The 576716-nt window shown below is 34.7% G+C and overlaps 3 protein-coding genes across 7 annotated transcripts in view; 1 reads left to right on the top strand and 2 right to left on the bottom strand.

Moving 5' to 3' along the window:
* Positions 1-26401, bottom strand: part of Maf1 (repressor of RNA polymerase III transcription Maf1) — an 83454-nt gene extending 57053 nt beyond the window's left edge. The window contains exon 1 of the mRNA XM_081759732.1: positions 25506-26401. Coding sequence (XP_081615858.1) covers positions 25506-25588 — 83 coding nt within the window. The 5' untranslated portion in view covers positions 25589-26401. The remainder of the gene's footprint in view (positions 1-25505) is intronic.
* Positions 26402-26491: 90 nt separating this feature from the next.
* Positions 26492-145539, top strand: LOC145686423 (uncharacterized). Its single transcript, XM_081759720.1, has 16 exons — positions 26492-26687; positions 35905-36079; positions 38958-39099; positions 96495-96637; positions 102483-108894; positions 112554-112752; positions 115574-115809; positions 118856-119048; positions 120533-120735; positions 122161-122330; positions 130739-130920; positions 134109-134220; positions 135491-135670; positions 136704-136802; positions 140085-140228; positions 145173-145539. The coding sequence occupies exons 2-16, from the start codon at positions 35930-35932 to the stop codon at positions 145251-145253; spliced, it is 8646 nt and encodes a 2881-aa protein (XP_081615846.1). The 5' UTR covers positions 26492-26687; positions 35905-35929; the 3' UTR covers positions 145254-145539.
* A 25575-nt stretch (positions 145540-171114) lies between these two features.
* Positions 171115-469411, bottom strand: LOC145686440 (sal-like protein 3). 5 transcript variants are annotated; one of them, XM_081759754.1, is made up of 10 exons: positions 468493-469408; positions 385799-385869; positions 356166-356228; positions 211018-214383; positions 195824-195957; positions 191218-191466; positions 188092-188284; positions 184009-184154; positions 180457-180630; positions 171115-177783 (listed from the first exon to the last, which is right to left on the bottom strand). In XM_081759754.1, the coding sequence occupies exons 3-10, from the start codon at positions 356218-356220 to the stop codon at positions 177313-177315; spliced, it is 4788 nt and encodes a 1595-aa protein (XP_081615880.1). In that variant the 5' UTR covers positions 356221-356228; positions 385799-385869; positions 468493-469408; the 3' UTR covers positions 171115-177312. The 5 variants fall into 5 exon arrangements, with proteins under 5 accessions (XP_081615880.1, XP_081615871.1, XP_081615906.1 ...); XM_081759745.1 differs by lacking the exons at positions 356166-356228; positions 385799-385869 and having other exon boundaries at positions 468493-469407; XM_081759780.1 differs by lacking the exons at positions 356166-356228; positions 385799-385869 and having other exon boundaries at positions 211978-214383; positions 468493-469406.
* Positions 469412-576716: the final 107305 nt, after the last annotated feature.

Raw genomic sequence — 576716 nt, forward strand, 5'->3', positions numbered from 1 at the left:
ACTGCAGCCTTTTAAAGTTAGCGAAGTTTCGTTAACTTTGATGTCACAGTTAGCAACACTGGGAACAATGAAAGTGCAATGATTTGATGATGTTTGTGGTTCACATTCATTAAATGAAGAATAAAAGGTTTTCTTGACTGTTTTGTTCATTATTTTGATCAAGAAGACTCTGAAATAGTAAAATGAGCCTCCCCCTACTCCTCCGTTTTCTTAAACCGAAATAATCTGAGGTCGAAATTACGATTACGAAACGCAAAAATTTCACTTTTTTTATTATTATTATTATTATTTACGTGGACCAATCATTTGCTTGGTTGGTGTCTTCTTCGCTAATAACATGTAACCGTGAAGGTGCTCCAATAGGTGTTGGTCACTCACAACTCGTCCAGGAGTGGATCTAGGGGGAAGAAACTTTTTTATTTTATATATAAATAAAACCGATCTCAGAGTTTGGAGCTCTTAAAAGTAGCTCTAAGTAGCAGTATTACCTCCCCCCCCCCTTCCAGAAGTCCGTCCTGGATCCGCCGCTGCGTAGCACATTGTTGATAGTCACAAATGCTGAAGGTCCATGTGGAAGCATAACAGCACTTCGACTTCACGTAATTCATGATTTATTCATAATATTTCTGCTACGCACCACTAATTATCATACATATATGTATGTAACAAAAGTTCCTTTTTGCAGATTTCTTAAATCTACACTTTGAATTGCAGAAGTTCGATTTTGGGGGAATCATGAAGTTAGTTCATGGTGACCCGTTACTGCCATAAAAACTTCGCCATTTTCCGAAAGCCAAAGATGACTTCGTTGAATACCAGTTACCGGTCGCATACTTTCCCTTTTTTCTTCCGGAAGTCGTCGAATTCAGTTCCAGGCAACAGAACGAGAGTAATACCCGGAGTTTGTGCTTGCACTATACTCACGAATTCTTCTGCGGTTTTAGTGGGGGCGCGGTGGCTTAGTGGTAGAGCGTTCACCTCCGGTGCTTGGGGTCCCTGGTTCGATCCCAGATCGCGCCGTGTGGGATTTCTGGTGGACAAACACCGTGCTCGTGGGTTTTCTCGGGGTTATCCCGTTTCCTCCCACTTTCTGCATTCCACCATTTCATTCATTTCTCATAATCACCGTCTCCTTTAGCCTAACCGGGATAAGCGTCGGACGTAAAACTTAAAGATTTCATTTTATTTTTTTTCTTCTGCGGTTTTAGCACTGTGTATCTGTATTTGCCTAAGGTTATGCCGCGTTGCCACATTCTTTACACCTCCCCCTCCCCCTCAATAACGTCGCAGAGACCCTTGCATGGCCGGTTTCACTGCAAAACCACTGCTTTATCGGACCTGTCTTCATCTCGAACATTTGAAAGCGATTTTTAAAGTGGGATGCAGCACCATCAGAAATCACTGACACGGTTTGGGAAATTGTAGACACTTATTTTCTCGTATTCAAACCTTTTTCTATAAAATATATTTTCGCTTTTCTTCGAGTATTTTTAGAATTTTGTCTATGACTATGAGTACATAAGCCGAATCGTGTGTTTTATCGTCGTTTATTACAACAAAACTGTCAGTTGATTCATATTCCGGTGATAACTCTGAATTTCACTTTGCAGAATAACAGTCCAGTTTTCAGCGAAGTCCACATAAAGTAAAATATAATTTGTATCTTGAAATTTTATACGGTGCTTTTCGGTAGCAATTAATTCTCTTTGGATTTTCTTGATGTAGTCATGAATTACAGTTAAACCAGCAATGTACGATAAAAAAACAGAAAGTGGCACAGTTTTTTTAACGAGATTATTGTTTTCCCATATGACATACCTAACACTTTCATTTTCATCAGGATCAATAATTAAAGACTCCACACTTATTCCTTCCACTCCAGGACATTCACCATATTCTTGAAGAAGACAGTTGTGATTTTCTACGGATGATACTACTAAAGGAAATAGGTCACTCATGACAGCTTCAATACAGGCTGCACCTTTGATTTGTAGCAACGCAGTAGCAGCTAACTTAAAATTTGCACAATACTCACACACACATACACATTTCCCTTGCAGGTTGCGGACTGACCCATTTTAGTCGAACTGTAAAATTCCGAGTGACCCATTCTTATGTTGGGATTGTTCTGTTTAAAAAGTCAGTAAATTTCTTTGGAACGCGTAAGAAAACGTTTCGATTTTTTAAACTTTTTGTCCTTTTTCGATCACTAATGACACCGTACTTAACTAAGACTTTGTTCATTCCAAATCATCACTGAGGTAATAGTTCAGGCTTTGTGTAGATCATCAGAATTTATTGGATGGCTATTTCAAGTAAACTTAAAATTTATGTGTTTCGTATCGTAATTTCCACCTCAGATTATTTCGGTTTAAGAAAACGGAGGAGTAGGGGGAGGCTCATTTTACTATTTCAGAGTCTTCTTGATCAAAATAATGAACAAAACAGTCAAGAAAACCTTTTATTCTTCATTTAATGAATGTGAACCACAAACATCATCAAATCATTGCACTTTCATTGTTCCCAGTGTTGCTAACTGTGACATCAAAGTTAACGAAACTTCGCTAACTTTAAAAGGCTGCAGTTAATTCATGAAGCATTGGTCGAAAATGGTATTTGGTGTGTTTATTATTCATGTAAAGTTGAACCATCTGACAAATTTTCAGAATTTTAAAAAATGGTGTTTTCGAGAAAATGGCGCCCCAAAATGGCGATTTTTGAAAATTTTACAATTTCTCGAATTTTTTGCGACAAAACGGTTGCACACAGAAGCGATACAAAATTTTTTTCGGAAAGCGGGTAGTTAGGTCTTACCAACCGCGAAAACAGAATTTTAAAATTCGAACCGGAAGTGCTCGAAAAAAATTCGCAAACTTCGACTTTTCAGATAAATTGACGTTCATTTGTTAATTTATGTACAAAAAGATACGCATGCGCAAACCAAACTATAATAAAATATAGTTTATTTATATCCCTATGTACATACCACAACAAGAATTATAACTCTACTTGTCTCCATAGGCGAATGGTGAGGCTCCGAAGTTGACCATTTTCCATGTCTTCTACAATTCATAAATTGTACTCCCCGTCTTTGATGGCCCATTACTTTGCGGGAAAAATTTTTTCGACAAAACAAAAAAATATGGGTCTCTTAAAAACATGTCTAGTTGCTATAAAAAACGTTTCAACAATATCTGAGATGGTGATGGTACATGCTCTGCCTGAATTGGAATGGAAGGCACCATATATATATAATGTAATGTAATGAAAGTTATTTCTATATAATTTTGTCTTATATTAGCCATCTTTTCCCTTACATTTACCCCCGAAAAAATGCACTTTCAAAAAAATTAAGAACATATGCTTGTTCTCCTTGCAAAAAGAGACCGACCAACTAGTTTTTCTGACCGACTTCTTTGAAATAAATTTAAATTAATATTAATATAATATAATATTAATATAAACCTATTGGGCCTTATGCAGAGTCGTTTTGACGTATGATTAGCGTCATACTAAGGCCTGGGTAATGCAGAAATCATGTTAGTCGAACTCTTTAGTATGGTTCTAATCACGAGTCAGAACGACTCTGCATAAGGCCCAATATTATTATTATTATTACTTGAAAAAAGTTTAAACTTTTGATAATTTGCAAAATGCATAATGGCTTTCGTCCAACAATAAGAAAAAAAATCTAACAGATCATGAAATCTCAAATACCCCCTAAATAGTCTATCACTCCTTTTGGAAATGTGAACGTCCTATAGGGACGTTACCGCCTATGTAAAGAACCACTGGATTCAGAGTTCAAACCTGTCATTTTAACTTTATCTATTAGTAGAAATACATAATATTCTTCTTTCAAAAATTAAATCAATTTTGTAGTCGTCCACGTCTATGCCCCGTAGGCTAAAGGAAAAGATGAAAGTGAAAGTGATAAAAACAGATGAACTTCGAAAATACTCACAGATACGTCTTACTTGGCCTGGAATCGAACCACGGAATCGATCATACTAAGAATAAGCGCTCTACCAGTGCAAAAATGAAAGCTCTATTTATTTACTTTTTTTTTTAATTTGAAAAGTTCTTAATTGATCTACAAGAAGACAAAAGGATGAGAGTAACAAGATATGGTTGGTTGATTTGAAGTCGAACGCCCCTTTCCGACAGCTATATGAGACTGAATCTGCAGCGTGATGCACAGATCTAGTTTCCAGGAAGTGAAGAAACCTACTACCGGAAAGCTATTTACAAGTAGTTTCTCAAGTCATAGTGAATAACTTCTACAATTCCTCAAGCAAGAAGAAATATACAACAAACATGAGTACGTTGTCCGACCTTGTTCCAGATATCTCTATCTTTTTTAAACGCATAATTATTGAAGTTAATTCCAGCTAATTACATTTACAGACCTTCCAGGTAGTGATGATTCCAGAGTATGGCACGGAGTGAAATTATTCCTCTCCCTATGGAGCCATATCTCTGATCGTGCTCAATGTTAATTACCAGTATTTTGAAGTACTTTTCATCCCCTACATTGAAATTTCCCACCGAAGATCTGAAATAGTATATCGTACAATGCTATCTTTCATACTAAAAATCTATGCAATGTTCTTCCTCCTTTACTTCTGTATGAATATTTTACCACAGTTAAATAATGTTTTTCTTGGTAGCATTTAATTACTTTTGCTTACTCTCGTACCACCACACGTTAAAAAATGATCCTGTCTTTTATACACAAAGAGGCACCTCTGAACGCTAGCCAAACCACAACGGAAAACTACAGCACAAAGTTATATCTGGTTTGTATTTAAGTCACGCTTCATTACACAAACTCTAAGTGTATACTAAACAGCAAGGGATACGAAAATAGACCTACAGAAGTTAGTGTCTTTATCCATTAGTTCCAACGAAAGAACAGTTTTTACATATAAATTCACCTTTAGATACTCTGTTGATTGTTTCTACAACACTAATCTCAATAAATGGTAGACAAAAAGCCGGTTTACCCGTCTTTAAAAACCGAAACCGGGTTTCCAAACTTTCAAAAACGGGTTTTCCAAAAAGGGTTTGGGTTCCCATCAAAAACCACGGGGTTATTTATAACTGATTCGGTTTTCTATCAAAACTGGTTCAGTTTCCTATCAGAAACTTTTTGCTTCTTCGTTAACTTGTTTAGAGGTTAAGTTTTACAAGAATTAACACCGGGTTCGGCAAAAAATCCCATTTGGTTTTAGTCCCTTCTCTCCTCAGCCGTAGACTGGGGGCAATATGAATGATATTTAGAACTTTTTTCTCCTCTTGACAGAACAGTTTGAGAGATTGATACATCCTTTTCTTCCTAATCGCATCAAAGTATTCTTTCCTTGGTCTTCCTCTTCCCAGTCTTCCTTCTGTTTTCCCTCCAATAATACCTTGATCCAGTCTCAGTGTCGAATAAGGTGACCAATCATGTTTGTTTATTCTTTCCTTTATTACTTGCATGATTTGTTTTTTCGTTAGTTTCCTTTAGCATGTCTTCGTTTTTCTTCTTTGCTCTTCATGGTATAACCAGCATTCTGCGACAGCACATTTCGAAACCAAAACTCTTTGACAAAACTGTTTCGGTGAAAAAATGAACCGGTTTCTGAAAAAAACAGTAACCAGTTTCAGTAAAAACTAAACCGGTTCTGACCAATCTTAATTCTAACACGTAACTCACTTCACTCTCTATTATGTCATATGAACAAATTTCCTGAATTAGGTGATACGTTTTGTATTATGTTTTGCATATCATTTTCACATTTTTATGAATTTTCTATTAGTACTCTTCTTTTTCTTCTTCTTTTTTTAAAAGGGGTAGGCTTATTCCACTATATATCCCGAGTACCATGTAAAAGAATACGAGACAAGGGATCAACTTGCCCTTTTGAGCTTGAGTTCTTACGTTTTGTCCCCTTATGCAAAAACGAGATAGCAAAGGCCGGGCTCCAAAGCACAACCAACTGTTTCCTTTAGCCTAGTCGGCATAACCGTGGGACGTATAAAACTCAAAAATTACATTTCATTTTCCGAAGCACGACCGTGCAGTTGGTGGATGAATAGATTATCACACTATAGGCTCTTCCTCATCAGACTATTTCGCCTTCGAAGGAACTAGATAGCAGGACCATGCCACCTCTGTAGTGTATGTAAAAATTAGATATAAGCTTTCACTGCTGTCTTTTTTTTAATCTTTTATACGAATACTTGGAATCATTATATATATTGTAGGAAACAAAAAAAATGCATCAAATGATTGCGATCTTGGCCAATAATTAGTTTTTGGATCAGGGGTCACAAAATTTTTGAACGGTACTTAATCGAGTTTTCATATTTTCTACAGAATAACACATTATACTGAATTAACTGATAGTTTGGGTTTGGCTACACTACATGGTTCTCCAGATATAAGGCGTACCAAGAAAATTTTTGATTGGAATGTATTGGATCTTTTGATCCGGGAATGTATTGGATCTTTTGATCCAAAAATCATATTGAAATAACGTTCTTGGTAAGAACCTGCATCATTATTATCCACACAAAAGCTATATAACTGGATTATCTGTGATTCTACCACGTTTCACATCTTGAGCCACATTTCCTATGTATCCGTATATTAAGATACGGAAATGTGAACCTTATTACATAGTCAGAAAACAACTTTCGATTTCTCAATTGGTGTGGTGTGCTGTATGTCTGGACACGAAGAGTAGTCTTGAGACGTAGTGCTTAAGTGATATAGCCATTATCTCTGGTGCATGTGGTTCCTGGTTCAATATCAGCTCGTGCCAAGTTCCTTTGATGTAGACAAACACTGTGTGCGTCGGTTTTCTCGAAGTTCCCCAGTTTCCTCCCACTATATAAATTCTATCATTTCATTCATTATAATTATCAGCCCCTCCCTTAGCCTCGGTGCATAATATAGAAAGTTGAACTCAAAATAAATAACGGAAGAACAGTTGTTTACCTAGATTGCAGGTGAAAAATGAGTTTTATTTCAAACAAGTGAATGTAAAATAATCAAGTATTTGAGCACAAATATACCTACAGCTTAACGGCATTTTTCTCGTTAAATCGGAGCACCGGTAATCCAGATAGTAGGTCTATATCCTTTAAAAGTTCCTCCTAAATAATTTACACTAGCATTCATACAAGATATTTAGGACAAAGTGATGTGGAATCGTCAAGTTTGTTGTGATATATAACTCGTCTGCATATTTTAACTTACAGTACAGATTATAACAGTGGGGATTTAGCACGTAGGCCGGATAGGCACGGACCTACCCAAAAATTTTGAAAAATATATAAACGCTAAAAGATACAATAAAGAATAAATATATTTTCCACTATTTACGTTAATGGTAGATAATTATTTAACAAATAGCATCAACTACTACTGTAAAAGGAATTTCCTACTGTCATTAATTAATCAAATGTGTATATGTATCTATAAGCGAGGGAGCGGGCCTACCCAAAATTAAAATCCTAAAGCCGGCCCTGGGTTATAAAATCAGGAAACTTAAAAGCAATATTTTAATAATCACCAATAATTGTTTCTACAAAGCAGATGCTTATTATCTTCAAGTCTGGAGAAACCTGAACTTCTCAAGAACCATTTACATCTCAAGAACCATTAACCAAGAACCGGTAACATCTCAAGAACCATTTACATTTTTCTGTTGTGAAGGAAACTGGTTAAAAAAATGTATTCGTCAAGCCAAGTATTTTTTTTATTATATATAAAACACACGTACTGAAGATGGCGAAATATTGTCGCTGAAACGCCTCCAATTGGATTATTATTTCTATATTTAGGAGAATACTTTTATTTTTAGGGGGAGTGGTAAGATACTAACCCAATAATTACAAAATATTTATGAAAAGTACGGAAAGGCTTCGAAGTAGTCATTTGCTTATTTCCTTGCATTTTGTTTTAAATATTGCAACTTATTTCAGATATTTTCTATTTTCACATGCAAGAAAATCAGAGGAAAACAATCCATAAAGAAACTAATATGGCCATGCAAACAGGAATTCTTATATTTCACATGTCCTTCAAGTCTGCATTTTCCCTTTCTTTATAGGTTTTATGAGTAATGCTAATGACATGAATCTAGTGCAAACAATAAGAATGCTATTTACAAGTATCACAAAAAGGTGGCGATAAACTTTATATCAATGTCATTCCTGTCATGCACAGATGTTGCATCAGGTCACTGTCCTCGAACATACATTCCGAGATAAACATATAGCAACCAATCTATTCAAGTCTCTTCATCTTAACATGAAACGGCATTTACAATAGCAATGGATGCCTTTCATCTACACAAAGAACACATTATCAACAGATTTAATGGTAAAAAAAAAAAAAAAAAAAAAAAAAAAAAAAAAAAAAACGCAAATGCTTTCAAATTCTTTGTTAATGATACAGAAAGATGTAATAATAAAGTTCTTTGTATTTAAATAAAGTTAGAACCATTTATAGATTTTTTGAATTTCTATATATTAGAATCTTTATACTGAAATCAAGTCTCTGTACTCACTCCTTAAATATATTCAATTTTCCCAACATGAGTGCAGCCTGCTTGTCTGTTCAACAACAACTAATTGGAATTGATTTACTGTTTGAACCATTCTCTTTCAGTACCGTGGCAATATGGTATGTTCATTTATTTCACAGAAATTGAGGTAATACGTTAGCAAATGCAATTAAATTAAAATACATAACGTTAAAACAAAAAAAAAAAAAAGTCTTTACAGAATTTTTCTTATAATGTTAAAATGTAACAAATTCTTACTCACTCTATAATGTACTTGACAGTTTACTGGAGCTTACATATTCTCATTCTATCTTACATGAACATGTTCTAAATACTATAGCTCTTTCCTTTTGAGGAGGGGAAGGGGAGGTCAAGACCAGGGCGCAAAATTTCCGGTCATCACAACTTATAGGTAGAACACATCTTTTCGCAAATACAGAAGTATATGTCTTAACTTTTAAGTCTTACAAATTATATTCTTGACTGGCACACAATTACAAATCGTATGATTATTAGTTTGCATAAATGTAACATGTTCTACAAAGTCTTCAGTCTTGAAAAAAAAAAAAAAAAACGAAGTAAAAAGGTTTATTGGTACTTTTTAAATCGAATAATGAAGATTCGATTTTTAATAGAATAAAAATAGGTAATATAATTTAAAAGGTTAAGCATTAAGGAAAAAGTATAGCAACGTTTATCAAAATGACACTTTTTTTCACAAAAGTTACTGATATTTTGTAGAGGCATATTTTTAAAACATTGGAACTAGCTTGTGGCACGAAATACATAAATTTCGCCTAAAGTTATAGATCTTTTAAAAAAATCGGCGAGGAGATAGGACCCTTCTAAATACGTCTTATTATCTGGGAACAAACAAGCAGACGCGCACACGAAATAATTTCCGTTTTAAATGTCGATGGTGATTTCCCCGTTGGAATAGTTAACGATTTAAAAACCCAAACCCATTGTTACGAATAGAAGAAAGCAGTATTGCTCCGTTACCCGTTCAAAACGGGATTTTCCCTAATCATCCTGTGCATGACACTTGTTTTCATACTATGCTGTACATACTGTACATTTGGGTCTCATTGTATTATGATTATTAACTTCCGTAACCGAAATAACAGAACAGAAACGGGATTTTACTTATTTTCACTTTAAATTATTTTATTTCGGAATTTGATTTAAATCAACGATTTTTATTTAAAAAATCAAGTGATTTAAATCTTGATTTAAATCACACTGATTTAAATCAATCCACCCTGCTTACAGTATTTGCGGAAGAATCTCACGTTTAAATATCACCAACAGAGACGGAAGTAGTGGGTTATGCATTATGTGCACAAAATAATCGCATTGCTGCCAGTATACTAACGGGATATTTTACAAACAATTGAGAATCACAGTTTGACTTCCTGTTGATACAATGACGGTTTGTTCTTCTACAGTACTATTTGTATAAATGTAGAAAATTGACGTCCGCACCATGTTCAAATAATGTACAAAAGAAGATGGAGAGTAAAGGAGTGCATAATCATTCTTAATCTTGTAAAATTTTCCCTGGAAGTTAAGGTAGCATATGTACAGAAAGTTTACGTTCTCTTAGTAGAGGAGACTTTACAGTAAGAGCCTATAACAGTTAACTTCGAACCGGTGTGTTGCGCATCTCATAAGGTATGACAATAATTTTAGAATTTAAAAATCACGAAGCATTTCATAATTAATTCCGATGAATTTTGAGGCTTTACCAGCCAACTCCTTCAGCAGCAGAAAAAATGCTCAGTACTACATTGAGTCATCACCGCTTTATACAAACTTTCGTCTCACACTATTATAATTTATATTATTATTATTAACAAAAATCAAACAAAATAAAAATCAAGTGTATCGCGATGTTGTGGGTTTTTGAGTAAAGTGTACCGTCAACCAAAAAAGGTTGACTACCACTGGATTATGGTACGAAGGCAATCGCGCTTTATCCCCCCCCCCCGCTTCATAATTGGCGTCACTGACTTACAGTAATTTAAATACAAATTTACAATTTGCAGAACCTAATTTTTAAATGATGTTCTGTAGCTTGCTACACTGATATCCATAGTTAAAATAATAAACTATTGCTCTTGCCAAGAATACTTTCATTCGTAACACAATGCTGTACGAATGAAAGCATAAAAAATGTAAGCTTATACTAGGTATATCAACACTTCTTTAATGAATATGGTCTATTTACTAACAACAAAAATATTGTTAAAAAAATCAAACAACCAAAGAAAAGTCAGCTTTAAAAAATATTAAAAACCTGGCTGTCCTTTTTCTTTGCTTGTTAGTAACACCACAGTATCGCTCAGAAACTTTTCATCATAACTGTTACGTAACAGACTCCCAACAAAGTAAAGTCTCAAAATAACACATGCAAATTGGCATCTGGTAAAGCTTCGGAGATATTCAGAACCTTTCAAACACAACTCGACACTACAGTTTCTCGTGGGATACAAATGTTTCATAAGCTTAATGCAATTGATATCTCTTTTAACTACGTACAAATGTCTAAAAATCGTACTGAAGCGAACTCCTTCGTATCATGGAAAGGGGTCTTTGTTTTATAATCACGAGTTCTCTTCTAGAATTAGTTGTTTCTATCCATCTTAGCTTTTCGCTTATTAAAAATTTATATTAAGGCGAACAATTTATTTTCTCCCAACATTCTCCAAGGTCTGAATTATAGACATTCCCAGGATTAAGACTTTCGTCTTCTTCTAATTTTAGTCTCCAACTATTCGATTTTTGAAACCACGATTATGGTATCCATTTTAAAGAGCTATTTTCAATAGGGAAGATTAGTCCTTGAAATTCTGCATTCTTCTTTTCATTTATAATGTGCTATTTATCTAAGCAATTCACTAATTCGTAATTCAAATCAAATTCCCCCCATGTTGATGCTCATGAACAGCATAAACGATACCGGTACACGGCTTGAAGCGTGAGCTGTCTTCTATTTCTCCAAGTTAACGAGACGTTTTAAAGATATGCCTGAGAGTCAAAAGTGAATAAAAATTACATTATCATCATCAGCCCACTAATCTAATGACACTCCGGGATTTACGATTCCGATATTCAGAAGTAAAGACATTCCACAAATGTTCATTTTTGCAATACTATCGCACAAACTTTGCGGATTGTTTATTCCAACGGACTTGAAAAGATATCGCTTGTAGATGAGTGCTTAAACGTTCTCGTTTCGCAATCGGGGGAATCCACGATTAGAGTCCCGCGGCCTTATCCAGAATAAGCTTTTGTTCAGTGTTTTCCCTCAATCTTGTCAATCAGAAGGGTTATGCATTGCCACTGACAATTTCTTAATAGCAATGTGAATTAAAAAGATACAAATATTAAATGTTTGTTGATACATGAACATTATTATGTTCAAAAGATGAAAAAATTCATCATGATAGTGACTGGATTGTATATTGATATTATAAATTGGAATATACAGGGTGTTGCAAAAATGTACCACAATATTTTGGGAACAGATTCCTCACATCAAAATAAGAAAAACGTTCATATGGACCTGTGCTCAAAAGTGGATACTTTCGGAGTTATAGGGTGCCAAAAACGTAAAACCAATTAACTTTATCGTTTTAAACAAAAATTAAAAAAAAAAAGAGATTGAGAGAAAAGGAAAGAAAGAAAAAACTTCCCTTATCTTTCACAAAATCAGAATAAAAGTTCACAGCTCCACTACTATGGGACCTATCGTAGTCGGATAAAGACATCATTGAGGAACATATGTGAACTATCCAAATATCCGTGTTTAAGAATGCTCCTGTACTTGCACGCCAATTTTTAGAGAGATAGGTGGAGAGTGTTCAAGGGTGTCTTCCCACTTGCGACAGTCCTATTAGTGACAGGAACTGTTAACTGTCCTATGAGCGACCGATTCGATCTGTTAACTGCCCTATGAGTCACCGATTCGTTCATACTAAAATAATGGAAGAAGATAAGGTTCTCTCTTCTTTAACTTGTTTCATGTTAATGTGATTTAGAACCTAACAAAATGTACTATGAAAAATTTCGCTCTACCTGAGTTTAATATGTGAGAATGCTCTCATTACATTAACAATCTTTTATACGTTTTTCCTAATATTATATTTTTGAATTAATTTCTATGAATACATTGGCTCTATCAAGGAGATAACTAACTAAATACATTTAGAGTAACTCCGCCTTTGTCTATGATTCTAATATAATTAAAAATTTCATGTTAAAATGATACGGAGCATAAGTTTAGATTGAATATGTTTATGGCATAAGAAAGAAATCAGGAAGGGGTAGGGGCACCCGAAGAAAATTTTCTAGGGAGGGGCATCTCCATGGTTGCTGTATCACGTCTGGTATATCTGGTATTTAATATACGTGGTTTGCTATATTACGTATACATTTTTGTGAGCCAGAGGAGACCTCTGCCATCCCATCGGCGCCCATGGAAAAAAGGTGTTTACCATTTGAGGATGTCAAAGAAATCTAAAACACGGTGTTTTCGAAGAAATTATTGCAAAAGTTACAAATCTCTCGTAGGACTTAACAGTTCGTCTAGTTATAAGGGATTATTTCAGATTGCTACACGACAAGCTTTTATGTATGTCGAAACAAGGGAGGAAGGCAAATTAAGCAATTAGTTTACGTTTTAGTAGCTTACAACTGAGGGAAGGTAGTTTAAAGAGTTTGTTTACCTTTTGGATTGTTTAGAGTGAACTGCATTGTAATTGGTAGAATTGGTTGAGAATAGCCAATCAGATGTAAGGGATCTCAAAAGCTGTCTTTTATCATTGACATTTTTTTTTTTCATTTTATTCATAGAGTCTTAGGAAGTCTAAAATGTAGACAGTTGGCGAAACTGTTACACGTTTAAGTTTTTCAAAATAAAATATATTACTGTTCTTAGTGAGTAATTAAATTTGAATCAAATTAAGTACAGAAACAGAGCTTTTGAAGAAAGGGCATATTACAACTGGATTTTCAATAATTACATAGGATTTTACTTTTATGGAAATATCCTTGTTGTCTCGTTAAGTTATTTGATATGTTTTATGTCAAATTTAACTCAAAATTAAAATAAGTTTTATTTGCACTCACAGTAGAGAAAAAATATATTTGACGAACAGTATCACTGACACGTACACATTTCATACCAAGGTTGTTCGGGCGCTAATAACGCCAGAGGCAAACATATTTTACGAGATGGAATCATATCATCTTCCATCATCTCAATGTAAATGAATCGGTCGCTCATAGGACAGATAACAGTTCCTGTCGCTAATAGGACTGTCGCTTCTGGGACTAATTCGTGCTCAAGTACTTCCAAATAGTTTCTCTAAAAATGATTGTGCAAGTACCGGAGGTTCTGAAAGATGGAAATTTGGATAGTTCACATACTAGTTTCTCAATGATGTCTTTACTCGATTACGATCGGTCCTATAACAGTGAAACTATACACTTCCGACCACAGGTCTACATGAACTTATTTTTTTTTTCTTATTTTGATGAGGAATCTATTCTCAAAATATTGTGACAAATTTTGTAATACCCTGTATAGAAGAGGGTTCTTCATAATAATCATTGATTATCACTGAATAGTTTCATATGAATGAAACGCAATATTAAGATAGAATAATAAATCATATGGCAGTTTTTCCTCGGTTGCTTAAATCGAGTACATAGCATTAATGTACGAGCTCTGATGCTGGTTTTAGCCCATCTTTGGTCAGTGTGATTGCTAAATAAGTCACTATCCCCCTCAGGGGCGGATCCAGGGGGGGCAAATGCCCCCTCCCAAGAAAAAAAATCTTATTTTATATATATAAATAAAACTCATTCTAGAGTTTGGAGCTCTTAAAAGTAGCTCTAAGAAGCAGAATTACAACCCCCCCCCCAGAAGTCCGTCCTGGATCCGCCCCTGATTCCCCTGCGCACCGATGGTCTCGTGACTCGTGCGCGTGCCTTCGATACACGCGGTCTCGAGTTCAATTCTTAATGGAAGAGCCTTGAAGTTTGAACGCATTAAGATGGTTTCGATTCCGCGTCTCAGTACAGAAAAAGGATGCTAACTCAAAACAACTGATCAACCCAATAAGTCATATTTAGGCAACCACACAAAACCGATTCTGCTTCTTATTTCAGTTCTAATAAATTCAACCAGTTGAACGTTGTAATGTACCTTTAAACATACAACCTCTCCAACTTTCTGCAAACATTCCTCTCTAAGTTTTATCCTCCCCGACTTTCTGCCAACATTCCTTTCTAAGTTTTATTGTTATTTAATCACAGTTCCTTGTAGTCTTTAAAGAATTTTCAACTAATCTTATTTTCTCCGGACAAAAAAACAAAGAATTCCGCTTATCTATATACATCAGTCATAATACATGGTTTGTCTTTAAGTGTTATCGTGTAAAACGGGATTTTCCCATTCCTATATAAAAAAAATACATGGATGATACTACGGTTGATATAAGATTACATTCTTGGTCCAAAACAAAACTACTTCCTTTCTTTACTTGGCTATAAAGTGCAGTAATAGAACACTTTACATGTCGCACAAGAACTCGGAAGTCTACGCTCAATTATACTTCACGCGATCAACCAACCTATTTGTCGACAGCGCTCAACAACAACAATCTTAATAGTTATCCTCAATTTCCTTAACATTTTAATATAAATACTAATGAAACAAACACTTTAGAAAAAATGAGCAGATGCTCCTTTTAATTTAAAGTTCTACGGTTATGTTCTTTAGGTTACAGGGGACGGATGATTAATGATTAAGAAAGAATTTGTGGAATGAGAATGTGAGAAGAAACAGGAGAGTTTCAATAAATGGCCTAGAATCAACCCAGACCTCTCGCATCACAGGCGTCTGAGCACTGAGCCATTGTATTCCCTAAATATTTTAGAGGCAGCGACGCTAATTTACAGGATGGCCCAAAGTAGGTATACACCACTACATTGATCAAGTATACGATTCTAGTTTATGGGTTTATTTGCTTCGGCTCTTCCGAGCTTAAGATATAAGTAAAAACGTAATAAGAACAAATAATAAAGAAACTAAATCTACCTTATGGATAACAATAAGAAATTATATAAAATGCAATAAGCTGAACAGTACTGTAAGGTACAGGTTCACCTACGTTTGGGCCACCCTGTATTGTTCGGTTCCTGTGAGATTACCGAAGCCAAACAGTGTGGGGTTTGGCCGGTACTTAGACTGGGACTGGGAAACCACCAGAGGTAAGCAATACATTGGTTGTGTTAAATACACGCAGCACATCGTGAAGAGAATTGAGGAGCTACTTGGATGAAAAAAGACGCTCAAAAATTATGGAATAACTTAAGAAATTTGTGATTGCTGGCTATATTTCCCCCATATAAGAATTGCTTGCTGATCGGCTTCTAGTTTCGAAGCTGGGAATTCCGTTCTTTTTTAAAACAAGTAGAAGGGTTACAAAAACATTATGTAAAGGAGTTTGGGTTGTACGGTGTGATATTTCCAAAATACTGAAACCGGAAGTAGTAACAGACTTGTATCACTTCTTGTTTTGGTAGATAGATTAGAATGGAAACATATTCTTGAGATGCTTAATGGACTGCAGAAAACAGATTTTCGCTATCTACTCGCTCCACAGTTATCAACGTTAAAACTGATTTCTACTACTTCCGGTTTGAACAGAAGGTAAGAGAGAAGATGGTATCTATTCTTAGAACGTCAAATAGATGCCAAAACACGCTTCTCGGTATCTCTTATTGTTTTTCCTCTCTGAGATCAGTGCTGAAACCAGGAGTTATAGTGGATTTCTATCACTTCCACTTTACTGGAGGATTAAGGATGGAGATAAAATGTATTCTTAAAATGCAGGAAACTGCTTCACGCTATAGTGATCAACCGTTTCTGCTCTATAGTGATCAACTTTAAAAGTGGAGTTCTACCACTTCCCTTTGACTTTTTTTTTTTTTAATTTAACATCCCACGGTGATGCCATTTAGGCAAAAGGATAATTAAGAAAGTTAATAACTGAAATTAACTTTTTGTGTGTTCTCAGCGGGAATCGAACCCGGGATCATGTGCACCAAAGGCACACGCGCTAGACCTTTTTTTTTTTTTTTTACTTCACTGATTTACTTAACGTTCCTCAGTAATTTAAGTTTTCCGATTTATTACTCGTTTTACTTAATTTTAGTTTTTCCAGGAACTCGCTTAAGATAGGGACAGTTAAAATTACAAAGGTTCTCCCACTGGGAATCTAACCCGCGACCTCGTACACCAAAGGCGCACGTGGTAGCCATTAGACCAGCGGGGAGGGCTAACCACTAGAGCAACGGAGATGGCTCACATCCGGTTCGAAAACCACCTCCATCAAAGAACTCGATTTTTAAGTTTTGACTCTACATTCTCATGCAAAAGAGGGAACCCCGAAAAAAACCACGGACCGATTTTGTTTAAAACAAACTCATATGGCCTGGGGTCGAACTAGGCAAATCTCGTAAGCAGAGGTGTGTGCTCTACAATTGAGCCACTGTGCTCCTGATGAAAAAAAAAAAAAAAATAGTATTTGGTCAATTTCACCCAAGGTGATAAAACTGTAAGTTCTGTACATACAATACATTATGTAACAAAATATCATCGGCATATTGACACTGAAAAAAATTAAATGAAATATTTAAGTTTTATGTCCCACGATTATGCCGGCAAGGATAGAAGAAACGGTGATGATGAGAAATCAATGAATATAGTGGAATGAATGAAGTGGGAGGAAACGGGAGAACTCCGAGAAAACCCACGCACACGGTGTTTGTCCACAAAGCTCACTTGGCGCGAGCTGGGATCGAAGCAAGGATCGCATGCACCGGAGGCGAAAGCTCTTCCACTGAGACACCGAGGCCCATCAACACTGGATGTACGGTATGGAGTGTCATCTATTGGAAACTACCATGCACCATACCATACACCTGCATGTTAGAGAAATGGAAACAGGCAGATAAACTAAGAATAAAAAAGAATTTAGACAGCCGAAACAAATCCCTAAGGGTTCCTTCTGTGCACTTGGGCATTCGGCAAAGCAGACTAAACGAGTACAAATCAGCTCAAGAAGAAACCAACAATACAGATAACAAAAGGAAAGAAGCAATCCTCGGAGCATGATGGTTGTCAGGTTAAATGGAGACAGTTCCCGCAAATTGGCCGTATTATAAACAAGTTGACCCTAGTGATGGATATATTATAAATAGGGACCTGATTTGCTTTGCTTGACTTGCTGAATAGACTTGCTTTCCAGTATGAAACCAGAGGACGTATTCAAGATAAAAGGATCAGCAGTTTTCCTTAGAGATCATGCTTCATATTTGGTAGACTGCATTGAATTTCTAGAGAGATCCAAGTATGCTATTGCTCACCCTGTTTTCAGCAAACTTAGAAAACTCGAACATGGATTCCAAATAATGACAAACGATGACTCTCAGATTGAATAAGTGAAGCTTTAAATGTTGAGTGTTCATAACAAAGAGAAACTCACTGACACCTTCAAACATATAGCTACATTGCTACTGGAGAAATTGGATATTCTTATGGAAACAGATCCTTGTAAAATTGTGTTTCAATTATTGCATGTGAACAGAATTCAACTCTTTCTTTAAATTGTACAGAAAGAGTTTGGTACTTACATTGTTCAAGCCTGTCTCGAATGTAGACTCCAAAAGCTTTTTCTCGGAATGGGTAATGACAGTGGCAAGGCAAAAATACTGTATCTCAAAACAAAATATGGAAGCAATAACAAAATGAAATGAAATCTTTCAGTATAACGTCCCACAATTACGCCCGTTCGGGTAAGGGAGAAGGAAACACTAATAACTTTGACCTTCGAGAAGTGAGGAGAGGAAAAATACTGCATATTTAGTACGAACTGAAGCATATAAAAATGTGTTCATCTCAGGAAAATAATAGCTTTTTTTAATTATGTGTGTGTGTTCTAGTAAAAAAAAAAAAAAAAAAAAAGTGCAATTTGTGTTTGTAAATGTTTCTTTATGGACAGAATATAATATTTTTCTATTTGTAAGTGAACTGCATAAAATATTAAATTATACTCTGTGTAACTGAAAAGTTTACAGTGATTTCGTCCGAAACATTTATCCATATTTTCCTCAAAATTCATGTGAGAATCGTGATAAAGTTCAACGATTGGCAGGGTACCTGTGTTGATTCTTAGTTACGGCAGTATAAAATACACTTGTGAAAATGAAACCAAATTTAAGGGGAAAATAAAACTAAAAGTTCAGGTCACTAATTATAAAGAGAGACAAAACACAACAGTTACTGCAAAAGAAATCTCTCGCACAGTCGGACAAGAGACGCAAATTCCCTGACAGGAAATCTACATTATTGATGTTGTGAAGAAACATCCAGGAACTAATGACGGAAGTTGACTACATCATTCCACGAAGATATTCAAATAGTGTCGAATACGCTCAGAAGTTCACGGTTTACGGGGCGCAGAAAAGAAAAATAAACGTTACATACACACACACAAGAAATGACTAATATTAGCCAAGCAATAACATACTGAATTAATATTTTGATTTAGATGACCAAAAAAAGTAATCAATTAAATAAAATTAACAGAAATTTCTACTTTTACGTTCCATACGTATGCCCTGTAGGGTGAAGAAGGCGGATGAATACTGAAAAGTGAACGATTGTGAAAAGAACTGATGGAATGGTGGGAGGAAACGGAAGAACCTCGAGACAACCCATGGACACGACGTTCCTTTGATGATGTGATGGGTACCAATCAACATGTGTGCAGAAAGACAGAAGCGTTCAAAAGGCAGGATACATCCCGAAAGTTAAGCATGGCAGTAGTTCAGTTCTTTACTCATGGCGCCATATTTTACATGGCGAAGTTAAGGCTAATCATGCCTTGTCCTGCACTTGACCATGCAATGATCAGGATTAATATTACGATAACAAGTATTTATAGACTAATAATTGAAATGACACAATCTACAGATACAGATACGAAAATTATTGTACATAATACAATCTGGATTACATATGAATTTTTACGCAGTGTAGTAAATAATACGAGCCTCGTACAACAAACAAAAATCACACACCTACACATCACATACACACAGGGATTACTACAAATAAATATTTATATAATGTATTCAGATACACTTAGAAAATAAAAGAACAAACGAAAGGTAATAAGAATAAAATCAGCATTTTTGTCAGATATCAGTAAGCATAGAGTGACTCATGGAGGATCTGCTTAGCCGACTTCTTAAATAGACTGATTGAGTTAGATTGTCGTGTGCTGAACGGAAGGTCATTCATTCCATGCACGGATAATGGATGCAAAGAACGTAATAGGGTAATATTTTGACGCGTACGGAAAGAGAAACGAATTTATTTACATCTGATCTTGTATTGTGATCGTGGTGAGCATTTAATGATTATGCTATCTTTATATAGCTATCTTCAGACGTCATGTGAGATGATAACATAATCATAACTAAATAGCGAATAAAATAACTAGGTTGATGAAATTAAGACTTCTGGTAGACATTTTCGACGATGTTGTGTCAAAGGACAGGGTGTCTATTCATCACTAGGTTTACATGACCTTTGTAATCTGATTTCTTCCTGTTTGGTCATCTGATGGCCCATCTGCGAGGAAAAATATTCGACGGTCCCAAGGTACTCATTTCTTGTGTGAAACAGTGGTGTAAAAGTTAGCCACCTGAATTTTACCACAGTGCATTGAAGGTATGGAAAGAACATTGAACGAGATGCGTCACAGCAGATACAGGTTACATTGAGGGATATGGTCTTGTAGCTAAAGGATCAAATTATGTTCATCTAAAACTTGATCATTATATTGCAACTAATAACAATATTATAACCACCTGTGCAAAACTTATTGAACGGCCCTTGTATATGAATTAATTAATATCAGAGGATGATTTTAAAAATCTTCTTGTTCACCTCAACCATAGGTTGGTGGCCAACATGGAAATTTTAAAAATTTTCTCTCTTTTTAAATTTTAAAAATAAGAGTACCGAAATATATGTCATATTCCGAATTTCAAAACGACAAGTATTATCACAATTAGCGAATTTGTAAATACATACTGACTATAACTTACGATAGAAGATTATTGTACTTTCGTATGAAACCGAACTCATTCATCACTAGAACAAAGTTTACTTATTTTATTTTATTTGGATGGAATTTAGATCTCCTTCAAATACATCGACGGCTCTGGAGCCGGTACTGTGACTCATAGTGAGCCGTTGTGAACGACTTAGTTTACGCGTATACCCACCGTCACTGACGCGTCTCCTCCCTACGGACGCACCTGCTTGTAAGTGTTCGCGCCCACCTGCTGCCCTCCTGCCCTGGCTCGCTTAGGCAGCACTCGTGCTTTCTAGTAACCACCTAGCACAAGTTGGTTGTGTTTTGTACACTATGGGTTTTATGTTACACGTTCACACTATACTTATACTCATGACTACATCGCTGTTACAAGTAACGAACCGTAATAGCTGCCAAGTAAGCTAGGATCACTACCAAGTGATTTGGGGAGAAACTAAATACCATTTTATATTTTATTTTCTAGCTACCAACAAATATTTCAGATCACCAATGGTATTCCTGTTCAGTGCCTTTGTAACATTCATCAAATTTAGGTAGACATTAACTTCAACTTGAACAGTGTCTACATGCTACGAATGACATTCTATTAACCTAATTTGATACAACGACTAATTAATTGCTTGGGTTGCTTTGATTTCTTGCACGGAAGAATCGCTGTTTCAACGGAATGACCCTGGTTTCATTACAAACTATGTCCAGCACACAATACATCTTAGAACATTTGTAGCACTGACGTGTATCAATTCGTACACTATGCTGTGCATAACAATGACACCAAGAAATAACTCACAAAGAATGTATTCCGTAAATGTAGTACTGATCAACCAAATGAAATTTTACTGCATAATGTAGTATGCATTAAGACAAGAAGCATCTATTGTTGATTTTACGATAAACGTTCATTGGGATCACAGTAATATGTTCTAAGTGAAGAAATGAATGCTTTCAATAATGTTATGTTAAGGCTATGGTATGAATGAAAAACTTACTGTTATGATGATGGTTCTAAGGACAATGTCAAAACAGTGTTAGGGTTTTTCCAGCCCCTTTGCCAACGTATCTTCTTCTGCTACGCTGCTATCTAAACAGTGATGATAAGTTCTCTCCATCCACTTATAAGGAGCGATCAACTGAAACCTGTTCGTTCCATGTATTATTGGTATAGTGTATAGGAGGACATTGTTTGTTTAATAGTGTGTAATGGCTCATGTCCCTGTGTGTTGGGTGTAGATATGTTGTTGATACGTGTTTCCGTTTTGCAGGTATACGAGTGAAAGATGGCGTTCACGATCCCCAATCCGTCCAAACAGGACCTGCGTGCCGTCATCCAGTTTCTGAGTGCCGAAGGTTGTCAACCAGCTGAGGTGTTCCGGCGAATGAAAGACATGTATCGCGATGCATGCGTCTCCAAAGCAGCAGTGATGGACTGGGCCAGAATGTTTCGGAAGGGGCGTGGACAAACCACTGATTATCCCCGTCCTGGTCAAGCCCATGTTGTTGCCACAGAAGACACGCGTGAAAAGGTGAATGGGGCTATAGCTACGGATAGATGCATTAGTATTCAATCCATAGCTTGTGACTTTCACATCTTTGGGCCTCTAAAAAAGGCATTGAAAGGTCAGAGGTTTCAGTCTGACGCTGAGGTTCAGGACGCTGTGCGTGATTGGTTTGATAGTCAGCCGTCCAAATTTTACATGGACAGTATTTGTAAGTTAGTGAGAGTGAGACAAATGTCTCAACACTCATGGTGACTTCTGAACAATATTTTTAATGCACGGTAACCATAGATGCCTCTAGATAGTGTACAAGTTTCCGCTCCAAATAAAATTTATTTCATGAATTATGACCACTGAACGGGTTTCAGTTGATCGCCCCTTATAAAATTGGGTTTTTACAGATGGACAGTAGCAGAAAAAGGCAGATTGACCAGAGGGTTAAAGAATACCCGAAACTTTTGGTTTTGACATTTAATCCACAATGCCAGCTAAGAATGTTTTTCTTCTCTAATTAGTTCCTTTAAAAGTTTGACAATGTTTGTCGTCTTCAATCCAGATTTCGCCACAATTTTTAGAAGAATTCTTCGTTACAGAGGAAGTTAGTGGCACGATTTGATTATTCTAATCACGTTTTCACTGTTACGTTGTTTGTGGTCTAGTAAAATTTACCTCTTTTAAAATTCACGAAATGACAAGTCTCGGTTAAAGAAGAATGTAATGGCTAATATATATTATAATTTTCGACCTTAGATATTAGAAAGATATAGAAAGTAGCTAGATGCTGGAAATGTCTTTTTCATTGATAAATAAACTCAAACATGATAAATCAACGACATGCTTTTAAAATTATATTGATCACTAAGCAAATCAATTTAAATTTACTAAAATATCCGCATTGTTATTGGATAGAGCAGCAATAGTATTAATACATGCAATGTTCAACTAGTTTCCATCTCATATACTTTTCTTGTATGTTTGTTTCGTATCTGCCTGTATGTGAAATGAAAATGTGCAGTGGACAGATTCCCCCATCCACATGGTATACAAAGCTCGTTATTACCAGGGAAGTTAGCGAGCATTTTAATTTTTCTTGTGTGCTATCCCGGCCTTGATTTCTAAACGTTATATTCGTTGGAATTCAGTTTTAAACAAACAAAAAGAACATAAACGAGCTCTTTATTTAGCTATAGCTTTTATTCAGAAAGTAAATGCGTTAAAAATTTCGTTACTATGCAAGACTCACGGGGACACTAACAATACACATTTTTCTTTAGTGTTTAACGAACGTATATTCTAGAAAGGAAATAAAATATCTGGTTTTACCTCCCACACTTATGCCCTCTACACTAAAGGAGACGGATGATTGCAGAAAGTGAGTTAATTGATTGGAAGGAAACGGGAGTACTTGGAGAAAACCCAAGAACACGATATTGTCCATCACAAATCAACATGACCCATGATCGAACTCCGATCCACTTAATTCCCAATTTTTCTTACCTTTTAGCATCACAATATAAGAAAGCAGAGACTAAACCTACTTTCGAGCAGAACATTCATGCAAGGCAGACTCATGAAGTTGATTTAGATATTCAGTATTGTGAAGTAATGCCAAAACTATTTAACGAGCGACCCAACGGCATTCTGTAAATTCTTATATTCTAACGTAACTTCAATATATTTTTTTATCGATATATGTATAATCACAGACAGAAAGTTTCTCAAGGGAGGTTACTCACTCAGAACATCTAATGTAAGACCTCACAAAGTTTTGAACAAATTCAAACAATTGAAAGCAAAGGAAACGAATGGATCAATTTTCATTAAGGCATTACTGCTGTATCGCCGGACCAATTTGAAAATTGAAAAAAGTACCAAAATGTACTGCATTCGGTTATATTTGGTTGGATTACATTACGTTACGTTAGATTACGTTATTAGGCGTGTAGTTTTACTATACGGATCCATAATATAAGTAGTAGTAGTAGGAACGGGTTAGAAGACCCGCAGGGGTTAGTTGGGTTCTGTTCTCGATATGAAATGGGCAAATTAAAGACTTGCCCAAATTTTTCTTGCCCTTTTTACAAGCTATGGATCCGTATAGTAAAACAACAAGTGTACCTCTCCGCGAAATAGTCCATCCGGCTCCACATACAGTGCCGCTTATAATATCAAAAACAACCAAAAAAATACAACCATTTTCTTAACTTTTACTATTCCCCTTACCTGACTTTCACTCATTCTTCCTCGCAAACAAATAAATTCTCCAATTGACCCGGTAAATTTCTAAAATTGGTCCGGGGATACAGCAGTTAACCCTTCATTAATATAGAGAAGTTACGTTTCTCTGTATGTTAGAAACTGAATTCAAATCGGATTTCATGTTTCAGTTGTGAACAATAAAATACACATAATTAGGATAGAATAAAATACAAGCTGTATAAGTTTACGGAATATTGTTGGGCTACACAAGAAAATGGACATATGTGCTGGCGACTTGGTAGTATATGGAGTATGTTTAGTACAAGGGGTCCAGAAGCACGCAAAAAACAAAATTTACAGGAGAAATGAATAATGCAAGTAGTTAGACGTAACATAATGTAACCAAATCTAACATAACCTAACATAAACTAACCTGAAGTAACCTAAATTAACCTATTAGTAGAAAAAAGCGAAATTGTATCATTTTTTGGAAAATTATGCGAGGCCCCTATACGAATATAACATAAACTAAATTAACCTAACGTAACGTAAACTAAACTAACCTAACGTAACCTAAAATAAACTAACCTAACCTACTATAAACTAACCGAATGTGAGCAGAAATTTCCAAAATTGTAACTTTTTTAGAAAAAAGAACTGGACCCCTTCTGCTAAACATAGGCCTAGTATATCATAAATCAACACCCTAACCATTTTAAATAGATTACTGCTTCGCACTGCATTGCTTATATACCGGTATGAAGTTTTTTAAAAAGAACAAAAATCACTATTGTACTAAAAAACCCGAAATTGATGTGTCAACGGACATTTAGAACAATACATTGGTCAACAATCTATCACTACTGTACATTCTTGTTTAAAAATTCTAGGCTCCCACATCCTTTTAGAAGTGCATACAAAACCAACAAAACCATACCACATATCTTTAGCTGTCTGAAATATCTATTGCCCTGCATACTATTAAGAAAATATGCCTTTCAAAACTTTTTCTTTTTTTGACAAGACTAAAGATTAAAAATGTTACTTACCTTCCAAATATTTTGCTGTCTCCAGTTTCAATAGACAAAGCTGTGTTGATTGCCTCAAAGCGAGTACTTTCCAGCAATTTCATCTTGACTGTTTTCAACTGACTACTGGGTTATTAATTAATTAAATTTGATTTTGGCAATTAAGAATTATTAATTCTCAACGTCGGACCAGACTGCAGAAGACTGCCTACTGGTCAAAATTCTAATATGAATTATTGAGAATTCTGTTTTTAGATTCCTTTTAATTGAAACACGGTCGACACCCCATAAAAAAAAAATAATTCTGCCCTGCACAGAGAGCTCAGGCAAATTGCACTTTGCAATTTCTTCACGTCTGGAAACACAGTCAATACAATAGAGGAAATCCGTTAATGCTCGATAGGCTGCTTCTCACTGAAAATATTTTCGACATTCTTCTCGGGTGTCTGAAAACTCCTTTTCGTTTTGAATGGATCAAACTGTGTGATGCTGAAAACATAGGCTCGGCTTCTTGGCAATTTGTATCCTTGGCTGTTTCGAAAGGGGACATCCCAATAACGAAAATCCTTGCAGGTTGTTGTATGGATGTCAAAAGTCCCGAGTTCCAACGTATGAAGTATATGCACTTCACTTAAATTGGGAACTTCAAATTATTGTCAATCAAGGAAGTTGTTTACAAACACAAAACAGGGATTAGGATCAACACACCTACAATGACGCTTCCTTTAGTCACTTTTAACCCTGCTTTTAGACTCAAACGAATTAAGTTCTTCGTTGAAATCTTCAATAACAACACAGTAGCTGAAGTTGAAGTGTAAATCACAACATAACTACAGATAACTCACTTTACGTTCGTTTCTATCTCTTCTTATTGTCTCTATGACAGAAAATTCAGCTGTAACTCCCGTCAATCTTCCAAGGTTATGCTACCCACAATGCAATGCGAACGTTAGCCTCTCACACGGGCTCTCGAATTCTCTCTCATCCTCCGGGTGTTGTGTTTACATCTGCTGAGGTCGTCAGCTCCGGTTTTCTCTTGTGACGAGAAAAACGTGCACAATAAGCAAGGGTGGAACAACGTGTTTTGGCTGTGGATGTGCGTGAATTGGTGTGGTTTACCGTGATGTTCGTCATGTATCAAAAATCGGACCCAGCATTAAGTAGAATTGAAAGAAGTTGGATACATCTGATATGAAGCAATCGGTGAGAATTCATAGAATCTTTAATCTGTGTCAAAAATATTTGCTGCCAAAATCTGTAACTGAATCCGAGTAACAAAAATAGCTAACCTTATTTTTTCCAAAACAAATTCAAAAATTGCAGGTTAATGTTTGTAGATTATTAAATTTATCACAAGGAAAGTCAAATGAAAGAAAATATATTTTTTATTGTATATCTATATACAAATGGTATATAGATGTGAGTTTTATATATATCAGAAAGTCTTTTTTTAAATCAAAAACTTAACTTGTACCGAGATTTGTTATTTTTTTCTTTTTCTTTTCAAATTATTCGGTTTTAGTCATTCTCTGTAGTTTAAGCAAACATAAAAGAGAAGAAACGAATTAATATAGTAGATAAACCAACAGCGTAATGTATAACTATGTATTCGAACCTGGGTTAAAATCCCGGTGTCGCATCTCGTCACTTATCAAAGATGGAAATAATTTTAAAAAGATAATTAACTAGCTTGGCTTGGCAGCAGTATTTACAAATCATAGAAGCATAATTAGTTTTTAAAAAATATAGGCCTATACAAACGAATGTGTCCATTTTGTACTATGCAAATATTCTGTGCCATCAGCGTGTTCGCTCCCAGGGAGGGATTTCCCACTTGCGGCTCATATGCTAATTTTGAACACCCACACTCTTGATCTACTTTATGAAATATTGATATTTGATTTAGTTTCTGAAGCCCAGAAAATAAGTCCTGATTAAAAAATATCATTACTACAAATTTCGTGTTGATGTATAGCCAGGGACGTCATTTGGGGATAGCAGGAGGGAATTGCTTCTTCGTAAGTTTGAATAATAGATATATTTTAATCAATTGTGCACTAATATGCTAACACAAAATCTGAAACTTATGTTAGTAGAGAATCTTGCTCCTTCCCCCCCCCCTCTCAAAGCAAAATTTGAAATGATGCTTCACGTTATCCGGTAGACCTTCCTGCTGATCTATGGCTAGCGCGTGTGCCTTTGGTGCGTCTGGTCCCGGGTTCGACTACTAATGGGAGACCGCAAAAAATAATTTCACAATCATTTATTCTCATTAATCATCCGTGTCTATTAGCCTAAAGGCATAACGGTAGAACATTAAACTTAAAAAATAAAAGAAAAATTATTTTCATTTTCCGTATTAAGATTATGTATAAACACCTTTAATGATATGAACTTGAGAGCCTGAATGACGAATCTCTCCGAATGCCACTAGGTGGTACCACAGTACCACGAAATCAAACCTGATAAGGTTGAATCCTTCTTCCATGGTCCCATTCTTCATCATCTTGTAGTTGCAAAAGGATTAGATGTAAAATCCAATCAATCGATCGAATTCCAAGAGAATTTGTTTCTAATTCCCAGAATATGTTTTTCAATTAATTATAGCATTTAGGACCAAGGGCGCCGATCCTGGGATGCCGAGGGGGCCAGGGCCCCCAAAGTTGATGTGGGCCCCCTTATTGTATTTAAGAATATACGATATTTGGCATAATTTGAATGCAATTTGTCGTAAAATCCTCATATATGGCTTCTGCATCTGAATGCCCCCCCCCCCTGAAGACAATTAGTAGCAGCGGAAATACACTTTAACATTTGTTCATAGTGCCCTTCTCATTGATTTTATCAATGGAAAGTGCGGACGCCTTTAGTGTACGTGGTCGCGAGATCAATTCTCGGTGAGAGAACATTGAAATTTTAATGCATTATGGTGGCTCGGATTTCACCTCAAATTGTAGATCTACATCTCGTATAGCCTCGGTACTGAAAAGGGCGCTAGATTTCTACAAACAAACTTGTTCATAGTGTAAACAATATATAATTATAAGAATTCGGCTAAAACGTAGTTATAACTGCAAATAAGGTAGACTTAATACAATCAGAGTGAAAACAGCTCAGAGTTGACGTTTGGACAATTCATCAATTAACATTCTCATGTTTTTTTTTTTTTTTTTTTTTTTTTTAACAGCGTATCTGTCTTTTAGGGGGTTATTAAATGTGACTTACGTAACATATACCAGATTTTTACTAAACTTAGCAAGTGCTTCGTTTAAGGGTCTGCAGATAGACAAATTGCTTAAAATCGAAATCAGTCAAGGATAAGTGGTCAAAGTCTTGTCATTCACGTTTTAAGATAGACGTCTTACCGACTACGCTACCGTGATTTCCCTTATTTGTGTTGACTTCATACTTGCTTGCAGTGTTCAAGCACATTAATTTTCCCTACATTTAATTAGTGAAGTATTATCTCTTATCCTAAAAAAGAGAATTAAACCTTTGACGGACTTTACCGTTAAAACATTTCACCTAATCTGAAAGACGTTTATTTATTGGTACAAGCGATATTCAACTTACTGTACCACCACGCCCAATCCTATGAAGCTTCTGCATTAATGTCGAATAATGAAGTCTTCTTGAGAAAATATTGTCGTATATAAAACCTACAAATACTGGCTTCGCACAAAATATTTGGTGGAAATAGTTCTTTGTTGTTTATAAGACTGTATGTTTTGTGTAATTCTGTATTTTAAACCTATCATCGATCTCCTCTCAATTTTAAGATCTAGGTGTTATTCACAGCCCTGGTTAGTACTGACGATAGCTTGAGATTGTTGCTCTGTGACACATGCTCCCAAGGATAGCTTGATCATGATATTGTCTTCCGATGAAATCTGTTTGATCATAAAGTAAACACAACAGAAATCTTTAAAAAGTAAGAAAAAGAGCAAAGGTATTCAAATTTTATTTGCTGTTGTTCTAAATATAATTGACTTCTGGAGATTATACAACCCGAAACCCTTTACTATTGAGCGTGTTGCATATATCGTTGGGGAAATTTGGAGCTCAGCTTACGTAGTAAAGCACTGATATAAGACACTACCATTTCCCCCCTACTAGTATGACATCTAGGAGTGTCCACATAGGGGAATATGACGCAAAATACGTCATAAATACTTTAGGAGTGAAAAATGAGACAATTGACCAGTTAGCAACTAAAAAATTATATAAAAGTAGATAATATACACAAGAACAGTATTTTAAATCAAAGCTATACCATGAATCGGTAGGGTGGTTATAGAGATGTTCCGGGATTCCATCGCTGTGTAAACTTTGTAAGAAGCTGACAGGCTTCCTTGTTATTGTTAGGCGAAACTGTCAGTATGAAAGATATTTTTCGCTCGGTATAAGAATATTCATGTGTAGTATCGTTTAATTCATGAAACCATTTTTCTAAGCAGTATCAAAGGCATTGCATACGTGACATTTCAGGCATTTATCGTGTATATCAGATTGTCTAAAAATTATTGAGCTTTTCGAGGACAAAATTGAGAATACATTTATAGTAATTTGAAAATAACATTGTGAAGATGTACCATTTTGTTCGATGGTCTTGCCATTTTTCCCCCAACACCATAATCTCGTCGTGGTCATTATAAAACTTCTGTGATTTCTGTTGAAAAAAATGTGACTATAGTTTTCACAGGCCTCTTTTGAAACTAATTTAATACTATTCAAGGAATTCAGCAAAGACCGAAACAAATCATAGTCTAAAAGTGCAAGATCCAGGTTATACATTGGATGCATTAAAACCTCTCGACCAAATTCTCTCAATTTCTCATGGGTCAGTAAAGATGTATGTGATCTGGCGTTGTCAACATGAAACGTCACTCACTACACTTTTTCTGTTGACCAGAGCGGGCTGCTCCTTGTGACTTGCTAGTGCATTCGTGTTAATTGTAACAAAATATGTCCGAGTCTATCGTTCTGCACGACGTCAGCAGCTCGTGATACATGATGTTCTTTCAATCCCACAAAAACTCACAGCATAGCCTTTCTGGGCTCTGCACACTGTGGAACTTCTCGCTTCAATCACGATGTTTTTTTTGTTTGTTTGTTTGTTTTTTTTTCGCACAATGTTGTCATAGGTTATCCATTTTTCATCACTCGTGATCAACCGCTTCAGAAATGGCTCGAGTTCGTTACGTTTTAGTACAGTTTCGCAGATAGAAATATGATCGAATAAAAATGTTTTTGAGTCATATCATGTTGCATCCAAATATCGAGCTTCTTTTTGTACCCATCTGTCTCCAAATGATTTAACACTGTTTGATGGTAGATGTTTAGGTCATGGGTGATGTCTTGACTGTTTACATGCCTGTCTTCCTCGAATTTTGTTAGAATTTCATCCATTTTTTTCAGTGATTAGTCGCCCATTGCGAGGAGCATCTTGGACTTGGACATCGAAATTTCCAGAACGAAAGTGACTGAACCATCTTTTTGTTGCTTTCGATAATGTAGCTTGCCCATAAATACCACGAATTTCTTCATGGGTCTGTGCAGCATTTGCGCTTTTATCGAAGTAAAAGCGTAAAATGTAGGGTAATTTTGTGGAAAGTTCACTCATCTTCACGGCATAATACTCATATATGACTATAAGGGTTCCAACACTGTTTGCACATCTACTATAGTGCTGTCAAAATGTCTTGAGCAGTGGCAAATTGCTAACTAAAGCTCACACTCTCGACATTCTCACGCGTTCAGCCAATTAGGGTTCGGCTGTTGCTTGGCGACAGAGCCTTAGCGAAAGGGAGTGGCATTCGTTCAGCCTATAGCAGCGCTTGGAGCGGAAGACTAGGTGTCAAATCAGTGTGGTATATCTACAGCTTCAACTGTCAAATGTCAAATGAGCGACTCATGTATCCTGAGATTTGGAATACTAATGCTATCCCGTGCTCAAAAGGTTTAATACTTTCTAGACTATTAAATACGTAGCATCATTGGCGCAGCCAGAAACAATGATGGGAGAGGATAAGCCTTAAATATACTACTACTACTACTACTATTACTATTACTTTTACTACTACTACTATTGCTATTACCACTAAGAACAATATCTATTTCCTATTGTGTTTTTAGGAATACTTGTTCACTTCTTTCTCAGATATTGTTCCTCTTAACGTCTAATCGCCGCCACTGCCTACCCACTTCCTACATTTTCAGGCAGTGGCGGCGATTGGACGTTAAAAGTGGGGGGGGCAAGACATGATCTGGATATTTGTATATCAATCGTAGTTTCCATGGTTGTATACCTAATAGGATATATTTTTCGGTTAAAATACTGTATATCGTATTTCATATTTTATTAAGTAAATTGACAATAGCAACGCAAGTAGGTACTAATCCTTTGTACTTTTAAACAACGAAAGTGTAAGAAGATATTTGATTCCTTGCACATCTTAAACACCTTAACATCCTTGAACATCTTAAAATTTTGTCTGGAAAATTGTGTGATCAGATTATTTAGTAACAAATTTGCAAACAAATAAATAGAAAGGATAATATTAATCATACTAATGAATAATGAGGCTTGTTTTGCAAAAGTTATATTGAAACTGGGAATTAATGAACAACTTAATTTTTAATTCTACACATGTTATTAAATGTATGTTATTACTCTTAGAAAATGAAAGACAGCAAATGCTACAAGCATATCCTACGACATTTAAAGAAATACGGTATTTGCTTTTGCAGCTTCCCGAAATACGTTCGTTGCCATTAGGTGCACTTTTCATTTTCTTGGAATACACCAAAACACAATACTAAGGGTAGGGACATGCCGAAGATGCACGCTACATCGCGCCCTAAAGGTCGACCGCGAGGGTGAATTAGTCGCGATGATGAACAACTGAGTTTGTTTTTACATTGATGTTTAGCGGAAGCGTCGCTGTGGCTCGTGTTCTCATTGGCTCTCCCTGACGCGATGCACGGAATAAAGTCTTCAATTGTTTAGAATTTCGTCTGCAGTGGATTGTGTGTGTCTACGCTCGAGAGGTTTTGCTGCACTATTATATTTGATTATGAAAGACATATTAATAGAACTAATAAGGAATGTTTCAGCAATATGGAGTAAGAAACACAAACAACATCATAATAGGCACTTTTAAATAGAGATGGAAGAAAATAGCAACTGAAATGGGAATGTCAGATGTTATTTATTTGAAAAAATGAAATGAAATGAAATCTTTAAGTTTTACGTCCCACGCTTATGCCGGTTAGGCTAAAGGAGACGGTGATTATGAGAGATGAGTGAAATGGTGGAATGAAGAAAGTGGGAGGAAACGGCAGAACCGCGAGAAAACCCACGAGCACGGTGTTTGTCCACCACAAAGTTCACTTGGCGGAGGCTGGGATCGAACCCGGGACCCCAAGCACCAGAGGTGAACGCTCTACCACTGAGCCACCGCGCCCCCCGTTATTTATTTGAGAATTATACTGTAGCTTATTATTATATAAGGCAGTGGCGGTCACAGGGAGGGGGCTTCCGGGCTGAAGTCCGTAAATTGAAGAATTTTTAAAGAAAAAAAGAACCTACTGTTAATCATATCTATGCTTAAAAACTACACCACCACCCCCAATTCCGAGATTAATAAAAAGAGTTTCTTCTAAATTCGTTATTGATATAAGGTAAAGAAATACCTGTAAAGGCTGGTACGTATCCATAGGGAGGAAACGTGGAATAATGGAATTTCAGTGCTGAAAGTTCATTTGCAGCAGTTAATACCCCCTCCTCTCGAAACCTGAAGATATACCTGATTTATTTATTTATTAAATTTTACTGGGAAACGATTTCTCGCCTGAGTGCTGAAAGGGGGCATTTCTTTACAGAAAATTGAATAAAAGGTAAAAATCTTTGATTTAGAATATTGATAGAGATGAACAAGAGATGAAACTCAAATATTTACTTAATGTTTCTCTCCTGAGTCGTAGGCTTTCCTAAAATCAATAAATAGTTGATGTACCGAGGTATTGTATTCCCATTTCTTTTCGAGTATTTGTCGAATGGTAAATATTTGGTCGATAGTTGATCGATTTCGTCTAAATCCGCACTGATAATCTCCATTTCTCCAATAAATTCGTTATTACAATAACGAGTAATTAATTGAATATTGAAAACGAATATTCGAAAAATTTTAACGTCTCTAGTTTACACCGAAATTACTTAATAATTAAATCTGTTATATAACAGGTGCCAACTAAAATTAAAAAGTTGTATAGCTATCTAATTTCAGAGCTGTTTTATACTGTGTGTAAAACAGACTTGAATGTGTGTAAGAAAACTGATTTCTTGTAAAGATGCTTCCTCGTATATGGTGTATTAAAACTGTCTAAGATGGCCATCCGTGCTTCCACTGAAGATGTACAAGTTGTACAACTGGCCAACTAATGGAGCAATTAAAAAAACGCATGCAAGATCATATCCAAAAAAACAAATCTTGCGCGAAAAGGACTAACTGCCTAAAACAAATAAATATCTTTATTAGTATAACTTAAATAACTTAAAATGAAATTTTATCTAGTGTAAACATGATTTTGAGGCATTCTGACTTCCCAATAATCCTCATCACCTTTCAGTATGACTTTGAGTGCATATTTATTTTAACTTACTCGGGACAGTTGAACTACAGCGTATACAGAAAACCAACTCTTAGTGATCTTTACTTAAGTACTGATTCATATCATCCATCCCCGGAAAATCCAATATTACAAACATTGTTACACAGAGCAAAAACAATATCTGATAAAGATCATCTTGAAGAAGAAATAAGTGATTTAATGTTTCTTTTTTTCTTTTCTTTTCTTTCTTTCTTTCTTTCTTTCTTTCTTTCTTTCTTTCTTTCTTTTTCTTTTTTTTTTTAGAAAATGGTTACAGTAAAAAGTTATCAATAAAGCAATAACGAAAAGCCTAAAATATAATAAAAAGCAGAATTCAGGCAGGACTTCGGAAGAAAAGCAAAAATTAGCACTCATGCCTTTCATTCACAATACTTCTAATAAAATAAACCGTTTATTAAACAAATATGAAATAACAACAATTCATCTGCTGTCTTTAAAGATCAAACAAACATTATGTTCCATAAAAGATCAGGAAAGATTAGATACAAATTGTTTATTCAATTCCATGTGAATATGGCTTAACATGCATTGAACAAAACAGGACATACAATAAAAACAGATGTAGAGAGCATACAAGATGTATACGATTAAATCAACCAGAAAAGTCAGCATTAGTTCACCATGCACTGAAAAAACAGCACAAAATTATGTTTGAAAATTCATCGGTTATATGTCAAGTCTACTCATGGATATAAAACGTTATTAAGAGAAGGAATGGAAATAAAATTACGTGGTAGCACATTAAACAGAGAGGAAGATTTGAAATTAAGTAATATTTGGGATGTTTGATTACAGTACTAATAACAAAGAAGAGAATGAAAATAATAATGATTAAAAGAATGGTTATGTTATAATTTTGAATGAAACCTTAAATTATAACTTTCATTGTTTGGTTTTGAGATGTAAAATTATATTTTAAAAATGTAGCAATTAAAACTATGCTACAATAATTGTACAACAATTCACCAAATTGATGATGAATAAAGTCAAAATGTTTCAAACGTAAGTTAAAATAAAAGAAATAAAACACGATGAAATACCAAAAAATGTATTCATTCAATTATAGATATCTCCGTGGAAGTTTCGTGGAATATATATATTTATATAGTTTGATAGAGACAGTCCAAATTCGGAAAGTGACCAAATAAACAGGTTTTATTATAGGCCTATTTTAATGTTTCTTAGTTCTACATATTATTGCTGTTGTACTATATTTCAATTTAGAGTTGTTTGGCATTAATAATAATAATAATAATAATAATAATAATAATAATAATAATAATAATAATAATAATAAAACTTAACGAAACTGGACTCCTGGTAAGTATCCGGTGTTTATTCTGCTAAGCCCCGCCAGCTTTGGAACATGGCAATAATGACTTATTACGAATAGGTTAAGTTAGGTTTTGTTCACGTACCTTAGTACATTGGTTTGGCGCGGTGGGGCTTATCGAAACTTAAGCCAATAATTTCAAGCCTTTTCCCTTGGAGTTACGGTTAGGTCAATGGCTTTTAATTGGTTTAAATTTTAAGGGCTGTATTTTGTATACTGTATTTCAGTTTATCCAAACTAAAGCTTAATAATAATATATTCTATACTATCCTATAATAAATTCCTGGTAGTGCCAATGGTACAGTTGCATGAGAATTTTCTAATGTAAAATGTTAAATGATTTATCATAGATTAATATGTGATATTCGAAAGTGTTGCTTAATATTAACCATTGTTTAACGTTGTTTATTTCAGGTGGGAGACTTAGCTTCAGTACAACATGGAGGAGTGGTTCTATCGGCCACCAGTGTTAGTGGGCGAACGAGTTGTTTGGTTGGGCAGTGGGACTGGACTGCCACAGTGTGGTGTAGTCAGATGGATAGGGAAATTACCTGGAATGGGACCTGATTTCTCCGTTGGTCTAGAATTAGTACGTACTGTCATTCTAACGAAGCAAATTTTCAATTATTGTAATTTCTTAATTACACAATTTAAATTTATAATGTTTAAATTTATCTAAGTTGTTAATTGTTTACGATTTTTATAGCTGATAATTTCAGTGACTTCGTTACTGTCCCGTCTTCATCAAAATATTTAGAAAGGATGATTTAGGAAGTTTCAGAACTCATTGAAGGTAAATGTAAATAAATATCTGTTACTTAAAGAATACGAAAATGCATCTTATTTGTGTAGTATTAAAGTGAAACATGGAGTGATATAGGGTGTTGACTCTACTGAAGAAATAGCGGTACCTTCGTCTTCGTAATAAGAGCTATACATTCATTACTTTTTATCTTCCATGACATCTCAAATTCTCTAATTTATTGTCTCTAGATACTCTGATAAAGGCACTGGAGTAAATAAGCCACCAAAATTATCAGCTGCAAAAATTGAAAACAATTAATAACTTAGGTGAGTTCATTTAATAATGCGTTGCTTGTATACGATAACTTATTATGTAACTTAGTGTTTTCTGAGGGCACTTTATTGATGAATCGATTCGTATTACAAAAAGAAAATGATTGCAGTAGTACATACGTAGGTGGCCCCTTTCTTGGTGGTCCAGTGCCTTCATTGTTACAAAAAAGTTTCAATATATAGTATATTTCACGAAAGATAGATGATAAACCTATTGTGTTACAGCATACACCATTAATTTAGAAAGTTACATACGAATGCTGCTGGTATATATACACAAAACTCCTTTGACCTTTGAAACCACAAATTTTTCAAGATCCTCAACATGAAATAACTTACATATTCTACATAATTTTCACAGAGATATCTGTAATAAAACAAATTAATTTTTAGGTATTCCATCCACGTTTTATTTATTTTGTCTTAACGTTTCAAACGCAGTGAATACGTTCATCATCTGCATATTTTGATGATGAACACTGTCAGTGCGTGTGAAACAACTTAAAATTAAATAATAAAATAGAGGTGAAATACAAAAAATGAATTTATTTAATGAAATAGACTTACTTACAGATTTCTGTACCAATACTATTATTTTAATTATTTTGTATTCATGAGTTATTTCAGGAAAAAAAAAAAAATATATCAAGTGTTATAAGCGAAACAAACTCTTGCAATTATGTTGCTCGAGTTCTTGTCCGATTTGCAATAGTTGGTAGCAGTTACTGCTTGGACAACTAGAACATTATTTTTATCTTCAAGTCACAATAAATATTTAGTTTTAAACTACAATCGAAAATGTGTTACAAACCTGATCTTTATAATGTGGTTACCAACTTATTGAGTATTGTACGTACTTCTTCATACACCTTCTGTTGTTATGTTGAGTGCATGTATTAACTTTTTAACGTTCATTGAAACATCACCTTACCATTGGTTCTTCCGTATCGGCTCCCCTGAGTGTATACATCTCTGTTCAGAGAGAATATCTTCCACATGAGACCTAATGCTGCAAATATCGAGCATGGCTAAAGAGTTGATTGCAAAAAAGTTAAAAAAAAAAAAATCATGAATTTTCAATACCTCTAAAATATAGTAAAGTGATTGATGTAGTTCTTGTAGGATTAATTGATAGATAAACTTTAACTCCTCTTATCAATACCGAGGCTATATCAGACACTTGTAAAACGTTCATATACTACATAAGATATTTGGTATTGAAATAGCTGGTACTTCAAGGTGTGTTCGGAGACTCTACACAGTACTGACTTGTATATGTTTCTGTGTTGATGACTCTTTAACTTTTCTTCAATATTTTTGGCATAATACCCGAATACCCGTCCGTAGGATGTTTTCTAAACTAAATTGTGAAGATGTTAGGCTGTTCACATTCTAAAGTGCAGCATTTCAGTAGCAATGACTTATATGTGAGGGAAAATACCTTTCAGTGTTTCACCAAATAACAAAAGCACTAAATAAAAGCTTTTAATATTAATTTCCAATTTTTATATATGTGACTTAAAAGTGTACCCTTTTAACTTATATACTAGTAATTTCTTTGCCAGGTTATTTTACCCCCTCATCTGACCACTATCGAAGAATCAGATAGTTCACTTTTAAATCATATTTATAAAACTAGAAAGTAGATTTAAAGACTTTGAAGTATAATTAAGTCTTCTTCAAAGAGGTTAATATTACCTTCTCAAATATTTTCCATCTACATTTATACATTTGCTTTGCCTTTTAAGTACTTTATTTACTATTCTAAACCGTAAAAAATAAACTGAGAATAAATACTGTAATCATATTATTTAAAAATATGAAAGATTATATTACTTTATTTATTGGCGATATATCAGTATTTCCTGGTATATTTGTTTATTTTTTGAATTTAATAGAATAGATACAAACTGAAACTTAACAAAATGCATTCTTTTCCAGTACTGTATTGTCGTAAATTATGTATTTGATTAAGAAAATAGTCAAAATATTGAAATTTCGACAGATAAAGATATATTTTTTTTAAAACTAAAGCCAATTTTAGCAAATAAATTGGCATAGATGACTTTTGAATTTCCCGACCTTCTTTTCAATTTTGATCCAATTTCCCTGCTTAAAACGTACTTTTCAAAATTTTCCTTAGCTCTCTGAGTCATGTCTTCAATTCCCAGTTCTATAAAAACCTTGTAACAGAAGAGTTAGGTTTCTAGGAAACCAATAAGCAAACGTAGGAAGACGCAAAATTTCTATACGACGCGACGTGTAGCATGAAATAAGTTATTGTAAAACGTCTTTTAAAGCTCTATTAGAATCTTTAGTTTGTAGAACGGAAATAAGGAAATTGTTCATTTTTGTACCAGTTTTCTTAAATATTTCTCTTTGAATTTCAGGACAATCCATTACCTTATGGTGGAATAGATGGAAATTGGGGCGGTAGACAATTATTCTCTTGTCAACCGAAACATGGCCTTTTCGTCCCAATCTCAAGGATCATTCTAGAAAAGGAACTTTTCTTGATGCAAGAAAAGTTTGGTAAGTACCAATATTAAATGTAATATGATCATTCTTCTTCAAAGAGATTATTATACTTTTAACAACATAATAAAAAAAACGTACTTGAGACAGTGAAATATTCTTTGTGCTTTATATAACTCAGTGTTCATTGCGTTATACTATTATTGAATAGAAACTCAATCCCGTACTGTTGATATACATTTTTAAAGTATCTATGTAGACTGCAGGAAAAATTACTACGTTACTAAAAGCTTACCTATCACGCGAGACAGCTATGCTCTAACCTGTCTACTTGCACATGCGTATTAAATCATATCTTACGTAATTGGAGTTTACAAAACCTGCGGTTCGTTGTTCTTATCAATATGTTTCACATTGAAGAACGGTATAAAATTCCAGTTGTACCTGCGTGAACACGTTTCAATTAATCTGACAAGTACACTCCAGTTCCATCACTCTACAGGCGTTATAAGTGGTTCGCATGTCACGAAACCTACTATATCGTGAAGAAAAGATCATTCGCATACCATAAAGAAAAGTTCATGTTATGTAAGTGACAATACCAAGGCCCGTATTTAGGTAAGTGCTATTCTGTGCGCGAGCACAGGGCAGCAGAATTTAGGAGGCGGCAAATTTTGGATTTTTTAAAGATTCACAATAAAGTAATACACTGCTCCACAAAACTTAAGAACCCGAGAGAACGTGGGATAAGTGGCATGTGGGGCCCATTAAACACTGGTAGAAGGCATGTACACACAAAGTGACGCACAGGCAAGGCGAGGGCCCGCTGTAGCTCGTGCATAGCACCGTCGCAACCGCGGTGGACATATTTTGCCACGTAGCGTACACGACAGCCCAGTTGTGTCCGAGGTTGCAAGCAGTGAGTTGGTGGTTCCTATGTAGGATGTCAAGGGTAAACACCTTGCAGTAGCTAGCAGATGACATTTGAGTGACGTTGACCGCGGGCGAATTATTAGGCGATGGGAACTAGGCCGATCCAAAGTGGGCGTGGAGCATAAAATTCAATGTGAACAAAAGTGTTGTGTCAAGGCTGGTGAGTCGCTTCCAAAATGGATATACAGTCAGTAGACGCCATGGAGGAGGTCGTCCAAGGAATACGTCGGCCGCCGATCACAGCTTTCTCACAATTCTGCCAGACGTGACTCTAAAGCGTCGTGCTGTCAATTGTCAAATGATTTGTTTCAGGCAACGGGACATAATGTTAGTCATGAAATTGTTCGTCGGCGGCTCAATACAGCAGGCCTGTGCTGTGTCTGTCATTGAAACGGGAGCACAAACGTGTTCGTTACACATGGTGTCAGGAATATGTTGCATGAAGCGAATACTAGTGGGGGCGCGTTATGTTCTCCGATGAGTCTCGATACAGCCTGTCGTCTGATTCTGCTCGGACATTAGTACGGAGAGAGTCAGGAACACGCTATCGCCCAAACTTCATTGTTTAACGGCCATCCTTTAGCGGTGGTTTCATCATGATGTGGGATGGGATCATGCTGGATGGGAAAACGCACCTCTATATTATGGAACATGGCACTTTGACGACACAACGGTATCAGGATGAAATTCTTCATACATATGTGTGAAATTTCCATGGAGCATTTGGTCCGAACTTCCCGTTTATGAATGGCAATACCTACCCGCCCATACCGTGCACATCTGGTGTCCGTGTATCTGGAGAACTACGTGGGATGCTCGTGGGCGGCGAATAGCGCAGGGTAATCCACCGCCACGCATTCTTCGTGAACTGCAAACAGCTCTTTTCGAGGAGTGGCGCTATCAGCCGCAAGACTTGATTAACACTCTAATTTTCAGCATGGAGGCTAGATGTCGTGCCTGTATATCTCTTCGTGGTTGTCACGCACCATATTGACTGCCTATGCCTTCGCGCAGTCCTGTTTTGCATGTTAAGGTATCGTTCTGAACTTTCTGGCCACCCTCGACATCTTAACTGAATTGTTGTCCTTTATTTGTGTTGCATTGTATATCTATACTGTCTTTCTGTCGATTATACTTGATGCAGTGATCTTGTTGTTTTACTATCTGCTACCTACTTCGAGTTACTTAAGTTTTGTGGAGCAGTGTATTTAAAGGTAGCAACCCGCGGAATCCCGCACAAACGCGAGAAAATATGTTAATGTGTTTAATTCGCTCTAATTACAGTAGTTACTAATTAGCTAGCTTTCTGATTATTTTGAAAAACTTATCCTTTCCTACCCTCACTCCAAGAAATGAGGATGAACTTGAACTTCATTAAAACTAATATCGTTAAACTCAGCGACATCGAAAACTATGAATATTTGACGTTTTCGATTACTTCTAAAATCTCGCACCCCTCTCTGGTAGTTGACCTTGGCCTTGAAGTTGAATTGGAACAAAACTGTCACTATTCATCTCAGCCACCCCAAAAACTATGAACTCAACTCTAATATTGCTCGTTTTCGATTATTTTTAAATGCCCCCATATTGTTCTTATGGGAACTTTTCACCCTCATATCTCAGATCCGGTGTGACCTAGGGACTGAGAACAGATCATTTGGATCATTTCTATGAGAGCCTTAAAACATGTTTCTATCTATTATGGTTCGCGAGTTGAAAAGCGCTACAGACAGCTTAAGAATTAATAGTATGCATTTTCTCCGGATAGTAAATTAAAACCTATATGAATAAATTATATGTCAGTATTGAGAGAATGTGTCCACAATGGATGAATTATTAAGCTCGTTGCCTTGTAATCAAGGGGTCCTAGGTTCGATTACGAGTGGTGACACAAGTGGTTTGGATCATAAGTTAAGCTGTAGGTTCTGTCCTTAGTACGTCATTATCATTCCATAGAAGGCAATGGCAAACTATCATGGGTTCACCTTGCCCAGGGACCTTTGGGTCAAACACCTACCTTCAGGCAGAACACCATATCGTAATCATCATTGAGAGAATTAGGCCATTTAAAAATACATTGTAACTTTTGTAACTTGTCATACTTAAACTGCTACTCAACAAGAGCTAGTATGTTTGCAAAATCACGGCTTGTTTCCTTGTTTGAAACATAATTTTGTGCGGGGGAGTGCGGACGGCAAATTATGTAGAGCACAGGGGCACATAATATATAGATATGGGCCTGACAATAATTAAAAGAATTTTTCCACCATAACAGATAGAGAATTTTTCCTCAGGCCGGCCTACTGTGTACGTTCGGATAAAACCGTTCTAATGGCGGAGCAACGCTGATATTTCCTTTCGTTTAAGACACCATCGCTAACCCATCCTAAAACTTTGATCTTATTATCTTCAATAGTTTTCTAAATGTTAACAATTTTCTAGCATGTTTTTGCCAAAAATAAACTGTTAGCGCAATTTAAATACCTCCCTGAGTGTTTAAATACTACCTTAAGAGGTTAGTGTGTTAGAAAGTTCAGCAGAATTGTATTTATTTATTTATTTATTTATTTCATAAGGACAACACAACAGGCTTAATGCCCAGTTATAGTGTCATATACAGAATTATTAACATACACTATTATACATACTTTATATACATACACAAATATACGTTATCTAATTATACATAAGTTATTGCATGATAATTCTTTTGCACTTGTTCTCTGACATACTAAACACATCTATTACATGCAATCTAATCATTTCATTATATGAAGCACACATTCTCCACAGAGGAGACTTATGTAATATTTTTGTTCTTGCTTTTCTACAATAGAATGTCCCAGCGTTTGCTGTTCTAGTCTTACCTGTTGGGACAGGTAATAATACTTCTAAAGCTAAATCTGAACAATCAATTTTACCATTTAATGATTTACGAGGGCCATCCGGAAAGTGGTACCCGTTTGCGCCGCATGAAGCGCTGACGACTAAGGGACCCGCTGGGCAAGGTCAGACCGCGTCAGTGGCTTATCTGCCTGCTCTGTGCGAGGTTGTGTGACACTAGCAGTGCCTGTGTTGTGTCTGTGCTCGTTTATAATGATTAAACGAATTGAGAACCCCGTCAGTTGTGAAGTGAGGGCCGTGATTAAATTTCTTGATGCATGAAACGTTCGACCTTCTGAAGTTCATCGCCAATTAAAGGAGGTGTATGGAGACAATGTGATGGACGAGTCGTCTGTTCGGCGCTGGTGTCACAAGTTCAACCTGGGGAGGGGGAGTACACACGACGAGGAGCGTTCAGGGAGATCATCTGTCATTACAGACGAACTGCTGAGGTCAGTAGACGAATGCGTGAGGAACGATCGGCCCGTCACAATTGAGGAACTCTGTAAACATTTTCCTAATGTGTCTCGAACAATTGTTCATCAAATTGTCAAAGACCATCTGCATTATTCAAAAATCTGTGCAAGGTGGGTCCCTCGCGTGCTCACAGATGAGCACAAAACCAAGCGTATGGCTGCAGCACTGACGTTTCTGGAACGTTATTCCGATGAAGGAGACTCTTTCCTGAATCGCATCATTACAGGGGACGAAACATGGGTTTGTTATGCATCACCTGAGAGTAAACGACAGTCCATGGAGTGGCATCACGCTCATTCACCAACCAAACCAAAAAAATTCAAGACACTTCCGTCCACCAGGAAACTCATGGCAACCATATTCTGGGATCGACGGAGTGTACTGCTCATTAAGTTTATGGCCCGTGGAGACACAATTAATGCTAATGCGTATCGTGAAACATTAAAGAAATTGCGGCGGGCAATACAAAATCGACGGCGAGGTCTGTTGTCTACAGGCGTCATTCTCCTTCATGACAATGCCAAGCCCCCATGCAGCTGCGAAAACACAACTTCTGCACCAATTCAAGTGGGAAACCTTCGACCATCGTATAGCCCGGACTTGGCCCCTTCGGATTTTCATCTCTTTACGAAGCTTAAATACTTTCTGGCGGGAAAAAGATTTGACAGCGATGAAGAACTTAAACGAGGCGTGACTACGTATCTCAATACGCTGGCGGCGGTGGACTATGACGCTGGAATACAAAAACTCGTCACACGGTATGACAAATGCCTCAATTTGCTTGGTGATTATGTAGAGAAGTAGTGTAAAGTATGCTCTTTCCAATAAAAATGTATATATTTGTTAATATGTACTACTGTGTCTTTATTGCACAAACGGGTACCACTTTCCGGATGTCCCTCGTATGTAAGAACAACAAATCAAAAACACATCTCCTTTATTCTAATGTTTGAAAATTAAAATTCCTTACCAAGTCTTCATAAGGGACATACTTTGGGTAGAAACCGGTTTTCTTGTATGCAAGCATTTTTAAGAATTTAAATTGTATATTTTCTATTGCATCAGTGTATTTAGTGACATTTGGTGTCCAAACAGTACAACAGTATTCTAATTTTGACCTCACATATGAAAAATATAACCTTATAAATGTTGATTGTTTGTAGAAATCCTGTCCTATCCTATAAATTAAACCTAGGTTTCTATATGCACTACTCGTTATCGCGTCAATGTGTTGGGTAAAGGTTAATTTGCTATCAAATATAACTCCTAGATATTTGATAGTATTTGGGGTAGACAAGGAAGTGCCACTTATTGTATACGTAAAGTTAATTTGATTTTCTTTCCTCGTGAAAGATACAGATTTACATTTGGAAACATTCAGGACTAATTTATTCTTATCACACCACATTTGAATATTCTCTAGATCTTGTTGAAGTTTCACGCAATCATCAATTGAACTTACTTTGGAGTATAATTTGAGATCGTCGGCAAAAAGAAGAACTTGAGAAGTTTTAATACATAGAGGAATATCATTAATAACAAGAAGAAACAATAGAGGATCTAGATTAGATCCTTGAAGGACTCCTGATAGAGTATTAAATTTTTCAGTAACAAATCCTTTGTAAAAAACATATTGTTTTCGGTTATGCAAGTATGATACAAGATACTCCATTGCTTGTTTCGAAAAATTCAGAGATGCTACTTTCAGTAGCAAGACATCATGATCAACGACGTCAAATGCCTTGCTAAAATCAGTATAAGGACATCTACTTGACTGCCTCTATCTAATTCTGTTACTATAAAATTTGTTAAAATTGATAAGTTTGTCGAAGTAGACCTAGTACGTAAGAAGCCGTGTTGATAAGTTGAAAGAACAGGTTCTACATGATTTAAAATTCGCGCATATAATATACTTTCAAGAATTTTTGCAAAGGGCGATAGAAAGCAATTGGCCTGAAATTTTCTATTTCTCTCTTGTTTTCAGATTTTGGTAATGGACAGACTAAACTTTCTTTCCATTTATCTGGGAAAGTGTTTGTTCTAATAGAAATATTAAATATAGTGCGAAGTGGATATTTAAATATATCCCTGCAACCTTTCACAACATAAGGGGGAATGTTATCAGGACCTCAAGATGCTTTTGGTTTCAACGCTCGTATAGCATTTTCTATTTCTTCGAGTTTTATTTCATCTAATTGAAAGTTGTCTAATATATTACATTCGGTAAGATTAGCGAGAAAAGAGTCAACGTTGTATGTGGCGGGTACACTGTTGTACACTGAATGGAAATAATGTGCAAATGCCTGTGCTATTTCACTGACATGTTGGATATCATGACCATTGTATGTAAGGGAGTTTGATGACAAATGCTGTGTTTTGCGTTTAATAAAGCTCCAGATCTGGCTTGGGTCTTTCTCGATAGAGCATTCTGAGTTCAAAATAGAAGTTTGTAGGCTAATTTTATGTCAGATTTTATTTCTTTACGCAGTCTCTCAAATTGATCGCGATTATAAAGTATATTTGTTGATCCCTTTTTCCCCTTGTTATGGTGGTATGTCTTGGATTTTGTTTTCTTAATTATATTATAAGTAAATCAACATGGATAACTTCTGCTGATATGTCTTTTAAGTGGAACACATATAGAAATTATGTTGTTAATCATTTGATAAAAGTTTGTTAATGCTATATTTACATCATCCGATTGCGAAAGGCAATCCCAGTTTACTTTAGAGAATTCTGTATTATATCTTCACCTCGAATATTATTGTTCAGTGTACTTAGTTCTTGTTATTATTGCCTAACTTAACCAATTTTTCGGAGTAGTATAAAATATATAGTAAAGTAAAAGTAAAAGGCGGCCCCAATTTTAGACAGTTCCCCCCCCCCCCCATATATAAGAAGTAATGTAGTCAGCACCACGCTCAAGTTGCATTTACTCCCAAAGTAACCATTGTATAGAGGATGGGAGAATCTTTAAGCTGCATTGGAACAAGGGTAGAACTAGAAAACGAACTCTGAGAAAATTACATAAAAATACAAGTGTATATACAGGGTGTTTCAAAACAACACCAACAACGTTTGGCAGCTGATTCCTGACACCAAGATAAGACAAAAAGTATAGACCAACATGGGTGCACAAATGCTTCCTTTCGGAGTTATAGGCTGCCGAAAACATGAAAAAATGAACTTTAAAGGTCTAGAGCTCCAAAAGTGTGAGACCTACCGTCGGGTGAAGATTTCACTTAGGAACTATTTATAATATGTACCCTATCCAAAAAATCCATGATTCAGAATCCTAAGATACTCACGCTACAATTTTTATAGAAGGGGTTTGGCTACGGGCATATAATTTGAACTGTTGCGGGAGTATCTTAGGATAAGAACTCGCCCTTTCAAGTATCCTGATTTCATCAGTTTAATTTTCGGTTGCTGGGCTACTACCTTCTATCGAGATGAGCTTAGAAGCTGTACTAACTAATACATTAGACGACAAGGAGAAACACGTTTAATTTTTTTTTTAAAAAAACGTAAATTTTAAAAATAAATTGTACATGACTGTGGTGAAATGCTAGCTTTCAAACGTATCTCCACGAAACCAACTGTGAATAGTTTTTTTTTTTTTTTTTTTCATTTTCAATATCTGTAGGTAAATAGAGAAAAGCACTATTAGCACAGATTATTTGTAGGAGCTCTTCACTTACACTTAAAAGCCATACTTAGAATATAAATAATGGGTTGTGGATTTACCGTGTTCTTTCGCTCAATTCTAAAACTTTATATATATATATATATATATATATATATATATATATATATATATATATATATATATATATAGTTTAATGTCCCACGATTATGCTTCGAGCTTAAGGAACACAGTGATGATGGTAATGAGAGAAATTGTGGAACAAAGAAAATGGGAAGAAACAGGAGATCCCCGAGAAAACTCACATACACGTGTTCAGGGCCGGATCTACGAAATATTGCGCCTGGGGCAAAGAAGTTTTTCTGGCGCCCTCCTTCCTCCCAAGTCTAAATACTTTGTTAGAACTTGGAACAAATCCTAGGTTGAAGTATATATTTTAAAAACTTTAAACTACTTGTTATCTTTCTCCCTTTTATAACTTTTACCGAAATTTGTGTACACATACGAGCTTGAAACCAATTACGAAGCGTATCCAAAAGTTAGAAAGTGAGAAGTATTAAGTCATTTTATCGTTTAATCGAAACACAAACCGATACATTATGCAATGTTTACGTTTTATTTATATTAAATATTTATGATATCTTTAAAACTTAAATTCTGAAACCGGCTCTTTTGTTGAAACTCATTTATTTTGAAAATAAAATACTCTGTTACATTGGAAACAAAATTCTCAATATTTTCCTCGTAAGAAAATACATAGTTGCAGAAGATACAACTTTGTTATATGCATGTATTGGGACCTATTGTGATATGTCCTTCAGATTTTAACGTAAAAAGTAATATCAGTGTTGCAATAGAAACAAACAAAACAAATACATAACAATTCAAACAAGCTATAAAAGTAACCAAGAAAGTACTGTCGCTTTTTGTGAAGGTCTGTGTTCCATTGGCTCTCACACCGTGAGTTGAATGAGAATGGAGATACGGCGAAGCTTTAGTTGTTGGTGTGGGTATATTCAACATACTACCTGGTTGTGGAAGTTCAGTTACACCGTGAACTTGCGTAAGGACAGAGTGAACATGGGACCTCCACAGAGCGACATAAGTGCGTGTATGCTGTACCAGTTCAAACTAGGGGCAAAGGCCGCTGCAGCGGGGCGGAAGATGTGCCAGGCCTTCGGTGAGGGTATAGTGGCTACACGGATAGTGCAGCGGTGGTTTAACAAGTTTAAGGACGGTGACGAAACACTCGAAGACGCACCACGTTGCGGAAAACCAACACATCTACAAAATGAAAATCTTCAGGCAACAATTGAGGCGAACAGTGGCCAAACATGTGAGGAACTGGGACTATAAGTCAGTGTAAGTGGAGAAACCATTCGGCAGTACCTCCATCAACTTGGGAAGCATTATAAGTTGGGTCGATGGGTCTCACATGATTTGACTCCGGGCCAGAAGGTAACGCGAGCAGACACCTGTGTTTGTTTGCTGTTTCGTCTAAGGAAGAAGCCATTTCTGAACAGGGTGTTGACGTGTGATGAGAAATGGGTCCTGTACGAAGCTTCACGGTGCCATCATCATTGGTTAGCATCCAATGAACCGCTTCTAAAACAGCCGAAACCAGCACTACACCAGAAGAAGGTCGTCCTGTGTGTTTCGTGGACTGTTCGCAGCATCGTGCATCGGGAACTGCTAAGAGCTGGTCAGAGCATCAATACAGCCGTGTACTGTCAGCAGTTGAGCTGTGTTCAAGAAAAACTCAAAACTCTGGAGCCAGCACTTCTGAATCGCGAAGGGGTCCTCCTGTTACAGGACAACACTAAACTCCACGTGGCTAGGATGACCTGGGACACCATTCTACGCCTTGGATGGGAAACGCTATTGCATCCGCCATACTCCCCGGACATTGCGCCATCCGATTATCACCTGTTCCATTCCTTGGACAATCACCTTAGAGGATGCCAGTTCAACTCCCTAGTATAGGTGCAAAATGCACTTGATACCTTGTTCGCTTCACGCCTCACTAAGTTCTACCGCAATGAAATCCATGGCCTTCCAGAACGTTGGCAGAAGGTCGTCAATGCTAATGGGGACTATTTTTGATCTTCCAGGTAGGTCTTAGGTGACATATCGATGTTCGAATATGCTAGGTAAAAAAAGCGACAGAACTTCCTTGGTTACCTTTATATTTAGAAACATTTTTCTATAAATACGGACACTTATTTTGATCCTGCAGCTTCCTCTTCTTCTGTTGACTCAAAAAATTCTTCTTCATTGACCTATTTTATGATTCCTCCTGTGTGTGTATATTGGCTTTTCAGTTGTATGCTTGGCTTCACTTTATATGCGGGCCTTCCACCTGCATATAGATAATTATGTATATTGACTTTTCTCATGCGATATTGGAGTTTCTCGTGTATATATTGACTTTTCTCCTGTATGTATTGGCTTTTCTCATGTGTATATTGGCTTTTCGAGTGTCTATAAGCCTTTTCCTCACATGTGTATATTGGCTTCACTTTATGTGTGGGCCTTCCACCTGAGTGTAAATAATTCTTATAGTAATATGCTTAAGTTTAACGTAGATAGTTACACACGTTTCAGATCCATTTATATGTAACAATAAATATAGAGAACAGCATATTATAGTGTCTATTAATAACAGTATTCTATATAATTCCCTTCTCGTTTTGTAACATGCTCTCACAAAAATAGGTTTTTGGCTTTCCTTTATGCAAAGTTCTCAATAATTTTTTCATAAGGTACTGATTGAACAATCTTGTTCTCTATTATTAATGTTGCCAAATCTGAGCCTTTCCTGTCCCACGGATAAACGTAAGTATGTTTTAATGAGCTTTAATTTGCTGAAACTTCTTTCACAAGTTGCCACACAGCATGGAAGGATAAGAAAAATTCTAAGAGCCACTGAGACGTTTGGACAGAGACACTTTGAAGCCCATTTTTGGTAATCATGTGGAGTATGTTCCTTGGGGTAGACTTCTTGAGGTCCGGTAAGAATAGAACAGCCTTGTCGTTAAGACTCTCAATTTCTACACATAATTCTACAGCATTCAAATTGTCTTGGTATTTCAAAGCGAGATCCACGCTCGATTTTTTCAGGTCCTCTGAAGACATTTCAAAAATGAACTTCGTCTGAGGAAGCTAAAGTCCTTGCTTACTTCTTTGAGCCTCTTCATTCTACTAAAGAGTTCTTCCTGTAAGAGGTCAAGAATTCTGAAGAAAGATTGTCTAAGGCGATCCTCTTCAGTAAAAGTCTTGCTTCATCCTCTCTTGACATTCTCTTCTTCTTCAAGATACACTTTTCTCTGAACTGATCTACCACATCTATCAAATTAACAATAATCTTCGCTTCCGACAGCCATCTATCAAATCCATAATTCTGAACCTGGAGATTGTGTTCAAAAGATCAGATAACAAATGAAGAGACCTTTGCAAAGTCAAATCCTTATTCTTAGTGTTTCTTCCAGACATGTTTCTAGAAGATATTGTCCTTCGGAGGAGACCAAAATAATACGTCTAACTATACCTAACATATAGGTATAGGTATAGTACCTAACATAATAATAAATAGAATAGTATAGTGTGAAAATAATATGTGCCCTCAGAATACTAAGTGTGCCCCCAAAGAACATTTTTTATTGAAAGAAATACTGCTTATTCTGTATTTCTTTGTTAACTCCATTTATTTCATGCAAAACAGCTCCAAAATACTAAATTAATTACAAATTTTAGATCTTTGGTTGATTTCATTAAGTTTTAGGCAACTGATTTGACTTCTGAATTAGAGGAAGTGATTATAATTTCATCAAATGCTACAAGAACATTTTTCAGCTCAGATTTCCTCCCACTTTCTTCATTCCACCAACCATCCCATCATCGTCCACACGGCCTTCCAAATTTAGCGGCCTTCCATACAAAATACCCTGATTTATTGAACGTATTATTTAGAACTGCCGTGAAAATGTAGGACATATAGGTACCGCTTTCTATGCGCAAAAATCTTGAAGCGACAGTAGATCTTAAAGTAAAATCCAGCCTGTTTAGTGATATGAGCATCCCATGGTTCTTATTATTTTTGTATATAATTTTTCACCGTTCTCAATGAAAGTAGGAGAAAAGAAAGCCTGTCTCGTTAGAAAAGGAAAAAGGCCAGTTGTGCATTTTTGGTTAGATAAAGAGGTTTCATTCTACAACATCGTGTTAGATAGTTCTACTTATCAATCACTCATGTATTTGTATTTATAAAATTATGACATTTATCACCTTTTAAAAAAATGAGAATCTGGCAGAAAAACTTGACTGTTTTCATATTGAAATTTTAGCTAGACTAATTACTTTTTCACAAATAATATTTTATTTCCGAGTTGAACTATAACTCAAAGCATTTTGCTTACAGTAATTAGGTGTGAAACATCTATTCCTATTTTTTGAAAATTACATTTTTCAAATGATATTCTCCATCGTGAACACATGCTTCCCTATTATCGAACAGTGTGCTATTTTCCTGAAAATCTCTTACGATACAAAGTTATCTCCCAAAACAAGAATGTATTGCATTTTAGAATACTGTCATTCCGATGAATGTTGAATTACCAACAAAATGCGCACCGAATAACAATGACTGACTCATCGTTTTTAAGAAAACATCTCCCAGATAAATGCTCGATGTTCTGCTGACCAACGCTCCTGGTGAATGAAGTGATTTCAGCTGGCTACAATAATGTCACGGTTAACCTCAACAATCACATCTACGCAGAATTGGTCTTAAAAAAAGAAAAGAAATAAAAAGAGAAACTAAGCTTTCAATTACGCCAGTACGTCTCTCAGGCATAGGAAAATCTGAAAAAAAAAAAATAATAATAATAATGTAAAAGTGTTATTTACAGAAGGTAGGTGCGATATGTTTCATAACTAATTGTTGTCAACAAAACGCTTTATACTGTAGTTCAACTCGGAAATAAAAGACTGTAAGTGAAATTATCAATCTGGTCATAATTTCAGTTTGAGAACCGTATGTTTAAGTGCTAGAACTATATAAGGCGCAATCTATACGGCTTCACAGTTTTTTTTTTTTTTTCCTGTCTAATTTTTATTGAATTTTGTCAATTCATATCGCTCTAATAAAGTATTTAGCGAAAGCTCTTATAATGTGTGTGTGTTAAGTGTTTGTAAATATGTTTTTACTACTTTTTGATAGTTTATTCATTAGACATATAATGAAGTTTCTCATTTCCACCACCCCTCCTAATGAAATGACTATTTTCTCCAGGAGCTGGTATGAAATCTTGCAAGATTAATGTATTTTGAACCCCTATTTAACGATCACTCCGACTCCTGGTGGAGAAGTAATGCACAGCACTTCTCTTAAATTATCACTACCACTTGATTGTTCTTTTTATGAATGAAACATATGTGGACAAAAACAGGTATTTTTATAGTCAAAAAATCATGTGATCAGACTTAATTTCCATTTGCTTGTCATCTGAGAGTGCTTTTGTTTCAAAGGTAATCAAATTTCCCTATTTATTTATTTATTTATTCATTAACCGACTTTGATGCACCAAGCAGGAGATGCACCGATTTTGATGATTCTTGTTTTGTTTGAAAGAGTAATCCTTCCTGGTGGTCGCATATAAATTTCATTAGGATCTGATTATAATCTTTGGAGTTAGAAACAGTTCAACGGATGCTGGGTTAATTGTGGCAAAGTAATATGCTTATAGGCAACCATACATTCTTTAGCGTGTTTATGGTTGCATATCAGCTCAGGAATTGTACTGCAAAAATTTCAGAACACTTTCGTAGTACATTATACTGTCTGCGTGGCTCGTAATATTTTATACAAGTGGGTTACGTGATGAAGTCGATTAAGATTTTTTTAAAGAGTTTTATATTTATTCATTTATTTTTTACTTATATTTCCCACTGATTGTACCCTGTAGGCTAAAGGAGACGATGATAGTGATTAATGGTAATGAAATTAATGGTGAAAGCATAATATATAACACCCATACTCTGAGCGGGATTCGAACCTGCAATAAACATACCCTGTAATCGCCAGTCTAATGTTGCAGACCACTCGATAATGTCACTGGCGTGTAAGAACAGTTAGAGCTAAATATAGCTGTGTGATAGATGTCTATCGGAAGTTGTGTCGCCCACCCTATTTATCTGAAATGTCTGATAGCAAGATGAAAAATACTACATATCGAAATTGAATCCTCAAGAAATTCATTGATTAGAATTTGCAGCAGTTAGCCACTTTAGCCTGTATATACAGGTATATAATATTGAGTATATTGTATATATTTTTATACTTATATAAAAAAACATAATTATTACTTAGGTGTGTTTTGTATAATTCAGATATACAATCCCTAAGTAATTTGCCATTCATTAGATGTGGTATATGTTATTGAAAATATTATATACAAGGTGTTAATAAACTATATCGACAGGCTTTAAGATATGACTCCTCACATCAAAATAAGGAAAAAAATGTTCATATGGACCAGTGATCAAAGCACATAATTTCAGAGTTAGGGCCGTTCAAAGAGTGAGAAATCTACATTTCAACACATGTTATTTCGGACATGAGAAACCTTGGAGTAGTGGTACGCAAGAGATTTCCAACAGTGCATAATTCCCAAATATGTTCCCAACAGAAGTCCCAGATATGCCCTAACTTCAAGATGGATTCAAAATAGACAAATGGCAAGCCTTGGCAACAGTGAATACGTAATGCGTTAGCTGAATGTCAAAAGTGTTAGTGATCTCCAATTTCACAGTTTCTTGTGTTCGCAATAACGCATACTGTGATGTATTGCTGCACGGCATATTTCACGTTTTTATTGTATAAACGTGAAATAATATATCGAAATACGCATTATTCCGAACAGATGGAACCATAGAATTGGCAATCCTTAACATTTCCGATTTCCATCGACGTATTACACAATCGCTGTTATCAAGGCTTATTTTTTGTCTATTTTGAACCCACCCTTAAGTCAGAGCATATCTGAGATTTCTGTTAGGAGCATGTCTGGGAATTATGCACTATTGGGAATCCCTTGCATACGCTTACGCATTGATAAAATATGCATTTTTGAATAGAATTTGTGTGACTTTGTTTACTCTTGTTTGAACTGTAACTCCATGGTTTTTCGTGTCCGAAATGTAGATTTGTCACGCTTTTGAACGATCCTATCTCTCAAACTATGTACTTTTGACCACAGGTCCATATGATTTATTATTATTATTATTTTGATGTGAACAATCATCTATTACAGTTTGACCGTATAATTCATTAACAGCACAACTCAAATATACAGTCCCAAAGGTATTTATCATTTATTAATACCTCTCGTAATAACTGTTTTTTCACCATTGCAAACCATATTTCTCTGGATCTATTGAAAGTGCACATCATGTTTGTAAGCACTTCTATATTCGGAATAATCGAAACATTACAACATTCCTCCTGAAGCACGAACAAACGCTGCAGAACAAGGACACTCATTTCTCGAGATCCTAGAAGGAGCTCAAGTGTTAGTTCACTATCAGTAGCAGAAAAATTAAACCATAAATCGACCTGGACTATTGTATAATCTCTAGCTAGAGAAATACTTGAATCTCACTCTGTTCGGTTCGAGTCCTATTTATTTATTTACTTATTTATTTATTTATTTTATCAACACAACAGGCATATGCCAATTAGAGTGTTGAAATATTATAATTCATTTTACAACAGTTTTTTTCAGGACATTGTACATATATTAATTTCATCATCTTCATGACATATTTTGTTATATAAAGAACATATTCTCCAGATTGATGACTTCAGATTATGTTGGCCCTAGTCTTTTTGCAATAAAAGAGACCTGTATTATTAGTTCTACAGGGTGTCCGAGAAGTCCCCTGATTACAGAAATTGATAACTCAGGCTAGAAATAAGATAGAAATATGAAACTGGTGTTGAATTGTTTACAAACTATAAAAGTTTTGGTCACATCAGTACACTTCCACATGAGCACCCTTGGTAGCACGTAGCACATCTAGGCGATATTCAATTTCCATCCACACATTAGCCAACATCACTGGAGGGATCGATGCAACGACTGTGGTTATTCGTTGCTGCAGGGTTTCAAGATCTGGTACACGTGTTCGGTAGACCTCATCCTTGACATAACCCCATAAAAAGAAGTCTAATGGGGTTGTCAGGAGAACGTGGAGGCCAAGCTGTTAGTCCATCACGACCAATCCATCGCCCAGGAAATGTCCTATCGAGATAGGCACGGACGTCCAAACCCCAATGAGGTGGTGCACCGTCTTGCTGAAAAACGACATCGGGGCGATACTGAAGCAGCTGAGGAACAGCATACAGCTGCAACATATCCAGGTACACTGCAGATGTGATGGTATCCTCAGCGAAGAAGAATGGCCCGATAATTCGATCGTGCAATAACGCGCACCAAACATTCACCTTTGGACTGCCTCTGATGAACTCCCTGACCTCCCTGGGGGGTTCTGAACCCCAAATGCGTACATTATGGCGATTCACTACTCCACTGACAAAGAATGTCGCTTCGTCGGAAAAGGCAATTCGTCTGAGATAACCATTATCGTCCTCAATACGTGATAGCATTTCGACCGCAAAGTCATATCGACGTGTACCGTCGTCGGGCAACAAGGCCTGAACGAGTTGCACTCTGTAAGCACGAAACAATGAACGTTTGTGTAAAATGTCATGGATAGAGCTTTTTGGCGTCTGTAATTCACGTGAGGCCCTGCGCACCGATTTCTTAGGACTTCTCAGAAAAGACTGCCGCACAGCCTCCACCGTGTCTGCTGAGGTTCTTGGTAGACCAGACCTCGGAAGGTCAGCAACCGACCCTGTGTTCTTGAACTTCTCATACCAGGCTTTAATGCTCTTGACATCAGGTGGAGTCCTCCCAAATGTTGTCTGGAACTGTCTCTGCACCGTGGTTGGTGATCGTGTCTCGTGGTACCACAGGACACACTGTGCCTTCTCCTGGTTGGTTGGTATGGCTTCTTGGGCTTCTTACTTACGTACTACAAACCTAAAACAAAAAAAAAAATTGAGACTTGGTAAAACAGAACAGACCTAACACAGACAAAAACTTTTATAGTTTGTAAACAATTCAACACCAGTTTCATATTTCTATCTTATTTCTAGCCTGAGTTATCAATTTCTGTAATCAGGGAAGGACTTCTCGGACACCCTGTACTTCTAACTGAAGGAACATGGAAGTATAATGAAGATATAAAGTTTGAACAATCGAATTCATTTTGAACTATTTTTTGGAGGTATACCAGATCGACAATTGTTCTAATGAATGACTTTCAAGTGAGGGATAAATTCCAGTTATTTTGTATACCACATCCCTTTGAAATTTAGATTGAACTCTTTTGATTTGTTTGCTGACGTCCCCATTAATCCCCCTACTCATACTCATACTCTTTTGATTTGTTGGCGATATATTTGTTGTGAGGGGTTCCAAATCACGACAGAATATTCTAACTTGGTGCGTACATATGAGTAATACATTTTAAAGAGTGTTTCAATATTTCTGAAGTCCTTACCACTTCTAATTATGAATCCTAATAATTTAAACGCATCATGTCTAACGTTTTTGATGTGTTTAATGAACGTTAATTTAGGATCAAATGTAATACCTAGATCTTTGACTGTATTAGGTCTACTTATAGAAGTATTACTAAACTTATTGAAGGGTACTTTTGTTTCTGCTGAATGATAATACATTACATTTGCGTATATTTACTCCAAGTTTATTAACTTAGCACCAGTTCGCAATACTCTCTAAGTCGTGTTATAAATCAAGACGGTTCTGTCGGTTCTATCTCGTATCTCGAAATGAAATTGTAGTTCATTCAGAAGATTTGAAGATGTATAAACAAGGAATATCAAGTAATTTTAGTTTAGTTTATTATTAACATTGTTGTATATAACTGTTACAGAAAACCAACTACATAGGAATTTTCGAGATTTAGTACTATATAACTAATTACTATATCGCATAAGCATCAAATTGCAATTTTGATACAGATACACAATTTATTTTCTAGAAATTTAGAAACATATATATATATATATATATATATATATATATATATATATATATATACAGGGTCGGATTTAGGAGGGTGCACCGGAGCACATGCACCCCCCTTCACTGTAAATATACACTATCTAAAATGAGAATCTAGCAGTGAAAAAGCAACATTTTCTGAAACTTTCTGCTGTCATGTGTCCGTTTGAGGCTTAAAAGAAAGTTTAGTTTTGCAAAAGTAATAGTTTAAGTCGATTTTCTGAAGGAAAGGATTCACTGAACAATGTAATATTCCTCATTTACACCACAGATACCTAAAGGCATTTAAAAACTTAAATCAAATGTAGTGGCAATTATTGGTGAACCCCCTTCAAAAAATCGTGGATCCGGCCCTACACACACACACACACACACACATATATATATATATATATATATATATATATATATATATATATATATATATATATATATATATCTATTGAGTAAAGAAATATTTGTTAAGGTAGTCAGGCTTCAGATTAGCTTCTCTAGGAAGTGTTTGCCGATTCCCGTCAAATGTCTTGATCAGACGAAAGAAAAATCTAATGCCATTTAATAGCCGAGGTCTATTTGGCAGATGTGCAAAGTGATGTCAAAGGACTTGGCTTGACCGTGGCGTGAATCCAAGGTGCTCCGTGACATTCTTTTTCCAATCCTCGAAATGTATGAAAGAGTGGGCAAGGTGAAATCAGATAGAATTAGCGTCTGTTTAATGTGTCCGTCAAGTATTTTGGCTTCGTCATGTTTATTGCTCAGATTACACTTAATTTGTTGTCTGAATCATGTGTACTCATTTACAGCTCTGTACTTTTGTAGCATAGCGGAAAGTATTTTGCGTATGTAATTATTTATGTATTTGTTATTCTCCTGCTGGTATATCTAATTACAGTTCAAAATATATTATGATGTATAATACAGAGAAACACTGAAAGCGCTATTCAATTAAGTATTCTGAGAAAAGTACTTTTTATTGATCCATTTAAGAGGTGAAATTAAGGTAACTCATCTGTACTGTTATTACCGTATTATTCATTTCCTTGAGTTTACTTGTTTTGTTATTCTTTATTTGAATCTTTACTTATTTTCCTTTTTTAAACAACATTTTCGCTATTTTCCTCACCCGCATTTCATCTACTTTCTTTACTACTCTTCCACTAGTAGTTTCCTTTCATCTAGTATCCTTTATATCACTACTTCCACTTTCTTTACTTTTCATGCTAGAAATGTTGGATTTACAGGCTTTTCTGCAATGGTTTCCTGCAGACCTTGTCACTTCTCTTTAGAGTTTCCTTCGTCCTTTTGACATTACACAGAAACATAATGTTTAGTATGACCAATAATAATAAATATTGCACTTCTAAGTATAATATTTTCTTTTCTTGATTGGTCTGTACACTCTGATGACGAGACATTCAGTCTTGAAAGCTAAGTCCTTACGTATGCTTTTGATATCTCATATAAAATGAATATATGAATATATAAATACATCGAAACTCCCTTAATGGACACTTCTATTATACGGACAGATTTTTTTGACTCGGCAAAAATATATGTGTTACTATGAAAGAGAGCTCTCTCTTGTACCGACACCGATAGTCTGTCTTTTACCCCCAACATTTTACTAACCTCTTCATAGCGAACAAGAATTATTCTCATCTCATAAGATGTTAGAAGAATTTGCAGCAGTTGGACACAACAGAGAGAAGCAGCAGCAAAAATATTGTGTGACCGCAAGGTACCAATATGTCTTAAAGGGAAAATTTTCAAAACAGTAGTGATACTTGCCTTATTATACGGAGCAACATGTGGGACAAGGAAGAAGAGAGGAACAGAAGTTGCATGTGTGGAGATGAAGATGCTGCGGTGGATGTGCGGAAGGACAGAATTAAGAATGAAGTGATCCGAGGAACAGTAAGAGTGAGATCAGTGATAAAAAAAAAAAACTGCAAGAAAGTAAACTTCGATGGTTTGAACATGTAAGAAGAACTTCGGAATATGTAGCTCGCAAACTGGATTCTATAGAACTGAATGGAAAACGACCACGAGGCTGACCAAAAAGGAAGTGGGGAGATCTGTGAAGAATGCTATGGTGCAGTGTGGTTTCACTGTGGATATTACGTAAGATAATAATATAGAGAACAGTGATCCGGAAAGCCGACTCCAGCTAACTGGGTAAAATGTTTAGAAAAAGAAGTAGTAGCCTAGTCCTTGTTTGAGGATATGTTAAATTGTTACATATTTTACTAGCTAAAAATACATTTTATATGCAAGCATAGGACAAATAAGATAGGAGTGGGATCGAAACGAGATTGCATACAGTTTCGTGTCGAGTCGAAAACCGTCATCTCTATCTCGTTTCGTTCCTTGATCTATGTAGGAATGTGATTAGAAATGTATATTATTAAATGCGTAACTATGTTAAACCACAATTTCACGTGATTGTAAAGGCTATGCAGCACATGTACTCACGATCTCAGTTTGTGATAGTTAATTTAAGCCTAACACTATATATTAATATAAGTACGCTCAGTCGTAATTATATTCTCTTTATTTTAGCTCTCTATGAGGCAGGTATCATACACTCAGAACTTAATCACTCTTGCATTAATATAACCTAAGTTACAGCGCCTTTTATATCGTAATTGAACCATTGAACTCCAGTGCTAAATATTACTGACAAAACATTTCGACGGTCTATTCCGTGTTTGACCCATTTCAAATAACAGCCTGTGCTAACATTATAAATATTTCCTGCCCGTCAATCTGCAGATGTTTATGTCCGATCAATCAAGCAACTCCAATGCTATAGTTTATCCCCATCCTGTTGAATCAATGTTGTTCAATTCCACATCCCAATTGACGCGGAGGATAACAGCAAGACAATATTGAATCGAAGCGTAATGTAAATATTACGTGTGAATTGTTTGGTTTTCATCTATTACTTGCATTTTAGATTGCTGTGTTCACCACTGAATACCAGGCTCATTATCTTCCTATATATCGGTAAATTACTGTTGTAATATGTTCTCTATTTCAAACTGAGAAATGCTTTATTACTGTTTCAATTTTCCTCAGTTTACACAATAAGTTACTTTTAAACACAGACGATAAAAACATATACAAATACACTGTTACAAGGAAAGCAAGACACTATCTCTTTTCTGAACATGTTCAGTCTTAGTTCTGGCATCTGAGGCTTCAGTTTTTCAGTTAATTTCCTTGCTTTACACTAAGATAAAAACTCCGGTACTGTTTAAAAATTTTACGATGGAGTTTGAAAGTAATATTTCGCTCTCCTTTAAATGTTGATTGTACGTGCATCTTTATAAGGTTATATGTGCATTGCAGACCTTATTGAAGTTTAAGGAACACTTTACAATACAGACTTTCTTCAGCTTCATGGTCAGCTTTCCGTTGTCTGTTAGCTACAGTACGTAGTGTATCTTTATTGCGTGTGTCCCAAATTAGGTTATATTCAAACTCCAATCGAGTAATTGAGATGTCACTTTAAGTAGATCCGTTACTTATACTAGTGTGCAAGCTAAGAGATATCGGAAAGAGGTTTTTCTGATTCGGCGTCAAAACCATAGGTTCCATCTCCACCGTTAACCCTCTGTTTAGACCAGTGGTCGAAGTTAGACGGTATGCAGTGGGGATAGGTGCTGATTGCCACGGGTGCTGACTGCCACAGCCAATTATTGGTGCTGACTGCCACGACTGTCGCTGATTGCAAATATGAAGGTGCTGACTGCCACGACGGCGTGCTGACTGCCACGAGCCTGGGAGAAACTGTATTTGGAAAGAGAGGAATTAATTCCTCATACTAAATTTATGATTATTAATTAATTTAGTAGGGATTAATTTAGTAATAATCACAGCAAATCTATATGGCATCCTATAAGTTACGAAGTTGCTCACTAAGTGAAACGACATACACTTGGATGTTTATAAAGGGATTGTCTTTTCTGTTATATGTACAATTTGCACATTTCATTGTTTATATAAATTGTTTTATTGTATTATTTAATGGATATGATGGTCTGAAGCCAGCTGACAAGGGAAGTTTGGGAGAAGCACTCGCCTGCAGAGAAATAAGCATGTCATTTGAAGGACCAATTCATGCTGAGTACAACAGGTAATAAAACTCATGTACGTTGAGAACTGTTCGAGATATTCAGCTTGGAAGTTTATATGAGAAAATGAGTGGATGCACGTTTCAATGCGTTAAGTATTCTCACCCATGGCGAAGCCTGATGGTTTGAACTTGCTATTGCTTGATCACTGGGGTCCATTCACAGACAAATTGTCCATTACAAGTTGCATGACGGATGGCAAAGACATAATGGTTGAGAAGATACCAAAGAATTGCACACGATTTGTACAACCATTTGATGTGTTTTGATTCCGATCAATCAAAGATTATGGCAGGAGATTTGTATGAATCTTCTTCATCTGGACGTTATAATGTACTAACGAAACAATCAAATAAAGTTCGTGTCCATACGAATCACGATCACCGCGATACATTGGATTGTTTCAGTTTGCGTTCTGCAAGGCAGGTTACGAACAACTTATAGGCCTATAACTTTTGAATCACTTGTCGAATTTGCTTTTTGCTTTGGTTCTGCGAACTGTTCTCTTGACGGATGCAACACAATTGCACATATAAAATGTTCATGGTGCAAGGGAGTATTTTGCCTGCGTCTTTTCTTCATAAAACAGAAAAACAACAGTGATCAATTTTCATCTCTAACCTATGATTATTGTGAACAATGTAATGACTAATTGTATCTAACAAACCCGTTAGTTATTGCGAAACACTTTTTTGCTGTTACTTCCGATAGCTTTCAATTCGTATGTCAATATTCGTTACTAATTATGTTGTACTTAACGCGTATAAATGCGTATATCCTTATTTTCTCATATAAACTTCCAAGTTGAATATCTCGAACCGTTCTCAATCGTACAGGAATTTTATTAGCTTGTTATAATCAGCATGAATTGGGACTTCAAATGGCATGCTTAGTTTTTCTGCAGGTGAGTGCTTTCTCCTGAATTTCCCTTGTGAGGTACAGCCAGCAGTACTTTTTTGATGGAACTTTCAAGAGCTGCTCGAAACAATTTGCACAGCTGTACACAGTTCATGCTGACATAGGGAGTTCAAGTGAGAATACATAAATCGTACCAATTTTGTACGCACCGCTCCCTGACAAAACTGAAAGTACACTCATGTCCAAAATTGTTGTCGCATATCTATAACTGTCTTCTTGTAAGAATATAATTTGATAATTTTGCAGAGTACTTTTAATATTGATATTATGTGTATAATCAGGAAATTTATATTTGTGATAAATTTCATAGGGAAAGAATTATAAATACGAAAATCATAATAAGTAAAATAAAATGTAACTAAATGGATAAGAAAATTTTATTTTCGTTTTATTGTTCTTATTTACTGCTCTTTTGACATGAAATTTACCACATACTTGTCTTTTCCGATTATACACATACTAACATTATAAAAAATACCGGGCGAATTAATTATATTATATTACTAGAATAGCATATTTATAATCATATGACAATCATTTTGGACATGAGTGTACATACAGAGACCTGTTTACCTTTGTTAGGTGTTGGTCTGAACATCACAATCCTAAGGATAATCTAGTTTCTTTCATGCTTCTTGGCGTTCGGTAATGTTACGTCTAGCAACTTTCTCTCAGGCTCGTGGCAGTCAGCACCTTGATATTGGCAATCAGCGCCAGTTGTGGCAGTCAGCACCAATAATTGGCTGTGGCAGTCAGCACCCCACCCTTCAGTGGTATGCCATACGGTCTCCGGTATTTCAGTGAAAAAGGCATACCGTCTCTGGTTTTCCAATGATTAAATCATACCGTCACTGGAAAGTAGATGCTAAATACCTTTAATAAATCCATTTTTATACACAGTAATTGACGAATAGCTTTGCACGTAAAAGGTTTTATTTCTTATGTAGAAATAATTTTTAAGTTCACAACACCGACATTTTTCGTACCTTTTTCCTATCTTTTGTTTTTAAAATGAGTTCTGCAAAGAAGTTCACCTAGTTTATATTTTGATGTGCCATATTGAATTGTTTCTTTGTTATGTATGTTTGTATGTGTGTGTCTTCTTGCTTTAATGTATATAAATGTCGTGTTTTGAGCATGGGCGAGTTTAGGAGTTGTCTGCTGTAGGAGCGGACCTTCCGGGTGTTTGGAATACCCGACAGTCGAATGGGGGACCGGGAATTTTCCCGCAGGAAATTATTAATATTCTCATTCGGTTTTTGAGCATTTCCGTGTATAACTCTCTATAATACAACATAATGGGATATTTTTATTTCAGAAGGTTGAGGGGATCAAAGTCTCTCCATGCCTCCCCCCGCTCCCGCGTTACTACAGAGAAGCTCTCCATGGTTTTCGGTCATTATGTACATAGAAATGCAATCTTTTAGGCAACATACCCTCACTGCATTTCAACATTTAGGTAGCCGTATGTCAAGTCAAAATCGTAATGAAACATACCCCCTTTGTTTTTTTTTCCCACTTCGAACACTGGTTCAGACTTCAAGCGGTTCAAATTAACAATTCCAGTTTTAACTTTTATTGCCATGGAACAAAATGGTAATAGACTGAAATAGTGATGTCGTCATTACCTCCTCGTTACCATGGTGATCACCATGTTCTTTGCTAAACAAATACATGAATCGAAAGGAATACTGTTAAGTCTGCTGTTAATAACCACAGACTGTTAATTAGACAATTGTAAAATATTTTGAAGACACAGTAAAGTTAGAAAGAAAAGGTACAGATTAAGAATATGGGGCCACTATTTAGAAAATTTTCGAGTGAAATTCAGTAATTCATGAAGTAACATCTAAGGAATCATCTACAGGGACCACATTTCTACGTAAAATGATAAGATAGAAATTGCATAAGAAATGCTAGCGTCATTACCACGTAATCCATAATGAACAAAAGCAATTATACACAATCTAGAAGCTTTAAGATAAAGATTGACGAGCTGTCGGCACAATGAAACGAACAAATATACGATTTGTCTACAAGGAAAAATCACTGTCTACTTTGAAAAAAAAAATTAATTATATTGGTGCTTTAAAATATGAGTGCATAGTTACAGTGGCTACAAAATAAAGAAACAAACAATCAAAACAAAAAAGGGACACTAGGCTTGTAGCCATATGCGTGCTGAGAATTTTCAGTCTGGACCGATTTCTGATCGGTTAAGTTTTAAACACTAATTCTGTAGCCCTACACATATGCAATGTAATGTGTGATACTGATGGTACTAAATAAAGATTTCCCAGAATTATTTAAGTTTAATATCTGATAATAAACAAGAATTTTGACACTTAGTGTAACCTTCAAACGTATATATAAATACTCAAAATATACGGTATAGATAAATACACCAACTAGCTCTTTGGCAAAACTGATCAAGCCAAAGAGTTAATTGGTGAAACTGTAACACATAATTAATTTTTAATGAAAATATATAGTTTTGCTCAGCAAAGAACTAGTGTGTATTTTATTATATACGAAACAAAGCTTCTACTTGTGGAAAAAATCTACGGTAACAAAGGAAACATTTCACTTTCAACGCTTGTCATAGGCTATTTTAACATTATTTACCAAACTACTTGCTTTTCCTATCTTTTCGTAGTTTCATTCATTGGAAATCTTTTTTACATATACAAGTATTCCTTTTGATCATATGTTTGCAATCCAGAAGTTAATACGTCACTGTTTTCGCTTTGTAGTTAGGTTCATAGGCCATGTTGTTTAGAAAATAAAACTGCCATCACTATGGCAACGAGAAGGATGTGACGTCACACTATTTCAGTCTATAGATAACAACAAGCTTTTCCTCAACTCGATTCAACGTCCCAAGAAAGCCCATAACCAGCAATCCTCCACCGAAACTAGAAATGGTTGAAATTTACTACTACTTACGGCTTCAATACTGATTCCCACGTTGGAAAAAGTATAAAAGATATCGAATTTTTTTTTTATAACAGTCGATTAATCGACCGTTAACCTTCTATTCAAACTGACATTGGTGGAAGTCAACCGTTTCCAGTTCCAACATTTATTGCCATGGAACATAATTTGTAACAGATAGCAACGAGCTGTTTTCAGAATTCAGTTGAGCGTCTCAAGAGAACAAACCATCAACCATCACCACCCGCAACACTCTACTAAAACCAGAAGTGATTTAAATTAGTAGTACTTCCCGTTTCAACACTTATTTCTATAGAGCAAAAACGGTAAGAGATATCAAAGAACTGTTTTTTGGCATAGGTTGAGCGTCCCAAGAATGAGTTTTATTTCAAATTTTATCCGTTCAAAGCGAATGTATTGAAAATTTACAATTTTTCGCTTACAACACCGAGCACATAATGGATAAAACGGAAATATATAGTGATAAACATTTATTTATTTTATTTAGTTAACAATCGCCTAATACAGCTCTGAGACCATTTTACACAGGATATCTAACAACAACAATAACAATGGAAAGGATTTGGGAAGGTATCGGCCAGGGCCTGTTTAGTAGGTACCATCCCGGCATTTGCCTGGTAGGGCTGAGGAAAACCCTGGAAAGTCCGTCAGGATGGTCGGCAGCGGGAATCCCACAACCTCACGAACGCGAAGCCAACGCTCTACCACTTGAAAAGTTTTTTTTTTTTTTTAATATATGGTTTCAGCGTCTGGAGAACATGTTCTATCATAGAGTAAAAATACAGGGTTATTCAAAAAGAAAGAACAGATTTTAAACATTTATTTCTTCCAAACCACAAAAGATAGAAACATGATTCGAACGTTACTTCATTAAGAAAAGTTTACAATTTAAACAGCCCGAATAGAAGTTCCAGTTTCTTTTCATGGAGAAAACTGTGACAGGATTAACCTATCTAGACATGCTTCAAAACTGGTTATTTCCCCAACTTGAAGATGATTCAGATAACTTCATCTGCATGCAAGATGGTGCCCCGCCTCATTTCTCTAACCACGTTAGACGTTACTTGAATGACACCATTCCAGGACGTTGAAGGTCTACGACATCGAATTGTTCAAGCTGTGAATTCGATAACTAGAGACCAGCTGATTCGTGTATGGCAAGAAATGAGCCACCGTTTTGACATTTGTCGTGTAACACACGGTGCTCATATTGAATGCACACCATAATTACTAACAATAAATTGTAAACTTTTCTTAATCAAGTAGCGTTCGAATCATGTTTCTATCTTTTGTAGTTAGGAAGAAATAAATGTTTGAAATCTGTTCTTTCTTTTTGAATAACCCTGTATTTTTTACGCCATGGTTCTATCTTTGATGTTATTCCTCTATTGCAATAAGAAATTATAGATGTACTACTTCAAGTTTGCGTATCGAATTCACATACTTTGGAAGTCTTCCGTAGTTTCATGCTATGAAACGAAACTCGCTTGTTATTTATATAGATGACATTTTTTAATCTATTATAAATGGTTGTATATTGATATTTTACAAAATACTGTATTTTTTGTCTAAGATCTAGAGTTGTTCGCAGTGCTTAAAACAAAATAATAATAATAATAATAATAATAATAATAATAATAATAATAATAATGATAATAATAATAATAATAATAATAATAATAATAATAATAATAATAATAATAATAATAATAATAAATTTATGATTTTAAAAATGCAGATCTTCTAGGTGTATATAATTGAATTAAGGAAATTGATCGGATAGACACAGGGAGTAGTGATATTAATGCAACGACCAATATACTGTATAGCAGTATATACAATAGTGTACCTAAGAAAACAATTAGCAATAGGCCTAAGTGCAAAGCCCCATGGATGAACAAGGAACTGAAAACATTAATTAATAAGGAAAACCAAATATTTTGTAAAAGCAAGACAAACAAACAAATAATAATAATAATAATAATACATGGTATCAAAGATACTTCGGTAAACGGAAAATTGTCAAAAAGGAATACTTAGAGGCTAGAAAATAATATTATTTGAGTGTGGAAAATACGTAGTATTGTCAATAAAATATTTTTTTTTCTGGAAAATATTTAAAAATTCTGATGGCAACCAAATACCAACTGAAATGAAACATAAAGACAAATCAGTTACAGAATTAAATGATGTAGTGAAATTATTTAAAGATGATTTTAGCAAAAATTTAAATTTAGAATTAAAGAATTATGTAAATAGTCAGGATATGAATTCTCCGCCTCTCATTAGTAACCATGATGTAATAGATATACCCAATATCACTGAATCTGATGGGGCCGCAGTGGAGCGTTCACCTCTGGTGCATGAGGGTCCCTAGTTCGATCCCAGCTCGCGCCAAGTGAACTTTGTGGTGGACAAACACCGTGTGCGAGGGTTTTCTCCGGTTCTCGTTTCCTCCCACTGTCTTCATTCCACCATTTCCTTCATTTCTCATCATCACCGTCTCCTTTAGCTTAGCCTGCTTAAGCGTGGGACGTAAAACTTAAAGATTTCATTTCACTTTCGTGTAATTCAAGCAATTAAAATGATTAAGGGAAGCACTACTCCTGGTCCTGACAATACCCCTTATTATATAATTGAAGCATGTAGCACCGAATTGTCAACTGTTCTAACAAATATATTTAATGGTGAGTTTCCTTCAATGTGGAAACAAGTATACATTGTATCAGTTCACAAAACAGGTGATCATAGAATTATAAAAAAATATATAGGCCAATAACATTAGTCAATGCATTTTGAAAGATATTTAAAATTATAATACACACATTTATATTTTAATATAAAAAAATAAATAAGTGAATTTCAGCACGGGTTTTATGAAGGGAATCAATTGTAACAATCTTGTACATTTTACCGATTTTATATATTTAGGACTTAAAAACAGATTACATGTAGACACTATAAACATAAATACGGTATGTCAAAAGCTTTTGATTCCATAGAGCACGAACTTCTTATTGATCAATTAACAAACAAAGGCCTATCTCCTTTGTACATTTGCTGGTTTGTGAGTATTCTAGCAAACAGAAAATTCAGAATAAAAATTGGTCAAATAATCTCTAGTTATGGTTGTATAAGGAATGGGATACCTCAAGGATCTTCTTTGGGACCCTAAATATTCAAATGACGATGATTTAAAATTATATACTGAGTATGATAACTATTTTCTACAGAAAGATTTAGATATTGTTAGTACACTGTGTAAAAATAACTTATTGAAAATAAATTGTGAGAAAACTAAATATATATCATATACTTACAAAACTCAATACTACGTGAGCAAATATGTAGTTAATGGAGTAACATTGCTTAACGCCGAACAGATTAAAGATTTAGATGCCCCCCTGCGTTTGAAATTTATATAGATTTTATCAACAGAGTAGTAGAAAGTCAGTGAAAACGCGAAATTTTACTTATATCAGGGATCTTGCCCCCCCCCTGAAATGACGCTCCTGGTTCAAAGTAGTATAATTTTGCACCTGTTGTTGATTAGATGTATTTTTTGTTAAAAAAAGTAAAAAATAGTAGCAGAAAGCAAATGAACAAAACAAATGCAGTTGGCACTTCCTTTAATATAGCTAAATTAATCTCATTACATAACTTCTACCATAGGAATCGGACAATCAATAAATAAGTAAAATTTGATAAGAAAAGGGAAAATTTTGAGTCAGGTGACGGCAATTTTCATAAACAAACTTAGAAACACTGTTTCAGCTAGTTACATGTAAAACACTTAGGTATACGTTAACTAAAAATTTATTAGGCCTATTGTAATTAAAATTTGCAAACTTCTGACAATAATGCCTCCAGTAAAATTTTCTTCCAAAAAAATCTTAAGTGGGGGATAGAATTTCACACCCTAACTAAAAGTAGATATTTCAGCTCGAATAGTACAGTCAGTGACAAAAGTTCTTCCCGTTTGGTAAAATTTATTTTGGGTATAACGGTGGAACGTTCACTGTTTCACCGAGTTTCAAGGTTGGAACGTACAGAAAATTATATTCTTTTTAATTTACTGAAAACTGTACTCCTATTGTCCTTCCATTCTGAAGTTAATATGGAACCAATTTCATCTAACAGAAAGAACTTTTGTCGCTGACTGTACAAGCTTGCCGCATCTGCTCGACTCCAAATTTTCTACTGAAACCAATACGTTTGTTCACATGACATTGTTAAAATTAATGAATATTCGTATTTTACTTGAAACACTAGAAAAAAATAATGTTTGCGGTCATTCTTCTATCCATATTAGAATAACATACTATTGGCTATAATTTTCATACAACCAGAAAATATGTTAGTGGGAAAGTTTTGTGATAAATTGTAAGAATAGTTATATTCCTATAACCAGTGATGATTTCAGGGAGTGATCGGGGGATGTACCCCGGAGCTAAGAAATGTCCTCTTGCGTGGGCGTTACCTCCGATCGTGCTAATTGTGGCTAACCAGTATTTTTCCCAGTACTGCTTTCAACCCTCATATATTTAAAAAGTCCATTTTGGGGGAAATATTCTGAAATAATCATTACTGTCTATAACCTACGGAGAGTATCAAATAACGTAAAGAAAAAGAGTGTTTTCGGTATTTAAAACAAATATTAGAAAGAAAATAAGGATATACGTATTTTGTTAAAAAAAATCTTGCTGTTGCCAAGCGTTAGGACAGGTTCAAGAGGAGTAAGATTTTTATAACATGCGTGCAGAATCCATGTAGATAATATTTTAGTCTCTCTTTCCTTCAGTTTTTTAGAGTACTTGGATTGGAATTCCAATTGCTGCATTCAGTACAGCACATAGATGATCCTTATAACTGGATAACATTTTTATTTTCCTTTCCAGTGATACAAGTTATCATCTAGGTACTAAATATAATTTTCTTTGTTTCCTCTCTCCTATAATTCACATACACTGTATGCATGGACATTAAATTTGAATTTACGAAAAGTAGCAATTATTTAATACCAATAACAGACTCCTTTGAAGACAATCTCTCTCTTAAATCTAAGGATTTAATAGTCGACTTAGTGTTTGTTATTGTCTTTCAGTTTGTTGGTGACAGATCCAAGATCTTGTTTATTATACTTGCCAAGCTTTAGACTACGGTGCGTTTAGTTATTGTAGGATTTAGCTGAGGGCTTTTACTTTATGCTATGTTCTTACTTAGTTGTTGCTTTAAATAAATTCAATTTCTTTTTTGTTCCTTTTTTTTCTCTCTGTGTGTAAATGTGCAAACAGTGAATGACTCATTCCGTCTGTTCCAAAGTTCATTCCGTGTTCAGCGCAGGGGTGTCTTCAAATGTTTTGTGAGTCAGAAACACCTTTGAGAGCCAGTGTTTTTCCTTTCGTCTTTCGCAGATGGGGGAGATCTAATTTGGCCAGCATCCCAGATATTTCTGTAGAGGAGAGAGAAACAGCCGTTTATATATTTTTCTTATATTCAAATTCGTCTTCTTAAGTTCTTACTTGTCGTTTGCTGGTTCAAAGGAGACAATCTAGAGTGTGACGCCATCTGCTAAAGTCAATTCTAAGAGAACTTGTGATCAAAGAGGCTATCAAAATATGAATTTGTAATTACGAAATACAAATTACAAAAAACACGAATTAAATATTCAGAGTAGCCCTAGTTTATATAATAGTGCTTATATCAGGGGTAAAAGTGGATCTGAAAAGGTAGGGGTACGGATGACGTCACGCCATCCTCCGTGTCTATCTTCGCCTATCATAGTGGGGAACGCCATAGATATTTTTGAAGTGGGGGTAACGGTGTCCTCCCACGTTCCCTCTCACTTTTACCTCTGGCTTATATACCTAAGTAAAAATATAATTGCCTAATAAAATTATATTCCAACTTTATAAAAATTCCGAACAAGCTGCATTTTTCTGGAGAGTTTTATTTTTGTAGTGAACATATTTTGAAAAGTATCCTTAGTTTGAGACGTTTTGGAAGTGAGGCGAAAGAACACTAGGAGAGTTTTTTTTTTTTTTTTTTTTTTTTTTTTTTTTTTTTTTTTTTTTACAATTCGAAAATTATCATTTTTTTTCGAGGAAAATTGTAGTTTATAAAATTCTACGCGAAAATGGTCCTTAGACTTTTTCCCCGTAGAATCAGTCGTTTCAGAGATGTAGATTGAATTATGTGTGAACTGAAATAGTGCACACCAAGTTAATCTTTTATATAAAAATGAATATTTTTGTTTGTTTGTCCAGTATAAAAATTCAAGCTGTTTGTTTAGCATTCTTCTAAGTAACTTTAACGAAGAGACTGCAGGAGTAGTAGTCCCCGACGTATATTGAGCCGAGTCAGCAAAAATTTTTGTGACGTCATAGGTCAAAGGTCAATGACCTTGGCCCGGGGTCAATGACCTAGGGGTACCTAGGACCACCCCCTCTAAATTTTGGCAGGGGTACCTTGGCCCACCCCCTAAATTTTGGCAGGGGTACATAGGACCACCCCCCTTAAATTTTGGAAATTGCCAAATTTAAAAATTTGGTATGGTAGCCTAGGACCATAGTATGTACCTCTATCAGTATTGGGGGTCTATGTCGTTCCCTTTTATGGGTAAAAAATTGCCAAAAATTTAAATTTCGGGGGTTTTTGACCTAATTTATCCCCTTGGATGAGGTGTTATTACCCTATATAGTTATATGGGCGTATACAGGGGTCCATTACCTTTCATAAGACATGGGTATATTAATGCACCCCTTGAAAAATTTGGGAGGGGTACCATGGCCCACCCCTTCAATTTTGGAAATTGCCCAATTTCAACATTGGGTATTATAGTACCGGACCCTAATATGTATCATGATAAATTTGGGTGGTCCACCTCGTTCCCTTCTAGGGGTACAAAATTGCCAAAACTATAAACGTAAGCAATACGTTGTACCACGTGTTTGGTTTTCGACCTAATTTATCTCCTTGGATGAGGTCCTATTACCTTATATGGTCATGTATAGGGGTCCATTACCTATCATAAGACATAGGTACATTTGTGCACCCCTTTAAAATTTTGGGAGGGGTACCTTGGCCCACCCCTTTAATTTTGGAAATTGCCCAATTTAAACATTTGGTATTATAGTATAGAACACTAATATAGATCACTATAAATTTGGGTGGTCCACCTCGTTCCCTTTTAGGGGTACAAAATTGCCAAAATTTTAGTACAACCACGTGTTTGGTATTTGGTACATTTTATCCCCCTTTGATGAGGTTCTATTACCTTATATGATTATATGGTCATGTATAGGGGTTCATTATCTATCATAAGACATAGGTACATTGGTGCACCCCGGGAGGGGTACCTTGCCCCACCCCTTAAATTTTGGAAATTGCCCAATTTAAACATTTGGTATTATAGTACAGGTCCTCAATATGTATCATGATAAATTTGGATGGTCTACATCGTTCCCTTTTAGGGGTACAAAAATTGCCAAAATATAAACGTTGTACCACGTGTTTGTTTTTTTTGGTCCATTTTATCCCCTTTGATGAGATCCTATGATTACAGGGGTTCATTTCTTATTATAAGACATGGGTATATTGTTGCACCCTTCTTAAATTTTGGCAATGGGGGTCCACTGAAATTGTCCAATTGAAGCATAGTACAGGACCTCAATATGTTTCGGTGGTACCACGTGTTTGGTTTTTGATCGATTTTATCCCCTTTGATGAGGTGTTATTATCCTATATAGTTATATGGTCATGTATAGGGGTCCATTACCTTTCATAAGATATGGGTATATTTGTGCACTCCTTTAAAAATTTGGGAGGGGTACTTTGGCCCACCCCTTAAATTTTGGAAATTGACCAATTTAAACATTTGGTATTATAGCACAGGACCCTAATATGTATCGTGATAAATTTGGGCGGTCCACCTCGTTTCCTTCTAGGGGTACAAAATTGCCAAAATATAAACGTAAGCAATACGTTGTACCACGTGTTTGGTCTTTTGGCCCAATTTAACCTCTTGGATGAGGTTCTATTACCTTATATGGTTATATGGTTATGTATAGGGGTCTATTCCCTATCATAAGACATAGGTACATTTGTGCACTCCTTTAAAAATTTGGGAGGGGTACTTTGGCCCACCCCTTAAATTTTAGAAATTGCTCATTTTATATATTTGGTATTATAGTACTGGACCCTAACATGTATTATGATAAATTTGGATGGTCCACCTCGTTCCCTTTTAGGGGTACAAATTGTCAAAATATAAACGTAAGCAATACGTTGTACCACGTGTTTGGTCTTTTGGCCCAATTTAACCTCTTGGATGAGGTTCTATTACCTTATATGGTTATATGGTTATGTATAGGGGTCTATTCCCTATCATAAGACATAGGTACATTTGTGCACTCCTTTAAAAATTTGGGAGGGGTACTTTGGCCCACCCCTTAAATTTTAGAAATTGCTCATTTTATATATTTGGTATTATAGTACTGGACCCTAACATGTATTATGATAAATTTGGATGGTCCACCTCGTTCCCTTTTAGGGGTACAAATTGTCAAAATATAAACGTAAGCAATACGTTGTACCACGTGTTTGGTTTGACCTAAGTTATCCCCTTGGATGAGGTTCTATTACCTTATATGGTTATATGGTTATGTATAGGGGTCTATTCCCTATCATAAGACATAGGTACATTTGTGCACTCCTTTAAAAATTTGGGAGGGGTACTTTGGCCCACCCCTTAAATTTTAGAAATTGCTCATTTTATATATTTGGTATTATAGTACTGGACCCTAACATGTATTATGATAAATTTGGGTGGTCCACCTCGTTCCCTTTTAGGGGTACAAATTGCCAAAATATAAACGTAAGCAATACGTTGTACCACGTGTTTGGTTTGACCTAAGTTATCCCCTTGGATGAGGTTCTATTACCTTATATGGTTATATGGTTATGTATAGGGGTCTATTCCCTATCATAAGACATAGGTACATTTGTGCACTCCTTTAAAAATTTGGGAGGGGTACTTTGGCCCACCCCTTTCAAAATTCGGTAAACGTTTTCTAGGACCCATTGGTGTTCCTCTTATGGCCAAATATTCAAAATTTAAATGTTATTGACCGGTTTTATTATTGAATAAGTACAGGATTTATTACTTTTTTTCATAAGACACAGGTGTATTTGTGTACCAATCTTAAATTTTGGGAGGGGTACATTTCTTATTGTCGTATCAATAATTGGTAATTGTTCTTTGGGTAAATCATTGTCAAATATGAGTATGATCACGTGATCAGTTATTAACCTATGATGGGATTAGGAGTCCAGGACATTGGTACATTAAAACTTTGTAGTATAATTTGAGAATGCGTCATTGGTTTTGATTATTCACGCCAAATATAAACGTAAGCAAGACGTTGTACCACGTGATTGTCCTTGATGAGGTAGTGTACATGGATTCATTTCCTTTGTTGTGGTACTTCTTAAGTTTGAGTACACACACTTCTAGAAAACAGTTGGTTCTACTCAGGTAAACAATTGACGGACATTATTGACCTTATTGAACATATAATAATATGATTAACTCTAAGACTTAGGTATATCAGGAGAAGTATTCTTTAAATTTGGGAATGGTGATAAACAGAATTTTAACATAAGGCGCGAAATTAGAAACAATACATTGAACTTTAGTCACAGCTCATAGTCTAAGATCATTGGTGGTGATTGATTTGAAATCTGATAGCTATCCTTATTGAATCTTATGACTCATAGACGAAAGGCAATACATGCTACAACACTGGCAAAGTTATTGTTAATGCAATTTGATTGGTTGATCACTATCTTTCCTGCAATCTGATTGGTTGATCACTATCTTTCGTGCAATCTGATTGGCTGATGATTTTCAAATCTTTGCTGTATTCAGTTTTAAGTTTTGTTTAACATTTAAAAATCTTGGTTTCGTTCAACATTTTGCACTCACTGATAAATATGATCAAAACCGTTTATTTGTTAATCGAATAGTTAAAAACCGGATAAAGTTTGACGGTTAACCGTGAAACGTAAAATTTTTTTAGTTTGAAATTTTTTTGTTTGAAAATTTTTTCGTTTCCAAATTTTTTTGTTTCAAAAATTTGTTTGAGATTTTTTCGTTTGAAATTTTTTGTTTGAAAATTTTTTCGTTTGAAATTTTTTGTTTGAAAATTTTTTTGTTCGAAAATTTTGTTTAAAATTTTTTGTTTAAAATTTTTCGTTTCCAAATTTTTTGTTTGAAATTTTTTGTTTCAAAATTTTGTTTGAAATTTTTTTCGCTTCAAAATTTTGTTTGAATTTTTTTTGGTTTGAAATTTTTTGTTTGAATTTTTTTTCGTTTCAAAATTTTGTTTCAAAGATTTTTGTTTGAAATTTTTGTTTCAAAGTTTGAGTTGACATTTTTAAAAGTTTGTGCACCTATTAGTAAAGAACCGGAACTGTTTAGAGCAAAAACCTTTGACAACATTGTGGTGCAATAGTACACGTCAGAACATGGGGTTGTACTTGAAATGAAAAAACACAATTCATTGAAATGGGTCATTTTATTACACTCCACATACATCCATACCAGATAGCGGTTCTGGATATTGTCGATACAATGTATTTTGAACTTCTTGCACTAGTTTGTCTTTAGCATATAATTTTAATTCCAGTTGAAGTCTTTTAAGGTCTAATGCAATATCAATTGGTGGAAACTCAATGTCCATTTGATCACAAATAAACTGTTTATCAATACATGTATGCACCCACGAACGATGTTGACAACCATCACAATATCTAGATACATGTTGTACAATATGCATAAATAGTACTTTTTCAGGAATATACTTGTTTTGTTGCACGCTTCCACTGCATGTTTCACACACTGAAATACACTGATGAATTTGTTCCATTCTGTTTCCGTTAGATACACCATATTGCGAGGGGCATGGAATGTACTCTTTTTACGTAACAGCACCATCTTCTCTTCGAGGACTGTACGCAGCACCACTTCATGATTTGAGCCTAATGATTTGACTATGGTCACATTTAGCTCATCGTTCATTTGGTCGATTCGTGCCATTCTTCACAGGTCAGTTGTACACCAAATTGTTCTGCTTTGCCCAATCGAATCACAGGGTCAAATGTTCTAGCACTGATACCAATCATCACATGTTTTGTTTGAAATATATTTATTGGATAATAGCTTGCGAAGATGAATTCTTTATCGTTAGAAGTACACATCTTTCCTCCTGAAAAGCACTTGCTCAAATGATTTCACGGTATTGGTTGATTTATAGAACTACGGCTGACGTCATTGGAAAGGAATGTGCTGACGTTTGAATTCATGATTTCATCACAGTTCCTGACGTCATGCCGACCAATCAAATTCATACAACTATGTCTGACGTGTTGATGTTTGAATTCATGATTTTGCTGACGAATCCGGCTGTGTACTAAATTCAAATTGATGACTTCGACCCAAGAATCCTTTGTAACATAAAGATACAGATCCAGTATTTAAGAAACGCAGCAGTTCTTCTTGTTTTGATGCTTCCATGGGTAAATATCTTGCTGGTAAAATTATATTCTTATCATTTTCAAGCTTCACTACGATTCTTAATCCAAACTTTGTAGGGATCATTTGGCTAGCTAAGATTCTATAAGGTACATTCTGTTGTAAATCAGTAATCTTGGTAAATGATTTCATCATATCACGTGTGTTTAGAAACTGCAGACAAGTAGCCATGATGACGTTATCATGAATACTAACGCGAACGATGATGAAAAACTGATGACGTTGCGTTATCATGTTCTGACGTGTACTATTGCACCACAATGTTGCCAGAGGTTTTTGCTCTAAACAGTTCCGGTTCTTTACTAATGGGTGCACAAACTTTTAAAAATGTCAAACCAAACTTTGAAACAAAAATTTAGAACAAAAAATCTTTGAAACAAAATTTTGAAACGAAAAAAATTCAAACAAAAAATTTCAAACCAAAAAAATTCAAACAAAATTTTGAAGCGAAAAAATTTCAAAAAAAATTTTGAAACAAAAAATTTCAAACAAAAAATTTGGAAACGAAAAATTTTAAACAAAAAAATTTTAAACAAAATTTTCGAACAAAAAAATTTTCAAACAAAAAATTTCAAACGAAAAAATTTTCAAACAAAAAATTTCAAACGAAAAAATCTCAAACAAATTTTTGAAACAAAAAAATTTGGAAACGAAAAAATTTTCAAACAAAAAAATTTCAAACTAAAAAAATTTTACGTTTCACGGTTAACCGTCAAACTTTATCCGGTTTTTAACTATTCGATTAACAAATAAACGGTTTTGATCATATTTATCAGTGAGTGCAAAATGTTGAACGAAACCAAGATTTTTAAATGTTAAACAAAACTTAAAACTGAATACAGCAAAGATTTGAAAATCATCAGCCAATCAGATTGCACGAAAGATAGTGATCAACCAATCAGATTGCAGGAAAGATAGTGATCAACCAATCAAATTGCATTAACAATAACTTTGCCAGTGTTGTAGCATGTATTGCCTTTCGTCTATGAGTCATAAGATTCAATAAGGATAGCTATCAGATTTCAAATCAATCACCACCAATGATCTTAGACTATGAGCTGTGACTAAAGTTCAATGTATTGTTTCTAATTTCGAGCCTTATGTTAAAATTCTGTTTATCACCATTCCCAAATTTAAAGAATACTTCTCCTGATATACCTAAGTCTTAGAGTTAATCATATTATTATATGTTCAATAAGGTCAATAATGTCCGTCAATTGTTTACCTGAGTAGAACCAACTGTTTTCTAGAAGTGTGTGTACTCAAACTTAAGAAGTACCACAACAAAGGAAATGAATCCATGTACACTACCTCATCAAGGACAATCACGTGGTACAACGTCTTGCTTACGTTTATATTTGGCGTGAATAATCAAAACCAATGACGCATTCTCAAATTATACTACAAAGTTTTAATGTACCAATGTCCTGGACTCCTAATCCCATCATAGGTTAATAACTGATCACGTGATCATACTCATATTTGACAATGATTTACCCAAAGAACAATTACCAATTATTGATACGACAATAAGAAATGTACCCCTCCCAAAATTTAAGATTGGTACACAAATACACCTGTGTCTTATGAAAAAAAGTAATAAATCCTGTACTTATTCAATAATAAAACCGGTCAATAACATTTAAATTTTGAATATTTGGCCATAAGAGGAACACCAATGGGTCCTAGAAAACGTTTACCGAATTTTGAAAGGGGTGGGCCAAAGTACCCCTCCCAAATTTTTAAAGGAGTGCACAAATGTACCTATGTCTTATGATAGGGAATAGACCCCTATACATAACCATATAACCATATAAGGTAATAGAACCTCATCCAAGGGGATAACTTAGGTCAAACCAAACACGTGGTACAACGTATTGCTTACGTTTATATTTTGGCAATTTGTACCCCTAAAAGGGAACGAGGTGGACCACCCAAATTTATCATAATACATGTTAGGGTCCAGTACTATAATACCAAATATATAAAATGAGCAATTTCTAAAATTTAAGGGGTGGGCCAAAGTACCCCTCCCAAATTTTTAAAGGAGTGCACAAATGTACCTATGTCTTATGATAGGGAATAGACCCCTATACATAACCATATAACCATATAAGGTAATAGAACCTCATCCAAGGGGATAACTTAGGTCAAACCAAACACGTGGTACAACGTATTGCTTACGTTTATATTTTGACAATTTGTACCCCTAAAAGGGAACGAGGTGGACCATCCAAATTTATCATAATACATGTTAGGGTCCAGTACTATAATACCAAATATATAAAATGAGCAATTTCTAAAATTTAAGGGGTGGGCCAAAGTACCCCTCCCAAATTTTTAAAGGAGTGCACAAATGTACCTATGTCTTATGATAGGGAATAGACCCCTATACATAACCATATAACCATATAAGGTAATAGAACCTCATCCAAGAGGTTAAATTGGGCCAAAAGACCAAACACGTGGTACAACGTATTGCTTACGTTTATATTTTGACAATTTGTACCCCTAAAAGGGAACGAGGTGGACCATCCAAATTTATCATAATACATGTTAGGGTCCAGTACTATAATACCAAATATATAAAATGAGCAATTTCTAAAATTTAAGGGGTGGGCCAAAGTACCCCTCCCAAATTTTTAAAGGAGTGCACAAATGTACCTATGTCTTATGATAGGGAATAGACCCCTATACATAACCATATAACCATATAAGGTAATAGAACCTCATCCAAGAGGTTAAATTGGGCCAAAAGACCAAACACGTGGTACAACGTATTGCTTACGTTTATATTTTGGCAATTTTGTACCCCTAGAAGGAAACGAGGTGGACCGCCCAAATTTATCACGATACATATTAGGGTCCTGTGCTATAATACCAAATGTTTAAATTGGTCAATTTCCAAAATTTAAGGGGTGGGCCAAAGTACCCCTCCCAAATTTTTAAAGGAGTGCACAAATATACCCATATCTTATGAAAGGTAATGGACCCCTATACATGACCATATAACTATATAGGATAATAACACCTCATCAAAGGGGATAAAATCGATCAAAAACCAAACACGTGGTACCACCGAAACATATTGAGGTCCTGTACTATGCTTCAATTGGACAATTTCAGTGGACCCCCATTGCCAAAATTTAAGAAGGGTGCAACAATATACCCATGTCTTATAATAAGAAATGAACCCCTGTAATCATAGGATCTCATCAAAGGGGATAAAATGGACCAAAAAAAACAAACACGTGGTACAACGTTTATATTTTGGCAATTTTTGTACCCCTAAAAGGGAACGATGTAGACCATCCAAATTTATCATGATACATATTGAGGACCTGTACTATAATACCAAATGTTTAAATTGGGCAATTTCCAAAATTTAAGGGGTGGGGCAAGGTACCCCTCCCGGGGTGCACCAATGTACCTATGTCTTATGATAGATAATGAACCCCTATACATGACCATATAATCATATAAGGTAATAGAACCTCATCAAAGGGGGATAAAATGTACCAAATACCAAACACGTGGTTGTACTAAAATTTTGGCAATTTTGTACCCCTAAAAGGGAACGAGGTGGACCACCCAAATTTATAGTGATCTATATTAGTGTTCTATACTATAATACCAAATGTTTAAATTGGGCAATTTCCAAAATTAAAGGGGTGGGCCAAGGTACCCCTCCCAAAATTTTAAAGGGGTGCACAAATGTACCTATGTCTTATGATAGGTAATGGACCCCTATACATGACCATATAATCATATAAGGTAATAGGACCTCATCCAAGGAGATAAATTAGGTCGAAAACCAAACACGTGGTACAACGTATTGCTTACGTTTATAGTTTTGGCAATTTTGTACCCCTAGAAGGGAACGAGGTGGACCACCCAAATTTATCATGATACATATTAGGGTCCGGTACTATAATACCCAATGTTGAAATTGGGCAATTTCCAAAATTGAAGGGGTGGGCCAAGGTACCCCTCCCAAATTTTTCAAGGGGTGCACCAATATACCCATGTCTTATAAAAGGTAATGGACCCCTGTATACGCCTATATAACTATATAGGGTAATAACACCTCATCCAAGGGGATAAATTAGGTCAAAAACCCCCGAAATTTGAATTTTTGGCAATTTTTTACCCATAAAAGGGAACGACATAGACCCCCAATACTGATAGAGGTACATACTATGGTCCTACCCTACCATACCAAATTTTTAGATTTGGCAATTTCCAAAATTTAAGGGGGGTGGTCCTATGTACCCCTGCCAAAATTTAGGGGGTGGGCCAAGGTACCCCTGCCAAAATTTAGAGGGGGTGGTCCTAGGTACCCCTAAGTCATTGACCCCGGGCCAAGGTCATTGACCTTTGACCTATGACGTCACAAAAATTTTTGCTGACTCGGCTCAATATACGTCGGGGACTACTACTGCAGGCTATTTAATTATTTTTTTAAAATGCATATTCTAAAAGGGGAGGAGAGGAACTCAGCACGGAAGAGGTGATTTATTTTACGTATATAAATGAATGTTCGTTTGTTTGTTTCTCTGATATACTAATTCACATCGTTGCTTGACATACTTCTAGGTAACTGTCTAAGAGGCGAAAGTTTGGAAGAGATCGTAGGCTATGTAGGATTTTTTTAATGCAAGGGAGAATGAGGGGGTTCGAAAAGAAAGAGGGGATTTAAGATTTATGCGAAACATAGTGTCTCACGAGCGGCGTAAATACAATAGTTCTATTTAATAGTGTACCGTAGACTATAGTTTTACATCTACATGTGTTGTTTATTGTAATCTACACGTTTACAACTTCTTTCTTTGCAGAACATTAATATAATTTTCTTGTGACAAACAAAGAAATGAAGTGAAAAACATATTCTTGTAAACATGCGTAAATTATATTGTAGCTGAATTAGGTCAGTTTACATTAGTTTTATGGTGTTCTTTGAACTTCTATTTTGCGAAGCACCAACTGTAGAGGAATCCGATAGTATCACTTATTAACGAAATCCAGTACCTGCACCATCTTTGATTTTTGATCATTCATTTATATGGGGAATTATTTTTTATATTTTCTTTGAAATGAATTGGAATTTGAATGGTTTGATTTTACAGATTTCTTTGCTAAATCTACTTAAAACGTTCCTAGCAACGTAAATACACTAGTTGTCGCCTGGGCGCGATCCCCCTTACCAACCAAACCAAAACGCTCCCCCAAATATTTGCCCAATTTTGCGCCCTCCCAATCCGGTGCCCGGAGCACAAGTCCCTTTTCCCCCTAGTTACGTCACTGAACGTTCCTTACTTCGAGAAAATTAAACTTCATTGTATATAATTTTAATATATAATATTCGCACTTAGTTTAAGTAGTATGCTATTTATATGAAATGCAAATTCATTAAAAAAAAAAAAAACAGAAAAATGATTCTTCGTGCATATCAATGGGCTGATAAAGATTGATATTCAAGCAGTGTTGCTAATTTAGTTTTTTTCCTTACAAATTCAGTGGTTTTTAATGCTTGTTTAGTGGGAAAATTTTTGATCTGGTAGCTAGTAGGAAAATCTAGTGTGTTGTGAATACTTACGTCGATGGATATCAAATGCAAATTCATTAAAAAAAAAAAAAAAAACAGAAAAATGATTCTTCGTGCATATCAATGGGCTGATAAAGATTGATATTCAAGCAGTGTTGCTAATTTAGTTTTTTTCCTTACAAATTCAGTGGTTTTTAATGCTTGTTTAGTGGGAAAATTTTTGATCTGGTAGCTAGTAGGAAAATCTAGTGTGTTGTGAATACTTACGTCGATGGATTTTTAATAGCGAACTAAGAGTCTGAATACGAAGTCTTGCTCATCGAATTCGTTTCTCGCTCTTTTCGGTGAAGCACTCGAACTTTCAAACACTATCCAGATATATCACTTAAGCAAAGTAAGCAGCTCCTCTTGAAAATTCCGCTGCATGCAAAGAAATGAAAATTTGAACTTAACGACCTCTACTATGGTTCTGATACCGTGCAATATGGAGGCGAGCCATGCTTTTCTTTATTATTATTATTATTATTATTATTATTATTATTATTATTATTATTATTATTATTATTATTATTATTATTATTATTATTATTATTATTATTATTATTATTATGAATATATTTCGTGTTGTGATTCCTACGAATTCTAGCAGCTGTAAAATAAACACTTGAGGATTTCCATATGGTCCTGTACAGACAATGGGAGTGTAATGATGGGTATCAATGTGCTGTGTATCCAATATTAAAAGAGACACCCTACTTGTGATTTTTCAATTTCATCCTAACAAAACAAAGAGTCTATTTCAAGAATTTGTCGTTTCTTCTCATTTGCATATCTAATGGAATTTCTAGTGGTTTTTAAACTTTTTTAGTGATATTCTGGTGGGTTTACTTCATTGATCTGGTGGGAAAACGTGCTAAACCGTTGGCAACGCTGTACTTAACACCGTAAACAGTAAGAATCATATTACACCAATATGTTTGTATTGAACATCAGTGTTGATACGTATTACAAAATGCTAATAATCATGTAATATATTGGTAATATATTATCATGTAGACTGTCTTTCCACTTTGCCCTAAATCCTCAATTTCCTAATTAAAATTGGGTTTAACTGTCGACCATTGGAGTATTAAAACTTCGAAACGATCATATTACCGTATTACGTAATTAAATTTTCTCTACGTAGATTAGATTGTATGCGGTTCGTTTAAGCATAAATGTAGACTATCGATTTTTCATGCGCATATACACATCATAGGTTTTGTTTATATTTATTTCATATCTGAATGAAAAATAATAACTACGAGTAATTTAATAATTGAAAAACAAAGTCGATAAATGTGCTAAACTCTCTACTATGAATACCGTATGTTCAAATGAGGTTCAATTTTGGACTGATAATGATATAGGGTTGTTTATTAGATAATATAACTGCAACTTATGAGCAATATGTGGCGATAGATACGATGGATGGCAAAAGAACAATACGTAACATCCTTTTTTCTGAGCTGGTGCTGAACCCGCGACAGGTAAGTCTTGTAATCGTCATCTTAATGCCTTAGACTAGTGTTTCTCAACTTTTTCGAGGCGGAGACCTACCTCGAACAGTATTAAACTTCAGGACCCAGAACTATAAAGAAAATTCTTCTAAACAAATGTTTTTGTATTTATAGAACGACTGTGGCTAATTGATTTTCTTATTTTATCGTAAGTCGGGAAATGCATCAAACTTTTTTCTTTATGCTGCTAGGTCTTTACTTGAATCTAGGAACATTAGGGGTGCCCAAAAGGTAAAAGTTGAGACTGTCTCGTCTAGAAAATGATATTTCATCTGGAAAATTTACCTATTTTTGTTGGGAAGAGCTCTGTCTTGTCTCGAATTTCGTTACGAAAATTTATCTCGTCCTGTCTCGTACATAACTCTAAAGAACACCATCTTTCTTCACTCAATCATATAGTGAAGATTCTAAAGAGACATGAGCTAGTGAACTGATTCTTCATCCAGAATTTCAGAATATTCAGTCCTTAATTACACCTCCTTGTCCCCTCCCAAAAAAAGACATATTTGACAATTCAGTCCGATACAAAAATTTCGCCATTCACCAAACAATTTTTGAGAGACCCACCAATTGGTCGCGATCCATACATATATTGGCAATCGCTTCCTTAGACAGTTAAGACGTGCTTATGTCCACTGTAACAATCATGATTTCTTTACCATGCGAAGGTTATGCCCTTAAGGCTAAAGGGGTTACAGTGATAAATACGAGTATGATTGATCATGGAGAAAATGGTGGAATGAGAAAGTCAGAGAACATCGAGAAAAGCTTCGGATGCAGAAAAGTCATATAACTTTAAGTTTTGCACCGAGGCTAAGGAACGATGATCCGAGGTGGATAAAAATGGTGGAATGATGAAAGTTTAAGGGGGTAGACTACTAAATATTTTTGAAAAGCTAACAATTTCTCTTTTTTCGTTTCTCGCAAGTGAACAGAGATACTGAACCGTAACTTACCACAGTAATAGAAAATGTTATTCTACACCCGAAAATACGAATCGGAAGAATTATCAGTGTTGTCATCTATTTATTTTGTAGTAACTTACATAAGTTATTGCAAAATAAATAAGTTATCACAAAATAAATACAAATATTATTTTAAAAGTAGTTAACAAGGATCCAAGATAACATAATAAGTAATCAACTACCATTGAGTTCATTTTTCTAGTCGCTGCCTTAACCTAGATTTTTGGGTAATTCAAATTCAGGACAAACTGTAATTTCTATGGATGGCAACACTGATAATTCTTCCGATTCGTATTTTCGGGTGTAGAATAACATTATCTATTACTGTGGTAAGTTACAGTTCATTATCTCTTTTCACTTACGAGAAACGGGTAAAAGAAAATTTGTTAGCTTTTCAAAAATATTTAGTAGTCTGCCCCCTTAAGGAAACGAGAGAACGGTGAAAAAAAACATACAAACGTTTTTTTTTTGTCTGCTCCAATTAGCGTTAGCTGGCGAACCAGGGACCCCACGCACCAAAAGTGTGCGCTCTACCACTAAGCCACCATGGCCTCTCAACAGCTATTTTTTAAATAAGCTTCGGAAAATAATATCTGGGAGAAAGTGTTTTATCTCACAATTCCGCTTCATGCTGAAAGAAAAAAAGTTACTTAATGTTCTAATTCTATTGAAAGAATTTCCAGTGTCAATTTAACCTTGAATTATTAAGAATCGACAACAATGTAAAAGGAAGTGGAAGAAAATCAGTCAAAATTTATACTTAAAGATACCGTTCCAGCATTCCCTTATGGAACGGCAAAAAAATGGTAAAACTTCAGTCTGAATGACCGACAACCGAATTCAAAACGATTGCGAAGAAAGAATGCTAGCCACTAGCCTATGCTCATTCGGTATACAAGTTTGAAGCGATACCGGTGTGACTTCCCTCAAGAACCGCTACTGTTATCTCCGTTTAAAAGATACAGTACGTACTTCGAAAAATATGAGTATGACGTAGACATCGTTGCGAAGAATTTTCATTTCAACTTCCTTTGCAAGTAGTAAGAAAGAGGATAAAAGCTTTAAGTAATCTATCCGTTGTTTACTGGGTATAACTCTTTCTCTGTGTTTACCTATTACGTTTTCCTGTGTTACGCCTAATTTTAGCAAGTCTTCAATTCATTGAGAGCGTCATACGACCGTGAGCCTTGTGAAATTCAAGATTGCGAGAAGCTAAGGACCTTGTGCTTCAGCGGTGCATCTGTCGTGGGATAAAAGGATGAGCAACGTGTTTTTACCAGTGTTGTTAACTGACATTAAAATTTATATCACCGTATGTCTGTATCGATTGTTTTGAACATGTATTTGAAAAGAGAAGTCTAATAATAGATGTTTGTAATCAGTAGCTTGTCAGAAAAAACAAAATGTGCAGTTAAAGTCAGTGGCGGCGATAAGGGCATCAAGACCCCGCAGTGCTGGCAGAGGAACAAAGTGGTTCCCCTAAGAACGTGTGCTACATACAAACATGAAATTCCGCACTAGCACGGAAATTCTCCTATCGTGTTATTTAAGTAATGAAATTTTGATGCGGGTTGCCGCAAATAGTATTTCGTGCATGTGAAGGGCTTATGTATACTTTCTCAAGCAAACGAGTCTAATAATAATAATAATAATAATAATAATAATAATAATAATAATAATAATAATAATAATAATAATAATAATAATAATAATAATAATAATAATTAATAATAATAATAATTAATAATCGTGCATTTATTTTCAAGTACTCAAAAGAAACATATGTGATATTAGTATTAATACATTTCTGTCTTTCCTTTTAGAGTTTAATTTTCAGGCCTTACACATTATTATTATTATTATTATTATTATTATTATTATTATTATTATTATTATTATTATTATTATATCCACTTTATTTTATGGGAAACTAAAACTCCTATTATTATTTCTAACAATTGTTCTCAATGCATGAACGTATATAAAATATTAAAAATGTTGTTATTAAAATAAACTATACATCCAAAGATTAAAATAAAAGTTTCTTATTTAACGAAGACCCATTTATTTAACTCGGATTTATAGACACATATATTTTAAAATATTTCCTGATAGTATGAAACAACAGCAAGCAATTATATATAGAAAATCTCCATAAAAACAATGTAAACGGAAGTTCACACTTCAAACTGATGAAATGGAAATAATATTTCCTGATATGACTATAAACACGTAACAATGTTCTTCTTGAGTTTTTTAAAACTATACTTAAAAATATAAATATATCTCAATAGAATCAGCCTATACAAACTCATTATCAGTGAAACAGCAATGAATAAGCAATCGAGTACTGTCTATTGTCAAACGAGCAGAAACATAAATCCACCAAAATGTCTGCTTTGATTTCCTTTTTAAAGAAGATTATAGCAGAAGAAAGAGAGTGAATTGAAGATGAACTATGCTTCATTTCTGTTTTGTTCTATTTCCGTGAGGAGCTGCATCTTTTATTTATTTATTACTTTAACAGTCCAAATCAGAAATGGAACATTCAGATATAATGTAAATTTTGAGGATAAACAAAAACACTCTTAAAACTCTTTAGAGAGAAATGTTTATTGAATACTCAAAACTAGGGCTACGGAATAGAACCAGTAAAGGGGCGTGTTTGGGGCCGTTTGTATTGAGTGCATTCTGTTTATAAATATAATGGATTTCATTGTTATAACATAGTCGTCTGCTAACCCTCAATTTATGAGTCGATTTTGTATAAATCTTCATGATTATTATATAAGATAAATCAGAGAGAGCAATACCGTGGCAAATAACACCAAAATCGAGTCGTGGCAAACAACACGTTTTTTTTTGTTTTTTTTTTTTTTCAATTTTCTCAAAAATGTCTAAGGCTATTTTGTTCATACTTCGTAAATACAAGTCTATAATGCTGCATAAATCACTTCAATGAAAATATCCACAACTGATAGTTTACTCTTGGAGGTATTTTTTTTAATAACCCTAACATATATCATGTCATTTCTTATGGAAAAATCAACAAAAGGTCATTTAAGAAAATTGTAATGAATCGTATCGTGTGCCAACTGAATCAGGATTATTGTTACAAATATCCTTAAAAATCAATCCTATTTTCTTCTTGGCCCAGTGAAAACTTTTTCTTTTTAAGTAGTTTACCAACATCTTTATATATTTACAATATCTGTCTGTCGGTCCGGGGAACAAAACTATCAAGGACTAGTTGATGGATCGCCATCAATTTTGACCAGGGTGTACAGGATCAAAAATTAGGAATCGGATTCGTTAATGGAAATTATATTTAAACCAAAAATTGTAGAAATCAACCATCTCCAGCTTTTGCGTTGATCACCATAGAGCAAAAACGGTAATAGATAGCGAGAATCTGTTTTCTGCAATCAATTAAGCGTCCTAAGAATGATATTCATATCCATCCGTAATTCTTTACTAAAACCGGAAGAGATTGAAGTAAACCACTTCTGATTTCAACATTACTTAAATGAGAAAATATCGCGTAGTATAAACCAAACTCATTCACATGGTGTCACTTGGAGAGTGCTACTTGTTTTCATTAGTACTATGCATTTCGGTTCAACTTCCCATGGAGAGATATATTCCTTTTGTTAAAAGTTTCGCATGAAAATTAGGCCTAACTTTCTCATATATTAAGTTTAGTTTAAATTGCGTATGTCCACTATTATTCTGTTGATTGGAATTTAACTTTATGAAATTAAATAAATGTTTTATATATGTTATAATTCCTATATTCGCTTGAAATTGAGCTTAGTATACTTCCTATTATAATTTTATTAGTCAATTGTTCATTTTCTATCTTCATTAAATAAATTCACGTATCCAATTTCGAAACTTTAAAATATTGTCACCGCATTAAGATTCCAAAAGCGCTATATTTCCTCATTGTACCTGTCATATTGAACACATGAGGGAAAAACTGAGAAAATGTGTGCGATTTTAAATTACCTGTGTCCACCAATGTAAATACAACCACCAGCAAAGCGCATCTATATCTCTATCAGCGCAGACAGAAGACTCAGTAGTGGGAAACGATAGGCTAGCCAACTATCAACATTGGCCCTGTGTTGTAATTAGCAGCTTTGCCAACCATTTGCCAACTAACTTAAGTGCTATCGTAGGACTTAGCCGACCATTTGCTAACCAACTTAAGTGCTAACGTAGGGCTTTGCAGAGAATTTCCAAATCAACGTAAGTGCTAACGTAGGGCTTTGCCGATCATTTGCCAACCAACTTAAGTGCTATCGTAAGGCTTTGCAGAGCATTTCCCAACGAACTTAGTGCTAACGTAGGGCTTGGCCGAGCATTTCCCAACCAACTTAAGTGCTAACGTAGGGCTACGAAAGAAGTTAACTTGTGATCGGGAAAACACACTCGAAACTGTTTGATAAAATATGACATTGTTGGTTGGTCAGCGATACAAAATACATGGGGCTAACGCACTTTTAAGAAGTTTAATATACCAAAATTCTTTTATATATTTACCCCGGCTGTCCGTTCATCCAGGAAACAATTTTGTCCGTGTATCCGTTCCGTCCGGAACACAAAATGTCTCAAGAAATATACTAGATGGATCACCATCAGTTTTGGCCAGGATGTAGAAAGCCAAATCTTAGGAATCGAGTTCGTTGATAGAGGAGGTATTCAAACCGGAAGCGGTAGAAATCAACCACTTCCGGTTTTAACCGCTAACTTACTGACCACTATAGAGCGTAAATGGTAATAAATAGGGAAAAGCGATTTCCTGTAATCGATTAAGCGTCACAAAAATACGTGTCATCTCTCATCCTTAACTCTCTACAGAAACTAGAAGTGATAGAAATACACAACTAGGAATAGTACTAAATTTGAAACTAGTCTCAAATCTCGTCTCCCGAGATCGAGACGAACCTTCATAAACTGAGACGAGACCGACATTTGTAACTCGAGACGAGACCAAGCCCAGTCTTATCTAAAAAAATCGATTTAAAAATAACTGAAATTACTTTTACTCAAAATTTGTTACATTGTTCACCTATATAAGATGATGGAACAATTACCCTTGGATAACCGAAGTTATAGTCATGTACATGAGAGAAAGGAGGCAATTACCACTTCTGTTGACTTGATAAAAGTTTCTTTTTACTAACCAGTTAGTGTTTTAAAAATTCTCTCTCTCTCGTTCTACGTGGACTGTACTGTAAAATGTAGTTTCCTCTCGAGACAATATTGAGTCGGGGAGTGCTATTTGTAAACCGAAACGAAATCCATGCAATTCCATGTCATCTCGTCTCGATTTCATCCCTATGTACAACTTCCGGTTTTAATATTGATCCACACAGAGCAAAAACGATAAATGATAGTGAGAAACGATTTTTGTGTAATCGATTTAGCATTCCAAGAATACGTACCATCTTCTCTTTTAACCATCATTTCAAACCTGAAACGGTAGAAATCAACCACTTCCGATTTTAACCTTAATTGTTATAGAATAAATGCAATAATAGATAGCGAGAAGTGGTTTTCTGCAATCAATTAAGCGTCCCAAGAATATATTTTATCCATACTCTAATGTCTCTAATAAAACCAGAAGTGGTAGAAATCTATCACTTCCGATTACGATATTAATTGAGAAAATAGCACGTCATACAAACCAAACTTCTTCACGTTGTGTACACGTAACATTGCCACTTGTTTAACTTTATACAATTACTAATTCCTGATCTTTAACCTAAGTAGGATCTATTAAGTGTACTACTGGGGATATGTTCTTTTGTCAATACTTCATATAAACCAAGTGTACGGATTATTTGAACACACGGAAATAAAATTATTTGAAAATTAAGAAAATCGTACCGATACTCAAATTACTCAATTATGGATCCGAGTATATTCATAATGCGCACGTTTACTGACGACTGCGCACGTTTATTGTATTATTACAAATATAAAATGTGGATTATAAATAAAAAGAAAAAGACTTTTCGTGGCTCGTGGCTATCGATACTTTTCGTGGCTTCAGTTGCACTCAGGTTCCTATAAGCACCTCCTGCTCTATAATGGAATTTGAACCCAATACCCAGATCCTTCAGATGCCGAGATGCAGGTACCAGAGCATCGTGCAATGACTCTTAAGAAGTTTCTTTGTATATAGCAACTCTGTTGTAAACTTTTGGCAGGAGAGCAGGAAGAAGAGAGAAAAACGTCACGTTGTCTAAAATTAGCTCATTGCGGGGCGGCGAACTCCTAGTCTTGTCTACAGGAAGCTCAGTAACGCACCACTCCCAACAATATGCACATTTCTTTCCCGTATTATTTAGATAAGCACCATCGAAGAGACCCTCTGGTTTGTGTCTTGTGGATCAGCTCTTTCCTCAATTGAACAGGTAACTTTTTCTCTATTTTTTTCACCCTATTTTTCGCTATCTTGTTAAAAACGTAACTTCTTTGAAAGAAATGTTAAACCACGTGAACATTTGTAAGTCATAAGTGTCTTATACCTCTCTCTCCGTGTGGTATACACCTAAATGTCAAAATGGCAACACCGCGCACAACATTGCCAAATTGTGTTTGCATTTTAGACGCCCGCCTTTTGTTTTTTAATTCCAGATAGCAGGTTCAACAATATCATTTATATTCCTTTAGGTGCGATGGTAAATTTAAGCTTAAGGTTCCTTAGGATAATATTTAGAAGCAACTGCCATAGCCTTTCTTATTTATATAACATCCATTTACAGCAGGAGGTAGTAATTGTTTCTGACGAATATTCTGTAATAACACAGAGCTGTTGTACAATTTGCAGTTGAAAATACTTTTAATGGTTAATAATAATAATAATAATAATAATAATAATAATAATAATAATAATAATAATAATTATTATTATTATTATTATTATTATTATTATTATTATTATTATTATTATTATTATTATTATTATTATTATTATTATTATTATTATTATTATTATATATCCTGAAATAAAGAATTGAAGTAGAGAAATAAAGACTTCCCTAACATGTACTAAAGACATTTAACGTAAATTATTCAAGTAAAGGAATAACAGTAAGCCATACATGTTTTACCAGATACAAATATCTTAGTTTTTCTACTAACATAGGTAAGTCAGGGATTTTGTATATATAGCTGTTTTCACATGGTGCTTTCTGCTCGTCCTTTGTTAGAACTTATTTAGTAAATCCTTTGTCTTCCTAATGGCATCTTCTTCCGCTTCCTTTATCATATAATTATTTGGAAAATACCAATATATAGTAAAATCATCTTATATTCTAAAGAATATAAATAACGGGTGTATGTTTGCTGAAGATTTATGTCTGTAGAAATCTTACTTTTAGATACGATGTTGCTTTAAGAAGTGCCATAGTTTAGTGTCTATCTCAGTGACGTAACTAGGAAGGGGACAAACGGGGCTTATGTCTTGGACGACGGATTGGGGAGGGGACGCAAAACTGAATAAATATTTATTTTCACTAGAAGGCAAGGAAAGGAGTTTTAGCAAACTAAAGATAAAAAAAAAAAAAAAAAGAACAACAACGAGTTACCAACATTAGGATCATATCCATAGAGCATAAGTTAGCTTCAAAGCTATCTTTTGAGGACATCGTAAAAACCTTTGCAGCCAAAAGAACCTGCAAAGTTAAATTTTAGTTCCAGCTTTTTGTGTTTTCATTTAACTTACGTCGATTTAAGAGATTTGTAAAATGTCCGAGTATAATACTCGAGACAACAGCTTGACTGTTTGTTATTATTCTAAAACAACAGATTGTTGATTCATTCTACACATATGCACATTCCGATATAATTCTAAAAACATTGTGATTTTAACTATTATGATGAGACTATAAGAATATGTCAAACATGGTATTCTCAGATTATTTAGCAATCAAATACTAATTAGTATGGTGTCCTATGTTGTACTAAAAATTAAATTATGTATTGCAATTTTGAAATCAAGCTTTATCACTTGAAAAAAAAATGAAAATGGAGAATCGCTGTGTGATGCTAATATCAGTGTAGTTGGGAAGTGTTTGGGTTTGGTTGATCAGGGGGGGGGGGAAGTGTAAGGCGATTCTTGTCTCGGGCGACAACTAGCCTAATTGCGTCGCTGGTCTATCTTCATAATATATTGTTACTGATAACTGTTATTTAATATATATTAATAATTAATTACTTTATTTAATCGCTAATTAATCATGAACTTTCGAAATTTCAAACAATATCATGAAAGCTGTTTTGTTCTAATAGAAAGTAAATAAATCTCACATACCTGTGCGTATTTTTACTTTTAGAATCCTTATACAATAATTGCTAGACCCTATATCTCATATCGTGTTGGTATCTTCATCAAGTCACCTTTTTCATTAGGCCTAGTAAATCAAGTGGATATTCACATACTCTGAATTATAACTTGGTGAGTTGAGTTAATACATACGTTTGTAGGATTTTTTTTTTTTTTTACTAGTCTATCAGTGTAATTTTCTAGTGAATGAGAGAGTTCTTTGGAATTTTTGCAGTAAATTTAAGAAGTTGTTAAGTCAGACATTTATGATGAAGATATTAAAGAAATTAACGTGCGACTGTCCACTCGGTTTACTACCCAAAAAGAGATGTCCACGCTGATGAAGATACCAAAACCGTATGAGACTTTGCAATTATAAGGATTCTAAAAATAAGAATACACGAAGGTACATGTTTTCTTTTTATTACATAATTGCATATTACACTTCAACTAGTTTTGGTCTGTAGACTATAGTGTACAATCTTCGACATGTAGCCTAATCAACCCAGTGTTTTCTTACTATCTGTACTATTTATTTGTAAGGAATATTCAGGATTTTATTAACAATTTGCTCGTTGATGAGCATGGTAATTTATTCAAGATATACAGGGTGTTTCAAAACAACACCGACAACGTTTGAGAGGTGATTCCTGGCACCAAGATAAGACAAAAAGTACAAATCAAATTGGGTGCACAAATACTTCGTTTCGGAGTTACAGCCTGCCGAAAATATGAAACAATGAACGAACAACTACCTTTAAAGGTCCATAGCTCCAATACTATGGGAACTGCCGTAGTCGGGTCAAGACCACATAGGAACTATAATATGTGCTCTATCCAAATATCCATGCGCCAGAGTTCTGCGGTACTTCCGCAGCAATTTTTATAGATGTAGTTGGTGAGTACTTCAAATTAAATCCCCGTAGCCAAACTCTCTCCGCAAAAATTGCTGCGTGAGTACCTTAGGATTCTGAAACATGTCTTTTTGGATAGTGCACATATTAGTTCCTAAGTGAAGTCTTGAGCCGACTACGATACGTCCCATAGTTTTGAAGCTATGGATCATTAAATTTCAATTTTTTATGTTTTCGGAAGCCTATAACTTCGAAAGGAAGTATTTGTGTACTCAGGTTCTTATATACTTTTTGTCTTGTCTTGATGTCAGGAATCACCTTCCAAACATTGTTGGTGTTGTTTTGAAACACCATATATATATATATATATATATATATATATATATATATATATATATATATATATATATATATATATATCAAAATGAACAAATTCGCCATTATTGAAATCGAAACCGTGTATAGAAAGTGAATAATTTAAATATTGATTTTTTTTTCTTTCAGGAAAATTTTCCGTTTTTGGAAAGGCTTTTTCCTTTCTGTCATTTTCTTTTTCGCTGAGACCATTGATTAGCAGAAACTGACTCCACAAATTTTGTATAATTGTATAATGTTTTGCTTCAATGAATAGTATTTTGCTTCTGAGAAATGATACTTTTAAAATAAGAACATACTATATTGATCTAAGATATTGTAATATGTAACATCTTTGTTTTCTACATCTGTAGTGTAATGTAATATGCAATATTGTCTGATAGCTGTTACATTCATGTAGTTTTGTCATTTAATATACAAGGATCAAAGTCGTAGGATTATTATGGAAAATCTTTATTATTGATTTTCTTCAAAATTTTATGTTGGAAAAGAAAACTCCCGAAAGTTTTCAGAAAACGTTAATCTCCCGCATTTCATACATCGATATACATAGCTAGTACAATATTGTGTGTTATTTCGTAAAAGATTTTGCACTGAATTCCCTCATTTTTGCTGCTTAAAAAAAAATCCGTCTTGTTTAAAATGGAGAATTCATCATATTTCTCCAAATAAATGAAAAGCATTATTTCCACTTTATTTTATATATAAAAGTGCATAATGCATTATATAATCAAATTTTTGAAACTTGCTAGTATAGAGTTCAATGAGTTAAATGATTGCGTAGCGTTTTTAATAAATATCAATTTCTTAATCAGATACCTTTCATTGCGGACACAGTTTTTTTTCTTTCAGAAAAATGTAATGGATTTTTTCGTTTTACATCACTAGTAAGAAGTCAGAGTGCCTTATATCGGAAGAATATTAAATGATATGTACAGTTTTCAACAAAAGTGACTAGTAATAATAACTTTACGTAGTTTGTTTGGAAATTATATTATTTTCTCTTCAGTTGACTGTACAAATTAACATTTAGAAAATGATGCCGTGATTACTTAGTTCTCATATCTAATCCTGATTCTTAGTCTTCTTCACTTCAGCTTGCAAATTTATGTTTCTTCATATATCCTTTTGAACCTCAGGGGAAGGGAACAGGCTACCCTGCCTCTTTGTACTGGCTTAGAAGCCCCTACGGAGTAGTTAGATAAATGGTTTTATAACCTGTCTTCGTACAGACCATTCGTATACGACAAAACAGAGATGATTTAGATTGTGTTTCCCCAATAGGATCTTAATTTAGGACTATGCGTACCAGCTATTCAACTACTATATCATCCTAAATTTTACGTATGAAATAGTTCTGGTTGTTTCGTTTCTTTGTCGTTTTGGTTGTTGATTTCTATTTTAAATATATAAACAGTGCTCAGTTTGAAAGACTTAGCACTTAGATTGAGGTGGCTTGACGTAATTCAAACGAATATAAATGAATTTTACGAGCAATGGAGACTGCTTGATGAAGAAAGTAACTAGTGAATATCTCTAAATAAATGATATCACGATAATTGAACAAAAAATAACCTATATATTTGAAATATTTCTCTATATTATTTATCACTTTCAGAATATCTATAACGAAAGTACTACAGCTTCACATTAGCTTAAATAGTTTCCATTAAAAAACTTTATGTCTTTCAAAATAATAAGTACAAAGTAAAAATAACATAAAGTGGTTCTGTTATGTGTTAGTGTATTTCTCTTCTTTCATAATTTTAAACACTCCCAATGCGAAAAGTTTCTTTAAGCCATGGGCAGTGGCGGTTCACGAGGGAAATCTCATCGGTAAACATTCCAATGTTATTTCTACAGTCATCAGAATTTTATTACAGATGTGACTTCAAGAATCAACACATTCTTCCCGTAGCTTATAACAATAGAACTCAAAAACCACCATTGGCCATGGACATTCTTTCGTTTTGAACCCAAGACACAAGTAAACTTTAGCATTTGAGCTTAAATACAAATGAACATTTTAGCAAATATTGGCTGTCTTTCGCATTCTATGGGAGGTCACTCCCGTAGGCTTCTAGCGAAGATTATTCCCTGATTATGTTTGATTTTTGCTTCTAGGTTTTATATCATCAACTACTAACCATGAACCACATGATGGTGGAAGCCAACGTAGCACGCCTGTGGTTCATGCAGGAACGTACCCTTCACGGAAATATGCGGTATCTCCACCAGACTCGACCAGGGGTCTCCCTGAAGGCAAGGTAAATGACAATAATAACTATATTGTACATGCTTTATTAACATCTAATGTATTAATTACATAATATTACGGTTTGAAATAACTAAAAAAAAAAAAAAAAAAAAAGTATGCTTGAAAATATTATAAAATTACAAAGAGCAATTTCTTTATCCTTTCCTGTCCTTTCAGACTTACTTAATACAATAAAGTACTTCAAAAAATATCAGAGATTTAATATTCTCATATAATGTCTCCCGATACATTAAAAAACTAAACATATTAGAGGAGTATGTAACAATGATGGGTCCAACCCTAGTGTAAACATTGGCAATATTTTCGTTAACAGCAAATGGATTACAAGTTGAACCGTTAGTTCAAGAAAATAATTGACACACTTTTAAATATATTTTAAAAGTAATAAGTAGCAGTTACTTCGTTTAAGGGCGTAATAAGAGTTTTGCTGAACTGGTTTAGCCACTTATTCTGAGGTCTTCGGTAGAACGAAACTATATGTGAGTTTTATTTGAGCACTACTTGTTTTTAGAATGAAAAAGAAGTCCCTATGTAAAAGTCACACAGTATGAGCCTACAGAAGAGTTACTAAAACTCCAGTACTTACATCAATAACTCTCTGCCGGAATTTTGATTCCAAAACAAACAAATTATGAAGACACTTAAAAAAAAAAAAAAAAAAAAAAAAAACTTTTGATCCTTGTGCCAAAAATGCAAGATGTTTTCATTAAGTGATTCGATTATCTTCAGGTAAGTGATTTATCGTGTGAAAAAAGCCACAGAATAAATGTCTGAAACAGTTCACGAATGCTCTTATAGACGTAGTTAAACCAAGTAACTGTTACCTGGTACACTTTTGATTTTTAAAGTATAAAAGTTGAATATATGTGTTCTTATGCTGTATATATCGTCTGAATTTCTACAAAGTATATATTTGAAATCTATCAAACAGCACATTTTCAACTAAAAAATATTGACCAAATGTTTCAATAGTACAGGCATGTAGCCAGGAAGGGGCCGGAAGCCCCCCCCCCCTTCGAGACCAGAAATGAAAAAAAAAATAAGGAAGGATGAAACAAAATGAAATGAAAAAAGAAGGATCAGCGTTAAAAATTTAAAAAAAAAAAAAAAAAAAAAAAAAAAACACTACAGAAAGCTTTTGGTTATTCTTTCTTATGAGGAGATTTGTATTACTTGCAATACACGGTGGCGAGGTGAGCGAGATATCATGGAAGAGTGAGGGAATTTGAAATTTCTAGAAAAGTTACAGAATTTCTGCTACTAGTCAGGGAGATTTCAAGCTTCCGAAAGCATAGTGCCGTTGAGTAACAGCGTGGACATTTTTTATCATAATTTTTCGTCATCGTATCCTTGCAGAATCAAACATGTTATTTCAAAGACAATTTTCTACTGCTCCTTTAACCTGTCATTTGGAACCGACAGTAATTGACGGAATAATAAAAACAAAAATTTATATGGAAAAGGAGTTTTATTAGCATTTGATTCAACAGAAAAAGGAACGCAGATATTGTAAAATATTTTACAAGGCTTTATTGAGTATGTATTTTTATAATAGTGAATATGTACTTTTCATAATAGTTGAGATCATAATGAAAGGAAAATTGTTATATTTGAATGAACAACGAAAGAAACATAAATATTGTAAAATCTTTTTCAATACTTTTTTTATTCTTTTATTACTCGAGATTTCTTCATAGTTTGTTATTAAAATACTTACCAACATATCCTCATTTTATTGTCCTAACAAATCAATATATGTTGATGGTAAAGTAGTTTACATTGACCAAGCTCCTGAGCCTCCAGAATTTCATATCACGCCCCTCCTCCCCCCGTTACGAAATCCTGGCTAAACGAACCAATATATGTTCCAGTAAAATAGTTTAGAATGATCGAGCCCCTGGTGTGATGATCACAGTATTTCATGTCACGGACCCCCCCCCCCCCCTTCCTTCACGAAATACTGGCTACGTGCCTGAATAGTATCTTCCAGTTTATTCTGCTTTTCAGTTTGTAGTCTACGATTACGGTATACAGTGCTTCCTGTTTAAGTTCGTATTTATTTCGGACTCTTTTATTTATTTTTTATTTTAATTGATTCATGAGAACGATCTTTTATTTTATTTTGTAGATTTGCCATATTGATTCCTCGTCATTACATCTTTTTTGGTATTTTCTTGACTTAATACATCATTCTTCTGCCATAAAGATCTAAATAGTATGATTTGTGTTTTTCACTCACAGTGAAACCGAAATCCAAAATTAAAATAAGATTTCTAAATAATGTCTCTACTTTCTTTTCCTTTGTCTGTTCACAGTGAAACCGAAATCCAAAATTAAAATGAGATTTCTAAATAATGTCTCTACTTTCTTTTCCTTTGTCTGTTCACAGTAAAACCGAAATCCAAAATTAAAATGAGATGTCTAAATATGTCTTTACTTTTGTTTTCCTTATATGTTCACAGTGAAATCGTAATCCAAAGTATTAAGTTAACATAGGACAAAATAAGACTTTTAAATAATGTCTCCACTTTCCTTTCAGCTTAAACTACCTACACTTTAATACAAATTAAATCACCTGATAACTTGTTTTCCGCTTAATATTTTAAAGCGTTAACGGCGATTCACTAATTATTTGCTGCGATAAGTAGCAAACTTAAGAATACTGCGATTTCATATTAAAATTTCTTAATGATATAACCTATAATTGTCCTCTGACAATAGATAAGTTGCGACTGTGTCGTTATATGGGCACTTTCTGACATAATGCAAGATGAGCAAACAATACAATTTTGCTATTTCTTCTTGTAAATACGTCACTGTGTATTTAGACTGATGTCCTTGTTCACTGATAGTGTGTGTTATTCCTTGGTAGAAATGTTTAATAATATTGTTGTCTTTTGTGTTTGTCACAACGTTCTTCTGTTTCGATGTACATCGATCATTTTCTTTAGTTGTGTTAATAAGCGAAACAACGTAACTAAAGTCATGTTATACGTGCTTATTGCTTTGCGTAATTCTTGTTAATTTGATGCATTATATCTAAAAATAATAAAATGGCAAAACCAACTGCACACTTCGTGTGATTTACAGTGAGAATTTCGTACAACCACTTTTAACTTGAAACGTGTCAACGTTAAGAAAATGGTATTACTATAAATTTCTTTGTAAGAAAAGACTAGAAATACATTGTGATTGCTTTTAGAGATGTGTAAAGTAGTTTTTCTTGTCATTATATCATGGAAATTTTTAAAATATGTTATGCATTATTAAATTAATTACGTTTGATTCTTATGGCATGTCCAATGCATGATTGTGTAATGTTTTCTTCTTTAAGGGTTTAAGAGAATCATTAGAACGTTTCCGAGTCAAAAAACATCAAAGAATGCATTCGCACTCACAATAAGCTATAATCGCGTTAAATTGTTATTCTACTGTTATTAGAAAAAGCATCTAATTTTTCAAAATTTAAACATTTTCGCTAACCAAACTATCATCATCGGTACTAAAGTAGATACTAAGAAAAATGTAAAGAGAGTTAAAAGTAACTATAATACTTCAGTATCCATTCTTATGACACTAACAGTTTAGTTAGCATAAGTATTTGTGTTTAAAAAAAAAAAAAAAAAAGTTTACTCTTTCTATGTCAGTAGGAGCATCATTTGAAATTGATTGATTCGCAGTTTTTATAGCACAACAGATATTCTTACTAACATTACTCAGACACATTTAATAACAATTAGAGTTCTTTAGGTATATTGGAAGCTATATTCTTAGTGTATAAACCAAGATCATCCAGAATATTTTAGTCTCTTTTTACTGTATGTTGAGTTATGAAATATATGTTTATATCACAACGCAGAATGACTTCTCATACTTAGATGCTGTTAAATTTTGCAGCTTTGGTTACTTTCTTGCTTTTCTAATTCACCATTTTAAAGGCTTTTTATTTTATTTTATTTTTTTATTTATTTACTTTTTTATTATTATTATTTTTTTTTTACTTATGCAGCTCACCATTTATCCGTTAATAGTGTGGATAATCAATTAATAGTATAAATTAACAAAATTTAGAACTAATGAATACAAATTTGGTTATATCGAATTTGTGTAAAACTCACAATTCTGATCACAGAAATCGATTTAACTCTTCATTGTTAACATGGACATTTTAATTAATTAATATATATAAATCGTTCTTAGTTATTTGTGAAAACTGTGAAAACATATATATGTCGCCAGTTGATAAAACAGTACTGCACCGGAAAAAATGTAAATAATATTTTATGCAGCATCTGTTGTTTATATACTAGTTTTCACTCAGTAAAGACTGAGACATACCGTAATAGTTTATGTAGCATCTGTTGTTTATATACTAGTTTTCACTCAGTAAAGACTAAGACATACCGCAATACTTTATGCAGTATCTGTTGTTTACATACTAGTTTTCACTCAGTAAAGGCTGAGACATACCGCAATACTTTATGCGGCATATGTTGTTTATATACTAGTTTTCACTCAGTAAAGACTAAGACATACCGTTACCTTTTCGGATGACTGAAGTATATATCACGTGGAAATGTATAAGAGAATATTTATTTAATTTTCATTTTCACCTAATATTCATATTTCAGTGTGACGTGTTTGTGTCAGAAATAAGCAAACACTATGCAAGAAAATATATTAAACATTTGAACCATGTGATTAGAAAGTATTAAAGCATGATCTTGTATAAACATTGTCTTATCAAAAATAGTTGAAAAAGCTTCATTAGTTTCAATTGTTGAATCATGGCAAAGTTTCTGACAAAATTAAACTTGTTTGGAGCCTCAGTTTGTACTGAATATTGAATTACAGAAATAATCGAAATATTGTACAGAAATAATCGAAAATTGGTTTAGTTTCAAATACTATAAACAAACATACATTGATTAATGTAATGTGATTTTGCATGAGTGTTTTCATGTTGTTTGAGAGCTAATTATGTAACTGCTTATTTAACTTTTGTATTAAGTCCTAACATATTGGGAAAATGTACATTTAAAAAAAAAAAAAAAAAAACTTTTGTAAATCAGTTTTCATTTCATATCATAGTTAAAATAATTTTTCATTTCAGTATTTAATATTTTGAAAGTCGTATATACATAGTGTTAAAGAGTACATTTTTCAATATTCTAAAATGAAGGGCAAGTAGTATTTTTACTTCACTGTACGTATTTTTAGAAATATATATTTTTAAGAATATTCTAAAATAAATAAAGATTATTTATTACTTTTTTGTTTGTTTGTTTCTATTGGATAATCGCTGTGTTTTATTAATATCATATTACTTTTACTTGATCATAGTTTATACATACAAAAATATTGTACCCCCATATTCCATTCCTTGTGGGAATATTTGTGTGCATACACTGACAATGCCTTAGCTTCATCAGGCAAAAGAACACTATTTGTTCAACGTATATGTGTGATCCATGCTTGAAACTGAATGACAGTTGCGTACGCATGGTTTTTCTGTCTTTGTACTGTAGACGCTTCATGCCCCTTTGACTGTGTGGAATGATGTGGCCATGAAAGAGATACACATTACTGTGGAACACACGAGGACTGTTGTTTGTAATTTTCACCTTTTGAGGGCCACAATGATTACTCAGTGTGTCTTCCCCCAGTTTAGTTGTGTGCAGTGTAAGATTATACATTTTGTTGTTTTAAAAAAACGAGAGAGAATTTTTTTGTCTCGCATGTGTGAGGCTGGTTGTACTAACATATTTGCTTCAAGAACGGATGGACAAATATTTAAAAAAAAATGTTGATACATACCCTTCGTATGCTTTCAGCCTGTGACAAGCCAATCAAGCCGACGACGAGAGATTAAAGGAAAGGCGGAGGATCCACCACAACCTCCAGTGGAAAGACCATTACGGAAAAAAGAGTTACAAAGACTTCTATCCCAAGCTGTACCAGAGAATTGTGTACAAAAACCTCCACCAAAAGGCATTCTTAAAAGTGAATCAATTTACGACAGAAAAAATAGTGGGAGTGATACTAGGACTATACCACCGCTTTCCAGAAACAGTGACAAGGATTACGGTAGCATTTACAGCTGGTTTGATGCAAATGGAGATGATGATCTGTACGAGTTTTCAGACTGTAGAAGTGTGTCTTGTTTTAATGATTCATCAGCTTTAACAAGTGAACTATTAGCTGACGATATTAATAACCAGGATATTAATAGTGTTGAAGTGGCGAGTTGTTACGAATCAATTGGAGCGACGACATGTTATGAATCAGTCCGAGCAAGTAGTGTTTGTGAATCATTTGATGTGTCAAGCTGTTATGAATCTGCTGATGTACTGAGTTGTTATGAATCTGTGATTACCAGTTCAACCACCAAGGAATTTCACTTGGAGCACCATGAAAGTAACGATTCGTTTGAAGTAGAAGCAGGAAGCAGTTATAGAAGTGATGTGGAAACTCCGATAATAGAAGAGGAAGAAGAAGAGACGGAAGAAGAAGTCAAGGAATACAAAGAAAGAGTAGAAGATGGTGGGGAAGAACAAAATAAAATGAAAAAATTTACAAAGAAGGATGAAGCTAAAGCCCCTGACCCAAGAAATATAGTAGATTCCTCGTTAGAAGGTGAGGTTGACGATGTTGTGGATGCTATTTATTCCGAGAAGAATAAAGAATCTGCATCAACATCAAAGCCAGTTACTTCAGATGATGTTGTAAGTGTCGCTTCAGCGTCATCATCATACACAACCAACTCTGTGTCGCGAAGAGAAAAGAGCGGTATTTTTTCGTTCTTTAAGTGGTTTCGTAAAGGAAAAGATGATTCATATGTTAAAAATGGTACACATAAGTTAGGTGCACCAGAACTTCAAAGTCAAAGTTCAAGCTGCGTTAGTATAAACACGCTAGTGAGTACTGCAAGTAGTTTTGCGTTTGTTCCAGGACATTTCTATAGAGGACCGTTTCGTCCAGAGAAAAGAATTAGTGTCGGCCCCGACACAGATACATACAGAAAGAGACTTCGACAAAGAGATAGGATACGTGAGTTAGATAAAAATCTCACGTTAAAGAGAAAATATAGATTATTTGGAAGCAGTATATCCCTTAATAAAGATAAAAATGTTCCCGAAGTTAATAAAGAAGAAGGAAGTTCGAATCTCAAAGTTGAAGAAGAGGTTAAAATATCAAATTTGAGTGTGCTGACTAAAGAAGTGAAACAACAAGGCAGAGATTCTCCAGGCAGTAAGAATTCTACTTTCGGTAGAAAAAAGCGCAAAGCACCGCCACCTCCTGTGATCTCTACAAGTCACTACAATGATCTAAGTCTTCCAAGTTCTTTAGAACACAAGTCAAGGGAGAAAGATAATCAAGAAGGTGACTCTGATAGCTTTCGGTTTAGCAACATGTCTCATCGAAGAACAAATAGTGAATCATCAAAGGACAAAAAGGCAGGAGCGTACTGTCATGTCAAGGGAAAACGCCGCGCACCACCCCCACCTATTCAGACGGAAGCGGCAGCCAATCCTGAGACTGAAGAACATTCCAAAAATAATTCCCTTGGAAGGTTTAGAAATCCTTTTGGAAGTTTTGGGAAGAAAAGACCAGCACCACAGCCACCCATGCATGATGATGATGATGAGGATGATGTTGACATTGAAGAGACTGAAAACAAAGTTAAAAATGCTCGAAGGAAAGAAGATAAAGAAATTCAAGCAAGTAATCAACAAAATACAGGATCGCGGTTAACACCGGAAGAGAGACAAAAACTTATTGACAATATTGCGTTTTTGAAAGCTCAAGCGAAACGACGAAGCATAAACTCACCTCCGGGAAGTCCAAATCTAGGGTGGAGAAATATACCAGAATCAAATGCAATTAATATTCCAGAGAAAAAGGACGTAGTTTGTAATGACTCACTAAAACTTGAACGCGGTGTTTTGAAGCAAAACAAACTTCTTTCAGGCAAAGTAGAAACAGGGAAAGAAAATACACCGAATACAGAAAATAAAGCTTCCATGTCTCCAAGGCCGTGGTACAAGCGCAGCATTACTAAAGACAGCGGAAAGAAAAGCTTAGAGAAGAAAAAGGAGAAGGAAGAATTGTGGATGCCAGAGGTTGGATATTCAAGAGCTAGCGGTGCAATTTCGAACGAAAGCTCTTTCAACATATTTACCAATTTTCTTAAAAGCGAAGAGAGCAAGAAAGCAGAAGACAAGAAAAAGAAGGAGAAAGAAGACAAAAGAAAATCGCAAGTCTCCATGTTGGCTAATATTAGCGAACTAGATCGCGAAGCTGCCGAGATTGTTCAAAGAGAGCAGCAAAGGGAACAGGCCCTTCTTGCGGCGGAAGATGCTAAATATTATTCTTCTCCTGAAGTTCCTTCACTACAACGAAATCGAGCATTAGCCCAGGAAGATTCTTCGAAATCAAAAGCAGACATACCACCAAAACGTAACACCACTAGAGAACTTATCTCCCTCTTTAATGCTATTAGTAATGTTTCTAAGATAACTGTTAACTCCAGTTTCTTTCCAAAGGACTTGGAAAAGAAGTTGTCCTTTGGTAGTAACAATGGTGAAAGCTCAAAATCTGGAGGCCAGCAACGTGACACAAAACAAAATGTAGCAATTGAGAAAGCCAAAGCAACAGAGCAACCAGGAAGTTCACCTGGTGTAAAAAAGAAGCATTCCAACCCTGTAGGAATTCAAGACAATGATCTCCCAATTAAAACAGCTAATATTGTAGAAACTAAATCTATATCTGGTCCATCAATGGTTAAATCAAACGAAGCAGAAGAAAAACCTAAGTCTCAGGTAATCTATGAAGCTAACCGCTACAGACGCCACCATTCACCAAGTCCCAGTATTCCAACCATTGCAGAACAATCAGAGTCTGCTAGTTCAGTTTTTAGTACTCCAGCTTCCACTTTGAATGAGAGAAAAGTTGATGCAGAGCCAACAAGCGCCTCTTTAAATGACGCATCCCCAGTAACGCCTGAACCACTACAGGAAGCTAAGAAAATCATTCTGTGGATATGTCCTCGCTGTACTTTGGAAAATCCACGCTGGCGGCTAACATGCGATGCTTGCGATATGTGGAGACCTGCTGTGAGGGAAGAGAAAGTAGTATTTGAGGATGAAGAGGAAGAAATCAATCAGAAAAGAGAAAGTAAAGCATCGTTACCAGAAACAAAGAAAGAACAAAAATCGGTTTCCGAAATGAATAAAGACAAAAATTCAAATAATACAGGAAAGAATGAAATGGTTAATCAAACGCAAACAAAACTTGAACAAACTTCTGATGTCAAAAGCTCTCCCACCGAAAAAGCCAGAAACGCTTATAAAACAGAAGTTGCAGAATCTAGTCGCAGCTCGCAGCAAAATAGTGAACCAAAAAGTACAGCGAGTATAATAAGTGATATTTTACAGCAAGATAAACATGACGGCAACAGAAATCCTGTAAGAAATGAAAAAACACAAGTCTCGAAAGTAGCAGTAACAAATGGAACATCTGTTGCAATCCGCTCGGATAGTAATACACCACTAGCAAAAAAATTAGCAGAGGTCGGGTCGACAAATATTCTATTCGACAAACAAAATACTGATATATCCAATAAGACTGCAAGTGCTCAAAATGTTCCTGTTATGCCAGCAAATTTCATTGGAGGTATAACAAAACAAGATGAAGCTAGAAGAAAAGATAGCGCGAATAAAATAAATGCGGTTGAAAAAATAGCTCAAAGGAATGAAGAAGAACCGGTTGGTAAAGAGCCTGACATTGAAGCAGTGAGGAAGGCTCGTCTTGCTTTTTTCAATCGCAGCTCGAAATTAGAAGACGACGAATTGGAAATTGATGGCAATAAAAAACATGTCTTGCCAGGAAGTCCTGAACTGAACTACAGGAAAGATGAAAGAACAAAAGATCCAGTGAAATCCAAAATGAATGAAAATTTACAAGAGAAGCAAATAGAGGAAGCTCGTGAAAAGATACAGAAAATGCCTGTAGCCGTCAATTCCAATGTATCGTTGGCAATTGAGAAACCACACAACAAAGTTACAACCCCTGAAAAAGCACCTCATGCAAGTGGTGCCATCCCTAAGAAGTTTGATGGCGCTGCAAAGAGAGGAGAGAATATACGTACCTCTCAAGATAGAACACAGCTTCCATCCGCTGTTGCAAAGAAGGAAAAGGAAAATAACAGTGAATCAAGAATGGTACCTGGAACTGTAGTTGTCTCAGTAACAACTGCTATTAATAGTGCAAAAGAGCCAAGCAAAATTCTTGAGAAACAAGATAAAATATTGCCAGAGAAATCAATTCAGTCATCTGGGCAAGGAGGAAAAACTGTAGAGAGTCTTAGGGAGGAAAACAAGATTAACATACGTAATGACAAAGCGCCAGTGTCCTCAGCGAACGGTAATGTAAAAAGATCATCTATACTAGTAGAGAAAGAAATTAATACAAATTTGGCATCGCCTATAAATAAACCTTATGATTTAAAGGATGAAAATAAGGCAAAAACGAGAGAAGATGAATTAATTATATCTGATGCGAATGTTAATGTTAAAATGGCATCTGTACCTGTAGAAAAGCAGCGTAATAGTTCAGTGTTTTCAGACAATTCGTCGCATCTTAATGGTGCCACACCAGAAAAGATCCCCCACAAAAAGAGTGACTCAACAGCGCCTGAACAGAAAGTTTCTAAACCTATTGTAGATGTCAAATCAAAAGATCAGGAGAGCACGTACAGCAAAAGAGAAACTGCGATGCAAGTTAATGTATCAGACGAAGTTAGAAATGCCTGCAAGTACGATGAATTAATAAGAAAACAATCGGTTGAAGAGAAACAGAAATTAAAGGAAATTCTGAAAGAAATGAAGAATTCTCTTCCTCATAAGCCTGATTCTGTAGTTTCTGTTACGGAACAGAATGGCATAGTGCCCAAGACTATTCAAGAATCAAATAAGAAAATTTCTGGTGTAAATACCGATAGTGCTGATGTAAATTCTAAGAAGATCATTGATAAGAATGAAATCATCCCTTCTAGTGTAAACAAATTACCAGAACAGAATTCTTCTGGAAACGCTGATGTCATCAAACAGAATGATATGCAGAAGCATGGAGCAATCAAGAAGGTCCCTCAAAAGCCCGCTAGACAAGATATTAAGTCTAAAATAAACGCAAATCAAGTTGGTAAGAAAGTGATAAGTGAAACGACCCAATGTAATGGTTATGCTGAAAGTGTTTCGAATAGTGTTAGTCAAAACGAAAAACCAGCAAATCTACCTGACAGTTCTCAGATAGCTGAAGCTATTCTTATTACAACCGAAACTGTATATGAAAATATAAAAGTAAGAAAAGTGCCTAATAAAGAAAATGTAGATAACAAACCGGCGAAAGTTTCAACTTCGGTCCAAACAAGTGGTATTGTACGAAAGTTACAGCCAATGCCCAGAACGAAGAAGACAACTACTAAAAATGAAATAGTGAAAATGTCATCAACTAATAATAGTAGTAGTAGTTCTGCTAGTGTTTCAGCTGCACAAGTTCCCATAACTATAGAAGAACTTGCAGCTGGAATTTCAAATTCTCCGACAGAAACAACAGTTGCCATTAAAGACGGTAAATTATTTACCTCATTGTCCAAAGATACACGTTTAGGAACGGGGACTTTCGAATTAATCGGTGCCAAAGACTTTGCTAGTATCGAAGCAACGAAAGTGGGAAATGAAGCGAAAGCAATTGTTCATGTGTATGCTAATGTTCCTGTACCTATAGCTGTTCCGGTATGTACGGTACCTCAAACAGAGAAACAAGTTGTCACTCAAGCTTTGAAATCAGTGCTGAAGGACACTAGTAATACAAAAAGTGGTGGCGGAAAAGAAATAAGACTAGTTCACTCTTCTCAACAGACTTCCCAAGATTCCAGAGAGGGTAGTGCAATCAGTAATGAAGCAGCTCGCAGTACTCCGCACCATAATGTTACGTGGAAAGATCCAGAACCAGTCAAGCAGCCCGAAGAAGTACAAGATTCCTCCGAGAAGAAGCCACCGCCACATCCTTCTCCAGCGCCTTCCTCCAAACGTAATCCAGAACAGCCCAAGAGTGAAGAAAGACCTGTGTCAGCGGCAAGTGGAGCACCTTCAGATGCTGGGTCCGTTGCAGGCAGCGATTACAGCGAAGTGGAACGGTTGACAGCTCAGCTTACGAAACCTAAAGGGTTGGCGGACTTTAAAGGTATAGTGCGTGCGGCATGGTTTTCTGCAGGCATGTTGTGGATTCTGTAATGTGAAGAGAGAAGCATGGATTTGACACGTGTGTTAACTAACAAAAGGCGTATATAGAAGCAGAGTAAGTATGTATGTGAAGTTAATGAAATGAAAATAACTAATACGAATCATATATAATGTGTGTATGTTATGAAAACAAAGTAAGTGTAATGTGTTTAATTTAGTAAGTGATCTACTATAGAATTGAATAAGCACTTCCTATGGCGCTATCGAGTACGCACATAGTTCTTACCTTACCGCAATGAAACCACAAAAAGTAGTACAGTCCCACCTCGCCACATTTATATAATAACTACTTGTAAAGTAACACAAGGTCAGTCAGACTGCATGGTGTCGCTAATATCAATTAATACCAAGCGAAAGACTGCTTATCAGATTTTGTGATTGTTACCATTGTTATAATTCTGTTTATCACATTTAAATGACGAGGTGAATTGAAAGAAAAGGATGAAAAACACAAAGTTGCTTTGAAATTTCCTATTATAGTTAAGCGCATAATTGAACTGTAGGATTTGTAATTACATTCGTTAAAGGCTTGGATTCAATAATTACTACTGTGAGCTGCCTAGGAGGACGATAGGCGCCAACAGGCTTATCCCTGTGCATATGCAGTTAATGATGCGAGCCGTCAAAGGCGGCTGTAACTTCAGAGTCAGATTCCAAGATCTTGCACCTGATTGATAAGTACATATTTCTAAAATGATTAACCAGAATTATAGAATTTTATGAAAACACCCTATAGTCATTTATAAATCTAATGTAGACTTGTTAATAATTTCATAGTCCAAAACCAACCAAGTGAGAATGATGAGTAAGAGGTCATTCTAAACCATGTAGATCATTGAAAAGAAACCTTTCATTATCGATTAGGAATATTTTGAAGAAGTATTCCAGTCAACAGTGAGGGGAATTGATGTGCTGACCACACTTCAACTCAAAAACATGAGTCCCGCAAGCCGGCTGGTAGACCCTAACCCTTACGGTTTCTAGCGCCAGGAATTTAAATTTTTTAACAGTCCATTGTGCAATTTTTGAAAATGCGATTTATTGCGACAATTTATTTTTGAAAATGCGACAGTTATCTGGAAAATGCGATTTAAAAAAGAATACCACTATTTGTCCAAGAATTGAATACAGTATGTAATTTATTTTTCTTTTAATCTATTGGTATTAACAAGCAGGTGTAGGTTAAAGATTAACGTTCTTACTTTACTGTTTGAATCTGATGACTGGCCATTCTGAATGAGGTTTTCCCACAAATCTTTCTTAGTTCTTCGGATGAATGCCTGGATGATACCTTTATAAATTCTGATCGACTTTTTCCCCACTGTTTTTTGGCGGGGGAGACCCGGGTTCGATTCCCGGCGGGAGGTCATGTGGTTCGGATTCCACGTTAATCAGTAGGTCCCGTCTCACACAGCCTCGCTGCTAAAAGGGACGTTAAACTCCAAATCAATTCAACTCATTTTTTTTCACTGTTATTAATATTGTTTTTGATTGTTAATGATTCGGTGTAAGTATGCGTTGCAGATTATATTTGAACTTTGTTAAATAAGTTAATTAAATGAAGGTAGATAAGACATGATGTAATTGAATGACCAGCTTTCTTTTGGAAACTCTCTACTCGAACACGTGTGTAGCATATTTTGATATATAGTCTTTCGACAAAGGCTCCAACTAGAAGATTATATGATTTCGTTTACTGCAAATATATTTATAATAAAGATTCTGTAATGAATCTTAACCCTTTAAGAGTAGTGTGTGTGCTGCTCAGACATAGGAAGATTTAACTCGAACCTGTGAAAGGGTGTTACTATGTTAAATTTATGTGTTAAAGAAAATTTGCTCGAATGTCGTTTTGCATGTTAGTATCTCCAAATGTCATTTTGCATTTAGAAAATTGTGTTACTTTTTTCGTTTGTAATTTTATTATAATTACAGTTCAACAGAAAGGAAGAAAAATACATTTGAGTTATTTGTAAATATAATTTAAATTACTGAAAAACCTGCATGTTACTTAATTGTGAAGAATTACAGAATATGCTTGAATTTATTAATATGTTAAGAATAATAGAATATCATTTTTTTAAAAGTACAATTATATTCTCGTTGTGTGAAAAGAATGTAGTGTTTTGATATTCTTAATTACACGGATGATACGAATTAAATTTTAAAATTGCTTGGAGCTTAAATGAAGTTTAAATTTTTATTTCTAGACTAACAGACTAACATTAGATCTAAACCTTCACGTTTTCACAACTTCGAAGAATGCGAAATTACACCTTATTATTATTATTATTATTATTATTATTATTATTATTATTATTATTATTATTATTATTATTATTATTATTATTATTATTATTATTGATAGCGAAAGATCAGATGCTTTGCTAAAAATATAATTCCTGTAGTATTAGCTGCTAAGGTTGCGAGCTGTTCTTTTGCTCCATTGCATTTAGTTAAAACGATCTGGATTACTGTTTCATTCTAAAAATTATCCAATTTAACATTTTAAATTGATTAAATGTATTAACATTACACAACTTCAAACAGTTATATCTGTTTATACAGGGTGAGGCAAAAAGATGTTAACATAAAATGGGGGTTTACTCACGTGAAATTACAAGGCAAAGATTTAGTTACAGGGTTTCAATTTGCCACCCATCCCGCTCAATGCATTTATGGAATCTGTCTATTGTTGATTGTATGAACCTCTGGGCCATTTGAGCAGAGATAGCAGCGATGACCTGAATGATGCGGTGCTTCAAGTCCTCCAAGTTGGTAGGTTTACTGACATACATACGTTGCTGGAATGTTGCTTCATCAGAAAACATGAGCAGAATATCCGTCTCCATGCACATCATTTCCAAGATAATTTGTGCAGTATTCACGTCTGCTTGTCCGCGTTTGTGAGATCTGCATAATCTGCAAGTGGTATGGCTTCATTCCTAAATCACTTGTGTAAAATTCTAACCATTGACCCTTAGAAATATTAATCTCTAGAGAAAGTCTGCGCGAAGACTTGGTTGAGCTGGCTACCATGCCCCCTGGACTAGGATAATATTCTCTTCAGTTTGGACAGATCTCTTTCTACCACTATTTCCCTTGCAATCGTCTTGAACGGACCTCATCCTTACGAACTTCTCGTAGATCCTAAAAATTGTCAGGAGCGAAGATGCATCCCGTCCGGTCCAGGCCGTGAATTTTCCTTGTACGATGCTTGGGGACTGAGAAACCTCCATCCAGGCAGCTATTTTCCTCCGTTGCTCAATGTAATATCGGCATGCCATGATTTAATCTGCAAAACAAAAAGAAAAAGAACACCCATTTAATGTTAATATCTTTTTGCCTCACCCTGTTTACTAATATCATGGTTTATATTTTAACTTAACTATGATAAGTACAAATTTGCTCTGAACCGTCCTATATTATTAATGACTTAACATGTAAATAGGCTTTAGATTCGAGAAGTTAATCTATCTGAACATAGGTTTGTTCTTAGTAGATTCGTGATTTGTCCGTTTTAAAACTCCCCTCGTAGTTATTTGCAGAGCACTGGATATTTCAAATCTTTATTATTATGCTGTTCATTACTTTTTGTAGCTGACCTAGAAGCTTCTCCACCTGAGCTAAATATGAACACTTTAGCTATTAATCGACTTCTGAGGAGGTTAGAGGCAGCCATCGCAGGAGGGCAACATCATCAGGCCGCTAAATTGGCTCGTGAACTAGCTCGATTGAAGATAAGTTGTTCGGTTACTCGTCATCGACGGAGCTTTGATACTAGTCCAGCTGCAATTACGTAAGTAAATAAATCTTGTTTTTAAATCTACTTTATCGATAAAACTATGATTAAGGCTATGAACAGAGGTTTATCAATTGTATGTTTCTAGACGCCAATTTATATATACTTTTTGTGTGTTATTTTTATTCATTTACTTAGTTTCAGATGCAGTTGTGAAGTCATTTTATACTAGAGAAAATAAGATGAACCACCAGCTCTATATATTAAAAGTATTATCCCGTACGGACTGGCGAAAATACTGTATTATATATATATAAACAAGTCGTGAGATTCGAAGCCTGAACCTTCCGATTGCGATTTGAAGATACTAACCAATACGGTCTTCCTATGACGCAGTTGCCTTGCCGAGTCATCATATATAATATATTCTTTTAAAAAGAATATAAAGTTTCTAAAATCTGAAATGTTATGAATTTTATATCTAAAATCTCTTGAATGTTATCATTACTCGCTATATAAAGTCAACTACTTCCGTGTTAAAATCGTAACGAGCGGCAACTCAGATTATCCATTAACGTACTTGGCTTCCCAATGTTGTTTACTTATTCGATTTCTTGGGCAGCGGTTTCCCAATACAGGACAACACAGAGCTTTAAACGTTGAGCGGAGTTGGAAAGGAATCATAGAAATTATGCAAGTGTGATTCGTAGCTCAAAATCGTAACTTTCGCAATTTCTTTATAACAAGCTTCTAGCTAATAAACCACAGTTTCTAGTAAAATTGTCAATAGCTATTAGGTATACATGTAGCTAATTTAGCCATGTTTTGTTTTGTTAATCACTACAAGTATATTGTAATTCATGGAATCCCTTAAAATAGGTCTTGTTGAGTTTCATCTGCTTTACACAAATATCGTTCAACTCTAAGTGTTCAAAGAACTGGCTTAATTTGTTACACAGTTACATATTAGTAACGAAATGAGTAGAACACATTGTCTTTAAAGTTAATTTTCAATTTGATTTAGGAATTAGACATATCTTCTGTGACTTTTGAAGACGAGTTTTAAACTCGTCCCCCCTCTCCCACTCCCTCCTGATTTCTTTTATAATTCCACTATAAATTTTCTCAAATTCGTTCGATTTTCATCTTATAAAATGTACATTTTCTTTGACTTTTTTCTGTAATCCCCTGTGCTTGTGGTTAAAATAAGTCAAGAATGAGCGGTGAATTCAACACCCTCGTGTGGTGTTGATTACTCTCCCTCCAGTTAAAAGAAATATATAGGAGTACATGTGTTCCATGATAATTTCCGTTCGATTTTGGTGTAATATGTCGTATATTTTCTTAAGGCATCACAATCATCCACTCTGCATGGAACTAAAATCAGTAAAGAATAAAGTAGTGGTAGTTTCGTATTATCCTGGCCCTTCCACGTCTTTTTTTTTTTTTTCCTCATGATAAATCACATACAACTCATTCTGATTTGATATAATATTATGTATGTTTTTTCTTTGACTCTTTGTCGTAATCCCCTGTGTCTAGCAATAAAATGAGCCAAGAATGAGTGGTGAATTTAGCCCCTAATGTGGTATGAATTACTCCCCCCTCTCAGATTAAAAGAATATGATTCAAGATATCTTTCGTAAAAATATTAGATATTCATGGTATGTGAAGTATACTTTTGAGGCTTCACAATCATTTCCACCACTACTTGGATTTAAAATCAATTGACAGTGAAAAATTTTACCTCTCCCTCTCCCCTCAGGTTTAAAACAGATTTCTTTTATAGTAACTTTACTAAGTATAATTCAATTTTAACACAATATGATGTAGATGTTTATTGAAGTTTGCACTTAATTCCCATTCTTGCAATTGAAGTCAGTCAAATATAAGGACTCACTTAACCCGCTTCCCTTCCCCCCCCCCCTCCTTCCACGAACATGTACTAAGTTTCGTAATATATATATATATATATATATATATATAAAATTTTGTTAAATATGGTCTAATTTGTACTGAGAATTTCCAATCGTCTGTATTGCTTGGATTTGAAATGAATCAATAATGAGGGAGCGCGTTCTCCCCAATTTTATATAACATATATCCCTGAATATTTATTAAACACGCAGATTTTTATAGAGCATTCCTTGTTTTGTCAGAGATTAGAGACTTACTTCAACAGGGTGTTACAAAAATGTATCACAATATTTTGGGAACAGATTCCTCTCATCAAAATACAAAAAAAGAAAGGAAAAAAAGAAAAAAAGAAAAAAAAGAAAGAAAGTTAATATGGATCTGTGCTCAAAAGTGGATAGTTTCGGAGTTGTAGGGTGTCGAAAACTTGAAACAAGTGAAATTTAAAAGTTCATAGCTCCACTACTACGGGACCCATCGTAGTCAGGTCAAGACATCACTGATGAACTGGTATTCGAACTATCCAAATAGCCATGTTTAAGAATGCTCCAGTATTTGCACACCAATTTTTAGAGAAGTAGGTGGAGAGTGATCAAGTACTCCCAAACAGCCTCTCTAAAAATGATTGTGCAAGTACCGGAGGTTCTGAAAGATGCATATTTGGATAGTTCACATACTAGCTCCTCAGTGATGTCTTGATCCGACTACGATCGGTCCTATAATAGTGGAACTGTGGACCTTTAAAGTTCATTTTTTCACGTTTTCAGCACCCTATAACTACCAAGCCATGTACTTCCGACCACAAGTCCATATGAACTTTTTTTTCTTATTTTGATGTACGTCGTAAAATATTGTGACGTACCCGAAATCTTGAATTTGGTTTTCATTAGAATTAGAAGAAACACTATAGTTAAGTTTTTATAATATAATATAACTTAAATTTTACGAAATATTTTCTTTGTAGGGTAGACATGTATGTGGAAGATAAAGTATCCCACCAAGGCCCAATTCCAATGCAGATAATCCCAACGATGACAGTGGGAGAACTGAAGGAAAAAGTAGAGCAGGAGTTCGAAATACCTGTTGGAGTTCAGAGGTGGATCCTGGGGAAACAACTAGCGTCCGATAATACAAAAACTCTCGAATCACTTAATGTCACTAGCAGTGGATGTCCGATATTTTTGTACCTAGTTGCTCCTGGTAAGTGAATATACTTTACTTCCTTTCTCATGTTCTGAAAATGTAAAATGTATTAAATAATAAAAAAAAAAAAAGTCTTTAATTAAAGAATGTAAATGTACAGTCCTGTTCCAAAGGAAAGGTTCATTTTTCGTTTTGAAACTATTTTACATTCAACATAAAGTATCGTACGTATTAAACAAAGACTATCTTTCGCTCCACTTTTATGTTTTCATTGCAACTTTCAATATTAAAATTACGCTTTCTACGTAAAAGTATTTTAAAGCAGAAGTGTTTTTATTTCAACGTTTCGTAGTTCTGTGTTTCTTTTGTTTCTTGGTTGTTGTTTCAATAAACAAAGGTAGTCCAGTATGCTTTACTATGTCAGACACGTTCTATTATATTCTTTAAATTAAGAACGCGTGTTAAGACGAGAAGGTGAGCGCAAATATGAAAACTCCATTTATAAACGGCAAACATCTTAATTCTTAATAATAAAGTTACGCTAATAGCTGACCTGTCTGACGGTGGTAATAGATGTCGCTAGCATGCAGGCAATTTGCCGATTTAAAACTATTGTGACAATTTAATTATAACTTAAACCCTACTGTTTCAGTTTATTTCAAAATGGAAAGTGATAACACTGAGCATGAACATGTTTTACTGTTTATTGTAATCATATTTAGATTTGTGCACTAATATTTTATGTAATAGCTTGTTGGTGGGCGGGCATATAAACAATTAGAACTTTTAATTAAGCACAACTTTTAACTTACATAGTATACAGCAGGTCAAAGGCTCGGTGCAACAATTGGTTTAAACAATTGTAATACAGAATGTATTTTTTATTATAATTATCTAAATTATTAAATTTACACTCAGTGTTAATAGGAATGGAACAATGATGGAATAACGCAAACATCTGATCACTGCACCAGAGAGAACTTAAAACCCCAATTTCCTGCTTCCCAACTTGACACTTTATTTCTCAAGTTCCAACTAATCATCTTCTGCTAACAATTTCTAGAACCTATCCATCGATTGTGGATATTTCGGTTTAGGATATCTTAACATACAGTGTGTATACAATTATATGAATGACTTTATTTATACTCAGTACCTTGGTATGGAAGAAATACAGTGAAACCTGTCAACTTGGCCACCTGCTTATCTTGGCCTAGTTGAACCTGCATTTTCCCATAAGACATTCGTTACTTACTACACTGTAAGTTGGCCACACTGAAGCAGTGTTTATCCTATGATGATAATGATAAATTTACGTGCGTATCTTGGCCACACAAAATACCATTTCGTTATTTTTCTTAACACTTTCGTATTCCCATATGAGAGGCAGATGTTCTGTATTTGTGACTGGAGAAAAAAAGCAAGGATTCGCGCGATTTGCTCTTGGAGGTCAATGGCCAGAAGACTACCCTGATAAAGGGGTGGTGAAGGAATATGTGAATAAGAAAAAGCACGTACAAGAATTCAGCAAATAGTTGTACGTATTTGTTTACCCTGTCTGTTTTGGTAAAACCATTAGCTATATCAGCTCCTCTCATCAGTGGGGAGCTTTAGTAATGCCGGAAAATTCTCAAGATTAAAACTAACCATTTCAATTGTCAACTATTGGCACCTGTCGGCTCAAAAGATAGCGGAGTTTTTGAGATATGAATTCCCGCAAGATTTTCTTAAAACATCTTCTGCTCCGAGGGAAACACTTCTAGCTCATTAACAAGAGGTAGTTAAGTACAATATTAGAATGTGCATATCTGCCAAAAAGAATAAAACGTCTAGAATGAACCACCATTCAGTAACAACTGAAAAGAAGTCATATAAATTACATATGAATTTCTCAATTTATAACTTAGCTTTTCTTGTTTTCAATCTAAATAACTCAGTGTGCTATAATATCAATTTTAATAAACTGCGTACATACGCTTCTATTTCATGGTTGTTTGTGTTATTGTGTTTTCAATCCGAATAATCCAATGTACCAGACTAGTTTTCAGGAAGAGAAAGGTATGCACATATATTAAACATACTATAATATTTTCTAGTACTATATATTTTTATGATTACTCTATATGCATTATTTATAAGTAGCTGTCGTGCCACTGCTAATTAAAATTTTATAATCAAGTAATACTAGAAATCTTATTCTAAAAATACACCAATCACACTTGTAAGTTGGCCACTTTTCGATGGAACCGACGGTGGCCAACATAGACAGGTTTCACTGTACTTGTATACGAGTAATTACACTGAAAAATTATTAATAAAGCTTACGGAATATATTGCAATATTAATTATAATCTGGATAATGTTCCTTCCATTATACTATTTTGTCTTCCAATATTTCGAATGCACCATTCTTTCTCAAGGCCACAAGAATTAAGTAGTAATTTGTGTAGAGTCTTCACAATATTCTTGTATCTTAACAGCGGCTTAACAAGAAATATATCACACAGTATATTTATCTATACTTTTAGTTTTGTCTTCTTGACCCAGAAGGCATGTTAACTTAAACACATAGTTAGATTTAGTGTTTTCAAATTTTTAAAAAACTAGTTCATTAGGTATTACTAAAACCTGTATTCTTGTTTTAGGAATCGTTGTTTCTTAAAGGTAATAACATCCATCCACTCAACCGACGACTGCTTCAATTTTAGTCAATTTTGAAAATTGAAGTAGTCGCCGGTTAAATGGATGGATGATATCAGAAGAAATTACAGATAAAATAATATAATTGGAAGGAATATTATTCAGATTAATAGATAATTAATATACAAAAAAGTTTGGCCATTGGATTGGAGGAAACTTTATGAAGCTTGAGCATTTTTAACAAACTGATGTTTAGTTGCAGAATAAAAATAAAGCGGAGAAACAACAACAACAACAGAAAAGAAGGTTGTGTCAATTGGTAATTGATTTTTACTGCAGTGACAGATCGGAGTTCGAATCCATGTCAGTCCAGTTTTCAGATTTTTTTGTTACTCCAAGTACGTATGTTTAATAGTTTAAATTATATCATTTGTAAAACTCAATTTTACGATGTTAATTTTAGACCCAGACCATGATGCAGAAGGAGCAATTGAAGGAGAAGGAGCAGTTGGTGGCGTTATACCAGAAGAACCAGAGAAAATGGAAGAACCTCCGCCTCCGGCTAACAAAAGTGGAGGGTGGTACTATAATTACGAGGAAGATCATTATAGCTTCTGTGAGGATACGGAATCTGAATTGTCTCAAGACATTTCAAGGTAAGTGAAGAAAAATCCAACAACATTTATTTTACACTAGCATCATTTACCCGCTTCGCTGGGTTAAATTAAGAAGAAATAGTAGTATGTTCCGTTAGTCAGTCAGTTTTTACTATTACTAATGCGCTCTTTGATATGGGTCGTTTTCTCTGATCTTTTCTATGATATATCTTTTCTATGATATATATCCCTCTCCTCCTTAATTTGCGGGGCAGAATTTGGATTTAAACGGCATCAGAAGTTGAATTGAATTGATTTTAGTTTAGCGTCCCTTTCAGCAGCGAGGCTATATGAGACGTGGACCTACTGATTAACGCGGAATCCGAACCACATGAGCTCCCGCCAGGAATCGAACCCGGGTTCCCCACGTCAAAGGCGCGTACGCTAACCGCTTAGCCACGAGGGAGCTCGGCATCAGAAGTGTCAGTGTTCATATCATCAACCTGGAACTCTATAGATTCGGCACTAATATTCGTCATATTAGATCATTTTTAAATGTCTCTCCCCTCCCCCTCTCTTAAGTTACACCGTCAAAGTGATATGGCAAAAACCATATCAGGTTTGAACCTCGGGATCGGTCAGGTGGTTCTAGAGTTATCAAATTCTATTTATTTTTATATATTTTCCCTCCCACTCCTTCCTCTAAATTCTATCGTCAAAGTGAAATTATTAAAAAAAATAAAATAAAATAATATCAGGCCCGAACCATATCTATGTTAAAAATTTAATCGAGATTGATCGTGTGGTTCAAGAGTTATTAAGTTTTATTTGTTTCTTAACTTCTTCCTCCTCCTCCCCGAAGTTCTATTGTCAAAGTGAATAAATAAATACCATCCCAGGCGCAAACATTATCTATTTTGAAAATTTGATTGAGATTGGTCAGGTGGTTCAAAAGTGATGATGTCACAAAGACAGTCACTTTCCTTTTTATTTTACCAAAAACTTAATTATCAATTTACTAGAATTATTGGAAAACACGTGCACCATTGATTAGGAGTTCTCGCTTTCTTCTATGTCGTCGAAACCAAAAATGAGTCGCTGATATTAATAATTACAATCCCGATAGCAAGGAAAAGTAAACCGAAGGGAATGAAATTGCTGAAAATTTTGAAAAAAAAATACATTGATTTATTTAAAAATTTTATTTAGAATGTTAGAATTGAATGACAAATCGGGAGTCTACAAGATGAAATAAATTATTTTGTTTCTAAGTTGTTTATGATGGAATTGAAGATTACATTTTCCAGGATTGGAAGGAAATAAAGATCGTAATTTTTTTAAACCTCTAGTTCTCGATTGATTTTCAAGAAAGTAGCAACTTTTCCTTGTCTTTCTCTTTTCTTCTTCTTGTCGGTCATTCCGAGAAAAAAGAGGAAAAATGGAGAATAGTTGGCACGACTTTAGCAAGGTAAAATTTTAGAAAAAGAAATTTACAAACAACTACGGTTATATAAACTTGTTTCTTTTTCATTTTATTTTAATAGGGAGACAAGCCCACCCGTTTCAGATAAAGAGGAAGATATTCCTGTCAACAATGCTAGAGTTACGGAAACGACTGCAGGACGAACTGTACCTTCTAATGTATCAGAAGCAGGACCCTCAAATGTACAAAATATCGATGCTGCTGCTGCTACTGTTATTGCGGAAAACCCACCTGCACAAAACAAAACTGGCACGTTGTTACTGGGTAAGTAAAGGTTTCAGTAATTCAGTTCAGGAACTCAGTAAGCGCAGTTTGGATACAATCGCTCTATTTATCACGTGAGTGTGTGCTTTTCTCTGGACGCTCATGAATTATAGACATTCCCAGATTCACATGCGATTTCTACATTTAGTTAAGCATTGGTAGCTCTATATATATTCTTTTGCTAAAATTTCGCTTTATTTTTATAAATTATTTCCAAATAAATAAATCTTTATAACTTGCAGTGAAAATATGCTTTCCTCAAAATTAAATACGGATAGTGAGGTTCGTCTTATACGTCGGCAAATGCTTTAACTGATCTAGAATAATACATTATTATTAACAATTATTTGTTGGATGATCCGTTTTTTAATTCATAATAAATATAATGTATTTTAATTACCTATGATCTGTGTAAGTCATATTCAAATACCTTTGAATGCCTATGTTTCCACAAAAACTATCGTCATAGTTTGTATGATATAGTAACTAGTTTTTAAAAGTGTTTATTAAAGTAGAAGAGGTAAATAAATTTAAAATCTTAACTTTAAAAGAATTAATGATGAAAAATCATGTTACGACTCACAGAGTTTTTTTTTATTGTCACGACTATAGAGAATTACAGACTACACCAAGATTTCTTATCAGCAGTAGATGCATGGAAGAGGCATTAAGGCCATCCACGGACTGCTAATGAGTCAAGTGTTCCTATCATTACAATGGGTTAACTCCTTCCCGTTGTCACTAAGAAGCACAAGAAGATTGGCCATCTTCCTTCTTATAATGTCACCCGAAGGAAAAAGTTGGTTTGGTTTGTGCTCAAACTACAATACCATAAATATTAATAAAACTAATAGCATAATTGTGCTTGTTGTATTGTATGGACCTAAAATTTGGTCACACTGACACACAGTCAAGAAGAGAGACTGAGAGTTTTCGAAAGCAATATTGTGAGAAAAAATATTTGGCATTAAAAGGTGAGTAAGTGAATGAATTTGGGACCCTAATAATGTTTAACTTCACAATAATTATAGGTCAATGAATACCATGCATATAATAAAGCAGAAACATTTAAGATAGGCAAGACATAGCGAAGATACATGGATAATATGCGCAGGGTGCATAAAGTTGTAGTCGAGGAGCGTAGAGGAAAGTGATGTTTGAATAAACAAAAAATAAAATGGGAGAATAGCATAAGCAAGATCTTGGAGAAGTGGTTGTAAACAATCTAAAGTGGATTCTCTTGGTACCTGATGCAATTCAATGAAGAAGTTTTGTGCTTGGGATGAGGAATCTTTTAGTCCTTTAAGCCGCTGAATATGGTAGTTAGGTCTTCGTTTGATTAAATTGTTAGACATCTAAAACATTAGTTTTAAGCTAACAAGTTCTATTTGTAATTTTTATAATGTTTTATTTGATTGTTCTTAGGTTGGACGTGCGTAGTGTGTACGTTGGTAAACGCTCCCACAAGGCCTGGATGTGCAGCATGTACAGCCGAACGCCCTGCCGAATACATAGTACCTCAGGAATATGAAGCAAATCAGCAGGAAGCAGAGAGGATAAGACGAGAGCAAGAATTGGACGAAGAACTTCAGCAGGTGATTGTTTCTCTTATTTATTTCTGAAGAAAGGAAGCGCGGTAGCTCAATAATAGAATGCTCACCTCTGATGCGAGAGGTCCTTTGATTCAATGCTAGACCATGTAAATTTTGTGACGGACAACATCTTTTTGTGGGTTTCTCGGAGTTCTCCCTTTCCTTTCACATTTTTATTACATCTATTCTTTCCTAACATTAATTCTTATTAAGAGTCTTCCTTAGCCTATTAAATTAAAGATCTCATTTAATCTTTATTTATGAAGAAAATCATCTCCATCCATTGCAATGTATATATGCACTATGCTTTGTATAAGAGCAATTTCTGTATTTATGTCCTGTGTGTTGCTGAAATTATACAAAAGGTTGTTCGGTTTATAATCGACAGATTCTCTCGTACCAATGGCATACCATGGGCTATCGCCTAACATCGCAATTTCTACTGCAATAAACTACGGTAGGGCCCAACCTTATGAATTGTATCCTTTTCCTCCGTGCAAGTTTTCTATAGACATGTGAGGGTGATGTTATAGACATCGTTTCAACAGTCTAAAGTTGCAGAAATTAATTGGACTGGCATCAGGCTTTTTTTGACAGGAATGTCGTGAAAAAGAATAACACAGATTGCCGTTTCCAGCTTTATGTCATGATAAAATCCAAGGGGATGGAGGATTTTTTTTTTTTTCATGTGAATCCGTACCTGGTTCTTGTTCACTCCATACAAAGGAGGAATGTCTTTTCGATTAATTGGGGATGATGGATTTCGATGGATTACAGAAAGTAGGCAGTATTCACCTTCACGTTTTAGTCTACTCTACGTACTTGGAACGTCCTCTCGTAAGCGTGTCCGTTAATAATCAAGATTCCATACGAGAAACTTTCCCTACACTGGCGGTAAAACTTAGTACGTTCCTTGCCAGAGGTATCACGATGTATAATTGCTCGAATGTTAGCATTAAGAGTGAGATAAGTGTAGGTTAGGGTATACCTTATTTAGGGTAATTTCGTGTTGCGATACGCACACTTGCTAAATATATTCTATGTGACCATATACACGCATTAGTGAAATAGCAGCTCTCTACGACAACGTAAATCCGTACCGACTTGACGACAAAGTCATGAAATAACGTTTCTACATTATAATATAATTTAGAATGTCGAACCGTAATAACGGAAAAACTCAAAGAGACAGAGAAACGAAACTTTGCACGAAGCAACTAGAGGAAGGATGACATCTGCCCGTGCATTGAGGGACATCACCGGATGCACAGTGTTGCCAACCCAAGAGAAAGTTGTACTTTTGTAAATCAAATGACCTAGATTGGATATCATCATTGGAAGCAACAATAAAAATAAAGACAAAAGAGATGGTAAACACAGCTCAGTGTTGCAAACTTACTTGTGCCCTACAGTTCAACATATTTCAAATTAAGCTCTTACTTTATTTGGTCACAACATATGCTAATATTGGCAAGCAAAGAGTTAAGTTCCGGTCTCATTAAATTACCTGTACGTAAGATATTCTAGTTTTAAGAATGATCTGCAATAGTTTATAGCACTGTCACTTTTAGGCCCAATTCGGCACTGGTTCCTATTACTGGATCAAATATGGAGGGCAAATTCGTTACGAAATTCTCCAAATGGTCATTTACACCCATTATACCCACCGTATTGGTTCCGGCATATTAAATTTTACGATTGTGACACACAAAATGTTATTAAAGACCTCACAAAGGAACTCAATTTTCGGACAATTTGAAGCTTCCGAACATATTTTGTTCGCCGAATTCTATCAGCCATTCTGAACATTTTACTTCTGACGTCATCATCATTATCAGCGACCTCGAAAACCCACGAGAACATAAATTCATGCAAATTGCACGATATTTTTATATTTTGACCAGGTTGTTAGGATTCCAGCCCACTGTGCAGAATTGCCATTTTTTACAAATATTAATACCGAATATATCGGTCAGTACGTGACTTATCGATCTCACATAACCACGGTACTGTTCCTCATGCTCTATCGCCTTGCATTAAAGGTTTTAAACCATACTGCACTATTCGAGTTATTGCACCTTTTCCAAAAACAACATTTCTATTCTGTTAATGGCAATACTGTTCAACGGATCCTTCTAGACCTGGAGTCAGCATATAAGTTCTTGTCAAAATTTAATTTTAGGTGCAGAGAACGTTAGTACCTCACTCCCTGTGTGTGCCACGGCGTTTGCATTTAACACATGCTTCACGTTATTTCTCTAAAAGTTTGCAACACTGATCTGCGCCTATCATCTCTTTTGTCTTTATTTTCAATATTGCTTCCAATAATGATATCCAATTTAGGTTATTCGATTCACAAAAACAAAACATTCTCTTGGGTTGGCAACACTGTTCATCCGATGATGTTCTTCAATACATGGGCAGATGTTCTTCCTCTAGTTGCTTCGTGCAAAGTTTTGTTTCTCTGCCTCTTTTAGTTTCTCCGTTATTACGGTTGGACATTCTAAATTATATTATAATGTAGAAACGTTATTTCAAGACTTTGTCGTCAAGTCGGCACGGGTTACCGTTGTCGTAGGGAGCTGCTATTTCACTAATGCGTGTTTATGGTTACATAGGATACATTTAGCGGGTGTGCGTATCGCAACACAGAATTATCCTAAATAAGGGACACCCTAGTGTAGGTATTATCTAATGTGACAGCTATCTTCCGTTTAACTCCCCTCCACCTCTGCATTTCATGCAGCTTGTTTTATGTTTAACAATGTGGCACTCAGTGATGATTTCAGTAGGAGAGAAATCCCCGGAACTACTTAGAAATTCGAGGCCGCGGTGACTCAGTGGTAGAGCGTTCACCTCTGGTGCCTGGGGCCCATGGTTCAATCCCAGCTCTCGCCAAGTGAGCTTTGTGGTGGACAAACATTGTGTACGTGGATTTCCTCTGGGTTGTCCAGTTTCCTCCCACTTTCTTTATTTCACTATTTCATTCATTTCTCATCATCACCGTCTTCTTTAGCCTAGCCGGTATAACTGTGGGACGTAATACTTAAAGATTTCATTTTCATTTTTACTACGAAATTGCTCCAGAGGCATTTCTCCGGTCACCTTCAACCTGGGTTACCAAAATCTTCGTAGTACTGCTTTCACTCTGTTTTTAATCAAAGGTGGGGGAAGGATCTTCTGAAAGCATCACCGGTAGTACATGAGGAGGTTGTGAACTCGCGAAGACTATGAGTGACAGTGGACTGTGCTAAATTTAATTTCTGGACGGTGTCACGTTGTGGTAGTGGATTATTCCGGCGTGCTAGGTGATGAATTCCATGAAGCAACTGAGACGACACTTTCTCTAGTAACCTCGAATATTTCACCTTTTGTTGTTAAATATTTCTTCATAGGTCCCATTTGTGTTCGTCTGACTATGCAATAATTACCTGTGGGCTCTCCAATGATTAAACGGTTTCCCGTCACTGTTCCTTTATTAGCTGTACAAAAGAATATGTATGGAAAAGAACCATGAGGTACCCTTCCCAATAACGGCTTATTTTCAACGCCATTTCAATAGTACCAATACAAGACTCTGACACCTGCAAACCGACACATTGCACTGATAACGACACAGGATTATAATGTTCCTGAAGCAATTACACAGGTGGCAGCAGCGTTGTTAAATCAGTCGAATATAAGCCGAACAGCCTTTTGTATAAGCAACTAAACTAAAAAAGAGACTTCTTAAATATTTCTGATCTTCGTAAGTATGTAGTCGTATGTTTGCTACGAAACAATGTTAAACATGTTTGGGAAAAGTTTAGAATATGTAACAACTTACAAAAGTAAAATAAGTAAATGAATAAAAGATTCGTAGCTTTTACAAATTAAGTTTTGTTTTTCGTTCCAATCAATCTCGCTTTGTTGCTCATGAACAAAGCAGTTTCATTAAAATGTAGGTCCTTTACTTGCACAGAATATCTCATGTAGCTACAATTCGTAAAGAGTAGAGTACATTGCTCAATACTAATTGGTCATCGTAGCAAGCTAAGCTAGTTGTATGTTATATACGATAATATGTTTAGCTATTCATAAGTTGATTATGAATAAGATGGAAATACACACCATTTTGAGTAAATAATAGAAAGAAACGTACTAGGTATAACATATTCCTATTTTTACATTCTCCTATCATTGTATCCTTACGTTTATTTAGCTGAGTTGTCACTTTACAAGAATCGTGTACCTGTCATTAAAAAATCTTGTAACCCAATCTTTCTATTTACTATAATGTGCCATTACAGTCAAGGTAATGATACTTTTGTTTGGAGGGTCCCAATACTTTTCGAACGTACCGCGTACTGTAAATTTTTCAATACATAATTTTCGGTCTATATATTAAATTCATTTGTTCTTTCTCAAACCAAAATTAATGTGGGAGCTTCGGAATAATCTAGGAAGAATTATATTTTGGGAAATAATTTCTTTATTTATATATTATTTCATTATAAACTCTGTATATGGGCATTTCAAATGGATGACTATTGAAATTATACATCTTAATGCGATAAAAAAACATAGGTCGGAAATTGGACAGAAATTTCTGAAATTATCCACCAATCTGATATTTGGCAGAATAATTCAGACCCCCATCGTCCCTCTGAGATGCCAATATCCTCCCAAAATCCGGTTTCATCCAGTTTTTACTATTTTCTATTCGTTTTATATTTTCCGCCGCCAAAATTCTTTGCTCTGATTTGAGAACTATATTCCACCTCAGTATTCAGGCGCGAATGACGTCGTCTTTTACCAGCAGCAGTCATCGGTAAAAGCTGTCGTAATGAGGAAGTAAAATTTAATAAAAGGACTGAAATTTCATTAAATATTCAGGTAAAATTAGTTTCAGTTAGTAAATAAACTTGTTGGAAGCAGAAGGGAGCTTTGAACTGTAAAATTAAGCGGTGAGAACAGTCAGAAAATCCGTGAGATATGGAATCTCAATTCAAGGACGCCATGTTTACGTCAAGAAGTTGCTGTGGGCAGGAGTGAAACAATAGTGTATTGGTTTGTTTTTGGTGATTAAGATTCAGTGATTTAAAATATTTAGGATATCCTCTCCACCTTCTAAATTTTCCGTTAGGGTTCGATAGGCCTGTCCTTATGTAGCTTTGTGTTTTACGTAGTATATGTGATTTTTTTATTAACATGGGGGTAGGTGTAGGTTTCTTGGTAGTAGAATTAATTATCATTATGTCAGTGTAAACGTTAACAGGGACTCTCGTTTATTCTTGAATTGACAACAGCTCCCAACGGAAATGGGTTGAACGATTTTTGGTGAGGGTTCTTTCCCCATCAGGAAAGGGACCTATCTTTCTTTTTCATTAATAGTAATTGGAAAACATGATTTAGTTAATAGAAGGGTCATTATGCTCTGATTGTTTCGTTCCTTTTTCCAGTTCATAGAGCCAGTTTAGTATGGTGAAATTTAGTGATTTTTTTGATTTACGTATAGTTGAGTTGTGTGATAATATGATTCAACATTGTAGTGATATGTATTGATATTTGTTTTCTTAGTTTATGTAGGATGTAGCATGTATATGTGTGTAATTGAGTACGTAGTTAGTAAGAGTAATGTGTGAGTGAAAGTATGATTTATTTATTTACGGACAGTGTATTGTCGTGTAATTATTTAACTTTTTGGTCAGTTTAAATGGGTAAATTAATTCGCAATGCAAATTCATACTAATTCCGTACCGTAACTACGTAGTATGTTGCTTATAGTTAACGATAACAGAATACAAAGCGTGATTAGTAGTGGAAATGTTGTTTTCGTACTACCAACGCCATCTCTCGCTCGATTAGGAACTATTTGCTGCTAGTGTTTTGTTCCTCCGCAACTTAAGGATCTAGTCAACTCGAAAATTACCCTTCTTTTGTAATTTTTGATGAATAAATATTAGTTTTGGTCCATATGAATAAATATATAGACAAATTACATTTTAATTCGGTATCTTTGAAAAGCTCAATACTTTATATAGTCTGGCAATCGAATTATTAATAAAATTAAACCTTGCTTTTGTCCCTAAACTGAAGTTTGTCTATATGGCTTTCTTTTGCTGTCAGGCTGCGGCTTCAAACTCTCTCTCTCTCTCTCTGTTGCTTTCTGTGAACGATCGCATTGTTGACACTTTAAAATTATAATTGCATTTATGTAAGAGAATAGCTAATGATATTGATATTGCATATAAAAGAATAATATGAAGCCGTGAAGTGAAATATATACTGTAGTTTGCACTGAAAGAATTTAGTATCAGTTCATGCAAATTCACACGTATTGATCAGTGCACTATAGTGATATATATTGAGACTGCTTCAAATAGTCTAGGGCAAAAAGATGGAATAGGGTGTCTATAAATAAGTTTATGTTATAAATGAGAATAAATGTAAATTAATAAAGTTAGTGATAATATATATATATTATAGTGAGTGTGAGTAAATAATAGGACGCCCGTGCATATATGTGCCCACTTGTAATTTTTGCCACAAGCTATTGATTGTATTTATATATATATAATACATTAGTACATTAATCATTACATCAGAATATTGTATGAGGATAGTGTATCGTGTGAAAATGGTGTATTTTCACTTCGTGGCTCAACATTTAATAGTAATCGGACCTACTAATTGATCATCCAGTCTGACGATGTGAATAGTAGTCATATAGAAAATAATTCCGGATAGTTTCCAATTAATCACAGAACATAATAGCTGTTTGCAGAATTGGTACAGTTTAAATATATGCGTTCAGCTTACATTTGCGATATTACTCTGCAACTTTGGATTTTTTTCCACGTCACCTGATTAAGCCAAGTTCACTACTGTTCGCGGGGGCGACGAAGTGGATAGGATCGAATCACCTAGTAAATTTATTACAGTAGAATCTCGTATTACCGTACCAGAGCGTCCAAAATCCCAAATGTCCATGAATTTTCATTTCTTCTACTTCTAGTAGATATAATGTTTTGAAATTAGTTGACGCCTCAAGATGTAGCTAATCTTGCGGACTGGGAGCGATTAGTAAGAATTTGGCAAAAAGCTTACTAGTACAAAATTTATTTTATTTATTTATTTATTTATTTTTTAGATTTTGCAAATCCCTGTTAGGATTTCTTCTATTTTATTGACTTTATTCTAGTTTCCATACTTTATTCGTAACTCTTCTCAGTTTCTGAGGGGCCGGATGATTTTTTATTCTGAGGGGTCGTGACTGGGAGTTGTCGCTATAGACACGGTCAATAAATTTCTTTGATGTTTCTCTTCAGAAGTCCGATAATGATTAACCAATAACGAAACATACGTACAAAGCAAAAATTCCAAAATTCATTCATTTTTATATCATATTTACTAAATTATCAAATTGAAGATTAACATATAGCGACTGCCCTTTCCCACTCACGATCTACGCTTTGCTTCATTACTGTTTACACATTACAACTTTCTGAAAGCAAGAAGGATATTTCCACCCATGCAACACTGCACTCTAGTGGACAAATAGTGAACCTCTTTAAAAAGTGTATTTTGGCGTGCTTTCCCTCCCCATCCAAAAGAATTCGTTGTTTCGGAAGCCACGAAACTGTTTTTTTTTATTAGTATTTCAGCGGGAGGGCGATAGCAGTTAGTAAGCAAGACGACCCAGAAAGTTGCATATGGTTTGACTCCTTGCAAGTTGAAAAAAAATCTTGTATGTCCCTTTCAAGACTGTTTACATGGAGAAATATTGTGGGGTTACAAGATTTTTTTTTTTTTTTTTTTTTTTTTTTTATGACAGCCTTTGATTCTTGTAAAGTGACAATCCAGCTTTTGGCCAAGGTATTACCTAATACTTAAAAGTTTCACACGGAAGTACAAAGTGACAAATTAAATTGAGGTTAAATTTTGTAAAGCGATATGCAGGGAGACTACTCAACCTATAAGTTGCAAAGTCTATAAGATCAGTGAAATGAATTTATTGAAAAAAATATGGAAGTTGTAATGTATTTTTTTTAAAAAAAAAACTACGCGTTTATTCTCGAAATATATGATTTGTCAGTACCTTAATTAAAAGTCAACTCAAAAATCTTTTTTGTAATTTGTAGTTTTGTATTCGAACCTCATCTATTCTCTATTCTCAAAGCACGCAAGAGACTGCCTAACGAATCGACAACTAACTACTTTAGGATTAGCCCCAGTTTTGCTTTAGTTTGTAACTTTATCATAATTTATAAATTACATATTGACATTTTATACATAATTACTTGGAATATGTTATTAATTTATTACCCCTTTACAAGATTTTCATATTTCGCATATTATTGGAGTACACTCTTCATTTGTTACAAGTCTTTTATTTAATATATATATTAAAATCGTTTGTACTGTTGCAGGCAGAAGCACGTGCTCAGCGGGAAGCCGAAGCAAATCAACATCAGCATTATCTCCAGTTAGTAAATCTAGATAACACTGATGTAGTACAAAATGCGGAACAGTTCGAGTGTTCTGTATGCTTTACGAATGTGGCTGTTGGTGAAGGCGTCGTATTACGAGAATGTCTGCATACATTCTGTAGGTCAGTGACTAACATTTTTTTTTCTGTATATCGTTCTGTCCAAATTTCTGTCCTGCGTAGTAGTGTGGCCTGGACAATGATAAATGAGTTACTTCTATTCTTTTATACAAGAGTTGGATTATATTAAAAGAATGCGGATCAATACTGCGTGCCAAACATTCTGGAAAGGGGTTTTATTAGGGCCCCTCACAAGTCATAAATTAATTAGTTCATGTAAAAAGGGATTCAGTTACCAAAGTGGCGAAATTGAGTAAACATTGGATTTTTGTTCCTATTGGGTACATCTATGTTTCTATTGCATAAAGAGCTTCAGTTTCATTGGTCTAACATTTTATAAACAGACGTCAACTTCGGTTATGCTAGGCAGCATGAGCTTGAGTCAGTGACTGAAGTCCTTACTGCATGGAAAATTATATTTGTTTTATATGTTAGTAACAATAGCTATTATTTCGTTCCATTCGGCTAGTAGACCCTCAATGTCTGGGACAAAATACGTTTAACACAGTTTTGTGTTGTAAACAGAGCAAAAAATAATAACTAAATAAAATTACATGCATACAGGGCTTCGCGTATAATTTACATGTAAGAAGGGTTTTAGTCCACAGCGGAAAGCTTTTTTCTTTTTTTTTTTTTAACCTTGGCAGTGAGCATAAATATGATTTTCCTATACATCATTCGATTAGTGTCATTTTTATCTACACGAAAAAAAAAAAAAATGGTTCATTGTGAGTTTATAGTTTCAAAACTGCAATGTTTTTCTTACTTTTCTCAAAACTAAGTTTGTTTGACTGAAGCCCTTTTTGCATTAATTGATTCAAATTAGTGGAAGATCTTTGATAAAGTTGATATTACAAATATGATAATCACTTACAAAATAAACTCTTAAAGAAACGCAGTAATAGATATACTGTTAATTAAATAAAGAAGGAAGATGTGCCTCTGGGGCACAGCTGTGCAAGTAGTTACTGTACAAGACCAACTTGAAATTCTGGGAAAGCATAATTCTGGGAAAACTAAGGGAATTCTTGCGTTGTCTGTTAATCCCCTGCCTAATTAATAAAAAAAGAGAAAAAATATTGCAGTACAAACGGAGAAGAGTTGCCCATAAATATTTAGAAAATATATTTTCAAAGCAGTTGAAGAGGTTACCTTATATATTATTTGTGATAATGTTTCAACGAATATTTTTACAATAACATCCACGTACATCTGTAATAGAAAAATGAAAGGAATTACGGTACTCTGAAGAGAGCCTGGACGATTTACTGAGTATTTTCATATTCAGAGATTAATATCTTTATAACCGCTTTCCGGATCTGCCCCCCCCCCCCTCCTGCTGTCCCATTAACGAGTACTTTCAGGAGATCTAAACTCACTTGGTAAGACATCAAGGAACATTTCCAAAAAGGGATTAAAGAACTATTTTCAGATCGCCATCAGGTCTCAACAATGAGATGAGCTTCAAGCACCGAGGGGTTCGGATTTCTCGTCTCGAAATCCTGACGGACATCCAGATGATCGCTCACACAAAAGTATCTTTCATACATGCAACAAATACACATTAAATAGAATAATACTATGCTTATTTATTAAGTGCACTATGTGTAAAAAAAATGTGGAAGAAAAACAATCACAACACTAAATACGATAAGGGGACAGACACTTGATTATTTCCACAAACAAAATTACACTTCACATTTCGCGAGATAATAGCCTTTTGTATCACGTATATAGATGAATGAAAAATTATATTTGGAAGTTCACCACAAACACTTTTCTCTCACCACTCACTAATGGACGTGGGGTTAACACTGTGGGGTAACACTAAAGTAATCCCACGACGTAAGTTCCTAGCTGCTGCGAGAAGAGTCCATATCCAGCAGGACACATATAGGTAGTCACAATGTAGAATTAGGACATTGGAGGACCTGTTTCTACTTATAAACACAGGGTCAGCGGACCTGGGACTTCACTAAGTGGGGGCTAGCTGTGATACCAGTCCTTGATCGGCTATGAGACGTGTGCCTCTTTGCTTACTTGTATGGCGAATTTCACGAACGTATTCGCTAAATCGACAAGTGGAGAAAACTCCCAGAGTTCGTGTGTTCTGGTTGTGAGCTGTTTGACCAACTGGTCAATGTTGGCAGTTCATTTTAAAATGTGGTTAAGTTAAGCCACCTGTATGGATATGCAAATTAAATGTCGAAAGAATTTGCGTTAATTCACAGTTCACTGGCAACGATGCAGAATAACACGATAACTAACCGTGAGAATTTCTAGATAATTCTGGCTGAACGATATGGTTGACACCGGTGAGTCATTCAGACACCTGGCAGTCTGCTCTGGCCTGCCTCAGTATTTCCATAAAGAATTGAAGAAATCACTTAATTCAGTCCCAAATAACTATAGAACGTAGTCTTTGCATATTAATGAGTAAGAAAGAAACACTGAGGATCTAAGTAATAAAAATACAATTATCATATATGTAGTTCTGATAATGAACGTGACCTTTGTTACTCACTAAAATTCTCTCACGGTGAAAAAGCGTTTCAGATATATGTATGAGTGAACGATGAAAGATTTTTTGTTCTTAATTCGTGGGAAAGAAATTGAATTACTTGCAGGTCCCACCGAAGAAAAGAAATTATTTGTGTCACAAAATAAAGTATAAATTGAAGAATGATTCCTGTCTTTCCAAAATATACAGAGCGTTCACAAAAATTACTTATATAACCTGCTGAAGGGTTATACCGTTTGTTGGTTACATATTTTGTTAACTTGCTTGATGTTGGTCAAGGAAAATATTCTGAAGTACCAGGAAAGAAAAACGTGAAAATGATTTGATAAGTTAAACATACGAATGTTCACGTATACATATATTTCAAAAGATTCTTTTCTGAACTTGATGGGAGTTAATTTTAAAAAATAAATAGTTTTAATATCCCACGATTATACTCTTGAAGATAAAGCAGATGGATGATTAATGAAAGTGAATGATTCTGAAATTAAACATTTTGTGCTGTCCCTCCGGGAACCGATCACGAGACTACGTGTACCAAAGACATACGTGCTAGCCACTAGACTAACAGGTAGGATTGGGAAAATAATTTGGCATTTTAATGTTATTTGCTTTAAAGTTTGTGTAACTTTTTATGTTTAATATTTTTTTATGTTTATTGTGTTCACAGACCATGTTTAGTGAATACCATTCAGTTTACTGAAGAAGCAGAAGTGAAGTGCCCTTATCGGGATGCGAACTATGCTTGTGATAGCGTCTTACAAGAAAGAGAAATCAAAGCAGTAAGTATATTTTAGATTTCGTTATAAAAATTATGTTATACTTATTTATCTGCATCAAAGAAAACGTTAATCATACGGAGCATCTGACAAGGAAAACAAATAAAAACAATTTCGTCACAGAAATTACGTTTAAGTTTGTTTATTTGTATATTAGAAAGCATTGATTGAATGTGCAGTGTGATATAAATGTAACGAACGGTCATATTACGATGTTCTGTTACAGTAACTCTGTCACCATTTTTTGTTGTGGAGATTTTTGTAGAAGACACTGAATAAAATTGTATATTATATACCTTATTAATCGAATTTTACTTATAAAAGTAAAGCATGGTCTAAAAGAAATATTGTAGAAGATATTTGGAACTTTGTGATTGTGTTAAGTCTGATGGAAATTATATTTTCGCAAAACGTCAAATCTCTGTATGTTTTGAATTTATATGTATGTTCTATTTCCTACCACTGGCTTTTCTCACTGTTTCAGTTTGTTAGAAACCCTGTTCGGAAGTTTGATTTCCTTTCCTTACGAAAATTTATCATTATTTGCTTGTTTTTGGATCTACTGTCTGTTTCAAATCTCCTGACGTTTAAGGCGTGCCCTCTTTTTTACAATACCCAATGAAAGTCACGTAAGGTTCTCTAATACTCAATGCTTGAGAGAAATATTATTTTCACTCAAAAATATCTTTGTTAATAGAATGTTTGTTATGTTTAGGAAAAAAGAAAATCGTTTCTAAATAATTAGGGAGAAAGGCATGATTCTACATACAGTGGTTCATTATTTTATTGTAAGATCGTTTTATCATATATAAGTGAATCTAAACCAGTGTTTATTCTTTCCCCTTCTCGATTTGAAGCGTTTACTTCGTTCTTCCATCTGTGTTTCACGAAAAAAAAAAAAATGTTTCACGTTATACTTGTACACGAAAGGAAATGAAATCCGACAATGTAGCTCTTACGCGCCATTGGCTTTCGCCTAACGTCAAGAGGTTTGAGCCGGACAGTAGTTTTGTGTTTGTAAAACTTTATGTTATTCTGAAATAATTATTTTGGACGTCTGAATCTAGCTATTTGAATTTTAAAAATCACACAAACTGTTGAAAGAGAGCTTTCCAGTGTTTCTAGTTCTAAAACATGTGATAACCTGATAATCAGCTTTATTATACATGGCAAAATTATATACCATGGTAGGTATTATTATATTATGGTAGAATTTCTAGTAAAAGGTTTGAACACATTGTTTTATTTGTTTCTTCCTTTTCACTACTCATAGCTCGTTCCACCAGCTGTTTACGAGCAGCATCTCGAGAAGTCTGTCGCACAAGCAGAGAACAAAATCCTGAATGCTTTCCATTGTAAAACCCCGGACTGTAAAGGATGGTGCATCTATGAAGATAATGTCAATGAATTTCGTTGTCCCGTGTGTAGGAAGACCAATTGTCTTACGTGTCAGGTATATTTTATTTTAATTATTAAAAAGTTTCCTTATAGTGGTGTTAGTGGTCTGATTATAACTTGATATATTTTTAGTCAAAATATATATACAAAGCCGTTATACTAGCTTAAAGATGCTATTCTAAGGAAAATAATTATTGTATGTTCTATAGATGACTAATTTTTGTAAGAAAAGTTGGTTTTTATTTTATTATTATTACGAAATGGCAAGTGCAATCCAAAATTGAGCTGAGCGATCTTATTAGATTTGTGTGTTAATAAATTTTTACTTCATGAAATGTATCACTGAACCTATTTCTCAAGATCATGGTTGATCCTTGATATCGTACCGTGTATAAAAAGTTTCTTGCGAGTTGAATCCATTTATTTTTGGAGTTTTTTTTATTATTATTATTAGTACACTTAGCTGTTTTTACATTAACCTTATCTCTTATACATCTAATTGCATAACATAATTTACTTAACTTACTTCTTACGTGTTCTATATGTGGTTCCTAGTTGAAATTATTAGATTTTGACTCCAAGAAAGGTAGCAGTTTCTACATATTTAACTGTTTTATAATTTATTTTTATTATTGCATTGGCTTGATTACTTTTACCATTCTGAAAATTTAAGGCACATGTTTTATTTGCATTAATAATTAGGTCATTTTTATTCATCCAACTTGAAAGTTGGTTCATTACCGTTTGGCAGTTTGAAGCTAATTCGCTTTCATCTTTCCCACTAACTATTATATTTGTATCATCTGCATATAAAGTCACACATGAACTGTTAATACTTTCAGAAAGATCATTTATGTAAAAGAGAAAGAGAAGTGGTCCTAGATTTGATCCCTAAGAGCGTAAGGTAGAAATGAGTTTGAAAGAAGCGTGGTGTGTCTGCTACGTTACTGTCTCCAGAACCAAAATATACATTGAAGATTTTATCAATGTTGCCAGAATATACGTATGTATTAGGACAGAGTAATATTTCTCTTAAAAAAAAAATACAGTATACTTAACAGTTTTCTTTCTGTTGTTGTTTGTTGCAGGCTGTCCACGACGGAATGAATTGTAAAGAGTATCAGGAGCATGTAAACCAGGAATCTGCCACAAATGCTGATGCTCGAAGAACGAAAGAAATGCTGGAGGTAATTGTTGTGAAGTTCACTAAAGAAGTTGCATACTATTTCAAATCGCAATACGAGCAAAGATGGAAATCTAGAAAAAGGGGAAAGGAAAGGATCACATAACCTGAGTACAAAAATGATATCTGCACTATGCAAAAGAGTACCTTGTAGTTTAATTTTGTAATTTCCTTCTTTTCTATAATGCTTGAAACTAAGCAAAGAAAACATTTTAGATTTGTCAGTACTACATTATCAAGAAAAAGCGCTCACTGTAAGCTCCTTTTCGTATTGAATTTCAACACAACTTTCGGTAGATGACCTCCAATGAGGTTAGTTTTATAGGAAGGCTGAGAAAATAGTTCTCTGGTTATTTTTTTTTTTTTTTAATGATAGGGAACTGACTTTCTTCAGAAAAAATATACAAAAAACTTACGTTGTCTCTGCTGAATTCATACTTTTACCGCTTAACCATGTTAAGGTATAAAAAAAAATGATGCAGAAGATTGTTATACTGTTGCTGTTTCTGTAAAATTTTATGATATGCCATGTAGTGATCTTGTAAAATTTTATGATATGCCATTTAAATTATGCAGTAGATGACATCAACTAAGGTGGGGCAGGAAATTTAGTGTTCTTGTAAAATTAGTGTTCTTGTAAAATATTATGATATGCCATTTAGTGTTCTTGTAAAATTTTATGATATGCCATGTAGTGATCTTGTAAAATTTTATGATATGCTATTTAAATTATGCAGTAGATGACATCAACTAAGGTGGGGCAGGAAATTAATGAATTTAGCAGAGGTGACAGAAGTTTGTAATATTTGCTAAAAATATTAGTTTTTAACGCTCCTTATATATATAACCAGACAGAAAAGGTTAAAACGTATAACGTCGGAACCTGGAAGAAGACAGAAAAGATGCCAGTGAAGTTGTGTTCGCTAAGAAATAAAAGATAATCAAAAGGATGTATTTGATTTGATAAAATAATTTAAAAAAAAAAAAGTGAAATGGTTTCGCTGTTTTCAAATGATAAAAACAAGGATACTGATTTTCTTGAATTCTATCATATTTACTCCTTAGTGGATGAATGATGACACATAGGAAGATTCTAAATATCTAAATTGAAACAAGTGAATCAAAAAGAGAAAGGCATGGTGGTTCAGTGGTAGAGTGCTCATCTCTGGTACTGAGAGTCTCTGGTTCGATCCCAGGCCAAGTGAATATGTGGTGGACACTATTGTGTCCATGTTGAGGTTCTCTCGTTATCTCCCATATTCTTCTATCAGTTCTTTCATAATCATTCATTTCAGTAATTATCCGCCTACTTTAGTTAAAAGGGCATAATATGGAACGTTAATTTAAATATTTCATTTCATTTCATGAATCAAAAAAAAAAAAAATTGCTGCTCGTGTGGCGATTGCTAGAATCGTAGTTGAGGGGTTCGAGATTAAATGGCGTTCGATGTAGGAACAGCCATCTCGAACTCCTGTTTAATTCAATTTTATTCTTATACAAATGTTCGTTTTTAGTTCTTTTGCAGTGTGTTACGAATTTTTTCTTAGTGTGGACATTTTTAATGACAATAATATTAATTGTACAACGTTCATAGCTGAAGAACAATTAGTTTAACACGGGCGATTTCGGGCATTATGTCTGCGCCATTTTCTCCAAACTATAGTGCATATCAATGTGTTTAAAACAATTTGAAACTTTTTAACAATTTATAGTGTAATAGCTGACATGGCTTATGGCTGCAGCAACTACTATTTACAACCACAATAGTGGTTCTAGAAACTAGAAACTAGAATCGTAGTTACATTGAACAGAGATTATTATTATTATTATTATTATTATTATTATTATTATTATTATTATTATTATTATTATTATTATTATTATTATTATTTTACAAGAAAGAGAAAGAAGAGAGAAGAATATTGTGGGCTAGAATAAGTTGTGCCAGAAAGCGTTTTGCGTAAAGACTTAACAGAATATTAGGAATGATCCAAAAAAAAAAATGGATCAAAAGATTGCGATCTTGGCCAAGAATTAAAAAATAAAATTAAATCTTTAAGTTTTACGTCCCATGGTTGTGTGGCGGCTAGGCTAAAGGAGACGGTGATGATAGGAAATGAAAGAAATGGTGAAATGGAGAAAGGGGAGGAAACGGGAGAACCCCGAGAAAACCCACGGTGTATGTCCACCACAAAATTCACTTGGCGCGAGCTGGGATCGAACCAAGGACCCCATGCACCAGAGGTAAACGCTCTACCACTGAGCCACCGCTGTCTTGGTCAATAATTAGTTTGTGGATCAAGGCCACAAAATTTTTGAATGGTCCCTACATCTAGTTTTTGTATTTTTTTTTAACGGAATAAGCACATCATACTGAGTTAAGTGATAGTTTGGATTTGACTACACTATATGTAGTTCTTCAGATATAATGCCTACAAGAAAAATTTTGGCTGAAATATATTGGATCTTTTGATCCGAAAATAAGGGGGGGAAAAGGATAAAACCGTTATATTTCTGATTTTTATATTAATAGATGAAATTATGTAATGTAAAGCGTAATGTATTGTTTAACACAGAAATGAATGCCAATATGGAGAATACAATGATTAGGTAATGTGAGTATGTCAGTATTAAATATGGAAATTTTGTAGATGTGGTTAAAAAGTCTCACCAAGGGACTACAGTCACTGATAGACTAAAGTTAATAGTAAATAGGTGTATGAAAAATAAAGAATTAACTTATTAGAGAAGGATTTTAACACCACCACCTTTCAGCACCAAAACTGTATGAGACATGGAACTAGAACTTAACGTAGGATCCGATCTACATGATGTTCCACTGGATTCAGATCTCCGGCGCCAAAGGCACGAACGCTACCCTCTAATATATTATGTTTATATGTTGGTAGGCAATTATCTTAATACTTAATCACAGCCCGAATCCTTATACGACAGTGATACTCATAAACATTCATAATCACATTTTCTTAATTTATAAAGATCCTGTAAATACTTTGTATTATACATTGAACATTGCATCTGAACACTACACTCAATTTTTATTGTTATATGTTCAGAATTTAATTATGTACCAATATGTTATTGGTTTAACGTGTTTCCACTTTATTGTGATTTGTACAGTATATACCAAACTTGGTATTGGTTATTTTTATATCTAAAAATTGATATCGTACATTTTGGAGTTCTTCACAAACTTTTGACTTAAATTTATTTAAAATCGTACTGTTTACAAACTAACCAATATTCTGTTCTCTTTATTTATAGGAAATGGTTGAACGAGGAGAAGCAATGAATTGTCCAACATGCCAGGTAGTATTAATGAAAAAATGGGGATGTGATTGGTTACGGTGTTCCATGTGCAAAACAGAGATTTGTTGGGTCACAAGAGGACCAAGATGGGGACCAGGGGTAGGTATTTTATTTTTCGTTTACAACGTCATTTCTTTATTTGAATTAGAGCAATCATCGGTGACAGATTTTAAACTGCATTAATATGCTGCCTGATAGCTGACAAGGCAAATAGTGAATAGTGTGTCAAACATGAATTTATGTTGTCACTTGTTATTAACTGATTGAAGTTCAGTCAAAGTTGGGCTAATATTTATTTAATTTAATGTAGCAAATGTTCAATGTACGGTATATATGAACAGTAATGTTGTTCAATAGAATAGGTGAAGCAAAGTTATTTACAAGTGCTTGAAAATTCGTTAGATTTTGATACAATCGTTTATATAGTGAGAATAAATATTCTACCCCAAAATTATGAATTCTACAATAATATTGGTCATTTTCGATCATTTATATATATATATAGATAGATAGATAGATATACAGGGTGGTCGTGCATCAATGACGGAAAATTCGGAAGATGAATCTACAGGTAAAAACAAACAAAAAATGTTATATGAACATTGGGCGAATGCGTCTTCGTTTGGACGCTAGAGGCGTCTGAAATGTCACTTTCCGAGACGGCAATTTTCAATATCGCAAGAACGAAGAGAAATACGAATGTCGGGTCAAAAGATATCAAAGGAAACCCCATCCGAAGAATCCAATTATGCATAAATGATGGCGAAACAGTGGCGGCGCTAGTGGGGGGCACAAAGAAAGTGAATGAAACATGGAGAAAAGTGAACAATTTACACTGAAAAATTGTAGGAGGGGATGTTACTTGGAACATGCAGCAACAAATGTTAATGAACAAAGCCAACAATGTCTACGCTGTAGGGACACTATGGGAGGCGGAATGTAGGAATACAGTATCTTTGTAACAGAGAGAAATAGGAATGTCGGGTCAAAAGATATCAAAGGAAACCCCGTCCAAAGAATTCAATCATGCATAAGTGATGACGAAACAGTGGCGGCGCCAGGGGGCACAAATGAAGTGAATGAACGCGCAGAAAAAGTGAACAATTTATACTGACAAACTGTAGGAGGGGATGTTACATGGAACATGCAGCAACAAATGTTAATGAACAAAGGCAACAATCGCTACGCTGTAGAGACACTATGGGAGGCAAATGTAGGAATACAGTATCTGTATAACGGAGAGAAATAGGAATGTCGGGTAAGAAGATTTCAAAGGAACACCCATCCGTAGAATCCAATTATGCATAAATGATGGCGAAGCAGTGGCGGCCCAAGGGGCACAAAGAAAGTGAATGAAACGCGATGAAGAGTTCTAGCACAGATGTTGATCTCGGATGAGGCACTCATACGGGATGGCATCACAAATGTCCACAATGACCATCGATGGACACCCAACAACCCACATGCAATTGTAGAGACGAAGCATCAACAGCGTTTCCAATTGCATGTGTTGGCTGGTATTATTGATGACGACGTTGTGAAACAACACTTCTTACCACAGCGATTGAATGCAAGCAATATTGTATCTCCAGTTTCTGACCTAGGGCCTACTTATTCTACTTAAAGACGTGCCACTGAGGACACGACAGTGTATGTGGTTTATGCATGATGATGTCACTTCCCATTCACGTGACACTACTCGTGCATATCTGAACAAAACATTTCCACGCAGGTAGATAGATCGTGGAAGTAAAGGAACTGGCCACCACGTTCACCCGATCTGAATACCCTAGACTTTTTCCTGTGGGGTTACGTGAAGAGTCTCGTGTATACACGGCCCGTGCATGGCATTGAAGATCTTCACTAGCGTGTATAAGCTGCATTTGCCACACTACGGCAAACGCCAGCGTTATTGCCAAAAGTCAGACAATTCTTATGCTATCGCGTAACTATCTGTCTCGAACAACAAGGAGGACATATTGAACACCTTCTTTAAGACAGCATTATGTTGACCACGGTAAGTACAATACCTCTTGTTTTTACAGTACACTGGGCCTCATCTTCCGTACGTGTTTTGTACGATCTGCACGTATCATCACTAAGAGTGTTTAACAGTTTGTTTGTAGCTCCCACGCGCCGCCAATGATCCGAAGTACGTGAGCATAATTGAATTCTTCTGATGGGGTTTCCCTTGATATCTTTTGACCCGACATTCCTATTTCTCTCTGTTACAAAGATACTGTATTCCTACATTCCGTCTCCTATAGTGTCCCTACAGCGTAGACATTGTTGCCTTTGTTCATTAACATTTGTTGCTGCATGTTCCAAGTAACATCCCCTCCTACAATTTTTCAGTGTAAGTTGTTCACTTTTCTCTATGTTTCATTCACTTTCTTTGTGCCCCCCACTAGCGCCGCCACTGTTTCGCCACCACTTATGCATAATTGGATTCTTCGGATGGGGTTTCCTTTGATATCTTTTGACCCGTATTCGTATTTCTCTCCGTTCTTGCGATATTGGAAATTGCCGCCTCGGAAGGTGACATTTCAGACGCCTCTAGCGTCCTAACGAAGCCGCATTCACCCAATGTTCATATGATAAGTTTTGTTTGTTTTTACCTTGTAGATTCATCTCCCGAATTTTCCGTCATTGATGCACGACCACCCTATATATATATATATATATATATATATATATATATACCCTCCTCCTGTCCAAAATTGCACCGTCAAAATGAAATAATAAAACCATTCCAGACCCGAATTTGTATAACCAATTGTTAATATATACTGCTTTTGAAGTAAAAGTGGAAATTACATTTTATTTATTTATTTATTTATTTAACAATCACCAGATACAGCTCAGAGGTCATTTTATACTGGATATCTAACAACAATAACAGTGGAGGAAAGGATTTGGAAAGGTATCGGCCAGGGCCTATTTCGTAGGTATCATTCCGGCATTTACCTGGTAGGACTGAGGAAAACTCTGAAAAACCTCACTCAGTATGGTCGGTAGCAGGAATTGAATCCATGACCTCCCGAATGCGAAGCCAAAGCTCTACCACTTGAGAACACGAGAGTCTAAGCTGTAAACATTGTTTTACTAAAAACTGTTTATTATACTTTAATAATGAAAAATACAACTTACAGATATTGAGAAAAGGGTCTTCTTATATCTAGACAAGGTAGTCTATAAAGTGTTGAGACTTTAGAGGACAACATTGAGAATATAGTATTTTGTGATTTGAAAATAACATCATGAAACCGCATATGTACTATTTTCCTCGATGACCTTCTGCCACTTTTCTGGCAATACCATAATTTCGTCGCTATAGAACTGTGGTTTCTGGTCAAAACATTTTGGTACATGGTTTCCACATGCCTGTTTTGATATTTACTTAACACTATTCAGCGAGTTCTGCAGATACCGAAACAAATGAGTCTGTGCCGAGTCCGGGCTATATGGTGAATGCAAAATGTGGTCGAAGCCAAGCTTCCTCAGTTTCTGATAGGTCATTAAAGATGTGTACAATCTGGCATTCTGAGTGTGATATACGACATACTTTCTGTTGAGCAGTTCCGGCCATTTTTTTTGAATTGCTGGGTATACTCGCGCTAATTGTCGACAGTATAGGTCTGAGTCTATTGTTCTACCTTTCAGTAGCAGCTTGTAATACATGACACCCTTCCAATACCACCAAACGCACAACGTAACTTCCTAAGCGTATGTGGGCTTTGCCACAGACTGAAATTTCTCCTCGCTTCTACCACGATCTTTTTTGCATCGGGGCACGGTGGCTCAGTGGTAGAGCGTTCACCTCCGGTGCTTGGGGTCCCTGGTTCGATCCCAGCTCGCGCCGTGTGAACTGTGGTGGACAAACACCGTGCTCGTGGGTTTTCTCGGGGTTCTCCCGTTTCCTCTCACTTTCTTCATTACACCATTTCACTCATTTCTCATAATCACCGTCTCCTTTAGCCTAACCGGCATAACCGTGGCACATAAAACTCAAAGATTTCATTTCATTTCTTTTCTTTTTTGCATATTGTTGTCGTAGGTTATCCATTTTTTATCACTCGCGATAACCGCATCAGAAATGGCACGAGTTCGTTACGTTTCAGTAGAGATTTACAAATAGAAATGAGATCGAATAAGTGTTTTTGAATCGAATCGTGTGGCACACAAACATTGATCTTCTGTTTGTAGCCAGCTTTCTCCTATAGTTTAGCACTGTAGTAGATTATATATTCTTGACACCATTAGTCAGCAGTTCCCATGACCTTTGACCTCTCTTGCAGCATAAAGCTGGTATTTCTTAGGTGAAAGACAAGGGGAGGGGGAAAGCAGAAAGTACGCTACTTTGTTAGTTGTTTTGTGGTCACATGACTTTTTTTTTGGCCCAGGTGTGTTACTGTTGGCCCTGTGAAAGGGTTCTTATTGATTTAAGGGGGGGGGTCTGTGGCCTAGGAGTGAAAAATATGGTCTTTTAAGAGGATTTTTTGGGTAGGATCATTAACTTTATTCATTAAATTAGCAGAGGGGTAGTTTACTATAAAAGCCATATCATCGGCAAAGCAAATACATTTAACTCTTCAGTTTCTGCCGAAATACGATCTTCATTATGCGAACTCTTCCTAACTATTTCTTCTAAATATATCTTAAAAATAAATAATATTTGTGAAAGACAACAGAACTGTCTAACTCACCATGCAATTGTGCCTTCCCTCTGTGAAGGAGGTGCCATTGCATGGTATTTTGAAGAAAAACTGCCGAAGAAGAATGCTGTGAATAGATTGAAATTACGTATGCAGGAATTTGTGACTACAGTAAAAGCAGTGGTGATTCACTATTGAAATGATCATTGTAGATGTGGTGACAAAGATTAGAAGCGTATAATGTATGTAGAATTTAATACTTCAGAATAACATAGTCTTCAACTATTATTTTATTTATTTGTCAATGTATAGTCATTGATTAAAGAAAGAAAAATAAATGAATTTAATGGCTTTGATATTATAATAATAGTAATATTTTTCTTTTAAGGGTAAAGGAGATACCACAGGAGGCTGCCAGTGCGGTGTAAATGGAATAAAATGTCACCCACGGTGTAATTACTGTCATTAAACGAAAAATGTGCTCGCCTTGTGCGTTGGGCTTCAGATTTGTTAGCTGCCTCTTAAGAAGAAATGAGGATAACGCTCGTTATGTGCAATCGATGGTGCATTCTATTACGAGTAAAATGTTGACCGTGTAATGTAAGGGAGAGGCAGCGTTAACAATTGTAAATATTCATATAATGTCAATATGAATCTGTGATTATAAAAGCGTAAGATGTATACATCACTTTTTAAATGTAAAATGTCTTCGCTTTTGCGAAAAATACTATGATTTTTCTATATATATATATATATATATAAAACATAACCTGTACAGATGCAATTATGCTTTATATTTTTATCTGTGATATATGTTAGACGACCTGCCAAATTTGTTATGTGAGTGGTTATGCGATCGCGTTTTGTACTGTACAGGTTAAAATGTATGTAGAGTGCATTTGTTAAACTATTGAAGTGCACATTTTCTTTCCTTTGAAAATGATATAAGCTTTCGAGAGTTAATGAGTTTTCTCAGCTCCTTAAGTGATATTGGATTTTGAAGTGTGTATTAAAGTCATGCTTGTGAGGCATTATTATTATGTACATAAATTTGAGATCGTGCCATTATTTTCAGGTTTTAAAGTTTATATATTTGCTAAGTTCCGGAATATCATTCTGAATAGCCACAATATTCTAGATACATTAAGAGCTACTTGCAGTACCGTTTGTTGTGTAAAGTGGGTTTTATTTTTCGTAAATTGGTCTTCAAGGAAGTTAGGAATGCTGTCTATGCAGTCGAGATTGCATTTAAAAGGGAGAAATGTCATTATCGTATTATATACAAATAAACTAAAAGAATGAAGTGACATTTTGTCAATTGTGTTCAGTTACATTCTATTGACTTGACTGAACTAGGATAGAAAAGTACAGTCGCGTGGAAAATTAATATACGCCAGACAAACGACAATTATACATCTTTTGAATTAATTAATCATCATAAAATAATGTTTTGTCGTAAGAAAAATCATGTTGTTTTTAATTACAGGAAGTAGTTGTAAATATAATGGAATATGTAGTTTGGTGGGGCAACTTTACTGTGGCTGTACAGTAAAATGTAAGAGAATCATTCATATGCACTATTTGAACATTTTTTTTTCTAAACTTCATTTTAATATTTTTTTCTCTGAAATAGTTTTCATAGAAATTTTAATTTAATATGGTGATTGTTTTGTTATCCTTGTTCTCATATGTTTGTGATGAGAACATCGGATAATAGATTCAACAACACACATTACGTTGCACGTTTGCCCTGTGTGTTGCATGTTTAAGGTAAGGAGAACATGGTGAGTTTTGTTAATAAGGTTAACATAACATTCACTCATGCTACTGTCAGTATTCTCTGTAGCAATGTTATCCCTAATTAAGTAGTGCTTAGAAAGTATGTAGCATATCCAAAAAGTTTTACTTTTGTCTGTAAAGTAAGACCATACCCAGAAGAGGATATGTGGGAGTCGTATAGCGCCATCAGTTCCTGAAATATTGTCATTTAACGTTTTTTTGAATTATTTTGACCCTTTTAGTATGTGGATGAATGATTGCGTTTCACAGTAACAGTGAAATATTGAAATGTGTATTTGAGCGTACTTATATTTTCTCATATGTCAAATATAGATTGATTATATTGCTGTAACACTTTTAAGAAAATCGAAAACAAATATTTTAGCAAATTACGGAAGTCTTTTGCATTTTGCAAGAAAAGGTAAAATAGTTTGTAATTCAAGTGCATAATATTATACAATATAATGTTAACATCTTGCACTATTTTCTGATTATAGAAATCTGCTCCTTGGTTATGATGTCACTGTAGAATCACTGTTTTCTTCTATTAATCGTTGACAAATCACTGTCCGTCCAAATGATCTTTCAATTTGCTGAAAAGATACAAAGTCACTTCATCAACTAAAATCAGAATTTCTTTTGTTACCAACATTACTGAGCAGTTAGCAATTGAAAGGCAAGATAGAACATTCTTGGAGTAAAATCAGAAATGATAGCAGATTTAGTATGCAGAAATTGTTTAACCAACTGGGAGGAACAAAGCAAAAATTCTTGGGGAAAATTTGTTCCAATTTTCTTCTGAAAGCAGTCTTTGTGACAACATTCTAGTGCCTGATATATCACCTCCCAGTGGCAAGACGTCATATTGTATTTGACTTATACACTGATGTTATTGTACAATGAACTTCGAAACAAATGAGAAGTTTTGCTGTCAGAATTAAAGATCCTTGTATGGTATCTTTAATCTTGATGAAACTTTTCTTACATAAGCCATTTTCCACACTTGTTATACCTTGAAGGAATTTATACTCTAGGGAGATAACAGATAAGAGCTCAATTAAGTGTGGTATCCTTACTAACAGTGACAGTTGTATTGTATCTTTTTAATTACCCTTTCTCTTTAAGGTAATGAATAATATGATAAACAATAAATATTTTCATTTACCCCTACTCGCAGGGGAAAACGTCTGGGTATGATACTGCTGAATATGGTAAATATATTTCAAGAAAGGTAACAATTTTTGTTTGTAGTTCCTTTCAAAATTCATGAATAGCTTTTTCTTGTAAATAGCAAGAATTTAAGCTACTAGATTAAATTTTAAAGCGTGTGCTCATAATTTTAAATAAAGAGAAAATATTGTACAAAAGCAAATAAATGTTAACGAGGGTATAAGTATATTATATTTTTAATGAAATATATAAAAATGTTATTTGAACAACCTTAGTTAATTCCAGAAAGTATCAAATAGAAAATATATGATGACAAGAACTGAAAAGGTATGGAGTGTAGTGCTGAAAAGTAGTCATCACTTGATTCGCGAATGTTCTTTCTCTATATTGCTTTGTGATCTCCTTTGCGAAACTTCGTGCTGTATGTATATGTACTTACTATGAGCGCAGCACCCACTGCCACAAATATTACTGCAGGTCATCGTCGTCAAGTTTGTTTTTATGTCCTTACATATAAATTTCTTTTATAAATTATTCAACCACACTTGTAATAATGTGTAAATTGAAATAAACCACTTTTTTTTTCAACGTGACATTTCGTTTTTTTCTTATTTTTCGTAACATTAGTTATCATTGGGTAAGTGTGAAGCATGTTTGGTCTCAAGATCATACCTTTTAAAAGAAAGAAAAAAAATACTGGAGTCAGGAACGTATCCAACAAAAACAAAATCTTCATGAAAAAAGACTTGAAAATGGCCTACCTATCCAATGTAACCTTTAAATTTTCAGGGTGCAGGGGTCTGATTCTCCATAATCTCCCTCTGTACATGGTTGTTTTTGTCTATAATAGTAGTTAAGATCAAAACTGCACAACTTGATGATACATCTTGTCCTTGCATTATATTCATCCAACGTCCTTCTAAAGCTAATGCATTGAACACATCTGAATATGATTTTTCCCTTGTGTTGTAGTTAGTTTGATTACAAGATCGTGTCGGTTTGATCGTTAAGTACGTTCAAATTATTTCAAACAGTAATTTTTATCTGAAACTAGAACAAATAATGATACAAAATGTTGGAAAGTGCAAACCAGATATCACAAAATCCGGCACGCCCTCGCTTTTTTCCATGGGGGCAAAGTACCGATTCCAGGAATGGGGGACTGACACAAGCGCGATTCCGTGCAATTTTGCACGGTGCTCCTTATCGAGCAATTTCGCACTGTCTTTCTTATCGGATTAATCATTCTGTAGGTGTGGTACATTTTCACACGGTCCAGCTGTGAGTCATGTGATTAATTCTGGAACCGCTTTCACTATAGGGGGTGGGAGGACAGAACAAATGTCAACTAAGTAACAACAGAAACAGAGTAAACACAAGTTAAAATAAATACGAACAACTGAATTAATACTAGCTTTAAATATTTTTCCCAATTGTACAGCATACATGCAGATATAGGAACCACACATGATAAGACATTGGTTATACCAATCGTGTATGCATTGATGCCAGATAAAATAGAACGAACATACAAGGAACTGTTTACATTTCTTAAAATATGGTTTGGCCAGAGCGAATCTCGAGTGCTGAAAGTGGATTTTGAGCTTGCTGCAATCAATGCATTGCGTGCGGTGTTTCCTAATTCACAGGTTTCTGGCTGCCATTACCATTTTAACCACAGCATCTGGTGGAAGCTTTTTAAGTCTCGTCGAAGGATACCTCCACAGTGAAGATGTACGTCATCATGTTCGTATATGCATTGCCTTAGCATTAATATCATCTAGCAGGATCGATGAAGGTTGGTTCATTGTCATGGAGGACTGTCCGTCTGGCCAGAAAATCGAAGAGTTAAACGATCATGTTATTGAACAATGGATGGACATTCCAAACATTCAGAGAAATATAGACTGCAATGGTCAAAGACACAGAACAAACAATCCAATGGGGGGTTGGCGCAATAAGTTAAACCGCAGCATATCTAAAAGTACACCACGTATCTTGAAGCTTGCGAGTGTACTGAAAACAGATGCGACGTCTAGTTTTCATGCTTTTGCGAGACAGGGCTTAAAAATTGCAATTCGGAGAAGCGTAGAAAATCAACTTACATCCATCTTGACCACAGATTCCTGGAGAAACTAGGAAACTAAGCATGGACTCTAAACAAATGCTTGAGAAGCTTGAGTGTAAGGAATTCAAGTCGCGTTTTGAGTCAAGTCAAAAGTAATTTTCTCGAGTCGAGTTTCATAAATAGCTCGCTTCCTCAGCTCGTTTTAACTCGATTTGCAATCATGACCTGATTAGACTGGAAAGTGAAACCATGAGATTTGAAGCAGTAATATCGAATACTTTCAGTGTTACTCACGAGAGGGGACACTGCTCGCATCTTGTCTCGTCACGATAACGAGAAGACAATAGATTTTTATAACGAAACAGCCTCAAATGTCATGAGCACTAATATAAGTATATTCTGTAGTTCTTACCATCAAAGCTGAGATATGCACGGTCAAATTGTTGAGCCCAAGCAGAAGCCCAACCCAGGTAGTGATGTCAACCGGCTCTGCTCAGTCCAACTGAGCGAACAACACGAATCGACTCGGTTGGGATGAAAGATCGGCTCGACTCAATTGAGCCGATGGCTTGACTAGGCTGGGTTGAAACGAGTCCATCGGCACGGTTTGACTCGGGTCAACTGAGCCCATGGTTCGAGCCGGCTCGGTTGGGGTGAGCCATCAGTTCGGTTCAGTTCGGCTCAGGTAAGCCATCGGCTGGGTTAGGGTCAATTGAGCCAAGAGCTCGAGCCAGCTCGGATGGATGAGTTGTAAGCTCGGCTAACTTCTTGGTTCGACTTGAAAGTGAATGAGCTGTGATCCGAGCCGCTAGAGTCATTGACAACCCTAAAACCCGGGCCGAGCAGTTTTAAACATGTTTGCCCGGCGCCCTATAACTTTTAACAATATTTGGCTCGAGCCCGAATACTTGCTCCTCTGGAACTCAAACCGAGAACCTCGTGAACGATGTTCTTGTCTCCTAGACTTTACGACTACCAAAGTATGCAATCAACTAGTTTTTGGTATTCAGATATAAACCGCCTGTTCTTGTTTATACGCTGTTTTGTTATAATAATAATAATAATAATAATAATAATAATAATAATAATAATAATAATAATAATAATAATAATAATAATAGTAATGTAGCAGTACTAATATCATTGATAATAGTTATATTGTTTATGTAGAATACTAGAAGAGAGTACTTGAAACTATACAGGATTTGGCTCAACTCGACGCAAAACGACCCGAATTCGGGTCGAGTTGAAGGAAATGTTTCGAGTCGAGCTTAAAGATGTTTGTTTCGAGTCGTTAAAAAAAAAAAAAAAAAGAAAAAAAAAAACCTCTCGAACTTGCTCCTGCACATCTCCAAAAGCTGGAATAATGAACTATGAATTGTACAAAATGGATTGACGATGTACACAAATATGAAAGTTCTTCAAACCGTCTTAGAGTATGGAGCTAATGTTTTGTGTTTCACAAATCACGTTTTTCTATGCTCTAGGGCGGGCATTTTTTTTCTTCGATTTTTGAACTTCTTGACAGAATTCTCTTATGTGCTGCTTATTTTATTATTTATTTATTTTAATTTGTGATTGTTCTATCTTCTTTTCCTAATGATTACAATTTTTGATTGTCCTTTTTCTGTTCTTATTCACCTAGGTATTTTCATTTGTTATTCTTTTTATTTTAATCTAGTTCTGTCTGTCTTATAGTTATTATTTATCTTATTTATTTCAATTTCATATTGTTTATGTTCTTATTTTCTTTCCTTTAGGATAACTTTTTGTTTGCTTATTTTTTGTTCTGTCTTGTTCTTAGTTATTTTAATTTCCGGTTATTTGATTATTCTTTTTGTGAAAGTGAAACATGTCCTAAGCTCTCCTCCTCTAGTATTAATTGCAATTGTTCGTATTTATTTTAACTTGTATTTGATATTCTTTTGTTCTTACTTAGTTGACACTTGTTCTGTTTCCTCCCTCCCCCTATAGTGAAAGCGTTTTCAGGGTGAATCAAATGATTGACAGGTGGACCGTATGAAAGTGCACACCTGCAGAATGATTAATTCGATAAACAGGACCATGTGAAATTACTCGATAATGAGCACCATGTGAAATTGCACCGTGAGAAACTGCACGTCACTATAAGTGCAATCGTGAATACATACACTTTAAAAATGAAATCTTTAAGTTTTACACCCCACGATTATGCCGGCTAGGCTAAAGGAGACGGTGATGATGAGAAATGAATGAAATAGTGGAATGAAGAAAGTGGAAGGAAACGGGAGAACTCCGAGAAAACCCATGAACACGGTGTTTGTCCACCACAAAGTTCAATTGGTATGAGCTGGGATTGAACCGGGGACCTCATGCACCGTTCTACTACTGAGCCACCGTGGCCCATACACGTTTCAGTGGACCGGTGTACGTAATACATCATATAGAACAAGTGTTATTTGTACATTGTTCATTATAACTTTGGTAATATTCAACATGTGTTAATAAAACAAAACTGAGCAAAACACAAGTTTATGTATTTATAACACTTATGTAACAGTTTCGGCAACGTAACACAAATGTTATTAATAGATTTAAAACAAGTATTTAGGCGCATGTCCTTATTAATTGCAATAAATAAACTATAATACTATAGTATTTAAAATAAATATTTTAAGTAATATATGAGTAAGCAAATTAGTATGCCTTGACATGTACTTCCAAGAACTGAGCACCCTTAGAAAATCCAAGGGGAGCTGGCTGTTGCCCTCCGCTGTGGGTGGCCATGCGTAAAGCAGACATTCATTTCATTTTCATTTTATGCTGGATTTTTTCACTATATGTACTGCTGGATATTTTACTTGCATACTTTTATATTTTAAACTACTACATTTCTATAATAAGCTAAAGTTTTATATATTGTGTAGTAAGTAGAAGCACGAGTTTTTCGCAATGCGCGATAAAACGAAATGAGTCAGAATTAAGTAATTTTCAGTTTCTTGACGTTTTATGATATTCTATGTGTATTTTTATTGGTTTCCGTTGTGCGATAAAAGGCGAAATTGGCAGTAGTGCGCGAAATTTCTAACAATAGGCGAAATAACGCGAAATTTTAACAATACGTTTTCATTAATTTAAAAACGCCAGTTGCGTTAAGAAAGTATTTTTAAAGCTTTACCTTCATTTTTTTAAAAAAAGTTAAAACATTGAATATGAAGCACCATATTTGGAGTTTTATAAAGTGGCCTATGAATTCTTGACAAGTGATTTGTCTGGAAAATGCTGTGTAGTGAATGTTTTGAATGGACGAAAGTTCCGAAGTGATGATTGTTTGAAGTTTGTTGTAAATGCACTAAAATACATGTGACTTCCAATAAGCAATGCCAATTGTAAGAGTTTTTTTTTTTTTTTTTTTTTTTTTTTCAAGTATGGACGGGTGGTAAGTGACAAACGTACAGTGAAGGAGGAAATTGTGGAACTATATAACATGCTTATGTTTAATGCTTAAATGTAACTTGTACCTATGTGTTTTCAGAAGACAGCAAAACTTTCCTACTCGTAGTAAATTTAGCTGCTAATTTTCCTTCAGTATGATTTTTTTTTTTTTTAATATAATTTTCTATAAGTAAAATTTACAATGTCAAGTGAAATATTCAGTGTATTTTGTTTTTAGATAATTAATGGTTTATTTCTGTAGTGATCTATGAATAAAGGGAACAGTTCTAAAAATGTCAGAGAATATCTTTTCCACAAGAGCTACAAAATGCGAAACTTTATTTGAAAAACACGACAAAACGCGAGATATGAAAAACGAAATTTTCAAATTCGTAGTGCAAAAAACTCGTGCACCTAGTAATAAGCAATTATCGTAGCAAAATTATTTTATCATTCCTGATTAGTCTATTAATGTAACTTTTCAGTGAGTGTTTTGAGTTCTTGAGAATTTTTGCAGTGTCTTTAAGAAGTCGTTAAGTCAAATATTTGTGATGAAGATATTCATGAAGTAACACGTGAATGTTCACTCGATTTAATACTCAAAAGGTGGCATCCACTTTGATGAATGAGGCTGCTTCTTTATACTTAAACTAAAGAATACAGGCACAAACAACCAGTAGAAAATAAACCAACCTCGTTTTGTTAAGTATGTGCCTCTTTGTATCGATACGCACACAGACAAATACTAGATAGATAACTATATAAAATTTCTGCTTAAGTTATTTATTACTGCACAGCAGACAAAGAAAGGAAAAACAGCGAAAATGGAATTCTGTACTTTCTGTTCTAAAAAGCTTCAACGTTTAATCTTAAAAAGCTTTCATATTGAGATGAAACAAAATTGCAATAAACTGACTTTAACTTAAAAATTTTTAAAATTTCATTCGCGAAACGCAAAGTAATATAAGCTTTTAATGTATTTAGCTGCTGAATGTTCCTCCTTTGAAACAAAACACTGTACTGAATCACAATGATCATGTTAATATCACTAGTTTCAAATATTAATAACTAGAAGTAATAATATTACTTTTTTCTTACTGTTATGGTTAGTAAAAATCCACTATTAACATTCACAGTATAGTACACAATAAATAAAAGAAACGAAAAAGAATAATATATATATATATATATATATATATATATATATATATATATATATATATATATATATATATATATATATATATATATATTAAAAGTAATATATATATTTCCATCTTGATTACTAGGAAATAAAAAAATACTATATTGAAGGTGATCGTAATGTTTTGTACAGTATAAATTCGTAAGTTGAGCAGCAAGATTCTGTTGAACTACCTCGAATCTTCTACTAAAATGTTAGCTACGTCATGCCAAGATTAACATGAATATACATATACAAGTTTAATATATGTTTTTAATGCACTAGCAGATACGTTTAGAAATTAAGTAGTTCGCTAAACCAAGATATTAAAACAGTTCACTACGAAGATATAAATCTTACTAAAACCATGTCATCTCCTTTCACCATATATTTAGACGGTTAACTAGAAAAGAACTTAGACCTTGCAAAATCCACAAGTGCTTACAATTGAAACTGGGCTTTGGTATAAATATAACGAACAAACAACTATTCCACAGAATCCTTCCTTAGTATTGGCGTTGTGTTAAGTGCCGAAAAGTATGTCCACAAATATGAAAAGTACGTAAAATTTACAAAAAAGAAATAATGAATCGGAAATTTTTGGTGTAATTCGTACAAAGTAAAGAAATTTGATGTTGTAAATGTTAAAAACTTCATTTTTAGTTGTACTATTTTCAGTGGACGAATGTTCACTTCAGAGATTAGCATGTAATGAGGCAATTAATTCTCTGTATTCAAAGATAGCTGCTGCGTATCATGGATGTAACATTACTGTTTTCACTTTCATAAGAACGTCGGTGGAGGAATTATTACATTTTGTGGAGGAATACATATTATTGAATTCGAGCAGCAAGTGTGGTAAAAGACCTGAAAGCAACTACCCTAACTTTCTTTTTAGAGATATCCTCGTTTACGCGTATACCCACCGTCGCTGACACGGCTGGGCCCTACACATGCACCTTGCATGGACCCACTAGCTTCAACTTGCACTGACTCAGATAGCATTCATTCTTTTTAGTTGGCATGTTCCTCAGGTTGGTTTGTGTTTCTCCACTGTAGTTTTTAATTGCATATGTCTGGACGCTATATTTATACGCAGAATAGTAAAGCCCTTCTAAAGTGAATCTGCACCTAAGAAATGACAAAATTTTAACGTTTTTAAGCCTTAACATTTTGAAAATACACTGCGGCATAAAGGCCTTGACAGTAAAACATGCAATAGCAGACTGGTAAATTTCAAGGAAAATAGTATTTAGTTCGTTCGAATGTAGCACGCAAAGGCGAGGCCTTCAGTCATCGAAAGATGACAAAGCAAGATAATAAAAATGTTGTATTTTAAAGATTCTTCCAGGGGAAGTGAAAAATTAAACAGAATCCAGACATATTTGTGCGAAATTAGTGACGAGACAGCAAGAAGAAACTAAAAATACGAAGAGACTCGCTAAATTTCAGCACGTTGAAATAAGAATACATTGGATATTACGCATATCCCCTCTCTCTCTCATATACAGAGTGTACATGTGTATGTTTAAATGCATGTTGATAAGCACACAAGTCGTGTACGATTTTAAAGAATCTACGTTTCCTCGACTCTGTTCGGTAGCGTTCAGCTATCCTCGTTAATCGTACTACATGAAAATCTACTTTACAAGCACATGGATAATACACGCCTACCGACGAAAACCTTGTGTAATTCACTTTCTGTTCGTGGCGGTGATCCCACATTTGTCTCGAGTAGACAAGATACGCGGTTCATTTCGTTCTCCTCAATATATATAGAGAGAGAGACAGAGGAAGGAAAAAGTACTTCGTTACTATAAATATCCTACCGCAAAGAATATGAATTTAAGCTTATATTTTTACTATTCTCATATAACAGGCCTGTAGCTAAGGCAATGATTCCCAACCTTTATCAATTGACGGCACACTTTACAGAACTCTCACGACATGGTGACACACTTGTTAAAGATTGTCCTTAATTATAATGGTATGCGTGATATGAATACGTGATATGAATTAATCCTAAAGTATAATGCGTGATATGAATTATAATAGTATAATCGTAAGTATATAATTTCAATATAGTATCTAGGAATATAGTATCAATATAATAAGTAGAATTAATCATTGTTGCTGCCGTTGACTGATATAGTCTATCTGAAAATTGATTTTAACTTACTAGTAAAGTCTTCATGGTAAAAATAAAGTGTAGGCTTTATGGTATAAAATCTAAAGGCCTTTTGGGTGGGCATTTATTAATTTTTAATTTCTAAAATTTCGTGATTTATCTCATGGGATTGCGCGACACACCCACCCACTGAGCTAGAGAGTCTCTCAGTCCCCTGAAACTTTCAGTTATTTCTAAAATGTATATAAAAAACATATTCAAATAAATAAGCAGTTAGATGAAAAGAATACCAGAGTGCAATACATTCTTTTCATCTCTAAATATTACATCTACTCTTTCCTTGCATTCTAGTAAGAAAACGTTTGTTATTCAAGAACATTTAAAGAAAGTAATCTCTTTTCTTTCGCTTCGTTAACGCAGTTAGACATTACAGGGAGCTAATAATTGACTACTTTTTCAAACTTTCTTGAAAGTAATTCTGACAACTGTAAGAGGTAGGACAGATGTAGAACATGTGTATTTGTGCAGTTTTTGGAAAGCTTTCAAACGGTAATTTTACTAAACACATTTCCCCGTTCTGATGTTCTGTTTAATGTTCTTCAAACAGATCATGCTTACATCGTGACGTGTTTAAATGTGATTAGAGATTTTGAACAGAAATTAAGGTGCAATATTGAAAGCTTTGTTCACTGCGTCGATTGCAAAAGTGAGTTGACAAAAAAAAAAAAAAAAAAAAAAAAAAAAACTTTTTAGACGAAAAGTACGAAAAAGATTGATTTTGAGATAGCATGGAGAAAATCAGTTTCTATGGTAAGGTCACCCCCTTCTTCAGAACAAGGAAACACGACGAAACAGAGGATGGTTTTCCGTCTGAACAACGATATAGGAGGCTTTATTTTGCTGTTATTGACAAAATTTTGAGTCATTTTCATCACTGTAGAAATTACTGTTTTTTCGAACTTTTGAATCCCAGAAAATTCAAATCCTATTCGGAAGCAAAGAACTTCCCCGAAAATTTGCTTGCGACTTAGAAAGGACTTCTCTAAATGCTTTTCATTTACAAGGTCTTAAAAATGAACTGATTGTGTTTTATAAATCTTCAACATTCCAAGATAAATCTCCACATGAATTGGTAGCATTTTTGAAAAAAGAAAATTTAGATAGCACTTTCAAGGAAGTTTTTCGTTTACCCAGCAGAAAAAAACACGTACCGTACATGCGCATGTACAACATGCGCCTGGAAAACCCTTGAAATTGGAACACTGTTTTACGCCTGATCATGTGCTCATGCTTTTTAAAAACATTGCGTGTTCAGTCCCTGGAAACGGAAAAACACAGGTAAACAAGGAAGAAGTGAACACCTGGTTTGTACCTGGAAAACACATGTTTTGTACATATAACCGAACGGAACATCTGTGGACTGCATGTTTTGCAACTGATCTTAGCGTGTTTGCTCTTCAACAGCAGCTGATCATCCGCTGATCATTGCATGTAAAAGGAAGAAGACCAGTGCTATTCTAGTATTGTTCGAGAGCACTGAACATGCAATGTACAGGGATCGCAAACATGCAGTGAAATGGGAACTGATTTGAGATGGAATGACCCAAATGCGCCAACGAGCTGTGAATCAAGAAGTAATGTTTCTAGTAAATTCCATTTCGATGGTCTCCAAAAATCTCTTACACTCTCTTAGAATCACCTTAGGATGGAAGGCAAAAGTTTGACATTTACTCTTTTGCTATTGTCTCGAAGATAATGAAATATACTTTTCAAATTTGAAATTTAGATACATTTATTTAGTGTAATGTCTGTGTCAAAAACATTTTATCACAAACGAAATGAGAGTATTATTTGAAAAGTAGAAAATAAACTTATTGGATCATTTAATTTGTCATGAAATGCCGTTGGTTTCATTTTTCTAGTCGCTATCTTCATTAAGGTATCTTTGAAGCACTTTCTCGTGGGCAACGAAATTTCAGGGAATGACTACACTATAGAGAGAAAATGGCGGCGTAATTGGAGACAGAGTGCGTGAGAGAGTGATTGTGTTTTATAGTTCTTTTTCTTCAATAATATTGTCAGTAAAGTGATAGTCAACAAGATAAACTTCTTGGTCTAGTCTTCTTAAAGAGGAAAGACCATAAATATCAGAACAGAACAGACTACACCTAATAACAAAACAGCTTCCCCCCCCCCTTTTTTTTTTATGAGAAACCCATCTGAAAATGGCCTTTTCTCGGATTTAAAACATTCTGTCTACCGGGCATGTTTCTTTTATATTCCAGACAGTGTACTGTTTCTCTGTAACCTGCAAATACATGCTGTCACTACATACCATGTACAGTTCATGTTTATACAACCCTTTTCTGCTAAAACAAACCACCTGGAAATCCTTTTTTCCGTGTTAAAAACATACCATGTACCAGACATGTAAACGACAAACTCCTGCTAGATGAACAATTCTCTGGAACCTGCATGAACATTCCGCAATACAGGGAAAAAACAGCTCATGTTCACAGCAGATTTCTTTCAAAATTCAGCATAGCTGAAAATCACGTTAAAAAACGGAACACATTATATGTAATGTGCAGAAAATTTTCGTTCAACATTTAAAATACCGGCTGGCCTGGAACGCAAATGTACATGTTTACAATATCGGTGAAGTACAGTGTATGTGTTGGTACCGTTACATACGCAGACACGTTTTCACTAAATAGCACGTGCTACACATGAACTTACATTCGCTGATCTGCACATGTCTGCAGCCCGCAACATTTTCTTCTGAACATTGCATGTACATGCGCGTCGCACAGGTACTGATCAGTCAATGTACAGTGCACACATGTGATTTCATGTCAGGACAAGAATTATTACATTCAAAAACAGGTGTTATTTCCCGGATAAGTGCCTGTTTCTGTTCCAAACCATTTACTTTACACGTAACACCTGTAGCACATAAGCAAAACATGCGAAAACAGGCACTGTACATTTCCTGTTTTCTCAAAAGTTTTCATGAGGGTAACTAAATTAATCTGCACTAGACCACCTACACCAGCACCAGTCGAGAGGAGTTGTTTTGCCTTTACAAAAATCCATACTTTTAAAAGTTCAAGGCAAGGAAAAGAGTGGATGTGCAGCTTAGCCTTAGAATTCATCAAGAAAGAATTCTTGGAATCTATAAGAAAAGAAAAAGAATTCTACAGTATACTCGTAAAGAAATTCGCGAGAAAAACAAGGAGACTAGACTTCATATACAAGTAAGGTAAGGCACTTTTCTTTGTAAACTTGGTAATTCACTTAAGACAACTTGTTATAGTTGTAGAATGAATACAAATTAATCAGTTTTACTAATTCCCTTTGTATTGGACAGTATCTAAGGTGCTAACGCAACGTTAAACCTCCAACCAACAAATAAATCAGTTGTCTTGCCGTCTTAAAGTTTATGGTATTGTATTAGTATGGTATTCAGTTGAGAAATATTACAACTCTCCATACCCCTACTGAAAAACCTATTCTAATATTTGGCAAATCTTGCGATGACTAGGAAGAAATGTCATGCTTCGCCATTGGTAACATGCATCACTTAACCACGGAATTTTACCTTCAATGCATAGCTACTAATAGATACTTCGCCTTCTTTCTTAGGTTAATAATTAATGGTCACTATTGTTTCCATGTGATAGCTAGTTCCCAGAGTGTTTCACTTCCCTTCACGTTTATCATTACAATCCAAAGAAATCAGTCTGTAGCTCACTGAACACCAGATAAAACACTCTATGTAAGTTGTTCAATCTTATACTTATTGCAGTGTATATTTTTGTTTAAATCAAAAGTAAAAGTAAAAAAGTAAATGAACTACCGCAATGTATATTTCCGCAGTATATAACTAGATCCAGTTTTAAGTATGAGGTAATGAAATTTTCACAAAGTTCAACTTTGAATTTTCGTCAATGATGACATTTTATAGAACTTCTGAATCATACTAGACTAATGAATCTTGGATTTTATATTTATGACTGAGAAATGAAAAGAACAGAAATTTTAGATTGCAAACAAATAGTATGAAATTGATTCTTTTCCTTTATTTTATTATTTTTTTTAAAAGGAAACCATCATACCTTTTAATGAATGTTGGTGATTGCAGCTAAGAAGGAATAAATAAAGCGGACGCCATATTATCAAACTCTAATCTTAGTGGATAAAATGTTTGGAAGCCATCCCTCTGTAAACTTCTTCGATCCTGATTTATTTCTTTACTTATTTTTAAAGAAAAAGAAACATATTTTATAACTATCTTGTTTATGTTAACTTTGCTTTGCTTTAGTAACTTCACAAAAGAAATCAAAATCTCAGAACAAAGCAAATTTTAATTAAAAATAATAATTGAATCAGTCATTCCGAAAAGGCCATATGTCCATCCCCACCACATTTTCATTTTAGTGCAAATTTGAGACGTACGCGAAGAAACGCGCATCCCCTGTGAAAAGACCAATTGTATGGTCACATTATGTTACATATCCTATACTATTGGCTCAATATCATAGTTGCCATTGAACACGTCGAGTTTGCAATCCAAAGTTTTTTTTTTTTTTCCCTCAACAATTTACTTTGGCGGATATATGGATTGGGCCCCTCCTAGCCACCCTCTAGCTACGAATCTAATTTCAGCCTACCCATTTCAAAACTTCACGCTACGTTACTGATTACGTTCTAGACAAAGTAGTAATTTTAAATTTTAAAATTCTGAAACAAAACAATTATGATTTTTTTTTTTTTTTTTTTTTGTTATTTTCACGACAGAAATATTTGTTTCATGACAAAGCTTTCACAGATTATCTGTTGTCATTTTTTTAATAAAACAACCTTACTTTTGAAGTGGAAGTTGTAGAAATTAAGCTTAATTCTTTCATATGTTAAAATTTCGATACTTCAAATCAGGGGCATCATTTAGGGTGGCAGGGAGGGGCAATTGTTCCCCCCTGAGTTTGAGATTTATATAGATTTTATCAATAGAACAGTAGTACATGAGTGAAAAACGCGAAATTTTACTTATATCAAGGGGTCTTCCCTCCCAAGCAAAATCTGAATGACGCTCCTGCTTCAAATTATATTCGACTAAAAGCTGTTGAAACGAAAACTACAGAAGTTTCAGTAAACAAAATTTGTTTTAAAGTAGTTTTGGACAATTTTATTTATTTTTGTTTTTAATTTAAACTTACAAGGAAGGTTGAATCGTGATTAGATACAAATTATTAGAATGCTAAGCACACTGTTTTACTGTATTTCAGTGAAATACAATAACTACAATGTTGTCAAGTGTTGAATTTTAGATGAAAATTTATATTAATAAGATATACGAGTAATTTTAGACTATTATTTTATGTTGCAAATTTTATTACTCACCTCAAATTTCAACTTATAAACCAAGATTAAGAATCTAATGACAACTTATTTTAAACAAACGTGTTGTCAATAATATTATGTGCTAAAAATTTATTAATTAACAAACTCTGAAGTCCGTCTCATATTTTTCTATGGTGAGTCCACACGATATTTATTCTCTGTTACACATACCATCTTTCCGCTAAAACTGTAGAGTGTGTTTCTTGTTTCGCACTTACAAAATGTGATAGCGCATTAAAGTATAAAATTTCAGATTCGAGACTCGTGTTTTCAAACATGATAAAATAAAATTACAGAAAGCTATTAACTAAGTAAGGGTTGCTAATAGCCGGATTTGAAAGTTATTTTGTTGATCCACTAAATAAGTCTGGTGTTTATCGTGCTCAATGCGAATGTGATTCCTCATATATAGGTCAAACGAAAAGCATTAGTAACACTCGAATTAAGGAACATATTAGACAAACAAAAAAGTCACAAGAAGAGGGTATGTCGAGATTGGCGCTTCATTTGAAGAAATAACATTCTCACAGTATAAAGCAAGTTAATGTGATAGGTTCAGCAAAAACAAAGAAATAATGGGAGATTAAATGATCATTCTTTATTCACAAATATAAACCAGCTATAAATCTGGATTTTGACAACATTAATAGAAGCTGATTACCCACCTTTGATGTATATTTTGTATCTGGCAATAGTGACGTAACATATATATCGCGGTTCCTTCAGCTGAACTCATTCTTTCGCACTGTGCTCTGCTTGTGGTATTTTTGGCATCCTTCACGTTATAAAGATCTATTCTGTGGCGTATATTCCTTTTCTCAAACCTTTTTTTCTCTCAACCGTTTTTATTCTTGTTACCTCACCACTGAAAATGGAACTAGTTTGGTGTTCCGATACGTGTAGAGAGTGCTTAGTTTCTTTACGAAAGGATTTATTGGTAAGTAACCAATTTTGTTCTCATTTGAATCATCACCTCATGCGCCTACATAATAATTTTAAGAGTTACTAATAATTTAACCAACTGATTATTCTTTTCATTCAACTGTTTTCAAGACTTGATACAATACTTAAGATTTTAAAATTTGTTTCCGAAATTGAAACTTCTAGTGATTATATCTTGGATGTTTTAAAAAAATGAATAATAAAAATCAAACATAGTTTCGAAATTAAAACTTTTCCACAGTTTAAATCTTAGATTTTCAGGTCGATAAGAATTTTCATTTTCCAAATTTTGTTTAAATTTTATCCTATCGATTTTCGGGAGATTATCTTGCCAATTTTAAGAGGGCGTAACATTGTTAATGAAGGTGTAAAGGAGTATGAGTATAAAAATGGTTCTATGCGTACCCCAAGAGCGGTGTCAAGTGTTTCTACATGAACCTCTATCAAATTTCAAAAATGATGTGTAGTGCTACTGTATGTGTAGTGTTATAAAATTTTGGGATTATTCGTGGTAATTTGGGTCCAAGAGACTTCATTGCTAATGTTTTTCATATGTTATTTTTATCTCTGTTGTATTTCATTACAATCTATTATAGAACAAAGTATATTTATTATAATATTCCTACCAGAAAGATAAATTTTCCTATTAGCATCCTCATTTTTAAACATATTCTGTTTCTGTTCTTTTTTATTTGTTTGTTTTTCCACAACCGTTGTCTGGCCTTTCATAAGCATCGAATATATCATGGAGGCAATCTATATGCTATCGATGCATTACATAAATGATAAACAGATTTAAATTAATATTCACTGCTTTTACCCTTTCGCTTATACTATTGAATCTTTCTAAAACATCCGTCCTCAGAAGTCTTTCACACGTTACCTAATGAATTACCAACCTCAATCATTTTATTTATCTTCTTAATATAATTGTCAGATATTCCTTGTAAAACTGACAGAATTTGATATCATGGAAAATACATACAACAACAAATTATTGCGCGTTACAGCCTGACTTGTTTGAGAAAGATTTTTAATGATTATAGTAGAATCAGACCTCAAGTGTGATGAGAACAAATTTTATCTACTAGCAGATACTGAGAAAGAAAAAATGTTCAATTCTTCACAAATGCTACATAATATGCGTTGGCAACGCTCAACAATGGAAGAACTAACGAGATCGAACGAATTACATATACAACCAGAAGATTCAATCTTAATTCTTGGTTGGAGACCAAGGAGCTAGCACTGTAACAAGACTGTATGGAAGCTGCTAATATCTAGGTCATATTTTTGTAGCGTTTCTGGAACGCATCTTCAATTTTTTCTGCTTTATGGCTACAGTTTGAGAGGAATTTCAGAAATCGTTTCATCTGATATACCATTTCTTGGTACATATCAAAGGACGAAACAAAGTTGATATATTTGGGCAAAACCTAAAGTAGAATCGGTGATTATTGATTAACACTTTTGTCTGCATTGTTATATCTCATTTACGGTTTTCTGAGCCATTACTTTAATAAGCTCTTCACAAATATTATTCTACGTACAGATTCCTGTAATTCCTGAATTTTCTTTTGACTCTTCCCTGGAATATTGGTAACGGATGTTAAAAAACAGGAAGAAAAAGAATAGAAACATCAAGGAATAAAAATGGAACTGACTTGCGAATTGAAGAATTGTCATACCAATGTTGTGAAAATTTTGTAATTACCGTCTCCCATTCCTCACTCAACTATCCTTTGTCTAAATTTAATTTTGTTTTTTTGAAATGAATAAATAAATTTCCAAAAACCAGTCTCTCTAGTTCATTTCTAGCTCCAAATAAAATTTTTGAATCTTCTACGCTGTGTTGCATTTCTTTTAAAAGATTCGATAAACCTGACACCGGATTTTCCGCTTTTGAATCTCTAATGTGCTCCTTTACTCGGACTTTTAGATTTCTTTCCGTTTTGCCTATATAACTTTCTTGGCAACTGCATTTTATTTCATAAATACCAGATTTTTCCGTGTAGTAACTCTTCCCTAGGATCCTAGAATCCTAGGAGAACAACTCTTAAATTGTTCTTTTCCAAAGTTTTGGAGGATTTTAAGGCTATACGAAAACTGTATTGTGTATAGATTCTATTTAATGCAGTTGTTAATCTGTAAAAAATAGGCAATCCTACAAAATTTTTAATTTTTTATTTCAGTTTCAGGTTTATCGGAACTTAAATTCCTTTTAACCTGATTATACCAATTATTTAATAGTGAAACTGAGTACGCATTCAAACTACGCAACTTCATTAGGTATTCCATCTCTGTCTGTAAATCTGTGTTTAAGGAAGTAAGACGTATGGCACGCAGAAATAAATTCTTCTAAATGTTAGCTTTGGTACCTGCTGGATGTACAGATTTATAATGAATATACTGTGTACCGGTTGTGGGCTTGTGATGGACACTCGTGATGAATTTATTGTTATGCCTTCTTATATTAAGGTCTAAGCACGTAAGACTGCCGTCTTTCTCTTTCTCCACAGTAAATCTCAAATTGCTGTGAATATTGTTCAATTCTTTTGATAAGTAATTCATTTGTGAATCATCCTTGTATAGGAAAAGTACATCATCAACATATCTATAATATTGAACTGTATCAAGTTTCCGTTCTTTCAGAACTCTACTTTCAACCATATGAAGTACTAGATTCGCTAACAATAATGATAAGGGGTTTCTCATAGCCAATGATTCCATATGAGAAAATATTATATTTTAGATAGCATTCAAGAAGATTGAGAATTTCATTCACTTCTGGTTTTTACTGTACAAGATATTAGTAACTTTTATTAATAACTTATGGTACATTTTCGGTAATACATCGTTGCCTTCATCAGAAACATTATCTTGATTAAGGCAATGCTTTGTTTCCGAAATTACAACATAAGTGGTCAGATTTTGGATTTTACTTAGTTATATATTAGATCCAAAGCTAATATGAACAGTACAGTTCACTTAATAGCATTTTGAAGATATCATTTGGTTTCCTTTTTAAATTTTTAATATTCTTTTTGTTAAATATACATGTAGATTTTCATATAAATAACCATCGTGCAATTCCTGGCCAAGTATGTTAAGTTACTAGGGAAACAATAGTGGCCGAAGAAAGTAACATAGTAATCAATCAATATAACATAAAATAATGCGGGATTTTCAGAGATTTCCTTCTTTATTTAACTGCAAATCTTCATTTAGCTCCTATACAATAAACAATAACACTTAACTTCCAATTATCAGTAAAAAAAATTCACTTTTTTACAGTTCTAATACACCATAAACCAAAAGCCAGTTGAACAATGTAATTTGTCTTTTCACAGGTTCTAGGCGTAATTCATCAAACAGATTTTGGATTTTGATGGATCAACTCCATGGATCCAGCGGCGTGCCGTCAAGGGGACTAGGGGACTAGGCTAGTCCCCTGGAATTTTAGCTAAAGTATTTGTGATAAATATATACCAAAGAAAACGAAAACATTTCTCTATTTTTGTAAAATAACACTATTTCAATTGTTCTGACACAACTATAGTCAGCGCCCGTGTGCTGGGTGCGATAGCGAAGTGGAGATCGGAAACGCTCGGGTTTTAATCGGCTTTTCTCGGGGAAGGGAACAGGGTCCAGCCAGCTAGTCCTCATATTATGTTGTCTAAGCTCTAAGCACGGGCGTTCTGTCGTAAGCGAATTTAATGCTCGTTTGCTTTTTACAGTTAATAGTTTTAACGATATTAAATTTACAGTCTTAGTCTTGACACTTTAAGAAATCTAGTGAAGTGTGAACTTTTTAGATTATCAATATATTTTGAAAATGACTCAAAGAATAAAGTATGGAAGGGGACTCGTTTGAGAAACCGAGTCCCTTGCAGCAAAGCGATGGCGCAAGCAGTGATATTACTTCAATTGGTATAGGGGACAGTAGGGGTGGGGATCGGCTGTTTCAGTCTTGTATTCTGGACCATTGGATTCCTTAATTTTCAAGAAATGCAACAAATAATAACCAGTGGTAGAACAACTCCAAGCATTTCCATTTAGACAAAAATGAAAGATTATATACATAATTTCAATACGGATTATCTTGCTTCTTCAAAATAGCTAACTGCATGTAAGACAAGAAACAAACTGTATTGCTGGCCTTGTATTCTGTTCCACATAGAAAAGGACGTGTGGAATAATGATAGCTTTGTGACATGAACAATTTTCACAAACCCAAGTTCCGCCAAGAAAAATGTTATTCACATCTGTCCACAATAACTAAATTGAAAACTTTCAGGAAACCAGAATTGATTTTTAATTGAGCAAGCAATGCAGAAGTTGATTGAAACCGAGAACTAATGAACCGATTGATTTATTCCTCTTGTTTTATGGCTAAACAAGAGCTATAACAAACAGGAAGATTCTGTCAATTAGGGAAATTATATTGAAGTAATTCAGTTACTTTCTAAGTACGACACTTAATGGACTTGCAGGGGCACCTGAAGAAAATTTTCTAGGGAGGGGCCCATCTCCATGGTTGCTATGTTGCATCTGGTATTTCTGGTATTTAATATACGTGGTTTGCTATATTACGCATACATTTTCGTGAGCCAGAGGAAGGTCTGGGCCCCACCCTGCCCTCTAGTTCGAGCTCCCATGTTGACTTGTCATCTTCACAGCATGGGAGTGTTTAAAGGAACGTCAAACAGAATTCAAAATTATATTATTAAATGTGTTGGTGAGTAATTCTGGATAAAATTAAGTCAGAAATAAACAATACACTTCTTACAGCAATAATGTTGGACAAAACTACGGACATTGCAAAGATCTCTCAGCATTCAATCGGTACGTGAAAGGCGGCAATTCGTGAAAGATTTATTTGTTTTGCAGATGTTACTACTACTAAAAAAAAAATAAATAAATAAAAAAAAATAAAAAAAAATAAAAAAAAATGCACTGCGATTGCTCTAAGTGAGCATGCTTTCCAAATTCTCTCTCATTTTAATTGTAAGCAAAAGCTTGTAGCACTAGGCTATGGATGGAGCTGCCACATTTTCTGGACATTTGAACGGTTTACAATCTTTTGTGAAAAGGTGTTTGAGTGCACTCACCATACACTGCTATCATCACAGACTCAATCTCGTTGTTCCACAGTCTGTTAATCACATCAAGGAACGTAAAATATATTTTAGAATAAGTGGCATTCCAAATTTCTTTTCATATTCATCGAAACGCTGTATCGCGCTTGCTGAATCAGAGGTAACTAAGCGATTTCCAACGTTTGCCACTATAAGATGGAATTACAATTCCAAAATTGTGAATGCAGTAAATGAAAATCAAATAGAACTCTTACGGTGTTCTGAGAACATTGTAGAAGATTCAGATAATTGCGACACCGAAGCTTTCATGACTACAAAAAAAGAAAAAAAAATGTGAGAGTTATCATTGAAGGATATCGATTTTGCATTTCTCCGCACGGATATACTATTCAACATTCTTTAAAGTAAAACCTTGGATGTGAAATATTGCATCCAAAAAGTACAAAAGATGGTATCTCAACTTAGAAATGCAAGAAACGATTTTGAAGACTTATAGAAAAGTAGAATTGGATGACAACGGGAACCTTCTAATAAAAGACGTAAAGTAGATGACTAAACAGATTCAGAAATTAAATATGTGCGTATCTTCAATGACATTATTAATACTGTGATTTCAAGATCTCAGTGAGTTACAATTTCTTGAGCTGTTAGATTTAAAGAATTTTCAGTGCTTGAAATCTCGATTTCCTGATTGCTTGTTTTTGACCCTTAAATCAATTTACGGTTTTTTTTTTGTTTTTTTTTTTTAATTTTAACAATTTGCGGAGTGAATTAATATAGGTTTACAGACTCTTAGATTTTTCAAATAAAACTGTGACTGAAATTATCCATTTCTTGAAAGAAAGAGGCTTGGTAGAAGAAGCGTTTACAGAAACATATAAATTGTGTTATTTGGTGTCAACAATACTACTCAGGACCTCCACTCTACAGCACACATTCTCTTTGAACCTAGTCCCCTGTGAGGAAAGTCACGGCACGCCACTGCATGGATCATAGGGTATGTTGTATGAAATTACAGTTTTTGCCTAACAGTTTTAATAGTCAATGATGGTCAGACGGGCCGCATCCGGTCTGTAATAAAAATGAAAAAAAAAGTATAATTTATTCTTTTTTTAAACCACGTGTAATAAGAACAGTGTAGCTGGCCATCACAATATGCTTCAATTGAGATTTTGCTTTTAACTACCAAAACAATTTCTCTAATATTTTAGTTACCAGGCTGATTTTTAGAAAACTACAGACTTCTTATACTTATTTTGAAATAGTTGTAGCTCAGGCCTTTATTGGTCTAGACACATGAAACAAGAAGAATAATACCCAAAATAGAATAAAAATTCAGGAATTTATGACTTCTGTACATTCAGCGAAGCGTCTTCTCAAGGGGAGAAAGAATAATGGCCTCCAAATATGGTTCTTAGCTCCAGGGCGTTATAAATTGGCCATCGCTGCTTTAAGTTATCCACTAAAATTCAAGAAAAATAATAAAAGCGTAGAAAGGAAATGAAATGAAAGCTTAAATGAAAGTATCCTTCGGGAGTTTTTATATTTGATATTAATATAACCTTCTTGAAATAGTTTGAGAACCAATATAGGGGAAATTCGGAGACGTCATGGGAGACATCATGAGAAAATGTTCAATATACTGTACAGGGTGTAACAAAATGGTGCGGCAAAATTTGACGGGTGGATTCCTATGCATTCCTTGTGAGTAGACAAGTAAAATAGTTCATATGATCATATGTCAGGAAATGCATTGTTACAGAGCTACGGCCATTTAACCATCTGACGATGTGAAATAGTCACATTCTGGACTCCCCTGAATATGACTCAATTTAAACAATAGCTCAGCTCCTAATTAATCTAGGAAGATAATTTTGGTATCAATGTCTCCCTGAAGGGTGAACTACTTGTAAACCACATAAAGGTATGGCGTGTATGTCGTCGAGCGAGCCTGTAGCCATATTACCTGCAGCGAGTGCAGTCTTAGTCAGCAGCCGACTATCTGTCGTGAGTACCTTTTCCCAGTGATACCTCCAGCAATGTGCCGTTAATCTCATTTTCCCATCCACAATAGTGTTTAAAGATGAGGTTCAGTTCACACGAGAAGGCATCTTAAATTACCATAATGTACATGTTTGAGCGGACGATAATCTTCATGCTATCAGTCCCAGGAGACATCAACAACAGTTTGCTCTCAGCGTGTGGTGCGGTATTGTCAGTGACACTTTACTAGGCCCACACATACGCCCACAGAGGCTGACGGGAAACATCTATCGGGACTTCCTGGAAACCCACATTCCTGATGCATTGCATAACTTGCCCTTGGCTCTGCGTCCACCCGTAATGCATAACAGTGAAAAACTTTATCCTTTAGGAAGACATTGATTCCAAAATTACCTTCCTAGCTTAATTAGGAGTGGAGCAATTGAGGTTTAAATTGAGTCATATTGAAGGGCGTCCAGAATGTGACTATTTCACAGCGTCAAACGGCTCAATGGCCTTGGCTCTGTAACGATACACTTCCCGACATATGGTCATATGAACTTTTTTACTTGTCTACCTATTAGGAATCCACCCCTGAAATTTTGCCGTACCGTTTTGTTACACCCGGAAATTAAAGGGAACCCTATCTCTTTATATTATCAAGCGTATCATGATTATTCACTCTTTCGTTGATGAAGTCACAAAATCATAGTGTTAGTACACTGATTTCTTTTATCGTCTAAAATCGCACTCACTAATCTCTTAATATTGTAATCAATCATTTAAATAATCATGATATATAAAGAGTGAAAAATGCGTGGATGAAAAATTGAATCCAAAACTTTGGTTTGCTTGATTGAAGGCCGGGTTCAGGAGTGGTAGAATGTATGGCTCTTCAAGTGGTGGACTGGTTAACGTATCGGCAAGACCAGAATTTAATTCACGGTTCAGCCATACATTTTTCACTCTTTGTAAAGCACTGAATTCACACTTCTAGACGAATTAGCGTGTTATAAAATCGGTTATTTTTCTCGATGTATCATATATGTATATAATATTAAACATATCATATTAAATAATCCCTTAAACGATAGGAATAATAGTTGTGATACGGTAATACTTATACGAAAGTGGGGAGAAGGTGTGAGAAACAACAACAAATTTCTTGTAAAACTCTTCTTTTACTACAGCCAAGATCTGAGTCAGATAAATTACAGTGTAGTTTCATGATATCGGACTTTTCTACAAACACACACACAGGGGTAAAATGATGCTCGGGAGCAGGGGGATGATTTGGAAAAATCAGGGGTTGGGAGAGGGGGATAGAGAGAGTGAAACTCAGCAATATGCATATAGTTAAAATTAAATCGAGAGACCATCAAAAGGGCTATTGTAGAACGTTACAAAAATAGCATCTCTCCTGGACTTTTGATGGAGTCTCGAGAAAACATAGTAATATACTTTTTTTTTTCATACTTCTTAAAATGTAATTTAATTTAGCCATCAGCTATGTTTGTCATGGTTATTTTGTTTTCAAATATATTTATATATATTGTGCCTCAGCCTCTGATATTGTTCTTTCTCTCCCTAATAGTCATCATTCTTTATTTTTTTTTAAAAAAAATCAATAAATATATACATACACATTTGCTTCCTTTTCACGTTTACAAGAAGGCAAACACAAGCACAAAAAGACGAAAAATAAGCTATTTTACTATATATATATGTATATACATATATATAAAAGAATATCACAAATCTTAGTAGATATTTATATATATATATAAACAGTGAAAACCATAAATAAGCAACAAACCAAAACAATTTTTTATTATATATATATAAAACATACTTTTTTTAAAGTGGAAATATTTGTTATATGACTACTTTTTGTTTAAATATAGATATATATATATAACTTCTATTTTGCAGGCTGGAGACACAGTACCACATTACATATGGATTCCTCATATTCTTAATTCACTGTTCTTTTAAAAAATACAATACAATAATAATTTATTTAGGTTTCATCTAATGTTTCAATTCAAATATATATATATATCGAATATTTCAGTGTTTGAATGGCTGTCTTTTTTATTTATTTATTTTTTTTTAGCTAGAGTAAAATTATTCATTACAATTATTTATTAGATGTATTTGGAATGGTTTTGATGAATATATCATGACTGTCTGCGAGACAGGTTATCACAGTCGCACAACACCTTACAGTCCTTCCCTCAGATACAGTCATGTTGGAAATTTTTTCGTGCAAAAAAATTAGCTTTTTTTTTCTTTTTGCTTCAATATAATTTGATAATCCTGTTTATTTGTTTGTTTTGATGCTAAGTAAGCATTTTTACCTAAATAATTTTAACTAAATTACAGATACTATATAACACTTAAATCCTTCGTTAGAAATAATCAGTTTCATTTTGTTCGTATATTCGGTAGTCAGAAGTACCTTCTTCTGGGATTGAAAAGTAAAGATCTTCTAAGCTTAAACATACAACGTCGTAAGAAGAGAACATCTTAAAAGCCCCTTTGAGAACATTCTGTCTTTCTTGTAGAACAGAAAGCGTGACTAACTGAAATAATATTGCATTAAAAAATCGTGTTGGTACAAGGAGTTTATTTTTATTTAGTGTAATAAAATGTTTCAAACTTGACGTGAAACATTCTCTTGGTGATAGTATTGCTGACTTAAGTCATTTCAAACCTTTGAAGAACACTGTCTACCGGTACCTAGTTATGAGGGGAAAAACAAGCAGGATTTATGGGGCTAGAAGGAGACATATTTTACATAGTGACAGAGAAGCAAATGTAATTGGAGTTTTGTTTTATGTCATTATTTTGTGTTTCTTCTTCTGGAACTGTTTTGAATTCATGTAGTGTAAGACATATGACTTAAATTGAAAATTATTGTTGCTTTAATAAACATATAAACATGATAAAACTATAGTCTATATATATATTGAATAAATAGTATTTGATATAGGACACTCTATTGTTTCTGCGATGTAAAAATGGAAAGATTTTTTCTTACTACCTAAAATACAATTTATTGTTTGATACTTAGTGACAAAACATAGGTGACATTTTTTTTCGCTGCGAAAGATCAGTGAGGTTGGAATTTCAACATTTCTTTAAAAATTTCAACGTTTATCTTCCTTTGAAAGATAATAGAACTATAAGCGAGGATACTATAATAATGGAAAAATTTTAAGTAAATATATCCTGCTATATTAAAACAATATTTTTTTAAAAAATTAAAATGTAATTATTAATAAACAAAGGTTTTTAAATTAATAACAATAAAATTAAGGTTAAAATCCAACTTAGCGTAAAACACCGTCCTTTACCTACTTTTATCCCAGAGAAGATTGCCCATAATAGTGAACAAACGAATGAAACCAGTTGTTTGCAACGCGGAAGGTAAGTGCTTAGTATGTAATATAGTGGCGAATGTTGAAGGAAGTCACACCAATAAAAGATAAAATTTTATTTCTATAAGCCAAGGGAAGAAAATGTTTAAAATATGTACTTACTCTTGTATAAAACAATTAGTACATTGCGTATGATTTTCTTCCCTTCGTTTATTGCAATAAAATTTTAATTTCAATCAATGTGACTCCCCTGAGAGCCGCCACTAGCATAAAAATACATTTTAAAACATGTTTCAAGTGTGAGTATATACTAGATTATTTAACGTATTTATTTACGAAATAAGTTCAATAAATAATTTCGTTTACAGTAAATAAAGGAAAATTTGGAATAAAATATGATCTAATTTTTGTTTATTTTTCTTTTTTCTTTCCTAATATCGTTTTATGAAAAATGAATATCCTAATAGTATAGAACTAGACACACAGCACACATTTCAACAGCATCACAACTTCTTCTCAAGACAGCCAAACAAACGCATGTGTACATTATTTTGTTTTCTAAAGAAAAAAAAAGAACATTTAAAGACAATAATTTGTTCCAAACACAACAAATCAGAAATCACAAAAGAAACTATTACGAAAAGTAAAGAAATAAATAGCACAATAATAATTATAATAATATGTCTTTTATTTTCAATAGCAAATAGGGAAATAACACAGTAAATCTTTATTTATGACGCAAAGCACAAGAAAAAAAGAAAGACAATAAATAAAATTGAAAGGCAGTATGTAAAGAAATTACGCTTTGGAAATCAATAGTATTACCATTATTATGATTAAATTTTTGTCGTAATATGCAATATTGTGCGTTAAAATTTATAATATATAAATAAAAAAAAAAAGAAAAGTTGCCTTAAAAATGATGGACAGCGCACGATAACGAACTTGAACTTCATACGTAGTCTATTGTTGGTTTAAACTTGTAGGAAGTTTACTTTAATGTGTACATATATATTTCTATATGTATATATTCTCAAATAAATTAATAAAAATTGTAGTAGTTTTAATAACCCAGTTCAAAAGTTTCTTTTAAGATATTATAACTTTTTGTGAAACTTTGTAATATGAGTTGCTCAAAGAAGAATGATTGAAATTTGTGTATGTATTATGTATTGGACAAGATAAATTTTGAACATCAACAAGTAAGAAAAGTATACACAAAAAATCTATTATATTGGCAATTTGGTTTTAATTAATTCTTGTCAAACAAATTTTAATTACGTTCAGAGATGCAAGATGCAAGGATCGGGTTTATTTCAAATAAAAAGAAATACAATATCACATTTGTATTTAATTAAATATTGTATTTTTAGGACAGGTACGTGAATATGTAAATTTTGTCTGTGATGCGTCTATTTTTATAATTACTTTGAGGTAGAATTGAGATCAGATATTTTTATAATTTTTTTTCAATCTTTCTTATGTGTATTTGACCGCATAATTGTGTATTTTGTGTGAATACGTGTATTTATATTTATACAAGTATACTGATTTTCTATCAATATCGTATCATATATATATATATATATATATATATATATATATATATATATTCTTAACCACTTGATATTGATATTTCTGCAAGTTAATGATAGTACTAATTAATAAACAACAATTTGATAGTTCTTATTGGTACTTTTGTTTGATTTTTTTTTTGTCTTATAAAGTTTTAAAACAAAATATTTAGCACCACAGTATCATAAACTGATTTTATTTGTTACGTTAAAGAAAGATATTACTTTCATTTTTTGCATGTTGAATTACTGTAGAAGAGTTAAAATTAAGAAATTAAGAAAACCATAACGAAATAAAGATTCTGTATTTATGAAAGTAAAACAAAAAGAAAAGCTTATTATAAATGTTGCACAGTAGCCCGTATTTATGCACTTTTTTTGTATGGAAACAGTAAAAAGATTTCTATGAATTTTTGCACTGCAAAATTTTTCCGTTCGTCGTACCTTTAAACAATGACACACTCGATAGAACACAACAAACACTAATTGATGACCTTTTTGTGCACTTTTGAGATAGAATGGGAAGAATGTGCTTATAATATGTTTGTATTAACGTAATACTTTTGACGGAAATTCTTTTTTTGTCATTTATATTTTTTTTCCTAACAGATAATCATCTATACATTTATATATGTATGTAATTAAAAAGATGCAGCTACGGACATACACAATGTATAAACACCGCATATATACAAATAACTCAATACATTGTGTGTGTGCCAATAAACGCATCAGATGCATTTTGAACACTGTTGTAACTCTCTCTCTCTTTCTCTCTTTTATTTTTTATTCTTAAGTACTGGATTTAAAAAAAAAAAACTTCATATTTAATCCCCAAATATCTCAAAAGTTGAGTACAGATTGCCACTATGAACTTAGCAACAATGGGCTTCTACCATTTTTCACATTTACACTATGTACAGCAACAAAAAAATTAAGATATCAGGTAACAACAGTAAAAACTGAATACTTCTTTTTTTTAATCTTTCATTCATTTTCTGTTCTGAGCAACATCCACTGAACAGCAATTTTTATATATATATATATACTTTTATTTTCTCTTTAACACCAAATACGTAGCAAATGTACAGATACCTTTCAAGTATTTTAAAGTATACTACTTAGGTTTATGACAAAAATCTTTCAATATAACAGGATGGGCAAAAAGAGAGGCTGTTAGGTATGATATTTCATTAGTTTTCCTCTTTTATTTTTTTTTCCAAAATCTGTTCATAACAGCAAAAATTTGTCACTTGTTAATGATTGGTTGTACCCTGCTACATCAAAGAGCCTTTTTTTAAAATTATTTTTTGTTTCTTGTTTTAATTACGGCAGCCAATATGAATCAATAAGATTGATATTTTATTTTTCATACATATATAATATAGATATTTAGATATATATATATAAGTACGATGTCTTTCTTCATTTATATTTATATATATATATATTTATTTATATAGTGAGAACATCACTAATAATTAATTATGCTCTGACAGTTTTTTTCTCCTACTGATGTAGTATCACAGTGAAATTAGATTTTTTTTAGAGGGGACAGGGTCTTTCATAATATTTACTTTTGAGGCAGTATATTGATCTCTATAATAATCTTTATGTTTGTTAATTTCTGTCCCCAGAAGTAACACACACAACGCACAACTCTCTCTCTTTCTCACACACACACACATATACACACACGCATACACACTTTTACTCGAACACAGATTTTAACACACACACACACACACACATTTATATATAATATTATATATATATATACTTTTTATGTGTAGATTATGTTGATTTTTCAGGCTAAGTGTGAGTCCAGCGAAACACGACTTACTCATATCTTTCACATTTTATAATTGTGAGCATTTTCTTTCTTCTTCGGAAATTTAAACCTCTTTAAGTAGGTGATCTTAAATAAAGTTCCTTCCCATTGTCATATAATCAACTCGTAGAATACCAGTCTTAAAGAATCAGCTGCCTTTGTTTTATATACTTCATTAGACTTTGTTCTTTTCTTTTTCGTGTCATTATTTGGATATTGACAAATAACACACAAGATATCAATTTCGTTTTGTATTTATTTTATTTTCTAATGTATCTGTTTTTATATATATATATTAAATGTTTCACACTTCTTTTTGTTTTTAAAAAGACTAGTTTCAAAATAGGAACATTGCAGCATTCGATCAGCGCACATTTTTTAAAAAATGTCTATCATTAAGCCACCATTAATTGTTTGTTTTTTGCTTTTAAAAAAATCAGTTCGATTTAATAAATACACACGATAAATCGTTCATTTACAAGATATGTTGATTCTCCTGCACGAAGTAATAAGCGACTTAGTTATACCTTAATTCGTGTATGGGAGGAGTAACCCAAAACAAAGACGATTCTCATGCAACTAAACTTTCACTATGTTGTGGTGTCGTAGTGGTAGGTGTGGTGCTGTTAGTATGGCCACCACCGCCAGGTGACTCCACATCTGTCGTCTCCATAACGGACGTCTCGTCACTATTTGATTTTCTGTCTTCACTATTGTTATTACTAAGTCTTTGTTCGAAGTGAAGGTCCCACACACCGGAAGTAGGTGTCACTGGTGGCATACTTCCTCCTAAACTCTCTCGTTCCACGTCACTTCCGCCACCGCCATCTCGAGACGGACTGCTTTGGTGTGGTGGTGGTGCTGCCATCATCGGCGAAGAGGGTGGCTTGTCTGACAGTGGTGAGCTGGGCTGAGATCGTGAAGAGTCAGTTGGAGGCTTTTCGAATCCAGCAAATCCTAAAGCCCCGAATTTACCAGTTGGAGATGTAATACCGCCGCCTGGGTTTGCATTTGCACTTTGTATGACAGAAATTTCATTCAACTGCAATATAAAAGAAATATTAATAAGATTAGTTGCGAAATCGAACATTAGTTGGTAGTCACGATAAAACAGAACAACCTAGATAATCTTAAGATATTTCTTCTACAACAAATCAACACTTTCAATATTGGGCATCGAGATGTTAAACTTACATTTAATAATTATAATGTAAGCAGCTTGAAGAGTGATCTTATTAATAAGCTCAAAAGGTACTTACGTTGATCTTCTATACCAGTATAGGTTGTTCAAAGAATCATGTTAAACTATTAGAGATTACTTACAAAATAGCTTAAACTATTATAGATTGTTCTAAAAATCAGGTTAAACTATTACAAATTGTTCAAAAATTTGCTTAAACTACTATAGGTGGTTCAAAATTTAGGATGAATTATTACAGATTGTTCAGAAATCAGCCGAAAACAATTATGGATTGTTGAAAAAACAGGTTAAACTGTTACAAATTGTTCAAAAAATCAGGTTAAAAGACAAATGTTGGGTGACAGCTGTCAGCACTGTCAGAACATAGATACGACACGTTTTAGTGGTAGTAGAATATATGGAATTCAGTTATATATGATATGTTTTTACTGGTAAACACAAACAGAACAGTATTCTGTGAAGCAGCAAGTTTTTATTTACTATTGAAAAAATTTAAAATTTTTACATTATATATAAGTAAATCCATGCACCCTAACCCTCACTAAAACTTTTTCTTACTATGTCTTGACAATGCTGCCAGTTGCCAGCGAAAATTCGTTATTAATATTATTATAATTTGGAACAAACTATACTAGTTTAGAAGAGCAAGATGACTTGACTTTTGAGTTTTTTTTATGTTCTTAACCATACTTAAGTCATTGCGCATGGATAGTTGTGTATATTCACTCATTAAGATAAAATACCACTATCATTTATTTGTCCAAAACAGCATATAATACGGTTCCAATTCTTTTAGTATTCTTCTTCTAGCATGTTTAGAAAAGTACACAGGAGAAGAATAACAACTACAGGTAAAAATATTCCCTAGTTCTACATATTACAGTAGACTAATTATATTGTACCTAGAACCTCTCTTATAATTCTGCAGTTATCGTCGCCTTGCCACATTGCTTAAAAAATAGAATTTCTCAGAAAGAACTGGAAGCGTGGTATAGGAGATTAAAAATTACTTGGTTAAGGAAGTAATACTGCCCCTGTTCCAAATCAAGTACAATATTTATAATAATATATGAAATTCGTAAATAGGAAGGAACAGGAATTAATTTAAATTAATTGTTTTGGTGCAAATTAAATTTACAGTACATATATTATATTAATAATAGTGATAAAAATCTACTGTATTAATAGCAGATAACAAACAGTTATATTGGACTAATGATAGATATTTAAAAACTAGAAAAAACTTTTGAAAATTCAAGATTTTCTATATCCATGTATTGTATTGTATTGTTTAAGGAAAATGAAACAAGTGAATATACTATGTGAAAATAATTTGAAAGTTTTAATTCTTTATATAGTGAAATCTATAGCAGAATTCAGTGTTACTGTATGGTTTATTTCCGATGTGGGAAAAACTGTAGCTTTAATGCTGATCATATTCAACTTGAATTTAAATGTTATATGAATAACAATTTATGGTGCTTTCTACTTACTATTCTTGTCTATTATGAACGCAGCGTATATTTGACATCACACACGCTACTTGAAAGTTTAAATTAAATGAAAAGAAAGTGCAATTGTCATGCATGGTACTAATATAAAATACTTTAAGTAAGAAAGTTGCCAGCAAAATATCTGGAAGACCAAAAAAGAAAAAAGAAAAAAGAAAGAAAGAAAAAAGAAAAAATGCACTGCTGACATTTTACTTTTTTTTTCTTTCTTTGACCGTGTCCGTGAGGGAAATGATTCTGTTCATGTCTATAGGTTGTAACGAGAAGATGGAAGCATGGTCACAACAAAGTATTTGAACAAGAGAACTACTGCCAATGAAGAGAAAGTCAAGAAAAAAATAAATTCAAAAACACGTCATAGGGTACCTTACATAAATTTCAATCCATAAGCGATTATCGACTGTTTCTGTCTTCAGTTAATCATTTAAATAAGTTAAATTTAATCTTAGGAATAAATTAAATGGGCATCCCTATCGAGAAAAAACTAAAACTGTATAGGTTTCGCTGTAAGTTAACAAGTTTTGGAACAAATTAAAATTTGAATTTATATACAACAAAATATGTTAAATGTATTTTAGTATTTCGAGTTTATTTGTGTTTAAGATCTCCCAGAAGAAAAAAGTAAAACATCAAAATAATGACAAAATTTTCAACAGAAAGGAAAAGTTTGCATCAATTGACCTCAGTGGAACAAAGACCCATTCCAGCTAAAGTTTGATTGTTCTACATGAAATTGGCATCTTGTGCCATATTCTGTTAATATATAGAAGCTCAATAAATATCATTTATGTATGTGATATATTTGCATTATTTCTTAAAGAGTATTTTAGAATATTTGTATATAAAAAAGCACTTATATCTTTCTTTAAACTTAGTCCAGTTGAGATGGGCCCTTATTCCACGGATCCCCTCAATTGTTTTCATTTTCGCTAAACATTTTTTTAAACCACTGTGATTTACGTCCTGTTACAAAATGACAGTAAAAAATAATTCGTCTACTTACTTTCTGTTGCATTCCATTAAGGAACGGGGCTGGAAGATATGGGTAGAAAAGATCTGGCCGCCGTTGTAGGAACTCTGAATCCTTCGGGGTCATGGGAATTGTTGGGAGATCTAGGGACATCCGTCTTCCCCGCCGTGACGTCCCGTTGCTCCACATGTGAGTTCCCATGTGTACCTATGAACAAGAAAAACAAAATCAAGATTGCTTAGCGGACAGGACATTGATCAAACCAGAAATTTTGAACATATATATTCATCGTACGAGAATAGGGGAAAAGCAAAACTGGCTTTTATAATAATCGGAAATCAGTTTCTAGAATAACTGACTTTTCGGTTTTCTCCAAAAAGTGGTTCGGATTTTCAACAAAACCACTTTTTGATAGAGAACCAAAAAAAAAAAAAAATGCTCTTATCGTACATCCTTTTCACATAGAATGGGGAGAACATAAGGAAGACATTCTATAATAAATAACAATCACAAAAATTCTTGCTTTTACCATTACGATCTTTTCCTTTCCTTTCTAGAAAAAATTAGACGCAGCAAAAGATATAAGAGCGGCTCGGAGAAGCCAATGGTAAACACCACTTTCGGTGAAAATGAGTCCTTGGAATGAGTTGGGATCGGACTACAGAACAGTATGAAAGTAGTTTAATTTCAGAAATATACCTTTAGCCCTTTGGGGATCTTATGGTACAATTTGTACCATACGGGTGTTTCATGGTACATTGCGTTATAACTCTCCTATTTGAGCTTTTTCGTCCGGTTTTTTTTTCAAGTCCAGAAGCATTGTAGAAGACATTACGGATGGTTTCACACCTTCCTGTCTCGAGAGATAGGAGGTGATGACGTCATAAATCTAAAATTTATATTTTCGTGTAATACTTTTTTGGGGGGTTTATGTAAAGTATTTTTGGCGGGCTTATTTTTGAACGTAGAAGATTGAAATTTTGCACAAACTTGCAGTCCACCGAGTAGTATTTACCAGATTTTTTCTTCAGATTTCTGCGTTAAAACAGGGGGGGATCCAGAGGGTCAAAAAGTTGAAAAAAGGGATATTTTTATCCAAAAATCCCGTTTTTCTTGATTTTCCCGCCTTAGATACATGATGGAGACAAGTGAATGGTACCGCCTGAAAGGCAGTTCTATTCTGAAGAGAATGATGTGCGACACATGGCCCTAGGGTAATTAGGGAAGTGTCAGGGACTTTTTATCAAAATATGTCGAATTTTGGACATTTTCGGTACTATTTTTGTGCTGGCTTATTTTTGCACCTAGAAGATTGAAATTGTGCACAAACATTCAGTCAATCGACTAGTATTTACCAGATTTTTTTGCAGATTTCTGCGTTAAAACAGGGGGGTACAGAGGGGCTAAACGTTGAAAAAGGGAAATTTTTACCAAAAAATCCCTTTCACGGGATTTTCTCGCCTTAGATACATAATGGGGACAAGTGAATGGTACCGCCTGAAAGGCAGTTCTATTCTGAAGAGGATGATGGGCGAAACATGACCCTAGGGTAATTAGGGATGTCTCAGGGAATGTTTAAAAATTTCCCTCTGTATACGGGAATATGGGACATTGTCGGTATATTTTTTTTTTTTGGCAGGCTTACTTTTGCACCTGGAAAATTGGAATTGTGCATAAACATTCAGCCCACAGAGTAGTATTTACTAGATTTTTTTTTTCAGATCTCTGCGTTAAAACAGGGGGGTTCAGGGGCGCTAAAAGTTGAAAAAACGATATTTAGACCCAAAAAATCCCGTTTTTCCTCATTTTCCCGCCTTAGATACATGATGGAGACACATGAGTCATACCGCCTGAAAGGTAGTTCTATTCTGAAGAGAATGATGGGCGAAACGTGACCCTAGGGTAATTAGGGATGTCTCAGGAAATTTTTTACCTGAGATCATGGTGTTTTACGGTAATTTGGGGCATGGTGGGAATTCCTGATAAAATTTCTCCCGCCCTTGGTATTCAAGATATAAACTTGAAATTTGGCACACACATTCAGTATACCAAGTAATATTTATCAGATTTTTTTTAGATGGCTACGTTCACACAGGGTCGCTCCAGGGGGACCCAAAGTGCGAGAAAAAAAATTCCCTCCGAAATTTTCCCTTTGACATCATTTTCCCCGCTCCTGGTATATGGTATGAACATCCAAGTGGTATCATTTGAAAGCCAGCTCCATTCTGAAGAGAATGAGGTATGAATCATGATCCTAGGATAAATAGTGACGATGCAGTAGCTGCTTGACTGAAAGTCTAAAAAATAGCCCAAAAACCCCGGATCTCTTAAGGGTTAGATGGCAAGGGAAGATTATTTCGTACATGTCAATACAATTGCATTACATGGGAATGTTGAACTTTCTTCTCTAGTTTACTCGAAAGTTAGAAAATGTGACTTAAGAGCTTGACGTACTAAAAATAATACAAAATTTACGATTTTTCTTTTGCTTGTTTTTCGTAAGTGAAAGGAGATATTGAAATGCAAATTACCACAATCATAGATAATGTTATTCTACAACAGGAAATATGAACCTGAAGAATTTTCGGTGTTGCCATCCATAGAAATTACAGTGTTGCCAGAATAACATCTCCCCCAAAATGTAACTTAAGAACGAACTCAAATGCATTTGATTACGTATCATGTTGTTTTGGTATCCTGTTAACTACTTTTTAAATAACATTATTACTTAATTTTAATAACTGCATGTTAAAACTATTTTGTTTATTGAAAGCTAAATACAACTATTATTTAAAATGTAATTCAACTATAACAACTTTAACAGCTGAATTCATAACATTTAAAAAAAAAAAAAAAAAAAAAAAAAACCTTTCTTACCCGCTACAATTTAGGCATTCTGCTAGTTTTATTATCTAATCCAATGGCTAATAGATAGAGTTATTGCCAAATTTAACAGTCCAGCGATGCCCTCTAGGTAAAGGAACCAAATGATAAAAGAAATGTAAAATGAAAATAATGGGATAAAGAGACAACCCAAGAAATCTTACAGACACGATGTCCATTACAATCACACATTTCCTGTGATCGATCTAGCATTCGTAGCAGAGAAAAGTACTGCACCACTGATCCGGTACTTCAAGTGATAAAGCTGTATCAATGTAACCACAGAATGGAAATTGAAATTAATTTATTTAAATTATTATTTGTAGTAAATCTTTGCTCGTGAAATTAAGTGGTAGCGTATACTTTTGGTGAACATTGTCATGAAATTTTCAAAATGTCATTAAAAATACACTAAAATGGAGATATATAAGATTCTAATTCTTCCAAAAAATAATAGAATAAAATTAAAGAACTGACAAAGCTCTAGATATTGCCAAGTCTATACCTAGGTCTAAAAATATTTGAAGTGTCACGACAGTTATAATATCTAGGTTCCTACAGAAAAACTACATACTAGATAGCTGAAAGTTTATTGGCAAAACAACGTAAATGTAAGAACAAGTCATAAAAATATTATGAACTTGAGTGGCAAAGAAAGTTACCCAATTTATTTTAATTTAATTATAATGTTAATGAGTTTACCTTAAGATTTCCTTTGGTGGTGAAAGCTTTTTGACAAATTGTGCACTTGAAGGGTTTGTCGCCCGTATGCGTTCTCATGTGAATCTGGAGAGCCGAGGAGGACGAGAAGTTCTTATTGCAAACATGGCACAAGTGCTTTGGCAACCCTGCAACACACACAAAGATAGAGAGACACCTCCTATAATATGAATTTTCTCCTCTTTTTCATTTCTTTAAATGTATAAGAAGAAAGAGAAAAAGACAGGTCATGCCGTTTGATTATATGGACACAATATGTTCCCGAAATAGCAGTTGAAAAGTTCTATTTATCGCCTAAACTACATGAAATTAGAAAACAAAAGTGTTCTCTTTTCGCAAACAGAACGATTGTAAGATCCTGTTATTTTAATCAATTTTCTTGTAGCTCATTTGTCTGTATTTCCTTTTAATTTGACCTTTTAGCATCATCGGCAAAAGGAAGAAAATTGAAAATATTGTTTGACATTTTTCCGTTGGATGTTTCAATTTGAGTTATTTCGTAACTTTGAGAACAGTGACATCTCAATCTGTTTAAAGGTAATGTTCAAAGAGTATTTTAGGTTTTCTTGATTGAAATTAAAATATTAAGAAAAAATTATGAACACTATATAATTTTAATTTTATCATTTATCCAATTAAAACTCACGCCGAAAATGATACATATGTGTTAATTTTCTTATCTAGAAGATGTATATAAAAATCTGAATATAATAGTGTTCAATGAATTTAGCTACAGATGAAACATTACTCGATTTTTCCAAATTTCCTTACGCTACAACATGAACACAATATACGAAATACGTAAATATTTTATTGTTTCTATCTATTTCCTCATCTTGATGTTTGCTAATCTTTGCGTAGTTTCAATTTGTACTACTATTTTGGGAACAATTTGTGCGTGTATATAGTTTCATAAAAAATTATAAATTCATATGGGTGTTTATAAAGATACAGAAAGTATAAGTATGTCAATCATTCTGCAACACATCATGCTGAAGGTTTCAATTTAAGAGAAGTAGAAGATTTATAAAAGGAAACATATGTTTCTTAAAAGTCATTGTTGACAATTATCTAAGACTTAGTTTGCGAGAAATCGAAACATATTTACAGTAAATTTTTTCTTAAGATTTTGTCATCAAATTTAGATTTGAACGAATTTTAAATAATTGTTATAATAGAAGATCTATCTTATATAATACAATCAAAATACGACACATCTTCCAGAATTTGTATGAATTCCTCTCATTTTTGTTTCTTGCAAATATTAACATTTTTTAATTATTCGTTTCATTCATATGTTGACGTCTAACATGTTTTTGTGAAGATAATACAAATAGTAAATTTATTATTTATGCAATTAAATTTAGAAAAAAAAAGTTCATAACTATATTGGGGAAAAGCCCTCTCGAGAAACAATTATATTAAATTGTTTCATAATAGAATTTCAAAATAAGAAGAAATATCTTAGAAAATATCTCTGCTTTTGAAAAATCATAAAAGGTTTTGAGAATATATGATTTCCACGAAAGTATAATGTATTCTTCTAGGCAAAGGATCATGTCTTCCAAACAAAGGACTCGTTCCAAACAAAAGACATGTGTTATTCGACAGAATATCAAACTTGACAACGGCTGAAATATCTAATGAAATTTATTTAAAATAAATTGTGATAATTGAAGGTATTTACACTTTTTCTTCAAGAAAAGAGAAACGGTTTTGGTTCCGTGGATCTTTACACAAGGTAAGTCTGTGTTGACCACCATAGATTGTACATAAAAATTCTTCGATTTTCACATCTATCGGATATTATTTTTAAAAAAAAAAGCAATTAAATTAAGAAGTTCTACAAACGGTTCATACTAGAACTTTCACTATAATAGCACTAAGTGCTGTGAAGCTATATTGTATACTTTTTAACGCCAATCGATTAGATTAACCATATATTCTATTTTTTAAAATGAAATAAATATAAGTAATAATATTAGTGTTCTTTTCTATACATTTAAATTCTTTCTCTTATTTTATTGATAACATGTTGCAGAATTATTGACAATTTTCCTGATAAAATTATACCGAATTTTCATCAGCCAACTCCTCTTACGTGTGTCATGCAGGTTGCCAAATCACAAAGGTGAAACTGAAATATTTATAACTTCCACCATGGATTTATATATATGTATTGAAGGTGCACACAATGATACCGGTACAAAACACATTCTAAAGTTAGAGAATAGGGAGTAAACATTGTCTTTGTCTTGTGTATATTTTCTCCAGGGAATACAGAAGGAATAAATTCCTGATGATCATAAAAAAGAATGTTTAAATCCTTTACATAAAGTAAAAAAGAAATGCATCTAAAAATAGCATTGTTATATTAGTGTTGTGCAATTATGAATTATTTAATGTAAGTAGGAATAAAAGAAGAAGAAAATGAAAAATAGCTATGAGTTACCAGCAACCCAAACTTCTCTATGTTTTGTTAGATAATAGATAAAATAGAAATCATTTGTGAGATACAAAAAATGTACTCATGCAAATATTTACTTAATATAATGTATAATGCAGTAGATTTAACCTTTCAGAAAAACTATATGAACGTAGTCATAATTTAAATTTTATTTCTATGTAATTTTTGTGATTTGCAAATGAAAGCAGAAAGTTGTTTCTATGCCATATTAATTCATTAACATTATTTTATTCGATTTCTTATTAAACGTAATATATTATTATTATTATTATTATTATTATTATTATTATTATTATTATTATTATTATTATTATTATTATTATTATTTCTGAGCTAGTACTACCATAATTGAATCGGAATATATTTAACTTTTTAAATTTTTTTTCAGAAATAGTAACTTGTGTATGAGATTTGCACATGAGAATTTATCATACAGATTGAATATTCTACCCAAAAACAGGTTTTAGCTCATTTTAAGATAGCTACGTGAGTAGTACTAATCCAGTGGAGCAAGGCAAGATGACCAACTTCTTTCTTAATTGTTCAAAATTATATGTGAAAAATGTTAAAAAATGTGAAGGTATAGATTCATAATTGAGAACACAATAATTGAACAAGTATTGGTTTCAGTTCACAGATAGTTACTTCAATCATATTTCTCCGACATAAAGACTTATGGGTAAATAATATTTGAAAGTCGTGTAAATAAAATATAGGCAAATATGGGTGATGTCCAATTTTCAATCCAAATTCATTTTCTCTTTCTCTAGCTTCAGGTGAATTGAATCAGATTTTACGAAATCCATACGGAAAATCAACCATTTTGTCTTCTTTTTGAAATATAGTAATTTTAGGTAAAACAAGTTTATAAATTTGTGATTTAGATATTCATCTCATAATTGTATGTGATATTATCATACTCCTTTAAAAGCAAAAGGGTATTTGCCGTAGGTAATTGTATCTATAATCTCATTCAAATTCTTCACTCAATTATGTGGTATTATTGAAAATTATTAGTATTATAATTGAAAACAACTTCAAGTAGTACTAATTGACTAGTCTATTAATTACTTCCAGAATTTCCTCTCAGAATATTTAGAACTTATCAAGCTTAGTTTAAATTACATGTATCTTTAAGGATTTTACGAGATTATTACGGATTATATGTATTTGAAGCTAAAGTTTATTATTATTATTATTATTATTATTATTATTATTATTATTATTATTATTATTATTATTATTATTATTATTATTATTATTATTATTATTATTATTATTATTAACACTGAAATAAGCAAAATTACAAACTCTAGAAGTAAGCTAAAGCAACTGAATATCAAATACTTTCAAATGTAGCATATAAATATATATATTGTGCACATCACTAACTGAAGAAAGAAAAGTTAAGTATTAGTGTTGTAACTAATAGTATTTACAGTCTATATTACAATTGTTAAAAAAGACCAACAAAACAAAAACAAAAAAAGAAAATAATTTGTTAGGCTCCTGCTAATAAAAAAAAGGAATGGAGTGGCTTCTGTAAGAAAGGGTGAAAATATCATGCAACAAAATGGCAAACAAAAGCATGGCTGTACCTGGAGGCCTTTTCGGAATAGGCAGAACTCCTTCCCCTTCTGGTGGTGACCTCTTCATTCCTGGATCTGGTTTGGTTTCAGGAGGTGGTCGTTGTTCCTCAGGATTGCCTTCCTCGCCTGGCTTATTAGTTTCAAATAGATGTGAAGGCATGTCACGAATCTTATGAGTTAGCATATGCTGTTTCATATTGCCCTGTAATCAAAAATTAGAAGTTTATTTAATAGAGAGCAAAAGTCACCTGACATATTCTCGAGTTTATGCTAAGTTGGTTCAGTTAAAAATAACATCAAAAGGAGATATCTTTTCGAACTTCACCTTACAACTAAATCAACCATCAGTACTACTTAGGAGTTAAAATAATGAATTCAACAGCCCAAGAATTTACCAAAACATCAATTAATACAAACAATTTAACCTTGTAGTGAAATTCTGAACTTTAATACCAAAATAAAATGTATGTTTTCACAGAATAAGAAATATCTTAAAATAATTTTTAATTTTTTGTAATATTTTATTTGGCTTTGACGCAAAGAATATATATATAGAAAAGAGAAAACAGTACAAATTATTTTTATAGTATTCTTGAGAATATCATGTGATATTAGGATAATGACACGTGTAAACTTTAATATAGTTATCATGATTTTTTTACAACACTGTTTAAACTCCAAAAAGGTCTTAAAGATTTACTGTGGAAATGTTGCAGAATAAAATGTTATTTTACTCTCCAAATTTTAGTCCTAGGGTATTGTACAAATTTGAAAGATCAAATTATATATTTATAATAGCCAAACAGTCCTATTTACACATTTCGAATTAAAAGATAAGAACAAATATTGTTGATGCTATTTGTAAATTAAAAAACGTGATTTTAATTTTAATTTTTTAATATAAATTAATGAAGATTTTATCTTTACAACCACATTCATTGTAATTAACGTTGTTCTTATTTGAGTGTCTGAACTAAAAATTACTTACTTTGTTAATAATCAAGTTTTGAATATATCCTTAATTTCTTTTCATTTTCAAAACAAAAAAGAAACGTAAGAAATATATTCCTTGATCATTTCATTTTGAGATTATAAACCAAGTTTTCTACAAATCGAATATTTGAAATTCGAAGTATATAATTATCATCAAAGTTTCTAATTATGCTTAAAATTATTCAACTGGATTCATTTTATTTATTATGGTTAGGTAATCATTTTAAATATGTATTCACTTAAGTTAGCTTAACGCATTTTTCTTCAAAAATACACGTTTGTTACGACTTTCTCAATGTATGCTATAAAATCATTTCCTTCTTTGATTCTATAGACTGTGCTCCTTTCAGATAGGTACAACTGAAGTTGTTCCTTGGTGACTTAAATATGAATTTTTCAGGATTGTCAAATGCTATCTGGATTATGAGTGTTCAGTAAATTTCTGTAACGCTAAACATATCACTATTCCAATATTCATTTCCCTAACTTAATATCGCATTACTGAATATCAAATTTGGGTATCCATATACTTTTAAATTTCTGAATGCGTTTACACTGAATCTCTGTGAGAATAGTTGTTAATTGTGTAAAATTTACAATTTGTTAACAATATCTTCAGGGAATTTTAGAAGCAACACTTGGAAGCATGTGCAAACAACTAATATATATCTTAACGAAGTAGTATCAACAAATACACTGTATATGTTTTTTAATATTCTTCTATAATCTTCTTTTTTTCTGTTTTATTTTATAAACTGCGTTTGTAACAATCAAATATACAGTGTTCCTTCGTAAATAAACTGGCCAGCAACTTCTGTTTTAAAAGTATTATTCGTACAACCAAATGTTGATTTGAAAAAAAAAATAGCTTTAGAATAAAAGATATCAATTAACCAGAGAAGATGCTATTTGATTGTTCTTAATTCTATCTATGGATAAGTAAACAAACATTTACAAAAACAAGTAAATGGTTAAATAATTTTGAACATAACTGTTAGCTAGGGACTAAATTAATGAGATCTCAAGTTTAATGTTTTGTTTAAATAAACTAAAATTTTTATTTATTTACTTATTTATTTTTCGGCAACCATCCGCAAATTTACAATAAAAATATATCTCAAACTGAATTGAATTTCGTTCTTGTTTTATTTGCAGCTATTGTGAATCCACTGAATATTGTTAAAAATTCTGATATTTCAATTAGCACAAATCCAATAGAGAAATATAGATTTACTGAAGACATGTAAGTTGTTTCTTAATAATGGTGGCTGACATTTACAACTTGTTAGTTGTGATGCAGGTTGATAACTTACAATAGTTTTGTTTCTAATAACTTGAAGTTCACTTACAAATTTACGATTAATATTCCCTTTGGAAAGCAAAAGTTTTGAGTTTTTGTTTATTTCTAAGTATTTTCCCACGTTTTAGCTAAATTTTCTTATTTTTTTGGATATTCAATTATGTTGGCACTAAAGCATAAATCCTAAGTTCTTCTTTTGTAATTCTCAAAAAATATAACTTCGAATTATGATATTTAACTTTACACTTGCACATAATGTAGAATCCATTTGTAAAACAGGAAAATTACTTTTGGAAAATATTTGGTAATAGATCATCATAGATTAGTGAATTAGTAAAACACAATACTGGGTAATCCAGGATGTAAGAATTGGCTATCTTAATTGTTAGACGAAATTCAAATATATACAATATATAAAAAAGATGGAGAGAGAGAAAGTAAACTTCTCTGGACCAAATGCAGGAATGTTGATAAATGTTTAATGTGAATTTGTGTATAAAAGTTTTAGTATGTCACTTCCATATATCGCTTTCTTATGAAAAGTCCTGAATACTACAGCTGCTTTCTGTGTGTTACTTTAATCATATATAATACTTTTTTTGTTACAAGATAGTTTTAAGTATATTGTTAGAATACATATACTAAAGAGCATAACTAAGTAGTGGAAACAGATTGATTAATCTTATGTAAGTAACATGACCTAAAGTTTTAGACATTGCACATTTGACATGAACAAAAATAAATCAGAACTCTCACCCTAAAAACACAGAGAAAAGGCAACTCAACAGTTTCCAAGCATGTCACAACACTATGCTAAAGAAGTGTTTTTTTGCATCCCTTACCAAGAAAGGGTTCCCTGCTAAGGGGTTCCAGTCAGGGGCGTATCCAGAGTTGCCTAGTAAAGGGGGAAATCTAGCTGTGTACTTCTTGGTGCCTCCTTTTTTTCTACTTTCTTCGTTTCGCTTTCTCTGTCTTTTAGGCTTCTGAGGTGATAAATTTCCCCCATTGTCCCCCTGCTGGATACGCCACTGACCCCAGTGGTCACAGTTACATTCATGGTTTGGTTGGGCATGAAGTGGGTCAGAATTACCCTGAAATTAGTCCAAAATAACATTACAAGTGCCTTGTTTAGGGTACATACAGTTCACAGCACAAATCCACAAGTACAGGAAGGATGTTGGTTTGACAATGAAAAAACTGGTACAAGTAATATAATATGACACTTTGCAATGAAAGCAGAATTATCCAATAAAGAATATTGTTTTCATATTTTGATGACAATATTCTGCTCCAATCAGTATTGAAACTGTACCAGCAAAATGGGTTCAATGTGTTTCTTTAATATATCGCATATACATAAATTATTAAATTCCTGACAAGAACTACAAACAACTGTGGTTGCCTTTTCTTCTGTGTCACAATGATAGTACTTGTACGAGTATGATTATAAATGCATTTTTTAAGTCAATAATGTAATTCTAACATATACGATTACATTATTTTCCGAATAAATTTAAGCAAAAAAAAAGTTAACTATTTTCATCCAACTTACTGAATTTTTGTTCGCCGGCACTAAAACACAAATTCAGTGCGGGTGTTTAAAATTATCTGTATGGTATTTAGTTTCATTTAGTTTGTTTTTCATGCTGAAATCTTGAAAAGAGTGATAGCTTTTAAAGCATGCAATAGCATGAATCTAATAATAGGAAGGTATGTTAAGTTTTTTTTTTTTTTCGTGTTTGGATATATCTTCAGTAAGTGAGAAGGAAAAGGAGGGATCTAGTTAGAATTGGAAATTATCTACGAAAGATTTTTCTTCTCTCTTCCTTTCAGAAATTTAGAGATATGTAAAATTAAGAACTGTTAATCCTTCAAGTACAGAGACGCTAAATCATGAAGGGAAAATAGACATTAAAATTCCAGAACCAAAGATGAGTCGATAAGGTAATGTAAATAAAATTTTAAATGTTCAGCACTTGCAAAAACAAAAGTAACTATCACACAACCATAAAGATGTTTTTTATATACAGTAATCTAAAATTATGTTTGGTTTGTTAATACGACCTCGTACTACATATTCACAAAAATTTTTGGTGGAAAATATTATTTTCTGCTTTAATGTTTATATACATATTTCATCTTTAAAATAAATGAACATAATATAAGCTACTTACAAGGCGTATCAGATAATGTATTTTGAGACTTAGATCATCAAAAGAAGGATGAAAAAGTAAATTAGAGAAATATTAATTTCTACATAATATAGTTCTCTAGATTTGTCAGTATTTTAGAACTTATTCTCTGTTATCATTCTTTGAGGAAAAAATTGACGATCGAAAATCTCAGCATACTTTACTTTGTTTCTGATACTCAAGATTACTGTTGTTAGTACTTTATATATATATACAGTTTTGTTCTATCAACTATGTACAATGCGCTGATCTAATTTAATGTCGTAAAATGGATAATTTCAAGAAAAGAACATCTTTAGTTTATCTGTCCTTTTTAAATAATTCAAATAAAATTCTTTATGCACTTTATATTAAGCTGACTCAAACATGCACGTTCTCGAATATAGACAAGACTTTTGTATACATTACTTTGATATTTTAAGGAAATTTATTACTTCATTTGTTGTTTAAAACATTAAATTAAACCAATAATGAGTATCAACATCACTTCACTTAAAAAGTGAACTCATCTGAATCAAATGAACGAAAACATTAACGTATCGTTATCAATTTGCAAATTTAGACAAAACTATTTGGTATGGAATATTATTTAAATTATTTATTCTTTGTTTACCTATTGTATTATATGTAATGTAATCGTTCAGCTGTAGTCAATAAACCAAATTATAAATAATTAAAGTTACAAACAAATAAACAGACTACAAGCCATAAGCACGCGATCTACGATCGTTCAATCTAATCTCAGTTGTTCTAAGCCTGTCAACTGTCTGGGAAACAGCCAAACCAAACAAAACGTACGCGTCTTGTTCCAAAAGTTAAATAGTGAAGAATTCAGTCACGTCTAATATAACGAATTTATTACTTTATAATAAGAAAGAATGGTTTAACGATATTGTATTCAGAATGTAAACTATTTAAACTATGTCGTCGTCGTTGTTGTTGTTGTTGTTGTTGTTGTGTGTGTGAGTGTGTGTGTATGCAGATATAAGTTATTATTTTTTTTAAATATTTACAGATTAATTCTAAATAATGATGTAATGTAAATTTATGAAATGATTAAAATGTACTTCATTAGCATTATGTCGAAGTATAGTGTTATTAGTGTTGGAAGGATGATTACATAGAACAGCAGATTCTGAATCCAAATTAATGACAGAAGATCAGTGGGAATTCCTTTCTCGTGATAATATGTGTATATGTTTAGTATGTTAGAAGTAACTTCCTTACAATGAAACTGACCTTCCCGCTAATTAGATTTATAGTTAACTACATTTTACAATTTAAGTTATATTCCGTAATAGAGTAGTGTTAAAATTTCATTCCACACATCTATCATTCCTAAATGCTTCTACAAGCCCAATATATCAGTAAATAACTATTATTAGAATTAATTAGAATATAATTATATATGTTTTCAGATAGCTACTTTTTAGTTCTTAAAAGGGTTGTGAAATCAAAGTATTGTTATTAGGTGTAGTAATGTTATTAGGTGTAAAAGGGAGATCTAATAAAAAAAACTAGTAGGTGTAACATCCAAAGTGTTAGTAAATGAAAAAGTAAAATATCCAACAATAAACAAAACGATGAACAGAAATAAATATACTAATTTCCGAATCTGACTACAACTTCATATCTAGATCAAAATGAACTGACAGATTTCCATAAGATCCAAATTTTTAATGTTCTTATTAATTTCATTCCTTTATGTAATTTCTTTTTAAAATATTCTTTTGTAATTTCCTTTTGGTTAGTGGTATGTGTGACAAATATCTGCACATGTAGTGTTAATTACTGGTTACCTGATAGTTAGTCTGTAGAACTAAGAACAATATGTTTCTGATATAAACAAGTTAGTAAGTAATATATGTCGTACGGACATTGATAATGAAGATATGGATTGTTTCAGACAAGATTATAACGAAGATGTCAGAAATTAAAGATCAGAAGTAAGTAAATGTTGATGAATTTATGCCATAAGATTGAATGAATGATTTGTGATTATAATACTTGAGCAGATAGAGAATAAACGGATCTAAATACGAAATTGGATTATTGGTTTAAATAGGTTATAGAACAAAGCAAGTAAGAGTATAATAATTCTGGGTGTCCATATTTTACGATTGTAACACTTAACGTAAATACCTAAATTTTAAGTTTGCTTTTCACTGAGGAGATGGGTATAAAAAATAATTAAGTAAAAATTTCTTTGACACAATTCTTTAATAATTTCATATTATATTTTTTTCTGCTTTAATATGTCAACTTTAATATACACTTTTCCTATAATCCTATACAATAACGATGTAACTAATCTAAAATAGAATGAAATACCTGAATAAAACGCATTAGAAAGAAATGTGTCTTTATATGTGTGCGTAATTATAAACTAAATATTTTGTTTCCTTACAAATAGTTATAATACATGTATTATGATAAAAGTTATAATTCTATCTACCGTATTAAATGTAGGTTGTGGGGAAAAAAGTCAAAGTAATAAATTGAAGTACATTAAATGTATTCAATATTTTACATTAAATTTATTCAAGTCACATATTTGAAATATTATTTATTGTTATATTTTTTATATTTGTATTATACTCCATTTTTGAATTCAGCATTAATTGATTTATCTGACCATACAGTCATAATGATTTATGAACAAGATATATGATCAGAAACGGATTTTATTAAGCTTCTAAAATAAAGGATCTATATTGCTAGAGTGTCCTTAATGGTCTCTCAGATTACTGATTGACAAACCTAAGTCACTTAATAGGTGTATATACATATAGATTCATGAACTTAACACCTACCAGTGTTGCCAATATTAGTTTCTTCTCTTGTGAAAAAGTAATGAAAAACATAAAAAGCCAATCATTACTAAAAATCACATCCTTGTTTGCATATTATTAATAAGAAACAATCTCATTTGAGGATCTCCAAGCTAGCATTGAGTTAAACAATCTTTCCTTTAATTCAAGAAGGCATTATTTTGCAACAAATTTTCGATGAGAAAATACTAAAATTATTGTAATTTTTTGAATAATTGAAGTTGTCTATCACATAACAGTATATTAAAAGTAGTAAAGCAATAAAGATAACAATAAGAGTGCATTGTCAAGCATATTTTTGTATTATTATTATTATTATTCACACAAGTTAGCACTTGGAGCAAAGTGAATAACAGGTGAAATTATAACAGTGGTAATTTTTTTAATAGAGGAAATACAATGGTGATATGTGAAGGATCACTTACCTTGGTAGAGAACCCACGTTCACAGATCGTGCATTTGAATGGGCGTTCCTTTGTGTGACTTCTATAATGAATTTCAAGAGCTGAATTGCACGCAAAAGTCTTGAAGCAAATATTGCAAGTGGTGTTACCTCGAACTGAAATGAACAACACGTGAAGCCAGAAAGGAAAATTATATATAGAATAAACAAATAAATAATTGAAACCAAAAGTACAAAAAATTACGTAAACTAAGATAATAAATTTAATTATGAAACAACAAAAGTTGTGCTAATAGAAAATTAAATATAATTTACTTAGAAATTTTAAACAAATTAATAGTGAAATTTGTTATTTTAGTATAAGTAATTTAGGATTAATATTATTATTATTATTATTATTATTGAATTGTCATATATATATGGTTTTAATTTTAAATTCAGAAGGAGGTAATTAAAATATGAATACTGTACTTGTCCTTTTCTAATATTAGACAAAAGTCCCGTTCAATTTCTCACTTTCTTTGCAGGTATATAGTTATTAAAAAGTGAAGATTACGTCATTTTTTAGGCAATATATTTGGAAGGAATGGACCAAATGAAAGACCAAATGTTTTGTACATTTATAAAGAATGAATCTCGAATTTAATCATTTGTTAAAATTAGTAGAAGAATGTTTATATGTGTATTTCCTAACAGCTGTATAACTTTTAATAACATACCTTTGTTGTTAAACTATAAGTTCAATACTAGAATAATTTTAAGAAATGGGGATATTCTAATATAAATTAATAGATTGAAAATAGTTAAATAAAATCTGTATAATATCTAAAACTCGATTTCTTTTATAAACATCCTGATTGAGATTTCCATGATTTTTTTATGTGTGTTAGTTTGAATTAATAACATGTAGACTATATTACCTTTATTTTGTACTTTCATATATACAAACTAATAACAGAGGTATAGACCTAGAATTTCAAGTTATGCTACGTCGCTTTGGATTAGAAATTATACCAAGGCAGCTACATAAAAAATATATGCAGAAAGTTTTTTTTTTTTTTTTTTTTTTTTTTTTTTTTTTTTTTTTTTTTTTTTTTTTTTTTTACAACACTTCGATTACGAAAGCTTCAGTTTAGAGTTATGTATATTGTGTTAATCAGACCATATTTAAGTAGCGATGAGTAGCCAAAGAGCATCAAGATAGCCACATGTATCGTTCAATATAAATTCCACACAGGTATGTAGTCAATATTGAATGTTGCTGGGGACAACACAGAATTTTAAAAATCTTTCTCAGCACCGATGTTATATAATGCATGAATCTATGTTAATAGGATTCGTAGTACTTATATACCGGAAATTGAATCTGAATCGTCTGCATCAAAAGGCAGAATGTTAACCGTTTGCTCAAAATAAGAATTCTGGGTATAATTTTGTAACATATAAGGAGGAATACTATGAGGAGGTATACTAAATTATCATGTGCTCATCTTGGCAAATTAGACTAAACATGAAAAATAGCAAGTATCTAATATTTTTTTTTCTGATATCTTCTTATAGCACTAAGAGCTAACGAAAGAGTATAGTTTAGCCAATTAATTCAAAAGAATATTACTAGTTTATCTGAACAATTCAAATGAAAAGTATAATGTACAAATATGTTATTATTCTAATATAACTAAATTAAACTCACCTCACTATATTACCCTTATTGTAAATAGATGATTCCAGGAATGTATTCTTTTGAGTTTAATTGGCTACACTATATTCTTTCTGTAGTAAGTTTCAATTACAATACTCCTTGTTCTTGTAAAACTTCATGATTACACTGAAAGGATTTCAACTCTGCAGTTATTATTGATTGAACCTCCTTTCCCTACGAGTGCTAAATTAATTGAAACACGAAACTGGAAAAGTAAACAAATTTTTTAAGAAAAATTTGAAAAAAAAATCAGCCTTGAGCTGAAACTACTCTTATATTGACTGGCATTTAAATTTGTTTTTATAAAATATAGTTTATAGTTTATAAGAGCACGATCGCTATTATTATATACTATCAGCGTTGGGTTATATAATTTTCTTCTGTGTATGGCATAAAAAATATTAATTTATATCCAAATGTCCACCTTTGAACTACATCGAGATTCTGCTTATAAGATCTTGCAGTCAAAATTTAATTAATTTTCGGCCTCTACTCTCACACTTTCGAGATGTAGTGGATAGATTCCACGTTTTATTTATTTATTTATTTATTTATTTTCTTTAAAGCTTACAGAAGTATATGTTAGTAGCTCAGCTACGTCTTTACTTCGAAATAATTACTTTATATACGAAAACTTCAATAAATATGAAAGTACCTGCAGCTAGTAAATATCTAGAATCTACTGTCACAAATCCGTCCTCCAGAAGCATGTAAAAATTGAGGAGAGGGGCAGACATAATCTACAAATTGGTCAAATTATTTGCCCTTATTTCATCCAACTGTAGTATTTGAAGTGTGTTAAGGACATCTTTATGGTAAGGGTGACTTTATATCAATGTTTAACATTTAATTTGCGTAGATTTATACAATTGTAGTCACTAGACGTAGCATAAGCTCACCTTAATTTGAAAGATACTTTCGTAGCTTATGGAGTAATCTCAAAGGTTATGGAGTCGTATCTCTGAGATATTAAACGTGGCTTGTGATTCGTCCACTATATTTAGTTCATCAAAGGATTCAGTTAACGGAAACTATGACGAATGAAAATACTATTTTGTGCAACCTAAAATATTTGTCTGTATACGCTAAAAGCTATATAAGGTCTCTCATATATTATTTAAAATATTCTAGTATTGAACTAGTGCAGCGATATTCAGAAAACGCCAGAGTGCAGATTTTCACCTTAACCTTACAAACGTTTGGTTAATTGTAATTGTATTTACATTAGTTTTCCTTTGCAGAAAGTACCTTCTTATAATTATCATTAATGATTTCTTAGACATTACTTATTATATATAACTTTCAGTTTTGTAATTTTACTTAATTTAATAGAATTAGTACTTAGTTGTTGTTATTTGTAATATCCATCTGTGTTGTAATTATTAACAGCCGGTATAATTTTGAAGAAAATTACATCAAACAAGAAAAATACATTAAAACATAAAGACTTTTTTCTTTTACAAAATATTCCAATATAAACATGCATATTTAATATGTATGGTATCGTAATTAACGTATTACAGATACACATAGTTTTCAAATTTTGAAAATTTTATAATTACATTATTTTGGGATTTTAGTAACATTTCTTGCAGTCAAATTTTGGAAACTTTCTATTAATTTATATTGGAATTGTAATTAAAATTTCTTAGTCAAATTTTGGAATTTTGTTGAAGTTATTTAGAGATTTTAATTTTAAAAATCCTGCAGTCAAATTTTTGAAAACTTTTGGTTAAATTAATTTAGGATTTTAATTTAAAAAAATGCTCGCAGTCAAATTTCGGAAACATTTGGTTAAATTATTTTGGGATTTTAATAAAAGTTTCTTGTAGAATTTGAAGAAAACAATCTAATACAATGGGATTTAATACATGATCTGATAGATATGTTGAAAACATTATATCTCTAATGTAAAATTTTGAACAAATTTGTTACTGCTTTATTACTATAATAGTGGTGACTTGAGTGAAGTCAGATCGATAAGACTTAAAATTTTATCGCTACAACTAAAGAGAAAGAAGCTTCATACAGCTTTAGAAAGCTGTATACAAGAATTAGTACCTTAGATAAACAAAGAGGAAAAAAGCTTCATACAGCTTTAGAAAGCTGTATACAAGAATTAATACCTTAGATAAACAAAGAGAAGAAAGCTTCACACATATTTAGAAAACTGTATACAAGAACAATTAGTATCTTTGATAAACAAAGAGAAGAAATTTCATACAGCTTTAGAGAGCTGTATACAAGACTTAGTACTTAGATAAACAAAGTGAAGAAAGCTTCATACAGGTTTAGAAAACTGTATACAAGAATCAGTACCTTAGATAAACAAAGAGAAGAAATTTCATACAGGTTTAGAAAACTGTATACAAGAATTAGTACTTAGATAAACAAAGAGAAGAAAGCTTCATACAGCTTTAGAGAGCTGTATACAAGAATTAGTATCTTAGATAAACAAAGAGAAGAAAGTTTCATACAGGTTTAGAAAACTGTATACAAGAATTAGTACTTAGATAAACAAAGTGAAGAAAGCTTCATACAGGTTTAGAAAACTGTATACAAAAATTAGTACCTTAGATAAACAAAGAGAAGAAAGCTTCATACAGCTTTAGAAAGCTGTATACAAGAATTAGTACCTTAGATAAACAAAGAGGAAAAAAGCTTCATATAGCTTTAGAAAGCTGTATACAAGAATTAATACCTTAGATAAACAAAGAGAAGAAAGCTTCACACATATTTAGAAAACTGTATACAAGAACAATTAGTATCTTAGATAAACAAAGAGAAGAAATTTCATACAGCTTTAGAGAGTTGTATACAAGACTTAGTACTTAGATAAACAAAGTGAAGAAAGCTTCATACAGGTTTAGAAAACTGTATACAAGAATTAGTACCTTAGATAAACAAAGAGAAGAAATTTCATACAGGTTTAGAAAACTGTATACAAGAATTAGTACCTTAGATAAACAAAGAGAAGAAATTTCATACAGGTTTAGAAAACTGTATACAAGAATTAGTACGGTACTTAGAAAAACAAAGAGAAGAAAGCTTCATACAGCTTTAGAGAGCTGTATACAAGAATTAATATCTTAGATAAACAAAGAGAAGAAAGCTTCACACATATTTAGAAAACTGTATACAAGAACAATTAGTATTTTAGATAAACAAAGAGAAGAAAGCTTCATACAGCTTTAGAGAACTGTATACAAGAATTAGTACCTTAGATCAACAAAGAGAAGAAAGTTTCATACAGTTTTAGAGCTGTATACAAGAATTAGTACCTGAGATAAACAAAGAGAAGAAAGCTTCATACAGCTTTAGAAAGATGTATACAAGAATTAGTACCTGAGATAAGCATTCTTTCCTCAGCTTGTAGTAATAAACCTTTATTTTTTATCGACGTGTTTTCGTTTTCTCCAACACATTGCTGAATCTGAGAAATTTAAATCAATTTTCTTATTTTTTTCTGTATTTATTATCATATCAATTGGTTTTAAACTGATTTATTAGTGAGAATTTCACATAAATATAATTTATGTAGACCTTCCGTAATTGATTATGTTCCTCGTTAGAAATGACATACTTAAAAGAATAAATACATTATTATTAATTATCAGTGAACCTCCTCCATATTTGCAAGCTTGCTGGTAAAATCGCATATTTTCTTGTTTTGTTATAAAAAAACCTTGTTTGATCAACTCACATGTATTATTGAACTCACGAACGAAACGAATATAAATTGTCCAGAGCGTTTGACAAATTTTCATTGTTATTTTTAACAAAACCCAATGTTTTTGTGTCGAGATTATAATTAAATGTTACATACTCATTTACATTTAATTACAATTGTATCACCCTCTTCTACCAGTACTGTATTTTGTTTTAATGCACTTTTGTTTGAGTGCTCAATTTCATCAAATTGCAATGCTGCTGTTGTGAAATCGCATTGTTCCCATGCATTAAATGATTCTACATTTTCTAATTGGTAAAGCTGAAAATAAAGGGTTTGAAAACAAAGCAACGCATTGGTAAATATGAGTACGACGATTAGTACCTGACTATATGTATATCTATTGTTTATTATTATTATTATTATTATTATTATTATTATTATTATTATTATTATTATTATTATTATTATTATTATTATTATTATTATTATTATTATTATCAGTGCTTTCTAGACTAATTCTAAGACTATTATTGTTACTGAATAGTTTTACTTCTATACTGGTCTTTATGTTGAAGCACTCAATATTGTTGTATTATTGGTGAATTAAAAAAGAAATGGTGAATATCATGGAAAACGTCGATGTTAGATGACATTTACTTATAACCCCCTAAACTGCATTTACATATAATTATTACTGGATTAGAAAATATGTAGTTCTGGTCATAATTTTTTCCCTGATAATATAAACACAAAATTAAATTTGTTCTCTTTAATTTACCAATAATAGTACTATTTCCACGGGTTTTCTCTAAATTTGTTTTCTATATTTAATTTTAAAAAAAGGTCCACTGCCACAGCATATTTATCTACAATTTGAAACCTGAAGAGGTTCATAATATAGGATACCCGTAAAGCCCCAGATTATCTAAAAATCTAACTCTTCAATTATTGCAGAGCAATGATTCCTGCAGTTCAAATATGTACTTAGTTATAATATAAAATTTTGGTAAATGAAGTGTGTTTAAATTATTGTACTAATTACATAACTATTAATTGTTATTATGATATGCAAGAACATTTCTATTGGAATAAATCCGAAACTGTAACTCTGGCGGTAGCGACACCATGCGGTTCTCCTATAAGGCTTTTGGTTCCATCGAAGTTGACGGTGGCATTCTCACTGCTTCGCCGATTAGTATATAGGATAATGTGTTTCGTGATAGGTTCACGTGACTATTACATATTTTGACTACAGGTCACAACAGAAAGTTGAAGGTCGAGAACAAACAAAAGTTATAATGCGTCAGTATTAATGATTTATGAGTTTTTTATCTACAGGCTACAAACGGACATAATCCAATAACGGAAAAATAATCCAATTGTAATTTTATACCTCTTTAGGCACAACTTTTTACTATATCTGCCTGCCTATGCCAGTTAATTTTATTGTCTATGGAACTCGGAGGTTCAATACTGCATTTTGGCTGAATAAAGCTCTCCATTGACTACAGCCTTAGCTAACTGGATCCAGTTTCTACTTTGTATCCTTATTTCTGTAAGATTCATGTTAATATTTCCCTCCCATCTGTGCTTAGGTCTTCCTAATGGCCCTTTTCCGATTGAGTTTCCAGTTAAAATTTTGAAAGTGTTCCTACTTTCTCCTATTTTTACTACATGACCTGCCCATCTCAGCCTCTTAAACTTAAAGACTCTGTTAGGAAGACTCTCTTAAAGAACAATGTTAGGTAAATCGTGCGAATTATGAAGCTCCACATTACGAAGTTTCCACCATTCTCCATTCACGTCCCTCTGGGTCCGAATATTCGCCTCAGAATTTTGTTTTCAACTATATTTTAGTCTGCATTCTTCCCTCAAAGTAAGTGACCATGTTCCGCGACCATATAACTCAGCAGCCATTATTATTGTTTTATATATTTTAACTTTAAATTCTTCGACATAATTAGCGAAGACGCGAGAATTTGGACTGATTAATAACACGAATTCTCTGCTGTCAGTCTACATTTAATTTCTTCGTAGATATGGTTTTGGATTGTTAACGTTGATCCTAAATGTTTGATAATATCTACTTTATAAAAGTATTACCTAATATTTTAACATATCCATAGTTCGCATTATTACTGTCACGGCGAATTTCTGTGTATTTGGTTTTCTTTGCATTTATTCTTACATCCGTGTTCCTGCAGACGGTTAAAATCTCTGCATTTTTGGATCAAAAGACCCAATATATTTCAATCAAAAATTTTCTTGTAGGACTTATATCTGGAGAAATATATACAGTATACCGTAGCCAAACCCAAACTATCAGTTAACTCAGTATGATGTGCTTATTCCGTAGAAAATACGAAAACTCGATTTAGGGGTCGCTCAAAAATGTTGTTACCCCTGATCCAAAAACTGATTATTGGCCCACAAAAATGTTGTAGGCCTTATATATGGAGAACTAGATACAGTATAACCAAACCCTAACTATCAGCTAACTCATTATGGTGTGCTTATACTGAAGAAAATACAAAAACTTGATTTAGGGGCCGTTCAAAAATGTTGTGGCCCTTGATCCAAAAACTAAATATTGGCCAAGATCGCACTCTTTTGATCCATTTTTGGTTTTCCTAAACTTCTTGTTTTCTATTGTCCCCTATCAGGCTGACATCAGAAGCATAAACCATAACCTGGCGAGTTCCGTTCAGTTTAGGCCCTGGTTCCTACTAATTTTTCTTATAGAGTATACCAGAACAAAATTGAAAAACAGTGACAATACATCTTGTTTCAAGCCATTTTGAACATGAAAGCTGGTGGAGAAATATTTTTCTAGTCGGACTTTACTTTGAGTTTCACAAATTGTTATGAATAAAGACCAGTCTGGATATCTGGGTAATTATGTGAGTTTGCTTTTATTATTATTATTATTATTATTTTAGGAGAAAGCAAATAAGGAAGTCTCTAGTTTTAGATATTGTTAGTATATTAGTAACTAAGAATAAGAAAACCTCAACCAGGATGTGTTGGTGTAATCACAACTCGAACTGAAAAACTCAAGATGTTAATCGCTTTTATACCTAAAAAAAATACTATTTAATATAATTGCATAATTATTTAATAATTAAAAAAGAATGTTTGTATTATTACTATTCTGCATATCGGTCTGGTAAAAATGTTCATACTTGTAGTTTGATCATACCTTAGTTTGATCACACTTTTAGAACAGAAAAATGAACAGATCAACATAAGTTACTATTTTGTCTACGTTAAAATAGTTCTCATGGATGCAACTGTGGCCAATATGGACAAATTTCTTCTTTGTTTTATTATTATTATTATTATTATTATTATTATTATTATTATTATACATTACAAGGTTCTTTATTTATGTAATGTACGGTCTCACTTAGAATACGCAATTGTTATTTGGAATTGTGAACCCAAATATTTTGCAAGCTCTATTGAATCTGTTCGTAATAATTTTCTTGCATGGTTAAAATGGAAATTCAAGCAATATGATACTACTGTATGAGCTTAAGTGCTATACGCGAAGATTTAGGTTTATTAACCTTTAGTGATAGACGTAATCTTTTTGATCTAAAATTCTTAGATAATTTTTACATGGAGTCTTTTTTTTTTAAATTCTTTATTTATTTAGATGGTTTCATTTCGTTAAGAGTTTCTTATTGTAGAACCAGGAAATTTACTCCTTTTGTTAGCACTAGGCTATTTTCCAAATCTATTTATAGCTGTATGGAGACAGCTAAGAAAATCTATACTAATTTAAATCTATTCCAGTCTAAATTTCTAACTGTTCGCCATGAATTCTTTAAACTATTGAAAAGCTGCTAGTTTTGTTCGGATGGGTGCCTTTCATATGCATATATATTTCTTTTATTTCTGTTAGTGCTTGTCTTTTACGTTATATATATATATATCCTTGACTTACATGTTTATGAATGTAATTTTACTATGTGCATGTAAGTTTTTCATATGTAATCTGTATGCATGTAGTTTACAGATACTACATGTTTTTTATTGTTATATTGATTTATCATGATGTATTTAGTGTGTTTCTTTTATTACTATGATTTTATATTATGAAATTTTTATTTTGTAATTATGATGTAATGTATTCACCCGTTTTTCTATTAATCTTGGCGCATATATGGCTGTCAAGCTGTTGTTGCCAATAAACTATTTCAACATTATTATTATTATTATTATTATTATTATTATTATTATTATTATTATTATTATTATTATTATTATTATTATTATTATTATTATTATTAAACTAATCTTTGTCAATGTTTCCCCGTGAATAGCTATGAAGTTGTATATCTTGTCTAAAATATCTGTAATTTATAATTTACTATTTTTAACGTCTCAAATAACACATAAAATTGTATCTATTTCTATCGTATATTTCCACTAATCATTAGCTTATGCTTTGTTCATGCTACTAGCGCTCTCTTCACCCCCCCCCCCCAATCCTTTCGTTCGTGCCTGAGAATCGACGGAGTGAGATTCTGTATTAGTTCCCTCTTTTTATTAGAACCCTTGTGTGGTTCTCCCTTTTCTCAAATCCTTTACAAAACCAACTGTTTCCATAAAAGAGGCAAAGAACAGGAAAATAGAAACGTGTGTGTGTTTGTATGTATTGCTTTGCAATGTCCAAGCTATGATAAGTGGGTCGTCCGTCAGTCCTGTTGGCTATAGGGAATCATGTGTCCATTTTCAAGTGTAAGAGTAAACACCACTTACATGTCAGACAGAACAATGCTATCGGAAAGCAGCGAGTGGTCATTCAATTCCTTACAATGTTGCCAACCACTGCACTCATTCGACTATATTTGTGCAAATATTTTCTACACATATTTTGTTCTAAACTCTTTAGCCCGTTCTCGATTTTTAAAATTTTTATTTATTTATTTATTTATTTAATTTTATTTTTTTGAAATTTTAATTCTGAACATGACGAATAAGGTTACAAACATCAGATCTCATTTTGATCATCACTAACTACCATTCTATTTCGTGAATGCTTTTATATTGCTATATTTTAATAATAATAATAATAATAATAATAATAATAATAATAATAATAATAATAATAATAATAATAATAATAATAATAATAATAATAATAAATGTTATTTGATCATATGCATTTTGTTTAGTGTTTAACGTCTCTTTTAAACACAGATCTACATAAGATCTGGACTCAAAGACATTGTACTACCACCGGAGATTGAACAAGATCTCTCATACTCAAAGGTATAGGCCTACCTACGCGGGAGGTCCATCAAGTTCATATGCCCTCCCCCCAAATAACTTCGTAACTTGATACACATTTCTACACTTTCGTAATTATAGTATACATGTTTAGGCAAGAAGTAATTGGTGTAACGCAAAGATTTGGTCTTACGCGTACATTTCATCTGTACTCTTCCTTTTTTATCTTTAAAAAATAATCTTGTTTTATCTTTTTTTCTGTGAATATTGTGAACATACCGATAGGTGGCAATACTTATCAATTACTTATCATTATTTTGGATATAGATTAGCATATATGTAGTGTATTTTATTATTAGACCACTCAAACTTCAGACCCCTCCAAACAAATGTTTCTGAGTGCAACCTTGTCCACACTTTTTAGAGCTCTTATTCATTTAGCCTCAAAGGAATTCTACATAGTTTAATACATAATTCACTTTAAAACTTTGCTTATGAGTTTTCTGTTTATACAACAGCTAGGTTATGAAGGACCACGACTAGAGCTGGAATCCGGTGCAGTTGGGGGTGCATAGATCATCATGCAAGGCTAACCTATACGGCTGTTCCCACACCACCAGCGCCGGCTCCTTATGAGTTGAAATTCATATTTTAGTTACGGGGGGGGGGAGATAAGCATTCTTACGTTGTCCTGCTGTCCTCAGTTTTATGCTCCCAACTCTCTACAATCCAACAACTTTCTCAGACTTCAAGTTTGGTACCTTCTGATTCCAACCCCTTCTTTCAGTCACAAGGTCTACTTACATGTATACCACTGACTAAATGCTAAATACACAATGCAAGCTAACCACAGTTAGCGCTATAGACAACAATATTGCTACTTTGAGTGTATAACAAGAACACATAATGATTTTGTTTGAGGACACTAATTGTTCCTATTTCTCGAAGACACAACATGTGTCTTAGTTTGTTGCTCATGTTGATAATCTCCCTCTTGCATTCTCCTAATAGAAAGCCACTGTATACTTGTTATCGATGTAGTACTTAATGGATTTTGTGTAGATGAGACACTAAAAAAAATTTCCTTCATGAATAAATTGCCATAATATTTAAAGGGATTGAATACTAATTATCATAATACAGTAGTTGAAAATATCAATTGAGGGGAAGCTTCACTCTATTCAAGATCGTTTTTGACGGGGATATTGGGTAGGGGGTAACAATTTCAAGCACCTATTTGTGTTCTACCTGCCACAATTTCAGGTTTATGATTTTAACTAATACTTTAGAAAAAAGTAAATGACACATCTTGCATTCACCTGTCCTTCAAAGCACTATCATACTTATAATTAATTATATTGTTATTTTAAGTGTCTGCAATGATGATAAGGTTGGTTTCCTACATTACAAATGTATAAATTGATCATACTAGTTTATACCTGTTTTATTATTATTATTATTAATCCTTATTATTATTGTAATCATTTTTAAGATTTCTTATTTCATATTATGTAATACAGTATGTAGCGTTATAATTGATGCTACTAGGATGAAAAGTATTATTAATTTTATCATTGTTGTGAATTTTAAGATAGTTTTTTAATTAATTTTAAATTATAATGGAACACTTAGAAAACTAATTGAGGCACGTACAAAGTATAATCTTTGAAATTCTTGCACACACATACAATATATATAGTATCAGTAAACATAATGGCTATAATTATAAAATATACAGAGTACTTAGTCCGTATTATCTCATTACATACATGTTATCTATAGAATGCTCAATAATCTAATTTAATAATTATTTTATAAATATACTATTGGTAGACTATTTATATTAAATAAACGGATAAGCACTCTTAATTAAAAAAAAAAACAAAAGAAATTACACAATGCGAACACAATGCAAAAGAGAAACTAAGAAGAAAATATATCTTACTACGAAGAAACAAAACAAATAATGACAAATTAGTACGCAATAATATGTATTGAGCTTTCAACAAATAAAACAATTTTGTAATAAAATTAGTGTACTTTTATAAGTTTATTTACTACTTTACACATCTACATGTAACGTTCACGTCTATGTATTCTGTTCCATTGTACAACTCCAAAAGTTCAAATTGTTTTCTTGTGCTCAAAATAAACTAGTATCTTGTTACAATGTTGTATTAATAATATATTCTAAATTATAGTCATTATTATAACCCTTATCTAATTTAAATAAATATTTAATTTGGTATTCTCAAATTAAAGCAAGATCAATTATAAATGCGATTAGCTAACATATAGGCTACTAGTATAAACTAGTACCGTATTAAACACCAGAATCATTTCTTAGATCATTTTCTAGCTAATAAACTATAAAAAAATGTAAAAAAAACTAATCCTTGTTCACCAAGCTTAATTAGATGTGAACAAAACATCATAATTAGAACAAGATCTTAAATTGACCATATATAAATTTATATTTCGTTCGCAATGCACTACTTTTTTACAATAAACTTACTGAAATGTAATTATAAATTATTTACAATTTTAATAGTATAATAATTATTCTTCTGATAGTAATTAGTAATGAATAATAATAGATATTATATGTATAATAGGTGATCCAAAAGTCAAGTCGAGTTGATTTTCTCACACTAATGTTACAAATTGCTAGGTACTATTACTGCCTTTTATAACAGAATATACTCGAATTTGTTTGTATCTATTTCTAACTTTTGCTGGACAGAGATTAGCTTTTATCCTTCTCTTTTTTTTTTTTCCGTGAGCACACTAAATAATAAATTATTATTATCATTAGGGTCTAAGTAAAGCATCAAAAAGAGAAACACAAACCATTATAAAGTACGTGTAATACTTGTATGTTACTGCTAATAAGAATGAAGCAATAATGGCTCAATACATATTATCAAAAATGTTTACTTAAAAATTAATAACTATCTACATAGCTTATACGTAAACAGACAGTATATTTATATATATATACACACACAAGGCCATTGAACCAGCAAGGACGGAGAACAGGAGAAATGGGTAAAGTGGTTCTTGATTGGTAGAATTGGAAAATATATTTGGTGTGTGTCCATTTGTGTTCCACAAAAAGTCCTTTGGCCGCCCATTGGCTTAATTCTCTGTTTGTAGCTTTGTTCTTCGTAGTAATAGGTTCGCTTGCGTTCTTATTCCGCTGGTGTAGAAATATGTCGTTTTAAGCAAAGAAGTACTTATATGCTGCCGATATAAACAATATTTCGTATCTGGGTTCAAACAAATGATGGTCCATGCTCCAATGGCATTTTGGCTTTTCTGGGATTTACAATACTCGCCCTTCGTTTGACGTGAGGAATAGAAGTCGGTAATACTTGGCACAGGATTAACTGCTTTGCATATTACGTTTGAGATGCAATTTATGGGCTGCTTAAAGGTGAATGAAAGCAGTGTTAATCGGAGGTTGATACCATGCAAAAGTGTCTGTATAAGGTTCGATGGTCTATCTACTAATTAATGCTTTAAAATTATGGAATTTTCTTTGCAGAAACCTAATTATATTTAGCCAATTGAAACTAGAAGTGATTTATCGGAAGTGTTATCGTAGAAAAGGTTCCACATCTCGATCTTGTTTGTTCCAACCCGGAGAAAATACACAATCCTGTGCATAATATGCTGATTAATTAGACTCAACTTTGTAAAATTATTAGGTCTAACCACGAAAGTTTTACAAATAATGAATTCACTACTTTTGAGCAGTAGTTTGAATATGGTTACTTTACTTTTAAATTAGTAAGTGTAACTCAGCTGCTAATTTCAGGAGCTTTTGCCAGGTTGGAACACGTGTAGGTGTATAAAAACACCTATAAAAATATGTTTACTTGACCTTTTTCTCATGATTATTCCAAAACTTTAGTGTGCCCACGCCTAGTAATAGTTTTTGAAATTATTATTCATACTTTCCGGATAATACTACTATTGGTAAATAAATTTTTTTAAAAAATACTGCTTTGTAACTGATATTAGAAGTTAGTTCCCGCGAAATAGATTATCTTGGATTATACGATCATAGAAACTTTATAATAATCAAACTTGAGAAAATTTTGCACATGGGAAATTGCACAAATAATCATAAAAATTCTGCCATGTTTTGGCAATCAATTCTATGTTTTTAAAAAATCTCCTTAATAGTTTGATTTGTGCATAATCTTATTATTGGAATAATTTTATGAGAAAAAAATAATTTCACAAATAATGATATCGCATAACTGTAAGAAGTGCAATTGATTTGCACTTTGTGAAGGCTTTAGGATACGATATCCTACGAAAAAATCATTCATTACAGACAATTTTAGAAGTTCTATGTTTAATTTCGAACCTGTATTTTCGAGAGAAAATATCCTAGTAAAACGTAAAAAGCCAAAGTTCCGTGATATGTATATTTTGTTAGTCTGTGGAGTTGGTTGGATATTTCTAAGGTTCAAGTGGGCTGGGTATGTTTTAGGTAAGGTTTCTTGGATGGTTGAGAGGTGCCGCCCACTGCATTTACTTTCTTTTATGTATCTAACTCTCACTTATGCAGGAGAGCTAGTTATGCGCCTACCTGCCGGGCCAACTGGCAGTCCGATGGGGCTGAAAGCTGTGGAGGTGAGAACCGACGATGTAAGTGATGATATCGCTGAGGTCATAAGAGGCGACGACACTGTTGTAACGAGAGGCGAGGTGCCGGGAGGAAGGAGACTAAACCCAGAAGGGAAAACAGCGGTACTCCGTGGGGTGAGGTCCAAAGCGCCTAAGGAATTAGACTCAGAAGGAGCTGGGCTGCTGATTCTGTTGTTCGTGGTGCACGAGAGAGGAGATTTCGGCGACACCCGACCTTCGGAGCCGCTGTTGGGGCTTCCTGCTGGTGCTGATGATCCACCACCCATAGGTGAACCTGGACTATGGGATGGTGATTTTTCTCCATTTACCGGTGTTGGCGTTGCCGTATCGCTACCACTTTTTCTTGAGAGATCCTCTGTATTATGAGCTGCAGATGAGATCTGTGATGACATTGTGGTGATAGTCCTAACTTGGTTTTCAAGTGCCGCTAGTGACGTGGAGAAGGAAGGTATCGAAGGTGGTAGATGTGCAATGCTACTTCCTTCATCCAAAAAGTTCTTTCGATCGTCCCTCTCTTCTTTGATCTCCCTTTTGTCTTCTTCATGCTTGAAAGCTAAATGAAGTGCGCTGCCCGGTGGTGGAGGCAGCGGGGACATGCCTGGTAAGGGCGGAGTGACACCAATAGGGAAAGCTTGCTGTATGAAAGGGTTCATGGAATTGGCAAGAGGAAATGCTGGATGTGGATAGTCTTTAATTTCAGCAGCTTGTATTTGCTCTGGCGTGAGATCCGTTGGTTCACCTGTATGAAGGCGAATATGTTGCTGGAGAACAAGGGCATTTGTGAACTTTTTGTGGCACACAGGACACTGATGTAGGACACGCATTGGGGGTTTGGCTCGGTGGACGCCCATGTGCGTTTTTAGATTTCCTTTGGTAGTGAAAGCCCGACCACAGATCTTACATTTGAACGGGCGTTCGCCGGTGTGAGTCCTATAATGCATCTGAAGTGCACTCTTGCATGACAACACTCGATGACAGATGACGCACTGATTAGGGTCTGTCAGTTTGTGTTCGATGTTGTCCACTAACTGCTGCAACTTTGAAGTCTCTGAAGTCTTTGTTACTTCAATCAGGCTCTCCCACGAATTATCATTACTACCCGGGCGCGGAAGAAGATTTGTATAGATAGCTGGGTCCTTAGCGGGATCAACGTCCGGAGGTAAACTTATAGGACCCGACGGTGTATGCAAGGTAACACTACCGGATGATGTACTACTTGGTGGGGACACTGTTGGAAATGGTAACGATGGTGGCAGTCTTTGACCGGCGAGAATAGACGTGTCGGACGGTGTGGATGACACAATTGGTGGTGGTGGAGTACTTTTCGACAAGTTCTCCGGTTGATCTTGACTATCATCCATCTTCTCCAAAGGACTCTCCAAGTCTCTGTCCCCCACTTCTTCTGCACTATATTTGCTGTCGAGACTGCAGTCTTCATAGGTGGGTGACGGATACTGTTCTCTGTCATCTTCTCGTTGTCCGTCGCTTTCTGGTGGCTCTTGTTTAGGGCTCAATCGTCCATCAAGAGGCTGCTGTTGTTGCTGTTCCGCAGGTGGTGGTAATGGCTCTTTCTTGATGTGGTCTTCACTGATTGGCTGCGGTGGCGGGGAATGTAATGATGCTGACGATGATGGCGGTGGTTGCGGTGCTTTGGAGAGATTTTCGGGCATCTCTTGTTCACGAGGTCCTCCTCCGAATAAATGAAGTGATGGTGGTTTTGCTGCCTGTTGCATGAGATCATGTGACGACGGGGGGCGATATAGAGGTAGAGTCGGAGGGAACGGGGAACCAGGATATGGGTGAGGAGGCGGATGATGTGCTGGCATTCCAGGGGGAGGGGGAAGGCTCTGAGGCCCTCCCATTTGGGCTAACAATGGTGGATGATATTTGTCCAAATGCTCCGGCACAGGATTTGGGTTCATCTTAATGTGAGGGAACTTGGCCGTATGTCTCTGAAAATGAACTTTCAAGTTGCCTTTAGTAGTGAAACGACTGCCACAGACATTGCACTTAAAAGGTCGCTCACCTGTGTGGGACCTGATATGAATCTGAAGGGCAGAGTCACTCCCAAACACTTTCCCACAGTAGCGGCATCTATGCTTGAAGAATGGTTCATTTCTCCCTGATTTCTGGTCGTAAGGGGACCCTAAGACATTCGGAGGTTTCCCCTTTCGAAATGATAAATCGTCCGCGAGGTTATTTGCGAGTAGGCCTTGACTAGCACTATCAAGCACTTCCTGTGCGCGACGTTGTAACATCTCCAGAGTATTAGGTTCATTCGGAGGAGGCGGATCTGTATTTGTAATTATAGAGGATGCCAAGGAAGATGAGATCGTAGGCGGAGAAGGAGGGAGAGGAGGTTTTGTTGGAGGTTGCGTTTCCACTGAAAGAGGGATGGGAGGAGGTATAATTGACGACGACGATGATATTGGCGTTGGTGAAGTGGACGAGGATGTCGGAGTGGTTTTGGGAGGGCCGCTAGGCGGAATACTTGTAGTGAGAACAGGTGTGGTGGGAACGCTGATGGGTGTACTCCTGTCAGGACCGGTGGTACTACATGGGGACACAGGACTTCCTTCCTTGGAGCGCGTAATCTGGAGTTGTTGTTGAAGTTGTTGGATTAACTGTAACTGAAGCATCTGTTGGTGCTGGAGTGTATATAACGTGGACTGAAGAACGGCCAACTCTTGAAGAGCAGCCGCATTATTCGCGTTATTAGCCATCGTAGTTGCCGCAAATTGTGCCACAGCCACTTTGGTGTTTTGGAGGGCCTCTAATGTAACGTTGGTCGCCGGTATTCCCGGTGCGAAGGGAAATAACTGAGGTAGATTATTCACTGTGGAAAAGTTCATGAAATTGTTAAGGCTTGTTCGAAGCGCTGTATCTTTGTCTTCACCCTCCGTAGGGTCTTCACTTTTTTCGACACTTCCTTCACGACTATCTGATAAAGAATCGACACCCTGTTGATGAGGTTCTTGTTTCGATAACGGTGGTGGGAGAAGGAGTTGCTGATTGTTATTTTCAACGTCCTCTCGTTCCTTCTCCGACTCCTCACACTGTTTATCTTCATCGCCCTGATCCCCAGTCTCCTCATCTACCTCTTCCCCGCTTCGCATAAGTAGTTCTTCTGAGTCCGATTGCACATCTTCTGACACTGCTAACACCACTGGTTTTCTTCCACACTCTTTTTTGTGACTAAGGAAGTCTGGAAGGTCCAAGAATTCTGCTCGACATCGCCCGCAGATGTGTTCATCTCCACTACCAGACCCTCCTCCCTCGTCTTCAGATCCTGTCCCTGAGCTCTCACCTGCAATGACACAGAAATATAAAGAACAATAGATTACAACATTAAAATATAAAAATACATTACATAATTGTTATCAACGATAATAATATAGCCCAACCACAATGACTTGATGACTGAAATTGTAAAACTGTTGAAAGTCATATAAGCTAAATATAGACACGACTTTTAATCAATCTGTACAGTACGATGTATTTATAACACCATTTCTAGGAATTGTCTTGCCCATTTGTCTATGAAAAATTTTGCTTGATAATTTTCAAGTTTAGTTCCTAACTCTCCCACGGCCACGTGAACCAGTGAAGTTGAAATGAGGGTTCACGTAAACAAGTTCAAAATTGAACTTTCCAACTTGAACGTAATTCAAGGAATTTTGTTGCACTATTGAAAATGTAAGTTCAGTACATTGGAATAAGTACTGTAGACTAATCAAGATCAACGAAGTTAAAACTCGAAAATTGGCCGTTCAAGGTTAAACCTAGTTCATCCACCACGTGAAAGAAACTTAACGTTGAACATTCAACAGTTGAACTTTGTTGCTGCACACGGTCCCCAGTGACCAAAAACATCATGGTTGAACTATACGAAAATAATGAACATTCAAAACAATAAGCATAAATTTAAGGAAATTCATATAACTAGTTAGTTGTTGAAAAGAGTTTTTAAACTATTTTATAGCATACAAAATTTGATGTTCAAGTATCAAGAACCTTCTCGGAACATACGCTGTTATCCATATTATGTCTCATTTATATCTCCTAGAATAGACGTAATAATAATTTTGCTAAATATTAATTCAGACTTAGAATTATAGAATAAATTTGTAAGATTCAGGATGATTCTAGTTTACCATTTTCGAAACATAGTAAGATATTTGGTCCAACTCCCATATAGAACAGTATGTCCACAGGATGTCTCACAGCTACCACACCTGTCTCAGACATTCAAGCTCGCAGTAGAAACTTTGAGGGTAATAGAAATATCTACGAGATTTTTCTTGGATTTCAATGGGATGTACCTGTTACAGTAGAAACTTTTAAAGATAATGGAAATATCTATGGAATTTCCCTTAGATTTCAATGGGATGTACTTGTCACAGTAGAAACTTTTAAAGATAATGGAAATATATATGGAATTTTCCTTGAATTTCAATGGGATTTGCCTGTCATTGTAAAAACTTTAAGGATAATGAAAATATCTACGGGATTTTTCTTGGATTTCAATGGCATGTACCTGTTACAGTAGAAACTTTTAAAGATAATGGAAATATCTATGGAATTTCCCTTGGATTTCAATGGGATGTACCTGTCACAGTAGAAACTTTTAAAGATAATGGAAATATATATGGAATTTTCCTTGAATTTCAATGGGATTTGCCTGTCATTGTAAAAACTTTAAGGATAATGAAAATATCTACGGAATTTTTTCTTGGATTTCAATGGGATATGTATGTCTGTCATGGGACAGTATTTGAATGTCCAATAGTCTTCCTATGATTATCCCAGTCGGGAATCGAAACTGGGACCACGCAAACTTAAGTTCAACGCTCTAACCACTGGACTACGGAGCTCCTCTCAGTCCGCTAGTACTAAAAACTATATATAAAAAAGGTATTGAAATTCTGGAGAGAAGAAAAACTATACTCTGTTAATACTTTTAAATAAAATATTCTTGAATGCTTAAAATTCTTATTAAGTTCATAAAATGCAATTAAGTTAGCACCTATCTGGATGTTAAATAACTTCACACATTCAACGCAAAGCAACATAAAACATGTATACCGCTCACAACACTGACATATGCCTCACGTCTCTCACTAGTTCGTAACCTTGTCATCTATACAAATTACATATGATTTACAAATTTTTAGAAACCGTTTGTACATTTAAAGAAGAAAAGGAAAGTAGTAAACATTATCGAAACGAAGGAACAACGTGGAAAACAGCTCTTTACAAAAAGTAAATAAATAAATAAGGAAAAATTATATGGTGGAAAAAGAGGAGAAAGCAGACAGTTGTTCATCAACATTTTAAAGTATGTTAAAATTGTACTAGAGTCGCGTATGGTCTTCCTTTGTCTTCAGTTCCCAGTGTCATTTATTATTTGACTAAGAATAGCCGTGACAAGAGCAACAGTGGAGAAAGTGGTCCTTTCCCCCACTTCTTGTTTCCTATTTCCTTTACTTCTCTCCCTCTCTCCTCTTGTTCAACAACTCCAGACAACATAAAGATATTTCTGAAGTTTTCTTTTTTGTCGTTTTAAGAACGAATGTCTCATTTGTTTTGAGTTCTCTCTGCATTTTCTCGTTTTTGCTGATTTCGTGTGAGGTATCTTATTTCTATGTTTTGCGTCTGGGTTACACTCACACACATCTAACATTAGACATAACACATTTCCGCATGCAAAGACTATCAATATTTTGTAAATGATATACCTACTGTAATACTAATATTGTGTCAGAAATTTGAATTTCGCACTACACATTTTTTGCAAGTACACAGTGTAAGTTCCCAAGCTCTCTATGATTTAAATAAAAATGCTGTGTGTGTGTGTGTGTCATCAGCTTTACACATTCGCATAGAAAGAAGCCACCTAGAACCACCAAATTTGATTGGTTGATTGATTTTGAGTTTAACGTCCCTTTCAGCAGCGAGGCTTTATGAGACGGGACCTACTGATTAACGTGAAATTCGAACGACATGTTCGCAAATAGAATTTATCCAGATCTAATAGCGTACGAAGCCGTTTTATCGATTTTCGGCTCGGTGTACCGGGGAAGAGGGTCAAACGTTATGCACGTTTCTTTGAATATTTGCCTGTATTCAACCCACATTACCATAAGTGAGACATAGACCCTGATGATACTTATCATCCTTGATACATAAATCATTTAAAATATTAATTAGGATCTACTTCTATGAGATATCGAATAATCCTAAGAAAAGCAATGGAGTGCTGTGAAGTGAGAAATGCAATACAAACGTCCAGTACCAACATAGTTTATTTATGCGTGCAGGGACGTACGGAAGGGGGGGACACGGGGGTCCGGACCCCCCCCGAAATTTCGACTTTTTAAAAATTTAGCCTAATTTTAGGGGCAATTTTAGCCATTTTAATATAAAATAGCTTCATATTTAGTTTGAACCCCCCCCGAAATAAATTCCTGGGTACGCTACTGTATGCGTGGACCAACATGGCCTATTTCCCGAATTATCAAGTTTTGAGGTGGCAAATTTCCTCGGTCATATTTTTTCTACTCCTATTCCGAAGATTTTAGAAATTTACTGATAGCATATGATAACAAGATTTTTACATTTGTTAATGTCTAAGGTAATGTTTTAAAATTTTGAAAGTTCGAAGAAGTATCATCATCATCATAGGTATTCTGTCATTATTATTAGGGTACTTGCTGCAAGTGAGAAGCTTTCATGTTCCACGGCCTTTAGCTAACCTCTTCGTCTTCACGTCTATCAATTGTAGTCTCCTTCGCCCTCTCCCTCTCTTTGCTGCCACCACACCCTCTAGCACACCGCTTAAGATACAGTTCCTTCTTAGCCGCCAATATCTCAACCAGTTTCTCTTCCTCTTTTGAATAATAACTGAAATCATTATTATTTCTCCTTACAATTTCTAACACCCTCTTATTCGTTCTACGCTCGACCCAGCGAATTCTCTCCATTCTTTTCTACACTCATATTTCGAAAGCTGTCAGTCGTTTGTAATCACTTTTGTGTAATGCCCATGTTCCTACCACATACAGACAATACAAAACTCCACAGAAGCATTTTATTAGTATTTTTCTCAAATACTTATTCAAGGACCCACAAAATGGACTTTTCTTCCTCCTAAAGAATCTTTCGCCATTCCTATCCTTTCTTTTATTTCACGTTCGCACTTCATACCATCACTAATAACACTATCTAGTAATCGAAAAATAGTTACATGTTTCTATTTTCTCTCCTCCTACTTCTATATTTGGCACTGACCGCTTCGTTCCGATCTCCATGACTGTCTTCCTAACATTGATTTCCATTCCATATTCTTCAAAGCCGTTCCTCAAGTTTTCTACCATCTTATTGGTTTTCTTTTCAGATTCCGCAATAAACGTTATATCATCTGCAAACTGGATACACCTAATAGTTCTACTTCCTACTGAAATTGTGTCTTCATTATGTTCGAAGTAATGTTACTTTTAATAAATTGAAACACTAAGTGTAGAGCGAAGAGGATTTTCTTTCACATCCGCATGAAGTTATAGACAATTTGTTCGAAAATAAATTTGGCATTTACAAAATTGAGACTAAAACCCTTTCAAGTAACAAAGGTGTCCTAGTTGTTACTAAATTACATACCTCAGCGAAATAAGAAAATTATCCCAGAAGTTCGAAAGACGGATTATCAGAGCTTTTTATGATCAGCTGGATTGATTATACCTAGATGTATATATGTGGAAGGTTTTCAAAACTACTCTTTTGTTACAAATAGTATTCGTACAGGCTAACAATTTAGTGTATCAAACAACATCGAAAGAAGAATATATATATATATATATATATATATATATATATATATATATATATATATATATATATATATATATATATATATATATATATATATATTACATTTGGTTTCCATCCAAAATTCTTTATATTTGAAGGAAGTACCGGTACTAATAGTAAGATGTGTATATACAGTACATATGTATGTGTGTTAAGTTTGAACCAGCGCATAGTTTTGTAAAAATAAAACTTAAAACAGAACGAGTGAAGAAAAAAGAGGAGAGGGTATCAAAACAACGTAGGTTAAGAAAAATAAAAATAAGAAGATTCAAAGTGCTAGAAAGACGCAAAGAATGCTATACAACATGAAGATACAAAATGTGTTGTGACGGAATTCGGACGGACAGCTAAAACCAAGGAATGAGTGAATAGCAGGCAGTCACACACACACACACACACATTATATATATACGTACTACATACAGCAGAGTTACACGCGCGAGAGCTGCTTCCAGAACTGTCCAAGATGAGAACCCTCAAACAAGTAACACAAATTGCATGACGAACCAGTGATGCTAATTCAACACGACCCTACTTTGTGAAAAATAAAAATAAATAAATACAAGAACAAAAGCCTTTTTTCTTTCTTTCTTAAGAAATAAAATAGACGAACCAAAAAAAAAAAGAAAAAGAGAGAAGACGATAAATTCGAAAACAAAAGAGAACACAAAATAAAACAAAAAGAAATACGTTTTAATTGCATTGTGGTACTCAACGAGAAAGACGCCATTTTTCAAACTGTTGTCCCCTTTCCCTCCCACTTTTCTATTTTTTCCTCTGTGTTTGTTCGTGTATATGTATGTGTGTGTGTCTGTGATGTTACATACTTGTATGTCGCAGTTTTTTTTTTCTGTTAAATATACACATACAGATCGCTGTTTCGATTTTTTTTTTCACCGGTTTCGTCGTTTTGTCTGTGGGATGTTTCCTTGAGATTAATTAATTTATGTTTCCCCTTAACAACTCTCTTTTTTATTTTTATTTTTAAAAAAGCTATTAATACACTATAAATGACTACGAACTATTGTATAAGATGGTGTTTTTAGTATCAATAAATACTTGGCCGAAGTCATTAAAATGTCGGTACAGGATATAAAAAAATTTTAAGAGTCGCTTTAGAAGATATTTGTTCCCTTTATTTTATTTAGATTTTATTTTCTAAAACAAAATAAAATCCATTTGTGTTTTAAAAAAAAGAACGTGTGCATTGACAACGTATAATTAATAACAACTGCACCATAATTTTCTATTTGAATTAGTTCAATTGTTATTTTAGTGTTGTCACAACACTAAGTGAAATTAGTGTCCTGCTATAGTGTGCTCTTAAACTGTCAAAAGAGTTTTACATTAATGCGCCCATTGAAAAGTGGTTTCTTTCATTCTTTTCATGACGGAGATTTTTACAAATGATATTTTATTGGTATTCCTAATTCATTATTAGAACCTTTGTTAGACTTGTATTAGAATATAGAATAAAGAGGCAATTGTTTATTCTAATTAAATTGTTCTAAATTCGAGCGAGGAATTTTAGGGAAGGGTTGTGGGCAAGGGCGCCGATCCCAGGGCCCCCGGGCCCCCAAAGCTCATGTGGGCCCCCTTACTTTGTAAATTTACAATATTTGGCATAATTTTAATGCAATTTGTTTTAAAATCCTCATATATGCTTTCTGCATCTGAATCCCCCCCCCCAAATTTACAGAGAAATCGGCGCCCTTGGTTGTGGGTATGATCAACTAACAATTTGCTTCTTATTCCGAGGTATCTGAGGAGTTTTCACAATTTTCAGAACAACGAAGAAAACTTGATATCAACATTTTTGAACTTGACACCTAGAAGATCCATAATTTGTAGTTTACAAACGGAACACATTCTGTAATACTCAATTTAAAAAAAAAAAAAAATAAATAAAAAAAAGTGAGATATTTAACGTAACTTAAGATTTTAAATTACATTGGTATTCGGATACCAATTAAAATAGTTAATTAAAAATATACAAGGTGAACCTGAAATATGTGCACAAACTCCGGGAGGTGATTCGTGACATCAAAAGAAGACAAAAAGTTCTCTTGCACGTTGAATTCCGAGTCATGTACGAGTGATAGGGGTGCTTACTTGGAATCGACAATCGAATCCTGAACATCAAATTGCCAACCAACATAAAAACTAATTAATCTTTTGCATTATAATTTTGCACATAATCAATGTGAGTACTTCAGTTTTCTATTCATATATCTCAATGTAGTAAATGTTTTATATACGTAAACTGAAGTGATAATATTTTGATGATTCATATATAAAGTTGTCAAGTAGAATAGCAAGTGCAGTTACGTTCAGCATAACATATTTCCTTTTAATTTGTATTTTGAAATGCAGGTAAGTGTACTAAAGTACAAAGTTTCAAGAAACATTCTTGCGTCTCTACTATTTACTAAAGCTGCATATGTCTACATTTAAAAAAAATTGTGGAATGAGAATATGGAAGGAAATGGCAGAATCCCGAGAAACCTCACAGACACGATAATACTCTCCACAAATCCATTTGATCCAGGAGTAAAAGTAGATCTGAAAAGGTATGGGAGCGGATGACGTCACATAGTTCCCTTGCCTTTCTTTGCCTATTGTATTTTTAGGAACTGAAGGAACACCATATATATTGTTGAAAGTGGGGGGACGGCGTCCTCACGTTCCCCTCACTTTTACCTCTGATTTGATCTGGAATTAAGCCAGGGACCCTTCACACCAGAGGTGAACGACATACAACTTCATTTTGAGTAATGGAACGAAGTAATCAACCCTGTAATTAACGTTTATTTGTCAGAGAAACTTCTAGAACTCTAATCAGATCCGAAAATTAAAACTATGGTCTGTAGCATCTCACATATTTGTTTAGTTCCTTTTGGAAGGTAAGTATTCTAAGAGTTATGAAAGCTGACAATTCTAATCGTCTCCCTAGACATACGCAACCTGAGTCGAACTGAAGACACCTCTAATCCAAAAGAAGATGTCTTCTTGCATAAACCATTAAGCTAACCTTACCCCACAGTTGAGTTCATTGTATTCACCGTGAAGCAGGATCATCCTTTTAGGCTAATTATATGGGAGTACGGCGACTTGACCTCGTCAAAGAGCTCTGAGTGAAGACAGAACAGTTGCGATGCTTTTCACCAGATGTCTCGTAGTAGAGAACAGTCACCAGATGAGGTCGCCTCAATTACCAAGCAGAGGGTCGACCCTCGGAAGTAAAGAACAAGAGGCAGCTGTTGGTTGAACGACAAAGTCCTAAATTTTCCTCTAAAATAATGTTGCTATTTTTTCTTTTAATGGTTTGCAGATAAGGAATATGTTCTGTTTGTTTTTTAACAAACGGACGAAATCTTTGAAGTGTTGAAAAATTATAGAGTGAAGAAAAGTTTTATTTCTGTGTTTATGTTTCGCTTGTTTGTTATATAGATTAACAATCCAACAAGCACAGACTAACTTTTGGTTTATTCTTCTCGTTATAAGGACGAGCGTATTGCGAAACTTTGTAATCTTACCATCTTGAAGTGAGTTTGTAGGCACTCAAATTGCAAAGAGATGGAACATTTTCCATTTTTTCAATGCATTGTTCACGTATTGGTAGTTACATTGTCAAAAATTACAATTGTACACAGGGTCGGATTAAGGGGGGCTATAGCCCCGGGCCTTCAGGTGGAAAAGAGCTTCCACTCTGATCAAATCTCAATTGGCTATTTAAAAAGAATCATGAAGATACAATCATCATCATAAAATAAAATATGACCAAAAAATATGAAACATATTCCCTACTGTACTTTCGCAGAAATGTGTTAGATGAAGTCAGCAGAGGCCACATACTTTTTTCTAGCCCTTGGCCTCCAGATGGGTTGATCCAGCCCTGATTGTACCGCTACAACTAAGAGAAGAAAACTTACATAATGCCCTCTTGTATATAAGAATTAGAATGTTAGGTGTGAGTATTCTTATTTTAGCATGTATCGATTAAATTGCAATTTTTACTGATGTGACTTTGGAGCAGATAGGGAATATGGGGAGCACTTTTGGGAAAATTTTACAGGTAAAATGTGTTAATTCACAAAATTAAGACGTCACATAAGAAAGATAAACACAATGAAATAGAAAACTATAGACCGATTTAATTGCTACCATTTCCCGATAATAGGTAAAATACTGGAGAAAATAATGTTTAATCGGGTAATGGAATTAGTTTATAAATACTCTATTTTATCCAACACGTAGCATGGTTCCTTTAAAGGTAAATTCACCGAGACAGTAATTATGAATTTTCTTGAAACATGTAGAAAGCTATTGGATAGGAAGAGTTTTATGTAGGAATATTTTTAGATCTAACCAAAGCCTTTGATTAGTGAATCATAATAACAAAAGAACCTTCATTGGTATAAGATCAGAAGTCTAGCAAATAAATGGTTTGAATTATATCTTAAAAATCGAAGGCAAGTAACTGAAATCTTACGAAAAGTTAGTAACAAAATCAGAAAGAAATTCTTCTATCATTTTCATATTTTTTCTAAAATATCATTCTTTTTTTTTTTTTTATACATGAGTCTTTTATATACAGATATATATATCAACACCATGTTTGCTGGTTTTTCGTATTACGTCAATTTCACTTTCTGTTGTGCTACACGTCCACCACAAAGATAAAACAAAGAAGCTTACTATGCCATACTCAAGTCTATTTATAGAATAGTTAGTAGAATCTACACTATTTTTCACATGCACATAGGTTATATATAAAGTTTGTGTGACTAAATATATATTCAGATTTTGATTAGCTCATTGTCCCTATTTTACTCACTCTTTTCTCTCAGCTATACATAAAACCATCCATGCATACATATATACACATTCACATCAATCCTGAAGCCTGAAAAGTTGTACGATTGGCACATCTGCTTATGATGTTAACTTGCCGAAACACATGTTTTCTCCCCTTTTGTTTACACTGGACAACGAAATTAAAGCTTTCTCTCATTTCAAATGAAGACTGACCCTACTACCATCGCAGCTGAACTCTCAATTTTCCGTCCCATGAAGTCTCTACGTACATCCATCTGTGCTCGCTGATCTCATCGCTTAGTTTCATCTGGCGAACAGATTAAAATGAGCATCTCGGACCGATGGTTTTAGAACTTTCTGTTTCTGTCTTAGAAAGAGAAAAAGGAGAAAATGATTCAAGCCATTTTCATAAATGATATGTCTTGTATGAATTCTTATGTTATAATAAAGATTTCAAATATAAATAGACCTGGTATTCTGTCCTTGGTATCTGGAATCCTGAACTTTGTCCAGTGGGGAGTGACTATGAACTGGATAAAATAATAATGATAATTTGATGTCTTATCAATCGATTTCTCTCACTTAAAAAATGGTAGGCCTATATTAATTTCAAGACTAGGGCAGCCCTAGGCAATTTGCCGCTCCGTGCAATGGTATCATTTGCCGTCCTTCTTTTCTCCAAAAAGATCAAATCTTAAAACTATGTTAGCCCATCATGAACAACGAAAGGGAGGGAAAGGGCACTCGCACTCAGAAACACCTAAACACTACAAATACAATCTCACATAGATTTTTAAATAATAATCTATTATCTTAGTGAAAAATAAAATAAACACACCTGCAGAAGAAACATGGTAATCCTTTTTATAGCATTCAATATCGACCTTCAATCTCAATATATCAATTTGCAATTTCAGTGCAACGAGCTCTTTTATCCTTATTTCTTGATTTTCCTTCTACATCTGTTGTTTTTTTATATTTTTTTTTTAAAAACTTGTTTTTACTTTCAATGATAAGGATCTTGTTTGTGAGAAAGACAAGAGTAATTTTCATATCAAAACTATGATAACTAATAACTAACTAAATGGAACAGATATTCGCTACTAATCCAGAATTGAGTTCTTGTATTTGTGACAACAATCAAGCAATTCATGCTAGGATTTCTTTGAACATTTGCTTTAGCACTGTCCATGTGACATTAAACTAACGCGACCTAAATATGATTTATGAGTGTAGTATTCAAATTGAAGGTCAACTCAGTAAATTTAACTATCATCATCATAAAGACTGTATCCTGCAAGAAAGATTTATTTTAAATAATGTAGTTATCACAGATTTTGCCGCCCCATGCAAGTGCACGTGCTGCACATATGGTAGAGCCGGCCCTGTTCAAGACATCCGTTAGGTGCTTTGTAATGAGTTTTATATATAGTGATGAATTTTAAATAAGTTGTTGTAGAGTTATTGACGAATAAGATTGGTATAGAATTTTACTCAATATCTCTCGTCCTCCCTTCCCAATATAACTCTGAAGGATGTGTAACGTAGCTTCAAATAATATTTTTTTAAAGCTTCCACTGTTAAACTATTGTTTGTGAATTGAAGTTCCTGATTGGAATCTATTAAACAAGCAAATGTTCATTTATGTCCGATAAATATCTATCTGCAAGGGCGCCGATCCTGGGGGAGAGGCAAAGCTCATGTGCCCCCCCCCCCCATTGTATTAATGAATATACAATATTTGGCATAATTTGAATGCAATTTGTCTTAATATCCTCATATATATACCTTCTGCCCACTTTTGCATCTTAATAGTTGTTTAATCTTTCCTTACATAACTTAATTCTTCTGTTAATCTGATGAAATTTCCATAATTTCTTTATTAATCTTTATCCGGATCAATGCTAATACAATAAAGGACTTTTTCCTTCTTACATGATACGCACGCGCCAAACGAGCCTCTTACGTGATTCTACCACCCAGAAGTTCCACAATTTTCCACGCGCGCTATGAAAGAGCGCTGTCATCGGCTGGTTATGACAAGTGGGCGGGGACCACGAGTTATTCATCTCGCTCTTGCGTTTTTATGGAGGGAAGCCAGCAGATGAAAAACATGCTGGGTTGCTTCTTTACTCCTCGGTTGGCAGCGAACGCACTTGTTGCTCGTTTCACAGCGCGCTATCGTGTGATGTGGCACCATATATTGTATTGTGCTGCCATCAGGCGACAAGCAGCAAAAGTTCATTAAGAAAATTGTCCTTTTTTTAAATTTTTTAAAATTAATTTCTTATTAGGGTCTACGCATACAGTATCTTTCTCAGGAGTTTCTCGTTTGTTCTTGACAATCGTTTCCTCCAAATATTGCAATTAGCTGCGCAATTTTCGTAACTTAACTTATGAAATTACTACGATCGAATATGATAGTTTCGATGTGTTCCTCACTGTTCAGAAAATGAAGCACAAATTAATGTAACCAGAGGCGGTGTTAGGTGTGCGCGGGAACTATAGTGCCAATAATGACCTAGCGGGGTCAGAGTACTGGTAAAAATCGCCGAGTGCCAACATGCTACTTCTAAACATCCTCAGAACGCGGAACTCTTCTAAGCGTGAGGCCTGAGCGGTTGCCCCATTTACTCCGCTTCTGAATGTAAACATACTTGCATGACACATTTTATAGAGGAAATTCTAAATAGTTCTGGGGGGGGCGCGGTGGCTCAGTGGTAGAGCGTTCATCTCCGCTGCTTGGGGTCCCTGGTTCGATCCCAGCTCGCACCGTGAGGACCTTGTGGTGGACAAACACTGTGCTCGTGGTTCTTCTCAGGGTTCTCCCGTTTTTCGTCCCACTTTCTTCATTCCACCATTCCATTCATTTCTCATAATTACCGTCTCCTTTAGCCTAACTGGCATAACCGTGGGACGTAAAACTCAAAGACTTCATTTAATTTTTTTTTTCTAAATAGTTCCGAAAGCAGAGTCGAAAACTTGGGACGCCTTAGTACATGTGATTTCAACAGTGGCTACTACATGCAATAAATGATTCATCTAGAAGACAGAGGGAATTAAATGTATTTTTAGTGTCTTCAAATGATTAGTTTTTTTTTTTTTTTTTTTATTCGGGAGTATATTAGCTTTCTTCAATGCGACAGAAGTTGCGTATTCAATGCCTAACCTAATTCAAGAGTATTTTTTAGATCATAACCCAGATTGTGTACCATGATTCACAGACAAGTGTTGCTTTGGCAGTTGAAAATTCAGAAAATCAAAATATGAAATGGCTTAGTTAAATATATATATGTAATAGTCAGTACTTGTCGTCTGATTCGACCAAAGAATGTAGAAAATACTTTGGAAGAGGATCAATTCAGAATTCAGATTAAATGTTGCCTATAATGCCTTTGTTTCCACTGAGAAAAACAAGTCCTTAACACAAAAGTGAAACAAACAAACAAAAGTTTGCACGTGTTTTATTAACAACAGGAGGAGCTTGACACCAGAACCAGTTAATTTAATTGGCATTTTAGATTCAAATGTTACATTTGGAAACTTCAATTACAGTATAGTAATTCTAGCATTGAAGTTGTAGTCTCTTTAATATTAGCTAAGACTTGTGCATACAAAACTCTCTGAGCTTTATAATCGTTTTGACGTATGATTAGCATCACACTAAAGGCCTGACTACTGCAAGAAACATATGTTAATCGAACTCCTTAGTATGGCACTAATTACGCATCAGAAAGACTCTGCATAAGGCCCTCTAAGTTTGTTTGCTTCATATTATCTTAAAACATAGTTCTTTCTTAGTACGATAAGGGCAGAGGAAAGACAAACCACAATGTGGACGTCAGATGCCGGGATTAGAAGCCAAGATTTCCTAGTTTAAGAACGAGCTGCCATATTTTTCGAATGAATCACTGGTAGTACTGTGGCGTTGGTATTTTCAAGCTCTCTTTCTACGTGCTTGTTTGTTTGCTTGCAACAAGACATACACTGTTATTTCCAACAAAATATCTGCTACGGTACGGCATTTGATTTTTTTAATTATAACGGCAGGCATTTGAAGATTACAAAAAAAAAAAAAAAAAAAAAAAGACAAAAACTACCGGAAGGATCACCAACCAAAACAGATGTGAAACTTTGTAGACTGTCTACCTATCAAAAATAAAATAAAAAGAAATTAGAAGAAAAAAGAGGGAATTTTATTTTAAAATAAAAAATAAAAAGAAGATTAAAAAAATAATTTCTTGTCAACTCATCAAACCTTGGGAGTTCTCTTGAAGCGGAGGCACAAACCAAGAATGTTACACAAGAAATCGTTTTCAATTTTCCCGTTCATTTTGTATAAAATGCTGCATGGCTAATATCGTGGTGGGACGCCCGAATGAGTCAGCCCTTGCTTTTCTTCGCTAAGCGCCACACCGCTCGAGCGACCATCTGGACCGCATCAAAATCAGCGTTCGTGAGCGAAACGAAAAATTATTTACATAACTCCATAACCTTCCCTTGTTTTTCTTTTCATCTATCTATCTATATATATATATATAAAGGCTTTTTCACACTGCACTGCACAACTCAATATCCTTCTAGGAAATAGGCGTTAAAAGGGAAAAGATTTAGAGGGTGCTGAGGGGAAAGTATTTATATAAGCATAACAAATTCAAATTGAAAGTGAACTTCTATCAAGTATAATGCATAGATGATAAATTTTCTCTTTAGCTTCCCGAATTAATTTCGAGCAAATTCAGTAGTTCAAACATCGTTATTGCCAGAACCAGGAGCCTTTGCGAAAGGTTCTATGTTTGTCCCTAATATATATTACCTCTGGCTTCTACGAGTATTGTAATTTGAACATTGTGAATATGGCTGGAAATGTTTTGGTAATTTTCACCAAAAATCATTCAATATATTTGAGATCATGGTTGGATCGCGGTGGTAAGAGGACTCACATCTGGCGCGTGAGGTGTCTGGTTTGATCCCAGCTCCCGCCAAGTAGGCATTGTGGTGGACAAACACCGTGTGCGTAGAATACGTGTTGTCCCGTTTCCTTCCATCTCATTATCACCGTCTCTCTTAGCCTTAGTGCATAATCATGAGACGTTAAACTCTAAAAAGAAAAAATCAGTGGGATATTATACCATTATGGAAATGGCTGCGAAACGAAAAATTATTTTCGAAAAGGCGAAAAGCCTTTAAGAGTCTTCATCCCGGCGAAATTAAAATACCGCTAATTTTACAGTAATTATGTGATATCTTCAAATAGATAAAAGATAATTGAAATATGGAACAAGAGCGTCCTAGACAATATTATTTTGCATGAGGTACTGTTATCACAAGTCACCTAGTGGCTTTCAGTTTTCAGCTGTTAAGAAACGCGAAAATAAATGCCGATTTTCAAAATAGCTCGAAATCGAAAGCAGATAAGTGAGTCGTGATAACGGTTTCTCATGTAAAATAATATTGTCTAGGGCGCTCTTGTTCCACATTTCGATTATCTTTTATCTATTTGAAGATATCACATAATTACTGTCAAATTAGCGGTATTTTAATTTCGCCGGGATGAAGACTCTTAAGCTACCAAAGTTTGTACATGATAAAAGCTTAATGAACGCATAAGAGACGCCATTTGGGGGACCGGGATGTCATTTTGGGGTCCCGACCCCATTTATTTTTCTGGCTATAGCCTATCCCTGAACAGGAATAACATAATTTCTTAACTTTGAATGCTTGTGTTGAATTGCTATGTGTGACTGTTACTTTGATATACAAGTCACTTAGCGGCTAATATACCTACCATATATATGAAAAAAACGAATACAACAACTCACAAATGTGTTGTTTCTGAATAGAACACAATTTCACATCGAGAGAGAAATGGGGTTAAAAACAGTAAAATGGGAAGATTTTTTTTTTCTTTTGGACAAAAACGAAGAGGGGAACAATGAAATACGAAGAAAACATTGCACTTTCCTTTTTTTTTTCATCCTTATATTCCTGCTTTCCTTGCCATTCTGTATATTCTCGTTGTCAAGTTAGTCTATTAGACACACGTGGTGGAATTCAAACCTCAGTCACACACAAAACGGACGCCATTTGACATATTTAGTGAGAGCGGCACGCACGTCGGCCGACAGACAAATGGGGTCCAGATAAACAGCCCCTTTCCGTTTTTCATCGTTTTCTTCCTGCTTTTTGCCTTCCGTACACATAATATTCGCTCTTTCCCCCTTTCCTGGTATACTGGAAAATCTTCCTCCCTTGTTCCACATTACAGATTTTCTGAAAATCTGGAGACGTTGCCTTGACACTCGTGGTATTAAATCATAGCGGAAGGGGGTTCTTCTTTTTTTGTCTCGCACCCGCTCTCTCCAGAGACGAATTGGGATCTCGAGTATAAATTCGGGCACGCGTATCTCCTCTTCCTTATTTTTTTCTCTATATATCTATAGGAAAATAGAATGTGTGTTATTTATGAACACATATTGTGAAAGTCTTTCTATTTCTCAGTATACCGTATTTGCCCATATAGGTCTAATTTGCGCCACCGCGTATTTTACCTACCCTAATTATTAACGTATGGTTTCTTAACCTCTTTTACTCATAACACTGGAGGTACTCGAGCGATTGCTAGGTACGCACGAGTTCTCTAGAGTTGTGACAAAATATTATCTTACCTAAGATCCCCCCCCCTTAAAAAAAAGTTGATCGAGTACATGATTTCGTCTAGGAACTTTTTCGACAACCTCTTTCATCTGGTAAAACCAAAATCTTCTTAGAAAATAACTCAGTATATGCATAATTTTGTCTCTGGGATGAGAAATAATGCTTTTCCAGAATAACTTTCATTACTGTCTACATGAAATATGATGGTACGTCAATGGAAAGCGTTGAGAGGTTGAGATCGGAAAAGGATTGTTTTGAACTTTCTTGTTTAATTAACATATTGTAATTAATTACCAAAGCATTTTGGTGGACATATGATTTACTTATTACTTCCAGTTATTTCGGAATTAAGCTCAAACTTATTCACTGTAAAACTGACTTTAAAAGCAAAAGAAATTATTTCCCAGTCTCAAGACAAGGATTTTAAGGAATTTACTGAATATCAACGCCTTTATTAGCAAATTTACAGTTTATTTGAGAATATAGTAAGTTCTATTGCTTTTGGTAGTAAATTTATCTGCTGAGTCCAACTTTCAGAATGAAATATGTGTCCAGTTCTGTCTTTGTCCTGCAGCACTGTTTTTTTTTTTTTTTTTTTTTTTTTTAACGTCCTAAACAAAACGAACAACTTACGAGCTGAAAGAACATAATCGTACAAATTATACAGAACTGATGCTTTCTCCAATAAGATAATAAGAAAGAAATTAATATTGGCGAAGGACGTCCGCATCGCACTGTTGGAATATCTTTTCTTTACGATAAGAAGAATTGAACTGTGCCAGTAAAGTAAACCAGTAGTAATAGTTTAACAATACCGTGAAAATAAGTGAAAACTTGAGGAAAACCATTCTGAAAATAATTTAACCAAAAGTTTGTACACTCATGTTCAAAATTATTGTCGCCTATCTATAAATATGTTGTTGTAGGAATATAGTTTGATAACGAATTCGCCTGGTATTTCTTATAATATTAGTATGTGTATAACCGGCAAAGACATGTATGTTGAAAATTTCATGTCAAAAGAGCAGTAAATAAGAACAATAAAACGAAAATAAAACTTTCTTGTCCATTTAGCAACATTTTGTTTTACTCATTCTAATTTTCGTATTTATAATTCTTTTCCTATGAAATTTACCACGTATATACATTTCCTGATTATATCCCTAGTATCAGTATTAAAAGTACCCTGCAAAATCATTATCAAATTACATTCTTACAAGACAGTTATAGATATGAGACAATCACTTTGGAAATGAGTGTACGTCATAGATAATACTTAAAACATTTTATTTTTTCATATTAACGTCACATTTTTTTCCTTCTTTTTATAGGTAATTAAAGTATTATTAACTCAAATGATAAGGAATAAGCACTAATAGTTAGAATGAAGAAGAAGCACTTAAGGCAAACAAAAGTACTATCACGTTTAATGTTTTTACTTGACGTATTTATCTTGTTCTTTGGTAACGGTTCAAACCAATTTTAGTATTGTTTGAATTCTTTATTTTCAATGGCCTGCATTGAAATATATCAAGGTCATGCACTAAACAGACACTTACGTAACTCTTTGTGACCGATTCCATAGTTGGCTAACTTTTTCTATAATAAATACAAAGAACACAATGTTTTCGACTTTAATTGCCTGGCTTTTTTCTTCCAGAGTTTCCCTTCCATTTATTTTAACAGAAAGAATTGTTACTTCTTACGATACATAATTGGCATTAATTGTCCTACTCCATTAATGACTGTGTTCCCATTATGATATGTAGGAACGTTCCTATATTAATTCCTGAAATAACTGGGTTTAAGGTACCGGTACTCTATAATAGTGCTTCTCAACCTTTTCGAGCCTAGCGGTCCCTTGGGTGAATGCGATTCTCCTGAGCCCTACCCCCACCCTCCCGTCATCTTAACCTAATCAACCGATGCGTAAGGTTGAAGATAAGACTTGGAAGAAGCAGTCTAAAAAACCGGAATGAGGCTTCAATTCTTGAAATCAACTTGAAATTTTGTTTATATCGTCGCGAATTCTATCGAGGAATCTGTAGCTTAAAATATACAAAACGATAATCATGCCTGTTGTTTCTGTATGGTTGCGAAACATGGTCGCTTACACTGAGGGAAGAAGACAGACTGAAAGTATTTGAGAACAAGATCCTGAGACGAATATTCGGACCCAAGAGGAACGGGAATGGGGAATGGCGGAAACTTCATAACGAGGAACTACATAATTTATACGGCTTACCCAACATTGTTAGGGTTGTCAAGTCTAGGAGGCTTAGGTGGGCGGGTCATGTAGCTAGAATGGAAGAAAGTAGAAACGCTTTCAAAGTCTTGAGTGGAAGACCAATCGGAAAACGACCATTAGGAAGACCTAGGCGCAGATGGGAGGACAATATTAAGATGGATCTCGCAGAGATTGGAATACAAAGTAGAAACTGGATGCAGTTAGCTAAGGATAGAAGTCAGTGGAGAGCTTTTGTGAACGCGGCATTGAACCTCCGGGTTCCATAGGCCATAGAGTTAGTTAGTTAGGCATATTTACCCTAACGTTTCCCCCCACCCAAAAAATGCAATTGTTTCTGTTTATTTTTCTTAACATACGTTTTCCCCCTCCCTCCCCAAAAGAAAAGAATCAACGAGCGTTTCTTTGACAGAGATTTTTAAAGATACAATATCCAAATTTTTATATGTCGGTTGCATCTTTCATTGCAGCAAAAATTCAGGTTTTCTTAAGTGACTATTCCTCAGAATCATTAAATCCTCCAATTCATCTTGCAAGTAATATTTAATATTTACTAAAACACGAAGCATTTTGTCGAAGACATTTCTCTGTCCAACATTTTAAATACTGTGATTAATTATGTTGTACTGAAATGTGTATAAGGTATAGGTAAGTTCTTATAAAAGTGTACGGCTATTCATATTCATTAAAAAAATGGACAATAACCTTTGCAATTTTTACCAACTGGTTGATTTATTCTGAAACACTTACCATCTGCAAGTGGGATAAGTTCTTTCTTGTTCGAAACAGAAAGTGCAAAGTACACGCTTTCTATTCTTGCCATGATATTCGTAATGTAGGCCCGAATGAGGAGGAAGAATCGCATAAAATAATAATTGAGAAGCTTATTTTCAAAACGAAAACATTTCCACAAATTTTATAGCAGAAGAAATAAAAGTTTAAGCTGAAAACACTTCTAAAAAATATGCCGTTTTGACTTTTTTTCTTTAAAAAAAAAAGAAAACCGCTTTGTTACATTTCCTTTTGAGCGAATTTAGGATTTAGGATTTATATTTCTGGGCTTTTGGCATCTAAGGCCATTTAGCCCGTGACGATTTGAGGGATGACGTCCCTCGGCAAGCACACCATCTGGGGGAAAGGGAGGAAGAAAGGGTTGGGGAAGAAAGGAAGCGGCCTGGGACCTATAAGTTAGGTACCACCCCGGCATTTGCCTGGTGTGAATGAGGAAAACCCAGGAAAACCTCATTCAGGGTGACTGGCCTGAAAAAGCGTGTTACACTTTTTCGACCGAGTGACCCCACCGGGAATCGAACCCGGGACCGCTCGCACCGAAGGCGAGAGAGAGCTCCTTTTGAGCGAAAAATACGAAGCGAATAAACGAGGTGGATGTGGTAGAAACGAATTTACATTGTGATTTCTACCAAAAATTTATTTCCGTTTGCACATAGTATGTTGCATAATTTGACAGAACTCATCCCAAAGATTCAGGAACCGTTGAAAAGTGAATTTAAAGGAAAGTGGAAATGCTCCGTTTTGAAAATAAACTCATTAATAACAGACAGTACTAATTTCAATATTAATATTACTATTATTTTAAAATAATATGCAATGATAGAAAACAAAAGCGCTTTAAAATATCTTAAACAAATTCTTATCCTAAGCTGTTATTACCCATTATCTGTTACAATAAAGAAGGGGGCATGGTGACTCAGTGGTAGAGCGCTTACCTCTGGTTCGTGGGATCCCTGGTTTGAACCCCGGGCAAGTAAGTTTGTGGTAGACAACATCGTGTCCATGGGCTTTCTCAGGATACTCCCATTTCCTCCCACATTCTTATGCTACCACTTCATCCACCATCATTCTCTTGCTTTACTCATAGGCTCGCTTAGCTTAAAGGGCATAACCGTGGGACGTTAAACTGAAATACTTCATTTTATTTCATTTACAGCAAAGATGTTTCTGAATTTCTGACCATACACAATCTTTCATAAGAACAACTGTCAAACCAAGCCAAGTTTGTAGTTATATTTCCGGCTATTTGATATCCAGAATAAATCATACATTCTTCACTCTTTCGCTTCTTTTTACATATGTGAACATATGAGCATACACCCACACACACATACACACACACTAGTGTTAATACTAACACACATATTTTCCAGAAACCAGGAAACCTACTCTTTTCGCCTGTCGTCATATGGAACAAACTGCAACAGGGCAAACTTCCGCCCCACATCAAATTTCCCACAACGTCAATCCTCCATTCTCTCCCTTTACTCTTTTTTTTTTCTTAGGGGTTGAAAAGACATTTTTGTCAAATAAAGAAACAAAAAATTTTAAAATCATGTGGGCGTGCAGTAAAGTTAGGGGAAAATTCTTTTTGGGAAAATGTGGAATATGTTACCGACTTTAGTTTCGCGGCTTATTAGGGATAATATTATTGATTTTTCACAGACTATACGACAGACAGTCATTTTAGTATGATGAGGGGGAAAGTTTTGATGTGTGTGTGAGAGAGATTTTTTTTTAATGTGGTGGCGGGGGTGGAAAACTGTAAGTGATCAGGAGTGTTTGTGACCCCTTGTGGCTCTTCTCTCTCCATCCATACCAACAGACGTTCGGCACGTGCGCTGCTCATATCGCGTGGCAAAAGGACAGCTGATGATATTGCTGTTACTGCTCCATTCCGGATGCTCTCTTAAAAGCTAGAGTTCAGGCTTCCTCATTCTTCATTGGTAATTCCCACATGTTCACCCACTGCCTCTCGCTTGTTTTCTTCCCTTCATAACTAGTCTTTCTTCAAATCTTCGTGTTTTCTTTACATGTATTATTTCATAGAGCTATATTTTTGGAAAGGAAAAAAGAGAAGGGAAGTGCGTTTCATTAATCCAAAGGAAATATTACTGTTCCATATTTCAGCAGTGAGTGAAAGATTCATTAAGACTTTTGTGTGAAGTGTTTTTTGTGTGTGAATTAAGTGAAAAAATTGAAAATCAGAAATAATTAAGACATTCCTGTTATGGTGCTCTGTACAGTCCGCAGCAAAAAACCTGCAACATGAGCATGTAAGTTTATTGTGAAACGACGAAGTCTTTTGTTCCAAAATAAATGTGTAGGGGAGAACGCCGAGGTTCCTCCTGGCGTGATTCGTGCCATTTAGGCGTTATGTTGATTCCCTGCGCTGTTAGGCATAGTTTCACAATAAACTTACATGCTCATGTTGCAGGTTGTTTTGCTGCGGATTACACAAGAAAAAAGCTGAGCACAGAAGAGAGAGAGTAAAAGAAAGAGAAAACAGAGATGTTTAAATTTTAGAGACAATAGGGAAAACAAGAAAGAGAAAATGAAATGAAATCTTTAAGCTTCATGTTCCACGAGATTATGCCGGTTAAGCTTAAAAAAAAAAAAAAAAAAAAAAAAAAAAAAAAGTGATGATTAGAAAGAAATGAAATGATGGAATGAAGGAAGTGAGAGAAAACGGGAGAATCACGAGAAAATGCACGGTATGGTGGTTGTCCACCACAAAGTTCACTTGGTGCGAGCTGGGATTGATCCAAGGACCCCATGCACCAGAAGTGAACACTCTACCACTGAACGACCGTATTTCCTTCCAAGAAATAGAATTAATTATGTAGATAAGATTAAAAGAGTTAAGCATCTATAGACGAAGAGGTCTTCAACGCCCGCAAACCAAACGTGGCCCTCTGAACACTTTGCTACGGTCCGCGCTTTTAACATGAAAACACAATAAAAGCAAAACAGATGACAGCATAATACAGATTTAAATACAATTGGAACAAGAGTTAAAGCTGTCTCGTCTCGAAAAGGGAAGTAACTTTTATTAATCTCGTCTCGGAAAGTGAATCCATTTCTACTAGGAGAGCTCAGTCTCGTCATGATAAGGCTGTCTCGTCTCGGAAAGTGTATCTATTCTATTGAAAGAGTTCTGTTTTGTTTGAGAAAGACATAGCAAAATTGATGTCTTGTCTAGGAAAATGTGTCTATCTATTTCTATTGGGAGAGTTTCGTTTCGTCTCGTAATTCATTAATCAAATTTGACTCGTCTCGGAAAGTGTATATATTTCTACTAGAAGAACTCGGTATTGTGTCGTATATCATTACTAAAATTCTGTCTCGTCTCACATCTCGTCACGAAAGTTCTCTCTCATCTCGGAAAGTGTATCTACGGTATAATATTGGAAGAGTTCTGTTCGGTCTCAAAACATCGGTGAAAATGATGTCTCGTTTCGGAAAGTGTATTTGTTTCTATTGAAAGAGCTCTGTCTAGACTCATCTCGAATATTCTGTTTTGTCTCGTAATGTGGGCAACCATATCGTGGCTCGGAAGCATGATTGAAATTGTGGATGTAGCCCCGTACTACCTGACAAGTTGAAGACCCCCTGATCTAGACAGTATCAAGAAAAAAATAATAATGATAGTTGAGAAAGAGTGGTAGAAGAAAGTGGAATCATTCTTCTGCACCAATGCAAGTAAATTCTCGAAAACTAGTTTAATGAGAATCTCAATCTGCCTTACCAGTTGGTCTAGTGTCTAGCGCCCGCGTTATTTGTTATACACGTAGTCCCGAGTTCGATCTCCGGTGGGAGACCACTGAATGCCTCACACTAGGTTCGAATTCCTCATTAAACTATACATTCACGTCTCATAACCTTGATGTTGAAGAAGAGCAAACAAAACAGGTGAAAATGACTTATTCTCTTTCTCTCTCTCTCTCTCTCTGTGTATGTGTATTCTTTTTAACAAAACAATTGTCTTCTTTTTCTATTATTTTCTTTATCTCATTAATTTTATACTTCATTCGCCCATACTGTTGATTACACTAATGTATCAGATCCATTGTAAATAACTTTTATACCAATTTGTTATATCAGTTTCAGATACAGCAATTAAGCCATTCTACACTGGAAACAATGATCAACGACGCATGAAGAGGAATGTAAACAAGACCTACGTTTAAAGATTAGGGGAAATCGTAGTTCGGTGGTTAGAGTGTTGGATTCATATCAGCGAGGTTCCGGGTTCGATCCCCCAATTTTCGGCGTCTACCCAGTGTCACGAGGCAAACTGGTAAGTCAGGTGAATAAAAGACGGGAAGGCCGCTAGGTCTAGCAAGCTCCCGATATTCCGGTTAGCGATAGGGTGACCACGTGTTCATCGTTAGGTTCCACCAGTCGCTAACAGATGGCGTGGAGCGGCTCAGGACCACAAATCGGGCCGTTATGCCAAGTGGTGGTTTATGTTTAAAGATACCCACCAAGACAGTTTCAAGGAAAAAATCGTGGTTAATTTATCTAAAGAAAACAATGAACCTTTACTAGAAGTTGTTAAAGTTACTTAAAACGCATTTTTTTCGGTATTAACGTGAGATTTTTTTCTTTTTTCTTTCTTTTTTTTTTCTTTTTCTTTTTTTTTTTTTTTTTTGGCTAGTCTTCGGTCAGGCCTTGCATTTCAGCACTTATAAAGACTGAATTCGAACCCGGAAACTCCCAAATGCGAAGCGAGAGAGCTAATGTTCATTTAGCTACACCTACATGGATATTATAAAATTAAACTAATTATACCACTCGTAAGGAAGAGAAAGAAAAAAAGAAAATAGAACAAAATAATTATGTGCTTGTAATTGGACATTTGATGTCTCTATGCAGCAGACATTTTTTTTTTTAAATTATGACGTCAGCAATTGGTTGCTAGGTACAGTTTCAGCAAATGTTAATCCCACTTTGTTACTTTTTGCTTCTTTCTTTGAAGTAAATTTCTAATGAATTGGTCTATTTGAGTTCCTTGTGTCATACGGTACAGGAAACAAAGTTTCCTCTATTAAGAGCCTGACATACTAAAAATAATACAAAATTTACCAATTTTTTTTCATAAGTGAAAGGAGATAATGAAATGCAACTTACCACAATCATAGATAATGTTATTCTACAACAGAAAATATGAACCTGAAGAATTCTCAGAGTTGCCATCCACAGAAATTACAGTTTTGCCAGAATAACAATTCCCCCAAAATCTAAGAGAAGGTAGCGACTAGAGGAACGAACTCAACTGCATTTGATTACGTATCATGTTGTCTTGGAATCCTGTGAACTACTTTTTAAATAATAGTTGTATTTAGTTTGTAATAAACAAAATCGTTTTAACATACAGTTATTAAAATTAAATAATAATGTTATTTAAAAAGTAGTTCACAGGACAATGCCAAAACAACATGATACGTAATCAAATGCAGTTGAGTTCGTTCCTCTGGCCGCTGTCTTAACTTAGATTTTGGGGGGGAAATGTTATTTTGGCAACACTGCAATTTGTGTGGGTGGCAACACTGAAAATTCTTTCAATTTTTCAGTTGTAGAATAACATTATCTATGATTTGGTAAGTTGCATTTCATTATCTCCTTTCCCTTATGAAAAACAAGCAAAAGAAAAATTATAAATTTTGTATTATTATATTTAGTATGTCAGGCTATTAACGTCAAAGTATAGGAAATTCGTTTGAACCTATGACAGAACAGTATTGGGAATATTCGAAAATAACCTTATGAATTTTACTGGCGACTACTATACTACAGCAGTATACATGTTCAATTAACGGGAAAATACTCAGGAACATCCACAAAGTGTCACAATATCCTTAAAGAAATGGCATTATTCTAATTCAGTATCTCATTAAACGTAAAAGTAATATTGATAATACAATTTAACCTGAGATATGCTGTATGTTCCAAATGATATATTGTGAGAACTCCTTACTCGGATATGGAAACTAGTAATATCATCTTATCCAAGAAGTCAAAGTTATTGCAAAAAGTCAATAAACATTTTGGACAGATAATCTTTATCAGAAAAATCTGTAGATTCAGTAACAAGTTTGTTATATCGGAGAAAGATTCAAACATGATATGAAAATTCCAGAATATCTTCACTACACAGCTAATACGATGTATATTTATTCAAGTCAAAATTTAATAGGATGATATATTCATTTAAGCCAAATTTGTAAGTTCATTTCCATCTACAGGAAATCTATTTATTGACAGTCCTTTAACCTTGAGTTAATGATACGTCTCGTAATTGATCCCTCGAGACCTGAACCAAAATATGAAAAATGTAATTTGAAGAATCAAGGATACCACAACTTTATAAAACTACTTTTCTTTTCTTTTCTTTTTTTAAAATGCATATTTAAAAATAGTTCCCATTTCGTTCGTTTCGCAGAGACAGTGTAACTCTTATGACTCGGCTCTCATCATAAATAAAATCCATGTCTCCCGAAAACGAAAATGAAAATGATTATTACATGTTTTGCGCACCACTTCTGCAATATTTGCTGTAAATAAATATGTCAATTGTCTGGAATGATCTTGTAGGGTTTATATATTTACACAAATACAAATATCTATCTATCTATCTATCTATCTATATATATATATATATATATATATATATATATATATATATATATATATATATATATATATATATTTGTTACGTTTAAAGTAACTCGTTTATAGTCCTCCAATTAATAGGGCATATTTCGGAGGTATAGGGCTTATTCTTGATGTAGGGCTTAAATTACGAGCAATCTGTATATGTCATGGTTTACTTTTTGGTTAGGGAAACACGGTACCTAATCCAGTGATATAATGTTAGAATTTCTGGTAGGTGTACGCTCAACCGTTAAAAAGAAAAAAGCGTGTATCCATCCCGTATGTGCTTATTCTTTGATAAATTTCAGATCCATGTATACGCTGGACTTAAAAAAATATCAGGGAATATATCGTCGCATGAGGACCATAGGAACGTAGCTCGATTTTCGTTAGGTTTACAGACGAGAGGACAAAAATATTATTTTCTTAGAAAGATGTGTTTTTACTAAGATGGTAATTTAGCTAAATTACAACAGATGATCGACAAGGAGAACAGATGGCGTTACGTTCCATTTACACCAAGTGGGGCTATCAAAATTGTGTCCAAACATAAAGAAAACGAAAACCACATTTTTGCAGTTACGTTCCTCTGGTTCCCATGCAACGATATGTCGTATACTTTCTCATACGTCCCGTTATATTCTTGCTAATATCTAGGTTTTCTCTACACACCCTATAGGACTGAATTTCTCTAGAATTTCAACCCAAAAGAACAAGAAACCAATATTGTTCAGATAGTGGTGACTTTCTCACTGTAGTCAGGTAGACATGGAGTATCTAGCTCATACAAAAAAAATCACGAAAAAAGAATAAAAAAAAATCCTCCACATTTCATTATGATCTGTTGTCCGAGCCTCAGGCTTATATATTGAAGTTTTATTTTTTTTTTTCGATGTAGGAGGAATGAAACATGGGAACTTTCCCCCCAAACCCATCCCTTCTCAATACCGAAATTGCTTTGGCTGTGTCCTTCAATATCCGCTACGTTATATAGAATGACCGCGATGGACAGTATTAAACAAACAACGGTTTTATTGCTAGCAGTCTACAGAAAGAACTAAAAAACAAGTTTTCCATCTTTTCTCCCTACATTTTATTCGTTGTGAAGTGATACCAGACCATGTGAAATCCACTGAAGCGTTTCTTTTGCAGTGTGAGTAAGTCGCTAACTTAAGGGGATGTCTACCCACTTGCAAGTGTTTCAGGATCCCTATAAGATAACACGTAGATATTTCTATGTGAATATTTAACAAGATATTGCACTTACCGTCTCAAAATTTTCCATGATATTTTCCAACAGCAATACCTATATGTTCATGGTTTCTGTTTTTGATTTAATGCCCTAGATCAATTTAGATTAATTATAATGTATACTTCCGTTTACACTTGGCAACGTAGAGGATAGAATTTCTCCAGGAATTGAGAGCTCTCTGCTGAACCTCTAGCCCTAATAGTCTTCGCGTCACGTGGTAGTGATTTATGAGCGCTTCTGGCTAAAAACAAATGTTGTCTCTGTTTCTTCCTTTTTTTTTTGTCAAAAACTTGTTTTGGGCAGCTTTGTCCTCAGTTTTGTCCACTGCCTCTATCGAGATAGCAGTTATACAATGGAGATCGTTTGCAGATTCATAGCAGATAATGTAACATTCTTTGAAGAAACTCGAAGACTGACATACGAACCGCGTGACAATTTGGGTAGGGAATCTGGAGCGTTGCAATTTTGTGTTCTGAAGTCCGCCTTATCACACAAGACGAAATGACCATAAACAAGAGACTTGTGAAGGAAGAAGGAAAATGTTCTTAGTAATTGTATCCAATTGTTTCCACATTTTTCACCTTTCCCCCTAAAGATCCCTTCGAAAAGGGAAAGAGGGGAGGGTGATTTTGTGACCCTTGAGTTTTAGAATAGTCTTGAAACGAACTGCAAAGTGCACTTACTGGAAATTCTACTGTCGTTGTGCTATAATATCTGTGTTGCAAGAAGTGTGACAAAATGAAGGAATCAAAGAGGAAAAGAATTTGGTACTCTCTCCTTCCAAAAAAGAAGTCTCGCCAAGCTAATTCATATGTGTGGTCGATCTCAGAGTATGGAGTTCAGAGACTGGATAGTTAATATTTACCATTCAGGATTACCTTACAACCAATTAAATTCCATTTTCACCTAGCTTGGGCTGGGTTTGGGCAACTCCCTCTTGTGCAGTCGCCTGGACCCAGATCAGGCTCGTATTTATGGACATGTGTCTATTTCCGGATCACTTCGGAATTGATCCTTTGTTAATAACCATTCAAGTTCATTACTATATTTCCTGAATTATCCAGTAATCCTTTCTCCTCCAATCCTTTATCTTTCTTCATTCTTTCTCTTTTTCTTTTCTTCTCTGCCTCCCTCTGCTACTCTTCTTTCTCACTCTTCTTTTTCCTAACACTAACAAAACTGAAAATCGGTGTCGTGACGGGAGTAGTCGCTATCAGCACGGTCAATAAGTTGTTTCGATAGTTTTTTTTTTCTTCGGGAGTCCGAAATGGAATGATTAACTCGAAAATGAACATATACAGAAAGAATAATAATAATAAAATTTATTCATGATTTCAATTATCAGATAGGAGAGTATTGTATTTCTTCATTACTTCGGGTGACTCCTCCTTCCACCCACGAATAAAATTACCCGTATACATGACAATAGGAAGGTATTTCGTTGAAAAATATGCTTTTTGTAGGATCATTTTAATTTCAGGCATATAGTCATTCTACTCCTTTTCATAATGTAATTAATATAGATGTATGCACAGTATAAATGTAATGTGTTAGTGATGTAATAAACTATTTCGTTGATAATTGTTTTTGGTAGAATCATTTGAATTTCAAGCATAACGTCATACTAAGGGGTTCCATAGTCTTGTGGTTAGAACTTTTGACTCCTGTTCGCGTGATTCTAGGTTCGATTCCCTACTAGAATACTCAAATCATTGGCGTTTGCTCATCGTTGTGAGCCAAGCTGGGAAGCCACGTGATTAAAAGACGTGACAGTCTATAGAATTAATATAAATGTATACACAGTACAAATGTTGTTTGACAGTAGTAAGGCATTTCGTTGATATGTATATACTATTTCTAGGATGTATACATTTCTTTGTATACGACTTTTATAATGTATAATGTATTCTTATAATCAAGAAAGAAATTTTAAAATTCTTCTTCTTCTTATTATTATTATTAAGTATTCTGCCTTTTGGCCGGTCCTGGGACAGATGAGATTTTTTTCGTTTCTTCTTAATTTTCAGTTTGGACCTTGAAATATTTCTTCCATGTTTCTCGATTTTCAGCTTCTTCTTAATAATAATAATTAATTATTAATGCTTAATAATAATTAGGCATAACAATGTTAGAAAACTGAAATATTTTAACAGAGCAGTTGATTTCCACGAATGTCTAATAACAAATTTTACCACCCAAGTGAGATTTATACCACTTGACACTATGGTTCGGAACTCATGACTATCATATTTGTGTTACAAGGTTATTTTCTAAAGACAGCTGTTTATTAGTCTAAAATCTAAACTCAGCAATACAGCCCATAGGGGCCTGGACATGCCAGCTGGTAAACATTCACAACCTAGAAGATCGTGATCAGTGCAATGACATCAAACAATCCTTTCGTCTTTCTTGGCCAGAGATCGCTACCACTTTATTCGGATAGTTCTCCATTTCTTTCACGATGTTGACTCAACTTCGGAAGTTGTGAGCTTACACTGGCAATCGAATCCTATTCTACGTACAATGGAGACACAATATAACGAGATTCAGCTAAGGAAAAACTCCTAAATAGTCATTAGTAGGAAAAGAAGCTGAGTACTATTCAGGAATGAATTGTTGATCATCTCTTAGGGGGAGGATATTTTCGAGAAAATGTACGCATGGAAAATAATAATAATAATAATAATAATAATAATAATAATAATAATAATAATAATAATAATAATAATAATAATAATAATAATAACACAGCTACACAAAAATAATAAAAGTTCTGTGCACCAGACCCCAGGGTATGGATTCAAAATATTTTGGTACCCAGAATCCAAATTTCGAAACCCCAGGACGATTGACCGTGATATTTTTTTAAATGGGCGATAAACATAAGCAAACGTAAAACAGCACTTACGTTCTTCGCCCATAAAACAAAGTTGACACGATCAAATCGTCCTGGAGTTTCGAAATTTGGGCTCTGGGTACCAAAATACATCGAATCAATACCCTGGGGTCCAGTGCACAGAACTTTTATTTATTTTGTGTGGTTGTGTAATAATAATAATACTGTATAAGGAAAAGGAATGAAGACGTACTAAAGGAAGCTAATGAAGGACGACAGATCATGAAGATAATAGGAAAAAAAAGAAACAGCATGCTTGGACATCTTATTCGGCACTCCGATTGGATCACCATGTTGATAGGGGAAAAGGCAGAAGAAAAACCAGGAAGTGGAAGACCAAGGATAGAAAAATCTATAAGTTTTACGTCCCACAGTTATGCCTGGTAGGTTAAAGGAGCTAATGATGTTGAGAAAAGAAGGAAATGCTGGAATGCAGAAAGTGGAAGGAAACAGGAGAACCCCGAGAAAACCCCCACACATGGTGTTTGTCCTCCACAAAGTTCACTTGGTGCGAGCTGAGATCGAACTAAGGACGCCATGCATTAGAGGTGAACTCTCTACCACTGACCCACCGCGGCCCGATCAGGGATAGATGCAGTTACGAAGAAGAGACCTTATCAAATTATAAAACAGCTCTCCCAGGGGAGAGAAAAGTTTTAAAATTTCCTTCTTGCGCATCAACCTATGATTGAAGTGAGAAAGATTATTATTATTATTATTATTATTATTATTATTATTATTATTATTATTATTATTATTATTATTATTATTATTATTATTATTATATCGAGAATGTACTTCTGGGTTTCCTCCTTAAAAATACACACACTATTTCCAATTATGGTTATCCTACTTTCTACAAATTTGTCTTTTTTTTCCTCTGTCTTTCATTCCCATCATGCGATGGGTGGGCCATAGAAGGTGACGCCTTTTCTGTGGCCAGAGTGATCAAATTTGTCTAATTCAATATTGGTTTAAATAGTATTAGTTTTCAAGCTACATATATGAGTTCTTTGACTAACTGAATAGTGCACGCCCCTTCTGGCTCACTCGCCACTATTTAACATTAAATTTCAGATGCCTCGATATACTTGCATAAGTTTATTATTTCTAAAATAAACATTACGTAAAAGGTTATTCAAATTGATATCAAGTTTTTCTGACATTTGTATATTACGCATATCTTTCTTAATTTGCATTACTCACATTACCCCAGAGAACGAACAAATTTTAGAGTTCTGGTTTGAACTTCTCTTACAATAATAAGCAAATATACGAGGAACAAATTTACCATTATTGACGATGCGGAGGGGAGGAGATTTTCTGGACAAGGAAGGAATGTGTGCGGGTGCAGAGCAGAGATCTGCACGGGCCGGAATTTTCAGCCCGGGCCCGGCCTGTGAATTTACAATGTGAGGCACGACCCGAGTCCAAAATATGTCTTAGCATTTAGGCCCTAGCCCGGACTGAGCTCTGTGATAATCAAATGAGCCCGAATTGCAGAAACTTAATTATTAATGCAAAATTGTATTTTTATTTACAGCAATTCGAGGTTTGATTTTGCAGTTGTGTTTTAAAAGTCCTCCAGAAAGAACGGTGCAATTTGTATCGTTTTACACTATATTTACAAAGTTAGGCCCGAAAAAGTCCGAGAAATATGGTTGTATATTTAAAAATTCACAGCCCGAACCCAGGGGCGTCATTTAGGAGGACAGGGAGAGGCATTTGCCCCCCTCCCGAGTTTGAGATTTATATAATTTTTATCAATAGCGTAGTAGTAAATCAGTGAAAAACGCGAAATTTTACATATATCAAGGGGTCTTGGCCCCCCAAGCCAAATCTGAAATGACGCTACTGCCCGAACCCCTCCCGGGCCCGAAGTGATACATTCTTTGTAGGCCCGAGCACGTGCAGACCTCTAGTGCAGAGGCGTTTCAAGTGGTGGGCGACTGCCCACGGCCTTGCATCTTGAGGGACCTCGCAAAGACCAACGAGCCTAAATCGATTTAGCACTCACTTTTGTCGATGCAACAATAGAAACAAATATGAATTCGGACTTAATTACAGAAAAACAATACGCTTCAAACTAACTTTTCATCTATTCGTATATATTAGATCGCTAGCATACGCGACAGGCGGCGAGTTTATTTTAAAATTGCAATAATGAATGTGTATAAGTCTTTATCGTTGAGATGAATTGTTTTCGGTAAATTTTATTATAATTAGCAATTTTTAAAAAAAGGGGGCAGGAAGGACTCGTAAACCTTATTCGCCTTCTGTGCAGATGGTATGGTAAAAATCAATACTGGATAATGAAAGTGTAAGTGTAAAGGCTAATATGGAACAGAGAAACAAAAGAGAACTTCTTCAGAAGGGAATTGGGAGGGGAGGGGATGAGAGTACAATGCTGTGACACTTAAAATGCGTCTTGATTTGTATACTTCAACAAACTTTTCTTATTAGATTACGCAATTTCTAGTTTCTTACTCCGATTATTCAAAGTATTCAAATGTTCTCAGAGGGAGTGACCGCTCCTCCCTTTAATCCGTCCGTGGTGTCATTCAGTTTGGCTTTTCGCTACTAATTCAAAGTGCTTTCCGAAACAAGTTGTCTTCTTGTGACAGCAGGGGGTGGAAGAAACAAACAAACCGTGAAAGGAAGAAAGAAGAGGTTTTGGGCTCTTCCAGTCCAGACCATTCTAACCACTGAGAAGTGAGAATCACAACGTGATTTTTCTGGTAAGAGCGTCCTTTTAAAAGCAGCTAATAAGCAAACAGATGGTCAGCCCTCTCCCCTCTGCAGCATACTTTTTATTCTCTGTTGCCAAACTTACTGAAGAATATATTGCAATTAATCTAACGCATGTAACGTAAATTGGAGACCGTGGTTGGATTTATATGGGTCTTGTGTATTTGTATTAAAAATTTCAAGTTATTACCTGCAATACTTTGTTAGAAATTACCATATTAAATTTTACATGTTATCAAATGGTGAGTTAGAAACCTAAGCGGAGATGGTAGAAGATCCCCTTAAGAAGTAAGATTTACTATATCTATTTCTGTGAAATATCAAATATATTACTGAAAAAATGTGCTTTGTATTGTGGCGTTTTGGTTTCTAGAAATATTAAACGTCCTTCATTTGATTTTTCTAAAAATGATGAAAAATACACGGACAATGTCGCGGTCGATGAAACTTATCCGATCTTGACCAATCTTAGAATGATGATAGACAGTGGCGTATTTGGGGGGCTTCCGGGCTTAACCCCCCCCCCTCGAAATCTTACTTACTATAGTAAAGTATATGAAATATCTTGCAGAATTTTCACATTTTTAGGCAAAGCGCCCCCCCCCCCGAAACAAAATCGTAAATACGCCACTGATGATAGATCTTTACAAAGTTAGTGCGGTATAAAATATTATGGTGTGTGTAGGACTCTGGTTCTTCTCGAGTTATGGGCCATGTTTGCTCTTAGTCATATTTTAATAAAAGAACATTTCTAACTCCTATTTAGAACAAAATTAGATGGAATCTGTAATTAAACGTTATTTGAAGGCAGAAGGAGACGTTTGATTATCAATGCTATAAATGCAGCAGGTAGGCCCTATGTATTCTTTTGTAAATGCAGCACGTATGTACTTGTAACAATGATTTCTTAAAGTCTATGAAGGACGAATTGTTTTATAAATGAAGCATGTGCTTATAATAAAGGTTTCCTAAAACAAAGTCAATAAAGGACAAATTCTTTTATAAATGAAGCATGTACTTGTAATAAAGGTTTCCTAAAACATAAAGTTAATAAAGGACAAATTCTTTTGTAAATGTATTTAAATAAAGATTTCCTAAAACATAAAATCAATGAAGGACGAATTCTTTTGTAAATGCATAATAATGATTTCCTAAAAGAAAAGTGGATGAAGGACGAATTATTTTTAAATGCAGCATATGCTTATAATAAAGATTTTCCAAAACATAAAATCAATGAAGGACAAATTCTTTTGTAAATGCACTTATAATAAAGAGGGATCCCAAGTACTTGAATTTCTTCGTCATTACCACCTCTTCTTCGTCCAGTCGTATCCTTGTATTTTCGATAGCATTTTTGCTGAATGGGCAGTGTAGATGTTCTGTCTTGGTTTTACTAATTCTAAGCCCTTTATTCTCCAATGTTCCTCTGCAAGTATCTAATTTATCCTGCAGTGCTGCTTTGGTCTTATTCACTTGCACAATACTTCACTTGCTGGTCTCTTCCACAAATACCATATTCCAATGTGCTAAATCTTGGATATTCTTTGTAAACTGGTCCATCGCAACCACAAAAAATGTATGGGATAAGACTACATCCCTGATGAAGCTACTATTACTAATACTAGGTCTATCAAAAATGGAAACACAATGAGAAGGTTTATATTCCCAATTCTAAGTCACCTAAACTTATGGTGAATGTCTATTGAAGATGCTTCCGTTTTCTTTTCTTTCCTTTTTTTCTCGTATTTGAATGGCTGGAAATTTAGTTTGCATTTGTTCTTAAAATAATAAAATTAGTAACACTTGTGTTACAAACCTTGATAGATGAATCGCAACATTAACAACACTAAACCAGATGGGATACGATGTTTCTAAGGTGACGTTCTATCACGCATGAAGAAGAGCTAGGTGTATATAGCAAGAGAGGGAAAGCGGCGTCAGGAATTCTCACGCCACTGGCCAACACATGTCAAATTTAATTTAACTGGGAAGTGAAATAGGCCTTTGGGAATGCATATGAGGGGAAATGGAATGCTTTATAGTACGTGCATTGGGAAGGGGAAAATGAAATTAGGGTTAGGTATTTTGATAGGCGATATCTCTTGTTAATATCGATTTAAAAAAACGAAAATTGGCAACGAGAAAGGAAAGTTCTTTATTTAAGCTGCAATTATCCAAATGATTACGTACGTAAAAGAGGATAATCATCTGATAAATTTCAAGTGAACCAATGAGAGCTAATGAGTTACTATGCCATCTCTTCCGTTGTAGAAGGTTGGATTAGCATGACAACTGGTTAAACAAGTACAGAACACTACCAAATTTGATACATATACAATTTGTAATGGTTTAATCTGTATCAATGAGAAAATTATTTCTATTTATTTTTTATTTTCAATTTTCAAGTCTCACTGTTATGTCATTTAGGCTAAAGGAGACAATGATACATTAATGACGATCAGGGACGTACGCAGGGGGTGGGTCCTGGGGGTCCGGATTCCCTGAAATTTCGATTTTTGTGTAAATTTAGCCTAATTTTAGGAGCAATTTTAGGAATTTTAAGATAAAATACCCTCATATTTCGTTTGGACGCCCCTCCCCCGAAATAAATTCCTGCGTACGCTACTTATGACGATAATGAAATGAATAGCTAAAGAAAAATATTAAAACAACATCCATGCCCTCAGAGGGTATAGAATCCATGACAGCGGGCGGATGGGTCTTAGCTAACCTACCAATTTTTATTTTACTACTCTTGTAATACCAGTGTAGAACTGATAAAATCAAAAAGTTTTACAACTGTATTTATCATAAAATTATGACAAATTTAAAGCAAAACACTAATATTTACTCTTTTACTATTATTTTAGTATTTCGGCTTGATATTTTAAGGCTTTTAAAATAAATAATAGTAATCTTTAAGAAGTTGAGCTTGTACAGTAGATATTGTAAAACAGATCTCGGAACATAACTTTTCAGCTATTCTCAATCTTGACCTAAAATGTAAATTATTTTGTTATCCATACTAAAATATTGTATAATTTAACTTTTCATTTTGTATCCCTAATACTATTACCTGTGATATCGAAAATAAACCCTTCGCACCCACTCCTTTACTCATGAACTTATTGCAGAACACATCTTGTGATAGTAGTGTATAACTGATAAACACCTGTGTGAAACTCTCCGAACCACCACGTCCCCACCTACATGTTTTGATAACGCTTGTTTTGAACAAACCATTAGGTGTAGCTTTAGATCTAGAAAGCCTTTGATAAATCTGTTAAGAGACAGGGAGACGCAGTGCACTGACCATGCGTTCGTATTTAGGGTGGGCGTAGTTCAGCCGGTTGGTAACAGATGGCGTTGGAGCAGCTCAGACTCACGAGGTCTGTTACGCCAAGCAAAACCAACGGAAACGACATTGTGCACTTTAAACTCATATTGTCTGAGAATGAACCGGAACCCTCGGTGTATGTAAGTCATCATGTCCCCAAACATTTTGCAAGAACGTTTATTTTGAACAAATCATTTAAAAACTGGAAATTTGTTTGTGAGTGCAAATGAGTGTCGTAGACACGAAATACCATTGAAGTAGGAATTAGTGCTGTCGAATTTTTGTGACATTTGCGGTTTTCGGTTTTTCAGAAAACCGGTTTTCTAAAAACCAAAAACCGCAACTGCAAAAGCGATTTTGGAAACCGAAACCGCAAAAGCGGTTCTCAAAACCGACATATCGGTTTTATGAAATTTCACTTTTTTTCAAAAACCGGTTTTCGGTATTTTCAAAAACCTATTTCGACAGCACTAGTAGGAATTCTGTCAGCCAATAACTGTATTCTATAAAAGCCGCCTCAATCCAAAGACATGTACAGTAGGACATCATATAAATAATAATAAAAAATGATGCTCAATTATTCTCCCGGACGTTTACCCAAGTGTATATATATATATATATATATATATATATATATATATATATATATATATATATATATATATATATATATATATATATATGTCCGTATGTATGTGTATATGTGGAAGCCCTAATAACCCATTGATTCCTATTGCCAACTTGGCAGTTTGTCATCTGCGTATAGTTCAAGTGAATCTGCCAGTATGGATATCAAATGGCTTGTGTTTTGTTCATATACATTATATAGCACTCCCACGTATTTCATGCACTGTATGTGTTAACACAGTCACAACACAAGAACACAGACAAAAATAAAAGAAGAAACAGGCCTTTTTTTTTTATCAAACTACCAAACAGGCTAGACTTTACACACAAATACACATACATACAAACACACATGTTCTCAGTAAAAAACAAAATGCAATTAGGTTAATAGCATAACCGCTGCGGGAAGAGTATCCTATTTGTTTTATTCGAAATTATAGGCCTACCTCTTTCAAAACGTGGCAGATGGCGTTCGCTCATCATTTTTATTTGTTATTTCTTCTAAAACACAGTAATGGGTCTAATATGAAGCAATTAGGGTATCCAACCATCACTCATCTATGTCATTATTGGCTTCTTTTCTTTACTGCTTTCATTGCGACGCTCATAATTTTTGAAAACTTTTAACCTCTGCTTGGCTTTTTATCATAAATCGCATACATAACAAAGATTTTCTACTAGAATGTTCTCAACTACATAGACTAACAAGTCATTTTGAGTAAGATTCACCCATTCAATAAATACAAAAGAATCGTCAAGATTAACATTAGGCAAATTAACTGTCCTAAGAATTTAGAAAATGTTGGTACACACTCATACACTTAGGCTATATTTATTGACTGTTCAAATTGCTGCATCTCTAGCGCTAACAGAAAATATTAACACAAATACCCAAATAATCTCAGTTGCCCTTGTTGGGCAAGGTAACTCGGAGGTTTCAAGATCACCTCAATGCATTATGGGTTTATATATTTAAAAAATGATGAAATAAGGAGTGTAGGAGTTCGGCGGTGCCAGTGAAAGTGATAATATCGTTTTAGTGTTGTGCTGCGAAGAGAAAGAGGGATAAGTGGAAAGTTTACACTTTACACTACATATACATCTTCACATACACATATCCATAATTACCTTACAGTTTATTTTACTATTTTCTTACTTTTCACCAATTTTTTTCATCCTCGACCATCTGGGTAACTAGCCCTCTTTCGCTCCTTGAGCTTCCTTCCCTATTATGACACTTACTCATCCCTAATTTGACAATTTCATTCTATATCAATTTCGACCTTATTTATACTTGATTCTGACTCAGTCACATTATATTTCTACATTATATCAATTGTATAAATTCATAATTTAGGCAATTCAAACTTTTGGTCGGCCAACAAATGCAAATGGCGGCGACCGCCATTTGTAATTTAAAAAAAAATAATTTATCAAATACATAATTCAATTTTCCATACATTTGTAGCACATGGCAACATCATGTCTGGTGCATCTAATTAACACCGATAATGGTGATGAAGACAAGACAACAAGAAGTGTATGCAGAAATTTGTACATCTACAAATTATGATATTTACGACTATTTTTTCCCTCCTTTTCCTTTGTTCGGTTCAGTTAAACAAAAACACTCAAAGAATGAAGTTTTTTTTTTTTTTTTTTTTCAAGTTGAAAGTAAAAGTTTGTCATCCTAATAACGCTTTGATTATTACAAACTTTTACTACGTGATTCACAAAGACGTATCCCTGACATTTTGATTTGACTAACAGAATGCCACTAAGTACTAAAAAACAGAACAAAAAAAGGAAATAAAAAAAAATACTAACATCGAACGAAATCAAAACATTCATCTGACATGTTGGGTGTGTCTTACTATCAGCCCGTATAATCTTTTACTGCTAAAAGTATGGTGATACAGGAGTAATACACGAAACACAAATTCTTGTTTACGATTAAGAAAATAATAAAAAAGAATTTAAAATAGTCGCTGGATGTGCAAGGTTGTTTAAAAACGTTAAAATAACGAAAGAAGGAAAAAAAAAAAAACATTATATCTATAATACAATACAACGCAAAGAAGAGTTTTGTTAGCGTAACATATGTCAGCTATTGTAAATATATATCATTATGATATACGATATACGAAATTTACGCAAGTATAAACGAACATTCTGTGTAGACTCTATTTGGAATGTGAGAGGACCGTCTTAGCATTTCACTATCAGCTCTCTTATTATCGTGGGAGGTAATTCAAGACCACAAGAGATTGCTCATGCATAATGGAGAGGAATGTTTGTGGGAGAAATTTTGTTTGAAAGGGTTATAAAAAGGACAAGCAGAGAAAGAGAGAGAGAGAGAGAGAGAGAGAGATCCAGCCGATTGTAGAGGAAATAACCTGACCTGCTAATGCTGACAAGTGGAGGACAAAGAGTTTCCTCTACTTCTATCATTTTTCTGTATGACAAAATGGCTGCACCAATACTACCAGTTTGTTGCTGTCAGTCTGTGTATATGGAGACATAATACAGCAAAAAGAAAAGAATTTAGCAAAATATTACTATTAAGCGATTGAATAAGTATGTATATCGTTCATGGGCGCCCGAAGGGTAGGACACAGCCCCCCCCTCTTTACAGATAATAGAAAAATATTCATTGGATTCTCTTGGATTTCAATGAGATGTACGTGTTACGGGATCATATTTGGATGTCCTAAAAATATTCACTGGATTTCCCTTGGATTTCAATGGAATGTACGTGTTACGGGATTATATTTGGATGTCCAAAAATTGTTCTCTGATTATTCTACAACCCGCAGGAAGGCTAGGATATAAGTGGACATCTCAATTTCCAAAGGATATCCATGAGACGTATCATGGACATCTCAATATCTAAGACTAGCATCAATTGGACGTTCAAGAGATGTGTCTGTGCAATGTATTGTCCTCAAGATATGAGGTGACAACAGTACATTTTAGAAATCATGGTTAAGCTCTACATTTATTTTTAAAAACAAAGCCCCAGGAGCACATGAAGTCATTTTACTCTGATAACAATTGGTGACTTAAAATAACGATAGGGCAAATAATAGTTTTTGTACAATATATGCAATAAATTTATGAGCACAAGAGAATTTCATGCCCCCCCTCCCCCCTTGCTGGTCTACTGGTTAACCAATGAGTGCACGCGATCTCAAATTCGATTCCTGGTGTGTGCATTACGGTGGTTCAGATTTCACTTTAAACAATAGATCCACATCTTATATAGCCTTGGTGATGAAAAGGCGCTCTAAACTTGAACAAAGGAGGCCTTAAAAATAGGAAAAGGATAATATTGTCATGTTGCTAATATGAATTCACAGGTTAAGTAGCTATCCACAAACTAATAAAATCGTTACGTTTACTCCTCTTATAGTATTTTGGGCCCATGGTGGCTCAGTGGTAGACCTTTGGTGCGTGGGGTCTCTGGTTCGATCCCAGTTTCCGCCAAGTCAGCTTTGTGGTAGACAAAACCGTATGCTTGGGTTTTCTCGGGGTTCTCCCGTTTCCTTACACTTTCTTCATTCCACTATTTCCTTCCTTTCTCAGCATCTTCGCTTTCTTTAGCTTTGGCGGCCTAATCGTAGGGCGCAAAACTTAAAAGATATCATTCATTTTCCTACTTTCGCTCGAGCAATTTCAAACAGAAAATCACTGTTGCTGCTTGTAAGATACGTTAAAATCTTACCAAAATTGTAACGACAGCCCCATCACATGGCGTACGACCAATAGGAAGCAGATGAACATGTAAAGGCTAACAGGAGATGGGTCAGACAGATGGAGTTGATTTATTGGATAGCAGAATAGCACCCACGCAACGAGTTGATTGATTAAATAATGAATGTTCTTCGAAACCATCGTCTATTATAGGAAAGAAAAGATAATATGAATTGGTCCTTACAGTTAGGCACATCTACGGCCAAAAGTTGCTGCATATGGCCGAAAAAAAAAAAAAAAAGGTTTGCTATAGATTGAATTTTCAGTGAAATTACACATATTGAATACTGAAAGCTATAAAAATGGCAAGCGTTGAGTGGGTTTCTCAATTTCAAGAATATGGGTATAAATTCTTTCTTTTCCTGTTTGACGTAAGAAGGAGGGGGTGTCAATTGGTGAAAGTGGTGTGTGTGTACTACCCTCCGATTCCACCGCCAACCTCTTTTGCCAAGTGTGTGAGGGTGTCAAATAAGACCTCACTACCACCTCCCCCTTTTTTATAATAATGCAGCTGTTTCTCAAAAATGACCATTGGTACCTCACCCTATTCCTCAGCGGGGGTGGTCATGTAGAGAAATCGTTGTTCTTTTGTTTGACCTACTGACCCCTGCTGCTTGGAACCGTCATATCTTGGCCGATGCTTTCGGACACAAAAACAGATTTATTGCCATATTTTTTGGCTAGTGGACGATTGCTATAGGGAAGTGCTTTTGTTCTTCTACATACTTTTGAAGCATACTGCGAGAAAATGGCACCCGCTCTAGTCTTTTGTCCAGTAAGGCACTATGCACATAATATACTACACACACATACCCTGTTGGCCTCAACCCACCGTCTTCCCTGTAATTACCCCATCTTGTTCGAGGACATCTTTCTATAATGAGCGATCTATCCCTAACTAGGGACAATACTTATGTCATATTTTATGTGTCAACGTAAAGGTAATATTTTCTTTTTCTTTCTTTTGAGAGAACCAAAAGAGGCGAGCGGGTTGTGGGGCTATCCATTGCCTTTTTTTCCCTAGATTATTTTGTTTGAATATATGAATGCACTGAACTGAACAAAAATGCATTCTTCAAGGGCAAAAACGATTTCGTCTTTGAGGCTTGGTAAGAAAAAAAAAAAAAAAAAAGAGGATCTTATATTCAGCTGAATGAGAAAAGAGAAAAGACATGAAAAACACAAGTAAAAATCTCAAAAACGGAAAAATATATTTTTCTAAGCGGATTTTCATGTTTGTCTCTTTCTGTTGTTCTTCTATTTCAGAAAAAAAAGTCGTATAGGTATATATTTGTACGTATTTAGCTTTCAAAATGACAAGAATGGAAGAATGAAAAAAAAAATGTTGGCTCATGTCATTTGGATGTCGATAAACATCTCAAATTTCTGTCCTTTTTTTGACGAAGACGGACGGACTTCCTTTCTTGTGAATCCCATCCGTTCTAATATCATATAAGAAAAGAAATCAGACTAGTAAATAGGAAAACAAGTAAGAACAGGACAGGATAAGCAAGTGAGGAGACAAACAAGAACGAAGTAAAGCGAAGAAAACAAAACATAATAACTCAAAAACAAAACATTTTAAAGTAAAATCTCTAAAGGTTGAGTTTTAAAGAGGTGGGTAAAAAAAATGTCCTTAACAAATTCCTTGGGACGAATTATAACAAAACTGCAAAATAAAGAAGAGCACTTCACTAGAAATTATCTGTGTTTTGAATCAGCAGCAAATAACATAAAAACGTGAATAACTGGCATGAAAATAATATATATTTATGTTTTTTTTCTCCTTTCTTGTATGTCATTGTTGTTAGATAGCCTATGATGACGAATTGTCAAAGTCCTTCAGGTCTTTTTTTTTTTTTTTTTTTTTTTTTTTTTTAAGAAGATTCTTTTCAATTTCTGCACAGAAGTTCTTTGAAAATCGGAAGATATAGCGCAAAAATCTTTGCTTTGTATAACTGAAGTATAAGTATGAATAGGGAATAAAAAGGTCGGTGGTTTTTGTGGTTTTTGGTTCCTAAAAGACATCAGTGATATGTCTTTTTTTTTCGGTCTTTTGCACACGTTTCAATTGGCTGCATGTGACAGTGCGTTGACAGCAAATGATATCTGGATGGAATGGTCGCTCGTTATAGGTTGGTGAATTTTTGTGTCCTCTGTGAAAACAACAGGAAACCCACCATTTTTTTTTTAAAGGAAAGGAATTGGGCACAAAAAGAAGAAATAGGAGGATAAATTAAAAATGAAATAACGCAAGAACCGGAAGAATAAAAAGAAGAGGACAACAATGGTTATTATATTTCTTGATCACCATTTGCAGTTTTACCTACAAACCACACAGAAGAAACGGGAGCAATTCAGTTCAGCATTGCTCGTACCGACGACGAGCCCAACTTCTCCATTGAAACAAACGAATGACACGACATCTGTGGTTCACAGATACGCGCCCGAGGTTTAGTAGGACATCTACTATTGTTCTCGTCAACCAACTGAGCACATGAAAAAGGATTACAAAGTACAGTGGAGGGGATGGATTGTTCTGTAAAGAACCTCCCCTCCCCCAAGAAAACATTCTTCGTCTCTCTTCTCCTACACATAACCTCCAAACACAACACAAACCACGGTTGGAAGAACACGAGTGCTCCTAAAAATTAGATATAATACCTATATGGGTAGGATACGGATTATAAGAGATTTTGTGTAGTGTGTATTAAGAAGAATAGGGGTTATGGCTCGGAAGAAGAGAGAAATGAATTTTCAGCTTCATTGGTGATATCTTCTCTTTCCCGTTTTTAACCTATACTGGTACTGACATTGGTTTCATTTTCGTAAATTATTATGACAAGCATATTCAAAGAGAGCGGCAACGTTTTGGAGAGAAAAAATTCACCGAGCAAGCATAAACTTCTGGTTAGCGCTTTTGCTTCGCAATAGAGAAGTTCTGGATCTGGTCATCCTAACTGTTTCTTCCAGGATTTTCCCCAGTTCCGCCAGACGAATGTTGGGTTGGTACCTTTAAATATAGGCCCTAGCCGTATTCCTTCCACTTCCTTTCTGATTGCTGTAGATTGTTAATAATTCTAGGGTTAATTCGTCGGTGAAGAGGTGAAATGGCATAACTTAAAAAAAAAACAAAACAAAAAAAAAAAACGTTATGACCTCATCTATCCTTATTTAACTTGATCTATCAACCATAAACAATTCCATATAACGGAAATATGAACTTTCTTGGAATGAAATGAGTAGCACACGCAGTTGCGCAACCAAGATTTTATTTCGTGAGGGGCCAAGACTACCTAGTACAGTAGTCTACAAACGACGTATTGCACTGTTTGACAAGGACAAAATGGAAAGTTTGAAATTTCCCTATTAGAAGATATTTAGTTATCCCTATCACTAACTGGCGTGGGACACCCGGGTTCGATTCCCGGTGGGAGCTCATGTGGTTTGGATTCCATGTTAATCAGTACGTCCCTTCTCATATAGTTTCTCTGTGAAAGGAAAGTTAAACTCAAAAATCAACCCTATCATTAATGTGCTAAAAGGTCTTAAAATAAAAATTCAAATTCACAATTATAAGGACAATATTTAGCACGTTATGTCTCATGCCTCAATGCAACCTAAGAGCATTTTTCATGCACGGTGCGCGTGTGTGTGTGTTTACATGTTTTTAGATACTGGATAAAATACAAACAATAATGATTGTTTGAAATTTCACTGCTGTATAAGATCGGCCCGGTTAGTTTCGGCTATTCTCCCCCTCCTTCCCCCCCGAGCTCATAGCTGTTTGCGCCACTGAGCACACGATATACCATTAAATGAACATTTAAAATCGCTTTATTGTAAAATTATAAAAATCACGATGTGCTATCTTCGCCCCTTCACCGATGAATTGGCCTCGCATGCTGGATTTGGAAGTTCGTTAAATAAATAAGATAAATTATCTTCTTTAAAAAAGCTAATATGCCTTACTATAGCTCACAGATGACGAGAAGAACCCTAAAACAGAGAAAGGTCAACGACACGATCAAGTCCATTTTCGGTTTTCGAAGTGTGGTCTATACTTAGATGTCGTCTGCTACTCCGGGTAGTTATCTGTGTGCTATTCCGTGGTATCATTTGAAATCCCCGTGAGAAAAGTGGGCGAACCCATACCTACATCACACTACTTCTGTTAGGGTTCTTCTCGTCATCTGTGAGCTGTACACTTCAGTAGAAACGACTTTGAGATCTGGGTTCTAGATTGCTCACAAGACAAGCATCTCTAGCTAAAGGTAATCGTGAAAGTGATATCTCGACGACTTGTACAATATGTGTCTCTCCTCTTATTGTTTACATTTACATCCACTTTTATGCACCGAGGCTAAGGGAGACGGTGATGATGAGACATAGGTTTATATGATAACGATGGAAAGTGAGGACACGTGAAGGAACCCGAGACAACACACGCACACGGTGTTTGCCCATCAAAAAGCCCATTTAAGAGTCTTTATCCCGGCGAAATTAAAATACCGCTAATTTTACATTTATTATGTGATATCTTCAAATAGATAAAACATAATCGAAATGTGGAACAAGAGCGCCCTAGACAATATCATTTTACATAAGAAACCGTTATCACGACTCACTTATCTGCTTTCGATTTTGAGCCATTTTGAAAATCGGCATTTATTTTCGCGTTTCTAAACAGCTGAAAACATAAAGCCACTAGGTGACGGTACCCCACGCAAAATAATATTGTCTAGGGCGCTCTTGTTTCACATTTCAATTATCTTTTATCTATTTGAAGATATCACATAAATACTGTAAAATTAGCGGTATTTTAATTTCGCCGGGATGAAGACAAGACCTGGGATCGGTGGGGTGCTGACTGCCACGGGTGCTGACTGCCACAGCCAATTATCGGTGCTGACTGCCACGACTGTGGCTGATTGCAAATATGAAGGTGCTGACTGCCACGATGGCGTGCTGACTGCCACGAGCCTGAGAGAAAGTTGCTAGACGTAACATTACCGGACGCCAAGAAGCATGAAAGAAACGTGATGAACCTTAGGATCGTGTTGTTCAGACCAACACCTAACAAAGGTAAACAGGTCTCTGTATGTACACTCATGTCCAAAATTATTGTCGCATGACTATAAATATGTTGTTCTAGTATTATAATTTGATAACGAATTCGCCCGGTATTTCTTATAATGTTAGTATGTGTATAATCGGCAAAGACAAGTATGTGGTAAATTTCATGTCAAAAGAGCAGTAAATAAGAACAATAAAACGAAAATAAATTTTTCTTGTCCATTAGGTACATTTTCTTTTACTCATTATGATTTTCGCATTTATAATTCTTTCCCTATGAAATTTACCACAAATATACATTTCCTGATTATACACATATCAGCATTAAAAGTACTCTGCAAAATTATCAAATTATATTCTTACAAGAAGACAGTTATAGATATGCGACAATAATTTTGGACATGAGTGTACTTCAGTTTTGTAAGGGAGCGGTGCGTACAAAATTGGTAGGATTTATGTATTCTCACTTAAACTCCCTATGTCATCATGAACTGTGTACAGCTGCGCAAATTGTTTCGAGCAGCTCTTGAAAGTTCCATCAAAAAAGCACTGCTGGCTGTCCCTCACAAGGGAAGTTCAGGATAAAGCACTCGCCTGCAGAGATACTAAGCATGCCATTTAAAGTCCCAATTCTGCTGATTACAACAAGCTAATAAAATTCCTGTACGGTTGAGAACGGTTCGAGATATTCAACTTGGAAGTTTATATGAGAAAATGAGGATGTACGCATTTATACGCGTTAAGTACAACATAATTAGTAACGAATATTGACATACGAATTGAAAGCTATCGGAAGTAACAGAAAAAAAAGTGTTTCGCAATAACTAACGGGTTTGTTAGATACAATTAGTCACACATTGTTCACAATAATCATAGGTTAGAGATGAAAATTGATCACTGTTGTTCTTCTGTTTTATGAAGAAATGACGCATGCAAAAGACTCCCTTGCACCATGAACATTTTATATGTGCAATTGCGTTGCATCCGTCAAGGGAACAGTTCGCAGAACCAAACCAAAAAGCAAATTCGACAAGTGATTCAAAAGTTATAGGCCTATAGTTTGTTCGTAACCTGCCTTTTAGAACGCAAACTGAAACAATCCAATGTATAGCGGTGATCGGAAGTGATTCGTATGGACACGAACTTTATTTGATTTTTCGTTGGTACATTATAGCGTCCAGATGAAGTAGTTTCATATTATGTACAAATCTGCCATAATCTTTGATTGATCGGAATCAAAACACATCAAATGGTTGCACAAATTGTGTGCAATTCTTTGGTATCTTCTCAACCATTAGGTCTTTGCCATCCGTCAATGGACAATTTGTCTGTGGATGGACCCCAGTGATCAAGCAACAGCAAGTTCAAACCATCAGGCTTCGCCATGGGAGAGAATACTTAACGCATTGAAACGTGCATCCACTCATTTTCTCATATAAACTTCCACGCTGAATATCTCAAACAGTTCTCAACGTAAAGGAGTTTTATTACCTGTTGTAATCAGCATGAATTGGTCCTTCAAATGACATGCTTATTTCTCTGCAGGCGAGTGCTTCTCCCAAACTTCCCTTGTCAGCTGGTTTCAGACCCTCATATCAATTAAATAATGCAATAAAACAATTAATATAAACAATGAAATGTGCAAATTGTACATATAACAGAAAAGACAATTCCTTTATAAACATCCAAGCGTATGTCGTTCCACTTAGTGAGCAACTTTGTAACTTATAGGATGCCACATAGATTTGCTGTGATGATTACTAAATTAATCCCTAATTATTCTCTACTAAATTAATTAATAATCATAAATTTAGTATGAGAGATTAATTCCTCTCTTTCCAAATACAGTTTCTCCCAGGCTCGTGGCAGTCAGCACGCCGTCGTGACAGTCAGCACATTCATATTTGCAATCATCCACAGTCGTGGCAGTCAGCACCGATAATTGGCTGTGGCAGTCAGCACCCGTAGCAGTCAGCACCTATCCCCTGGGATCAACGAGAGACTCCAAGCACCAGAAAGAAGCGCCTTACCACTGAGTCACCGCCGCCCACTGTTTCGTCTCATCTTGTGGTCTACCTAATGAATTTGTTTCCTTAGCAGCACACACACACACACACACACAAAATGAAGTGCTCACCAAGCACCGTGGAGCAATAACGATAGTGAATCTCATCGATAGCAATATACTTGGATTAAGAAGTAGCGAACTTCGATCTGGAAATCCAAAAGAGCAAGTAATGAGATCCAATATTTTTTACCACCCTTACACAACTAATAAAGTCACATGTTGGATCATAACACGTCGTGTGATGTACTCTAATAGAGTCTGTTTTATGTAGCTAGCAAAGTAGTAATTCATTCTTTGCAGTTAACATTTTCCTCAAATTATTCTTGTTAATTTGCTTCAAACAAAATTTTTAAATTGGAGCACAAATAAAACATAACAAATATATATAAACAATAAGCTTATATACAAGATTCCATTTCAATGATTTCACATAATACGTAGTTGGTCATTGAACAGAGTAGTAACTTTCTAGTATAGACAATACAGTGTGATGATGGCTTGATACACAAAATCACGATAATACAAGGAACACAATTAGGAATTTCCAAATACCAATTAATACAGAACAACTTATTCTACATACAAATTGTGTCTTCAGGAAAAATTAAAGAGTAAAACAGTTGTTCATTATAATCTACTTTAAGGACAGCTAGTTTTATACTGTTTCTTTCCTATTGTTAAGGTCCCCCCACCCTTTCTTCCTCCATCCCGCTTTTGAGATGTGAAAGACCTAGAGGTTTAACACTAAAAGTTAAAAAAAAAATCAATTCTTTTTGACAATCAAACTATATAGGTATTTTAAATCATGCAATACAAAATTGGCAGGCACTTATACAGTATGTCTAACAGAAACAAGTTTATTACATTCTGGAAGCGAACCATCTTTTTTTTTTTTTTTTTTTTCCTGATTGTTAGTCGCTCAAGGGGGCCCGTTGGATACAATCTGTTGATTCTTCTACCTTTTGAATTAATGGCCATAAAAATTTTTAAAAGTAAATACTATATAATAGGTAGGCAGCAGTTAGCTTTTTTTTTTTTTTTTTTCATTCTTTCTTCTACCATTGCTCGTTAGTGTAACACAAAATAGATGCTTGTTGAAGATTGAAATGTACGATCGGAAGGCATAAGGGTATTTATATGTGTATGTATGTATGCCTTTTATCTTGTTTGTTAAAAATATTTATTTAACATGTGGAATCGTTAGAAAAGAATGATGACGAAGTAGAAATCCCTTGTAATCGTATCGTTCATTCTGTTTCTTGTATTGTGTCATGGAGCATAATCTGAGTAACAATGGTGGATGCAATATTTAATTGATAGCTGATTCGTTACAAACAAACAAGCAAAAGTACTAAGATACGAAATGTAGGAGTACAAAATTTTGAAATCAAGCAACGTTCAATGTATATCCACTTCTCATTATTTCACTTTTCAACTTTTGAATCAAATGATCTATGTTTCAATCAAGAAAATTCTTTTAGGCCTTATATCTGGAGAACCACTTCATATAATGTAGGCAAACCTAAACTATCACTTAACTCAGTATGATGTGCTTATTTCGTAGAAAATTCGAAAACTCTATTTAGAAACCGTTTAAAAATTTTGTGGCCCCTGATCTAAAAACTAATTTGGTCAAGATTGCAATCTTTTGATCCATTTCTTGATCATTCCTAAAATTCTTGGCCAAGGTCGCATTCTTTTGATCAATTTTTTTAAAAAAATCATTCCTAAAATTCTTTTATAGTTTTTCCCCATTAAGCTATTTTTGTTCGAAGTGTTAACCACAATACAGCTTCTTTCATGAAATATAGCACTAAGGTTTGCTCGCTGCTAACAAGGGACGTATGCGAATCGTGACAGCTAGATATTTATGAAAATTGGTACCCTGACTACAGTGGTGCCCACCCCCCTTATGTCTATGACGCACCCCCCAATTGTCTATCCGTAGGTGTTCTTCCATCAAAAAAATCTTCTTTTCGATTAATTTTACCCCCCTCATCAAACATATTTATATAGATTTTAACCCCCCCAAATATTTCAATGACGCAGTTTGCGTCATAGCCCCCCTTGTGGGCACCCCTGCTGACTAACTGTGTATCGCTAATCATCGTGGTGATATTCACTCGGTGCGGAAATATCTTTTTTAACCGATATGTATAATACATGTACCAAGCAGTGACGGGTGAGGCTGTGCCGAGCTATACCCCAAAAACACCGGAAAGAGGCAGAAAATGAAAAAAATATATATATGCAGATAACCTAAGAACACAGCAGTAATGTCACACAAACAGTATTGCCATCTAAACTCAAACTTATAGTTTTTCAAATAGAACATATATCATTTCATGGCATTAAAACAACTGGCATAAAACGTAAAATAAAATAATCGAAAGAAGCGTTATCAGTGTCGCCAAATAAGGGAGATATGTGGCTCTAAAGTTGATAAATTATGGGGTCAGTACAGAGAAACCAACAAATGTACTACAACAACGAGACTGCAGAAGAAACAAATATAAAGTAGAGAGTAAACCACAGCATGCATAACATCCAGTGACTATCGGGCTTGATACAGGATTCATCCAAAAAGAGCACATGTTAGAGTAGCCGTAGAAAGAAGTCCCTTGTGACATAATTAAGAAATGTGAACAGGGAGTTTTTCTGTAGCGCAGCAATTCCAGTGGCGTTTGTGTGGAATCGATATCTTCAATCGTTCCTGAGAGCTACAAAACAAACTGCCTTGGGGTGGCAATACTGTATAAAATCCTGCATGTTTTCCACAGCACAGAAACGACGACATATCGCCTGAAACGAGTACAGAAAGGTTGTGGCAAGAAAGTACGTCAGAATCGATTCGCATAATTAGTGACCTGTGCTCGGTGTCAGGTGAGAGTACAAGAAACGTTATCGTGTGAAGATAAAATACACTACACTAAGGTTACCAGTAATATATTGGTACAAAATATTTTAACATAATACACTAAGTATTTTTCGCCCTAACCACACACTCGATATGGCTTATCAAGCCAGTTAGACATCGGATGATGTGATTTACTCCCTACTGTACATTTATTCCTTCTGTAGTGTTCTTGTTGTTGTACATTTGTTCGTTTCTCTGTACGGACCCCATAATTTCTGAACTTCAGAGCCTCATATCTCCCTTACTTGTAAACACTGATAATTCACCTTTTGATTCTTTTCTGCCACGCTTTATGCCAATTGTTTTAATGGTATAATATGGTATGCGTTTTATTTGAAAAAACTATAAGTTTGGTTTGGAATGGCAACACTGTTTGTGTCACGCTACTGTCGTGTTCTCGGTCAAGCATCCCCTTCCAGCAGGTGTCAAGTTTTCATTTTCTGCCTCTTTCCGGTTTTTGTGGGGTATAAATTGGCACAGCCTCACCCGGTACTGCATGGTGTATGTATTATATGTAGCGGGTAATTAAGGCATTTCCGCAGCGAGTGATTATCACCACGATGACTAGTGATCCACAATTACTCGGGTTACCAATTTTCATGAATATCTAGCTGTCACAGTTTGCATACTTCCCTTGTAAGATATATAACTCCTTAATATTTATGTAGCTCGTTCGAGGTTAAGTGGTCAGCGTACGCACGCTTTTGCGTGGTTCGATTCCCGGAGGGAGCTCATGTGGTTCGTTAATCAGTAGGTCCACGTCTTATATGAATTCGCTGCTAAAAAGGACTCAAAATCAATTCAACTCCTTCATATTCATCCCATATTAAGCCATAATTATTTGATAACCAAAACTGCAAGTTTAAAAGTAATAAAATAATAAATCAATAGTTACTGTGAATAAGTTTTTTGGCTGTGAATAAGTATTATAACTCTAGTGTAAATAATAAAATATTTATATTATAGTTGTTGTATAACTATTTTAACTTATATGAATACACTAACGACAGTATCACTTACCTATATGCATTATATAAAGAACAGAAAATATTTTACCAGTTCTCGGAACTGGTATAACAAGAAGTGACCTCAAGTATTTATAAGTATAAATAAGTTTGTTATCTGTATTATTAAGTCCGCTATAAAATTGTTCTATTTTTCTTTTCCCTTTTCTATATTAAGTGAGAAAAGAGCATTTAACTTGAAATATATTGTGATAGGAAAGAGAACGTCAAGGTAAATTAAGTTGTAACCACGAAAATTACTTGTTTAAAAAAAAAAAAACCGGTAATTATCAAATCTAAACAGTTTTATTCACTCCGCTAAAAACATAATTGCAAATTATCGACAACAAATTTAATTATATACAAATACGAAATATCTTTAAGTTTAGCGAAGTAACCCAGATTTGGAGAGTTGTTTTCTGTGTCAATATCAACCAAAAAAAAAATATATATATATATATATATATTATTTTAAAAATAAAATTTAAATGAATTTGCTATCAGTCTTTTGTAGCATTCTTGTCCTCTATGTTTCTTTTTTTTTTCGAAAACTATTTTTTGTCACTTGTCACTAAGTAAACTGAAATATGGAGCAAACTTATTATGACATACCAAAAGATAATTGTATCTCTATACAAAAACGATTTTTCTTTTAACTTGTCAGGTTTTATGCGTATTGTTTAACTTTTAAGTTATAAATGGTTAAGTATTATCATTAATACGTTATCATTAAAAGAAAGAGAAACAATAGACCTTATATCGCAAATAATGTCCAAAAACTACGAGAAGTGATCGGAAATTAAGGTTACAAAGCCTGCACTAAAACGTGTAGATATTATTTCAAACAACCAATACAACCAACAGATAATACATACATCAGGTTATTTTACGACATAGTTTCCATATCGGTTGAGATAACTTGTCGCATCGTGTAATGAGTTTGAAGATTCCCTCCTGGTAAAAATCCTATCATTGCGTGTTCAGCCATGTTGTCACGAAGTGTTTCACCTCCTCGTCGGAAGCGAAGCGACAATCCTTGACCATCAGATGCCGTAACGTGACCACTCTTGTTGTCCTGGATCAGGTCATCCACGCGAACTGTGTTAAAATCTGTTGATGCCGTGCTAGACCAACCACTGCGCTCCTCGTCAATGTAGTTTTCTCTACAAGCCGCGAACTTGCAACACCATTCTGCGACATGATAACGAGATAACTACAGTCTCTCCGTAAACCTCTACCAGCTGCCGCTGAATTTCAGCCGCGGTTACATGTTTCACCCACAGAAACAGTATAACTGAGCAGATTTCCTCGCGAGACCAGTTTTCCCAACGAGTCGCCATTTGTGTTTACCTCGCCGTAGGTGGCAGGTGGCTGAATCTCTGCATAGTTGCCAACTCCATGTATTAAAATTACCAAACACATCTCATTCCTCTATACCAGATGAAACTCCATAAGCATCGGACTTGTAACTTCAGTTTTTGATCCTTCCTCGTACTTGGACACATCACTGTAAATATTATTTAGGTCATGAACGTTGTATTTTCATTTATTTCTTCTTAATTGTTTTATTTTATTCTATAATTATATCTATTTTGAATTCCGTTTTTGTCTATTAAATGTCTTGGAAATAATTTATGACTTGTTATTAATTTTACCTGAATACGCGCTCACCTTCAGTGATTGTGGTGGAAGTCGATTGAGTAAAAAGTTCCAAATCCACGGGTGTGGCTTCAGCACTAATCTCATAGTAAATGTTTCCATCTATCTATCTATATAAATAAAAACGAACGTGACTATGTTGGTGATTTAATAACTCTTGAACCAACCGACCGATCTCGATCAAATTTTCAATATAGATGAGGTTCGAGACTGGGATAGTTTTTATCATTCCACTTTGACGGTGCAACTTAGGGGAAAGAAGGTATATATATATATATATATATATATATATATATATATATATATATATATATATATATATATATATATATATATATATATATATATATATATATATATATATATATATATATAAATGATCAAAAATATTAGTGTCGAATCCATAGTTTTCGGGGTCGCTAAGATGAACAGTGACACTTTCGATGCCGTTTAAATCCAAATTCAGCCCCTCAATTTGGAGGAGGGGAGGGGGATATATATAAATTAACACACAGTTCCGTTAATCGAAAATGACCAATACCACAGAGCACTTCAGTAATAGTAAAAAGTAATTGACTAAAGAAACATATTATTGATTTTTCTTATTTTAACCCAGCGAAGCGGGTAATTGACTAAAAACTATACTACTATCAGTAGTTTACATTGTTTGAGGGAGAACGAAACGAAATCATGTCTTACGTGTCAAAGAAAATATTATAATATAATTGAACACATTAAAAGGAGAGAAAGTACTAACTTGCTTGACGTGATAAGTTTATAAACGATAGCTATAGACAACCACAATATTATTAATGGCCAAGGAATATGAGCGACAGTAATTCCTTCGTCATTCACGGGATTACTTACTATCATATCTTCATTGGGAAACTATTGTGACAAACTGTCTATCGTAAGCTTTTTTTTTTCTGTGTATGTAGTCCCAGGTCCAATGCCCGGTGGGTATGCTATCTTCGGCATGAACCCAAATAGTGATTCAGTGAATCGATGAATCCTAAGATACTTACACAACAATTTTTATAGAGGCAGTTTGGTCACAGGCATATAATTTGAAGTACTCAACAATTATCTCTATAAAAATTGTTGTAGAAGTACCGCAGGAAAATTGAAACATGAATTTTTGGATAGCGCATATATTAATTCCTAACTGAAGTCTTGACCCGAGTGCGGTAAGTCCCATAGTTTTGGAGCTATGGACATTTAAAGTTCAGTTTTTCATGTTTTCGGCAGCCTATAACTCCGAAAGGAAGCATTTGTGCACCCAGATTGGTCTATATTTTTTGCCTTATCTTTGCGTCAGGAATCACCTCCCAAACGTTGTCGGTGTTGTTTTGAAACACCCTGTAGATGTCTGTCAACCATATTTTTTCAAATATATTTACTTCCTGCAGTTCTACTACTTTCTTTAAGCCTGCTCTTTTGGGAAGTTGCTCACTTTTTGCACCCCGACATCTTCACATTTTTCAAAATTTTGCTAAAGCCTAAAAACAATACGTACTATAATTTCTCCCCATAATAATTACCTAAAACATTTAAAAGATGAACATACTATGAGAACGGACGAAATATCCTTCACATCAACACAGATGATCGTTTTTCTCATAGCAAGTGCAATCCGATATATTAGGGTGATACATTACAAAAGTATGGCATACTACACTGAGAAAAAAAAATGTAGTTGGCGTACTTAAAAAGATAGGTTACATGCGTAATTCCTGTAGTTTTTGGACTTAACGTACAGCAGACGTAGACTATAACTGAAAACGCATGTTTTATACTACTGTATGTATAAGTGTTCCATCTCTACGTACTTTCTGTATGAAACAATGTAGGCGATCAGGATCTCACATACAAATGAACGTATATAACATATAGCTGACGAAGGTAACATAAGTATATGCATATGATATACGGAAAACTGTTAGATGTCAGACATCCTGCAACGGCATGATGTAACACCTAAGGGCAGTGCCTATGTAGCATACGGATAACGTATGCTCCGTACTGATTTCTATAGTAAGCAAGAGGATACCGTATATTTGTACAATATACCGCTGTCCGGAGAACGGATTTTTCTCTGTGTATGAAACAAATTTTGAACTAAAAAGAAATATTCTCCATATATGTTTTTAAAATTTAAAAAAAGAAAACTATTCGCATTTACACTTCCCTTACTAATCCGACCTAACAAAGAAACTCTTTTCTTTTGCATTACATTAAGAATGTCACTGTTTGGTTTGACTGTGCTCATTAGAACTTAACTTCTATTTTTGCACAATTCATATCATTATTTATAACACTTTCCAACCGCACTTAAAGTTGTTTACCTCATTAAAACAGACCAGTGACGAGAAGAAACACACAAACAAAAAAAAAAAGTTGGAACTCATTTGTGCGTATGTATCCCATATATATATATATGCGTATAAAAGTGCGGCAATATATGTATGTATGTTCTATATACTTTTTTTTTTTTTACTTTTTCAAGTGTCCTTTCGTCAAGTATTTACCAAAGGTATATTTAATGGTATGAAAAGTCCTAACACAAATGGACTTTAATTGGCATTGCATATTTATTACCTTTTATAAGTCATGTTGCTTTTTTTTTTTAATCTAATAAAGAAAAAGTGTAAGCAACAAGTATAAATACACAGAAACATACACTCACATATGCATATGTGAATGTGATATTCGTAAATGTTCTTAGCTTCCACTGGAAGCTGTATGTAAATTTTAAGGAGTAAGTGAATTGAAATCATAAAAAGAACACACACACACACACACAGACATATATATATATATATATATATATATATATATGTGAATATATGCAGTTTTCTTTTCGTAATAATATATAAAAAGAGTGTATTAATATAAAACACACGTACTAATACAACTAGAACGGTTGGTAATTAAGCGAGAAAGTTGATATGGGTTTTCATTTAAGGCTAATCTTACAATCTATATAATTTATTCAAATGTTAAGTAACCAAATAAATCTAGTTTTTCAGTGTTAATAAATATCTCCCCTTCTTTATTTCTCTTTGCCTTGTTTTTCTTATGTTTGTTTTCTCAAAAGACCTTGATGAAGGAAAAAGACATGAAGTATCATAGGGCAAAAATAAAGGTTATATCTTGTTAATTATTATTTCTCTTCTTAAAAATTATGTTTCTGTTGCTAAAACCAAGAGTTCTTATTTTTTTTGTTTAAATAGTTCCAGGTATAACTTATTGAAATTTAATATATTTTTTCAATGGCTAGAACATATAAGACAAGACCTGTCTCTTAAAGTAAATTTCGAACTATTACTCGGGTCTGGTACTTATCCGAGGCAACTATCCGACTGGGCATCGAACCAGAGAGTCGCATTCGACGAAGAAATACCCAAAACTTATGTAGCCATGTTATACTTATCGACTATAGGTTGAAAGGAAACAACCTTATTCAAAGATTAAAGAGAAATGATAGTTTTCCCCATAAGAAAAAATAGTACTTCACCACGTCAGATAATTTTCTTCTTGATAGAAATGTATTTATATCAATATTTGATGAATGGAGGAATTGTTCAACGTATTCTATCTGCAAATACTGCTCTGTCGAAGGATGAAAATGTAGACGAAACTATTTGATGAGGAGCACGTATTCGTTAGTAACTGGTGGGATTTCGAAGTGAATAAAATAACCGTTCATTACCTTTCCATGGGTTGAACTCTGCTCTGTTAGGAAAAGCCCATGTTCACGTTTTTGGATCTTGTTATCATTACAATCACCATGTTCATGACTTATGTGAATGATCTTCGACTGCGCTTTTCCGATTTTCTGTGCAACATTCCCCCCCCCCCCTTGGCCACCTCATTTGCCGGACTTGACCTCATGTGATTTCTTCGTTGGGGTTGGTTAAAAATATAGTTCATCTATTATCATTACTCACGGATCTTTGGGCCCGGACACTGTCGACCGTAACACTAGAATTGATATCAATATCTATGAATATTGATTGATATATTCAAGTGAATACCTGTATAGTAAAAACATAATTACTTAGTCGTTGCATATAGTATCTCTGTTTCTCATTCTTAACTTATCCCTTTCCTCTAACTCATATTTAACTCCCATTTTTCTATATAACTGAACAATAGGTGACAAGAACTGGACAATTCATCATTGAACTACAGACTTAACGCCCCACTAGTACTTATGCTGTGTAAAAGAACCAAAACACTAGAACATGGAGATATCTTGCTCGCTAATACAATATTTAGCTTGTTTCTTATAGGCCTACATCAATATCTCAATTCGGGAATAAATCCTCTTTTATTGATTCAGCAATAATCTGGTACTGTGGCGTTCTTTAAGATACTTGGTGTACATGTCATAAAATTGGTTCACAATATAACTATGCCATAGAAGAGAGACACACAACTCTACGGTTATAAATCATCAAAATTTATTTAGTTTTTCAAAGTTCTTAAAATCATCTGTAAAAAAGTGTTAGGTTCTATGCTACTGCATATCCAAATAGAATATCTCCCTTTTCTGTTCGCATCCTCGAATGAGGGCACAGCAGTTGTCCAACATCATAAGGTTGTTGAAACAATGAAGTCCGGTTTAAAAAAGCCAGAAGCCAGATGCGATGGGAATCACTGTGTCTGCCCACCAACCTTTTAGTCAGAAAGAAGAAGTCACCAGTAAAGATCTTTATTAGAATCTTTTTAAAATTTCTTTCCTCCTTAGACATGCTTCTGCTAGTTAGCGATCAAGAAATATAAGGAGAGAAAATCTTAAATAAACAAATAAAAACGTTTGTTTTATTATACCCCAATTGACCATGAACATTTTCCTCTTACAAATAGATCATGATAATGATGATGATGAAATTGGTAGGATATTTCGTTATCATTTCCTGCTTGTTGTGGATCGTATTGACAAAAGTAATAAACTAGCTCACGCTACACTGTATGTTTGTTGATAAATATTTTGCGTTAGCGATTCATCTATCTGATTTCCGCCCAAAGCTAACCCTGCTTAAACTAAGGTATAATATTGTATATTGCAATTCTCTCTCTCTTTTTTTTCTTAACCTTCTGTACAATCTGATAGCTACAACGAAAGATTTTTTTTTTAATGTTCCCAATAAGACAGTTACACGTATCGATTAATCGTTTTCAAATACTGCGAACATGTTATAAGAAAGAATACAATTTGTAACACGCAAGGAAACGGGATCATGCAACTTGTGCCGGAATCGTTCAAAGGCTGTTACCCAGACGTGTTATTTTAGAAACTTACATGGAATTATACAAGGAAGTATTTTTAATTTTATCTTCTGGACAAATATATTTCTATACAAAGTCTAACAGACTTGAAGTAGAAGTTTAGAACACCTGTTGTTCTAAGTTCGATACGGGTTGCATACCATGTGGGTTCCCCAATGAACGAATCGGAATAGGTGACATTGAATTTGATTAACGGTGGCCGTAGACAATTTTCGATGTTCAACTAATAGAGAAACTACACACTAATTTTGATGCATCAATATGCGTACTCTACTCAGAGCCTTTCAAAGGTAGAATTCATTCAGCTGATGTCCGACAGCCTCATGATCTCAGGAACTCACTAATTTATGTATTTCGTAAATACATATTTACAAGATGCTTTTCATTTTAAAACAAAAGAATCTTCGTATATTTTACAAAAGAATATTTTTGGATTGAAATCAAAGTTGAAATGGTACTCACAGCATTTAAGTGTATGAAGATGACCAAGTACACATATTCAAGATCAAATCAAATTTGTAATAGAATAGGACAATAGCGATCTATGAAATCAAGTGTCTTTCATAGGTGAACGAAAAGAACCAACTCAAACCTCATCAACTTAAACCTAATTACAAATCAATCCTGTTAAAATATATTTTGCAAACGTTTGTGTTCATCCATGGTCAAATAACTACAAGCTTATCATCTGGAATACTCGAAGCAAAACAAGAAACGAATTGACATTTAAACACTGTATATACATCGATCGGGCAGATGCTGGAGTATTTGGACGGTTTTTCATAAGACTTTGACAGGAATACGCCTTTCTTTTTGTAGAACAATAGTGTAAATTTGTAGCGTAGAGCATCGCAAAGTATGCCTATTAATAGTGCTCGCCTCCAAACTACTCTGCTTGAACATCAGAAGACAGGCAGTATTACGTAAGCAGACATTACACCATAGAATTAACAGATACAGAAATAATGTTTTCGTACGCTGAGACTGGAAACTAAAATTAAATTAAGTCTCACCTAACAGTTTGCCATGGTGAGAATATAATTTCACGATCACTTAATTTAATTGAGCAATCATAAGCATAAATAGACGGAGAAACCCGCCCCCAGTACACTGTTTACTCCCCTAGAATGCTATTGGACCAGAGGTAAGGCACATTCTCATAAGATAGAAGCCACGGCTTTCCTACACTGAGAAAAATCCATTATCCGGACAGCGACATATTGTACAAACACACAGAATCCTTATATTTACTACAGAAATCAGTACCGATGCATACGTTATCCATATGCTACGTACGCACTACCCTTAGATGTTACATCATGCAATTGCAGGATGTCCGACATCTAACAGTCTTCCGTACATTACATACGTGTACGTATGTTACATACTCTAGTATATCTGTATATAAGATCCCGACTACTTATGTAGAGTTCTTTCGTTCGTACAGAAAGGTACGTTTGTTCGGAGCACTTATACGGAATGTACGTATAAAATATACTCTTTCACTTATACGTTTGCTGTTCGTTAAGTCCAAGAACTAGGGGCTACAGGATTTACACATGTAACCTACGTTTTTACGTACACAACATACGTTTCAATTTTCTCAGGGTAGCAAAATATCCTAGTTACACCAATATTCACAGTATAAAGTTAAAATATAGACTACAAGGTAAGTATTGTCACTGATATACAAGTGGACATCACAAGCATACTTTATCACTAGCACACTATGGTTTCTGAATACCAGGTAAAATGATGTTCTAACCACACATCATTTAAAACGAAAAATCATATATTAAGGTTGGTTTAAAGGGACAAGTTTTGCCAATAGATGTCACTACAGTCTTCGTATTTCTCGCATGTATTTTTTACCTTTCACAAAAATTTACAATTTCTCTTACAAATTTCAACCTAGAGACTTCGAATTTTTAGAGAAGGAATTTCATAACCTATCGAAGGCAACAATCCGTGCCGATTTCTTATTTAGAATTTTCTTTATTGTTAAAATGGCTTGTTTGTTGAAAGGAATATCCAAACCTTTAACAATATAACTCTTTCAACAATTAAGAAAATTCCAAATAAGAAATCGGCACGGATTGTTGCCTTCGATAGGTTATGAAGTTACTTCTCTAAAAATTTGAAGTCTCTAGGTTGAAATTTGTAAGAGAAATCATACATTTTCGAGAAAAAATGCATGAGAGAGATTCGAAGACTATAGTGACATCTATTGGCAAAACTTGTCCCTTTACACCAACCTTAAAGTGCAACACTTCACGAGCTGTTAAATCTTTAGCAATAATAGATTAAAAATAATTCTTCTATGAAGATTAAAAATAGTGCTTAAATATTCACTAGATTAATTTTGGATCCATGTCTTTAGCTATTACCCCTACTCTCCTTCGACAAATTCTACCTTAAAAAAAAAAAAAAAAAATCATTGGCTCCGTGATGAGAGTTAATTTCATGAACGGAAGTTGCACGTGTAATAATAAAGGAGGCGCAACACAAAACTCTTTCAGATACTGGATAATATATCACGGTAATTTATCTCACAGTCTTAACATTCCATTTTAGCTTAAATTTAATTTTTGCCTTCGTAACGAACTCTCATATAATGCCAAACAGAAGGACTATTAGCTTTATGGCTATAATTGTGATCTGCCATTGTTAACATAATCCAGTTGTTCATATGCGCATATCCATCTCATCTCGAAGGGACCGCCAAAGTATAATACAAAGGAGAAATGAATTCTGGGAATGTAAATTGGCTCAGAACACGTCGTAAGTTCTACAGCTGTATGGTATTAATCATGATACAGGAATTTTGCATTCTATCGTATTAATGTTCGTTGAAGGATACTTTTAGTTACTTTTGTTTAATAATCTGACAGAACATTTTTCTGATCTTTTTTATGCTATATTATTATTATTATTATTATTATTATTATTATTATTATTATTATTATTATTATTATTATTATTATTATTATTATTATTATTATTTAAAATAGTTGAGTTTAAAGTAATGAACCTTACTTCTTATTCTACCTTACTAAATCATATATAAAGTTTGATAGAAATTAAGTGAGTTCACAATTAACGTAAAACAATGAACAAAATAAATCGAGCCTTCGGCACGTTATATATTACTTAGGTATAGGTTGAACCTGTGGTTAATTAAAAAGTTCTAATTGTTTACAGTTATCAAATTTATTGTTATTAAGGTCTATTATTATTTGAGTTTAACCACCAACCATCTAAACATCCATACTGTATTTATACAAATATTCAAGGATTTAACTGTACAGGCATGCCATAGCACTACTGTTACTTATTATTATTATTATTATTATTATTATTATTATTATTATTATTATTATTATTATTATTATTATCGTGACGTACAGACTGAGACATTTGTCGTATGTTAATAGGATAATTGGATGGAATTGAAATGTAATGTCTTACTTAATAATATATTCTACATATATTTCATCTGCTCAACTATCAGGGGAATAAGTCATTTTCCGTAACTCCAATACGTAATGTTGTCTAAGAAGTATATACTGTATTTTTAAAAAATGGCAACAGTCAATGTACTATGCACTGCTTAAATTGTAAATACAGTATGTTGTAATACTCTTTGATAATTATATCAATATATTATTTCAGAGAGTGCGCTGAGTGTCATAAGAGGTCTACAATGTCCCGATCGGACATACCACTGAGGAATAATCACCGAAAAACGGGATGCGCATAGTGTTAACACTGGGAAAGCATTTGGCCCGCGAATTCTCATTGTGAACAACTGAGAATAGAAATTTCGGCATTAGAAATGGGGTGAAGCCCTTTCCGTTTTGTTCTGTGAACACAATTTTTTTCAAAGCCATTATGCTTTATGCTGATGTGCCTGATGCTGATTCTAACTATTTCCATGTCGTGTTCGTTCACGAAAACAGTTGATGCACTAAAAATTCTCTGAATAATCAATAAAGGTCTTTCGTTTCACTCCAAATTTGCCATTAATGCTTACCTAGTTTTTGTCTTAATCTAACCAAAGATCTCTTTCCTAAAGAATTCCTAATTAAAACTCTCTCTCTCACATATAAGATTAAAGATATGTTGGGTATATGAGAAGTGGGAGACCGTAGGCCAAGCTAGTGCTCCGAATGAGTCTGTTGGCTGTCCCCAGCTAGCCGAAGGATATAGTATATATATTCTTCTATACTATCCTATCCTTCGGCTAGTTGGGACAGCCAACAGACTCATTCGGAGCACTAGCTCGGCCTACGGTCTCCCACTTCTCATATCCCCAACATATCTTTAATCTTAAGAAGTTCCATCACAGCGAAATTAAAACACCACCAATTTTACAGTAATTATGTGATATCTTCAAATAGATAAAAGATAATGGAAAAGAGGAACAAGAGCTCCCTAGACAACATTATTTTACGTGAGATACCGTTATCGTTACTCAGTTATCTGCTTTCGATTTCCAGCCATTTAGAAAATCAGCACTTATCTTCGCGTTTCTAAATGGTTGCAAACGAAAAGCTACTAGGCAATTCGTGATAACGGTACCTCATGCAAAATAATATTGTTTAGGGCGATCTTGTTCCACATTTTGATTATCTTTTATATATTCGAAGATATCACACAATTACAGTAAAATTAGCGGTATTATAATTTCGCAGTGATAAGGCCATTTAAGGGATTTCGTCTCGAGGTATGGACTACCTTGTCTAAGTACTAAATTTCATATCCTTAACGTTAACGGATTTTGAGATATGGTCATTTTATTTTAACATTTACAACTCTCATTTTTCTTCTGCTAGTCCTTTATCTTCCCTTCTAGAGAAAATATCAGAACACCCTTAAATATGTCATTAATTATTTTAAATGAAAAATCTAAATACCAGATTTTATATCTCTAACGTTATCAACTTTCGATATATGTCCATCCAATTATAACAACTGTAACCTCACCCGTCTTGCTGAATTCCATGTCTTTAATAGACATTTCGAGATATGAACAATTGAATATTTTATTATAATAATTGCAATTCCTATCCTTTTTCCTTCTCACTCCTTTTTCTTTCTTTCTGAATCAAATGTCAAAAAACGCTGAATAATGACGTTTCAATTTATTTTAAGTGAGAATTCCATATACCATATTCCATGTCTCTAATGTTCAAAGATTCTGAGATTTAGACAATTTAAGATAATAATTGCCACCCTCTCTTCCTCCCAGCCGATCAGATTTCCAAAAATACTTCCTTAATGGGACTTTACATCACAAATTCTATGCCCTGTCCAGATTTCAAGTTTCTAGCTTAAGGGCGCTAATCAATCAGTCAGGACTACTTTTATACATATATATTAATATCACATATATATTAATATCCATATCCATCCCATTTTCTCCCACATTCTCATTCCACCGATTCTTCAATCATCATTTACTTGCCTAAATCATTCGTCTCCCCATAGCCTAAAGGGCATAATCGTTTGACGTTAAACTGAAAGATTTTATTTCATTTCATACATATGTAACAAATATTATTAACAAATTAAGTTAAAATGATTTTTTTTTAAAGAAATATAATCAGCAATTCCAAAGTCTGTTTATTTCGACATTCCTTTCTAGATTGTCTACCGATACAGGCTGTTACACTGACGAGTAAGTCCGACAGTGACCCAGTTTAAAAACTGCTAATAGGATAGTCTTTTTTTTTTCTCTAAATACTTTTTTCTTCGTTTTCACAATTTTTTTCTTTCCTTATACGTTGTTCGTGCTGTTTATCCTCCCTTTTTTTCCTCTTGTTCGTAGCACACTCAACAATCTTAGATGGAACATCCCTTACAACTTGGAGTGGGCGCGTCTGCTACCGTAGCCAAGATAATTTGGATGAAGTCCATCTTACGTGGTTTGTGTTGGTGTGTGTGTGTGTGTGTGTAGTTTTTTGTGAGTGAGTATGCGTCGCCTCTTCAAGGTGACCAAACTACTAGTTCTTTACTTACAAAAAAAAAAAAGAAAAGAAAGAAAGAAAGAAAGAAAGAAAGAAAAAGAAAGAAAAGAAAAAAAAAGAAAATGTCTTTTGGCACCTTCTGCTTTCGATAAGTGTTCTCATGACAATTTGATTGACAGCGATTGACTGATGTCACTCTTAGAATTGTCAGTTACGTTACTCGTTAAAAGAATTCAAATATCTTTTTTTTTTTTTTTTTAAATCATCCTTTCTCAAAGCATTTTGCTATTCAATATATCACACAATTTATAAAAGAAGGGGGAAGCCAAACGTGTAAAACAATTGAAAGTCCTAGTTGCAAAATTCACTTTTTTCATACAATTTAACTTTTCATTTCGAGCATAAACAAATATTTAGAAACATTCTCTAGTAATCCTTATTTTATATGCGTTTAGCTAACCTTTGTAGTACAAAATGCCAGCATTAGAGTGCAGATTTTGGTCTACAAATTTAAAATGTCTATATCAGCGTTTCTCAAACTTTTTCATTTATGGAACTCCTTCAGTCCAAAACAAAATGGCTGAACCCACGAAAATAGTGTTAAATTATTCATCAATTTATAATAGTAACGCCATTATTATGCATTATCATTGAACAGAAAAACACTTTTTTTAAAAAAGATATGTTATTATTATCTAAGTTAGCATTACACTATTATTTTAAAATGAAATAAATTTAAATTACTGTAAATATGATAACTTTTAAACTGCTTTATATGCATATGAAAATCTAGGCTTTCACAAACATTTCAAAAATAATAAATCACTGTAGGTATGAAATTTTATATGCACACGAAAAATTAGGTTTTCATAAACACTTCCAAATATTAAATTACTGTAAATATGATTACAGTAATTTAATTCAAAATTGACCCAAAATTCAAAACAACTTTTAGATGAGATAGAGACTTGCGAATTTTTTGTTCGCTTCCTCGATGTCGGTTTATATGGAAACCTAGGGACTCTTCGCGGAACCCCTGGGTTCCGCGGAACACACTTTGAGAAATACTGGTCTATGTAATTATTTCTCTAATTTTCTTTGAAGAATTTGAATTTTATCTCTAACCTGATCAATTTTATTTTCTGCCGGTCCACGAAATATCTATGACATATTATAACTTTTGAATCATTAACGTGTGATCCCTTGTCAACAGTGTTTACCAGTGATCCAATGATGAGATTACAGTGTGACACTGAAGATTACAGTGTGAACCAAAGGGGCGTAACTGCTGTTTTAGTACTTTTGAGAGAATCAAGGTTTAAAATGTAGTGGTTTGTATTTTCACAATATCTTCTCAAAGTGTTGTCCTCTGAAAACGATATTTAAGTAACAATTCAAGTTTAGTTCTGTCACAATAAAATTCAATCCATGATACATGTCGTCATAGCTCAGAACTCAGAATATCAAGATTCGGCAGTTACGCCCCTTTGGTTCTCAACCATCGATATATATGAAATTCATATTATTCAAATCACATATTGCCTATAATTAATTCGAATGTTTGTCTTGGATTATAGATAATACACTTGAAAATAACGAAGGTGTAGGTCTATAAAGACTGGGTATAATTTGTTAGCCTAAGAAAAAAAAAAAAGGAAAGTGGTGAGGATTTTTTTGGTGGGTGGCTTGTAGGCAAAAACGAGCTTGAGGCAAATCCCAATTTATGACTGCTGTATATGGTGGAGACACGACGCGACATGAGGACATTAGTTGTAAATTTATGTGACTCAATGCGCCTGTGATGGGCTTCTGACAGAATCAACATGGCGGCTTTGTTCGTCCTTCACCTCTATCTATCTCCTTTGTTCCTCGTCTTCCTTTCGTTTCCTTGCTTTCTCCCTTCCTCTTCCCCCCGCCACTATAGATATATTACTAGTCCACACATACATTCAAAGAAATTCATAGAAAACATGCAGGGTAAGTTTTTTTTCTTATACCTCTCTTTCTTATTCTGCCATAAAATGTCCCTCCTTCTCGTATCCTGTCCTATTCTTGTCACTTTTGTGTAGCAATGAATATTCTGGTGGTGTGACACAGATAGTCTTTGACGAAAGAGGAACAAAATATTACCAAATTCAAGAACGTTAATTTTAACTTGCTTATATTTATCTAAATACAGTATATATATTTTTCAGATTTTATATCATCATGAATAGCACTATCGTCACATTACTCACTACCATCACTAGTGTCTTTCTATAAATCATAGGTAGCGGTTCTCTTTTCCTCCCTTGTTCCCCTTCCACGGTATTGTATCATGTCCCTCAAAATAATGTTCTCAAAAAATAATCAATATTGTATAGAGATAGTGTTGCCCATGAGACGAGACGATTAACGGTATCATCACGATTCTCTTCTTGAAAATGAGACGAGAACAGCCTTAAGATTCCTCATCCCGGCGAAATTAAAATACCGCTAATTTTACATTAATTATGTGATATCTTCAAATAGATAAAAGATAATCGAAATGTGGAACAAGAGCGCCCTAGGCAATATCATTTTACATGAGAAACCGTTATCGCGACTCACTTATCTGCTTTCGATTTCGAGCCATTTTGAAAATCGGCATTTATTTTCGTGTTTCTAAACAGCTGAAAACATAAAGCCACTAGGTGACTTGTGATAACGGTACCTCACGCAAAATAATATTGTCTAGGGCGCTCTTGTTCCATATTTCAATTATCTGTTATCTATTTGAAGATATCACATAATTACTGTAAAACTAGCGGTATTTTAATATCGCCGGAATGAAGACTCTTAAATCCGAAATGAGACGTGAATCAGGATAAGCCTAATTCTTATTTTGTTGTCAAGATGAAGCTAGACGAGAAATTTCTGTTTTGTAGTCCAGTGTTGCCAGATCTGAAGATTAAAAATTAGCGGGATTGTGCTCCAAAAGTAGCGGATTTGAACTATTTGTAGCCCAAACATAAAGATGTCAGATCTCTGGGTTGGAAATGGATCATGCAGAGACCGCACTTTTAGACTGTTGGAGGTGGTATGTTAGGTCAAACTCCATATTACGTCAGTTGCAGTACAACTGTAGTGTGCAATGAACTGGACAAGCATCACTGTTATTCTTCACTTGTTTAATTTCTTTGCTAACTTCTTTATCTGGGAGCGGAGCACTGAATTTTTGAAGATTTTTTGTAACTCCACTTATTCATTATGCTAGTATGAATAATATAGTAACACTATTAAATTTGAGATGTTCATGTTTACACAGCTCCGCATAACTATTAGAACCAGGCAAAAGTCTAGTGTTGTCAGATCTGGAGACTTAAAAGTAGGCTACTAAAACAAGAATTGAGCTAAGTATCGAACATTTTAATTTTAGTAAAACTATTGTTCATTGTAAGTAGATACTCAACAAATACCCTAAAACTTTTTATTGTTCTATTACATAAAACTATTCGTGATTTCATATATGAAAATGAAAATTTAGAGCATTCTTAACAATTATAACCTGTAGGTAATTAAAAGTGGCCTAAAAAGTAGCTTGTCGCCCAATTTGAAATTTTGGTAGCGAGGGTACTTAGGCCTAAAAAGTTGCCCAATCCGCTATTTGTAGCCCAATCTGGCAACATTGTTTTGTACTGCTAATGAGTATGTTTGTTTAGGTTTGAGGATTGACTCAGAAACCTAGGTGATCGTGTGTCTATTTTATTAACTAATAGTAATTTTTCACTAGTTGTTATTTCCTATTAAGTAAATGTAATAATTAATTTACCATGAATACTGTTTGCATTGCCTCAGATTAAACTAATTTGGTAATCTTAGCAAATAAATTGTTAATATTTTATAGGGTAGAGAATTAGCTATTTAGTGAAGTTTGACTTCTTGAATTATCCTTGTCTACTCTAACCTAAAGCATTTAGAAACGAGTCTGCATAAACAACAAATATGTACAATGTAATTTTTATTTATTTATTTATATCGAACAATTAATTTTCAACTTGTTTTTTTTACTTGAGTTTAAGGAAATACGGTGTTAGAACAGAGAAATGACATTCATTCTTATCAAACTTGTTATTTCTCGAAAGCATATACAGTATTGATAGACAAGGAAATGTACTCCCAAGGAAAAAATAACTCAAATGCGTTAACAAGAAATATTATTGAATTATAGCAATGATGCAGAAACGTGGGTCGTTTTATGTGCTTAAATACTGTATATACTGTCGTAAGTTTCCTCATGTGTCAATCGTATCTTATAGGCAACTTTAGTGAATAGCTTTTCATTACTTAACTTACAGAACCCTACAAAAATATTAAATTAAATGTACCAAACAGATACGCCTGTAAATGAATTCGGAAAGACTAACCTATACCTTCTCTACTGCGTTCTAATACATCTATTCCTTCCAAAGTTATTGAGAAAATCAAATCAAATCCAACTGATGGTATATACTTTTTCCTGATGACTATACGATACTAGTGAATGGTTTTTCCTACTTTTTCTTGGTAGGTTGTAGTCTTCAATTTCATGTGTTAATCTATATGTGATACGATAGTCTACCTTCTTTAGAATTACTTTCCATAAGCTCTCTTTCCTAGGACCGCTATTCCATGAGCTCTCTTTTCTAGGCTTGCTATTTCATGTTCCTTTCTCTAGGATTTCTATCATATAGGCTCCCTTCTCTAAGATCTCTCTTCCATTGATTCTCCTTCTCTAGTGTTTCTGTTTCACAGACTCGTTTCTCTAGGATTTGTGTCTCATAGGTTCACTTTTCTAATTTCTATTTCATAGGCTCCCTTTTCTAGGGTTGATATTACGTAGATTCCCTTCTATAGGGGTGTTACATTGTAGGTCTAATTTTTTTTCTGAAATATATTTACCATTATAGGCTATAGGCTTTACAATGTTTTTATTTCGAGCTTTTATTACTATTTTATAATAGGTGCATTTTTACTCATACATGGATTTTGGTTTTGAGGAATTTAGAAATATCAGAACAAGAAGTCTGCTTGTTATGGCTGCCTACACTGCCAACGGCTGACTGCTCTTACCATGTAAATATTGCTAATTAGATTTGTTGTTACGGCGGATTTGTGACAGAATTAGGCATATGTGAAATTAAATGTAGCAAACATACTGTACGCTTTACTCTTTTAAAAACACTGGGATTTTTCGGTGAAATATCTGACAATCGAGAATGCCACATTTTTGCCGGAAAATTTACGGTAATTTCTTTATATGAAAAGATATACATTTCAATTGAATAACTGGCGTGAAAAGCAGGTTTGTCCAGAGGGGAAGGGGGAAAAGATTGTCTACTAACAAAATTTTCGCGTTATTTTTTAAAAATTAGTAGGGCTATATTATTATACAATTTTATTTTAAAAATGTGTTTATCAAACTCAGGGAGGGGCAATTTCCGTCCTGCTCTCCCCAAATGACGCCTCCCTAAATAGAAGAAACATAAGGAATCTGGGTAGTAGATGAGTACCTATTGTTTCTTCCCAACTCCTGGCATCTTTTTCCTATAAACAGCTTTCATGAGACATGTTGGTCACATTAGCGATTTTTAGGATAGAGATAAGATGAATGCCTGTTAACCTGGATTTCACTGAGAACTTGTTTCTTTTCATAAGTGAGAAGTTGTTTACTGTTTAAAATATATTCTTTTTTCTCTTCTTTTCTCCTTCTCCTTCTTTTGGCTTAAACCGAGAGCCGAAGAAAAATGAATTGATAGTCACATACGAGTTTAACATGCCCGTTGTAAATCATTATAATGATAAAAGTTTTGGCGTCCATTGTGGGTATTATTATTATTATTATTATTATTATTATTATTATTATTATTATTATTATTATCATATCGAACATAATGAACTGTGTAATAAACAGGAAATCATTACGAGAATATAGTAGTAGATTACAAGGGCGCCGATCCTGTTGGGGCCGGGCCCCGAATGCTCATGTGGGTCTCCATGTATTTTTACATTTATTTTTATTGTTATGTGAATTTTTTTAAAATGAATACAATATTCGGCATAATTTGAATTCAATTTGTCTTAAAATTCTCATATATGCCTTCTTAGACTCTTGTCTGCAACCAAACTCACATCTGAATGACCCTCCCCTCAAAAGTTATAGATAAATACGGTGCCCTTGGTAGATTACTTTGACTACTAATTCGAATTTGGTATGTAGTTGTATAACACATAACCAAATCAGCAAATTCACGATGAGTCGATGAATTGAAACAAATGTTATATTAAAGAACACTATGGACTAAATAAGAAAATACATTACAATATAATGACTGTAACTAAAATTACGAAAACTACGACTCAACTGTCTTTGATGGTTATTAAAGAATAAGATGTTTAATTACACCTAACGGTATAGAAACTATCACATCTTAATGGACTATTTATTAGAGTATATTATCACGAAATCTAAAGACGAATAAACACGAACACAATAGCCGTACAGACATAACTACTTTATTTAAGTAGAACAAATATTTGGCAGCATTTTGTGATGCTCTGCAAGTAAATAAAATGAACCATGGTTTAAAAGATGCATGCATGAGCGCACCATATAGAAAACTCGAGATGCTAAGATCGAGTTTAGTGTGTGTGTGTGTGTGTGTGTGTTGGTAGGGATACGTTGTACGGCGATCAAAAATAATATACGGCTCTGAACCTATGATGTTATTGCCAAGGTGGAGTATGCTCCCCTCTTCGCTCTCTCAACATCAATATGCCTCCAGCCCGTTATGGGTTATGACGACCGACGCTTTTCGTGATTGGCTACTACCTGACACTAGCCCCTCCTCCCACTGAGAGCCAGCCCCCTTTTTATTTTCTTCCAGCCAAGGTCCTGAGATGTTCTCACACACAACGATGAGAGCTCTAGATTTTCTGTCTCATAACTACTTTTGTTTGTGACTCGATGGTTTTTTTTTTAATTCCCTTTTCTTCACACATTTTCTTTCTTTTCCTTTTTGCTTTGTTGTACCTTCCAACAATGCTTTGTGTCTCCTTGATCTCTTCTGTGCTGTTTGTACGCAAATACATTTCAACAAAGCTATTTGTTATCAAATCCGTTGTTGTATTCATGTATGCGAGACTCTTATGGCATTCCTGCCTCTCACCCACAAGACAAGCATTTTGTTCTTGTGTTGATTTTATTATACGGGACGTTGATAGAATAAGATACTATTGCCACCAACCTCCAAGTGTAATTAGAAAATAATTATACATAAATTTTATTCATTCTTTTCTGTAATTGGATCGTGTTGGACTTATGGTCACAATGTTTTCTGGGAAGTCTGGGAAGAAGTTTCTTATAAATTAATTGAAAGGTAGATGGCAAACATTAGACAGGTATAAAAAATCTACACTTTTATTTTAAAACACATCATGGTTAGACTTGCCAGCTTTATGGTCAGATTCTTCTCGTCTATAGAATCTGAGAAACTTTCTTTATTAATTAAGCTATGGGTAAACTAATCGTCTCCGCACCACCTGTTAACCTATATGAAGTATTGTGAATCCAAATATTGTCTATCCTCAAAACTACCTACACATTCAACTCAAACTCGACACAACTCAAACAATTTAATTCTGGTCTCACGATTATTTAAAATTTACATATCGTTTTAATAGTCCGATAAGAGAATTAACTTTGTAGCAGTTATTACTACTTACAATCGGATCATCTGTGTAACTTGTTTGATAAACATTTAATATTATACAGAACTGTTACTTACACATAAATTATGTGAATGTTGGTTGAACCAGCTCTTTTAAATTTAACGAAAAGAATTACATACAACAAAGTTGGCATAAGAGAGCTTATTCTTAGGGTCTATCAGATTTCTACGAAGCTAAAGAGCAGGCGTTTCACCTTTATGTTTCTTTAATTGAGATGTCGAGAAGTTCAGAAATGACATTAAATATGGAACTAGTAATCTCCAAAATGGTAAGCGCTAAAACTCTATATTGTTTAAAAAAAAAAAAAAAGGAAAATAAAAGAAAGAAAACATTGTCCACCTGGTACCTAAATGCCTTGACAGTAGATAGCCAATTCATAGATTCATCATAATCTAAAAGCTGACACTTCGTAGTGAGCTCCTAGATGGCGTTCCGTAAAATTCAATATGGCGAACGATATGAATATATGGTTAAAATGGAAGTTTCCGTGTAGTGTCTAACTGGTTTAATAGTAGGTTGAATAGTAGGACCATATCCTACGATTGTGACCACACTAACATGCTGAATTGTATGGAGACATACCGGTATCTGTTTTCAATATCAATGGCGTTACTTTCAATGCACATACAGTTTCTGAACATCCTACATATTTTATTTTGTTTTTAGTTTTATTTATTTAACAATCAGCAGATACAGCTCAGAGGCCACTTTATACTGGATATCTAACAACAGTAACGACAACAACAATGGAAAGGATTTGGGACGGTATTGGCCAGGGCCTGTTTAGTAGGTACCATCCCGACATTTGCCTGGTAGGACTGAGAGAAACTCTGGAAAACCCCAGAGAGGATGGTCGGCAGCGGGAATCGAACCCACGACCTCTCGAATGCGAAGCCAACGCTCTACCATTTGAGCTACTTCGCTCGGCTATTTCTATATATAACACTTTATAAAATATTTCTTGAGGAGATAACATTTTACTTGTTTTCCTTTGGAAGAAGAGTCACCCAACAAAATTGCTTTCTTGTAAATTGAACCTGGAACAGGAATTAGGGGACTAAACTACACAATTAAAATATAATATTTTGCCTTTTCCAATAAGCGTACTGACAAAATTTAAATTTTTCTAGATGCTAATACTACAAACAAATGCTCTTTAGCTTCGTAGAAATCTGATAGACCCTAAGAATAAGCTCTCTTATGCCAACTTTGTTGTATGTAATTCTTTTCGTTAAATTTAAAAGAGCTGGTTCAACCAACATTCACATAATTTATGTGTAAGTAACAGTTCTGTATAATATTAAATGTTTATCAAACAAGTTACACAGATGATCCGATTGTAAGTAGTAATAACTGCTACAAAGTTAATTCTCTTATCGGACTATTAATACGATATGTAATACTGTATAATGTGTAGTATACAGTAAATTATTAGATGCTCACTGCAAAGGGAAAGGAATACTATTGCAGACGGTTGTGTCTCAAAACGTGAATATTTAGTTCTTTTGAATCTTTTTTTTTTTCTCTTTGTTTCATGTATATTTAATATGATTTAATGATAGTATGTAAGGATGAGTATTTATTAACATAGTCTATGGCATATAAATAAACTGAAATCAAATGAAACATTTTAAATTTAACGTCGCACGTTATGCCCTTTAGGCTAAGGAAGACGGATGATTAATGAAAGTGAGTGCTTATGAAATTAAATTTCTATGGTGTTCTCGCACTGGGAATTGAACACGGGACCACACAAACCAAAGATGCATATGTTAGCCACTAGATTAGCAAGGAGGGCTATAACAGAGTGAATACAAATTTATAATATATTCTGAGAATAAATAACATAAATAACGCACGTTCTCCTATTTTTCTCTGAGTATGAGCATGTTATTCCAAGTACGAAGATTCAGACAACATGAAGCCTGACCAAAGAAACATAGATCCACTTCCGAAAGAAAAAAAGAAAAAATGTAAAATGTAGACAGAAATGAAATATAATGCACTTGTGTGGAAATATAATTCTTATCCACTTGTGTTTATACACTTTCCAAATATAACCAGCTTTTTTTCCTGATGTTTTTCTTATTGTTCATGAGGAAGTAGCGCTTCAGGAATGAGAAGTCGAAGGTTACCACATAAGTCTATAAACAATTTATATCGTTACCATTTTCAGAATTATCAATTCCACACACACAAAAAAATGGCTTCCATATTACCACCTTTTCCTCTAGTACCTGCCATATTTCACTAGCCATTTGGAAGCGAATTATGCACAAAGTTTGAATAAATATAGCAGCAGAAGAAATTATAACTAAACAAAATATTATGATCAATATATTATATTTTCCAATAATAAAAATATTGGTTAAATATCACTTAGTAAAGCAAGGGTTTGCTACCCAATGAATAGAATTCAACAGAATTAATATTCCAAAGCAATTAACTGGTTTCAACCGGAATATAATTAAAACTACGACCTGAAGCTATATTGAACGAGAATTACTAAATATATATATATATGAAACACACGTGTTTTTGTATGTTGTATATATACATATTAAGCGTTTGGGGCTTTAAATTGATTTAACACAAACAACATAGAAAAGAGGTGAGATGAACGTTTTTGCTTCCTGATTATTTCCACACAAATAGTCAACGCACCCAGCAACACGCAAAAACAGAAAGGACAATAATTCTCTAATCATTATTTTTTTGAAACAAAAACCGGAGAGGCGGGGGTAAAAGGGGGGCGTTGCGAGGCAGATGGGTTAAACAAGGTTTGGGGGGGAAAGAGGAGACGCTAGGGGGGAGGGGGAGAAATCCAATTAAAACTTGCTTATTGTGAAATTGTATGGAAGAATTTAATCCCCTCTATAAATTGAACAATCTCAACGCTAATTTCGTTATTTCAATCATTTCAATCTCCACTCAAAATCATTATCAATTAATCGAAATCGTTTCCCGGAAAGTGTGTTATGTTGGATGTAATCGCTATACACAGAACAGAACTTCCTTCCTCCTCTAACCCTTTTTACCTGACCCTTCATTTACATACATAACATACACAATACCTTAATTATCATTTGAATGTTGTGTTAAATTTCTGCGTCATATTACGTCCTATATATTAGATACGAATATATATCATCTGTTATTTTATTACTAGTAGAAACAGATGTTACAATATTATTTGAATCTTAATTTTAAGAAAATAATAATAAACAGAAAATTATAATTCATTTACTATCTAAATAATGAAACGAACTGGATAAACTCACTGAATGCAAAATTGTATCGTGAAGTTGAAATGTCTCCCACCAAGCACTTACCTGGAAAGATAAAAAAAAGAAAATGTATAGGTAATTTGAAGTAAAAAAGGCTCTTTACCATTCATAATAACATGCTTATAAATGAAACATTATACTATAGACCTAACTATTAATATAAATGGACTGCTAAATTGTTAAACTCGTTTTGAACTTGGAAAGATATAGGGCAACAGCCAAAAGATTTTTAAAAAGCATTTATATATATATAGACATCACTGCAAGCCTCTTATTTAGTCGTTTTAATATATGAAATCAGTATTAGAGAGAAACCGATATTGTCCAAGTTATGAAGAAAAGAAATAATAATTCGTTTTAATGTTATAAATATGCGATATGTGAACTTGACATCTGAAACTTTGTTAAGAATGAACTCTGCATGTTTTTCCTGCTCTCTTCAATTTTTAAAGTTAGTTTTTGAAAATATGGAAACTGAGAAAACATTATCTTTGTGATTAACCTATTGGAAATAATCATTATCAAAAGTCATTTTATATTGTCTAACATCAATGTAAAATGTTAAAACTGGATAAACCGAATTTTGTCCAATACATGACTGTGTGTGTATTTAACTGCTTCGTGCAAAATCTGTAAGAAGAAAAGAAAACGAATTTTGCAACTCTGCAATTCAAATTGATACTGTATCATATTGTATTTTTGTGCTAATCGTTATTTTTGACAAAGCACTGTTTCGATGGAATAGAAGGGTTTTTCGATAATAACTGAAAATACATAAAATAAAGTGTTATTTTAATTTAATAATACATGATATGATCTGATTTAACACACTGCGTAAAGATGAACAATAGATTATTAATATCAGTGGACGCATGGGAGCTATTAGTGTTGAAGTTTCATAATTGATTCTTGATTCGACTGCAATGATCAACGTCCTGGCTCAAATTTTTCAGTTTCTTTTTATTCAGTTTCATCAGGCGAATACAAAGATAGCACTAAAGAGTATTTACAATTCTTTCTACCATTTTTTGAAACTTAGTGGACAAATTAAAAGAATTAAAAAATATCAAACATGTAGAAAATACCATATAGTATCCAGAATGTAGGAAGATCCATATATATAGTATCCACAAAATACTATAAAATAAACTAAAACTAACCACTAGCACAGTATCCCTTATGGATCTCAGTCATTCCAATGTCATCTATTAGCGACCGGCTGAACTAAGATCAAATTAGCAACGAACACGTGATAAGCGCAATGCATCGCCAGCTGTCTCCAACAGGCGTATCAGGGGCTTTATATTCACATGACTCCTCAGTGACTCACGTGAGTGAACGTCGAAAATTTGGGAAGCACAAGCCGGAAATCGAACCCGGAATCACATGGACGTGAGTGCAACGCTGTAACCACTAGACAACGGTTGATTCGGAGTCCACGCTAATAGTAGGTTAGGTATTAGGTACAGTTCTTCATGCAAAACACAAAAACTCAAATTAAAAATAATAATCATAATTTTCATCTATTTAAAGGAACTGTGAAGGTGGTTTGCAACATGGAAAAGTTTGAGAATATCGCAATTACAATAATACAGTTGGTTTACATTAATATCAAGATTATACAATTCAATCAAATTATAAAAACAAGAAAATAAATTAGATAATATCACATGTAGTATACACTTAGTATTGACATTTTCCAAATTTTGCTTTTTCCAAAAATAAAAAAAAACTAAAATAAGAAAAGAAATAAAAAGGAAAAAAAGCAAAGTGAGTGAAATTTGGAAACCTTACTTCATAATGTTTCCAAGTCCTGGCTTTAACTGTTTGTACTCAAGTTATACCGTGATGAGGAAGGGCTGTCTTTTACTTGCTTGCGTGACGCCATTTTGTCACGCATCACGAGTTCACACTACGTTAACACGACTACAGAGACACCTGTTGACCTCTTGACTACTTTTATTGCAACTTTCGTGCTTTTTACATAGTATTTCTCCAACTTAAGATACATGCATTTATTCAGTTCGCAATTATGACTATATCTGTATTTGTGTTTGTAAAAGAGCGCAATTTAACACAAAATAACCGTTAAACATACATGCACACAAATAGTACATTAATCGTTTCGTGTCTTATTTCTCACTTAGTTGATAAGAAAAAAATAAAGAATATGCCGTAATCATTATCATATTTTTTAATTCTTGTACTTCAGCAGAATTACAATATATCCTAATTTGTCAATGAAATTTTTACAATTTAGTTAAACTATAGTGATCACAATGAGTCGTGAAGCTTGACTTAGATTTACCAATTTTAGTGTCCAATAGAACGCGGAGAATGTTTCCCAGTCGTCAACCTCTAGCCATAAAATTTTGTCAATGTTGTCTCTAGTGCTTTACGGAGAACATTTCCCCAAGGGTAGAGTGTGGTCGGATTGCCGATAAGTTTCGTTTTCTTGTTATTTTGTTATCAGTCTTTTATATCTTGTTATTGTTGTTACCAGCCTTTTATATCTTGTTATCGTTGTTATCAGTCTTTTATATCTTGTTACCGTTGCTATCAGTCTTTTATATACGTTATTATTATTTTTACCGTTTAATTCGAATAATTGTTAGTGTTCTTTAAGTTTGGTTTAAAAGGACAAGTTTTGCCGATAGATGTCACTACAGTCTTCGTATCTCTCTTGTATTTTTTACCTTTTAGGAAAATTCACGATTTATCTTGCAAATTTCAACCTAAAGACTTCAAATTATTTTAGAGAAGGAACTTCATAACCTATCGAAGGCAACAATCTGCGCCAATTTTTCTATTTAGAATTTTCTTCATTGTTGAAATGGTTTGATTGTTGAAATCTATATTCAAACCTTTAACAATGGAACTGTTTCAACAATGAAGAAAATTTTAAATAAACAATCGGCACGGATTGCTACCTTAGATAGGCTATAAAGTTCCTTCTCTAAAAATTTGAAGTCTGTAGGTTGAAATTTGTAAGAGAAATTGTAAATTTTCGTGAAAGGTAAAAAATACATGAGAGAGATACGAAGACTGTAGTGACATCTATCGGCGAAACTTGTCCGTTTATACCAATCTTACGTTGTGTATGTGTCGCACGTTCGCCATGTCTTCTAAGTTCGGCAACATTGTCGGTGAACTTGTGATGTTTCACGTTTTCTCAAGTGTGCGTTCGGAAGGCAGCCAGTGTTCGTAGTTTGTGAGAGAAATTTCCCTATTTAGAGAAATTTCATACGTAAAGTTAGCAAAAGGAAAAAAACGGGAAGATTTCGACAAAACTCGAAAAATCCAAGGAAATTTTCGCTTTGACTGATGGTCCAATACCGGTATACTTACTTAATTTTTTCTTTGTTCTTAAGGAATAAACAAATACTGCAGAAATAGCGTGTGTGTGTGTGTGTGTGTCTGTTCAAACTAGCATAACTTGCACCTATTGTATTTGTGTGTATTTTTTTTGTTTTAAGAAAGTGAAGGAGAAAATAGAAGAAAAAGCTAATAAATAAAACAAATGCTGTTGGCACTTCCTTTAGTACAGATAAATTAATTTTATCACATGACTTCTGTCATAGGAATTGGACACTTATCAAACTGGGAAAAGTTTGATAAGAAAAGGGATAATTTTGTGTCAGCCGAGGGAAATTTACTTCAGAAAACCAATGAACATTGAAGGCAGCTGCACGAATCGTACCGAATTCTTCCGATGCATCATATACAAGGCAAAGCAGTTTTGTGATTGGTGTAGAGCCCAAGCTTTACGACTCATCGCGGTCACTATAATTGTTCTCTCGAGCCTTCAGCCCACACGCAAATTGTTTACATCTAACTTTTTTCTACTTTCTTCATCAACTACCCCAAACTCCATACTATTTTTATGTAATTATTCAATGACTTGAGATCATTGACTAGCAAGCCTTAGCTCGGTTGGCAACATCCATTACTACGAACTGAAGGAATCGTTCAGAAGTATGCAGTTACTGATGATTTCAGGAAATACATGAGAGCTTTCGCTCATGTTCAGAATCTGAATTAGTACACAATCTCAGGTGAAACGGACGATACATAATGGATGCTGATACTTCAGTGTTCACATACGCTATATAATACACTAACAGTAAAGTTAGTGTTAAAAACAGAAAATGAAAAGAAAAAATCTAAAATATCAGCATTGATCTTAAACTTCCAACTATTTTACCAGTCTCAGGCATGAATTCGTACTTATGTAATCACTAATTTTGCTGTGTCCACATAATTATAATAATAATAATAATTTTTAATTATGACATCTCAATATTTCGACACGTTCATTTGATCGGAATTGACACAGGTCGCAATTGACGTGACGCCATACGCATGGTAAAAACTACGATTGTATTATCTACCAACTGTTTATCTATGACAAAGTGAAATATTGATTAATTCATTATGTAGTATCTAATAATCCTCACAATCCCTTGATCTAATGTGACTAAACTAGCAGGGCCGTTATACATAACTCCTAGGTGTTTGCTAAGAGGGGATTTTAAGAAGTCCAACCTCTAATTATACAGTATATTACCAATATATTAGAAATTTCTTTAATTAACATTAGGCATCTTTCCCCTTCAATGCATTATTAGAAAACCTAAATATGAGTTATTTTGCATAACAACTTGCAACTCCTAAGGGCATTAAGAATAATTTAATCTATAAAAGTTAAGGTCCTAATTTTCTTACTTTCATACGTTCGGCAAAACAGCTAAGAAAAAGACTGCTTAGCCAATTTTGATGTTGCTTTGCATGGATATACAGAGTCTTCGGCACATAAAAGATTTTTATGCTTTCGTAGTGGTATCTCATGTCTCAAATCCTATGTATTGTTCAAATTTCAAATTTATAGCTGAGTCTATTCACTTTGGTATAGGCAGTGGTCAGTCAGTCAGTACATACTAAAATTGATTCAATTCTAAAATTAATTCAGAACACACTGAATACTAGATATAAATTGTAATAACTGACAAAGTATCTGTCAAAAGATACTTAGGTAGAATGTAGTATTATAAATAAAACATTTGCATGACTTAAGTTAGATTATACATTAAAAAGAGAACTCCCCTTTATGTAATTAAGGCAAGTTAGATGATGGAAAAGGTATTATTTTACGAGTGCATTGAGGGTAGATGTTTTTTTTTTTAATTTACCAAATAAAAAGAAAAATAATAAAAATTAAAATCTTGCATATCCATATAGTATGTGACCACCCACCATCTGTTTAACGGTCTGTATATATATATATATATATATATATATATATATATATATATATATATATATATATATATATTGAAGAAAGATACAGAATGGAGTGGAAAGTTAGGTAAAACGGAGAGGAGAAGTGCAAAAGGAATGAGAAGAGAGACTAAAGAACCAGATATTAGTTTATAGCCCCTGGATTCAGAAAGCCATAAACACATAATAACAACACCGCGTATTATATGGCCAGATGATCCAGCAACTATAAGCAAGAAGGCACACACACACACACACACGTATATATATTATATACACACACACGATGCTGGGAATTAATATACGCTAGTCATAAAAGGCACGGCCTTCGTGCAATGCGTACTACGTATACTTAGTACCTGCTGAGCCGAAAATTAATTTTTTTTCATTATTTTTTCCCCTAAGTACAAAAGCACTTGGAAAGAGAGAAAGGCAAAAAAAAAAAAAACTTTTTGTGTATCTTTCCCCTACAATGCCTGCATCTCTATCCTATCTAAACGTAAGTCACCCACCCACCTACGAACTCTCACTCTCTCTCTCACTCACTCCGCAAATGGGCGTGGAGCGAAGCGAATTGTTTTATAGCACCCATGACATAAAAGTTAGTAAAGAGAGTGTATAAGAGTGAGCGAGAGAGACACATGTAGTTGCATGAGTTGTGGTCTGTGTGATATTGCAGTCTGTTCGTTGGATGGAGAGATAGTGTGCTAAGAAGAGAGAGAGAGAGACCTACCTTATATCTTTCGCGCGTGATTAAGTACTTCATATTCCAAAGTACTTTTTATTTTTTAAACAATAAGAAAAGTACACATAAAACACTTCGTTTAGTTTTCTGTTTTAAGTGAAAATATTGCGCTTTCAAAACCACTAAATAAAACCATAATTACTAAGTTCTTATCCTATTCCTAATTCTATTTCTCAATTTGACCCTTCATTCCAATTTCCTAATTTTCACTTTTCCATTCCTATTTCTAATTGTATATCTCAATCTGTTCCTTCATTCTGAGTCCTTGCTTCTCACTTTCCATTCCTATTCCTAATTCTATTTTTCAACCTGTTCCTTCATTCTAGTTCCCTAATGTCCTAGTTTTCCATTCCTATTCCTAATTCTATTTCTCAATTTGACCCTTCATTCCAATTTCCTAATTTTCACTTTTCCATTCCTATTTCTAATTGTATATCTCAATCTGTTCCTTCATTCTGAGTCCTTGCTTCCCATTTCCCATTTCTATTAATAATTCTATTTCTCAATCTGACCCTTCATTCCAGTTCCCTAATTTCCTAGTTTTCCATTTCTATTAATAATTCTATTTCTCAATTTGTCTCTTCTTCCTGTAGCTTCCCAATTCCCAGTTTTCCATTTACTCTTTTGAACCTAAATGACAAAAACTGTCCACCTAGTCCTCCCTACCTATATTCGATAAAAGAGGTTGAACCTTCCTTCGGTTGAAATAGGGTCTATTTGAAATATATTCTGAATAAAATCGTATTATTGACATGCGATATTAATTGTTGATTTATGCAGTATGTTGACTTTGTTCTCTTTTCAGCACAAGGCTTGGTAAGGTGTGAACTTTCAAATTAACCTGAGTTCCTTTCTTCATTCTTTATTTAATGATATGAAACTCCTTTAAAGATCGGACTCAGGTGTCCAAACTAAATTCTACAAATAATAATAATAATAATAATAATAATAATAATAATAATAATAATAATAATAATAATAATAATAATAATAATAATAATAATAATAATAATAATAATAATAAAAGCAGTGAAACAGCCTCAAACAGAATTTAGTATGCAAAAAGGAAATATGAAAATGAAACAGTAATCCAATCTCCTAGAAATATGCAACCAAACCAACTTTTCTAACTGTGGGGCTGTATCATTCAAGGATACAATATTTATTTGCTAACTATTATTGAACCCTAATTATGATACTGTGCTAATCGAATTTCGATTGTTCGATTCGCTATTAATTATACTAATTGTATTCATATGCTGTATACTTTAAGAAATTTTATATGTAATGTAGCATATCTGTAATGTCCAAGGAGTAGTTGTAAGTCCTTCTGTTTGGAAAAGACCTGAAATAAAATGTATACATAGGCCTATTATGACATTAATTCTATGAAAGTCACTGAATGTAATAAGTTTTAGAAGACCAGAGTCAGTATTCATATTGTACTGTTGTAGGTCTACTATTAATTCATGCTCTTAAAATCCTGGATAAAAAATATGTGAGGAAAAAGTAAGAGAAAACAATCCGATGGAACAAGGACGAGCAACCAGGGTTAACTCCTGAATTACTATTCAATACTTCGTTATACTGCATATATCCGTCTAAGTGGACCCAAATATAGAGAAACATTTATTTCACGTGTCAATTTTCAAGTGTGAGGGCAAACAAAACTTAAACGTTCGGCGGAACAATAGTTTTCATTTTGATATTGCAAGCAATGAGTGGCCGTTTTCCATCTCCAGCAGTGTTGGCAAATACCAAATTCAAAATTATACTATTAAGTAATTATAATATACGTAATACAAGACTTTACTATATTCTAAGTAGGATAATTATTCTTCATAGTGACTGTTTAACACAAAATGGTCAATTTGTGCTGGAAATGGAGCCCTGGAGAATCTTAATCAAGCATCGAAGATCAAATCTGAAAATTCTGGATTATCAAAAAGTAAGACTTAATCTTATTCTTCTGTAGCTTGATATAATAATAATAATAATAATAATAATAATAATAATAATAATAATAATAATAATAATAATAATAATAATAATAATAATAATAATAATAATAATAATAACAATAATAGTTATTTTCCAAAGTTGAAGTCAGATTACTTTTCATCTATTTCTTTATTTATTATATTTAAGTAAACTACGTCAAGTTTGCTACATTGACTAAGTTTTCATTCGGTGACCTGCAATTTGGAAATAAGTTTGCGAACAATTGAAAAGCGGTGCGCGTGTCGAGAAGAGCGACATGGCACACGGTACTTTACTGCCACAACGCCCCTCTTTTGCCCTGGCTTTTGCTTTCGCAAAACCTGGAAGAGGAAGAAGCTGTTAACAGTAGCAACAGCTGTTGCATTTACTGACAATGAGCAGAAAAGAAACACGAGGTCAATGTGTGAGTAAGCGTGTGTGTGTGTGTGTGAAAGAGAGGGTGAAGGGAGCAACAAGGGGGAGAATCCAATTCGTTGACTCTTTTCTCTCATTCATGCGCCAATCCAATGTGACAATTGTCCGGTGGGGTAAGTGTGTCCAAATTTTATTTGAAGTATCGCCTCCCTTTTTCGTCTTTCAACACCGTTATTCGACACGGTAAAGCACTATATAAAAAGGGATCGGTCACCGTCTTTTATCATATTTGGTCTATATGTGGGCAACTGAGAACCTCAGCCTTAGTCGTGTGGGTGTGCTCTTTTGATCTTATTGTTGAAACAGATCCAGGTACGAGAGAAAGAGAAAATATCGTTCTCAAGTAGGATATTCAGTTAAACTTGGAAACGATTTCAAAGTGCCACTTTAATAAATTGAACATCCTTGTGCTACAATCTTTCCATTTAACGTCCCACGTTATGCTCTTTCGGCTAAAGGAGACGATGATTAAAGCAAGTGAATGATGATAGAAGAATCGGAGGAATGAGAAAGTGGGAGGAAACGGGAGTACCCCGAGAAAACCCACGGACACAATGTCGTCCACTACAAATTTACTTGACTGGGGATCGAACCAGAGATCTCTCTCACCAGAGGTAGGCGCTCTACCTCTGAACCACCGTGCCCACTTATGCTACAATCCACACGACGAAAGGCTATTTATGACTTCCTTGTTGGTCTCGTGGCTAGTACGCGAGCCTTTGGTGCAGGGGATCCCGGATTCGATTTTCGGTTGAACACTAGACAGCTCGTCTCATAGAGAAAGCCTGGGATTAGTGACCACAAGTGAGCTGAGCTTGCTCGAAGTCCGACATGTGCCCCATATACACTTTGACCATCTCTACCCAGCAGTGCTCTTAAAATGGAAGTTAAGAAGATTCATTTTAAATTACTTGTGAAACCTCATTTTGCCTCTTCTGTATTTTAGAGTATTATTGGAGAAGTTCGGATGTGTCATTTTCAATAATTACACTACCGATCATTCTATATATGAGCTCAGATGAATGTGACAAGAAGTTGTGTTTTTTTCGTTCTTGTTAAACTTTAACGACGTAGGTAGAAGGAAGTCGTCGTTATATGGAGAAAGAAGGATACAGAAACACATCCGTTAGACAAAACATTCAGAAGTAACTTAAAACACAAAATCACAAGGAAAGTGAGAGACGGAAGACAAAAATTAAAAAAAAAAAACCACTTCACCTTCATTATCTGTCTTTAAATACGTTTTTAAAAACCATTTTCGACAAATGTTTCCGAAAAAGAAAAGAAAAAAGGAAAAAAAGAAACATCAGACAGACTTTAAAAAAAAAATGTTTGAGACGAACCATCCATTCGTCTATCTATCCATCTATTCCATGATGCTTTTTCTGTTTTTAGCTTTCCACATATTTTCTTCCCGTCTTTTCCACTACTATATACTCGTGTGTTTTTTTGAGGACAAAAAGCAGGAATTTAAACACAAAAATAAAGTTGCTAGAACAATGCAATTTGTTTCGAGAGCGAGTGCAGGAGATAAGCCAAAAACGAAGGAACCCATACGGGTTACTTACTTACACTTCTTCATACTGGTTGGTTCGTGCCAGCTGTAAACGAATAACTAAACTTAAAAGTGAGAAAAAGGAAAATAAGAAAGAAAAGCACAGAATACGGCAGAGGAGAATAGAACAGAATCTTTTTTTTCTTTCTTCCTCTTTTTCTTTTGTTGTTAAGCTTCCGTAAATCCAGACAAATTTCCACAAGCATGCGTTTGTTACATTTCTTACTTAGTACAGCAGCGTATGTTCAAGAAAACACAAGAAAATGGAATGTTGGAGAAAATAAAAAAAAAAGAAAAGAAAACTAAAATGACATAGGATAATAATAAAAACACTTAAGTTTGTGTCTTATCACATTTTGTTTTATTTTGACTCTCGTTTAGGTTTATTTTTAGGGGAAATGGAGGAGTGGATGAGGATGTAAGGAAAGAGAATAATTAGTAAGCGAAAGAAACAGAGAGAGAGAGAGAGAGATGCCAGAAAATGCTAAAATTCTTAATCTTGGAATTACAGTGTTGTATCTAAGATTAGCAGGCAAAACAAACTCGCTCTTTCCCTCATTCCTTCAAAATTAAAAATAGAAATAAAACATTTTGTTATCGGACGACAAAGTATACGAATTCTTTGTTTCTAAGTCCGGAAGAATGAAAAGTATAAATAATTTTGATATCTAAGTAATGCTATTAAAACCGCTAAAATAAATTTCAGCTAAATATTATGTATAAGTAATAGTTTGAATTTGAATTTATTCCTATTATTCGAGTGTACATTTTGCTACATTATATGAATATAAATTTTCTCACATTATTTGATGAATTACTCGAACTCCAATTTCCACCAATTTAACAATACTGATCCAGTGGCAGATATGGCTCGGGGCCGGGGAGCTTAGGCCCACAGTTTTTGACTGAGAAAAATAAATTACCAAACAAATCAAATCATTAAATTTAAAGCACGGCAGTGTATGTTCAGGTTTTAGAGGCAGAAAGCCGTCTCATGTACTCTATTCTAAGTGGAACTTTTATCACCCAGTAATCTTGGGCAAATGTAATGAACAGGGTATTCAGGTTTAGTAGCACTATTGTAAGTTACAGCTAATATGTGCCTTGCCAATGGGAATACAATAATTCTGCTGATAAGGAAAGGTTCGAGGTTTCAGATCAGAGAACTCTTCAGCTGTGATATTTTATTTTTAAATAATTGTAGGTCTATTTGAAGCAACGTGGCATGAAGAGACTACTACGAACCAATCTCTTGTCATCGCGCGATTTTGTTTACATTCACTTCAAACTTCAAACAAAGTTCGATTAAAATTCAAATAAAGTTCAATTAAAATTCAAATAAAGTCCAAATAAACTTCAATTAAAGTTGGAAAATTACAAATATATATCACTGTTAGCGTTGTGTGTGTCACTGTTAGGAGTATATGTGTCACCGTTAGGGTAAATGAAACAATAATAGATACTATCTGCTAGTTAACACTGCATATTTTACATATACGGTACATAAATAAGTAAATAATCTATTCTAGGAGACATACTTTTTAACGGCATAAATATTATTTTTTTGTCGATTTTCTCAAAAACTTACGCATCGGCATTTACCCTCACTTTTTTAAATTTTGTTCATCTTAATAAGGGGACTACGTAGTCTAGTGGTTAGAGTGTTGGACTCACGCTCGGTTAGGTTCGATTCCCGGCCTGTGCTTCCCAATTTTCGACGTCCATAGAGCGTCGTGAGCCAAATTGGGGAGTCATGTGAATAAAAAAACGTAACGGCCACTAGGTGTAGCAAGCTCCTTATACATCTGACATTACTAAGGTCACATTACTTGATGAATTACTCGAACTCCAATTTCCACCAATTTAACAATACTGATCCAGTGGCGGATATGGCCCGGGGCCGGGGAGCTTAGGCCCCCAGTTTTTGATTGAGAAAAATAAATTACCAAATAAATCAAATCATTAAATTTAAAGCACGGCAGTGTATGTTCAGCTTTTAGAGGCAGAAAGCCGTCTCATGTACTCTATTCTAAGTGTATCCAGTAATCTTGGGCAAATGTAGTGAACAGGGTATTCAGGTTTGGTAGCACTATTGTAACTGCAATTAAAGTTCCAAATTGGCGAAACAATAATGAAACAATAATAGATACCGTTGAGCTATCCAAAGATAAATCATGTGTTCATCGCTAGGCTAGTTCATCCGGTCGCTAACAGATGACGTTGGAGCGGCTCAGTCTCACAAAGGGTTGTTACACCTAGTGTTTTTTTTTTTTGGTTTGGTTCAGCGATTTATCTTTGGACGATCTCATTAACCATATTAAGTATACACTGCCGTCTTGCTAACGTTACAATGAAAACCATGATCAGTTTTATCTTAAAGTGTAACGTGGTTTTCGTATTATATCAATTGTTAGGTTAAAAAAAGGAGAAAAAAGTTGTCTCCGTTTTCTCAGTAACCACGCATGAAACTTGCACTCACCCATACTTTTTTTTTTTTTTTTTTTGGTTCAAGTCCTTAAGAATGAATCGATTTAGACTTATATCTCATCTTCGTACAGTTCAGGGGGATACTGTGGCACAGTAGTAGTGCGCTTTCTTCTCGTGCATGAGGCCCTCAGTTCGATACCTCTAGCCAAATAGGTTTGTGGTGGACAACTATCCTGTCCGTGGGTTTTCTCGTTTTATTCACATTTTCCTACATTTCCTCATTCAACTAATCAATTCTCCCATTACCATTCATCCGTCTCCCTTAGCCTAACAGGACATAAGTCGTGAGATATTAAACTGAAATATTTCGTTTCATTTCATTTGGACAGCTCAACGGTAATAAAATTGTAAAATTTGTGAGTTTAATAATTACTGTACTGACTAAAAGTTCACTTGTAATAGTCTCAGAATACAATTTTATATATATATATATATATATATATATATATATATATATATATATATATATATATATATATATATATATATATATTTGAGAACGTGATAAGAGCTGTTTACACTACACCCGGAAAGATACTACTAGTGTCGACACATAGACAGCACTAATCCCAGGTATAAATATTAACACCACAATTTGCATTTGTTTATTCAGTTTTTTTTTAAAAAAAAAGAAAGCGGAAAAAATAACTTCTTTTGTTTCTTACGTTTCGTTGAAGAGGACGGGACGGAGGGAAGAAAAGTAGAACTTTGATGACAATAAACAAAGTTCTCTTTGTTTTTGTTAGAAACTTGTTTTTTTTTTTCTAATTTATACTGTTAAATTTAATCGAAAAAGTCTTCCAGTTTTTTGTTTCGTATGTGACATAGTAACTACACAATAATAAAAAAAAAAACTTGTCTCATCTTGGCTACGGTACACACATATACTGTAGAAGAAAGAAAATATCAACGTACACAAAATAACCGACAAGGTTAGGAGAGTGATATCGTAGTATTGTACCAAAAAAAAAAAAAAACTTTCAAGGGAACAATTATCTTCACTTCAGTACTGAGTTATAGAAACAAAAAAGAAAGAAAGAAAGGAAAAAGAAAGCAACAAACAAAAACATATAAGTGCTAGCATATATAGATAGAAGGAAAACAAAAGTAAAAGAATAATTGCTAAGGCTTAATACATGGATTAATTTAAGCATACATTTTTAAATGCTAAATTAAAGTTTATATAGCTGAATCAGTCACGCAGTGTAAATTATGTTTTCGTGCTGTGAAGTATATTAAGAATATTATTCAGTCAGCACATGCTTCCAAAGAGAGTCTAAATGGCTTAATCAAGTCACATTAGCCAGTTGCTATATTTACAACGACGGTTCATACTTGTTGTTAACAAATTCCTTACTATTTAATTTATTTTCTTCTATCTTTTTTTTTATTTCGAAATATTTTTTCTTTTAATATAAACTAGCTAAACTAAGCGAGATTTAATTTGATCCACTCACCGCGCGAAAGCCAGAGTTGTCTGCTATGCGATGTTGCCACATTTATCACATGGAGTAAGTTGCAAGAGGTTAGAATTTTAATTCTTTCAATCTTGACACAACAGTACTCATCAGCATCGCTGTTCTAGTGTCTAGTGTTTGATTCATTTGGTTATGGGTTAGATTCCCTGCATGAAAACATTGAACGGTCCATGTTTCGTATGGCCTCGATGATGAGAAAGAGCTCCAACAAACACACAAACTTAAAGGCCTGCCTTTACTAAAAAAACACAAAATTTACAATTTTTCTTTTGCTTGTTTTTCATAAGTGAAAGCAGACAATGAATGCAGCTTACCACAACCATACATAATGTTATTATACAACAGAAAATATGAACCTGAAGAATTTTCAGTGTGGCCATCCATAGAAATTACAGTGTTGCCGGAATTACATTTCCCCAAAAATCTAATTTAAGTCTGCGACTTGACTTACAAATCTAACTTAAACTCTCTATATATTTTTTTCTTTCTTTCAGAAACAAAAATCCACATTTTGATTGTTATTGTGCGCTAAGTTAATCCAATGACAAAAAATATGTTTCCTAGGATTCGGTTTTATAATAACCTAGCAGTGTTTTGGTTTACCCATAGGTTGATTTAGGGTTCCGTTCAGCACCAAGACTGTAAAAGACGAGGACCTGGGATCCGAATCACGTGAGCTCCCATCCAAGACGTATACTAACCATATTGCCAACAGAGAGTTCCCAGAGCTCTTTTGTTCAAAGAGTTGTCCTTACTTTACACATATCACTTCAATTATTCTTTAGATTGTTCGGTAATGTAATGTTAATAGGCCTACTTTTTTGTGGGTCTTTCGAAGAAGCCTTAAAGTTGACAGCTAAATCCCAAAACTAAAACGTTAATAATATAATGCCATATCAGTCATTTCCGACTATATGATCTATGACGTCACAGCTTTCTCCTCTTCTTCTCAGCAAACCATATGGAGGGGGGAAGGAAAAGGTAGGAAACTTGACGTCGACATATAGCAATAATAACATCAATAACGTTGACGAAGGACTTGCAGACATACACTCAAGGTAAAAGTGAGGGGAAACGCGTGAGGACGTCGTTCCCTCACTTTCAAAAATGTATCTCTGGCATCCCTCCACTTCCTAAAAATTACAATGGGCAAATATAGGCACGGGGGGACGGCGTGACGTTATCTGTCCTCTTACCTTTTCAGATCTACTTTTACCCCTGCATACACGTACTACAGTGCCCGAGAATTATCCTGGCAGTGACGTAGACTTCGCTCTTGTTCAAATGCCATCCCACTGGTTAAAGCAGACGCTTCGTTCAATTCAACGTCCAATCCCAGGAAAGAGAAAATGCGCGAACAGAAATACCAACTTAAAAGCACGCTCCGTTTTCTGCAACAGGAAGGTGAAGGGAAATGAACCGAAATGGGAGATTCGTTTTTGATAAATATACTTCTCATCTTTGTATAACGATAACTGGAGTTCGAGGAGACATAAATGCTACATTTTTTTGCTATTATATTTATATAATTTTCATGAAGAACATGGTTATTTTATATTTGAATTTTATATTATAACCCTAATAGCATATTTGCATGGTTTGCTGCAAGTCTTTCACTATATTTGATTTTAACTTGTTAGACTTTCCGTGCACTGTACACCTGCTGCAGGCCTTTTGAAAGAGTTATCCGCGAATATCGTAATTTGATTTTCACTTGCTAGATTTTATTTGCCTCGGAGGCTTGCTGCAACTTTGTAGCACGTGTGTCAGTTCTAGTTTCTACCAACAGATGGCACAAAAGTCTAATCTTAGAAATCACCCCGCCATGCCGCCATTTGTAGTAGGTGTGAAGTGTGTTAAGCGTTAAAACAAATGGATAATTAAGATGATTACGTAAGTATCCAGTATGTAGAGATAATTTATATTTTAAATGTGTATTGTTTGACAAAGTTGTTGAGAAAAATATACTGTGTGAATGTTCGTATACAGTAAATGTTCGGTTTGTAAAAGGAATGCAATTCAATGCAAGTATATACCTGCAGAAGACTTACTACACTCACTTGCTGAAGACCTGCTGTAGACTTGCAATGCAACTATAAACTTGCAGAAGACTTACTACAATCTTGCTGTAGACTCGCAGTTCAAGTGGTATCCTTGCAGAGACTTGCATCAAACCTGCACTAACTTGCTGCCGACTTACTGTGCACTTGCAGTGCAAGCAAACCCCTTGCAGAAACTTGCTTTGCAAACTTACCATACCCTTGCACTGCAGGCGTGCTGCAAGTTCGAAGAGCGTCAACTAGGAAGTTTGCATTAAACTTGCATCAAACTTGCAGACTTGCATCACAAGTCTGCTGGAAGTTTGGCAGACTTGGATTGCAAATCTACTGCAAGTTTGTTGCAAGTCATTTTTGCTATCTGGGAAGTATGTGGAAAATAATTTTAAATGATAGCCATTTATGTTTATTCTGTTCTAACAACACTTAGATTTCAACATTCTACAAACTTTCGTTCTATTGAAGATAGACACAAACGTGCTGTGGACGAAATGGGAAGGGGAGTCCAAAGTTTATTTTAAAGAAACTCCCATGTCTTTACCTATCACGGTTCTTGAGTTAGAGGATGATATATGAATGTGTTTCCTGGTCGCGGAAACAGAGGGGGGTTAGTGAATGTAGCTTCGAAAAGTATAACATTTACCAATAGGACATAAGAACAGCATTCCAGGAAAAAACACACAAACAAATTTAAAAAAAATGAAATGAACTGAAAAGCGCGTGTTTTCTTTGTGTAGGGCTGTACAGTCTATGCTGACTGGTGAAAGTTGTCAATCCTTTGTTTTATTCTCGTTCTCGAAATTTAGTGTATAAGAATGGCTGATAGTACCTTAAAGAAAGGCAAGCCGTTGCATTGTGATGCAGGAGACATTGTTTCTAATGTTTACAACTTTTCTTGCAGCAAACGATAATAAATCTGACAGTGTTCATGAAACCTCTCGAGCAACATGTGTCAGTGAGAGATCCGTGTGGCGAATTGTGAAAGAGAAGGAGTTTGATTGATTGATTGATTTTTTGAGTTTTACGTCCCGTTCAGCAGCGAGGCTATATGAGACGTGGACCTACTGATTAACGTGGAATCCGAACCACATGAGCTCCCGCCGGGAATCGAACCCGGGTCTCCCGCGCCAAAGACGCGTACGCTAACCGCTTAGCCACGGAGGAGCTCAAGAGAAGGAGTAAAGTCTGGACAACCCGTCGTAACACCCTGTAAAGCAAGGCCAAATATACAGAAAAGACAAATAAATTTAGATTCTTTCGATGAAGTAGTAGCTCGTAGAACAATTCACAATCTCTATGCTGAAGACATTGTCGCCACCTTAAATAAATTATTGTACGAACTTAAGAAAAGCATTGACTTCAAAGGTTTTGAGTGGGCATTACAACAAATACTGCGCATGTTGGGATTTAGGTTTTAAAAAAAAATCTATTGGAAATGGAAAACTGCTTTTTAAAAGGAAAGATATTGTCGTTTGACGACATAAATATAGGATCTAATCTTATTTTTTCTTTCTTTGTCGTAACAATGCACATATATATGCTTGCATTATTCAAATACATTGTTATCTAAATTCTCTCTAGTTCGCTACCAGCATTATTTTAAACTGTAGTTACGACGTGGCGTGCGAAGCGTTCAGTGTACCATCTAAGCACTACGCTAACCGCTTAGCCACGGAGGAGCTCAAGAGAAGGAGTAAAGTCTGGACAACCCGTCGTAACACCCTGTAAAGCAAGGCCAAATATACAGAAAAGACAAATAAATTTAGATTCTTTCGATGAAGTAGTAGCTCGTAGAACAATTCACAATCTCTATGCTGAAGACATTGTCGCCACCTTAAATAAATTATTGTACGAACTTAAGAAAAGCATTGACTTCAAAGGTTTTGAGTGGACATTACAACAAATACTGCGCATGTTGGGATTTAGGTTTTAAAAAAAATCTATTGGAAATGGAAAACTGCTTTTTAAAAGGAAAGATATTGTCGTTTGACGACATAAATATAGGATCTAATCTTATTTTTTCTTTCTTTGTCGTAACAATGCACATATATATGCTTGCATTATTCAAATACATTGTTATCTAAATTCTCTCTAGTTCGCTACCAGCATTATTTTAAACTGTAGTTACGACGTGGCGTGCGAAGCGTTCAGTGTACCATCTAAGCACTATTTGTGAATAGCGTAAATTGGTAGCCTTGCAACTGAGAGCGTTGATTTCACTGCCAAGATAGTTCTCGCCGACTGTAGTCGTGGACCCATGACTGTGTGTATACACTTGCTTGTTCGATTCTGTTACCTCATTGTCTCCCTTCTTTTGTTCTAATGTTTCTGCCTATTATTTGTCACATTGTAAAAACGCGCTCTTACGTCATTCATTGGCCAGATGGAAATGTCTGGCTTATATGTATATACAAAATGGAATTCCTCTTTAAAACTGCATTGTACTGTGAACTTCGTTTAAAAAAAATACCAATAACAATGTGTGGTCTGTGTGTTCAAGCCCTAGAAAATTGATACGGATGTAGTGGTGACATTCTTGACACTAGAAAACCAGTTGAGTTACCTTCTATATGCGTCGTGTAAGTACTATGCTAAGAATTAAAAGAGAAGAGAGAAAAAACGAACTGTGTATAAACGTACTTTAAAGACAAGCACGTAGTTATATTGTAGGGCTAAGTGATCGCAACAACAGGACACATCATCCATATTCATGTTTTCATATGCATATATATATGTATGCATGTATGTATGTATTCTTCAGGGTCATAAAGTAAAACAACCTTTCGAGAACAGTCCCTATTAGTTATAATAAATCACTTGGCTTACAAAATAATTACACCCATCATAAATTGAAGCAAAAGGCGTGATCTTTGCCACATTTATGTTGAAAAACACACTTTTAATGAATGTTTAAATGAAAATATATTTCCTTACGTTGAGATCTTACTTTTTATTTTATTATTATTATTATTATTTTACAAGTGCGCGCGTAACGAGTTGGGAAATTCATTTCATTGCTGTCATCCTAAGATTACATTATTTTTCATTTAGCAATTGAGTCAAGACAACTGGTGGATAATTTATCAAATGTCATGTGTTAAATACACACACAAAATGGATAACATGTACTGTATAATTTTTTGCTACTATGATGCCAAATGAAACCGGGTTACTAGTTCAAAATTACATGTTTAGTGATCAAATATAATGTTAGTAGTTTTTTTTTATTGTTGTATTGTCATTAATTTAATTTGAAAGTTTACACTTTGAATGAGAATTAAGTATCTCAGAGAGTCAAAATCTTATTAGAGACTATTCGATTCCTTCTGAGGTGAGGTGCAACCTTTCTGCTCATCTAATGATTAGTAAATTATCCTTTTACAAAGGGCCTATTCGGTTGCAATGAAGTGAACAGACTTTAGAGAGATGGCTAAAGTTCAGGTCAAGTGTAGAAGAGACTATTTAGATTCTATATTCCGAAAACAAGTTGTCCTAAAGTGGATGGAACATAGTTTACAAAAAAAAAAAAAAAAAAAAAAAAAAAAGTACGTAACATTTACATTAATGACAATGGAAAATCAATGAAAAACAAAAATTTCTCCACGTATCTCAAAAATCAAACGAGGGAGATGATTGAAATCATGCTCGCAACCAAAGGGGGGCCTGGCATCTCCAGATCTCAATCCAAAATGCACAATTTAAATATTTGTACGAGAATTTTTAATGACTTGGCCCCCCCTAACACATTCATGCCTCTCTTCCCCCAAACCTCTGTATCTAGTTTCGGGCCTGATTGAAATTCAGCTCAAATGTAGAAGAGACTCTGTAGATTATATATTCCAAAAGCAAAATGTCCTAAAATGGATGGAACATAGTAAAAATTCACGAAACATTTAACATTGAAGTTCACATATCTCAAAAACTATAATAAGAAGATGCTAAATGAAAGATTATTGCAAAGACATAATGAAGAGCTTGAAAACTATGCATATCACGTAAGGTAAATATGGATAGTACATTGTCAAAAGTCAAATTGTTTGAGTAAAATAAATAATAATTATAAAGTACAGATGCATCTTCTTCGATTTACCCAGGGTACCCACGCGGAGGTTACGTGCTTGAAAAATGTCTCACATCTGGATTCGGAGTCTCCAGACCCGATTTAACACGCAACGTGACTTTTGACCTGATCACGTGACAGTCTGGTCCTTATGGCAAACCGGATAGCCCGTTACCATTGCTGATAAAGAAGGTGTAACCTTTTAAATTCCGCCCATTTTTGAGGGAGTATAAAGGTAAAGGATACTTCCCCTTATACGGGACAGGACATATGCTCAGCCTTTGTGAAATAGCAAAAATATGATATATTCATGGTATAATATGCGATTCCAATAAAGTTTCGGACTTATGTGATGTATTGGCTTTTTGCAATAGCAAAAATATGATATATTTCTGGTATAATATACTATTCCAATAAAGTTTAGAACTTATGTGATGTATTATCTTTGTGAAACAGCAAAAAATATGATATATTCCTGGTATAATATACGATTCCAATAAAGTTTAGAACTTATGTGATGTATTATCTTTGTGAAATAGCAAAAATATGATATATTCATGGTATAATATACGACTCCAATAAAGTTTAGAACTTATGTGATGTATTATCTTTGTGAAATAGCAAAAATATGATATATTCCTGGTATCATATACGATTCCAATAAAGTTTAGAACTTATGTGATGTATTGTCTTTGTGAAATAGCAAAAAATGATATATTCATTGTATAATATATGACTTTAATAAAGTTTAGAACTTACGTGATGTATTGTCTTTGTGAAATAGCAAAAATATGATATATTCATGATATAATATATGACTCCAATAAAGTTTAGAACTTATGTGATGTATTGTCGATGTGCAATAGCAAAAAAATGATACATTCGTGGTACAAGTATAATATACGATTCCAATAAAGTTTAGAACTTATGTGATATATTTCTGGTAGAAGATACGATCCCAATGAAGTTCATTCCTTGCGAATGGTAAAAATAAAGACTGTCTCGTCTGAAGATCAATTTCTACATTCCATTATTAATATTAACAACTTGATAACGTCCTTATGCCGTCTCTGTAACTTTGTTAAACAATATATTTTGTTCGTAAGTATTATAATATGCACTTCAAGAATCATAATGTACTGCTTTAATGTCTTAAGGTGGGTTTTCTTTCTTCTTCTTCTTCTTTTTTAAATATGTAATTGTCTATAGTAGAAGTAAGCAACGTGTTTCCACATCATCATCATCCCTGGCTACATTCCAGCTGCGAAGTAGTCAGGGAGATTGAAATAATACATCTCAGAAACACAAGTCAGAGCTTCAGTTTGCTCGTACCGTTTCATACCATAACCAATTTCCTTCTCATCCAGGGTTGCTTACAGAATGTTCTCTCTCTATTTTTTTCTTTCTTTCGCTACACGGTTACACGAGAGGGAGGCACTCGGCGTAACTAAACGATGAGCTTGTAACCAGGAAATGAAAATCAAGCACTTTGGTGTGGTGACAGCTTCGTGTGACATGGAGATCTCTCAATAAATTATAATCGTTCGTGCTACACGCTGCTCGGGGAGAGAAAAGTTCTGTTCACTCATGATGATGATAATAATAATGATGATGATGATGGGGACTGAACTTTTCCTCACCTCTTTTTTTTAAATTTTTTTTTATTAAAAGAAAAGAAAAGGAAAAAAAGAACACAGCAAATAAGCTTTTAGCACCTTTCCTACAAAACTATCAGTCAAAATTCATGTCAACTCCCTTTTTACCTACAAACAAACCACTACATTCAGCCTCTATACATCAGTTCTGGAAAGTTGAACTTGTGAAATATAGAGCATACAGTGTGTTCCGACAGTTTTGGAAAGTTCTACAGGTAGTTTCCACGCCTTACATTTTGATAAATGTTTTTCTTGCATTAAACGTTCAAATAATTAAATAAAAATAGATAAATAAATCTTCTTATATATATAAAATAAAAAGTACGCTTGCATACACAAATAGTTCCCAATCTTATTTAGTGGTGTCCACCTTCGTAAACCCTGCACACTTTACCCTCCTTCCTCCTTACCTCTCGTTCGTCATATGCTTTTTGTCTGACACCTGCGATTTCAGATGCAACGTTGAATTTTCAAATCTTCAATAATAATAATAATAATAATAATAATAATAATAATAATAATAATAATAATAATAATAATAATAATAATAATAATAATAATAATAATAATAATAATAATAATAATAATAATAATAATGTCATCAATTTATATTTCATCTCTATTTTGCAACTGACAAATTATAAATTTCTCAGGAGAAGGCAAAATGGGTTGACGTCTGTATACCACAACCTACTTTTGTGTCAGTTATACAGTATATACCGCTAGTTATCTCTGGATTGGTTGAGTTGTAGTTATAACTGTTTCGCATGATGATGGGGTCTTTTATTTCAAGTTTAAAAATGGTGTTATCTCAATTTCACCAAAAATGTCAGTTACCCCTTTTTTTTTCAAAATACCGACGATTTATTTCCAGGAAGATTTTATTATTATTTTTACCAGTTTTGTTCTTAATGTAATCATCATTCATAGTCAGTAGTTATTTTTGTGTTTGTTCAGTATTTGATTTAGTGCCTCTCGGTTACAACATCCGTAATATTAGTAATTACGAATGTAATTTTATTTCTGTCAATAACTTGCACCCCCTTGCTTGCTCTCACGCCCTCTCCAGGGGGCACACCTCCTAGGTTGGAAAACACTAGTATATATCGTTGAACAGTTCGAAATGAATTTCAGAACATTAGTTACTACCTATCTTGAATTGGATTTTTATTATGTCAGTTTTATTGAAAGGTTTGTTTTAGAAAACGGGAGGAGGAGAGACAAGGCTGCTCACAGCGGCGGCAAGGGTCAGTTGTTTCGAAAGGTGTTCATTTCTTAGAAATACATGTCAAACATACTAATTTTCTCCCACATACTTGTGTAACTTAGTTAATGTTACAGATATTATGGGGTGATTCCTCACACCGAGAAAGCAAAGAAAGAAAGAAAAAAAAAAGCTCTATGAGTACATGTATAGCATATTGGGCATATGGCAGAGTTAGCGAGGCCCGAAAGCGTAGGAACAGTAAGTTCGAAGCTATAGGTATCGATATACAGAGTAACACAAATGTACGTTCGTCGGACACATCACAAGAGATGTTCGAAGTGTCTGCCATTGACAGCAGTGCATGCATGATAACGCCGGATTGTGGATTTTCGAACCCGTTCGAAGATACCTGGGCCATGGCAAACAGTTGCACAGGCGCTATATGTACATTATTCCAAATCTTTTAACATCGTCGACAGGAGTAGCATACACTATACTTTTGATGTGTTCATACAGATAAAAGTCCGGAGATCGGGCAGGCCAATGAACTGGACCGTCGCACCCGACCCAACGTCTTGGGAAGTTGTTATTCAACCACTGGTGAGCATTGAAGTGCGCCGAGCCCCTTCATGCATGTACCACATGTTGAGGCGAATCGCTAGGGAAATATTTTCCAGTACTTCATACAGTATATCCTGCACTGTTCTATTACGTGAATAACGAGAACTGTTGCTTGCCTCGTGGCAATCTTACGGCGATTGGTTGCGCATGTGCGGTACAGGCACACATTAACTTCGGCTCAGTATAACTGAATCAAATCATTTTCTACCATCACACTTCGCTTGAAATACGTCTCCACAAAGGAAAAACCATGTTTATATTTTTCCATAAAGAATAGATATCAGCTCTATCATTTGAAATAAATTTTTTAACATATTTAAACGCTTGGGTTGAGCTCGAGTTTTATCATTTCATTTCGATTTAAATACGCATCTTCAGAGAGGAAAAAGGCTTGAGCTATCGTGCCCTCAAATTTGCTGTCAAGACGAAGAGGTTATCTGAGAACCATACTGCATGGAAGTTTCTTCGTTTACTGCTATTGGCTAAATAATGGCAGAATAAACATGACGATGAAGTTGAAGATACTTGATACCAGAAGACAAGAAAAGGACTAGGAAACGGTCATATACACACTGAGAAAAAAATAGTATGTGGCGTACGTAAAATCGTACGTTACATGCGTAAATCCTGTAGTTTTTGAACTAACTGAAAACGCATGTTTTATAACACTTTCCGTATAAGTGTTTCATCTATAGCACTTTCAGTATGAAACAATATAGGTGGTCAGGATCTCACACACAGATGGACGTATATAACATATAGCTTACGAATGTAACATATCTATATGTATGTAATAAACGGAAGACTGTTAAATGTCAGACATCCTGCAACAGCATGATTTAACATCTAAGGGCAGTGCGTATGTAGCATATGGATAACGTATGCTCCGCACTGATTTCTGTAGTAAGCAAGAGGATTCCGTATATTTGTACAATATATCACTGTCCGGAGAATGGATTTTTCTCAGTGCAAGCTGATGAGGCGAAATCAAGAAACACCGTGGAGCAGGGGCGGATCCAGGGGGGCGATCGCCCCCCCAGAAGAGGAAACTTTCTTATTATATATATATATAAATAAAACCCATCCCCAAAATTTGGAGCCCTTAAAAGTAGCAGTATGACAACCCACCGCCCCCCCAGAAGTCGGACCTGGATCCGCCCCTGCTGTGGAGTAGTAATAAAAAAAACTGCTCAAGATAAATGGTTGCGGAGAAGAGTTGAAGAAACCTCTATCTAACAGTGGATTGTTAATGGTTAGTTGGAGGGGGTACAATTGCTTAGTGGTAGAACGCTATCTCTGGTGTGTGAGGTCCGTGGTTCGATCCCCGCCCAAAAAAGTTTGTAGTGGTAGCATCGTGTCCGTGGGTTTTCGGGATACTCCCACATTTTCATTCCACCATTCTCCCATCATCACTCGTCTTCCTTAGCCTAAAGGGCATAAACATGAAACGTTAATCTGAAAGCTTTCATTTCATTTCCATTTTTATTTTAATGATGAAGTCATATCTTCAGTATCTGGTTACTCAATATTGTTAGCAATTACGGGGTGGCCAAATATTTACGCTACAAATGGTAGAAAAATTGAAAAACAAAGAACATGTCCACAATAAGACTCAAGTATGTGAGATCCAGGATCAGGCTTTCTTCCAGAAAATTTTATCCAGAGGGGACACAAAAGTCAAAAAAGTGAAGGGGCTGCAGTGACACTACTATATTTGCGAAAGGATGAGCACTTCACAAGAACGGCATGCAATCGCAACTTATCTTAAATCCGGGTGATGCGGGGGGTGGGGTGGGGAGTTAGTCAACTCCAAAAGGGGCGGCCTCGGGAATAACTTTCAAAAACAACATTGTAATTCGAGTCGCACATCAATTTTGTTACAAATTATAGTACTAAGAAAAAGTTAGTTAAAGAAATAATGCAAAATAAATACATCTCAGTACGATGTAAAAGTTTTTTTTTTTTTTCAAATTACGAACATTAAGACAAGAAAGGATATAAAACAGAACGTTTTATATTCAAGAACACTCATTTAAAACAAAAATCAAGTTTTCTTAATCTAGTTCTCAGCAGTTCAAAAACAAAATACAAGCATGTAGAAAATTTTCCTTTTTTTTATTTGTGAAAGTTGGCAACAGTGTATCCTAACCCATTGTCCCGATACGAACATAAATACCAGACCCCTTCCACACAAAACACTTTCCGGAATGCCCAGGTTTATTGCAGTACGAAACTAAAATTAGATAGTTTTTTTTTTTTTTTCGGGTGAGAAAAGACGCTTCCCTGCTACGTCATAGAATTAAGCCATCTACAGGTTTTTTGGTCACTTGCTGCCGCCTTCTTTTTCTTGGCACTTTTACTACAGTTGGATGCCACTGAACCGAGATTGAACAATTTCCTACGAAATAAAAGCCCATATCAGTGTAGCACTCGTAGTAGATGGACTACAGTCTTCGGATAAAAAAAAAAAGAAAGAAAAAAGTGTGGTGATGCGTTGTGAACTGCATTTTCTTCACCTACAAACCTCTTGCTCTAGAAATTTCTTTTTAAAAAAAGTTTATTGGAGTTAAGAAAACCCTTGATGGATACTGAAAATCTTGTGTACAAGCAAATATGTGTTCCTTCCTACACTTGCAATTTTCTAGAGAAAAAATTAAAAGCGGAAATCTTGTGTAATAGGTGCAGCGTCTCTTGTCCCTCCGACAGATAGAAGGGAAATCAATGAAAATATTAGGCGTTGCGACTTGTTTCTTGAAAATGCACTTTGAACAAGGGACAGACTCCTGGGGGGAGGAGGATTGCTGTGAAAAATTCTGTATTCTCTCTCACTTGGCTTTTGTTGCACTGATGCCTCTGTCACTAAGGGGAGTAGAAGGGGCGTACATCTCTCCCCTTCGGATCACCTATGCTTTGAACTATGAAAATAATCTTCCGTTTATTTTGAAATTGCACTTTCTATGGGAAAGAGGATTTCAAGTGGTACAGCGGAGGTTTTCGCATTCGGGAGGTCGTGGGTTCGATTCCCGCTGCCGACCATCCTGACTGGGGTTTTTCAGGATTTTCCTCAGTCCTGCTATGCAAATGCCGGGATTGTGCCTACTAAACAGGCCCTGCCCATTACCCTCCTAAATCCTTTTCATTGTTATTGTTGTTAGATATCCAGTATAAAATGGCCTCTAAGCTGTATCTGGTGATTGTTAAATAAATAAATAAAATAAAATATATAAACAACTTCTACAAACTGTACTTATAAGCAAAACAGGCTGCCAGAGAATAGCTCGGTATTACTATTCGGTCGGTAACACCTCAAGTGTTACTTTCAAGCGGTCAGATTGTAGATAAATTTTGTTAAGTCACTCATACTATTCGGAACCAGTGTTCGTAATTTGAGGGAAATTTCGTAGTTAATATTTCGTTGAGGGAAATTCTCACGCAAACTCATTGACTAATACAAATGTTTCTTTCTTTTTCTTTTCTTTTTCTTTCTTTTGTTGTTGTTTAGAAATGAACGAATACAATAACAATAGTGTATGTATGTCTTTTCAAAGTAGCATAATTTGTACCTATTCTTTGCTTCTATTTCTTTTACTTTTTTCTTCACTTTTTTAAACAAAAATAATACACACAAATACACCCAGCCAAGACCAAATAAACAAAACAAATGTGGTGTGAAAAGAAAAGGGAAAATTTTGTGTCAATCGAGGGAAATTTCATAAGGAAACCTACGAATAGTATTCGAATACTGTTCAGAACAACTCATGCAGTTCATAATTTTGTTCGTTGTCCAATATGAACATGAAACTCGGACATTAATTTACAGAGATTAACGTAAGTTCTCTAACAAATTGTTCGAGAACATGATTTTAAGAAAAATGTTTACGGTAAGAGCTAATAAGATCGAACAAGCGGATAAATACAGAAGTTTGTTTTATATTAAATCAGCTCTTCTCAAATTGTAAGCTACGCGTCAAGGAATGTGTTTTAGATAATTAAATTTATTGAGTGCCAAACCTGGAGGAAATTGCATCATGATTTGAAACTCATGTCACTTTGGTCGGAAAATACTTTTTATTTTATTTTATTTATTTATTTATTTGTTTATTTTTAATGTTGCTAAAGTCTTTTCCAACAAAAGTGGCGGCGTGAGTCAAACAGAAATAAAATCCACAAAGCTCACAGACACTGCAAAACATAATTTTATCTCTAAAACCTTCGCTTTGGATGTGAGCACTTAGAACTAAGCTACTGAAAAATTAAATAGAATCTTTAAGTTTTACGTCCCACGTTTATGCCAGTTAGGCTAAAGGAGATGGTGATGATGAGAAATGAATGAAATGGTGGAATGAAGAAAGTGGGAGGAAACGGGAGAACCCCGAGAAAACCTATGAGTACGATGTTTGTCCACCACAAAGTTTACTTGCGGGAGTTGGAGTCGAACCAACGATCCCATGCACCAGACGTGAACACTCCACCACTGAGCCACCGTGGCCCCCGACTAATCCATTGAATAATAATAATAATAATAATAATAATAATAATAATAATAATAATAATAATAATAATAATAATAATAATAATAATAATAATAATAATAATAATAATAATAGTAGTAGTAATAGTAATAAATTAATACCTATTTTTTCTGCTATTACCTGATTTTTCAAAATATGATACTAGTATGATTATTATCAAGGCAAAGATAGCACAAAGGGAGGAAAGACAGGGAATCTTAAATAGTTCAAAGATCAAAAGAAAAGCACTGGCGGCTAACTGAGATTGACGGGTAATCCATTTTCTTGTGCTTTCTATCTTTTTTTTTCCTCTCTATCTCTCTCTCGGTTGTTATATTTCTCGGAATTTCTGCTTTATAATGAAAATTTCTGGAATTCATAGCTGGCGTGTAGCAAGAAGAAGAAGAAGATATAAGTAACGCAAATTTATGAAATTTTAGGAACGTGATGAGAAAGGGGGGAGCCGACCACCAAAAACAAACAAACAAGCAACAGCAACAACAACAAAAGGAATGTTATCATGTCTATAGTAATAACATCACAACCTTGCTAGTAAGACACAGAAAGAGTTTTTTTCTAATATTATATATCAAAAGCGAGAGCCCTTATAGCTAACCAGTCAGGGGCTATCAAACAACCGTTTACATAAAAAAAAACATATAGAAGCTATAGTTAGTAATTGAAAAATACTTTTTTTCTCTCCTATGTTAGATATACGTACTGCATACGTGTCTATACTACTGTTATGAGGAATACCATACCGTAGGGAACAGAACATAACCAAACTGAAGAATGAATGGTGATGCCTCAGAAACCCTGAAGGAATGATAATCAACGTAAATAACAGACACATATAATATTTTCGCTCTCTCTTTTTCTTCCTTTCTGGGTTTCCATATATACTTTCGCAAGCTTTTGCTATATCTTTTTCTCGGTATTTCGTCCATTGATTTATAAGTTCTCCCTTTCTGTGGACATTGACATGGCATCAGGGATCTGAATTCTGAAAGAGGAAAACATATCCCGATAGACTCATAATTTTTCACCCCCTCCATCCAGTGGCTTACTTTTCTTTCCCCTCCCCCACTTCTTTTGAGCTTGGTTTGGTATATCTGCAGTAGCTGGCATTGCGGCTTATATAGGTTTGGTGTTTGCTATATTCTATCTTGAAAGAACACTCATAACTCTAACAAATGGATTTTGCCCATCTGCGGAATAAGCCTTCGGGGTCAGAAAACGTGGATAAAACACGAATCTAGTGCTGAGGCAGAAGTAAACGGAGTGTGAGAGGGGGCAGGAACAGAAGTAATATAGGAAAGAGATGAGTCGACTTGAAACGAATAAGTTCCCAATGGTAGTTATGGATTCTCTCTCTGTATATATATGTGTGTGCACATAGATATATCTATATCAATCTACTGACTGTATATATGTATGTGTGTGTGTGTGTGTGTGTTATAGATTGGGAAACCCGTAGCTCAAGAGCTTACAGATTTTTTTTCTTTCTTGGCTTTCCCACGCACGTTCGGAAAGAAACCATTTCCTAACAAGAATATTATGAATTTATGAAATCATGCGACTGATGGTTTTCTCCTCTATAGCCATGATTGGCCTTTTCCGTGTGTCTATGACCACGTTCACACAGGTTATATCAATCTGTTAATAGAAGAAGAAGAAGAAGAATGTAGTTTCTATGAGTTTTGCCCATATTTTATCAGTTTCTTTTTTTTCTGCTTCCAAAATCCTTCCCAACCTATTCAACCTTCTGCACCTATTCATTCACTTACATGTGTTCTCTCTGCTGTGTGTGCGTGTGTTCATTCTCTCTCTCTCTCTCTCTCTCTCATAACTCGCTCTTGCTATCTGCGATTTCAGTCCAATGTTGAAATAGACTAGGACCTCAAGGGCGCTGTTCATCTTGTCTCCCTACCGCACTAGAATCACGCAAATGCGTTTGGATGCAGAACAAAATCATAGAATGAAGAAGAAATCACGAGTTTTATGTAACGTGGCATTATAGAAATGAGTTACCAAATTCTTAAGAGAAATTTGAATAAACAGGGCGAGCATTAAGAAAAATTAAATTGTATTTAATAAGTGTTCATTATAGCATTGGAAGTATTCGACAATATTAACAAAACAAAACTTTACAAAGCACTAAATATATATTAATAATCCTTGTGTAACCGTTTCGACAATCTACACCGCCTTCATCAGAAATTATTACTGTTACAGTATACAATTATTACTGTTAAACTTATATTTAATGCTTTGTTCATCTTTCTTTTTTGATTTGGAGCTCATCGCACACACAACCTTCGAAACTGCAGTCTCTGAGTGATCTCATGCAACAGTGACCGGAATATATCTAAAAACTGACATGAGAGTTCGCCACCTGTAACCACTAGTTTTGTAGAATGGCGTGCTGTATACTTTACACAATTTCAGGCATATAACTATGTACGGTCGGCCACTACGGTGTTCGTCATGTTCATTGGAGTGACTTCTTGTAAATTTTTTGCACCATCTTGTGACCATACCTACCTTCACTAACACTTCATACCCTGTATCTGACACCGACAGCTTTTTAGAATGGAGAAACCCGATTACCGCAAGTATCTTGTACTCGGTTTACCGCACGTTTACTGTCTCACAGTTCGCTTACCTGTAACCACACAACTTCGCTCCCACCTGGTTAAGGGCACGTGTTCCTCCTCCACTCCTGCGCAAGCGCGTTCCGCTCTGACTACTCGTGACACCTGGAAGTACTTTCTGAGTGCGCCTCGTATATAAATAAATAGTCAATGATAGAGATTGTAAGGGTTTATAAGATGTACCGTTGTCCTTCGAAATCAAGAGATCTCGTGTTCGAAACCAGAATATTTTCTTGACTATCCTCAGTCTCACCAGAGGAATATCACGATACTTCCTTTGTCATACAGGAACTGGTACAATTTTGGAAATACTTCTTCCCTTCTTGATAATATTTCCAGAGTAAAATTGTATTTTCGATGTATATGGAGTTGAGAGTACAATGGATTAATGGTACAGTGCTCACCTCTAGTGTGAGGGTCGCGGATTTGATCCAAGCATTTAAGTTTGTGGGAGCAACATCGTATCTAAGGATTTCTCGGAGTTCTCCCGTTTCCTCCCACATTCATAATTCTTCTAATTCTTTCACAATTATTCTGTTACGTTATGAGGCCCATACACGTAAACACATGCCTGAAGAAACAGCCCGACTTGCATGAAAAATGATAAAACCACAGGCAAGTTGATCGTGTATGGCCTCGTTCATTCATGTTGAAAGTTTTCAAAATCTTCTGAAAACATGCTTGATGTTTTTGCCGTTCTGCATGCATGTTTACCGTGTATGGGCTCGTTCATGCAAGGTGGCTGTTTTATATTTAAGTCCGCCAATCACGACAGCGGAAGAAATCACGTGACTCTCTCCTCCGTCGCATGCCAAGGTCGTGCAGTTGCAGAAAGAAAAAGCACGCGTTACCTCGTCCTCCACATTTCTCAAACTACTTTCAGTAAGTTGGACAGCATATTGGTACGTGTGTGGGTAAAAATTCCTTTCAAGATGCATGATGAAAGAAACCTTTCATACATGTTGGTCATGCAAGTTCGTGCGTCTATGGCGCGCTTTACTCATCCATCTTGTTTGGTCTACAGGGACATAAGTGTGAACTAAAATATTTAATTTCATTTCACGTATCTGAATCTTTGTTAATAAAAATAAATAAATATACAATTGTCAAAAAGTATTTCAGTCTAGAAAATATTTTTCAAATGTTGCTGCCCTTGTGAATACATCAAAAGATTTTGTTTATAATAAAATCCTGTGCAAGAGGGTGTAAATAATAACTAAGATCACTCAAATCAATAATAGCTGTTTATTACAAGAAAATTCTTTTCTTTTTAATCCCCTTCTAGTGTGCAACAGAAGATCCCCTCTTTTGTTTTCTATAGAAGCTGTTTCTTTCTGGATATCTTTGTAATGGCAAACGAAGCGTGTTCCCGAGGTTTTCTCCCAATTGCAAGATGGGGCCATCACAAATCAAGTAGGATGAAGATCGTGTCATAAATTCCTTTGCCACCACGCCCTTTCACTTTTGACATGAACCACATCGCTTTCTTCCTCTTCTTCTACTCTAATAAAAGAAGTCAAGATGTCCTTCTTTCCGCTTCGTTCTTTTCATATCTATCTATCTCTCTTTCTCCCGCTTGCTATAATATAATATAGAAGAGTTGTTCAAAGAAGTCCCGCACTAAATTCACAAGTAGTATATGCATCCAGTTAGAACGATAGGCATATGTATTACTGTTAGTGTAACAGTGTCTGCACTCCTTGGTCTAGTGGCTAGGGTGCTCGCCTTCGGTGCATGGAATCCCGGATTCGGTTTCCGGTGGAAGAGTTTTTAAATTTGAACACATTATGAGTATTTTATCACCACAGCCTCTGGTAATTTCCTGACTAATATAATGAATACAATAAACAATATTAGTATGAACTTTTTCTCCTGAAATAGTAAAGAAAAAAGGGAAGAGAAAAACTAAATAAAAACCCTCTATTAAGGAAGAACATAGGAATCAGGTACGATACTTCCCCCTTACCTTTCTTTTTTCTTTTATTGTTTGAAATATGTTCTGTATCTGGATTTTTTTATTTTGATAAGAAGAAGAAAAAAATATTTTATAGGCGTTATTGCATGATAGACATGTATAATAATATGTTCTCACTCAAGTAAATAATAAAAATAAGAAAACATATTGTGTAAAGCGTTATATGTTAAAAACATATGTGGAACGGGAAGATATGTTGTATATCTTAACACGCATACTATATCTGAATACTATCTATCATCCCCTCACGTCACTTTTTGTTTCCTTTTGGTTTATATTTCGTTTCTTACAAGACACCACAACACGAAAACTATATAGTTTTCCACTTTTTTTCTTTTGCTTCAGGTTAATATATACATACTCATTTTTTTTTCTTAATAAATCTTCGGTATTGTTTTTTTAGCTGCAAGGTTTACAAAAAAAAATCTTTCAAATGATTTAAGATTGAAGTCTCGATCTTTCACTGAGTTAAAGTATAAGATATATGTATTTTGGAAAGCTATGTTTAACTTTTTAAAGGTAAACATATAGTATTACTTGAAGTTTGTAATTATCATTAGAGATTCCATGGTGGATTGGCTTCATGAAAAGGGCAATAGTACAAAGGTAAAGGTAGAATCATTGGTATAGAGAGGATGCCATACCAAATCTTCAGAAAGGGGGAATATTATATCATTTATAGATATTTACTGCTATAGACATCCATTGATTTTTACTTTAGCGTCCCCTTTTAGGAACGAGGCTGTATGAGACGTAGATCTACAACTTAACGTGGAATCCGAAACCAAATGAGCTCCAGCCGGGAATCGAATCCGGGCATCCCACGCCAAACGCACGTAAGGTAACCGCTTAGCCACAACAGAGCTCTATAACCACATATGCTTTTAACTATAACATAAGACATAATTTTGAAATAAAAATAGTTCAAATAAAGACGATGTTTTCAGTGGCGGATCTAGAGGATAAAAACTGGGGGGAAAGCAGCCAGAACCAGGGACGTACGCAGGGGATGGGTCCTGGGGGTCCGGACCCCCCAGAAATTTCGATTTTTGTGTAAATTTAGAATAATTTTAGGGGCAATTTTAGGAATTTTAATATAAATGCCCTCATATTGAGTTTGAACCCCCCGAAATAAATTACTGTGTACGCTACTGGCCAGAACCCAGACTAAGATAAATGTATCATGAGTTTACAATTTTTCATGGGTTCTGATTATGGCTAGGTTAAAGTTTGACATTGTGGACCTCAAGTAGACTCCTATTGTTTTACACCTTGCATAACTGAGACACTATAACTGAAACTATATCTAATGTTTCAAAAATGTTCCAATAAAGTACAAAAATCAACTTATACTATAAAGTTTCAGAAATACATAAATAACAGTTTCAACTATTTTTGTAGCCTACAACTCCCCCCTCCCCCAACTCTGGACTGGGTCCGCTACTGGTTGTTTTAATTTGATGATTGATTACAGTAAACAGATCAAGCAACATAACTGTAACTTCAAGTTAGCCAATCTTACACGCGCCCGGAAAAGTTATTATCAACAAAGATTTACAATTTACGTTATTGAGTAATTATTATTTTTTTAATAGGGGCTTACTCACGATTGTTCACTTGGGTCAATCCAGCTCTGAGAGAGAGAGAGAGTTAGTTCTCTTTACACTTCTGTGAACGCTACGTAGAGTCACAACCATTGTTACGTTACTGCTTCATTACATAGAACACTTTTGCAATTTAAAAAAATAAACTGTAAATTAATTTTAGTGTAAATCATTGGAAGTCAGCATTGATGTATGTCCCGAATACTTTTTTTTTTTTTTTTTTTTTTTTTCGTTTCCCTCCAACTATGAAAATGTTTCTTCAGTCACCTATTATGAACTCTGTCAACTGCTTGAGCAATGCAGGGCAAAGAAATTAATATCAAAGTGGGATAGTGTAAATTACTCACTATTTCGATTAACAATTTGTATTGTTATAAGAGAAAATTAATTCCAATATGTTTTTTTTTTCTAGAAACACTGATGTGTATTTTAGAACAAAGAAGCATGTTTTATCTGCATTATAAACTTCAAAAAAAAAAAAAAAAAAAAAACTTTCCTTCTTTTTCATCGATTTTCTTATGGAGATTTCGCTGTTTTTCATTGATTTCTATATGGAGTTTCCGTTGTTTTTCATTGATTTTTTATGGAGTTTTCGTTGTTTTTCATTGATTTTCTTATGGAGTTTCCGTTGTTTTTCATTGATTTTCTTCTGGAGTTTATAATAAGATACAAGTTTAATATGCTCATGAGGCTTCTATTCGTACAGTTGAATTAACGTGTTTATCATTTGCAGGTTTTTTTTTTTTAAATAATAAACTTCGGACCGGAGGTATGTAATGAAAAATGTTTATATATGGCCCATGTCAAATCAAAGATCTTTAATTCATTCTATCTTAAGAATGAACTAGAAGAATAATAGTTCTTTACGTCTGTACTCAGGTACCATCCCAATTGACTTAAGATGCTGCCTAATATAAAAGTTCTGTGCTTTCACCGGGAATCGAACCTCGAAATCATGCTGTCCAAAAATATAGGTAAGCGTTTTAAAATATTTTATAACACAATTGGTTTGTTGATTGGATTTTAACCATTCAAACCAGAAGCCCGAGTACATACTTGCTAAATGTTGATCTTTTTTCTCTTTTGAGCTCATCCGTGGCTAAGCGGTTAGCGTACGCGCCTTTGGCGCGGGAGACCCGGGTTCAATTCCCGGCGGGAGCTCATGTGGTTCGGATTCCACGTTAATCAGTAGGTCCACGTCTTATATAGCCTCGCTGCTGAACGGGACGTTAAACTCAAAATCAACTCAAGTCATTTTTTTCTTTAAAAGGTATTGCTCCGCCATGTATGTAGTTTTCTTTATATTTTAAATAGAAGTTCTAGAAGTATTCCAGTAGGGTAACGAAGTAAGGATTTAAATGTCAGCTTTTGAAGGAGCTAATATTACCTTTCAGCTCTGAATCTTTATGAGATGGAACTTACAACTACTTCCAATCACTATTTGGAAATGTGAAAATATACTGTCAAATTTGATAATTCGAAGCATCTATACTATACGAATATATAATCGATATACACATTGATGATCGATAACACACATATATTATATATATCTTAAACCTAACCATGTTTTAGTGCATAAAAATGATCCGCCTTATGCAGTGTCGTTTTGACGTATGATTAGCGTCATACTAAAGGCCCGACTACTGCAAGAAACATGTTGGTCGAACTCTTTAGTATGACACTAATCATGCGTCAGAATGATTCTGCATAAGGCTTGATATGTTTTTCATAAAGATATGGCGGAAACACAGGGATTTACTATATTTTAAATAGAATAACATAAATAACTCTCAACATGTTTCGTCTTTAGACCAGAGGTTTCCTGCTTTCTATTTGTGGAAAAGGTTCAAAAAGCGAGGACAGGAAATAGTGAGTGCATATAACATATATATTGCCGTTTTATGGTTTACTATAAAATGTTGGAAGAAATTTTTTAGTGGTCTTTGCTGTGTGTGTGTATAACCTTTTCCCTCTTTTGGGAAAAACTGAAAACTGCTACGGTTGTTTTCCAGGGTTGTTCTCAAGGGGAGAAGATAGACGAAAACATACTTTCTTCACTCCTCCCATATATATATATATTGCAAAAATATCCGTCGTTTTCCTCTTTGCTTTAACATCTGAGTGCACCTATGACTTCCCTGAACCAAGCCTCAGTCATCCAGAAATGGTCTCTCTTCAGTTTTATGTAGTTTTCCAGCAAAGGGAAGACGAGTCCTTGTGAAATGATCATTTTTATTTGCTTCCTTTACGGAGGAGGGACTTCCTCTTTTCACACATTTTGAAATAGAGCATATTCCACCCTTTTTCCTTTCAAAGTTTATTCTTAGTTGTCGCTTTTACTACAATGTATTTATTTCTTCTTCTTCTGTTCTATAAAAGAAGATACTGACCACTACAGTAAGGATTGGCCTTTTCGAGAGTGTCAACGAAGAGCTTTGCACGAGTAGTGTTATCTTTTTTTTAAAAATCTTTTGTTACAATGTTATTTCTTGTGTCAGCATTTATGAAGTGAATGGACATTTATGTTTAAATTTACATTGACTTATAGTATAGGTTCTCAACATGGGTGCTAACACCCCCGAAGGGGCGTTCTCGTTTCCAAAGGGGGCGCTGGAACAAAAAGGAGCGACTGGGGGGCGTTTGAGATGTCATAATCTGTTAGACTTTTTGTTTACCATTGGACAAAAGACACTATGTATTTTACAAATTAACAAAATGCAAATTACAAATTTAGGCTCATTGGTAGAGCGCTTACCTTACGTACGTGGAGCCTTGGTTTGATTCCTGTTTTAAGTAAGTTTGTGACGGACATCCTGTTCAGGGTTTTCTACCATTTCCTTCCACATTCTCATACCACCAATTCTTCCATCATCATCCACTTGCCTTAAGAGTCTTCATCCTGGCGAAATTAAAATACCGCTAATTTTACAGTAATTATGTGATATCTTCAAATAGATAAAATATAATCGAAATGTGGAACAAGAGCGCCCTAGACAATATTATTTTACATGAGATACCGTTATCACGACTCACTTATCTGCTTTCGATTTCGAGCCATTTTGAAAATCGGCATTTATTTTCGCGTTTCTAAACAGCTGAAAGCGGAAAGCCACGAGGAGACTTGTGATAACGGTACCTCATGCAAAATAATATTGTCTAGGGCGCTCTTGTTCCATATTTCAATTATCTTTTATCTATTTGAAGATATCACAAAATTACTGTAAAATTAGCGGTATTTTAATTTCGCTGGGATGAAGACTCTTAATCATCCGTCTCCCTTAGCTTAACATGCACTACAGTCGAACATAAACTGAAAGAATTCCTTTCAATTTCGTTTTCGAGTATTGCATGGCCCCTATCATTTCTCTTTTACAAACTATTTTTTGATTTTACAAACAATTTCGATTTTACAAACTATTTGTCGGTTGAGGCTTTTTCCCTTGTACAGTCCAAGCCAATAATATGGCTGAAGTACTATGTCCCTTGACACCTAGCGATCTCAACCAAAATTTGCGGTAAATTTAAACAGATCATTTCTCAAACTTATTCTAACTTTGGGGTTAATGAACAATTTGCTTCTGAAAAATAAAAATTCACATACGAATATATGACTCTTGAGTCCAATTGAGTGATGCGTGACGCCAGGTCCAGGGGCACCTTTACACTCGGAGTAGAAATACAGAGAAACAGCAAAAACCCAGAAATGGAATTTCCTCTTTGATTACCACTTTACGATACAAAATTTGTCAATGATATGACTTCTTGACATTGAGGGAAGTAATAAAATGCTCTATATCGGAGAAATATCCAATCGTAGTGGATATGTGGCCATAGCCTAGGACGTCACGTCTTTTATTCACGTGACTCCCCAGTTTACCTCATCCGCGTGGTCCCCACCGGAATTTCCCAATTTTCGGCGTCATGAGGTAAACTGGGGAGTCACGTGAATAAAAGACGTGACGTCCTCTAGGTCTAGAAAGACCCTGATACGTGTATTAGAGACAGGGCGATGCAGCGGTTCAGTCCCACAAGGGCTGTCATGCCAGTGATTAGTTAGGTTAGTTGATTAGTGTGTATGTGGGCATTTGTGCAAAATTATTAATTTCCTATGTATATATGCGTGGTAGTCTATCTTAGTTCTTAATCCACTCTTGACTTCAGATCCATAATTTTTCCAGTTTTCATGTACCCTTTGAATAAAATAATAATAAAAAGACAATACTATTCCTGCTATGGTTCCCTACGAAATGAGACCAGAATTCTCATAAGAGGTACGAGAAGAGACAGAGCTTTTTAAATTTAAAAAAAACATACATTTTCCGAGACGAGACATATACTAGCTTCAACTCTCGTCTCACAATGTGTTGGTGACATCACCTATTGTATCTGGTGAATGTAGTAGAACTAGATTTCAGGCAGAACGGTCCGACAAGATAATTCCAAAACTGTCTATAACCAAGGACATTCACTGAAGAATGGATATACAATCAACGTCTATTTAAAAAATCATACTTATTGATATTAATCTTATGTAGCCCTACAGTATACTTCCACCTCTATATCTTGAAGTTGACATGGACTTTAATAAGACACCAACTCAGCGTCCTGCAGGTAAAACTCGTAATGTTTCTTAGAACGGAACGAAACGTTTTGCTTAACATTTTATTTTCTATCTTTTGTACTGTATAGCACAACATGCATATTTACACGGGGTACCTTTACCTTAATATAATTCCAATGGATAACATGACCAAAAAATGAGGAAGAAGAACCACGAAGGCGAAACATTTTAGTTTTTATGTGCATGTATGTGTCGAAAAGTCGTCATTCTCTTCCGAAACTTGAAATATAAAACAAAAAAGAGATGTGGGAAAAAAGGAGATATGATTTGAGTTTTTTTTATCAAAAAAAGAAAGAAAAGAGAGAGAGAGAGAGAGAGAGAGAGAGAGAGAGAGAGAGAGAGAGAGAGAGAGAGAATAAACACGCAACCAACTGAGAGATGATCGTGCCGCAAAATCATAATAATAAAGTTTGAAAGCTGTTGTTAGGATTATATAAGCAGCGATGCCCTTAGGGTGTGGCAACTTACTTATGATTCTGTTCATCTTTTAGCCAGAGGGTGTTTCTCCATCAGTTGGGGAATGGCGGAAAGGATCATCTGTTTGTAGGTTGCTGTCTATGTGTATATCTTACTATAGTTAACGCGAAATGTAATATTTACTGATAAATATGCCTTATGAGATAAGCTTTTGGTTCTGATATTCAGGTCTTACGAAATGTCTCTCACATAAGTAGATAAGGCTAAAACAGCAGCTGAAATTATTATTGTTAGTACAGTGAAACCTCTCAATAACGGACACCAATGGGACATGAATTTTTGTCCGTTACTGAGAGGTGTCCGTTACAGAGAGGTTACAGTAGTTTAATTTCTCGCAACGGTAATTGTATGGAGTAATATACAGTAGATATATTATGTATGAGCGTAAATACGTAAAATCCAATATGAAAATACTCTATTTAGTACGTATTTGAATTACTGGAAGGGATGAAGGAGAAATTAATTTATGTTAAATAGTATTATTGCTGGGGGATGTGTTAATATATTCGTATATTGCAAAAGATAATGCATGTATGATCATTTTCTTCCTACATGGGAGGGGAAAGCGGGAGGGAAAGAGTTTTTTATTTATTTCAAATTTTCAGGACCTTCTCAAAAGATGCGTTAGGAACCAACTAACCGGCTAAACTCATTAGCTAGTGTCCACTGAGAATCCTCAGTACGGTTGCGGAAAAAATATCTGTGTGTGTGTGTGTGTGTTTGTTTGTGTACTGGCGGAATGGATGAAAAGGCAAGTTATTGGAAATGCATATGTTTGTTGACTCAGCCCCAATCGCAAAGAATATCATCTTAGAGAAAGTTGCTTTACTAAGAATGTAAGAGAGGAAACATTGTTCGTTGAAAATGTTATTGTAAAACAAACAACGTTCGTTTTGTTATCTATGAAATTGTCGGAAAGATGCAAGGTCCAGAGGAAAAAGGACTAAATTTGTTAGGGAAGACAAGATCTTTCGTATAGAATTCTTGGCCATACGACTGACCCTGCATGAGTGTTATAGCTTATTGAAGGTTTTCTAGAATTTCCCCCAGAAAGCAATTTATTGAGGGCAGAATAAAAGAATTTGAAGTTCAGCTTGAAGGTGTTCTGTTTGATGGTTCACCGGTCTAGACTCATGATAGATACACTTGTGGGGAAAATACTTTTGTCTCCTGTAATATATCGCAGAATCGAGAAAAATTCCTGTCCGTTATGAAGAGGTTATTGAAACGTTTGGGGGGAAAAAAGGACTGTCCGCGTCCGTATCTGAGAGTGTCCGTAAAAGGGAGGGTTTTGTTCCATAAGAGAACATATATTTTTGCCGGGACAAAAAAATCTGTCCGTATTATAGAGGTGTCCGTTATTGAGAGGTGTCCGTTAAGGGAGGTTTCACTGTATTTGTATTTTGAATTTTACTCCCATGACTGCCCTTTAGACTACATGAGACTGAAAAATGCTTGGAGTAGCCTAATCAAATAAATGCCAACATCTTAGCACAGAACGGAAATGCCGCGTTTCTTGAGATCAGCAAAGTCAAGCAGTGTCGGGTCTGGTCAGAGTAAAGATGGGTGACCGTTTGTGCACAAAAGCCCAATTCGTGAGCCAGCTCCAGCACTATCCGCTAGCGACCGGCTGAACTACGTCCAACCTAGGGGGCGAGCACGTGATCAACGCGCTGCGACGCTCTGTCCCTAACAAGCGCTTTCTAGACCTAGTGGTCGTCACGTCTTTGTTTTCACGTGACTCCCCAGTTTGCTTCACGACGCTGAGTAGACGGCGAAAATTAGGAAGCATCGGCCGGGAATAGAACCCGGGACCACGCGGACATGAGTCCAACACTCTAACCACCAGATAGTTTTGACATTGCAGCGTCCAACTAGCGTCGTGAGGACAATTGGAGAAATACTTGAATGAAAGAAGTACGGGACTCTGTTCTAGAAAACCAACCAGCATTTGACGGCGAGGGCAGCCAATGTATTGACAGACATCACCTCAAAGATACGAGTACCATAAACCAACTGATAGACCCTGACCTTCCCAAGGGCTGTTGTGTCAGGAGTATTGAAATCAAATGAAGTGATAAAAGTGGGATTCGAACTTGCGACATAAACACATTCCAATCGCTAACCTAATGCTTTAACCACTATAACTATGCCAACCGGTTAGAGAAAGGAAAACATAAAAATAGAGAATTTAACAGTCTCTCTCTCGCCTTTAGGTAATTCACCTTTTCACCGCGCTTGTATGATCACGTGTTATATAGTCGTTCTGTCATTTCATAATTTATTATAAGAGTATATTCGGTGGTTGCACCTGTCTTTATCGTCAAAATAGCTGCGGGAGTCATATGACGCTAGGATAATGTTTGACATTTTTCATACGGGCCGTCGTGTGCTTATTGAATTTATTCAGTTTGGCTCTTGTATGCTGAGAACAGCTGTCGGAAGTAATATTAATTCTGTTAATATGCACGCATTATGCTGGCGTTAAGCTTACAGAACCCATAAAGACTCATAAAGGTTTATATTGCATTGTACTCATCTCAGTTTCTCTTATGCGAATGAGTGAATCGTAATTATACATTTTGTAATAATAATAATAATAATAATAATAATAATAATAATAATAATAATAATAATAATAATAATAATAATAATAATAATAATTATTATTATTATTATTATTATTATTATTATTATTATTATTATTATTATTATTATTATTATTATTATAGCAGGGGAGTCATTTAGAAGAGGCAGGAGCAATATCCTCCAAGGTTTGGTATACATACAATACATGAACCTCTGCTTATGTCGGTTGAGAATTTCGTCCGTCCTCCCCAAAGCAAAATCTGAAATAACATTCCTGAGGAATAGGTGCAAGTGGTAATACGCTTAACTCGTAACCACAATATCCTTTGCCGCATAATACGTTTTCTATCCGATAAATTCCTTGATTTTATTCAATAGCAATGGGTGAATGGTTTGATCGTACATAGATGAAAATACACATTAGGTTAGTATGAAAGACCAAAGGAGATGGATTTTTTTTTTTATAAAAGTGAGTGACTATGAAAGAATTGGCGAAAGTAGATATGGGAGGAAAAGGAGGAACCCCGAGACAACCCACGAACACATTTTCTCCACCACATACTCACATTGTGTATAATCGAAGCAGAGGACTCTAGCAGCAGAGATTAGGGCTCCACCACTGAGTCAATTGTTCCCCCAGAGGCTTGAGTATAAAATTTCCGCTATGATCCAAACGTAATAACTTCTGGTATTACTACTATTAGAAACTAAAAGAATACTATTTGATCGTATAACCCACGAAAGACTATAGTCGGTTACATGGTAAAAGTTCAGTTATTTCTAGTTTTTATCTGTATGGAGATAGCTGTGTACTTAGAAATTGAGTTGTTTCAAGTTTAATGTTTCTTTTTAGCAGCGGGTGTATGCGACATGAAATCCAAATCGTATGAGCTCCTACCAAGACTCGAATCCCAAGGCTAACCCTACTGAAGGCTAACTATGTTCTGGAAGACACGTTTGGTATACGCAGAATTTCAAGAGGGGTTCAAGCATTCTTATATCCATTCGGGACAAGCATGATTTTGTTATATATATATATATATATATATATATATATATATGTATGTATGTGTGTGTGTGTGTGTGTGTGTGTGTGTGTGTGTGTGTGTTTATTTTCACCATACTATCTTGCTCAAGGGGGATTAAACCGCGAACTCCCCCTTCAATACGCCATTGTTTTGTTCAATAGTCCCAGGACATCTTGATTAATAGGCAAGCATACTTCTTTCTACTGGACTACCACTCGGAGTAGATTAGCGTTAATAGATCTTGCTTTTTATTTCTCTCTCTTTTTTTTAAAGTAATTTAGTTTGAATAATAAAGAAAAAAAATGCTGATGAAATGTTTCTGCAGGCTTGAAACATGACGAAAGAATAATGCTCTCAAAGTTCTCCCACTTCCTCAGGGAATCAGAAGTAGGAAATGCAAAGACACATTATTGCGTAGTGAACATAGTGTCTTATAATATCTGATTATTAAAGCTATTATATACCTGCTTTTGATGTAAGTGCTAATGGAGGTATACGCCATTCAGGAACTATTAAAAGACATTAAGCATTTTTTATTTGTCCATTTTTTATATACCATACTCTTTTTTTTATATACGAGTTTGTGGTTCTTGAAGCAGAAGAGAAATAAAACATACGGGGAAAAAAGTAACATGTTTAAAGGCTTATTATTATATTATACTACATGTATTCCATACACTAGAGATAACACAATTTACTGTATAATTGATTGTGGTTGTTAACCTCATTACACTTAAATGGCCGCTATTGTATAGCGCTTGGAGCTAGTGCGAAGTTGCGTACTTTCGAGCCAGATTCATATTCAGGGAAGTTCATATAATAAAACAATGGTAACGGCTGTCCCTTCGCTCTTCAAATCCCATATTGGTCCAGCATTAGATTTACTCCTGAATTTTCAGACTTATTTTTTAAGCCAGCGTGTCTGTAATTGATATTTAGAACTGTACTAATTCTCACATTATATACAGTGCTTGATTTTGCAACATAATATGTCATATAGAGTGTCCTATAAATCTGCAAACAAGTAAAATCATTACGTTTTTGGTTGGTTGCCGGTGACTATGAACTGGAACAAGGAGGGACGTATCCATGTCATTTTGCTCTATGGTGGTAGAAGTCAGTCAAAGGTGGTTGTTGAATTCAATAGAGGCATCCCCAACATGCACCCATCACATTCTCGTGTGCATAAACTGGTGGGAAAATTTTAAGAAATAGATTCCGTCGATAGTAGCATGCTCACAAATCACACCAGAGATCATTCGATTTGTTGTCTAGGAGTAGGATTTTTGCTTCGATTTTTCAAAATCTTTTCCTTCTTCTTCTTCTTTTTTTTGACAAAAATTGCACACAAATACACCCAGCCAAAAATGGGTGCAAATTATGCTACTTTAAATACACACAAACAATTGCTATTATATTGCTTTATTTCTGAAGAACAAAGAAAAAAATTAGCATTTATATTGGTCAATCAGTCAGCTAGAGGATTTCCCTGGATTTTGAGTGATCCCGGGTTCGATTTCCCGTCGGTCGAAAAAATGTAAAAAGCTTTTTCAGACCAGCCATCCTCATTCACACCAGGTAAATGCCGGGGTGGTACCTAACATAGGTCCCAGGCACCTTCCTTCTCTTCGTTTCTTCTCTTTCCCCAGATAGTGTGCTCGCCGAGGGACGTCATCCCTCAAACATGACGGGCTAACATATGGTCATAGATGCCTAAAGCCCAGAAATCTAATTCCTAAATCCTTTCTCTGGATTTTCACGTTTTTATCGAAAAAAATCCCTTTTGGCTAAATTTACTTATGTAATTTCCCTAGATTAGGGAAATTTCTCTCAAGCTATGAACATTGTGTTAACCAGCAGATTCTTGTTGGTCTTTTTTGCTATAACAGTGACTGTTCTCGTTTACTACATATAATAATAGTGAAAATATAAGAGAAAAAAGTATGATATTAAAACAACGGATCCTACAGATCGTTCTAAACTTTTTTTACACGAAATAAAAAATACAATAAGAAACTTTATCTGATAGTTCTAGATTGCCACTTATGAAGTATTACACACTCATTTTTACCTCTTCTCTCTTCATAGGATGTCTTTTATATGAAGTTCACGAGTCATTTAACATTACATTATCTCTAAGAACATAACACACAAAATGTTCTTTAAGAGATTTGAATTTGAAAATGGTTTATATTCTAATTAGCTAATAGTCAGAAGATTAAACACTACATCTTTTTCATGACTCATCCCTGTTAAGAAAAAGTGGAGACCACCTACCGCGCGAATCGTTTAAACGTAACAGAATAATAATATCTATGTGGTTTAATTGTACTTCCGCGCTATAAATAAGCTTATTCCGCTTATACACACACACACAAATGCGTTGTAGTACGAAATATGATGTTGTGTGCAAAAGGGAGGATCAAATTGAAGCATCAAGAAAACTCAGGCGTCTGTCTACATAATGAAGAAATTAAGATTTACATATGCTTACACACACCGGAAACACACGTTGGAATAGCATTGCCGCTTTTTCTTTTCTTTGTTTTATCTTGATAATCTGTTCTCATATGTACTTTAAGAAATTAAAAAAAAAAGTATTTTTAAAATGCTTACGTATATACAGAGAGAGGTCCAAACTTGTGTAAGTATGTATTCTTGTATGCATATGTATGTATAAATGAGTACCATGAACGCAGAAGTGAGTGTATGGAGCATAGAACTAATGCTGCTTATCTCCTTAGTGCATCTTAAAGGAAGAAAGAAAAAAAAACTTCTTGAGCGTGCCATAATCAAAGACAACATGTATTGTTTTCCATCCGTGGTAAGGAAAAAGAAAAGAGAGAGAGAGAGAGAGAGAATCGCATAATATTTTCTCACTCTCTCACGTCGTCTGTTTGTTCTACTTTTATTTTTCTATTTTCTCGCCTACCCCCTCTCTCTCTTATTATTTTTTTTTCAAAGGATTAAGGAAGTTTCAGCAACTCCTATTTATCTCACCGTCTCTGTCTTTTCTTTTCACATCTGATCATCGTCTCTTTCTTTCTCTCTCTCTCTTTTTTTAATGTATGCTTCATCCATGTTCCAGGAGCAAGAAGTATGTACGAACCAATGTATCAGTGTTGCTTACTTGTGGGTAAATGTACAGCTAAATATATGTTTGTTAAACAACACTTATCTTTCTCTTATTCTGCAGCCTTTTAATTTCGAGAAATCAATTAATTACATATACAAAATGGAGAGATAAGAGACCAAAAAAAATATTGAATTTAAATATTTCAGGGGGTTATTGTTGACATGCGAGTTGTCGTGTACAAAGACACAAGAGAGATACTTCTGGAATGAGGTGTCTACAGGCAACTGCTATGTTGCCGATAAGCTATCTAATAAATGAGCTATCACTCATAAAAGCGCATAAACCAACAGCAAATATATCATGCAAAATTTAGACTTCATTTTCAGTTTTTTTTTTAATTGCACAGCACTACCGGCAAATGCTTTTGCAGTCCAGCTCTGACATTTGGCAACTTCGTTTATCAGCGTGCCCGCTTCAGCTTCATAAGGCATTAAAGAACGAAAAAAAAAGAAGAGACTCTTCATTTTGCAGCTTAAAATTTATTTTTTAAATCAATTTTAATATAGCTGATTAATTGCACTACAAAACTTAACATTAATGCACTTATACAGTAGTTACACACAGACCTTGGCTTGCTCTAATCGAAACTTAACATTTCTATTTACAAAATAGTGTCGAGCGTGAGGAAAATTTTAGCATGAGGAAAAATTGAATTTTATATATCCGCGAATTAATTGTTGAGACACGTAACTTGGCGAGTCCGAGTCGTCGTGCACAGCGAGCACGTTGTTCAACGAATTAGGACCACATTAAAAAAAAAAAAAAGTTTGATAAACTCTGGTGCGAGGCCTTCGAAGGGTTGAACTCATCTAGCTGGAGATATTTAAAGTTGAGATACGTGTAATCAGTACATCGTAACTTCCATCTAGTCGCGGTTGTAGGACAGTCAAGGGAGTGTGGCTAAGCAGACGCACTACAGCACCAGTTGACCGATATAAGTCTCTCTGTTTTATCAAGATAGAGAAGACGTGGCAACAACACACCCCGTCTCATTCGTTAAAATGAAACGAAGCGCCGCCTTCAAACTTCATAAACGCTGCCCCTTAGCATAGTTTCCCTGACCGGTGGCTAATACACCTTTCACCCAAGGAATTTCGTAATTGTTCTTATTGATACTGGAGAATGCCGCGCTGTCAGAACTATCTAGTTTTCCTCAGTGATCACACATTCAACAAATTAGCCAGTCCCAATACTGCTTGGCTTTGGTGATCTTATTAGAATTGGTCCATTAGTCTTTTAAGTTCCCCATAAATATGTTTTGCATACAGAGTGAAAAATAGATATACATTCTATACTTGAAACATCGTAGTGACAACGAACATGCATGTATCTAGCATCCAATAGGCTAACGCTTCAGATTAGTGCTGTTAAAAACTCATTCGAATATTTTTTCCTGGTAAAATAATTATTTATTATACTAGTAACTGGTCGAATAATTATTCTTTATCCGAATAACTATAAGAAGAATCTATTATTCGAATATTGGAATATTTGAATTTCAACAGCACTGGTTCAGATAAATTATTTGTTTGATTTAGGGGAAGTGGCGGCTCTTGAGGGATGTCACATAGGTAAAATATTAAAATGTTGCTACAACCTAAGGGAAGGACTCTTACATAATGTTCTAGTTTTTGTTCGCAGAGCTTGTAGCGATAACATTCTAACTTTTTACCGATGTGACATCCCTCAAGAGCAGCCACTGGTTTTGGAATATTGGAAATGGCAGTACCGAAGCTCCATCACGAGTCACACAACTCATATGGTGATTTAAAAAAATAGGATTACTACAACAAATTCCCAAAAAATGTTTAACATACTTGATAGTCTGAACTGAAGAATTTTAGCTACAGTTTTATGCACATGCCATTGGAATACACCAACATATCCACAGAAACATCGACCTATCGAATGGAGAATAATTGATACAAGGCTGCAACATTGTGGGTACTTCATACATATACGCAGCATCACGCGGAGCACCGCTCGCTTTCTGTGTTTCCCACTCCTAATTGATAACTTCCGGTGCTCATTGTTGCGCGGGAACAATTGGGCCTTGGGTCATAATCTTCAGCACAGCAGGGGAGCATAGGAGAAAGAGTTCGTTACGTTTCAACACGTTCTCATCTACATCTGCATTGTTTATGGTTGGTTTTCTTTGCGCTTTGACTAAGTCTCTTAATGAGTTCATGAAAAACTGTTATCATTTTTACTTCCCTCGTTGGGAGATATAGGATGTGTGTGTATTCAAATGTCCAAATTATATGTGGATATGTTAATTTTGGATGCACAGAGTACAATGTTTACATAAGTGATATAATGTATATCAGAAACAAACAAACAAAAATATTACTTTTTCAACAATTTTTCATTTTATGCTTCAAGATTACAGTACGTGAGCATTTCAAGATATATATATAGTACATGAAAGTGGGGAGTCACGAATTGGTTAACAATTAGCCAATGGTTAACAATTGGTGGGAAAAGTTAATAGATCCTACTCAAACAAGCAAAACTATACTAGGAAGAACATACGGATCAGCACCTCCAAAAGAAATTCTCATCTTATGCCGAATAAAATTTAGATGAAATCATTTTCAAACTCTCTAATAAGGGTTCGGCTTTTATTTTTTAAAACAACTCCGACAAAATACCTTAACCAGGGCGTCTTAAACAACGCCCTGCCTTAACGATGTTGATTACTACAACCATCTGTATATTGATTTATACGGGATTTTTCTGTATTCTTCGAAATGAAACACATTGGAATTTAAATGATTTGATTTTATTGATTTCTTTTTCAGATCTATTTAAATGTTTTTCACTTTCAGAAAATTAAGAGGCCTAATTACTGCGAAATTAAAATACCACTTTTTTACAGTAACTATGTCATATCTTTAAATTGATAAAAGATAATCAAAATGTGGAACAAGAGCGCTCTAGACAATATTATTTTGCATGAGGTACCGTTATCACGAGTCATCTACTACCGTTTGCAGCCCTTTAGAAACGCGAAAATAAATGCCGATTTTCTAAATGGTTAGAAATCGAAAGCAGATAAGTGAGTCGTGATAACGGTATCTCATGTAAAATAACATTGTCTAGGGAGGTCTTATTTTCCACTTTTCGATTATCTTTTATCCATTTGGAGATATCACATAATTACCATAAAATTAGCGGTATTTTAATTTCGCCGTGATGGGGCCTCTTAAATGATATTCTATTATATACAAGGGTTGTCCCGAAACAACTGAGAAAATTGATATTGGGGTTTGGCAATACTGTGTATAGCTTGAACACGTTTTGCAATGTGTTGTAGACTGATTACTCTAGTAGTTCTGTTTTTGTGGTTTCCGTTTTCAGGAAGAAATGCATATGAAGGAAATGCGGAGATGTACCACGAAGTTTTGTTGTCTATTTAAGAAACTTGTAGAAGTCTACTACAAGAAGCTTACAAAGAAGAACACCTGGGAAAATCAATAATATTCAGATGGTTCAAGGCTGATTCACACATAGGATGCCATGCTCATAGCGTTCCCCTGCCATGCTCCGTCAGTGACCATTTTCAATACCATGCCATTCCGTGTCCCACTAATACTTTCTACACCATTTCCCAAGATGGATTACAAGAATGTCAACTTCGTGCCGCTTCGGGTACTTTGAGGAAAGCCGAAGCATCGCGACCGGGGTGGTTTCTCTTCAAGGTGGCCTATCGGGGCACGGCATGGGAATACCTTAGGCACGGCAGGCCATATGTGAATTGAAAAAGACAACACAATGAATTTTCAATATCTCAATCTGAACAGAAACAACGTGGACCACAGCACGTACGCGGAACGGCACACTATGAGTGAATTATCCTTCAAAGAGCTTATAAACGGTCATAAATTCTTCGTTTTAATTCCGTACGGAGAAACATTAGCAATGACTGAAAAAGTGGTGAATATCAAAATCAGAATAGCTATTCTACGGAACAATGGGCATGTAATAATTACAGGACAAATAAAACAATGCTAAAGACATTGAAGAAACATATGACACAAAAACGATCAAACAGAAAAAATAAATTAGCGTTTCACGATGATATTGCCAGACCACACATGATCAATAAATTATAGGAAATGATTATCACTGTAATGTCATAAACTTTATATAATACAGATTTTCCTCCATGTGACTGTTGGCTATTTACGAAATTTTAAAAAGAAGTTATATGGAACAAAATTTGAGACTGATTAGCAACTCATAGCAGCTTGTTACTGCTTCGTAGACGCATTCCACAAAAAGAATAAAAAAAGACACGTTTGAAAAACGCCAAGGTCCCTGGGACATTTGCATTCGATTCAATGGACAATACTTCTAAGAAGACGATCAATTCCTTCATTCTTAAGATGCTTATACAGTATACAAATTGTGTTAAAGTTCTGTTGTGGCTAATACTTAAGCTACAGACATAGACTCAGGTGGAATTTGTAAATCTGTCATTAACACGCAAATATTAATCATGAAATTCACCAAAACACTCACAAAGTCTGCCACACATAAAATAAGGATCAAGAGGTAAGTGTTTCTTTGTTTCTTTTAAACTTTGGAACACATCAAACAAAAGTGGATCATCATGAATATTTGACAATCATAAATCTTCAAGAATCATATATCTTAAAAAGCAGTAAAAAATAATAAAATAAATAATAAAAACAAGATATAAACATGAGATTGTTTGATATAAAGCGTGTTTACGAATTTCGTGAGAAAAAGGTCCCCGAAATGAAGGATATATAAACATAAGCGTTTTGTGGGAAATGGTAAAAGAGAACCATGTGGAAAGGAATTTTACGTATATGTACGCATATGAAAACGCCAAAAACAGATCTGTACAAGGGAAGAGCACTGTTCAAGGGAGAAGTAAAAATTATACAAGGGAGTTATTGTTTTTTTTTTTACCTGTAATTTTTTTTTCCAAAGTAGAGTGTGAGAATCTACGTTTGATATCAGTTTCACATAATAATTCCCTGCCGTGGAGTGGGCATTTAATATACATATCTTAACGCGCTTGGAATCATAAACTTAACGAATTATATATAAAAATTTTTCTCTTTTTTTGTTTGTTTTTTGGCTTCAGGCCACTTATTCTAGTGCTTTCAGATATAAAACTGTTGATGTTTAAACTCTAGAAATTTCATCGTTCGCACATCTCTTTCTTCTTTCTTTTTCTTTTTTTTAAAAAACAAAAATGCTTTCTGTAGCTCGCATACGCTACACATACATACACAAACCAGCTTATATACTTTATATATATGTATATTATACATATACTGAAAATCGCTCACTACTACCTTAAATCCATGCAACACGCAAGTCGCAGGTCATATTCCTTATATGTGTATATAATGCTTACTCACACCATATATATATATATACAACTTGGACCAGAGGCAGATTTATAGCGATGTTAGATTGTTAACTGACATGCAATATTTTTTTTATTTTTTATTTTTAATACAAAACAAGAATGAAAGACAAGATAGCAACTTGTAACCACTCATCATAGAATCTCGTGCATATGTGATGTATACGTCTATAAAATAATATGAAGGGTGCTTTAAGGAACAGAATCAAATTCCACAGGAACTATATCGTGCAATTGTACCCATATTCTTCTTTCTTTCTGTTTCTCTCCTCTTTTGCATATAATAAAAAGTATGGTGAACAAAAAGAAAACTTTTTAAACTATTTTTTTTTTGTTACATGCTATGTTAACTTCAGGCTACTTCCGTCTATATGAAAAGATATTTATGTAATATAATTTATGTATGTATAAGAAGGAGAACAAATATAAAGGGTTTATTCTGATCTACCCCTTGATCAAAACCGGCAGAAATAATACTAAAAAGTTATATATCTAGGAAGCCTTGAGTGCGATTCCCATAATACATAATCAGAGGCTGAAATCAAGCAATAGTACTTTTTATCCAGCAACAATAATATCAATGATAAAAAAATTTCCCCTTCAGCTGAAAAGAGGAAACAATCTGGTTAAATTTCAGCGCTTTTTCTGTGTAGTTGTTATATACATGTGAATTAAAAGATATTTTGTTGCATTTGTTTGAGATGGAAATCGTTAAGTAGAACGCTACGGCAGGGGGTGAGTGAAGGATTTTTTATACATATGTTCTAACTGGAAATCATTTAGGAAGGAACAAATTGTTATTGAAAAGTACAATGTCAATGTGTTTAAAGCGTAAAATTTTTAATATTCTGCCTGTCTTTACATATGGATCGGAAACATAGTTACAATCAAAGTCACATACTTATCATCTACTACATATATAACGAAGTGTAGAGAGAGAGAGAGAGAGAGAGAGAGAGAGAGAGAGAGAGAGATGTGTGCTAGAAATCACCGGCTAAGATAGAAAAAGAATCACATGGATGAGAAAGATGACAAGAGTGACAAATATTATCATGCAAATAAAGACACTGAAACAATGTTGAACTGAACAAGTGAAAATATTGCAAGAAGAAATTATGATAGTTGCACAAAAGTGATGCTTGATAAAATACAAGAGACAAAAGAAGTAATGTAGAAAACGTCTTCATGTAAGTCGGTATAGCGAAATCAAGAAGTACTGCAGAGTAACGTGAAAGAGAATTTCCTGAGCTAAATGGTTGTGGAGAAGAGTTAGAGAGACCTTCATCCAACAGTGAATTGACAACGATTGAATATGATAGTGGTTCGACTTCACTATATCGCTAAGATCTGTCATGTGGTCCTATGATTTAATTCTCCTGGAGGAAGAAAGTTAGTATGGTGAGAAAGGGCTTATTCTGTGCTAGACGATCTTGCGTAATGATCTGTGAGCATTCAAATTAAGTCCCGAAGAACACGTAAATAACATTATCGATCTTTATAACTTTGGTTGCACAATGGACATAAAGCAAAAGTCAACTAACCAAATTCCCAAAATCGATTCCACTATGCTAATATTTTTCTACTGTTGACTTGCATGCAAGAATGCATTATGGGTTCAAAAAATTGGATCAGCATATATTCACAACACAGAAATTAGAAATCTTTAAATTTTATGCCCTACGGTTATGCCGAATAGGCTAAAGGGGACGGTGATGATGAGAAATGAATGAAAAATGGTGGAATGAAGAGAGTGGGAGGAAACGGGAGGACCCCGAGAAAACCCACGAACACGGTGTTTGTCCACCACAAAATTCACTTAGTGCGACCTGGGATTGAACCAAGGACCCCATGCACAAGAGTTGAACACTCTACCACTGAGCCACTGCGGCTCCAATACTGACATTAGAATTCAGACTTGCCTACTATTCTATTAACTGCAGAACTTGCAGTACCTCTTCTTTTATTTATTTATTTATTTATTGTAATGTACCAAGATTCAGACACTCTACCACTGAGCCACTGCGGCTCCAATACTGACATTAGAATTCAGACTTGCCTACTATTCTATTAACTGCAGAACTTGGAGTACCTCTTCTTTTATTTATTTATTTATTGTAATGTACCAAGATTCAGACACTCAGTGTGCATCAACAAAGAAAGGAAAGAAAAATCAAACGGAAAAGATTTCGAGTTCCACAACACACAAACCTATAAGGCATGTTAGATAGTTCTTTTTTTCCTTCTTTTCTTTTGCCATCAGCAACTGGGCAATTAGAGAAATCCTCCGGGTTTTGTTAGATCTAATCCCTGCCTCATGACAGGGCATCTTCCTCGTCTTCCCCTTCTCTTTCTTTTATCATCGTCCTTGGCTGAGAACAGAAAGCAATGATGATGAAGAAGAAGAGGAGGAGAGACACAAGGGATGGCGAAAAGAAATTTAAGAGAGAAATATAATGTTGCTTAATAAAGATAGACAGCTCCATCTATATATAGAGAATTAACTATATTGTATGATTGTACTCAATTTTTCATTATATGATCTCTACTCAAACACTCTCTGGTCCTATTAAAAATAATAAGTCTCCACCAGATGGAAGAAGGGGGAAGTACAAGGCCAATATATTTCCGAAAGAATTAGCTTCGCCGTTGTACCCTTATTGAAACATTAATTCAATTCTATCACGACATTTTACGTCATAAATAGCACTGAGGTATTATGTTACACCCTTGCACAATACTAAGGAAGTCTTGCCTACACGTTTTGCATTATAAATACCATCTATAACGGGGTTATTATCTTTTGAATATTATCTTAATTTTTTAACTTTTAAGTAGACATTTTTCCATCGTAAATGGATAGTGTATCAGTGTCAGTGTTACACCACTGTTCAATAATAATTAACTCATCCTTACAAAGGCATTTTTCGATTCAATATAGACAAATTGCTTAGTTTCAGTGTTACACTACTATACATTAACCTAGTTAGATATGTTGCATAAATAACATTGGCTTCAGTATTACTAAAGTGCAAATTTACTTAAACTCAGTGATACGAAGACAATATGTATCATAGCTAGTAATAAGTACATTTTAAAACAATTGATATCAGTTTTAGTGCTATCAAGGCACTTTGCGTGGTAGCATTTATAATCGACGCTGCAACAGAACAACTTAAGAGTCTTCATCCCGGCGAAATTAAAATACCGCTAATTTTACAGTAATTATGTGATATCTTCAAATAGATAAATGATAATCGAAATGTGGAACAAGAGCGCCCTAGACAATATTATTTTACATGAGAAACCGTTATCACGACTCACTTATCTGCTTTCGATTTCGAGCCATTTTGAAAATCGGCATTTATTTTCGCGTTTCTAAACAGCTGAAAACGGAAAGCCACTAGGTGACTTGTGATAACGGTACCTCACGCAAAATAATATTGTCTAGGGCGCTCTTGTTCCATATTTCAATTCTTTTATCTATTTGAAGATATCACATAATTACTATAAAATTAGTGGTATTTTAATTTCGCCGGGATGAAGACTCTTAAGTATTAGCTTAGTATGAGTGCCCGTCCCAACCTGGCATGATATGACGTTTTTAGGGTAACCAGCTTATCGGATAACACTCGTCTTTGAAATCTTTCTCTCTTCTTACCTGTTAAATTAATGTTAAAACAACAACAAAATCACATATTTTTCTTGTTTTTCTTCAGCTCTAAGAAACAGAAAAAAAAAAAAAAAATAGGCAACTGCCACAATCTTTGCTTGTAGTGTGCAGTTTATTTTAACTCATTTGCGTTTCTATTCGTCCTTCTCCACTCCAGACATTGACAAGTACAATGATAAGTTCAATGTACTGTTATACATACGATTTAATCTGAAATTTTCTAGCTTGATCTAGTCACTTCTTTAGTTCTACAATACATTTCGGATCGTTAAATATTCTACATGAGGAAGTAAATTTTAGTAGGATTAGAAAGACATTTCGTCTCTTGTATACTAACAAAGTATTCTTTCTGCTTCTGTTGCAAGATTAAAATAATAATTTCACCTAAACATAATTGTGAATGCAAGTCCTAAGATACTATATAAAAAAATGAAAATATGATGCACATCCTAATTCATGATATATTCTCCCCCCCCCCCCCACTGCCGCCCCAAAGCACTACCTGCATATACACTTACTCAGTGATTATTAGGGGCATGGCGGCTCAATGGTAGAACGCCTTTCTCTGGTGTGTGGGGGCCCCTGGTTCGATCCCCGGGCTTGGGGGCCGCGGTGGCTCCGTGGTAGAGCGTTCACCTCCGGTGCTTGGGGTCCCAGGTTCGATCCGAGCTCGCGCCGTGTGAACTTTGTGGTGGACAAACACCGTGCTCGTGGGTTTGCTCGGGGTTCTCCCGTTTCCTCCCACTTTCTTTATTCCACCATTTCACTCATTTCTCATTATCACCGTCTCCTTTAGCCTAACCGGCATAACTGTGGGACGTTAAACTTAAAGATTTCATTTTTTTAGTTCGATCCCCGGTCAAGTACATTTGTGGTGGTCAACATCGTGTTCATGGGTTTTTGCGGGATACTCCCGTTTCCTCCGAAATTCTCATTCCACCAATTCTTGCACCATCGTTCACTTGTTTTAATTACCGTCTCTCTCAGCCTAAAGAGCGTAATTGTGGGATGTCAAACTAAAAGATTTCATTTCATTGTAGTGATTGTGACCTCAATGTTTTTCTTAATTCGAGTAAAACAACCTGGTAGTAGCATATAGAGCACATAAGAGAAAAGATTTTGTCGGTGACATAATGAAAATATAGATAAGTTTTAATTATATGACCTCCAAACGAAAAGTAATGAAAAGTTTCACTGAACAGACAGACAACTAAAAAGAAAAGAAAAAAAGAGAAACAAGAAAATGAAAGAATAAATAGATGGAAGAGGCAAAAATACTAAAGAAATAAGAAACGAGGTGTAAGTGAAACTGTGGGAACCCTAAAAGAAATAACGATATATATTCCTCCTCCCGACCCTCTCCCCTAGTTTTAGTTTTTCCTATTTTTGTACTAACCGCAGACAGCAACAAGACGAAAGAAAGACGACTCCTCATCATGAAGGAAGATCAGCACCGCGACGAGCTCAGTCAGTCACAAAACTTACTTTATGGACATTGCATTTGTTTCTTCTGAGTACTTTTTTTTTTTTTTTTTAATCTATCTTTGCCTTGTTTGTAACTTAGTTCGTTTGAAATCTCGAAGGAATGCCTGGTACCTTTGTTTACAAAACGTTAATTCGCTTACAATTTACGACCAACAAACCTTGCTTTGGGAGATACAAAAGGTTTCATACACTTACTGCTTTGTTGTTATTTTTTGTCCCATTCCTCCCCTTCTCCCAGTCCTCAAAGTGGAAAAAAATATTAAAAAGCGTGAAAAGAAAATAGAGAAAGGATGGAAACAACAAAACAGAAATACAGTTTTATTCTGTCCTTATTTATTTCAGGAAATTCTTTATTCCATGAGGCATAGCTTTAAAAAAAATTCTCCTGTCGCCTTTTAGTAGCAATGAAAGTTTTTCCCCCTTTTTGTCAGACTGAAAGTGCTTCTCTGTTCGCTTTTTGGCACACTCAAATGGTATTGTTATTCCCGTAAACAAATAACAAAGTGAAACACGAGAAATAATCTCAGATTCTAAAGATAGAGATAACTTGTCCTACGTGAACAGAATATAGAATATACAGTTTTTAAAAAAACAAGAAATAAAATAGAAATCTTAGCATAATAGCCCACATGGATTTCCATGGACATATGATAATTGCGATCTTGTGATAATTGCAACTATGTGAAAACTGAAGATACAGTAATTGTGATCATTTTTTTAAAAAGGAAATATCAAAAGTATGAGCTATGCCAATAATTATGACCACGATGAAACTTTACTTAACAGAAATCAAAAGAAAAAAACGTTACCAAAGATGGTTAAGAGGATTAAGGGGGTCGCTCAGAAGTCCAAATTTCACAAAATGCCTGAGAGTTCTGGCACATGTTCAGAAGCAGCATTAATGCAGTCTCAGGTGAGACTGACAACACATAATGATGTTAATATCTCACTGTACATTATTTTTAAGTATTCCGTCTTTTAGTAGGTCTTAGAACTATTTTTTATTTTAGGTTTGGTCATGGAACTATTTCTTCCACGTTTCTCGATTTTCAGATCGATCAGTTGTGTTCTTCTTCTTCCTACTCCTCGCTTTCCTTCCACATTTTCTTCTATGGCCGTATGAAGAAGACAATTTCTTTGCAGGATGTGTCCAATTCAATTGTCCTTCCTACGAAGAACTGACTAAAAGAGTCCTCTTCTCTCCTATCCGTTTTAAAACATCTTCGTTTGTTACTTCTTCTGTCCATTTTATCTTTTCCATCTTCCTCCATTTCGAAGCTCTCTAAATATTTCTCTCTAACTTTCGTAATGTCCAAGTCTCTGAACCATAAAGTCCAATACTCCATACATAGGACTTAACCAACTTCTTCTTTAGGCAAATATTAAGACTGATAGTTAAGAGTAATCTTTTCTTGTTGAATACATCTTGTTGAACACATATGGCAATTTTTAACCTGCTCTCTTTGGTGCAGTAAGCGCTTTTCATCAAAATACTTCCAGATAATTGAAATTATCTACCTCTTCAAGTTCTTTTTGTTCTACTCTGCCCCGTAAGGACGCGTTTCCATAGGATATTTTCATCTGTTCATATGTGGTATATAATAGCAGTACTAGATAAGCAAATGTTTCTTACAACGAACAAATCCTCTCAGAGTTGATTGACTTTAACGTCCCTTTACAGTACCGAAGCTATATGAGACAAGACCTAAGTTTAAATTCAGAAACCACTACTGAGATTTGTATCCAAGCACCAAAACCGGGAATTGCGCCCGGGACCTCACATACATAAACATGCACTAGCTACTTGATTACGAAGAGGTATTTCCCCAGTTTCATTTAGCTAAGATTTCAGTTTTCAAATATTTATTATCATTAAGGATTATTAGTCATTATGTTGAAAGATAGAAATAAGGTTTAGTATGTGTTATAAGATCGGAAACCAGTTAGAATAACTAGTACGAGCAGGAATCGGATTTACATTGTTTTTATATGGTAGAATCGTCGACGATATATGGGAATTACTTTCTCCAATGTGACAACACATTTCACTGGATTTACACGACCAAGCCACATTACGGAGCCAAACAAGTCATTTAATGCTTCCTAAGATATTCGAAGCTGATATTGTACAGTTATCGAGAATTAATCCTAGGAATGTGGAATCTTCCACTTAGTTTCCCATGTTTACTACAATATACAACTTCTACTGTATATCTGTAATAACATTTTCAAGTTTTTCAAGTCAATAAACTCGTAAGATCTAGTAATATAATTAACGAATGGGCAAACACATTCCCATTGAATTAAAATGTGAAACCTATTTCAGATAATTTTACGGAAGAACGGACCATCAGAGGTGAAAGATCAAGTACGTAATGTGAAAGAATAACATTTCAGCAATGGCCTATTAGAGTTAACTTCTTAAAATTTCTCGTTTAAAAAATGTTAAGGATCTGTTATTTACTTGCTTCTTCCATATCAAATACATGGACCTCGATATAATGTAGTCGTTAATGGAATTCAATCACTGACACCAGTTAGATATCGTCTTAATAAAAATTTGTATAAAGACTATATTCGTTATCAACTGACCTCCAGAAATGATTTTACTAGTCTCTTGTTATTTTGGGATTGTAAACAAAATTGTAACGATATATATATATATATATATATATATATATATATATATATATATATATATATATATATATATATATATATATATATATATATATATATATATATATATATATATATTAAGACTTCATATGTCTAATGCAAAATTACATCTAAAATAATATTGGAAGGAAGAAGACCTATAAATACTTAAAATTATAGATACACTTAAAGCTTTAATCTCCCTAAGAAAAAAATAAACTATTGAATTAACAAAAAAAAAAAAATAATAATAATAAAATAAAATAAAATAATAAAAAGAGTTTTAAGAGATCTCTAGAATGAATCTATCAAATGTGAAATTTAGTAACGTGGAAAACATTTCCATTTATATTGTTTAGTTTTGCATAAAACATAGTCTTGTTAATGAAGGCAATTTTATTCTCATAACCATGAATCTTGAGTAAATTTCGTTTGCTTATGCAGCACATCTATTACAATAAAAACAATTTCGTTTCATTTACTTATTCAAACAATATACCTTACCTAGTACTTCCAGTAGTAGTAACAGTAATGCAAAATAAATGTTTGCTGTCCTAAACTTAGTACACTTTTTTTTTTTGTTTGGAGTGCCACAAGGCAGTGCTTTGGGTCCTCCATTATTATTTTTTTCAGAATCTTTAATAACAACTTATATTATTGTAATATAGTACACGTAATCACTACTACAAAACGGTGTAGCTTGTTAAATTGTTACCAATCAAACTTATTTTTAGATTTGCGTCTTTGTTGTGTTCTGATTACAGCAATTAGACTGACGTTAAGCGGAGATACGACAAGAAGCTCTAAATACTTAAGAACCAAACAACCTTTTCTTCTCCTCCTACGATACTGTGTTTATTCCGATACGAGTAGACTATTATAGTTGCACATGCGTGCATGGGATAAATGGCAGGTAGAAGTATGAGTACAATTCGTGTGTATCAAAGAGGGAACGATTGTGCGTTGCAATAGTCAAACGTATTAACAAGGGCTCCCGCCCGGCGCAAATCACTTTTCTTTTTTATTTTTCAAACCACGTGCCAAAACAACTTTGGATTGTTTCCAGCAGAGAAAAAGACTTCTTCTGAAAATTTACTAGCACGATAAAAGAAACTACGTTCATGTTACCTATTTCCTTTTTTTATCTTCTCTATTCTTTTGTTTTCTCTTTCTTTTTTCCTTTTCTTTTCCTAAATGCAAGACAGGCATATTATATCTGACGGCCCACGAATACTCATCTAATCATTTCAACCTTCTGACTCTGAAAATAAAACTTTGGTATTACTACAACAAGAACACAGGTGTATATATGTTTGTGTGTGTGTGTGTGTGTAAAAGGGAGAGGGACTGTTTAAAAAAACAGCATATTAGTATGCATATATATACAACAAATGATGACACTTGCCAGAAATAAAACGAGGAGGAAGAAATGAATTTTCTAGAAAGGGTATGAGGACGGAGTTGTGGTTGGTAAAGCAACGATTCGCCCGACAAGACACCCTTTGCTTTAAATTGAGCGTGCAAGACATTTAACATTGTCTTCACATTGTAGAGGCATTTGTTCCTTATTAAAACAATTAATTAGAGTTATTATAGAGGGAAATATTTCAATTTTCCCCCCTTCATCGGTACGACGTCATGAAATGAATCATATGTGCCTGTACTACAAATGTTCGCACCTATTATTTTTGTTTTTAAAATAAAAAAATATTACTTTTCCTTTTCAAATTTATTATAGCAATATAGTAATATTTTTGGAGATAATTTCAGACTTTCTATCATTAAGCTCGGCATACGTAGAACTTCTGACAAGTTTAACGATCATATGAGACGAAGATTGTAACTTGGAAACAAACTACGTACACGTGGTGCAGTAACGTAGTTATCCTTGTAAGCCCCGTCATCTCTATTCGACTGTTGTTCAGCAAGGAATTTCTGAGGAGGGTCTACAACAATTAGATTCTTCTTGACATTATTTGGAGCACGTATTTGGAGTTCGAATCTTAAATGTATTAAATGTTATATCACATTGGAATGAAATGCAAATAATATAAAATTCAAAATTTTGATGCAAGTTTCTATTGGGAAATGAAAGAATTTTCACGCTATAAATCCCTATAAATCCATTACGGCGATGATATTAGGACGTCTTTGTTCATAAGCTCATCAATTACTATGGAGAGTATAGTAATTCATTTAAATTTCAATACATATAAATGTTAGTTAAAAAAATAAAGCTAATGAGCTTCAAAGGAATAATAATTATGAATAGCGGTTCAAAAACACTTCCTTGTGGAACTCCAATAGTTAAATTTTCAAAATTAACAATACAATTCTAAATAGTGTAGAGTTTTTCGTGTTCTTTGAAGGTATTCGTAATAAAAATGATAAAACTGCTCGTATATGAGTTTTAGGTAAGACCATCCAGACCATCATTAACATTTAACATTAAGTTGCTGAAGAAGAATAAAAGCAAAATATTAAATAGCTAGAAACAACGTAGTAGCAAAACTATGACAAAGTTTTCAAAATGTGACATAGCATTTCAGTTAACATGACGGAACAACAACACAACATATTCAACATGCATGGAATTCACTCAGATACAAAGCATTCCCCGCGAGCAAGTCAACAACAGAATATAATACTGTCCGATAACATGAGACGCGGATAATATATATCAGCTATAAATTACTTTAGGACATTTGTAGTATAAACAAAAACAGATAGTTTTGCCATAATATAGCTAGAAGCGGGTAAACATGGCCGATTGGGTTTAGCGGATTAGATTCACACTACTACGGTACCGGTATGTATGTTATGTATTTGAGCAATATACTATTCCTCATTCTACATGTTACATATGCCCTCCCTTCCCTCTCTCAATTCAGTTCTGTGTTCAATGTAAATGCCACATCGCCAGAGTTACAAGTTCATTAGTCAATGACGCTAATGACAGGATGCCATGAGAATCGTCGAGTGTACAGGGGCGGGCGGAACTAGTGCTCGTTTGTCCCCGTTTAATTTTGCTAGTGGACACGAAACAAGGTTGGACAGGTATTGTAATGAAGCGATATAGATCCAGATGTCACTGAAAATGAGGTAGACGGGAATAGGGGGTGTTTCTCTGATTGTGTTGGTAGGGGTGGCTGTATGTGTTGTTTCCTCTCTCTCCCTCCCCGCCTCTTAATTCATGGAGGTAAATCAGGAAGGGAAAGAGAAAGAGAGGAGAAATATAGAATTGAAATGGCGAGAGAGTATATAGAGAAAGATGTGAGAGTTCCAAAAGGGGTAGGATGAAGTGTAGAAGGGGCGTGGAGGTCGCTAAAACAATTACGCTTAAAACAGCACCACCTAACAGAAACCTAATCCTCGTATGTAATCTGTCAAGAGGTGTTTCTGTTAAAATCTATTGGCCATGTATTGTCAATACTAGCACTGCCTGTTAAATAAAGAGCAATTTTATATGTAGTTACCATGATAATATTGATTTCCCTGAGATACCATTGGATTTTTTTTTCGTGTAGCTAATACAAAATCGAGTACATTTTCATTTGGAACAATTGAATATTTATTTCTTTAAATAGAACACAATATTGTTTCCCATACATGGAGCTCATATATTACACGTTTACAACCTCCTTTCTGAGTTGTGTAATAAAAGCATCGTTAAAACAAATAAATGTCAATCTTTCACTTGCACTATTACAGTTTATGTTTATCGTGCGCGTTGGTTAATTTGTAATATGGAAAATTCCATGTTTGTTTTTTCAGAATGGAGTGTGAATTCAATCGCGTGGGTTCGAAGTGAATCAATCATTTTAACTATATATGTAAACTTTCTTCCACAATGTTATTTATAATTACAATGACATAGGCTCCAAAGTACTTCCTTGTGGTACACCTAATATTAAGACTTGAAGAAGAAAGTTTGAAAAGGGTTTGAACGTCTATCAATGTATCCAATCTAGTACCAGAACATTTCTTGTAGGTAAGTTAATCGTTAATTTAGACATGTGCATTATATCATGGCTCTCAAATTGTTAAGGTCAAATAGCTATTTAGAATCAATGTATTTCTTGTTCAAGTTTACTACAAATTTAAAATAACTGTGTATTCAGTGGGCTCTAGTAGTGTGACCTCCCCATAAATTATGTTCAATCTACAGCATTACATCTTTTCGTCCTAGCATTTATGATCAAATAAATCCTATCATTGTCTTCTCTATGGATTTGCAGCATGAAAATTGTTGAACAGTTACTATACCACAAATAACAAATACGTACTGTATATACGCAATTGTGAAATCTAGTCTTGTCTATCTGCATAAGCCTATTTATATATGTGTGAATTAACACAAACCTTTTAAGTTTATGAAAAGTTATCAAAACCCATAATCTAATCTTAGCATTTTATAGTATGTCTGACACGAAACAGAGAAATTATGCCTTGCTTTGCAACGTACGTGGTTAACATGTGCCCCATTTCCTTCTAGTTGTGAGAAAACATTGCCAACATATGTATACATATATACATATATCTATTTTTCTCCTGGGTACAATGAAACTGATGGTTAATCTGCCAACATGATTATGACCCATTATAGATACACCAATGCGCCTCCCTCTTACTCTCGAGTATATATAGTATAAATGTACTACTAGAGTACTTTTAAACATGACCACCAAAGTTAAGAACTCACATGAGACTGGTTGATGGGAGGTGGGGGGTTGGAGGGAGAAGAGAGACAGATCAAGATGAGATTTGCGTGTCTAGACATGCTCACGCCCCATTGTCACGGAAAGAGTGTTTTTGTTCTTATTTCTTTTGTATTGTATTTTTCACAATCTAATTCCATATTTGTCCCGCTGTCTAAAGAGGTTTATTATTATACAACAAGTGACCTAGGGGAGGCAGAGAATTTTAGGGAAAAAAAAGTGAAGGAAGAGAGAGTACAGATTGAAAATTTCCAACTTGGAAGATATTCTCATTAAAACCACTTACTTGTACTTACTTAGAACCGTCCCACCGCTGCGTCGCGGCGCTCTACGAAGAGGATGCCTCGGTTGGATAGTATGCACTGCTATAAGGTCTCCCATCGTGTGTGAGTGAACGAATAAAGCATCTCAACAGAAACTCAGATTGCGAAAACGCACGGTATTTTAATTTAATCCCTCGACACCGAAAGAACTAAATTTTCCCCACTCCACCCCACCCCCTCTACGTTATTTCTCTTCTGAGACTCGACCACGAGGCACGTAATGAGTGGAGAGTTCTTATATTATTATTATTATTATCATGGAAGGCGATTCAAATGAGTTCCTCAATTTCCCTTAAGAGAATAAGATTTTTTTCTCTCTTAAAAGAAGTTGTATTCACACGTATCGTGTCGTATGTACCGTGCAGTTACTTAATATATTTTTGTTACTTAAGAGAGACAAATCTGTGGTTAGAAAGATAGCCGAAACATTTTAAGATAATGGGTTTACCACTTAATTTCCTCCAGGACCCTAGAACTAGTAACAAATCAATTCTTTTTATTTTTTGTTTAAAGAATGAGGAAGTGCAATATCGTGTTGTAGAACAAGTAGAAAATAAAATGTTCATTAAAAGAAAACAAGTCTCGATAGCAATATAATGTAATTAGTTTGCAAGGAGCTTTGACAAAATTTAATTAGTGATTAGTGGTTTGGAATTATGCTTACTTAGAAAAGGATTGTAATAAGATTTCATTACTCTTCAGTAATTTAACTAATTACTTACTAGCTGAATATGCTAGAGATCCCGGGTTCGATTTCTAGTGCAGGCACTCAGTCGAAAAGATATAACAGTTTTCTCAGGACAGTCATCCTGAGTGAGTTTTCCCTGAGATTTTCTCATTCACACTTGGCAGATGCCGGGATGGTGCCTAACGTATAGGTCCTAGGCCACTCCCTTCCTTCCTTCTTCGAGTAGTGTGCTCGTTAAGGGTCGTCATCATTCAAACGTGACGGAGGCTCCATCACGGCGAAATTAAAACACAGCTAATTTTACATTAATTATGTGATATCTTCAAATAGATAAAAGATAATCGAAATGTGGAACAAGGGCGCCCTACACATTATTATTTTGTATGAGATACCGTTATCACGACTCACTTATCTGCTTTCGATTTCTAGCCATTTAGAAAATCGGCATTTATTTTCGCTTTTATAAATGGCTACAAACGGAAAACTACTAGATGACCCGTGATGACGGTACCTCATGAAGCGTGCTCTTGTTCCACATTTTGATTATCTTTTATCTATTTGAAGATATCACATAATTACTGTAAAATTGACGGTATTTTAATTTAGCAGTGATTAGGCCTCTTAAGGCCGTAGATACCGATAATGCCCAGAAATATATACAAGTAAATAAATTTAAAAAAAATAGATAAAGTGCCTGAATGAGGTTTTCCTGGGTATTTCTCATTCATACCAGGCAAATGTCGGGGTGGTACCTAACATTTAGATCTCAGTCCTCTTCCTTCCTCAATCTTTTCTTCCTTCCCTTTCCGCGGATGGACGGTGCTCGACAATGGGCGTCATCCCTCATACGCGACGGGCTCAGAAATCATGCCGAAAGCTCAGAAATCTAAATCCTAAATCCTAAAATCCATTTCAGTGTAGCAGATAAGATTGTGCTTGGAACGTACTACTCTATTTCTTTCAGTCTGGACACAGATTGACAAGAGCTCGATATCGTTATTTCATTTCCGGACCCCTAACCTTAGCCGCAAGGCCACATTTTAATGACATTTTGTAAAAATCGCGACTTAATCTCTTATTTCATCTTTGTTTTACAAGATGAAGCATTTTATACAATTTTTAAAATGTTCTTCATTAATTTTTTGCACTAAAGTTTCAAAAAGTAGAGGTAAACATAGCGAACAGCATTAAAAGTAGACAGTGTCAAAAGAATAATAATATGTGACTATTGTTTTTTTTTTACTAAATATATTGTTAATAACAGAACATCAGCTGTAAAAAAAAAAATAGATGTAATTAGTAAATTTACATCAGAAAGGAAAAGTACATCCTACCTGTCAAAACTCGTAATTTCATTGTGACCAATGCTTTTGTTGAATGTTGAGGCATCCACTTACCTGTAACCATGAAAAAAAAAAAAAAAGAAAAAGGTTAAATTAAAATTATATAGACATTAGCAGCAAGCAATGACAGGTGTTGTAAACATTTATATACACGTTTAATATAAAACATTATAAATATACTTATTAAATAGACACGCCTACACGCATCTGCAAAATAAATATATATGTATACATGTATATATTAAAAAAAGAAAAAGGTATGAGTGAAAACACATGTAAAAGAATACAAATTATTAAGCACAAACAACACGCTACTTACGAGCAAAACAGAATCGCCCCGGAACAATGATAGTTATTACTTTTCCGTCCCCAGTGTTTTTGTCTCGGATTACAGCAGAAAAATATGATGTTCTCACATCCGGTAGCTTTTTTTGTATATGCATAATTGTATGGTGGGTAATCCATGCATCAGTGTTGCTAATGTGCAACATAAAAGCATCGCTAAAGACTTTAGATACTTAATAAAAGTTAGCCTAGGTCTATTAAGCAACACTCAAGTAGCCAGTGATGATTTCAGATTTTTTCCGGATTGGAGGAATTTTTGATGCAAAAAGGGTGAAAGTAGTATTGTAAAAAAAAAATTAGTAATCCACGTTGAGCATTATCAGGTATGTATGTCCTGGGGGATTTCGTTTTGCCGGAAGTGGGAAATCCTGCCCCCAAGACTACCACCTGAAATTATCACTGCATGTAGCAATTACATTACGATACTGGATTAAATACTCAATAACAAATACATATGACAAAAAACAGTTAATTTAATGTAGTGATGGTCAAATGGCTGTCCGCCGGGCAGATGTAGCCACCGAGTATGTTTCATCTGTCCCGAATGAAAAATGTATGATTGGTTCATTCCTTAAAACTCCATGCACAACAGGAAGTGTAGCTATCCATCATGATATACTTTGACTAGACACCGGAAACCAGAAACTGGATAGGCAGAATGAACAAAGCTTCAGAAAATGGAAAATGGATTTCAAACATGGTTCTTATTTGGTCCTGGGCCGCAATGTACAGTATAAGTTGGTCATCATTCTTTAGTGGTACCTGATCTCTACTCTGAAACCTTTCGCCAGAGGTATCTGACCTGAGTAGGTTGCGTATAACTTTTTTATGTTCAAAGTCGTGAATGTGTAACTTCAGCTTATATTAAAGTAACTAAATGCCTAGTTTGGTTTTAAAAACGTTCTACTTACCGTATTAAGGAGCTGGATTACCAAAAACTTATTCTCCGTTCGAGAGACAATCTTAAGAACTACGTGATACAGCACCATCAATTGCGCCCAAGATGCAAAAGGTCAGAAATTAGGAATCAAGTTTGTTGATGGGAATGATATATCGAGTTGATCTCTTCCCCTTACAAGTATGCAACCACAAGACAATCGGTGCAATTTTGGTTCCATACCTTTCAGGCTTAATTTTTATGGCGGTCCCAAACCAAACTACACTCTGACCCTGTTGCTTGTTTCTTTTCAGAAATGAAAGACAGGTTGCAATTTCACGTTTGTTCACTCATTTCTATTATGTCACTAATATTTTGACCGGGTTCACGAACTCTAATCTCAATGAGACTTGTAATCAATTGTTGAGCTTGACCTAGTTGAAGCACGAATTTCAAAGTCGCGAATTGGGGCTTTGGACATCTCTGGCCAATAATGGATCACGTGCCAGAGATTGGCTACCTCTTCTTTACGCTGTTTAATAGCGGATCGGTTTTCTGCTGTATTTCGTTTCTTAAATTTGCATTTTACAGTGATAAGAATTTTTATATTACCCTGTAGAATAACCTTTAAATTTCTTTCGCTCCCAGCCTATGAACTTCATAACAAAAGTGTAACTTAAACAATGATGCATTATACTATATAGATATCCGGCAGCGAAGAGATTTATTACGTTCATAAATTTTTTTCTCCTTAAAATAAAAATGTTGGATTATGATTAAAGGAAGTGTGTATATAATACCATATAACAACAATAAGTCACAGGATGAAGGCTGTCAACCGCCCTCCCCCCATCAAAAAAGGGCGATAAATTTTGTTTATCCCAAGGTCTAAGTGCAATGATGATGACTATTCATATCTGAAAATAATGAGATGAATGAGAGAAGAAAATAAAAAAAAAAAAAATAGTGGAACAGAATTGCAACTATATTATTATGTCCAAGTGCTATAAAAATCTTTCAGATGGAACATCGTATGCAAAAATTATGCTTTAGTTATTTTCAATTGAAGATAAATATCAGCTGATCATTGAAAAATAAAGCTATAACCCAAGTTGAATACAGAAAATGAGAAAACATATATAGCATATACCGTATTACATACTTTTAAAATGTTTTGCTTTCAGATGATAGGACATGTAATTTCAGATTCATAAAGCGTATTCCATAAAAAAAAAAGAACAGAGGATGTGCATGAACATACATACATATATTCACACACACACACACACACATATATATATATATATATATATATATATATATATATATATATATATATATATATATATATATATATATATATATATATATATATATATATATATATACAAAACAAGAACATTGGGAAACTTGGTTGGCGAAACACAATGTTTAAATAGCACTTGTAGTACATTTTTTTTGCCGTATTTCCTTTATACAATTGCGTTTTATTACCGATATAAGCTGCAAATTATATTTCCTGTTATTTTTACTTGCTTTCTGTTTATATGTTTAGAAGTGATGTAATAACGTGGTTTCTAACATGAGAAAAGGCGGAGGTCAAATAAGATACATGTCTAGATACTACGAAAACAGAGATTAATATTGTTATTTATATCAATTTGCCTGACACAGAAGATAAATTAGTAATCTTGCTTTGGTTGAGGGAGAAATCTAGGTTCGAGTACCGGTGGGAGAATGGTTTGGATCCCATACAATTAAGCTATAGCCCTCATATAGTCTCGCTGTTCAAAATGGGTATTAACATTTTGACACTGCATTGCTGCTTTGCGTTTAAGGATACTTGTTCAACTATTCGATTTTGAAAGAAAAAAAGAAGAAGTAAAAAAGGAAATTCATATTAAAAATCTTCTACGGAATGAAAACAAGAAGTCACAACCTACGAACGCAACTATTTAATCTTTTGTTTTTTCTTTGTTATGGGTAATGATAATTAAGGCAAAAGGAAAAAAAAAACCTTGTGCTATAGTACTACAAGAGCATGGTGTACACACAAGAGGGAAAAAAATCATTCTGGAAGAGCATATAAGAAGTTGTGAGTTACGAAACCATCCCTTACATTCTATAAAGATGCACATCTCTAATAAACCAAGATTAGACGTCTGTGCGATAAACACAAGATAACTGGAACCATGTCAGATGTTCCTCGAAGTAGCAGACTAAGAATTTCCAGCGGGAAACAAATTCGCTAATATCAGTGCAGCAATGAAGAATAGTTTGTGATTTCTTGATCACCCTATATATTGGACACTTTTGATTTTATAAAAAGTTTTCAAGGTTAAGAGAATCAGTTTTCATCAACACTCTCTCCCAGAATTCCATGCTATTCTCAATTTTCCCCAAAGATAGTTACAATAATTGCAATATTCATCCTTTATCCTACTAATATCAAGTATTTGGGAAAGTTCTGGAAGACATTAAATAGAACAGTACCGTAAGATATTTGAACTCGTACCTTCTATTATAGGTACCATAGCAGCAGTGTTTTCTGCCTTTAAGAAAGCAGAACATCCATTTATTGACCCGTGCGGTGTCGTATAGAAGAAGCACGACATTATAACACCACTATCATATAAGTACGATTATGTATAAGAGTTGCGTGATGAAGCTGCGTCACTCGAAAAAAAAAAAAAACACGAAGAACTCTTCTCTCCTTAAAGAGAAACGCACACATTAAGAAGAAGAAAAAGAAACTGGGAAGGGAGGGTGGAATTTGGGGAACACAAGACGTCAAGTAAATATATGAACTTTGCGTTTTTATCACCCATCATCATTATCATCATTATGGTGGTAGTCCAAGAAACATCATCCAATCTGGCATTAAAAAGTAACGGACTTGGATGGACTCTCTACTTCATATAGTAATGCAAGAGTTGAATATTTCGTGTCATCCATGTTATCTATTCTATTTTGTCCTATCTGCATATTACACACAGACGCACAGTAAGCGCTATCTCATCAAACGTATCATAGCTTCTTCCATTTATAGTATACGGGTCGCAAATATAGCGTGCGAACTCTACCTTGAGTGTAAATAGTGGTTTTCTGGTCTTTTAAGTCTTAGTGGTAATAAAGCATAAAAGATTCTTTCTATAAAATCATTTCAGCACTTGAAATAGCATCTTGAAGACGATTTAAAAAAAGAAGCAAAAACTAGTTTTTTTTTTTTTTTTTTTTTAATGGGATGATGTGCTTTCAGATATTCATATACTGTATAATTTTGTGGATGTTTCAATAACGTGTTGAGAAAAAAAACTCATAAAATGCTTCATGTGGAGTATTGTACTGTATGGTTCAGAAACATGGACGTTACAGAAAAGTGGTGAGAAAAGACTGGAAGCATCCGAAATGTGGGTGTGAAGAAGAATGTAGAGAATTAACTAGGTTGAGCGGGAAAGAAAAGAAAGGGTGTTAAAAAAATGGAGCGGAAAAAAAAGAATTTCAGAGGTAGATTAAAAGAGGAAGACCAACTCGTTGTGACATTAGCTTAAAAGGGACTGTATCATGAGAAATGTGCTAGAGCGTGTGGTGGCAGGAAAGAGAGGGAGGGGACGAAGGAGGCTACAATTGATGGACGGTATCAAAACAGAAAAATCGTACGGGAAGAGAAAGAGGTTAGCGGAAGACCGTGGAGCTTGGAAGCCTGTCCCAACGGTGACACACATACTTTTAACAATGACAGACATACTCCTAACAGCACTAGCAACAACTCATACTCTAAATATTGAATAGGGAAACGGTAGCTCAGTGGTAGAGCGTTCACCTCTGATTCATAGGGTCCTTGGTTCGATCCAAGCTCGCGTTAAGTGAGCTTTGTGGTGAACAAATACCGTGAGCGTGTTTTTTCTCGGAGTTCTCCCGTTTCCTCCCACTTTCTTCACTCCACCGTTCCATTCATTTCTTATCATTACCGTCTTCTTTAGCCTAGCCAGCATAATCGTGGGGCGTAAAACTTAAAGATTTCACTTCATTTTTTTAAAACATTGAAATAAACGGTGAATACTCAGATGCAGATGCAAATACTCCTAGCAGTATCGTATTTCTACTAGTTGTAAGCCTATTACCACCAATGAAATAGAAAATACGATTTTTTTTAAAAAAAAATTACATTTCTATAACATAAAGTATTTTGATTCTTATACGTATATGCATGTATATATATATATGCATGAAAAAAAAATCTGAAACGAAGTGGTTCTATAGGTGATATGTTGGCAAAAGCAGAATGTATGAGATCTATAGACAGTCATTTGTCTAATCCTGGAATGGAAGCAGGTGGGTGTGGTTACAAGATCGATGAATGTACGAGTTTGAGACAGATTTATGACATAACAGAATCGAATACGTGAGAGCAGTTATACCTCTTCATTCCATGAAAGTGGACCATCTATTATTGAAATTCATTGGCTCTACAAAAGAAGCACTGAACCCATGTTACAGCTCTAGCACAGATTGAGTTTAATTAAAATATTTCTGTTTTTTTTTTTTTTTTTTTTTTTTTTGCGCGCGTGTGCGGAAGTATCATATTTTTCTTCTTTGTTATATTAAACTAATTGGATCGTAATTAATTGGTTTCGGGACCACTAACTACATAAAATTTTATGACTTCTACATTATTTTTTTCACTAGTGGAATTGCAGTTGCACACACTTTAATTGGATGCTGGATCAATCAATAGTTCTATTTCATCCCATAGAAGTGACGATAAGTTTTAATGTTTGAATTTAAAAGTTAATCTTCCCAGGATACTTCGTTCTGGATGCTTCACTATGCAACCGTCTTTCTTATCACATTCGCTATTTTGACTCTGTTCTTACAAGTAATGTGTGTCACTGTTAGAAGTATGTATGTTACTGTTAGGAGAATATTCTTCACTGTTAGAAGAATGTTAGTCACTGACAGAAGTATGTATGCCACTGTTAGAAGAATATTCGTCACTTTAGATGTATGTGTGTCACTTTTAGGAGAATATTCGTCACTTTAGATGTATGTGTGTCACTTTTAGGAGAATAATCGGCACTTTAGAAATATATGTGTCACTGTTAGGAGAATATTCGTCACTTTAGAAGTATGTGTGTCACTTTTAGGATAATATTCGTCACTTTAGAAATATATGTCAGTGTTAGGAGAATATTCGCCACTTTAGAAGTATGTGTGTCATTTTTAGAAGAATATTCGTCACTTTAGATGTGTGTCACTGTTAGGAGAATATTCATCACTGTTATGAGAAAATGTCTCACTGCTGAATGAATGAATTAATCGTTATGGTTTAACGGGGACGTAGTAGAGAAGCTATTTGTTTCTTTTACGATATCACTGTTAGAAGTATGGCTGTCACTGTTAGAAGTGTGTGTGTCACTGTTGAAGTATCTGCATCACTGTTAGAAGTCACTGTTGGAATGCTTTTAGTAAAATTACAACAAATTATTGACAAACGTACTGTCATCCCTACTACTGTTGAATTACAATCAGACGTAGATATTCAAGTAATAATGATCGGTACTAAAATAATGATCAAACTTTGTTTATTTTACGTGATATCAATAAAATATGTAGAATAAGTAAAACATGGAAGTTTCGTTTCTCATCATGAAACAACAGTTGACTTACAACCTATAAGAATGTAATGCTCAAACCGGAAGTGAATTCTGGTTTCAATAGAGAAATAAACGCGGAACGCTGAATCCAGATATAAAAGAAGCTAATTCGTGGTTATGTGAATAGTGTACGGAGAGACTCGGCTTCGATTCAGGAGCTCAAGTGGTTCAGATCCCATATTAAGTTGTAGTTTCACGTCTCATATAGACTCGCTGCTGAATGGGAAGCTAAATTCATATTCAATCCAATCCAGTCCTGATGTAAATAGGAAAGAAGGTCTTGTTATCTTACCGTTTTTGCTCTACAGGGATATAATTTTGAAAATAACAGTTGGTTGGATTACTAAAATTAATACATTTCCGAAATTTGGACCCCATATTAGGCAGATTTCAGTGTTAGACGGGGTTGATTTGGAACTCAGAGCTCAAATTCATTGTCCGATCTTGTCTAAGTTTAAAAACGCCCGAATATACCTTTAATTTAACACTCACAATTATGAATCTTGTAATACCAGAACTTCAGGATGTAGTGATATCACGAGGTCCCGAAGTTATATTTCCCCCCTATATCATCCATATCACGCAATATTTTCATATAGCGTCAGTGCTTTAAGAGATATACATTAAACCCTACTCAAGGAAATGAATAAGTTCATGCTGTACTTTTGTATACATAATGTTAAAACGGTTAGGGATCAGGAATTAAATTTTTGGGTTTTTTGCACCTATGCGCATGTTAGTCCGTCACATATGAGGAAAGACGTCCCTCGGCTATCACACTATCCGAGGAAACGATTGGGGAATGAAGGAAGTTGACTGGGACCTATAGGCATGTTAGATACCATCCCAACATTTGCCTGGTGTTAATGAGGAAAAACCTCACTCAAGATGGCTGGTCTGAAAAAGCTTATACACATTTTCGAACGAATGTGAAACACGATGTTTGAAGACACTTTACGTTAACAAATACCTAACAATGCTAAAAGAGAAAAAAAAATCAGTGAAATGATAGTTGGATTTATTTCGAATTAACAGAACATTAAAGAACTATTAGTTGTTGTAATTAAAATATTCACAAAAAAATTTCGAGTCGTTGTTTGAGCACATTTTCTCGAATAAAAACTATTTAAATAACGAATAGAAACCCGTGTAATTATTGGATTCGAACTAAATATTCTGATTTATTTTCAAAGATCGTAATTTTATTAATTTCAACTCTTGTTAGTGCACTGTAAAAGTATTCATAGGTAAATTTGAAAAAAAAAAAAAAAAAAAAACTGTGACAATCTGTTTGCCACATTTCTATGTAAATCCATTTACACCTATAAAGTAAAATTACTAATATGAAATGGTGTAAAATTACATTTTTATCAATAAAAATATAAAATTACCTATTAATTTATCGTAAATTTGTAAACTAAACAGCAAATTTTGTAATTTAATCTAAGGAAATGTATATCAACTTTCTAAATGAAGGGTAAATGATTTTACAATGATATTTGGTAATTTAAACTACAGAAATTTTTTTCCAGTGTACTTTGAAGTATAATACAATTTTCTAAGGTCTTCCTGAGTTTGAAATACTAGTCAAGTGAATATTTTTCTTTTACCTCCTTGAAGAAGAAAGATACCTTGTCTGATTGGACACAAAGATCTGTGGTTGACCTATGAGTATCATATTACATACAGTACATTTCATCTCTCAAGCATCTATCTCACTTCTAAAACAAAATATACATTAAATAGAAAAAAAAAGATGGGGGCGTTTTTGTTGTTGTTTTTCATTCCTTTGTAACGAACGTGCCCGCTCTCTTGTGTGGATGTGTATTTCTGAGGCCAAGTAAATAAAGGGAAGGGAGACATATATACCGAAAAGTTCAAAGATGTTGAAAATAGTGCGGTTTCCGAAGTTCCTCTCTCCCTTCCTCTCTTATATATTCGTCTCTGCGTGACTTGGGTGCTAAAGACAAGAAGTACAAGTTGCTCTTTTTGACTGCAGTATTTTCTTTTTTCAAAAAATTCTGATGATGTATTCTAGTCGCAAAGTGTCATTTTTTGGGGTTCTATCCGTCTTTTGTCGACTTCACATCTTCAGATGATATATACACACACACTCTCTTACAGGCATGTATGCTATGTAATGCGGAAATCCAAAAATAAAAGAGGGAAAGAAAAAATAAAATAAAATAACAGAACAAAATGGTCAAGAAAGTTGTGAAGGAGGAGTTTTCGAATTTAAAGATACGAAAGGAAAACTTAGAAATAATGGCCTCTTGAGAAAGGAAAAAAATACTTATAGTAAAAAAGGACCTGAAAACTCTTTAAAACTGACATAAAAAAAAACTGTTAGAAGGGGAACGAGGACATAGGGGAAGAAAATAGTATTTTCTTTTCCAGCACGTCGATTTGTCGTGTCAAAAGTTTCATAGACCTTTCTTGTTTTTTACCTCGAAAATACACAAAATACATTAGAGTCCCTAAAACTCGGCACACGGTAATCCGACAGTCCGGATAACTTGGCCACATCCTGGCAAGGGGGGGGGGGAACCCGCGTGCAGACCCATTCAAGTATTTTTCTGAGGTCTGTCTTATCAGGTAAGTCACTGTACATTGTGTATTCGTTAATTTTCATTTTCATGTATAGTAAAGACTCTAGGCCTTCATAAAGTGCGTACTTTTCCTTTGTTTAAGGATAATTGGTCAGTTTATTCTCTGTTGTATTCTCAAGTAACCAATACGTACAAATACAGTACTGTATTTCTTGAGGAAATGCTCGTACTTATTCTTTTTTTTTATCATCATTCCCAATAACTCAGCATTTTCACAAACTCGGCCACCCTTCGGTCTACATTAGGTCGAATTTTCGTGACTCTGCATGATACCTGAAACCGCTGAAAAAGATTTAATTCTTCTCGTGGATAGTAGTAGTAGAGAAGGTTTCAAAAAGATATTATTTATTTATTTAAAGTTAGAGTGCAAAAGCCATCTCTCTACTTGGGCTGCTCCACCAACTCATAATTCACAGGTGTGCAGTTGGAGTTTCAGTTTAGCTGGAAGTACTACAATGCGTTGAACCAGAGGTGAGGAGTTACAATGGGTTAGATTGCTTACTTCCTATGTGTGTACTGTTGGAGTTTCAGTTTAGCTGGAAGTACTACAATGCGTTGAACCAGAGGTGAGGAGTTACAATGGGTTAGATTGCTTACTTCCTATGTGTGTACTGTTGGAGTTTCAGTTTAGCTGGAAGTACTACAATGCGTTGAACCAGAGGTGAGGAGTTACAATGGGTTAGATTGCTTACTTCCTATGTGTGTACTGTTGGAGTTTCAGTTTAGCTGGAAGTACTACAATGCGTTGAACCAGAGGTGAGGAGTTACAATGGGTTAGATTGCTTACTTCCTATGTGTGTACTGTTGGAGTTTCAGTTTAGCTGGAAGTACTACAATGCGTTGAACCAGAGGTGAGGAGTTACAATGGGTTAGATTGCTTACTTCCTATGTGTGTACTGTTGGAGTTTCAGTTTAGCTGGAAGTACTACAATGCGTTGAACCAGAGGTGAGGAGTTACAATGGGTTAGATTGCTTACTTCCTATGTGTGTACTGTTGGAGTTTCAGTTTAGCTGGAAGTACTACAATGCGTTGAACCAGAGGTGAGGAGTTACAATGGGTTAGATTGCTTACTTCCTATGTGTGTACTGTTGGAGTTTCAGTTTAGCTGGAAGTACTACAATGCGTTGAACCAGAGGTGAGGAGTTACAATGGGTTAGATTGCTTACTTCCTATGTGTGTACTGTTGGAGTTTCAGTTTAGCTGGAAGTACTACAATGCGTTGAACCAGAGGTGAGGAGTTACAATGGGTTAGATTGCTTACTTCCTATGTGTGTACTGTTGGAGTTTCAGTTTAGCTGGAAGTACTACAATGCGTTGAACCAGAGGTGAGGAGTTACAATGGGTTAGATTGCTTAATTCCAATGTGTGTGGTTGGAGTTTCAGTTTAACAGGAAATACTTATAATGCGTTGAACCAGAGATGGTTGTAATAGTCGGTCGAGGATCAAACTTCGAGCGGAGGTCAAGTTAAATGACAATTGTAACCCCATTAGCCACTATGTCTAACGCAGCCTGACTGAAAAACAAAAGAAAAATCGAGTTTCTACAAATAAGCATGCGTGTTTTGCATAAGCATAAGCAAGGAAAAAAGAACACATATTACAATAATTTTCTTTTCTTCCTTTCGTAATGAAACTTTCAAAATAAACGCAAAATCCAGGGAAAAGTTCACTTTATTATTATTTCCTTTTTTTTTTCAGAAACAAATTGCCTACAAATCTACTGTGTATATATAGTGTTCCATAGTTTAACTATGACGTTATGAGTAATGGCCTCATTTCTAGTAACACCCAGCTATAAAAACACCATCAACCAGGAATCGAACATTTGTTCATCTTTGATACGAAATGAGGTTTACATATACCCTAAAATAAACAAATACACAATTTACTTCTAAACAAAATAGTTATTTAAATGTATCTTTGTTAACAGTTAAACCTCGTTTTATGGTGTATGAAAGTAGACTTTTTGTGTGATATATCACAGTCATTTGTTTTTTAAGTGTTAAAAAAATGACAAAATAAAATAAAGCAACTTGCAGGAAAGAAAAATGCTGTTAGAGGGCACGGGCCACAAAGGGCTTTAATACTCCACTACTAATATAAGTAGATAGATATATAAGGGCGATACAATATTTTACGTCGTCTTTCCCCAAACTATACGGGACATTGTGTTGTATCTGTCGCTATGTTTTCTTTTATGCTCATGGTTGAAATATCGTCGTGTTGTTTGCAATGCGATTTACTGACAGCTCCAAGAAGCTCCTTAGCTTTCCATTTCAAACAAGCCTCATAAAATACTCGCAGCACTAACATTTCTACCTCTTTTGTTTCCTTTTTCTATTATAAAAACAAAAAAAAGTTTTTTTCTAGGTTATTTGTTGTCTGTTTTCTTATGTATGCTATCTGCTATATACGTCGTCCTGGCGTTTTGGCTTCTGAGACAATTGCCTGTCGCGATGCGCATTTCTAACTTCATCCTCTCTCTCTCTCTCTCTCTCTCCCTCTCCTCCAATCCGCTTTCTTAATGTCGCTATTTATATATATTCTATGGTATCATATGTCGACACTCTTAAGAGGGTTGGAGAAAAGCGCCAGGCATTAGATATCTCAGGAGGTGAGTAGAGTGTATACTATAGCAGTGAAAAACAGTGGTAACAATTGTAGTCAGAGAAAGAGAGAGAGAGAGAGAGAGAGGAAAAAGACGATCATTCCATAACGATCTTGGAATGGCATTTGTTAATTTGTTTGTTTGTCTGTTTTCCCTGTCCAGGTACATGCAACAGAGACATTTTAGATGACTGTCTTAGGTTCTGGCGTTCTTCTGTAGCATGACATATGGAGCGGGCGGATTTGTCATGTTGAACTAAATTTGGCATCACAGTTATGTTGCATTGTTAAAAACTTTTAAAAAAAGAAAAAAAAACACTTTTAAAAAACAATCACATACACACGCTCACTTCTCCCAGCTTTTATCCACCCTTTCTCACCCATCTTCTGCCATCTTTAACAAAAAAAAAAAAAAAAAAAAAAAAAGCTTTTGACGTTAAACTTTACTAACAAAGTATGTAGTGATAACTTTCCACTACAGTATCTGTGAAAAAACAAAAAATATATAGCTTTGTTTCTGACCGTAGCTACTCAAAGGAATAACATAGTCACAAACGCTTGTTATACGAGATGAGAACTTAACATTAAATTAACTTGTCACCTATTGTACCTCTATATGTTTCCCTTTATACACACACATTTAAAAAGCTTTTTACTATTTTTTTTTCGGATACAATGGCATGGCATTAGCAAGAGGCGACAGAGGCTACCAAAACGATTTTAATTGCAATCAAAGTGCAATATAACAAAGATTAAGAGTGAAAACATTGTTACGTCACCTTGACAAATTGCCTACAAGGTATTTATTTTTGTATAATTATTTAGACTTGTGTCCTATCCACTTCTTATACCCGCTGTAATGTATATTCTTGGATTTATTTCAGCACAGCAGGAACTCTCTTATTTTAAAAAGGATGGGGAATAAAAAAGATGGAGCTCTGTCGTACAAACACATGCTGGAATCTTTTTGCTATTGAAGTTCCCATTTGGTTGATGTATTGGTGGTGATGTAATGGTATAATTGACGCGTAACTGTTGATATACGACAATGCTTCACGTGTTTCTTCCAACCATACGGCTGCTTTTATTCCTGTGATGTGCTTGTTAACTGTTGAAAGATGTTCTTTTTTCTACAATATTGCGTTTCGTGCCATGTTCGTAATACTGAAGTACGTGTCATCAAAAACCCGGACGGAAAGCAATAGGAATTCATCCGTAGTTCCGAGACAAGAGCGGTGGAACGTTCCAAAGATGTCGAAAGTCGTGAACCTGGTTATTGGGTTCAATCTACCTCGAGCTCAAAGTATGAGCACGAGCACGTGTGATCAAGAGTGCTGTTAAGTTGGATAATTCAAGCAAGCACAAGTTTCAGTTAGGTAAGCGAGCAATAATAAAAGCCAATTGCGAGTCTACTGAGGACAGCAATCTCTAGATCCTAGGGCAAGCCTCGTTCAAAATAGCAAGCTGGAGCAAGTGCGATCCTGAGAGAACGTAAACCTCACTGAAATTAGTGAGTGCGAGCCTCTTTGCAGATTGTGAGTCTGAACTCACACACGCCGAGCGAACTCCGATTGCAAAACAGTCATCGACAGTTGGTCTTCTTAATAGGCGAAATTTTGTTAGTTGTTACTATTTTTTCTTTGAAAACAAATATCTCAAACTACTGTATCATACTGTACTTGCATATATAAAGCAAAGTATGTTTTATAATTAATATTATGTTTATAATTTGAAGTAAACACAAATCAAGTCGCTAAAAAACTTAAACTAAATTGCAGAAGCGTTTTTTGATGTGATGTTAAGATGTAAACATTTTGAAATGTTAATGAATATTTAGTTTCTGAAGAAAGTGCTAGGAATGTAGCGACGAAAAGAACAATATTAACTGTAATACATATAACTATTTGTTTGTAGTATAAATTAAACTCGTTAGAATACAGAGAAGAAACCGCATTCTAAGAAATGAATGGAATGTGTGGTGGAAGGATAAAGAGGAAAGGGAATAATACGACTACAATTGATGGAGGGAATTAAAGCAGATAACTACTTCAAGGCAAAGAGGTTAGGGTAGCTAGCTGAGGACGAGGTATCATTCTATTCCATTATGGTCCTCAACTAAGTTCTTGTTAACGTAGATCAATTGTAGACTCTTTCGTCCACTTTCTATTTTTCCTTCCACCATGCTCAGCATAAATATGCAATAATAAATCGCGTTATTTGATTTTCAGTGTCAAAAGTAAAACAGATTTCCATCATGCATAAAATCGTTCTCGCAATTCTTCCCAGGTTCAATTCGTGGTGGGAGTACATTTTTTTTTTTTTTAGATATTACATTGAGATATAAGTTCACTTCTCACATATCCTGGATACTGAAGAGGAATTATGAACTTTTTTTTTAAAAAAAAGTGCCACACACGAAAAAGGTAATATGGTTAATTCATTTTTATTTGTCTGCTTAGTAATTTAGACGTATGTCAAATGCAAGGATGGGATTCGCTGGTTGATTTGAAGTTCAATGTCCTCTTTAGAACTGAAGCTATATGGGACGTGAACCTACACTTAACGTGTGATTGGAGCTACATGAGCTCCCATCCAGTGCCAAAGTCGTGCAGGAAAACCATATTACAACAACGGAGGTCAGAGTTCATATTCTCAATTTTCTTTAGTCCAAAGGTTAGATTTATAGAATGTCATTCTCATGACAATAGGTAATTTAGGATCCACTAAACGTGAGTAATGTTCAATTCCAAATTTATATTCCACATTAAGCACCGTGAATAGGATCCAAAGTTTCATTTTTCATTATCAACTAACCTGAAGAGTAAGAGAGGTAGAAACATGCGTGTACATTATACGAATTATAAATTTAAGTTTGGTTTAAAGGAACAAGTTTTGCCGATAGATGTCATCATGTGTTGAACAGTTCCATTGTTAAAGGTTTGGATATCCATTTCAAAAATCAAGCTATTTCAACAATGAAGAAAATTCTAAATAAAAAATCGGCACGGATTGTTGCCTTCGTAAGAATATGAAGTTCCTTCCCTAAGAATTTGAAGTCTGTAGGTTGAAATTTGTAAGAGAAATCGTGAATTTTCTTGAAAGATTAAAAATACATGAGAGAGATACGAAGACTGTAGTGACATCTATCGGCAAAACTTGTCTCTTTAAACTAACCTTAACTCGCAAGTTACGAAAAGAGGGAAACTTTTGAATGTATACAGTTTCTCCAATTCCGTTCGATTCATATTGAAAATTGCAATAATTTATGAGATAAAAAAGGTCACTTACTAGATGTTAGGCAACACACATTACAATATTGACTTGTGGGTTTTCTAGCATAAAGGATATGATGCATTTTACAAATTTCATAACGAAGTCAATACCTGAATTTCCTTAAATTTAGTAATTAATTTACTAACTACCTAAGAACTGTAAATATAAAAACCGTATACGCTTATATAGGGCTACGTACTTCTTTCCCTTAGTATATTAGAATTGTAAATACTAACATGAACTATCTTCTTTGAAGAAATAGTAATTGCCTCAAAATGTTTATTTTATCAAAAACACACTTGCCTCTCTGATAGTATCGTTCATTTCAACCCTACATCATTTGATTTTAAATTTGCACTGCCGAACATTTGACGAAAAATAACTGACATCTGTTGTCCTTTCCGTGTACCATATTGAATAATGGACTAATTTCCTTATAAACATGCACTTTTCTAACAATGTACAGTATTTGTGTCAAATGAGTATATACTGCCAGGATAATACGATTTAATTTCTATCCTTAGAGTGTACAAAATTACAAACTTAGTAATTTGAATGACTATTTTTCCCATTCACAAGACTACACCGTTAACATTCTCACTGTCATAATGCAGCAAACTCCGGTTCATCTCACATATGATTCGGATCAAACGGATCCAGAGCTAAACTAGATATTGCAGACCCTGTGCATTGAATAAGTACGTTAAACTCCAGACAAATTTAATGTAAATTTGAACTATGTTTTCACGATATATTGTTATTTGTGTGCATACGAAATATTCACAATGAGTTCTACATATTATTAATGTACTCGTATTATATATTCGATTTTTAAAATTATGTTCTTAGCTCAACAATTTTATTATTATTATTATTATTATTATTATTATTATTATTATTATTATTATTATTATTATTATTATTGCCTATCCGAGATTCCCTTTCCGAGGACACAGTGGCTCAAATTGGTGTTTGGGGTCCCTACTTCGATCCCCGGCCACGTAACTTTGTTGTGGACAACATCGTGTGCGGGGTTTTATCTCGGTACTCCCGTTTTCTTCTACATTCTCATTCCACCAATTCTTCCATCATCATTCATTTGCCTATATCATTCCTCTTCCTTAGCTTAACAGGTATAAACGTGGGACGTTAAACTGAAAAAAAGATTGCCTCTGATTTTGTTGAACTTAGCCTGGTCGAATTTAGCCGAGACCTGGTCATTGGCTATTATGTGTCCTGGTCATTGATGAACTTTCTACCATACTGCTTGTTAATAGTAATACTGTTTTTTCCAATTTAAGGATGAGCTTCGATTCAATGGATTGCTTGCTCAATTCTGTTTTCAGAGTGCCTGGTATAAGTCCTATTGCAGATATTAAGAGTGGAAACTATGCTTATAGTTTCTCGTTTCAATTGTTGAGTCAGTGTACTTTCCTTTGTTCTGCGTATTTCTTTTCTAGGTTGTTATCTGATGCTCTTGAAATATCTATTACGAAGTTTGATGTTTTTGATTTTGTCTGCAACGACAGTATTTGGTGTATTGGGTATTATCATTTTGTCTGTAAAGATAGTTCTTCCCCAGTATAGTTTGTTTCATCTAATATAATCAATGTGATTCGTTCATGTGGAAAGAACTTTAGAGCTTTTTAGTATAGAATAATGGTAACTATTTTTGCATGCTGCTTGTAGCCTTTTACTTTTGGAAGGACCACACAAATTTCGGTTGTAGTTGGCAACATTGAAGTCCCCCTTGTATGCAAGAATAAAAAAAAAGTAAAAAGTGAAAAAATGAACGAAAGAAAGCAAAAAGAACAGGAAAAGCACCTTGCTACGCCCGCGGCAATATCGACTCTTTTTCCTACATTTTCAGAAGAGGGATTCCCCGAGTTGGCCGTCCAACTGACTGAGAAGAGACAGTGAGAGAGAAAAAGAAAAGAGGCGGCGCGCGATTCCGCCCAAACACTGTCGGCAAGGCACGTGCGCACCACGTGGGGGATCCCTTCAGGGTGAAACGAAAACATTTTCACCAGCACTAAAAAGCTAAGGCGAGAATGAGAAAGAAAAAAAAAGTAGCAGAAAGCGATAGATATAACTATTACTACGGCTGAAACTGAAAAATAAGGGGGGTTAAATAAACCCTTTAAAAATAAAGAAAAAAAAAACTGTAAATATGACTACGAAGAACAAGCAGTCATAATAAGTACATCGTTTATGTGACGAGCAGATTTAAAGATAAGTAAGTTACGAAATCAGAATTTAGATGTTTTGCTGAATGCAAAACTTCTAAAAAGGATTTAATTTGAGAGTTAAGAGGAAATCTACGGCAATTTATTTTTAGGCTCGTTTTACTGTATATTTTACAAGTCGTATGTGAAAGGGAAGGTCAATCAATTTATCAGAACGTTCAAGCAACTTTTAATATTCAATGGTAAAGTAACCATTGCTAAATTTGGTGAACATTAATTTTCATTTACTTTCCACGAAGGTATTTGATTAGTCTAATTTTTGCTATAACACTTAATCCAATATACTGTACATGAATTCATACCTCTCTGACTGTAGTTGTCCTGCAGATGATCTCAGCTGAGAATCATCAGTCAATCAAATTAGTCCTCTATCTTTTTGGTAAGAAATTTCAATGCTTATGCCCGTTGCTGTTTCACGTTGAGTTTTCTGCTATGATCTGTGGCCAATGACAGAAATAGTCACGTGAGCTAATGGATCCTATCACGAAACAAGATTTCATTGTAGATAATTATTTATTGCCAAATTTTATTTTATTTTGAGTGGTGCCTGGCTGTACAGTAGTTCCTTCATTTTTATTGGTTCATGGATTAATGGGAATCTCGCTTGATCGTCTTGAAAAGTAACAATAGTGCACTAATAAATAAATTTATGCAAATTGTGGTGCTTCTTTTAGTGTTTACTGACAAGGAACAGACATGAACCTGTCATCCAGACGTCCGAATCAAACCTTGTCCATGCGATAAACATTACAAAGATATGTTCATGCACAAAAATTAGGTGCCATGGACAACGGAGTAAGTCCCTGGGGCCCATTAACCTTGTTAGCATAAAGAAAATCATAGACTCACAGTGAAATAGAGGTATTGCATCAACATTATTCATTGGAAAATCATGGTATATAGTTCATTCTCTTCAGCATGAAACAAGCTTTCCAGAGCTATGTATTAGGGCCAATAACGTACCTGAACAGGGAAAATTGGGAGAATGTCGGGAAAATTAACTCCAGAAATTACTTCCATCAACTTTGGACCCCTCTGGAGTGGCCTCGGGTCCAAAGTTGATGGAATTAATTTCTGGAGTTACTTTTCCCTGTTCAGGTACGTTCTCGAAAAATACTATGGGGGATAAGAAATGACTGTACCAAGTTCTGTTTTGATAGAATAGGTATGAAGGGAAAGCGTGCATTGGTATACAAGCTTTTCCCTCATATCTATTCCGTCTATCAATACAAAACTTGATACATTTCTTATCCCCACGGTATTTTTCGAGATACATTTGGATTGTGTGTTTTTACCCGAGGCCACTCCAGAGGGGTCCAAAGTTGATGGAAGGAATTTCTGAAGTTAAGTTTCTCGACATACTCCCAATTTTCCCTGTTCAGATACGTTGTAGGCCCTAATACATAGTACATCTGGAAAGCTTGTTTCATGCTGAAGAGAATGAACTATAAACCATGAATTTCCAATGAACATTGTTGATGCGATAGCTGTTCACTGTGAGTCTACAATTTTCTTTATACTAACAGGGTTAATGGACCCCAGGGACTTACTCCGTTGTCCATGACACCTAATTTTTTTTTTTTTTTTTTTTTTTGGATGAACATATCTGTAATGTTTATCGAATAGACTAGGTTTGATTCGGATGTCTGGATGACAGGTTCATGTCCTTTCCTTGTGAGTATAACATGGCAATAGCGAGAGTAACTTGCTATATTTGGTTGGCGGGTACTACGCATGCGTAGATTTTAAAAAAATAATCTTTCCATGAACAAGTGAACAACCAAGATCTCCAGTTGTTAACCAGTACTTTAACAAAGATTATGATTTCACAATTACTTAAAAACAGTAATTGAAATTCTTTTGGTTACTTTTTTCTTTAAATCCTCTTTAGATTATGACTTATGTGGTCTGAGTAATCTGCTCTAGTCCGCTTACCAAACTTATCTACTGAGGCTACTACACCAGTAGAGTTTGGATGGTCACTTTCCTTTCTTTGTGTGGGTTTTCTCGGGGTTCTCCCATTTCCTCGCACTTTCTTGATTCCACTATTTCATTCATCTCCCATTGTCACTGTCTGCTTTGGCCTAGCCGGCATAAGCGTTTGACGTAAAACTTAAAGATTTCATTTAAGTTTTTCCCTTTCTTGTGGTTCAATGGGAATCAAGGAACTGAAATAAAAGGGCCACATTGATAATTATGATTTGAGGTACACCGTATACCTAGGTATATATATAAACTGTAGAAACTATCCTTGCTGGTCTATGGCTACTCCGCGTACCTATTGTGTATGTGCCCTCGAGTTCGATCCTCGGGAGAGGGAAAGCATTGAAATTTAAACTCCTTAAGAAAATTCGAATTCCACACTAAATTGTAGGCTCACGTTTTATATATCCTCGGGGCCCGAAAAGCTCAATAAATAATAACAACAATAAAACTGTACAAGGACTAAGTTACGAAAATTAATATTGTACTCATGCTGTGATTCCTTGCAGTATCAAGAAATCAAATTCTTGAAAGATATTAATTTCGCCGAAAGTAAAAAATAGACGAACACCTTAATTCACCTATATAATTTGAATTTAGGTACATTAGAAATCAAACCATTTCAAATAATAATAATAATAATCTCTAAATTTTCCTATACGTCTGGAATTTTTAGTAGATCCATTTCCTGAGTAAGCAAATAAACTGGACGCTCTATATTGTGTATATAGTGTTATAACATCATATTCTCAAAGACTAACAACGTATAGATCGCTAACTGGCTGTATGATAAAAGCTATTTTATTTTCTGCAATAGCCTCCTTTATTATTTTACTTATCCCTAGAGATAAATTCTTACACATCTCAGAATGTCCAGAAGCTTTCCCATATTCTCAGGAGGGAAGGTTGATGGAGACACACACACACTCACATCGTAAGAATATCCTACTACAAATATGGAATAAGTTGCCTTTTCAAACATTTTTTTCATGCTTCCCTGCACGATTTTGTTCCCTCCTAAGCTGGTTTTCCTTGTATCCCTTATAACAGCAGACCATCCCGGCATAACGTTTTATGTCTTGGACAGCCCTTGGTGTTCAGAATCACCATGGCATATAGCCATAGCTACTAGATATGATGCCGACAAAAGCTAGATCTGGAAAATAAGATGGATTTTTTTATTAGCTCCTCCTTTTTTCAACATCGAATGCTTTTCTCTTTTTTCTCTTTATATATCCTTGTCTACTTTCACCAATCCATGACTCAAGTAAGTCCCCCCCTCCCTAACTCCCTGTCTCGAAAAATCCTCAAAAGTTCAATATCTTCAGATTCACAAAGGTGGAGAGAGAGAGAGAGGGCAACTTTATACATATAAAGGGAGGCGGGCAGTATGTTCTTATACACCACCAGTCTTTCTTTTGACAAAACTGGGCATCTATTTATTTTTGGAAAAAGCCAAAGCAAACTTTGGGAGAAAAAAAAGATTTTATATATATATTCCTTACTCGAATTTCATATCAGAGTAAGTCAACAAAAATTCCACGGAAAATACTTTCTTCTTGTGCCCTTCCTTAAAAAAAAAAAAAAAAAAAAAAAAAATCGAAGCTGCCTATGAACTTTTCATATATACAACTTTTGAGAATGATTTTCCTTCTTTTCTTTGTCTTTTCACCCACACTTCCTTGCAACACTGCTGAATCATCTTCCATTACCATTATCATCAATATCATGTCGTTAACGAATCGAATCCAATTTCATACACTTACTCCTTCTCCTTGCTTCTTAAAAAAAAGAAAAAAGAAAAAATGGAAAACTTTTCATAACACATTTTCATTGCTTGGAGGGCAACTTGGTATTTATCGAGTAATAAGAGATTTCTGTTTGTATTTCAACTTTTCTCGCGCTCTTACACAAACACACACACACGAACACACACACACACATGCATGCATTGTATACCCTGAGGAAGGATTTAACATCTTTTACCCTATTTATTACCACCTCCAGCTTCTTCCCATCATATAATACGAAAGGAAATAGAGGGAAGGAAGAAATAAGGGTAGAATACGCGTATATGTGAACGTGAGAAGAGAATTTTGAGATGAGATTTTATTTTTTTTTGGTGAAAATGATGGGGGTTGTGATATTGAAAGCAAAAGTTTTGCAGATAATGGAAAAAGGGATCTTCTTCATTCTTGTCTCTTGCACAAGAAAATGGTGTAGAAGTTTGTGGGTAGAGGAAAAGTTCTTTCTTTATTTTTTAGTGGAAAAGTAGAAGGATGAAGTGTTTACATTTCACCTCTTTTATTTTTCTTCGTTCTTCCACCCTTCCCTATTTTACTTTATTCCGTCTGTGCCTCCCTCCTCTTTCTTGTGTTTAACCACACCTTCTTTCATCACTTACGTGTTAATAGTTTGTTTTAGCAGCTTATGACTACACTTGAAAATATAATTTCTCTTGGGCGTAATGGCGTTACCAACTGCAAGATAAAATTTATATACATAGATAACTTCTTGTATACAAGATGAAATACAGTATTTTGTTTAACATTCATACATTCTCGCTTTTAGTCTTTGAAGATAGGGTTGATAAATATAAGAATGATGTAAATATAAGAATGATGATTTTAAAAAATAATAAATAAAAGGGAAGGAAGGTTGAGGTACCCACGAGGGTGCTTTTGACACAAAACAAGTTATTGACATTTTTGGATGGGTGTCAGCAGAAAATTAGTTAAAACCCGTATGTTGAAATTAATACGTAAAAAGGTATAATTTGTACAAAATTTTTCATTGAGGCTTATAACCATTCAGTAAATGTATTCCTTGATTTAAATTTCTTTTCTGATAACTCGAAAAGCGAGCAGGCAAGTCTAAAGTAAAGGTTGAGAAAGCTGATGATCTAACTCGAACTATTTATGTTACATCAACTGTGTTTCCTATCCTCAGCTAAGGCTGGCTGGCATTGTTGGTAACTGGGTTACCCAACAAAAACTCCATAAACAACGATTTTCGATATAAAATTTGGAAGAGATCTTTTCAATTCTTCTTTTTCAAAGCAGGAAATATCCATGATTCCATGATTTCCAGAATACTGAAAACAATATATAATTTTCTTGTTAACAGTAGGGGTGGAAGTATAGATCTGAAAAGGTAGGGGGAATGTAGGTATCGGCATGACGTCACGCCGTTTCCCCTGCCTATCTTTGCCTATTGTAAATTTTTAGGAAGTGCGGGGTCGCCATACATATTTTTTCGAGGTGGGAGGACGACGTCCCCCCGCGTTCCCCCTCACTTTTACCCCCTGGCTAACAGGAAACATTGATACAGTTCTATTTAAATATTGATATTTACGTTTAACAGATCTTTTTAAATACAGAATCAACAAGAAATTATTAAATAGAACAATAGAATGAAATAGAGCATTTTAGCTAAATTATTTATATTTTAATTTAAAGGAAAATTTTTGACACGTAACAAATTCCATCAATAGGAAAGGTTGATATTTGGCTTTAAACAGGATATTTTATTATAATATTTTCTATTTAAAAGGAAAATATTAATACGGTTCTTCTGAGGGAGAAAAAAATGATATAATAGTTTTAATAGACAATTTTGAAACCAACTACATTTTACACCATCATATAACCAATACCAAAATAATTTTATTTAAACAAATGTGAAATTAAAGTAATACATTTACTTTCTAAATAAGTGTGCATATACATTCTGTAAAAGCCAGTAGAGTTACTTGTTTTTCGATTTTGTCCAAAACCATGTAAGATGCGAACTTAAAGTTTTAACATGGAATGGCATCAAATGTACTCTAACCAGGATCAAATGAAATGAAATGAAAACTTTAGGTTTTACGTCCCACAATTATCCCATATAGGTTAAAGGAGACGGTAATGATGAGAGTGAATGAAATAATGGGATGGAGAAAGTGGGAGGTTATGGAGGAACCCCGAGAAAACCGCCCATAAACGATGTTTATCCACCACCACAAAAATCACTTGGTGAAAGCTGGGATCAAATTAGAGATCCCTACTATTGAGTCGCCGTGGCCCAACTCCAACTGGGATCAAATCTGAAATAGTGTACACAGAAGAAACATAGCTATTATATAACCAGAAATGGCGTCGAAGCAAGCTTAATTACGTTAAAGGTAATCGTGATGTAAAATCTTTTATATACTTTATTCATCAGAATAAATGAAATTACACGGAATCAATTTCCTACAATAATAAAATTATCAGCACGTTAATAACATTAATAACTTGTTGGTGATCACTATTTTATCACAGATAGGAATAACTAAATTCATATTAAAATTTCATTTCATTAAGTAATATTCCTTAGTTTCAGTAATACAGGAATAAAATTAATTTTGTCTTCAAATTTTTATGGAAATTTTCAATTCAAAGTGTCCCTCAATTTCAATAGTTTGGAAATAAATAATTGTCCTTAAATAGCTGTACAAATTTCGTCTAGAAATGTCCCTTAACTTCAGTTATATTATTCAGAGAATTAATATTTTTTTTATATCAGTATGAGAATTTCAAGTAGAAGTGTGTCTAAATTCAAATAATTTAGAAATAATTATTTTTACATTTTCTTAAATGAATTTCATTCAATTTTAATATGTAAAATACAGTGTACTGTAATTTAAATTTAAAAGGAATAATTATCTTTAATATGCAAATATTTTAAATGGAAATTTCATTTAAAAACCTCCGCGTGGGTTTTTCTGTTTCCTTCTTTTTAAGTAAGATATAAAACGTGCATAATAAAACAAGACAAAGCATACGGAATGAAAATTATACGCCATTTTAATTTCTGAGTTTCGTTCGTAATAAGCTGTAACGATAAAATTTCATCTTTTTTCTTCTTGTCATCCCAGAATGAAACAATATTATTAAAATAACAAGTCTTTAGCTTGGAAGTCCCATTAAGGGGTTTATTTGAAGGCTTACCCTTCGTTTTCTTTTCACTAAACGCCCGAAAATTAATGACAGTGTTTTCGTCTTCAGCTCCCAGAGGGCCCCGCAAAAGAAATGGAGTGTAAAATTATGACGGAGAGAACACAGTGTTGCTATCTATGGTGTTTTAAAATAATATGTACGTATACAATTTCGAAAGAATTTAATTTGCGTAACTTTCGAAAGCGAAAATGAAAATATAAGGAACTGCTGTGAATTCCGTACAGAGATGGTAGGATATTAAGATCATGAACCTCATAAATGCCTCGCCAAATGGGTTTTGCGATGGACAAGTATTACGAGTGTGGGTTTTCTCGGGGTTCAACAGTTTCCTCCCACTTTTCAACCATTAATATGCATCTCATCATCACTGTCTGCCTTCGTCTAAGTTTACTCTGTGTAAAATGATATTTCAAATCATTTTCTTCAAGTCCTAATAAAAGTTTTTTTTGTTTATTTTTATTTTTATTTTAAAACCAGTCATACAGTACCGATTAAAATTTTCTACCATCCCGGGTTTGAGTGAACATCTATTGCGAACCTATTATTTTAGCATGAAAACTACGCCGCTGTGTACTAGAAGTACTCTCCTGTCTGCGACAATCTACATACGATATTGTGTCCTCAATTGACGCTTAGTATATGCAGGATACTTCTTACTATTCGAACAATTGAGCATAAGAAGACACTGTAAACACTTTTAAAAGTATAATATTTTTGGCATTTTTAGTCGTTAATATCAATTATAAAGAATTACAAAACTTATTATTCTTTCAAATTTCTGTCTTCTATCCCAGTGGTGTATTTAGGTTTTTTTTTTCGGGGAGGGAGCTATGTGCAACACATGAATAAGCACTTATATTTTTCCTTAAACATGGTAAGGATTATTGTTGTATTTTTTCTACATGGATTTCGGGGGGATTGAGCCCAATAGGCACCCCCCTAAATACACTACTGGTCACTGCGTTGACCTTTTGGGTCTTATGCAGAGTCGTTTTGACGCGTTATTAGTGCCACACTAAAGAGTTCGATGTTTCCTGCAGTAGTTAGGCCTTTAGTATGACGCTAATCATACGTCAAAACGACTCTGCATAAGGCCCTTTATGTCTATGTTAGCTAATCTTCCCCACTTTTGTCTGTTTTATGCAATAGCTATTCAAAATGGTCATTTTGGTGTTCATTTTAAGTAAATTAGATATATAATCTACGTTAGCTTTCAGATCCTGATCCAACTGTCGAAAAATTTGTTTTAGACAGGAGTTCGTCTGAAACACGTCTGTAAAAGTTTTGTGCTAAAACAATAGGTCAGTAGATGCTCACTCAATTCCGGAGGTCGATAACTTTTGATCGGTACATTCTCTGATCTTATCAGGATACGACAAACACTGCTACAGAAGGAATTATTTTGGTTTTCTTGAATAATTTGGACATTGTGTTTCTAGAAAGTATGTAAGAAAGAATTGTAAATATCTAATTAGCTAACAATACCGAATCTTGGCCTGCGTATAAGTCAATTATGAGAAATATTGATGAATGACAAAATAGTTTATTACTCGTATTAACTGGCTATATAGTGCTTAAGTGTATCTGAATACTTAGCGCACAAATCTTGTCTCTTGTGTGCAGGGGTGCCCACAAGGGAGGCTATGACGCAAACTGCGTCATTGAAATATTTGGGGGTGGTTAAAAATCTATATAAATATGTTTGAGGGTGTGTAAAAATTAATCGAAAAGATTTTTTTCATGGAAGAACACCTGTGGATAGACAATTGAGGGGGGGGGGGTGCGTCATGGACATGAGGGTGGGTGGGCACCACTGCTTCTGTGTACATGTTCTCAGATTCAAGCCCTGGTAGAAAGTACATAATTTTCTTCATGGTGACATCATGAAACATGTAAGGATTTACGATTCCTATATCGCCTGAAAGAAACGAACATGATCTGATAGAAGAATCTCCAGATAAATCCGGGCATATTCCTTTTTGGTTAGGTGAAGCGTGGTCAGTACACTGACCCACTACTGCCAATCACTCACTTTAAATTATACACCATAAGTTGAAAATACGAAATTTCATTGCAGATGAAACAAAACTTTATTTTGGATTCTATTCAGAGACAAAGCAATCCTGGCAGGGTCGCCATTACCACCTCCCTCCTTTATTCATTCAAACTTTACTTATTGTGGCTAAGTGACTAACTAGCATGGCCGCGGGTTCTTTAAGGTGGAATGCTTGTCTTAGGTAGAAACTAGTTCGAATCTCCCTTTAATCAATAGGTCGCTTCTTATGCAACCTCGGTGCTGAAAATGGACATTAAATCTTAAATCAACTTACTCAAAGATATATTTCCTAAAATAATATCAATATTTTAAAATTAATATATTAGTCCAGTGCTTCTCAACCTTCCATGACTGACGACACACTTTAGTGGTATCACTGTCGTTACAGGCATTGACTGGCACAATCTGTCTCAAAATTTATTTTAACTTATCATTGAAGACTTCGTGGTAAAAGTAAAATGTATCATATTAAGTCTAAACTTCATACACGACTTCTTTATAGGCATTCGTTTAGTCACAAAATTCTTTGACTAAAATACTTCTGGACGGCACAAAATTTATGTTTAAATTCCAAACTTTCGTGAAATACCGGTTGTTACAGCCAGTATTAGTCAATTATTACAATGCATATGAATAAATAAGGATAACGTTGAACATAAATTTCAAACAGTATGCTACCCTGCGACGAGAGCAAGGAATCTTTTGGAGGCAAAGAACCGGAATGAGGAAAGAGACAAGAGAAGATCGCAAGATATGACACACAAGCGTCAACCATTACAGATCTCTCTCACCCTTCCCTTCTACCAACTCGTACCCTTTCCCTCCTCCTTTTGATTAAAGGCAATGTTGGTATTAAAATTCTGGTTCTGACTGACGCAGCCATCAAAATGCGACAATAAGAGAGAAAATTTATTTTTTTAAAAAGTAAAAGACTGAAAGAAAAAGTGTCGCGTGAGAGACGAAGAAGGATATCATTTAAAATGAATTGTTTTGAGAAGATTAAATAATAAGTTTTTCATCTTTTCTTGAAAGAATACTGATTGAAATATTTTAGTTGGATAGATTAATAATATTGTCCTTTGCCAATTTGCCTGGAGGGAGGATTTTTCCTTATTCATTTTACTGAAATAGGATTCCCAACTGGTATAGTTATGAGATATTATTATGAAGGGATTACACTGGATCAGTTAAATTTACAACGAATTACTGGCAAGCAACGTGTCTTAACATTCTTGTTAAATTACAAGATGATGTAACAAGTGCAATTCAGTTGATATTAAGAAAGTTGAGTTCAGAACTTACTTTATCTCAGTTTCTGAGTCTATTGATTTACGATATGAGGTACTTGTTTTTATAATTATCTTTGAAATAAACGGAGATAGTTTTATCTGATTGGTTTCTTCTGTAAACCTATTTTAATGTTCTTTGCTCGGTGAATCCAGCTTATAAAATAAATTTAATTCAAGACATACTAACGGCTGTGTTCATGATTTCACAACTTGGACTTATGTTTTCGGAAATCACAGTCACAACACTTTCTTGTATAAAAAGAATGTTTCGTCAACCTTCCCCGTTCTCCTATGTTAATAGGTCCATTACACTATATTAATTAAATGCATCATACTATATCATGGTAATACAGCATTTTTACATTACTATAATCAAGGCCGTAACTTCGTGGGAGGGGAATTTCGTGTCACATACTAGCTCTTCCATCATGATCATGATATGCAGAAACGCCGAAAGAAGCCGTATAGTAAATTATTATTACTTGGCGATTACTATTAGTAATAGTAATTATAGTAGTTCGCCAGATATACTTTTATTTATTGAAGTCAAAGTCATAGCTTAAATTCATTTGATACGTCAATATACAGAGTGGTTCAAAAGTAGGTATACACTTTTTTTGAATTTTACGTCCCACGGCTATGCCAGTTAGGCTAAAGGAGACGGTGATGATGAGAGATGAGTGAAATGGTGGAATGAAGAAAGTGGGAGGAAACGGGAGAACCCCGAGAAAACCAACGCACACGGTGAAAAGTAGGTATACAGTCCCATACTGATCAACTCATTGCTTTTTATATAATTTCTTATTGCTATACATCAGGTAGACTTAGGTTCTTTATTATTTGTTTTTAATGTCTTTTTACTTATATCTTAAGCTCGAAACAGCCGAAGCAAATAAACCTATAAGCCAGAATGTTATGCTTGATCAATGCAGGGGTATATATCTACTTTTGGGCCACCCTGTATATATGGTAAAACCTTAAAATTGTTTGCCTCTAGTTTATATATTGGTATGATTCCCCTTTAAATATTTTATTAACTAAATCTGATAACTAGGTATTTGTACTTGAGATTTTTGAGATATATTTTACAGACTGAGAAAATTGTAGTGAGATGGAATAAAGTAAAGGAACACCCTCTATAATGGGTACTGAAAATAATCTCGTGTCATAATTGTACTTACCTATCTATGTACTCTCTATGTATACTCTATTAAGCCAAATTTTGATGCAAAAAATTGACTCACTCTCTCTTCTTTTTCTTCTTCTTTTATTTAGTGAAATAAATTAGAATCCAATTGAATAGTTTATTACGTTATTTGAACATTTTGCTTTCTTCTTTTCCTACCTTTTTTTTTTTTTTTTTTTTTTTTTGTAATAACTAGCTGAGCAACAAATTGAATAAGGAAGGGGATGCCAGGATACGCACTGCTGACCAAGATGTTGGGCGAAGTCTTGCCATAATACTAAATGACATTATATATTTTTTAAAATCTTTGGAAGTAATAGGAGTTAATGAACATGTCGAAGAATTTGTCTCAACAATTTATTTAAATTTAAAATATACCTCCATAATAATAATAATAATAATAATAATAATAATAATAATAATAATAATAATAATAATAATAATAATAATAATAATAATAATAATAATAATCGCAATACTAATATTAATAATAGAAAGTTACTAATACTCACAGATGCTCGGTTACTGCTTTTGTAAAACATAGTAGCGGAAAGAAAGGCGGCGTTACTAGAACTTTACTCACCTGCAAAACAACAAAGAAAATGGGTTTATGAAAGACAACATATATTAAGGTGGAAAGAGCAAGTCTAAACTAGGTGAAATGAATATACACCGAGATTCAAAAAGAAAAAGCAGATCATTTCATACAAACTGCACAAGACAGAAACACACCCCGCACATCTCTGAACATACAGGAGAGTCCAAAGTTGAAAACCCATAGCTACCGCCTCCACAAAAGAGAAGTTGTCTTGTATCTCGGAATTTGTAAAATGTGAGATCATGGTGGAGAAGTCCAAACGAGTTTTCCGCCGACAGTTCAACATAGCTACAGCCGCCTCGTTTTAAGCAAAGATGTCTGCTTGTCTTCAAAATTTGCGTAATCGGATTTTAAAAGACGTGAAATCAGTAACTAAGAAAGGATCAGTTCAACTCGCGTATGCGAAGAAAATGAATGATCACTTTGATATTTGCCATGCTACAAGAGGTGTTAATGCAAAGCCAAAGAACCATAAACCGAACTTTAGACTATCTTGTATCTAGTAACGTGCAGAATGTACTTCTGTCTTATACTGCTTATACGAAAAAATAAAATCTCGAAATCTGCTCTTTATTTTCGAAACACCCGGTATAGTAACTTATACATCACATTACGAAGTCATAAGTTCTAAAAAGAAAAAAGTAAGAAATATGAGTATGATCCATTATGTTTATGATCTTGATTTTAATACCTACCGAACTCTACTTTCGAAAGGCAGAAATAGCAGCGATGGGACACCAGCTGTTCACAAACAGCAATCTGTATAGACGGTTTACATGGGGATAGCCAAATTGTCAAAATTATAGTTTATAACTATTGCAAATTTGTTTGTCAAGAAAAGAGCAATATTTGTAACATCACCGTGCTTGGCTAACTTGTCTAGATATACGGTGCTTCTAAAATATAATAAAATAAACGTTACATAAATCTCCTTATTTCCATATTCAGTATAAATTAAGAGAACAAATGTGCGATAAGTGCAGCTCACATGTTAGAAACATAGAGAAAGATATATATACAGCAGCTTATACATGCTCCCTTCTGTCTACCCTCTGATTTTACGTACAAAATACTAACAATAATAGTAATAGTAGTGGTAGTGGTAATAATAAAAAGAAACATCATTGTATCCTTTTTTGTTAACATATTTGCAACTAGTTTCGTTTTTTTTTTTTTTTTTTGTTTGTTTCTGAATCAAAAAGTGTCTCCGTATATCTATTATCTCTCTCTTTTGGAGCATGGGACAGTTTGAAGGGGGATAGTTCGGTGAGTGACACGAGGTTTTGCAACATAGACTTTAAGCTAATACGAAAGAAGACTATATTTAACAGGAGAGATTTTCCGCAGTGGAGCACACGAATGCTCGAGATTTTTTTTTTTTTTTACCCTTATGATTTTTCTCTTTCATCCTGAACCAAAGAGACAAACGAAACGACAAGGACGGGGAGAGGGAATTACCTGATAAAGAGGGAGGGAGGGGGAATTCGTAAGTATATAGATATATATTACATATAGAGAGCATGCCTTAAAGGGGCCAAAAAGGTTGTTTGGAAATGCACTCAGACCCTTCGTTCTGCTACCAGCAAAGCTCGTGAGAGGACCTGACACGACACAGAAGCTTGTCTCTGTCCTCCCCCCCCCCCGCGCTAGAAATGACAACAGCACCCGAAAAGAACGAATCCTTTTGAGTAAATTGATCCAGTATGAATGACCCCAAAGAAAGGACATATCTTCCACGGTGCATTGGGTTTGAATGAAATAAAAATCTGCTGTACCAATGACCATTTGCTAGTTCCTGTCTGAACTATTTTTCTTCCTTTTTTTTATTTTATTTTTCAATTTGCTGTCTCCCTGTCTATATACTTTCTACCTCGAAGGAGGAGGATGGTCTTTATATAAAATATGTCTCAATGTTTGTATAGGAACAGATGACATCTGCCATAACGCTTTTTTCTTTTAAAGTTAGACCATCCCTCGCCTCACTTGTATGTCCCGCCCCTTTTATTATGTGTCATATGTTCTCTCATTTAACTCACTCTCTCATCCGCTTATTATGCACAAGCAAATTGTTTTCTCCTCTCTCTCTTTAATCTTCAAATATTATTATTATTGTTAAAAAAAGACAAGAGCCATCTGCGCTATTTCTACGTCAGTTACACTTCAAGTTTTTAAACGTATTTTATTTCATAACTTTCTTTTTTTTGCATGTTTTATTTATTTATTTGTCGACACAATAGGCATTACTGTCCAATTACAGTGTCTATATGTGATACTTGAATACGTGATGTTAAATTATAATGATATTAATACTTGAATACAAAATATTAAATTATAATGATACTGATATATTAAATTAAAATACTATTTTCCTTGGATTTTTTTTTTTTTTTTTGTCTTTTACAAAATTCACAATATTAGTTTTTTGAACATTTCAGAACAATTGAAGCGCTTAGAGGATAAAGGTGTTATGTTACGTCTTTCAAAATGTTGAATTCTGGTGGTTCATGGACGTGTTATATGTTAGTCATACCACATAACACATCATTTAGTGAGTCCTCGTCCCAGTGAAGGGATTTGGAAACGATGAAGGGTGTATGTTAACAGACATAGTTGTGGAAGTCAATTTTCCCCAAAATGTACAATTTGTTACATAACACCTTTATCCTCTAACCGCTTCAATTATATATGTCTACATCTTCAAAACCTTACTAATTTTATTGTATCTCATACAAATTCTCCATGTAGGTGATATATGCATGCATTTGTACGTGTCTTCCTGCAGTAGAGCACGACACTAATCAGAATTTCTTAAGAATTGGTCTTCCTGAAAGTACAATTATGGTTCAGAATTTATTTTACAACTGATTCTTCCAAACCAGTTTTAGTATTTAACCGTAATTCATGTTAGAATTGATAAGCTCACAAGAGTTCAGATTCAGAATTCATTTTAAAATTGTTGTTCTGAAAGGGCTTTTGTCGTCTTGTACTAAAAATTGATGGTGTTTTAAATTCTCAAATCCAAAATCTAGTTTAGAATTGAATCTCTGATCGCGCTTTTGCTATCTAATCTTAAATTTATGAAGAATTGATAAGTTCGAAAGAGTTCAGACTTGGAATTCGTTTTAAAATTGTTGTTCAGAAAGGGCTTTTGGCGTCTTATACTAAAAATTGATCGTGTTTTAAATTCTCAAAACCAAAATCTAGTTTAGAATTGAATCTCTGATCGCGCTTTTGCTATATAATGTTAAATTTATGAAGAATTGATAAGCTCAAAAGTGTTGAGATTCAGAATTTACTTCAGAATTGATGATCTGAAAGAGCTTTTACTGTCTAAATTTATATTAGAAGTAATGAGCTTGAAAATAATCAGAATCATAATTTATTGCTTGGAAGTGTTCATAGTTTTTTCTTTCTTTCAGAATACGTAAAAGAAATCTTGTTAGTACATACAGTATACCTACAGCGCATAATTACGCTGCAATTAGTGTCTTCAGCACATTTAAATGCTGATACTCACCAACTAGAATTTGTTTTAGAATTGATCGGCCTATCTAAAATGCTACCTAATACTATTTAATACACCATAAAAATTCACAGGCGTCGCGAATATAAAACACCAAGAATCAAATGCCTTCAAGATAAAACATACACGAATCCCTACCTGTTGTAAGCACACGTAGAACAACTACTTCTTCATACATTACAGGGTGGTTCACTATGCAATACAAGATAATTCATCGTACAGTTATCTTTTAATGTAGTTCGTTGATACACACACGTACGCGCACACAACGAGACAGAAAAGAAAATGTTAGATTTAATAAGAAGGGAGAGAATAATGTTGATTAGAATTACGTTAACAAATTTCCATATTAATGACGAAGTTTTATGATCTGTGGGCCATACAAGGTCTGAGTGGTTCCTGGTTACGAAGTTCATAATTATTCCATCACTGTAAAGTACTCGTGGACATAGGCGCCGAGTTTGGGGGGGCAGGGCACTTTTGCCCCCCCCCAATATTTAAAGGTGGGGTCCTCGCTCCCTAATATAATCCATTTGAGGAAGAATTAACAAAGAGGAGCAAGCATTTCTGTCGTAAATTTCGTCTTGCCTTTAATTCAATATTAGGAACAGCCTTCTTATTCGATAGAAAGTGCCGTTTTCAAAACGGTGTTTAATATAGCACTGAAGCTTCAACCAATACTATGGCAACACTAATATGATAAGTGAAGATCAGTGTGGTGCAGCGAAGTTCCCAGAATTTGAACTAGAATTTGTTTTAATGCCTTTAGACAAATTTAACTTTGCTCATGAATTTCGCAGAGCGGATGCAGCGGACCGAGAACAGGGGGAAGGGGGGCTTTATCAAGCAGTTGATAGAAAACAGCTGAATATGATTATATATTTATTCATGGTTTGGCTCCCCAATATTTTCTTCAAGTCGGCGCCTATGCTCGTGGACATATGGAGTTCTAAGCTGGGGGACAACGTTTATGACGTTTGAACTTCCGAGCTCTCTGCGGTGTTGCCGTCTTTGTACACATTCACCTCAGTTTTGTAGAAAGAAGCGACTCACTCACCTTCGCTGTTTACCACACCACAACGTCGCGTCACATCTTTCCTTTCATTTGCCTAACTCATACGCCATCGATTGGCTCCTACACTTTAGTTAGAAATGGGAACACTTTAAGGTAAACCGAGAAGAAAATAGGAGGATATTCTAGAAATGGCTGATCACAAACAATCCTAATTGGATTTACTTTATACATGATATGACCCAAACATCTTTTGTTGTTGTTTTTGTGACCATGAACACTAAGTTTTCTGAAGCTGTATAGTTATTTAATACGTTATTTTAAATGGTTAAAAAAATATATATAATGGCATCATCAGGTTAATGTACCTGGCTAAGCCCTTGAACCATCTACTTTTAAAAGTAACGTAGTATGAACGTTAACTGGAAAAATCACAGAAAACAAAAATCTCGTATATGAAGCCGTAATTGTTTGCGACTAAACAGTAGTCAAAGACAGTTTCTTTGATTCATGGCATTTTGTAAACCTGATACTGCTATTAAGTACATTTGTGATACAAATGGCCCGTTACTTGGTACCTTCTCTTCATAAACAAGATCATAAGTGGCGCCATAGAACACCCAGCGCTGCTTATAATGTATTTTTACTTCAAAGGACTAAAACTTTTGTTATTTGTAAACAAGTTCTCAATAGATATTCTTATCTGCATATATTTTTAAGGCCTAAAAGACTCTGAGTTCGACCAACAGTAGACTCCGGAACTTCCTATAGTATTTGTTGTGTTTGTGTGTGAGTACATGCTAGGAATTCCAATCTCATGTTACAACTCTTGTGCACATAAGCGCATCATTGCAAAGCCAATGTGCGAGACTTTAGGAGCCTATACGCTTGCGACACCATTTAGCGCAGACATTTGGAACCTACCGTATCCTCTGCGTGAAATAATTCGTCATTTGTCTCGGCACATACAGTAGACGATAACGTTTTAAAACATTGTTGTGATGAGAATACAGAAAACAAAATCATTACGTTTGGTTCTTCGACGCGGCGTTTCGGTGGTGTGATGTTCAGTAACAAACTTGAATACGATACAAATAGAATTCTTTTTTTTTTATTTCTTGTCTTTTTTTGTTTTTGTTTAACTGTAGAGTTACTTGTTTGGCCAAACAACATATTATTTTGCCTGCTGTCTACTTAAGAATTGATGTTTGAAATGATTCCTTCCCACACCATGACACTACATATAATTAAGGAGAACTTTCAAGGATGAATATGGGCTCTAGTTGGCGCCATTGTACAGTAGTGTTCGTATACACACACATACACACATACCCCCCCACACACAAATCTGGTCTCAAGTTGTCTTCTAACAGGCTTCTATTTTAATGTTTTGGATTGTAATAAGGATTTCAAACTGCCGATGAAGACTTACTCTTCTTTCATTTAATTTCAGTATCAGTGGTGGATTTTCAGAGAAGTCACATCAATAAAAATTTTAAATTTTACTAGCTAAACCTACGCTCTCTACACAGCGCAGCATTCACATATGAGCATGAATCTCCTTGTCATTCCTCACATCTGTACATGCCCCTTTCCGGACACAAGTGAAAGACGTCTTAATTAAAATAGGCAAGGACTATAAAGGAAAGATTGTTTAATTATTTTTGCAACATTTCGCACCGTTTGCAAGATTTGACCTACTTGCGGTTGGAGTTTCTAATTCATGTATGACCAGTGTTTTCTTTCTTCTTGCATGCAGCATGTAATAAGCAAATACATTACACATACAATTAATTACAATGTCAGTGATATATGGTGTTCATTGGACAAAACACTCCAAACAATAAAGATTCATCTTAGACTGGAGAAATGGTTATTCCTCGTTTTTCATTATCATTTGGCCATGAAACAAACGCCTGAGAGATATACAACCCCTGCTTATAAGTGTGGCGTTGGAATGTATAACTCGTAGGATATGCTGTTTTTTTATAATGTCAACACTTCCAGTGTACCTCTAAAAATTTAATAAAGAAATAAGAGCCATATATTTTAAATACTCAGTTAGAACTGAACAATCTACACAGATTTTTTTAAGCTTTCACCGATGTCACTTCCCTCAAGAACTGCCCTCAAAAACGGATTGCTTGATTCTTTTGTTGACAACATACGATGGTATAAGACCACATTCGAAAATGATATGAACTTCATATGAGTATTTATGAGACAGAGAGAGAGAGAGAGAGAGAGAGAGAGAGAGAGAGAGTAAAGAGAAGCATAAAACGTTGAATGGAATCAAGCCAATTATATATGTCTACTTATACATCGGAACAGTAGGCAGTTACAAGAAAAAAAAAAGAAAAAAAGAAACTGCCGCTGGAAAGTTACTTGCGACTAACTATCACACACAGTGGCTTGGTGGTTATGGGGAAGCGCCAATTCATCAGTGTCGTCAACTGGATCTCCATTCTCTTCGTCTCAACGTATGGTTATTAATTTTTCATGACCTGTCTTCGTCTCTTAAAGTAGTAGAATAAAAAGAAACCTCTTTGCTCGTTTCCCATAGTGCATCAGGAAGTGATTCCTGACACCGAAATAAGACGAAAAGTGTAGACCAACCTGGGTGTAGAAATGCTTTCTTTAGGTGCTATGACCAGTCGAAAATTTGTCGGAATGTTTTCTACATCATTAGTCCTTGACTGGTGGTCCGCAAAGTAGATTTTAATAAATTTTAATTATTTTTCTTGTGCGTAAGGAAATAGTGATCTATAGGGCTAGCCAAAAGGAGGTCTTAGTATTCAAAAGGCTGATGTGTGATAACTACTATTCTAGGTTAATTGTAAGAAAAGGTCAGTTAAATTAATAGCGTACAAAGACATCAAGGAGATTCAATTTACGAGTCTTAAGCATTATTATGATAACGAAGTGATTCAAGCAGTTTTCTAATAATGGCGAGTTTGGGAAATAGAATTCCATGATGTCGAAGTAAAGAAGCTTACAGAAAAAACGTAAAAACGTGCAATGACAGGTGATTGCGTCAAGAAATAGCACAGGTAAGCTCAATTCATATCGGTAGGTCTAGTCTATGTGACGATATTTACTGGACGATATACTCAAAGTAATAGGGTGACTAAACTTAGGACATGAGAGGGTATATAATACTGATCACTTCAAGCCTTAGAGCACTAATCCCCCAATATTGTGAGTGACAAAAATTATTTAAGCTATTATTTACAAATTTTTGAAAGTTTAGAGTAAACTCATGATATACATACCTATCATAGGTTGAGTTTTGGCTGGCCCCCAGTTTTTAATTTCTAGATCCACCACTGCAGTAATGAATCATTCATAAATGAAACTTTCGCGAGATCCCATTTACTGTCTTTATCAGAATTTATTTATATCTCATATAGCAATAAGTTGATTGCAAGACAAGTCTAATGACCTCTGAAGCTCTTCTCGTCTTCCGTTCAAGATTCTTACAGAAATTAATTTATTTTGTATATGGAAGAGATGTTAATTTTCTTGCATGTGTAGTAGCTTGGACATACTTACGGTGGTAATGATACATTAACAGGAAGAAAATAAAAGAAAAAAAAATACATGCAGATCCGTCCATCTTTTGCTATAAGTAAAATACACACGAAGGCTAGTTCTTAAACTGTCAGCTTAACAGACGACAAAACTTGGAGGATGAGAAAATAAAGATAGTCGTATATATATATATATATATATATATATATATATATATATATATATATATATATCACCACCTGTGGAGATCTGAACTGGGCTTTAAGATGTCATATATATGTATATCATTTCAAAAGACACACACAGAGTGACTCCAAATAATATTCTTCAGCATTTTAATGACCACAATCCCTGCTGGAAGTCACCTCAAGCTTTACTCTCCTTCACCCTTGTTTTGCCTTCAGAACCTTCTTGTCTCATATCGAAGTCATAAAACAATGTTGCTTGTATCCCTACAGGGTTTTTCACACGATTTTTATGATGTCACAAAGGAAACACTTGCTTTTTCACTTGTCGGAGGCTTATAAGGTACGCAGTGCATACTTCAGGAGTTATATTTATGTTGTTTTGTTTTATTTTACGTTAATATTATTAATGTATATGTTGTCCAATGTTTTTGCTTAAGCCTCCATAGAGAAGTGGAAGTGTATTTTTTGTTCTTTACAGTTAACGTGTTCATCTTGTATATTTTTACACCCTGCCAACTCTTTATAATGCAAAGAAGAAGATTCATATATGCAAATGTTGACAGTGGATATGGTTCATTTCCTCAATAAAAACCCAGCATGGAATTCCTTGTCTATTCATCCTTGAATATATAATGTAAGTAACTTTGCTATGATCAATATTATTAGGTCTATCTGTTCATCAAACTTGTATTACCATTAGCATAGAATATACTTGTTAATATTTAAAGGATACTCACAATTCACCATTAAGTTGCTCTGGTTATTTATTTTACATTCTTGTGTAGCGTAGTCGCTAACGCTCTCTTGACCTCGGGTTCGATTCCCGGTGGGGGCACTCGTTCGAAAAAGTATAAAAAGTTGTTTTTTTTTTTTCAGGACAGCCATCCTGAATGAGGTTTTTCTGGATTTTTCTCATTCACACCAGGCAAATGCCGGGGTGGTACTAACATATAGGTCCCAGGCCGCTTCCTTCCTTCCCCAATCCTTTCTTCCTCCCCCTTCACTGGAAAGGGTGCTCGCCGAAAGACGTCATCCCTCAAACGTGACTGGCTAACACTGCCATAGATGTTGAAAACCCAGAAATCTAAATTCCAAATCTATTTTAGATTTCCAAAAGAAATAAGTTTCTCGACCTGAGGTATGCATGCTTCTGGAAGAAACATAAAATATAAAGTCATTTGATGAATTCCTATCTGAAATCAAACTTGAAATTACAGGCACCAAATGTACGTAATACATAATCTGTTCGTTTCAGCAGCAACCTCTCACATGAAAGGAAAGCAGATAACACTGTTGCTCTGGTAAAACACCGGACAACTGTTCAGAATGCGACCAAACGAAACAAATTTACTTAGAACTGTTCAGTGTTGGAGTGTATCTCAGCATTTCCCCATTGAATTGTTGAAATTTGAGACTCACGGGATAAACACTTCTGGGCTATAGAAAAAAAAAAAGATTAATCGCTTTACCTAGATATATTAAGGGCAGCGTTTACGGCGTTTGAAATCGGTATTCCGAGTTGAACGGTGTTAGCAAATGAGAGGGCTGTGTGTAGCTTGCCTAATCATTATTAGCGTAAAGAAACGACTCATTATTCGCTTGTGTCTGCTTAGCTACATCCCTTTCGTTTCATTCACCTACCCCACACGCCATCGGCTATGTCCCATGCTTTAGTTCGCCAGTCAGAATTCACCATAATATAGCTGGAAGAAGATAATCATCGTGTTTGGATGGTATCAGGAAAGGATGGTTACATTAACAAATCAAATAACTATGAATAAATAGAAAAAAATTAATCATTTAATGTCATTAAACTTAGAGTGAAAAAGTCAGCAAATGAATTCTAGATTTTTTTTTTCAGAAATGTAGAATTGTTTGGAAATGAGAAAAAAAGAATATTCATATTTATATTACATTAATTTTGGCCTCATTGGTAGAGCTCTCACCTCTAGTGCGTGAGGTCCTTGGTTCAATCTATCTTGCGCCAAGAGGTTTCGTGTATGTCGATTCTCTGTTGTTGTTTTTTTTCGTATTCTCGCACTTTCTTCATTTCACCATTTCGTTCATTATCATTATCACCGTCTCTCTTGACCTCGGTGCATAATCGTGGGACGTTAACAAAAAAGTCATTGTAGATATGATATTAGACTTCAAGATAACGTATTTGAACAAAAGGAAGTATTTCAACAGGTAGTAAATATTAATTTAATTAAATTCAACAGGTCAATAACATACTTCTACATTTGTCTCCTCAAATACGTTTGTTTTTAGCGCATGCTAATTTGTATGTATGAGTATATTCTGCAGTGCTTGTGACTCAGGGGGTTAGAAGAACGTCATTTATCTTCACGTGCACAAGAACTGACTGATTTCCATACGTCAAGTCCACAATGCACAAAGGCATTTATAATACTAGTTTTTCACTGCAATTCTAATTTTGTTATGGTCAATATTTGCCTATTTTTCCCAATACGTATCTATTATCTTTCGGAAAGATAATATATTGTCAACATCATAAGTCAATGACTCATAATGGCCAAGAATGTTTTTATAGCGAATAACCAAATACACATATAGTCTATGTATATGAACCAGAAAAAGGTCAAAGGAAATTTTTAGGCCTTTGGTACTTATACGCAATGTTTGATGATTTGAAACTGAGTGCTAATTGAAATTAGCAGGAAATCGTAGATACTAAATGCATAGGTTACAGAAAATAATGTACATTAATATTTTTTAATACTAAAACTAACCACCGCCGTTTTTTTACTACACATTAAACATAAAACAAATACTGAAGATATTACTTGTTGAAGTTTAGCGTCTCTTTTCAGCACAGAGGCTATGTCAGACGCGAACCTTCAGTTTAATATGAAATACGAATCACCGTAATACTTCAAGACTCTCTCACTGAGAATTGAACCTAGAACCTTGTGCACCAAAAGTGTACAAGCTAGCAAATATTCCAGCAGGGAGGGCAAAGTACTTATTGTATATAATATTGGCTACTATATACCTTCATTATTGCTGGTTCACTATACTTAAACCACTCTCAAGTTTTTTTTTTTTTTTTTTTTTTGACATTACAAGAAATGTAGTTTTTTTCCTACATATTAATAAAAGGGATTTCATTTCCAAAACAAAATGGCTATTAGAGAGTTACGCTTTCTCTACAACCAGCGATGTTTGAGCATAAACAAACATTTGTAAGAATCTTTGGATAGATGAATGTGTAGAAATTCTATTTATCAGTTTCCTTTAAGTTTAATATGTGTATGCGTGTTCTATCCAAAGGCCGGTTCTAGTCCACTTACTCTCACGTAACTAAAGTATGGGACACAGTTGATGGCGTGAGAACTAAGCGAATCCAACGAAGCCTGGAACACAACGTTGCCATATGGTAAAAAAAATGTGGTTAAGCAGATCCACTACAGCGACAGTAAGTGACAGATATATATATCTCATTCTTTGGTTCTTTCGAGCATAAACTTACGCGAATATATACTAAGACGTGACAACACCGTGGTGCTCTCAATTGCTAACAGTACTTAAAGGGAACTCGAAACTCCTACTTCAAATGTCATAAACGATGTCCCTTAGCATAGGTGGTCAACTAAGTCAGTAAGAGAGAGAGGTAGGATGGTCAGTTCATTTCCTTGTTGTTCAAAAAGAGCTATGGCACACTGGAATAGGTTGAAGCATGAATATTAATTGATTGTGCAAGTGAATATCTACCATGATTAGGAAGAGCTAGAGCTATTGTTTCAGACAAAACCACACTACAATCACTTTAAAGCCTCTATAATGTAGTGTAGGAATGAACTATAATAATTTCGAACCACATAAACATATATTGTTTATTGTCTCACGCAGTCCACTTTCATGAAATTACTGATGCCAGTGTAAATTTAATGGAAACTACGAAGTTCAGATTTCTTGTAGCTCAGTTCATCCTCTTATTCACATGGTGACATTTAAACTACAATGACAGAAGGTTCTTACTCATTTAGTCACAAAGAAAGAAAAAGAAGAGGAGAGAGAAGATAGAGAACTAAACTATGCAAAAGGAAAAAATAAAAGTAAATGAAATACTAAGAGCTGTTTGTGGTGTGAAGCAACACGATACTTTATCCACAGCACATGGAAGTGACGTAAGAACGAGGTTTCTTGGCTTCTATAACGACGAGACTCAATTCTCGCTATGGACTTCTCATTCATAAGCATTTTTGCTTTTTTTTTTTTTTTGTTATTAAAAAAAACATATTTTACATTGTAACATTAGTAAAACAATTCTGTTCTGTATAGATCTGTATCATTAAGTGAAACTAAATATTGAATTACTAATTTATTTTACAAATTTTTATGGTATTATATAATGGCTTGCGAGACCAATTTACATTATTATCATCAGGAACAAAATAACAATGGGGAAAGAAGCGAAAGAAAGAGCGATCAGGACCTATATTAAAAAAAAAATACTTTTCCGGTTTCCGCTAGTAAAACTGAGAACAATCTTTAAAAATAATTCAGTCAGTATACTCGGGTCGAGAGTTCGAATCCGAATAAGTGTTCTAAATCTTCCTTCGTGCAGAATATTCAAACATAGCCATATATGAATAACCTTAAAACGATATAACGTACAATAGAATTTAGTTGTTAAGAAATATTTTGATTATATGTGACAGTCAGTTTATTATAACAGTTAGCCAAGTCTTTTGGGCTAAACAACCTGCTGGTAGTTCCTAAGGATTTTTTTTTTTTTTTGAAGTTTTCGTATCGGAATCAACTTTTTAAAAACTACGTTTATATCATTGGAAAGGATTGAATATTCTGAAATTTTATGAGAGCATTATTTAATTATACTATCCTTTACTATATATTTTGGTGCAAAAGATAATGCTGTTGGGTTCAAATACAGAAATGAACTCGATGCACTTTCAAAGTTTGAGCATAATCGGGCTTGTGTGTGTGTGTGTGTATGAGAGAGAGAGAGAGAGAGAGAGAGAGAGAGAAGGAAGTTCAACGGTCACACTGGTTCTGGAATTTAAATTTCAGCATCTGGTTAATTTGAGGTGTTTAATGTCTGGACTAACAGATAATTTTTTATTATACTATACTTCTGAGTTCTCTAAGTTTGATATCCCTCAATTTGGGTCCCAGTCTTGAAAAGGTTGAGGACTGAATCAGTGCTGTTAAAGTTTTTCGAATTATTAATCGTTGCCCGAATAATTGGTCCAAAACTTTTTTATTATCCAAATAATTGTCCCAATAATTCGAATTTCATCAGCAACAGGCTGTATGTATATTAAAATTGTGAATAGGTAATAATAATAATAATAATAATAATAATAATAATAATCTTCATCCAGTGTAATGTGGGTTCCCGTCACCACGGCATGAAGCGTCCTCAGGTTGCGGATCGAGGAGAAGGCCTCTAGATATAGAGGTTAGCAGCGAATATATTGAATAAGCAGTCGCAGACAGGCGACAAGAAGAGGTCCTCCAGCTTGAGGGTTTGGGTGAAGCTAACACCCTCATCCTGTAAAAAATACACTTTTTCAGAAACATTCACTGAAGCCTCGGACCAAGAAAACGAGGAGATGCGTTACCGTCCTGGAATACGCCATAAGGAAAATCAAAGATAGCAACCAGGGCACCAGGTTATGGCTTTTTTCTGATTATGTAAATTTAATAGGGGATTATAGGAAAACGATAGAAAGAAATGCAGAGGTCTTGTTAAATGCTTGTAGGGACATGGGTTTAGAAGTAAATGCAGATAAAACTAAATACATGGAAATTCATCGGGTACGTAATACGGCAAATTATGGATTAAATAATATTTTTGATAAATAACGAGGAACTACATAATTTATACGGTTTACCGAACATTGTTAGGGTCATCAAATCTAGGAGGCTCAGATGGGTAGGTCATGTAGCCAGAATAGAAGAAAGTAGGAACGCTTTCAAAGTCTTAACTGGAAGACCAGTCGGAAAACGACCATTAGGAAGACCTAGACACAGACGGGAGGACAATATTACGATGGATCTCACAGAAATAGGCATACAAAGTAGAAACTGGATCCAGTTGGCTACTGACAGAAATCAGTGGAGAGCTTTTTTGAACGCGGCATTGAACCTCTGGGTTCCATAGGCCATAGAGTAAATTAGTTTGTTTTAATAATAATAATAATAATAATAATAATAATAATAATAATAATAATAATAATAATAATAATAATGTAATGAAAATAAGATTATCGTGACAAATAACTAAAATCTCTCTTGCCATACCCAAAGTTGTTTGTGATACAATGCTATTGCGTGGCTGGCTTAACAAATTAACCAGAATAAGTGTTGACCTAATTCTTGGGATGAACATTTTTTTTCTTTTTAAATAAAAGAAGAAAAAGAAAAGAAGCTATTGTTTCTAAGAAATGTTCCTGAGCAGAAAACAAAATAAAGAAAAACTTTTTTGTAATAGAGGTTGTTGCGTTTAATATAAAAATATTTAGCTCCCATTTTATTTTAGCTACTCCCTCACGCCTGTAACAAGGTCCCCAGAAAGACATCATCACCACAAACAGATAAACGAACTGACGGGCATTTCATGAAGTATTTTTGCCGTAAAATGGTGCTGTTTGAGAAAAGAGAACAGAATATTTTATTCTCCAAAGCAGAGAGTCCTATTCCATCACCTGCCAGACGAAATAATCCAAGCAAATGGTTTTTCGCAAGGGAAAACGCACACGAAAAATACTGCACCATTTGTCTTCAAACAAAGCTTGCCAACCTTTCTTCCCCAACTATCACTTCTTCGTCTGTCTTTCTTTTCCTTTTTGTTTTAATTTTATTGTCTTTTTTTTTTTTGTTCTTGACTCGTTTCATTCCGTGGCGCACTAACAAAATGCGCATCGCGATCATGCATTGTTATTTTTAGCTTGTTTTAGAAAGCAGTCCAGAAGAAGAGAAGAAAAAAAAAAGTATCTACAATCCATACTCAAGTCCTTTTCTGTGCTAATTGCTATGTTCTTACTCTTCGTTTCAGAACGTGTCATAGAAAATAAAATTTATCTTTTTCGCTGAATGTCTTTCTCCCCGCAAACAAACAAAATACACAATAGTCGTCTTGTTATATATGACTATCTATTATTTCAACATTTGTTTTTGACTATGTTTGCCTAATCAATTTGGTGCTTATGGAAAGTAGATAATAGTATCTACATTTATATCTGTCTACAAGAGAGGCGGACTTAACACGGGACCGGGGGCCTAGGCCCCCAGTTTTTCAGTGACAAAAATAATTTAAGCTATTATTTATATATATATATATATATATATATATATATATATATATATATATATATATATATATATATATATATATATATATATATATATATGAAGTTTATAATAATTTTTGAAATTTATTTAGTCGACTGGTTGGGACATTGCCTAAGAATAAATTGTATCTTGAGGGATGTCCTAGAGGGTATGGTGGCGGGAAAGAGAGGGAGGGGGCGAAGGAGACTACAATTAATGGATGATATAAAAGCAGAAAGATCATACGTGAAGACGAAGAGGTTAGCTCAGGACCGTGGAGCATGGAAGCTTCTCAGCTGCTGCAAGTAGCCTGCCAGTAAGGGCAGAATACCTATGATAATGATGATGATATAATAAACTCATGATAACCTTATCATAGTCTTGGTTCTGGCTCTCCCCCCCCCCCAGTTTTTACCTTCTAGATCCACTCCTGATCACTAGTATTTATTTTCAACTATATTATCACGCTAGTCAATTTATTACTCATGGGAAGTATTAGAATATCGATCTATCTATTTATCTATATATATATATATATATACGTCCTGTAAGGAAGACAAATATAAACCGTAAAGTGGATGATATTTTTGAATAACTTAGTCATCAAATTATGTGTAGTCACCACGTATCAAGTGACGTTTCCAGAACATTTCCAGAACATGAAAGCAGTCTTTCAACTGCTTAAAGACAAATATACTGCTTTTTTCATTCTTTAGGTACGTCCAGTGGCGTATTTAGGGGGGGGGCTTCCGGGCTTAAGCCCCCCGAAATCTTACCTACTATAGTAAAGTATATGAAATATCTTGCAGAATTTTCACATTTTCAGGCAAAGCCCCTTCCCCCGAAAGTTAGCAAAGCCCCTCCCGAAACAAAATCGTAAATACGCCACTGGGTACGTCAATATGCATCTTGTTTGTATTGTAAATTCCTTGTAGCAATCTTTAAAGTTCGTTAGAAAATGTTCCATTGCAAATATCACTTGTTCCTTATTCTCTATACACGCATATGTGTTTCAATCTCTTTGACAATTTTTTCCTTACTTTTTTTTCTACTTAATGATCTTTTCAGTTTCTCCCTGTTTTTTTCTTTTTCTCCAATGCATACGCCTTTTTTTTTCCCTTCTTATTTTGGCATCGGATATGAAAAACAAAGAGTAGCGCCAAAAGAAATATGTAAACCAACGACATTTTGATGTTTTGTTTTCGGCAGTTATATAGAGTCAAACATTTTCTGTCTCGTCTCGTCTCATCAATGGGGTGGGAGTGTTCTTTCTTTCACAGTTTAATAACACTGTCGACCACTTAAAAGACAATGCAATTATTTATCAGACTCTCCGTTTACATAATCACAGACGAGAGAGATGCAAAGACGACAGATGAAAGATATGGGAAAGAGACATAAAATGATAATAATCATTTTGAAGAAAGAGAGAAAGAAAAAAAAAATATTCCAGACATAAGCAGAAACAAGTTCAAATCAAAGCGTAGCCATACAAAATAGTGAAATGAAATGTTTGTGAATATATTTGGTAGAAGACATAAATATGTACCATTCCTTTAGCTGACAAATGCTCTTGTTTATGAAGTCGGCTAATAAAAATTTATATCGTGATGATACTTCCTTGTTCTCACTGGCATGGCGGGCTAGACAAATATCCAGGGTTGCCAATGGATAAATATTCTGGCGCTGTCTTTATTCTTTTGTGACTTTCTTAGATCATTCTAATGATGACAAACATACAAAAGATTGTTAACCACTTGATATCCTTTCAGTTTAAAAACTTTGTAATTTTTAATATATCTATTCCTGACTTCCACTAGCAACACACTTGCTAATGAAGTTGGTTAATGCTTGCTCTACAAAGTGTTCAGTTATAACGTAGGGTTTACGTACGCTAATGGGCGGCAAGATTGGGAACTGATAATTGGAAAAGTAAAGTTGGAAAATACGTTAGTCCAACGTATTTTGGCCATCCAACAATTTGTCTCATTTACCCAACAGTTCGACATTTCTTTCGTAGGGTTTGATTTGATAATGAAGATGGTGCCCGTGCTCGGCAAAACGACCAGGTTTACAACGTAGAACCAATGTTGGTTTGATTAGCATATATTTTCCCACTGTTAGGTTTATTATCTGTGCTGCTAGGGTTGTGAGCATCTAAAACTTACTGGAACTCTTCTGAAGAACTTGGGAAAAATTTGTGAATAATTTTGCCGGGCAGGGAAGTACGCAGGGCGTGGGTTCTGAGGAGTCCGGATCCCCCCCCCTCCGCCGAAATTTCGACTTTTGTGTAAATTTAGCCTAATTTTAGGGTTAATTTTAGAAATTTTAATATAAAATACCCTCATATTGAGTTTGGACCCCTCCCGAAATAAATTCCTGCGTACGCTACTGTACGCCGGGTTAAGTTGCGAATTTCTAAACCAATAATGTGTCATTATTGTAAGAGTTTCGTGTTTGTCTAACTAGACGACAATCGTTACTAATCTAAAAAACATTCCTCCCCTATAAGTGTGACTTGGTTTACGAAATTACATACTAAAATTAGCTCAATGGGTTTCCTTTATTTTGGCCTAGTTCTGGAAATTCATATTATTAAACACTGAAATGAGAGTTTAAATAAATGAGTGATCCAAAATTTCTAATCAATGTTGACTTTTGTTTATATATATACCTGCAGGACGTAACCATTGGATGTAAACCCAGGAATTTGTTTTTCATTCATTTTACTAATAGACCCACTTTGTTTTTGTCTTTTAGGCTGTAAGATATAACTGTTGGATGCAAAACCAGAAATTTCTATGTAATTCATTTTACTAACAACTTTGTTTTTAACTTTTAGCCTGCAGGACATAATCGTTGGATGTAAAACCAGAAATTTCCTTTTCATTCATTTTACTAATAATATTCATTTTACTGTCTTTGTGATTATCTTTTAAAAACACACACACACACACATATATATATATATATATATATATATATATATATATATATATATATATATATATATATATATATATATATATATATATATATATATATATATATATATATATATATATATATATATATATATATATATATATATATATATATGAAAAAAGTGATTATTTATGATGTGTATTTACTGTAAGAGTAATTTTAAAAGAAATAAAAAGAAATAAAAAATAGTAACACGTAATACATACTTATTTAGAAATAATGATTTTTATGTTAGGTACTATTTTAATTTTCAACGTGGACCGTCATCTTAGTTTTGCATCAGTAACATTACAGGGATAGCAGAAAACACCTTCCGTATTTAAACAACCTGTATGAATACAATAGCAGAAGATTAAAGAAACTATTCTTAATGTATTCCATCAGTGTTTTTTGTTTCACGCTTTCTGGCAACACAACAACAAGCGTTAATCCTCCACAAACGAAACTGAATTTCTATTTAAAAAAATGGAGGGAAAAGATCGTATTTAATTATACACAGTATTTCCTCTTTTAGATATATATTCTAGCAATATTATCATTTGTCGTTATCTTTCAAAAGATTTTAATGTGAATTTTCCAACCCCTTTGTAATATTTACATCGTAATTAAAAGGCTTAAAATGAAAAAAAAAATCTTTTGATCTTTTTCTCATTTTTACCTATTGTCATTTAATAATATTCTATGAATGATAATTTCCTTTTGTTATCTCCCTTGTTATTCTTATTCCTTTCATTCTCTTCTTTCTCTTCTTATTCATCACCCATACCCCTACATAACTCAAACAAGTATCAACAATACGAGTCGTTTTATTTATTCTTTCATTTTTTCTTTTTTTTTTAAATTTTCAAATCTCCCCACCACCACCATTGCCATATTGTGCTACTATCATCAAGGATTTAACATGAAAACGGACATCTAGCGCCGCCACTGACACCCTAGAGATGGATAGAGTAATGAGAAATGAGCAATGGATTTTGCACCCGAGAAAATTATGTACAAGAGAATAGTCAAAAGAGCAAAATCGAAATTAAATCCAGTTCATCAAAAGGGGTTATATACGCAGAACAAGAGGGAGTAAGAGGGGGGGAGAATACAGAGAGGACGGGGTTACAATTCTCCATATTTCGGGGAGATTGTGTACTTTAAAAACCTCCTCCGCCCTCTATACTCACTCTAGGCCTCCCTACGCCCTTGATTGAATTGCTAATGTGTTTTCTCGCTCTTTGCCTCTTGATATAAAACAAAAACTTCGGGAAAACGTTTACATTTTGCATGCTAAAATGGGTCTCCATACGGTTTTCTCTTTGTCGGAAAATTCATGATAGAACCAACTGAGGAACGCGTAGTATTTTATTTTTTTCCACTGTTCTCGCTTCGTCGCAACCACTATTGCCATCTGCAAGATTTATAAATGTACTATTATAAAATATGATAAATATCTTCGAATTGCATTTCCTACCATTTTAGCACATTAAAAAAAATAAATAAATAAATTTCCGACAAAACCTATTTCTCCCATTGATAAATTATGAATTTTGGTTTTCTCTAGCTAACATTTTGATTTGATTTGAGTTTAGCGACCCTTTCAGCAGCAAGGCTATAGAAGACTTAGACCCACAGTTTTACATGGAATCCGAACTAAATGAGCTCACACCGGACATTGAATCCTTGTCTCTCGAGCTAAAGATGCATACACTATTCGCAGAGCCAGAAGACCATAATGGTCCATGGTTGGAAGTTGGAAGAGCACCCCTGATCACCGTCATTGGACTGTGCTCTAAGTATTGCTGTTCGTTTATTTGAAATATATTTTACAAGTATTATTATTATTATTATTATTATTATTATTATTATTATTATTATTATTATTATTATAACACCAAGATTATATAGAAATGAACTATGTGCATTTCCACTGCGAATTCATATGATTCGGATAGCATTGGTACTTAAAAAAATAAGAGCACATTAAAGCCCAAACAGAATATCAATGCTGCAGGAACCTAGCCCAGTTACACAATATCAAATAAATAGCCCAGTTACCAACCAGAACCAGTCTAGAGTGGTCTTTGAACTTAGGAATTTCAAGGTGAAAAATAAAGTAATGATTTCTACACTGTGTCAGTGAGCATCTCATAAAATAACCATAAATACATAAACAATATTGGATAATTTCCAATTGCTATTTTTATATCCGATTGTTATATGAATTTTCTATTGGTATACTCAAAATTATTGTCCTTATTCGTCATTGTATTGTATTCAGAACCGTATATTAGTAGTACAGAGGTTATATATAGAGCCAGGAATGAATATACGGCATAATTAATTATAAACACAATAAAGTAAGGAGTGGGAGTGGGAGACCAAGGTAACTTCTATTATCATCCGAGAAGAAAGACGTCTTGACCTTTGATTTATGAAGAAGTGAAGACAGCAAACTCATACGACCATTTTTATGAGCACGCTAATTGAATTTCAATAGCCGCGGAAGGTAATCTTAAGAAATAGAAGATATATCTATAGTGATGTCCAATAGTCGCAGAATGTCACTTAGGTGCCAAAATACTAGTCATTGTATCGACGGATGGCATACTTTAAAAAAAAAAATCCGATCAATATAGTTTTTCTTTATTTATTTCTTTATTTTTAAAGCAAGAAATGTAAGCTTGTAAGTCAGGTAGCCTTGGTCAAAATATAGCACAATCAACTTTTCAAATTAGATTTATTTTTCTCACTGTCTTATTGAGCAAATATAGTTTAGTTGCATCTTGCTTATTGCACTAAGTTATCCAGTTTTCTCTTAATTATCCGTATAACATAACTACACGATACAACAGAGATGATCAGCTCCCTGTTCCTGAAATTCATTATGCATCCTCTTAAAATTTCCGGCACATGTCCTCATGAAAGCAATATCTACATGTGCTACTAACTTTTCTGAGTTGTTTCGATCTCCAATACACCTTATGGTATAGGTTTAATTAAAAGAATTGTTCTTACGTAAATTTTATGCATTTTTATTCAAATTCTCGTTGCTAACTTGTTTAAATGCCTCATTTCACGTTCACCTTCCCCTAAAATTTCAATGACACAATGGGTGCATATGTATCAAACTAAACTGGACCCATCAACACCAGACTTTGGTCGAAACACGAAATATAAATATTATACTGTATTCATAGAGATAGGATAGACCCAACACGTTAGTTGCACTAGAATATCATTTCGCTTGAGGTAATCGAAATCAAGCAGTACCAGGCCTGTTCAGAGGAAAGACTGGGCGTACTCACCCTATTGTGGAGTTTAATCAGCGTCTTGAGGACAAGTGAGAAGCTGCTTGAGAGAACGAAGTAGCGAATTTAGGTCTAGAAAGCCAGCATTTAACACATCATCCCAAAGGCATGAATGCCACAAGCCGGTCCCGTCTGGTAGACGGAGACTCTCTAAGGACGTTGCATAAGGAGTTTAGTTTAGTATATATAGATAACATATGAAGTAATGTGTACGAAAGAAAATATGCAGTCTTTTCTCCAAAATATCAAACCTATCAGGCGCCTTTTTCCTGGTTTCAAACCACTTTTAGAAGAAAGTCAATGGTGCCTTGTGCCATTGAGAAAACTACAGGTAAAATAGTTAATGCCGTTAGTGCATATAGTCCCAGGTGTTTCTTTCCAGTAAGACCTTGGATTTTGCGGTGTTGGTCCAGTATTGAGAGGCAATTGGAGAAAGAATCTGAATTAAGAACTATCAAATTTCCTGTTTAACATTGGCGTTGAAATCCGAAACGCCAAGCACGCATCACTCAGCTGAACATGCCTAAGAGATAAGCCTTAGCATTTCGTTAAGAGTCTTCATCCCGGCGAAATTAAAATACCGCTAATTTTACAGTAATTATGTGATATCTTCAAATAGATAAAACATAATTGAAATATGGAACAAGAGCGCCCTAGACAATATTATTTTGCATTAGGTACCGTTATCACAAGTCATCTAGCGGTTTTCCGTTTTCAACTGTTTAGAAACGCGAAAATAAATTCCGATTTTCAAAATGGCTCGAAATCGAAAGCAGATAAGTGAGTCGTGATAATGGTTTCTCATTTAAAATAATATTGTCTAGGGCGTTCTTGTTTCACATTTCGATTATCTTTTATCTATTTGAAGATATCACATAATTACTGTAAAATTAGCGGTATTTTAATTTCGCCGGAATGAAGACTCTTAAGCTACGACACCAGAGTTTATATTCAAATATAATACCTTATGTGTACTACAACGTATATCTTTTAACAGGTACTAAAATTCAAAACAATAAAATTCTTTTCTATGTGACGGAATACTTGCATTTATTAAAAAAAAAGTACAAAAATTGAGAACCTCATTTAGTATTTAAATAAATGTTTATAAAAAGGTAGTAACAAAAATATGGTGTTGTAAACACTGTTTCCATCCCTCTTATGCAGCGAATTTTTCCCAATAGAAAGGATTTCAAATACCAGTGTCGTCAAGTCCTTTGGAAGTAAGCTTTGCTCTCTTTCTCTTATTTCTCACCAATCTCTTTGCAGCCTCACTCATAGAAGATGAACACACTGAAGAGTTGCCCGGGAAAGGAATACGCGCGATATTGCAATTATTTACAGCCGAATGACGCAATAAAAATCATCATCATCATCCTTGCTTCTCAAAGAAGGGGGAGGAAGATACCTAGGAGAATGTTCTTCATTAACACGGCTCTGTTTAATTGAGGAACACCAAGCTTATAGAGTTAGTTTCTGGTAAGAGATGTTCCCAACACAGAGAGAAAGTACCGAACTGACTTATTATTGCCAACCATCAGCAATGGCAAATAACGGAACAACCCTGGGGTCGTCATAACACCCCTTTGATGTTGCCGAGTTAGCTAAAGGGGAGAATGAGGATATTATATGCTTCGCCCAATCCAACCAGCTTACTTACACACACACACACACACACACTCATACATACATACATACGTCTCTCCATATTCAAACTCCCTTTTACCACCCCCCTAGTAATTCCACTTACCCGGGCGTCATGTTGAGCACATAACGCTGCTATTGGCAAATAGCGGATTACCCAATTCCCTCCCTTGGCTGTTCAGTTTCCACCCATCACAATGGGTTAATGCGCAGATCGGTGTGCGAATCTCTTGCAATGTTCAGCATACCAGAAAGCTTTCTCATTAAACATCACACAACTGTATCACAACCAAATTCAATATTTGATTCGCACATCGCTTGCGTTATGTACTCAATATGAGGAGTATTCACGTTGATATAACATGTTATATTGTTTGGACGCTGCCGAAGCTAATAGAAGGCGGAAAATATACAGGATATACAACATCCAGTTTTCGAAAGCTTTACGATAACTTTTCTGATTTTGGTTACAGAAATTCTGATCTGAGTGTAACTCCAGGTCCTTGACTTTCTTACTGAAGAATATTCAAGAATGACACTGAGAGCGAAAGGTCAGTGGATTTCAATTTCTTCGCAAGAATCCTGGGTTTTCTCAGGACACTCCCTTTTCTCCCACATTCTCATTCCAAAAATTCTTCCATCATCATTCACTTGCCTAAATCATGCGTCTTCTTTAGCCTAACAGGACGTTAAACTGTAAGATCTTGTTATTCTTTCTTCTCATGATCATCTATTGATTTTGGCTTATTGACACTTAGAAAGGGCACTCAAAATTTACTGATATTGATTCACTTGGTGTGCCCCCTGTATTTTGAAGTAATACAATAATAACTCAGGGGGATCAACAAGAGTAATCAGGACGCAAAATGTGTCATTAAAATTTTAGGGGAGTGAATCGAGAAAAAATATTTGAAATACTTAAACCTACTATAAAAATTGTCTAAAAAGGACAATTTAAACAAGAAAAAAACACGTTTTAGTCAAGGCCGTACCGGATTGGAGGTTATTGAAGTTTTGAATCATTAAGTGATTTATTTTTAATATTATTATTATTATTAAAAATAAAGATTATTATTTTTAAATCTTGAAGTCTCGTCTTGACAAAATGTCACGAGAAAGACATCTCGAAAAGATGTCACGAGAATGATGTCTCCGTCTTGAAATGTGGATGTGTTTCTATTGAAAGACTAGGGATGTTCACATGTCAAGTCGAGACAGAATCTTCGTGACAAGATTTGAGACGAGATAAAGCTATTTCAACAATGGCAGATAATTTTCCGAGACTTCGAGACGGAACAGCCTGTTTCGTCTCGAATCTCGTTACGAAAATTCTGTCTAATTTGATGGGCAACCTAATTGATGTGTTACAGAATTTTTACTTTATTATACAGAAGCCATCAAAATAAGTATTTAAAAATCATCAAGAAGTTTTTTCGCATAAGTTTATAAATTTCGACTTATTCATAAATTTCGCGTAGGTATGATCTTTATTATACATGCATATGTATCTATGTATATGCGATTTGCTTAGCCTTCAAAACTTGTGCTCCAAGCCAAAATTAACAACCTCTTATTTTATGTTCCAAGATAAATGATATTTTTCCTTTTCTTTCACTTCATCACTGTTATTTATTACCCACTTTTTTATATAATCTTTCTTTCTTCCAACCAGTGTTACGAAAGCAAGAAATTATATTTGTGGAGTTGTTTGCTATATGCCCACGCCTAGCATTACACCAACAATATAAGATTATCAAGACAGACCAAAATGACTCATCTAACGACCACCAGTTAAGAAACTAAAATTACTGGTCTGCATACATTTACAGATCTTGTTGTGTTCATGCCAAGAACCATGAATATGACAACTTAAGCTATATAGTAGAAAATAACCTTAGCAAATAGGGTGTATTTATTTATTAAATCCTTTTGTAGATACACCTGCGCAGGCATTTTACATGATTAAGTATGAAACAGGAGAATGAACTTAAGCAGGTAGGCAGAGCCTATGAAGAGGTGCCTATCTCGCAAGGATTTGGCAAAACACCTCCAGATTTATCATTCCTCCAAATTTACAATTCTCTTCCAAATGTACCTTTGTCCCACGAATTTACTGTTCTGCACCACACACTGACCATTCTGTCCCCAAAATTTACCTTTCTACCCCAAATTTATCGTTCTGGCCTTCAAAATTTACCTTTATCCTCCAACTTTAAGATTCTGCTAACAAAATTTACCTTTCTCTCCTAAATTTATCATTCTAACTTCAAAATTTACCTTTTCTCCCCAACAATTTACGATTCTGCTCCCCAAAATTTAACTTTCTCCCCCAAATTTACCATTCTGCCCCCAAAATTTACCTTTCTACCCCAAATTTATCATTGAGCCCCCAAAATTTACCTTTCTCCCTTCAAAATTAACCATTCTTCCCCAGAAATTTATCTTTCTCCCCCAAATTTACCATTCTGGAACCCAAAATTTACATTTCTCTCCCAAATTTCCATTCTACCCCAAAATTTACCTTTCTTCTCATCAAATTCACCATTATCAAATTTGATATTTTAAGAAAGTCATGTCATTAGTCCAGGAAGCAAAATAGTCTGGTGGGGGAACGATTTATTCTATGAGAGTTGTATTTGCATGATTGTAGCCCCTGATTGTGGTTCGGAGCCCACCCTTCTTTATAACCTCGCTATTGCACAAAGACGTAAAGTTTACTTGTGTGTGTGGGAGTCTTCGGTTCGATCCATGATGCTCAGATCCAAACATTAAACTGTGAATTCGCGTCTCGCATCATAGGTGCTGTGAAAAAAAGGGGACGCAAAATTCCCCAAATATACACACAACATGCGCGTATTTTCAACCATAGCAAATGAACATTTTAAACCACACATACACAGAGAGAGATGCACGAAGAAAAATAATTGGTATTTTTCAGGGAATTAAAAACAAGAAAAGAAATCCAGCTATGAATTAGAATTGATTAAGGCAAAATAAACAATGAGTCAGTGCGTCTACATGTTGAGTGCGTGCCAACTTATCCTTCCAAGCAAGTAAGATTTTTCTTCTGCAGTTTAGTTAGTATTAGTTCTTTTTTTTTTATTCCGCTAGATTCTTTTTTGATTATTTCTTTTTCTTTAAATCCTTGTCTGTATTCATGCAAAATACAAAGACTTCTTTGTACGAAGCAGTCTTGTGGTAACGCTTTTTGCTTCATATCTGTTTTTAATGGTTCTCAGTAACATTTATGAAGAAATAACACACACACACACATACACACGTAAAGAAACAGAAAAGACAACTTATCCGAAAAGGTGTGTGTTTGTGTGTGCCTATATAGATAGCTACACACATACATATGTGTACGTACGGTATAATGTTATATGTGTATAACTGTATTGATGATGAATCAGGGCGAATGTCTTCCTTAATTTTTCCTGCTATTTTTTTTTAACTCCTTGCTCTGTTCGTTAAATGCTGATTAACAGATTGCTTAGTTTACATATGAGTATCTAAATCGTATAGAGAGGTCTGGATATTTGGAAATCAGTGGTCAAATTCTATGACAACCTTTCCTCGTTTGTCGGCGAGATGAAAGAACACAGACCTACAGTTATATTATCGAACTGTGAGAATGATGGGATGAAAGCAACAGTTTTTTTAAAAAAGTTTACAAATTCAAATTCTAGGCTATCATTTCTTCTTCTTCTTTTTAAAAAAAAAAGAATATTGCGTGTTGTAGATTGCTTTTAAAAAGTATTTAGACAGACATTTTTTTTAAAAAAATCTGTTGAATTTTATGTTTATTAGAACAGATACAGATTGTGGGCTATTTTCAAGCATTATTGTATGTCATTCCATTTTTAGTTACCACGAATGTAAACTTGTGCTATTATTTTCGGTTCCGTGTATCTTCTGTTCGAAGAAAATTTCTCGAACTAACGTTTATTAGTGTTATGGCTTACTTTTTACATGAAAATAAAGTGATAACAAGATTTTCCAAATTATAAATTAAGAGTAGGGGTACCAACAGGAAATTGTTACACTTTCACCTGCCTTTTGAATAAAATCCATTTTTTTATTTAAAAAAAAAGTATTTTATAAGCAATATTGCACTTCTCGGTGCAGAATTACTTTACAAGGATATATTCATCAAAGCTATGAATATCCATACAGCATTTTCTAGGGAAACTTCGATTAAAACTACCTTTAAAAAAAGAACTACTTAAAAAACTAAACTTTTACTAGGTAGCTTGAATGAGGGGATTTGTTTCATGATCTAGTGGGGAGGATAGGAGTTATGTCTATTTTAATTAATCTCTGGTCAAGTATTAGTAAAATACTTAATGTTCTCTTGAAACAAGTTGATGAACTTGATTCTACACGGTAGAAAGTGCATTTCGTTCATGGATAATGAGAACGTCATTATAGACACTGGTTTAATTGATACGTCATTTGCCGTCTATAGTAAAATTTCAATGTAAGTACTACAACACTCTTTGAACTTAATACTCTACGATAGTCTATAGATATATATTGGCTGAAATACCCGGGCATTGGAAAGGGGAAGAATAACGTGTTTGTACAGTATTTTAAAATAAATAACTGAATAGAATAAATAATGACAAGCAGCGCCCCACCCAACACAAGTACATACTGATCATGTGTAAAGAATGTTCCTCGAGGTACATTGGAATGTACATGATAGGTACGTGAATAGAGCAATCATGTGAAATACACATGTAAGGAATAAGGTTACTTCCGCCCAAAAGTACGTGCATGACACATACCGAGGAATGTATCTATTATGTGTATATCACGTACCGTGTATGTACTTGACACATTTACTTGGCATTGGCATGTGCCAGGAATGTACTAGGCATGTCAGTAATGTTCCTTAGGGCAGTGCTATGCAACTGGGGGTGCGAGTACTTAAATACTAAAACCTTAACGCTTCATTTTTACGTTCGAATTTAGAAGCTTATACTTTTAAAAAAAGCCAAGCAACTAACTCTGAATATATATGCCCTCCTCCGGCATCTGTGTGGCAATTTAACTATCTATTAAAATACTACAGTAACATTTACGAGCGACCGAGCTCTAACCTATAACCTTAGCATTCAAACCTTTGATTAACGGTCATTTGTGATTTCACGTTTATAACAAAGACAAATATTTTTAAAAGAGTGTAGTTTAAATAAATTACTGAAATAAATATTTTTCACAAAGTTTATGCTTTTAAATTATTGTTCAAAGGTCTTTGCCTTTAGTAAGCCTTCTCCGAAATACATGCAAATGAATTGTGCTGCCATCTTTGGAGCTATTTTAAAATACACATATATGTTTCTCGACAATGAGATCTCAGAAACTACAGGCTCTAGAAAGATGACGTTTTCACTGATCGATTGCAAATTTCATGTAGATTGTCCAGTTCTAATTGAATATTTAAAACACATGGGCACTATTTCTTTAGTACATTTTTACGGGTACATTGGAAGTGTTGAAATTTCAAAAAAATAAAATAAAACATCACATCCTAATCATTACACATTCCAACACCACACTGTTGTATATAGCGGTTGTATATGTCTCCGGCATTTGTTTCATAGCCAAATAATAATGGAAAAGGAAGGATAACCATTTCTCCAGTCTAAGATGAACTTTTTTGGGGAGTGTTTTTCCCAATAAGCACCATATATAGAACTGACAATATATTAATTTTGTATGTAATGTATTTGCTTATTACATACTGCATGCAAGAAGAAAGAAAACACTGGTCGTACATGAATTAGAAACTCCAACCGGAAGTAGGCTCAAATCTTGCAAACGGTGCGAGATATTCAGAAAAATAATCGAAAAATCCCCCTTTATGATACCCCTTGGCTATTTTTAAATCAATACGTCTTTAACTTGTGTCTGTAAAGAGACATGTACAGATGTTGTAAGGAATGATAAGGCGAGATATGCTCATATGCGAATAATGCGCTGTGTAGAGAGCGCAGGTTCAGCTAGTTTCTTGCAAAAATTCTTCAATCGAAGATTTATAATCGCCACTGATTTTCAATTTTGTCGATATTATCTTCAAATTCCACAGAAGGTGAAAGAAGAAGCTAAATCAGTAAAAGATGTTTCACCGGTTTCAAGCTTATTGCCACTGAAAAGCGACATTTCCTGAAGGATGTCTATATTATCAGGCTGAATTTCTTTAAGGAGTTAGTTTATACTTAAACTTACGTCTTCCCGAAAATTTTATTTAACGTCTAGTTTTAACGTACAGGTTTTGAACTAATTCTCTGCTGTGTAACGTCACAATATAACCATCAATGCTAATTTTATGAGGACAATTCTGACAGTGGGGTTTAGAATGTTACAACCTAGAGAACGCATCAAACGTCAGAAAATTGCAAAATGACACACACAATATATTACAATGTGGCTAAACTCAGAAAGTGGCTATAGAAGTGAAAAGCATATGGCTAAAAAGCCACTATTGGATCTTTGGAAATTATGTGACTAACGACGTTCTCAAAATGGCCAGATCTCGTCACAAAGTGGCTAAATTGGCAACCCTAGTCGCAATACGAAGCAACTTACGCACAACCATGCCATGGTACATGGGGTATGTGCCATTCACATTCCTCACATTCCAGTGAAGCATGTAAAAGTACCTTTCAAGTGTCAGAAATTCCTCGCAAGGCACGTACCTAGCGACACGTGCTATGCATATGAAATGTACATGTTTCAAGTACCAGGTACGTAAACGGTACATATGGAACTTAAATGGCACGTTCCTAGAATGTACCTGGTTGGGTGGGGCCTTCGACGTTGCCCCTGTCAAATAACCACGAGCAACGCCTTTGGCGTTGCCCTTTTCACTTTCCTGGCCAGCTAACATGTATGTTTTGACTAAACTTAAGTTTGAACATCATTGGGTTTGTCACCGATTAGCTTAGGGACCCCTAAAACTATGGATTCGACACTAATATGGGTTGTTTTAGATTATTTTTACGTCATCTTTCCCACCCCGCCCTACGAATGTTTTACTCCCACAGTATTGTTTTTTATATTGTAAGCCATGTGTAAATGTCGATTTGTTTCTAGAATCAGTTTACACACCGATTGTCGTCTTCCTAACATTAGAAATTTGTCATTCTAATTTTTTTAAACATAAATTTTAAACCACTTTTTCCCCTTTCAAGCCCTTTCCTCCCTTCTTAGGATAGCACCAAAATTTTGTGTACAGCCCGCGGTATCTTCCAAACTATGATCTCTTCGATAAAGTCACTTTGAGATATGCCAAATCAACGGCGTGGATTTCTATACCGGACAAACACAACATTCATTCTTATGTAATACGAAAATTACCAGCAAGACACGGTAGCTCAGTGGTAGCCGGTGGGTGTAGCCGAGCGGTCTGAGGCATTAGGCTGATGGTCGTGAGGTGAAGCCCATTGGGGGTTCGAATCCCTCTGAAGAGTAAGGGTGGAATTTTAACTGTCCTCGATGTTTCTGTGTTCGTGTCCTGTCGTGTCTAGTAGTCCTGAAAAGTGGTTGAAGTAGAAAAGTCAGGAAGTTAAAAAAAAAAGTGGTAGAGTGATCCTCCCTGGTGCGTGGGAGTCCCTGTTCGATCCCCGGCTTAGTAAGTTTGTGGTAGACAAAATCGTGTCCGTGGGTTTTCTCGGGCTATTCTCGTTTCCTCTCAGTTTTTCATTCCACCAATTTTTCCATCATCATTCACTTGTCTTCACCATCGTCTCCCTTAGCCTAAAGGGCATAATCGTGGGACGTTAAACTGAAATATTGCATTTCATTTTTTAAAAATGCCAAGTTTATAGGCAGTTCCTTTCGTGCTTTTAACTTCAAATTTGTTAACCCCTTATTTTTCACTATACTCGCTCATTGATTTTTAATGTTACATATTTAATATTGTTTATAATTCTTTACATTCATGAGGCTATATTCCCAAGATTTTTTATAACCATACTTCTGCTCCGTACAACTTCATACAAGGCAAAACATTTGGCGATCTTAATGGATTTTCATCCCTAATTCCAAAGAAATTTTAGTTTTTCCTTTCTTTTTTAAACTACGTATTTATTTAGATAATAATGTATTTACCAGGAATCTTTTTTTTTTTAAAAAAAGGAAAGAAACAGAGAAATATAACCTTTCTTTTCTTCTTTTCTTGAAAATAAAATTAAAAAAAAAAAAAACTCAATTTCTTTTAATTTGAGGACAATTTTATAGTCATGCACGAACGTTTGCCCTCGATCGCGTCTCGAAAACTCAAGCGACTGTAGAGAAAAATAGAGTCTTCAATACTTAATCGATTAGGGACGTGTCTCTTAATGCATGTTTCTCTTCACTTCACATGATTACCTTGCTCGCCCACACAGACTGTATAATTTTATATTTTTTAAAGTAAGTAAAGGGGAAAAAATGGTTTGATTAATTCCTATGATATGGCAATACATCATCTGCAACACTTGATCAAGATGAATTGAAATGAGGTTGATAAAGAACTTTAACTTATTGTAAGTTGAGTATAGGACCTTAGAAAAACAAATACAATATATGATAATTATCTTCAATTAGCAGTTCCAAAGTCAGGATTCATATTTGTTGTTGAGAGAAGGGTTAAAAGAGAACTTTCTTATATATATATATATATATATATATATATATATATATATATATATATATATATATATATATATATCAAAGTTTAACAAGAAGTAAGTGTACTGTACAGGCACACACCCAGAAATTTTTATTGGGAGGGGTTCAGGTTTTTTTTGGGGGGGGGATCCAATATTACAAGCAACTACGTCTATGTATCTCGATAAGTAATTGTAAAATACTTACACCTATATTTTCAAAAAAGATAGAACTAGATTGTTTATATATATATAAGAAAAATATTCTATATATATATAAGAAAAAGAGTACAGACGAAGTGTGAGATCAAATGTTTATGCTACATCAATCATTTCCCTGTTAAATTAACATAGTTTCATTAAGGAAGTCTACAAATGCATGTTGAGTTAGGAGGTTTGGAGGGGAGGTCCGGACCAGGTCGACCCCTCCGTGGCTGTGGCCCTCGTACTTATTGCATCTTAGGTTTTAGGAAGAGTTTGATACCCCTGAAATCTCTTGGCTACACTATCTCTCATGAAGATCACCTTAAAATTTGCCCCTGCTTTAGATAATCATTCATCTCTTCCTTGTGATTGGCATTACTCCAGGACTCGACTCGGGAGGAGTTGAGGTGAACATTAATTGACAGTTGCAAGCCAATACGTATTTGAGTAATAACACAACAGAATTATTTAGTTCTTGTTTATGTTGGATCTCTAATCCTAATGTTAAATTATAAGCCTCCCGTTTCAATTCTTTAAGTTTTAAATATTCAATTTATATTTTTTAGGGTTACAGGATAGAGCAACTGTATGTTATTCCTATTTTTCTTGCTTAATAGTGTCAATAGATGCGATTGATAAAAAAAGAAAAAAAGTTAAACTAATATGCCTACCTTGGATTCGGATAGACAGACAAAGACAAGACATGCAGAATAATGCATCATTACATGATTATATCGTTTCAAAAACGTATTTAATGTTTTAGATAATTACCCGTTATAAACATCAAGCAAGGATCAAACAGAACAGATTTAACCTTACGGATTATTGATGCTATATAGCCTAGAAATGACAATTACGAGAAGATGCAGGGCAGAAAAACATTCAACTCTAAAACTTTAAAAACAGGACTTATCATAATAAACTCAAATTTACAGTTACGGCCGCCTTCTACTGATACATATGTGCATGTGTACTACAGAGATAAACATATTATCATGAGGGAAATTAGATCAAGCCAACAAGAAAGGACTTTTACTTAAGGTACTACCACGGCATTCGCTCCATGTAATAGAGAAACAAAACAGACAGAAATATTTACCAACGATCTTTCTGTTATATGACAAACGATTACTGTTTCTCACTTCGTTAGTTTGATCGTTAGCTGGGGCCGCGGTGGTTCAGTGGTAGAGCGTTCCATGGGGTCCTCTGGTGCATGGGATCCTTGGTTCCATCCAGCTCGCGAGATTTGTGATGGACAAACCATGTTCCTGGGGTTTCTCGGGGTTCTCCCATTTCCTCCCACTTTTTTCATTCCATCACCGTCTCCTTTAGCTTAGCCGGCATAACCGTGGGACATAAAACTTAAAGATTTCATTTAGAGAGATTTTTCTTTAGCTTATAAATGTAATGCAATTACACCATATCATAAAATTATAAGAAGAATCTACATGTTAACATTTATGAAATAACCTTTTTAAAATCAACGTCATATATTATACTTATTTGTCACATCGTTTTCCTGGTAATCATTCATTTCGGCCTCCATACATACCTACTTCCTTTTCTTTTGCGAACGAAATATTAAAAGAAAAAAAAAATCTTGTTATGAAAGTTAGTGATGGCCGCAACCGCCTTCCATATATGTTGTCCATCAATTCAGGAATAATAATGTCATAAATATGTCTAAGAGGACATTGAACCAAAATACCATGTGCGCAGTAGATTTTTAACACAGAAATATTTCCCGTGAGAGTATATACTTTACATTAGCTATATGGTCCAGTTAGATGGCATTTATTTGTCTTATTGAAGAAAGAAAAAAAAAAAAGTAGACAAATCTGGTTCTTTAGCTAATACAGCTTAATGGAAAAGAGATATTGCCGATATGCATACCAGTACGCTTTTACATACACGTACGTAACATACAGAGAAGTATTAGTATAGTGTAATAATTTTTAAAATTTTACTCACATTCGCCTCTCGAGTGTGAGTGCTAGTGCAAGTAAATGTGAAAATGAAATTATATATATATAAATAACAGGCTTAAAGAAATTGATATATGGTTCACGGAACTAATTCTGTACTCAAGATATAAGAGAGTTGAACTATAAAAATTGAGCAGCTCATAACGCGAGAAGTAGTATTGCTGAAAACCGACTTGAGCTGTCATGTTATTAATAATCCCGTTAAATGGACAATGTAGCCAGGCGCAAAATCCGGTTCGACTACTTTTCCTTTTTTTCATTTTCTCATTGCCTTGAAAGTATACATACATACATACAGACTTCTTAATATATAAAAATTCATAACACATTTTAATATATTTTATATTTTTGAGAATATGACATGTATATGCCGAACTAGAAAATACCTAACAGCAATAATAATAAAAAAAGAAAGTTTTAAGATTATGTTACATTTTTGTTTTCTTTAAGAGAGAGAAACAAAAGTTAATACGAGAAGATGTCAAACTTTCTAGTTGACAAATCTGAACAAGCAGCATTTTTCGCTAACACTTTGCGAATATTAATTAGAATATGTACTATGTATCGTGTGAGTATAGCATTCTTTCATCTGTAGATATATATATATATTCCAGACTTATTTCCTGTGTCATTTGCAGATAATATTTTGAATTCAGAGTAAGTACTCAAGCAAGTACACATAGCTCTGTATGTATTCGTAAGACAATTCCATATATGTATTTTATCAGCTCAGGACAAGGCGTGTATAAATACAAAGCAAGGCAATAAAACTTTGTATATATATATTTATAAACCTTGTATTTCGAGTTTTGATTTTTATTAGTTCGACAGAATCATTTGGTTATCAAATATTGAGCTATATATCCGGCTTTATAGAGAATAATTTTTGTGGTTTTTAATTTTTGAAAATAAATAATAAAAAAGAAAAAATCCAGTGACGGTTCAATGTTCTCATCTTTTATAATTTACATGACTGATTCTTGATCGTGTATAATCTTGTTTGGTCATGCCTGGAATACTTTGTTACCTATTTAATCCCAATTCATATAAGAAACCCAGTACGAATTAAATACAAACATCATTTTAAAAAAAGTATCTTGAATAAAATGCTGTAGTTTTGTATCTTGGAAAAGACTAGAAGATAAAGAGTAGAATTTTATATTCCTAACTTGGAAATTAAGAGAGTGGGAGATTGAGAGAAGATAGATTGTTTGCTTTTGATTTGAAGTTTCTTTCTTCAACATCAAGGTTATATGAAACATAACTTGACGTGGGATCCTAACCACACGAATTTCCACCGGGAATCAAAGCTGGGTCCAGTCGAAGGCGTGTATGCTTATGTTAACCACACAACTAACTAACTAACTCTATGGCCTATGGAACCCGAAGCTTCAATGCCACATTAACAAATGCTCTCCATTAACTTCTGTCCTTAGAAAACTGGATCCAGTTTCTACCTTGTATCAGGGGCGGATCCAGGACCGACTTCTGGGGGGGGGGTTGTCATACTGCTACTTTTAAGGGTTCCAAACTTTGGGTGTGTTTTATTTATATATATAAAATAAGAAAGTTTCCTCTTCTGGGGGGCGATCGCCCCGATCGCCCCCCATGAATCCGCCCCTGCCTTGTATTCATGTTAATGCGAGGTCCATCTTAATATTATTCTACCATCTGCGCCTAGGTCCGATTGAATTTCTAGTTAAAACTTTGAAAGTTTTTCTATTTTCTTCCATTCTGGCTACATGATCTTCCCACCGGAGCCTCCTAGACTTAATGACCCTAACTATGTTTGGTAAATGCTATAAACTATACAGTTTCTCGTTACGAAGTTTCCGTGAGTCTCCACTTCCGTTCTTCTTGGGTCCGAATATTTGTATCAGGGTTTTATTCTCAAATAAATGGTCTGAAATAAGGAAATGCGTTGTCCCCATTATTATTCAACTTTGTTCTGGAATACGCTATAAGGAAAATCAAAGATAGCAACCAGGGCCTACAGTTGAATGGGGTTCACCAGGTTATGGCATATGCTGATGATGTAAATTTAATAGGTTATGATAGGAGAACAATAGAAAGAAATGCAGAGGTCTTATTAAACGCTTGCAGCGACATGGGTTTAGAAGTAAATGCAGAGAAAACTAAATACATTGAAGTGCGTCCGGACCGTAATACAGCAAATTATGGATGGATTAAAATATTAAATAATACTTTTTATAAAGTGGATACGTTCAAATATCTAGGATCAATATTAACAGACGAAAATTATATTCACGAACAAATTAAATGTCGACTAAAAGCAGAGAATTCGTGTTATTATTCAGCTCAAAATCTCTTGTTGTCGCGAATTCTGTCGAGGAATTTGAAGCTTAAAATATATAAAACGATAATCATGCCTGTTGTTTTGTATGGTTGCGAAACATGGTCGCTTACTCTGAGAGAAAAACATAGACTGAAAGTATTTGAGAACAAGATCCTGAGAACCAAGAGGAACGGGAATGGGGAATGTCGGGAACTTCATAACGACCAACTACATAATTTATACGGTTTCCCAAACATTGTCATTAGGTGGGCAGGTCATGTAGCTAGGATGGAAGAAAGTAGAAACGCTTTCAAAGTCTTGACTGGAAGACCAACCGGAGAACGACCATTAGGAAGACTTAGGTGCAGATGGGAAGACAATATTAAGATGGTTCTCGCAGAAATAGGAATACAAAATAGAAATTGGATCCAATTAGCTAAAGATAGAAGAGTCAGTGGAGAGCTTTTGTGAACGCAGCATTGAACCCCTGGGTTCCATAGGCCATAGAGTTAGATTTTTAGTTAGTTAGTTAGTTTTTTTATTCTCAAATACTTTCAGTCTGCTTTCTCCCCTCAGAAAAAGCAACCATGTTTTGTAACCATACAGCACAATAGGCATGATTACCATTTTATATATTTTAACCTTCAAATTCCTCGACAAATTTCGCGACGACAAAAGATTTTGAACTCAACAATAACGCGAATTTCTTGCTTTGAGTTGGCATTAAATTTTTTCGTGGATACGATTTTGATGTGTTAAAATTGTTTCTAGATATTTGAAAGTAATGCTTCAAATGCTAACGCAAACATTTACATGCTAACCATATAGCCACGGATAATCCTTCTTAATGTAATCATCCTTTCTGGAGTGCGCTCCTTTGGAGCATGACGTATCGGTTTCGAGCCCACTTTAAACTGTACATCTCGCCCTATATAGCCTAGCTGTTGAAGAACTTAATACAAATCAATCGTAGCAACGGGAGAGTTCAATTAAAGGAAAAGGAATGACCCAAATTCTAGTTTATCAGCCAAAAAGAATTGATATAATTATATTTTTTTCAATGTATGAAGAAAGACTTACTTAATACAATTATTACTCATGTAAAAGTAAACAATTTAATTTATAAAAGCCTCTACTACACACCATATATGATGACATAATGAAGTTATTAGTCATAGTAACCTTGCTTTAAGTGTGAACAGTTATATTGCTCCATATCTTGCCTGTGCGCTACTACTCTCTCTCTCCGCTAATATTAATAAACGAATATTGGGAACGTAAAACAACTTTGACTGGATGATTTAGCGCCGTAGAACGTGATAAAAATATTCAATGTTCATCTGAGAACGGAATGATCTTGTAGCGGAAGAAAGAAGAAAAGCTGGAGATTAACACTGGGAAAATTGGACGACTTCTCGACCCAGAATATTAGATCGGTAGTGTAAAGCAAGCTGGTCTATATATTAATAGGCAAAATGTATGGGAGGGGGATATATGTACCTTGCATCGATCAGACAATAGATGTCCTTGCATTGATCAAACAAAATACGAAATTCAAAAGAGTCTTACTAACACTGTGATGTAACTGATGTCTTGTTTCAAACAAAACTGTGAATCTAAGTCTACATGATACACCTGTATCCATTAGTTAACTTTCCCAATACACTGCTTAATGCCCTTTTTAAAACGACTGATTCAATTATTATGGGGACACTGTAGTCTTGTGGTTATAGAGTTGGATTCATGTCCGCGTGGTCCCGGGTTCGATTCCCGGCCAGTGCTTCCCAGTTTGCCCAGCGTCGTGAAGCAAACTGAGGAGTCCCATGGAAACAAGATGTGACGGCCATCAGGTCTAGAAAGCTCCTGATACGCTTGTTAGGGACCACGCGCTGGTCGCTAGGCCGGACGTAGTTTAAGAGTCTGTATCACTGCGAAATTAAAATACCGCTAATTTTACAGTAATTATGTGATATCTTCAAATAGATAAAAGATAATCGAAAAGTGGAACAAGACCTCCCTAGACGATGTTATTTTGCATGAGGTACCGTTATCACGAGTCACCTAGTGGCTTTTCGATTGCTATTATTTAGAAACGCGAAAATAAATGCCGAATTTCTAAATGTCTGGAAATCGAAAGCAGATAAATGAGTCGTGATAACGGTATCTCACGCAAAATAATACTGTCTAGGGAGCTCTTGTTGCATTTTTCGATTATCTTTTATCTATTTGAAGATATTACACAATTACTGTAAAATTAGCGGTATTTTTAATTTCGCAGTGATGAGGCCTCTTAAGCCAGTCGCTAGAGGATGGCGTTGGAGTGGGCTTAGGCTTAGGCAATTAAATGGGCTGTAATGCCAAATGGTTTGGTTTGATTCAATTATTAATAAAATATATATTTGGATTCAATGGAGCATCCGCAAAATAGTCAGATGTTCCACCCATAAAGTTATTATATTATTTTCTTTTATGCTTATTTCAATTCCTTGTGAAACGAAATGCATCATTATTTAATGAAATTTGACACTTCTTTCTTTAAACATATTTCTGGTTACATCACTGATTTGATTACATGAAGAATAAAAAACACTACAAGGGGCGTTCAAAGAGTTTTGCACAAATGATGATGAATATGAATTTTGATGTAATATGATGATGAAATTTTATGTGAATACTTTCATCCTTTGATTACAAGACCATGTCACTCAATGTAGCCTCCATCTACTGTGGCGCATCTTGCCCAACGTTTTTTTTTTCTATGCCTTGAATGCACTTTGGTAAAATTCAGGTGACTGACATTTACACCACTGTTTCACACTAGAAATGAAGGCCTTGTTACTGTCGAATGTCTTTCCTCGCAGATGGGCCTTCAGGCATCCAAACAGGAAGAAATCCAAAGGAGTCAGACCATGAAGAGGCAAGTCCGGACTATAGGGAGGCTGAGTGATGCCTTCCTATCTCATTTTCATGATTTTTCTGGTGTGTCATCATGCTTTTGTGAGGCTTGCATGATGGAGTTTGATGTTCTTACCTTGCAGCTTCAGTCTCTTCGTCTAAAGAGCATTTCCTACTTTATCCAGTCACAAAGAATAACGCTCCTTGTTAACTGTGGAGCCATATTTCAAGAAGTCTACGAAAATGACACCGCAATAATCCCGGATAAAGGAGGCCATAATTTTCTGGCTTGATGTGGAAAGTCTAGGTTTTTAAAGTGCTGGAACCAATGTTGGATATTGGCGCGGTCTAATATGTGATTCCCATAAACCGGAAGCGACTTCCTAGGAATTGATGTGACTAATTCATCACCGGTTTTGAATAGGAATTCCATTACCGACCGTTGAATATGAATTCCATAGGTTAACATTAATATCAGCACTAGCAAACATTCTTCCTTGCTAACATACTTTGGGTGAGGTCAGTGGAGAATGAGAAATGAGTTAATTCTTTCTTTTTCTTTTTGTGGTTACACCTTTGATATAATTGGAAATAATTATTAAGACGTAAAGCACGTCGAGTTGGAAATCTCGATTTTTATATAATGTTTCATTTTTTTTCATTTTTAGAAAGATTAGTTTGAATCCAATGAAGTGGAAACGTTTCCTTAGATCATAATTATTTTAAATGTATAGAACTGCTATATTTACTTTTTTAATTTACTTACAGGAAGACATTTAAGAGAGAAAATGTAGTTCATTTTTAATTAAAATAATTTTTATTGAACGAGATTAAATGTAAAAAGAAAAATGATTATGTGTGTGTGATTATTCTTAAAGCGCAATGTGTGTTTTAATGTGTATATATACTGCGTACATATACCAATTTAGATATATTTATAATGACGAGATTTTTTTTTTCCATCACCACCTGTAATGTTACAATACTAACTTGTAAATGGCATGTCGTTAAGAACTGTGATATGGTTCATTTTCCCTTAGAAATTTTGTGTTCAAATTTAGTACGTAGTTTAACCAGCTTTCTCTCGGAGGTACGACTGTTATGACTCAATAAGTATTTAACCATTACAAATTTCTCTTTACTTGCTTGATTTCTTTCTTTCCTTTTTATTTTATTTTATTTTTTAAGTTTGTTTGTTTGTTTGTTGCTACATTATCCAGTAGCATGATCGAGTTTCAGGTAAATCTAAATATGCTGGGAATAATAAATTAATAACTGCTGAGCTGAATCGCAATGAGCTTAAGATATACATATAAAGACATTATCTTTTTATATATACATATAAACCTTTGGTTAAGTGGATAAAGTTAATAATCTGTCTGCTCAAAAGCCCCGAGGCTGAAACTGGACATTCTTGTTATTCAATCTGTCAGATTTATATATATACAGTAGCAGACTTTTAAGTTATGTACTGCAGAAATAAATAAAAAGTATGACGAAATGACCCCCTTTTTTATGTTGTTTCGTATATACACTTACAGCATAATCAGGAAGACGACTTGGCGTGAAATAAGCGGTTGAATACGCGTTTCGTATAATAATAATCGGAATGTTGGCGGTGTTAATTTCCGGAGCAGGTTCTTCAAACTAAAGTTTTGCATATTGATTTTATTTTTTTAATCTTCTATACTATGCTATGCAAGTAGGTATACGTGTGAGAATTGCTCTATCCATCAACCTGCTTGTCTGTCTGTCAACAGGTAACGTGAGTATATAAAAGGTAAGGTATTTCGAGATTTGCAAATATATCCTTAAAGAAGTGTCTGTTGTTTGTGCTGACTGAATAATATGCAACGTGCAAAACTCAAGAGTAGTTTGGGTTGTATAACTTGAAGGCCTTCTGCTATTACACTTATTGAATCTCCAGGATGTGACTTCCTAATTCGCCCACCCCTTGAATCGAAAATCGAAGAAACGGCTTTGGAGTCTATCTGCATTCAAAATTTAGTGGATCATTTCTATGCCAAAATCTGATGACAGACAAACACAGCGACACACACACACACACATACACACTCATACAAGGTGTGATCGAAAAGTACGGTGAATGTAGTTGCACAGCGCCATCTACCAATGTCGTATCCATTTCAACCAATGAGCCCGGAAGCCTAAACCTTTGGTACAGTCAATGTCGAGTTTGAACGAGTTGTGACATGTTACTTGGCTTCCAGAGGCAGAAGAGTGAGGATGTGTTAAGAGTGTATGTTGCGCGCCACGAAATGTCAAAATCAGTGTATGGCTATGAAGCGGTAGCATTGAAGACTGTTTACAAGTAATATGAACGATTCAAAAGCGGCAAGGAGTCGGTTGAAAACGAGCAACGATTGAGATGTTCTTCGACATCAAAAACAGATGAAAACGTACAAAAGTTGCACAAATGATTTGTTCAAACCGGCGAATGACTATTCAGAAGCTTTCCGAAGAACCAAACATCTCGTATGGGTCCGTGAAAAGCATTTTAACCGATGATTAAATGTACAAATGGCTTCCTTGTTCATAATGAAAATGCACAGTGCCACATCCTTGCTTTAAATTCGCGAGGTTTTGGCCGAAAAAAAAATATTCCTGTCTGTCCACATTTCCTGTGCTCCCCAGATATAGCAAAATGCGAGTTCTGGCTCTTCCCAAAATTTAAAGTTATGCTTATAGGAGAAGGTATTGACACCATTCCTGATATTGAGAGAGTCAAGACAGAGCAGCTGAACGCCTTTCCAAAACAATCCTTCCAGCAATGCTTCCCGTTATGGATTCAACGTTGGGATAAGTAGTCAAGGACAGTACTTGAAGGAAATTAAAGCAAATTTCATATATGCTTATTACTTTGTTTCCGATAATATCATTCACCGTATTTTTGAGCACACCTCGTATATATACATACACACACATTCTTTTATATACATATTCGAAAGGATAAGGATTCAGCATTCTAAGGATATGCTCTAGTAGATAAGATAGGAATTTTTGCTGGACAACATCGTGTCCGTGAGTTTTCTCCGGGTTCCCCCGTTTCCTCCTACATTATAATTCCACAATTTACTTCATAATCATTCACTTTCATTAATCCTCCGTCTGCTTTAGCCTATAAGACATAACTGTGGGAGGTAAAACAGTGGCCGACCTAGAAGATAAAAACTAGAGGGGCCAGGCAAAACCCAGACTATGATAGGTCTAGCATGAGTTTACAACATTTCATGGATCTTGCAGAAGTTTTCAACTTAACTCTCTCCCGCTGGATATTTTGCCTATGTTGGACGTTGATAGTGTGAACCTCACGTATTGTTTTACACATTGCATAACAGAAAAACTGCAACTGAAACTATATCTAATCTTTCAAAATTTTTCCAATAAAGAAAAAAAGGCAATGTTTACCATAAACTATCAAAAATATATACAGGTATATAATAGCGTCGACTATTTTTGTTTGTCAAAAAACTGGGAAGGCTAGGCCCCCCCGACCCTGTACTACATCCGCCACTGAAGTAAACTAGAAATCTTATTTATTTTTTTTTTTTGTTTCTATGTAGGAGCTGCTTTGAAACGGAAACACTTATTGTCGATATAAAGAGAGAACAAAGGAATATTTAATGTCCTTTAATGCTTTGACATTTTACAAAAGTCCTATTCGAAGCAATACAATTTTGAATAGATTCATCATTTTTTTTAAAAATCTAAAAGTGCAACTTCCCTTCCTAATTTATTCTGAAATCGGAGCACACTTATGAAGATATTACCTGCCTCCCACTTTATAAATCAAGAATACACAATGTATTTATTAGTTACGAAAGGAAACCTGCCCACAAAATAACACAAAAGTTATCTATGAGGTGCTAAAGATCCATCCATTATATCGAGGACCGACCCATTTTTAAGTTTTCTGATACCTTCCAACGTTTGCTGAATGAACGAACGTGTGAATTGAATGAAGTCTTTCCGTTGTGTGTGTGTGTTTTGTGGTAATAAGTTTCGTTGATTTCATCCCGACCACCTATTTGATCCTTGGCTTTTTAAAGGCCCCTTACAGAGAGCTTAAGTAATGGCTCAAAGGTCGGAGGTCAGAGAAAAGTCACGTGGCGCATGTTCTTTTTTTTCCCCTTCCTTTTGCCTAGCTTCATCACCTGACCCCCTACTATGAGGGAGAAAACGAAGATAAATTCTCTTCCTTTTCAATAACTAGAAAATTTGTCGATTTATTTATGCAGTGCAGTTGTCATTGACAAAAGTAAATATCATATTTAGTATGTAATAGGGCCTATCCACATTCAATATTTGTTACTGTATTTTTATTTTCGGAGGGATGGTAGCTCAGTGGAAGAGTGCTCTTTTCCGGGTGCGAGCGGTCCGTGGTTCGATCTCAGGCCATGTACTGAAAAAAAACGTAGGTAGTATACGTAAAATGTAGGTTACATGCGTAAATCCTATAGTTGATGGACTTAATGTACAACCTTATGTAACATCCCGCAGCAAACGTATAACTGAAAACGTATGTTTTGTACGTACTTTCCGTAGATGTGTTCCGAATAAACGTACTTTTCGTACGAAAGAAAGAACAGTATATAGGCGGTCAGAATCGCATATACAGATGAACGTATAGAACATATAGCTGACGTATGTAACATATATGTATGAAATATACGGAAGACTGTTAGATGCCAGCTATCCTGCAGCGATGTGATGTAAGCGGGAAAAGAGCAGTACGTATGTAACATATGAATAACGTTTGTTCTGTACGGATTTCCGTAGTAAGCATAAGGATTCCGTATATTTGTACAGTATACCGTTGTTCAGATAACGGATTTTTCTCAGTCCGTGAGTTTGTGGTGGACAACAATATGTGCGTGGATTTTCTCTGAGTTCTCAGCATTCTGATTTCAGGGATTCTTTCATTATCATCCGTTTCTTTTAACCTACAGGAAGTAAATGTGGAACATAAAACTGAAATATTTCACTTATTTTTTTTTTAATTCTTTTGTCGATGACTGTACATGGGTTTTGAGAAAACCTCGATTTACAATTGAAAAAAGAAAAACTAAGCTTCCTTTTCTATGTTTGGTCTTTAAATAGGAAAATGGTCAATTATTGTGCCTCTAATCTTTCTGATCCCGGCTCCCAGTAAGGGCACATAATTTCCATTGTTGATCCATTATCGTGAATCATTTTCAGAGCTTCTCAATTAAGAGGCAACAAAGTTCCGGTTTAGAAAGCGTACGTTGATGAGTCTGAGACCATATATATATATATATATATATATATATATATATATATATATATATATATGAAGTGCTTAGATCATAAAGGTGTTATGTAACAAACTGAATATGACGTTCACAACTTTGTCCGTTAGCATACCGCCTTCATCGTTTCTAAATATATGCACTCAGACGAGGACTCATCAAATAATGTGTTACGTAGCATGATTAACATATAACATGTGCATGAACAGCCAGAATGCAACGCTTCAAAAAATGTAACATAACACCTTTATTCTCTAAGCGTTTCATGTATAAAAGGAAGTTTGAGAATTCCGATTAAACATTATCATACCAGTATATGAATTTTCGGGCTGAGAGCACTACTACTTACAGGTACGGGTCGTTGGTAATAAAGTAAACTAAGTCTGAGAAACAGGAAAAGAAGAAGAAGAAGAGAAAAGAAGATGAGACAGAAAGATGTATTCAACTGGGTTAAGGACCACCAGAACTGGAACGCAGAAAAGCCTCAAAATATTGAGCTGCTACGCTGCAGTTGTTGCGAACAGAAGTAACAGTTTGCTAAGTTAAACATTATACAGATCAATAATTCTTACTGTAAGCTTCGAAAGCAGAATATTTTTTTAAAAAAGCATTACTTACATTTAGGGAAATTACTACTATAATATAACTATAGTGCGAGAAAAATTTCTTTCTTTCAGCTCACTTTACATATACTGAAGGAAGTTGACATGTGACGTAGTGTTACCAACCATTTATGAAAAAAAATCTCTCCAGACAGGGAGAAAAGAAATTACACACTAAAAATTAACTTCGGTTTTCTTGTGCATTCTCGGTAAAAATCACACTAATGCTTTCTCTGTGTCACAATGAAGGGAGGGGGCACAATGGCTTAGTAGTCGAGCACTCACTTCGGGTGCGAGGTAAAGATGGCCATAAAGTTCCAGTTCCGGTTCCGGTTCCTCAGAACCGGTTCCAGACGTGCATCCGGAAACCCAGTTCCAGAACCGGAACTTAGGAACCGGTTCCAGATCTGGATCCGAAAGCCCTCAAAGACCCATAAAGGATGCACAAAATTCACTTTCAAAACACCGCAAAGAGGACCATGAGCTTGTTCCCTTCCCGCCTAAACCCGCTTGTGCCTCTAGAAAAAAGTTTTGTTCAACCAGTGGGTGTTTAGCCAAATGAGTTTACCAGTTTGCCTGTTTAGCCAATGATTTTGCTTACCAGTTGCCCAGTTTGTTCAGCCAAATGAGACAAGCGGCTGTCGCCTGGGACCCTGCCTGTCGCTTCCACAATTTCATCTAGCACACTGTCCACAGTCTGCAATACTGTGAAACAACACGATTGCAGAGTACTTGTACTGTACACTTGCGTTACATTAAAAAAATAAATAAAAACTTCAAAACTATATATTCTTATCTCATACCACTTGTTACAGACCAATTTTCAGTAGCAAGATAACTGTAAAATGCTTGTAAACACATAATTGACGCCTTTGGTATCCAGCGAGTTTCCTGGAACCTCAGATCTTCGAATAAGGCTGATACCTAATGATGGTATTACTATGAATGTCAAGTTTATTTGATTTGCAAATGCGTTATATATATATATATATATATATATATATATATATATATATATATATATATATATATATATATTTCAGGAGGAGCAAAGCACAGCTACATAAAGATTTGGAAACATGGCAGTTTAAACGCTTTCTAGTATCTATTAGGAAAAGAAAAGTGTGTGTGAAAAAATAATTTGTCTTCAATGTTTACGATTTAATTTCATTTCCGTTACACAGTTCTTAGAATGTACACAGGTAAATATTTTTCGTTGACTCAAATAAAACTTCAGTGTTATACGTACCTACTCTCTATCTTGTTCAAATGGAACCGCTAGGACGTCAAGTGATTTAACTCCAAAATTGAAATTTAGAGAGAACTTTGAACTTCAAAATCTCATGTAAATTGCGTGAAGAGACTGTTATTCACTATCAGCATTAGAAAAGAAACTTCAAAATATTATGTAAATTGCATGAAGAGAATGTTACTGTCAGCATTAGAAAATGAACTTCATATACGGTATATGTTTTTAATTGCAAAGGCACAAAAAATATGATTTTTTTTCGCGAGATATTTAACTTCAAAATTCCCTCTTGAAAAATCTCAATTTTAGATTTCACTACTTGACATCCAAGCGGTTCAAACAATTCTGCCTACTCGCCCCTTTTGAAAAGCCCTGTATAGATTAGCTCCCTCGTGACTATGTGGATAACATACATACCTTTGGCGTGGGAGACCCAATTTCGAATCCAGGCCGGAGCTCATGCGGTTAGGATGCCATGTTAAACTGTAGGTAAACGTCTTATAAAAGCCTCGCTGCTGAAAGGGACGCTATACCCAAAATCAAATTGAATCAGGAGGGTATTGTAATAAATAATGATGTTCTACGTTATCTACGTTACTTATGCTCTACTATTGCTTGTATTATTAGTTTACATAATTACATTTGTTATTATATAAAAATACTTACATTACTTCTGCTATTCGTTTACCTATATATTCTAACTACGTTATTAAATTACTTTGTTACTTGTTACTTTTATATAAGTTATTAGTCTATCCCAGTTTGCCTATATCATTTGTGTTATGTTATTAGATTACCTATTTTACTTAGATATTACTTTATCTATTTACAGTTATTAGTTTACCTACAATTATTTAATTGTATAAGAGTATTGTTAGAGCTCCTTCGTGGCTAAGCGGTTAGCGTACGCGCCCTTGGCGTGCGAGAGCTGGGTTCAATTCCCAGTGGGAACTCATGTCGTTCGGATTCCACGTTAAGTTGAAAGTCCATATCTCATATAACTTCCCTGTTGAAAGACGCGCTAAACCCAAAACAAACTTGTTACGAGAGTATTACAACGTGTTTCACCAATGGACAAATCAAAGTAAGTCTTAAAGACTAGGTGCCATTTCTCTTTAAGTATATCCTGAAATAGAACAAATTCTCCTGGTATTATGAAATCAATTTTATTTTAATGTAACCAGTTTCACTTTTCCGGTTACCCTTCGAAAGTCATATTCGTATTGTAATAAATAACAATGCCCTACGTTAAAATTCAGTCTGAGCCACAGTATGGACATGAAAACAATTTGATTTTCCTCAGCTAAAGCAGCTTGCTTTCATATTGCATGCAAGCCTTTATAGAAAGAAGGGTGGAAAATTGGTGGTGTTAAAATTCGTGCATTCTTCGAATATTAGAATAATAATATTTGTTACTCCAATATTTGGATGACTTGAAATCCATCGTCCCGTTCAGCACCGAAGCCATATGAGACGTGGCTACAGCTTAATGTGAAATCCGAACCACTAGAGCTTCCACTGGGAAGCAAATCTAAGTCTCTTGCGCCAACGCACACGCTAACCAATAGTCATGGCGAAGCTAAATTCGTTATTCACACAATTGCTCGGATAACGAATATTTATTCGAACATTACTCGGATTGCAAATGATTATTTGTACAGTCACTCGGATAACGAATGATTATTCGAACAATCAATCGGATAACAAATAATACTTGTTCGAACAATTAATCGGATAACGAATGATTATTCGAACAGTCAATCGGATAACCAATGATTATTCGAACAGTCAATCGGAACAAATAATACTTGTTCGAATAATTACTCGGATAACGAATGATTAGGTCTATTAGAACAATTGCTCGGATAACAAATAATAATTATTCGCATAACGTATAATTATTCGGACAATTATTCGGATAAAGAATAAGAATTATTCGAACAATTACTCGGATAACAAATGATTATTCGAACAGTTACTCGGATGACGTATAATAATTATTGGAACAATTATTCGGATAATAAATATTAATTATTCGAACAATTACTCGGATAACGAATGATTATTCGAACGGTTACTCGGATAACGTATAGTAATTATTGGAACAATTATTCGAATAACGAATAATAATTATTCGAACAACTCGGATAACAAATACTTACTCGAACAATTATTTGGGTAACGAATATTTATTCGAATGCTGAAATCGAATATTCGATATTTGGATTTTGAACATGAATATTCTTGAGCTCTAATATTCGAATTATTTGAATAATTTTAAAAGCCAATACTACTTTCTTCTATATTTCTTCATTTTCCTTTAAAAAAAGAACAGTAAAAGGAGATATAACGTTAATAAAGATTTTCCCCCTATAACATCTTGAAAATAATGATTGCTAGCCATGATTAAAAGAAAGAAGAAAGAAATAGAGAGAGCAAAAGGGAACAATGGAAAGTTTTGTAAAGATCTGGAGCAGGTCCAGACCGATTTGGATGGCGAATGATACATTGCTGCAGAGTAATGCGGAGATAGTTTTCGCTTTTCATATAGGAGAGCAATAGGGAAGGAGATACTTGAAGCTAAGGGGAGGATACCAGTAAGTTTGGGCTCATATAGAAAATAATTCTAACATACCCCCTCCTCTCCCTTAGCACCCACTTTCTTCTTTGTACGTACATCAAGTCTTTCTCAAGGTAATGAATTTAGGAGAAAGAAAATATTGAAAATGCAAAATCTAGTATTGATTTACACATTCTGCAATAAAAATCTTTACAAAGGCTTTTAACATTATTTTATAAGTACGAGGCATGTCCACATAATAAGTATACTAGGGCCCTCGCGAGCAGAGGGAATTTGTTATTGCTATGTTAATCCCACTGCCGTGTAGCTTAGTTCCTACCCTTTCCAACGAGCCCAATCTCGCGTTGGTAGACCAAAATTGTGGCCACAGTAATGTCTCCCGTGAAAGATGTCGATAAAATCTGCCGTGAAGTACGAGATTCGCAGCGTTATTCGTTATCTAGTTGTCAAGCGAAGATCATCGTCTGAAGTTGTTAACGTGATCAAATAAGTTTATGGCGAAGGAGTCGTACGAGTTTGTTTAAACGGTGTCGCGAATTTTAAAAACGGTCGTACTGATGTGTACGATGAGCAAAGGAGTGGAAGACCGTCAATTTTGACTGATTCCTCTGACCTGGCTCCTTCAGACTATCATCTGTGCACCTCCTTGAAGATCCACATGGGTGAGAAAAAAAATTCAGCTGACGAGGAAGTGAAAGTGTAGGTGAAGAATTGGGCAAAAGAGGTGGAGCGTGACTTCTTTGACCAAGGCATAAAAAACTGATCCCTCGTCTCACTAAGCGCATCGAGAAGGATGACGACTACGTGGAAACATAGTTCACATACAGATGTATTGATGTAACCATGTAAAAAAAAATGTGTTTTAAATAAAATTTTTGAAACGTGCACAAATCTAATACATTTATTTTCTGGACTTGCCTCGTAGCTTTTGTTTGCTTTCAAGAAAGTAGAGGCACACACACGAAGTAAAGTAATGATCTTAAGTTTTTTTGTACAATTTCTGTAAGCCCATTCTATTTAAAAAGAAGGAAAACAAAAAAGAAAAAAGATAGACTAAAATAATGTTAATTTGATATTGTAATATAAATCTTACATTGCAATCTAACTAAAAAAGAGGTCATATAATGAAAAATGGCATATCGAATTGTAAAAAGCATTGAAAATATAAAAAGACATGAACACATGTACATCAAATCATGATTAAATCTTTCTCATTTTCTTTTTTTTCCTTGAAAAAAAGAAAGAACGTTAATTACACGCACTTGCAACAGCTGATGATTTTTGCAATTCAGATTTAAAAAAAATTGATACCATATTAACGGTACATAATGTTAATAATATTTTTTTATACATGCAAACTTTTAATATATCGTTGGATATATATAAAAGGTAAATGCATACGTTTTATATTCGCTACGGTTGCAGCTGCAATTTTTAATATCTGTATTACGCTGCACGTGTTTCTTCCCTGAACAAAAGCTTGTCATACACCACTTTAATATGCATATAATTGTGGTTGTATGTACTAGCTCATATACACACACACATTCACGTAAGCATCAAAGACAAAGAACAGAGGTTGCAAAAAGCATGTTTCTTGTAGCCTATAGCCTTTTCACTTTAAAAATAAATTAATTGAGGATTATTTTTAATTTTCTTTTTTACTTGGCTGGCACGGGTTGATTTATCAATTTGCTTCTCTCTCTCTAAAATTCTTTGTTTTTCAAATCTAATCTCCAACCACAAAATTTTGCAAAAGGTGCTGTCTGTAAACAAATATACTTTGCGAAAAAAGAGCAGTAATCAGAGATTTCGTGCAAAACATTAGTGCCTGCAGTAATTTTATTGACGGGTCGAAGCATTGATGATTTCAGCGGGGCTGAACCCAGGTGGAAATTCTCCCAAAAGTTACGAAATCCCTGCAGAATATTACTTCCAATCATGCTGAACATAGTTCCAATCGTGAGCTCCTTCGTGGCTAAGCGGCTAGCGTACACGCCTTTGGCGTGGAAGACCCTGGTTTGATTCCCGATGGGAGCTCATGTGGTTCGGATTCCACCTTAATCAGTAGGTCCCGTCTCATATAGCCTCGCTGCTGAAAGGGACGTTAACATCAAAATCAACTCCACTTAATAGTTCAAATCGTACTACTTTCAGCTCTCCTGTATTGAAATCCCGTTTCCGGAAGAAATCTGAAATCACTACTAACGTAAGTCGAAGGTAGGGCAGAAAAATCAATAATGTCATTAATGAGGGGAGCTACTTTTCTGAATATCAAGTTATATATGCTTTATATTAGTTGTATAATTTTTGAATTCTGAAGAACAGTTGAAGAAGACTGTACGCAGCAAAAAAATGGCTGTATCAATTCAACACAATAGCTCGGTGTTGCCCAAATTTTGTTAAATTTGGACACTGTTTGGTATTACTTCAACTGCATCGCACTTTGGAGTAAAATGTTAAAGTGGTGCTCACTTAATCAAAAACCTGACATGATGGGGAGCTATTTTATAACATACCGCTAGTGTTGTTCCATATACCGAGCGAAGTAGCTCAAGTGGTAGAGCGTTGGCTTCGCATTCGGGAGGTCGTGGGTTCGATTCCCGCTGCCGACCATACTGAGTGGGGTTTTCCAGGGTTTTCCTCAGTCCTTCCAGGCAAATGCCGAGGTGGTTCCTACTAAACAGGCCCTGGCCGATACCTTCCCAAATCCTTTGTTATTGTTGTTGTTGTTAGATATCCAGTATAAAATGGCCTCTGAGCTGTATCTGGTGATTGTTAAATAAATAAATAAATATACAATTATCAAAACAATTACTTTCTTATTAAACGGGAATGGCTTTTATAAGGGATAATAAAGTGTGACAAATTTCTTATAAGTGGTTACGAGGAACGGAGTATAGATAAGGACGGAGAGGAATTTAGTACATATAGAAACAACAGATGGCAGTACTTCTACTCATGTAAATCTCAAAAAAATAATACGCTTACAAAAATGTTGTGAAAGGTTGCAGAAAATATAATACGTTATTCGTTACTTTGTATGAATGTCAAATACACGCGTAAAGTTTTGCTTATAGCAAAAAATAAATAATATATCTAAATTCTCAATGGCAGTAACTTGATATTTGTGATATCCTTGGAAGGTAATGTGCATACTTTAAACCACAGTATAAGTGTACAAGAGATTTTGAGACGGCTGTGATACCTGAGCTGTCATTGTTGTTAGCAAAGGAAAAGTTTCGCTGAATACTGACGAATAATACAGCTACTAATATCAATACATCAATAGAGTGCGCAGATCATGGAGCGCTCAACGGAGCGCTGGGGTGTTACTAACAACATATGTTATACCTAGGTATATAGAGAAACCACCGTAGAGAAACCACCGTGACATGGATCCTATTTTCGCGTCCTTTCGTTCATTCACCTAGTTCTGTAACCTCGCAGCGGTGTTGTTTTTACAGTGCTCTCAACAACGTCTCGGTATCAAAACGGTAATAACAGGCATGTGTTAACCGCAACACTGAGGTCTCGGTGCTGAAATAACACGCCAAAGTGGTAGTCATGCTTGGTAGTGGCCTGTGTTAAAATTTAGTTGTTTAAACAGCATCATTTTTTTTTTTTGTGTGTGTGTGTAGAATCTGAACCACGGTAGTGTGTTCGATGTTTTCACATCGAGAATCGACTTCAGGATATCTTGCATCAAGGACACGCATACTAGGTACTAGACCGTAGACAAGAGCTAGGAAAAGACTACAACTGGAAGGCAGTATTAAAACAATACTAGACACGTCACAACGAAGCGGTTAACTGAGGATCGTTGTACGTACATGGAAACTTCACGGTTTGCGTCAAGAAACCGACCAGGCAAAAAGGTGAAATATCTAATGATTGTAATGGTTAATGTTTAATGATGGGTAATTTCGGGATGGTTCATTTCAAAATAAAGAATCATTAAATGAAGTGAGAAGATCAAAATTCTGAAAGAAACTGAATTGTCTTTGAGGAAATCAAAAGACAGATTCACTTAGCGTAGTTGACGGATTCGGTTCGATGGGGATGGAACTAAACATCAGATAGGTGGATGGAATTACAGAAACTGTTCTTCAAACGCTTGGATTTTGCATGACATGGGAGAGAAATTAATCCTTCCTTTTTCAATAACTTTTCCACCAGTGAAATTGATATGACTGTATCACATGAAGAAAGAAAAATAAGATTTAGAGAGAGACCAATATGAGGACTCGGAACTATTCAGCCCAGCGGAACCACATGGCTCGATCTAGAAGAACGAATCCATGTTTGAAGGAATTATGACATAGGAACCCGAATCGGCGTTATTCCATGAAGCGGAATCGAAGGATTCGATTCAGAGGAACGATTCCTTGTGGAAACGGTTTCGGAAAGCAAATCACAAACTTTCCACTATTAAAGATGATGATTTCTTAGTTACAAATGTGAACAAAGCAAATCAAAAATAAATAAATAAATAAATGTCTTAAATATTAAAATACAATAAGAAAAATCCGTTATCCAGACAGCGGTATATTGTACACATATACGGAATCCTTTCGCTTACTGCAGAAATCAGTACTGAGCATACGTTGTCCATATATATACTACATACACACTGCTCTTAATGTTACATCATTCCGTTGCAGGATGTCTGACATCTAACAATCTTCCACATATTACATACATCAGCTATATGTTACTAACGTCCATTTGTATGTGAGATCCTGACCGCCTATATTGTTTCATACGGAAAGTACGTGTAGATGAAATACTGAATACTTATACAGAAAGTATTATAAAACATGCATTTTCAGTTATACGTTTGCTGTACGTTAAGTCGAAAAGCTACAGGATTTGCACATGTAACATACATTTTTACGTACGCCACATAGGATTCTTTTTCTCAGTGTACGGACGAGTGAAAACCACGAGTCAGAATCGAACCTAGGTATTTTGATTCATGCTTAGTCTATCACAACAGCAAAAGAATAACACTTTTCTTTCTTTCTTTCTTTTTCTTTTTTAAAAAATCTTTCTGTTAAGAAAGTGTTAACATTTCCATTAAAATTGTACCAGGATCGCTTGCTTATTTTCTTTCTCTGTTTTATCACCCGTTCCCTTTTCATGTAGGAAATCCGGTTTTTCCTGGTAAGTATTTCAGAAAACCATGTTTTTTGCGCATAATGTTCATGCTGTTACTGGTAAAGAGAAGAAGAAGGAGAGAGAGAGAAAGAGAGAGATGGAAATAACAGAGTTCGCGTGACAATATAACAATTAGGAAAAAAAGAAAGATAATCTACATAACATAGACAGACGTTATTATAATATGATACCACAAGGGATTAAAAATAAAAAAAAAAAAAACTCCTCCACCCTTACTTATAGTTGAATTCTTCACCCTTGCAGACTTCTTCTTTTTCGTATCATCGAGTTTTTATATCACATATGTATATAAAACGTTTAGCATTTTCAAGTTAATTCTTATTGTTTTTTTTAACCTAAGGCGCAAAATATATATGGGAAGGAACAAATATAGCAGCGGGGCGGGGATTCTGGAAAACAAAAAATCTTAATAGCGAACAATTTTTTATAGCCTCCCGCCAGGCTACATGAAAAAAAAAAGAAAGAAAAAGACTATGAGAGGTACCGAAAAACTTGTCGAACATGCGAAGTTTTACGGTTCGTTATTCGTGAGTATAATAGGATAAGAAAACCCAAGTAGTGTACCAATCTATGTATTTTTAATAGTTGCTTTCTTATTTTGTTTCCTCTTTTTATTTTCTTCTTGTTTCTTTTTTCCTTTTTACATATATTTATGCGAGATTCCATTTTTTTCTCTCTCTCATCGATATATCCCTGTTTTTTTCTTTTCTTTCTTACTGTTGTTTTGACCACACATTGAAAAAAAAAAAAAAACTAAGATTATTTTAAATACACCACAGTACTGAATTCTACAGGATCATAAAATGTTCTCTTGAAATGCCAAGCAGGTATATGTGTATATGTATGAGCGTGTCTAAATGCATAACAAAAAATGATATAATGGAAGAATATTTTAAAACGAACGCTGGTTCGATCCTCTAAATGAATAATTTAGTTTAAATTTTATCCTTAATTTCTAAATACCAGGGTGAAATAATCTTGAAGTTTCCCCTCCCCCACTTTTTTAGAAAATTATTTAAAATATGAAAGCAATTAAAAAAAATCATTATCTCTTGCTTATTAAGACGTATTAAGGACACAAGTCGCTACCGGTTCTCTTGAAAACACCGTGAGCATGGGTTTCCTTGGAGTTCTCTCCCGTTCCCTCCCACTTTCGTCATTTCACCATTCTCCTTTAACTTCGGCGCATAATCGTGATTACATATTGTACGCGTATGTATATATAATCAGTATAAACTGGCTGGCTGGTAATTTGAAGACTTAAAAAAATAAATGAACTTTGATAGATATAGCATACGACAAATTACTTACAATATTTGTGTACATGTGTCAACTTTCTAGAATACTTTTTGTTGCAGCGTTGGACTCACGTCCTCGCGGTCCGGGTTCCATTCCCAGCCGGTACTTCTCAATTTTCGACGTCCATTCAACGTCGAGAAACAAATTGCCTAAAAAGCTCCTGATGCACCTATAAGAGACGCTTGAGAGCGCGGTGACTACGTGTTAGTTGCTAGGCTAGACGTAGTTCAGCCAGTCGCTAACAGATGGCGTTGGAGTGGCTCAGATCCACAAGGCATGTTACTCCTAGTGGTTTACAGTTTGGTATGTAAAATTTCTAGCTTAGTCGTTGATATCAGGATATTTACTATTACTGAAAAGCAATTCAGAAGTACAAAAATAAAAAATAAAAAATACTCGCTAATGTAATGGCTAACGCGAGTGCCTTTGGTTCATGAGGTTTTGAGTTCGATTCCCGACAGAAAAGCATCGACAGTAATATGATGGTTCAAATCAAATTTTAAACTATAGGTCTCATCTTATATTAACTAATAGCCTCACTAGTGCCGAAGTACGTAAATATAAATCAATCAAGCAAACAGATACAAAAGTATACAAGGAAGTAAGTGACAGTAAAAGTTCATCCTTTGATTATATGGAAAATGCTACAGCGATTCTGTAAGGATCTAACTTCTAATCATTATAGGAAGTTAGAACGCCTTGTGAAAAAAAAAATGCTAATTGACGTGTACAAGCAAATATCCGGTAATGAAGTTAAGTTTGACGCAATGTATCACTAATTCTTAATCACAATCTATCCCTTTACTTTAACACAATGATGTCAAATCTTTTACATGTATACTTCTGAGCTATAAGGAATTGAAATTGGACTCCTATCCTTGATATGCTCGCATGGTGAATCCTAGCCACATACATAACGTTATTCTATCAAGCCAGTACAAATTAAGCAATATCATCGCAAATTGGAATGCCTATAATGATAATTAGGTTTAAGGCATATAAACAACATAAGAAATACAGAATCAAGGGGACAAGACGAAACTTTGGGGTACGCCGCAGCATTGTCAATTCTCTACCTTGTTAAACTGAACGTAGTCCTGCTAACGCTGGTATTGGTGCAGGTACACAGACAAAAAAGGCATTGAAAAATTTCTATAAATAAATAGTCCTACGTAACCTCGTAGTCAATTTTTTTTATCTGAGTTCAAAAATTGGTAAATATTCATTAATTTGTCTGTTATTTTAAGTTATATGTTTTGAATTAAAGTTTAAACAATCCTGTAATATATTTACTATGTCTTCACTATAAATAAATAGATACAGAGGTACCTGAATTTACGCAATCAATTCATCTCATAAAGTTATTCGCTTCATGAAATTCTCATATTGAATTATATACCTCTATAATCGGAAACACACTTAATTGTTTGCATACTTCCACAAAACATACAAACACCAAATTTTGCATACTTGTTCGTCATGGGATGTGAGTAATGGGAAAATTCCGATATCACGAAAAGGGCGACATTTTCCATGTAAATGAAGTGTCGAAATTTTTCGTCGTTTCGAAATGCTGGTTTTTAGAGTAGTTCCGCACACCATAGAAACGTCATATTTTGTCAGGCAGTGAAGCTAGGAACACAGTTTATGATAGAAAAGAGAGCATTAAAATTCGTTTTCGTTTCGCGGCGCAAATCGAAAAAATGTGAAATTTGTAATGGCTGTATGTAGGACGTTGAAATTTCGAGGTGATGTTTATTCTGATGCGTAGTTTGCGAATCCGCCCTTAAACTTGAAAAAATAGTCATGTTGGGTGTAAGAAAGTGCTAGGAATGTTATAAGGGGGCGTCTAATTCTACACAACTTGTAGATATGGTGGAATCACGAAATTGCGTTCAAGTGTGTAGATTACAGGGCCTGTGAGGGGAAAAATACATGTTGGAAAAATCGTCATCTTCGATTCAAAATGGCGGCTCAAAAATTTGTAACCATGAAAATTGTAAGTTGTGCTCTAGATAGGTAAGCGAGGTTTCGCTATGTTATTAAGGTCGTAGTTCAGTTTAAGTGAAGAAACAAATCATTGGAGAAGTCGCCATCTTGAATGCAAAATTGCCATATTTTTGAATTGCCTTCATTTGGACTCTTATGTGGTATATTGAGGAGAATAAAACAAACAGAATTCAACGTAGTAAGTTAGCTCCGCGGTAAAGTGTCTGCTTTCTGAGTAGCAGGTCTGGGTTCGATTCCCCGCCGAACCTTCTTTTTTCTTATGTTTTTTTTCTTATCACGTTGCTTCGTTTTATCAAAATAGTTTCTGTTGGCATTGCGTGAACAAAATATTTTCGTTATTACAGACACAGACGAAAAGAATATATTTATACACTAACTGTTGATATCGTCTCGAAACTAGGCAGTATGTTCGTGTGAAGCTTCGAGACGATACTCAACTATTTAGAAAGAAACATATGTAGCTTTAGAGATGGGGCAACACCAGTGTTTCTTTCAGAAACAATGTTCCTGAGGATCACAGTTAGTATTCCCAGGGGCACTGCTCATAGTATTCTATTTATTATTCTATTATTCACGTATTATTTGGTCTCCTGCGGGGGCACTCTAAGAGCCCCAAGGAGGCAGTGTACCCCCCAAAATCATTTTGGAAAAAAACATTGAGCATCATTTCCACGATATAGTATACAGACGAGAAAAAAATACATTTTGTCTCGCGAGGATAGTGTGTGCTTCGAACCGGAAATATTTGCAAACAATCTCCCTTTTTATACTGGTCGTTTAGATAGATGCGTATACCAAGTTTGAAGTCTATACCACAACTGAAAAAGTATAAGATTGTAACTTTTAAGGAAATACACACACACACACACAGATATATATATATATACATATATACATATACATATATATATATATATATATATATATATATATATATATATATATATATATATATATATATATATATATACGCACCTTTTGACAATTTCCTCGTTGGCAGCGTATATAGTTATAATATACGGGATACGTGGAAAAGTGCCTCTTTCGGTTCAGTAGTTTGTTTACAGGACCGGTTGGAGTGAAATGCGTTTTATAATAGACTCAAACTTATAGGCAAACAATATATGCTATGAAAATCAACTTTCAAAGAAAGAAAAAGTGAGAAAAAGATTGTTAGGAATCGAACACAGGTCTCCTGTCCAGTAGGCTCACGTCTATCCCCTACACTACCGACTTCCTTAGATTTCCGTTTTCGTCCTTACTGCTCACATAGTACTGGTACTTTGCGGCCGGCATCTGTGGGGAATTACACCTCTAAAATCGGAATAGTAATCGGGTTATATATATGCGTTTTTTAGTATCATTAAGGAAATGATGTCTTGTTATTTAATTGTATTAAGAAATGAGAAAGACACCATTCTAATACACTGTTATACTACTATGCAAAAAGTGGTTTGTTTAAAATGCTATAAACAAATTTTCAAAAGCCTGCAATAATATTCATATTCTAAATTACTTAGTTAATAATTGTCTTCATTGAAAATATGAGAGTAAAGATACACGAAGACTCTATGTAATTGCCCAGTGTATATAAACATTTCAAGAAGTCTTGCTGCCCAGTAAGTACATTTTTTACCAAAGGACACCATTATAATAAGATGTACTACGTTAACTGGAAAAACTAGTGTTGAATCAAATGTTATGAACTAATGTTTAAAAAGCCTTAACAAAAATCATTTTTATAAATTACGTACAAATTGTAGTCTTTATTGAAAATACAAGACGAGAGATACAGGTTGACTGCAAGAAATTGTCCAGTAAATATGAAATATTTGAAAAAGTCTTGCTGCAGGTAATATGTACAACTACGCCCAAGGTTTCCATTATAGTCCACTGTACTACATTACAGTACAAAAGTAGTGTTCACTCAAATGCTATGAAAAAAATTTAAATAATTTCCAACAATATTCATATTTGTAAATTACCTAGTAAATTGTAGTCTTCATTGTAAATACAAGAATAAATATGCAGGAAGCCTGAAATATTTTCGCACACTTATATCACAGATGTGAATTACTTTTAGTGCAGGTAATATGTACAATTAACAACAGGGACACTATTATAATACATTGTACGTACTAAATTACACTGCAAAACATAATATTTAAAAGGGTGGAAAAATTCACATTTGTAAACAGTGAGTGTTTTCGGAAAATGAAATTTTTAATTGGTAGGCTATTGCAAGACAGTTTCCCCTGTTTATGTTTCAGAAAATAAATTCTGTTATTGTCTCTAACATGTATAGATGTGCGCAAAGTGCATATAATTAGCCATGTACATGATTGCCAGAATAGAAGTAGTAATAGAGTTCTTCTTATAAATTGTGTGTTTGCTGTCCAAAGTTAAATGGAAGAAATAATACCGGTTCAGTTGAAGTATGTGTTGGTAACAGGTGTTTGCTGTAAAGGATTAATCAAGGAATAGTTTTCTAGAACTTGACACCTTATGGCAAAGCCATGACCGGGGGTCTGGGGGCGGAGCCCCCAGCGAGCTTTAGCGAGTTTGGATCTAAAATCATATTGCACCTTTTTGTTTTACCGTTGACAAGGAAAGAGAGAGAGAGAGAGAGAGAAAGAATAACAAATATGGTATATCATATTAGCTACATTAAACAAAAAAGTGTAGCACGATTTTGTGTCATCTGTTAATGTATAATATGATCTAACACATCAACTGATAATATATAAAATTCGATTTGGGATATGAGATTTTCGGGATGCGAGTAACTTCCTGGAAGGAAATAGTCTCGTAAAACTAGGTACTTCCTCTTTAGTATTTCTTTTTCAAAAAGTAAATTTGAAGTGGTCATAGCGAATTAATTGCATGATTTTTTTTAAAAAAACACAAAATCGTTGCTCACAACGGTTTAATCCAATTCAAAGACAAAAGCTGAAATTAAATTAATATAGTCAAAAGATACTCCATTCAACTTTTTAATAAACATTTTTTTCTTTACTTTATTCGTTGAAGAATTTTCACTTTAGAGGAACAGTACCCTTGCCTTAGCAGAACAACTTGTAAGCTCTGGTAGGCTACATAGCAAACAGTCGAAGCGTTAATTTAACGTAGTTTAAAGTTTGTGGTCGGTGTCCACTAATTTGCCGCCATTTATTATCCATCAATTTTGACCTCGTACTCACAATTGTAATTTTATGTCTTTCGTAAAGGTTGGCAGTTGAGTTGTTGGCAAATGCTCGGCAAAGTGGTCAGTTCCAACGTAGGGCAGTTAGTGCCAATTTTCTGTTATCTACTACTAATCTTTGCTTGCTTCGAGCACAATTCGTAAGACCTACGTTGGCCAATGGTCAGCATGGTCGGAAATTGGCAACTGCCGAAATAAAGTTGGAACATACATTGGTCCAAAGTGGTTTTACAGTGTTTGTTGACTGACAATTTGCCTTTGTTTGCCCGACAGTTTCGGCCTCGTACTCCGAATTCACTTGTTTCATACAGCTTTATGTTAGCAATTGAGTTGGTTGGCAAACTCTCGGCAAAACGGCCAATTATAATGTAGAGCAAAGTTGGCGGTTGAGTTAGTTGACAAACTCTCAACAACGCGGCCAGCGTTGGCAAATTGAGTTGGTTGGCAAACTCTCGGCAAAGCGGTTAATTACAACGTAGGACCAACGTTGGCAATTAATTGGTTAATAAACTCTCGGCAAAGCGACCAATGCTGACAGTTGAGTTGGTTGGCAAACTCTCGGCAAAGCGGCCAACGTTGGCAACTGAGTTGGTTGGCAAACTCTCGGTAAAACGGCCAATTACAACGTAGGCCTAACGTTGGCAATTAGTTAATCTACTGTTTCCCACTTTTGGGCCTAAGTTACTATCTATGTATTAACGCTAGCCGTCAAAGACGGTGAAAATCTTGAATATTTAAAGCAGGTTGTTGACATGTTACTACTTGTACTCTCAACAATCAAACGATCATGAAACAATCAATCAACAATCATGGTATTGTTCTCTGTTATTGATACAATCTGTCCCTGCGTAATGCTATAATATTCATCCCCCGAACTTGACTTGTTATGAACATTGTAATTAAGTAAAATAAGTAAATAGATAAAAGAAAAGAAAAAATAAAATGCTAGAAGAAATGTCCATTCATCTACTGTCGATTGGCACAGTGTAAACTGATCTTAAGTATTTATTATTTATATTTTCACTATGACTGACTACTTTTGATTTTTTACTTCAGTTCTCGTATAAATTTGCTGTTGTGTAAAATTAAGTGTTTAGAATAACAAGATTTTTAAAATGTTCTTCCTTGAATCTGACCAAATAACTGGTGTTACTATTAACACATACATATCTTTCCATGCGCATCGAATATTATTTTAAAAAGGAACGCTAGCTAGACTGGCGCCATCCAGTGATCTAAAGTTTATTTCTCAAAACTCTGGAAAAAAATGATTTTTTAAAATAACTAATGGGAACGTCCTGGCTAAAAATAAACTCCTCCCATATTTTGTTGCAGTAGCCAATGAGAAACTGTTACGTTGACTTTTATGAATTTTAAAGTGATGAATATGTATATATAGCAAAATGACATTTTAAATAAAGCAATCGACCTTTCGTGAAATATGAGTGTTGTGAAATCTATAATCAAAATAATAACGTTTTGAAAGGAGAAACTCTTTCTTAAATGACAATTTGATTGTATTCTCTGCCTTCTGGTGCACTGCAAACTTAAAAATGTCACTGCCTGACAATCTTGTTGATGTTAGTAGTAAATCAAATCATAAAGTATAAACCAGAAACTTCAAAACATTGGATTCTGTTATTTATTTTTATAGATCATAAAATTGACGAACGGTTACTTTCTGAGACACAACAAAGAACTTAGCCGGAACATGAGGTTACAATCATAATAGGATTAGATTAATAAGCAAATGGAAAATGTCCCAAGTATAGTAGTTTTTAAAATTATTTTTCAACTATGTTGCTCATTTTATCATCTTATAACTCTATGAAACGTAATAGATAATACGAAACTGGGAATTTAATTTCAAGCAAGATTACAAGCAAAATTAGGAAGACCACCAGGGACCATATCACGTATCAGTTAAAATTTGAGATCCGTGAAGCAGAGAAAAAAAATACAAGAAGCAATTGCATAACTGCAATGCCGATTATTGCAAAGTAAAACGTAATTTTTGTCTTGGGTTTACGCAAAGTGATACATAAACAGGTGATCCCAAGTTACGGATAAAAATAAGTAAATAATTATAATAAGACAGTGACTGACATAACGATAGTTCTCAAATTACAAGGTATTATTATTATTATTATTATTATTATTATTATTATTATTATTATTATTATTATTATTATTATTATTATTATTATTATTATTATCGCTGTAATGTATAGGTAAGCAACATTGTGAAATTGTATCGTTCTGTAATATTTGCAAAACTTCTGAGAAGATTGTCTTTAGAGAAGGGAGGAAGAAGTATTTTGCTCCCAGGCCACGCGGATTAATGTTGACAACATCGTATCTGAGGGTTTTCCCATGTTTTTTTCATTTCTTCCCAATCTCTTCACGCTATCAATTGCGTTTATCATTGAAGCAAGAAAAAAAATGGTATAAACGAATTTCTTTGGCAGGGGTTTGTGAGTAATCTAGAGATCTTTTAGTAGGATTATTAGATAATATCCCATGAAATCTAGACGCCACGGAAAGCCAGACGGCTCATTGATCTTCATCACCAATAGAGTTAAGAATTTTCTTAAAAAAATTCATTACTAGATAACTATTTATTTTTTTAAAAAATGATTTCCCTAAATTAACATAAAATTTTGAACTTTTCAAAAGAAAATATACTATTGAACGAAGTACGATCAAAAACTTAATTTTTAAGCTTCAATAATAATTAATACTTTCAAAATACCAAAAAATTTAAATTCAACAATGAAGTTATGAATTTAGTTACTGTTTAAATTTTGAATATTATTATTAATGCACACTAAAATTATATTTTTGATTGTTCAATAATGTACATTTTTTACTAACCTCATTTCTTAAGAAAACTCACAATTTTACTTATTTATTTACTTAATTTGGTACTTTTAAAAAGTAGTAGTTGTTAGTAAGATATAGTTATTTCTTAAAAATAGGTCTTGAGGTGGCCTTAAAATTAATTATGGACTTTTATGTTGAGACGATGAACTAGCCAGGAATACAGATCACCTCAGAAAAATTTACTAGTTTGCTTAGTAATATTTTATACTAACTGGAAAATTATTCTGAGAAATTTAAAAAATATATATCATATTTTGATTTTTGTAATTATTTTGGAAAGGTGAAGAAGTAAGAACCAACCTGATGTGCTCTTTCAAGGCATCACACACTTGTTCCAAATTACTGATTGCAATTAAATCAGTAAAGGTCATGAGTCAGAAAAGTAAAGTTTTGAGGGAAAAAAAAACTGTTTCATTTTTGAAAATCCTGATTAACGTAAAATGATTGACCTCTGTTTGAATAAGTAGAGCTTTGCTGTCATTGTTCGAAATATGAACAACTTGTTATGTTCCAAAATAAATAAATGAAAATTTGGGCTAAAGCAAAATCGTCATTTTCTGACTCATGACCTTTTCAAAACTACTGATTCAATTATGATCCTAATTATAGGGTATAATTGTTCCGAGACGAAACAGAATTTTCGTGTGACAAAATATGTAGAGTAGAGGATGTATTCCAATAGAAGCAGATATAATTTCCGAGACGAGACAACACTTATACAATACCCTTTCAAGACAAGAAAATTTCAAATCTGTAAAGTTCTTCGTAGGCAACTTTATTGTCCAAATTGCAGCTTTCTTGCAATTACTAGGTTTACGTTTGTTTTGCTTGTAAGTATTTATAACGTTTTACATGTTGCGTGTTTTATCGACAATGTTAAAAAATTTAACGCCATGTCATAATATAATAATAAAATGATAATTTCTTGTTCATCTTCACTTAAGACGTGTATAAGCTTATGAATAATTAATGAAAATTATCAACAGGGTGGAACGACGAAATGGTGAAAGAATAGCTTACATACACCATGCGAGATGAAAAGACGTTTGTTTTTAATGATACCACTTAATTTTACGTTTGTTCTTTAATTTTTTTAATTAAATGACTTAATTGAAGTAATTTATATTGCTTGGTACTTATCTCTTAAGTGGATGAGCTTCAATATTTTGAAGAAATACGTACTAGTCTATTCCAAACATTGATTTGCTATAAATATTGTAAAACAGTGTATGTGTAACAAAGTAATTATTAAGTTTTATTTTAGATGTACCGCCTTACTGCATGTCGTGAACTCTTTACGGAATAGATTACCTAATAAAAAGCACGCAATCTATTCACAACTTCATTTAATCGTTTCGCAACATAAATACGTTGTTGTAAGATGTGTAGTGTAAAATTAAAATAAATCACTGACAAATACGTGTTGCCATAAAATTATTGTAAAATAATAACAACTGTAACTAAGGATACCACCCGATCAGGATTTCTTCCGAAATTGAATTCTTTGTCTTTTTCCGATTCCTAGTACAGAAGGATCCCTAATAATTACATATTAAATTCATATGAAAAACACAAACATTTATGCTATCTCTTGTTTTTGCTGGTGCAAGTAAAAAATAATGATGAGCAGGAATTTTCTGTTGAATAACAAGTAGCCTTAGACTATAGTATAAATCTATGAAAAATAAATGCATTTCAGAATAAGATTTGATTCAATTTAAATCACTAAGTGCCAGGTTTCCTCACATATTATTATTATATTTGGTAGTAAATAACACCACAAAATCATAAGGGACTTGGCAAAACATTTTGATCCTCTAAAACAATTTGAATACAAATCTTCTACAGTAGTTACAATGTTCAACTTACATCTACACACGTTTAACTAAAAATTTGACTTGATTAAAAAAAATTCAGTATTTCAGATATGTATATATATTATTACCATCTTATGTGGGCTACACTCGTTTATTTCTTAATTCTATACGATCCGAGTAAATATTTGCAATTGACTGTCTTCCTGAGTTGGATTTCTCTCTTCTTCTGCTTTCCGTCTCACTAAGCAGATTATGAGATAACAGCAGTTTGAATTAAAAATAAATCCTGTATTCTTTAGACAAAACTTTGAAATATAAAACTTTTCTACCCCTGACACACCGGCAAGCAAAAATGCACCAATATATCACATAACATTTTCAAAATATGATAAAATATGTATAAGGTAAAAATATCGCTGAAAATTTTCTGATAAAAATTAATAAAGCTCAAAATTAAATGCTTCAGATATGTTATAAAATTATACAGTAACAGCGATATAGTTCGTAGATATTTTCTTGAAGACGAATTTAAATGTATGCCCAGATTTGACAATTTATGATGATGTGTCAATGAAATCGGAAACAAAAAATGAATTCTGCATAATACTTTACAACGCCTTTCATTTAAAAAAAAAAAAATATGAAATATTGTAAAATGTAATGTAATGTAGAATGTAAGTAATGATAATTTTCATAATCTTCATTCATTTTCCTTTACGAGATCAAGTGCGACTGACACTCGATGATATTATAAAAGAAGTGAGGAAAGGATGAGGCTTATTTCTCATAGGCCACGTCCACGGCAGATAATTATAATCCAATGAAAACTTATATAAGTAGTACTGCGTGACTTAATACGATAAACCATATTAGTTTGGGCAAAGGCAAACAGGCGAGAAAATTGAATTTAGAATTAACTTTATCGTCTATGAGAAAAGAACAAAAATTAGCATATTTAAACAAGAAAACTACAATATTTTCCAATAATATTTTTCATTAGTACTTGGTAAGACCTTTAAAACGAGCCTCCAGTACAAAATATAATTCTGGAATATAAATATTTTGATTGTTCAATGAATTTCATACAACAGAACGAATCTATCGTTAGGAATGGACATACTGTAACTACGTCTCAGCTTTCGAAAACCTGACTTTTAGTGGGATCATTTTGAAACCGAAGAAGAAGCGGACAAGCTTTTCGAGAACTACAGTGAAGTCGAACTCGCGCCTACGAGCTCTAAGCAAGAAGACAAACGGTTAAATATTTTCCATTAATCTTACTAATTGCCCCCCCCCCCCCCTGTCTTGCTTTGTTCTGCTCTGAAATAAATTGAAATAATGCAGTTTTTAAGTTTACAATAAAGCTTGCAAATTGCCTGCACGCTAGCTCCACCTATTGGAGTCAGGCAGACATTCGGCGCAGCTAGAGACACCTATTAGGGAGTCTTTGAACTATTATGAATTAGCGGTACAGACAGGTTGAAATGTTCTTATATAAGGCGAAAAGCGGAAACTTCAGTTTCTATATTTTAACAGATAACCCAGATGAAAACGGCTGTTTGTAGAACGAAATATAGGCTTTAAATAGTTTATAGAATTGTCACACAGATGGTGTTAAAGTAAAAGTAAAGTAATAACAGCTACTAATTGTTGCTATGGACTGATAAAGAATGTACTTATTTTGAAAAAAAAAAAAATGGTTTCATTATCTTTCAGAAGCATGTTTAATATTGAAATATCTAAATTGTATATATATATATATATGGAGTTTAATCTGTAAATTAAGTCCCGCAATCGTAATGTGTTCTAACTTAGTGTGAAAACCTTGTTACTGCAATCATAAGTATACAAATGAATATGATTTCTTTTTTCCCGTGTAGCTGTATACTCTAGAGAGCATAACTTAATTTCTCAAAGTGATTAAACCATACGAACACTCAAATCCATTACCTACATTAGATATTCATTCATAAACAAATACATACTTGAGAGCCAAGAGAATAATATCTAATATATTTTTGCTAGTACAGATTCACATCTACCAATAAACCAAATAAGAGTATGTGCAAACGTTCTGTGGTACTTTGAGCCAAGATTTATTTTCCAGCACTTACAAGCTCTTAAATTATGACAGTTCAATTCTATCCAACTTTATCAAATACGGGGAAACTGCACAAACTACACACAATTGTTCAAATAACGCTACACTTTTGGGTTTCCTCTGATATAATTGGTATTTTACTGGTATTATGATATTTTACTTTTAATAGCTTTACAAAACCTCTACAGAAGTTATCAGGTAGCCAGTTGACAATTTTAAATAATAATTTTAATCTGTTTTGTATGTGTAACAAAAAAACCAAATTAACTTTGGAAGGCAAACTAACAAGAGTTTATATATATATATATATATATATATATATATATATATATATATATATATATATATATATATATATATATATATATATATATATATATATATATAGAGAGAGAGAGACAGAGAGAGAGAGAGAGAGAATCATATATGTCTTATTTTAAAACACTGAGCACAATATACTAATTTTTTATGTAGTTTGTAGAAAATTAATGTTGAAAGATTCATGTAAATGGAGCAAAGTATTCATTTTATAATACCTCTTTGTTGGTTGAGTGGTTAATGCGCATTGAATTGTTTTATATATATATATATTTGATTTGATTCCCAGTGGGGATACTCACCTTGGATACAAACCCGAGTCTTTTCGATTCCACTTAACACGAAAGATCCCGTCTCATATAACCTCGATGTTAAAAAGGAACTTATAATTCTATTTGTATTTTGTGCATCTAACTTCCTAATTAATAGGACACTAATAGGAGCAGTATAGGTCTAATATTAGTTAAGCCACATTGTCACGTTAGAAGAACTTGTAGCTGTCATTAAAAAAAAAAAAAAAAATTGAAACCCTACTATATTTGACCGTGTACATAGTCTTGAAAGGGTCATAAAAACATTTTTTCCATCTTGCAACTACGCGCAACTTTCTGGGACGTCTTGCTTGCTACCTGCTATCGCCCTCCCGCTGACATAAAAGAAAAGCCAGTTTCGCCGCTCCCGAAACAACGGATTCTTTTGGACAGGGAGGGAAAGTGCACCAAAATACACGTTTTTAACGAGGAGGTTCACTGTTTGTCCACTAGACTGCAGTGCTGCATGTGTGGAGAAACTTTTCTTGCCTTCAAGAAGTTGTAACATGTAAAGAGTAAATAAAAAGATCGGGTTGCAAGTTTTTTTTTTTTTTTTAATGACAGCTACAAGATTCATTTAACGTGGCAATGTGGCTTTAGTTTTAACAACTTATTGGAGCTAAAGACTATGAATTAATGTTCCTCACGAGAGGAAGACTCTTTCATCTCGTCTGGACACGAGAAAATTTAACAAGTCTCCAGAACAACACTATTTCACCAACTCTTAGATCTCAAACATTGTTTTCGTGTTACCAGATTCATAGTATATAAATAACTATAAATTGATAAAGTGGTTTTGCTAACATAATGGAGAAAATTTATCAACGTTTAAAGATACGGAAGCTGGGCGCACTCCAACAATAATTCTGGTTTGAGTATTGTTACATCACATCTTTTGTAGATCTTTAATGATGCGGAAGAATTCTGAGAATCCCTAGATGAAATTACGAAAAAAAATAGTCTAATAATTTTGTACATAAATTTTTACGAAACTAGACGGGAAAAAAATTACAAAAACTAGACCAAACAAGCTTTCCGAGAATCTAGGTGAGACTATAAAGAAGTCTTATAGAATTGAGACGAGACGAGATAGGAAAACCTTATTTCTTGTCTCGTGGGCAAATGCTCACCACGAGGCCTTTCAGAAAAGCGCACTTTCAACTGGGTGAAGCTTGGTAACTATACCAACTCCTAACGCATCATTTCTGGTTTTCTAGATTGTAGTTCGATATCTCTTAATTCATATAGTTTCCCGATTAATTGTCTCATGATGCTGTGTTTTTACTGAAACTTTTTGTGCCTCTACCGGGAATCGAGTCCAGAGTCATACTCAAGAAAGACGTCATTTCTAATTATTATTTTTCATGTAATAAATTCTTCCATTCATGTTGGATTAACCAACAAGAATATTTAACCCTCGCTGCTAGTCTAATGGCTAGCGCGCGCACGCTTTTAGTGCACAGGGTCTCGAATTTGATTCCCGGTGGGAGAGATTATTGAACACACTACGATGTAGTTCGGATTCCAACTTAAGCTGTAGGTCTACGTCTCATATAGCCTGAGTTAAATTCTACATAGAAATATCTCATTAGCTTTGAGCTTTAGCTGAATGCTGTAATGAATTATGATGGTATTAAAAGATATACACACGGAAAATAGTTTTCTTTCCTGTGAATCTAATCTGTTTTAATTTAACAAAAATGTGAATCGAAATGTATCAATTAATGCATCGTTAAAAACCTGTATATAAAAATTACTACAAAATATTAGAAAAAATGGAAATAAAGTTATATCATAGTCTTGACTGCGTTTCGACTAGGGAATTATATTTGATGAGCTAAAGTATAGTATTTTTTTTTATTATCTGTTGAATCTAACGTTTATTTTCAGCATTAAGGTTACATAAAAGATGGGTTTTGCTCATTATAGCTTTGAAAATAAAAAGACAACTTAAACAATACATTATAATTATATAATGATCGAAACAAACTTCATAATTACTATGATGTGTATGATGAAGGCAATGATACAATGCCGAAACCGTATCATAGATTAGTAATGATAAGCGTTTGCTTTATCAGGTTTAATTTTTATTTAAGAGATTGGTCTACAACTTAACGTGGGAAAAGAATCGCGTACAGTCCCTCCGGTAGTCAAACCCGGATCTCACGCATCGAAACGGAAAACATTACCCGTTTAAGAGTCTTCAACCCGGCGAAATTAAAATACCGCTAATTTTACAGTAATTATGTGATATCTTCAAATAGATAAAAGATAATTGAAATATGGAACAAGAGCGCCCTAGACAATATTATTTTGGGTGAGATACCGTTATCACAAGTCACCTAGTGGCTTTCCGTTTTCAGCTGTTTAGAGACTCAAAAATAAATGCCGATTTTCAAAATGGCTCGAAATCGAAAGCAGATAAGTGAGTCGTGATAACGGTTTCTTATGTAAAATAGTATTGTCTAGGGCGCTCTTGTTCCACGTTTCGATTATGTTTTATCTATTTGAAGATATCACATAATTACTGTAAAATTAGTTGTATTTTAATTTCGCCGGGATGAAGACTCTTAATTACAAAGAAAAATTTCAAATCTTTTGATTAATTTTTGTGTTCTTTGCATGTATGACTATAGTATTTCTAAAGAAAGAAAGAAATAACGAAAACGGCTGTAGACGTGAAGTATCGAACCGATGCTCTAGCGTCTATTGACGACATCGTTCTTCCCTCCTCCCTTTGGAGCCGTCTGAGTTGAGATCTCTCGCACTGTATTCATGACTGAACTCTCACACAGACACTTCAAAAGTCAATGTGCCACATCCAACTTACTAGCTTTTTTTCCTCTAACGTTTATATTTAAAACTAAATAGGGAAATACATAAATAAGTGAAAGTATCATATAAGGAACACATTACATGTTATAACTGAAATACTTTTTTTTTATATATATATATATTGTAAAGCAGAAATTGGTTTATGATCGAAACTTAATATTTTTCAATTTAATGGTAACTTCCACATCGATAATGGTTATTAGTTTATTATACGGTATTGCTTTAAGTTATTTTATATTATATACAAAGCAATTAACGAAGTTTGTTAAGAAAATCTAAGTTCTGTGAAATGAATTAATAAATTATTTTTCCAGTTTCTTTCATATAGTGTATAGACATTTGAGTGTCCGGCAATAATGATGTCATATTCCAATATCTTTCATATAGTGCATGAGTGTCCGGCAATAATGATGTCATATTCAAATATCTTTCACATAGTGTATAGACATTTGAGTGTCCGACAATAATGATGTCATATTCCAATATCTTTCACATAGTGTATAGACAGTTCAGTGTTCGGCAATAATACCGTCATATTCTAATATCTTTCATATAGTGTATAAACATTTGAGTGTCCGGAAATAGTGATGTCAAATTTCAATATCTTCCATATAGTGTATAGAAATTTGAGTGTCCGGCAATAATAGTGTCACATTCCAATATCTTTCATAAGGTGTATAGACATTTGAGTGTCCGGCAATAACGATGTCATATTCCAATATCTTTCATGAGGTGTATAGACATTTGAATGTTCTGCAATGATAATGTCATATTTAAATATGTTTTCATATATTATATAGACATTTGAGTGTCCGGCAATAATGATGTTATATTCCAATATCTTTCACATAATGTATGAATATTTGAGTGTCCGGCAATAATGATAGTGTATAGACATTTGAGTGTCCGGCAATAATGATGTTATATTCCAATATCTTTCACATAATTTATGAATATTTGAGTGTCCGGCAATAATGATAGTGTATAGACATTTGAGTGTCCGGCAATAATGGTGTCATATTCCAATATCTTTCATATCGTGTATGAGTGTCCGGCATTAATGATCCCATATTCTAATATCTTTCATGTAGTGTATAGACATTTGAGTGTCCGGTAATAATGATGTCATATTCTAATATCTTTCACATAGTGTATAGACAGTTCAGTGTTCGGCAATAATAGCGTCATATTCTAATATCTTTCATGTAGTATATAAACATTTGAGTGTCCGGAAATAGTGATGTCAAATTTCAATATCTTTCATATAGTGTATAGGAATTTGAGTGTCTGGCAATAATAGTGTAACATTCCAATATCTTTCATAAGGTGTATAGATATTTGAGTGTCCGGCAATAATAATGTCATATTTTAATATCTTTCATAACGTGTATAGACATTTGAATGCCATATTCAAATATGTTTTCATATATTATACAGACATTTGAGTGTCCGGCAATAATGATGTCACATTCCAATTTGTTTATATAGTGTATAGACATTTGAGTGTCCGCAAATAATGATGTCATAAACTAAGGACCCGAATTTTCAACCTATACGAAAAACCCCGAAGAAAGTTATATATTAGTTTATTTAATATCGTTTTGTAGATACTATTCAGCTTATTTCAACGTTTTTGATTGTCTTCCATTACCTTTTAAGTTATTCGCAAAATAAATAAATAAAATAAATAAATAAAAAAAATTTAAAAAAAATAAAAAATGTTATGGAAAGCACAATAAAGATTCACAGCTTAGTTTCTATATTTCCGATTTTATCTCTTTATGTTTTGCTGTTGTTCGCGAAAACTGAATAAAGTATAATGAAGAGATTTCACCGAGCAAAGATTCTTAAAGGTTATGTGTGGTAGTTAACCTGAAGTAATTTTCTTACATATTTCATACTAAGGCAATACGTATTCTTACAACAATCGTGATAGAGTGTTGCCTACGAGATGAGAACAAAGTTTTTTCTTCGTATATTTTGTAGAAGTCTTGTTTCGTCTCGATTCGTCCTTTAAAATATATATATATATATATATATATATATATATATATATATATATATATATATATATATACAAAAATTAGACTATATCCAGATTTTCCTTTCTTACAAGTGTCACGAGAGGTTTACTAAGGGTGTGATACACGGAACAATATTTCATCCATGTTTATTATCGGTGTATAGGCCTATTGTGTAACGACTTGCGTATTTTTAAACGTTGACAAACAATTTTCATCATGTTCGTAAATCACTTTATCAATTTATAGTTTTTATTCTATGAATTATGTAACATTAAAACAAGTGTTTGAGACATAAAGGCTTTGGTGAACTATTATTATTGCCCACGAGAGGGGGTTTCTCGTGTTGTCTCGAATTTAAAAATAAACTTCTCGCCTTGTTTTCGAGACGAGACAAGAAATCTCTCGTCTCATGAGCGACACTAATTGTGATAAATATTCTTGTTTTTAATCGATGATTTTGAAGTTACTTTTATTCGACTTGGACGTGACAAAATATTGTTACTTTGTATTTATTTCTTTTATTTATATATCTCCACTGTTTCAAAAGCAGTCAAAAGAATGGGATTTTTTTTAAAAAAAAAATAAAAGCAGTATAGTCGGCCACGGGAACAGAACCTGAGATCTAAAAGAGAAATGTTAGACGTCTATCAAATCAAAATTATATTAACTTCAATGCAACTTTAAGCTGCCCGTGATTTGTCTAATTTTTGATCTAAATATTCCCTGCGAGTCCTCTTCCCCAATACACACTCAAGTTACTATACCCTATTATCCAATATTGATCTGTGCAAGAGGAGAAAAAGAGAAAAAAAGTATTTCTCACAAAACATCAATTAGTTAGTAAGTTCTCAGTTAGTAATTTTATTTGAAACAAAGATCAATTTCGAAAGTAGAATGAGTTAATAGAGGTAAAAATCAATATGGCAACTACTGATTCTTTCTAGGAAGTGAAACAAATTGTTCTAGATACAACAATGAATTATTGTGTAAGAAAAACATACATATGCGTAATTTCTGTAAGCATTAGATTATTCATATCAGTGTCCCCCCTTTTTTTAAATGTGAACCTTCTAGAATTATTATTATTATTATTATTATTATTATTATTATTATTATTAACTAAAGTTTTGAGTACAGTTGAAAGGTATTTAATAGGGCTACTCTGAAACATAAGAACATTAACACCACGAAAAAGGAAAACCTAGTCGATCAGAATATATATATTAAAAGTACTCTAGCACCACGGCTTTCGAACTTGTCTAGATCGGTGTTCGAACCTGAGATCCCCCAATTGCGAAGAGTACACACAAAACCATAAATCTACCTTTTCCTTAAAAAAAAAAAAAAAAAAAAAAGTTTGTAGAATCATCAACTGCTACAATAAACGATCTGCTTCATTATAATTTTTTAAGCATTGTATTGAAATACAATTATACGAAAATTGAAATAGAGAAACGAGAAACAATTTCAAAATTTACACTTTATACCAACTGACACTCAGAAGGTATTATGAAAACAGAATCATCATCACCCTTTGAGATAGATATGTTTTTTTTTTTGACTTGCAATGTGACCTTATATAACGCAAAAATTGACTGAGGTTAAACTATGCAAAGATGTTGGGGCTTTATTTTAAAAAATTCCGTTTTAGCTAATGTTATTAAACTCAACGCGTGCACCATTATTAATATTAAATCACTAAACGTATAGCATATTAATGCCAAAAAAAATCGCAATCCCAAGTCTCAATAACATATATGACCTTAGAGAATATATCTTTCGTAATCCGGGTCAAGATAGTAACTTGAGGAAAGAAGGATTAATTTTTACATAAAAGTCAGTGCATCAGATAACTTAATCGGATTCGACCTTCCTCTCGGTGTGATTCGGACCCCTACGTTAATAGCAGGTTCCGTCCATCATAACCTTGATGTTACATGAGGACCAAAACATGAAATTTCTAACTGAAAAATTCTTTAAATTATATCAATTTAATTTTTAAAAAATAACATTGTAATTAAAAGAACAAAGTATTCCAATAACTCATTAAATTAAATTTTACAAGACAAAGTACCTAGGTCACTTAATTCATTTTTTAAAAAAATATAAGTATCATAATAGCGATTTCATATATAATTGAATACTCGCTGTAGAAAACGATGTAAGTTCCACCTTGAAATTGTTTCACTTATTTTATTTTTTGAATACGTTTATGTCTTAGTTAGATTTTCATACTTGGTTATATGCTAGGTTGTAAGCAATAGTATTTTCTATCTTTTTGATGCTGGGGCACAATTTACTATCTTTTGTTTCTACTGTGAGAGTAACTTTTGTGTTTGGCACTTACATTGCTTTTTACAGCGAGTCTTCAATTATTCTTTTTGGTAATTAGAAGATTAATTACATAAAATTAAAATAGAAGATAGTTCCTTTCTCTTTTTCGGCCTTAAGTTAAGGAGATTTCCGCTAAAGGTTATTTCCTTTCCGAATTCACAGTTCGATCATCAAAACTAATTTTTCTCTTGATTATATGACTGAACTATAAACTTCGAAATTAATTTCGATATCCTTACGCCATAGAAGGATTAATATTTCGACCATGGATGGACACTCCTTAACTGTATCTTAAGAGGTTTATAGAGTTATAAAATGGAAATATGGTTATGTATGGGTGTGTCTGAAAATTTTAACACATTAGCACCTATGCAGGGATAGAGGCAACTAATGCAAGAAGTAGATTTATAAGCAAGACATTTTGTTTCGTTTCGTAAAGTTTGACTCTTTTAAGAACAATTCTTCGTTCAGTTACAATAGCAATTTTTGGCTTAGTATAGTTTAGAATTCGCTTTTTCTCGTGCTTTATATACGAAATTGGAAAATAATATAGTTAATATATATAGGGCTAGGCTATACCCGTAATTATGATATTTTAAAAAGTTTTATTTAAGTTCCTATATTTTCTAAATTTTTAAAAAATATTAGACTGTTTCCATCAAAATGGAATATTTTTATAATGGGCGCATACATACTAATACTCAAAATATGTTGAAAATCATAACAATTTTCATATAGTGTACTACAAATGAAGATTTGTTACACCGATGTGTGTCGTAATAACGCACTTGGCTTTTTTTAATATTTGTATTTTAACATCAGTGAGGCCGATATAATAATAATAATAATAATAATAATAATAATAATAATAATAATAATAATAATAATAATAATAATAATAATAATAATAATAATAATAATAATAATAATGTGACATATGCCTTAAACAACTAAATGAGGCATTTTAATAATGCACAATATGATATCCACTAAAAGGAAACCGAACGAAGTTCATTGTAATAGTGCTTCAATGATTTTTTTTAAATAGTCTTATATAAAATGTTTTAGTTAATGATGTTTCGTCTTTTTACGTAGCTTAACGAGTCTCTAAAAGGAGGAAAAGGAGTCTAGCTTTAGAATTCTGAATTTCGTAGTATATTTTGAGACAACGGTTTTTAAATGAAGCTACATAACAAATATTAAGAAAAGGCTACTTGCAATTCTATTTTGTTTTTTCTAATGAAGGAAACAAAAGACAATATATATTACATTTTAATATGGTCTAATAGTAATGGTCTAATACTAAAAAAAAAGTATTACGAAAGAAAGTAGTTTATTTAAGATATTGTTTATGGAGCTCAATTTGATCAATCACAGTGTATGAATGGAAAAGGTGCTGCTACACGTCAGAATAAATATCCCACAATCACTGACCATTTTGCCCCATAGTACTTTCTAAATACTAAAACACAACAAAGTCCAAATATTAATATAGGAATTCGCCTTTTTGTTCTTCAGATAATTCGTCGGTGAAGGGGCGAAATAGCATAACTTGAAAACGCGATTTTGAGTTACGATGGCCATTAGTTAACCTGTCCTATCAACTATAAATACCAGAATTCCTTATATTAGCAAGGGTATAAATGTTCTGAAAATGGTGTATCTTGAAATATGTAGCATGATAGAACGTTGAAGGAGACATTTTAAATGTCTATCCACTAAACTTCTAAAAATCAAGATACGTCACTTTTACCGACGAATTATGAAGAGAAAAAATGAAGAATATGCAGAGTTCCTGCTACTGAAAAAAAAGAGAGGAAAGCTAATGCAATTTTGCAAAACTAATTACGTCAAAAGAAAAAAAAAAAACGTACCCGGCAAGTTCATAAAAACAGTAAGTAATAAATAATAATTATCCGACGACTTTTTAAAGCGGTAATTTATGACTTTAGATATTTCTAATTAAAGCATAATGTATTGCATGTTTGACTTCTGGGTACAGATACTACATATTAGCCTATATGACAATAGAATGTTAAGCTTAGTTATTGACACTCTTTTACAGATAGAGTGCTAATGTATATCATATTTAAAAGAAATACAACAAAATAATTAAAACAAAAAAGTTATTTCAGTTAAAGATTCAACATTTATAAATAGAAATAGCAGAAATATTTATAGGAATAGAGTTTTTAGCATAATTTTATTATTTTTCTCCTTTCTCGGACAAAAATTAACAAGAGAAATTTAATTAGTGTAAACCGGCTCATATAGTACCTTTCGCTATGCAGCTAAACAAACAAATTAATCAAAATATTCAAGTATTACGGAAGTTTTCTTACAGAGTACTTTTTTTTCTTTCTGTGGGAGATCCGGGTTCAACTCCGGCGAGAGTTCATGTAGTGCGGATACCACGTTAAGCTGAAGGTCCACGTCTTACATAGCCTCACTGCTGAAAGGGACGCTAAACTGAAATCAAATCAAATCAAAAATCTTTTTTTTTCTTTCTTTTCTTTTTCAATGTCTATTTGAATCTGACTTCTGTAAGTTCTGATTGCTGAATCATTTCCCAATTACCAACAATTTGTATCATAATTACACACACACACAAAAAAAGAAGAGTTTTTGGGGATACTCATGTAGCAGTGTTCTGCGTTCATGAGTCCGGTTTCGATCCTCAGTATGTATGCATGTATGTATGTGTGTGTGTCAATTGGACATGAAGAAGAGTGTGTGTGTTACGGTTCGACTTCAACGTTGAACTTTACGTCCCGCTTTATATATAAAATTTTGCAGTAAAACGACGTTAAACTTCAAAATAAATGTCAAAAACACAGTTTTAAAAAAAATTAACAATTTTGGCAAACTATTAAGCACTCTCTCTTATACACACAATAAGCTTGCTTAAGAAAATTGAAAATTCGTATGTCACTGCAGATAAAACCATGAGCGAGAGAAAATATACCATATTAACGAATTAAGATATATTCTATGATTTAGACTTCTAACGTGGGCCGAAGGGTACGTTGCCCTTATAAGAAGTATGGTAAAAGACTAGTTCGAAAACTTATCGTAGAAATACCTTTTGATCCTACCAGTAAGGTAGGAGGATAATATAAAGCTGGATCTTAAAATGACAATATAACAATATAATCTAGAACTGGATTTGCTTGGCACAAAATAAAGAAATCTAATAGGAGATAAAAACAGTGTTTGTTTCTATGGCGGTGAAATCTTCAGTTTTTCAAAGCTGTAAAAGCTAGCTTGGCCTCGCGGGGTTCAAAATTAAGATTCACAAACCCGTTTTTATAATTAAAGTAATCACGTGGATTTTTTTTTTTATAACGATAAGAACTTTTTTTTAGTTTAAATATTCTCGCTTAGGAACTACGAATACCTTTAATAAATAATATAATCTGACTAAAGCAAACCCTTATTATTACTTGTTTGTGTTAGAACTTCGGCAATATACTATTTCATTGCTTTCATCAGACATATCATGATACATGTTTAATGAAAACAATGCTAAATATTACCGAAATTGTAACACAGATTAATAATAATTGTACGTGTTCGCTTTGGTTAGATTTTAAGTTTATTTAAGAAAGAAATGACATATTTTTCAGTATATTCATAACTGGCATATGAAATATATGGGTGGAGGAAGTGCATGTTTGAAAATAGCAAAACAATATGTTAATACTTAGTAATTTACCAAGAATTTAAAGATATCACACAGAATTTACCTTGTCTTGTCAAAACACTACATTCAGATAAACCAAGATAACCCACAAGAAAAACAAATAAACGCTGCAGGAAATATTTTTTTTGTTTGTTTTTCGTATTATTTCTTCCTTATTATTAAACAAGGAATCATTATTTAGGAGCAAACAAGTTCGTTGAGCAATATATGACTAATTAATAAGCATATTTTGAAATTAACAAAACACATAGCTTTTGAAAACCTAAACAACCAAATCATATGTAAATATTCTTGGCTTGCTTGGCCTTCCTTTTAATTTTTTTTCCTTATTGTTGCTTTTTGAAAAATTTAATCGTTCGTTGGAGGAGATCTGGTAGCCAGTAATGCCTTGGAGGGAACTTTTGACAGAAAAATGATACATTTTAAATGGAATTCATATGTTATTTTATGCTTTAAATTATAATTACGGTATTTAAAAAACAGCAAAATAAAGAAAACTAATAATCTCGCTGCTGACGTCCGTATTAACCTCCCAATCAATCAATCAATTTTCGTTACAAAACACTACATTAGAAACATACAGTGGCGGCTTTCGAGGGAAGTCACATCAGTATAAATAAATAAATAAATAAAATGGTATCACTGCAAGCTAAGGGGAATAAAACTCAATTATGTACTAATTATAATATACAGGAATAGTACATTAGATAAGTTTTTACGCTTAACTTCTAGTCATAGAAATTTTAACTTTTTTTTTTTACCGATCTGACTTTCCTCGGAGTAACCACTGGTTACATACATATATACTCAAGATTTTTTTGTGTGTGTGTGTGTAAGGAAATCTTATAGCCTATTTTCTCCAAAATTTGAGGGAAACGACATCAGTCAATGATTTGTACAATATGTCATTGCTCATGAAACTTCCCATTGCTCGTTGTCACACTTTCTTATTTTATTATCACAAACAAATGTTTCAACGAATAACTAACTCTAAAACACATAATAAAACAGTTTTTTTAATATGCTAATCTTTGAGAATAAGAGAACTCACGATTGAGAGCAAGAAAACTTTTGTATAAAAAGTGAATTAATACAATTCATAAAAAAATTAGTAGCACTAATCATATTGTTAACATGTTTCCAATTTCTCTTATTTTTTTTGTGAAATCTGTTCATTGATAAACCACAGATTAGCTGTATTTTCCGCAAATTCTCTAGCGATACTAGTAACTATTATACTTCAACTGAATACAAATACAGAAACTTCACTAAAAATTGTAAAATAGTGTCAATAGTATGTGTTTGACTTCGCGAGACATCTGTAAGTTTCTAACTGATAATAATATGCATATCTATACTTCTATATATATAATGTTTCGGATTCTTCATGTGTAGCTTTTCCTTCTCTCTCTTTCTTTCCCAATATAACGATACAATGTAATCACTCAGGTAGAATCAAAAAAAAAAAAAAAAAAAAAAGTCCTCACAGCGGGAACTGCACACATTCGTTGCCCAAAGCGTTTTCTTGAGACAAGCGCCCGTAGCAAAAGAGATTTTTCTTTCTGCGACAAATAAAAACAAGTGTCACCGCTTTATTTCCCACAAACGATTTGCATGTCTCTTTCACTAGGATATTTCACTTTCATGAAGTCTCAAAAGACTTGAGAATATTAAGAGGTTTCTTGTCCTTTTACCACTATTATGAAATTATGTCGGAAATTCGTGAATTCACATCCAGTAACAACAATGCACTAAATTTGGAATTTGATATGAATTTAGCATGCACACTGACACACTCAAAGCAACACCAAAATACTTCGTGAAGTTCCAAGTTCTACTTCCGTTGCATGAACTTCTAAAAACTGAAATGGATCTATCGGTACAAAGTTCTTTCCCTAAATACTCCGTAAATGTATGTATGTATGTGTGTTTTTATCTAGGTTAGACAAGACACTGTGTCTAACTAGAATCCCTACGAAATTGGAAAGGGTTTCGGAGTGCTTTAGTGGATTAGGGGGGATGGGCAGAAGGGGGGTATGTCAAAAGAGGAGGGACCTTGTGTAAGTGCGTCACCGCTTGTCGACTTACACAAGATCTCACTTCCCTGATGGGTACACGGCCACGGTTCCCTAAACACACACACACATACACATACATTCAAGCACATGTGTTTTCTACCTGTATATATACATATATGTTCGTACGTGGAAAAACGGCTGGAGCACCAGATTGAAAAAAAAAAGTCTGAAACAGTCACATGTTCTTTCGAAAAAAGTCTTGCGTAGGATGCTCCTGTAAACATGTCCTTTTTTTTCTTTGCTAATGACACAAGTCTCTAGTATCAAGCAAGCACATGTGTTCTGGAAGAGTAAGTCCTTCTGACAAATTCTGACACCGTCACATTTGGTGAAGAAAAGTCAGTCAACTAACAACAATTAGGAAATTGTTCACATATCCTTAGCAATTGTCGTTTATTCTAATTTCGAGCGTAATAAATAGAATACAGTTAATTATATTTCATATCGGACTCCGATCTCTTCCCCTCCTCACTGGATGACGACAAAAGTTTATCCAAAGTATCGGTCACTGAGGGAACCACTTCCCGTCAACATCTCACGGAAGAGCGCCCGCGTGCTCCAACCAAAAGAGCCAGGCAGACAGACCACCACGCTGATCGGTGAACACTTCCTAATCACACACGAAGAGATATACCACCAAAATTCACATTTGACTTTCCTCTTCTTCTTTCTTTGTTTCTGAAGGCGGAAATTCACATTTCTCTATATTGCTATGTGATATCATAACCACAGATATTCAGAATAACACATCCAAGCTCACACATCAAATAAAGAGTTAAGTAAAACTTTGATCGTCACTACAAATTGAAAAAAAAAAAAAAAAAAATCGAACAGATGTATCACACAACACAAAACATTTTTGGGGGAAAGGGGATGCCAGAGGGAAGAGAGAGGGACAGTTCTTCTTGATCACACGACTTAACATTCACATATGATTTTCTTAAAAGATAAAGAAACACAGATATCACCACAACACACATTAACGAAGGTAAACACACATCCAAATGTTTTAAGAACACTTGACCTCAAAGAGACAACATAATATCTTGTGATTTCAACTATAAAATATTGTTGTGGGCGGACAAGGGGTGACTGTTGTTCTCAAGACACTCATTTCCGCATACAGAGAAAAGGGGGCGGAAGGTTTGTTTTCTGTGGGTAGCATGATATGGGCAAACGAAAAGGGAAAAAAAAATGATATTGACACACCAATCAAATACTTAACAATTTGTTGCGAGAGGAGTACTTACCATTTTGTAGAGAGCTTGTGATTCCATCTTCAGACTCCAAGTGCCGAATCGGCCGTGCTTGTTTCCTCCGGGACATGATCTTCAATTCTTCCTCGATGCTGATGATAATGGTGATGATGATCAATTATCAATTATCTTCCGGCCGCCGGTCCTTGTCCGATTTTTTGTTGTTATTGTTTATATGTATATAAATAATAATAATCATAAAACTTCCAAAAAAATCTTTTTGAGACGCCGTCTTTGAGTCGCCGCCTTTACTTCCCGATCGCCGCGGTCGAAATGACAAACTTGGACGCCGTAAGCTTTCAAAATTTCTTCTGCTGAATTCCCCCCCGGTGGCCGTTCCTTCCCCTTAATTTATCCACATAGTTGCCCACTGCGCAGGTCACTATTTATGATTATCAATATTGGAAGCTGATTATGATAATTCCATTCAGCAGCCAGCGCCTTCGCGATTGGTGTTCGCCACGCCGCTGCCGGCATAAATATGGATATTATAGAAACGTGAAGCGAGAGAGACACACACTCACTGGGTGATGCTTTGTGTATGTGTATGTATGTATATGTGTGTATGTGTGTGTGCTTTTCGAGTAGTCTTTTGCGGGGACACAACCGCGCCTGCTTCTACTGCCAGTTAGTCTGTTGTGAGCGCCCTCTCTCTCTCTCACTCCCTCTCTGCTACCTAGACCTACGGCCGCTCCGCTACCGAACCCCGCCGACCCGCGCTCCGATTATACTTGGTTATGAGAGAGCGCGTCAAATAATGTATAGATAGCACGTTCGTGGGACGGGCTCCGGCAATACACTCGGCATCTTTCGGCAACATTCGGAGCACAGAGAGAGAATCCTCGGTTCGGTTACTAGCTAACCCGCCGAGCCGAGGGAGAAAGCGAAAGAGAGAGAGCGAGAGCCAACAACAGACGAAACGATATATATCGGGAGAATGAGTGGGGAGCTTGGTGCTTATAGGTGGTAACTCCCTTATCGTCCGCTAGGAAGCATCACAGTGCTTACTTTGTGCTCAATTCGTTTTCATTTTTTCTAAGTCCTTGCCTTTTTTCTTTTTCCCCTTTTGGCTTGTTCAATATTCGCTTAACTTCAACTTGATGTTTTTTCATCGTTGTCTTCTTTGCGTACGTACCACTTTCGTGTTTGTTTTTGATTTTTTTTTTAAATTTTATTTTCCCCTTCAACCTGAGTAAAGCGCTCACTATAATTGTCGAGAATGAGATGTAATCTACGTTTTTGTTTTAAAAATGCATTTATATCTCGTTTTGTTTCAGGAAATACTGCGATGTTTCATATAAATAAGTAAGTAAACTTTATCAACTATATAATGATAATAATGATAATAATAATAATAATAATAATAATAATAATAATAATAATAATAATAATAATAATAATAATAATAATAATAAATACAAAGGTTCATAGTCACAGAAACGAAAGAATGCTATTGGATTGTATCAATTGTCAAACCAATACAGCCTGCCTTTGTACTTCACTTCCAAAAAATATTGAAGAGGATATTACCGGTATCTTCCTGTCTTCTTGCAGGCCTACCCAAAGAAATTTTAGATATTTTCCAACTAGATAGAACTCTATACACAATTCGTGAATTTTCTATACGAATGGCATTACCTAACCCATCTTTTAGGCGTCTTGATCTATCAAGTGGATCCATGGGAGGGCAGAGAGTGCGATTGCCCCTCTAAAGGTTATCTTTTTCTTCTAAGCCCAGTTTGTGATGCGATATACAAAGAGCCACATGTTGCCTTGCAATTAATACGAGTTTAATAGGGTTCGCCTACCATAGCTACAGATGTTAATATCGTTGTAAGGCTTAAAAAAAAAAAAAACAAAAAAAAAAAAAAACACGTATCTCTATCATTCAAGCACTCTATATATACACGGTAGATGATACAACTTTCACCTACTCGAAGTACGGGACGGAGCTTCCATTCCTTTTAAAAGCGCAGCTTGCATACTAGTTTTTTTTTTCTTCAATTGTGCAGAATTATACCCTGCTATACACACAGGGGCGTCATTTCAGACTTCGCTTGAGGGGGGCAAGAGCATCACCGACGTAAGACTTTCATGTACTGTACTAGTATATTAGTAGACAATCGATTAAAGTATATGTATTCCTCAAACTCTTGGGGGGGGCAATTGCCCCCTCCTGCCCACCCTAAATGACGCTCCTGTATACACACAAATGAAAACACGAGAAATTCCGTTCCTCCACTTTATTTGGGGAACTTCGAGCGACAGAGCATCACATTACGATTAATTAGCTCTTTCAGTGCATAATGGAATCAAGTCCACTTTTTTTTTTTTTTGTTTTTGTTATTTTGGACCTATTTCGTCTTTAACATTTCTATCTAAAACTACGTTATAGACCTGCGTTGTCAAAAGAAACAGCCAAAAGATAGTTCTGGAAATTTCGATTTCCATGACGCTCTTCGCAGTAGGCGACCAATCACAGCAAAGGTGGACGATATTCTGGCAAAAGTCGAGCAAGACTGGCATGTAAGCAGTCATAAGATGGCCAATGACCTCAGACTTTCATCACGAAACAGTGTTAGACAATTTGGATAAAAATTGGCTACACAAAGAAGGTCGACGTTTGGATGCCACACATGATCTGACTCAAAAATATTTATTTACTCGATCGCATTTCTACCAGCGAATCTCTATTGAAATGCAACGAACTCGAGCTATTTCCGAAGCGGTTGATCACGACTGATGAAAAGTGAATAGCATGTGGCAACAAGGTGCGGGAAAGATCGTGATTGACGCGAGGAACAGCTCAATATTCTATGGCATCGTGGTGTGTGTTTGATGTGGTTGGAAGGGCATCTTGGCATAATGAGTTGCTGACGCCAGACCGAACGATAGATTCGGACCTATATTGTCGACAATTAGCACGAGTGCACCTAGCAATTCAAAAGAAACGATCAGAAGTTATCAATAAAGAGACTGTTGTATGCTACGTTCACATCGCCAGACTGCATACATCTTTAACAGCCCGTCAGAAATTGAAAGAACTTGATTGGGAGGTTTTATTCCATCCACCGTATAGACCGGACCTGGTGTCATCATCCTATCGTTTATTTCGGTCTTTACAGAAGTCTGTGTATGGTGTTAAGTTAGTTTCAAAAGAGGCCTGTAAGAACCATGTGTCACAATTTTTTTTTTTTACCAAAAATAACAGAAGTTCTGCAGCGACACGATTATGGTGTTACTGGAACTATGGCAGAAGGACATCAAACAAAATGGTGCACATTTGGGTTTATAATGTTATTTTCAAATCTCAGTAAATATATTCTTCATTTTGACCTCCAAAGGCTCAATGCTTTTTAGACAACCTGAAATAATAATAATAGTAATAGCAATCTCTCGTGACTGTTTGTTAACGGTAGCATTTTCACTATTGCTGTGAGGGAACGGGTTCCATTTCCAAATGATAGCACAAGATTTTGGATCTTTCTTATCGTCATTTAGATGTTTCTGAAGCGTCTAAGTGATTTTGTGCTACTGAGTAGAAGTGACTTCAAGAGAAATCCATTCGGGAACTCACGGTAATGACTTTCTTAATTGTTAAGGGATCTGATTTACCAAAATTCTTTAATATATTTACCCTGTTTGTCCGTGTATTCTGGCCGACCGTCCGGGAGACACAAAATCTCAAGAAATATTTGATATATCACCAACAATTTTGGCCAGGATGTACCGGTAGAGGGTTAAAAGTTAGGAATCGAGTGTGTATGGAGATGATCCAACCAGATAATAGGAAGATATATTCCTAATGCGGCTATTACAGACAAACTGTCCCTTAGTAATATGCAACCCAACTGTACCTAGAGTCGGGTTGGTTGCATACCATTCAGTTACTTTCAATATTTAAACCAAACTCCTTCACGTGGTGTGCATGTGACACTTCTATTTGCTACTTGTTATCAGAGTTCCAGATACAGCCTGGAAAGCCAGTAACATATAAATGTCAACAACAACAACAACAACAACAACAAATCAATTAAAAATAACATTCCAGCATAAGTAGCATTCCTTTGGTTGAATTAAGTGGAAGTTCTGAAAAACGTCATTCAGGATGGCCGTCCACCAGCTTGAAACTTGAAAATTGTAAACAAACAACATCAATAATTAATCTACACTTGATGACTTTTATAAAATGGAGCAGACCTATACTATTTTCGAGTACTAAAAGAAGGTTTTCGAAAATTTCTATATCTTTTTAACTAACTCAGAGAGGACTTGGAGCATGCATACTAGAAATGACCAGGAATTTTACCTGGGAATTGGGATCTAATATTTTTTCTACCGTTCTTGGTTGCAAGAAAGCTTCTTCGTTTTGTATGTTAGCTATGGCTCAACTTTGATAAAAGCTATTTACAGGTGACTTCGAGGCGGAGATAGGGGTGAAGGATCGAATTAATCGAAGTAGGGGCAAGATTTTGTGGTCGGGTATCGGAAACGCCTATAATTTTATTGCCATAATGGTTATAAGGATTTACTTACCGTTTTCGGCTGCAAGACATTAGCTCAATTAAAACCCAGTTAAAAATTCATTTACAAGTTATTTCTGTAGTTTATATAACTTAGGAGATGGAGAAGTTATAGATAAGCTGCGGAGTTCTACAGAAACAAAATATTGTGTCTGATGACGTTCTACAGATATAAATGACACAAATATTATATGCTACAGATTTTGGTCGAACTGTTACAGTATAGCAATATAACATTTATTGCTCGAAGACATGAGTCATAAGCAGCGATCTTAAAATCATGAGAGGGTTTCTTTTCTAATTAACTAGGCCACTCTATGGCCTATGGAATCCGGAGGTTCAATGCCGCGTTCAGAAAAGCTCTCCACTGACTTCTATCCTTGGCCAACTGGTTCCACTTTCTACTTTGTATTCCTATTTTTGCGAGATCCATCTTAATATTGTCCTCCCATCTGCGTCTAGATCTTTCTAATGGTCATTTTCCAATTGGTCTTCCAGTTAAGACTTTGGAAGCGTTCCTACCTTCTTCCATTCTGGCTGCATGACCTGAGCACCTGAACCTTCTAGACTTGATAACCCTTACAAAATTTGGTAAACAATATAAATTATTCAGTATCTTATTATGAAGTTACAGTCACTCCTCATTTCCGTTCCACTTTGGTCCGAATATTCGTTTCAGGATTTTATTCTCAAATACTTTCAGTCTATGTTCTTCTCTCAGAGTAAGCGACCATGTTTCGCAACCATATAGGACAACAGGCATGATTATCATTTTATATATTTTAAGCTTCAAATTCTTCGACAGAATTCAGCGACGAGAAACGATTTTCAATTGAATAACAACACGAATTCCCTGCCTTCAATTGGCATATAATTTCTTCTTGAATATGGTTTTAGAATCGCTGTCTACGAACATTACGATATCGTCCACTTCCAGTGCATGTATTATCTATTCATGAACATTTATTTTTAGCCTGTGTGTATCCTTGACTTCTTCCATTGTTTCTACAATGTAGAGATTAAACAAATTTGCAACCTTGAATTTTTATTATCCTCTCGCTCTCTCTCTCGCCTTCTATTTCAACTATTGCTTTATGTTTTTTGTGCAAGATATATATTTTTCTCTCCTTATAGTTTACTCTTGATTACTTTAGAATTTTGAATATTTTATTCCATTCTACACTATCAAATGCTTTCCCCAAGTCCACAAATATTTCCCCCGTCTTAAGTTTTCTTCTATCGATCCTCTTAATGTAAGTGATGCTTCCCATGTTCCATTTTTTTTTCTGTAAGCAAACCGTCCATCTGCTATCTTTGATTCCAATCTTTAAGCAAGTATCAGTAAACTTATCATTCTGTGATTCTCGCATTTTTCAGCATTTTTCTGCTTTTGATATTGTCACTATCTTGCTCTTTCAGAGAAGTCTGGAGGCATATGTTCTTCTCCATAACTGTTGTTAATTAACTCATACAATCTGTCCTGAACTTCATGTCCCGCACTTTCTAACATTTCTGCTGTTGTGTACGTACATCATCTCATCTGGACCTTTTCCATGGTTTAAGTCTTGTAATGCTTTGTTGTACTTGTATTGAGTATGATGTTTCCTCTTGCCTCTTCTTCTATTCTGCTTGTCGCTTCCATAGACCCTTTCTAAATATTCCTCCGCGTTTTCACTTTATCTCCAACTTCAGCCATAGACCTTTCTTCTTTATCTTCTAGTGCATTAGTCTTTGGTATCTCTGATTTGAAGTTCTTAATGTTCTTATAAGCCAAATCTACTCTTCCTATGTTCATTCCCTTTCCAATTCTTTACATTGTTGTCTTATCCATTCCTCTTTAACAAGTCTGCAATTTCGAAGAATCTAATTTCTTATTCTTTATACTGGTCCTTACCCTGATTGCTGTTGATATTCTTCAATTCCTTTCTTTCATTCATTAATTTCAGATTTTTCTTGGTAATTCATCCTTTCCTTGCTATTTTTTCTTCGTGACCTAATATTTCATTCATGGTAGTAGTCTACTAAGTAGAGCAGTTTTCATGAATGACCTTTCATGGACCTTCGTTAGTTCTTGTGCTACCTTATCTATTGTTTTCTTCACGGGACTTTTTTGAATCTGCTTGCTCTTCAGCTTGGCATTACCAAGTCTTCCGTTTTTCTATTTTTCACTCCAGCTTCTTAAATTTCAACTCACTCTTTATCATCACTAAGTTGTGGTCACTGTTCACATTCGCTTCGGATAACTTCCATAATTCTTGATTTAGTTTCTGAACCTTTCCTTAATAAGTATGTATGTAATATATCTAGTTTTTTTTTATGATCTGGTATTTTCCAGATATAAATCCTGCGCTTATATTTATTGAACAAAGAATTTGCTGCTACTAGCCTGTTCTTCGTACAAAATTCAATTAAGTTTTCTCCTCCTTCGGTGCGCTGTCCTAGTTTGTTTTTTCATACTGTTTCCTCAATGTCTTCTCCTACTATCGCATTCCAATCTCCTACAGGAATAAAATTTTCTTCCTCTTTTACGACTTTCATGACGTTTTCAATATTTTCATAATTAAGGCTCGGATTTCTACGATATATTATATTTTTATCCAGGCATCTTTTTACTGTCTAATTAAATATAAACAAATTTCTAATTCTTGGGAACACGAAATTACGGTTTTTATAGGTCATATAAATGCATATTTAAACCACATTTTAGCTTTATTCATATTTGGACCTAAAGTAATACAAAAGCATAATTTTGGTCATATTTTAGATGTGTTTCATTTATTGTTTAGAAATATATTTGCCAGTATTGCCACCCACGTTATTTAGAAATGCTTTCATAGAAATATTTGCCCTGTGTAACAGAATTTGAATGAACATACAGTGTGAAGATATCAAAATAGTTGACCTAGCATAGTATCAATTACTTTGAAAAGAGAAATCACCACATCAGCCTCTGATTGTTTCTCTCTCTCTTCCTTCTTTCCTGCAAACGTGCCTGCATCTAGTTTTATTTTTGCATATTGCTGGGTAGAAACTTCTAAATACACACACGATATCAAAGTAGTACTGCCAAAATACTGTTAATCTACATTGAGCAAGATTGGAGATTTGACCTTGGCAGAATTTTCTACCGAGCCACTTTTTGAAATAATCTTCGGTACTTAAAAATAAGATCCGTCTTTTTTGGGAGGGGGGTACGGTGGCTCAGTGGTAGAGCGTTCACCTCCGGTGCTTGGGGTCCCTGGTTCGATCCCAGCTCGCGCCGTGTGGATTTTGTGGTGGATAAACATCGTGCTCGTGGGTTTTCTCGGGGTTCTCCCGCTTTCTTCATTCCGCCATTTCACTCATATCTCATCATCACCGTCTCCTTTAACCTAATCGGCATAACCGTGGGACGTAAAACTTAAAGATTTCATTTCATTTTTTTTTCGTCTTTTTTAAAAATTATTATTACTTTCGAGCGATGATTGGAAAGGAGAAAGCATGGTGGTCGTGGAAAGAAACTGAATTCGGGATTTCAACTGATTTTCACGTTTCATGGCCCCTACACACCGAAGAAGTAAGCTCGTTCTGATGTACGTTCGCCTATAAGCCATACCGTTCGATGTATCTGCACCAAATTTTAAACTTTTTTTTAAAAAATGGAAACCTGCGGAGAGGTTTAACTAATTTTCTTCCTAACAAGTAAAAATAAGAGCAATTTACTGAAGGGTGAAAAAAAATCATCATCATAGTTATTCTGCCATTATTGGGAGGTAACTTGCCGCAACTGAGAAGATTCCATGCTCTACGGTCTTGTGCTAACCTCTTCCTATTCAAGTACGAATTTTCTGATTTGATATCCTCCATTAATTATATTTTTCTTCACCCCGTCCCTCTCTCTCCTGCCAACATATCCTCTAGCATGTCCCTCATGATATGTTTTCTTCTTAGCCAAGTCCCAACCACTTTCTTTTCCTCTTCTTAATAATGTATAAAATTGTTGTTTCCTGCCTTACTATTTCTAACACCCTCTCATTCGTTTTCCACTTGACCAAGCTAATTCTTTCAATTCTTCTCCACATTCACATTTCAAAAGTTTCCAGTCGTTTTTAATCATTTTTGCGTATTGTCCAGATTTCTGACCCACACAGTACAATACTCCACCGGAAGGAAGCATTTTATAAGTTTTTTTTTTAACTCTTTATTCAAGATCCTACAAAATAGTATTTTCTTCTTCCTAAAAATTTCTTTCGGCATTCCTATCCTTGCTTTTATTTCACATTCACACTTCATATCACAACTAGTAATACTACTCAGATATCGAAAACTAGTCCCTGTTCTATTTTCTTCCCTCCTACTTCTATTTTTGACACGGACCGCTTTGTTTTAATCATTATGCCTTTTGTCTTTCTAACATTAATTTTCTTATTCTCATATTCTTCACAGTCCTTCCTTTAAAAAAAAAACTGCTTTAATGCTTTTGTTGATTTTAATAAATCAACATTTCATTAACAACTCTATAATATAGCATTAGGCGTTTCTCTGGGAAAATCCAAAAGAGGTAATTTACTACTGCGAATGAGTTATTCTCGGACGATTTTATCAAACTACTCAAGCAAATTTGTTCATATTTCATAAATAAACGTTTCATTAATAAACCCACTATATGCTATAAATAATTTTTCGTCATAAAATTACAAATTATCATTTACTCTTAAAGGTGAGTTTTTCTCTGTTGATTTTCTTAAATACGACTCAGGCATTTTTTTTTTTCATATTTCATAAGTAAATGTTCTCTTAACAAATCTCAATGAACACGAAAAGCTAGTAAAAAAGTGAAAAATGAAATCTTTAAGTTTTGCGTCGCACGGTTATGCCAGTTAGGCTAAAAGAGACGGTGATTATGAGAAATGAAGGAAATGATGGAATGCAGAAAGTGGGAGGAAACGGATGAACCCAAAGAAAACCCACGCACACGGTGTTTGTCCATCACAAAGCTTACTTGACGCGAGCTAGGATCGAACCGACAATCCCATGGACCAGAGGCGAGCGCTCTACCGCTCTTTTTTTTTTAAAGTTAACTGATTCACCGAACGTGCCCCATTAACTTGTTTAACTAGTTATTACTAGGTTTCTACTTATTTTACTCGCTTTTTACTCGTTTAAGTCGCTTTCCCAATAACTTACAACGACGGGGACAGGAACACAGAAACATCGAGGACAGTTAAAATTCCAAAGGCTCTCCCACCGAGAATGGAACACGGGACCCCGTACACCAAAGGCGCACGTGCCAGCCACTAGACCAGCTGGGAGGGCTATCACTGAGCCACCGCGCCTACCCCTGAAAAACTAGTGGAATATCAGTTAGAAAGTGGGTTCTTACAGGTGAACGGTAGCAGGAAATCATCACAGTGTCTTTCCCAGGAACAAGAGCATGGAAATGGTGATTTTAAAACTCAATTCTTAGAATTTAAATATGAAATGTTATTATTATTATTATTATTATTATTATTATTATTATTATTATTATTATTATTATTATTATTATTATTATTATTATTATTATTATAGTGCACTTTAATAATGCGAACTTTATACTATCTAACCTACCTATGTACTCTCACAAATAAAACAAATACAGTATGATTTAATAACGTTATTATTACTACTATTACTAATGAAAATAATGTACGTCTAAATTAATACCACTTCTAAAGTGAGGGGTTCCTGGTTTGATCTCCGATCGTGTGAGCTTCTGCTGGGCATCTCGACGAGGTTTTCTCGACGAGGATCTTTATCTTTCAACATGTTTTTCTTATGTAACCATTTACTTAAATTAATCACCCGCCTCCTTCAGCTTGCAGGATATATCTGTTAGTCTTAAAACTACAGATTTCATTTGTCGGAACTATGTGCACCAAAGACGCTTGTGCTAGCTACTAGACCAGCAGGAACAACTAATAATCAATCAACCAGTCAACATTGTGAGTCCCATAATCATAGTTGACGGTCATTTTGACAAACAGTCGCTAGTTCCTAATTGCGTACCTCTTTAATTGCTCTTTATATTGGTAAATATCGACACATTTGTTCTCACCGTGTATGGAACAAGTAAACCCTGCAAGCAGAAAACCATTTGATCACGAAGATTCTCACCAGGATTGGATATAGGGGGTTTTAGCCCCAGGAAGTTGTTTTTTGTTTTACGAATAGAGTCGAGTGGTTAGTATGTGTGGTGCTAAGCTGAATTTCAGGTGAGGGAAATGCGTACTGAAGTTTTGGTATTGTTCCATTTATGTGAGACTTTTGGCAAACTATCACTCAATACTTATGAGGAACAACTAGGGATGCGCACGAGACAACATTTGAGGCTGTCTCGTCTCGAAAATGAACTAACTGTAAAAGTGATGTCTCGACTCGAAAAATGTATATTTCTCCATTGGAAGAGCTGTGACTCGACTCGAATTTTGTCAGGAAAATTCTGTCTCGACTCGTCTCGTGCTCATTCCTAGGAACGACTTCTAATTTAGAGTAAAAACCCTGAAATAATAGAGATTAGTTATTGTGATGTCCTTGGATTATTAATCTAAAAGTCGTCTTATTGGATTCTGACGGGAGGCACGGTGGTTTAGTGGTAGAACGCTTAGGTCTGGTGCGTGGGGTGCCTTGTTCGAATCCGTATAAGTTTGTGGTGGACAAACTTGGAATACTCCAGTTTCCTTTCACATTATCATTCCACCAATTATTCCAGCATCATTCACTTGCTTTAATCATCGTCTTCCTTAGCCTAAAGGGTATAATAATGGAACGTTAAACTCGAATAATTAACTTCATTTAATTTTTTACGAAATTAAAAGTCGTCTCACTGGTTTCTAGAAGCTAGAACAGCGTTTCCCAACCGGTGTGCCGTGAATGGGCCGCTGGTGTGCCGCGAGGAATCGAAACAAAATTATTAATTTTATAGTAATCAAATTGTAAAACGTAGGGGAAAATGTATATTTGTATTTCACATTACTATGAACCTCCACTATGAATACACAAATTTTAAGTTTCACACCGGGTTACTGTTCTGTACATTTCTAATGTTGAAAAAAGTATTTGTTATCATTGTTATGACGATTATTGCTTCTTTATTGTTGCAAACTATTTCGTAACTTGAAAATTTAAAATATCGATAAATCCTTTCGACAAATTACCTATATTTGAGTTTTAAAAGTAAAAGAGATTTGTTTGTTCGTTCGTTATTTAGTGATCTTCCTTCTTAGTAAAATGTTGGATACAGTTTTTAAAAAGAAAGCGTATTTTTAAAAATCTGAGTCCAATATTTCATTGCAATTGTTTTCTATTTTTAAATTAGAATGAAAAATAAGCATAATGATTTACCACGGGGGAAAAAACAGTGATAGAGCTTTATTCTCTGTGAGAAGATCAATAATCACAGAAAAAATATCACTGTGTTTTATATTTACAAATAATAATATCTATAAGTGTGCCGCGAGAATCCAAGTAACACCCGTAGTGTGCCACAAGTTGAAAAAGGTTGGGAAACGCTGAGCTAGAGCGTAATACCTAGGAGAGGATTTTCGGAGATTTTTTTTTTTTTTTTTTTTTTTGTATGTGTACAGTGGAAACCCTTGGAGAAGTCATTGTTAAAATATGTTTTTGTAACTTAATTTTGGATTAACTTTACTGTTTCTCCCTTGTCATGCAAATTACTTCAGGTTTATTAATATTGTCTTAAGTTCTGTATTCAGTACTTTCATTAAAACTTATTTTAACATTTTTTTTTGTGATACCTTCTATTGAAAATGATCTATTCTTAATTTATTTGTTTCCTTTCTACTTATTTCTGCTATTGTATTATTAAAATAAAAACAGATTAATATGACATGATCAATATTCGTAACCAATGTTAAGGATAGTAAGTAGTATGTCTTTCATACGTATTTAAAAAAAAAAAAAATATTTCTTTAAATGGCTTATATTTAAGACCACGATTGCAGTCATTAAACACGAGGACTTTCCATTTATCATTTTCTATTATTCACAGGGGGCACCACTTACTGGCCAATTCAGAGAATGTGATATGACATCAATCTGCTGTCATGCGATGTATGAAGGGTTAAAAACAAGCCCTGCTCAAACCTCTGTATCATACCGTGTTGAGGGGTTGAATTAGTCCCTCGGGTTCATTTTTCATTTCATTTTTGTCTTCTTCTATTTGGAATGTGTTACGACTGCGTATGTTTTAGCCCCTAGTTGTCGCTTCTCCCCCTTTCCCATGCCTTACAACCCTCAACCTTTACTTTATTACTTAAAAAAAAAATAAAAAAATAAAGTGTCAAGCATAGAAGCGCTTTAAAAATATGAGACCATTGTGGGACATTTATTTTAAAGTTGAACCTTCGCTTTATTTTTCAGTTTAAACGAAAATAAACGCCAAATATCTATTACATGTTACTTACATTCAAATTTTCATCGTACATGAACATATCTTATTTTCTTTATTCTTCTTTATGGTTGCTTTCCTCCCTTCTCCTTTTCGATATGTTTCTTTCCTCTTTATGGGTATTCGGTTACAAGAACTTTTTAATAAAAAAAAGCAAACTGCCTTTAATAGTTCTCATGGGAACATTTCTTTTTACATAGGAATTGTCATTTTTCATTGCCGACTTTCAACAAGTAGGTCTTTTTTTTTTTTTAATTTCTTCTTAGGGAAAAATATTCACCAAGGAATAATAATATTTCCGCACCTATTAAATTCTCACGTTTTATGTAAGTTTTTCGTACTTTAAATGCATATATTTTTTGTAACGTATCAGCAACTTTAAGATCATTAATTAAAATACATAAACTTCGTGTTACTTTGTAAAATTACGGTAGACTTTCAAAGTATGAAAATTCAATACTATAACCGGAAGTTAGTTACAGTTTCCGGTTTCATTAGAAAGATAAAGTCAAATATGGAACTTGTGCTTGCGATACTGAAACCATGTCAAAAAAAAACTGCATTTAGCTATTTGTTACAGTTTTTTTCTCTATGACGATTACTGTTTAAAGCAGAAGTCGTAGATTTCCTACCAGTTTTGGTTTAAATAGAGGGATAGTACTAAAGTTAGGAATGAAAGTTATTCTTTTGACCCTGCATCCATTTCAAAAAGTCATTTTTCGTTATCTCTTACCGTATCTTTTCTGACCCTTGTTAACAGACAGATGGACGAATGGACGAACAGACGGACGTGCCTGTTTCTATAAAACTTCCTCAATAAACCATAGTTTGTAAGTTTGAAATTAAAAGAAATTTTTAGAGTTTGCGTATATAAAATCGATTTTTCATATAATTACTAATATCTTAAACTAGTTAAAGCCCTCGTTTCCACATCTTGACCATTACGAGTCAACTTATTTTGATCTTTAGCAGATAATCAACAAAAGCCCTTGCAAAAACTTCAAAATGTTGTATTCAATTTATTTTGAATTTAAATTAAAGTGATAATCTCACATCATTTTGTAGTAAACTATCATGGACGACATGGGAGAAAAAGGAAGAAATTTGCTGTCTTACTTTTTGCATAAAATAATTACAATGTCAGAACCGTTGTTTCTAGCTCGTATATTTTGTATTTATCGAACTTTTAGACGGACAAAATCATGAGATAAACTTTGCCTTTTTATATACAGTCTTTGTAAAAAGCATGTTTTTATTCAGCGACTAAAAATAAGCTTTTTCTCCTTTTTAGAGGGATTCTTCGCCTTCGTCTTTTGTATTTCAATCCTACAGTAATACACACACACACACACACACACAAGATGATCGGGAAGGGAAAGTAACATATGCCAAATGGAACTAATATCTATATCTATCTCTCTCTCTCTCTCTCTCTCTCTCTATATATATATATATATATATATATATATATATATATATATATATATATATATATATATATATATATATATATATATATATATATATATCAGCTAATGTCTCATTGCAGCATCATGAACACGTGAAAGCAATTGAGATTGAAGCAAAACGCCTGAAATGTCCGGCACCTGCTTTACGTAACTTCTGTACTGGTTGCCTAACACGAGGATAGAACCCAGATAGAAACGAAAAACCATTGGTTCCACGTTAACAATAACACAAATGACATACACAGTCCAGGAGTTTGTATTAGTTAGATGAGAGTTCCTGAAATTGAAAGTTTCACAAATGTAGAACTTTCAGATATGCATTTTATTTATAGTGAAGCGTGTGGTAACAGCAGAGAAATTGATGGAATTTATGGTTCCAGATTTCCGAACAGACGTCTTGCAAAGGATTTCATATTTGTTCAATGTTTACAATACTCAAATTACGTACAACAGTACTTTCAAGGTTGTGATACAATGCAAACAATAAGAATATCATTTCAGGAAGCGTAAGTGGACACTGGACGCGGAATCCATACAAGAGCATGTGTGCTAATGTTCAAGGCATTAATGCAAATGAGACACAAAAAAGGACAATAATAATACGAACAGATTAAAATCATACCACAGGCACAGATATAACACAAATAACAACTTTACAATGCTGTCATAGTTCACATATAACTAATGTCTTTCCTGCTGGTGAATTCAAGGGTGTGTAGCAATGGTATGAGGCATTAATGGATGTGGATTGATACTCAAAACATACATTCGATCGATGCCGGATTTCAATTTGGCATCAACTCCCTCTAAGTCTGGCACAAACTCGCCATGGCAAAGTACCCAACGCGTGTGCTTTCTGTCCATGTGATCTTTACTTCGATCATCGCTGCGGGTGCTTGCTTCGGGTGCAAATCGGAGTGGTAATTCGAATCACATTTAAGAGTTGGTGCAGTCTTATACAGTTTCGGTGCTGAAAAGAATATTTAAACTCAAAATGAATCAATTGATATATTATATTTCTGATATTCCGATTTCAAGAATTGGAAAATTCCACTTATTTCAATCACTTTTATCCCACATTCCTCACAACTTCTCTGTAGCTACAATTTAGTTCAAATCTAAAAGAGTATATATGCACAAAACTGAGTTCTTAGATTTGAGTTAATTTAGTAGGAGCTACGAGGGGCGTTCATTATATTCTAAGCCAAAAATGGAGCAACAATCGTAGAATGATGGAACTTGTGAAATGATCGTATCATCCTTCCTTAGCATAAGAAAAAAGAAGAAGGCGCTGCCATTTATGGTTCCGTTTTAGAAGGTGCGGGACGTTGATACCCAACGATGTATACGAAGGCGTGCAGACAATGCTCCTATGCACACAGCTGCTGTTTCCAAAGCTGCTATTCAACAACACGGATTCCAGTTTCTTCTCCACTCTCCCTCTACAGAATAAGGGACGCATCCATATATACTTATCAATGTAATGAGAACATGCCAGATGTCTGGGATGGTAAAGCTCAAATGGGAGCTTCGTTCTACGTGAGGAGCAGTAGAACGACAGTGTGCAGTGAACTGAGCAGACGGAGATAAATAAAATGGTTGACTTCTCTGATTTCCAAAGATGGCCAATTCTTGGCCCCGGGTTATGTGGTGGGAGTGTGAGCGGCAAATGTGTTCGGTGTGTCGAGAGGGGCAATCTCCAAGGTGATGATGGAGTACAAATCTCCTAGCAAAATCTCATCACTCAAGCAACGCCTCCTGCAGTCAGAGTCGATAATCAGAGTCCGTCACGAGGTATATAACATGGACATACGGGGTCAAGTTGCAATTGCTGTTGCCCTTGATGAGGAACCATATAGCTTCAGCATGACGCCAAAATTGCTGTAAACATGCAATATGCACCGTTGATAACAGGAAACGTGTAATATGGTCGAATGAGTCATTATTCACCTTATTTCGAACCACGATCGGCATTTACGTGTGGCGGACACACGAAAAAGGATTTGATCTGCTGTGTCTTCGCCTACTCGTAAAATATGGCGGCGGATCTGTGACACTGTGGACAACAATATCCTGGTTTTCAGTGGGTCCCGTGCTGACGCTTACCTGTCAAGTCAATACCCGTGATTATGTCACCATTTTAGGGGACCGTGTGGATCCTATGGATAAGATGTTCTTTCATAGCAATGACGCAATATTCCAGGATGGTAATGAGCTCGTTCACACAGCTGGATCTACTGCTGCGTGATTGGTACATGAACATAGGAATGAAGTTGAATATCTCCCCTGGCCCGCACAATCCCCAGATCTGAACATAATTGAACATATGTTGTCCGTATTCGAGCCCCGAACCAGGCACAATTTTCTCCCTCCACCCTCCCTTACGTAACTGAGTGATGTACTGCACGCACGGAATTATGTAATATTCCATTTTTGCTACTATTCACATTTCACGTCGCATCACATCTGTTCTGAAGGCGAAAGATGGTTCAATTACATATTAATCTGGTAAGCTACTCTTGTCTAAGTTGTTTCTATTAAGTATTTGTAGATTGGCATTACGAAATTGCTATGCAAAATAATCTACGTTCGTTCAGTAAGTATTATGAGCAATGTAAAATTTAAGGGGAAAATAAGACACACGAAGGACTATGGCTAGAGGTCTGAGCGGACATGGATATCAGCGTTAATACAACTTTTAGAGAATATTCTTTTTTCTGTGCGGATGTCAGACGAACTTGCTGGACACAAGAATCATGTAATTCGTGAAACGCGTATTTAACAATTTCTGAACTATGTACGGAGTTCCCTGAAATTTCAAGAGCAACTCCTGGAGAATCTAATTACATCACATAGTGTACAGTTGGTCGGAGCTTCCATTATACTCCATATGTTTCAAGTTTGCTGCTCTACAATGATTAAACGCCAGAGTATATCTGTCGGTATGAGAGGTAGGTGATGTTAAATAAATAGTGTAATATTCTATACGTGGTATATATATCTCTAAACACCAACACATGCTTTTATTTGGTAAACAACTCTACGAGCTCCTTTGTTACAACTACTACAAGAAGCAGGTGACAGGCATCATCGTCATTGAAATGTCAGGTGACAGAAAACGAACACTAGCACCAGTGCTGTTCAGCAGAGGGTATAAAACTCTATGCAAGGTCTACACCGACTTCAGTTTCGGCAGGACAAGTGTCCTCTCTTACCTTGCCTGAAACTCTGAGATTTACTGCCACTTAGCATGCCTGGAGCTTGAGAGAATCCTAACCGTAACCACCTAGCTTGCTTGGAGCTCTGTTGGAATTTTTTCCATGACTACCTGGACCTAGAGACACCTTATTTACCCAAACTACATAGAGAACTTTGGATTGGTCTTAGGACTACACTTATAGTGTTTGTGTTATATTGTATATAACAGGAATTTTATAATAAATAGGTTATGAGAGAAAACCAAATCCCATGTACTATTTTGCTTTACCTACTACTTTTATATTAATTTTGTCTTCTTCCCGTCTCGTTCTGTCACATTTTCTCCCTTGATGCTTCGATGGTGGTTGAAAATAGAATACCCTTGATATATTTTAATGATTTATAAAGTAAAGGTCTTTTCTATCCCTTAGCTCTTACACTCCAGGTTGTCCATTTTAAAAAGGTAACCAGGAAAGTTCTGTTGCTTTTTGTGGAAGTCTGTATTCCATTGCCCTCACACTGTGAGTTGAATGTGAATGGAGATAAGGCGATGGTCAGTTGTTGGTGTGGCTATATCCAACATACTTGCTGGTTGTGGGAGTTCAGTTACACCGTGAACTTGCGTAAGGACAGCGTGAACATGGGACATCCGCAGAACGTCATAAGGGCATGTATGCTGCACGAGTTCAAATGGGGTCAAACGCCGCTGCAACGGGGCGGAAGATATGCCAGGCCTTTGTGAAGGTGTTGTGATTACGCGGACAATGCAGCTGTGGTTTAACAAGTTTAAGGAGGTGACGAAACACTCGAACATGCATCACCTGCTGGAAGACCAACACATGTACAAAATGAAGATATTCAGGCAGCAATTGAGACGAACAGAGGACAGACATGTGAGGAACTAATTCAGTGTGAGTGGAGAAACCATTCGGCAGCACCAATGTCAACTTGGAAAGCACTACTAGTTGGGTCGATGTGTCCCACCTGATTTGACTCCGGGCCAGAAGGCAACGTGAGCATACACCTGTGTTTCTTTGCTGTCTCGTCTGACAAAGGATCCATTTATAGACAGGGTGTTGACATGTGATGAGAAGTGGGTCTTGTACGATGTTCCATGACACCGTCATCACTGGTTAGCATACCATGAACCGGTTTTAAAGCACCCGGAACCAGCATTATGGACTGTTCGTAGCATCGTGTATCGGGAACTGCTACCAGCTAGTCAGAGCATGAATGCAACTATGTACTGTCAGCAGTTGAGTCGTGTTTAAGAAAAACTAAAAACTCTGGAGCCAGTATTTCTGAATCGCAAAGAGGTTCTCTTGTTACAGGACAATGTTAAGCCTCAAGTGGCTAGGAATACCCGGAACACCATTCTACGCCTTGGATGCAGGGGTGTAGCCAGCAGGTTTGTGTAGGGGGGGCCCGTCGTTTTTGAGGGCGGGCCAGCTACAATGTACAAAGCCAAAAAAATGTGTTGCTGCTAGTCTGCAAAACTAAAAACACTATTTTAGCTTCTTCTTCTTCTTCTTCTTCTTCTTCTTCTTCTTCTTCTTATTATTATTATTATTATTATTATTATTATTATTATTATTATTATTATCCGTAAATTATATTCAATATAGTTTTTATTATGCTTAATCAAGAACTACTGCCCGGGACCAAACGCTATACTTTTGTACATGACTATAAAGGTAACTAAGAAAGTTCTGTCCCTTTTCGTGGAGGTCTGTGTTCAATTGGACCTCACATAGTGAGTTGAATGCGAGTGGAGATAAGGCGAAAGTCAGTTGTTGTTGTCGGTATATCCAACATACTACCTGGTTGTGGCAATTCAGACACACCGTGAACTTGCGTAAAGACAGAGGGAACATGGGACTTCCACAGAGCGTCATAGGAGCATGTATGCCGAACGAGTTCAAATGGAGGTCAAACGCCGCTGTAGCGGGACAGAACATATGCCAGGCCTTTGGTGAGGGTGTCGTGATGACGCGGACATTGCACCGAAAACACCACGTGCCAGAAGACCAACACATGTACAAAGAGGAACTGGGACTACATTTCAGTGTGTGGAGAAACCATTCGGCAGCACATCCATCAACTTGTGAAGCACTATAAGTTGGGTCGATGGGGGTCTCATATTTTGACTCCGGGCCAGAAGGCAACGCGGCAGTCGCCTGTTTATTTACTGTTTCGGAGCCATTTCTGGACAGGGCGTTAACATGTGATAAAAAGTGTGTCCTATACGAAGCTCCACTGCGTCCTTATCATTGGTTAGTATCCCATGAACCGATTTCAAAACAACCGAAACCAGCACTGTACCAGAAGAAGGTCCTTCTGTGTGTTTGGTGCATTGTGCATCGGGAACTGCTACCAGCTGGTCAGAGTATCAATGCAACTGTGTAATGTCAGCAGTTGAGCTATGCTCAACAAAACCTCAAAACTCTGGAGCCATCACTTCTGAATTGCAAATGTGTCCTCGTTTATGGGACAACACTAAGTCCCACGTGGCTAGGATGACTCAGGACACCATTTTTCGCCTTGGATGGGAAACAATATTGCAACCACTATATTCCCCGCGTATTGCACCGTCCGATTATCATCTGTTCAATTCTTTGGACAATCACATTAGAGGACGCCATTTCAAATCCCTAGTAAAAGTCCAAAATGCACCTGATACTTTCTTCGTTTCACGGCCCACGACGTTCTACCGCGATGGATTCCATGGCCTTCCAGAACGTTTTCAGAAGGTCGTCGATGCTGTTGGGGACTATTTTCATCTTCCAGGTTAGGTGACATATCGATGTTCGAAGGTGGTGGGTGAAAAAGCAACAAAACGTTTCTTGGTTACCTTTATATTTAAATTTAAGACCTTGTATACAGTACCTATCTACACAAGATTGATTTTCTTTGAAATTTCACTTAATTTCTTTACGGTTTCCTGACAAATATACTTATTTATTATTCGTGACTAAAAAAAAAAAAAAAAAAATATTACACTGGGTAGAAATGAAAGAGAGACCGAATGAAATCCAAATTGAATAAAAGCATTATTTCTCACCAAATTTTCCATCCTCTATTTCTTTTAAAACACTTGTTAAAGCATATAAAAATATACTGTAGTTACAAATCAGTTTAGTACTTTGTTTTATGGCTATATTTGTAGTACCTTGTTAAAACGTTTGTCTTCAAACTGTCAAATATAAATCGCAGTAAATTGTGTAATCTGCTGTCACAAAAAGTATCCTATTTTTCGATCGGTATAAGGAAGAGATAGTATACTATTTTTCGATCGGTATGGAAAAACAATATTTCTCCATACTATTTTACCATAAATTATTAATTGTCAATAAACTTTGTTACTTTTAAATGAATAAAGCGAGATAATTTTACTATGATGTTTTAAAAGTTGGTCATTTGGGGGGGCCAGGAAACCATTTGGGGGGGCCCGGCCCCGCTGGGCCCCCCCTTGGCTACACCCCTGCTTGGATGGGAAACAATATTGCATCCGCCACTCTTCCCGGACATTGCATCATCCGATTATCACCTGTTTCATTCCTTAGACAGTCACCTTAGAGGACGCCTGTTGAAATCTCTAGTAGAGGTGGAAAATGTACTTGATACCTTCTTCACTTCACGACTCTCCAAATTCTATTGCGATGGAATCCATGGCCTTCCAGAACGTTGTCAGAAGGTCGTCGATGCTGATGGGGACTATTTTTGATCTTCCAGGTACGTCTTAGGTGACACATCGATGTTCGAATGTGTTGGGTGAAAAAGCGACAGAACTTTCTTGGTTACCTTTATAGATGCACTGAATGAATCTCTGATCCGCATTGGAATGAGGGAAATTTCTTACCCCACCAAGATCTAAACCCGGGACGCCTAGCTGGCAAAGAAATGTCTCATCAACTACGTTACTACACCTTAATTTTAATGATTATTTAATCATAGAAGACAGGAACAAATATTTTAGTTGATCGTCGAACAAAAGAAAGACGGTTGGTAATTTAAAATAGTTGGCCACTCTGAATCGAAGAGCACAGCGTCTTATATATTTATAATGTAGCCGGGAGACTTCCAAATAAATCAGAAGACAGTACATATATGAATAAAAAGCATATACAATATCAAAGAAATAAAATAGGCTCTCATATGTATATAGATATATATATATATAAGCATGCCAACATCCATCAGAATGGTAGAACGCAACTAATACCTTAGCGAAGCGTTTTGGTAAATGTTCCTGTTGACAGTTGAATAAAAACCTATGCTGAACTAAAACAAAAAAAGAGGCGACATGTTTCTTATTGATATGAAGACTTGAAAGAAAAGAAATAAAGAATAAAGAAACAATAACAATTGGCCAAAAAGGATATCCAAATAAGAGAAAGGGTTCCTCTTAAAATATAGCGAATGCTTTGGTTATCAACTTGTTGTAGCCATTGAGATATTTGCATCTTGTTATTTCAAAATGAACAATCATTCATTATTCATTACGTTCTTTCTATTAATAGTACTAAAATAACGCATTCCGATTAGCCATTAAGTCACCTTTATCACAGAAGGAAACTTGCACAGAGTCATATCCAAGCTCATATGTCCATGCTCATTTAGAATTTCGATCAAGGAACACATCAATGAAATTTCTGGAATTCAGTTTTACTTCTACCCAAGTGTTAAAGAAGCACGAAAGATTATGGCCATCCAGATGGTTTTTAACTTGAGAGATGTATTATAAGAACACAAAGTCTCCAACTATACTTGCCACCTCATTATCTTCTTCTTCTTTCTCTTTTTTCTTTGTAAATTACTTAATAGCAAAAAACAATGTGAGAGTTATACGAGGGTCACTTAAAAAGTTCCCGAAATTGTGTTGTAGCTCTTTATTACCACTACTTAAGAGGTCTCATCCCAGCGAAATTAAAACACCGCTAATTTTACAGTAATTATGTGATATCTTCAAATAGGTAAAAGATAATCGAAATGTGGAACAAGAGCGCCCTAGACAATATATCATTTTACATGAGATACCGTTATCACGCCTCACTTATCAGTCTTCTATGATTAAATAATCATAAAAAAATTAAGATGTAGTAACGTAGTCGGTGAGACATTTACTTGCCACCTAGGCGTCCCGGGTTTAGATCGATTTCGAGCCATTTCGAAAATCGGCATTTATTTTCGCGTTTCTAAACGGCTAAAAACAGAAAGCTACTAGGTGACTTGTGATAACGGTACCTCACGCAAAATAATATTGTCTAGGGTGCACTTGTTCCACATTTCAATTATCTTTTATCTATTTGAAGATATCACATAATTACTGTAAAATTAACGGTATTTTAATTTCGCCGGGATGATGGCTTTTAAGTAGGATAAGGATGTTCGCCATGCTGGGAAATTTGCCGTAGTTGTGGTTTTTGTAATCGTAAATAAAAACTATGGGTTGGAAACGCTCACTCATGCCGCTAAAAAAAACCAAGTAATACGTGTGTTTCCCCTGACATCTGCAATGTGATGAACAAACCAGCAAGGAAGCAGTACAGTTTCAAATGCGAAGTTATGTTGAAACGGACGACAAAGAAAGGTGCAGAATTACAGTAATATGTTGAAAATTCTCATTTTTTGTAAGGTAAGAATTATATTGTCCCGTAATTATTGATACAGTAACCGTAAACTGCAATAAAGTTGTGAAAAGATTTGCTTTGGAAAGCGTACATGTACAAGTAAACAAACGTTGTTTTCTTTCGACTATGGATTTGCAGATAAGTTTGCTAGAGTAACGTACAATGTGGGGAATTTAGAATTTATGGCAAATGTGGAAGAAAAGAAACTCGTCTGCTGTTCTTTTAACTCGGAAGAACATGCGTACAACAACAAAATCCAGTAACAAGCAAGGTGTGGGGAAACTAGACTCCGATGATAACAACAGTAGGCTTACAACTTCAAGGAGTGAAGAATACCAAGACAGAAACCAACGTGCAGAGGCTTCTCGCAACCATAATATAGTGGAATAAATAAATAGTGGAGAAATCTAAACGGATCAAGTCAATATTTTGTGGTGACTGTGGAGAGGATTACTTCAATCCCAAAGGTAAAAATGAGGATTGGTACCAATGTTTAATTGGCTAAGTTGGTTTCATGTGGACTGTGACAAAGGTTCAATAAAACGGTGTGGTTTGTGTAGAACGTCCGATAATAGTGACGCACTTGGTTCCGATTTAGAATCTGATTAAAAGCTCGTTTGTTAAGGTCGTATACATTTGTAGATCTACGCTTTTACATTTGTAATATGTTACAATTGTATCCTTTGAAATATAGTAATTATACATGCTTGTATCGTATTTTTCAGTAGTTTTTTTTTTTTTTTTTTTTTAATCTTAAAGTCATGAGAATGTCCTGTGGAAAAGCGCCTTTACGTGTCAGCGTAGAACAAAGAGTACATGAAGAGATCGATAATTTCAAGCATCTGGGAAGTATTTTGATGAGAGACGCTTACTGCAAAAGAGAGATCAGGTCAAGAACTGCCACAGCCAAAGAAGCATTCAACAAGAAAGAAAAAAAAATAACTTTTAACTAGCAGGCTTAATATTGAACTAAGGAAAAAGTTGGTCAAGTCCTATGTATGGAGTATTGGACTGTATAGGCTTGGACATTACGGAAGTTAGAGAAAAGATATTTAGAGAACTTCGAAATGTGGAAGATGGAGAAGATAAAATGGACAGAAAGAGTAACAAACGAAGATGTTTTTAAGACAAATAGGAGAGAAGAAGACGTTTTTATCATGCATCCTTCGTAGGAAGGCCAATTGGATTGGACACATCTTACAAAGAAATCGTCTTCTTCATACCACCATAGAAGAAAAGATGGGAGGAAAGCGAGGAGTAGGAAGAAGAAGAACACAATTGATGAATGATTTGAAAAATAGAAGAAAATATGAGGAATTAAAAGAGGAAGCTGAAGATCGAGAAAGTGGAAGAAACATTTCCAGGCCCAAATATAAAATAAATAAATAAAATAAGAATAATGCAAAATGCTTACCTAGATTTGTGGTCTATACTGTAAGATCTTGTACAGTAGTACATACTAGTTTGTTCAATAGAGTTTCGCGAACTGACTGTCACTCGTTCGTGAAGTATTTTTAAGGATACTCATTGGTCGTCATTACATGAATAAACTTTAAATATCAAGTTCTCAAAAGTAATTGACCAGTAGTAAGTTATAAATATGTTCTAACGGATTATAAATATGTTCTAACGGTGCATATATTGCATACAGAGCACATAAGAACTAAATTACAATTTAATGATGCTACAGCACACGACAACTATGAACAGCCATTTTATGTCACACACTTAACCGTAGTTGATGCGTAGTCTGCTTGGCTTTCCTAACAGGTGTAAACTTCTTCTTTATTAATGCTAAAGGATACGGATAAAGTATATAGCTGTATTACGATGTAATTTTTGGTGGAATGAGAAACAAATGAAACGGAAGTTAGAGTGAAAACACGATATTGTTCATTACAAACTTACATGCCCTGGGATCAAATCAAGTCCCTTTTGCATTCAACTTTGTGCCTCCGTGAGGAGCTATTTTGAGAGCATGCCGTATTCCCACGTGTAGAAACCACAAGTTTTCTACAGGAATACTAAAAAATTAAGAACGAGGCGTATACAAGCAAATGCTAAAAAGATACGTGTATAATGCAACATAGTAATATTTACTTTGTAGGGTTCCGGCAAAAAATGAATATGCGGTTTATACACGCGAGTGATAAGAAATATGTGCATACGACATCACAGTAGCACTTACTTGATACACTTGCACTTGAAACATAAGTCATCATTGTTGGATTAACATTGGAGAAAAAAATAAAAGTGCGGCTTATACACGGAAGTAGTAGGAAGTACAATCGACAACACTCAAGTAATAAGAATTAAGAAATACATACATACGGCATCACAGTAGCACTTACTCGATCTACTTGTACTTGAAAGGTAAGCCATCATTGTTGGTGAATCAACATTGTAGGAAAACTTAAAGTTCTGGCTGATACACACGTGGCAGGAAACACAACTGGCAACACTGCAGAACTTACTTGGTACACTTGTAGTTGAATCATGATTAGGATTAGGAATTAGATTTCTGGGCTTTTGGCATCTATGGCCATATTAGCCCGTCACTAGGATTAGGATTAGGAATTAGATTTCTGGGCTTTCGCCATCTATGGCCATGTTAGCCCGTCACTGGGATTAGGGTTATGAATTAGATTTCTGGGCTTTCGGCATCTATGGCCATGTTAGGCCGTCACTAGAATTAGGTATCTGAACTTTCGGCATCTACGGCCATGTTAGGCCGTCACTAGGATTAGGATTAGGAATTAGATTTCTGGGCTTTTGGCATCTATGGCCATATTAGCCCGTCACTAGGATTAGGATTAGGAATTAGATTTCTGGGCTTTCGCCATCTATGGCCATGTTAGCCCGTCACTGGGATTAGGGTTATGAATTAGATTTCTGGGCTTTCGGCATCTATGGCCATGTTAGGCCGTCACTAGAATTAGGTATCTGAACTTTCGGCATCTACGGCCATGTTAGGCCGTCACTAGGATTAGGATTAGGAATTAGATTTCTGGGCTTTCGGCATCTATGGCCATGTTAGGCCGTCACTAGAATTAGGATTAGGAATTAGGTATCTGGACTTTCGGCATCTATGGCCATGTTAGGCCGTCACTAGGATTAGGATAAGGAATTAGATTTCTGGGCTTTCGGCATCTATGGCCATGTTAGGCCCTCACTAGGATTAGGATTAGAAATTAGATTTCTGGGCTTTCGGCATCTATGGCCATGTTAGCCCATCACTAGGATTAGGATTAGGAATTAGATTTCTGGGCTTTCGGCATCTATGGCCATGTTAGCCCATCACTAGGATTAGGATTAGGAATTAGATTTAAGGGCTTTCGGCATCTATGGCCATAGTAGCCCGTCACGTATGAAGGATGACATCCCTCGGCGAGAAAAGGGAAGGAAGGAAGCGACCTGGGACCTGTATGTTAGGTACCATCCCGCTGTGAATGAAAAAAACCCAGGAAAATCTCACTCAGGATGGCTGGCCTGAAAAAGCTTTTACACTTTTTTTCGATCGAGTACCCCCCTTCCGAGAATCGAACCCGGGACCGCTCGCACCAAAGACTAGAGCGATAGCAACTACGCTACGCTGGACCACTAGTTGAATCATGAGTCATTGTTGGTGTTTAAGAGTCTTCATCCTGGCGAAATTAAAATACCGCTAATTTTACAGTAATTATGTGATATCTTCAAATAGATAAAAAAATAATTGAAATATGAAACAAGAGCGCCCTAGACAATATTATTTTGCGTGAGGTACCGTTATCACAAGTCACCTAGTGGCTTTCCGTTTTTACCTGTTTAGAAACGCGAAAATAAATGGCTCGAAATCGAAAGCAGATAAGTGAGTCGTGATAACGGTCTCTCATGTAAAATAATATTGTATAGGGCGCTCTTGTTCCACATTTCGATTATCTTTTATCTATTTGAAGATATCACATAATTACTGTAAAATTAGCGGTATTTTAATTTCGCCGGGATGAAGACTCTTAACGTTCCAGCGAAAATTTGAGGTGAGTATGCAGTAATCATCGGACGTTCCAGTAAATATTAAATTTAATTTACATGAAACTTTGCAACAGTCTCATAATGCTGCATCATCAATGTAAAGATATGTATCCACCAGAATGCTTCGTAGAAACACTGAAAACAATGAACAAGGAACATATCCATAATATGAGCATCGATATTCATGGACAATTAAAACAGTGAACTTTATAAACTCAAAATGTCCAATGATATCCTTAAAGACGTGGTCTCTTAGCTTGTAGTACAACTTCTAGATGACAGCTACTGTAATAACGGCACTAACGATGAATTAATATGAGAACAATAATTGAAAATTCGGAAAATAATATTTTGTTATGGCTTACTCTATATGTTTATCTTGGCTTAAAAAATCCTTTGTGGCAATACATCATGAATCACAGCGTCAGACGACATCGGCAAGGCCGGCGTGCCTGTGGTTTCATGTCCTGCATACAGATGACACTTTGATTAGGGGGAGGGGGAAGGGGGGTACGAATAACGACGAAATCCCAAACCAAGTAACCTCAAACATTTTGATCTATGTTCTCTGGACATCACACATACATACCGGAACAAACATAAATACATATATTCCAGTAAGCATATACGTTATAAAAAACAAAGAACACATAAATATGAAATCCTTTTTTCTTTTTAGTTGCTTGATATTCATTATTTGTTTATTATTTATATGTATAAAACCGAAATGTATGGGGGCGGAGGGACAGGCTTTAAAAAAAAAGTCCTTGTTATATGAATAAGGAAACGGCTGTCCTTTTGTTCTGCTGTCTCCAGGACAATGGGACCACCAGAGTGGAATGCGTAACATAATGTCGAATGTTGGTTACACTCACACCATTGCACAAACACTTACTCTTTATAAAATTGCTTTTACGAAACTTAAAAAATTAAAATTGAATTTAATGATTTCGTATCTGAAACAAAGTCTGATTTTCTTTCGGAATTTCAATATGAATAATTTTCAATGTTGTTCCGGCGTTTTATTATTATTGTTACTAAATGAACTGAGCGCAAATGAAATGAAATTTGTAGCTCTATGTGCAGTGGCGGATCTAGTCTGGGGCTGCGGCCGGCGGGAAACCTAAGCCCCTCCCCCAGTTTTTTGAGTGACAAAAATGATTTAAGTTACTATTCATATATATTTTTGAAAGTTTATGATATACCTCATGATTTGTATCTAACAGTCTAGGTTTTGGCTGCACCCTCAGTTTTCAACTAACTTCGTTACTGGATTCTTTATAGCCCTATCTTTGTGTTTGTGCATTTGTTATTTGAGAATTTTCTAATTTTGTGTCCTCCATTCGATAGTACATCAAAAACTATCGCAAAGAAGTGATGCAATTTTTCGCGTCACTCTTACCGTTCCCGAGATATTGGTAAAAAGAAAAAAACGGATTTCGGGAGATTTAAGGAGCTATATCTAAGGAACCGTAAGTCATAGAGAGATCATATTGTTATCGATCAATATCTAAGAGGATAGAGAACATTTTAGTACCAAATAATAACCGGCGGCCACTGGCCAACTGGCCACCGTTCCCCAGATATTGGCCAAACAAGTTTGGATTTCGGGAGATTTAAGGAGTCATATATCGGGAACCGTAAGTTATAGAGAGATGATATTTTGCGCATTTTTCAATTTTGAGCCCCCCGTTTTGAGCATGTGTCTTCATAAAACAACATATCGTAGAACGTTGTAGCAGAATTCTTAAACAAAACACATGGTAAAAATTTAATACTCAAGGAAATTCTAAATGGATAGATATGTTACAAGAATTGTTTAATGAGTATAATAATAAAGCACATAGAACAATATGGTATAAAACCTATAGCAGTTAATAAGAAAAATTAATTCTTTTTAAGTTCGTTCTGGCAATGCTCTTGGAGCATTCTAAACTGGTTACCTTCTAGATTCGCCACTGTCTATGTGTCACGATTATACTCTTTAGGTTAAACGAGATGAATGGTTAATCAAAGTGAATCATTACGAAATAATTAGTGAAATAGAGAGTTGGGGAGAGGGGATTGGGAGAACCCACGGACACGACATTGTCTATCACAACAAATTCAAGTTGCCAGGGATCGAACCATATACGAAATATATTTCTTTTGCCTCTCTTACCTTCGAAAGCTTGTACAATATTTTCCCCTGATTTGTTTCCAGCTTGTATACAACTCATCACAAACCTTGCCTTTTGTTACACTGACTGTCTTCTGGGCGTTCTTCTTCGCTTCCTTGTAATCCATCAGACCTAGTCGATTGCCAAAGTTCTGCTATTTTTTTCTATCGTTTCTTCTTCTCCTTCACAATAAACAAAACACTATTCAAATTAAAACATCACTGGAGGTCCCAAAACCAGAGAATGATTTTGTGACGCAGGGGGATTGTAGATACAGTTTTAACACCATTGGCAACGTGACATCCTTGTTGTAGAACACTAGAGCCGCCACTGCGGTAGACCTTGATCTGCTTAATATATGTGTGAAATATTTTCCTAGGAAATCCTTTGGTGGTGGACAAAGTTGGGATTTTTGGATTTAGTAAATTTTTAGAGAGAGAGAAAAAAATGCTATATAGCACAGAAACACGAAACAAAAGTATTAAACGTTAATTTGGGGCACCAGAAAGTAAAGGATGAGGCTATTGAGATTAGTTATGTTCAGTGCTGTAGTCAGTGGCGGCTTTAACGGGCAGGCTGGGTAAACATAGGTCTACCCAAAAATTTTGAAAGACACACACACACACACACACACACACACATATATATATATATATATATATATATATATATATATATATATATATATATATATATATATATATATATATATATATATATATATATATAAACGCTAAAAGATACAATAAAGAGTAAATATATATTTCACTATTTATATGAACGGTAGATAATTATTTAACAAACAGCATCAACCACTACTGTAAAAGCAATTTGCTACTGTTATTAGGGTAAATCCATATCAAGTGGTCCAATACATGTTGCTCGACAATTTTTAAAAATTCTGATTTTTTGTGTGCTGTTACCTTAACATGTCATTAGTTCAAAATTAGCATGATTTTAATTTTATTGGCTTTTGGTTTCGAGTGGCAGCCATATTTGTTTTCGAAGATGTGCCATTTTGTGATGTTGTAAGGGATTACAGAATCTGAAATATCTCAGCCCCTAATTACCCTATCGGTGTGAAACCAAAACCAAAATGTTCAGTAAGCTCTGCACTTTAAGAGTGTATATTAGTTATTGTCATTCATAAATTATGAATGGGTAAAATTAAAATTTGAAAAAGTAAAATTTGATTGACGTTAAAAATCCCAACTTTGGCATCTATTATTTTTAAGAAGGGAAGGGGTCAGGAAGTTGAGCTTTACTGAATAAAGAGGTCTGATATGGTTCTTATCACTCGCCAAGTTTCAACCCGTAGACGTGTCCCCCTTTGTTTCTAGAAATTATCAAATATTCAGAAAAATGAAAAAAAATGCTATTTCACAGGTATATATCTCTGGTGGAGGACCTGATAAAAATATACAATTCCTCCCCATAACAGGTCTACATGATATTATTCTATACCCAAAATTAGGAGTTTCAGATTAGACTATAAGTACCTTTATTATGAACACAAAGTTATACCTATAAATAAGCATAGGCAAAAGTAACGGATATACGAGAGTTTACTGTATATCCATCATAAATCGGTTGGCAATGGATGAATAATGCATAGAGTAGTTAAGCACAACATACAAGAACAAGTGTTATCTTGTTAATAAGCAAACAGAACAAATGTGCTGAAAACACAATTTAGCAGAGTTCTTGTTCCAACTAGGGGTGTTCGATAAGGCTGAAGACCTATGAAACTTCGGGAGTGAAAATTTATCGAGTTGTTATCGGTTACTCGAAGCCGTTCGAGTATTTTAAATTATCAATGCTTCGGGTATTACCGAAATTTCGAGTATTATCGAAGTTTCGGGTATTGTCGACATTTCGAGTATTATCGAAGTTTCGGGTATTATCAACATTTCAAGTATTATCGAAGTTTCGGGTATTATCGACATTTCGAGTACTATCGAAGTTTCGGGTATTATCAAAAGTAGTGATGAACAGTTCGGTTCCTTCACCTCTCCAATGATTTCTTCTTGCAGCCAAACTAGTCAAACAACTTTTTTCATCTGATAAGTTATTGCAAAGTTGTATTTGTCGAAATCATATGTAAAATTATTTTTCTGCCTGCCCCGTTATTGACGCAATCGGCAAAGTGACTATTAGTAGACTAATGTTGTCTTGGATTCCAATTCCATTCGGGTGATGCATGTTTTCTCTTTCTCTCTTCTGACAGACTGCTTAAACCTTGTACAGATCTGTGGGCAAAAAACTTTTCCTTCACTACATTGCTAAGGAAAGAAGTTTTAAAATGAACACTCTGCATATACAGTATGTAATACATATTATATACAACTATGATAACCACGAATACAGCGTTTCTTTCGAAAACTCCGATAATCCCGAACTTTTCTGAATATTCAAGCGACTCGACAAATGCGATCATATTAATATATTTCTGTATTTGCTGCTTTCAAACAATTCGAGATTCTCGAACAGTTCGAGTGTCTCGAAGTTGTCTAATGTTTCTTACATTTCGAGTGCCTCGAACACTTCGAGAGTCCCGAATATTTCGGGAGTTTCGAACATTTCGGGAGTTTCGAACATTTCGGGAGTTTCGAACATTTCGAGAGTCTCGAAAATTTCGAGAGTCTCAAAAGTTCGATAATTCGATAAAATTAAAATTCTTTATCGATGAAACAGTTTTGAAATTTTATCAAATTGTTATCGATTACTCGATTATCGGAACAGCCCTAGTTCCAACTCGTGTTCAGACATCATCAGATAGGAATTCACTAATAGTGCTTCACTCAGATGCTTACAGCGCAAGAAGACGGTTGTGTTTCTGCAGATCTGTGTATCAATACTGCATCAAATTAGTGAAGAAAATGGAATGTGATGTAGGCAAATGTATTGGTGAAGAATGTCATAAATGTGTGTATGGGCCGGTAGCAAGATGCATTACGTCCCTTAGTGACTTCAGTGAAGAGAAGAGGAATCTTCTGCTAATGCGAACAAGCAGTGGCATTGCAAATATATGCAACTACCATGAAGTGAAGTTTTCTCGAAAGTATCATCATCTTTTTGGTAATTCGTGTTGCAACCCTCTAAAAATCTATAAAAAAAACTATAACAAAAGGACTTTCAGAAATTTCGAGTGCACATTTACTAAAGGACAAGAATTATGCAGTAGATCTGATTCCTGGAAAATCATTATGTGCTACATGCTACACAAAAATCTTTGTTGTACAAAAAAAAAAAAAAAAAAAAAAAAAAAAAATCGAAAACAATAATGTTGAATAAGGCCTTCAGTTTCTACTGACTTTCAGGATGTAAATGTGAGAAAAGCGTCCTTGCACTGCCTCCAAACAGGTGACACAGTTGCATGTATCTTTAAAGAAAAGTGGTACATTGGAATTGTTAAAGATGTGAGTATCGAACATGATGACGTGAAAGTGCATTTTTACGAACCCCCAGGACCTTGAACTTCATTCAAAATTTCAAGAGACAACAAGACATGGGTACCTTTCAAGAACATTTTACGAAAGTTTACACCCAATAAGCTTACAACAGCAACGGATCGGTGTCATACTATCACTCCGCAGTTGTGTGATCAAATATCCAATCTTTTTGTGGAACAGACTGTTTAAGTTGTACGTAAGAGCCAGTATTGTTCTTGTATGTTGTGCTTAACCACTCTATGCATTATTCATCCATTGCAAACCGATTTATGATGGATATACAGTAAACTCTCGTTTATCCGTACTTTTGCCTATGCTTATTTATAGGTATAACTTTGTGTTCATAATAAAGGTACTTATAGTCTAATCTGAAACTCCTAATTTTGGGTATAGAATAATATCATGTAGACCTGTTATGGGGAGGAATTGTATATTTTTATCAGGTCCTCCACCAGAGATATATACCTGTGAAATAGCATTTTTTTTTCATTTTTCTGAATATTTGATAATTTCTAGAAACAAAGGGGGACACGTCTACGGGTTGAAACTTGGCGAGTGATAAGAACCATATCAGACCTCTTTATTCAGTAAAGCTCAACTTCCTGACCCCTTCCCTTCTTAAAAATAATAGATGCCAAAGTTGGGATTTTTAACGTCAATCAAATTTTACTTTTTCAAATTTTAATTTTACCCATTCATAATTTATGAATGACAATAACTAATATACACTCTTAAAGTGCAGAGCTTACTGAACATTTTGGTTTTGGTTTCACACCGATAGGGTAATTAGGGGCTGAGATATTTCAGATTCTGTAATCCCTTACAACATCACAAAATGGCACATCTTCGAAAACAAATATGGCTGCCACTCGAAACCAAAAGCCAATAAAATTAAAATAATGCTTATTTTGAACTTGTAACGGACCATTTTTACATATGGTCCTTACAGTATATTTATGCTTTAATGTAAATTCAGTTTGTCAACTCTTGCATTAGCTGTTTATCTGAAAGTTTGAAAGAGTTTGTTTATTTAGTATATGTTATCATTTTGTCAAAGATTATTTATGTCTATATGTGTAATATATTAGTAAGCTTGTAGATTCGGGATAATGAACTATGTAATAAAATTTAAATTGTCTATTTAAATATTGATCGAAATTATATAACAAAAATAATTATACATTTTAATATTTTATCTATGGTCAATTTAATATACAAAACGTGTGATTTAATGAAAACTAAAGCCTTTATGAAATGTTCTGTAAGAAGAAGAAGAAAAGTAGTAGATACAGATGTACTAAAAAAAAAAAAAAGGATAGATTGATGTATTAAGTTCCTGTCATGAAAATTGTTATTGATGATTTATAATTGAAACAAGGTGAAAAGAATACATAATATTATTACAGGAATAGTGTTAAATCATTTGGTGTATCTGTACTGTGAAATTTTATATAATAATATTTATATTTTACTGCAGGTGATATAAATATGAACATGTATGAGTAAATAGTTAGGATCCCTGACAATATTTCATCACCTGAATACGTCGTACTTCTCTGTCGTAGGTGAAAATAGGTATCGTAGTTGTTCTTGGCAGATGATCTATAGTTATGAAGCGTACTGATGGTGGATATGGCCGGGTACCATAGTAACACAACATTAGTCGCTAATGCATATTCGTCAGGAAACTGTAATGAGTAATGATCACGGTGAAGCTAAATACTTGAGGCAATGCTGCAATATATAAATGCATGGTGCCGATAGAGCCCTATCTAGTTTGCATGTAGCGTATTGCCCTCTTTGAAGACTTCACGTCTGTGGTATTTAAATAAGTTTACAGCCTGATTGAGACATCTAACATTAAGCGGCGTTATAGAGAAATGTACGTACTTCCTTCCCATACCATCATCTGGTGTTTCCTTCCTACAAGTCACACCGATAAATCTGTTAACTGCCAATCCAGCTATATTTAATAATTATCATTATGCCACGACCATCTGGAGATTTCCAATCCCGACCACATTGCTACGCACCACGACCAGGGGACTTGGCAGCGTACCTATCGATATCCAGGCCAACATAAATTCTAAATCTATTTGGAACCGTCTCGTGTTGCCTTGGTGATGTTAATAGTCGTGACCCGGCAATGTGAAGGGGCGGCTACAGTAGAGAATGGCGACCCAGCCAGGATGTCGCTAGAGGGCGTTAGTGTCTCTGTTTGACATCCTAGTTGTGATTGCGAGAGCCTGTGGAGGTGTTTTGTGGAGAGAAGTTATCCAACATCAATTGACGAAGGTGTAGAAATTGTTGGGGAACCGTTGTGTGAAAATATGACGAAATCAAAGAACAAAAGAAATGTTACGGGAAATACAGACTCCCAAGTGAAATATGGATGTGGTTGTGAGCCAAAGGAGGGTGAAAGTGAACCCACAGTGAAATGCGAAGAGTGTGAGACCGTGTTCCACGTTGAGTGTTTGGACCTTGAACCGGAACAATATGAAGCGATTTGTAGTCCTGAAAATAAGTGGACATGCAAGAAATGTTTAGAAAAAGAGACTGAAGTAGAAATGAATGGTTTTGGAACATCATCAACTCTGGACTGTGCCGGAAGTGTCGACAGTCGAACTGAAGTGCCTCAAATGTCTCCGGAAATGCAATTTATGCTGAGAGAGTTTCGAGACCTGTTGCAACGGGACAAAGAGGATAGGAAGAAGGAAATGACAGATCTCAAGGCAACCATGATTCTTTTAAATAGCGAGTTGAGAAAGGAAGTGTATGATGACCTTACTCAAATGAAGTCGGTAATAGCGGAAATCCAAGTTGCAGAGACCAAACAGAAGGATGAAATGCTGCAGATGCAAGAGAAAATTGTATCAGAGAAGGAGAACTTGAAAACTCTGAAAGCTACAGTGGACTGTCATAGTAAATTACTTTCGGAGTTGAGTACTCAGGTAGAAAGACAAAAGAATAATTATGAATTATTGCCTCATCGAATTACAGGTAAAACTAACTATAACAATGCTGATATTTCAAGTGTTAAAGTTGATAATCCTGTTATAATTCATGATTCTGTTTCAGGTATGAATGCATCTTCCGAAATACCCGTGGTTGCTACATCTGTGTCGTTAAGTACCGCCACGGTAACAACAGTTACTAGTCAATTGGGATATGATTGCTGTAAATGTATTAGACATGTAAATTCGGGAACATCACAGACGAACACGCACCCTACCATGTTGAATGTAGGACGTCCAATACAATCACATCGCGAGGATAATTCGAGTGAGGAGTGGAAAAAATATTTAGTTCCATATCGATATTCCACAGATAGAAAGTGTTCCGACTATTCTGATCGTGAGAACGCTATATCCTTAGCCGAGTTGCGGAAAGGTTTACCTATTGATGATGAATATCGAGATAGTACTTGTTGTATGAAACCTTATCGAGATAATACTTGTTGTATGAAACCTGGTGATTTAAGAGATATCCCTAAATATGGGGGTCAAGTTACACCAGGGGCGGCTCGGATGTTCCTTGATGAGTTCGAACAATATGCTGCGATGTTCAAAATAACTGGGAATGACAAATTGTTATTATTAACGCGCTGTTTAGTCAAGTCCGCAGGCGCCTGGTTACGAAACGTATCTAGTTCCATTTACAGCTATGATGATTTCTTGTATATGTTCAGAAAACATTATTTGTCTCCTAAGATGGAGAGATCTCAGAAGCGTCAACTCCTGCAGGAACGGTATGACAAGTCTCGTCACGCGTCGATGGTAGAATTTGCGTGGGGATTGGTGGACAAATACAGGATGATTGTAGAGGAGTATGATGAGGATGAAGCCATTGATATTGTTCTATCTTGTCTTCCTCCCGACGATTCAAGATTGCTACGCGCTGCTCCTTGTCGTTCAGTAGAGGATCTATTATTCCGTCTGGCGGATATACAGAGATGTCCTAATTATTCGCCAAGACATACGCCTGCCGCAAGAACTGTCATTAACAAAAGCTCGCAGGATAAGCAAATGACAAATTCAGCGGTACAAACAAGTTCTATGGAATTTAATACAGGACAAGGTCGATTTCAGCGTTATCGGAACTATAATGGTAGTCGCTTCCGTAGAAGAAATTGTAATTATTCAAATGATGATAACGAAAGACAGAGATGTTGTTGTCACACGAGTTGTACTGTCCATAGTAATGTAGCTAATAATCCTGAAATGGAAGATAATTGCGTGGGATCTAACTTTAACGAAACAAACACTACCATTAATGCAATTACGAGTCAGGAAAACTAAGTATGCACTATGTGTTAACAGAAAAGAACAATGCTTATTGTTTTATTAATTATTTGTGTTTAGTTATTGCAGTTCCTATTTTAAACATTTATTGTAATGTTAACCCTTTGATGCTATGTTAACCCTTTGTTGCCCAACGTTGATGGATGTTACGATATTTTATGAAAATTTTTAAAACTAGCATTTTAAATTTTTTCTTTGATGGGCCGGCAAAACTGTAACGGACCATTTTTACATATGGTCCTTACAGTATATTTATGCTTTAATGTAAATTCAGTTTGTCAACTCTTGCATTAGCTGTTTATCTGAAAGTTTGAAAGAGTTTGTTTATTTAGTATATGTTATCATTTTGTCAAAGATTATTTATGTCTATATGTGTAATATATTAGTAAGCTTGTAGATTCGGGATAATGAACTATGTAATAAAATTTAAATTGTCTATTTAAATATTGATCGAAATTATATAACAAAAATAATTATACATTTTAATATTTTATCTATGGTCAATTTAATATACAAAACGTGTGATTTAATGAAAACTAAAGCCTTTATGAAATGTTCTGTAAGAAGAAGAAGAAAAGTAGTAGATACAGATGTACTAAAAAAAAAAAAAGGATAGATTGATGTATTAAGTTCCTGTCATGAAAATTGTTATTGATGATTTATAATTGAAACAAGGTGAAAAGAATACATAATATTATTACAGGAATAGTGTTAAATCATTTGGTGTATCTGTACTGTGAAATTTTATATAATAATATTTATATTTTACTGCAGGTGATATAAATATGAACATGTATGAGTAAATAGTTAGGATCCCTGACAATATTTCATCACCTGAATACGTCGTACTTCTCTGTCGTAGGTGAAAATAGGTATCGTAGTTGTTCTTGGCAGATGATCTATAGTTATGAAGCGTACTGATGGTGGATATGGCCGGGTACCATAGTAACACAACATTAGTCGCTAATGCATATTCGTCAGGAAACTGTAATGAGTAATGATCACGGTGAAGCTAAATACTTGAGGCAATGCTGCAATATATAAATGCATGGTGCCGATAGAGCCCTATCTAGTTTGCATGTAGCGTATTGCCCTCTTTGAAGACTTCACGTCTGTGGTATTTAAATAAGTTTACAGCCTGATTGAGACATCTAACATTAAGCGGCGTTATAGAGAAATGTACGTACTTCCTTCCCATACCATCATCTGGTGTTTCCTTCCTACAAGTCACACCGATAAATCTGTTAACTGCCAATCCAGCTATATTTAATAATTATCATTATGCCACGACCATCTGGAGATTTCCAATCCCGACCACATTGCTACGCACCACGACCAGGGGACTTGGCAGCGTACCTATCGATATCCAGGCCAACATAAATTCTAAATCTATTTGGAACCGTCTCGTGTTGCCTTGGTGATGTTAATAGTCGTGACCCGGCAATGTGAAGGGGCGGCTACAAACTAACGACATGATAAGCTACCTGTACATAAAAAATCAGATTTTTTAAAAATTGTCGAGCAACGATTTATTCCTTTTCTGGACCACTTCAAATGGATTTACCCATTAATGAATCAAATGTGTATATGTATCCATAAGAGAGGGAGCGGGCCTACCCAAAATTAAAGTTCTAAAGCCGCCCTTGGCTGTAGTCCTAAAATTTTCACAGTGTATGTGCTATTTTGTGAACATCTATGATTGGCATAAAAGACATATGTAACAATAAAGAAGGCATTTAAAAAAAATGAGAAACGCAAAACACATGTATTGATAGTTGTATTTAAATATATTAAAGCCATGATACTGTTTAAGCATTTTATGATATTTTCTCGATGATATTCCTTAACAAATCACTCCATGAGTAACATAAATGGGTGTAGGCAGTGGCGTATTTAGGAGGTGGCTATCGGGCTAAAGCGCCCCCCCCCCCGAAATAAATTTCGTAAAGGCACAATTTCATTAAAATTTGTCGGCACCCAAAAGGAAAAATGTTAAGTGCTTATTCATGTGTTATGCATAGCCCCCCCCGAAACAAAATCCTAAATACGCCACTGGGTGTAGGTATGCAGAAGGAACCAATCGACTGAGAGAAGGAAAAGAGAAAATTCCTTCCGATAAACCAGAAGGGATTAAGAAACTTGTAGTGTGGAGTAGATTGGAAATACGAATATTAGGCAATACAGTTAAACAAAGCTTTTATACTGATATTAACAAATCTAATAGAGATAGAACTGACCTAATTTTTCTATATATTTTTTCTTTTAATATCTCTCTCGTCATCGAAGAGTTGTCAGAAAAAACAGATCCCCCCACATAGTATAATCGATATGCTTGAACAGCGACTCGTAAGAATAAAATAATATAGACACTTTTCACTGGAGTCATGACCCAATTAAATAAATATTCTCTAAACAAAACAAAAGTTCTATACGCGTTGAAGCAGAGCAACTCCGGACAAATAAGTTTGTGGCGGACAAGATCTTGTTTCGTTGTTTTCTCGGGATACTCTCGTTTCTTTCCACATTCTCATTCCACCAATTCTTCCATAATCATTCACTTACCTTAATCACCCGTCTCCCTTAGTCTTAAGGGGCATAAACGTGGGACGTTGAATTAAAAGATTTTATTTCATTTTCTAATTACTAAAAAATTTTACAGAGTACACAACTGCAGAGTCTCGAAAACTCGGCCTTATGTGGACCGAAGGGTGGCAGAGAATAAACTGCCCAATTACCCTTAAACAAAAGAAAAGTATCTACTTAATGAAGGCATAGAGCCTTTACTATACATGGAAATGAAAATTAAGAGTCCTCATTCCGGCGAAATTAAAATACCGCTAATTTTACAGTAATTATGTGATATCTTCAAATAGATAAAAGATAATCGAAATGTGGAACAAGAGCGCCCTAGACAATATCATTTTACATGAGATATCGTTATCACGACTCACTTATCTGCTTTCGATTTCGAGCCATTTGGAAAATGGGCATTTATTTTCGTGTTTCTAAACGGGGTGAAAAAGGAAAGCTTATTGTCAAGGGCGCTCTTGTTTCATATTTCAATTATATCTTATCTATATGAAGATATCACATAATTACTGTAAAATTAGCGGTATTTTAATTTCGTCGGGATGAGGCCTCTTAATGAATACACACTGTGCAGTAATTTTCCCTGATAAGATAGACCTAAAAAAAATATATCAGGCAATGACCTTGAATGGGTCTCCACGCGGGTTTTTTTTCGCCCATCCAGGGTGTGGCCGAGTTATCCGGAATGCCTGGTTATTGAGTACCGAGTTTTAGGGACTCTACAGTATAACAGAGTCAGGAGCACACTCAGAAATTTTTGTTGGGAAGGGTCAATACTACAAGCCATTACATCTATGTAGTATTGAAGAGGTATTATTCTGCACCCAAAAGGACGATAAATAATTGTAGAATACTTCCACCTATATTTTCAGAAAAAAAATGACAGAACTAATGATATACCGCATTGGCTTGACACTTAGTCTTCCATTCCAAGCGCTGTCATCGGCTGAAGGAATTCCACTTCCTTTCGCTAAGGCTCTCTCGCTTAGCAACAGCTGGACCCTTATTGGTTCAACGCGTGGGTGTGTAGCGGGTGTGAACTTAGTTCACATTTTTGCCACAACTCAAGACATTTTCGCAGCACTATAGCTTGTTTTTATTAGATAAAGAGTACAAATGAAGTGCAAGATCATATTTTCATGCTTCATAAATCATATCCCTGTTAAACAAGTACCGTTTTATTGAGAAAGTGAACAAATGTATGTTGAGTTAGGAAGTATATTTTGGGGGGAGGGGTCCGGAGCAGGTGGACCCCAGTGATTGCGCCCCTGAACAAAGTACAAGAATAAGAACATATTGTTGTAAATAAATGTATATTTCTTATAAAGGTTAACGAAGGACACTTTTTTATCCACAATATAGAAAAAAAACTCACTAGTTTGTGCGTGTAATACTTTGTAGTACACATTAAAATCTGTATTATAAAGGGAATAACCTTATAGCACTTTGCAACGTACTAATAAGACCGCGACAAAGAAGAAGAGCAACCTTCTTCCCTGCTGGATACTTTGTAAATCCAAACATGAAATCTGTCCTCGAATAAATGAACCCCTAAAGGGTTGATTTTTGGTTGCCATTAAAACAACAATAACCCTGCAACCGTTAGCGACAAAGGGAAGATGATGACTGGGCACATAAGGAAGGGGAGGTTAAATAGTAAGGGGTTGAAAGATTTAACCCACCCCCAACCACTCCGGTCCTATTCATATGGGATATCCGGTGTGTTGCAATTTGATATATCTCGTTAGGAGTAATACAGCATTTTGTATGTGTGTCGCTACCCTTTCCCTTTTTTTTTCGTTGGAGCAGTAGCAAAGCGTAAACCACCACCTACGGTTACTTCTGAGCTGATGGTTATAATAATAAAGCAAAAATAAGGTCGCGTTGAAGCAGAAAATGAAACAAGGAACAACCATGGAAGCTGAGAAGCCTAACAACATGGGCTGCAAATAATACTACATATTGTGTGCTTATTAGCAGCTGCCTATATATTGCAGTCCAGTGATGATCCGGACGGAAGCAGCAAAAAGGGTGCTTCGGGGATGTGGAAGAAGGGGGTCCTTGCATATCGATTGATAAACCTATCAACTTAGGGTTTCCTTCGTGGGTTCCGACTCACAACACAAAGCAAACAGTGAATAATTGGTTTAGGTTGATATTTTGTAACTAGCTTCCGGTTTACAAAAGTAAGGTCAAAGTGTCCTTGTATGTTGTTATTTCTTTCTGATTATTTGCGGGACACTCCTGGAATCAAACCTTATGTCCTCATTATGCAGTATTATTATTATAATTTTAAACTAGTGTACGTTGTATAAAGCAACATTAAAGTAAGGAAAGATCAAACGCTGATTAAAGCAAAAATCTTACACGTATTAATAACCTCACGTTACATATATATATATACGAGGGTATTTCAAAAGTTTTCTACCTGAAGCTGAAATATCGTGCCATTAGTAATAAGCCGTTCATGGCATAAAGTGTGCCTTCTATGTAAGAAATAATGTATCCGTTTCAACTGTGTAGCTGTATCAGGTCGTTGGAGGCAGTCATTTGAATCAGTCACTGTATGTTGAGCTGTGGTGCAAAATCTGGGCTGTAGAGTGGGTGCTGAATCTCCTCGAAGCCACAATCTTTAGCTGCAATCTTGGCAATATTCGTATGGACTGCAGCATTGTCATGCAGTAGGAGAGCGCAACGCACTTCAACTCATTGAAACGACTGCTTACAACAAACTGACGTAGCTAGACAATTAAAATTGATACATTATTTCTTCCACAGATGGCATTATGTGTAATGAACGGTTTATTACCAGTGTGACGATATTTCGATGTGTGACCGGAATCTTTCGGAAATATCCTCGTATCTATCTTTCTAAATCACATCCGCTACTTACAGTTATACAAGCAAAATGGTTGATCAATATTCTTAGGATTTAGGATTTAGATTTCTGGGCTTTCGGCACCTATGGCCATTTAGTCCGTCACGTTTTTGAGGGATGACATCCCTCGGCGAGCACCCCATCAGTGGAAAGGGAAGGAAGAAAGGATTGGGGAAGGAAGGAAGCGGCCTGGGATCTATAAATCAGGTACGACTCCGGCATTTGCCTGGTATGAATGAGGAAAACCCACGAAAACCTCATTCAGGGTGGCTGCCCTGAAAAAAACTTTTTACACTTTTTCGACCAAGTTCCCCCCCCCCCGACCGGAAATCGAACCCAGGACAGCTCGCACCGAAAGGATCAATATTCTTGTTTACATGCCAAATCTACTTTGACAACATTACATTTCTCGGCCTTCTCCTTATGGGTGTTCGCCTGATTTACTAAGGATGGAGGGAGAAAATTCACATCGTATCGAAGTTGAAATGGTAACTTAATATATTATATGCAAATATTTGTATACGTTTATTCTTCTTATAATAGTGTTTAGTGAGAAAAATGAAATATATAGTTTAAGGTCTAATGTTTATAGAATTTTGCCTAAAAGATACTGATGATTAATAAAAAGTCAATTATTATAAAAGGACAGATGAAATGAATAGGTGAAGGAAACGGAAGAATCTCGAGAAAATACAGGCAAATGTTGTCTACCACTCTGGGATCAAACCAAGGATCCTTCGCAACAAGAAATAAGTGCTTTATCACTTCTTCGAGCAGTTTGATTTACTCCTTTATATTTATGTATCTTGTTTGTCCGCGTGTCCACCCGGAACACTAAATGGATCACTATCAATTTTGGTCGGGATATAGATAGTCAGAATCTTTGATGGAGGTTATATTCACATCAGGAGTGGTAAAAATGAACCATTTCCGGTTTTAATGTTGATCGTTGTAATACAAAAACGGTATTAAATATCGAGAAGTGATTTTTTGCTATCAATTAAGCGTCCCGAGACTACATTTCATCTCCATCCATAACGCTCTACTAAAACCGGAAATTATATAAATCAAGTACAGTACAAGTTACAATTTTAATATTGATCTACATAAGCGAAAACGATAAGGGAGAGCGAGAAGCGGTTTTTTTTTTTTTTTTTTTTTTTTTTTTTGAGGGGGAATAGATTAAGCGTCCTGAAAATAGGTACCATCTTCTCTCTTCGAACTGAAAGTGGTCGAAAATGGTACTTCCGGTTTTAACGTTCATTGTTATAGGCTAAAACTTGTAATATTTAGCGAGAAAGGGTCTTCTGCAATTAGGATCGGATTTAGGGAGGGTGAAAAGGTTCATGTTCACCCTCCCCCTTCGTTGTAAATATATACTATCTAAAATGAGAAGCTAGCAGTGAAAATAGCAACACTTTCCGAAACTTTCTGCCGTCATATTTCCGTTCGGAGCTTGAAAGAAAGAATAGCTTTACAAAAGCAATAGCTTAAGTCGATTTTCTAAAGGTTAAAGGAAAAGGATTCACTAAGCAAAACAATATAACATTTCTCAAGTATGGAAGAAAACAGAAAGCAGGAGGAGAGAGAAGAACTTTTTTTTATCCTGCATAACACTTGCGACCCTCTTTGAAATGTCCCCCACCCCCTGTTCTATGCATCAGCATTGTCAAGGGTAAAGAATATTGTCACAGGTCACTTTGAAGAGTTTCAGTGTGATAGGCTATTTTGGAAATTATTGTTGTAACCTCCCTCAGACGATCCCGACCCTGTCTGCAATTCTTAAGCGTCCTAAGAGTAGTATAATACATCTCCATTCTCGGCTAAAGACGGACGTGGTAGAAATCCACTACCACTTCCGGTTTGAGAAAATATCACATACAAACCAAACTCCTTCACGCGCTGTACACGTCATACAGCTATTTCCTTTTTAATAATTCTTCTTATTTTGTTCAATTGTTGATGGACTCGACAGGGACATAAACATAAAGACATCGAAGACAGTTTATAAACTTCCATGCTTCTCAGAGGGACTCAAATCCCAGACGGGTTTCGCTTTATAATCGTCGGTCTAACTTGTCAGACCGTTCGACTACACCACATAAGCACCACTAAGGCACTTTCCTCGCCATAATGGTAGTGAACTACTAGCCGAAATATGCAATATGCATTTCTCTGTCATGCCATATTTCTTTGCTTCTATTGTATTTTTATTCCCATACTTGACGTCCGAAATATTTTGTCTCTCTTGTTATCTCTCTCGAAATGGGAACCCTCAGTATATTGACCGTTATTTCTTTCTTTCAATTTTTACTTTATAAATCCTCGATCAATTTGATATGATGGATAAACACTTTTATCAAGATGTGTGACTGAAATTTTGGTTGTGGTCCAACCCAATCATGACCTATGCCCCTCTCCAATGTAGTGTCGCCTGACAAGTATTGACCTATAGACTAAGATAAATAATTCTGATAAAATAAACATTCTTGATATTATCAGAATTTTAAAAAATCTCAGGAGTAAGTGAGTGATAAATTCGCATATGTCTCCCACCTTTACTTTTACCGAAGTATTCTACATAGATATAATATTTCAAAAAAAAAAAAAAAAAAAAAAAGTGCTTTTTCCATGGCTTTTTTGCTTGAAAATTTTGGATTTTTTAAAAAATATTTCAGTTTGAGTGGAGAGATATACGTACTTTCCATCTTTCACTTCCCATTATGACACGAAATAACATTTAATTGTTCCATTCTGAAAATAAAAAATCATCCATTCGGCAGGAAAGAAAAAGGGCAAATCCCTAAACGAAGAGGATTTTCTACTCCCAACGAATCGTTAGTAGAACTATTAGAATAATGTTCAAGAACACTATTTTAGTGAAAAAAATATAATAGTATTAGCAATAATTGTTCTGAAAATGTAGATTTCAAGAAACAAAATTATCATTTAAAATTTTATGAATTAAGTAAAAACTTCATTTTAATTCGAGAAAGAAGAAAGTTTAAAGAATTAGTTATTCAAAGTTTCTTAAGTCGAAAACATTTTGACACAATAAAACCATAAAGATGAAATTCTATGAATAATGAAGTTTTGCTGCCATGTTAAACTAACATTATATACATAATTGCCGTTTGTAGATTTAATTTTGTAAACTAAACTCATATCAGGTTCTAACAGGATATCTAAAGCTCAGGATAAAGTTTTTCTCGAGCGGAAAGCGGGATGTGAGCGAAATTAAATATATATAAATAAAATTTTGTATCTCTTTCTTGGTTTATGGAGCTTGCTTTGTTGCCTGTGAGTTTAAATTTAGACAACCAGTAAAACACATATATATCAAGATGTATAACTTCCTTGCACTTGATAAAGATGGTTAAGCGACTAAAATTACTCCTAAGATATGGTGAGTTGCATAACTGGAACTTACTGGCAACCACTGCAATGCGAAATTGGACACCATTCACGTCAGTAAGCCCTGGGCTGAGCCTATAGAACTCACAAGTATTGGATATTATAAACGTACATTGTTAATTGTAATATCCACTACAGCGAAATAAAAGTTGCATTTCAATAAGAAAGTCATAACAAAATTAAAAAACGAAAAGTTTAAAACAGGTTTTCTGTAAAAAAAAAAAAAAAAAAAAAAAAAAAAAAAAAAACTCCCAAAACTTTCTTTTTTCATCTCTAATTCTGCCTGCTGTTGATGCAAACAAATGCACGTCCTTTGTTGCACCTATTTCAGATTTTGATTCACTAGTAGAGTAGTGTATTATTGAAAAGTTAGAACTACGCACACAAAAAAGGTAGCTATTCTTATCCAAAATTTTATACAGTTTTATGCTGAAAGCCAAAAATAGAAGTTGATTTGCGTCACTGTTAGGAGTGTGCGTATTACTTATAGGAAAGTATATTTGGCGGTACGCAGTACCAGCATATCTTTCTAGGTTTCTTTAAAATGGGACTTCTCTACAGTCCGGTGCTGTGGGGGAGGGGGACGAGCAGAGCGACAATCCCGGGCGCCGAAATAAGGGGGCGCAAAATTTGGAAGGAAAATGCATGTGCACATATATAAAATGGAAGTAAAAAAAGTCATAAAAGGTGCTCAAAATCAAGGAAAAGCAGAGCTTATCTTTGAAAATTTACTTATGCTTCGCGCCAACCATGGGGCGTTTAGCGGCTGGTCTGTCGACGCCACTCATTTGTAAAGGGGCATCGTCGTATACTCTCGCTCCGGTCGCTGATTTTGAACGGCATGGTACTGCTTTTCTAGTAATTTCTTCTTTTTTTTATTTATGTACTAGCATCAATAAACCGCTTCGCTAGGTTAAATAAAGAAAAAATAGTAACATGTTCCGTTAGTCAGTTATGTTTTACTATTGCTAAAGCGCTCTTTGATATCGGGCATTTTCGATGATTTTTATTTATCCCCCTCCCCTCCCCATGTTGCGGGACACGGCATCGGACATGTCATTGTTCATCTCAACGACCTCGAAAAACTACGAATTCGACACTGATACTTTTCATTTCGATCATTTTTATATATTTCCCCCTCCCCCAAGTTACGAGGCTGAATTTGGATTTAAACGGCATCAGAAGTCTCACTGTTCATCTTAGTTCATCTCGAAAACTGGATTCGACACTAATACCGGACATTTTCGCTCATTTTTAAGTGTCTCCCCCCTCCCCCACCTTTAAGTTACACTGTCAAAGTAATATGACAAAAAACATCTCAGGTTTAAACTTCATTTAGGTTGTAAATTTGATCGAGATCAATCCGGTGGTTCAAGAGTTAGTAAGTTTTATTTATTTTTATATATCTCCCCCTCCTATCCCCCTAAGTTGTACCGTCAAAGTGAAATGATAAAAAAAAAAAAAATCTTAGGCCCGAACCTCATCTATGTTAAAAATTTGATCGAGATTGATCGTTTGATTCAAGAGTTATTAAGTTTTATTTATTTTTTAACTCCTCCCCTCCCCTAAGTTCTATTGTCAAAGTGAATAGATAAATACCATTCCAGGTACTTCATCTATGTTGGAAATTTGATCGAGATCGGTCGAGTGGCTTAAACGTGATGAAGTCACAAAAACAGTCACTTTCATTTTTTTTTACATATATCTCCCCTCCCCCTACGTTGCACCGTCAAAGTTAAATTACAAAAATTGTTCCAGACCCAAACGTCTTCTAGATTGAAAATTTGATCAAGATGGTTGGGTGGTTCAAGAGTTAAGTTCTATTTATTTTATATATTAATCTACTTCCACTTCCCCTCCCCTAGATTCCACCGTTAAAGTGAATATATATTATAGAAGGCAGTCACTTCTATTTTTATATTTTTTTAACCCATATCTCCCCCTCCCCTAAGTTGCATCGTAAAAGCGAAATAATGAAAACATCCCAGGCCCGAACCTTATCTATGTTGAAAGTTTGATCGAGATCGGTCGTTTGGTTCAAGAGTAATTAAGTTTTATTTTATTTTTTATAATTCCCCCTCCTAACCCTTCCCTAAGTTCTACCATCAAAGTGAATAGCTAAAACACTACCAGGCCGGAACTGAATTTACGTCAGAAATTTGAGCGAGATCGGTCGGGCAGTTCAAGAGATTAAGTCACAAACATAGTTTCTTTCAATTTTAGAATTTGACATGAAGTTCAATTTAAATAGATATGAAGACAAATAAATATCTGTTACGTTTGGACAACTTCTGCACTAATGCTTAACAGGACAGTAGGACCACCTCACACAATTTAAGTGGGGGTGTCATATAGTTCTTTGCCCTTGAGTTTGAGATATATCCGTTTTAATTAGTAGTAGCCTATTAATAATATACTAATGAAAAACAGGTACCGTGTACTTATATCGGTGGTGAATCTTGCCCTCCTTTTCTCCTCACAAGCAAAATGTGAAATAGCGCTTCTGAATTTAAACATAGCAAATTCATCCTCCATCGGCATAAGTAGTGGGGAAGAGAAGGAATTAACATAGTTTTCAGGATGGCTAATATAAAGAGTAGTACTCCCAATGTAGTTTAAGTGTAAGTTCATCAGTTGAAGTACAAGTAGCAATAGACTGTTATGAAATCCAAATTTTAACATCACCTTTTATCTGACTGCAATTTTGAAAATTATGAAGGTAAACAAGGCACACGTTTTCTGAAAGAAAACAAGGCAGAGTAACAAATATGTGAAAATTACAACAAAATGTGGAAATAAAACTACATTTGCACTCATTCACAATCGAATGCTGTCTTTCTTTTCTTTTTGTACCAAATGCAACAGTGCTAATGATTTAGCTGCGAGAAAGTCTAAAGTGATTTGTTAAGAAGGAAACCATCTCAGTAGAATTGACGCTGAGTTTTGAGCTCAGGACCTCCCAGCTAATCGCCACACTGACAACCAAGCTAAAATGACATCTAGATATTTATGGTCGCTATATAGCACTACGAAAGAACATGAGATCTTCAAAAACATTGTTCGTATGCACCGCAGGCAAGCAAGAGGACACAATACGAAGGAAAAGCGTCACTTATGCTAAATAACCATAAGATAATTTTACAACAACAAAGCAATATAACTGGCGCTCTATAGGACGGCTAATTGTTCTTCAGTGTATTATTAATTGTTGCTGTGTTGTATTCACAGGTGTTGTTCTCTTGAAACTTTAATAACGGAAAGAAATTATTATATTGAAAGCAGATGCGGCGGTAGGAGGTCGGACATAACCGCTGAGTTTATGGACACACCTGAGCAGAGCATGAACCCATATGACAGCATGGGAGCGGATGGACCCTTTCCGGTCACCGATCACCACTTATGATAGAAGACCTTGTTAATGGTTAAAGAAAAAAAAAAAGAAAAAAGAAAAAAAAAAGACAACCCCAGTCACTGATATTATTATACAAGCAGAGGTTATCGTAAAACATTGTTAAAATTTTATAACAGGGATATCAAACGGGGAAATTTTATTGTATGGGTGGACGTATTGTAATAGAGAATTAAAGAATTCTGTCTAAACTGTTCGAGAGGATGAAATATACCTAGAGGGGAAAGAAAGATCATTTATTTATTTATTTTGCATAGGTGAAAGGAAGCAATCGGGAGGTTCCGGTTCGAACTCCGTGACTGGCCATTCCGCTAGAGATTTCGCGAAAACCTTTCATCAATTCCACAAGATAAACACCGGAATGGTTTCTTTAACCTTTAGACGCCGGCCAGGGATTTTTAACAAAATCATAGACTCTCACGTTGGGGGCTCTGGTGACCACCCTAATTATAACAGTCATGATTAATACACCGTTGGAAAGCTTATAGACCACGGATTCCAATGAGGTAACATTCCCGCCCATATTCGTAGAAGAAGAAAAAGGAAGAAACAAAAAATCATTTAAAATATAAAAAAATGACTTTGCGGGGTAAAATGATGCTGATGTATAGGCCAGACATTTGTGACAATAATATATATTGTATATATATATATACAATAGCTATTGCTGCAATACAATACCCATTTTTATGGGTGTACCACAAAACGGGGAGGAATGGTCCCAAAATCCGATGGAGAAAATTTGAAAAGAAAGTTTAAAAAACGAACTTCACTCTTCCCCCTCGACCGTGGTATTCCCTACATACATAAAATGCATGCTGACGCAAAGCTTCATCCCTCAGGAATACATTAGTACCAAACCATCTTTCTAGCTTAGTTAGGGGCTGAGTTATTGACGTTTGTCGTAAAAATAAATGTAATTTACATTAAAAAAAACTGCAACTCCAAAAACTGACCAACTTTACCTCCTCTCTACTTCCCCCATGTAAGCAAAAAGTACAAAAACAGGATATTACTATGTAGTGGCCTATTTCGTTGCTTCACATACCAATTTTTATTAAGGTACCGGTACTCCCAATGGGAGAACGGCTCCCCAAAACAATCTGTTGAAAAAAAATACGACTTTTACCATTTCCCCGCCATGGTGCCCTCCATATAAATAAACCCGGTGGAAAGCTGCATCCTTCAGGAATACATTGGTACCAAAATCAAATTCCTGCCTTAATTAGGGGCTGAGCTTTGAGGTTTAAAGCCCCGACGCAGTAGTTGTGTCAATGGGCGTTTAAAGATTAATGTTGTATAACCACTAACTGTAAATACCTTCCTTTCAATTTCCTCCCCCGTCATGTTTGGTTGTTAATTTTCTCATATTCAAATGTCTTAGTGGAAGTGTATAGAATATTGTTAACAAATAAAAGATAAAACCCAACTGGCTTTCCCGTCACTTCTTCGAGTAGTATTTAAATATGAATATAACTGTCAAGTTATTATATAGCCGACTGACAGAAAAGCTTGCCTTTGGTATATATGCTTAAAAAGGTTGGTTGATTGAATTAGAGTTCAGCATACCTTTCAACAGCGAGGCTATATGAAACGTGGACCTACAGCTTAATGTGGAATCCGAACCACATAAGCTCCCGCAGGGAATCGAATCCGGTCCTCCCGGGCTGAAGACGCGTACCTTTACCATATATCCATGATAAACTCATATGTATGCTTAAAAGGGTAGGACAATGCTTTTATATGATTGATCAATTGATCTATCTCATTAAATATCGAAATACAGTATTTATTTTTCATAATTTGATAGATCAATGTTTTTATTATGTTAATACTTTGATATATACGTCGAATTTTTGTCTTATTGACACCGATTGTTGACGGTATGGCACGGATGCTCTGAAGGGTGTTATTGGCCGTTAAAACTTAATATTTTCAAGTCAAGTCATCCGATACCCTGTGTAGAATAAAATTTTAAGTCTCTTTAACTAGTTCTTAGCAAAGAAGAAGAAGAAGAAGAAAGAAGAAGAAGAAGAAGAAGAAGAAGAAAAAAGAAGAAGAAGAAGTAAAGATCAAGAAGCTATTTTACCTGTTAGAAAAATCCTACAGGTGTTTCGATTGTCAGTGGAAGCGCAGAATTTCCGTCATTAACCCTATTTTCTTTATACTTACTTCAATTAATAAGCAGGAAACTTCGGTCCAGATATTCAGTAATAAAAGCAATACCGAATTGTACTTATCACACGCAACGTAAATTGTAAACCATCCTGGTTTCGTGGATATGACCAAATGACAAGTTGTCAACATACTTGTTTCGAGTAAAAAAAAACTCTGAAGTGAAATAGAACCATCCGAGAGCAATAAAGTAACTTCTTATAAATCAAGTCTTCTCTGAAATAAGACACAACAACAATCTGAGTTAGAAGAAGGATTATAATAAATACTGAATACATTCTTTCCACTAAGAACTCTTCTGAAGTGAGATAGAACAACTGAGTTAGGCGAAGAATGTACATGGACCCCTGACCGTTATAATTTCATTACTTGGGGTCCAGGTACTTTTGTGGGTGACTTGAGATAGAGCAATTGGAATTAGGCGAAGAATGCATAGCAAGTTCTGAAAACGGTCTTTCCTATTGACAACTACTATGAAGTCGCTAATCAGCGTATCTGAAGTTTTCTAGACCTATTGGCCGTCACGTCTTTTATTCACGTGACTCACCAGTTCGCCTCACGACGTTAGATGGACGCAGAAAATTGGGGAAGCATCGGCCGGAAATTGAAGCCGGGACCGCCCGGACATGAATCTAACGCTCTAAACATTAAATAGACTATGGTGTTTTATTTTTTTTGTTTTAATGTTTTACTTTTTTTTTAAAAAAAAAAAACATACTCCTTTCAAATTTCCATACTTGAAATACTCACATATCAACAAAAATTATGTGTTACTTAAAAAGCTCATTAAAATGAATCATGCAAAATCTATAGACACCTTATCTTATAATGCTCTCGTTCTATATACTATACAATAAATAGAAAAAGAAAGATCTTATAATAACGAGTATGTTTGGCCTAATATATACATTGTTCAGACAAAAATCAGTAAAGACTGTTATGGCTGGCTTAATATGTTCCAACGAATAATCCTCCCTACTTTGTTCAAATACATATTCGAATACTCTTGTATGTACGGTACGTGTTACTTCTTTTAAATTTCTTTTCTAAATACCTTAACCTCTTCAGAACCACGCTATAATATAGTATATATAAAGTTCTTAAAAGAAGTTTTTTTTTTTTTTTTATTTTTAATTTATAGCAAAGTCACAAGTTGTAAACGTCAATTAAAAACCAATGCAAACCTGGTTCTCTATCAATGTATATAAATCAGACAAAGTGGTCTTAAGCAACGGATTTTTATTATGAAGTTTAAGAAATGGAAGAAGAAGTATAATCTTGGTTTGAGAGGATCGGGAGGGAGAAGAAAAGGGTAGAAACAGAGAGAGAGAGAGAGAGAGAGAGAGAACAGAGAGAGAACACTCAAGCCTTATTAGATGTGACGTTATATTACAACATTCTTTTGTACGGTGGCTTTACTATCCCTCTATATAATATATAATGATAGTTGGTACTGATAATAAATATTGAGAGGGGAAAGGAAAAAAAGAATAATTTTGTGTAAGTGTGGTTTGAGAGTTTGATACGCAAAATCTTTGTCTTTTTTCTTTCTTATTTTCGTTTCTTTACTCTCCATCTCTCTCCCCCTTCATCATTCTTTATTATAACTTTTCTTTTTGTGTTTCATTTTTATCGTAGTTTTTCGACTTGATGGACAAGTTCTTGGTCGGACCTCAAGGTAGGCCCTTTATTGCAGTTGAATTTAGAAGCGCAGAAAGAATGCCTTTTAGGCGTTTATATGAATTCTTTACGTCTATCTTGTATATATATATTTTTTTTTTTCTTACTAACAGTAAGTATCCACAAATACTCACACACTAACGACAAAGAAATTTAATAAGAAGGATTAAAACTTTGTTTTTTTTTTAAATCTTTATTTTACTAGTTCTTGAATATGCATTTTATGTAGATCTAACAACAATTAACATTTTAATATATATAACATGTTATATAACGAATATTTTTCAAGTACATTAAAATATTTATACGCATGTTTTGGGCGGCATAGAACAAAACACAAAGGTCACTTCATTTCCCTCTCTCTCTCTCTCTCTTTTAAAAAAGAAAAGCTTAATTGATTTTGATACGTGATGAAATGCGATTAGTGGGTTAATTGTTGCGTTATTAAATATACTCTTGAATAATTGTTAGAAACATAAGTTTTTGCTTCTTTCTAATATGATTTGACAATATAAAAACCCAAAACCACTTGGCGTAACAATCCTTTGTGGGCCTGAGCCGCTCTAACGCCACCTGTTAGCAACCGACTGAATTATGTCCACCTCAGCGCCAATCACATAGTCAACTCGCTGCATCGTCCTGTCTTTTAACAGGCGTATCACGAGTTTTCTAGACCTACAATATAACAATATGTAACAAGAAATATTTCTGTAGAACTCTCCAATAGACAAAATGTAATGCATTTTTTTATTTTTACTGCCCATAATGCGAGTCAGATTCACTATCGTTAGGACAGAGTGTGTCCAGATTTTGAAAACCGGAACTTGGCACGATCTTTGTTGATTCAAATCTAAAGATCAGCGCAAAATTCGTTTCCGTTTTTTTTTTCTTTTTTTTGGTCTCGAATCTAGTATTCCAATGTGCAGAACAAAATAGAACTTCGGAAATTCAAGTTTGGAATACTTAATTAATTATTTGGCTTATTATTTTTCAGCAAACAAATTAGATGTATCAAGAAAATTTCTTACAAACAGTCTAGTAAAGCGAAAGAAATGTCATGGTATAGATATTTTCAAATTTACACCCCGAGTACGACTTTAACTCGAGTTCTGAATACTCTTTAGCAGTGGCGAATCATGACTGTAATTTATAATGGATTCTAAATGAAACAATCATGTTACAGGATTCGGTGGGCAATAATTAAAACACATAAGAAAGGATTCTTTTTCTCAAACTGTGCTGAGATTCCATTTTGTTCCATATGCAATGTAAAGGTATGGAATCATCTTCACCTTAGCTTATTTCAAGGAATTGATCACGCGAAGCAGCATAACATCCAGGGGTATTGAGTGAAGAAATAAATCTTAACCCTTAACAAGTTTTCGTTATCATTTGCCTACACATTTTTTGATATTGCCTATTGCGTTTGAAGAGTATTATTTTCAGGCATTATTCATTGTGGTTATTTTGTGTACATACTTTCCGGGATGGTAGAGCAGCTATTGCCCCCTGAAGACAACTCCGGTGAATTTTACGCGGGAAGTAGTCTGTGGATATATTGTTTCTCAAGCAGTGCCGGAAGGAGACAGAAAAGGTAGTGAACCGTTAAGGGTTTTAACAGCAGGAAAGAAACGATCGACTAAATATACTATTTATTCTTTCGTTTTCTTGCAGGTTGTGCTCTCAAGTGTTCTGCAATGTTTTGTGCATTTCAGCAGAGAGTTTTTTCATCTGAAGAATCAATGAAATCCCTGAACACTGGAAATGATGAATAGTTATTGTTTTGTATTCGTATAGACCACAGCTGCAGTTGCTTAATCTTAAAACTACTTCTTTCATAACAGCTGTGAGTTCCATTTTGTTACAACACATTTCAATTCTTAGGCGTCGCGGACCCCCAGGTGTCCGCGGACTCCACTTTGAGAACCACTGGCCTAGAGCATTGGGGGTTTCCTATGCCACTCTACCTAGCTTGCCCGGAGCTCTATAGAGATCCTGTCCTTGGTCGCACGGTCTTGGGATACCTATTTTTTACCTCACAACAGTATTGTATTAAAGTATTTCTGTAGATGCTGTTGTTATTCGAGGATATTTTTTTTATAATAAAGCGGTAATAGGAGTCAATTCCAGACTCTGAGTTAATCAACTTAGCTCTACCTACTCCTGCATTAGCAGAACATTTACAATATTGTTATACATATTTCCTCGTAATCATTTAATTTAGTAGTCGGTAATCAATCAATCTCGCCCGTATCTGTTGCCACTTTAAGTAGAGGCACCAGCCACTCTTAATATAGAGGCAGCGCTTGAGACGTGTTCCCGCATTTACATTCTACGGCATTGGAAGCCAATGTGTTCTTCATCGCAGAAACAAATGTACGCAATTGACCCGAATCGAATCTGTACCATGTAAATAATTTTTAACTGAATGATCTGTAACGTCATCGCTTTCTCTCCCCTTCTCAGCAAACCACAAAGAGAGGGGAAGAAAGAGAAGACAGGTAGTCTGGATTTCAGAGAGAACAGTAGTGACAGTTAGACAAAGTTGTCTATGATTTAATAGTCGGCATACTATTCGTGCATCCATTACTACATTCCTGGGGGGAGAGCTCCTGTGGTTTGGATTCCACGTTAATCAATAGGTCCATCTCATATAGCCTCGCTGCTGAAAGGGGCGATAAACTCAAAATTAACTCAACCATTGCTACATATACACTGCCAACATTTGTTTCTTCTATTTCCCGCCACTCTTTTGCTCTGTGCATTATTTCTACTGCCTCCGATATTAAGAGGTACTCCTACGTCATGCATTGGCCAGTTATAAAAGTCTAATGTAAACCCATCCAGGACTGTTCCCAGCAGGGCCGGACTAAAGGGGGGCTTAGGAGGGCTGTAGCCCCGGGCCTTCAGGTGGCCTCTACTCTGATCAAAATCTCAACTGGCTATCTAAAAAGAATCAAAAAGATCAGTCATCATCATAAAACAAAATATGACCAAAAATATGCTACATATTTCATTAAATTTCCTATTGCACTTTCACGGAAATGTATCAGGCGAAGTCATCAGGGGCTACTTATTTTTTCTAGCCCTGGATCTCCAGATGGGTTAATCCGGTCCTGATTCTCAGTCATCACCAGCATAAGATTCTTCTTTACATTTTATTAGCTGAAATGCCTGTTCTTCGCAGGAGAGAATATGATTTATGCAACATATTTGAAAGTAAAGAAAATAATGAGTGAAATAAGCAAATGATGAAGAACAACGCCTTCGGCGCTGCTCCCTTAATCCCCGTGTCAGCTGACATAACCCTTCTTGCCTAACCGTGGTCTTAAACGCCCCAACTTTATTCTGATTTGATGTAAACTCCTTATTTCAAGCCTAGGCGATCTATCCCCTAGTTTTGGATCTGTTAGTGATCCCAGAAGATCTATCTGTATACCAGAAGATGTACACATGCCTTGCCAGGACTCAATACTTCGTACTTTATTTTGGACTGAATAGGAATTGCGCCAATTTCATGATGTGTCGTTCCGTTTCATGCTCGAAATGGCGAATGGGGAAAATGTAGAGAGTTTTATTGAGTCACCCTGTACAAAATTTACGAGACCTAGACGTGAAAATCTTATTTTTTGTCTCACGGGCAACATTATTGATTAATTAAAAATATCATACCATCATTTACCTGGTGTGACGTTTTAGGGGAAAATATACTCAATTCTGGATAACAGGTCACCCAGGGGCGGATCCAGAGGGGGGCGATCGGGGCGATTGCCCCCCCCACAAGAGGAAACTTTCTTATTTTATATATAAATAAACCCATCCATAACAAGTTTGGAGCTCTTAAAAGTAGCAGTATTACCGCCGACCGCCCCCCCCCAGAAGTCCGTCCTGGATCCGCCCCTGAGGTCACCAGATTTGAACCTACACACCTCTTGATTTGTAACCAGTCTTTCGGGATTTTTTTCTTTCCACATGGATGGCAACGCTGCCAAGGCGCTGACAGAAGTGCTGTCATGGAGGACCTGTGGATGATGGTAAAATACTGCCGCAACAAGGAGAAAAACAACTCTTTGTTGGCATACTCTGGACATAGACAATGAAAAGCATTTTGCAGTTATATTCACTTACGTGCCATAAATTTGAGACCACCGTCTCGAGTTGTAATTGATATGGACAATGAGGTAAAGACCTTTTTTTTCTTATATGTATATGTGTGTGCGTGTATGAGTTAAGACGAAAAGATATTGTGAAGGACAAGGGAATAGCGAGAAGACATCTCGACGAGGAACTAAATAGGTGCTCAGCATTTAATAGCACAGCAATAAATAAAGAATAGGAGACTATCGGACCGCAAGGTCTGCTATATAAAGAAGATAGATCTATGAGGACGAAGGAGTAGTGTTGTCATTATTTAAGTAAAAATTGGTTTTTATTACTATTATTACTATTTATTTCTTGGGTAATATTGTATATTCGTGTCAACAGTGTTTTCAGTGAATGTCAAATACAATATTCATAACTTTTTTTACAAGATGGTTATTGACTTGTTCTCAAACGCAGTAGAGGTTCTAGTTACTGTTTTTCTTTCTAAGAAAAAAATCTAGCAGTAAATGCAATTATTAATGGGTATTATCAATGAAAAATATTTCGTTTAGGTGTCATAAATTTGCTTAATGATTAAAAAAAAAAAAATTGACATTAGTTAAGAGAAAGGACATTTTGACTACTAACACTTTGAAAATACTAAATTAAGGTACAAGTATTAAATACACTATAGATTGTCAGTTTTTCTTTGTTTTTATCGAACAGCGAGGTTATGAAAGACATAAAACACCAATAATGTGGGTTCCGGACAATGACCAGGGATTCAATTCGGTGCAATTTAGGCCATTCTTCACCACAATATCTCTCCTCCAAAAGAGCTGGATTTCAGGGCGACGCCACTGATTCCTCCTAAGTGCCATGTAGAGAAAGATAGCAAGAGAAAATATTGCTAAAATTTACTTTAAAAAGTGGAGGAAAATGAAGGTGTATGCAATAATAATAATAATAATAATAATAATAATAATAATAATAATAATAATAATAATAATAATAATAATAATAATAATAATAATAATAATAATAGTTTGTGACAAATCGAACTTACAGGATCCTTTCGGTTGGAAGTTATAGAATTCGAATTCGAGGGTAACGCTCTACTGGAATCAACGTGAAGGTGCGTAAATGTGAATTAGAAAAGCACAAATAGCAAGCTGGAAGGAAATGTGAACCAAGGAATGAAATAGTGTTTTCCTTGGCGCATTGCCCTATATGCACTAAAGTGTGGGACGCAATTGATGGCGTTATGAGGTAAGCGATTTTAACAAGGGTTGTGGTTAAGCGACGTTGCCATTTGCTAAAGGGTTGTGGTCAAGCAGACGTGAATGAATGATGAATCACTTCTTTCGTGCATAAACTGACGCGAATATGTACAAAGACGTGACAACGTTGCAGCCCTCTCATTTGCTAACAGTATTTAAAGGGAAGTCGGAGCGCCACCTTCAAATGCCATAAACACTATCCCTTAGCATAGAAATAAGAATAATAGAAAACTTTATTACTGTAGGGCTTATAAACACTTATATCTGTATAAGCATGCAGGACCACATGTATAGAGAGCCTTATATAACTAGTTTCAGTTACTCGGAATTCAATATACAGTACAAATCCAATTAACTGAACTCCAACTATCCGGTTTAATACCAGGATTTTTTTTTAAAAAAACTATTTTTTCAAGAAAGGAAAACTGATTGAAGTGAGAACTGTATGTATTCGTTCATAAATACATAGGGTGTTAATGAACTATATCGACAAACAATAAGAGATGATTCCTTACATTAAAGTAAGAAAAATTGTTCATATGGAACGATAAGGAAAAAGTCAAAATAGCTACGACCGTCAAAGGCGTGGAAAACTATATTGCAACATAAGGAATGGAGTGGCGATCCATACTAGCCAAGAGGAAATCACACATATACTGGCCAAAAATGGATTTTTGAAGAAATGTGCAATAGATGCGCAAGGGATTCCCCGCAGGGCATAGTTCCCAGACATGCTCCCAGAGGAATTCTCAAATATGTTCGTACTTAAAGTTGGGTCTTAGGTAGCAAAAGGTAAGCTTTGGCGGCAATGAACACGGAATGCGTCGTAAGGAAGTTGGAAGTGTTAGGTATCGCAAACTACTATTCCTTGTTTGGAATAACGCATGCCGCGAAGTATTTTTTAAATACTAGTGGATGGCTTTAGCTCCGAAACATTGTAGTTTTCCCTATATGCCTACATGAACAGTTTTCTTATTTTGATATGACGAATCGCCTCTTACAGTTTGTTAGTATAGTTTATTAATACATTGTGTAATTTCCTTCAAATTTCTATTTAAACAAACGTTAAAATTTATATTTTATTGTAATTTTCGAAGTCTATATTTGTCCGCAGTAGTATACTTAGTCGGGGGTAGGGATTTTCGTTGTAACCCCGCCTCAATGCGGCTTAGAGATTCACACAATCAAATGGCCACATGAGGTAACGTGGAGAAGCAAAATAAGTCAAAGCGTGGTGCTGACTACATCTCCATGAGTATCGACTACATCATCCCCATGCGTATCAGATACATCACCTCCACAAATGTCGACTATATCACCTCCATAAGTGTCCCCTAAATCACCTCCACGAGTGTCGAGCACATCACTTCCATGAGTGTCGACTACATAGCCTCCATGAGTGTCAACTATGTCAGCTCCGTAAGTGCCAGATAAATCACCTTCTTGAATGTCACCTGCATCCCCTCCATGGTTGTCACTGACATCACCTCCATGAATATCGGACTATATCACCTCGGTAAATGTCGACTACATCATTTCTATGAATGCCGTCTACGTCACCTTCATGAGTGCCAAATAAATAACTTTCATGAGTATCAACTACATCATCTCTATGAGTTTCGACTACATAATTTATATGAATCCCGTCTACATCACCTTCATGAGTACCAGGGCTGCCAGATACATAATATCACCTCCATGAGTGTCGAGTACATCACCTCCATGAGTATCGCCTACATCACGTCCATTAGTACCGCAAGCATGCAATGTAATACATCTGCAATGTCATACAGCATTACTCTTTTGTCTTCACGAATCATCGCATCGAAATCACATATATTCCTGTTGGTGATGAAAGTTGCTGATTCACCATTTTTGTCATCATCTATCATAGTTCTCCTAAAACTTGCGAATGTGTTGCACCATACATGCACTTGTTTCTGAGATATAACTCTCTCTTCACAGACCTCCATCAATTCTCTATGAACACTAGATAATTCCTGTTCCTTGGCTCAGAAATAATACCAGCACCTTATCCTTAGAATAATGTTCAAGTCAATTCATCATCTTTAGATTACTCTAGGACCAGACAAGTTGACGTAAAAGGCTGTAATTGCCATCAGACTTCCCTCATTTTGGTATCTGGAACACATTAAAAAATGTTTGGATTTTATATACTAATTCACTTATTTTTTTAAATATTTCTTTGTAGGTCTTCATCACTTTCAATTGAATGATTAGGGCGAGGATGACGTCATATAATGTAACATTCCACAGTATCTCTTTGTGTTTTTGGTTTCATGCGTATCCTACAATAAACGACGTGTAGACTGACATTGTCAACATATGAGGCTACTCGTACTTATGCATAGCAAAGTTTGGAAGCTTAAGAAAGGAAACAAGAAATTGATCATGTAGTATGAGCTGGGATATGGTTCAGTGGCAACGAGCTCGCATTTGGTACGAAGTAGGGATGGCCAATTCTGGAATTTTTAAAAATCAGAATAATTCCGGAATTCCGAAAATTCCGGATTTCTGAAAAATTAAGGAATTCTGAAAAATACCGGAGTTTTTCTGAATTCGGATTTCTTCTGATTTTCTCATTTTTCCGAATTCCGGATTTTTTTCAATTTCTGGAATTTTTCTGAATTCCGGAATTTTCTAAATTTAGGAATGTTTCCGAATTTCGGTTTTATCCGAATTCCGGAATTTTTCCAAAATCCGGAAAGTGAAATTTCTGATTCCGGAAAAATAAATTATCTGGATTCCGTAAAATTTTGACCATCCCTAGTAAGAAGGATCCTTGATACGATCTCAGACGATCCAAGTTGAGCTGGACAACTTCGTATTCTATGGGTAATCTCTAGATTTTCTCATTTTCTACACATTCTTTCATCAGTCATCCGTTTCTTTTGGCCTGCAGAGCATAACTGTAGGGCGTTAAATTAAAGACTTTATTCCATTTCACCATACACATCTTTTCTAAATTGATGCGCTGTGACGTGACCGATAGTTGCTCTTATTCCTAGTAAACCAAACGAAGTGTATAAGAACCAGACAGAAAACTTGATGTTGACAGAACACATTATTGAAAGACAAACAAGAACATGGATGTCTTGGTTGATGTTTTTGCAAATACGCTACTTTGAATTCATGGTTACTCGCACACTTCTTTTATTCCATTCCCTTATCCTCTCCAGTCACTTGTTCTGGAAGATACATTATGCTGGTGCCATCTATGGAAGATATAATGTACTAGTTTCAACTGTTTAACTGTGTCAGTTCGTTAGAAGCAGTCACCTGAAGTGGTCATTGTGCATTGAGCTCTCATGCTGAATGGCAATGCTCCACTCTATACAGGTCTTGTTACCAAGACTGCAGTGCTAAATATAACCTGTACGGAAGTTGTTGAGTATCCTCGAAGGCCATAATCTTTCACTGCGACCTTGGCAGCAACATCCGTGTGCACTAGAGCATTGTCATGTAGGCCTAGTATTCAAGCTCAAAGCACAGCGATCAATTCAAGTGACTGCTTCCAACAAATTAGCACAGGTAAACAGTTAAAACTCATACAGTATTCTTCCATAGATGGCACTTTATGGCATGAACGGCTTATTACCAATGGGGCGATACTTCAGTGTCGGCCCGGAATTTTTTGGAAACACCCTCGTACATCAGCCAATTCAAAATGATTGCAATAGAATGGGAGTCATTAATATGCATATCAAACTTTGATTATAACAGTCAATAAGATTTATTCGCTTCTTCATTCTACGACATTAAATCTATTTTTATTGATCAACTATAAGATTTCAGCATTTTAATTTTTTTTTCAGTTATTTACTTACAATTATCGATGTCTTTTAGACTATAGAAATTAAACGTGGAAGGTTAATTTCCAAATATATATAGCGTGCAAAATGTGTATCTTTTATTTCAGTTCAGATTAAAACAATGCTAACATAGTACAACTGTTCACTTATCTCGCACCCTCATATTGTTTGTAGCCGTTGCAGAACTAGAAGAACCGCCACTGTATCACTTCTCTTCTTTTTTTCCTTTTATATTTTTTAATACTTACTTTTAGTAATAGTAATTGTGTTGAGTGCACATACAAAGATCCAATTCTTTCAATACCCCGCTGGTGTTTTATTGCCACTGTTGAAGTTTGTATCAACTACTACTGAGCCATAATAGAATCTTTTTTTCCAGACGTCGTCAAAACAGACAAAAGAGAAAGAAAGAGTGTGAGTGTGTGTGTGTGTGAAGATAAAACCGAACGCTTTGCTAACAGGGTGAAAAGGGGCTAAGAGAGTCCAGTTATAAATCACAACTCGACCTTAATTAGATCAATACACTGTCTTCAGTAATCATGCTAAAATGTAACTAACAAGTCGTGGCTGGTTTAAGAAATGAACTTACTTGACATCTATCATAATTCCTTCTTAAATCTCTCTCTTTCTCTCCGCTATAAGAAGAAAGAAAAGAGAGAGAGAGAGATAGATGAAAAGCAAATACTCTAGCTTGCTTCTGTCAGAATCATAAAACCGAGCTCGCTTATCAAAACGAAAGATGGTTTTCTCTCTTATAGATGCTATCAGGACGAGGAAAACCTAACTGAATTTAAAATGGCGGCCTTCATATATATATATATATATATATATATATATATATATATATATATATATATATATATATATATATATATATATATATATATATATATATATATATTACTAAGATAAGAAAAAAGAATGGAAAGGGGGAAATTGTCATTTTTAGTGCTGGAATCGTAAAAGAAAAAGAACTTGAGAAATAATTAGTGATGTCGTTCTGAAATGTGTAAGTAAATATTTTCTAATACAATTATGTTCTCCATATCTTTTTAAGTTATGATTTCTTGTTCTATAAAAAAAATTTCCTCTTTGTTTAAGTATATATATGAATTCTTGTTTTGTTTGAAGGTAATTGTATTTTTAGGAAAATGATACTTGTTTTACAGGCTATTCTGTCTTTTTCTTTACTCTCCTTTTCGTTTTGGTGTTCTTTGTAGATGTCTGCTCCGCAATAAATATTACATTTATCACCATAAATATTATAGTTTTTTTTTCTAATGAAAGAATTATAACGAAGAATGTCAAAATAGTCGGACGAGCATGGGTGCCTACATTACAATACGATGGAAGGAAAAGAGTGTGACTCTCGTAAAACCTGAACTAATATGAATAACATTTCTCTTAACGCAAAATATTCCTCCATTTTATCAGGCACCATTCCCAAATATACCATTATATTTTTCTTTATAACAATAAATATTATATAATTTTTAAAGTAAATTTGTAACTATACTGTGCTTAGAGGTTTGACAAGCAAAATTGCGAATATTCGTAATCAATCTTGGAAGTATGATTGTTCATTAATTTCTTATATGAAAGTGCAATTAGCTATGTTTTTCCAACTGAATTACCGAAAATACTTCACTTTCTTACTTAACATTTTTTTTTCTAATCAGGCTCAACAGGGACACGAACATAGAAGTATCGAAGACAGGGATCCCCGGATGATTGTTCCCAAGAGGGAACAGAAGACCAATTCCAAGGGAGGGGCAGAAGGACGGTACACAAACATAGTTAGGAATACACATACTTTGGTGCATGCTTGCACATTATACACACATAATATACGACAACAGTTGTTTACAGACATGTCCTTATTAATTGCAGTAAGTAAATTATAGTACTCCTTCTTTCTTTCCGTCTTTTGCCACTTACGAATAGTTGACTCTTGTCGTAAAGCTCTCCTGTTATACCTTTCTCTTTCAAGTTATTCTTAACCGTATCTCTCTATTTCTTTCTTGGTCTCCCTCAACTTCTCTTCCCATCCACTTCCATTGCCACTACTGTTCTAACCACATAGTCGTTTATTCTTCTCATCAGATGGTCATGCCACAACAGTCTTCTTTCCTGGATCGTCTTAAATATCTCTACAGCCTTGGTTGTTCCTCTTACTCTCTCATTCCTCATTCTGTCTCTTCTTGTTATCCCACACATCTAGCGTGGCATTCTCATTTTGGTAACAGTCAACCTTTTACATATTCTTACTTGAGTAAACAAATTAGTATGTTGTGACATGTAGGCCTATTTCCAACATCAGAGTTGCAACTGCCCCCTTTGCACTCCTCTGTGAACGACCTTGATCAAGGACGATTAAAAATATCTATGCTCTTTAGTAGGATTCGAACCCAGGAAGGATTTTGCCTCACAATCATCAGCCTAATTTTTCAGACTGTTCGATTACACCACCTTTAACCTCCTGAAACAAATAACTGACAGAGCAATATTTTGTTTTGATTTGTATCAGCAGAGGGAGAAATCTTTGAAATTTCACTAGCAGCTTTTGAACCCTGAACTATTTTCACCATGTCTTTACAAGCAAGCATTGGTAATTATGTTGTTTTTATGGCCTTTAAAATAAGTACGGCTACTTTATGCCTGCTCGATGTATTTTTAGTGAAACAAGTACTGCAGTAGTCAAGAACTTCTTCTTCATTTTTTTAAAATGTTTTCTTCCAACAACCGACAAAAATAATTGACATATTTGCTGGACATAGAAGAACGTTTTATTGACAGATGTTTCAATTTACTGAAAGTCATAGTAGCATTACCAAGATTTTCACCACAAAGGATTCACTCTGGAATTGGGGGGCACGCTTTATAACTACATAATAATAATAATAATAATAATAATAATAATAATAATAATAATAATAATAATAATAATAATAATAGCAGTGCACTAATTTTCGTTTCTCTTTTTCTGGCTCTATGCTTTCACTGTTTGCAGTTGTGGACGGAGCACTCCCTCCCTACAAGGAATTTGTCCATCACCTGAAAATAGAAATAATTTACTAGCAATAGAAAATACCAAAATCTTTCAGTTTAAGTCCCACGACTATGTCCTTTAGGCTAAGAAGAGACGAATGACTAAGGCAAGTGAATGATGATGGAAAGAATCGATGGGGGTGAGAATGTGGGAGGAAACAGAAGTACCTCGAAAAAAACCCACAGACACGATGTTGTTCACCACAAACTTACTTAGCCGGGGATTGAACCACTGACCCCAGTAGCGTAGCCAGGATGTGTGTTTGGTGGGGGATCAAGTGCTGTTATAGGTACATATAGAAAAATTACAAACAAAAAAATATAAAAAATTACAAACATCAAAGTACCAAAGTACATTGTCGGACCTCTTTGGGGGGCGGCCCCTCTGCCCCCCTTCCCCACGCCACTGACTGACCCCACCCACCAGAGATAAGCGCTCTACCACTGAGCCACCGTGCACCTTTAGGAAATTGCAAATTCTCAGTAAAGAAACAAAAATATTGCTAGAGAACGTGTTTAATATGGCCGTCTACTGTAAATGCTTCTGTGTATATTTTCTTCTCAAATACAAGTCATACATGTATAATAATCCTTTATTCGCCTACTGATTGTATTAGGAGTAAAAGTAACCCAATAAGAACATGCAATATTATTAAATACTGAATATGTAGACAAATTAACCAACCATAATGGATTGTAAACTAAAAAAATCTGCAGTAGGTGTCTGCCATTAAATCCTGTGGACACTAGTTTCTAACTCAAATTTACTTGTAACTGCTAGATCAGTTGTAGGGAGATCAAATAAAGATTTACCGTTTTTTTTTCAAATTGCAAAAAAGTACATTCTGGGCTAACTTCGTATGAGCTGAGAATCATTTTTGTCCGTTACGAAGAGGTTACTAAAACTTAAGGAAGGTTCCTCTGTATTTCAACGAAGAATAACCAAAATTACGATATAACAACAGCTGAGTAAATAATTTACATTTAATTTCTTAGAATACATAAAACATTCGAGGCATGCAATGACAAATAAACAAGTATAATCTTAAATAACCATTGCAGTGACAAAGAATGAAATATATAGTGTACAAGCTTATAAAACACAGTAAGTGGGATAAAGTAAGTTAATAACTAAAACTCGACTATTAGTTTCTTACAGTAGCAGATCTAGAAGATAAAAACTAGGAAGCGGGGGGGGGGGGGAGCCAGAATCCAGACTACGGTAGGTATAGGGTCTATCATGAATTTAACCAAATTATTTTATATCTCCTTCATAACTGTTAAATCCTCCTTAACTGTTGTTTGAGCAATTGAGCAATTAAATTGATTGGTCTCTAAGAAGTAAGCTACATTTTAATATTAGCAAATGTTTTGCAATCATATACTCTAGGCAACATATTCCTGTTAACTTCGAATACACAATTAATAATACAGTAATTACCAGAACAGTTACTATAAAAGACTTAGGCATATTATTAGATAGTAAAGTTAACTTCAAGGCACATATAGAAAAATGCGTTAATGAATCACTCAGAACTCTGTGTTTTTTACTGAAGAATTTAAAAGATCTAACAAACTACAGAACTTAATATGCTTATTAGAAGTAAGTTGGAGTATGCTTCTGTAGTATGGAATCCCTTTTACCAATGTTATGTCAAGAAAATCGAGAGAGTTCAAAATAAGTTCTTACGGCATCTGTATTATAAGAAGTATAAAAAGTCCTCGTACAAAGAAAATATTTCATATAGAAGTCTGATCAAGGAGTTTAAATGTGATAACTTAATTGCTAGAAGGAAAATTGCAGACCAGATGTTTCTGTTCAAAATGGTAAACGGAATATTTGATAACGAAGAATGTTTATAACATTTGAGGTTTAATGCTAGGAGAACTAATTTACGAACTAGACAAATGTTCTATCCAAAAAAAAATAATTGTACATCTAAACACACCAAGAGACTACAATGTTTTAACTAGAGAAGGTAAAAATATAGATTTCTCGATGCCACGTAATATGCTTATATCTCAATTAAAAATATATATATGTATTTGGATAAATAATTGTACAGAATAATTCTACAGGCTATGTATCTTGTTACTTGTCTATTCTTATATATACATATCGATTCTATGTATTTAGTATATAGGGCTATACTTCAGTTGCATATGCATGTGTATGCATATGTGTATGAATGTACGACAGGAGATATATGTATATGCATGAATGTATTTCTATTCAAGTACATGTGTATATACGCATGTAAGTACGTGTGAATGTGTGTGTGTGTGTTGCGGATATGTAATTTTTGCTGCATTTCTCTTTATTGATTGATTGTATAACAGTTGTTTCTCTTATTCTTTTCATTTTTGTAATAAGTCTTGATATTTATTTCAATTATTTCAATGCCTACTGTAAAAGGAGCAATAGCTCTATTATAGGTGAATGATAAATAAGTAAATAAATAAATAAATAAATAGTGCCACCGCATATAAAGATAGTCAAAGAGACGCTGCTCTACTGTATGAATGTATCTCAAATAGTACTTTTTTTTAAAAAAAAAGATTTGTCTGCGTTTTTGAATCAGCTCTGCAATTCAAAAGATTTATTTTCGTACTGTGAAAAATTTGGTATGAAATACTGTACGCAAAGAAATGACAATTTCATGAATATGGGAATTACATGGATATTAATTTTATATGAAAACTCTTTTTACCAATTACGAATAATATGTATCATTCAGCAAAACTTTGGAAGCAATAGCTAGAAATTGCAACAATTATTTTTTTTTTTGCTTTTCATGTAAAATAAGAGAAAGCACACATCTTTGTTGGTCTTCATTTTCTTATATTTTACTGCCACCCACACAGTGGCACAACACGTAATCGTCATCCATTCAAGAACTAATTTGTCAATTATTGCTTGTGTTTGCAAATTGATTTACAATTTCTCATGGGTGCTGCAGAAGTTTCCCAAAATTCTCTCTCTCCCAATGGCTAGGTTAAATGTTGACATTGTGGACCTCGAGTATTGTTTTACACATTGCTTAACAGAAAAGCTGCAACTGGAACTATATTTAATGTTTCAAAAAATTCCCAATAGAGAATAAAAGACAAGCTTACTATAAACTTTCAAAAAAAGTGTAAATAATAGCTTCAATTATTTTTGTCACTCAAGAAACTAAGGGGGGGGGTTGCTAGGCACACCCCGGCGCCGGGCTAGATTCGCCACTGCAATAGATAAAATGTTCGCATCACACCTTTCATATTGTTGGGATACACTTCCTTAGGCTACAGGGAATGGATGATGGCTAATGAGAGTGAATGATAGCGAATGGGAAGGAAACGCCAGAACTCCTGAGAAAATCCACGAGCACATTGTTGTTAACTATAAACTTACGTAGTTTAGTATCGAACCAGGGACCTCTCACATCAGAGGTGAGCAGTCTATAACTGAGCCACCTAGCCCCCGACTTATGGTGATAATTATGCCTCTGAAAATCGTATTACAGCAAATAAATGCGTGTATTCTTCATCCGTTCAACTTGCTTATAAACTGCGAATCAAGACATTGCCTTCTGGTGTGAACAGGGAGGTTTACATACATACATACATACATACATACATACACACACACACACACACACACACACATATATATATATATATATATATATATATATATATATATATATATATATATATAACTCTATGGCCTATGGAACCCGGAGGTTCAATGCCGCGTTCACAAAAGCTCTCCACTGACTTCTATCCTTAGCTAACTGCATCCAGTTTCTACTCTGTATTCCAATCTCTGCGAGATCCATCTTAATATTGTCCTCCCATCTGCGCCTAGGTCTTCCTAATGGTCGTTTTCCGATTGGTCTTCCAGTCAAGACTTTGAAAGCGTCTCTACTTTCTTCCATTCTAGCTACATGACCCGCCCATCTAAGCCTCCTAGACTTGACGACCCTAACAATGTTGGGTAAACCATATAAATTATGTAGTTCCTCGTTATGAAGTTTCCGCCATTCCATATATATAAAGAGAATCTTCAAGTTTCCTTTGTAGAATATATGTATATAGGTACACTTTGTTCTTGAAATTTATCAGTGCACCTCTTTTAAGTTCTTGCTACAATCCAAAAGAAGGACATCGAAGATATTATAGACAGAATTGGCAACAGTGATGTGGTTATGTTTCTTTTTGAAACCTTTTATTATTTAGCCTTTTATTCTTTCTTATTTTTATAAGTGTACGACCTCCCATTTGATCTCTTCTCCCACCAGCATTGTCCTCGTAGCCTGGCCACAATGGTTCTGTTCCCGCCCTTTTAGTAAGCAAACGCACTAAAAACTTTATCGGTTGCTTGTATCATTTATGAGTGCACCTAACCTTCTTAAAACCACCAGGCCGGACGGTGGAAAACATCGTAATGTACAATATGTATTCATAACACGCCCTGTTAGTCGCCCCTTCCCTCTTCGCCACTTCCCTCGAACGTCATCTCTAGTACATCTTGACATATATCTTTGTCTTTTTTTTCCTACTTTTAATATACCCTTATAACCCGTTCCCTTCTCCCCCTTCAACCCCGTTCACAACGTAATGGCCGCTCTAAATCAATTGTTAAGTAATGAAAATTATTTTTGGGGGACCTATCTTTTTTTTTTTCTTTTTTTGCTCTTCTGAGTGCGTGAAGACCCGAATACATCACTGGACAGGTTTTGTTGATAATGCTGAAGGATGTTGGTGTGGTTATTATGGCAAGGGAAAAAGAGAAAATGGATGGTCGGACGGACAAACGGGGAGAAATCTATCTGTGACTACTTGTTTGACGCGTTTTTGGAGTCTTCCTTCCCAATTCAACCTTTCTTACGATGTCGAACGCGTCCCGATCTATTTCTTTTCTCCATATTGCCATGATTTCGTCGTCATGTTTTGTTTCAGTGGAGTGAATTACTTTCATTCCGTCATTGAGGATTTGCTTTAGCCTTGTAATGGTTTGAAAATCTTTGACATCTATAAGTTTAACGCCCCACCATTATGCCCGTTAGGCTAAGGGAGATGGATGGGTAAGGCAAATGCATCGGTAGAATGAGAATGTGGGAGGTAACCGGAGTACCCCGACAAAACCCGCGAACATGATGTTGTCCAACACAAACTTGCTTGACCGAGGGTCGAACCAGGGACCTCATGCAACAGAGGTAAGCGCTTTATCACTAAGCTAATGTGCCTCCCCACTTTCCTAGAAAATACGAGATTTTGTTCCTCTTCCAGCTATGATAAATGTAATAACTGTTTTATTCATTAAACCCATCATTATCACACTATATCATTAGTATACTTCATTGAAACTAAGGTGACCAAAATTTCAACAGGTAATAATAAAAATAATAACGTCATAATAATAATTTTAAAAAATGGGATAATATTTTGTGTTCTCAAAACGAGTCAAACCCGATGAATCGAAATATGGTCACCTTAATTCAAACAAAGTAGATGATAATTATTTCGCTTCTAAATTGATATAATTTTATCTATCTTCTATGTTTCAATGGATCAAAAACTTGTTTTATATATATATGATCTAATTCTTGTTTGTTTATCTATTTTTTTACTTTAGCACCAAGACTATATGAGAGGTGGACCTACATCCGTTCAAATTTCATAGCTAATTTTCAAGTTTAAGGCTGTTAAGTATCTGAGTATTTCTTACGCCATTATACGCCATTTCATTTTTAAGTGAAAGTATCCTTCTTCGAAATAAATCGAACAGTTTGATTGTACTGATTTCTTCTTTGAAGACTAGTTCTATCATCTCTTGCTTTGTTCAAATTCATTACATATAAATTTAATATTACATAAATTTTTATTATTAAATGTATCTATATAGCTATCTCTCGTACAATTGTTCGCGCTCACCCAGCGTCGTGGGGCAGATTGGGGAGTTAAGTAAATATAATAATAATAATAATAATAATAATAATAATAATAATAATAATAATAATAATAATAATAATAATAATAATAATAATAATAATAATAATAATAATAATAATATAAAGATTGACGGCCACTATGTCCAGAAAGCTCTTGATACGCATATTAAGAGACAGAGTGGCATAAGGGGGGACGTACTTCAGAAGGTTGCTAATATATGGCGTTGGAGCAGACTCATGATCGCGAGAGGCTACCACTCTAATGGCTAGTTAGTTTTTTAAAATGAGGATATGTGTTTTAAAATTACTAAAAAAGTACTAAAATTTCGACCTTTGCAGCAAAATATTTTAAGTGTAAAATTATACAAAAATGCTGTCAGGATTCAGTCACGTGATACAAAAACTAGTTCTAGTAACAAGGTACGGTGGTTCAGTGGGATAGCGCTCACTTCGGTTTCCCATTTGATCCCAGGTCAGGTTGTGATGGACAACATTGTGTCCATTGATTCCCTCGGGGTTATCCTGTTCCCTCCCACATTCTGATTCCGCTAATTATTTCACAATAATTCAATTTCATTAAAGATCCGTCTCTTTTAGCTTACAAAACATAAACTAAAAGCGGGATGGAAACTATTTTTTTTTTTTTTTTTTTTTTTGTTCCAGTAAGTTTGGAACAGTTTCTTGGTTTCTTGAAAGCCCTGCGATGAAAGGCTGGTGCGCTTCGGCTTTTATTAGAAAATTATTTTAACATGTTTAACATAAAGGTAGATAAGTGCTCCATAGTGTAGTAGTTAGAGTGTTCGACTCAGATTTGCGTAGTTCTGGGTTCGATTCCCGATTGGTCGATCCCAATTTTCGGTATCCACCCAGCATCGTGATACTAATTAGAGAGTCACGTGAATATAAGAGTATGGAGTTCCTTACAGTAGGCCAAAGAATTTTGACTCTCTCTCTCTGGAAACTTTGGAATTTCCAATAGTGTTTCGATCATTGATTGGAATTATCTTGGTTACATTGTCAGTGTACTTAAATAATCCAGTCGATTGTGTTGTACGGTATTTGATAGATTCACTCATTTTATTATTTTTCTGGTTATTTCCTATTTTAAGATGATCTCCGTTGTAGAGATGGAGTGGGTAAGTGGATCGGTGGATCAAATGGGTCAAGATTTTTGAGTGGGTCGTGGGTCGGCAGGACGTAATCAACTGCGACCCACCACTCATCGTGCTCCACTGGCCCACCGACCCACGCTGTTCAGTGCATTGTAGACAGCACCTCATGAACACTGGTGAATTTGTCTACGTTTTACTTTCAAGGCCTCGATTTTTTTTACCTTTTTCATTTGTTTCTATTTACTTACCTGAGATGAGCATATCTAAGTGAAAACAGAACTTCAGACACTTTGGGATATTGATATTTGTAATTGTAATAATAGCAATAGGACTTACTACTTGACTTACGAAACACAGCCTATGCTAACTACTGGATAAATTATATTTTTGAATCACCTGTATTATATAAAAATTAAATGAATATGTGCGTGATCATCACGGCCAAATTGCAGAGTTAAAATAAAATGGCTTTTGGTATACGGTTAGGCCCTAATCTCAACTCAGATGTTATCATTTCGCTTTCATTATAATACATATCCTATGGGGAAGTGGGGATCTGAATTTTTGGGAAAAGTTGAGTACCTAAGGAATCGTGCAATTTAAGGAACTGAGGTTCAGTATATTTAACTCTTTATTAAAAATAAACAGAACGTGTCCTAGCATGTTTTAAAATTCTCTTTTCTTTAGCATTTTTTATATAGAAAATTGGTAGTGGTTTGATTTGAAAAAATAATCGAAAACGATCGATATTAGTTGAGAAACAATTATTAATTGAGAAACAGAAACTACAATGCTTCGCGTTTTATATCCATTGCTTTCTGTTATAATAGTTACTGAAGCTTGTGATTATTATGTGGAGCGCTCAGAGCACAAGGCAATCAAACCATAAAGTTGTGAGGAAAATAGACATATTATAATTACATGGACATTTTAAGTTTGTACGGTATGCTTAATTATATTGAAAACTTTACACTTTTTCTTCTTTACGTTGTCCTATTTTACCTTGATTTGAGACTTCAAATTTCATCCTATTTTCCACTAAAAAGTATCTGTAATTCAACAAGGAAATAATTACTGAAATTCATCGTAATTTGGTGAATAACAAACACAGCATTTTATATCGTAAAGATCAGAACCACCACTGTTGTAATAGAGCGGTGTTTGAGCGATTGACCGTAGAAATTCAAACTCCGATCCGTGATAATTTCACAGCCTTTGTTTTATCACAAGTGTAAATCGTAAAAGTGTAAAGTGTAAATTCTTTAGTCAGTAGAGAGGAAGGCGTGGATCATCGGTCAGAGTTGATTACGATGGGTTTTGATGGGTCATAGTGGTTTATGGTGGGTCGTGGGTCAGAATGGATGTGGGTTAGTGGGTCGTGGGTCAACTTTTCATTGGCCCACGCCATCTCTGCTTCGCTGATGAGCTCTGATCAATCGGATTGGAGCAATTCGTGTATATTATATTGACTTGGTCTAACAAATCCGATCTTCAAATCAAACAGATCTTCCGATTTCAAACTTGTCTTGTCTTGAATTTGAAAGTTTGTTTCGGGATTGAACTCACTGGAGCATTTTTTTTTTTAAATTTTCGCGCAAATCACATCATAAAGAAAAGGAGTGAAGTGAGATGGCGTATAATGAGGGATGTCTGTACCTTATATACGTAGATATATATTACATAATGCAATTATTATAGATTAACAAACGACGAAAGGTCCAGTTCACTCAAACTCAACTCGTAATACCCAAATTCACTTCAAAGAAAAAGTATGTGTCCTCATATAAGTCAATTGGACGTAAAACCTAGGGCTGGATGTTTTCAGCATCTTTAAAGAGTAGGCCTAGACAGACTCTTTTTAACTAATGTTTAAATACGGTGGTTTATAATAATTTAACCTTTGTTCAGCAATAATATATATATAAATGGTACTTATAAGATTCTTCTGAGAAAATGTGCAAGTTTTAATGTTGCGAACTTTTAAAAGTTTGAAAATTTATTGTTAAAAACGTTAAGAACTGTGGCTCTCACTTTTTTTAAAAAATAAAACAAAATAAAAGAAGTGGTATCCCTAGACTTAGGGGCCGTGGACTTGAGACGCTCGCAGGGAGTGGGTCCTGGGATCCGGATCCGCCTGAGATTCCGACTTCTCTGCAAATTTAGTCTAATTTTAAGGGTAATTTTACAAATCTTAATGTAATTTATTCTTATATTGAATTTGAGCCTCAAGAATAGCTTTAGTCCCTTCTCCGCCCAAAATAAATTTCTATGTACGTGCACGATCTTCTAATTTGAACAAGCTTTTAGCAATCGTGTGAAGAATTCAATACAAACTAATATATTGAAAAGAAACTTGTACTTTCGTTAAATATTAGTTTATTTCTTTATGGCAGTAATCAATTCTCACTTTAAGTTACTGCTTACCTTTCCTTACATAGACAAACAATATTTTGTATGTTTTCTCTCCACCTTCGACACCTTATTGGTATGGTTTTTACACGTTATCAATTACTTTTTTCGTATCTGTGCATGTTACTATGTTACCAGCAATATTTGTTTTAGACAATTTATATGTACATGACTGTAAATTTTTTTTCTTTCTTCCTTAGACCAAATATATCAAGATGAAGGGGGCAAGGTTACTAATCACCGTTTTTAACTGCAAAATCATGTCGGGACTGTGAGGAACGCGCTTCTATCAGTGAAATATTAACCGGTTTTTTAAGGGACTGGCAACATTGTGAGAGGCACGTCTTTGTATTATATGTTCACAACTCCCACCTCTTTCTTTTTGGAGACATTGCCTGTAGCATTAACTTTTTTCTTTTTATTGTTTCACACGCTCTGTAAGATAGTTTGTTGGGCTGCCAGTGGACGGGGGCCATAAGTTATGAGAAATATGTCCTACTGATAGAATCTTGTACTCTTCTCTGCGTCCATCACAACCAACCGATCTCATCCCTTCTTTTTCTACAGGGCGGTTTTTGTGAAATAGTGCGTTCGGGATGAAAATTGTCATTTAATACCCTATTCCCTCTAACTTTAATGCAAATACCTGGGGAGGAAAGTCGTCATTAGTTGGTAGACTTGACGCTAGGTGGCGGTGCTATAGGTGCCACATTCGCTGCAGGATTTCTTGGCTGATGCTCTTTTTTTTATATAACACTAAAGAACGTCTTTTGGGTATCTCCTTTTACTTCCTTCAATAGCATTTTCTTTATTATCTTTCCTCTTCCTTCTTTTCTCTTCTCTTTTCTCTTTTCCTCCTCATTCCCTTGATTTTATAAATCTTTAACTGCGTTTGATGAATTTATTATATTAAAATTTTAACCAGCCTAATTTTTAAATTTGATTATGAAATATGGTAGACAACAGTGGATTTTCTCGAGTTTTTCTGTTTCCTCCCACATTCTTATTCCACGAATTCTTTCACAATCATTCATTTTCAGTAATCATCCTTCTTCTTTAGCTAAAACAATAAAGGACGTAACTGTGAGATGTAAAACAAAAAATAAATATTAAACTTGCTCTTCAGTTTTATACATAACTGTCATTTAGCAGTAACATACACTTAATTACCGGTACTGACAGTATATTTGTCAAAATATCATTGTAATTTTACATTAAAAATGCAATGAAGTTTGACATTGTTCATTTATATATCTATAACAGAGGTGACTAACCTTTTTATATTTGTTGCCTAGTTTTCATTTCAGAAGTCACTGGCAGTCTACTTATCTATTCATTATTCCGCTTCTAGAGGGAATCATAACACAATTATAGTGATCAATACAGACAGTTTGACATAGACCACCGCAGCCTACCTCTCACGACTTGCTACTTGCCGGTATATGAGTTCGTCATCCAAGGTCTCTAGCGCACTTTTCACAATGAGAAAATGTTCTTGGACAACATCAGCTAGTTGCTACTAGAGTATTACATTTTACAAATCCTCAAAAATTACGCTGCAAAATTTTAGTGTCCAATCTTCAATAGTCTTGCAGATATTAAAAAAAAACAAAAAAAAAAAAAAAAAACGTAAAATTTAACAGTTTTAATCATTGAACGGTTAACGACCGTTATTTTCCTTCGATTACTGATGACTGTATTCACTTTTCAGCGTTGCAAGTCTCTTTGTGTCAGTTAAAAGCTACTTAGATTAAGATGTCGTAACTCTCCCTCTACAATGCCAAAAATAGTGACAGTGGAACCCACTGAATGTACTTACCACACATTACTCCATTTGAACGTGAAGCGTCTGGTGGTTGAATCCAAAGCTGGTGGAGAATATAAAAGGGAAGATGGAGCTAGACTCCTGAAAATCTCAGGTTGACGCTGGAAATGTTATTTGCGAATCTCTTTAATAAGATTTTTTTTAAGCTTTCTATTTTTTTCTGGAACGGTCTTATACTGTACCCTTCATATACTACAGCGTTGGAAAGTAGCTTACTGCTGTATAATAATAATAATAATAATAATAATAATAATAATAATAATAATAATAATAATAATAATAATAATAATAATAATAATAATAATAATAATAATAATAATAATAATAATAATAATAATAATAAAAGTAGTACCTGATTAAATAATAGTCAAGTGCATAGACGTACATTGGAAAATAGAAATACTAGAATAATAGACTAATACAGGAGAGAAAAAATGATCTGTGATCGTGAAGAAATCGAATTTCAGAATTCAACTAACTTACAGGGATTCCAGATTTCAAGGGATTTTTTTTTTTAATGTCTGTCAGTGTGTTTGTTCCGATTTTTGTATGCTTGTCTAGAGGCCATTTTGTTCAGCGTATCCGGACCAAATTTTAAACTTAACAATTATATAAGATTTTTTTCAGATTTATTTTTCGAACTTTCGTCCTATTCACCAAAATAAGTTAGTTCACTGAAGGTTGAAAATCAAAATTTTTCATTTGTTCAAAAATAGCTGTAACGATTCTGCAATATTTTATAAGTCATTTCTCATGAAAAATGGCATCATAATAGAGAGTTTAATCTTGAGTGAAAGTTCTATTTGAAGTTTTGCAAAAAGACGATAATAACAATTTTGTTCATATTTCGTTAATTAATGTGTCAGTAAAAACTAAGAAAAGAATTGATTTTAGTTTAAAAAATGAGAGAATGAAGTTTAGTGCAGTCGTACACATTTTTGACTAAGATCTTAACAATGGGTCTTATAAGATTATAATGTTAGTATGTCTTTCAATGGCGGATCTAGCATGGGGCCAATTTGGATTTTGCGTAACAAACTACATCGAATCCATATCCTGGGGTCCAGGTCACAGAATTATTATTATTATTATTATTATTATTACTATTATTATTGTGGCTGTGTTATCTTTCAATTCCTTTGGAAGATATTTATACCCGACTTCATATTACCCCTATTTGACACAGTTGAAGTTGAGAAAGGATTTTTTTTCTTTCTACAAAAATTGTCATCACCTAGTGTCTTATAAACTCCTATCTTACTAATGACTTTTTATTTGTACTAGATGAAGTTGAGGGGAAGCAATCAAACATTTTTTGTATAAAGGTAACTAAGAAAGTTCTGTCGCTTTTTCACCCGCCACCTTTGAACATCGATATGTCACCTAGAACGTACCTGAAATATCAAAAAATAGTTACCATCAGTATCGACGGCCTTCTAACAACGTTCTGGAAGGCCATGGATTCCATCGCGTTAGAATTTGGTGAACCGTGAAGCGAAGAAGTATCAAGTGCATTTGCCAGCTCTACTAGAGATTTGAACTGGCGTCCTCTAAGATGATTATCCAAGGAATGGAATAGCTGATAATCGGACGGTGCAATGTCCGGGTGTATGGCGGATGCAATAGTGTTTCCCATTAAAGGCATAGAATGGTGTCCCGCGTCATCCTAGCCAGGTGGGGTTTAATGTTGTCCTGTAACAGGAGGACCCCTTTGTGATTCAGAAGTGCTAGCGGTAGAGTTTCTTGTTTTTCTTGAACACGACTGAACTGCTGATAGTACACAGTTGCATTGATGCTCTGACCAGTTGGTAGCAGTTCTTGATGCACTATGCCGCGAATAGTCCACCAAACACACAGGAGGACCTTCTTCTGGTGCAGTGTTGGTTTCGGTTGTTTTGGAACCGGTTCATGGGATGATAACCAATGACGACTGCACCGTGGAGCTTCGTACAGGACCTACTTCTCATCACATGTCAACACCTTGCCCAAAAATGGCTCCTTCCTGAGACGAGACAGCAAAGAAATACAGTTGTCTGCTTGCATTGTCTTCTAGCTCGCAGTCAAATCAGGTGGAACCCATTGACCCAACGTGTAGAGCTTTCCAAGTTGATAAAAGTGCTGTCGAATGATTTCTCCACTCACATCTGGCCACTGTTCTCCTCAATTGCTACCTGAAGAGCTTCAGTTTGTACATGTGTTAGTCTTCCGGTACGTGGTGCGTCTTCGAGTGTTTCGTCATCGTCCTTAAATTTGTTAAACCACCGCTGCACTGTTCATGTAGTCACGACATCCTCACCAAAGGCCTGGCATATCTTCCGTCCCTGCAAGGAAATAGTCAAATAGAGAAGGAGCTGAAGAAAACCGGCAGCGAATCGTTTGCAAGTGGTTCACTATTGCAAGACCAAAGAATATGCATGTATTTGGACCAATACTATAAAATGTAGTTCCTAAAATATATTGGAGTATAGTTCAGTGAAATATTGTATGAAGCATAGTATACGTACAAGTGTAATAAATAATTACGCATTGGGAAATTGTTTCATGGGATTTTACACGTATCAGTGTAAGAATGAAATCAAGTTGATATACCTATTGATATAAAGTTAAAATTAGTATAAAGTTATTCAAATTTTTAGTAATCTTTGTATGGAGTTTTATATAATGCGGAAACTTGTTCAATTTGGAGAATTAGTCAAAAGGGAATAGGGAATAGTTCAGTCCCTTGCGATTCCATTTTGAACAAGGTTTGCTGTTTTTCATTTTTTCCCCTCTTATAATATTTTATATCTGCCTCTCGCAGAAATTTATTTCTCGATATCGAATAGGTTACACAATTTTACCTTTATTTTTTTTTTTTTAAAAAAAATTCAAATATCTTTAAATTTAACCTGCACCCAATTCTACAGAATATACATTCAACTGCACCTGTGAAAGATGAGAGAAAAATGAACAAAATATAGGTAAACAACTAACAAACATCCATCTTTTGGATAAGAAATGAGTAACTTAATTTATTTATTTATTTATTCAAGCCAACAAAATCTAGACCCAGTTACAGTGTTGTTCCCTAGAAATACATTTAGGCCTACCCATAGTTATATATATTTTTAAACAAGATTAGACATTTATACATTTTCATTATCATATATATTTTTAAGTCTATTCTTATATACTGTTTCCGACATTCCACAAACATCTATAGCAGATATCCTTTCAATTGCATTGTCTGAAGCACTCATCCTTCATATAGGAGACTTTGCGAGGATATTTGTTTTTGTCTTTTTGCTGTAAAATGTACTGCTATTTCCTACGCGGGTTTTACCTGACGGGACATGCAACTGAACCTTCGAAGTCAGATTGGGACAGTCAATTTTACTATGTAATAATTTGTGTAAAAATAAATGATCCATATGTTCTCTCCATTGTTTGAAAGTGTGCATATTGAAGCTTTGTAGGGATGCGCACGAGACGAGTCGAGACGAGTCGAGACAGGATTTTCCTGAGAAAATTCAAGTCGAGACACGGCTCTTCCAATAGAGAAATATACATTTTTCGAGTCAAGACGTCACTTTTACAGCACATTTTTGAGACGAGACAGCCACAAATCTAGTCTCGTGCGCATCCCTAAAGCTTTGTATTATTTCTGAATATGACTCATATTTTGGATACATATACAGTGTTAGAATAATGAATGTAAGACGGTAGATCATTTATGACTAATAGAAATAGGAGTGGACCAAGATTTGAATATTGAGGAACTCCAGATAAGGCTAGGAATTTTTCAGAAACATATTCTTTGTACATATACATGACGGCCTGCTTACAATTTTGCAAATAGGACGCAGGACGCTTGACTCCCTCTATCCAACTTATTTGAAATAAAATCTATAATGATGGCTAAACTAGTGGATGTTGATCTATTCTTTGAGAAACCATGCTGATATACTGATATGACAAGTTTTACATGACACATTATCCTCTTGAATATTACATGAAATGAAATGAAATAAAATCTTTGAGTTTTACGTTCCATACTTATGCCGGTTAGGCTAAAGGAGAGGTGATAATGAGGAATGAATGAAATGGTGGAATGAAGAAAGTGGGAGGAAACGGGAGAACTCCGAGGAAATCCACACACACTGTGTTTTTTTTATATTACTTGTTTAAACACCTTGATAAATATTGATAAAATGATAGATGACAAAACAGATCTGCATTACATCTCTCCATACTATCTATATATTTGTGAAAAGAAAACTATAAAATTGCACACGTTTTTATTAAGATTCACTTGATCTAAATTTATTTATTTTTTGTTTTTTTAATCTGAAGGTGCCTGCAGGTATATACTAGTTGAATACATGCTTTGTACAACATTGTTTGTTATATGGAAATGGTAAGTTTATATTATCACAGTACATGAGTTCAGTACTGTGCGGTACATGGAATATTTTACTTATAGTTAATGTCTATAAAATGATTCAACTGTTCAAATGTGTTTTATTGCATTCAATGTAGAATCTATTAAAAACCAAAAGAGAAAGAAGCGAAGGAGAGAAAATAAGAACAGTGGAAACAGTAGAGGTTCACATCCAGATGCGCAATCAGCTCTCATGATCATCCTCTGGGTTTGTCAGACAAAGAAGATTTACGATTTTTGGATGAACTGTTGTAATCTGTGGGTGTGATGGAGATGAAAAGCGAGAGAAACAGAGGCGGTCTGGGAGAAACGGGGGAGGAAGGGGGGACAGTAAGACCTCCTAGCGGCAGGTTTCGAAGTTGATGGTGTGCATCTCGCTTTGTTACTACCTCTATGCACCCCCTCTCGTCCGCCACCCCGCGCGCAATGTTACTCTTCTCCTGAACCAGAGCCCGTCGTTTAAAGTCCCCTCTTCAACCCGTTCCTCTCTTTTACAGCCTGTCTTTTGCTCACACATACACACACACACGTTCACATTCTCACATATTCTCACCGTCGTAAATCCTGTGAGGCTAAAGGGAACCTGGCTCAGCCCACCTGGGCACCCCTTTCCCCCCTCCTCTTCTGTTCTGTAACCGCTTCATTAGCACAATCAGGGTACGCCTCCGTTCGTATGAATATTGATGTCTGTATTAGTCTTGGGGGGCTATGTTCCGTTCCTCCCCCCTACATCACCCCTCTTATACGCGTTTGGAGGACATTGCTGTGGGTGCCAACGAACATTCACCAATGGCAGACACCAAGCAATGTGTTTCTCTTCTCTCCTGTACTAGTTTCGTGTAGACATTATTACTATCATCAAAGCCTGTTTTCTGCCCTTGTATGTAAAGTACCACCAACTGTTAAAAACAAAAAAGTGAGAAATTTTTCACTGCGTACTGTGTGATAGAGTTAGTTTTAACTCAGTAAGGCTTAATATATTGTTCGCTTAGTCAATAAGCACACACACACACACACACACTGTACAGATCAAGTGTAAGTTGTGGATGAGAATGCGTATTGTCATTATAGAAGTATCTTCTTTTTTTCTTTCATTTTTGCATACGCATATATTATTTCGAAAGAATAGAAAATAGCGCTCTTTTAGCACAAAGTTAGAAACAAAACTATAAGGCCAATTACTTTTCTTTAAAAGGGAAGATTTTAGATTTTTGTATTATTTTCTTCTCTATTTTCTTTTCTAGGAGAACAGGAAGATCAGAAATCGGAACCCTTCGAAATGTGATGCTACAGAAAGATGTGGAAAATTATATAGGTGGGTAAGTAATCAAAAATGAAATGAAATAAAATTTTTGAGTGTTACGTCCCACGGTTATGCCGGCTTGGCTAAAGGAGACGGTGATTATGAGAAATGAATGAAATGGTAGAATGAATAAAGTGGGAGGAAACGGGAGAACCCCGAGGAAACCAACGCACACGATGTTTGTCCACCACAAAGTTCACTTGGAAGGTATCAAATGAAAGGATGTTGGAAAGGTAGGATCAAGAAATAATATATGGAAGAGTTATTTCGAAAGAAATAGATAGAATGATTGGTCACAGTATGAGATATGGAAGAAACACACTATTGTCGTGACTGCAACAATTCGTTAAGCCTGGGCTCTACACCAATCATAGAACTAAGTTGCGTCACTTACGATGCATCGGAACAATTCGGTACGATTTGTTGAGCTGTCTACCGAACGCACACTTGAAGAAACGTCAAACAGCAAAAGTGCACCAACAATATAGCCAAACTTAGAAGGTACGGTGCAAGAGCGACAAAAACAACACTCAAAGAATTATAACGCAAACACTACAAATTGTTTGCATTAAACTGTAACCATAATAATAGCAAAAATATATATATAAACTACAACAACAATAACAACAAAAATAAAATAAATGAAACTTAGTGGCAATCCGACAACACTGTACTCGCAGGAGATGCTCTCTGTGTAACGCGAAATACAACACTGACAAAATTTCATGGATAATGGAGGCTGACAACTAGGACACACCCTTGCCTTCAAGCTTCACGACTCCGTGCGATCACTATAGCTATGGAGAGAATGGCAGAAGGGAAATTACTCAAAGGATGGCTTCGATTGTAATATACAATACCAGACTAAACAGTGCAAGATATGAAGAAGAACAGGTACCTGGGTATGAAAAATGTGGCTCAAGATAGAGAAAAGTTGCGTCAAACCAAATAGAGAGGTTGTTAACTCTTGAAGAAAAAAGCTCATTTTCTAGGCTAAATTTCTCTCACGAACGAGAACTGTAGAAGATGGGTGGACTGATTTTTTTTTTTAAAAAAAGCTCTCAATTTGTTCTTTAAAGAGTTTAATAAATGAAACCAAACAGGATAAACTAAATTAATAATAAAATAAAAAAAAAACAGCTTCTGGAGATCCCAGAGATGATAACAAGGAGGTATTTATGACGCAAAGTAGGTCTGAAATTTTAGAAGTGGGCAGTTTGCAGTTTGGGAGGAAATTAATTGAAAATAATTAAAAACTTTAGAAATGCACAATTTACAGAGGAACAATTAATGCATCTTAAGAGCATATCCAAATTGGTGGATATTGGAAGCAAGAAAAATTGTCTAAGTTTCAACTACGTAATGTTTTGGGGTAAGGAACATGAAGGAACATGATCCTTAAAGTTTCTACTGTGACAGATACAAATCATTGAAAATCCAAGGAAAATCCCGTAAATATTATCATTATCCTTAAAGTTTCTACCGTGACAGGTACAACACATTTAAATCCCAGGGAAATCTCTTGGATATTTCCATTATCCTTAAAGTCTTCTACTGAGACAGACGCAACTCATTGAAAATCTAAGCAAAATCCCACGAATATTATCATTATCCTTAGAAGTTTTTACTGTGAAGGGTACAACACTTTGAAATCCAAGGGAAATCTCTTAGATATTTCCATTATCCTTAAAGCTTCTACTGTTTCAGATACAACACATTGAAATTCCAAGGAAAATCTCATGAATATTATCATTATCCTTAGACGTTTTTGCTGTGACAGGTACAACACATTGAAATCCAAATGGATTCTCTTGGATATTGCCACTATCTTTAGAAGTTTCTATACTGTGACAGACACAATACATTGAAATCCAAGGGAAATCCCGCGGATATTCCCATTATCCTTAAAGTTTTTACTGCGACAGGCAGAACTTATTGAAAATCCAAGGAAAATCCCGTGAATATTATAATTATCCTTAAAGTTTCTACCGTGACAGGTACAGTCCGCAGCAAAAAAAACCTGCAACATGAGTATGTAAGTTTATTGTGAAACTACGTCTAACAACCCAGGGAATCAACATAACGTCTAAGTGGCACGAATCACGCAGTAGAAATCTTGGCGTCCTCCCCTGCACACTTATTTTGGAGCAATAGACTTGGTCGTTTCACAACAAACTTACATGCTCATGTTGCAGTTTTCTTGCTGCGGACTGTACAACACATCGAAATCCAAGAGAAATACCGTGGATATTACTACTATCCTCAGAAGTTTCTACCGTGACAGATACAAAACATTGAAATCCAAAGGTAATTTCGTAGATATCTCTATTATCCTTAAAGTTTTCTACTGAGACAGGCACAACTCATTGAAAATCTAAGGAAAATTCCATGAATTTTATCATTATCCTAAGAAGTTTTTACTGTGAAGGGTACAACACATTGAAATCCAAGGGAAATCTCTTAAATATTTCCATTATTATTGAAGTTTATACTGTGACAAACACAACTCATTGAAAATCCAAGAAAAATCTCAAATATTATCATTATCCTTAGACGTTTTCACTGTGAAGGGTACAACACATTGAAATCCAAGGGAAATCTCTTTGATGTTTCCATTATCCTTAAAATTTCTACTGTTTCAGATACAACACATTGAAATCCAAGGGAAATCTCTTTGATGTTTCCATTATCCTTAAAATTTCTACTGTTTCAGATACAACACATTGAAATCCAAGGGAAATCTCTTTGATGTTTCCATTATCCTTAAAATTTCTACTGTTTCAGATACAACACATTGAAATCCAAGGGAAATCTCTTAGATATTTCCATTATCCTTAAAGTTTCTACTGTTTCAGATACAACACATTGAAAATCCAAGGAAAATCTCATGAATATTATCATTATCCTTAGACGTTTTTACTGTAACAGGTACAACACATTGAAATCCACATTCAATCTCTTGTATATTGCCACTATCTTTAGAAGTTTCTATACTGTGACATATACAACCCATTGAAGTCCAGGGATGTCACGTGGGTATTTCCATTGTCCTTAAAGTTTCTACCGTGACAGGCATAACCCATTGAAATCTAAGTGAAGTCACGTGGATATTTCCATTATTCTTATAGTTTCTACTGTTATAGGCACAAACCATTGAATTATAATGCAAATCCCGTGTATATTTCAATTATGCTTAGAATTTCTACTGTTATAGGCACAACTCATCGAAAATCCAAGAAAAACCTCTTGAATATTATCATTGTTATCCTTAGTTTCTACTGCGAGCTTGAATATCCTGGAACATGTATGAGAACTGCAAGACATCCAAAGTATATCCTATGGATGTGTTGTGGTAAGTGGGTGCTTATATATGTATATTTCGCTACTGCTGTTAACCAAATAATTAATTATAGTGAAATGGTCTAACACCCCCTAAATGGTGAAATGGCTACTCAACAAGATTTGACTGCTGACCTTTAAGGTTTAAACCCCAGTCAGGGCATATAGGTTTTATGAATTACTTGTTACTATTCATAATAATTTCTCTTCCTTTATCGTAGAAAAAAAATAAAAATAAGAAACACAGTCATTAAACTTAAAACTCAAAAATTAAATTAAAATAAAAAATAATGAACTATTTAATATTTATTCTGAATTGTTAATATTTGTAACAAATTTGAACATGACGAAAAATTAACTCTGGACGGAACAGTTCACTTTTGATTGGTAACTCACAGTAACTATTATATTACTTCTACTGACAATGCTGTATACACTATCAGTGAGAAAGGCATTTTATTTTTAAGCTGAAATGAGAGAATTCATCTCCTCACTACCATTTCACGAGTAAATATGTCATCCACTCTTAAGAGTCTTCATCCCGACGAAATTAAAATACCGCTAATTTTACAGTAATTATGTGATATCTTCAAATAGATAAAAGATAATCGAAATATGGAACAAGGGCGCCATAGACAATATTATTTTACGTGAGAAACCGTTATCACGACTCACTTATCTGCTTTCGATTTCGAGCCATTTTGAAAATCGGCATTTATTTTCGCGTTTCTAAACGGCTGAAAAGGGAAAGCCACTAGGTGACTTGTGATAACGGTACCTCTCGCAAAATAATATTGTCTAGGGAGCTCTTGTTCCATATTTCAATGATCTTTTATCTATTTGAAGATATCACATAATTACTGTAAAATTAGCGGTATTTTAATTTCGCCGGGATGAAGACTCTTAACATCAAACATTTTAGTTAGGAAAGAAGAAAGAAAATAAAACTAATGAAAATGGTGTGAGTTTCTGTGCAGGTTTATACAAGGTGTTACAAGAATTTGTCACAATATTGTGGGAATAGATTCCTCACATCAAAATAAGGAAAAGAAGTTCATATGGACCTGTGATTGGAAGGGCTGTTTTGTAGTTATAGGGTGCCGAACACGTAAAGAAATGAACTTTAAAGGCCCACAGTTTCACTACTATAGAACCGATCGTAGTAGGGTCAAGACATCATTGAGGAACTAATATGTGAACTATTCAAATATCCATCTTTCAGAACCTCTGGTGCTTGCACAATCATTTTTAGGAAGACTGTTTGGGAGTACTTGATCACTCTCCACCTACCTCTAGAAAAATTAGTGTGCAAGTACTGGAGGATCCTTAAACATGCATACTTGGATAGTTCACGTACTAGTTCCTAAGTGATGACTTGATCCGACTACGATAGGTCCCATAATAGTGGAACTATGAACTTTTAAAGTTCACTTGCTTCACTTTTCGCCACCCTATAACTCCTAAACTATCCACTTTTGAGCACAGGTCCATATGAACTTTTTCTTATTTTGATGTGAGGAATATGTTCTCAAATTTGTGTGACACATATTTGTAACACCCTGTATATTACTCATATTAATAGGCAATAAAATTCATCAAGAGCAAGGCATCTAAAACCTCTAACTTAAACGATTTCCCTCTTTCCTACAGTGCACACCACCATAAGCATAGTAATAAATCAGTTTGCATATAAAACAATTCACGTCCAGAGTTATATAATTTCGGGATAACAACTAAAGTTTGTTGTGTTAGTTTTTACCTAGTGGTGAAAAACATGACTCTCCACCCTCTCTTTTCCAGTGTGTGGGTTGAATTATCCTCGAAAAATAGAAGTATTTTGAAGTAACTACAGTGTGCTTTTTATTACAACGTGAAAATAACGTTCACCATTAATTTTAGACATTTTACTTGATCCTTTATGTTTCTGCATAATCCGTGCATAATTTGAATTCGATACATTTAATGAATTTGATTAACTTCACTCATTAAATTGTAACTAACGCAAAATTTTGTTTGCACTAAACGCATATATATGTTTGTAAGCTAATTAGTACGTGCATTAGCTACTGCGTTAAGTAATCATATTAAATTAATGTTATTTCTATTTATTGGTGGTTGACAAAATCGGCGTCAATTTATTTCATCCAACATTTGTATGTTTCCTTAGCTTTTCTATTCTATAGTTATAGATTAGTGGTTTCCAACCTCATTTACTTGGCGCCCTTGTTTGGGACTTTACCAGCATCTATGGCTTTAAACTCTTCACGTAATTGGGGTGACATCTCTCGCCAAGCATACTATTCAGGGAAGGGGAAGGAAGAAAGACACAGGGGCGAAAGGAAGTGACCTGGGACCTGTATGTTAGGTACCCTCCCGGCAATTGAATGGTGCAAATGAGAAAACTCTAAAGAAAAGCTCACTTAGGATGGCTAACCAGAAAAAGCTTTTACATCTTTTCGACCGAGTATTCCCACCATAGGGAATCGAACCAGGCACCATTTGCACCAAAGGCTAGAGCGTTAGTGTCTTTAATAATAATAATAATAATAATAATAATAATAATAATAATAATAATAATAATAATAATAATAATAATTCTATCAAATTGATATTTATTTCCAGTAAAAGTTCTGCATACTATTTTAGTGCAATATTATTTTTTTTTACCAGCTTGGTTCTTAAGAGTCTTCATCCCGGCGAAATTAAAATACCGCTAATTTTACAGTAATTATGTGATATCTTCAAATAGATAAAAAGATAAATGAAATATGGAACAAGAGCGCCCTAGACAATATTATTTTGTATGAGGTACCGTTACCATAAGTCACCTAGTAGCTTTCCGTTTTCAGCCGTTTAGAAATGCGAAAATAAAAGCCGATTTTTCTAAATGACTGGAAATCGAAAGCCGATAAGTGAGTCGTGATAACGGTTTCTCATATAAAGTAATATTGCCTAGGGCGCTCTTGTTCCACATTTCGATTATCTTTTATCTATTTGAAGATATCACATAATTACTGTAAAATTAGCGGTATTTTAATTTCGCCTTGATGAAGACTCTTAATGGAATTCACTGCTTTTACTCAAAAAGCTATTTTGTGTTTGTATTGTACTTCATGTAACACTCCTCTGTTACAACATTCGTAACATTTTTAATTACAAATGCAATTTTGCTTGTGCCCCTTAGTTCTCTCCCAGGTCATGAACCACTGTTATATATACCCCTAGTTAAAGTATATATACATACTTCAAATGTTCTAATAGTTCAACACTATAATGTGAATAATACTAATAAATAAAACAAGGCAATATGGAAATGATTTATGGGTATTAAAAAAAACTATCACCTTAAATGAATAAATAATTTTGGAGAACTATTATGGTAAAATGGTTGCGTCTGACAGTAAGTATCAGAGCAGAAATAGTAGGACAGCAAGAATCGGTTTTCCGATATGGACTGAGAGACTCAGGAATAGGTTCCATTTTTGTCCTTATCCCTGTACTTTAACCGGATGTACGTAGAAATATGCTAATTTCAGTGTGAATTCCAACAGGAAAGAGCAAAGACAGGGAATATATCGAGAAATGGTTTCTCGATAGGAATGTAGAGTAAATTCAAGTTGTAGTGTCACAGCGACGAATAAAATGACTTTTCTAGTCAATGGCAAGGGTAACTTTTCTTACAGACCAACTGTATTCTTTGGACCTGTCCCTTGTTACACCAAACTGCCCAGATACTTGTAACAGTGGCAGAGTCATTAGAAATGTTTCCGCTCTTACGATCTAATATAGCTCCGCCAGCGAGTAGGAGCCTACTATAATGAGAAGTTACGTTACCCGAGATTATTATTCTAATTCACCTCCCCGTGGAGAACAAGGCACAATTTACCGAATCCCATTGTATTTCACAGTACACCAGGTAAGGGAATTTGGTTTGTCAATGTATACACAACGTGAGAATTGAAGTTTGAATTTTGCATTTTCTTTCACCCTCCATTCGCCACCCAAAATTTTTAACAAGATTAATGAATATTTTCCCCTAGATTTGTTGGGTAGAAAGTAATTTCGTTTCATTTTAGTGTTGTATTCCACAAGCAGAATAGCGAGATTTTGCACCCTGGATATTATACTAACCCACTACTCCCAATAGCACGTGTTCATCACAATCTCCATTTTTGATAATGTTAGTACTCCCGATCTTTTGTGGTCATCTGCCTCCTATCTCGCTTTCAAGAATGAATTATGTCAGATTAAGTGCTGCAGGACGTAAGGTACATTCCTTTTCTTAAGCACCTTGAAGAATTTTGTAGGTTTTAGCAACAGACCTCTTCAAACGAATACAATACTTGACAGCATAACGCTGCTCTGAATTGGACTCAGTTTTACAATACCTTATATTTTGGTAGGCGATTTTCCATCACACTTGACTTTAACGTTGCTTCTCATATGTAACAAGACACAAAAGTTTGATGTTTTACAGCATATTCATTGAACACCAAGCCACATAGTAACATAACAGCTATTACTCTCTGGTTTATCTCTTTCCTGAAAAGATCAAATCTCATTAATTTTTGATCTACCGTATAAAGGAATAATGATAAGAGATATAGCGAAGCAGTCCAACCAGAAATGGTAAAGAATTATAGCAATAATTTAGTTTTAGTATTGCCTCCCATAGAGCAACAACGGTAACATATCAAGTAAAACTTTTTTTTTAAATATAAGAATTTACTGTCTAAAACTAGGTTTAATCTCGGATTTAATGTCTCTACTGAAACCGGAAATAACAGACATTTTCTACTAGTTTTGTTTTTAATATTGATCTCCGTAGAGTATAAACGGTAATAGATAGCGAGAAACGGAAATGATCAGAAATAGCGAGATTTTGCTTTTTGATATACTATAGAGTTGGTTTATCTTCCTCATTACCCGTCTATTAAAACTTTATCTTTCTCAGTATTCGTCTATTAAAATTTTATCTTTCTCATTATTCGTCTATTAAAACTTTATCTTTCTCATTATCAATCTATTAAAATTTTTATCTTTCTCATTATCCATCTATTAAAACTTTATCTTTCTCATTATTCGTCTATTAAAACTTTATCTTTCTCATTATCAATCTATTAAATTTTTTTATCTTTCTCATTATCCATCTATTAAAAATTTATCTTTCTCATTAACCATTTATTAAAACTATATCTTTCTCATTATCCATCTATTAAAACCTTATCTTTCTCATTATCTGTCTATTAAACTTTATCTTTTTCATTATCCTTCAACACTGAGAAAAACGATTATAGGTGGCGTACTTAAAAAGCTAAGTGTAGTTTTTGGACTTAACGTACAGCAGACCTATAACTGAAAACGCATGTTTTATAATGCTTTCCGTATGTGTTCCATCTATACATACTTTCCGTATGAAACAATATAGGCAGTCAGGATCTCACACACAAATGGACGTATATATAACATATAGCTGCGGGATGTAACGTAAGTATATGCATGTGATATACAGAAAACTGTTAGATGTCAGGCATCCTGCAACGGCATGATGTAACCCCTAAGGGCAGTGCCTATGTAGCATACGGATAACCGTACTGATTTCTGTAGTAAGCAAGAGGATACCGTATTTTTGTACAATATGCCGGAGAAAGGATTTTTCTCAGTGTATTAAAAACAGAAACTGTTAAATCTATCACTTCCGCCTAAAAAATGAGAATCGTATAGTTTAAAATTTTACACTGCAAAAAGCAAATTAGTGTTTAAACGTTACTTGGACTTTTCTTTTCTTTTTTAGAATTGATCTTTGATCATTGTTTAACATTTTGAAAATTGTCTTGAAGTGTTCCTTCAATGAACAAAAACAAGTCTGGAATACATCCTGACTGCGGTTAATACAAGGGCGCCGATCATGGGGTCGCGGAGCCTGGGTTCTCCCAATGCTCATGTGGGACCCCCATTTATTTTTATGAATATTTATTTTTTATTGTTATATACGTATATTTTTATGAATATACAATGTTTGGTATAATTAGATTTCAATTTGTCTTAAAATCCTTCTTCTACCTTCTTAGACTCTTATCTGCAACTAAACACACATCTGAATGCATCCCCACTTCTCAAAGTTACGGAGAAATCGGCGCCCTTGGGTAAACAGAAACTCTCTTAAGAGAATTCAAAATGTATCTGAACTTCTGATGTGTCCAATGAGTGTGCAGGCAGAATTGACTCGAAAATGTGTAAAGTGTCCTACTGCTGTTTAAAAGTCGTTTCAGCCCGCATACCCATTGAACACATCAGAAGTTCAGGTACATTTTAAGCACTCTTAGCGTAGTTTGTATTAACCGCTATCAAGATGCTTCCAGACGTGTTTTGTTCATTGAATTAACACTTCAAGACTTTCTTCAACATTTTGAGCAGTAAGTGTCACAAAATGAAACGAAATTAAGTTGTTAGGAACTGTGCAGTCTACACATGATTTTTTACTGTCATGACATGTTAATTCAGCTTAAAACCCAGAGAATGCTGTGAAATGAAGCATGTCGGAGCGTAACGTTCTCATTGCGCATTGTGATGCATTGGTTCACAGTCTTGGCAAGTAACTATAGAAGAAGGTATCATCTAACAAGGAAAGTTTGGGAGAAAGTACTCGCCTGCAGAGAAACTTTTGCATGCCATTTGAAAGACTACTTCATGCTGATTACAACAAGCTAATAAAATTCCTGTACGGTTGAGAACTTTCCGCGAGATTCAACGTTGAATGCATGATTTGTACACGATTTGTACAACCATTTGATATGTTTGGATTCCGACCAATCAAAGCTTATGGCAGGAAATTTATACTAAATAAGAAACATCGTCATCCTGTCATTATGATGTACCAACGAAACAATCAAATGAAGTTCGTGTCCATGCTAATGGATCAGTTCCAATTACAGTGATACATTGGATTGTTTCAGTTTGCGTTCCACAAGGCATGTTAAAGAACAAATTATATACCTTTTGAACCACCTGTCGAATTTGGTTTCCGCTTTGGTTATGCGAACTGTTTCCTTGGCGGATGCAACGCAATTGCACATATAAAATTTTCATGGTGCGAGGAAGTCTTTTGCCTGCGTCATTTCTTCATAGAACAGAAGAAAAACAGTGACCAATTTTCATTTCTAACTTATCATTATTGTGAACAGTGTAATGACTAATTTTAACTAACAAACCCATTAGTTATTACCTCCGATATATTTCAATTCGTTTGTCAATATTCGTTGCTAATAATGTTGTATTTAACGCATTTAAATTCGCATATACTCATTTTTTCATACAAATTTCCAAGTCGAATCGCTAGAACAGTTCTCAACCGTACAGGAATTTTATTAGCTTGTTGTAATCAGCATGAATTGGTTCTTCAAATGGCAAACTTAGTTTCTCTGCAGGCGAGTGCTTTCTCCCGAACTTCCCCTGTAGGAATGATATACAAGTATATTCTGTTTATGAAAAAGTAGGGAATCGAACTTAGTCTACCAAAATTCCACTTATTTCTTATACGTAAAAGATAGACTACTTGGAAGGGTATAGAAGCAGTGAGATAGAGGAGGAGCAGGAGGGAATAGATATACACATGTTTCATATTACATTTTTCGACACATATATGTTGGATTCCGTAAAGCCGCTGATTGATTATAATAAAAATAGCATTACATTTACGATTTTTATCAAAACTAACTTTACACTTTTCATTCTTTTGCATCTCAAGATTCATTACTGGTTACAAGCGTATATATACATATCACATCGACAATGCATTAATAATTTCAATTAAGTATTTATAAGTCAAGCGTCCCGTTCAACTGCCATTGGAAAGTATAAATAGAATATGATATGGGATGACATTCGTTATAGTGAGTGAACTGTATTTGATTTACCTATGCGCAGAGGAAATGATACTTCTTCAAAAACAGGATAGAAGAATGAGGCTATCAGCATATGTCATATTATGACCTTTCACGTATGCCATTACATTGGACATTACAATAACTTTCTGCATTAATCACGTCACATATGTATGTACGAAACAGTGTTGCCACAGTCTTAGATAATCTTATGAGTATTGATTTCTTGCACTATATCATTATGGAGCTATTTATCAATGGATCGCATGAGATACAACACAAATCGCCATTTTAAGTAATCCGCCATTACTAGTAGAAACGGATATGAACTTTCCGTTTTAACGACAATAAGGGAAAAGTTACCGAAAGCAAAATAAATCTTACAAATACGATTAAAAACATTAAAGGAGTACTTCTTTTTTACTGTATTTGAATCGCGAAATAACGCGAATATGGGCAATTTGTCAAAATAACACAGAATTTTACCCACTACAAGAATAAAATCGTGAAATATCATTATTCTATTAAAAATCTGGAGTTCAAAAATCTGGTGTTCCAAATCTGAAAAATGTAATGTAGATGGAGAGAATCCCACCTGAAGAGCTTATGAAAGCCTATGTTTTTCTAATAGATGTTATAAAAGATCGTTTGAGAACAAGAAACACGTGAATCTTGTGGAAAATTTGTGTGCTCTCTATATTGGAAGAACTTGCTACTTATGTTATTCGAGCAATATATTTTACCTGCCTCGAATGTAGACTCTGAAAGATTTTTCCCGGTATGTATTGATAGTGGGAAGGCAAAATCTCTGAGAACAAAATGTGGAAGCACTCAGAATTTTATCCTTCGAGAAGCGAGGATAGGAAAGAAGTTGGATATTCAGTACGAAGTGAAGCACAAGAAGTGAAAGCTTGTCAATCCAAGTGAATTCGTTGGTTTTGCAATCACAATTTGTATCGAGCAAACTAAAGATGACTTTCGGCACTCACTTCGCAACTAAGAGGTCTTGGTTCGGGTCACGTATTAGGTTACCCCAGCGTTTCCTAACCGGTGTGCCGCGGCACACTATTGTGCCGTGAATGGGCCGCTGGTGTGCCGCGAGGAATCGAAACAAAATTATTAATTTTATAGCAATCAAATTGCAAAACGTAGCGAAAAATGTGTTTGTATTTCACATTACTATGAAACTCTACTATGAATCTACAATTTTAAGTTTCATACCGGGTTACTATTCTGTACATTTTTAATGTTGAGAAAAAGTATTTGTTATTGTTATGACCATTATTCCTTCTTTATTGTTGCAGACTAATTCTTAACTTGAAAATGTAAAATATCATTCAATCCTTTCGACAAATTACCTACATTTGTGTTTTAAAAGTAAAAGAGATTTGCTTTGTTTGTTCGTTATTTAGTGATCTTCCTTCTTAGTAAAAGATTGGATATTTTTTTAAAGCGTATTTTTAAAAACCTGAGTCCAATATTTAATTGCAATTGTTTTCTATTTTAAAATTAGAATGAAAAATAAGCATAATGGTTTACCATGGGGAAAAAACAGTGATAGAGCTTTCTTCTTTGTGAGAAAGAGATCAATAATACAGAAAAAATACCACTGTTTTATATTTACAAATAATAATATCTATAAGTGTGCCGCGAGAATCAAAGTAACATCCGTAGTGTGCTGCAAGTTGAAAAAGGTTGGGAAATGCTGGGTTACCCTGATAGAGGTTTGACAGATTTTCCAGGTTTTTCTCAAAGTATCACCAGACAAATGCTGATATATATATATTTAATATTATAATTCCTAGACAAATTGTTTCTAAAATTCCTTGCTACTCCAGATGAATACCAGATGAGTATTTTTACAAACACAGGCTCAACCCGACTATCTTCCAAATTTGTTTCGTACTGTTGTCGATTGTTTGATGTTCTCGGTGTAAATAATTGGAGTTTTATGTCTAGGCGATAAGACTTGGACTTACAGCCTAAGGTAGAATCCGAAATACATAAGCTCACCCCGGGAGTCGAACCTAGATCTTTCCGGTTGTGTATTTAAAAGTTTGTTAAATAAAAAAAATAAGTACGTATACAAAACAAATAAGTACTTTTTTAAAAATGAAATAGGTAAGTAATTGAGCATTCCTGGGTTATGCTTTTTAGGCTAAAGGAGACGGGATGATTTATGAAAGTGAATGTGTTTGAAAGAATTTAGTGAAATGATAATTTAGAAGGAAACGAGTGAACCCGATAAAACCCACGGACCATATTATCCACCACAAACTTATGTGGTCTGAGGTCGAACTGGAGATCCCTATCACTTTTAATTTTATTTCTGAACACTTATTCGACTCTGTTTGACACTTTTGAAGTTCTACTGGACTAAACAGGATTAAAACGAACACAGAACTATCAAGGACAGAGTTAAAAACACCCACTCTTCAGGGAGACTCGGAACTTCCAGTGGGTTTCGTCAACCTAACACTTCAGACAGCTCTACTATAGTGATCGCAAGCAGTCGTGAAGCTTGACCAAGATTTACCAATTTTAACAACCAATAGAATGCGAGGGTGTGTCCAGGTCGTCAACTCCAACCATGATATTTTGCCAATGTCGTCTCTCGCACTGTACGGAGAACATCTCCTGAAGGCACAGTGTTGCCAGATTGCCGCTAAGTTTTGTTTTGCTGTTATTGTTGCTGTTTCATATTTTGTTGTTATTATTATTGTTATCATTTAATTTGAATAATTGTTAATGTTCGTGTTAATACTTCTTTAACTGATTTTTTTTTCTGTCGTTCGCCAAATCGACGTTGTTGATACACTTCTGCTGTTTAACTTTTTCTCAAGTGTGCGTTCGGAAGGCAGCTCCACGACTCGTTCCGAATTCTTCCGATGCATCACACGTGAGGGAAAGCAATTCTGTGGTTCTCAGGCCAGGCTTCACAATTCGTCGCAGTCACTGTAGATAGAATGAACCACTGTACATCCTAAATCGGGGAGCTTTCAGGGTGTATCTAAAAGCTTGTTAAACATCAAAACAAGCAAATAAACAATAGTTATTTGTTTCAGTTGCGTTGTGTACGTCTATGGCAACACTGACAAAGTGTGAGAAACAATTTCAATGATCGTTTCTGCCATCTTAGTGCAGACGGACAAGAACAAAACAAAATACTCTACGTGCAATGTCTTAACTTCTATTGTGAGTCTCTAATATACACCTGAAATTGAATAAAAGAGACATATAGAATATACTTAATGTAACTGTTTAATAGCTCAATGATATTTTTCCGGTGCTAAGGCAAAGTCTTTTACGAGAGTAAAAAGATACAATGAATAATTGGTTATGCTTCAGTGAAGGGAACATTCGTCATTATACACATACACTACCATATAGATATGTGTATTTTTTTTTTATAATGCAAGTTTTATCATAAGCGGAAACAGTTGGCATATATATTTCTAATAAGGTGAAGGCCAGCCATTAATATACCTGAGCGAACAATGCCAAGTAGCGAAGACTCGAGGTTCATAAATATTATGATAGGGAACTGGGGTGGGGTGGGGTGGGGTGGGGTGTTTGTATGACTTTCTTACTCTTCCGTGACATTGCCATATTTTACTCCTACCAAATGACAAATGCTTTTGTATTCTTGATCCAGGATGATGGTTATTCTATGATAACTTCATTGTGAATGATGTCCGCTTCTCATTTCAGGATACATAATTCACATACGTGTAACACCTTACTGTCTGTTTTCTTTTCTTTTGTTTCAAAGTACGGTATGTCTTGTGCTTATGAGTATATATGGATAAAGGACAAGTTTTTATATGGTCATTATGTGAATACGTTAAGATTTTTTATTTATTTATGGAAATGCATACAAGTACAATACTGATATAATACTTGCATCTTACTTGAAAGGACTGTAGGTCGATTCCGCACGGCAATCAATATGACCTACACTTAACGTGGATTGGTTCTGGAATTAAAGTTCAAATTGAGAACCGGAATTAAAATATCCTGGACCCTATGTAGAATTGTTTTAACGTTATATTAAGAGCTTGACTAGCACATGATGTGAACTTACGTATTTAGAAATATGTTCGTGAAGTTATTAACGATTTATATAAAAAAAGACCAGCCGCGATATGTTTGATTTCCACACCTAATACCCACTTTTTCTCTGTGGAACTTAGGAGGTTAAGGTAAGGTTCCTGCTTTTCCTGGAAGTAATATGGCAGAGAAGGAAGTTATATTTAGAACTAGCATTAACAAACACCAACTTTGATTTGCTGACGCTTTTGGGATGATTATCGTGTTGATATTTGCAGTGACTACAGCACCCACATTAAGTATTTGTAAATATTTAGACAAGAGCTAGGAGTTTTCTGATAATTAAAAAAAAGTAAATGTGTTCGTATCTAAAGAGTACTAGTTGTGAAAGATGTTCCAAACCCTGAAAACCATTTTCAATAGCTCTAAGGCATAATATCCAGAGTGGAGCCATATATTCATTCAAGGCTTTTAACTAGATTTGTATTGTAAACAGTGTGTTTTGAAACAAAAATATGAGACATCAATTTACATGTACCATATTTAATTATGATGTTTCGAACTTTCAATATTAATCAGAAGTGATGTGTCTAGACTGAAAGTAACATTTTTATCTGTAAAGATGGAAACTGATATAGTTTGATTTAAAATTGATGTGCACGTAATAAAATAAGTAAGTTTTGTTTCAATTATTTTATTTTCTCAAATATTCACCTTTTCCCCTAAAAAGGATATTGGAAAACTAGTAAAAAATACTGGTAAGTCTAACAAATAGCATATGCACTTGCTCATTACTTCTATACTTGATTGATGTCGATTTTAGCTCACCTTATATACCATAGGGGGCGGCGGTGGCTTAGCTGGCGCATAGGATCTGTGGTTCGATCCCAACTCGCTCGAAGGGGGCTTCGTGGTGAACAAATACCATGTACCTGGGTTTTCTCGGGATTCCCCTGATTCTTCCCACTTTCTTCATTCCATCATTTCATTCATTTCTCATCATCATCGACTCCTTTAGCCTACCAAGCATACCTGTGAGAGTAAAACTGAAACATTTAATTTCATTTCATTTTCTTGAATACCACAGAATTAAACCCTGAATGCTTAATGAACTGGCGAAATTCTCAACCTATGTCATAGATTGGAAATAGCCTAATTCAGTTTGTAAGTACTGTAGTATTTATAATTTTTTTATAATAAAGTGTAGCAATACTTTTTAATATTTAGATTTCCGAATGTATTCAGGGAAGCAAAATAGTTTTGTTTCAAATATTTTCCCCTTAGTTCTTTCGTGTCAAAATCGTGGGGAAAAGAGTTTTACGTAAGGACTAATTTCCATGTCATCTTATGACTAAGGGAATTTGTGAGAAAATGTTTGAAATCAAAGATTCTTTCTTGCTTTTAAACTTTCCAAATCTGAAACTAAAATCACATTTTATTTCTTTTTTGTAATATGAACTTACTTAAACAAACATGTTTCTGTCGTTACGGACGTTGAAAATTTCCCCATTTTATAGACCATTTAGCAATTAGGTACTACAGTATTTGAATAATCAACTTCAAAAAAGAGGTTCTGATTTGTTGGTATGTTATGTATATATGTAGGTAGATATGTTCGAGATTATATCGAGAACCCTTGTCATATTTCGATACAATTTTCATTAATCGAATAAGTTATTTCCAAGGGAAGTTTTTACATATAAATTATTTGAATAAACGTAATAAGTAATTAATTATTTTTAAAAACTCAAACAGTTCCTATAATGCCTGATGGAAAAAATATTATCATAAAATATGTGAATACCAGATAATCAACCAAGTAAAGTGGGTTGCATATAGCCAATGAGTTAAACATTTTTTTGTAGCCAGCTTTCTCTAAATTGTTTAACACTGTTTGTTGATGGATGCTTAGGTAATTGAAAAGTCATAACTGCTTGATTTTTACCAGAATCTCATTTACTTTTTCTGTGACTGTTCGCCCACTGCGTGGAGCATTTGAACATCGATATTTCCAGAATGAAAGCGAATGAATCATTCTTTGGCTGTTGCTTTTCATAACGTGTTTTGCCCATAACAATATACTTTTTTCATGGGTACATTTTCAGCACATGTTGCTCCAATAGCGTGCAACACTGTACCACTACACTTCACTGTTATGTTTAGTGATAATAGTGCATTTTAAATCTGTGCACACTTGTATATGATGCTATTTAAAATAAAATGTTTTTATGCTGAGTTGGCAACACTGCTTCACCTATGGCAACAATGTTTATGGTTTTCGATAGGGTAGTTTGATCTCATTATATTGGGCAACTTTTGTTTTGATTGCTTTAACGGTTTTCAAGATATTTACTTTAAACGTACATAATTCCATGATATAATTCTTTGGATATTCAAATTTTGAAGCCCTGTATCTCCTAGGCTTCTGGTCCATAACATCTTAAATTTTGCTCATGTTCATTTCTCATGATGCTTTATCAGATGTGCTATGTGGCAATCAAATTCTAGCGACAACTTGTGGGACCCTCACGTGTTAGTACTTTTTTGGACCACTTGATATTTTGATGCGATTTCACTAACTAATGAGTTATACCCAAGAAAGGTTCTTACTTACATATAATAGACTATTTCAATATTTTTGATGTTTAATTATTAGGTATTTATTCACGCATATTTCGTAGGGTGGAAGTTATTGTCCTATCTTTAGTTGAGGTATCTAATAAACTGCTGAGTGTAACGAAAAAGTGGAGCATTTAAAAAAAAAATAGAGGAAAACTTACTTCAAAAACGCACTAAAAAAGCAGGAAATAAAAACTTTCTAAAATAAAAGTATAGATTTCAAAAATGCACTAAAAACAGAAAATAAAAGTTTTAAAAATATGAACCAATTTTAAAAAAGCACTGAGAGGCAGAAAATAATAAAAGCTTTGAAATATATAATAGTAATAAAGTGTCTTCTGCTTTAAACGCAATATTAATACAGTAAACCCTCGTTAACACGAATTCCAAGGGACTGAAAAATCAGGAGTTCGTGTTAAAAAAATTCGTGTTAACCGAGGACCCAAATTTTATTATTCGAATACATTTTCTTCATACATACGCACTACAGTATACAGACTATATATACCACTACAGTATATTATGTATGTCATAGAAAACACTAGAGATGGTATCGAGACGAGACTGAGTAGTCTCGGTCTCGTCTCGGTTCTAAATTCGAGACGAGACCAAGACTATTCTCCGTCTTGATATCATCCACAGAATTGCATCAAGACGAGACTTAGAGTTTCGGTCTCGTCTCGATTTCGAAAAGCACGGCTCGGTCTCAAATTCGAGTTATGATCGAGATCGAGACTAGTTTCGGTCTCGGTACCGTCCTTTAAAAAGTGAAAACACTACAGTAAGCTTATTACGGTATCTTCGAAGATTAAAAAAAAAGTTTCCACGCAGAAAATCCACGTCAAGTTATAAAATTGATACCTCCGCTAGCAAGTTGGATACCGCTAGTAACGGAAAGGTATTTATGACTGCTGTCACCAGTTTGGAGAGAAGATGTTTTGTCTCGAGCTTGTCGCCAGCAGCTCGTCTGCCAAGCACCTGCATGTTCAGCGCTTGACGGAGGACAGAATCAACACCTCATAAGAGAGGAAAGATACCGGTTTCTGGTTTTTCTCTTATTTACAAGGCAATTTTCGTCTGTATAAATACTGTATGACAAAAACTGATCTGGAGTGAAATCTGAAATAAGAAAAATTTGAAAAAAAAAAAAAGGATTGAACGTTCGTGTTAAATGAAAACCTTTACTGACTCAAGGGACTAAAAATTAGTTCGTGATTCGTGCTAACCGAAATTCGTGTTAACCGATAAAACTTCCTATAAGATAACGTACAGCGACGCCGGGACCGAAATTTTGTTCGTCCTAACCGAGTGTTCGGCTTAAGCGAGTTCGTGTTAACGAGGTTATACTGTATTATTATTATCTATATTTTACTGTTTTCTACCTTTTAATATTTGTGTCGTGTGTCTTTTAAAATTGATTCGTATTAATTTTTAAATATATATATATATATATATATATATATATATATATATATATATATATATATATATATATATATATATATATATATATATATATATATATATATATATATATATATATATATATATATATATATATATATTGATAAAATTCACGTCCTTCAACTCTAGTATTGGCAAACAAGCGTTGTCTAATGTATGGGGTGTTTCACTCGCTCTCGACTTCTCTCTTATAAAAGTCAAATTTGAAGAAGAGTAATTCCGTAATAGTTATTTTCAGCAATATTGCACTGCTTGCACATAATATTCCAAAGCCAGCATGGTTTTGGCCATCCAGATCGCCTGACCTTACCCCGTCGGATTTCTATCTACGGAGCATTCGTAAAAGAGAAGCTTATCACAAGAAGTCGTGGACTATCAGGGAACTGGAAGACAGCATTGGGTAGGACATTGACGCTATGGCATAGAATCTGTTGGTGTTTACTTTCTGTAACATAAAAAATGTGTGTATAGAAATGCATTGATGCTAATGACTTCCATTTTTAACACTTAGCATGACGTAATTATGCTTCTCATACATTAATGTGTCCATAGCATTTTTTTTTATTATATTATGACCATCAGTTTGATGTTTATTTGGAATTTCATATCTCATAATTTTGTTTCATGACTCGATGCTTCCAGACTCTATACACCAAAAGATAAAGAGAAAATTTTTATTTCGTTAGTTATTTTTTTAAAATGTAAGCACTGAAATATTGTTATATCTATATCTATATTTGTGTTGGATAATCATAATATCCGTTTTTCTAAATGAAATTAAGGTACATTTGTTGAAATTTAAAACATTCCGCCAGGTTTGAATGAACCAGGTGAACTTTTCCGCATACTGAGGTCTGTTATGTGGTAAATAACTGCTTAACAACTAGAATTATAATAGAAACAAAACATTTACGTATTAAAAGCACATATTTACATACATGTTCAGTACATACGCGATGAGTTGTCTACATGACAATTGGTGTCGTAACGTAAATATAACTTTATTCGCATTCTCACAGCACCGTTGTTTTTCCAAAGTTTGACTTTGCAACAATTTTAATGCTTCACATAACAACGTGTATATTCATCAAAGGAATCCCCCGAAAAAAGTAGGAGGAGGGGGGATGAATGCAGGCTGAAATAAAAATAAAAACAAAAACACACAAAAAGTCACCTCCACAACTTTCTCTTCTCCCCCGCCCATTGAATGCATCAAACATATCATCATGCAATGACCAGGGAGCCAAATACCCTGTCTCCTGTGTTACAATAAAATGACGAGGGCAGAGACAGGAACCAACGAAAACATCACCATCATGTGTGGCACATGTGTATGTGGTGTGTGTGTGTGTGTGTATGTATGTATGTATATGGCAGAATGTAGAGGTGAAGTTGACATTCAGCTTTGGTGTGTTGATGAGTTATGTAAATGAGATGAAGGAAGGGATAGCTATGTGTATATGTGCGTACCTACGTATGTATGTATGTATGAATGAATGTGTGTGTGTGTGTGTCCAGGGAATCGAGCGTGTAATGTATTGTCCCAGTATCCCTGTTTGACATGTACAGGATGACATGACCCACGCATGTTTCACTAGTTTGTAATATATGCGATGAATTTGAAGAGGGAAGTGTTAATCACATACGTCCGTTCTCTATATGAGTGTGTCTCTCACTATCTATGCATATAGAGACAATTCCTCGGATCAACACTCATATCTCGTTTCCTAAGCATTGTATCATTATAGGATACATAGACCTTCATTCATATATATATATATATATATATATATATATATATATATATATATATATATATATATATATATATATATATATATATATATATATATATATATAACAAATAAGAATACACCATGTGATTTGGGGTTTACAGTCATATTAATGTTGTTTGTATTCAGATCCATAGCTAAGGGGTCCACGCCCCCTGCCACCACCTGCAGCTCCTCAGGGCATTTTCAGTTAAGGGGTTTAGATAAAATTATGTTCAAAAAATAAGCAGTCAAGAAGGTGAGGTGAACTCAAGTTATGACCTCGTCTCCTCTCTTTTAGTATTCTGGCTACAGACACGTTTGTACTAATACGTACAATGTAAGAATGTTCCTGTATAGTAAAGTTTTTGTGAGTTACTGATAGCGAATGACACTTTCATATAGGCATGTAAGGACCAGTCATCCAATAATTTCCCATATATTGTTGTTCTACACAGTAATTTCTACTTAAAGGTCGATGTTTTGGTAGTTGGATTGTAATTTAGCATCCTCTTCAGCACTAAGGCTATATGAGACATTTAAGGTGAAATCCGAACGACCGTAATGCGTTCAAATTTGAATGCTTTTCTACTGGGAAGCGAACCTGGGACTCCGTGCACCTAAAACTCGCGATAGCCACCAGACCAAAGGGGGGGCCACTAAGGTAAAGGCTTTTGTCTTAGTGAATCTATTAACGAGGAAATTCGGTTCAACGGAACTGTAGTGTATAGTCAGCTTAAGGGGAGTTATACCACATGAAGTTATGAACAAATATTTAATTTTCTTTAGGTACCTCCTTTCAAAATTTCTCGCGCCGCTCCTGTTCCAACAGTGACACGTAGCTAAATGAAGTCTCTTTATCCAGCTCAACAATTTGATACTCGCCCCATTCTTTTCTTCATTTATAGAACAAAAGTTATGAGGAAAGAAGAAAGAAGATCCGTGTGAAATATACATACTTTTTTCTTGAAGTTGTATAAACGTACAAACTCTTATCACTAATTTTTTTTAACTTCAACCTTTGGAACATTGAAAAAATACATCTATTGAGTACATCATTTCATATTTTGCCAGGGGGAGTTGGAGAAAGATGCTCTGCATAAGAATTTTAGGTTTTTTAAAAATTCTGTATTAGTTTACAATCGATTTAAAAAGTATGGACTTCCCAGGCTTAGGGAAGGACAATTCCCTTTTTCCTTCCTTAAATGATGCTCCTGCATTTATTGTGTAGAATATTCACAAACTTCTTTTTATCCTTCTTTCAAAAGTATTACGCATCTAATATTGCTTATTAATAAACAGTAACATGTGAAAAGAAACCAAGCAAGTGGATTTTTATAACATATCAAATACAAAATTTTGGAAGTTGATGTCACAAGCTGACAGTATAGAGGCAAATAATGGTAATATGTCTAGGGAAAATATGGAAAATACCTGTAATTTATTCCCATATCTGAGTCCCGCTCAAGAAAGTACTGGATTCGTTCCTTCTGTAGGTAAACTTTCTTATGTATCTTAGCAGTTAATAAAAATTAATCTAAATAAAAATTAGATAGGTGTTGCATAAGATGTGAGTTGTTGAAGATACATGATTAATTTTGATGATTTCATTTCTTATTCATCAAGGAGATTGCTTATTCTAGCTTTGGCACTTCGTATACTCTGACTTATCTATACTAATATAAATAGTAAACAAATGTATGTATGTGTGTGTCATCAAATTTTCCCATAGAAAGGAGTTATCAAGAATGCCACATTTAATACAGAGATAGAGCTTCACCAGTTATAACCGCGTACGAAGCCGTTTCTTTCAATTTTCGACTCAAGGAGGAGATTGAGGGATCAAAATTTAAAATACCTATAAATGTACGAGGGGTGACCCAAAAATAACTGGAAGTCTCTAAGAAAAAAACATGCACTTGTTTCTTTTTTAAATACAATTTTAATCACCCTGAAAGTACTCTCCATTAGTACTAATGCACTTGTTCAAACGTCCATTTCATTGTCGGAAGCAACTTGTTTGATACCTCCTAGCGCTGTCGTGACATCGTGTTTAACTTCGTCGACATCGCCAAAAATGTTGTCTTTCTAGTCCTTTTTTCATCTGATGAAACAGGAAGAAGTCTTCGGGATCGAATAGGACGCATGGATCAAGGTAATCGTCTGCGTTGAGGCCAAAAAACCGGCGAAGTCTGGTCGCAAACTTAACAGGTACTCCTCGCATTCCCAAATATTCGTGCAAAATATGCTGAATGGAGCTCCAAGATAACTGGAATAAATCTTCGAGTTGGTCGATTGTTCTGGGTCAATCTTTCCTGATGAGATCACTGATTTTGTCTTCGGTTCTCGCACTTAAAGGACGACCGGAACATGGCTGATCTTCAATGGTCATTTCCTCCCTTTTAAACCGAGCCACCTACTCGTACACTTCGATTTACTGAGGATATGTTCTTTGTAAGCTGTTTGCATCATCACAATAATCTGTTGCGTTCTTACAGAGTGAAAAACATAAATTTCACAGCCGCATGTTATTCGTAGTGATGAGCAAATGCAAGACAAGACCAAGACCAGGGTGGTCTTGGTCTTGCACATCCAGTCTTGGTCTTGGTCTTGCACTGGAACCTTTGGTCTTGGTCTTGCACACCCAGTCTTGGTCTTGGTCTTGGTCTTGCTGCAAGAGTCTTGCAAGTCTTGCTTTTAACAAAATCTTATGCTTTTCTTAGGTAAATTTTACTTTGGATAAATTCTACAATACTCCAATAGTAACGGAAATACAATGTATGTTTCTAAATGTAATATAGTATACAGTGTTCGAAGTAAAAAAAAAAAAAAAAAAAAAAAGCAGAGGCAGTATATTTTATTATGATTTTGACTGAACATACCGGCTATTTAAATATTGTCTTGATCACTGAAAAACCAGAGACGGTATGTCCTCATTATCGAAAAATCAGAGGCGGTATGGCATACCACTGCATACCGTCTCACTTCGACTACTGATAGTTTACCTTCGTTTAAGTATGATGATAGTCTACAACATAGGCGATAATCTTTTTCATAGAGTGCCCGCGCTTCACTAATGAGATCAATTACAACGTTTCGAAATATATTTTTATATTTTTTAACAGATCTATTACTCCCCTGGTTCCCAAACATTGGGGAGGCTACCCTTGAGACGCATGAAAAAAATCAAGACGGTACAGATTACTGAAATATCATGAATTGCTAAATTATTTTTACACACTAAAGGCGTCAGTTATTTTTTATTTCCAACCAAAATTAGTTAATCTTTGAATATTGATCGAACTTCCATTTAAATATTGAGATTTTGTTTTACTGATTCCAGTAAGCACTCTACGGAACAGAAACATGGGCATTACTCAAAAGAAATGTAAAATATATTGGAGGCTTTCGAAAAAAGGAGAGAATTAGCTGTGTTGAACGGAAAACGAATGAGGTGTTAGTAGCAATAGGGGGGAAAAAAAGAAAAGAATTTTACATGTAATTAAGAGGAGGAAAATAAACTGGTTGGGACATTGGCTGAGGAGAAACTTTATTATGTGGGACGTCCTATAGGGTATGATGGAAGGAAAGAAAAGGAGGTGCAAAGGAGATTGTAATTGAAAGAAAGTATTAAAACAGAAAATTGCTACTACCGCGAGGAACACCGTATATCAAAGCTTCTGAGTTGCAACAAGTCACCTGCCAATAATGACAGACCAGCTATGATGATGATGATATGTTAGCAATATTGGCAAAAAAAGAGAGAGAAAAATCAAAATAATAACGATTATAATCAAACCTCTTAATATTTTAGATAATATGAGTGAAAATTGAAAACGACTCAACTGTCCATGCCTTTTGTGTAAACTCAATTTATACAAATACTTTTTACCTATATTAGAAATACAAAAACACAGTATCAAACTCAAAGTTATTTGAAATATCGGTACAAAATCACTCTCCCTTGTGAATATGGATTATTTATTATTGTATAATGTTATATCGCTCAATCCTCGGGTGCCATATACCTGAGGAGGCTAAAAGTTATATTGATACACAATTATTCAACGTACAAGCACCCGCCCATGAAATCAAACTTGCGGTCACACACACTAAGTTTTTGTCAATATCATGAAATTGTTTTTTCGATATTAATTTTTTGAGCTCACATTAAAAATTTCTAACGGATGCTGGAAGGCCAAGGATCCAAGGCCATATCAATGTAGCCGGCACCTATGGTGTACGAAATTACCGATGTTCCAAACTTCATTTCTCTTTAGTTTTGTGAGAAGGAAACCACTAATATGTTTTGAAATAATGTAATATCTAGTTTTACATGCCACAATTATACATCGAGGCTAAGGGAGATGGTGATGGATGAGAAACGAATGAAATGGTGGAACGAAGAAAGTAGAAGGAAACGTGAAAATCCCGAGAAAACCTACGCACACGGTATCTATCCACCAAAAAAGCTCAAATGGTGCAAACTGGGATAGAACCAGGGACCCCAGCACCAGGGGTGAACA

The sequence above is a fragment of the Thermobia domestica genome, chromosome 1, assembly GCF_964235325.1.
Source record: "Thermobia domestica chromosome 1, izTheDome1.hap1.1, whole genome shotgun sequence".
Lineage (NCBI taxonomy): Eukaryota > Metazoa > Arthropoda > Insecta > Zygentoma > Lepismatidae > Thermobia > Thermobia domestica.

Bases quoted from the DNA above. Each gene is read 5' to 3' on its own strand.
- LOC145686423 (XM_081759720.1), top strand. From the start codon at position 35,930: ATGGAGGAGTGGTTCTATCGGCCACCAGTGTTAGTGGGCGAACGAGTT. The intron at 39,100-96,494 runs GTAAGTACCAAT...TTTTGCTTCTAG, and splicing joins CTTGATGCAAGAAAAGTTTG to GTTTTATATCATCAACTACT. The intron at 96,638-102,482 runs GTAAATGACAAT...GTATGCTTTCAG, and splicing joins GGGGTCTCCCTGAAGGCAAG to CCTGTGACAAGCCAATCAAG.
- LOC145686440 (XM_081759745.1), bottom strand. From the start codon at position 468,568: ATGTCCCGGAGGAAACAAGCACGGCCGATTCGGCACTTGGAGTCTGAA. The intron at 214,384-468,492 runs GTAAGTACTCCT...GTGTCATTGCAG, and splicing joins CACAAGCTCTCTACAAAATG to GTGAGAGCTCAGGGACAGGA. The intron at 191,467-195,823 runs GTAAGTGATCCT...GACTAATTTCAG, and splicing joins AACGTGGGTTCTCTACCAAG to GGTAATTCTGACCCACTTCA.